This window comes from Mytilus californianus, unplaced genomic scaffold, assembly GCF_021869535.1.
Source record: "Mytilus californianus isolate M0D057914Y unplaced genomic scaffold, xbMytCali1.0.p SCAF_13, whole genome shotgun sequence".
Taxonomy (NCBI): domain Eukaryota; kingdom Metazoa; phylum Mollusca; class Bivalvia; order Mytilida; family Mytilidae; genus Mytilus; species Mytilus californianus.
In genome coordinates this window covers 9,343,042-9,919,757 of record NW_026262615.1, presented here as the reverse complement: position 1 = coordinate 9,919,757, position 576,716 = coordinate 9,343,042, and the positions used below count along the sequence as shown (strand labels likewise).

At 32.3% G+C, this 576,716-nt stretch overlaps 7 protein-coding genes, 3 long non-coding RNA genes and 1 pseudogene across 21 annotated transcripts; 9 read left to right on the top strand and 2 right to left on the bottom strand.

Annotated features, from left to right (window-relative positions):
• The first annotated feature begins 27,168 nt into the window (after positions 1 to 27,168).
• LOC127723146 (ankyrin repeat domain-containing protein 39-like) lies at positions 27,169 to 59,398 on the top strand. 4 transcript variants are annotated; one of them, XR_007991899.1, is made up of 12 exons: positions 27,169 to 27,384; positions 40,714 to 40,747; positions 41,527 to 41,613; positions 42,148 to 42,243; positions 43,146 to 43,244; positions 43,886 to 43,984; positions 44,462 to 44,554; positions 45,083 to 45,107; positions 45,536 to 45,798; positions 53,937 to 54,637; positions 56,129 to 56,235; positions 58,946 to 59,398. XR_007991899.1 is itself a non-coding variant. In XM_052229646.1 (10 exons), exons 1-10 carry the CDS (start codon positions 27,320 to 27,322, stop codon positions 47,471 to 47,473), a joined length of 870 nt encoding a protein of 289 aa, XP_052085606.1. In that variant the 5' UTR covers positions 27,169 to 27,319; the 3' UTR covers positions 47,474 to 47,527. The 4 variants fall into 4 exon arrangements, 1 of the variants encoding a protein (XP_052085606.1); XR_007991901.1 differs by having other exon boundaries at positions 27,169 to 27,390; XR_007991900.1 differs by lacking the exon at positions 53,937 to 54,637.
• LOC127723157 (uncharacterized) lies at positions 30,764 to 35,420 on the bottom strand. Its single transcript, XR_007991918.1, has 2 exons — positions 34,199 to 35,420; positions 30,764 to 30,874 (listed from the first exon to the last, which is right to left on the bottom strand). It is a non-coding gene; the product is annotated as an uncharacterized LOC127723157 (long non-coding RNA).
• Positions 59,399 to 118,411: 59,013 nt separating the features above from the next.
• LOC127723848 (uncharacterized) lies at positions 118,412 to 492,375 on the top strand. The gene is made up of 54 exons (XM_052230569.1): positions 118,412 to 118,867; positions 122,439 to 122,632; positions 123,138 to 123,253; positions 123,826 to 123,985; positions 124,828 to 124,902; positions 128,839 to 129,072; positions 129,679 to 129,882; positions 131,321 to 131,492; positions 132,385 to 132,662; positions 134,192 to 134,422; positions 135,484 to 135,555; positions 149,139 to 149,176; positions 150,863 to 151,083; positions 152,374 to 152,537; positions 154,880 to 154,995; positions 157,225 to 157,384; positions 157,643 to 157,717; positions 159,039 to 159,272; positions 161,171 to 161,377; positions 162,459 to 162,618; positions 168,810 to 169,081; positions 171,272 to 171,466; positions 174,197 to 174,478; positions 175,400 to 175,636; positions 177,104 to 177,206; positions 180,475 to 180,551; positions 181,614 to 181,832; positions 182,377 to 182,489; positions 238,065 to 238,155; positions 238,831 to 238,953; positions 240,057 to 240,145; positions 242,701 to 242,794; positions 244,270 to 244,500; positions 246,106 to 246,156; positions 246,533 to 246,724; positions 248,979 to 249,083; positions 250,188 to 250,419; positions 253,998 to 254,191; positions 255,205 to 255,320; positions 256,379 to 256,538; positions 257,816 to 257,890; positions 258,379 to 258,612; positions 259,287 to 259,494; positions 261,414 to 261,584; positions 459,489 to 459,766; positions 459,983 to 460,207; positions 463,840 to 463,952; positions 464,300 to 464,408; positions 466,792 to 466,914; positions 472,232 to 472,344; positions 475,773 to 475,878; positions 483,812 to 483,860; positions 490,209 to 490,331; positions 492,002 to 492,375. The coding sequence occupies exons 1-54, from the start codon at positions 118,663 to 118,665 to the stop codon at positions 492,214 to 492,216; spliced, it is 8,634 nt and encodes a 2,877-aa protein (XP_052086529.1). The 5' UTR covers positions 118,412 to 118,662; the 3' UTR covers positions 492,217 to 492,375.
• LOC127723153 (uncharacterized) lies at positions 184,245 to 191,954 on the top strand. Its single transcript, XR_007991906.1, has 4 exons — positions 184,245 to 184,361; positions 185,363 to 185,475; positions 187,117 to 187,222; positions 191,091 to 191,954. It is a non-coding gene; the product is annotated as an uncharacterized LOC127723153 (long non-coding RNA).
• Positions 201,096 to 205,510, top strand: LOC127723156 (uncharacterized). Its single transcript, XR_007991917.1, has 4 exons — positions 201,096 to 201,171; positions 201,930 to 202,133; positions 204,399 to 204,564; positions 205,443 to 205,510. It is a non-coding gene; the product is annotated as an uncharacterized LOC127723156 (long non-coding RNA).
• On the top strand, positions 207,844 to 227,576 carry LOC127723148 (uncharacterized). Of its 2 annotated transcripts, none has more exons than XM_052229648.1 (7): positions 207,844 to 207,959; positions 208,706 to 208,828; positions 215,514 to 215,626; positions 220,154 to 220,265; positions 221,588 to 221,642; positions 222,434 to 222,556; positions 226,834 to 227,576. In XM_052229648.1, the coding sequence occupies exons 1-7, from the start codon at positions 207,882 to 207,884 to the stop codon at positions 227,046 to 227,048; spliced, it is 819 nt and encodes a 272-aa protein (XP_052085608.1). In that variant the 5' UTR covers positions 207,844 to 207,881; the 3' UTR covers positions 227,049 to 227,576. The 2 variants fall into 2 exon arrangements, with proteins under 2 accessions (XP_052085608.1, XP_052085607.1); XM_052229647.1 differs by lacking the exons at positions 207,844 to 207,959; positions 208,706 to 208,828 and adding exons at positions 213,534 to 213,666; positions 214,412 to 214,534.
• LOC127723143 (polyadenylate-binding protein 4-like) lies at positions 289,791 to 348,908 on the top strand (annotated as a pseudogene).
• LOC127723151 (polyadenylate-binding protein 4-like) lies at positions 382,274 to 408,339 on the top strand. The gene is made up of 11 exons (XM_052229652.1): positions 382,274 to 382,461; positions 394,950 to 395,143; positions 396,133 to 396,248; positions 397,065 to 397,224; positions 399,381 to 399,455; positions 399,941 to 400,174; positions 400,495 to 400,701; positions 403,452 to 403,623; positions 404,643 to 404,920; positions 405,714 to 405,944; positions 407,188 to 408,339. Exons 1-11 carry the CDS (start codon positions 382,296 to 382,298, stop codon positions 407,260 to 407,262), a joined length of 1,908 nt encoding a protein of 635 aa, XP_052085612.1. The 5' UTR covers positions 382,274 to 382,295; the 3' UTR covers positions 407,263 to 408,339.
• LOC127723145 (polyadenylate-binding protein 1-like) lies at positions 432,908 to 459,055 on the top strand. The gene is made up of 10 exons (XM_052229645.1): positions 432,908 to 432,976; positions 437,074 to 437,309; positions 439,867 to 440,060; positions 440,404 to 440,519; positions 441,096 to 441,240; positions 445,949 to 446,023; positions 452,387 to 452,587; positions 454,929 to 455,132; positions 458,210 to 458,335; positions 458,926 to 459,055. Exons 2-9 carry the CDS (start codon positions 437,105 to 437,107, stop codon positions 458,237 to 458,239), a joined length of 1,170 nt encoding a protein of 389 aa, XP_052085605.1. The 5' UTR covers positions 432,908 to 432,976; positions 437,074 to 437,104; the 3' UTR covers positions 458,240 to 458,335; positions 458,926 to 459,055.
• A 3,597-nt stretch (positions 492,376 to 495,972) lies between the features above and the next one.
• LOC127723149 (ras-related protein Rab-32-like) lies at positions 495,973 to 542,353 on the bottom strand. Of its 4 annotated transcripts, none has more exons than XR_007991902.1 (7): positions 542,217 to 542,353; positions 519,096 to 519,221; positions 518,408 to 518,486; positions 516,803 to 516,984; positions 515,318 to 515,461; positions 511,122 to 513,437; positions 495,973 to 496,039 (listed from the first exon to the last, which is right to left on the bottom strand). XR_007991902.1 is itself a non-coding variant. In XM_052229650.1 (6 exons), the coding sequence occupies exons 1-6, from the start codon at positions 542,217 to 542,219 to the stop codon at positions 513,327 to 513,329; spliced, it is 645 nt and encodes a 214-aa protein (XP_052085610.1). In that variant the 5' UTR covers positions 542,220 to 542,353; the 3' UTR covers positions 510,822 to 513,326. The 4 variants fall into 4 exon arrangements, 1 of the variants encoding a protein (XP_052085610.1); XR_007991903.1 differs by lacking the exon at positions 495,973 to 496,039 and adding an exon at positions 496,348 to 496,442 and having other exon boundaries at positions 511,521 to 513,437; XR_007991904.1 differs by lacking the exon at positions 495,973 to 496,039 and adding an exon at positions 496,480 to 496,669 and having other exon boundaries at positions 511,743 to 513,437.
• A 5,077-nt stretch (positions 542,354 to 547,430) lies between these two features.
• LOC127723139 (uncharacterized) lies at positions 547,431 to 573,247 on the top strand. Of its 5 annotated transcripts, none has more exons than XM_052229635.1 (12): positions 547,431 to 547,524; positions 552,617 to 552,772; positions 554,392 to 554,545; positions 556,057 to 556,233; positions 559,975 to 560,145; positions 561,390 to 562,006; positions 562,678 to 562,830; positions 563,607 to 563,760; positions 564,029 to 564,217; positions 567,367 to 567,537; positions 570,511 to 570,653; positions 572,174 to 573,247. In XM_052229635.1, exons 1-12 carry the CDS (start codon positions 547,462 to 547,464, stop codon positions 572,915 to 572,917), a joined length of 2,892 nt encoding a protein of 963 aa, XP_052085595.1. In that variant the 5' UTR covers positions 547,431 to 547,461; the 3' UTR covers positions 572,918 to 573,247. The 5 variants fall into 5 exon arrangements, with proteins under 5 accessions (XP_052085595.1, XP_052085596.1, XP_052085598.1 ...); XM_052229636.1 differs by lacking the exon at positions 547,431 to 547,524 and adding an exon at positions 551,676 to 551,724; XM_052229637.1 differs by lacking the exons at positions 547,431 to 547,524; positions 552,617 to 552,772 and adding exons at positions 553,341 to 553,466; positions 553,523 to 553,540.
• The last annotated feature ends 3,469 nt before the right edge of the window (positions 573,248 to 576,716 follow it).

The window sequence follows — 576,716 nt, the reverse complement described above, 5'->3', positions numbered from 1 at the left end:
TGGGCAGGGATTTGTTAAGTGTGCATGCAAAACAGGTTGTCTGCGAAAGACATGTACATGTGTCAAGTCTAACGTTTTGTGTAACTAAAAAATTCACAACAGTTTGTCACGTTATAATAAATAATGTTCATTCATCGTGTAAACAGGCATTCATTCCATGTTAATTGGTGACAATATGCATGCTTGGTTGGGATAATTTGTGAATTAAACATCGTCGTTCCATGGATTTGTATCATTGTCTTGCATGTTGCAAATGATTTTTAGCGAGTTTAATAAATTATAAAACAACAATTTTCCAGTTTAGATACACAAACTGTAAATAAAGGGCTTGCAGTCTTCCTTAACCCCAAAGTAAGCCCTACAATCCCTACCCCTTTACTTGCATATTTAGTTTCTTGAATATGTCTAAAACTGTGAAGCAAAAGTATCAAGTCAGTAAATAGCTGTAAAAATGACAAAACAATTCAGTGATTACCTGTAATCACTAAAACAATCAGTAAATACATGTAATTACTGAATTGTTCAGAAATTACAGGTATTTACTGAATTGTTTAGTAATTACGTGTAATTCCTAATTTCACCTATTAACTGTAACATATATATTATTAAAAAAAAAATAAGTGCCAAACTCAGTTTGGCAAAGTCGTCCTTATCTTGATTTGGCTATGCTGTTTAATTCTTTTTCTTTGGTCAGAAAGCTCATATATCCTTTTATGAAATTATACATTACTGGTTGGTTTAGGATTGAGCGGTCCTGATAAAGGTAATACTGAAAAGTGCTTCAGAAGCACAATATCTATAAAGTGTTATATATTCATCTACATAAAATTTACCAAGATTGTCTTATTTTACTTTTGATACAATGATGTTGCTGTAGTACGTATCTGTATTAAAGGATTTATAAGTTCAACTATCCGAAAATATTATTTCTGATGCGTTTCATGACACAGAGCAAACACAGAAACAAACACAGATCACTTTATTTTATAACCAAGAAGAAAAATATCAAGTACATCGAAACATTTAATTAAAAAGTTAGTTTCATGTTTCATCTATTTGATTTAATTATTTACTTAATATAAATTTTAACAAGTGCTAAACACTTACAATTAGTATCTTTCAATCTCTAATTGTTAGAATATGAGCCAAATCCATGACAAATATGAACATTTTGTGCAGGAAGCTTTTCGTTTTCCCCTTCCTAATTTTTTTTCTTTTAAATAATAGAGGTGTTGACTTTAAATGTATATAAATTGGAGGAAAGGTACAGGTTTATGTCTGTTTTGAAAGGACTTTCCGTTTCCGGTCAAGAAGTATATATTCTGGCTTCCCATTAATAAATAATGAAAACTTCAGTCTTATTTAACGTGTCAATCACAAATACATGTCACCCTCATATTGTATACAAAGTTGGTACATCTCAAGAATCATATCCGTTTTAGAATGGTGCTAATTGCATGTTCGCTAAGGCTCTGTAAAATGTATTCTATATCCAGCTAACTTTTACGACATATGGCACTAGTAATCAAATATAGAAGAGTTTGCATACGTAAATTTGGTAAATTCCAACTCAGTTTGATCACCATATCAGTGTATTTGAACCATGCATTTGCTGCTGTTTGTCCCTTTTACAGAGGAGCCAGATACAGCTGGTAAGTGTCTTCAGTTGTACAGTTAAGTATTTTGACAATTCCTCTTAAACTTTGTAATCATCAGGACTTACCACGGGCTATTAACTGTTTGTCTTTTTCCAGATGTAGTCGGTAAGTGTCGTCTATTGTACAGTTTTAGTACTGTCATATATGTATGTCAATTCTTATTGTCTTTTTTTTTAATTCCATTAGATAATTCTTACATGATTTGTATATCTACAAAAACTTGAATCGGATTGTTCCGTTAGAATTGTTTCCCTTGGTTTACACTTCGATAAACCCTGTTGCCGAAACTACTCTCGTAACATTCCCTAATTAATTCGTGCGTCATAACGGTTATTTCCTTTTTTAATGCACAATCAAAATAAATAATGCATTTATTTAAAGCTTTGAAAATGTATGAAATTAAGATAATTTTAAATACCGCGAAATATCATGAACGATCTTTGCGCGTTAACATTATGACAAAACATGACGTCATACGAATAAAATCTCTCAAGCTGAAGTTTGTTCTGTCACTTGTACGCTTTAATTTCGAACGACATCTCATTAAAATGAAGTTTTCCAGGTAGGTGTCATTTCATTTTAGACTCAATAAACCTTATCGCTATTTGTCCGCCATTACTGGACATCACAAAGGTTCCCGTAAAATGTTGACGTCATAATACAAAATATCTGACGCCACAATGGAAAAGTGATTGTTGTATGACGTCAATAGTTCAAGCGGGACAGATTCTCGAGTCAACCGGGACAGATTTCCAAATAGCGATAAGGTGTATTGCATTTATCGAACATTATTGGATTTCAGAAAGTTAATATGGTGGCTAACTTAATAGTAACATATGCCAACTGTGGATTTGATGGTAAATAGAATCCAATGTGCAAACTATTGTTAACTAAATATTCTAGAGTATTGGTGTGTAAACTGGATCGCTTACTCACAAACTTTTATTCAGTTTGTGAGTTAATCGCCCCAGTTTACACCTCAAAAACCTATAGTTTCTATTAGTCTAAGTAGTCGAACTACTGTATCACTCGATTGTCAACACTGAGGTTGTGAGTAATTTACTATAATTGTCAGTTTTCCTACGCATATGGAAAAATTTGAGGTACCTTGCTTATTTGCATAGCGGCCATATTGCTTTATCATGACGACAGCCATTACAATAGAATTATAAATGCCCCTAAAATAAAATTGCAAATATGGCAATTCCTAAGTCGAATCAACAATTTGTCCGCATATAGGTGAATTGTACATGCTTTTTGCCTTCTGTTCGTGTACAATTGAACATTGTCTACTTTGAAAACTTTCGGCCTTTTCAGTTTAAAAATTGGAGCGCAACTGTTGTATAAATGCTATATAAAGTAACGAAAAATCATAAAAAAGCAAGACTCAAAAGAGAAATGAGGATATAAGAAGAGATTGTTCATGATTTGTCCGCATTTTCAGGTTAAATAACTTTTATCTTACCTGCTTTCTAAAGTTTTCGGCTAAATTGTTTTTAAAACATGATGATTTCATCCTTTCCATTTCGTAAATAGTCAAATTTTAAGCATTTTTCATTAGAATCACACAACATATTTGTAATTATCCGCCAAACCAAGACGGAAAAAGACTGGATTATCCGCAAATTTGAAATAAAACCTATTTCCAATCTACAACTAAGGGAAGTAATATAATCAAAAGGGTCAATGTCGCGTGGTACAAATCATATGAATAAAGTACCTAGGATTTTGCCATATTGGAAGGTCGGTGGTTTTCTCAAGTCACTCTGGCTTCCTCCACCAGTCAAAACGACCGTCACGAAATAGCACAACAGTGCTTAAGTGGCGTTAAACACCAATCAATCAATCTCATGTCTTTACAGCCAGCACTTAGTCGATACGACTTCTGATGAACTATTAGTCCCCACGGGTATCATTAGGTCAGTAGTCAGCCTATGATATATATAGCTATGATTTATAAAAAAAACTTTCTTAAATTGGTCGTTTATAAATTTATAGATTATAAGAAACTAATGTTTCAACTCACACAGTCAAAGTTGATCTTTGATGAATTTGGATATTATCATCATGGCATTTGACTGTTCAACCGATTTGGTTCTCATACATCCTTGGCTTATGAGCGTTCCTGATGAAGGTAAATCAATTAAAGCGATTAAGACACATGACTTTTTAAAAGTGTTGTTTTCATTCTTAAAATTCATTTGATACAAAGAACTTAATAAAATTGTTTATATTAGAATTCAAAACCCCAGTCTGATTAAATTCGCACCAATGACAATTCAAAATGTGTAGAAGGAATACGTTAATTACGTAAGCATGCAAACAAACCAAACATAATATGTTTTATACAATATTCAAAAGCTTAAAAACACGACCACATTCTTTATTAACCCGTCAAAACAATGAAACCTTTACTATTGTGACTGTCTTTTCTTGCTGTCTGCCATTTCTTTTTTTTTCTTTCTCTGTTGTAGTTTTTCTGGTATTTTGTTTTCACATTTTGTCGTTCCGAAGCACTTTATTGCTCATTGTGGACATCAGTCCAGTTGTTCCAATCTTTGTAAATTGGTTTGCATAGTTTCTACATTAGTAATAATACTTCATCTATTACTATTACTTGCTTATTTTACATGCATATACACATTTTCATTTTCACAAAACATGTCTGACATAAAACGTTTCTTTGTGCAGATACAAAGTCAGTTACAAAACAAAGACAAATAATCCCATCATGCATTTGACATGATTACATTTAATTACAAAAATAGAGCCAGATTCGAACTTTGATTACCTCACTTTGTGTTTTTTTTTTTATTTTTTCCGGTTAAGTACATGTATATAAGTGTTTAACACTCATGATAAGTAACGTTCACTCATAACTACTTTAGTATCCACACAATGATAAATTCTTTGTAAAGGTAATTTACAATCCTTTTATTAGGAAGTTTTATCTTTCTGTTTCAGTTCCCCTGATTTGAAAAAAAATCGATGGATAAGTGTTGGAGATCAATATTATATTGACCGTGATAGATGCATTTATCTATTAGCAGAAAACTAAACAACATTCAAAATTGTGCAGCTACTTTGAACTTGTAAAATATATATTGAAATAAATGACTTCCTATATTAAGGTGAACATCATGTGCATTTTAAAATGAAGCCAATATTTCATCAGTAGTAATTTTATCCTTTAATATGAAAATTGACCAGCGGAGATAAGTTTTTTTATCTGTTCAATTAAATTGTTTTTACTATTTAAGTAAACATATATGCATGATATGCCAATTGTCTGACAAAACTGCGTTTTTGACTTTTAAACGAATTTATAGATCATGACATAAACGGTAACAATGTTGCTGCCATTGATGCGCCTTTCGACTATTTAAAATGTCTCTTCAGTGATACTTGAGGCCAAAATGTTTGTAAATCCAAAACCAAATAAGTATTTTATCTTTACATTCCAAGCATTTCAAAAACTTTTAGGATGACTTATTAATCGGTAGGATTGCTTGAAGACACATAGTTTAGTAAACAAACATATGTATCTTCATCGGAGAACTGACAAAAATGTGCAAGTATTCATACATATGAATTAATGACTGCAGTTTTCACAACCCATCACTGTTTTCTGTAGAATAAATAAAGACCGAGTCGCATTCAAAAATATATTTCTTGATATCTCACTGAAAATGGCTATACTATATATAATAAGCATCGAATATGCTTGTAATATCTCGTATGTTTTCCTCTGATCTTTTGGTTCAAAATTTAGGTTTTTAAACTCACAGATAATGGTATTTTATTACTATTTATACTATCGGACAAAGGTCACAGTTTATTACAGGTCGACTGTCACGAACGTAGCAAACAGGTATGAGCTAAACCTATTTGGAAGTATTGCGCAAACTTATATATTTTACATTTAACAAACATGTATGTACTTCGTATGCAGTCATATTAGTTTTTTTTATGAATATGTATAGTAAAAGTGGTCAAACTCAAGGTCGACACTGGTATTCAAAGATTAATTGTCATTTGTTGATGGCTCCATAATGAAGAATCACTTGATTTTGTAGTGAAAATCAAGCAATTGGAATTCTCGTTTTAATTGTTTCAAATTTCAACATCTCTTGGTCTTTAATAGCATAATATTCGGCTCAGGTTTTGCTTATAGTTGAAGGTCATACAGCGACATGCATTGGATAACATCTTTCCTCTTTGGACTTTAACTGATAGTTGTCTCATTAGCAATCATGCCACATCAGCTTATCAAATGCATACGAAACCGTCATTGTCAGATTGTGAATATATTGTTAGCATACGTCCAATAAATGAAGCAATATATATCGTTACAATATGTTACCTATACACTATTTTCTGTTAGATACAATAGTAAAAAACGAAATTAAATTGCAAATACCTTTAAACAGGTTCTTAAAAATATCACTATGGTGACCGGTAACGTGTTACCTAATTTCGTGTATGTAGAGACACGTTAAACTTATAATAATTGATCCGAATTGAATTTGTTGAATAAGACAATGTGTTGCAGATACATCTCACTAGCGACATCTTTCACGAAGTTAGATACGAAGAATCTGGTTTGTAAAATTACTAGTTTTGTCCTATTTACATTTGTTGACCTTTGACAGAATGTGGATTCAAATGGTTGGTGATGCATACATAAAAGAAATGTTCAATTATCGTAGAGTAGATCGCACCATTTGTTTTCTCTTGAGAACTTTTTCACAATTTGTTATAACAGGTTTGTTATACCAGGGACCTTAATATCTTACTTTAGTATTATAGTATGTTTAGGTATGGGTTTCGCTGATTGTTGAAGGCCGTACGGTGACCTACAATATAGTTTAGATGTCACTGCTGAGAAATGCTTGTAGTAAAACTTAAAAATAGAGTTGGGTTCCAAATAATGATTCATTAACGTTGTTAATCGATTTCCTGGTAAGAGACATTTATACAAGTGTTTAACACTTTTGCTAAGTGACTTTCCGTCCTTGTTTTAAAACGAACAAAATCCTAAGGACGTAGAACAAGTATTAACATTTGTTTTCATTTAAAAGTTTTACTCTCTTTGTTACTCATATTTTTTATCATTCTTGAGAAGCAACAAGTGTATATCCAAAGGCCCAGTGAAAAAAAGTAAGCTATATATTTTAGTGATGCCTGCATAACAGGACAAGTTATTCATTTCGAAGCATCCGGTATCACTCCTCTTGGAATTCATGTGATTCACTCAGTTTTTGTAGGCTTCTTTCATTTCTCTTATCTTAATCGATTTATGAGAACTGATCATCGGTAATCTACTGGCTCTTTAATCTACGAAAAACTTTTGATTTTGAGCAATATGTCATTCAAATAAAATTCTAAAATAAAATCCCTAATATATGCGTATAAAGTCACCTAGTAAACTGCTTCTGTTGCTAACGAAAGATTACATTCAAATTACTATTATCGTTACATTTCAAATCTTGTGATTACATATTTCAAAGATTTTTGGAAGTAAACAAACTATGAATTAAGCATACATGTTTAATTGCAGCATATTAAAAGTATCCGTACATTGCAGGAACATGTAACATCTGTTTGTCCTCAATACGAAATAGGAGAAAAATCATGCGAACATGGCATTTCGTCCTGTTTCTAAAGCTCGTACAAATATTTTTTTTAATTTTTTTCAATGTTCGCATACTGTTTGTATATATAAATTTCTCTAATTATTACTCGATTTATATTTTTCCCGACCTTTTGATTATTTTTATCTAATCAACGTGTGGTTCGTTTGATCTCTGTTTGCCATTGGTCAAAATTCGATTATGACGTCTAATTTTCTTGCTTTCCTCTGAAATTCCCATTGAGACGTCACGAAAAAAGGCGACCATGCCTGATGACGTCACATAGAAAGAACACATCTTTTTGCAGATCATTCGAAAAGAAGGATTATTATTGCACGGTGTAGAATGGTAACGGACTTATCGGGTTTTTGTCGGCGTTTCCGCACTAATCGGGTTCGGCAACGGACTTATCGCGTTTTGTTTCCAGACAGTGTGACACAAAATGAGCCAAATAGGATAGACGAAAAGGAATCGTTAGTGTTTATGTTTATATGATCACGGAAGGCACCGATGATCTAAGTTTGCAAAATTTTTCCTTTTGCTTCGGTACCACTCTTGGCTTTTTCAAAGAGCTCCACATTAAACACGACAACCGGCCGAACACAGCTACTAGTGGTGTGGTTTCCGTTCAAATACACAGTATATTAGAATGTGGACTTTTTGTGCTCCTTTATTTCATGCAAAATACATATTAGAACCACTTGTGTGCATTCAAAAACAAAAAAATATCATATATTAAAGCTTTTTCAAAATTGCTTGGCAGCGGACTAATCGGGTTTCCCTAAAATGACGTGTTTTTTGGCAAGGAACTGTTGGGGTTTATTGAGCAAAGGACTTTTTGTGTTTTTATTGTTTTAACAGGGTAAAAATGATGTTTTCGTATTTTTTGTTTGTTTGGGAAATGAAAAAATAAAAGATTTTAAAAACCCAATTTAACATCGTGTGCTAGAATATACAAGTCTGGAACTTATCACCAACAAGTGTTTTTTTCAATTTTGATTTTTACATTATGATAGAAAATAAAGGGACATTGAGTAAAAGTACACCGGTATGGGGTAATATCATATGCAATGCCGAACAAAACACAAATGGTCAAGGAATAAGGCTTTTATTTCTGCTCTTTCCAAGGTTAACATGTGCAGGTCTATTGATGGATGTTTCGAAAAGACACATTCATTCCGGCATAATAGAAAAGACAGGTTAATATTAATGTCTCTCGTTTAAATGCAAGGCCAAGGGCAAGGATGTTAAAAAACAATCAGCAACATTCAATTCAATTTTAGCCTATTTTACGTTACATGATTTATATATCTAAATATATATATTCATACCAAGTCTTCTTTCGACGTATTCATAATGATGCATGTATGAGTGAAGCTTTATGTTTCAGTCATGAAAAACAATTGTTGATGGAGCCGGTGAATAACTGTGACAACCTAAATTATTAACCCATTTAGTCTTAGATGCATGAATGTTTTATTAGTTGTTAGTGGCTTTGAACTAGTTGTCAGTTAACTGCGAGTACTCGCAGATCTGTTCCTAGTGTATTTTTGTTGTTGGGATGTACAAGTACCCGGCCACGTCCACTTGTATTTTTGTCCATCTGATGAGTTAAGCCTTTTCAAATGATTTTTATAGTTCATTCTTATGTTGGACTGTTCTACCACTGTCCCAGGTTAGGGGGAGGTTTGGGATCCCGCTAACCGTGATGTTTAACCCCGCTACATTATGTATGTATGTGCCTGCCCCAAGGCAGGAGCCTGTAATTCAGTGGTTATCGTTTGTTTATGTGTTACACATTTGATTTTCGTTCATTTTTTTTTATATAAATATGGCCGTTAGAAAGTTCTCGTTTGAATTGTTTTACATTGTCATTTCGGGGCCTTTTATAGCTGACTATGCTCATTGTTGAAGGCCGTACCATAATTATGACGTCTTGAAAGGCTATTTATTATATTTTTTTCTTTCTTTGACGCCTTACATCGTCGCAGAAGGGCGTCAAGGCAAACATTTAGGATTGCCTTCCCAGACGTCATAATTATATGGACTAGAAACCTTAAATTCCTGCTATGAGGACGAGATACTGATAGAATCCCACACATTTGTTTGTGGATTAATAAAATATATCATTGCGTGATGTGTGATTAATGTATAAAGTAAGAGGTGATTAACACAGGCGGAGTAAACACATAGACTGACTGAGAAGATAGGAGTCTCCATATTCATTAGCGCACAAAAAGTCCAGTGCTAATAACACAAAAAGTCCGGTGCCACTAATTTTTCAAATTAACCATCATTTAAGACCTTAATAGTGCATGAAACAGTTCCGAAAGGGAAAATTTCTACATTTAATGAATAATAACAAAAAATTTACTTGGAAAAGACGCTTAAAACACGCTTCAATTAGACATCTTTCCATGAAAAATGTTTGTTTTCAAGTTCGGGTACCACGTTGGTGGAAACAAATCGTAGCTTCACATGAATATATGATTAGCTAGCAAGCAAAATAAATAATTTCCCTATTCCGTGACATCAAGCTTATTTGGAAATATCAATTCTGCTTTAATACAAGTTGAAAGAAATAACCACTTACGCCAAATGTTGTCATCTGAAAACGCGATATGTCCGTTGCCGAACCCGATTAGTGCTGAAACGCCGAAAAAAAACCGATAAGTCCGTTACCATTCTACACCGTGGTTTATATCTTTCTTATTTTTCTCTACCATCGCCAATGAACGTTCTACCAATGCATCGATTTTTGACATGGTAATACTTTGCATGAGTAACGAACGTTTTGTTGATGTATCGATTTTTTGTTGAAGAATAGTTTCAAACTCATTTACTTTTCCCTCAAATTCTTGTTGAAGTCTAGTTTCAGACGTATTCACTTTCTTCTTAAGTTTTTTAATGGTTGCATCATATTCGTTTTCCATTTGTTTGATATCCTTTTTCATTTGCTCACACTCGGACTGTAATGATTTGGTTTTACTCATACCATTTTTCACCTGCTGCATAACCCATTGTTTCGTTGCAGCATCCGTACCGTGAATCGGGGATTTTAAGTTATTAATACGATTTTCGTTCATGTTTAGATCTTCGAGAAAACTATTCCTATTGATGTCTTCATGTCCATTCCAAATTTATCTGTCATTTATTTATAACATGACAAAGATTGGTTTCATGGTGGTAAAGGCTTAAACAACTGAGCTATGTCTTTACCAAATACTGAACCACTAACAATTTTATGGTTTAATCCTCTAGCAGGATGTTTCATTTGCATGAACATCCTTATACCATCCAAGTCTTCTTTGGTCTGCTCTTCAATCGCCAACATGCGATCCACCAATGCATCGATTTTTTGCTGTGTGGAGGTTTTAATCTTATCCACTTTTTTCTCGAGTTCTTGTTGCATGGTGGTATTAGACTCTAACCATTTTTTTCTCCAGTTGTTTGATTGCTGCATCATATCCTATTTCTATTCGTTTACACTCAGATTGTAATGTTTCGGTTTTTTTAATTGCCGCATGACCCATCACTTTGCTGTATTATCCGTACTATGACTCGGAGATTTCAGGTGAGTGATACGATTGTCGTTCATGTTCAAGTCTGCAAGAAAACTATTTTTATTCATTTCTTCATATCCATACATTCGAAATTTTTCTGTCATTTATTTATAGCACCATTGAAAACTTGACGTTATCAAAAGATTGACCCTCCGACAAACATTTTAAAACATACAAACAAAAGTGTCCACACACCACTGTTCCTCGTATCTGTAGTTCATCGGTGGAGAAGTCAATGTTATTTTTTAAGTAATATTCCATTTCGTCGGGAGTGGAAGTCTGTAAGAGTCGAAACACACTTTACGAGTCGTAGTCTTATACAAACACGTCCAATGGGTTCCAGGATCCCTTAATGTATCATGGTTTAAAATAACACACTCTTTACTATGTGGTTGGGAGGGTAGGGTATCTCGCATGAATACACCTCTAAAATGAGGTATTTTAAGAGTTTTAACTGCTTTCTCCAAAGTTTTCTAGCCTCCAAACGAGCGCGAAGTTGCATTCGTCTTTCAATAACATCCGTCTTCTGTTTACATATGATAAATTGTTGTTGTTCTTTATGTAATAAATTTTTACGAGGTTTGATTAATCCAGGCATTCCACACGTCTTTAAGGTATTTTTTCAATTTTGTAATGTCCATGGGCTAGAGTACTAATGCCATCGGGTGAAATGTACAGTTTGTCTTCGTTCGCTGAAAGGGCTACTTTGTTAATTTCTTCACTGTACATGGTATGAACTTTTAATACAACAGTAATGTTCTTTAGTAGCATTTGTTAGAAATAAAAGATCTACATGTGTTGTGCCAGTATTCTTTGAAATTCTTAAAGGGTACACTTGTATTTTTTCTTCTTCATTCTCATCTATTTCTACACCATCATAACCAAACACATTAATGTTAAGGTCTGTATTTCGTCTTTCAAATTTGTTAATGAATTTTAATTTCATTGGAAAATCAATGCTGTCAAAGTTGAGATCGTTTTCCCATTTGATGTATTGACTTACTCGATTAGTTTGTTTTTGATCTACTTCTTCATAATGTAACGCTGATAATACTGCCCATTGAAAACACTACTGTTGATCTAAAAAAAGGAGTCACATAAGTGCTGTCACCTGTGGCTGGGTTAGTTTTTACCAATTCTTCTCGAAGTACTAGTTGCACTTTTAAAGCCTTATCTTTTATAAGTGACTCTGTAATTTTAGTGCTCATTTTGCTTTTACTTGCCTTAAAAAACATATCTACATCAAAAGGTTTTAAAGGTTCAATCGTAACTGTGCGAAACGTACCTTTTAATGCTTTTTTCTATCATATACTTTTAAAGGGGGTTTTACTAAATCTTGTAAATCATCCTTTCCTAACCGAGAATACTTAGTTTTACCTTGGTTTTTTTGCAAGTGTTTTTAATTCCTTTTTAATAAACACTTCTTCACGAATTAAACTTATGGTTTGTTTTTTCTTCATTGAATTTAATTAACATACCTTTGGATTTCCTACTGTACTCACTTAACCCCTTATCCCTAGCCAATTGTTGAAGTTGCTTTATAGTCATGTTTACCTGCAGCTTTTCATTAGGTGCGTCTGTTTTTACAAATCTGGCAGCACCACTTTCACTCGGTATATGTGTTGTAGATGTTAATCCAGATGGACCAGGCATGTTGTCTGTATTCATTTCTGTATTTACTATTACCAACTCATTTCTTTATGATGTTTTTTTTTCAATTTTCACTAATATTTTTTTAATCTAGTGTTACTTAGATTAAAAAATGATTTGGTATTCACTTGGGAGGGGAGTTGTTCGCTTAAGGAGTACTGTGGTGGTATTTACATTCTAACCAAGTCGTATGAAAAATACTCTTGTTTAGATTTCTTACTGATTTTAAACCCTGTACTTCTTACATAAGCCCCTTCCAAAATGTCCTTCTCTTTGTTTAACCCACTACATGCCCACACCATTGTACTATCTCCTTATCTTGTTTTTACAGTCAATATGCGACTTTTACCGAATTTACCATCTACTTTTGTCACTTCAATAATTGTATACCATACATCAGTAGAAAGGTTCTTCCATTTCAATTTTTCTTCATTTTGTTCTTGTACTTTCTCTTCCAAAGCACTAATACTCATAAAGTCATTATCAAAAGAAGCCATCATAATATAATACTATAGTACTCATGTCTTTATGGTAAATTTTTTCAATTTTGTATTACTACTTTAAAATTCAACTCTTACTCCAATTCAAATTTTCACACCATTTTTCAAAATGTTAAAAATGTTAAAAAATCAACTCTTACTCCTATTCAAATTGTTACACCATTTTTCAAAATGTTAGAAAAGTTTAAAAAAAAATTGGAGTTGTGGCAGAATCGGCCATTTGATACTACTAATAATTAATTCAGCATTAATTTATCCTTAACAATTCAAAACTATCAATTATTCAGAATTAACTGCAAAGCATACTCATCAATTTGAATTTGACGCGACATTATATAGCAAGGTAAACCAGTAATGTCAAAATAATTCATTGATTGGGTATCGGATCGGAACTAGAATACCAATACTTTTGTCCCTTATTTGATACCTTCTCCTGTACGGGAAATGTTCAACATTCTATAGCATATTTCCCAAATTTTAAGGCAACTAATGAGAACCGATATTTGTAACATTAATAATTTCAAGATGTCGTGAATATCGTGTGAAACTAATAGATTACCACCGTGTTTCGAAGCAAAAATTAAGTGTATAAGTAAAATGAATCCGCAAAAGACAATAAACATTATATCAATCTTACAATTAAGTAGTTCAATTTACAGCAACATAAAACTCGATCAACGGTCATATTCGAGTGCAAACTATTGGACGGAAAATTTACTTAGCGGTTTGTGTTGTTACCGGCCGAGAAAGTATCTTTAAAAGTTTTTATCCAACGCAATCATATCGGTTTGAACGTTGTTTTCTATTTAGACTTGTTAATATTTTTTCGTTTGGGCTTGTATTGTATTTGCCTTCGGGTTTATATGATCCGTTCATCCTATTTCGACTCTTTCAAAATTCAAGAGTCTATCCTAAATTGAGGTAAATTATATGGCCTTCCAAATACCGTTTCGATTCCTAACATCACTGAAGAGACATTAATTGTCGAAATCCGGATATGGTGTACAAATTTTTGCATCTTATGTTTGCGGTATACCATCTTTTCCGCAAGTTTATTGTTTTATGTTTGGTAATAAATTTATAATCAAGATCCATTTTGTTACATCTGTGATCCGTTTATTTGGTATTTGGCAATCGCCAATAGCAGTCAGCAGGGTTAAAGAACATAAGTTGTTCGACCTGCCAGTCAAATGCGCTTTGTTAAAATATACTTTTTCACTTTTTTGGTCTTTTGAAAAATGTTGTTTGTGCTGTATTTAGACCCCTCTATCAAGAAATTTGTTTTGCATGCACACGTATAAAAATTGCGGTTTTTATCCAACGCAATCATATAGGTTTGAACGTTGTTTTTAATTTAGACTTGCATATATATATATATATATATATTTTTTTCTTAAACATCAAAGAAAACATCGACAGTGTTTTCTTTGATGTTAATACCAAAAAACAAGAAGGACAGATTTGTGATTTTGTAAAATTTCATCCTTTGTAAATGATGTTAAGGAATATGTAGGATACCAGTTGTGCTGTTTATTCCAAGCTCTTTTGTGAGACATTGCAAATAATGGTTTTTACATACGAAGACAGTATTATTAGAGGCTTTATCTACTGGAACAACGACATATTTGTCATGCAAAGAGGAGAAAGCATCCACAACCTCCGTGTTCTTGAATGGGTTAGAAACCCTTGTGCTCATAGTATATCGTAGATTCTGAATGCGCTTCTGATTGCATGATCAAATAGTTTGATCCATTCAGACAAAGTGTCCTGTTCAGTATAAAATCAGGTTTAATTCACCATTTTCTACATAAGGAAATGCCTGTACAAATACACATTATATCATTAATGATCGATTGATTGTTGGTGTTTGATGCCACTGTCAGCAATTTCGACTATATCATGGCGGTCAGTTTTTAACGGTGGAGGAAGTCGAATTGCCCGGAGATAACCTTCGATATTCGGCAGAAAAACATGACAGTCCTATTCAATTATCATTAGAGTCGAACGCAACTGCCATGTTCGGGGTTCGATCTCATAACCTCAGTGTTAACTCGTTAATGAACACTTGTATTCTATCAATTCATGAATATAAAGACGTAGATGTTACAAATGTCGCATAAGAATAAAGAAATATCATAGTTTGCATGAAAATGCCACGTACATTTGGAAATTAATAAAATTGGCGTCTCGCGATAAGACTACTAAGTAGTCTTATCGCGAGACGTTAACTAGACGGAAACCTCACCAATTATACAAATATATATATTTACATGTATAACTGAAAAAAAATGATATTCAAATGTATATCAATCAATCAATCAATCAGGGTTGTGACAACTTTTCCTACTAGTCACGTATCCCATATGCATTTAGGTATATATGTAAACACAATAGAAATTCAGATTCCAAGAGTCAATTGATAAGTCAGTTTAAAATGTTTGTGATGGTTTGACCTACAATGTTGCATATCATATCGTCTTTGTTAATGATTCAAAATGCTCAACAACTCTTACTTTTGACATAACTTCTACCTTCTTACATTTCTTATTGTTTTTTTCTGGTAAACGGGAGATAATCTTAATTGAACCCATGGCCAACAAATTAAAGACAATCTCATTAAAATCCAATGTTGTGATACGCTACACTCCTCTAAGGTGGAGAGTATCGTAGCGAAAACTAACAGCTGATTTTAAGGAGATTGGTCATTTGATTACATGACAACTTCTGAATATTATTGATAAAAACTCGAAAAATATATGTTTACGTGTGAAAAAATTCATGAATATTTTCAAAGAGCTTTAATATTCAAAATATAAAACAAAAAACTACCGAGGACCGTTGAAATGACTGTGAAACCTTCCTGATGTTTTAATAATAATTCTTTATTGTCACGTAAGTAAAACATTATACTTGTGACAAATACAAACAAGAGAGTAAATTGGTGCACGCACCAAATGTTTGGGCCGGAAGTAAGGAGGTTTTTGGTGTTGAAAAAGTGCAAAATGCTTATATAAACAATCTGTATATTGAGTTGACTTGAATCCTCAATTGCCAGAACTGTTCCGATCCAATTAGTTATGATAATGCTATAATATATTACTAAATTGTGCAGTTGATGAATTCGAATATCATTTAAGTGCAGATGATGAAATGGAATTTCATTTAATTCATTTTCAAGTCTTGATTTTGAAACTCGTGACTATCAAAGTTGCATCTACTGACTAAATATTTGTATTCCTCATCTCAGATATGGACTTTAACGCAGCTTTTCACCTCATTTTCTCATCAATGAATTTTATGTCAAGATGACTTATTTTTAGGACCCTCCTGACTATAAAAGATGCATCTGCTGACACGAGCTGTATCTCAGATATGGACTCTAACGCAAACTTTAATCAGTCACTCATATATGAAATGTAGGTCAAGATGACCTTATTTTTATCAGGACCCCTTGGTTATTCAAGACGCATCTATGAACAAAATCTCACGAACTATGACTTATACTTCCACAGATAGATGGACTTTAACTTTGTGACGGACAGATGAAACACTATATCCTTTCCCCAACTTCGTTTGACAAAAGATGTAAAAAATCTTAAACCAAACAAATGTCAAATTATTCCTCTCAGTAAAGGTTGAGAAATCCTCGACAAAATGTTGTCATTTCTATTCGGTTTTGGTGAAATTTTAAAGTATCAACAAACAGACATAAAAATATGGATGTAGCTTTGTATGATATTTAACAATGAATTCTGTTCAAACCGATGCGAGGGGTCAACTGGAACTTATTACCAATTATGAGGAATATTGCTCATTGTTGAACGCCTCATGGTGACTTGAAGATGAATGACAACAATAAAAACGTTCAATTTTTGGGTTTTACCATGTATTGATATTAATATTGTCTCGTGTACATTTACTCCATATCCCTTCATATTTTTATTGGGTATACGATAGACTAAAAAACTGCTTACATACTACAACTAAAAATCAGAAAGCTTCAGATAGTATAGCAAATTATTCTCTTCGTAACAGCTGAGAAATCCTTGACAAAATGTTTTCATTTCTGTTGGGTTGCAGTAAAATTGCAAAGTATTAACAAACACCAAGTGGATATTTGAGAGGCTTGAAAATCACTTTCAGTTACTGAGGTTAAAAATCCTTTTTGCGTGAACCCCCTGAGGGTGTGCATTGTGACTATAAACCTGGGAATAGTTTATTGATATATAATGTCCCAGAAAAAACTGATTATTTCTGATCGTTTTTCATTTGATATTTTGTATTTCAATCATAGCATGGGAAAATGTCGGAAGGCATGATGAAAATTAAGAAAACGATATTTCTGTTACCAATATTTATCTTAGGTCGGAAACACAGTGGTCGGAAAGCATAAAGATAATCAAACAAAAGGATTTTTCTGCTAAAATATCTATATTTCATTAATAGATACTACCAGACTAAGAGAACATTCTTATTAAGTTTAAACTGAGACTGAATTTGATTAAAATAGTCATATATACTTGCATTATGTCTCACAGGTTTGGACAGTCATTACATTTATGAAAATTATATGCAACGTATGAGCACCAATGAGCAGGGATGTGTACCCAAAGGTAGCTAAATATTTAAATTTAAAACAGTCGTGAATGAAAAAATATGAAGATATGATAGATAAAATAAATGCATCCAGTTTATAAAGCAAACTGAGTGCTTAAATTTATATTGCGATTGGTTTTCGCAATTTGCATTAGACATCAGGTTTGTAGAAAGTGCGATTTTGCAAAAGGGTTATGAAAAAATGATGTACACTCCCAAGTAATAAATAAAATAGTCGACCCTTAAAATGTATATTCAAATAGTAGCTGTACAACTATCCAACATTGCTTTCAAATGACTTGTGCAAAAATCTACACACAATTACATATTTTCAATAAAGGTGTTTTTTAACATCATCATTATCTTATTCTATTCACAGTCAATTATTTCAATTCAAAAGCAAACAATTTTCAGCAACATTTTTTTGTGACCAGTCAGCGGTCTTGGGTTCACGTATTGCTTTTCTTCTTTTTTTTTTTGAAAGAAAGCAACTTGTATCTGTGCGATGCTTCTGGATTGGACTGATAATAATCTCCGAGAAAAACGAATGGCTTGAACTTTGACATTTCTGTGTCTTTGTGAAAAACCCGCGAAACATGCAAACATGTTACCTATAAAAACTCCCGAGATCATCGTTTATGTTGAAAGTAAAGATATCTTTATTATGATTATTTTTCTTAGTAATGAAAACTGTATATATAATAATCAAAATAGAATATAAAATAACTATTTTGAGAAAAAAAACGCAAACTATAAATCATTTCCCATGTTCCGACGACGAGTTGTTGTAAGATTAATTATGGTACCATATATGTTTACATTTCTAAAAATAACCCGGTTTGGGAATTTACGCAAATATGAGTCACGCATTCTGTGCATAAAAAAACAATGAACATTCATTGTTATAAATATATTTAAGTTTTTTCTTGGCATCTTCTTCTTTTATAAAAATTAATAAAAATGTATTTATTTCAATTACCTAAAATCTTGAATTTCCATATACAGAAAATAATATAGATCCGCAGATAATCATGTAACAATCACACGGTAGGTATAGTGTCCGGCTAGGATCGTGGTTTTTCGAGTGAATCGGTCCATTTTTTTCGAGTGTAGATCGGATTTTTTCGAGTGATAAAACATGCGATCAGGTCAATTAACTGCTATTTCGTAATTAACATAGTTTTTTACTTGACTACCCATCTTATTTTGAATACTATACATGTTTTGAGCAATAAAGAAGCACAATTTCCTTGTATTTAACCAAAACATTCAGTGTTTAATATTGTCCGGGTTTTTCGAGAGCAACTGTGAAACTGTCCGGGTTTTTAAACAAATGGTCCGGGTTTTTTAACGAAAATTTTAATAAGAAAAAAAGGTATTCTTCACTTTAAAAATGACTTTTCTAGTTTATAACTGTTATTTAATGAATGAAAATATCATATATTCTCAATAAATCTCCAAAACATATCCTACGTTCACTTGATCAAAATTAGCCTTTTTCAATTTAATGCAAATTTTCTGTTCGGAAAACGTTCTACCACAACTTTCCAGTATTAAATTAGAAATTATTGGATCCTTGATAAAAAAGGTCTTTATAACATAGTGCAGGGGACTCATAATCTTTTCAACTTCATTTCATGGTACTTTTGTTGTCACAATTAATAATAGTTTTCGTGGTGAACCCCGGAGTTTTTATACGGGACGTATTATGGTATACCGTTGTCCGTCCGTCCGTCGTCAGCATGTCAGACAATAACTCAAAAAAGCTGTAACCAATTTACATGAAACTTCGGTGAATTGTTTATATCTATTGAGGTATCCTCCCTTTCGAATTTTATGACGCATGAAATGATTAAACGTGTTGTTTTCAATTTTTTATAAATTTTAGATTTTACGTTTCCGAGAAAGGGAATTTAATTAAACAAACTAGAGGCTCTAAAGAGCCTGTGTCGCTCACCTTGGTCACCTATGTGCTGCAGTGCATATTAAACAAAGGACACTCTTCAACATTAAAGACAAGAATAGAATTTATGACAAATGGTGACTTGTTTGTAGATCTTACTTTACTGAACATTTACAGTTATCTCTATCTATAATGAACTTGGTCCAGTAGTTCCAGAGGAGAAGATTTTTGTAAAAGTTAACGGACGACAACGACGGACAACGAAGGACGCCAAGTGATGAGAAAAGCTCACTTGACCCTTTTGGGCCAGGTGAGCTAAAAAGGGGTGATTATACAGTTTTCGGACTATATTTTTAAAGTGCTTTAAGGTGTTTTCATGAAACGTTTGTGACTGGTTTATATAGATTAAGGTAACCTTCCTTTAGTTTTTCATAAATTTTTGAAATGACATTGAGAAATTATTTATAGGTTTCATACTGAGTGAGAATGGATATCGCTTGATATCAACTCTCGTTATTCAATTCAAATAGTAATAATAAACTCGCTTTCGGCGAGTTAATTATTACTATTTGAATTAAATAACGAGAGTTCATATCCAACTAAGTCAGACATCACGTGACTTTTGTGACGTATACTAGCCGCCATTTTGTATTATATTGCCCCATATAAAATGCATAGGTGCTTCAATAAAGTTGAGTTTTCTCATGAACCTGACCCGTTTTCTAACTTTTGCAAATCAATCCTTGATATTCAAACATATTTCTATCAATCAATGTTGGTCCTAACAGTTTAATTTTTGATTAAATTCGGTCACTGGAGTACGTAAAAACATGTACTTTTTCTCGTTATTTCTCCGTTGACTCAATGCTAAATTACCGATACCCATGTCTACTTGTATAACAAATAAAGAAATTCCGTTAATAAAAATAAAACTTTGCAACTCGATTAAGTATATTCAAACATATATCTGGCGAAAAATACTATTTAAAACAGTTTAATTTCTGGGCAATTTCGGTCAAAAATCGATTTAAAAAAGTGAATATTTCGGGATTTTTCAAAATGGCGGATGATGTATATGGAAATGTTGCATCAAATCGAGGATTTGTATAGTAAGACTTTCCTTGATTTAATTTAATTTTCATGTAGAATCTCTGATGTTTCTGTTATTTTCTTTGGTGATATTTCGATATGATTGATTTCAAAATTTATTGATTAAAAAAATATTATTTTAAGTGTGACACGGGAAAATTTTATTTTGACAGATATCCAGGATATACTGTTACCAGAAAATAGTTAACAATAAAATTTATAATAAAAATTTTTCTCTTCTTTTTTTAAAAGGTTTTTTTCCTGTTTTCTGTATAATTTATCTTTCTTTAGAAATATATTTATACATTCCTTTTAGAACAAAAAAATATTTACGTCCCAAGAGAGAAAAAAATCCCAACAATTATTATAGATAAATATTCCATACCTTCAAAATCCCATCACTTGACGAACAGGTGAACTCTGACTTTGGATGTAATGTTACATAACAATATATTGTCAGGTAGACGTGCAAACCAAAAGCAACCAGGTGACATTAAACATCCTGTGTATACATGTATTACCAGAGTTTAAATTTTGTGATATACAAAAGTTTTCATAACTGTACAAATAAATATCTTCTCTTCCCCGTGTCAAACCAGAAGAAGTATGTATCATAATAAACTTAAAGAAAATATGAATATTATAAAAAAAAATCTTTAAAAAAATAATTTTTGCTTTAAAAGATAATCAAACTAATATTTATGTTTCTTTATTTTGTATTATTTCGTAAAAAATTAAACGAGATTTCATTGAATATGATTTTATTATTTATTTTTTTAATTCAATATTTTAAGCAAAATCCAGGCATTCAATAAATCGATATAAAGTTAAACTTGTGTAAAAAAATTTGTTATTGTATACATTTCAACAGAGACATATAATACAATTGCTCTGATTTCAACAACATTGTATACCCGACAATATTTATCGACAGAGTTATCGGTCCTGAATAGGACTGATATAGTTGGGTATGTGATATCATGCGATATCCCATTCGCACAAGTTGCTAAACCTATTTGTCTTATGGTCAACACTCTCATTGTGTTAAATTAAAAAATCCGCGAATCGTTGGTCTAGTATTTTCCACACGAAATGTACATCGTCGTAACCTTTGAAGGTCGTCAATGACCTAACGAATAGCCAATGGAAATGCCGTAATATCGTCATATGATGCTGGATAAGCAAATCAAATTAACGCATATTTTCGTGTCACTTTTCGTATCACACTCCGGGCAGTGTGATACGAGAAATGTCTATTCATGCAAGAAATAGATGATAAGCCACAACCATAAGAGAATGAACTTTATTCTTTGAAAACGCGACGGGTGTATCATGCGCCCATGGCGCAGCTTTTATTAAAAAACAGAGTAAGAAACCTACTGGACAGCAGAGAAGAATCAGAAAAATGCTATGTAAAATAAAATATTCTACTAAAAGAGGTCTGCCCCCTGCCCCCACAAAAAAAAAATCATTCATAACAAAAAAAAAACATACACACACTTAATCCGACCAGTTGTTATACCCATTGACAATAAAATTGGAATTAAATGTTATATATAGTTAACAATGAAATAAATAGTTCATCAGCTTAACACACTACTATGTACGTACGTCTATGCTTACAATAGATTGTTGGCATCATGAATATATACTGTACATGTACATGTACGTACGTCTATGCTTACAATAGATTGTTGGCATCATGAATATATACTGTACATGTAATTTGTAAGATGTGACAAACAACAATATAAACATATGAACGATACTTGTTTATAAAATGTAAGTGTAAGTACACCTTTATAAAACTGATGAATGCATTGGTTTCGTGCCTTAAAAAGTACATAATTTGAACCCTTTTTTATTGTTTTTAAACTTAAATATACTTACACATAACATTTTAAGCTATAGGAAAGTTGTATAATCACTCGATAAAACACGGACGCACTCAAAAAACCCCGGACTGCTCTCGAAAAAAACCGAACACATAGAAATAAATTTAGTCTTAAAATGTCGTTTTCAATGCAATAACAAGAATTTTTGTAAAGTGTCTGTATATCTAAGGATATATGGATTCCATGTATGCATTTCCATCGAAATTTGCATTGGTATTTGTATAAAAATGGTTTTATTCTGTTTTTTGGAATAAAAGCATTGTAAGGCTAAATTCAACTTTTTTAACGAAAAATGATGTCGAATTGATAATATTTTTTTTTTTTATCTCAAATACTAACACACCTTGTATATCCTTGTATATTAAACCCAAGCTTCTATATCACGTCTTGTCAGAAAGGAAGTCTGTTTGTTTACATTTTTTATCATATTCACTCGAAAAAAGGGATCACTCGAAAAAACCCGATCAAATCACTCGAAAAACCACGATCCTAGCCGGACACTATACCTACCGTGAATCTCAAACCCATATCATATGATGGATCGGCTTAGTGCCGGCCCATAATAAAAACAACAACAAAAGATTTGAATACATAACTAAGACTTAGAGTCCTCTGTTTAATGTTTATAAAATTTAGTTTACAGTTAGGCTATGCATAGATCTTAAGGTTCATGTGGCCCCTAATTTTGTACATTTTCACCTATTATGTCTGTTTGTTTTGCTCACGCATTATTGTCAATATAATGGAATTCTATGCGACTGTCATGCAAGTGAGAGGTTTAGCTAGCTTTAAAACCAGGTTTAATCCGCCATTTTCTATACATAAGGAAATGCCTGTAGCAAGTCGTGAACCTTTATAAAACCAATATAAGTACATCAGGCTAATAATTTGTGTGTACGCCAGACGTACGTTTTGTCTACAAAAGACTCATCAGTGTATTTCGAATCAGAAGGTTAATAGGCAGAATCAAAGAACAAAGTTGAAAAGAATACTTCTAACAATTTTAATTTTCGATATTTACGGGATTAGTATATGGGCAGTTCAGTGCTCATTTGTTGGGGATGCGTGACGTCATACGGAAATGGCCTGAAAGGTGTATTGCACATGCGTGTAGTATAGTGGTAGACTAATTGGATATTCCTTACCCAAATAATTCAGTCTCTCCCCGTGATCGACTCTTTCTCTCGTGAGGGCCTGAACTAGTTGAGAACTAGTTAGCCTGTCATCCTGTCAAAACCCCCTCTTCGAGTCAGTACGGCTAGGCGTTGTCCACATGACGACTTTTCAGCTCTGAAACGGACTGAATTACGGCGGATGTGTGTGTTATATACACCATGAATATATTGATCGGATCGTTAATTTACTGTTGGTTCTCGATGTAAATCAATAATGTTTTAGATTATTATTGCCATATTTTTCTGGATTTGCATTTTTATGAATTAATTTTTTTTTTAAATTCGTGGCAATATAAATATTTGCCGCCATGTGTCAAGAAATGATGATATCCCTCGATGCATTATTATAACATCCGATTAACGAATACATGTCGTAGTATCCCGCCTAGCTCTACTGTCGAGCAGAGCCCAGGATCCAGGTTATGAATTCTTTATACGATAAAAACGCATCATGAATCCAGTATTTTAATTGGTGGTCTCTGGGAGAGAGAGCCAATCATCTGAAGGCTTAATGCTACATTCAGCCTATTCCAAATGATTATTTGACGATATTTCATTGTCTTTGCATTCAGGCGTTAATGTAGCCATCGTAAAGCAGCAGAACACAGATGACAGACTACCAGTTCAAAATCTCCATCTATTCAACCATTGTTTTTTTTTCAATTTTCACAGCTTTTAAAATATTTTACCTTGCGTTTAACCTCAGAGAAGCCATGTATATCCTGAATTGTACACATAACACCTTTCTACATGCCAATTTTCGATCAATGTTTAAAATCTTGTAGTGAAACACGACCGTTCGGAAGGCGACTACTACTAAAAAATAACCCCTAGTTTTCAGGAAATCTTAAATAAGTATACTGCGGAGCGCATTAACCCTTTTTTTTTAATGCAAACTCATGGACAAATAAATTTTTGCTCAAAATGGTCCAAATATATTTCTCTTTCTTCAAAAGTTTTATTTTTGAATATTTGTTGGTTAGTTTAAGTAAACAATTTTCCTAGATTAGGGGAGGGTTGGCGCCTTCAAACTAGTTTAACCCCGCCACATTCTATATGCGCCTGTACTAAGTCAGGAGCCTGTAATTCAGTGGTTGTTGTTTGTTGCTGTATATCATATTTGTTTTCGTTTATTATGTTGTACATAAATCAGGCCGCTAGTTTTCTCGTTTGAATATTTTTACCTTGTCATTTCGGGGCCTTTATAGCTGGGTTTTACTCATTGTTGAAGACCGTGTGGTGACCTATAGTTGTAAACTTCTATGTCATTTGGTCTCTTGTGAAGAGTTGTCTCATTGGCAATTATATAACATCTTCTAATTTTTATAATGACATTATTTTTGTCCGGGAAGGGCTTCTTTTACATATGTTCTAACTTGGAGTGGGTGAATTGGTGGTCTGACACCTATAACCACTGAATTATTCTGGTTAGGATATTCTCGACACTTTCCGTTGGGAGCCTTCCGGTTGGTTAGGAAAGGTATATGGTTCTCCGGTTTATACCTTAGGTTTCAAAAGTAAGATTTCGTGGAAAGTACGAAAAGTATATTAAAGCTGTATCACGAATTGACTAATAAAATCGTTGGAAATTCCACCAATACAAAGGAAAATTCCACCAATATAAAGGAAAATTTCAGCCAACCATAAACCGTGTTACAAGAGTTGGGACGCTCTCTCTCACGCCTGCATTCTTGTGTTCGGTTACGGAACGGATAAATTATTGAATATCGAATAACGAATCGGCCGCTAACGTCACATACATGTATAACACTACGTTTTCCAAAAATTATTTTGGGGTCATTTCTACTTGGATTATACCGATAAAAGCAGAAACGTCACAGGTTTATTTGCCGGTTGTATTTTTGTTGTGAAGCATTTTAGTTTTCTGATATTATAAATACAAGTATCATTGTTTTTTGGTGGGGTTTAGAAAAATATTATTTGTGTTCACATCAGGAGAAAACAAAAGCAACTGGAAATAAGATTTCGATCAAATAAAAAAATACAAATAAAATTAAAACAACACCGGATATGTAAAAAAAATATATAAAAATCATAAATGCCTTCAAAATATTAAAAAAAAATAATTGTGTTTTTATATGAAATATACATAAATAAATATCAGGTGACTGATTCTTATGGCAATGTATGTACTGTACCTGAAATAGCTGCCAACAGATGTTAAGCGAGCAACAATCAATGAATTTATTCATAGCAATATTTGTTAGAAATTCTCGGAAGAATATTATTTATTAATATTACCACGCAGCTGTGTTCTCCAATGCACAGGTATATTGAGTGATCGATCGCTCAAATAAGTGCTAAGGACCGTCTTGAACCTGCAGTGATGTGCATGTTTCCATGTGGACGGCCCTACTAACTAATTTGAAATAATTACATTACATGTATGTTTCATTATAATACGTTATTTTGATTGGCTAACAGCAATATTAATCTCGCGTCATTCTGTAATTAACCTTCATTTCAAAATGAAATGTAACATTCATGATGACACGAGCTTCCACAATAAAGTGCACAGGTAAATAAAAGAAAAACTTGATAGAAATCGTGTTTTCATGATCCTAGCAAAAAAATGTAATTATAAGTATTGAATGCTTTTTTTAGTAATTTTATAGGGTTGTAAAAGCGTTGACCGTGCGCACATTTTTAGGATGATACAAAATGTACTTCGGTCAACGCTTTTACACCCCAATAAATTTACAAAAAGAAGCATTCAATTCTTAAATGAAGAACATCAATAGAACCGCTGTTTTATTGTTTTTTGTAGTACTGGTATCATATACGTTTACTATTTCCTTTCTTCTCCTGATTTAATTGTGTTAATTTAACACCAAAGTTGTTTACAATTTAAAGGTACGCATAGATTCCAGTTTCTTTTACATAACTACTAGGGGACTGAGAGGTTCCTTAATTTTTAATTATTTTGATGTTTTGAGATGGGATACAAAAGCCGATATTATTACATGCATTTGATTGGTAAAAAAAAAGACGACTGCATAAAATTATTAACGGTTTTCTGGAAATATCAACAAAAGAATGTTAAACTGTAGTTTTATTTCTCAGAATTGCAATGAGTTTCTAGATCAAACTTTTTACCTGCTACACATGCTACACGCATTGCAAAATATTTGGTTTGTAGTATACAATGGTAAAAAATCCTATTTTGTGACTATATGGGAAACTATATAGGTAAAAACAATTGGATCGACAAATCCTAGATGGAGGAAGACTCGCGAATTCTTGACAAAAAAGTCAGGATAAAAATGCTATTTTATCTTCCTTTTGTTTTATAAAACTGCTCTCAAACCAACCATAATTAAATTAAACATTAAATAGACATGATAGATAAGATCAGGGACTCAGTAATCCATTTACTGAAGGACGAGTGTTTTGTTGACAAAAATATATTTAAATATGATTGTACAGGAAATCATTAATAAATAGCTATCTTTACGCTTAGTACATAGTAACCAAATACATTTTTATCAAGGATCAGATAGATGTAGTTTCGAATTACGTATCGACATGCGGAATATTGTCGATTTTCCATATTTTTATCGTAAATTGTTGATGGGATGTTAAGATGGAGGATTAGTAACTAGCAGCCATTTGCATTATTTTTGTTCTTTTTGCTTAATGGAGTTTTGTCATTTTTTTACAAGTGTCGAGTGTAGTTTTGTTGCATCAATTTTCCTACATATGTAACTGTAAGTAGTTCAGTGGTAAGAGCTTTCTTTTCATTTATCAGAATTTTTTTTAACATGGATAGACATGATAGAACTTCAGCAATGTCAACATGAAATCTGAAGAAACACTAAGATAATACATAAAAAGGATAACAGGAATTCCCTGTAACAGACCATTATGGATTATTTACAGCAATTGATATTATGTATTTTTCATTAGATTAACGTTCACAATTTTATCATGAAGAAAACCCTAAAATGACACAAATTTTTCAAATTTTCAGCAGATTAAGGATACGAGTTCCAGCAAAATAACTAGAACGGTCATTTCAATGTTTCTAACTATCAAACCCAGCAAACACATTACATTTTAAAAACATATTTTAAATGTCATATGGACGTCTTTCCGAAAACATTGCAATAAAATATCATTTGAACATCAAAAAAATGTTTATGTTATTGTTTTTGAAATGTTTTAATTCTAATATTTAAGTAAAACGTTTTTACAACATCCAAAAAATATTATTTGCTAATATCTTTTATTCACGTTCTCAAACATTGTTCTGAAATATCCCGTACATATTTCTATTATATAAATAAATAATTAGAGCTCTGATAAATAATATTTTCTTCAATTGGTATTTCATATTGTTAAAACATTTAAAATGAATATTTTCCAAATATCCCAAAAACATTCTGCTAAAAATGTTTTGCAGAAAATATTGTTTTCCTATTGACATAAAATGTTTTATAACGTTTAATTAAAATGTTTTACATTTAACATCTGAAAGATATCGGCTTAATGTTTTTTATAAAATATTTTGACATACACTTTATTTAATATTCATACTGATATTTTATACAACATTTTACGGATATAAAATAAACATTGTATTTAAACTTTGTTTAAAATCCCACAGACAACGTTTTATGGAATTAGCTAGTTGATTTTTTTTCCAGTATAAGTTAAATAACACTAGTAGTAAATCTTATCAATACTTTAATCTTGAAGTCAGCCTATTTTATTTACTCTAATTTAAAAGAGTCAACTTTTAAATTAAGAGATAATGTATTTATATAAACAACTACTTTCTTTAATGTTTATTTAGTTCGTTCGTGTATATTTAAGAAATTAAGAAATGAAAACTGTCGATGAAATGTAACTGCCCTCTTTAATTCCATATTCGCATCGTTATGCATTACTTAAAACCGATCTTTTCCGGAATTGGTTCAGAAGTCGACTGTTTTGTTTTTTCACATGTGAATATTGGGAACCAGTTAGCGGAAATGCAATTTGAAATTTAAAATTTCAGACAATGGATAAGTATTACTTCAAGTAAGGCCACCCCCCCCCCCCCCCCCAAACCCCTGCGCACAAATTATTTTCCAGTGGCTACGCCATTGATGACTGGTTATGAGGATAATAGCAGTAAATAATAAACTGTTTGCTTTGAAAGATAAGATAATTAACATATACAAATGTGGGGTAAATAGTTAAGTGCAAGTAAATATACTGAACCTTTACATGATGATAAGGGGAAATTCCTTCCAATTTAGTTTTCAAATAAAGGAATTGATGCGATCAATATCAGCAACGTTCTTCATCACAAGGAGGTAACATCTAAAATTCCACTTTTTTTCAAAATCAGTCTATCCCTATTGTATCCTACAATTACATCAAAACCGTTGCACCTAAAATATTTAACTATAAGCAAGCATTGCAGGACCAGGACCTTGATTTAGAAGAATACCTAAAAAAAAACTCTGACATGTGACTGTTCCCACTCGCCTTATATGTATAGCCCCTTTGGCCATGTTATTGCTGGGGATCTAAGTATAATTCAACATGAACATCTCCGAAAGGTGATATTTCATGGTCTTAAGTTCAGAGAACCCCAACACTTCAATTGGAACCATAAATTCATGCAAAATAATTATGGATTCAATTGAGGATTACGAGCAGAAGTTCAACTAGACACTTTGTCAGAATGGGTCAAAACAATCAGGTCTTTGATAAAACATCGAATTCATAAGTTGAAAAACTATGTGAATGATCGACCAAAGTCCGTTTTCCGAGACAAAGAAGCTGTAAAATGTCTATCATTTCTTCATGATAAATATGTTGTTTTTCCTGCAGACAAAGCTTCAAATAATAGTCTTTGTATGTAAATCGTACTACTACGAGTGTGTTGTAAAATAATTCGGAATAAATGAGCACTCAGGTAATGCCACACACAAAAACATATCATTTGACAAGGATGAAATTTTGGCGAATCATAAGTCCTTCATGGCTTCAATGAACATTACATTGAACAGCAAATCTGAGGACTTACCTTGATTGTATTGGATGCCTAAGTTTCACAAAATTCCGTACAAACAACGGTACATTGCCGACTCATCTGCATGTTCTACAAAGGAATTGTCCATTAGATTGACAAAAATTATTTGATTATTCAACCCTGTATACCAACATTCCCCATGTGAAATTAAAAAATCGTCTAGAAGAAATAATCCACAATGATTTTCAATACAAAAATGGTAGCATACGCTTTTAATTTATAACTTTGATATGCCATACGGCAGATTTTGTTAATAGTGAACAAAAAGGTAAAAACATGCTACACAGAGGAACAAGTGGTCAGTATGCCGGAGTGTCTTATTGACAACATATTTGTTGAATTTGGAGGTAGACTTTTTCAACAAATTGTCGGCATTCCTATGGTCACTAACTGTGCGCCTCTCCTTGCCAACCTCTTCTTATTTTCATACGAGTTGGAGTTCCTTCAGACACTTGTCAAAAACAAGAAGATCAAAAGAGTCCAGATCATTTGATTTCACATTCAGATATATTGATGAGGTTATTTCCATAAACAATCCAAACTTTTCTGATTGGGTTCCATTAATATATCCTCCAGATCTAGAAATTAAAGAAACAACAGACACGGCTTCCTCCGCCTCATGTTTAGACCTATACCTCGAATTTGACATAAGCGGTCATCTCAGTACCAGAATTTATGACAACGAGACGATTTAAATTTGAAATTATAAATTTCCCCCACCTTAGTAGAAATATATCAACTTCGCCTGCATATAGAATATACATTTCCCAAATCATTCGGTATTCAAGAGCTTGCAGCTGCTACTCAGACTTTGTAAAACGTCACCAGTGTCTGAGCAGAAAGTTGATGAACCAAGGTTCTGTCCCGTCCTTTTTCTAAAAAAGTTCATCGGAAGATACCAAGACCTTGTTGATAAATATTCTGTATCAACTTCACAAATAATACATGACGGTCTTGATGTATAGATTCTAGGTACTGACGTTGTTTATCATCTTAATTACGTGTTATAGTGTTCTTTTATTTATTATTGATGCGCAATGATTAGAAACACGGTATTGGCAGTATTTGGCCACAGCTTTATTATAAAATTATAAACACATATTACTAGGTAAACAGTTAAGATATATATATGTAAAGTAAATAGATATTTCGATGAACGTAGTCACCTTTCATATTGGCAAACTACGACACGATAACTAGATAACTAAATAGATAAATAATTAAGATATATATATCACTACAAACCAGTAAAAGTCTGAAATGGCCTATATCTGTACTCGACTGTACTGATTTTTACTCGACCAGTCTGAATTGGTCTGAATTTTACTTAATATTACTCGACCCAGTCTTAACTATACTCGACTGTACTGATTTGTACTTGACCCTTATCTTTGCTATTGAAAATAGTCTAAACTATTACTCGACCAGTCTGAAACAGTCTTAACCCAGTCTGGACCAGTACTCGACCAGCTCTCGACCTATTTTTTCAGTCTGAACCATACTCGACCAAAGGTCTGAACAATACTCGACCAGTCTGAACCATACTTGACCAAATAACCTCTTCTTTATAATTTTGATTGTTTAAATAACTTTCTCTTTAACTTACATGACAACAGCCACAATTAAATAAAGATATATATAAAAACATTTTTTACATTCTTTAATAATACATGATTCTCTTAGATTTGGCAAATCGAGATAGTTAAATTATCTAATTTTAAAGTCTGAGTCTTGTTAAATAAAAGACTTTTTTTTACCTGAAAACCACACCTATACTGAGGGTAATAAAACCTTATTAAAAATAAGGTGCTTTTTGTTTGGCATGTGTTTTTTTTTAAAACAAAACTTGATTTTCCTAAATTCCTAAATATAAACGAATGTAGGACAGAAAGTCACAGGACAAAAAGTCACAATTCAGTTTTGAGGTTATTTTTCTTTGAACAACATGTGAACAATAGAACACTTATTTAAAAAAAAAACATTTTTGTATTTTTCTTGAAACAATATCAATAATGATCAAATAATTGTTAAGAAAACAAAATATTACAATGTCTTGGTACTTAAATGGCTTCATGGTGCCAAGAAATACATGTATATCCTTTGCATGATTAAAATTTTATAAATCTTTATTTATCAAATTAAGTCTTATGAACAATTTCCTAAACTGTAAAATGAATATGTGTCATAAAAAGTAAACATTTCAAGATCTTTCTCATAAATATTCAATCAATTGTATACAAATTATTTGTGACTTTTTGTCCTATCAAATTTGTGACTTTCTGTCCTGTGACTTTCTGTACTTAGGTTTCATGGTTATATACAATAGTTATATAACTATCTTTTTAATGAGGTAACAACAGCCAACAAAATCACTGACATTGTTTAACCTTATATCAGAAATATATCTATTCCTATTTATAATTTGGGATATATATATATTTTAAAAGGGATAAAAAATTCAAGAAATGAATAAAATTCTTCTTCTGATTAGGGGTAAACTATAAAGTTATACATCCTGCTTGACCCACACTGATTAAAAAGATCACACCTGGTCAGAGAGCAATAAATTTTAAATAACATCCATTGAAAATTACAACATCCTGTAAAACTTAAATAACAAGGCCTTTGAATTCACTAGATAAGTAATACACGAGTTTAAGAAAAATATGGTTTTCTTTTTACCTGTAAAACACCTGTACTGAGGTAATTAAACCATTAAACCTTATTAAACTGCTTCTTGTATGCCATGTCTTTAATTTTGACAAAACGTATTTAAATTTAATTAAAATAAATTTCTACTGCAACTTTGGAATACATTTCCTTTTTTAAAAGGTTATCAAGGATAAAAAGATGAAAGTTTTATTATTATTATTATATTAAATTTTTGATTTTACAAAACAAAGGTGTCAATTCTAACATTTATTAAGTTGCTTTATATACTATTTTATATATATTTTGATAAAAAAAAAATTGAATAACATTTAAGTATTTGAATAATGGTTGAAAGTTATAGTATTTTTGATGCATAAATCAATGTGAACATGATATCATGTATATGAAAATTCATTTAACGAACTTAATTTATTACATGATATTTTTTTAATCCAACCAGAAATTTGATCACCTTGTTTTATTTTAATTTTAAATGTGATATACATTTTATATATATATATATATATATATGAATAACAGTTCCTAAATAATGAAAAAAATAATATAGATAGATACAAAAAATAGGTCTAGGTTGGTTAAGACTTGGTCGAGTATGGTTCAGACTAGGTCGAGTATGATTCAGACTAGGTCGAGCATGGTTCAGACTTGGTCGAGAATGGTTAAGACTATGTCGAGTATGGTTCAGACTCGTATAAAATGGTTAAGTACTGGTCGAGTAAAGGTCGAGTACAAGTTCAGACTGTTTAGTATGGTTCAGATTACAGTCGAGTAATATCAAATAAATTTCAGACCAATTCAGACTGGTCGAGTAAAAATCAGTTCAGTCGAGTACAAATATAGGCCATTTCAGACTTTTACTGGTTTGTAGTGTATAGTAAATAGATAATTAATTAAACGTAGTCACCTTTCATATTGGCAGACTACAAAAAGATAACTAGATAGATAGATAGATAACTAGATAACTAATTATTTACAATAAATAAAGCATCCAATTAAATGAATCCTGGGAAACAGAGATTCGTAAATTTTTGTGTGGTGGTCCTGGGATACAGAGACCCACAATATCAAATGTTTTGGATGCTAAATGAAATATGACGCCAAATGACGCATATTTAAAGGAAACGCAGCGAAATGTGCCCATGACTAAATATCACTACGGAATGTTCATGTAAACCGGCACGTACAAAAATTGTTCTTACACGATACATGTACGAACGAAGTCACAGATTACTGTAGATATAAATGTCTAAGAATAAATAGTCTTAAAACACAACACACGTTGAGATGGCATAGCTATACTAGCAAACAACGGACAAGTACACTGTAGATAATAATCTGATGTTCCACATATACTGCTTAGTTGACGGTTCATCCGAACTGTTGTACAAGAATCATCCTGAAAAATATAGTAAAGACACAGCAAAAATATGTTCATGATATATTATGCTAGGTAGTATAAGACATAGTGGTGGGTGGGTGGGTCTTTAAATCACCAAATAATATTCCGTCTGTTTCTTTCAAATGTCGGAATGAAAAGATCGCGTGCGCAGTCATATTGCGCATTGACAAACATACATCTGATAGCCTACATTTAATAGAGATGAAACAGCTAATAACACAAGTAATCTATGCTTACACTAATAACCGAATTTATGCTGAATCATAAATTCTATTATTATTGATGCGCAATGATTAGAAACACGGTATTGGCAGTATTTGGCCACAGCTTTATTATAAAATTATAAACACATATAACTAGGTAAACAGTTAAGATATATATATGTAAAGTAAATAGATAATTCGATGAACGTAGTCACCTTTCATATTGGCAAACTACGACACGATAACTAGATAACTAAATAGATAAATAATTAAGATATATATATAGTAAATAGATAATTAATTAAACGTAGTCACCTTTCATATTGGCAGACTACAAAAAGATAACTAGATAGATAGATAGATAACTAGATAACTAATTATTTACAATAAATAAAGCATCCAATTAAATGAATCCTGGGAAACAGAGATTCGTAAATTTTTGTGTGGTGGTCCTGGGATACAGAGACCCACAATATCAAATGTTTTGGATGCTAAATGAAATATGACGCCAAATGACGCATATTTAAAGGAAACGCAGCGAAATGTGCCAAATTGACCAAGACAGTCATAAATGACTGTCGGGTCAACCGCCATTAAAAGCGGATAGAGCTGCGTAGAAGCTGTGAGCCAAATACAATATAAAGGACTCATATATTTAAACCCTAACAATAACTGAATTCTAATGAATATCATGCAATTTCTTAATACACATTGTGGAAAGTATGTGGTGTGTAGAAAAGAAAGGCTTCTACCGCGCCTTGAAATGTGGTAAGCAAAATGTATTACCAATATGAGTCAAATGTTCACCATCTTGGCATATAAATATGGAATTGGGAGATTCATCGGAGTATCGTATGTATTGATTGCAATATCCCCCTTGACGAATGATCAAACTAGCCAGCCAGCTGATTGTCCTCTTTCTGGTTCTAATCATTGTTTCTGTTACTACGGAATAATGTCATGTTTATTTGGCAAACTTAAGACCACAACAATCTGATATTCAGTAAAAGAACAGAAACTATATTCACAGTATTTTCCCACATCTTATATGTTTTTTCCCACATCTTATATGTTATACTCCTGTCGTATTGTCAATTCAATCAATTCCGCGTATCTACATATGTGTAAAATTAGAGATATTGAAAACTGAATTCCAGTTTAATCTTGTACAAGATGAATGCCACCTGGTATATCCCAAACTTGAATAAATTCGTTTTCTACAAAGGTGGAAACCAAACTCTAATGATTACTGGCGAAACTGCTAATCTTACATAACGGTTAGTATTACTAAAGTAATTGCAAGTTCTAAACATAAAATTAGAAAAAATTCATACAGTTTTACCCATTGTTGTATTTGAATATATGAACGAAATGACATAGACTTCCATGAACACATTGCCTGAGGTTTAGAATCAGGTCAACCATTTATGGCAGCTCTGTAGCCGCGCCTTTCCTGAAGAAACGAGAACTTTGTATCCCTTGACTTAATCCGAAAATATTCAGTGACTATTTTAGGACTCCTAAACTGATATTTAGAGAAAGGAGTTCTATCAAAACAAGCATTCTGAAAGTAATGCATTGCAATACATAGCCACTACCGGTTAATAATTCATTGTACTGGAACAAAATATTAACTTGATCTATAACTTGTCATGGTATAAACTATAGAACAAATATCAAGTCAATATATTCAAGCATGACGAGAAAAAAAAATGTGGAAAACTGATTATTAAGTAAATTTTTATTAAGTCCAGGGACCATTACTCTGCACAAAATCACCAAACCGGAACAAAACTCGAAACTTGAGCAATTACTTGTCATGATAAAACTATATACCAATTATTAAAGCAATATCTTCTAGCATGACAACAACAAAAAATTGAGGAAAACTGATAATGTGTGTGAATTTATAGAATATTAAGTCCAATGACCAAAACTCAGCACAAAAATCAGCAGACTGGAACAAAATATGAACTTGATATGTAACTTACCATGATAAAACTATGTACAAATTATCAAATCAATATCTTCAAGCAATAACAAAAAAAAAAAAATAATTGCGGAAAACTGATTATTTGGGGGAATTTTCTTAGTCCAAGGACCATAACTTTGAACAAAATCATTAGGCTGGAATACAATTCGAACTTGATCTGTAACTTGTCATGATAAAACTATATCCCAATTATCAAATCGATATCTTCAAGTAAGACGAACAAATATGCGGAAAACTGATTATTTGAGTGCATTTTCTCAGTCCAAGGACCATAACTTTGCACAGAATCATCATACTGGAACGCAATTCGAACTTGGTCTGTAACTTATCATGATAAAACTATATACAATTTATCAAATCAATATATTCAAGCATGACGAAAACATGTGCAGACAACTGATTATTTTAATGAACTCTCTTAGTCCAAGGACCATAGTTTGCACAAAATCATCAGACCGGAACACAATTCGAACCTGATCTGTAACTTGTCACGATAAAACTATATACCAATTATCAAATCAACGTCTTCAAGTATGACGAAAAAATGTGCGGAAAACTAATTATTTGTGTGTATTTGACCACAACTCTGCACAAAATCATCAGACCGGAACAACATTCATACTTGGTCAGTAACTTGTCATGATAAAACAATACACCAAATATCAAACCGATATCTTCAAGCACGAATACAAAAATGTAGAAGACTGATTTGCCGGATTGACAGGTGGACAGACAGACAGACGAACATAGTGAGAACCTTAAGTCCCCCTAAACTCAATCGGTAGGGGACTTATAACAAAGCAATTGACCAGTGACAGGTCTAAACTTGTAAACAGTAAGTTATTTCGTTTAAGCAAAAATAGGATAAGCATCTCTAGGCCGCTCATCAATAACGTGTGTGGTTCCTTCAAAGCACTGGTCAGTCTTAGATAAAATTAAATGGAGTTCAATAATATATATATTTTTCTTGATATCTGGCGAGATGACAATATTATTTGTAATTTAGTTCATTTGTTAGAATATTTTTTTTTTATTAGTATTAATCATTAGCGTAGAGATCGTTTGTACACTATTTTCGATTGCAAGTTACTTTTACAAACTTGATCACCAAAAGTTTTAATCTTTGAAAAGATTATCGTCTGCAAATCGTTGACATGAACTTACAATCTCAGAGCGTTAACGGTTTCCTTACATTTACTATATATCATTTCTAAGGTCAAGAAAAGTTCAAATCGTAATCGGCATCGCAGCTTGTAGATACATTACGTTAGGATTTATTATCTCAAACTGTAACGTATCTAATTAGAAAGATTTTGTATTCGAAAGAGAAACATCGAAATGTGTGTTAAATAATGTGAACAGTTGTACAAGGACTATCAAGTATATATTGTAAACATTAAACGTAGATAACATAATATTCATTTTAATGACAGCCAAATCGATTGAGGATATAATAATACTGCTATATTAACATAGTTGTCGAATGCCTAGTCCCAAACCGTTGAACTTTATATCGAGCTTAATTCCACTGCAAAAGTATCTCAGCAACAATATATTTATACTCAAGTTCAATTTCTTTATTTGTTATTTTTGTATGAGGCAAAACTGGTTTAATAAAAAGTTTCCCCTGTTCATATGACACTTTTTACTGATCATTATCAATTATAGAGTTGTTCCTAAGTAGAACAAAGATGACATACTCGCCCGTTTGATTTTTTTATTTTATTTTAAGTACTGACTAACATCTGAATCAAGACTAGGAGAGTAACTAGTTGTTTGCGTGAGATTTGAATGATCTTTATCGATTGCATTACCTGGTCGATTTACTACATCAAAAGAACAACTATCCTCCTGAAGTTGGGGGATCGTTAGATGCTGGTACTGAACCTGGTTAAAGTTGTGTTTCCTCTTGTCTAGATGCAGCTCCTTATGTTGCAGTGGCTTTCCATCATTTGGATGACCTTCTTGTATTCATCTTAGTGCCAAACAACTATAAGATTAAATTGAACAACCAAAACAGAATATTGCTTTGTACTATAAATAAAGAATTTGTCAATTAGCGAACTTTAAAAGTTCATTGACGCCTATAATCAACCAGTTTAACATTCATCTGTCAGGAATGAAATATTTGTGTTTACGTGAAGTGATACCGTTGCACAAATGTCGGTCAGCTTCCGACAATAAATTATTCTGGGTTACACGAGCGAGGAGGCTGATTAAACAATCTGTACCGAATGACGATGCTGTTAAAAATAGCGCAAGTGAGGTGATATATGCTAATTTATATTATAAAATCGGTCAAAGTAATTAAACGGACACAGAGTTAATTTAACAGAATACTAGACGATATTTAAAACACATGTACTATATATAACTATCTATAATGATTATAATAACATCTAGAATGATGATAATAACATCTAGAATGATGATAATAACATCTAGAATGATAGTAATAACCTGAGGTAGATAATAAGACAGCTAACAAATTGTTGCGATTGCATATATAATGATGCTTACAGTTAAGGTTATGGTGATGCATACATGAAGAGATAAAAAATAATTATGTTGAACATGCGTAACCTTCAATTAGCATTAAGCTGTGACCGCCGGAGTGAAATGTGCAGATCGGTGTCAAGCGTTGAAATGAAATGGAATAAAACGTGTATATCTCTATGTAACAGTACATAAAATTAAAATTAATGGCTTAATTCTTATACATAAACACCGATCGCTACCTCCGGATAGTAAAAGTATTATAACATGTAAAAATAAGCAAAATAAGCAATAAATTGAAATTAATTTGTTATAAAACACTGATATTCTATTAAATATCCCACAATTGTTGCGGGAGACTAACTCTAATTATACCACCTGAGTTCCAATTGTAGAAAAGTGGTACCAAAACCTGCACAATGTGGATCCTATATCTTTTTAATCACCAAAATAATTTTCTTTAAATCTTTAAATCACCAAATAATATTCCGTCTGTTTCTTTCAAATGTCGGAATGAAAAGATCGCGTGCGCAGTCATATTGCGCATTGACAAACATACATCTGATAGCCTACATTTAATAGAGATGAAACAGCTAATAACACAAGTAATCTATGCTTACACTAATAACCGAATTTATGCTGAAGCATAAATTCTATTGTCTTTGTAAATAAGAAACGTTTACTGTTTGGTCCATTTTTGGTAATATCCTTTAGGCGTGGCTCGATACTTGTAGATCCCGCCTTTGTGTTGTTGTGCTGTGGTCATTTTGTGTATTCTTGTGTTTCATTTTTGCGTATGTGCTTTGTCTATATCCCATTTTGTTTTTCTTTGTTGACATATTTGTATGTTTTTATATTATTGAGATTATAACACAACGTTAACTGCTGTACCCGAATTGTTTACATTTTTACCTATTATTTCTGTTTGTTTTGTTTTGTTCACACATTGTTGTCAATATAATTTTATGCGACTGTCATACATGTGAGAGGTTTAGCTAGCTCTAAAACCAGGTTTAATCCACCATTTTCTACAAAAGAAAATGCCTGTACTAAGTCAGGAATATGACAGTTGTTTTCCATTCGTTTGATGTGACTGAGCTTTTGAATTTGCCAATTATTAAGGGACTTTCCGTTTTGAATTTTCCTTGGAGTTCGGAATTTATGTTAAATTAATTTTTTTTAAATGAGAGAAGGTCTCTATTATGTATTTTTCTGATTACTGTAAAAGATCGATCTTTTCAGGTAGAAAAAATGAAAACAACACTTTATAAAGTCAATGTGTCCAAATCGCTTTTCTGGATTTTTCTTCACCAAGAAGATCAAAGTTGAATATTTGAAAGCCTAGTATGTATACAAACATAAACAGGAATATGATCAGAAAGGACCTAAAAATAATCTAAAAGTAATAGCCAAATCCATCTAATGTCAACTTTGCCCAAGGGAGTTGACACCTTAGCTTCTTGATAATATCTTTTGTTGTAAATCATGTCTGTACCGATGTACTAACTACTGAGCAGATGATGCCCTCGGGGATTGATAATCCACCAGCAGCGGTTTTGATCCAGTGATGCTTAAAATGAAAACATAACTTTATAAATTTCATGCATCCGGAGCGCTTTGCTGGATTTACTTTCACCAGGCATGTTCCAAATATTTGATAGCCAACGATATATAACAACCGAAACAGTTGAAGAGCTACATGACCAAAAAGACCTAAAAATAATAGCAAATCCACTTAAGGTCAATTTTGCCTAAGGGAGTTGAAACCTTACCTCCTTATGATTTCTAAATATACAAACTGACAATTCAAGAAAGGTTGGTTATAAATAATGTCAGTACCGAAGTGTTGACTACTGAACAGATGATACCATCGGGGACTGATAGTCCACCAGCAGCAGTATTGACCGAGTGTTGATGAAAGGGGAAACAACATTTTATAAGTTTCATTGGTCCGAAGCACTTTGCCGGATTTACCTTCATCAGACACGTTCAAATCCGGATATTTGAAAGCCGAGGATGTATGAGAACCAAAACAGTTCATGAACTAAATAGGAACTAAAATAATAGTTAAATCCACATAAAGTTACACTGTACTAAATCCAAACCGGTAAACGTATGTTTAGATTGATTGCAAACATATTTAGTTGCTGGATACTTCCTTAAATGTATATGTGGTAGACATATTTTTTTTTTTGAGACCACTTTTTTACGTGTGTAATAATTTGATTTTTTATATTGCAGATTACAGAGGAAGAAAATGGAAGACTTGAACGAGGTAATAACAATGAATAAAGATACAACTATCCACCAGAGTCCAAATGATGCTAGTTGGTTGCAAGTAAAGTATCCGTTTCATTGACCAGATGCACATTTCAACAATTATTAGGGACTACGTAGGAATTTTTTGTTATACAGTTGCAGCTGACAGCCTAAAAAAATGTTTACCTTTCATGAATTAAATACCAACACCTTACTTTTAGCCTGGATTTTTAGTATTCGTATTGTCATCTGATAAAGTCATGCTGATTATAAGGTGCACAGTTTTCTCTGCTTTCAAAATCTTTCGGTTTGAACCCGTCCTGGTTTTTGTAACTACAACCGGAAACTGCATGTGACATATACTATTGGTATCGCTATCGGGTTCGACCCAGAACTTGTCAATTATTGGTAATATTAATTATGTGGAAATGCAAAGGCCCTGGAATGGTGTAATTTTTAATCAACGCTAATGTCTATATTTAGTTTTAACGTCATACCGGCTAACAAATTGGACCTCGCTATTTTAGTAGAATAGATATTTGTAAATCCATATGATATATGTGACAAATGACCATTTGATATTCGGGGATTGGGATGTGGGGGGAGGGGGTTGCAAGGAGAATTCTTAAATGAGAATTCTGAAGACAAAAATAACTTTGCCCCAACCAATATGAAAGTGAATGTTATGTGAACAAACTGCAGAAAACAAATATGTACAATAGTGAAAAAATATAAGTAAGACTAGAAAAAATGTGAAAATGAATATTACTTATGAATTGTTATGTTTACTTACAGAAGTTTCTTAGTGCGACAATGTATGGAAAAGTAGCAGAAATTCAGCAATATTTAGACGAAGGGGCTGATTTGAAATACATGGATAAAGTAAGCCATTTGTTCGTTTTATCCTTCTGTTTCATTACAATTAATGCTTGGATGTTTTTTAAGATATTGATGTTATTGGGACAGAAAGTGTCATAAATACATTGTCATAGAGTGTAAAAAGTCTCACATACCTTCTAATCTGAAATGCACACTTTAATATGTATATAATTGAAATGTCTTAAAGCGTATCTTTTTCGTCGTTTCAACATAGAATGAGATTTATTACTAGAGGTTTACTTTTCACGAGCAACTCGACATGTGTCATATGGGGAGCAGACACATTTCATTTCTAGTGTATTTAGGATTGTTACAGGTCCTCTCAACGGATTCATGTTGGTTTTTTTGTTAATTGTTGTTGTATATGACATCTTGTTTGAATCAACTTCTTATTGCTTGTTTTGTATCGTTTTGCCGTTAATACCCTTTAGAATATGATAAAGTTAAAGCCTTCATTTATGACTTCAAGAAAAACACATATTATTACCGCAGCTGCTGTTCTTTTTCTGTTGTTTTCTATTTTTTTTTTTAATTTAGAATAACCTGACTGCATTATACAAAGCATCTGCCTTTGGACACATTGAGATCGTGTGTTTGTTACTAGACCGAGGAAGTGATTCAAACATAAACCGGGTAACTATTGTATTTATTTCATTTTAAATGTTATGCAAAGCGGAATATTTTCGTGGCGATATTTTTCAATCGTAAAATATGAAAATATATCTTCCCTAATGTTGCACAGGAAAACTTCCTTTGTATTTCAATTCAGTGTTTCAGAATGTCAGACGTAGATAAAAGATACACATTGTAGTATTGTATTATTAAGTCTGTCAACAGTGAGTTCGAACCCGGTCCTGCCATGTTCGCCTGTTTTACTGCTGAAGGTCGGCCTGAATGTGGCGCTTAACACCAACATTCCACATGTTAACAAATGTAGTATTTGCGGACCAAGTAACCACTTTATATGGATGAACCATCTGCAAAATCATTGAAATTATAACAATTGCCAAATGTCAAACGAGTTTACTTTATTGATAAATATTTCGAAAGGCCAGGTTGCAGCAAATAAAATGCCTGGGGTGGAAACTCCTTGGTATATTGAATAATTATTGATACATAATCAGTGGATCAATCTCGTTAAAATGTTCAGTTATTCGAAACATTAAGGATATCCTACTCCCTGGCATATTTTGATTGAACGCCATAGATGAGTTTGAAATAGACGAAAGACACTTCTGGCGTATTAGATATAATCCTGATATCTTTAATGAGTTTTTTTCCCAAAGGAATGAACTAATTTCACCATGCTCACCTGAGGCATTCATTTAAAAGAAGAAGAAAAAAACAATTGTTTGAAATAGTAATACTCTTGGAGAACAGAATAATTCTTTTTGTATTGTGTGTGGAATACGTAACATTTTACAGGAATACATCATTACATCGATTCATGCGATAGATATTTGACAGCTACGTGTTATAAAACATGTGAAATTGTCTTAAACATTTATTTAACCTACTTAAATGTTTTATTCCAGTTAGGTGACAGTGCACTTCACTTGGCTGCTGGAAGGGGACATGCAGATATAGTCCGTTTACTAATAGACCGTGGCAGTGATTTGAATATGAAGAACTGGGTATTCCTCTAAATAGAGACGACTTGGTTATATTAAATCTTACTTCAATGCAAAATAATATATTTGCTTTATAGGAGGAGTTGGTCCACATATACGAGTACATTATAAGTGTTGGATTAATACAATCGTTGGAATAAAGGCAAATGAATGATAAAATGGCGAAATTTCATAATAAAAAAAGAGACAACACATCTTTTTGTTTGCAGGAAAAAAATAGATGTCAATATGCAGTGTATTCAACCAATAAAACAAATTAATAAACAAATTGATAAACTAAAGAAAAAATAAAGTCAAACTTTAGAAAGTTTAGCCAATATTTAATCCAATTGAAATAATATAATTACTGATTTAATAGCATTTATGATGTGGAGAAATGCTTCCGTTAGATATCAATGCTTGTTTTAATTAGATTAAATATGCCTTTTTTGCCAAGCGAACAAACAAGAGTAAACTATCACAAAAAATGTAGTAATGTTTCCGTTTAGAAAGTACTTGTAAACAGAAATGTCATGTGATTCTCATGCTGACTCAAATTGTTCATTAGTACATGTACATGATTTTACAACAAACTTATTTTACTGGACCTTAATATACGTTTTAAGTTCAACAAACTACTAATTGCTAATATATTTCATATCAAGGATCACATGACTCCATTACACAAAGCTGCTCTTGGTGTACATTTAGATATAGCACAAATTTTAATGGACAGTGGCAGTGATCCCAGTATCACAGATGTGGTAAGTAGATAAAGTGAGATTATTTTCCTCTTAACTTATATTATTTATATTGCCTTGCTAATTCCATGATATATTCATGCTATTTCGGCTATTTCATTTGTGTACTTTGTGACATGGGTATTATTGATTTTATGCTACTTTTATCATACCAACATAAGAAAGAAAAAACACAGATCGGATTTCCTTAGGGGACAGAAGGTTGTATCTCTTACGACGACAATTTTAACCTATCTTGCAGTTAATTCATCTCCCCACATATGTTAATGATTATATATTGCTGGTATTTTCTCTCATTAAGAAGATTTAACTGTTCAAATAAGTTTCATCAGTTGAGATACTTCGTAAGGTCATTTTGGCAGAGTGGTGGACCGATAACAAGATTAATTGTATCGGATTGGCATGCCTACTTTAGATATATCAAAGTCACAAGGGAAAATGTGAAAACTTTTAAACTAAAAATGATGTTCTGCATCACAGGATAACAAAACACCTTATGATGTTGTACAAGAAAGAATAGGCGATTCGGAAGAAATGAAAGAGATAAAAAGATCAATAAAGAAGTTACTACAGGTATGCTATCATCAAAAATTTGTAATAAACAAACAAATCCACTTTGACTAAAATGACTTAACACTCTAGATGCATGTTGGCTCGTTCTGAAATAGTAGGGTTACTTTCTATCAGTAATTTAGCGGCTAATATATGTTTCATTATTTATCACTGTTGATGTATTTTATCATTTCTTAAAAATATAATGAATTATTAAAGCTTTTTTTTAACGTAACACAAAACATAATCCCCACCCACCATCGCGAAAATTAAATGTGACCAATAGATCTCGAGAAACAAATGTCCACCATAAAACTACTCGGACAACCGAAAATTTGAGAACTTTCTCCGGAGAGGTAAATCGTTTTTCAACTACTGAAAATAGTATCTTTAGATCAATCAATGAAATACTAGTATCTTGAACTGTACAAACCGGCAGAAAAAAAGTTATTTTATATGTTATTCTTGACCCTGTAAATATTTGTGTAAATGCTTGCATATGTTTACATATTCATACATTAAACCAAATAGTTTTAATATTATTTACAGGAATATGGAGAATTCCAGAAAGCTGGTATGTGTCATTTTCTTTCTTAATTCAATTTTGGTAATTGTTTTTATTTTATTTTCACACGTTTTATTCTTTCACTTGTTTGTATCTTTGTTTTGTATTATATGTCTTTTAAACACCATCATGCCTATACATTTCTATGTGCGAGCTCTTATTAACCTAAAAATACCTAACTAACCAAACTTACAAGAAGAGTTAATGAAATAAGTAGTTATTGTTTAGAAAAATACTACTTTGATCAGAATTACAAGTTATTACAGGTAGCCTTGGCTTTCACATATACTCGAATATTCCGAGTATTTCGTTATGTGCTAGATAAAATATTAATGAATCATGTTTAGTTGTACAGTAACTGAATATCATGTGGTGATGATAAACTCCATCGAAAGTCATAAGACATTATGAATCTTAACAATTATACCTTACTGTAGGATTACCATTGGAAGTTCAGAATCTTGACAAACAATCTGCTAGTGTATTTTCTGGTTTACTGCAAGACGAAAGTTACCATCACTATGAAGCGAGGATAATGTTGGTAGGAGAACAGGGAACAGGAAAAACAACAATTGCCAGATATCTGATGGGAAAAGGGCCAACAAAGTTTCGAATTGCAACAGACGGAATAGAACGGAATACAATAATCTTTCATTTATGGACGGGAAAACAACCAAACAATGGTTGGATGGTAAACAAGGTAACCACCAACATGCATAATTGATATCAAAAGTAATTTTGCAAATAACACACAATTGTTCATATACAAGATAAAACAGCAATAACTTATGCTGTTCTGTTTATATATTTTATGTCATCTGCATGTCTGTATGATTGTGTGTTTGACTAATAATGTAAGCTCAAAATTATGAATATTTACCACTTTCAGTTTTAATGTCAAGGAAACAAACTTAATTTCAAATTTCCAAAAACCATGTCCTCACCTCAAAAATTTGTTCATTATGTCTTTTGTTCATATCTGCAATTAAATGATAATCTTTGAGTTCTCCCTTAATCCGTGACTTATCTTATGCTTATCATTAGCATCGTTGCAAAAAATAACGCGTTAAATTTGGATGCATTATTATTTGCCCTTTCTAGTTTATCGTATATCCTTAACAGCCTATTCTATTCAAAACATGAATACATACAACACTGCTTGATATACTTCCGCCACGTTTTTGATTTGTCCTACCAACTGTTTTAATTTGAGCACCATGGATTAGTTTTTTAATAGACGAAAAGCTCCCCTGGCGTTCAAAATTAAACGCCCGGCTTCTTTGATGAGTTTATACTGCATAGCAGAATACCCTAACCCTATGTGTTGTCCGTTCTCGCTCCTTTTGGAGTTCATGGGATTTGCGAAAATTTTGTTTTACCTTGATTTGTATGTTGTGAACGGAATTATGAGATAAAAACATCGGTAAACCACGGCTGCTTATAAATTTCTAGTGAAACCAGTTGTATAATGTTGATTGTTGAAAAATAAAGTTAATGGGAAAGACATTCATAAATTGGCAAAACATTGAAAAGAGTTACCACAAGATTACGTATTTCAGATAATTATCGACTTATAAGATATTTAGAACACTCATGAGATGGTCTCAATCTAATACCGTATAGCGGGTTATTTTCGCAGATAAAAGGATATCGCCAAAATAAATTCCGCCAATTTAAAAGTGCACATGCAATGGTATTGATAAAAGTTTTGAATCCGTTAAAAATAATAACCGCCAAAATAATTTGTATACCTTATTCAATTAAAATCGCAAAATTTTACACCCGCGAAAATAACCCGCTATACGGTAGGTATCAATTTCGTATGAATGATCAGTTGTTATTATCCCTAGTTAGCACTTATGTAAAATTGTCATACATTGGATTTCCATTAGGTACATCTCGTTAGTAAAAGAATCTAATGATTCAATTTTTTCAGTTGGTGGACCTTAGTGTAGGGACTCTGTGGGATTCTGACGTTACCGACGTTATATCTTCCACAGTGCAACTTTGGCAAACCCTTTTTTCCTGATACAAAAAAGAAATGACTTTTCATCCAAACCAACCCATTAAAAATTAAATATAGATAAAGCCAATATTCTACAGAATAATCGTCTACTATAGTTTTACGACAAAATAGCACACGAAGTCCGATTTTGATGATCCATTGTTACGTTTGTATTGTTAATGTTCTGAATTGGTCGTATTCTAACAAGCACATCGCACTTAAAACCATTTTGCTAATTTCTTTGCAGAAATCTAAATATGAGAAAACATAAGATATTAAGTATTGCATACCCGAATTCGTTTAAGATATGTTTAAAATCAAAATAATGGTGTTAAGCAGCAAACAAATGCATTCATTTCAGATGTATTGAAAAATCTAGGCTTTTGTGGAAAAATTTCGCAGTATATACCAGTCCCATTCAATTCTACAGATAAATATAATTAAATTTTGGACTGTCATGTATAGAGATTATTTTTATACAAAAAGCGCGTCCCATTTGAGATTGGTATCACTAAAAATTTAAGTAGTATTTACGTCTATTTTTATCACGATTACGTCATCTATTGTTACCTTTAAAAAAACGAAAAAGGATCTGGAATTGATCATGTCAATTTCGAGCATATCTGGAAAGCATGATGCTTACATGGATAATAAGTATTATTTGATGTGAATTGACCAGCCTTGGCTGAATGTATTAACATGCTTTGAATGCATTTGTATTTAGTCTTTTTTTTACAAAACATGTTACGCATATACATACGTTTCTGATCACCCTATTGTGAAATGAAGAAAAACTGTTTGAGAAATTGTAATATTGACATTTACTTTTCATAAACTTTCATTTAAAAGCAAGACACTATGAAAACTATAAGACAAATAAAACGGTGTAATATAATACCTGTATTGACTGGTTTTGGTGAAATATTATACATGTATTGACTGGTTATGAGGGCAATAGCAAGTTTGTTGTTCCTGATATATCAACTATTGCTCGAGGACGGGGTATTTTGGATATCTGTGAAAATTCTGTTTTTCGGTATTGTAAATACTCTATGACTGGTTAAGGGGATAATGGCAGTAAATAACTGTTTGCTTTGAAAGATTAGCGACTTTTCCACATAAAGATGCATGACTTAACCTCGTTTTTTATATAAAATGTAGAAAACGGACAAAACTTCTTAACGTGGGGCATAATTTTGTACACGTTTTAAAATATATTTCTTAACTATGAAGATTGTTTAATTTTTTGACAAGCTCATATATCTTAGAATTGCCTTAAATGTACCGAACGACAACCAAAATTCACAAGGGAGCTCCATACAATATAACAGACTTGTTAGTCTGAGACTGATTACTTAAATGATAAACTAACAAATGATTACGTTGAAACGATATACCGACGAGACAGCAACCAAAAGACACAAATAACTAGAATACATCTAGATTGCAACATTGCAATATATGAAGCTCTACATCACACCGAATATAACAACATAAAACTAATAACAGGAATTTTCAACTAATGCGGAAATAATTGTTTACACTTTTTTTTCTTCATACAATGTTCTTTCACAATTTTACAACAATTGTAGGAAATGCTTGAACTTTGACAGTTGTTTGATTCAAACAAAGAAAACCACTTGACAAAAAACAAGCGAAATCACGAGATAGTACGTATAGACGGAAATATTAAATGAATGACAAATATAGATACCAATAATGATACATAAAAGTCAAGTATTGGGTACAGATGTATTAACTTAAACTTAACAATGAAGAAACTGAAGCTTTAATTTCTTATATGAAATAACGAAGAGCTTATTGTGGTTTTAACATTCTTTTGTATGCCCGCCTACGATATTAGGGGGTCTTATATTTTCTGTTCTGTTAGTCTGTCCTATATTTTGTTAGGTTTAGGTAGTTTATCATGAAGGTGTGGTCTCATCAATGTGAAATTATATTAAGGACAATTGTTCATTATAATGTGAACTTTTAATATTAAATAGCAGATTACGGTTTTGACCACGATTACAGGGTTTAAACCAGTAATAGTTTAATTTTGGCAGCTTGAGTTAACATGCATGCATACAAATATAAGTATAATATACACATACAGATATTCATATAATACGATACAAAAGACTACACTTACAAATAAACTAAATGAAGCGGGTCCAAATGAAATAACAACATCCGCCTAATTGTAAAGTTTTTCGGTTTCCATCGGGCCGGGGTTTGAACTCAGTACCCCTCTCCATTCTCGCAGAAAATAACAATCTTTAATCCCGAATTGACTGTTGGCGAATGCAAGCCATTAAAGTTATCTTTATTCTTCCTATACATGTACATGGATTCTGGGTTTTTATAAAGAAAACTATCAATATACAAGGTCCACGTTTTGTTTCGTCAATTTCTTGGAGTACATAAAACGATGATAATTTTAAACGACAAAGATAAACAATTAGAGTTATGTAAAAAAAGAAAGATTTTGCATAATTCATATAAAAAAAAAAAAAAAAAAAACAACAATTAAAGGTGCACGTGTTTTTCTTCATACAAAATTAACTTACATTAAGATACATTTTTTTCGTTTTCATTTTTTACATTTTTGGAAGTTCCCTGTAATTGACAGATGGTAACCATTTAAAAAAAAACTGGTCGATTTAGAATTTCACATACTGGATAGAATTCTGTCTACTGTTGAAGACTTTTTGTCGAACTCTAAATGTCTTTTGTGTCGTTGGGCTGATGTCTCATTTACGCATACCACTATTCTTCTTTTATTCATATAAAAATTTAAGAATAAAATTAATAAAACACTTTCATAGTTTTCATTTAAGAAAACATCCACATAGATGTCACATATCATGTCACAGTTAAACATAGTAGCCTCACTAGGAGTAGCATTTTTGATTTCATAAATATCAATGAACGAATTGCAATACAGTGATTTGATAACAAAGTCAGTAGAATGTCGTTCTTTAGCGGTGCTATCAAATCTGTATTACAGAATCTAGAGATAATAAATAAGAGATATAGATAGCATGAGACATTGAAAATCAAGGGATTTCTGTAGGGAGTTCTTAGACTTCTCAGTTGTTTTTATACCCTCATTAATCATTATCTTTATAATAGCATGAACAGTCAAAATTTGTTCTCAGTCGGTCCTCCTGAATTACATGCTGTTCATATTATTACTACAATATAGATTAATTTCTTGCACGAAAGTTGTATACGTATTAAAATCTAATTCTTGACCTTAAAAAAGTTAACGCAATCTTGAAATGTCCGTAAAGGGATAATATACAGAATATTTTGACTGACATTGCTTAACTAGAGATTGTTCAATGTAAAAACAAATTGGCCACAACTTTTATGCTTTTTAACAAGCAAGTCGAATTAGGAATTTTTTCGCCAAAAATCGTCCATCTTATTAAAGCTGTCAGTAATTATCAGAGGCCATGATTTTCCATTTCTAACAGATGTACAATTAATGTAGTATACTATTTTGTTTGTTAGAGACTTAAAGTACTTAAAATCAGTGTTTAAAGGATATTTGCCATGTTAAATCTGCTTGTTTTCATGACAATGCTGCAATTAAGTCACGTCCAAAAAGTGGCAGATAACAGATAGACATTTTATTCCATCAAGGCAATAACTCATCCTTAACCATTCAAATCACATTTTTTCCCGCCAAAATATTTTTCCCGTTTTACCTAAATGACTCTTTTAAAATGATGTACAGTTTAAGTTTGATGCAATTACGTCAAAAAATCCTACAGAGTCCCTACTTAGTGGAAAACAAAACATCATTATATAATCCGTTCACAAACACATTAAACTTCCCACAAAATTTTTAAAATAGTTATATTTTAATAGTCAAATGTAAGTTTGAACATGAATGATTTTGATTTTAAAATGTTTACTTTACCTTTTTTTATTAGTTCATTCGCTTAACCATAAGTTAAGTTCCTGCTGTTTTCAACACAGAAATAGTTATGTTGGATGAACATTGTTAACATACATGATTTTGATTAATTTGTTTGAAATTAAAAAAAAAATGTTTTTTGTTGTTCTTTTAATGTTTTTTTATTCAGCCATGCTGGATCTATTTGATCACTCTGGATTAAGAGATGGTGCAGAATTCTAAGTTGATGATATAAAATGAAACTAATTATGTATTTTTAAGACTTGCAGAAACTTTATACAACATTTTAATCACCTACTGCCAACTTTTGACATGCAATTTACCCTAAAGAAAATATTGGTCGAACAGCTACTTTAACTTTTATATATACACATGCATATAGTTCCTTTGTAAATCAAAATTTATAATAAATTGCTATTGATGAATTAATATGAAAAACTGATATATCAAACCTTATCAGTTGATAAGAATTATGAAAGTATTTTATCAATATGCTTGTGTAAAAAAAAGAGGGACGAAAGATACCAGAGGGACAGTCAAACTCATAGATCGAAAACAAACTGACAACGTCATGGCCAAAAATAAAAAAACAAACAGACAAATAATAGTACAGATGACACAACATAGAAAACTAAAGACTAAGCAACACGAACCCCACCAAAAACTGGGGGTGATCTCAGGTGCTCCGGAAGGGTAAGCAGATCCTGCTCCACATGTGGCACCCGTCGTGTTGCTTATGTTATTACAAATCCGGTAAATAGTCTAATTCGGTAAGTCACATTCGTGAAAAGGGAAGGGTACTGTAGTTACGACATAAGGAACATATCCGATATCATCTGTGAAACGGTTATTCCATAACGGTCAACCAACTCGTGATGGCGTCCTTAAAATTTACGAAGGGATGACTTCAACTTAACCATTTGGAACTCTTGGTTTAATAGTTAAAATTTGTAAGTTATTTAATAAAATTTGGTACAAAATGTATATTGATATCAATGTTGATTTCCACACTTTTTTGATATGATACTATTCCAATTCGTTCCTTAAGCAAGTAGGAGTACGAATACAATATAGTATGATAGACAACTGTCATTATTTACAAACAATTTTACTTAAAGGTGGGAGTTTTAACTGTGGAATCACCTCAACTTTAATTCCAATCTTGATTGACCACAGTTAATATCTCTTGTATTACATTATTGAATAAACATTTTATTATACAACTCAATTTATATCTTAATATAATATTTATTGTCAACTATTGACCTCAGTAGTATACTTATAATCTCTTTTGACCTGTACTTACTAAACACTACGTAAAATTATTCTGTAAATTATGTCTCAAAGATGAATGATTAAGGATTAAAAAAATGCAGTGTTATAATAATTTGATATAAGTCAACGATTTAGGTTAATTTAAATTTAATTATCATTAATTTGCTGGACACAATAAACAAATATGCATAACTCTAACCTTGACATTTTCTGCAATCAAATTTATTTGTTTATTTCCCTTTAGATTGGTATTGAACAGTTAAAGGTACATGTATTTGAATTTAGGATTTTTTTTCCCTCAATGACGAATGAACACCAATTTTAATTAAAATTAGTTATTTAATTTCTGTTGCTGAATATGCGTATTTTCAATGCTTCTTTCTGGAAATTATTAAGTTAAACTTCAATAAAAAGAATAAACCATACCTTCATTTGAAAATTTCTTTTTCTAATCATGTCAAAATTATTTATTTGGAAAAAAGAAGATATTAAAAATCAGTACCCCTTCTAAAAGTTGAAATATCATAGGAATTTGTATAAATATTGAGGAATTCTCCATCTTTGGGCAATACAGTACAATTTTGTTTAGTTATATAACTGTATTATGAAAATGAAATAAAACTGTTCATCTTCAGAGTCATATACTTTTTATTAAAAATCAATAAACGATCCTAAGATGAGTTAAAAAAAAATGCTTACCTAATTATCTTTCTGAATTTAATGCAAGAGTGATATATCAATTCTTTCAGTCTTTCCATCAGTGATTTTGATAACTTTGATTGTCAGAAGTACCTTAGAAGAAGTACATTTTTTTTCTGAGAAATGCATGAGCTGTAAGGGTGATTTCAAAAAGGAAATATAACACTGATAATTTTTAGTGAAATACATGTAATAACAAAAAGGATGACGTTCTGCATTTCAATCCTTGTGTTGTCTGTTTTTTTTTTTCAGTCCTTTGTTTTTTTTCTCTGTTAACATTTTCGATTAAAATCACTTATCCAAAGTTATGATTGTTGCCTCTATATAAATGTCTTACGGAATCTTGTATCAAGAAAAAACATTGAAAAAAATGAGACAAAAAAGATGTCCAACTACCTGTTGCTAAGGAATTGCTAGATCACAGCACCGACGATGCTTTAGTCTTATCAAGGGGTGGAGGTCGGGGGATGTGGGCGGCATTCTTCATTTTTCTTTGCAGATTTGAAAAAAAATAAGATGAGGAAATGTTTTAGGAAAAGAAGTACTCTGCTGGTAGAGACAACAAATGGATGTTATACATGCTTATCTACACTCCCCTTCCATTCCTTCTGGTTGTTACTCTTTTTTTTTATATATTCATCGAACTAGTTTTAGCACATAATATAACAGAGGATCATATTTTGTCTTTTAAAACAAACATTGTACCACTGTGGATAGAATCCAGACTTTCTGCCAAAGTTAAATAAAACGTTGCCAACTAAAACGAAAGCCTACACCACAACTTATAGAATACAGCATGCATACTTCATTAAAAGGCACTGTTACATAGAAAACATTTTCAAAGATAAAAGTGTAATTCAATAACGTAGGTAAGCATCAGTCTAATAAAAATACCACCAATAACATATTTTCAACAAATGTACTATTTCAGACTTTTCGCTGTATGACTTGACCGTTAGCAGATCTTTATTACCATCAACAAGATCTAGGCTGAAAAAAGGAAGAAGTGTTGATGGCACTAGCATATCGTCCCGAGACCAAAATACAGATAAAAAGACTTCCTCCCCTATTTTATGTGGTTCAATGGTTGGTATACATACAGAGGAAGATAACCAATCAGCGGCTAAGAAGCCACAGAAAAGTTTATCCTTAGATTTAGGCACACAAATGTGTTCTTTGTATAGCCAACAGATTGAACGTCTGCGACAAAATAAATGAGATACCTGTAGAAGCAATCCTATTAATCATGAATCACTTGATACGTCGACTGATGATAGAAAAAGTCAGCTTATCAACACAATCCTTCTACAGCTATTACTAATCCTGGTGTTATAAAAAGTTTAAAAGGATTTTTTGGAGTTTCCAAAAAAGTGACAGAAATAAAAGTAATTTCACAAGAAAATTTGCTGAAGGAATCCTGGAGAGTTGGAAAGAAAGAGTTGTATCAGAAGCAAATAGCTCCGGTGATTATTTGGGATTTTGGAGGTCAAAATATTTTCTACAGTACTCATCAAACGTTTTTGACTTACCGTGCAATCTACATACTTGTGATAAATGGTAGTAGAACCCTTGATGATCCATGTCCTTTTGAGCAATATCTTCCTGGAAGATGTGGACACAAGACAGCAAGAGGTAAGATTTGAAATTCCTTAGATTTTCAGAAAAATTTCTAATAAAGTCTACTTTGATGCTGCCTAGGAAAAAGAAGACTAATAATTTCCATGTTTGCTAGAATGTATGAAGAGAACAGTTTTGATGAATACTTGTCTTCTTTATAAAAACATATTGGTTTTTGACCAAAGTAAAACTATACAGCTGTCTGATTTATTTACCATGTAACAAAACATCTAGATAAAGTAGCAAAAACATCTAAATAAACTTATACAGTAATCAAGCGGCAGCATACAGTACTCAACAATAGAAAGTTATCATACTATATGTCAAGCTTAACGTCGTCCCGCGTTAACACAAATTAAGATGTGAATATATCAAACAGATAGTTTAAAACATTTCGTTATAAAACAATATATTTTATAATATCAACTGAAAATTTTTCTCTATATACTAGTGAAATTCATTTCCCCAAATTACATGACTTACTCATTGTTCTTTTAATAACATTTAGAATTTCTCATGGTATGGAATACTTTTCCCTATTATTAATTCCTTTCCTAGTCTTTATGTTCAGTTCGCTTCTGCATTTCTCAGTTTAGTCCAAATATTTTCGTTTGCAGAAAACTCTTATGATCCTTATAAGTTAACGAAAATGATGAGTATGTTGTATGTACTTAAATGAATAAGTTGTACTTTCATACACGTGGTTATTTTCTTTCTTATGAACGAAAATCCTTAATTTTATCCAAATCATTCTTCATAAATGTACTTCCATTGAATTAATGTTTCCTCGTACTCTTATATCATGTTATTTGCGGATATCTTTTCCGTATGAAGTGACCTTAACCTTAATAAAGGCACCAGTAGTATACCGCTGTTCGAAATTCATAAATCGATTGCGAAAAAAACAAATCCGGGTTACAAACTAAAACTGAGGGAAACACATCAAATATAAGACGAGAACTACGACACAACAGAAACACAACATTAAAATGTAACACACACAGAAACGAACTATAATATAACAATGGTCATTTTCCGGACTTGGTACAGGATAATTTAAACAAAATTGGTGGATTGAATCTGGTTTTGTGGCTAGCAAAACCTCCCGCTTTTATGGCAATGTTAACAATAAAATTAAAACCTCTCGATAGGAAATCGACAAAAGCACAGCGCATGCGCGTAGGGACAAATAACAAATAACAAATTTAAAGATATAAAACTGTTTATACCTTATATTCTAACAACTTTGATGACAATGTTAAATTAACAAATAAATCAGGTCGTTTTACCTTATGGTATGTAAGGTTTGTTATAGCTCACTATCCGAGCATTGATTTTGCATATTGATGAAGGCCGTATGGTGTTCTATATTTCCTTACTGCCACTTCATTTGGTGTCTGGTGGATAATTTGCCAATCATACTATATCTTTATTTTTATATTAAATGTAACATAACATCACTAATTTCTTACATGTCTGCTCTGGCATTTATTTATCCAACTACAGATTATCTAAAGTTTTGGGCTAACACCATAATAACATATTGTAAAGGAGGTGGACAAGGATATCCAAAAATCATGATTGTTTTGACCCACAAAGACAAAGTGAAGCCTGTAAGTATACTTTACAATCGTCTATGTAACAAAAAGATTGTTTGTGTTGTTTAGCTTGCGAATCACAGATGGCAAAAACTATTTGTGATGTCTTGTGTCGTTGAAGCTTTACAGCTTATAAATTCTCAATTGACCGAAGAGAAGATGCGTTAGTGCCTCATGTTTCATTGCAAGTATCACAAGCTTAATCAAAGTGAAAACATATCACTGTGATATTATCATGCACCCTTATTGTTCTGAACTGACGCGCTGAGTCAGTTAATAGTTCCATTTCTATCTTCTATATCAACTTAATTTAATGAAAAAAATCTACATTATTCGGGACTGTGGAAAAGTATGACATTGCTCTTTTTTTTAAATAACCGGTTTTTAGAAATCATAGGATAGAGGTTTGCAGAAATCTGAGATTGGAGTATTAAATATTTGTTTAAAGTATTTAACAAAGGCATAGAAAAAGAAAAGATGTGCACATAATTTAAAAAAAAAGAGGTTGAACGAAAATTTTCTTGAAATAAAACTAAAAAAGATTGTTCTATAGAAAAATATACACTTTATAAATTTTGTACGTATTAATACATTCGATTGACGCACAGTTCATAATTCTATTGTGCTGTACTTTTGTACTGTTCTAAATTATTTGTAGGTTTTTGTTGTTATTCTGTGGTTTACATGTTGAAATGTACTATTATATTATTTATTTATGTATTTCTCTGTCCTGAGTTATCTTGCATTTATATGTACTGTATTCCTGTCACGTAATGCTGACATTTTAGCGGTATTTTTAACATTACCATATAAGCGGGAGGTTTGGCTAGCCATAAAACCAGGTTCCACCCACAATTTTTCTTAAAATATCCTGTTCCAAGTCAGGAATATGGCAGTTGTTATCTAATTGTCCGTTTCTATGTATCTTGGCGTTTGTTTTTGTAGCAGTTCAGTGTTTCGGATGTTTGGTTGTTTTCCTCTTATAGTTGATTTCTTTCACTAGGTTTGGATTTGTGACCCGAAAATAACATCACTTCTGTCCCTTCCCATACATCAAACGCTCCATGCGCTCGAGTAAAATGAAATTTGTATACGTAGTTTTTTGGGAGAGAGGTTTGTAAACAAATCCTTTATTAATTAAGTTGTCATGATAGTGCATTCATTCTAATGAGATGGTCTTCAAATCTTGGTAGTTTTTTTTAAGTACGTTTGTGTTGACATGAAATAACATTGATATGTTATTTTCTGTAAATTGACTGTTTATAAAATTTTCAAGTATTCGAAACAATAGTGCTATTCCTCCCACAGGCATATATTGCCTTAATCGTATTTGGTGAATATTTTAAAGCTCTTCATTTTCGTATTTGATTTGAACTTTGATTAGTTTTAAAAGCCATGAAAAACTAAGGACTAAACAATAAGTATTCACTTTAAAACCTACATTGAAGGGAGGTTCTACAGAAGCACCATAAGTAACTGCTTCCCTGAGTTTTTCCAATAACTGGGATGATACCACTTCCGTCCTCGATGGTATAACCCGCCCATTAGTCAGCAATTGTTGTGTTTAAATGCATAGCATTTATATGGTCATTTTCTGTAAATTTTTCTTTAATGTTTCGAAGCACTAACATGAGGAACTTTTGTTCTACTCCCACGAATAGATGGCCGTACCAGTATTTGGCACACCTTTTCGGAATGTTTGATTTGTCTTCCAACTTTTGTTACTCGAGTGCAAATAATGTGTCTTATGGAGACGAAAATCGCATCTGGTGTAACAAATTATAAGTCTAGTATTTTTTTAAAGAAGTGTTTAGCAAGTTTTTGTTTTTTTTATATTTTCATACAGAGTTAATAAAATAGACGGTACCAAGATGACTGTATAAATGTGTAAAGGTTGGTTAAATCTGTAAAATAGTTTATTCCTTGACATAAATAACAGATAAGAGTGGAGTATGTAAAGGGGCATTAGCTGTCAAATTCATGTTCATCGATTTGATTCAAATTCTCATATCTGACTTCTAACATACTGAAACGTATTTCAAAATTATAAAAAGTCTAAAATTAACAATTTACAATGCTTGGACTCGATAATATGTATCAGCATTTATTGTGTGTATTTTAGTCTAGAAGCCATCTAATTAACTATCAAGGTGACCTCCGAAGACTGTCGACGGTCATATAACCCGATATAAATTGAAGGTGACATGAATACGGATTCAATGAGGTCTAATTATTCACTTGCAAGTGAATAATTCATCACCGATGTTTGTCAGCTTATTTGACAAAATTGAACCAAACAGGCTGATAAAGGCGAATAATTATATCACTATTTCACTGTCATTAATGATTGAACAAAAACAAAATTATATTTAATTTTTTAAATCTCGAAGCTTATGCCCCTTTAAGCTTTAATAAGTGATTATTTTTTTGAATAAATCTGTTCAAATGTGGTATCATTTGAATAGAGATTCAAATCAATTATAGAATTAGTAGCATAATTTCTAAGCTGTCTAATAAAATGATAACGTATAATGTCTCTGTACAATTTTTTAAAATGTTTTTAGTATCGAGTTTTATCGTCGTACAATAAGTTTTCAAAAAAAATAGGTATAGGAATATTTTGCTATAATATCAATAACGGAGTGTCGACTCTATATACTTAGCATTTTGGTGCTGACATTGCTTTAAACGAAATATCGATTAATCAAGTTGTCCTCCTTTATAGGAAAATATTGAAATGAGAAGAAAAGAACTGTTCGGGGAAATAACAAAGATGTTTGAAGGGACAGAAGTGACAGCACATTTGGTATTGGAAGATAAAATATTTGTAGACGCAAAAGACAAACTTGACCTAGAAATGACAAATATCCGAAAAAATATAATAGATGAAGCCATGGCTCAACCTTCATGGGGACAACATTTTCCTAAATGTTTCATTCCCCTTGAAATAGAGCTGATTAAGTTTATTGAAAAGAAAGTTCCCATTATAACAATGGTGCAAATGAAAAAGATAAACTCGGGACATCCAATTAAACCTTTAACTGATTTCGAGCTAAAGGTGTTCCTCAAATTTCAGCATGCCATCGGTAAATTATTATATTTTGATGTACCAAATTTGGATCAGCATATCATTTTGTCTCCCACGCATTTAATCGATGCGTTTAAATCAAGCGTTTCTGTGAAGGCGACAAAAAAAGAAAAGATTTGTGGGACGTTATGAGTGAGAAGGGAGTGATTTCAAAACAAGCGATAGACGAATTATGGAGGCAACATAAATATCACAAATTTCAAAAAGACAAGGATCATTTGTTAGCAATGATGAATTACCTAGATATCTTGGTGGAACCAAAACGATATGATTCCCAACATAACCGAATACTGCCAGACTTTTACTATGTAGCAAGCATGGTTCGTACAACAGATGACACTGGATACCTACAATCCATGTCGTTCATGCAGAGAAACATCGGCATAGCATTTCAGTCAACATCATTAATAATTTCCCCGGCATTGTCATTTAGATTAATAAGTTACTGTCTGAGTATTTGGAGTATTAAAACATATGGAGAACATGATGTAAAAATGCTATTTCACAGATGTGCAGTGTTTGTAATAAACACATCTCTTGATATGTATATCAGTTGTGAAGATGACCAGATTATAATTCGCCTTGTACATTCTAGAAATCGATCTTTTATAATGAAAGATTTGGCGTCCAGTATCAGTGAATGCTTGGCATCTGCTCTTAATAAGATTAGCCAGCTCTATATCAAAAGCAGCAGTGAGCAATGTGACATTACCACAAAATCATTTGAAATGAAGTTATGCTGCAGTGCATCTGAAGAGCCATGTTTCCTTTCCATAGATGATCTCAGTAGTATAGGCGGCACTTGGTTGTGTCCAAGTCATGGTATTGAGCATGGAATGTAAACACTTACATCTTGGATTACTACAAAGGTAATGAATTCACTCGTATACAGTACTAGTGATCAAACTACGTCTGAGTTTTTAGTACTTCTTAAAAAAAATGTGTTTGCTTTTTGAACCATTTTATAAAGATGGAAAGTAGAAGAAAATGAAATAGAAATATCCTGAATTAAAAACCGACCGGTAAATTATTATTGCAATGTACCGTTAGTTTTATAGTTCTTAAGATTTCAAACCGCCTCGGTGGTCTCATGGTAGTGTGTTCGCCTCGAGTGTGGGAGGTCATGGGTTCGAACATCGACCTGGTCAAAGAGTTTAAGATTTGTATTTGCTGCTTCTCTACTAAGCATGCGGCATAAACGAGTAAGAGTAAAGACTGGTCGGCTCGGAGTCAGAATAATGTATCCGGGTAAGGTGACATCTCTTTTTGATGAATGTTACCTTGTGCACATTAAAAACCCGGCTAAGCGTGTTGGTCTAGTACAAAGTAGGGTTAATATTCATATTACATTAACATGTTCTCGTCCTGAATATGCATATTAATTATTTGCTACTAGACGTAAAGCAGCCACCTATCATCATCATCATCATCATCATCATCATCATCATCATCATCTTAAGATTTTATATTAATTTTTGATGATGTTGTATTTTGTGGGTTATCATTTGTTTTAACTGGAAACTTGATTGCAATATCTCAATATCTGTACGTTAAAAAAAGTAAAATAAAAATACCGAGCTCCAAGGTATATTAAAAAAATAGAGGTCCATACAAACTGACAAAATCGATCGTAACCAATCAACGGAACGAGTAAAAAACAGCTGTCATATATCTACTGTCAAAAGATTATATTTGTTTTATGTGGGGCGTGCATAGCGGGAGACGCTCCCCCTGTTGATTCATCCAGTCTCATTCCTTTTTGGGTTCATGCGATACACTCAGTGTTTGTTTTACAACTTGATTTGTATCTTCTAACTAGATCTATGAGAATTGACGATATGTAAACTACTGTTACCTATTCGATAGAAGATATAATGAGGTTTGATAAAGATAAACAAACAATAATGAAAATATTGATGAAAGGGATGAAAATAAAGGCATCGTAAGCACTTTTATATTTGACGAACAAAAAGGACCAAAAAACGTCAAAGAAGGATAATACGGTTAACATTAATTGATACACACAGCTGTAACACTGAAGTTAGACAATTAGACTCAACCGTTCCTGCTCTACATGTCAAGTATGAATTTAGTTGAATGATATTATATGATTTATTTTTATAGATTAGTATAATCATAAACCAAATGCCCCTTATAGAACGTTCTAGATTTATCTTTAATCCTATTATAAAAGGTTTTTACCTTTAACTAATCCAAAGTTAAAAAAAAATTACGGTACCGTTACAAGCTGTACAAGAAAAAGTAATATAACAAAAATACCGAACTCCAAGGAAAATTCAAAACAGAAAGTCCCTTACCAATGACAAAATCAAAAGCTCAAACACATCAAACGAATTGAAAACATTATATTGACAACAATATGTGAACAAAACAAACAGACATAATAGGAGATTGTTAAAAATAGGAATACAGCAGCCAACATTGTGTTATAATCTTAATCTCTATGAAAACAAATAAATATGTCAACAAAAAAAAATCAAAATAGCATATAGACAGAGCACATAGACAGAGCACATAAGCAAAAATGAATGACAAGAACATAGAAAATTACCATAGCACAATAACACAAGACAGTATGTATAAGTACCGAGCCACGCCAAAAGGATGTTACCAAGAAAGGACTAAACAATAAAGGTTAATAATTTACACAAAGACAAATAAAGGAACACTATAACACGTAATTAAGATGATAAACAACGTCAGCACCTAGAATCAAGACCATCATGTAATATTTGTGAAGTTGATACGGAATAATTATCAACAAGGTCTTGCTATCTTCCGATGAACTTTTTTTTAGAAAAAGAACGAGACGTTCTTTGACATAACCCTGTTTTGTCAACTTTGGTGGATTAAACGGTGGTTTCTGGTTTATGTATTTTTTCCATTATAAGAAGCATCCAAAATAGACATACCTTGAAGTAAATGAAAATAACACTTTATAAATGTGTTACGTCCGAAATAAAATTAGTTTTAGAAATATGAGAATATTTACATTAAGTTATGAAATAGGCATGCATTTTGCATTCATATTTGATGTGATGTGAACATTCAAGTGTCTAAATTATCTGAAACTGTTATTTGTTTTCGTTATGGCCATTTTCACGATGAGGTAGTATATACATTGAATTTTGTAATGATTACAAAATGGACGGAACAGTCAATAGACTCAACCATACGAAGCAGTGGAGTATATTATTTTTGACCAGTCCTTCCGTCAGTCCGTAAATCTTTTCTGCTTCCGGATTGTAAATCAAATACTTTATATATCGGATTGCAACAATGCTTGACATAACTACCTATTACGTCTGTTTGTTTTGTTCACACATTGTTGCCAATATAATGGAATTATATGCGATTGTCATACAAGTGTGAGGTTAAGCTAACTATAAAACCAGATTTAATCCACCATTTTCAACATAAGGAAATGCATGTACCAAGTCAAGAATATGAGAGTTGTTTTCCATTTGTTTGATGTGCTTGAGCTTTTGATTTTGCCATTTGATAAGGTACTTTCCATTTTGAATTTATCTTAGAATTCGATAATTTTGTTATATTACTTTTTACATGAATATATGGTTACAGTCTTAAAGTTCATTCTACAATTCGAATCAATTGACTATGTAAAGTAAAATTCGAGTCGAAGTTTAAGTTGTAGTTCATGTGAATGTGCAAAACTGGGATTGTACCATCATTAAATAATAGTGACACTTTACAAATTACGTGCGTCAGAAACGGACGTTGTGTTTTTAGCACTATTTTTTTTATACTGAAAATGATCAATACAAAGATCAGCGCTTTTATATTACATATAATTCTGCTTTGGTTGTTTTCAGAAAACAGAGAAGTGCCAATTGAATTGCCCAGGTATGATAATCGATGTGATATACTACCATTTTGATAAATTGACTTATGTCAAATCATTACATATGTGATTTTCAAAACAGGAAGAACTTTAAAAATGCTGAAAAATTTAGTTTTAATGAAAAAAATGTTTCAAGTGTTTAAATACAGATTTGTAGGATTTACTAGTCTATCTATCAATAATAAACATGCTTTACGTCAATTTTAATGACATTAAGATATTTCCCATTACGGTCATAACGTTATGTATGTACATAGAGTTTCAAGGTATCATTATTCAAATATTGTTTCATGTTTTCTGTAGATTGCTTTTAAATTTGCAACATGTGTTATATTTAAGTCAGTTTATTATAATCCTTACCGAAAAAAACAATTAAGTTATATTGTAAGTAATTTTTTCTTCTTCTATTGATTAAATTTATCAGCGAACATTACATGTTTGTATAGTCTGCGATGATTTAAAAATCATACATCACACAGCATCTTTAAATTGTAGACGGCATGTTTCATGATTAACAGTGTATAGAGCAGACATTCAAGAAATTTAAGTAGGATTATATAAGTACCCTACTATCATTACATGATGTTACCAACAAATGTATTTATTAATTAATGTAATCCCAAGTCAGGATCCTCTAGCCTTTGTTAGTCTTGTATTATTTTTAATTTTAGTTTCTTGTGTACAATTTGGAGTTTAGTATGGCGTTCATTATCACTGAACTAGTATATATATTTGTTTAGGGGCCAGCAGAAGGACGCCTCCGGGTGCGGGAATTTCTCGCTGCATTGAAGACCTGTTGGTGACCTTCTGCTGTTGTCTGTTCTATGGTCGGGTTGTTGTCTCTTTGACACATTCCCCATTTCCATTCTCAATTTTAATGACAACAATATAATACTAATAAAAGTGCAATTACATTATAGTCACCAAGTCCACAAAAAAAAATATCACTCCAAAACGTTGATTATTTACATGTATTTTAAAACAGCATCAAACACATTGTTATGTAAGTATAAATCAAGTAACATGAAAGGCTGTATTTGTCTGAAATTTCTTCAAAAATGAACTTAGCACACACAATATGCAATACTGATTATAGGTAACAGTATATACTTCTTAAGGTTGAATAAGGTGATACATCGTCAACGTACGTTCCTGATATCAAAATCATTATGCTTGGAAAAATATATGTTCCTATATTTGATACATAATGCAAGTAACTTGAATAGCTAATTTTCTTCATTATAGAATTGAAAGGTTTGTTTGATACATTCAAAATTAAAGCAATTTACAATAACATTTTGCATAAAGCGCAAAAGGTAATATTTTAATAATATACGATGACAATCTATTGTTCATATTTCTAATAATGTTTTTTATTTACAATACATATAGGCTAATACCGCTGCTATATGTTCTGAAGACATCATTAACTCAGTAGTCAATACTTCGGTACTGACATTATTTAAAGATAATAAGTATCATGTTGAAGAATAATGAGGGCGGGGCTAAATATCACATTCTGTGGAAGCTTTTACATAAATTGAAAACCGAAGACGTAATCAGGTGATTCGTCTCGTAGTCAATTAAAATTCAGTATCTATGAATTGCACATATACTCATGATACTGTAAATATGTCGCATATAATAAAATGAAATAGTCTGAAAGATTACATATAAAATTTGAATTCTTGGTAATTAAAATGCATTGCTATCAATTCTTGAAGAAAAAAAGAGGCGAAGAAAAATAGCTGGAATACATTGAAAAAGCATAAAGTGCTACAATTCTATTGCAGAATTCTTGAGTGAAGTTCCTTCAGCTTTGCATTTACGGCGACTGTCTCTTCTGTTTGATGTAGACGAGATCCGTGTATTAGTAATACATCTTGGGCTATCATACACTGCGTGGAGTGATCTGTATAAAACGGAACATGAACCAGAATTACTAAAATTTGAAGCCTTGCGATGCTGTTTTGAGAATTCCGCAATGACATTCGATGAAATCAGAAAAGCAGTTGAAGCAGGAGAAATACAAAATCCTCATACTATCTGCAAGGTAAATATAATCAAATGGAAAAAGTGTTCAGGAGTGCATTTTTTGGTGGTTTATTTTAGAAACACCTTCAACTTATAGATTAATTATAAGAAGAATAAATATATACTGCTCAAATAATTCGATGATTTTGCTATTCTCTTTGGACCGTATAAACACTGATTTCTAATAATGGTAATTTTGAATCTAATCATATATAGTTTACGTTATTAAAAGTTCCCGATGCACGTAAATCCAGATAAGCTCTTCAATCTCATTTTTCGTAAAGTGTAATTTTCATTTCCTAACACTAGATCGACACGGCTACTGCTGGACAATAAGTCCCCGATAGTATCATCAAGCCAGTAGGTATAAAACCACTAATTCATAGCCCCATTGCTTTCTACGTTAAATTCTGCAATTTCAAGCATTAATGGCTACTTTGTCTTAAGTTCAAATAAAGTGGCAGTTATTTCAGGTCAAAACTGTACCTAATGCTGACTTGTGCTGAAAAAGTCAACATACCTTTAATTGCATATTAGAGCGTACTGGTTCCCGGAAGTTTGATAGTACAAAAACAGGAACTTCTGATCTGAACAACAGGCCAAATGAGCCCTCCTATTTAAATTTCATATACTTCTTTATTATTCAAATAAAACTTTCAACAAGGGTTCTACAGTGATCCCAAGTCCCCAAGCTTTCATTTGATACTAAAACTACCCAAATATTCCCACTATTGACAAAGATACAGCTATGCGTAGGAACTATTTTGTTTAAAATATGTACTACTTTCTTGTATGTTCTTTCCCACCGGGCCTAAATTTGTGGTTCTATACCTATAACAGCACCAAACTTGTTATATTGACTTCTGCTTGACTTAATTTCCTTCTATGATCTATTTTTAGCATAGAAAAACACATAAAGCTTTTGTCAAAACACTATATCACTGAAGTCAAGCTCAAATTGGACTGGTAGTAACATATGCGTTAAACAAAGAAAACTACATATGGATACTAATAGTGACAGATAAGACACTTTTTCAATTTTTACCAGTTCTGATTTGTTAATATCTACTCAAATAACAGTGTTCTCACCTATATGTCTTATTTTTTTCAGATATTCTTCCTTGAATATAAATACAGTGGTCCAAACATAAAATATAATTGATAATTTTATCCCCCCTTTTTTCTACATGTTGGAAAAGGACAGTGATTTGGTTAAAAAAAAACAACTTTTATTTATAAACATGGATCAACAAGAGCAATTTATGTATCTCCAAGCTAGACAACTTGCTAAAATGGTTATAAAATGCATTTCAAGTGAGATTTTGGAATTCCTATATAAGTATACACCAATTTTCCTTGAAATAAATAATTCACCAAAAAACACAATAAAACATGAACACTCACTAGATAATTTGACCAAAAACAATATTTATACTATAAACTAGTCGTAATATACAAGTTGCATTGGTTTCAGTGTTAGATAATCCAATAATTTAAATTTCAGGTAAAATCTTAATTGTGTGCATGCTAAATGACCAAAAAAGGCTAAAATACCTTATTGTAGCAATTTGAGGGCTGTAATTTACGGGTATGATTTCTAAAAATAGAATTTCACATGCCTGTCAGTAATAGGTATAAAAGCACTAATTCATAGCCCCATTGCTTTCTACGTTTAATTCTGCAATTTCAAGCATAAATGGCTACTTTGTCTTAAGTTCAAATAAAGTGGCAGTTATTTCATGTCAAAACTGTACCTAATGCTGACTTGTGCTGAAAAAGTCAACATACCTTTAATTGCATATTAGAGCGTACTGGTTCCCGGAAGTTTGATAGTACAAAAACAGGAACTTCTGATCTGAACAACAGGCCAAATGAGCCCTCCTATTTAAATTTCATATACTTCTTTATTATTCAAATAAAACTATAACAAGGGTTCTACAGTGATTCCAAGTCCCCAAGCTTTCATTTGATACTAAAACTACCCAAATATTCCCACTATTGACAGAGATACAGCTATGCGTAGGAACTATTTTGTTTAAAATATGTACTACTTTCTTGTATGTTCTTTCCCACCGGGCCTAAATTAGTGGTCCTATACCAGTAATCATCAGTACTGACATGATTTATAACAAAAGAGGGACGAATTACCAGAGGGACAGTCAAACTCATAGATCGAAAACAAACTGACAACGCTATGGCCAAAAATAAAAAGACAAACAGACAAATAATAGTACAGATGACACAACATAGAAAACTAAAGACTAAGCAACACGAACCCCACCAAAAACTGGGGGTGATCTTAGGTGCTCCGGAAGGGTAAGCAGATCCTGCTCCACATGTGGCACCCGTCGTGTTGCTTATGTTATTACAAATCCGGTAAATAGTCTAATTCGGTAAGTCATATTCGTGAAAACGGAAGGGTATCGTAGTTACGACATAAGGAACATATCCGATATCATCTGTGAAACGGATATTCCATAACGGTCAACCAACTCGTGATGGCGTCCGTAAAATTTACGAAGGGATGATTTCAACTTCACCATTTTGAACTCTCGACTGAATAGCTTTCTTGTGAGCAGCAATCCTCTATCAAGGAAATCATGATAGGAAACACAAGCCCGGGAATATCGTATCAATTGGGAGATATATACTCCGTATGCAGGCGCTGCTGGAATTTTGCTACATAGAAATGGAAAGTTCACAATTGGGAAGCTGAAATCATCTCTTTTGTCGTAAAGTTTTGTTTTCAACCGACCCTCATTGTTAATTTCTAGATGTAAGTCAAGATATGCGGCAGACTTAACTGTATCTGTAGTATCCTTTATCTCTAGTTCGATGGGATAGATTCGTTCAACATAGTCACCAAATTTTGTATTATTTAGTGAGAGAACATCATCTATATAGCGGAACGTAGAGTTAAAGGATATTGCTAACTTCTTATCTTTCTTCCTAAGAAGTTCCTGTATGAAGTCAGCCTCATAATAATAAAGAAACAAGTCGGCAAGAAGAGGGGCACAATTGGTTCCCATTGGAATCCTGTTTTGAATTCTCCGTTGATAGATTAAGAAATTAGCACTAAGGTTTCAATTTCCTTGGTCATATAGCTCTTCACAGGTTTTGGATCTTATATATATCATTTTTGTTTGGCTATGAACGTTCCAGATAAAGGTAAGGGATAATAACTTGATTTTTTGGGAGGATTTTGAAATTGAATATTCTGACCTGGGAAGAGCTGAAAAAAGAGTAAGCTTGCATAATACTGCATGAAAATGAATATTCTGAAATACAAAATGCCGGAAACAATTATTTATAAAAATGAAAATAAATTTTCGCAAACACAAATAGATGAAAAAAGTCAATCCCCCCAGAAAAAACCTCCCGCCACCAACTCGCCCGAATAACAAATGCCCATCCCCTAAATCCAAAAAAACGCTTCGGTCGCATAAACTATATATATAAAGTTGTCTTTCTTTATTACATGTATTTGTCGTTTTAGTAGAATTTTCTATTGCATTTTTGTGATTAAGTGTACCTGTACAGGTACCCTAACATGTATTGGGTAAATTATTATGCAGCAAATAATATGAATGTTATTTATTACATGCGTAGTAGCAAAGCAGGCACGAGATGTTTAAATGCAAAGAATTAATTACTCAATATTTAGCTGCACCTGAACAGAGGCCATTACAGTAGAGGTAAAAATCTTTAACGAGATCAATTGGATCCCGTCATAATACCAATCGCTTTTTAACTCACCTAGCCCAATGGGCTAAGTGAGCTTTTCTCATTACTTGGCGTCCGTCGTCCGTTGTCCGTCGTCGTCCGTTTATTTTTACAAAACTCTTCTCCTCTGAAACTACTCGGCCAAATATAACCAAACTTTGCCATAGGCATCATTGAAGTATCTAGTTTAAAAAATGTGTCCGATGACCCCGTCTGCCAACCAACATGGCCGACATGGCTAAAAATAGAACATAGGGGTAAAATGCAGTTTTGGGCTTATATCTCTGAAACTATAGCATTTAAAGCAATCTGACATCGGGTAAAAATGTTCATCAGGTTTAGATCTATCTACCCATAAATTTTCAGACGAATCAGACAACCCGTTGTTGGGTTGCTGCCCCTGAATTGGTAATTTTAAGGAAATTTTGCAGTTTTTGATTATCATCTTGAATATTAATATAGAAAGAGATAAACTGTAAACAGCAATAATGTTCAGCAAAGAAAGATCTACAAATAAGTCAAATGACCAAAATTGTCAATTGACCCCTTAGAGAGTTATTGCCCTTAATAGTTAATTTTTAATAATTTTTCATAAATTTTTGTAATCTTTTACAAAAATCTTCTCCTCTGAAACTACTTTGCCAAATGTAATCACACTTAACCAAAATCATCATTGGGGTTCTAGTTTAAATAATGTGTCCGATGACCCCGCCTGCCAACCAAGATGGCCAAAATGGCTAAACAAAGAACATAGGGGGTAAAATGCAAGTTTTGCCTATTATTTTGAAAACCATTATAAAGAGAGAAAATCTTACCAGGGCAAAAATGTTCAGATTGTTGAGCTCTACCAATTGTCCATACATGTCTAAACTGTCAGACGATATCTTATAGGAGTTCTTGCCCTTAAATGACAAATTTTACCATTTTTTTTCATTTTTGCCTTCTTAATTGAAAACTATAATAAATACAGAGAAACTTTAAAACGATCATCAAGACAAGTTCTACAAGTAGGTCAACATTGTCGAAAACGTCAATTGACTCCTTATTAAAGTTATTTCCCTTTGATGATAATTTTGACCAATTTTTGGCGAATTTGTCTTATATCTTAAAATTATAATAGACAGATAAAAGCGAGGCAAAAATGATCAGCAAAACAAAATCTACAATGAAGACAATATGAAGGAAATGGTCAGACAACTACTTATTGGAGTTATTGCCCTTTAAAGACGATTTTCACCTTTTTCTTTTGGCATTTTGCCATATATGATAGAAAATTATAATAGATAAAGATAAACTTTAAATCACAAAAATTATCAGCAAGTCAAGATCTACTAACAAGTCAAATTTTGCCGATATAGTTTAGAAGATTGTCACTCTTTATAGGAGTGATTGCCCTTAAATGACAACAGATATTTGTCATGAATTCTATTCTTGTCTACAATGTTGGAGAGTGTCCTTTGTTGAATATGCACACAGACCAAGGTGAGCCTCTAGTTGTAATCATCTCTTAAAATCGAACATTTAAATTTTGAACAAACACAAATGACTACAATTAGTGTATTTCGGTAAGATTTATTACAAAAGAAAAGGAATTGTCACGATTATAGCAGGTATAGTTTCTCTTTGATATATTATCAAAAAGATAATTTCATATAAAATTATCTTTGATAGTGGGATTTGCACTCACTAATATTAAAATGCTAAGTCAATAAATATTAAGATTGATTGATTGATTGTTTACTTAACTTTCAGTGACATATATATAATATATAAGTCATTACCAGATCAAATCAACAATAAATCCAATATGTAGGTTCTGTAAGGATGGTCGACAGGAATTATAAAATAATTAAAATAAATAAATAATTCAAAATTTGGTGACTATGTTGAACGCATCTCTCCCATTGAACTAGAGATAAAGGATACAACAGATACAGTTAAGTCTGCCTCATATCTTGACTTACATCTAGAAATTGACAATGAGGGTAGGTTGAAAACAAAACTTTACGACAAAAGAGATGATTTCAGCTTCCCAATTGTGAACTTTCCATTTCTATGTAGCAACATTCCCGCAGCGCCTGCATACGGAGTACATATCTCCCAATTGATACGATATTCCCGGGCTTGTATTTCCTATCGTGATTTCCTTGATAAAGGTTTGCTGCTCACACGGAAGCTGTTAAACCAAGAGTTCCAAATGGTGAAGTTGAAATCTTCGTAAATTTTACGGACGCCATCACGAGTTGGTTGAACGTTATGGAATATCCGTTTCACAGATGATAGCGGATATGTTCCTAATGTCGTAACTATAATCCCGTTCCCTTTTCAAGAATGTGACCTACCGAATTAGACTATTTACCGGATTAGTACTCACATGATCAACACGACGTATGCCACATGTGGAGCAGGATCTGCTTACCCTTCCGGAGCACCTGAGATCACAGTTTTTGTTGGGGTTCGTGTTGCTTAGTCTTTAGTTTTCAATGTTGTGTTTTGTGTGCTAATGTTTGTCTGTTTGTCTTTTTCTTTTTTAGCCATGGCGTTGCCAGTTTATTTTCGATTTATGAGTTTGAATGTCTATCTTTCGCCTCTCTTATATAAATTATGCTCTACATCAGGTTACCTTCGGACATATCAAAATGGTTGTTGTAACGGTCTTTTAACATGCAGAGATTGTGGCACGTCACAATTTCAATCGGATGTTGCTTCGTATACATAAATCCCACACTTCTTTAACATGGATAAAATATTTGGATCGGAGGATTCCAAGTATGACTGTTTTTCTTTAAGACAGTCAATTATTGAGTGATCACATGTGGACTAAATGAATATCATCAATGCAATAAAAAAAAACCGACATCATTTATAAATTATTGCGTATAGATAAAAAATTGTCTGCATTCTGATTTCTGTTTCCCTTTTCAAACTGTTAAGAAAAAGAATAGAAAGCGCATCCTCTCCTTACCTGGTATTCGTGAGTAAAAGCAAATACTGGTCTGCTCGGATTCAAGAATTATCACCTTGGTTACACTAAAGTGTATCTAATATTTAAAGCCATTGATGTATGAATACCAAAAACACATGAGGACCAAAATAGGACCTGTAATGTATCGGTAAATTCCTCTAAAGTAAACTCTTCATGAGGTAGTTGAAAACCTTTATTTCTTAATACATTCTTAATTAAATCATCATTGGAGAGTTAACTAATTATTTGCATACTGCTCTCATGTGAACTAAACATCCGGCTTAACCTGTGTGGAATTTCAGTTATAACTACACGGTATTTATAATAAGGACAAGCAACACACACTTTGATTTCGGGTATTTTAACATGTTTTATTGTAGGTTGTTCATCTTGAGAATAAGCACGTTATCATGTAAAATGTAAGTATACATGTACATGTACATGTTGGTCTGATTTTGGAACATTCAAATATATATAAAGGATAAATTTTAGTCTGCTTTGTAGGGTTTTTATATCGACTCAATTTTCAAACAGTTACAGACATTGCATAGATATTTTTCAACCCGAAATAAGTTAGCAGATGTATTGATATGCATTTGCATAAGGTCGATTTCTATCCGACGCAGCTCATATATTACTATTTGACGTTAACTAAAAATTCATCATCAGTTTTTGATGGTGCAAACCCGATTGTTCAGAGTAACGATTTAAGCACTGCTCATGTACTAAGATTTTGCCTGTTTGCTGTGTTTAAAAACTGCATTTTTACCAACAGGTAATGAAAGGTGACAGTGTTGACTTAGGTAAGTACAAATAGTGTGTTAATGAAAAAAAAATCATGTCATATATGGGAAAGGAAGGCTATGGCATATTGAGGCCTGACAGAAATTACTATACACGCATGAAAAGCAAATAACAGCGCTTCTTTTGGTTGTTCTTCGTCTCAAAGTCACAGTGAGATCTTCATCATGAAACAAAATATTTAATCCCACTGTAAGTGCAATCATTTTATTGTACCGGTTTGAGTAACATGTTTTGCTAGATGTAGACCACTATTCATTCGAAAATTGAAGAACAATGTGAGTAAAACCTAACAAATATATATTATTTCTGGCAAGGAAATCTAACAAATGCTGTAATTAATTTCCCAAAAACGTAATGTGAAAATAGACACAATACAAACACTTTGACAAACCAGGAGAAGCATTAATGTCCATGTCAGTGCAGTGAAAACCCGCAAGAGCACAAAATTAGATACTCTTATATTATTTGTTTTTAATAAAGTAGTGATGAAAAAGATGAAAAATTGTGTATTTTATTAATGAGGCCAATAGTATTGACTTTTTCATAATAAGCTCATAAGTACGCATGCTGAAAGTATCAGCTGACATCAGACCAGCTCAAATTTCAAGCAGAGACCAACCGGCTATTTCTCTTAAATTTTATATTCATGTAAGCAATCGGGGAAAAGGTAATGTCAAAATGAATAATACACTACTAACTGACTTACAGTATCAAGAAATAATAAATAAGCTAATTCATAGGTATGAAAATGAAGACCTGCTTACTCAGTGGGACTTGGTTAAAAGTGATACAAGAGGCACCACAATTTAAGTACTGTAAATCTAAAGCCAAAGAATGCAGAAACAAAATCAATGTTTTGGAGAAGAAAATTAAAACTTTAAATGAAAAGCTTTATAAATTAAATCTATGGACACAAATAATAATCTTTCTAATGAAATAAAACATTTAGAAAAAGAACTTCATGATATATATTTGTTAAAGGCAAAAGGGACCCAAGTTAGACCAAGAATAACTTTGGTTGTGGAAGGTGAAAAATATACAAAAATCGTTTTATCTTTAGAAAAAAAAAAAATAGGCAATACAAAAAATCTATTGATAAATTATTGTCCCATCATGGAGAGGTTACTATAGATCAAAGTGAATTTCTAAATATGAGTACAGAGTATTACAAAGTACTGTATAAGGTATAGAACCACTAATTCAGGCCCGGTCGGAAAGAACATACAAGAAAGTAGTACATACTTTAAAAAAAATAGTTCCTACGCATAACTGTATCTTTGTCAATAGGTGGAATATTTGGGTAGTTTTGGTATCAAATGAAAGCTTGGGGACTTGGGATCACTGTATAATCCTTGTTGAAAGTTTCTTTTGAATAATTAAGAAGTATATGAATTTTTAATAGGAGGGCGCATTTGCTCTGTTGTTCAGATCAGAAGTACCTGTTTTTGTACTTTCAAACTTCCGGGTTCCAGAACGCTCTAATATAGAATTAAAGGTATATTGAATTTTTCAGCACAGGTCAAGATAAGGTATAATTTTGACATGAAATAACTGCCACTTTATTTGAACTTAAGACAAAGTAGCCATTAATGCTTGAAATTGCAGAATTTAACACAGAAAGCAATGGGGCTATGAATTAGTGGTTTTATACCTATTAAAGCTCTTACCCTGAAACTGAAATTTTAAAGACATATATTGAAAATACAAATATAAATCATTCTGTGACACTTCGGAAAGCAAACAGATAGATGGTAAATTAACACTATAAGAGTTAACATCTTTCATTTTTAATAAAAAAAAAAAAAAAAAAAAAAACATCTGAGAGAGATGGCTTAACAATGGAGTTTTATCGACAATTTTGGCCAAAACTAAAGAACATAGTTTTGAAGGTCTCTAACACTTGTTATTTAAAGCAACACCAAAAGAAAAATGATTATATCGTTAATATTAAGGAACAACTACCCTTTGTCCCTAGATAATTACCGCCCAATATCTTTATTACAGATGTGAAATTAATAACATATACCCAAGCACAAAGACTTGCAGAATTCTACCATTAGTACTCCACAGTCCAAAATGGATAAATAAAAAATTATGGAATTTCAAAAGGGTGTCCTCTAAGCGTTTTATTGTTTGTTTTCTAAGTTAACATACTTGCTTGCAGAATAAGAGACTCTAATGATATGAAAGGAATACAAATTAAAATTAGTGAAAAAAACCTCATATCGTAAAATTTTCACAACTAGCAGATGAGACAGGTTTTTTCTTTTTCCAAAGATGAAATAAAGCATGCACTTAACATAATTGAAACCTATGCACCTTTCTCTGGACTTAACTTATAGAAAGGAAAACAGAAGTTTAATGGCTAGGAAAACATACACACTGCAAAGACAACATTGAAAACATTAATTAGAAAGTTAACGTAAAAAGCCATGGTATTTATTTTGGCAAGAAGGAATGAATAACATACACTTAATATAGAGAAACAGTTGGAAAGATCTGTAAAAATTATAAATGATTTAAAAAAAAAGGAATTAAGCATTATTGGTAAAATCACTATCATCAAAACAATAGTTATACCTAACATAACATTTGTTGCGTCACTGATAAATCTGTACAAAGAAAAACTATATCTAAGTTTAGGAAAATCATACATAATTTTGTATGGGAGATTGGTATCGAGAAAGTTAAACTCACAGTGTTATGTGAAAATGAATCTGGGTTCTCATAAATCATTAGAAAAAATAAAACAGCTGTACAATTTTTACTTAGAAATCTTGAATGTTAGATTAAAAATGGAGGCGTCGAAACAAAATAATCTGATAACTATATAGATATAAGAAAACAAGTTATATGAGGAAATCAATATTCAGAGTCAAGGCAAATTATGTTTAAGTCATTGGGTATAATCTCTATTAATGATGTAATCGATGATAAAGGCGAAATTTCTCAAAACATCTTAGATAAACTTAAAAAGAAACAAAACTGTATAGCCGAGACATGTACTCTACGAAAAGCTTTACACAAATCTTGGAAATAGAAATCAAGAGTAAAACATCTAGAAATACTAAAATTCACATTCAACAAGATATAAAGATGATCTGCCATGGATTGTATTACAATCTAGACAAACTTATATTCAAAGAAATATATGATACTTTAATTAGATCTAATACAAAACTTCCAGTAGGATTCTGCTCATTTCAATTTTGAAAATGTTACCTATTTTATAAAAAAGAACCTTTCTTTTACATCCGTTTTTTGAAAGATAATAGAATGAAAATGTTCAGATGTAAACTACTGCATAACTTTATATCAATCAAAGTATCGTTGATAGCTATCCAATAATCCAAACTGTAAGATTTTTTTTTTTAACTATAACCATGTTTTCTTTGAATTCAAATGGGTTAAAAATTATTGTTATTAATATTTACACCGTATTTATGTATTTTTATGTTGATCAACATGTCTTTTGCCTTTAAAATCTTGTACTAGAAGATACAATTGAAGATATTGAATATGACACACTTAGTCATATTTTAACACATATTTTAACACGTATTTGTTTTGTGATCGATAAATTTTTTCATTTATTAGAACTAGATTTGTGATTATGTTTTCAGTCCTAAAAATCAAATTGAAACACAAACTTTATATCAACCAGATTTTGATATTTTGAGAAAATTTCAGAGGAAAATTTTAGAACTTTAATTATATTTTTCTTCTGTATGGGATTTATACTATAAATAAATGTTATAGTTTTCAAGCAACAATCAATAAATCAATCAATCAATTCTGGAATCAATAGCCGCTTCCTTCATTTCTTTGATTTACGGACCAGAAATGGTCTCTCATATTATGTTTACAAATTTACACATTTCTTTCGTGTCTGAATTCTTTGAATAATGAGATCTCATTGAAAAGACAATCAGGGAGGGGATCTCAGGTGCTCCGGAAGGATAAGCAGATCCTGCTAAAATAAAAAATGCTGGATCCCAATTATTGTCATATTAACCTATAATGTCTGCTTGGGTTGCGCACCCGATTTTGTCAAAATTACTGTATTATAACAACTGTCATACAAGTATGGATTTAGGTAGCTATAAAACCAAGTTTAACCGACCATCTTCTAATATGGTAGATGTTTTTCACTTGATTCGTCGATTGATGTAGCGTTTGATTTTGTCAGTTTTTATGGACTTCCCCTTTTTTATTTTCCATGGAGTTTTTTTTTTTAATATTTTTTTACATGTGTCTAAATAATGCATATGATGTTAGCGGCCGATTCGTTATTTGTTATTTGATATTCAATGGTGTTATCCTTTCCGTAAGAGAACACTAGAACGCCGACTTGAAAGATTGTACTCCAATTCCTCAAACACAGATTGTGATAGGCTAAAATTTTCCGTAAAGTCATTTGTCATTGATGTAATTTCCAGCGATTTGACTAGCTAATTCATGGTACAGGTTCAGTCCACTTTTCGTCTATTTTTGCACGAAAATGTACCATGAAACTTAAGATAACACCTGTGAACCATTTCTATACAAATATGTATAAAATCGAACAGTATCGAGACCACTATTCCCACTTGTAATGTGGCCTGACTATTTACTCATATGCATTTAGAAATACATTTATATGAGTAGGACTCTGAACGTCGATGGTATGCCGAATTTCGATGGTTTGACGCTAAGCGCGGTTTTATGACTTATTTATGAATTTTAAACAGCAGTATACTGCTGTTGCCTTTATTGATCACGTTGAAGTGCGATGGTTGCATTGTGACGCTACTTTGTTGATAACTTCGCCGAAGTGCGTTGGTGTTAACGCTGAACATTTATGGTTTACGTAAACTATATGTTCAATGTTTTTCATGTTTTATCCAAATGTAGAAGTCCATGTATTTGTTAGAAGCAGCTTTTCGTTTTTTTCAAAGTAAAGCGTCGAGAATAAAACAGTAAAATATTCATTGCATTTCTAGTTATTACTGTATCGTTGTAGTTTACTTTGAAAATAGGCTTGGACAAAAATAATCCAACGTTCATACAATTATTTAGAAATTGACTACTGTATATTAAATTTCCATTAGAGCCGGTAGTTATTTCATTGAGTGAAAACCGTGGTAGTAGTTTGAAGTGCAAACACTACTTGACTAGTCAGAACGAAACTTACAAAAGCAACAAATCAATTCGGCTGCTGTGAATTAAAGCAAAGGAATAAGATTGATCACCATAGATGGTTTTTATTGCAACTAGAGAAGATAATAGGGAAGATAAAACTGAAATGTTTAGTATCTATATACTAAATAATAAAAAAAATAAAGCTAGCGCTCTCATAGTAATTGCACATCTGTAAATGTTAAAATACCCATCACGCGTCATATAGATCACTGCACATCAGCGAAAGGACCTTTGCACTTGGGCGCAAACAATCGCAGTCCAGTGTGAACATCGCACTTTAGCGTCCTCATCGCACCTCCGAGTCCTACATGTGTAAACAAAATAGAAATTCAGAATCAAAGAGTCAATTAATAGGTTTGTTTAAGAAGTTTGCGGTTAGTAATGGTTTGACTTATGATGCTGCCTATGTTATCATCTTGATCAATGATTCAAAATGCCTAACTACTTCATAGAGATTTCCGGAATGGAAACATAACTTGTACTTTACTTAAGTATTTGACCTAACTAATATACAAAAAATATACATTTGTTATGTAAAGTTCTTCCTGGTAAACGGGAGATAATCCTAATTGAACCCATTAACTTGGGTTAAAGTTATGATTTCTAACATTGCTTTTCATTTAGAAATACAGTTATGATTTGAGGTATAATTCTGTTGTCTGCAAATAAAGGCAACAGTAGTATCCCGCTGTTCAATAGTCATAAATCGATTTAGCAAAAACAAATGCGGGTTACAAACTAAATCGAGGGAAACACATCAACTATAAGAGGAAAACAACGGAACAGCAGAAACATTGAAATGCAACAAAAACAATCGCCAACATACATAGAAACTGACTACTTGATAACATCTGCCATATTCCTGACTTGGTACAGCTAGGACATTTTAAGAAAAATGGTGGGTTGAACTTAGTGTTATGGCTAGCCAAACCTCTCGCTTATTTAGAAATAAGAAGATGTGGTATGAGTGCCAATGAGACAACTCTCTATCCAAGTCACAATGTGTAAAAGTAAACAATTATAGGTCAAATGAGGCCTTCAACACGGAGCCTTGGCTCACACCGAACAGCAAGTTATAAAGAGCCCCAAAATGACTAGACTAGTGTAAAACAATTCAAACAGGAAACCCAACGGTCATATATCTATAAAAAAAAAACGAGAAACGAGAAACATTTATGAACCACATCAAATAAATGACAATCACTGAACAACAGGTTTCTGACAGGTGCAAACAAATGCAGCGGGTTTAAACGTTTTAACAGGTGCCAACCTTCATCCTAACCTGAAATAGTAGTGTAACATTACAACATAGAAAGACGAACTATAAAATATCAATTGAAATGGCTTAACTCAATCAAAAAGACATATTAACAAAAGCAAGTAAACATACACTTAACGAATAAATTTGATCTATGACACAATATAAATACAATATTAAATAAAAAAGGGGAGATGTAAAACAATGTAAAAAAGACAACTATAACCTTGGACAAAATATGGCAAAGTTAAAAAGACCGCTACAATGACAACACTACGAGACAGGAATACAGTACAAACAAACGCAGGAACACTCAGCACAGAGAAATACATAAATAAATAATATAATATATATAGTACATTACAACAGAAATCGTAGAGTTGTCAGCAACTTCAATTTCTCTAAAAACATAAACCCTTAAGATGTGCTATAAGAAAACCACTGATAAGGTTTCATAGTTAACCTTCACAGGCATATATTTTAAGGTGTGATATGGTTAAACTAGATGTGTTTCTATCTGAACATACTCTCCCATTTTCCAATCACGGACTTGCAAAAGATGCATAAGAGAACATATAATAAAAAAACAGTACAGTAAATGCACTTAACTTTTGAAAAATTGTAAAATAGAAATCAATAATATAATATATATATATTACATTACAATAAAAATCGTAGATCTGTCAGCAACTTCAATTTCTCTAAAAACATAAACCCTTAAGATATGCTATAAGAAAACCACTGCTAAGGTTTCATAGTTAACCTTCACAGGCATGTATTTTAAGATGTGGTATGGTTAAACTAGATGTGTTTCTATCTGAACGTACTCTCCCATTTCCAATCACGGACTCATAAAAGATGCATAAGAGAACATATAATAAAAAAACAGTACAGAAAATGCACTTAACTTTTGAAAAATTGTAAAATAGAAATCAATAATATAATATATATATTACATTACAATAAAAATCGTAGATCTGTCAGCAACTTCAATTTTTCTAAAAACATAAACCCTTAAGATATGCTATAAGAAAACCACTGCTTAGGTTTCATAGTTAACCTTCACAGGCATGTATTTTAAGATGTGGTATGGTTAAACTAGATGTGTTTCTATCTGAACGTACTCTCCCATTTCCAATCACGGACTTATTAAGGTAGCACGGTAGTATTTGCATTCCAGAATTTAGGTTGCTCTTTTGTGTACCCTACTTAAGTCAATGTATCTGAACATTATGATTGGACAAAAAATACAGTATCAACTGAACATACTTTCCCAAACTGAGGGACGAATCAGGTGTAGAAAAATATGAAATAATTTTACATACAGATGAAAATGAATTTTTGAGAATTTTTTTAAATTTTGTATTCACTGCACGATAAAAGACCTAAAAGCACTAGTGGCCTTAGGTTCTTAAAGATAGCAAAAAAAGTAAACGGTCATGATACATATTCAAATTCATTTCTGAATAGTAAAATGAAAGTACTTCAGTTAACTGTGAATGTAGAATTTTTAGCAGTGTTAGAAAGTGGTGAAAATTCTAAAAAGGCTATCATTATCCCTTATGGGCCAGGAAATACTACCGTGCGACCTTAAGGGGGATACACATGTTTACACTAAATCAATGAAGGATTTTTTTTTACCTATGCAATTTGTAAGTTTATCAATAAAAAGTTGATTAAAAGCAGCTATGATAAAAACAGCCCTTACATTCCACCCCTGGGAGTGAAAATTGCTGATTCAGCAAATTTTGCCTGATCTGTGGGTAATAAGGGTAAAAATTTACCTAGAAAGTAGAACTTCTTTATTTTTATGTGACTTGCAATACATTTTTAATTATAAATGCTCGCTTTAACTTTTCGCAGTGTCTGACACATGTGCAACCACTGGAATTTGAGACGCGACATATTTTATTTGCCTGTACATCCTATTATTTTCACCGAAATAAATAAATTGCATAATTTCTTATTTTTTTCCACACAAGTACAGCTTTACTAGTTTTCTTTAGGTTTAATTTGTAGTTATGTGGTAACATGACACCAGTATGAGCTTTTTTGGAACCAGCAAGTGGTTAAGGGGTCCTTACTGATTCATTTTGCCCTCATATTTGGCTGAAATAGGGATAGCAATAGGGGTTTCTATACACTGACAAGACATTTTTTTTGACAAAGAATGTAATTATGATTGTTTATCAGCAAGATTAAATAGTTTATTCATTTTCCATGCAAATGTCATTAATTGTTTTGATTTTCTGACAATGAAAAGCACAATAAAGGGAAAATGATTATGTAAGGGGACATAATTTAACTTAATGCATACATGAGAAATAGACAAACAGTCAACTTAGAGATATATTCTAGTACATATATTGTCAAACAGATTTTAGAATAATAGTTAACTGCCATCTAAAGAATCTTGTTGTGTTGCCTTCATAATCTGGAAATGCTTAAAGTAATGTAAGGCATGCTGTAAAATGTGGAATGGACTTTAATATCATTTTTCATGATTTGGTGCTTAAACTGTTTCTTTCAGTCAGATTAACTATAAATAGAGTTGGCAATCCAATAATTCCTCCTGAATCACCATGTTTGACTTCTGTGTTGATTTGAAACATCATATATTTGGATTTTGTTCACTCCTTAAGTAAAAATGGTAAGATGATAAAAAAGTGAAAATCTGACAGCTGGGGTAGGGGTGTAATCTTTCATTTTTTTTGGGTAAGAAATAAGTGCAGACTAGTATTCTTTATTGTAATATGTTACATAGTAAGAAGGCTATCCATCATAGGTGTCATGACTGATTTCAACTTTGAAATGTCTTGGTTAAGGTAGCACGGTAGTATTTGCATTCCAGAATTTAGGTTGCTCTTTTGTGTACCCTACTTAAGTCAATGTATCTGAACATTATGATTGGACAAAAAATACAGTATCAACTGAACATACTTTCCCAAACTGAGGGACGAATCAGGTGTAGAAAAATATGAAATAATTTTACATACAGATGAAAATGAATTTTTGAGAATTTTTTTAAATTTTGTATTCACTGCACGATAAAAGACCTAAAAGCACTAGTGGCCTTAGGTTCTTAAAGATAGCAAAAAAAGTAAACGGTCATGATACATATTCAAATTCATTTCTGAATAGTAAAATGAAAGTACTTCAGTTAACTGTGAATGTAGAATTTTTAGCAGTGTTAGAAAGTGGTGAAAATTCTAAAAAGGCTATCATTATCCCTTATGGGCCAGGAAATACTACCGTGCGACCTTAAGGGGGATACACATGTTTACACTAAATCAATGAAGGATTTTTTTTTACCTATGCAATTTGTAAGTTTATCAATAAAAAGTTGATTAAAAGCAGCTATGATAAAAACAGCCCTTACATTCCACCCCTGGGAGTGAAAATTGCTGATTCAGCAAATTTTGCCTGATCTGTGGGTAATAAGGGTAAAAATTTACCTAGAAAGTAGAACTTCTTTATTTTTATGTGACTTGCAATACATTTTTAATTATAAATGCTCGCTTTAACTTTTCGCAGTGTCTGACACATGTGCAACCACTGGAATTTGAGACGCGACATATTTTATTTGCCTGTACATCCTATTATTTTCACCGAAATAAATAAATTGCATAATTTCTTATTTTTTTCCACACAAGTACAGCTTTACTAGTTTTCTTTAGGTTTAATTTGTAGTTATGTGGTAACATGACACCAGTATGAGCTTTTTTGGAACCAGCAAGTGGTTAAGGGGTCCTTACTGATTCATTTTGCCCTCATATTTGGCTGAAATAGGGATAGCAATAGGGGTTTCTATACACTGACAAGACATTTTTTTTGACAAAGAATGTAATTATGATTGTTTATCAGCAAGATTAAATAGTTTATTCATTTTCCATGCAAATGTCATTAATTGTTTTGATTTTCTGACAATGAAAAGCACAATAAAGGGAAAATGATTATGTAAGGGGACATAATTTAACTTAATGCATACATGAGAAATAGACAAACAGTCAACTTAGAGATATATTCTAGTACATATATTGTCAAACAGATTTTAGAATAATAGTTAACTGCCATCTAAAGAATCTTGTTGTGTTGCCTTCATAATCTGGAAATGCTTAAAGTAATGTAAGGCATGCTGTAAAATGTGGAATGGACTTTAATATCATTTTTCATGATTTGGTGCTTAAACTGTTTCTTTCAGTCAGATTAACTATAAATAGAGTTGGCAATCCAATAATTCCTCCTGAATCACCATGTTTGACTTCTGTGTTGATTTGAAACATCATATATTTGGATTTTGTTCACTCCTTAAGTAAAAATGGTAAGATGATAAAAAAGTGAAAATCTGACAGCTGGGGTAGGGGTGTAATCTTTCATTTTTTTTGGGTAAGAAATAAGTGCAGACTAGTATTCTTTATTGTAATATGTTACATAGTAAGAAGGCTATCCATCATAGGTGTCATGACTGATTTCAACTTTGAAATGTCTTGTTTAAGGTAGCACGGTAGTATTTGCATTCCAGAATTTAGGTTGCTCTTTTGTGTACCCTACTTAAGTCAATGTATCTGAACATTATGATTGGACAAAAAATACAGTATCAACTGAACATACTTTCCCAAACTGAGGGACGAATCAGGTGTAGAAAAATATGAAATAATTTTACATACAGATGAAAATGAATTTTTGAGAATTTTTTTAAATTTTGTATTCACTGCACGATAAAAGACCTAAAAGCACTAGTGGCCTTAGGTTCTTAAAGATAGCAAAAAAAGTAAACGGACTTGATACATATTCAAATTCATTTCTGAATAGTAAAATGAAAGTACTTCAGTTAACTGTGAATGTAGAATTTTTAGCAGTGTTAGAAAGTGGTGAAAATTCTAAAAAGGCTATCATTATCCCTTATGGGCCAGGAAATACTACCGTGCCACCTAAAAGATGCATCAGAGAACATATAATAAAAAAACAGTACAGAAAATGCACTTAACTTTTGAAAAATTGTAAAATAGAAATCAAACTCACAACTGCAAAAAGAAAGATGATAACAAATGGTGATCTATAAATAGTATCAAAGTAAGCTTACATGCAGTTACAGAACATGCAGAAAGCAAACTCATAGTACTTTTAAATAACTTATCGATATGAACATAATGAAATCATGCCATCATAAACTGTTACATCGGTTGCTGTGTCAATTTATAACTTAAATGTAATTGTATCCCTGTTGAGGTTAAAAATAAATCGGCTTTTTCTTATAGCCAATGATGTTGTTTGTCTTTTCCTCCTTGTTTAGTTGTTATCTTCTTCCTTGTTCATGTTGTTGTACTCTACACTAGAACGTTAAAATTTTATTTATATAAATAGAATTAAATATGTATTTTTAGTTTTGTGGTTACTTGGTTACGTGGAAATACAGTAAGTGTAAAGAATCAGTATAGCAGAACGATGGAAAAAGAATATTTTAAATTTCTTCTATGTATAATGATCAACAAATAATTTTAGACAAATCAATATTACGGATTCTTATGAAAAAAATATCTGTAATGTAATCATTGGAAAATATTTTTATTTTCAAGTTAAAGAATGTTAATATTTTTAGAAATGGTGCAAAGGGAATAAACAGAGGTCGTAATATAAATCGAATAGTAATTGTTGTTTTTCATTTAATCGCATTCCAAAATGGTGTTTTAGATTATAGTCTAGAAGACATTTTAACCTGATTCTTCCTTGAATTTCCTCGATGATGTCCTCTCACCAAACAATTTAAATGTATAAAGTTGAAGGTTTCTATTCCATCTAAATTGATATGAAGGATACGACAGATACTGTTAGGTATGCCTCTTACTTCATTTACATCTATAGACAATCAATGTCGGTTGAACCCAATAGCAGATATGATTTCAACGTCCCGGTTATGAACTTGCAATTTCTCTTTGTAGCAACATTGCACCATTGCTTATACATCATAGTTGATTCGTGATCACAGAACTCACGTTTTCTATCATGCAAGATTTCTTAGACAGAGGATTTCTGCTTGCATTGAAGCCATTGAACCAAGTGATAAACATGATAAAGTTGAAGTCTTCCCTTCAAAAGTTGACACGTCACCATGATATAAAAATAAGAAGATGTGGTATGATTGCCAATGAGGCAATTCTCCACAAGAGACCAAATGACACATAAATTAACAGCTATAGGTCACCATACTGCTTTCAACAATTAGCAAATCCCATACCGCATAGTCAGTTATAAAAGGCCCAGAATTGACAGATGTAAAACTATTCAAACGAGAAAACTAACAACTGAGTTGTTTAATAGTTATGATGCATTTGTGTCACAGATGACAACGGACATGTTATAAATGTCGTAGACACAATCTCGTCCTCTTTTTGTCAATTGTGATGTCACCAAATGATTACTTACCTTGAGCAACACGAGCAACATGGCGGGTTCCTCATAGGGAGCAAGATCTGCTCACACTTTCAGAGCACAGGTACAGGTCCAGTCCACTTTTCGTCTATTTTTGCACGAAAATGTACCATGAAACTTAAGATAAACACCTGTAAACCATTTCTATACAAATATGTATAAATCAATCAGTATCGAGACCACTATTCCCACTTGTAATGTGGCCTGACTATTTACTCATATGCATTTAGAAATACATGTATATGAGTAGGACTCTGAACGTCGATGGTATTCCGAATTCCGATGGTTTGACGCTAAGCGCGGTTTTATGACTTATTTATGAATTTTAAACAGCGGTATACTGCTGTTGCCTTTATTGATCACGTTGAAGTGCGATGGTTGTATTGTGACGCTACCTTGTTGATAGCTTCGCCGAAGTGCGTTGGTATTAACGCTGAACATTTATGGTTTACGTAAACTATATGTTCAATGTTTTTCATGTTTTATCCCAATGCAGAAGAATGTATTTGTTAGAAGCAGCTTTTCGTTTTTTTCAAAGTAAAGCATCGAGAATAAAACAGTAAAATATTCATTGCATTTCCAGTTATAACTGTATCGTTGTAGTTTACTTTGAAAATAGGCTTGGACAAAAATTATCCAACGTTCATACAATTATTCAGAAATTGACAACTATATATTAAATTTCCATTAGAGCCGGTAGTTATCTCATTGAGTGAAAACCGTGGTAATAGTTTGAAGTGCAAATACTACTTGATTAGTCAGAAACGAAACTTACAAAAGCAACAAATCAATTCGGCTGCTGTGAATTAAAGCAAAGGAATACGATAGATCACCATAGATGGGTTTTATTGCAACTAGAGAAGATAATAGTGGAGATAAAACTGAAATGTTTAGTATCTATATACTAAATAATAAAAAAAATAAAGCTCTCATAGTAATTGCACATCTGTAAATGTTAAAATACCCATCACGCGTCATATAGATCACTGCACATCAGCGAAAGGACCTTTGCACTTGGGCGCAAACAATCGCAGTCCAGTTTGAACATCGCCCTTTAGCGTCCTCATCGCACCTCCGAGTCCTACATGTGTAAACAAAATAGAAATTCAGAATCAAAGAGTCAATCAATAGGTTTATTTAAAAAGTTTGCGGTTAGTAATGGTTTGACTAATGATGCTGCCTATGCTATCATCTTGATCAATGATTCAAAATGCCTAACTACTTCATAGAGATTTCCGGAATGGAAACAGGTCAAATACTTTACTTAAGTATTTGACCTACCGAATATACAAAAAATATATATTTGTTATGTAAAGTTCTTCCTGGTAAACGGGAGATAATCCTAATTGAACCCATTAACTTGGGTTAAAGTTATGATTTGTAACATTGCTTTTCATTTAGAAATACAGTTATGATTTGAGGTATATTTCTGTTGTCTGCAAATCAAGGCAACAGAAATGCAGGTTACAAACTAAATCGAGGGAAACACATCAATTATAACAGCAAAACAACGGAACAACAGAAACATTGAAATGCAACAAAAACAATCGCCAAAATACATAGAAACGGACTACTTGATAACAACTGCCATATTCCTGACTTGGTACAGCTAAGACATTTTAAGAAAAATGGTGGGTTGAACTTGGTGTTATGGCTAGCCAAACCTCTCGCTTATTTAGAAATAAGAAGATGTGGTATGAGTGACAATGAGACAACTCTCAATCCAAGTCACAATGTGTAAAAGTAAACAATTATAGGTCAAATAAGGCCTTCAACACGGAGCCTTGGCTCACACCGAACAGCAAGCTATATAGGGCCCCAAAATGACTAGTGTAAAACAATTCAAACAGGAAACCCAACGGTCATATATCTATAAAAAAAAACGTGAAACGAGAAACACTTATGAACCACATCAAATAAACGACAACCACTGAACAACAGGTTTCTGACAGGTGCAAACAAATGCAGCGGGTTTAAACGTTTTAACAGGCGCCAACCTTCATCCTAGTCTGAAATAGTAGTGTAACATTACAACATAGAAAGACGCACTATAAAATATCAATTGAAATGGCTTAACTCAATCAAAAAGAAATATTAACAAAAGCAAGTAAACATACACTTAACGAATAAATTTGATCTATGACACAATATAAATACAATATTAAATAAAAAAGGGGAGATGTAAAACAATGTAAAAAAGACAACTATAACCTTGGACAAAATATGGCAAAGTTAAAAAGACCGCTAAAATGACAACACTACGTGACAGGAATACAGTACAAACAAACGCAGGAACACTCAGCACAGAGAAATACATAAATAAATAATATAATATATATAGTACATTACAACAGAAATCGTAGAGTTGTCAGCAACTTCAATTTCTCTAAAAACATAAACCATTAAGATGTGCTATAAGAAAACCACTGATAAGGTTTCATAGTTAACATTCACAGGCATATATTTTAAGATGTGGTATGGTTAAACTAGATGTGTTTCTATCTGAACGTACTCTCCCTTATCCAATCACGGACTTATAAAAGATGCATAAGAGAACATATAATAAAAAAACAGTACAGAAAATGCACTTAACTTTTGAAAAATTGTAAAATAGAAATCAAACTCACAACTGCAAAAAGAAAGATGATAAAAAATGGTGATCTATAAATAGTATCAAAGTAAGCTCACATGTAGTTACAGAAAGCAAACTCATAGTACTTTTAAATAACTTATCGATATGAACACAATGAAATCATGCCATCATAAACTCTTACATCGGTTGATGTGTCAGTTTATAACTTAAACGTAATTGTGTCCCTGGTAAGGTTAAAAATAAATCGGCCTTTTCTTTTAGCCAATGATGTTGTTTGTCTTTTCCTCCTTGTTTAGTTGTTATCTTCTTTCTTGTTCATGTTGTTGTACTCTACACTAGAACGTTAAAATTTCACTTAAATAAATAGAATTAAATATGTATTTTTAGTTTTGTGGTTACTTGGTTACGTGGAAATACAGTAAGTGTAGAGAATCAGAATAGCAGAACGATGGAAAAAGAAAGCATTTATGAAATTATTTTAAATTTCTTATATCCGATCAACAAATACTTGGTCATGTAGATCTATTTTACACGAATCAATATTACGGATTCTTATGAAAAAAATATCTGTAATGTAATCATTAAAGAATATTTTTATTTTCAAGTTAAAGAATGTTAATATTTTTAGAAATGGTGGAAAGGGAATAAACAGAGGTCGTAATATAAATCGAATAGTAATTGTTGTTTTTCATTTAATCGCAATCCAAAATAGTGTTTTAGATTATAGTCTAGAAGACATTTTAACCTGATTCTTCCTTGAATTTCCTCGATGATGTCCTCTCACCAAACAATTCAAATGTATAAAGTTGAAGGTTTCTATCCCCTCTAAATTGATATGAAGGATACGACAGATACTGTTAGGTATGCCTCTTACTTCATTTACATCTATAGACAATCAATGTCGGTTGAACCCAACAGCAGATATGATTTCAACGTCCCGGTTATGAACTTGCAATTTCTCTTTGTAGCAACATTGCACCATTGCTTATACATCATAGTTGATTCGTGATCACAGAACTCACGTCTTCTATCATGTAAGATTTCTTAGACAGAGGATTTCTGCTTGCATTGAAGCCATTGAACCAAGTGATAAACATGATAAAGTTGAAGTCTTCCCTTCAAAAGTTGACACGCCACCATGATATAAAAATAAGAAGATGTGGTATGATTGCCAATGAGGCAATTCTCCACAAGAGACCAAATGACACATAAATTAACAGCTATAGGTCATCATACTGCTTTCAACAATTAGCAAATCCCATACCGCATAGTCAGCTATAAAAGGCCCAGAATTGACAGATGTAAAACGATTCAAACGAGAAAACTAACAACTGAGTTGTTTAATAGTTATGATGCATTTGTGTCACAGATGACAACGGATATGTTATAAATGTCGTAGACACAATCTCGTCCTCTTTTTGTCAATTGTGATGTCACCAAATGATTACGTACCTTGAGCAACACGAGCAACATGGCGGGTTCCTCATAGGGAGCAAGATCTGCTCACACTTTCAGAGCACAGGTACAGGTTCAGTCCACTTTTCGTTAATTTTTGCACGAAAATGAACCATGAAACTTAAGATAAACACCTGTGAACCATTTCTATACAAATATGTATAAATCAATCAGTATCGAGACCACTATTCCCACTTGTAATGTGGCATGACTATTTACTCATATGCATTTAGAAATACATTTATATGAGTAGGACTCTGAACGTCGATGGTATTCCGAATTTCGATGGTTTGACGCTAAGCGCGGTTTTGTGACTTATTTATGAATTTTAAACAGCGGTATACTGCTGTTGCCTTTATTGATCACGTTGAAGTGCGATGATTGCATTGTGACGCGACCTTGTTGATAGCTTCGCCGAAGTGCGTTGGTGTTAACGCTGAACATTTATGGTTTACGTAAACTATATGTACAATGTTTTTCATGTTTTATCCCAATGTAGAAGTCCATGTATTTGTAAGAAGCAGCTTTTCATTTTTTCAAAGTAAAGCATCGAAAATAAAACAGTAAAATATTCATTGCATTTCCAGTTATAACTGTATCGTTGTAGTTTACTTTGAAAATAGGCTTGGACAAAAATTATCCAACGTTCATACAATTATTCAGAAATTGACAACTATATATTAAATTTCCATTAGAGCCGGTAGTTATTTCATTGAGTGAAAACCGTGGTAATAGTTTGAAGTGCAAATACTACTTGATTAGTCAGAACGAAACTTACAAAAGCAACAAATCAATTCGGCTGCTGTGAATTAAAGCAAAGGAATAAGATAAATCACCATAGATGGTTTTTATTGCAACTAGAGAAGATAATAGTGGAGATAAAACTGAAATGTTTAGTATCTATATACTAAATAATAAAAAAAATAAAGCTCTCATAGTAATTGCACATCTGTAAATGTTAAAATACCCATCACGCGTCATATAGATCACTGCACATCAGCGAAATGACCTTTGCACTTGGGCGCAAACAATCGCAGTCCAGTGTGCACATCGCACTTCAGCGTCCTCATCGCACCTCCGTGTTCTACATGTGTAAACAAAATAGAAATTCAGAATCAAAGAGTCAATCAATAGGTTTGTTTAAAATTTTTGTGGTTAGTGATGGTTTGACTTATGATACTGCTTATGTTATCATCTTGATCAATGATTCAAAATGCCCAACTACTTCATACAGATGTCCGGAATAGAACCATAACTTGTACTTTACTTAAGTATTTTGCCTACCTAATATACAAAAGATATACATTTGTTATATCAAGTTTTCCCTGGTAAACTGGAGATAATCTTAGTTGAACCCATTAACTTGGGTTAAAGTTATGATTTCTAACATTGCTTTTCATTTAGAAATACAGTAATGATTTGAGGTATAGATCTTTCGTCTGCAAATAAAGGCAACAGTAGTAAATCGCTGTTCAATAGTCATAAATCGAGGGAAACACATCAATTGTTAGAGGAAAACAATAGGACAACAGAAACATTGAAATGCAACAAAAACAATCGCCAACATACACATAAACGGACTACTTGATAACAACTGCCATATTCCTGACTTGGTACAGAACATTCTAAGAAAATGATAGGTTGAACCTGGTTTTATGGCGAGTCAAACCTCTCGCTTATATAGAAATAAGAAGATATGGTATGGGTACTAATGAGACAACTCTCCATCCAAGTCACAATGTGTAAAAGTAAACAATTGTAGGTCAAAGTAAGGCCTTCAAGACGGAGCCTTTGCTCACACCGAACAGCAAGCTATAAAGGGCACAATAATGACTAGTGTAAAACAATTCAAACAGGAAATCTAACGGTCTAATTTATATCAAAACGAGAAACGAGAAACACTTATGAACCACATCAACAAAAACAGGTGCCAATCTTCACCCTAACCTGAAGTAGTAGTGTAACATTACAACATAGATAGACGCACTTTAAAATAACAATTGAAAAAGACATATTAACAAAAGCAATTAAACATACACTGAACGAATAAATTTGATCCAATACACAGTATAAATACAGTTTAATTGAGGTCTGGAGCTGGCATGTCAGTAACTGCTAGTAGTCTGTTGTTATTTATGTATTATTGTCATTTTGTTTATTTTCTTTTGTTTCCTATTCTGACATCGGACTCGGACTTCTCTTATACTGAGTTTTACTGTACGTACTGTTGTGCGTTTGTTTTTTCTACATGGCTAGAGGTATAGGGGAAGGGTTGAGATCTCAAAAACATGTTTAACCCCGCCGTATGTTTGCACCTGTCCCAAGTCAGGAGCCTCTGGCCTTTGTTAGTCTTGTATCATTTTTAATTTTAGTTTCCTGTGTATAATTTGGAGTTTAGTATGACGTCCATTATCACTAAACTAGTATACATATTTGTTTAGGGGCCAGTTGAATGACGCCATCGGGTGCGGGAGGTTCTCGCTGCATTGAAGACCCATTGGTGGCCTTCGGCTGTTGTCTGCTCTATGGTCGGGTTGTTGTCTCTTTGACACATTCCCCATTTCCATTCTCAATTTTAATATCGAATGAAAAAGGGGCAGATCTAAAACAATGGTAAAAAGACAAATATAACCTTAGACAAAATGTGGCAACGTTAAAAAAAAACCCGCTAAAATGACAACAATACGTGACAGGAATACAGCACAAACAAACGCAAGAACACTCATCACAGAGAAATACTTAAATTAAAATTATGATAGAACATCACAACAAAAATTAAAGATCTGTCAGCAACTTCAATTTCTATAAAACATAAATGTGCTATAAGAAAACCCCTGTTAAGGTTTCATAGTTATCCTTCACAGGCATGGTCGTGTTGCTCATATATATGTGCAAATTTAGTGATGGGTCTCATTCGGTCATGTCACATTTGGGGAAATGAGGATGGGATTGTGTTTACGACCAATCCATCCACTTTGTACACACTTTGTTGAAGAATAGGGGATTTTTTTTTCTTGACCTTGCAAATAATTTTAGTATGTATGTTCTTGTTTAGTATAATGTATGTAATGCTGACATACGGACTTCATATACAGGAGTGTGCTCCTAACGCAGGAACTGCTCCAACAAAGTTATGAGGAAGACAGACTAAAAATGACACTCCGTAAATTTTACGGACACCATCACGAATTGGTCGATCCATACGATGTGTCTTTGTCCAAACTAACTAAGGACATTTTTACCACTTGTTAGATTGTGGTTAGACATTACGTCGTCTGATCTTTTAATTACCGAACGTGACTTATTCCCGGTTGTGTCTGTTTTGCTGAGTGTGAATTCGCATTGCTATAAGACGTGTCACGGTACCTTTCTATCCAAAATACATGTATTTAGTTTTGATGTTATATTTGTTATTCTCATCGGATTTTGTCAAATGTCTTATCGTTTGTAGTTGTAAATCTTATATTTTTCTGTTGTATTCGTGTGTTATGGTAAAGATTATTAATCACCCTGTTCGTTAATTAGATTTTAGTTTGGGTCAACTAAGTTTATACGATATATTTGGTTTACAGTTTGATTTAGAAGAAACACCAATATAGCTAGATAATACTATTAATTATCTTATTACTACCACATTTTACATTAATAAGTATTGTAATTTTCATTGCTATTGATAAATGTTATATGAGTATTATAAACCAAATCTTGAATTCTATCCTAATTCTATCCAATTTTTAGGAAATTTCAGAAATTCAAATGTGACGTCACCTTGTTTTAGCGTTGATCTCTTTGGCTAACTCGGCTGTGAATTTTTATGTGTTGGTTGATGTTGTTTTATGTATCCGTTTTTATTCTGTAGTTAGTCACCACTTCGGTGTTTTCATGTATATCTATTATATAGTCATTTTTATAAATTTACTGTTTACAAAAGTATAAATTATTCTAAATACTAAGGATTTTCTTATCCCAGACATATTGCCTTAGCCGTATTTGGCACAACTTTTTGGAACTTTTGGTCCTCAATGCTCTTCAACTTTGTACTTGTTTTGGCTTTCGTACTTTTTTTATCTGAGCGTTACTGGTTAGTCTTGTGTGGACGAAACGCACGTCTTGCGTATTAAATTTTAAACCTGGTACCTTTTGTTAGCTATTATTCGTATGTTTTTCTGTCCTATATGTTCTCTCATTTATTTGTATTGTAGTCCTGTCATGTAATGTTGTCATTTTAATGTTATATTTAACATTGCCATAAAAGCGGGAGGTTTGGCTAGCCACAAAACCAGGTTCAACCCACCATTTATTTCTTAAAATGACCTGTACCAAGTCAGGAAAATGGCCATTGTTATATTATAGTTCGTTTCTGTGTGAGTTACATTTTAATGTTGTGTTTCTGTTGTGTCGTAGTTCTCCTCTTAAATTTGATGTGTTTCCCTCAGTTTTAGTTTGTAACCTGGATTTGTTTTTTTCTCAATCGATTTATGAATTTCGAACAGCGGTATACTACTGTTGCCTTTATTTATCACCACCGGACCGGAATCTCTGATGGTGCACAATCTGTCCCCGAGGATTCTACCAGTCCGGTAGCCTAACAGCATGAAAACTAGTAGAATAAAAAATATTATACTGGATGACACGCCGCCCAGGATAAAAAGGTGTCAATCGGATGTTGTCAAGGACACAACAACACCGATTTGATCAGGTGTCCCCAGGATCATCTTAAATGATGTAATGAAAATGGCACATGTGCAGTCTTCTGAATCCTCATTGTACTATAAAAATTCAGACAAGTTTGTTTCTATTCGGCCCTGTACTGTTAAACTTTCAGATATTTTAGATTTCAATGACAACCACGAATATTGCTCTATTTCCAAATGTAACCGTAAAAATTGTAAAACCTGTGATATACTAATATCTGATACCTACTTTCAAAGTAATTTAACCACCAAAAGTTACAATACACACAGTCATGAGGATTTGAATTGCACTGCTTCCAATATTGTGTACGGTATTGAATGTACTCTTTGTGGATTGATATACGTCGGGGAAACTCGACAAAGACTCAATTTTAGAATGAATGATCATCAGTCTAATGTAAATGATCCTAATAACAACAATTTTCTATGAACATTTCAATCAGCCTGACCATTCTATTGTTTCAATGAAAGTTTGGATTATAGAGAAAATAAATCATCCAACAAATGACCCCATATTGAGTAAACCATATCGTTTACAAAGAGAAGACTTTTAGTTAAGAGAATTGGGAACAGCCATTCCCTATGGATGCAATGACAAAATTGATGGTGTAGGTATTTTGTCGTCCCAGGTGTAGTACTGTCAATATATTACAATTATTTAATACTTCTGCTCGACGAAATAGAAGTCATGATCACAGAAAATATATACCACCTGTTGTGCACACCGTGACAATTGATAGTCTGTTAACGTTTGTTCAAAAACCTTTAGGAATTCATCATATCAGAACTAAATTATACTCCATTCCATTGTCAAAACTTTTTTTACTATTTCAAGGGGCCCAAAATACTTCCGTTACTGATTCTGGTTCTGTTTTGTATAGATTAGTTGCAATAATCATGGACATTGCTAACCATAGACTATTCAAACCCGTATCGACTACATCCAAAAATGAGGAAAAACATAATTTTTTAAAGGTAGAATTCGCCAATAAAGGTTGAGATGCTGTAAATATTAGCAATATTTTCCACCAGAAATCTGTACAAAAACTATACCTGATTACTTCAAAAATAAAGCTACACCTGTTATTTCTTATACTTACACCAAGTCTATTGCATCCAAGATTTTCAACCACAAGAGGGTTTTAGAGGCCTTTAACCTCAAAGATGTGAAATCCAAGCCTCCGGATTGCTTATGTGCATCTTCGCAATACAATTTTAGTCCAGCTGGTCATGTTATTATTGCCGACCTTGGCATCGTTACCAATGAACAACTAAGAGAGTTGTTAGCCAAGAGACCAAAATATACAATTCCCCAGCCCATCAACTGGAAAAAGAACTTCAGGTTACTGATGGATGCAGTTGAGGACTATGCAAGAAAATGGGTAAAGCGCTAACCAGACGAACCAGAACTGGACACTTGTCTGAATGGATCAAAGCTATTCGATCATGCATTCAGAAGCGCATTAAAAAACTACGATGTACTATGAGCACAAGAGTTACTAACCCTTTCAAGAATCCGGATGTTGTGGATGCTTTATCCTCTTTGCATGACAAATATGTCGTTGTTCCAGCAGATAAAGCCTCCAATAATATTGTCTTCATATGTAAAAACCATTATTTGCAATGTCTCACAACAGAGCTTGGAATAAATAGAACTACTGGTTATCCTACATATTCTTTAACATCATTTACCAAGGACAAAATTTTACAAAATCACAAATCTGTCCTTTCTTTTGGTATCAACATCAAAGAAAACGAAGAAAATTTACCATCATTATACTGGATACCAAAACTTCACAAAACTCCATATAAAGAACGATACATAGCTGGGTCATCAAAATGTTCGACTAAAAATCTTTCTAAAGTACTGACTACTATTCTTTCTACAGTTAAAGATGGGCTTCAAAAATATTGTGATGAGATACATTCTACCAGTGGTGTTAACCAGATGTGGATTCTCAAAAATTCGAAAGATCTACTGCTTAATCTTCGACCACAATCTTTGCAATTTTGCAGCAACATAAAGACTTTTGAATTTTCTACGCTTTACACTACTATTCCCCATGCTCATTTGAAAGATCGACTTCACCATCTCATCAAACAGAGCTTTTTCTATAAAAATTGGAATCGTAGATACAAATTTCTTGTTTTGGGTTACAATAATTCATATTTTGTGAAGAACCACACTGAATCTACCAGAAAATATACTGAAGATGATATTATCAAAATGTTGGACTTTTTGATCGACAATATATTTGTTGAGTTTGGAGGATTTATATTTCAACAGACAGTCGGTATTCCAATGGGTACTAATTGTGCACCCCTACTGGCCGATTTGTTTTTGTACTCGTATGAAGCAGAATTCATTCAGAACCTTTTAAAAGACAAAAAGAAAAAAGCACCTTGCGAAATTCTTTAATTTTACTTTCCGATATATTGATGATGTCCTATCATTGAATAACCCATATTTCAGCCAATACTTACATCTCATATATCCCAGTGAACTTGAAATTAAGGATACTACTGATACTAGAAGGACTGCTTCATACTTTGATCTTTTCCTCAATATTGACACAGATGGACGACTTCACACGAAAATATATGATAAACGGGACGATTTCAACTTCCCAATTATCAATTTCCCATTTCTCAGCAGTAACATACCCTCTGCCCCTTCGTATGGTGTTTACATATCTCAGTTGATACGTTATGCTCGTGCATGTTCACACTATACGGACTTTATATACAGGAGTGTGCTCCTAACGCAGGAACTGCTCCAACAAAGTTATGAGGAGGACAGATTAAAAATGACACTCCGTAAATTTTACGGACACCATCACGAATTGGTCGATCCATACGATGTGTCTTTGTCCAAACTAACTAAGGACATTTTTACCACGTGTTAGATAGTGGTTAGACATTACGTCGTCTGATCTTTTAATTACCGAACGTGACTTATTCCCGATTGTGTCTGTTTTGCTGAGTGTGAATTCGCATTGCTATAAGACGTGTCACGGTACCTTTCTATCCAAAATCCATGTATTTAGTTTTGATGTTATATTTGTTATTCTCATCGGATTTTGTCAAATATCTTATCGTTTGTAGTTGTAAATCTTATTTTTTCTGTTGTATTCGTGTGTTATGGTAAAGATTATTAATCACCCTGTTCGTTAATTAGATTTTAGTTTGGGTCAACTAAGTTTATACGATATATTTGGTTTACAGTTTGATTTAGAAGAAACACCGACAAAGCTAGATAATACTATTAATTATCTTATTACTACCACATTTTACATTAACTAGTATTGTAATTTTCATTGCTATTGATAAATATTATATGAGTATTATAAACCAAATCTTGAATTCTATCCTAATTCTATCCTTTTTCGGGAAAATGTCAGAAATTCAAATGTGACGTCACCTTTTTTTAGCGTTGATCTCTTTGGATAACTCGGCTGTGAATTTTTATGTGCTGGTTGATGTTGTTTTATGTATCCGTTTTTATTTTGTAGTTAGTCACCACTTCGGTGTTATCATGTATATCCGTTATATAGTCATTATTATAAATTTACTGTTTACAAAAGTATAAATTATTCTAAATACTAAGGATTTTCTTATCCCAGACATATTACCTTAGCCGTATTTGGCACAACTTTTTGGAACTTTTGGTCCTCAATGCTCTTCAACTTTGTACTTGTTTTGGCTTTCGTACTTTTTTGATCTGAACGTCACTGGTTATTCTTGTGTGGACGAAACGCGCGTCTTGCGTATTAAATTGTAAACCTGGTACCTTTTGTTAGCTATTATTCGTATGTTTCTCTGTCCTATATGTTCTCCCATTTATTTGTATTGAAGTCCTGTCATGTAATGTTGTCATTTTAATGTTATATTTAACATTGCCATAAAAGCGGGAGGTTAAGCTAGCCACAAAACCAGGTTCAACCCACCATTTATTTCTTAAAATGTCCTGTACCAAGTCAGGAAAATGGCCATTGTTATATTATAGTTCGTTTTTGTGTGTGTTACATTTTAATGTTGTGTTTCTGTTGTGTCGTAGTTCTCCTCTAATATTTGATGTGTTTCCCTCAGTTTTAATTTGTAACCCGGATTTGTTTTTTTCTCAATCGATTTATGAATTTCGAACAGCGGTATACTACTGTTGCCTTTATTAATAGTCGCATGAGTCTCGGTGTGTATAGCTTGAGTCCAGTCGACCCATTTATGTTTATAATTGACAATTCGTCGTGTGAATCCCATAATGATGCATTTCCCATTTTGTAATAATGGTAAAATTCTATGTTACAATTTAAAAGCGCAATATCTTATTAATAAATATTTGACTGAGATTAAAAAGTTATACAGGAATTGAATATACGTAAATGAAGATTATTTTTTTGTTTAATTGTTTTTTTTAAAGACAAGCAGCTAATTAGATAAGTAAAGCATCCCCTCTTCTGTAGAAATAACATTTCACTACAAGCAATGTTGTCTTAGAAATTTGTTCCTATATTTCTACAGGAGATATACCATGGACTTTTAGTTGTTTAATAATTTCAATTCTGGACTACTGAATTTGCTGATAATTTGTTCATAGGGTGAGTTTTCACAACACAAACAATCTAAGCATAGTACTACTAAAACAATTTTGATAATAATTATTTTACAGCAAAAATACCCGTAAAATAGTGGAGATACTATAAAAATATCTTTATCTGAACTAACTAGAGATGAATAAACCAAAAGGAATGTGGAGAAAGAACAATGTATTGCATGACAACATTTGTTATGCTTGTTTGATGTAGAAATCTTGTATTATAGTTGTATAGCGAGATAGACCATTGCACTTGGATGTGAAAAATATAGATATCTCCATTTTTATCAAAAGTGGACATATAACACTATAAGATTCACACTACGATTTGATAGTGAAAACATTTGGGGAAAAACAGATGTTTTGACAAGTCACTTTGTCTTGCACAGTGAGAGAAAGATTTCTTATTACAGTAGGTATAGTGTTCACTGTTATTATACTTCTGCATGTATTTAATGGGAAAAGACAAAATTAAAATTTCTGAGGACACCCCCCCCCCCTTTTCTCCGGTTTTTAAATAAAAATTGACTCTTCCGGAATACCTCTATCATTGGTGCAGATGACCTGATATTTATTAATTAGAAAGAAACTTATTTCATTCTGGATAATCCTACTTTCAAATTGTTCACAAAATTCACCTGTTGTTCAATTCGTCTGGCGCTCGTATTTGCTGCCTCTTGAACATCATCGGCTGAATGTAAGTCAGCGCTAGTAATACATCGGGATTAAGGATTGAGGTATCGTAACTACGATGCATGGTGATGAAGTTGTGGTCTTCCATGTTCGGTAGCACCAAATCTGATTCCCTACAACAAACATTTTCTTCACGGGACGGCAATGTCGGCGTTTCCTTACAATTCCCACACTCGCACCATTCTTCCAGTGTCTGAACAACAGCTTTTAAAGATGCCAATGCAGTTCGATTTCGATCTTTAATTTCTTCAACAGTGAGTTCAGGTTCGTAGTTGTAAGAAACAGACCCATCTGACTTTGGCAACTTTCGTTTTCCATCGCGGTGTGTAAATAAATTTTGGAAAGTTGCAGATGCTAGGACAAGTGTGACGTCACGGATAAGACAAAAAATGGCTGCCTACATGGAGGCGGGAATTTCAAAAATTGTTATTAAAAAATATTGATTGATTTCATAACGGTACCATTTTTTAACACAAATGCTGTTAGAAATATATTTAGATAATAGTTTTCTGTTTATATATGCAAAACAACTTTTAGGGTTTCCTTCTCCGTTAAGATGTGGTATGGTTAAACTGGATATGTGTTTCTATCTGAACTCTCCCATTTTCCAATCACGGACTTACAAAAGATGCATAAGAGAACATATAACATGTATAACAAAATAACAGCACAGAAAATGCACTTAACTTTTTAAATTTAAAAAAAATTAAAAGCAAACTCACAACTACAAATAGAAAGATGATAACAATTGCGATCTATAAATAGTATCAAAGTAAGGTTACAGTTACAGAAAGCAAGCACATAGTACTTTTATATCACCTATCGATATGAACATAATGAAATCATGCCATCATAAACTCTTACATCGGTTGCTGTGTCAGTTTATAACTTTAATGTAATTGTGTCCGCTGTAAGATAAAAAATAAATTTACCCTTTCTTGTACATGTTGTCTTTTCCTCCTTGTTATCTTCTTCCTTGTACATGTTGTTGTAGACTACACTACAGTAATAAATATTAATAACCATGATAACGATAACATTTTATTTATAGAATATCAAAATTATCATAATGTATTTTTAGTTTTGTAGTAAATTGCGTTGACAGTGGTTTTTGATATAAACACATTGGTACACTGGTTTGTCCCAATAAAATACTATAAAAATTATCTTAAGAAATGTACGTATAGGGACAATGTGTGTTACATGTGTTATGTATACAACTTCAATGTATACTGATCAACAAATAATTGGTCAAGTAGACATGGTAGACTGTAATATTTTTAGAAACGATACGAAGATTACACACAGAGGCCGTAATATCAATCGAATATTAATTGTTGTTTTTTTATTTAATCGCAATACAAACTGGCCGGTGTTTTAGATAATAGAAGACATATTTCACCTCATTATCCCTTCACTTTCCTCGATGACGTTCTTCCACCAAATTATTCAAATATATAACAGTTAAAGGTTTCTATCACATCTCAATTGGAATAAAGTATACAATACAATCAAAAACAGATATTTACACATAGTTAATTTACAGTCAAGTAGTTCAATGTAATATTGTTAACATGATAAGATATAAAGCTGTTCCAGGTGTACATGTAGTCAAAAAATCAAATAAAAATAAAAAAAACATAATCTTATCAGGACTGTGTTAAGTACTTCTTGATACTTTGTTTAAATGTATAAGTGTTTTGAGCTTTACGCATTTTGTGTGGTAGTCCATTCCACAACACTGATCCAGAATAAACAAAAGATTTCTTAAATATCTCAGCTTTTGGCTTAGGAACTATCAGATTACCTTGAGTGACACCTCTCAAGAAGTAAGGATTATTATCTGATTTCAGTTTAAACTTTTGAACTAGGTACATTGGTGCTTCCATACGCATACATTTATATAGAAGTAAATATTTGTGGTATTTGATTCGATTGTCAACTGTCATCCACCCAAGTTTTTTAAATAAGGGGGCTGAGGGGGATAAAGGATCTGCATCTAAAATTAATCTTGCTGCCCTTTTTTGGAGTTTTAAAATTCTTGTTATCCCTTCATTTTTACATTCACCCCAAATAATACAGCAGTAGTCAATTATGGGCAGAATATACCCATTGTAATATGTTTTCCGTGCATTTATATCTAAAAATTTCTTTATTTTAGAAAGAAGGTATATTCTGGATGATATATTAGCACAAACTTGGTCAACTTGATTTCTCCAGTTAAGTGTGCTGTCAATTTTAACACCCAGTTTAACACATACGACGACTAGTATATGTGTTTATGGTGATTTGAAATAAATGAGTGTATCTATCTCATGCATGTATTGCTTCGATTTGTTTTCATGGAATGAATTTACTTTTGATGCTAATATGTTTCATCAACTCTTCCGTGTTTGTTTTTCTTTTTGATAATTTGGCCTCTGGCATCACCGAAGAGACATTTTTGTCAAAATGTGTATCTGGGACATTTTAAATTCCTAATTATTCCAAACAGACACAGGTCTGAGTCTTATAGAATATTTTGAAGAAAACAATATAAAACAATGGGAACAAAGGTGTATTAATTTTCTTTCCTGATTTAAACTAAAAAATTAACGCCAATATAATTTTGATATCTTTAGTCATATATATTCCCTAGGAATATAGTCCAAAATAGTTTTAGAACCAGTTAATGTGGGGCTTATTTCGAATCGAACAAAAAAACAAATTCAACAACTGTTCATAGCGAATGACAACTAGAAATAAACACTGCTTTTGTATTTTATATTTTGTTGTTGAGTATATATTTAAGCGACTTTTAGGTTTATACTTTTTTTATCATTTGTATTTTGTTGATTGAAATGAACGGTAAGACTTTTAAAAATATTAAGTTTAATTCATTTTTAATTTAATTTAACATTATAATTCACATTACTATATTTATTTTATTCAGTCTTTATATTAGTTATTTTTATCTATAAATCTTTTCTCTATAAAAATAAGGAGATTCTGAATTATTGCTAACGAGATAACTATCCGCCATAGTTCAAATACAGTGGATGTAAGCATACAATTATAGACATCCGTACGGCCTTCAACAATGATAAAAATCAATACTATGTAGTCGGCTATGAAAGGCCTCGACATAAAAAAATATAAAACAATTCAAATGAGAAAAATAACGGTCTAATTTATAACAAAACTACTTACGAAAAACAAATATAACAGACGTGAACCAACCACAACCACTGAACTAAAGGTCCCTGACTTGGGACAGGCACATAAAGAAAGTGGTGGGGTTAAACATGTTTGTGATATCCATATTTTGTGAGTGCGTTATGCTTCAAATACAGAGAGCTAAACAGTTCCGTAGAATAAAGAAAGGTATCAAAACATTGTATATCGCTTCTAATTTCAATTGATATCATTTTTTAAAGAGAAGTTTTCAAATTTATTTAATTTTTATATGACTGTGTAGCAGTCCAGGAAGAGTCTTTGGGATTTCCATCTCAAGTAGTTCCTAGTGGAACAAGATATAAAGAACCCAACATTTATAGCAGCATAATGGTGTTTGAGTTTAGGTCATCTGATCCGTGTGATCCGAGAAACTGTCAAATACGACTTCCACTACTTGCAGAGGTAAACGTTGGGATAGAGGAATCGACCAGCAGTAGTCATCTTAATCGAAGCGGATTGCAAGAAAGGTAATAAAAAAACAAATGTAGACATTGATAAACGGAGAGCTGGTGTATACGTCAATGAGACAGCAACTGAACTACAAAAACAAAAGCCATCAGACATACAGAGATAAATCTAGCTTAAACAATAGACATGTGTTTGAACAAAAAGGTCAAAATTACAACGACGAAAACACCCTATATATAGTTAACAAGACACTTCCTAAAAGATTAAAAATTGTATTCATAACATCAGACACACACAGGTGAATAAGAGGATGATACAGACAAAACATAAGATATAGCGAAACAGGACAGACAAAACACAAGTACTTAGTGTGGTATAAAAGACATTTGGTATTAGTTGAAGTTTTTTATAATTTTCTATACGAAAATATATAATTCAATTTACACTTGTCGTCAAATAAAGACAGTAAACTAGTAAATTTGTTCATGCTCGGATCAATTACATCACATTATGGTATAAAATTTGATCTTAGAGCAGAAATATCATCATTTTGACAGGTAAACAATATCTGAAACTCATCACCTATTCCTTTATTAGATTCAACATGACTGTTGCGGATCGGGGCAACTCCATCATTAATACCCGATGCGTTGTTTATTACAATTTCAAATATGAAACAAGCCGTATACGGATCGATCCATCAAAGGTCTCAAATGACCAAGGAAAAAAGGAGTTTATACTGTGGTCTCGAAAACTAGAACATGCTTGTTGTTATATGGTATATGCACTCCATAGAAATAAACTGCCATGTTTTGAATAAAAACCTTCAACTGATGAAGGTGTGACTTTACCATCTTAGAACCTCTTGGGTAACTTGCATGCGTTATTAATTAGGAAACAAAGATGTATTTGAGTTTTTGACAAAGAACTTTAACTATGTTTTTTCAGATATATTTTATTTGTTTTTTTTTAATACAAAGGAATATTATTTTTCACCTTTCCGTAAGAAGATATTTGTATGCACATGTATGTGGAATGTTCCATTTTATGAATTTTATTGAAATATATGTGTTTAAAATGGCAAAATGTTAATTATCATTTCAGATAGATGTATACATGGAAGTTTGTAGAACCAGATTGGACATTGTTCAGTAATCATCATTATAACATTACATTTAAATATGATTAGAGACAATCATTAACAGTCTTTCACAGTAAATGTATTAAGTTGTGAATTTTTTTCAAAAGTGAAATTTTACTTAATAAAAAGAATGTGCCTCATTCTTTAAAATTGACGACCAAAGCATTCATGTTGACATTTTCCTCTTTGGAGCTATCCCATGAATAGCTGATGGCCATAAATATGATGGCGATGATGATCATGAGGATGGCAGCATCAAGTTGCAAATATTACAAGCATATTAGCACGAGAATTTATACAACATTAAGATTAACCCCATTTTATTTTATACCGGTACGCAAAGTCAGATTTAAAAGTTGCTACTCACAAGAATACATGCAGTCTACAGGAAGACACGTCACCTTATCAAACCGCATAATTATGACTCCGAGTCGACCATTCTTTTCTCTTATTCCTAAATGCCGTGTGGTTGTAAATTTCTTGTAACCCAGCAAGGAATATACATAATACCTCCGGCACACGAGTTTATTAATGCGGTTGTACATATTATAAAAACTCAATACCGAAAAAGCACCTTACTCACAATGACCACAAGAATTGTAGGTGGCATCATGTATCTTCAACAATAGAATAATGTGTCAGTTTACAATATTTCAAGTGCTAACTCGTCCAGGTTGTGTAGACTATACAAGTTGGGAACTAAATATAGCATTGCTGCCTATCGTAGATCTGTCACCAACTTCAATTTCTCTTATATCAAAAACCCTTAAGATGTGATATAAGAAAACCACTGATAGGGGTTCATAGTTACCCTCCACAGGCATGTATTTTAAGATGTGCTATGGTTAAACTAGATGTGTTTCTATCTGAACTCTCCCATTTTCCAATCACGGACTTACAAAAGATGCATAAGAGGACATATAATAAAAAACAGTACAGAAAAAGCATTAATCTTTTAAAAAATGTAAAATAGAACATTGTAGAAAGCATGCTCACCATTACAAAAAGAAAGATGATAACAATGGTGATCATAAAATAGTACCAAAGTAAGCTCACAGTTACAGAAAGCAAGCTCATAGTACATTTAATCATGCCATCATAATACATTTAATCATGCCATCATAAACTCTTACATCGGTTGCTGTGTCAGTTTATAACTTAAACATGTTTAATGTAATTGTGTCCGCTGTGAGGTTAAACAAAACTCGACCCTTTCTTGTAGCCAATGATCAATGATGATGTTTGTCTTTTCCACCTTGTTATCGTCTTCCTTGTTTATATTGTTGTACAATACACTACAGTAGTATACAGTAGTAAATATTAATAACGATAAAATTTTATTTATAGAATATCAAAATTATAATGTATTTTTAGTTTTGTAGTAACTGCACTTGGCTTTGTGACAGTAAAATACTATTGTGTAAAGAAAGCTGTATTCCTTCAAAATACGTGATATTGATACATGTGACGAATAGGTTTATTATAATGTGTGTGATCAAATATCACTTCAGTGTATACTGATCAACAAATACTTGGTCACGTAGACATGGTAGACTGTATTTTTTTTTACACTAATCAATAGTCTTATGAAAAAATATTATTAATGTAATCATTTTTCTTAAAGAATGTTAATGTTTTTAGAAATGTTACGAAGTGTAAAGACAGAAATCGTAATATCAATCGAATATTAATTGTTGTTTTTCATTTAATCGCAATCCAAAATGGTGTTTTAGATTATAGAAGAAATTTTTAACCTGATTCTCCCTTCATTTGCCTCGATGACTTCCTCTCACCAAATTATTCAAATATATAAAATTTGAAGTTTTCTATCCCATCTAAATTGATATAAAGGATACGACAGATACTGTTAGGTCTGGTTCATGTCTTCACTTACATCTATAGAAATTGACAATCAATGTCGGTTGAACCCAAAACGTAACAACAGCCGAGATGATTTCAGCGTCCCGGTAATGAACAATTTTCCTTTGTAGCAACATTGCACCATTGCTTATATATCATAATTGATTCGAGATCACAGAGCTCACGTTTTCTATCATGCAAGATTTCTTTGATAGAGGATTGCTGCTTGCATGGATTCCGAAGCTATTGAACCAAGTGGTAAAGTTGAAGTATTCCTTTCAAAAGACGCCACCATGATATAGAAATAAGAAGATGTGGTATGATTGCCAATGAGACAACTCTCTTCAAGAGACCAAATGACATAGAAATTAACAACTATAGGTCACCGTACGGCTTTCAACAATGAGCAAAGCCCATACTGCATAATCAGATTTAAAAGGCCCCGAAATGACAAATGTAAAACTATTCAAACGAGAAAACTTACAAATGAGTTGGTTAATCGTAATAATATATTTGAGTCACAGATGACAACGGATATGTTTTAATTGTCGTAGAAACAATCTCGTCCTCTTTTTGTCTATTGTGATGTCACCGAATGATTACTTACCTTGAACACAACGCGCAACATTGCGGGTTCCACATGGGGAGTAAGATCTGCTCACACTTTCAGAGCACATGAGACCATCCCCGGTTTTTGGTTAGGTTCGTGATGCTCATTTAATATATTTTTTTAATGAAGTATTTTGACGATTAGTGAACGTCTTTTCGTTGTTTTCATTTCATGCACTCGAGTTGTTTAATTTCAATTGTTGATTTTGTTTCTTTTTTTCTCTTTTCACTTATTGAATGCGAATGAGTCAATTAGTTTTTATTACTTATTGTAATATTGTCACACGACTACTAGTATATGTGTTAAAACTTTAGAAATTAATTAAAATAAATGAATTTATAGATCTATCTCGTGCATAGCTCTGATTCATTTTCATGGAATGGCTTTACGTTTTGTGCTTTTTTGTTTCATCAGCTATTCAGAGTTTTTTTTTTTTTTTTAGCTTATTCATTTTCAAATAATTTGGCCTCGGGCATCATCGAAGAGACCTTTTTGTCAAAATGCGCATCTGGCACTTTTTAATCGTTACCGTTAATGTTATTATATAAGTATTAGATTTCGCAGCAAAACAATCAAATAGTTTCCTAATTATTCCTTACAGACACAGCTCTGCATCCTATAGAATATTTTGAAGAAAACAATATAAAACAATGAGAACAAAGGTGTAATCATCTTCATCACTGATTTACATTAAAATAGTTAACGCCAAAAGGATTTATAATTACATTTTGATATCTTTAATCATATATATTCCCTAGGAATATAGCCAAAACAGGTTAAGAGCCAGTTAATGTGGGGCTTATTTCAATAAATAATCGAATAGAAATACAAATTGCACAACTGTTTTGAAGCAATATGGCTGTTTTGAAACATAACAAGATAACAGTTCATAGCGAATGACAACTAGAAAAATAAACGATGCTTTTGTATTTTATTTTTTGTTGTTGAGTATATTTAATAAATACCTTCTTATCATTGTGTTGTTGATTGAAATGAACGGTAAGAATTTTTGTTTATTAAACCATATTTAGATAAGAAATATTCAGTTTAGTTTATTTTAACATTATTATTCTTATTACTATATTTATTTTATTCATTCTTTATATTAGTAATTTTAGCTATAAATCTTTTCTCTATAAAAATAAGGAGATTCTGCTTTATTGCAAATGAGATACCTATCCACCATAGTTCAAATACAGTGGATGTAAGCAATTATAGGCCACCGTACGGCCTTCAACAATGAGAAAAACCCATACCATATAGTCGGCTATAAACGGCCTCGACATAAAAAAAAATATGAAACAATTCATTTGAGAAAAACTAACGGTCTAATATATAACAAAACATGCAATTTACGAAAAACAAATATAACAGACGTGAACCAACCACATCCACTCAACTACAGGCTCCTGACTTGGGACACGCACATAAAGAAAGTGGCGGGGGTGAAACATGTTTGTGAATTCTCAACCCTCCCCCTAACCTGGGACAGTGGTATAACACCACAACATAAGAACAAACTATAAAAATCAGTTGACAAAGGCTTAACTGATCGATACAAAGCAGAAACACATCAAACAAAAACACATACTAGACGTTGGAGGGTATTTATAAATACCTCATCCCTAACAACATAAAGGACACTAAGTACAGATCTGAGAGTACTCGCAGTTACTGACAGCTAGTTCAAAGCCAATAACAACTAATAAAAAATTATGTATCTAAGACTAAAATATCAATCAGTACACATCCAACATCCAATGGATTTAGTGTAAAGACGTCATTAACAGTCATTCAGAATCAAGCATAACCTTGTGCAGTGCCAAAATATAGGTATCGACAGATTGCAGTACCGTGAAAGTACCATATATGTGTAATATTCAGTATGGTTTTACCTCAGTGATAACAAAATCAATATTTATATACCAATAAAAACAATATTCTAGAATAATATGAAAAAAAAACATTAAACTTAAAATTATTTACGGACGGGGTGGTGGTTGTTCTTTGTAAACAAACAAACAATCAATATTTTGACAGTTTCGTGCGTTATGCTTCAAATACGTGGGCTAAACAGTTCCGTAGAATTAAGAAAGGTATCAAAACATTGCAAAACGTCTCTATTTTAATTGCTATTATTGTGTAAAGAAAAGTTTTCAAACTCATTTAATTCTTATATAATTGTGTAGCAATTCAGGAAGAATCTTTGGTATATCCATCTCAAGTAGTTCCTAGTGGAACAAGATATAAAGAACCCAACATTTATAGCAGCACAATGGTGTATGAGTTTAGGTCAGCTGATCCGTGTGATCCGAGAAACTGTCAAATACGACTTCCACTACTTACAGAGGTAAACTTAGGAATTGAGGAATCGACCAGCAGTAGTCATCTTAATCGAAGCGGACTGCAAGAAAGGTAATTAAAAAACTGTAGACATTACTAAACAGAGAGCTGATGTATACGCTGAAGAGACAGCAACTGAACGACTAAAAAAACCATCAGACACCCAGAGGAAAATCTAGCTGTGTTCGAACAGCAAAGTCAAAATGACAACGACGAAAATACACACAATGTAAAGTTAACAAGACACTACCTAAAAGAATCAAAATTGTAATCATAACCTCAGATACATACAGGTGAACAAAAGGGCAATACAGAAAAAAAAAATATAGCGAGACATGACAGACAAAACACAAGTACATAGTGTGGTATAAAAGACATTTGGAATTAGCTGAAGTATTTCTGTACGAAAATTTATAATTTCATTTACATTTGTACGTTAAATAAAGACAGCAAACTAGTAAATTTGTTCATGCTCAGATTAATTACATATAGTAGAATAATGGCATTTTGGGTTTTGATACTGACCATCAACAAGAATATCAAGCGAACCCGCTAGGGCGAGCTGATATTCGAGCTGATGAAGTCAGTATCAAAAAATGAAATGCCATTATTCTTTATATCGGCAATTTTTAAAACTGTATATTGTTTTGGTTGAGAATATGAAGTAAAAATGAAATAATAAGTAAAACTACTTTTACGCGTAAAAAAGGTTGGGATAGTTGTTCTGTTGTATGAATGAAGTCGCGTAGATTTCATTGATAAATTGTTGCGGATGGACATATAAACACGTGAAGTTGCTGCACTGTTACGTGACGTCATTGCCTAATATTTTCGAGTATCAGGTCTTGTCCATGATATATATAGAATAATGGCATTTTTGTTTTTGATACTGACTTTATCAGCAAGAATATCAAACGAGTCCGCTAGGGCGAGCTGATACTCTAGCTGATGAAGTCAGTATCAAAACTGAAATGATCTATAAAATGCCATTATTTTTTTTATCGACAAGTTGTCTTAACCAAATTTTGTTGTTGATTAGAATGTTGAATAAAATGAACTAGTTAGTAAAACTACTTTCACGCGTACAAAACGTCGTGATAATTGTTCGTTTGTATGAATGAAGTCTCCTGCATTTCACTGATAAATTAAGCGAACGAATATAGTGCGAGACGTTGCTGCACTGCAACAAATCCTGTCCATAATCTTAACAAATATTAGGCAGTAAGATCAAAGGAAAAATGTACAAATTGCCGATAAAATCACATTATGATATAAATTTGATCTTAGAGCAGAAATATCAGCATTTTGACAGGTAAACAATATCTGAAACTCATCACCTATTCCTTCATTAGATTGAACATGACTGTTGCGGATCGGAGCAACTCCATCATTAATACCCGATGCGTTGCTTATTACAATTTCAAATATGATACAAACAGTATTCCATCAAAGGTCTCAAATGACCAAGGAAAACATGAGGGTATACTGTGGTTACGAAAACTAGCCGGAACATGCTTGTTGTTATGTGACATAGGCACTCCATAGAATTCAACTGCCATGTTTAAAAAAAAACCTGCAACTGATGAAGGTGTCACTTTACCATCATAGAACCTCTTGAATAACTTGCGTGCGTTATTAATTAGGAAACAAAGGTATATTTGAGATTGAGACAAAGAACTTTAACTATGTATTTTTCAGCGATATTTATTTTTTTTTTAATACAAAGGAATATCATTTTCGCCTTTCCTTAAGAAGATATTTGTATGCACATGTATGTGGAATGTTCCATTTTATAAATTAAATTGAACTATTGTCTTCAAAATGGTTCTTTCTTTGAAATTCTCATTATTATTTCAGATAGATGTATACATGGAAGTTTATATAACATTACCGGACTGTACATTGGACAGTAATCATTGACATCATCATCATAACATTATTCATTGAAGTCGGATCAGAGACAATCATTAACTGTCTTTCAATGTAAATGTATTAAGTTGTGGATTTTTTTCCAAAGTGAAATTTAACTTAATTAAAGAAATGTGTCTCATTCTTTAAATTGACGTTCAAGGCATTCATGTTGACATTTTCCTCTTTTTATTATCCCCTGAGTAGCTGATGGTCATAAATATGATGCCGATGATGATCATGAGGATGTCAGCATCAAGTTGCAACTATTACAAGCATATTAGCACGAGAATTTATACAACATTAAGATTAACCCCATTTTATACTATACCGGTACGCGAAGTCAGATTTAAAAGTTGCTACTCACAAGAATACAGTCTACAGGAAGACACGTCACCTTATCTAACCGCATAATTCTGACTCCGAGTCGACCATTCTTTTCTCTTATTCTTAAATGCCGCGTAGTTGTTAATTTCTTGTAACCCAGTAAGGAATATACATAATACCTCCAGCACACGAGTTTATTAATGCGATTGTACATATTATAAAAACTCCATACCGAAAAAGCACCTTACTCATTTTATAACGGTATAAGGAATAAAAACAGGAAAATGAATGTTTCTTCAATCTAAACCGGGACGATAGTAAAGGGTCTGGAGTGTATATTTATCATTGAACATCTATTAGAGAGAGAAAGACAGACACACAACGGGGATGATGTTGCTTGCATGACATTTTAAACATATTCAGGAAGAGAACACATTAATAATTAATGCAGTATGTAGTTTTGTCATGTGCGTCGACCGGTTTGAAGGAAATTTAATTAAACCATATATTTGGTGTGTTTTTTTTAAATTGATTATTGTATTATATGTACTTGGTTTTAGGTATTATGGATTATATCAACTACTTAGTATTCGGTCTACACAATCGTATTACATGTACTTGGTATATTTATTCTGTCTACACTGAAATTCACTTTTAAAAGCAGTTGTTTCCTAATTGCAAAACATTTATAACAAATAAAAGCCACTCTGTTGCATATGTCTTCATGTTCACACGAAAGAAGGGAAATGGATTTGCTTTCTGCATCTAGATTTTTTAAAATTAATACATATTTTCAAAGCAGAATATAACATAAATTGTCGTTATTGTTCGAATCCTGTATATTTCATTAGAAACTGAATTTCATCTTTAATTAAATTTAAAGAACAAAATTGAATGTTTACCTGTCACGTGATGAAGTTGAACAACGTACACGTGGCGCGCTACTACTAGTAGCACATCTTGGTCCAGAAAGTTTTTGGTATTGCTCAATCTTTATCTTTTCAATTTATGTTTGGGGACTATCATATTTTCGTGTTTTAAAATTTATAGTTTTTGAAAAGGTTCGTATTGCTCAATCATTATCTTTCCGATTTGTGTTTTGTGGATTCGTTTTAAAACTTATTCTTGGTATCTTTTCATTTAAAAAATAAAATAATGAGATGTCGTGTGATTGCCAATTAGACAACTATCCATCATTGTATGATTGATTGATTGATTGATTGATTGATTGATTGATTGGTGTGTAATGCCACTTTCAGCATGCACTATTGCGCTATTTCGTGACGGTCAGTTTTCATTGGTGGAGGAAGCCGGAGTGCTCGAAAAGAACCATGCATCGATCTTCAGTATCTAGTCATTTAAGGTTAGAGTCGAGCGCACCTGCAACTTGCGGAGGGTAGTGAGGCAGTAGATCAACTACCTTTTTGGCTGTTTATTCTATCTCCAAGGCAAGCATATGTGATCATATTCGTATGTCAGTAGGACTATAATTATCTGTGCACATTGTACAGTGTATAATACTAGTCGTGCCTGTGACATTTTGGCGAGACAAAGCGATTCTACAAAGTCAACATTTAGGTTCAGTCTGTGGTTAAAGTTTTATCCGTCGATTACAATATAAGTGGCGTAGCTTGACCCTCGTTTCTAGTGATGCAAAGGAGGACAAGGCATCAGTGTGGACTAAGAATCATAATGTTGTTCGAGAGGAGATGATTTAATAGAGAAACCCGCATCCCAAGAGAGTTCTCTGCATTTATAGATAAAAAGACGATTTTAAGGTTTGCTTAACATTCCTTGCATATCCAGGACAAGAACAAATTAACAATGAATAGAGTAGGTAGGTTTTTAATGAAATGTCCTCATTCTGACAAGAAGTATTTGTTATTACATCCAGAATAGTCAAGCAGACGCCACGGCCATTTGGCATGGGTTTACTGTCGGATGGGTTGCAGTATTGTATACCCTACTTCTCCCTTGGCATCAGTGTTATACTAATATAAGCTAACTATAGTAATTTTATCATGAACAAACTTATTTTTAGCAGTTGTACAAGAATTATGTATTCACAAGGACTTTTCAGACTAAAACAGCAAAAAGCATAAATTGTAACTGGATGAGGTTGTTTTCACGATTTCCATCTTTATTTATTTTGTGTGATGTTTTTTTTTGTCTTTTATTCTTGCCCTCTTGGCTATCCATACTCTTGCAGTAAATCCTCAATGAAAAATTCGGTTTAAGGAATTTTAATCTAATCGTGAAATAAATGCTATTATTTTTCAATGCTAATTAAAATCTTTCAAATGAGAAAACTTTTTGTTTGATATAATGAAGACATTCGTCGTTTTTTTTAAATAAGGAAATTCATTAGCTTTTATTTTTACTGAAGTGAAGTTATAGGGAAACAAAGAATCATATCTACAAATTAAAAAGAGGAGACGATACCAATTGACAGTTAAAAAAAACACAAATGTTAAAGAAATAACAGACAAGAATATGAACAAGGAAAAAAAACGACGCGGAACAGATAAACACCTACCCACCAAAAAGTACAAGAAAAGCAAATTTGAGCACCATGCAAGAATCAAACCAAAAAATGACACTTAAACGGGGTGCATCGGTATAGAAGGCCGTTTCTGCTCCACTAATGACACCCATCGTGTTGCTCAATGCAATGAAAACCCGGTTACAAGTCCCATTCGGTAATGCCATAACTTGGAAAAGAAGACGGCGTTGTGGTTACGACAATTAAACATCATTTGCCAGATGTGAGACACATATTCCGTAAGGGTAAAGTCATACAACAAATTTACAATTTTGAGAACCCCTGGTCCAGCAACTCCATTAAAAACGGCAAATCTCTTTCACGCTTAAAATTGAATGAGAAAAACAGGTTGTTAAATATCATATAAACTGGGGTACATAATATAATATAGAACTTGGAATGATTACAATGCAAAAATAAAAAAAAATAATCTATTTTTCATAAAGTTTAGTTCTCAACTGTTCTGTCAAATATCCATAAGTCAAGATAAGACATATATAACATAATATTTGGTATCGTTATTTTTAAGCTCAAATGGGTTGATGCCATCAGCATACTCACCAAACTTTAGTTATTTAGCGAGAAAACCGTTTATATGTAGGTCTGGAGTAAAAGTGAAGTTAAAGAATAATGCAGCTAGTTTCAATTGCATTCTTTTCTAGAAGTCTCTGTATTAAGTCTGCGTATTGCAACACGTAGATATGTGTTGTCATTGAAAAGCGGGATCTTAATGATAAAAAATAAAATAACAAAAATGCCGAACTCCAAGGAAAATTCCAAACTGAATGTCCTTCATCAATTGGCAAAATCAAAAGCGAAAACACATCAAACGAATTGTAAACAACTATCATGTTCCTAACTTGGTACAGTCGTTTCCTTATGCAAAAAATGGTGGATTAAACCTGGTTTTATAGCTAGCTAAACCTCTCCTTTGTATGAAGAATACATAGCTATATAGAATTCCATTATATTGACAACAATGTGTGAGCAAAACAAACAGACATAATAGGTAAAAACGTCAAAATTTGGGGTACAGCAGTCAACATAATTGTGTTATAATCTTAATGACTATAAAAAAAAATAACTATTTCAACAAAGAAAAAAAATATGGCATGTAGACACTTTATAGACAAAAATTATAAGCAAAAATGAAAGACCAGAATACAAAGATGACCTTGTCACAATAACACAATGGCGGGATGTATAAATACCGAGCCACGCCAAAAGTATATAACAAAAATAGGACTAAACATCTTGGCATTGAACAAGGTCGTGTTTTTCTCTGACTGTTTATGACGTCTTCATACTAAATCCATTGGATATTGGATGTGAACTGATTGATAAAAAGTCCCAGGTTAGGGGGAGGGTTTGGCGCCAACAAACTAGTTTAACCCCGCCACATTCTGTATGCGCCTGTCCCAAGTCAGGAACCTGTAATTGATTGGTTGTCGTTTGTTGCTGTGTTACATATTTGTTTTTCGTTCATTATATTGTACATATATAAATTAGGTCGTTAAAGTTTTCTCGTTTGAATTGTTTTACATTTGTCATTTCGGGGCCTTTTATAGCTGACTATGCGGTATGGGCTATGTTCATTGTTGAAGGTCGTACGGTGACCTATAGCTGTTAATTTATGTGTCATTTTGGTCTATTGTGGAGAGTTATCTCATTGGCAATCATACCACATCTTCTTTTTATATAAACTGTAAATGTTAAAAATGTACAAAGACAAATAAAAGGAACATTATAACCTGTAAGACATGTAATTTAGATGATAAACAACGTCAGTACCTAGAATCTACACTTCAAGACCATCGTGTATTGTTTGTGAAGTTGATACGGAATATCTATTAACAATGCCTTGGTATCTTCCGATGAACCTTTTTAATTTTAGAAAAAGGACGAGACGTTCTTTGACATAATCCTGGTTCATCAACTTTCTGCTCATGCACTGGTGACGTTTTATAAAGTCTCAGTAGCAGCTGCAAGCTCTTCAATACCGAATGGGTTGGGAAATGTATATGCCTAAAGCAGGTGAAGTTTGTATATATATTGCTGCTAAGATGATTCTAAGATATCAGTTGAAAAAAACCTTTTTTGTTCTTTGTATTTATTAGTTAGTAGATATAAGAAGATGTGGTATGAGTGCCGCAGTGAGACAACTCTCCATCCAAGTCAAAATTTATAAAAGTAAACCTTTATAGGTCAAAGTACGTCTTCAACACGGAGCCTTGGCTCACACCGAACAGCAAGCTATAAAGGGCCCCAAAAATTACTAGTGTAAAACCATTCAAACGGGAAAATTAACGGTCTAATCTATATAAAAAACGAGAAACGAGAAACACTTATGAACCACATCAGCAAACGACAACTACTGAACATCAGATTCCTGACTTAGGACAGCTAGGTGAAAACAATTGCAGCGGGTTTAAACGTTTAAATGGTACCAAACCTTCACCCTTATCTGAAACAATAGTGTCAGTAACATCACAACATAGAAAGACACACTATAAAATATCAAGTGAAAAGGCTTAACTCAATCAAAAGACATATTAACACCAGTGAACATACACTGAACAAATAAATTTGATCTATGATACAATATAAATACAAAATAAATAAACTAAGGGAAGAATGATAAAAGTAACATGTTATACCGCTGTGAAATGTTAAACAATTTAAGAAAAACAATATGCTTGAATAAAAATATCAGCCATTTGCAATTACTTTAAACACAGGTAAATGAAAATAATTTTGTTGTTAGGTATACGTGTACAGTTCAAATAGAGAAAGGAAATATTTTAACAAAATAAATAATTTTGATGTTGATAGTACGAATTAAGAAGTGAAAATTTATAGTAATACCAAACACTTATCAAAGCTGGTACATATAGACAAGATATAACCCTGAATAACATTAAATAACAAAAAAGCATTACAATTAGTATCAACAGGTCAAATAAACAAGAAAGTACGATTTGAGAGTACTCGCAGTTACTGACAGCTAGTTAAAAGCCAAAAACAATTAATAATAAAAAATCATGCATCAGAGACTAAATATATAGGTATATATATATATGTCAGTTGCTAATGGATATTTGTATCAAGTTGAAACAATTCTTTCAATCTGTCTTACGATTAGAAGGAAAATACTGGTGTAAACTTTAGAGAAGTCAAATGTTTAAAACTATCATCATACTACGAAATACAAATTGTACATTTTATCTTCATATTTTTTTTTTTTTTGTAAAAAAAATAGTGATCGAGTGAGTTATCTCATTGTCTCAGTCAAGGGAAGCTATATACGTACGCCTCTGGTTACGAAACCAATTTTAATGCACAAAAGATTCTTGAAATTTAATAAAACTTGGAAAGAAGCTTTTGTATGATCAAAAGAACAGTGAGAGTAAAATTTTGAAAATCTGTTTTCTGTCTTTTACTGATAACTGGATTTATCGCAGTGGCAAAAATCGAAAAACGACGAAAAGACAAACAACAGTCTACAATTACCCAACATAGAATTAAAACTTTAGACTGAGCAACACAAAACCCGTCATAAACAAGAGTGAATACCATTGAAAATGCTGACTCTTTACATTGAGGGGTTTTTGTTGCCTTTATAAACATTATAATTTAAACTTTTTCTTTTCATTTGGGTCTATTCTCAAAATTATAAGATCATAGAAATTAACACAACACCGTATCTATGCCACCTTGCAATCATTCATAAATATCATTTAATTTTATAGAATTATCCAAAAATTCTAAAAGGACCCCCAAAATAGTAAGCCTTTTATTGAGTAGAGAAATGCAACCCTGCCAACCTGATATAAAGCAAATGTCAGTTTCAAGTCTCTTAACTATATTTTCCAGCTCTTGCAAAGTCAAACAAATATAGATCTAAAATAAATGAATTCAGTTTAATAAAAAAGATTGTCTGCTTAAAAAAACTTTTTTTTTTACTTCTAAAATCTCAGGGCTGAGGATCTCGGACCATTGGTGGTCATGCATTGATTCGTGTTCCACTTATTATGTCAACATCTAATAACTATCCCCGCGGGAAATGTTGTTGGTCAATTCAATGACCATAAACAATAGGGATCAGGATGAAAAGATTGACATGCTGTTAAAAATGTTATTAAAATAAAATTGCGTCATATACATGACCGTAAAACACGTGGATTATAAGGGAGATAATTCCGTTAAATTTGCGTAGTAATATTACACGTCACAATTTAAAAAAAAATTGTGTGGAAATTCTTTGGAAATTTTCCTTCAATAAAGAATAATTCTTCATAGTAAATACAAAAATAAAACTGAAAGTTTCCAAAAATATTCAAAGAGTAGAAAATGATAACTTGCCAGTGGTTTGATGACATCGATTTCGTTTCGATATTGTTGGATTATTTTAGTGTAGGATTATCCGGTTTCAGATGATATATAAATCGCGGTAATTTACCTCTCCTATCCCTCTTCTCAAATCGTGAGGTTGCCGTGTGTTGTGTGCGAAAAGTTGTCTCACACAACACTTAAACTGGAAGAAATTAAGCGTAAAAACTTTTAAAAAATACAAAAAAATTGAAAAAGTAACAAAACTCTTAAAAAAACTACTGAAACGGTAGGTTTGTGATAGAACAGAAGCGAAAACACCTTATTTCTTCTAGCAATCAACAGCGCCATATTTTAACCTCTGAAAATGACGACTAATATCAATCCAGCTGGTGCAAGTTACCCAATGGCTTCATTGTATGTAGGAGATCTTCACCCAGATGTCACCGAAGCTATGTTGTTTGAGAAATTTTCAACAGCAGGTCCAGTCCTCAGTATCCGTGTCTGTAGAGATATGATCACAAGACGTTCGCTTGGTTATGCTTATGTCAACTTTCAGCAGCCAGCAGATGGTAAGATCTCCAGAGTTGTATATCTGTTATCGCACTGACCATTTACCAAGTTTACATTTCCATGTATTTAAATGTTGATATTCATATATTTCAATTTCACAGTCATTTGACCTGACACTGACAGATTGTCGGTGGTAGCAAGTCAACCTGCCTCCGACCGAATTATAGTTATCTCGTACCATTGCAAACTCGTACCAATGTCAACTCGTACCACGGTAAATTCAAACCATTGTAAACTCGTACCACTAAAAACAAACTCGTACCACTGCTAACTCCTACCACGGTAAATTCAAACCATTGTAAACTCGTACCAACTTATTTAAATGCATTCAAATGGTGTGTAAATAAGGAATTATATATACCAAGTTTAACTCTTTTCCTGGCACTCCTATTTCAGCTGTTTATTTTAAGTGTCTGTAAATAACCAGACAGTGTTATCTGTTATAGGTGTTTCCCCAGTATTTTTCCCGCCAAAAGTGTACATGTGACATGGTTGTCAACAAAAGAAAACGTGATCAGGGAATTCGTTTGATTTCTGGATTTTACTGCTTTAATAATTTAGTTTGGATATATATGCATTCCCGATTTAAGGTACAGTCAAGCATTTGTATTTAAAAAAAAGTTTGCAAACAATATTTACTTTTCAATTTGACAAAAACTTAGCCATGATCGTTCATTGGATGTAACCTTGTTCAACAATGCGAGACAATGTAAATAAAGCAATCAGCTGTCAATGTACGTCCCTTGAGATGGTGTTTATAAATAGATTTCTTAGTTGCCACTGGCATTATATTTGATCTAAAAAAATGGTAAAAGGCTGCTGACAGACCTTCGGAATCACTGGAATATATGTTTAATGGTACGAGTTCTAAATGGTACGACTTCGCAGTGGTAAGAGCTTACGTTGGTACGAGTTTGCAATGGTACGAGTTAACTTGCTTCCCCTCCGACCAACTCGCCCCACCGAAAAAGAATAGGAATTCAATCCCACTGAAACAATACCATACAATGCAATAATTTTATCTGTTATATATGACGCCAAAGGCAAAACAAAACCTGCAATGCTGGTCGATATCCTCGTCTCGTGGGTTTTTGCATTGTGAAACACAATTTCCATTGAAAAAGCATGCATAATAAGAATTCATATGATGCACGAAAACATATGATCTGCCCATACTTTTGTTTTAACCCCACCTGTAATTAAGAATATATCTTGCATTCTCATTGTTCTTGCAAAGGATTTTTGTAGATATGTCCAGGACCAACCCTTTTGTAGTGGAAAGATAATATAAAATCAAGAAAATTGAAGATTTTCCTCGAAACCAATTTCAGTTTAGACTTTGTATCTGGTATTTATTGCATGATATGTGAAAAATGCACACAAAAGTAGTGATGCTTTTAAAAGAATTCCATGGTTTTCTAAATGATGAAATGAGGGTTTAAAATTATAAAGATAATTTGTGGGCACAATACCTATTTAGTTGTTAACAAATGGGAACGCAAAAAACATATCTGACTAAACATTTAATATGATTTTGGCTGCAACATATTGGATCACACATTTTTTATTTCTCCGGATATTACTGTAAAGCGGGAAATTTTCATGCCGTCTTTTTTTTGCGATTTACCAACAAAATTTAGATTCCCATGGTTTTGAATTCGCGATGTCCCGGACGGTGTCCTATGTAAGTTTTTTTCATAAATGATTTGGAAACTGTACAGTGTTAATAAATGAATTTAAATCAAGTGATAAAACCAATCAAAATTCCTTTTTGTCAGTTCACATTTAAAACTATTAGTTATGTTTGCTTTTAAAAACACAGTCACAATAAACAAAGAAAAATAACCTAATTAAGAGTGAATTAAATGCTGACAGAATTACTGCTTATTAGTTAATATTTTAATCTGATTGATCTGTGCAGCAGATACAATGGGTAATCATTTTAAAACTAATTGACAGGTGTCATTTACATAACTGTAACAATAGTTGTTTATTGAGCAATATCCGTAATGTCCACTTTGATTAATGAGGACTATCACAGTCTTCACGATGAACTGCTAAATCTGCAGGCCCGGAGCTCAATTTTTGAAAATTTTTAGTTAGATTCTGTTGACTTCTAGATATGATTTTCACAGGCCCAAGAGCAATTTTACAAGCCTGGGCTGCCACTCAGCGTGAAGACTACTATCATGAGTTAAAGTTTTGATATCTAACACTGACTTTCCTTCAGAAATAAAGTTATATTTTGCGGTATAGATCTGTTGTCTGTAAAACCGATGTTTTAAATTAGCCTTCTGCATATCCTATTGACATACGTTCATGTATGGTCTTCGTGTTTGGATTTCCTTGAAACATTCGCGGTAGTTTTTTTTCGCATTTCAACTCTTACCGCGAAAATAAAACTGCTGCGAAAATTTCCCTGTTTACAGTACATGGATATTAGGGCCCTTAGTAGCCAGTATTTGTCACAGAAAATTAACAACTAAAGGTCACTGTATGGCCTTCAACAATGAGCAAAGCCCATACCGCATAGTCAGCTATAAATGGTTAGGAAATGACAAATGTAAAACAATTCAAACGAGATAACTAACGGCCTAATTTATGTACAAAATCATGAACGAAAAACAAATATGTAACACAGCAACAAACGACAACCACTGATTTGCAGGCTCCTGACTTGGGACAGGCACATTGAGAATGTGGCAATGTTTAACATGTTAGAGGCGCCCAACCTCCCCTAACCTGGGACAGTGGTTTAACAGTACAACATAAGAAACTATAAAAATCAGTTGAAAAGGCTTAACTCATCAGATGGATACGAATAGAAATACATCTTGCAAAAACACAGAGTGGACGTGGACTGGTACTTGTACATCCCAACAAAAAAAAGACACACAGTACAGATCTGAGAGTACTCACAGTTACTGACAGCTAGTTCAAAGCCAATAACTAATAAAAAAAATCATGCATTTAACAGACTTTTCTCCCAGTTGCCCCACTTGCAAAATGTGATTAAAAGAAAGTGCACTCTTTCCACCTACATACATGTACATGTATGATATGAAATGTAATTAAATTTACATTTTTGAGACTTTTCATTGTACATGTGTAAATGGTGATGTTTATATAAATGAGAAAAATTTTAAAAACGGTTAGATTTAATTGATGCATTGAAATATGAATAGCCATTTTGGCCTTTCTCTTTCTCTGAGATTCAACTGTACTATCCAGGGTGTGCCATTTTGAGACAGGACATTAACCTTCCCTTTTTGATACATGTACAAATGTACATGAAAAGTGGGTAGTACAAACAAAATGTACATGTAGTACAAATGTCTTATCAAACAGTTCAAATGCATAATATGCATGTATAAAAGAAAACTGTCAAATTGTCCTCACTGACTATCAAGTAATTGTATATAAAATTCAAGGTTTAAATAAACTTGTAAAAACTTTAATTTATGTAATCAGGTTGATTGTAAATGTCATTTTTGAAAAAGAATCTGAACACAAAATACATGTATGCAAAATACTCGTGAAGGTGTGAACATACTCATGTATCTTTTGCAGCTGAGAGAGCTCTTGACACAATGAACTTTGACACCATCAAAGGTCGACCAATAAGAATCATGTGGTCTCAAAGAGATCCATCTCTGAGAAAATCTGGTGTTGGCAACGTATTCATCAAGAATCTTGACAAAAGCATTGACAATAAGGCATTATACGATACCTTCTCTGCCTTTGGAAATATTTTATCCTGTAAGGTAAGAAAACTGTTTAATAATGGATTTTATTTTACATTGAGGGGTTACAGAACACCTAAGGGAATGAACTATTTAAAAATCTGCCAAATGTTTTAATCAAACTGCAATATATTCAAATCAATGAAATTATTCCTGTAAATTGTGTGGTTCTTATATTTTTGTTGACAGATCAAAAGTAAATATTTTATGTTGTGAAAATTAAAGGAGTCAAATCCATTTTAAGTGTTGGGTATCCCCTTAATCACAGATAAAAATAACTGGGTACCATATTAGGGACATCACATGACCACAGCAAAAATAAAAATGAAAAAATAAGGTGTCTAAAGATTTTTGTAAAATACAGCATTTTATATATATGATTTACTTCCATCAATTATTTAAAAATATAATTGATCAAATGAAATTTTCAAATTTATATTCATAATTTGATTATAATCAGAACTAGGCTTGCACTGCATGCTGATAAGATATTTAACTCGTGTAAGTTTTGGAACATCAATTTCAGATTGTCTGTGACGAGCATGGATCCCGTGGATACGGATTTGTACATTTTGAAACTGAGGAAGCAGCCAGAAATGCTATTGAAAAAGTAAACGGCATGTTGTTGAATGGAAAGAAAGTGTAAGTTTTCTTTGTAATCATTCGTTGTGTATAGTGTTTATCAGAAAATTAATAACTGTGAAAAAGATGAAAATGCTGAGCTTTTTATTTCTTCATTTTTATGCCCCTGTAGTAGCAGAAGGGGCATTAAGTGTTACCCTTGTCTGTATGTACGTACGTCCCAAAATAAGTTTCCTGTCTCTAACTTTAGTTTGTCTCAACGAAATGTTATGAAACTTGTACACAGTGCTAATTACCACAAAACACAGATCAATTTTGAATTTGGGTGGTGTCACTTTTACCGATCTAGAGTTATGTTCCTTTACAAATGGACTAATTGCTAAAATACACAATGCTTATTACCCCAAAAGTCATTACTAGTTTAATTTTACCATTCTTGATTTATATCCCTTTAAAACGTTATATGCAAGTGGGGCATCATATGTTTCCCATGGACACATTATCCATTTATTAAAAACTGTATCTTGAATAGTGTTTGGTAGGTGCACATAAGTTAAAATGTTTGAATGCTGTTTAGTCTTTTAAAGCAGTTTATAATCATACCATCTTTATTAAATATTTTCTTATTCTAGATTTGTAGGACGATTCATGAATAGACGGGAACGTCTAGAAATTCTTGGAGACAAGATGAAGAAATTTAACAATGTCTACGTGAAGAACTTTGGTGACGATATGTCTGAGGATGAACTGAAAGATATATTTGAACCATTTGGGAAACTTATAAGTGTTAAGGTATGAGCTATTATAGACTGTGAATATGATGATAGTTTGTTTTGATTTGTATGGTGGTTTTAAGATTTGCCACTATATTTTGTGGTAGTGGCCAGGTAAAATGTTGTGATTCATGGCCTTCACTCACTGCCACTGTATATAGATAAAAGGGCAATTTATAAGTTGTATGAGTATTCCAAAATTAAATTTAGATTGGTTGGAAGTGACTTTTTAGTCCCCTACCGATGGTCCTTGGACTTAGAAAATTCACTTAAATAGTCAGTTTTCCACACTTTTTTTCGTCATGCTTGCCGATATTGACTTGGATATTTGTTATTTAGTTCACACCATGACAAGTTATAGATCAAGTTAGCATTTTGTTCCAGTACAATTAGTTTTTAAACGATAGGGGACTATGTATTGCCATGCAATACTCTCAGAATGCTTGTTAAAAATATTTCTGACGATAAAAGGATTCAACTATTAGAAAATATTAGTCTGACCCTCTAGATTGTGTTTCTGTTTTGATACATGAATTTGCTATGGGAACTATATGGTTGGACATTAAAAGAAACTCCAACTGTAGAAGGGAACAACGGTTAGAAGATAGTTTGATTTATATAGATGGAACAATTTTGTTGAATGATTGTTGTACAGTACACTCATGGTGATTTAGTTTAAAATCACTCTCTAAAGGTAAATAAATAACTGTAAAAACACAACATAGACAACTAAAGACAGCAATAGGAACCCCGTTAAAATCTTGGAAAGTGTCAGGTGCTCCTGAAGGGTGAGGAACTAATTGATGGTTATGAAAATTTATGGTTTTGATATAAGATTATAACTATTATTTTTATTGACAGATCATGTCTGACATTGGCGGTAAAAGTCGTGGATTTGGATTTGTTAGTTATGAAGAACCAGAGGCAGCAGAAAAGGTAGGTTACTTTAAATTAACAATAAAGTAGCTTAACCTAATGTGTACATCACATATACAAGTTATGAACTACAAAATTAAAATTCAGGTTCGTCAATGAAATCAGCTCAAGTCCTAAAGTAATTATTATCTTGTTTGATAAAATTATTTCTGGTCTTATAACAAAACCCTTTGAGCAGAAATCTCAAAAAGTGGTGGTCCTAAGGTTTTGTCCACATATATTTTGAAATGGAATTTTGGTATTTTGTGTAAGGTCAAAAAAAAATATATGTCTGTTTAAGGTTACATACTTTTAAAAAATAGGGTAGGTAGGTCAGTATTTCCATTTTATTTTTTGCGACATGATTTTGATTCATGCCTTTCCTCTTGTCGTGGTCCGAGTTGATCATGGGCCGAGTTGACTCAAATTTTTAATGATTGGATTATTTCTTTTGGAAAAAATGGCGGCAAAGTGTTTATTTCATCACACGAGTTGCAAATTTCCTTAAAACAGCTGTCATATTCACCATTGTGAACATTAGGATGTATCAGGCAATTGATTTATATTATTTGCAACACTAACTTTGCTTTAGACACGAGTTCAGTTTATTTTTATACGACCGCCAAAAAATTTTTTGGTCGTATATTGGTATGACGTTGGCGTCGTCGTCGTCGTCGTCGTCCGGCGTTGTCGTCCGAATACATATTGGTTTTCGCACTCTAACTTTAGTTTAAGTGAATGGATCTTTTTGAAATTTGACCATAAGGTTAAATACCACAAAAGGAAGGTTGGGATTGATTTTGGGGGTTATGGTACCAACAGTTAAGGAATTAGGGGCCAAAAATGAGCATTTTCTAGTTTCCAGACAATAACTGTGGAACGGTGTATGGATCTCTCTGAAATTATACTACAAGTTTCCATACCACAAAGGGATGGTTAGGATTTGCTTTGGGGGGTTATGGCTCAAACCGTTTAGGAATTAGGGGCAAAAAAGGGGGAAAAACAAGGTTGTCCTGGTTAATGGACAAATACTTTAGTACAAAACATAATTTAAAGCAGTGTAAGGGAGATAAATCAAATACATCATTGAAATTATCTCCCTTACACTGCTTTTAAATTATGTATAAAGTAATGGTTAATGAACAATAAAGATAATCTAAAACAGTGTAAGGGAGGTAATCCAAATACAACGTTTTGGTTACTTCCCTTACACTGCTTTTAAATTATGTTTAAAGAAATGCATATTTATAAAGGAAGACCAGTAAAAATATCTGCAAATGTTTTCATCTTTTTTTTTTACAAAAAAATCCATATGAAAGATTTGACACTATATTTTTATTAATTCTATTATAAAATAGATTAAGTTAGCACTATGGTAAATTTAAATGGGTAATTATGGTTGCCAACTCCATTGGAAATTTGAATTGAGATTATGACCATATCTTGAGGGAAAGAATTTTTTGGGGGGAAAAAGGGGGGGGGATAAAAAGAAATTGTGGGGGGCCAATTTTTTCTCATTTCAGATTTCAGAAATTAAAAAGAATTATTCTTCAAATATTATTATTTTTTCAAATTTCAAATATTGAAAAATTTCAAGAAGTAATCTTTAATTGCACAGTATGGCGCATTAGATTTGTAAAATCTTTGATCACATTTATTTATTTGTTATGCCGAATCTAACAGTGTATTTAGATTTTTAATTTTGGGTCCAGTTTTCAAATTGGTCTACATTAATGTCCAAAGGGTCCAAAATTAAACTTTGTTTGATTTTAGCAAAAATTGAATATATGAGGTTCTTTGATATGCTGAATCTAAACATGTATTTAGATTTTTGATTTTTGGCCCAGTTTTCAAGTTGGTCCAAATTGGGGTCCAAAATTAAACTTTGTTTGATTTCAACAAAAATTGAATATATGGGGTTCTTTGATATGCTGAATCTAACCATGTATTTAGATTTTTTATTTGTGGACCCCGTTATCTAATTGGTTCATATTGAGGTCAAGAGGGTCCAAAATTAAACTTTGTTTGATTTCATCTAAAATTGAATTATTGGGGTTCTTTGATATTCCAAATCTAACCGTGTATTTAGGTTTTTAATTTTGGGTCCTGTTTTTTAAATTGGTCTACATTGAGGTCCAAAGGGTCCAAAATTAAACTTAGTTTGATTTTAACAAAAATTGAATTCTTGGGGTTCTTTGCTTTGCTGAATCTAAACATGTGTTTAGATTTTTGATTATGGGCCCAGTTTTCAAGTTGGTCCAAGATAGGGTCCAGTATTTAAACTTTGTTTGATTTCAACAAAAATTGAATATATGGGGTTCTTTGATATGCTGAATCTAAACATGTATTTAGATTTTTGATTATGGGCCCAGTTTTCAAGTTGGTCCAAATTGGGGTCCAAAATTAAACTTTGTTTGATTTCAACAAAAATTGAATATATGAGGTTCTTTGATATGCTGAATCTAACCATGTTTTTAGATTTTTTATTTGTAGGCCCCGCTATCAAATTGGTTCATATTGAGGTCAAAAGGATCCAAAATTAAACTTTGTTTGATTTCATCGAAAATTGAATTATTGGGGTTCTTTGATATGACAAGTCTAACCGTGTTTTTAGATTTTTAATTTGGGTCCCGTTTTTTAAATTGGTCTTCATTGAGGTCCAAAGGGTCCAAAATTAAACTTAGTTTGATTTTAACAAAAATTGAATTCTTGGGGTTCTTTGATATGCTGAATCTAAACATGTGTTTAGATATTTGATTATGGGCCCAGTTTTCAAGTTGGTCCAAGTTGGGGTCCAAAATTAAACTTTTTTTTGATTTCAACAAAAATTGAATATATGGGGTTCTTTGATATGCTGAATCTAACCATGAATTTAGATTTTTTATTTGTGGGCCCCGCTATCAAATTGGTTCATATTGAGGTCAAAAGGGTCCAAAATTAAACTTTGTTTGATTTCATCAAAAATTGAATTATTGGGGTTCTTTGATATTCCAAATCTAACCGTGTATTTAGATTTTTAATTTTAAGTCCCGTTTTTTAAATTGGTCTACATTAAGGTCCAAAGGGTCCAAAATTAAACTTAGTTTGATTTTAGCAAAAATTGAATTCTTGGGGTTCTTTGATATGCTGAATCTAAACATGTGTTTAGATTTTTTATTATGGGCCCAGTTTTCAAGTTTGTCCAAGTTGGGGTCCAAAATTAAACTTTGTTTGATTTTAACAAAAATTGAATATATGGGGTTATTTGATATGCTGAATCTAACCATGTATTTTGATTTTGGACATTGGACCATAATAGGTAAATTAAAAAAATTCAAGTTCTTAGACCACATTCTTTCTGTGTCAGAAACCTATGCTGTGTCAAATATTTAATAACAATCCAAATTCAGAGCTGTATCAAGCTTGAATGTTGTGTCCATACTTGCCCCAACTGTTCAGGGTTCGACCTCTGCGGTCGTATCAAGCTGCGCCCCAGCGAAGCATTTTATTCACTTTACGAAGGAAATAAAATGACTTAGGGTCGGCGCTTAAAAGTAGGGACGGTCGGGTAACCGTAAACAGACATATATTTTTTTTTTACCTAAGAAATAATAGTGAGCTTTACAAAATGCTTGAGGACCAGCAGATTTTCATCAATGACCACCAGGAAAACAAATATTTCAAGAACTCCGTTTAAAGACATGTAGATTTAGAAAAATTAGGTGTTTTTTTCTGCAACTCCTAAAAAATCTGAATGATCCAGGTTCGAAATCAAAATTTTTCTAGGGCTTCTCTTCAACATGTTAAGAGAACAATCTTTTAGGAGTGACCTATAAATGAACATTTTTCTACAGTAACATTGCTTTTTAATTGTTTGCTGCACAGGCACACTTAAAATTAGTACATTGTTTCAGCTTTTTGAATTAAATAGCTTTTGACAACATATGAAGAAAATACAATATGTGTGATTTTTAATAGGCTGTTGAAGATTTGAACGGTTTAAACATCCACGAAAGGACTTTGTTTGCTGGCAGAGCACAGAAAAAGGCTGAGAGACAAGCAGAGCTTAAGGACAAATTTGAGAGAATCCGAATGGAGAGAATTAATAGATACCAAGGAGTTAATCTGTATGTAAAGAATTTGGATGACAACATTGATGATGAAAGACTTAGGAAGGAATTCTCTCAGTTTGGAACCATTACAAGTGCTAAGGTATGTAGGAAAAGTATTCAAATAATTTAGGACGGAGAACAATTGACAATCAACAATCAATTAATCTTCCAAAATGAATGAAGTGAGCACTTAATTCACTATTCTGCTTAACTTTCTCTGTCCGCCACTCAAATGCAGAAAAATTGACTATTTGTTGCCATATATGTATACCAGATTTTCATAAAACTGCTATTATGAATAATGCAAATTTTTTATCAGTGCAGAATTAGCAATTTTGAAAATAATTTTCAGTTTATTTTCTTTATTCAGTCACTTTTAATAGAGTTTATGTTAATTTATGACATTTTAGTTTACATATTCTCTTCTTTTGCCTTTTTGATACAGTTTGCACTTACTTAGGTATGATATACAGAGTATTCAAATGATTTAAGGGATGTACCATATAAATATACATTGGGAAGGTCAAAGTTTCAACTATAGGTGGGTGTCAACTATGCTTTTCTACTGAAAAATGTAAGTGAATTTCCAAAATTGCCACTATAGATGGCTACCCCATTTTCAAAATGCCATCTTTTGATATTATGTATGTTTTAATAGAACAGCACTTATTTATTTTAATATTTTTTATTTCAATGTTACTTTCAGGTTATGACAGAAGGTGGAAGATCCAAAGGATTTGGTTTTGTGTGTTTTAGTTCTCCAGAGGAGGCCACTAAGGCAGTCACAGAAATGAATGGTAGGATTGTGGTAGCCAAACCATTGTATGTGGCACTAGCCCAACGTAAAGAAGACAGAAAGGCTCACTTGGCATCACAGTATATGCAGCGTATTGCTAGTATCAGAATGCAGGTATAGAAATAATTTAATTGTGTGTAAACTAATTTATTGACATTTGAATGAAGTGTAAAAATATTAGTATTAATTGTTTGGGTTACTCAAATAAATAAAAAAAAAAATGAAAATCGTCTTGAATGCATACAATAAAGAAAAGAAAAAAAAACCGATATTATTAACAAAAAATTAAAAAAACTAAATAAAATGTCAACAGTTGTGTATTACATACATCCCCTCTACAAACTATTCTTTTAGGTAAAACTGCATATTATACGAGAGAAAATATGGTATGATATTCAGAATTTAATGCATTCAATACAGATATTTAAATTGTTGGACCTTTATTTGTATCTAAGAGCTGGAACATCCAATATTGATCCTGATGGTGGACGAGAGGCACTCAAATGAATTGGGTGTGTTTGAATTTTTTGAAAAAAATATATGAAATGGAAATTTAAGTCATGGATGGTTGGGGTCTAAAAGAATTGAGGCCCTTTATTTGTATTTTAGGCATATTTTCACAAGCTTTACATAATTTTTGTTGAGGTTGTCAAATATGTTTGAAATATGCAAAACACTGGTTTTTATACCCACAAGGCATATATGGCTTTTGGGGCAATTGACACAATTCAGAAATGTTGACCCAATGCTCTTCAACTTCATTTTCCGTTCATTTGTTTTATTTGTAGGAGTGTCACCAATGAGTAAAAATATCATGTAAACAAACACCTGTCTGGTACAGATAATTTTAAACCTGGTATCTTTGATGAGTTTTTTACATACTTGATTTGATTATGATTTTAGAGACAGCCTGCTGCCGGGATGATGAGTTTTTTACATACTTGATTTGATTATGATTTTAGAGACAGCCTGCTGCCGGGATGATGAGTTTTTTACATACTTGATTTGATTATGATTTTAGAGACAGCCTGCTGCCGGGATGATGAGTTTATTACATACTTGATTTGATTATGATTTTAGAGACAGCCTGCTGCCGGGATGATGAGTTTTTTACATACTTGATTTGATTATGATTTTAGAGACAGCCTGCTGCCGGGATGATGAGTTTTTTACATACTTGATTTGATTATGATTTTAGAGACAGCCTGCTGCCGGGATGATGAGTTTATTACATACTTGATTTGATTATGATTTTAGGGACAGCCTGCTGCCGGGATGATGAGTTTATTACATACTTGATTTGATTATGATTTAAGAGACAGCCTGCTGCCGGGATGATGAGTTTTTTACATACTCGATTTGATTATGATTTTAGAGACAGCCTGCTGCCGGTATGATGAGTTTTTTACATACTTGATTTGATTATGATTTTAGGGACAGCCTGCTGCCGGGATGATGAGTTTTTTACATACTTGATTTGATTATGATTTTAGGGACAGCCTGCTGCCGGGATGATGAGTTTTTTACATACTTGATTTGATTATGATTTTAGGGACAGCCTGCTGCCGGTATGATGAGTCAGATGTTCCCATCAGCTGGACCTGGGTATATCCTTCCTACCATGACACAGGGACAGAGAAATTTCTATGCCCCAACACAGGTGCCACAGATGAGGGCAAGTCCAAGATGGCCAACACAGCTAAGACAGCCCACACCAGCTAGTGGTATGTACTGAACAGCTTTCAACAATGAGCAAAACCCATGCATCATAGTCGGCTATAAAATGACAAATGTAAAACAATTCAAACGATAAAACTAACGGCTTGATTTATTAAAAAGCAATGAACGAAATACAAATATGTATTACATAGATTTCTTAGTCTGGAGGAAGGAATTTCAACACAATTCCCCCACAAACTACAAATCACAAAAGCAGGGCTTACCATTTGATACACAATCATTGCTCATCAGATTACTATTTATAACTGAATACTTGTATATTCTTACGCACAATGACCATGTATGAAACATTTGAAATTTTTGTCAAACTTTTCTCAAGATTACTGATGAGAGCGTCCTTATAATTTTGTATCAAGCATCATTTGAGATTGTATTTTGTAATATATGTGTTTTCACATCTATTGCTTATCAACTTCAGACTTCCAGTAAATAAAAAAATTATATAGATATTTATAGCATAGCTTACAGTTCATCTTGTTTGACCTATTTTAATTTTGAAGTAAACGGATTTAGATATCTTTAGCAATAGTTCAATTTGTTTGGCATATTTAGTTTTAATGTAGAGGCAAAAATGAGCCATAAAGAGATACCGCATATTCAACCTTGATCTCCCCATGTATGTTACTTAGAGGAAGAAGATTCTGATACAGACTTCAATTGCTTACATCCACTCCATTTGAATTTCTCATTGGCAATCATACCACATCTCCTTATTTTCATATTCAAAGCTTGGGGATTTATGTGTAAATGACAACATTGCTCAGTAATTTATTACCCTGGTAAGTCCATTTGTTTAACATAGAATTGAAAGATGAACTTACTGGATAGACAAAATTACCAGCCAGCTTTGTATAACGGGGAATCTTCCTATTTCAGGATTCCAGAATATGCCTGGACAACAGGTTAGACCTGGCAATCCTGCAGCAGCTGGAGCAAGACAACCTGGTCAAGGCAACATCCGGGGTGGAATGAATGCTCGTCCAATCACAGGACAGTCTGGCACTGGACAACCACCACGCATGCCACAGTCCGTACCAGGCAGAGGACAAGGGCCTCCCCCAGCCGGAGTACTCAACCCAGCCAACAGATATTCAGCTACACAGATGAGAAACCCACCTCAAGCTGGAAGACAGCAAAACATGGTGATGCCACAGGTAGGTACAGCTTGTTATCTGGGGTCAACTAAAGGTCTAATTCTGAGTGAAAATTTGATTTGATTTTGGTCCTGAACTCTGATGTATTACAATGCATGACTCATCAAAACATGGTTATGCCACAAATAGAACACTTAGGAATAAACATGTTTGTTTTCAATTAAAGGGTCTATTCTAAGTGAGAAGTTGATTTAAAATTAATCCTAAATTCTGTATCTTTAGTGAAGGTAATGAAATGGCTTGTGAAAAATGGGATTATATAATTGATTTCATTTATTTACCATGTTAACCAATTATCTTTCAACCACTTTTGTAAAAAAATATTCTGAAACTGAAAGAAGGTAAAGAATAAGATCTTGGAAATATGGCATTCTTAAGATTTCATGTTCTCTTCAACTTCTTATGTATAAAGTTAGATTGATGTGAGTCATAGGTAAAGAATCGTGTCATTGAAGTACTATAAATTCAGAAATTATAGCGAGGTTTTTATTAATGCAAATTATGCAACTTCTTGAGTATCACAATAATAAGAACTTGCATTCTTATATCAAAAACATATATATGTATGTAGATTTTCCTAAAATTGCAATAATTAAACAAGCATTTTTATACCCCCGCTTTAAAAAATGGGGGTATACTGTTTTACCTCTGTCTGTCCGTCTATCCATCCGTCTGTCCGTCTATCCGTCCAATGAATATTTTTCGTTGCATCTTTCTCAGGAACTACATCATAAGGATTTCTGAAATTTGGTTTCAGGGTTTATAAAAGTCGACTCTACAGTGTGATGCGTTTTCAGATTCATCACTCAACAGCTTTTTGTTTACCAAACACTTGCATCATTTTACACATGAGTAGCCAAGTTGAAAATTTTCGTCACATTTTTCTCCGGAACTACAATACAAGGATTTCTGAAATTTGGTTTCATGGTTTATATAGGTCAGCTATACTGTGTGATCTGTTTTCAGATTCATCACTCAACAATTTCCTGTTCACCGAAAATTTGGGCGGGGGTATCATCAGTGAGCAGTAGCTCGCAGTTTCACTTGTTGTTCATTTTTCAAAATTCTCAATAATAAATGCACTCAATAATTTCTGAATTGACAGTATGGCATTCTTTAGAGTTCAGCATGATTCTTCAGATCTATACTATAACATTTTTAAAGAATTGATAAAGCTGTGGCATTTCATAAAAAAACAGGGTATTTGGTTTTTCTTTAAAGAAGAACAGGTTAATGTCAGTTTTGCACCAGATGGAAATTAAGAAAAAAATATTGAAGGTGGAAAAAAAGTTAATACAGCTTCAACATGAAGAACAGCAATAAAAGCCCTGTTCATTGATAATTTTCTATGTTTCTATGTATTGTGTGCGATTTTGTCCCATGTACATTTACTCCATATCCTTTCATTTTCTAATCATTTAAAGAATTTATTATCTAGTGTCTGTACATGCTAGAAAGGTATTGTGTCCCTTAGAAAAACATAATTGAATGTCAGCATTAACACTTATATAAATATAATTCTGTTTTAGCCACCAGCCCAAGGAGGAGTGATTCAAGTTCAAGGTCAGGAGCCTCTGACTGCTACCATGTTAGCTGATGCCCCCCAACAGGAACAGAAACAGATGTTAGGAGAACGTCTGTTCCCTCTGATCCAAAGTATGTACCCAGACCTGGCTGGAAAGATCACTGGAATGTTACTGGAAATAGACAACTCTGAATTGTTACACATGTTGGAATCCAAGGAGTCACTGGAGGCAAAGGTTTGTAGGACAAATGATTAAAAGGGGGATTATTTAGGCAATCTCTATTTTACTCTACATTTAATATGATCTATCACATGGTACACTGCAGTTCAGATGGATTGTTTAGGCAATCTCTGTTTTACTGTACCGTACTTAAGTGTGATCTATCACATGGTACAATGCAGTTCAGATGGGTTTTGCTTTTTTCTGCCTGTCCACATTGGGAAGTCAAAAATTTTTTACAGTTGTCAAACATTGAATACAAAGTTGTTTTTTTTTTTTTTGCGTGGCCGATGGAAACTGTCAAGTGTTTGTAACTGTTGTTTTATGTCTTTATGTCTTGAACTGCAGATTGTGAAAAGGGGATGCTTATCTAGCCAAAACACCATAAACTATATGCATAAAGCTATATAATAATGAGAAGTAAAAAGACCTTTGTGATACCTGTAATTAACCTTTATCTTAAAGATTAGCATAATGATATTCCATCACAATGAATAAAGCAGGCAAAGCATTTCAGTGTGTGTACTCTTGTTATATCTTTTCAGTCCATGTTCAATCCATTCCCCAAATCAAAGATAGATATAGAGGTTGTAGATCATTGTTTCTCTAATTCTTTCACTTTTGTCACATTTCCCAACCCATTTTGAAAAAAACTGTTATCCTCACTAGTGAAATGACTGTTCTCTGGAATTGATTGGTAGAAATTTAATTGTGACGTCAAATTTTCTTGGTTCCTTCTGAATGTCCTATTGTGACCATAACTGATGACGTCACATATGAAGAACACAACTTTCTGTAAATCATTGAAAAGGAAGGATAAAAATCATTTGAGAAACAAATTTCACCACTATAACTCGTGTAATATGATATTTCTCCACTCTCAACAGTTAAGTCTTAATTATTTAAAAAGCTTGGCAAGCCTCACGCTTTGAATATTAAAAGTAAACAGTCTTGTGGTGGAATCTATATTTGTCCTGACTGTTCATTACTTTTTTAGCTGCCTTATTATGTTGCTACATTTTTGCCTGAAATCACAACTTCATTGATGAATAAAATAAATGATATATATTTTTCAGGTAAATGAAGCCGTTGCTGTACTGCAAGCTCATCAAGCCAAAGAAACTGCACCTTCCACTGAAGCAGCAAGCTAAAGAGGGTACCAGGGAAACCGAAATAGAGTAGATCCTAAGGACAGATAATTTGACAGATTTTCTTGTTACCATGATTACAAGCATTTATAAACTGTATTGTCAGAGCTTTTGTTCAGATATGTTTGCCCTCATGTTTATTAATATTGTATATTTATCATGTAGTTATATAATTTGGATTGTTTATTTTCAAAAATTTGTAAGAAATAACCATAACATCTCAACTTTATACAATTGGTTCAAAGCTCTTGTCAGCATTTCATAGCTTAATTCAGTATTCCTGTTTTATTTAAAAAAATATTATTGGAAAATCTGTTATTTTACACATTTTTAAACCATCACAACAGTAGGATTTATGTAAAATGAGGCACACTATCATCACATATTTTGAAGATGAGAAGTAGTGTAGTAACCTCAGTACAAATAGGTCAAGGAACAATATTGTCCTGAATGGAGCGAATGTTCAATGTACAAAATGATTTCCTTTATCAGTCAAAATAGTTTGGTAAATAATTTAAATGTACAGCAACACACATCTTGACCTTTTTTGTATACACATATAAGGAGTGCACATTGTTTACATTGTTCATGTAACATTACATTGTTATATCAACATTTCATTGCTGTTGATGTGTTCCATTAGTATTCAACCAGTAGATGTTTTTTTTTAATGTTTCAGAAAATTGAGGAAAATGTCAGAACTTAAAAAACTATTTTGTTTATCAAAGATAAGTGAAATCAATGTTATTTCTTGAGAATACTTATTCAAATTAATATTTAAATAAGGAATAAAAACATTCAGTGTAACAGGTTAGCGAGTGAAAATCTTGTTGTAGTTGTCTCCCTTGGTGAACCTCTTTTAAAAGGTTCCATCCTGTAATGAAAATAATGAAAAATATTGTAAAAAAAAGAGAAAAAAATGTAAATTGATAAAAACTGCTCATTATATACTGGTATTTTAACCAGGTAAGTATGTAAACAAATTATTAGATTATTAACTTTATCCTACATTGATTGAATTAATATGAAAATATACAGCTACATTGTGTGGTGCAGCTGTTAAATAAAAAGTGTAATATATTATGTTAAAAAAACAAACAAAAAAATTGTATAAATTATGTAAAATATGTGTAAAAAGTTTGAGTTTGTGATATGACAGTAGTTTTAATTCTTCCCATGCTTATTGTCTTTGGGGGAAATGCTTCTGTTTCATTTCTACACTTTGTTTACTTTTCTTTACCTCCTTTATGAAGAGCTCGTCACTCATTGAAGATTTTAAAGTGAAAAATAAAACTGATAAAAACAATTAAACCAGTGATGTGATGTGTTCTTGGTCTGATCTCATTTAGTTTAATTTTTGTCCATTTGAACAGCTGAAAAAAAACCTAGAGAATTTATTTAAAGGCATACAAAATTCAAATGGAGGAGAATAAGATCAAATGGGAATAGATTAGTGTTGTGTGTTTTATATATTTTGTTATTTTAGTTATGGAACTAAGAAAAAAATGATAAAAATTATGTTAAAATATAAACTGAAGAGACTTACACATACTACATACAAACTTGCAGAGAAGAGGGAATTATCAGGATTTTGTTAATAATCTACTATGTTATTATATAAATAAAACTTCCGTTTCAATAATTTTAGAGTTCGTGTTAATTTAATGTGCCAGTACAATTTTTTATACGACCGCAAAAATTTTTGCGGTCGTATATTGGTATGACGTTGGCGTCGTCCGAAGACACATTGGTTTTGGCACTCTAACTTTAGTTTAAGTGAATGGATCTCTATGAAATTTTACCATAAGGTCAATACCACAAAAGGAAGGTTGGGATTGATTTTGGGGGTTATGGTACCAACAGTTAAGGAATTAGGGGCCAAAAAGGGGCCAAAAATAAGCATTTTTATACGACCGCAAAAAAATTTTTGTGGTCGTATATTGGTATGACGTTGTCGTCGTCGTCGTCGTCGTCGTCCAGCGTCGTTGTCGTCCGAATACACATTAGTTTTCGCACTCTAACTTTAGTTTAAGTGAATGGATCTTTGTGAAATTTTACCATAAGGTTCAATACCACAAAAGGAAGGTGGGGATTGATTTTGGGGGTTATGGTACCAACAGTTAAGGAATTAGGGGCCAAAAAGGGGCCAAAAATAAGCATTTTCTAGTTTCCAGACAATAACTGTGGAAAGGTGTATGGATCTCTCTGAAATTATACTACAAGTTTCCATACCACAAAGGGATGGTTAGGATTTGCTTTGGGGGAGTATGGCTCAAACCGTTTAAGAATTAGGGGCAAAAAAGGGGGAAAAACAAGGTTGTCCTGGTTAATGGACAAATACTTTAGTACAAAACATAATTTAAAGCAGTGTAAGGGAGATAAATCAAATACATCATTGAAATTATCTCCCTTACACTGCTTTTAAATTATGTATAAAGTAATGGTTAATGAACAATTAAGATAATTAAAAACAGTGTAAGGGAGGTAATCCAAATACAACGTTTTGGTAACTTCCCTTACACTGCTTTTAAATTATGTTTAAAGAAATGCATATTTATAAAGGAAGACCAGTAAAAATATCTGCAAATGTTGCATCTTTTTTTTTACCAAAAAATCCATATGAAAGATTTGACACTATATTTTGAATTCTATTATAAAATAGATTAAGTTATTATGGTAAATTTAAATGGGTAATTATGGTTGCAAATTCCATTGGAAATTTGAATTGAGATTATGACCATATCTTGAGGGAAAGAATTTTTTTGGGGAAAAAAGGGGGGGGGGTTAAAAAGAAATTGTGGGGGGTCAATTTTTCTCATTTCAGATTTCAGAAATTATAAAGAATTATTCTTCAAATATTATTTTTTTTTCAAATTTCAAATATTGAAAAATTTCAAGAAGTAATCTTTAATTGCACAGTATGGCGCATTAGATTTGTAAAATCTTTGACCACATTTATTTATTTGTTATGCCGAATCTAACCGTGTATTTAGATTTTTAATTTTGGGTCCAGTTTTCAAATTGGTCTACATTAAGGTCCAAAGGGTCCAAAATTAAACTTTGTTTGATTTTAACAAAAATTGAATATATGGGGTTCTTTGATATGCTGAATCTAAACATGTATTTAGGTTTTTGATTTTTGGCCCAATTTTCAAGTTGGTCCAAATTGGGGTCCATAATTAAAATTTGTTTGATTTCAACAAAAATTGAATATATGGGGTTCTTTAATATGCTGAATCTAACCATGTATTTAGATTTTTTATTTGTGGACCCCGCTATCAAATTGGTTCATATTGAGGTCAAAAGGGTCCAAAATTAAACTTTGTTTGATTTCATCAAAAATGGAATTATTGGGGTTCTTTGATATGCCAAATCTCACCGTGTATTTAGATTTTTAATTTTGGGTCCCGTTTTTTAAATTGGTCTACATTAAGGTCCAAAGGGTCCAAAATTAAACTTAGTTTGATTTTAACAAAAATTGAATATTTGGGGTTCTTTGATATACTGAATCTAAACATGTGTTTAGATTTTTGATTATGGGCCCAGTTTTCAAGTTGGTCAAAGTTGGGGTCCAAAATTAAACTTTGTTTGATTTCAACAAAAATTGAATATATGGGGTTCTTTGATATGCTGAATCTAAACATGTATTTAGATTTTAGATTTTTGGCCCAGTTTTCAAGTTGGTCCAAATTGGGGTCCAAAATTAAACTTTGTTTGATTTCAACAAAAATTGAATATATGGGGTTCTTTTATATGCTGAATCTAACCATGTATTTAGATTTTTTATTTGTGGGCCCGCTATCAAATTGGTTCATATTGAGGTAAAAAGGGTCCAAAATTAAACTTTGTTTGATTTCATTAAAAATTGAATTATTGGGGTTCTTTGATATGCCAAATCTAACCGTGATTTTAGATTTTTAATTTTGGGTCCCGTTTTTTAAATTGGTCTACAATAAGGTCCAAAGGGTCCAAAATTAAACTTAGTTTGATTTTAACAAAAATTGAATTCTTGGAGTACTTTGATATGCTGAATCTAAACATGTGTTTAGATTTTTGATTATGGGACCAGTTTTCAAGTTGGTCCAAGTTAGGGTCCAAAATTAAACTTTGTTTGATTTCAACAAAAATTGAATATATGGGGTTCTTTGATATACTGAATCTAACCATGTATTTTGATTTTGGACATTGGACCATGATAGGTAAATTAAAAAAATTGAAGTTCTTGGACCACATTCTTTCTGTGCCAGAAACCTATGCTGTGTCAAATATTTAATCACAATCCAAATTCAGAGCTGTATCAAGCTTGAATGTTGTGTCCATACTTACCCCAACTGTTCAGGGTTCGACCTCTGCGGTCGTATCAAGCTGCGCCCAGCGAAGCATTTTATTGTAACTTCCAGACATAACTTGTGTGTTAGTGTATGGACATTGTACCACAAGGTTCCATATCACAAAGGGAATGCTGGGATTGATTTTGGGGGTAATTGCCTCAAAATATTAGGAATTAGGGGCCAAAAAAGGGGCAAAAAACAAGCATTTTTCTAGTTTCATGACAATAACTTGTGTGAAAGTGTATGGATCTTTCTGAAATTGTACTACAAGGTTCCATATCACAAAGGGAAAGCTGGAATTGAGTTTGGGGGTAATTGCCCGAAACGTTTAGGAATAAGGGGCCAAAAATAAGCATTTTTCTAGTTTCCAGACAATAACTTGTGTTCAAGTGTATGGATCACTCTGAAATTGTACCACATGGTTCCATATCACACAGGGAATGCTGGGATTGATTTAGGGGGTAATTGCCTCAAAATTTTAGGAATTAGGGGCCAAAAAAGGGGCAAAAAACAAGCATTTTTCTAGTTTCATGACAATAACTTGTGTGTAAGTGTTTGGATATTTCTGAAATTGTACTACAAGGTTCCATATCACAAAGGGAAAGCTGGAATTGAGTTTGGGGGTCATTGCTCAAAACGTTTAGGAATTGGGGGCCAAAAAGGGGCCAAAAAACACATTTTTCTAGTTTCCAGACAATTACTTGTGTTCAAGTGTATGGATCTCTCTGAAATTGTACTGCAAGGTACCATACCACAAAGGGAGGGCTGGGATTGAGTTTGGGGGTGATGAATCATAAGGGGGTTCAAAAAATTTGGGGGTGATTTTTTTTTTTCCTTTATTTTTCTTTTTTTCCTTTTTTTTTCTTTTAAAATTTTCCATTTTAAGTTGAATATTTCTGATTTATATTTAAAAGCAAACAATAATGATATGGTAGGAGATACACACCAAACAGGATGTGTAAATTATTATATAAGTATTGTGCAATAGCAAGAAATTTTCAATTGCACAGTATTGCGCAATAGCAAGAAATCTTCAATTGCACAGTATTGCGCAATAGCAAGAAATATCCAATAGCACAATATTGCGCAATAGCAAGAAATAGTCAATTGTGCAGTATTGCGCAATTGCAAGAAATATTCAATTGCACAGTATTGTGCAAAAGAAGATACTTCGTATAAATTGCTTATTTCTTGACCAATTTCAATGGGGTTTTATTCTTGAATTCTTGGGGTTCTTTAATATGCTGAATCTAACCGTGTATTAAGTTTTTGGATTTTGGGCCCCGTTTTTAAATTGGTCCACATTGAGGTCCAAAGGGTCCAAAATTAAACTTTGTTTGATTTCATCAAAAATTGAATTATTGGGGTTCTTTGATATGCCGAATCTAACCGTGTATTTAGATTCTTAATTTTTGGTTTCGTTTTCAAATTGGTCTATATTAAGGTCCAAAGGGTCCAAAATTAAACTAAGTTTGATTTTAACAAAAATTGAATTCTTAGGGTTCTTTGATTAGCTGAATCTAAACATGTATTTAGATTTTTGATTATGGGCCCAGTTTTCAAGTTGGTCCAAATCGAGGTCCAAAATTAAACTGTTTGATTTCAACAAAAAATGAATATATGGGGTTCTTTGATATGCTGAATCTAACCATGTATTTAGATTTTTGGGCCCCGTTATCAACTTTGTCCACATTGAGGTCAAAAGGGTCCAAAATTAAACTTTGTTTGATTTCATCAAAAATTGAATTCTTGGGGTTCTTTGATATGCTGAATCTAACCATGTATTAAGATTTTGGATATTGGACCATAATAGGTGAATGTCCAATTTAAAATTTTTAAGTTCTTAGACCACATTCATTCTGTGTCAGAAACCTATGCTGTGTCAAATATTTAATCACAATCCAAATTCAGAGCTGTATCAAGCTTGAATGTTGTGTCCATACTTGCCCCAACTGTTCAGGGTTCGACCTCTGCGGTCGTATCAAGCTGCGCCCTGCGGAGCATTTTATTTCTTGTTGCTTAACACCCCTTAAATAAGAATTGCTCACTCTTTCCTAAAGCAAGATACATGTATAATATACAGATTAAATGCAACCAAATAATCTGATTAACTTAATGCACCTGTATGCCCATTAGTCCATTGTCCATATTATCGTTTTATCACTTATGTATTTGACCAATATAACATTGTTTATACCAACTCGATAGTAACATGTTTTTCACCGATTCCATTCTTTGGATATTGGAATAGTTGTCTAATCTGTAATTATGCCAATTGTGACATTTTGATCCGAGTGGTTTTGCATGGTGGGTGATGAATGCACAGCAGGAGATGCTTACCCTGTCGACACACCTTGTCTTACTCATGTTGGAATTCATGCAATTCACTAAATTTTTGTTTGTTACGTTGATTTGTCTTAATCGATTTGCGAGATGAACATTGGTAGTAAACTACTGTTGCCTTAATTATACCCACGCTTCAAACTTGTATCAAAGGAAGGGGGTATACTGTTTTACCTCAGTCTGTCTTTGTCCCCTGAAATTTCTGTCAAATTGTTCTAAGGAACTTCAACTCTTGAGCTACCTGAAATTTGTTATATGGCTTCATGTCGGCATGATATAAAGTGTGACAAGGTTTTAGATTCGTCTTAATAGAATGCATATATATTCTGAACATAATGTAGGAGGCGGTTGGTTCAAACCAAAACTTTAAAAGTTGTATTTGTTGATGGCGTCATTAAGGAGTAAGAGCAAAAACTGGTTGGCTCGGAGACAAGATTAATGTGTCTGGGTAAGGTGACCTGTTTTCCTGCAGACTTGTGAACTAGAAAGTTAAAATCTGGCTCTGCGTATCAGTCTTAATACAAAGGTGAATATGCATTTAATTTGCTGGACGTTAAACAGCCATCCTTCGTCCTCATCTTGGAAGTACAAAAAAGAATGTGTCACCAGGCTGCATGTGAACATACCGTGTAATGCATTTTCAGATTTATTTATATTCAAACTTCCAAAACTTGTTTACCAATTTTTTGTTTTATTTCGTTCATTCACCATTATTTTGAGATATGGGGTTATTGTACTGACGTCAACTATAGGAATAATAGATTTGTGTATACGTCAAAACCACACAAATAAAGTACAAAGCCAAGAGTTAATCTAAGTTGTGAATAAATAAAAATAAATATCAAAACATAGGCCATCAATACCTTATTTTTATTCTATAATAAAACACATAACATATGACCTACGACAATTACTGACAGGGTTCCTGACTAGAAACGGACACTTAAGTGTCAAGGTTCAACAATTTTTATACGCCCTTCAAATTTTTGACGGGACGTATTATGGTATACAAATGTCCGGTGTCCGTCCGTCCGTCCGTCTGTCTGTCCGGCGTAAACATGTCGCACCGTAACTTGAGAATGACGTATCCAAATTTCATGAAACTTAACATAGTTGTTTCTTATGATGGTCAAACGATCTGTATACTTTTTTGTGATAATAAGATTAAAACTTTTTGAGTTACGGGACTTAGTAACTAAAACAGGTGTGTGTTTTTTTTCACATGTCGCGCCGTATCTCAAAAACAATTTATGATTATTGCTTAAAACTTTACACACTTCTTAGTTATATTAATCTTAAGATCTGTATACTTTTTGGTGATGATTCAAAATTTTATTTTAGAGATATTGAGTATTTTGTTAAAAAAGGGGGAGGGGTTTTTCACATGTCACGCCGTATCTCAAAAACAGTTTATGATTATTGCTTAAAACTTTACACACTTCTTAGTTATATTAACCTTAAGATCTGTATACTTTTTGGTGATGATTCAAAATTTTATTTTTGAGTTATTGAGTATTTTGTAAAAAAAAGGGGAGGGGTTTTTCACATGTCGTGCAGTATCTCAAAAACGATTTATGATTATTGCTTAAAATTTTACACACTTCTTTGTTATATTAATCTTAAGATCTGTATACTTTTTGGTTTTGATTCAAAATTTTATTTTTGAGATATTGAGTTTTTTGTAAAAAAAAAAGGGGGGGGGGGGTTTCGCATGTCACGCCGTATGTCAGTAACTATTTATTCTTATTGCATAAAAATTCACACACAAGACGACGGGCGTATCATGAGCTCATGGTGCAGCTGTTATTATTTTTTTTAGATATAACTCATTAGATTCGATCGATAGTATGCCACATATAATCTAGTTTAAACAGTTACTGTCCTATTTATAAAGGCACAGTAGAATACCGGTGTTCAAAAGTCATAAATCGATTGAGAGAAAACAAATCCGGGTTACAAACCAAAACCGAGGGAAACACATCAACTATAAGTGGAAAACAAATGAACAACAGGTACGCCTAAGTGCAACAAAAACAAACGCCAACACACATAAACGAATTATTTGATAACAACTGTAATATTCCTGACTTGGTACACGACATTTTAAGATAAAATGGTGGGTTGAACCTGGTTTCATGGCATGCCAAACCTCCCACTTTATGACAATGTTAAAAAATATCGCTAAAACACTTAGTGACAGAAATACAGCACAAACACACGCAAGAACATTCATAACAGAAACACACAAACAAATAATATAATAGTCGACACAACATGCAAACCACAGAACAACAACGAACATATTCCACCATACCATGATATCAAAAATAGTGACGCGCTTACGTAACTAACATGCAATCTCGAACTTTATACAATTATTTTCACAATATTCGTCCAAACAATTTACATGCCAATATGGACAGGCAATTTTATAATTATTTGGACTATAAACGATAAGACATAACAGATTATCCAACCGAAACACGCCGCACAGCAATATAAATTCACATTCAGTATAACAAACCTATTTATCTCAAACCATCCAAAGTTCAGATGTTCCAGTTCAAAAGGAACTCCTGAAACGATTACCCTTTTAAGAGTAGGTAATGAAGTTCCAGTGAACATAGATAGTCAATGAAGGGGTTGATATCCGATGATTCTGGCTCATTATATGTTTGTTTTCTCGATCCAAATCAAGTCAGAAAAGTGGCTTTTCTTAAAAAGTTTTTGTCTTCATTATACAGGATTTAAACGTACGACCCAAATACAGACATTTACATTCTCTTATGTAACCTAAAGGAACATATAACAAGGCAATTAGCTCAGTTTTACTCGATACATCTTGTTATCTTATATTTTGAACTACTTATAATTCAGTTCAAAAGAATGTCGTAAAAACTCGTCAAAATGTTAATACTCAAACTTGGCAGAATCTGAATAATTTGTCTCTGTTGTGTATCGCTTATAAGTAACGAGTCAGATAACGTACGCTTTCAACCCTTTCATTCGCAATTCAAGTATCTTTTGAAGACTGCAACAGGTTTTATATTAAGTATAAATTCCAATAAAATGCAAAAGAATTCACCTTCACTTTCCACTTTGTATCGTTCCTACCTTCCTGTCCTTATAGTTATCTTTCCTTCAACATGCTCATGCTGCAGTTCCTCTCTAATCACTAATTAATCAATGATAAAACATTTTGCCAAAGTCTTAAAATTTTTACCATGTGTTTTCGCAATGACATGTTTTTAATTTGTGCCAGTTTAAATACAAGTTTATTAAAGACTGTTAATCAAAGCAAGGGTACTATATGTAATAAATGACAAGTGATTCAAATAAGACCAATTTAGTGTGACATTTGTATAAGACGTACTACTTGAGATTTTAATTGGTTTTCAAATCTGTACAGTATGACCATGACTTCCTTAATATTCCTTTTTGACTACATATCAATAGATCAAACATTAAGAAGAGAAAACATGAAACCTGGCAAAATGCTCTCGACCAATGAAATTGTAGGATTTGATGTTTCTTAATTGTGAAGAATGAATGTAAATCATATTCTTAGTAAGGGACTATTATTTGGGCTTACGTACATTTTTAAACATTGAGCTTGTCACGAAGCATATCTATCAGCTTGAAAAGATTCAAGTTGTGGTTGAAACTGGCTAAAAGTTAAATTTTCAAACAAAACAAAACAAACAACACAAATAAATCAAAATAAGTTGAAATTTACGGGTGCAGAAAATTTGGTACCGTTAATTTTATTATGAGAATATTAAAGATTCAAAATTACTGAAAGAATTAACAATATCAAAGCAATGCAAAGCAAGATGTTTTTTTAGAATTAAATATATCCTAAATCCTTTACTAATACGTTCACAAAAACTCAGTTAATGTATCAGCGGATGGTTAGATTACTAATTTCCAATATTCCGATACTAATGATAATAAAGCAGGTATCTAAATCAAATTTTAAATATATACAAAAGGAGTTGAGTTTTAATTAATTACCTCACATCATTATGAAATTATGATTTGGTGTAAAGAGCTAGAATATTGGCTATGATATAGAATTTATTTGTAACTTAAATTTTGAATTTACTTATTTGACCTGTAGATAAAAAAAAAACAATCCCCCACTAAACATATCACAATTTACATGCATACGCTTTGTATATGTAAGAGAATGATAATCCCTTTCTTCATGAATAAGTACGAGCGTTAGCGAGTACTTATCATGAAGTAAGGAATTATCATTCTCTTACAAACTTAGAATATTGTAAAGTGCTCAAGGTTCAAATGATCTATTCAAGAATTAGTTTCATTGTCAGTGCAATGTTTATAATTGATGCATGACTTCCTTTTTCGGCATGTCATTTATGGATAAGTTTTAGTGATGTAAGGACTTTCTTATGATTTGGGAAATATTTAAAAAAAAAAGCGTTATAGATATTAGGTGACACAACAGTAGAAAGAAAAGGTATGAATTGTATGTTTCCTGATTGTGAGTATGAATGTAAATCATGTAATATTTTAGTAAGTAATTATCCTGTTTTATTTACAGTTTAAATCAATTAATACATTAGAGTTACAAATAAATTTTATTTCACAGCCAAAAATTGGTCCGGTTTTTTACATCAAATACTGTTTCATTATGTCAGGGAAAAGTTTTTAATATGTTTAAAATTTAATTCCTGTTTTTTATCGGAATAATTGTATTGGAAATAACTATTCTCCCCAACCGCTGATCAAGTAATCATAGTTTTGGAAAGCTAAAGATTTAGGTTATTTTTTATCTGAAAGATTTTTTTTCTTTTTTTTTGCATTGCTTCGGTAATGTTTAATTTTATAGTAATTTGAAGTTATTAATATTTTCATAATAAAATTCACAGTACCAATTTTACTGCACCAGTAAACTTCAACTTATTTTGAGATTTTTGTTTGTTTCACATTTCAACTTTTAGTCAGTTTCAATATTTGTGTGATAAAACCTTTCAATCTGATAAATGTGCTTCGGGGCAGTTGTAACTCATTTATAGAAACTCTTTGTTTTGAACTGTAAATAGACCCAAATAATAGGATAATCCCTTACTAAGAACATGATTTGCATTCATTCTTCACAATTAAGAGGCATCCAATTCTACAATTTCATTGGTCGAGAGTACTTTGCTATATTCTAAATAAGATACTTATACAATTCCTACCATTACATCGTACTGTTGTGTCTAAACACAATTTATCAAATTAAGTGCTTACATCACTTAAACTAATCGATAAATGAAATGACTAAAAGGGAAGTCATGCCATTGATTATGAAAATTACATGGACAATGAAACGAATCATTTATTTAAACTAATCAAGAGATCGTTTGAGCCCTGAGCATTTTACAATATTCTAAGTTTGATAGAAAAATGTTAACCTCTTTTTTCATCATAGCTCATCAAAAGTACTTTATGACGCTAGTTATTAATCACGAATAAAGGGGTTTTATTTCTCTTACATATACACAATAAATATACGGAGTTTTTCCCACCTTTGATTCTATTATTAATAACATTCAAATTTTCCTATTAAATCCAAAAACGAAAGTAACTTAATCAAAGGTGAAAATATGTGACATGTAGTCATTTGAAGCAAGCAAAAGGTAAGTATTTTACGGTATTTATAAAGGTGTCTTTTTTGTAGCTGTGCACTGATAACTTAATCTATCTATTTAGAGACAAATTTAACAAATCCCAGAGGGTATAAAAACGTAGAGAATAAGTAGGATATTTTTATGATTTATCTCTCTCTCTCTCTCTCTCTCTCTCTCTCTCTCTCTCTATATATCAGATAAATGTATAATATTGGATGTAAACAATTTTTGAAATCAATTTCGAAATGCTTTTTCGACATATTTTTCGATATTATCTCGATTTTAATTTTTATGCGTCCTACCTATATAAACAAATGTACTGTGATGAACATGTGCATTCCTATAACCCACACTGGACCGAGAAATACATGAAAAACTTGGGAGAGAGAAAACAACAAAATACCTAAAATCAATGTTCTCAAGGTCTCATTGATGGCAAACCAGGCAGAAATAATTGGGTTTTTGTTCGGTTGAATATTGATTAATATTCTCAAAGGTGCATTCGCCATTACTTAAACCAAAATTTGAGGTGTGATTTTGTTTTTGTAATTTAAATCATTTATAAAAATGAAATATTGGAATCATGATTCTCTAATAGCTGTCAGTTTGGTTCAATATGTCAAGTTAAGGCTGGGGATATAACTTACAACCAATGAATAAAATTGTTGGGAATTCAAATGTTTTTGTCATATTCATGACAGGTAAAATAAAATCTGAATTACCTTGTTCAAAGATTAATTTCCAGAAAAAATACGAACAGGAACTTTTACACATTATGACTTGTTTGTTTCACAATTCAACTTTTAGTCAGTTTCAATATTTGTGTGATAAAACCTTTCAATCTGATAAATGTGCTTCGGGGCAGTTGTAACTCATTTATAGAAACTCTTTGTTTTGAACTGTAAATAGACCCAAATAATAGGATAATCCCTTACTAAGAACATGATTTGCATTCATTCTCATTGGCACTCGTACCACATCTTCTTATTTATATTCATAAAAAAAAAAGTGTAACAAAAATACCGTACTCCAAGTCAAATTCAAAAAGGAAAGTCCATAAAACTGACAAAATCAAACGCTATCAATCCACGGAACAAGTGAAAAACAACTGACATATTCTTGACTTGGTACTGATGTTTTCCTATAACTGTAACGTATAAACCATTGCAGTTTAAATAAGCAAAATTAACTAATCAGAATCTGTTATATTCCTAAAAAAAAGTCTTGAAGCAGAGGTATTTTTCAATTGCAAACATACTTATATTAATAGCTGGGTGGATACAAACATTGTTTTTGTTTCCACAGGAAGTAAACGAGAGGGCGAATGATACCAAATGGACATTCAAACTCATTAGTGGAAAATAATCTGACAACGCCATGACAAACACAGTAAAAGACCAAAAAGGCAAACAACAATATGCAAAACACAACAAAAAAACCCCAAAAAAACTGGGGACTGAGCCACACGAACCCCATTAAAAACTGGAGGTTATCTCGGGTGCCCCGGAAGTGTAAGCATTTTGCCATTGATACTAAATCCTATGCTTTAAACAAAGAGCCTTTGCCGACACATTGGGGATCAACCATTTAAAGGTTTTTATGGGCCATGATTAGCTTGTAATGGCTGACCTGCAATAATATATATATATATACACCAATTGACTTCAAATGTGAATATGTCGATGATAAAAAATGTGTTTTTTGACATGGAAGGAATATCCCGCCTGATGTTTTTCTGGATTTGTGACTGACCACAACTGACCTGAATCAACGTTTACGCATATTCTCTATAGAAATGTGAATATGATTTGTGTGTTTTCTTTAAACTAATTCTGTAGCTTTATTTGATTTAATTAGTAAGCAGGTACAGCAGATGGTACTAAGGGGAAAAGTTTTATGTTAAGCACTATTTTTTTAAAAATTTTAAACCATTCCTAAAAGTAAAAGGGAAAAAGATCCGTGCTCAAAATTATGTAGGTACCTACCAAAGAAACATAACTACTGATCGGCTGGAAAACTGTAAATTCATTTATTGTTTTGTATCACCACTTCCTTCCTTTGTGATCTCATGATAGCTACATAATCTGGAGCGAAGAATGTGTGCCTATGAAATAAATAAATTTTTAAACTGTAACTAGTTTATGCGCGCAGTATCTGTCAATACAGAGCAATACAAATGTATGGACTGGCAGTCACCGAGTCATGATAATGTGTACCTATTTATTAATACCTTGTGAGATGACATGACAATTCGATCCATCATGTCGAGATTATGAAATATTGGCAATGACATGGTTTTGTTTCTAAATATAAATGTGATTCTTGTTTTGAAACATCAGCCACCTACATGTACTAAAGAAATATAAGTAAATATAGTTGTGATATGGCTAAAGTGGCTATCTGTACATTAATAAATCTTTCTTTATTTTAGGCAAAAACTCATTTTCAACATACAGTTTGAACAGTTATTCAGTTTTCTTCTGTTATATGTCATTATTTCTGCTGCATTTTCATTTTTTACCAGCTTTTCAACGTTCGTATGAGGTTTTGAATTTTTAAAATATTTTGCTTTGTATTTGAAAGTCATTGAGAATGATAATTATAAAGAATTGTGAAGTTAAACAAATTTTTACAAAAAAGTTGTCTAAAAATACTAAACATGGATTTCCTCATCTCTATACCCAAGGCTTTTCGAATCAACAATTACGGTAAAGAAAAAGAAGAAATCAAAGTTGCCAATCAAAAGATTTTGTTTTATTCAACTCTGTCGTTCGGATATTGGCCTACTTAAATAAACCTGCTTTAAACATGACTTGGTGGTAGCAGGCACAATTCTCAATATATTGAATATCAAAACTGATCTGAGTCTGATGCGACACAAAAGATATGTTAAAGCACACGCTTACGATACAAAATAGAACAAATATTTTTTTCATATCTTTACTACTAAAGTGGTAGTTTGCTACAAATACGATATCAACTTATTTATTCTAGAAAGAAACAGCGTCTGAAAATGACGACTGTTAATACAACTGGTACAAGTGACCCGAGGACGTCCTTGTATGTAGGAGATCTACATCCAGATGTCACCGACGCTGAATTGCTGGATGCATTTTCAACAGCAGGACCAATCAGTAGGGTCCAAGTATATAGAGATAAGATCACAGAAAGTTCGCTTGGTTATGCTTTTGTCACATTTGAAAGAGAAGAAGATGGTAAGTGTTTCAGAGTGTAGTGCTTAGTATTGTATGCTTTGAATGATTAATGTTTCCTTTAAAGTTTGAATTTGCTAAGAATGTATTTGTGCCTCACTAAGGTTGCAACATATGATTTCAGACTGCTTTGATTGTGTTCTGTTTTGACCAGCTGGGGTTTGATATTTAAACGAACACTTGTCATCAGCATTGCAACCATTATCTTACTTTAATTGGCATGCATTTACGAATCCATCACTTTTTAGACATGAATACTTTACATTGCGACGACTCATTTCTTATTTTGCACTGTTTCAGACATGAAAGAAATTAATTCGATTGAATGTAGAATGCAAACATGTATAAAAACGTTTCATATTACTGAAATTTTTTAAACGAATTTCATTTAAAACATATAATTTCCTTAAATCTAATACATAATCAAAGTTGCCAAAAAAAAAAAACAACAACAAAACAAAAACGGAGAGATACGAAAGGGAGGAATTGAAATAGATAAACTGGAAGATAGGAAACACCATGAACAAAAAGCAAAAGTAAAAAATACCAACGTCACACAGGAACACAAATAACGGAACCTAAAATCAGGTATGAGTATGAAGTTCTATACATGACTGTTATAGAAAGCAGGAACTTTAAAAATTGCAAGGAAAATACAAAGTGTTCTTGAATGATCTAAATAAAAACTACGATATTGATATAAAAATTTCCAGCTCACATTGAATGCACCTGATGACCAAATTGTTTGAGAGAATGTTTTGGAATTGCTGTTGTGCAGCTTTTGAACTTTACTATAATTTATCTACAAAACATCTATTCGATTGTAACACATTAAACAACAACTCCTTATTCTTTTTTTCATATTGTAAGCTGTATATACAAACTTTATAGAATTAGTTTTCTTAAATCTATATGACAAATAAGAGGAAGAATTCTTGATCTGTATAATGTTAGTAACGGTATGTGTGTGTACAGAATAAGAAATATTGTTGGCCAAACATATTCCTCTATTAAAACGGGGAAGGCCGTTAGCGTGGTCGACATCGCCAACAAAATGTATAGAGTTGTCCTATTATGTAAATATATATATATTTTTCGATGAAATATACTTTTTCACCCATTTGGTCTTTTGGAAAATGTTGTTTGTGCTGTATTTAGACCCCTCTACCAAGAAATTTGTTTTGCATGCACACGTTTAAAAATTGCGGTTTTTATCCAACGCAATCATAGGTTTGAACGTTGTTTTCAATTTAGACTTGTATATATATATATATATAAATATATATACTGTAGCTGAAAGAGCTCATGGGACAATGGATAGCATCAAAGATCAACCAATCAGAATCATGTGGTCAGTAGGGGATGGCAACGTATTCATTAAGAATCTTGACAAAAGCATGGATACCAAGGCATTAAATGATATGTTTTCTGCTTTTGGGAATATTTTATCCTGTAAGGTAACATTATAATTATTGTTAGATTTAGTACACAGCCCCGCATATCTGCTTTCTTCTCACGGTTTCATGCTGTACATAATGGTTGCACAATTAATCAATAGAATGACAGATGGGTCTTTCTAATTTAATCATAAAGAAATAGTTTGTCTATTTATACTTTTATATAAGACTTCGACCATGTTTATATGTCTACTTCTACTACTACTACTACTACTACTACTACTACTACTACTATTATTATTACTACTACTACTACTACTACTACTACTATAACTACTACTACTGGTACCTTGTCTTATACAAGCATAAATGGTTTGGAACAACGTTTTAGAATTTTAGTTTTCAATGTTCTGAAATTTTCTAATTGTGGTGTTGTTACTATTTAGTAGTATGTAAATGAAACGTGCGTCTCGTGTACTGGATTTTAATCATGTGATCTTTATATGTCTTTTCTTGTTTCATCTTATTCTATATATAGGCTGGGCGAATTTATCTGAATGTTTATGGCGATAATTTAGCAATGTTTGATAGTTAGACGAGATATATCATATCTACCATTCGATAAGAATAGTATACAACCGGAGGCAAATCCCTGATTACTCTGTTAAAGACCCCGGATTTATTATCCGAGAATCTAGTGAAGATAATTAAAAAAAATAATCAATCAATGTCGCTACACAGAAAAATAAATCCCCGCGAAGGACGACCCGGTAGGAAATCATGAATTTGTGAAATTTTCAGAAACCAAACTTTTCACGATTGGTATACATGATATCATAAGTTTTTAATTCTATGAAAAACATAAAAAGTCACAGTAATATATCGTTGAAAAAGAATTTAAAGCCATTTATTTTCAGTCTTCGGAAAAGCCTTTTTTTCAACTGCAATTGACAGGTAGTCAGGTCGGGACGAATTGACACAGGCCTGGCTTACCTGGGAAAAATAAATGAGACTGGTTTATACTGGTAAACTTAATTGGATATGCAAAACATGAATGGAATGGTCACATGACGATACCATTCGTTGACTACACAGGAGCAAAATGTCATTCCACATCACAATTTGACAGGACTGCGCAAGGACTCCCTATTATTTTCCCTAAAACTTCTCTGCTCTTGACCAAAATATCTCAGAATTATGTCAAATTTGTCTCAGACTAAAACGCAGTCAACCTGTCATTGAAATAAATAAAATCTGTTATCTATTTGTGATTTTTTTCCCTTTTCATGCCTCAAGAATGTTGTTTCAGTACACAAGATTACAAAACGAGTATATTCATTAAACTTACACAGATATTATGAATTCAGCGCATTATCCATATAATAAAATGTATATAAATCTGCCAATCATATCCTTAAATCATTGCATTCCTCTTTGGAAGTCCAGTTATAAATTATTGTGATCTGTTAGCATGTAAAGATTTGTCTTGAATGACATGTCTCCAGTGTAAGCATCCTAAAATCTGATGTAGTATAAATAAAAGACAGAGGAAACACAATTTGAACTGAGCCAGATCTTTGCTTTGTAGCTTTCAAATGTATTTGCAAAAGAGTGTAGATGATATCTCATCATAATACAATATTTTCTGCTTCATTCCCTGTTCATCTTCTCTAAGCAATGCATCATAACTTGACCAATCTACAATTCTACACCCATTTCACCTAAATAAATCCACATTTATGATGATTTAGTCCTTTCTATGTTTACCTTTGATTAGCTGCAGGCGCATGCATTTAATGAGGAATTTTATATATCAGGTCAGCATGGTCAATTTATGTTCATTATTTGAAATATTTATGTAATGTTACCACAGATGGTTTGTATGTCTCTAATGGTACAACTTAGGCTTAAAAATGCTTTTCGCACCCATTATACTATTTATTTTTCACAGCTTAGGCCTTGTTTTATGTTGAGATCTTTTTTAAAATTTGATTACATATGTATCTACTGAAAGATACACAATTACATATTATTAGTGAAATGGAATTTTCAGGTTTTTTTTTAAAGTATCTTGGCATTTTATTTTTTCATGTTTGTTGCATGATGTGCAATATTTAGTTATTTGATATACATAATTGGGGATTGTGTTTTAAGTTGACAAATACTTAGTAGTTGTCACACTCAGAATACATCCTGATACTCTTGACATTGACAATAACTATTATTGCATATATATGCACGCATGTTCTATAAATGTAATTTGACATTTCTGTTCAAGACTGTGAGCGCAATGTTTTTGGCATCATATCATTAAGCTTTCAACAGTTGAGGGACTTGCAAAAAACAAAATGCAATTTTGGCATTTATTTGTTACAACCTAGCATATTCAATCTTCTTTGAAGGTTATTTGTGATGATCATGGTTCCTGGGGCTACGGATTTGTTCTTTTTGAAACTGAGGAAGCAGCCAGAAATGCAATATACAAAGTCAATGGCATTTTATTGAATGGAAAGCGGGTGTAAGTTTATTTTGTTACCATTGCCCTTTTGCTCGATATTTATATAAGCAAACACTAGTAACCAATATTTAGCTCACCTGGCCGAAAGGCCAAGTGAGCTTTTCTCATCACTTGACGTCAGGTGTCGTCCGCCTCCATCGTTAACTTTTACAAAAATCCTCTCCTCTTAAATATAGGCAACAGTAGTATACCGGTATTCAAAAGTCATAAATCGTTTTTGGCTTAAACTACTTGGCCAAATTTTACAAAACTTGAACACAATCATCGTTAGGATATCTAGTTCAAAAATATGTTCAGTGACCCTGCTTGCCGAACAAGATGGCCGACATGGCTGATAATAGAATATAGGGGTAAAATGCAAGTTTTGTCTATTATTTTGTATACAACTATGAATAGAGAAAAATCTGCCAGGGGTAAAAATGTTCAGGATGTTGAGCTCTACCTATTGTTCATTTACTTCTATATTGTCAAAAGACTTCTAATAGGAGTGAATGTCCTTAAATGACGAATTTTTACTTATATCGTAAAAACAATAATAGATAGATAGAAACTTCAAAAAGAAAAAAAAATATCAGCAAGACAATATCTACAAATAAGTCAATTTGACAGAAATTGTTAGTCGACTCCATATTGAAGTTATTGCCCTATAACGACGATTTTTTTTCCATTTTTTGCCAATAATATTAAAAACTGTAATAGATATATAGAAATTTATTTTTGCATAAATGATTAGCAAGACTCGTTATTGGAGCTATTGCCCTTGAATGATAAATTTTAATATTTATTTTCCACTTTTTTCCTATTATCTTAAAAAACTATAATAGATAAATAGAAACTTTAAAAAGAAAAAACTATCGACAAATATGTCAACATGACTGAAATTGTCAGTCAAATCTGAATAGAGTTATACTGCTTCACTGATTATATTTACTAAACGGTTACCATTGTTGAAGATACAGGTTAGCGACACATGGATCTGAACAGCTCTTAAAAGACTGAACAATAAATTGTTTTGTCTTTTTCATTCTTTCAGTCAATTTTCAGACTTATACACTGCGGTACATTCAGTAATGTTCCTACAATTCGCTTTCAGTCAATTAATATGTGCAATCTATGTTCAGGCTGATCAGTATTTGATATTTACCTGTACACATCAACATCCTTCTGAAATATTTGAAAATATTTTGAACAGTTTGGAATAGACTGCAAACGAATTGTCTGAGCAGTGCTGAAGATACCGCAGTGGATAAGTCTAAAAATTGACTAAAAGACTGAACATAAATGAATAATCTATTTTCGATGATACTTAATATTCATTTACTAGTAAAAAATGATCAACTAAAGAACTTTAGATGGCTCCACAGGATAACAGTATTAATATTCAAGATTAACAAAATAAGTTTCTTATTCCTCTCAGATTCCGATGTAAATCTCTACTGATTTGCTTTATTTATTTTTTCTAGGTTTTTGGCATTACAATTTCAGCTCATCTGTATCATGTGTATGGAGACTCTTAATTTTGGCATAACAATTTTATCTCATCTTATTTCATGGAGACTCGATTTTGGTGTTGAAAATACTGATAAACTAATAACCTTTTCATATTTGATACGAGAATTCAACAAATGAACTTAATGATTAAATATTTTTCTTTTGTTCAAACGTGTTCCGAGTACAAAAAAAAAGCTAACAACAAGACAGGCACAATACGTTCCTATACACACGCTAATAAAACTCCCATCAAACTTTACAAAAATCCTGTCAAGTGTCCTGATATTCTTCAGTTTCAACGATTGTTTGTCAGAGTGAGTTGTTTTATAACTATATTGACATCTGATGTACCACTTACCATATTGAAAATTCTGTTAAAATGGTTGGAGAACTATATATAAGGCAAGGGACGTTTTTAAAACGATCTTAAGAAAAGAATTTACAAAAATACCGAGCTCCAAGGTAAATTCAAAAAGTGGGAATTTAATCCATAAAATTATCATTATAAACAGTGCACGTTTTTATGGATGTGTTTACATTCACTTCCGCATCAGAGTATGCCTTAATCGTTTAAAACATCGTGAGTGCTAGGCACCTGCAATTACAAACATGAAGAATTGGTCTGTAGAGCGATTATTTTTGTGTAAAAAAAACCCCAATCTCATCAATTAACCGGATTAAGCTTTTAAATGTCATGAATTATTTTTAACGTTAAACATCACAGATTTCTATTTTTAGCTATGTTAGTCGAGAAATGAACGAAGACGATATCACTGAAATCCTGGCTGACAAGACAAAGAAATTTAACAATGTTTATATAAAGAATTTCGGCTTTAAGATGTCAGAAGAAGAGTTAAAAGAAATGTTTGAGCCGCATGGTAAAATTACCAGTTTAAAGGTTTGTTGATATTTTGAATGCAACTAAGCTATTGAGAGCAACTGCTAGAAGCACTAGCTAAAAACTAAAAAAAATTGAAGGCTTATAAGTTTGTACGCCTGACGCGCGTTTCGTCTACATAAGACCCATCAGTGGCACTCGAAATATATTACTTGGAAAGGCCAAATCAAATTAAAGAGCTTAACTTGTGTTTAATTACGTTATACTGTTTGGTGTTTTTATTTCATTAATTTTTGTCTTATGTTTATTTTTTACTAGATAATGACTGATATCAGGGGCGAAAGTCGAGGGTTTGGGTTTGTTTGCTATCAAAATTCAGAAGACGCTGAAAAGGTAAGCTCTTTTCAATAAAAAGCCATAATAACACATACACATTCTTAACCAGCTAATACCAAAAACAAATCTTTTTACTTAATAAAAAGTAAAATAACAAAAAAACCGAACTCCGAGGAAAATTCAAAACGAAAGGTCCCTAATCAAATAGCAAAATCAAAAGCTCAAACACATCAAACGAATGGATAACAGCGGTCATATCTCTGACTTGGTACAGGCATTTTCTTATGTAGAAAATGATGAATTAAACCTGGTTTTATAGCTAGCTAAACCTCTCGCTTGTATGACGGTTGCATAAAATTCCATTATATTGACAACGATGTGTGAACAAAACAATCAGACATAATAGGTAAAAATGTCAAAAATAGGAGAACAGCAGTCAACATTGTATTATTATCTTAATCATTATAAAAACAAACATATATGTCAACAAAGAAAATCAAAAAGGCATATAGACAAAGCACTATCGCAAAAACGAAAGATAAGAATAAAAAAAAAATTACCATTAGATTAGTTAAGTTCAACCGGAAAAGCGCGTCCGATGCAGTAACGATGGCAGCGTCAATGTTATTGTTGTTAATACGGCAAATATAATCATTGTGTGACCGAGTATAATATAAAAAAAACCAAACAATATTATCTTTTATTCTCACCACCTCTGTGTTAGTTCATACAAACATACATCCGTTGTTTTGTGCACTCTTGTGTTCGATTTTGAAAGTATTCGAAACACTACCATCAGACATAGATGGCCATATTGAAAAGAAAAATAACAAAAATACCGAACTCCGAGGAAAATTCAGAACGGGAAGTCCGTAATTAAATGGCAAAATCAAAAGCTCAAACACATCAAACGAATGAAATATTTACACATATAATCTAAAAAATGTTATGGATTCAATGCTCTCCAACGTAGTAATTGGATTGGTTAGCAAATCGTTTTGATTCGCGCAAATGCAGATGAAATGAACTTACTATTTTTTAAGTCTGGTACCCGTTATATTTGTTTAACTCTTTTTTTTTATTATCAAAACATGATAAAACGTATTCAATCATTGTTTTCTTTTACTGTTATATACAAAAAAAAAAAAAAAAAAATCACCAATCATTTTATATAAAAGAAAACAATATCCAAATAAAAAAAAAATTGTTGTAATTAAAATCCCCTTAAATATTGCACGAATATGTTCTAACTTGGGTGGATTTCTGTTCTATCAATTCATAGAGTTTCTAGAAAAAAATGCATGTTTCTGATTTCAGTAAGCCCAACATCTGCCTTGCATTTCTTTTTTATGCATTCAGTTACTGTATCTTTTAATAGGCTGTGGAAGAACTGAACGGTATAATTATCGACGGGAAAACCCTGTATGTGGGTAGAGCACAGAACAAATCAGAGAGACAAGCTGAACTGATTGACACAAATGAAGAAATCAGAAAAAATAAAAATATGCAGTATGAGGGTCTCAATGTTTATGTGAAAAACATAGACAGAAGCATTAATGATAAAAGATTAAGAAACGAATTTTCTAAATTTGGTACGATAACAAGTGCTAAGGTAAACATAAATTGAAGCAGTTGTTTTCATACTCTTTTTTAAGTTAGTCGGAAGTATTATTGATTGCTGTCTTATTTCCGCAAACCCTCACTTCGATTTATTGCCATTTTTATCTTTAAATTAAAAGTGTGTTTACAATTGTATATACTCATTATATATATATCCAGGAGGTTATATAAGGTTGCTTTCAACATAAATGTTTATTAAGAAGTAAAATAACAAAAAAAAACGAACTCTGAGGAAAATTCTAAACGGAAAGTCCGTACGAAAATGGCAAAATCAAAAGCTCAAACGCATCAAACGAATGGATGACAACTGTCATATTCCTGATAGCTAGCTAAATCTGTCATGTATATGACAGTCCCATTAAATTCCATCATATTGACAACGATGTGTGAACAAAACAAACAGACATAATAGACTACCGGATTTTTTCTTAACCCTTTTTGTAACTTCTGGCTCTCATTTTTAATTAAGAAAAGCCCGACGGACGCATTACCTTTATATAGGGTAATTTTTTATTTTTTTTAAATCTAATTATTTGCTGAATCATGGAATACTGCTTATAGTTCTGCGGTTAATGTAGCATGAATATTCAGTACGAGTTGAATTTACTTACTGATTGAACTTATTGTTTTTAATGTCTACTTGAATGTTGAATGTGTTTTGATCCATATGTAAGTTTTTGATACATTTTTTTTATTATGTTTTATTGGCTCTGAACTCGCTTTCAGTAACTAGCAGTACTTTCAGATCAGTTTTTGTGTCAAAAGTGTTCTTGTTATATGTTTGTGTGCTTTGAAGTGATTAGATAAGTTAAAGTCCTTTTCGAATGACTTTTATAGTTTCGTTGTTTTTTGCTGTGTTGTGACACAACTCTCTCATGTTAGGTAGAGGATTGGGAGTAAACAAACTGAATACGAAATTTACAGTCAAGAAATAAATTGAAGATTCTAAGGAAGCTTTTACTAAATGTGTTTTAGTAATGAGTGCACTGCTTTTGCGTTGTATATGTTCACGAAGTGTACCTTTTAATAACAATTTGTTTGAGTTTTTGAGTATACAAATATTCACATCCGATTTTTATTTATATCTAACTACAGATGAATTAAATAGTTAAGAAATCATATTTAAGAATTGTACTCATGGTAAGAGTTTTTTTTAACTTATCAAAATAGAGCAATTGGGTCAATGAACGCATACATTACATCAATTTTTGAATTCTTGTAAAATTCGTCTTTAATTGAAGAGCTCTTGTTGTAGAGTGTTCATTGGTTTTGCGAAAACCTTTAGCTTTCACTGTCATGAAGTGTCATATGGTTGTACCCCAAGCCAGAGTAGCGGAGGTAGCTATAGTGGGCCCAGGGGTAGGTGCCAGGGACAGGGAGGGGAACAGAGAACCGAGTGTGTTGGTGAAGGTTAGAGCAGAGATTGAGTCAGAGCAGTGCTCCAATTCTGACATGTGCATTCAGCTCGCATTCAGATGCAACCCTGCTCGCAGCGCCAATGTTGTGATTGCCGATATTAACCTAATACCGATAAATACCTTGGATGGTCGTTCCTGCAGTCAGGAACGGCCGGATTGCTCTTCAGTAGAATATGTCGTCTGTATAGCCATTAGTTCATTACCGGAAGAGGATGATTTCTGGGTAGTTCTTCGGACCTCTCTAGATGGTCTATCCGATGACCTAAAACTAACCCTACGAATACTACACTCCATTCTCTGTTCCCCTCCCTGTCCATTTTGTCTTGCGTTTGCACAAAAATAACGTAAAATGTAAATTCAGTTCATCTAGCTAAACTCTTGTTTTGTGTTTTACCATCAATTTGTGCCTTTTAAATCGATTTCTGGGATTTGAACACCGATAAACATCTTACACCTAAATATTTCATTTAAGGTGATGACGACGGAAAATGGCAGATCCAAAGAATTTGGTTTTGTGTGTTTTAGCTCTCCCGAGGAGGCTAACAAAGCTGTCACAGAAATGAATGGTATTGTCCTGGGAGATAAAGCTTTGTATGTCTGCCTAGCACAACGTAAAGACGTACGTAAGGCTATCCTTGCAACACAGTATCTGCAAAACAATGCAAGTATCAGAATGCAGGTAAGATATTAGACAGCACAAAATAAGCAATCTTCTTAAACCAATATTTTGAAATAGAAACAGTTCTGATGGTCAGGAAGAGTTTGTAAATTTGAAAAAAAATTGATTCCGACCGTGCAAGACACTCATGGGTAGTCCAGGTCATTAAAACCACCCTCGTCGTCGTCGTCGTCATATAGAGATACATATAACAGTATTAACAATAATACCGCACTGCAATGGTAAATTCGAAAACGGGGAGTCCATAAACCCGATAAAATAAACGCTCAACGAATTCAACAAATGGAACGAATATAAACAACTGTAGTATTCCTGACTTGGTACAGACATTTTCCGAAGACAATGATGGATAAAAATTTGGTTTTATAGATACCTTAAAAGTGGTGAAGTTGAAATCAGCACTTCGTAAATGTTACGGACGCCATCACGAGTTGGTTGACCGCTATGGAATATCCAGTTCATAGTTGATAGCGGATATAATCCTTATGTCATTACTACAATCCCGTTTCCTTTTCCCGAATGTGACCTATCGAATTAGACTTATTGCCGGGTTTGTACTAACATGAGCAACTAGACGCGTGCCAAATGTGGAGCTAAATCTGCTAACCCTTCCGGAGAACCTGAGATCATCCCAGTTTTTGTTGGGTTTCGTGTTGCTCAGTCCTATATTGTAAGTTGTGTTTTGTGTACTATTGTTTCGCTGTTGGTCTCTTTCTTTTTTAGCCATGGTGTTGTCAATTAATTTTCAACTTATGAGTTTGAATGTCCCTTTGGTATCTTTCGCCTCACTTTTTTTAAACCACACACTTGTATGGAAGTTATATGCTTTAATGCTAACAATCTCTATTATGTCGGTGTTTTGATTTACTGAATCATAAGGCGACAATGGTTACAAGCTTTGCATAAATTCTATAAGACGAATACAGATTCTTTCATCAAAATCCTATTTTGACAGACTGAAAAAAAAACCCCAACACAACAACATTGAACAAGATGGGTTCCTATCATTAGGTTGGCACATAAAATATTGCTCTCTAATTGTCTGTTATTGATGGCTCTTATGGTATCTGTCAATCTTTAGGGACCGAATTGTAAAATGAGTCAGATGTTCCCACCAGCTGGGCCGGGATATTTGCTTCCTACCATGACACAGGGACAAAGGAACTATCATTTACCAATACCTGTGCCGGATTCGAGCCAAATCCCAAGATGGCAAGCACTGCTAAGACAGCCTCCACCAGGTAGTAGAACGAGTATTTCACTTTTTATCTTTGTTTAGTTGATGTGTAATTGTCCCATGCAACTTTTTATACATAGTGGTACCAGTACAGCATGTACGATTACAAAGAAAAACATTTTATCAATAATTGTTTTTCCATAATGAAAATATGGACGATAGTTAAGTTTAGAGAAAAGGTAATAAAAAACATTTCCCAAAATGTAGAAATTAAAAGAAATTAAATAAAGCCAACTTGAATTTATCCATAATAATACATGTACAAAACAAATAAGCTTTTAATATCAATACATAACAATAGAATAATACAAAGCATTGGGCACATCAGATACACACGCAAGTATCTATACAAGTATACTATGAAGTTATTAAGATCGTTATCAATACAACCGAGAAATATTCAAAATAGAAAAAGGCACATATGTATGTTTACAGATGTTTAATTAAATTTTATAGAATATAACATGAGATGATTGAAGTGCTTGTTACATTTACATTTCTAAAGGAAATTGCTTACCATTTCAAAAGTGTTGCAAGGTATGTCATTATCAATATATGTTTTAATAAAACACTAGATATGACCATGCTTTAATTTTCGCTATGATTCCGTGTTAATTCGTGTTAATTTTCAAAGGTTTTTTCAATACTAAGAATTTAAGGATGGACAGTTCCTTCTTATTTAATATTAGGGCTTTGGATTTGATGTTTTGAGGCGTTATCCCGACCAACAATCCACTTCAATCCTTATTTAATAACAAAAACGGTACAAATTTTTCTGCACCAGATACGCATTTCGACAATCAATGTCTCTTCAGTGATGCGCAAGGCCAAACTATTTGAAAATCATCCAAAGCTTATTAAACATATGAAGAGCTATAAACCAAAAAGTATAGCCAAAGCTTGTCAAGGGATCAGAGCTGTGCATGAGGGAGATTCATTCCTTAATTTTAAATAAGTTCCAAAATTCTGTAACACCAAATTTTTATAACACAAAATCCGTATTTTCATGCCAGTACCAAAGTACTGGCCACTGGGCTGGTGATACCCTCAGGGACTATCAGTCCACCAGCAGAGGCATCGACCCAGTGATAGTAATAACATAAACGGTGCCAATTTTTCTGCACCAGATGCGCATTTCGACAGTCAATGTCTCTTCAGTGATGCTCGAGGCCAAAATATTTGTAAATCCAAAGCTTATTAAAAATGTGAAGAGCTATAAACCAAAAAGGATCAAAAAGTCACTGCTTAAACTATTGAGATTCCGATGACTAAACAACTAAACTCATGTTGTTTACAAACACGTGCAATGACAGCAACTCGCCTTCTTCTCAAACGGTTGTAATTCATATACTTCAAATACGACGAACTGATGTTCTAATTACATAAAACTTTTCCATTTTGTAAACATTTTAAACCAATGTTATATTAGTCTATTATGTAAGATATGATCGATTTAAATATAAAATATGATGATGGATAACCTCTTCACATCCAGCGGCAAATTAATATGCATATTCAGAGTGAGCCGGATTTTTAACGTGTTAGAGCACAAGGTAACAGGAAAATGTGTCACCTTGGCACCCTACCAGGAAAAATTATATTGACTCCGAGCAGATTAGACTTTGCTCTTATTCCTAAATGTCGCGTGCTTAGCGGAGATCAGCAAATACCAATTTTAAAGTTTTTGGTTTGAGCCGGCCAAGGTTGGAACCCACGACCTCCCACAGTCGAGACGAACACGCTACCACGAGATCATCGAAGCGGTTAAATAAATAATAAAAAAAAAGACAAGAAGGTTTTAAAAAAAAACAAATTCTGATTATATCAAAGAAAAGATATATTAAATAAACTTTAACATAAGTTACTACGTTCAAATCTGAAAACGGTCAATTTGATCTCAATAACATTTAATGTCTAAAATGACCACACGACAAACTCATATGATTTTTTTCATTTATAATGCATGTTTAAAACATTTGAGACTTAAATACTGTCTTGTTTTATGAAAAATAATTTGAGCAAGCACTCCTTGTTGACAAGATCAGATTTAATCTGGTAATTTCTATTCGTCAGAGAAGTTCATCCTTTGTTCTTCAAAAGGTATTTGTTCATAAGCAGAGTTTTCTTTTTTTGGTAATAGGTCCCATTTTACCCATGTAGGGTGTATTTAGTAATATGATATCTGACCTTCAATGCTCTTCAACTTTGTACTTTTTTTGGCCTTATTCACCTTTTAATTCGAGTTTCATTGATGAGTCTTCTAGACAAAGCACGCGACTGGCGTACAAAATTATAAGCCTAGTTTCTTTGATGATTTTTCCTATCAAACTTTTAGATGATTGATACATATAGATAAACTGAAAGGAAAAGTTTCGACCTTATAACGATATATATAAAAAGAAAGGAGATTGCCAGTTAGACAACTATCCATCACAGTTCAAATGAAGTGCAATTATAGGCAATTGTATGGCCTTCAACAATGAGAAATCCCATACCATAAAGTCCACTGTAAAAGCCCCCAGCATGAAAAATATGAAACAATTCAATTGAGAAAAACGAACGGCCTAATTTATAACAAAATAATTTATGAAAACAAATATGACACACATGAACCAACGACAACCACCGAACTATAGGCTGCTGACTTGGGACAAGCACATAAAGAATGTGGCGGGGTTTAACCTTTTTGTGAACACTCAACCCCCTAAACTTGGACTGTGGTACGTTAGCACAACACAAGAACAAAATATAAAAACAGTTGAAAAAGGCTTAACTCATCAGATCGATACAAAAAAAAAATATCAAACAAAATCACAGACAGGACATGGCTGGGTATATATCCATTCTTCATCCCTAACAACAAAAACACACTAGTACAGATCTGAGAGTACTCACAGTTACTGACAACTAGTTCAAACCCAATTACAGCTTATACGAAAAATCATGTATCTAAAGACTAAAATCAATCAGTACACATCCAATGGATTTAGTGTAAAGACATCATAACCAGTAAGAGAAAAACATGACCTTGTGCAATGATCGTATCGTATCTAAGTTTCCGGGCTCGGTTAACAACATCACAGTCAAATGTAGGATGTGCTATTCTATTTGAAATAAGTTTTCTATAGGCACAGTCAAACTTGCGCACGAAATCTTTGTATCTATGGAAGAATTTAGTACAGTTTGTGCATCTTTTGATAAGCAGGGATGCTAATATTTAGACATATATATATGTTTGCAAGATATTTTCATTAAAAGTACATGGCTTTGCTTTAAACTGGACCGGATGATGATCGAATAAAAATATTCATCTTGTTACGTTATTTAACACTGAAAAGATGTAGTTGTCTCAGCAATTGCTTATTAGTGAACGAACGCCAAAAAGTCTAATAATTACTTAGCCCTTTAATTGTCAAAGAAGATATATCTTAAAACCATTGTGTTAACTTGATCTACTACGTACACAAATGTTATAAATTTATTGACTTGATAATAGGTAGAAATCTAAATACTAATTCAATAGGATACCATATAAAAGTTGTACTTGTGACTTAATAGCGGTTACTCTTCATTATAACAAATACCTATATGCAAATGATTAACTGTTATTGTTTTAATTGAAAATCATGGATTTCTTTTTAGTATGTTCATTCAATTATCTCCATAAAATGCTTTATATGAGTTGCAGCTGATTTTATAAAAACATTTAGATACATTTGTCCTGCTCTTAAGTGTTACACATTGCAAAAACTGTTTATTCTATAAAATAGCTTTGATAATAAAAACAAAATAGCCAAAACGCAAGTATTTTGTTTTCCATTTTTGAACAAAAATACGCAACGGTTGGGTTCGTTTATTGATGCGCGCAAACCTTATATCATTTTTGTTTGGCAATATATTTCTTAATATACAGTTGAATGGTTCATACAGTGTTTGCTGTGATAAGCAATAAAAAGTAAAATCAAAAATATAATTACAGTTTCAACTACCAATCTTCATAAATATCTTATTGCTGACCCAATCTTCAAAATTAAAAGGCCTACGTCTTAAATGAATGTAATTGCACAATAGCTTTCATATTTGAAAAATCCACCGATGCCAAAATACAAAACAAAACGCCTCTGTGTGTATTGCTCCTTTAATAGTTAATATTATTTTTTAAATTCGCCTTTTTAATGAATGTTCTGGTTTCTGCCTTATTAAAAGAGCAAAATAGCCCTTTAATTTTGAAGATTGGGTCCTCAATTAAATATTTATGAAGGTTGGCAGTTGAAACTGAAACGGGACAAAAATTGATTTAAAGAAAACTGCCAAGCCAAAGTGTAAAATCTCATTTCTGTCTCAATTTATGATAACATTTAAAAAAATATACCTTTTGTTTCTGTTTTTCAATGTTGCAAATCTTACTAAAATCTATGAAGATGCAAACATTGCACAAAATTAGGCAATTTTAAGAATGAAAATGATAATTTTTATGTGTAATGCTTACCAAAGCCAATAGAGTACAAACATCAGTTTTGTGTCAAAAGTATATGGTTACTTAGGACAATAAACAATAAAATTGGCATTCTAAACCACTTTATCCGTTTAGAAGTAAACTCTCTAAATATTAATAGATTTGTGGTATGAATAATCTTAAATTATTAAACTATTCTGAGCTTTCTAAGAATGCAAAAAAAAAAAAAAAAAAATGATAATGTTCCTATAAACCCACTTTGAAGACTTGATAAGTCATCAGCATTCTAAAAATTGTACAATAACATTCATATTTAAAAAAATCGACCATGGCCAAAATGCGAGTCTACACTCCTAACTCTTTATTGCTCTTTTATGTGTAGCTTATTAACCATCTATGTATGATATATATATAACGGGACTATAAACAACTGTCATACACGTGGAAGGTTTAGCAAGCTATAATACCAGGTTTAACCCAACATTTTCTCCAAAAATGACTGTTCCGATTCAGGAATATGGCAGTTATAATCGCTTGATCCGTTGATTGATAGCGTTTGATATTTTTAGTTTTTATGGCCTTTGAATATGCATAGGAGTTCTGTAATTTTGTAATACTTTTTCTCCCTAGCACGCATTTTCTTCCTAAAAGATGCTTTGTCAACGCCCTGCTACATGACCTAACGCAGAAAGGATCATATTCACAGATTAATTATCTCCCATTATTTTTCCCTGCCGGTAGTTGCCATATATACATTATTGTGTGTGCAAAGTCGTTTTGACAATTATATTTTATTTACCTCGCACGTACTGTGCTTGTTTAGGGTCTAAAACCTTTCATTTTTACACTTTTGATTTTGAATATATGTCACATTTCGTTCGATATAAAGTTTTGCACTTTTTCAGTAAGAACGCGCCAGGTACTCTTTAACGGTAGAGATTGAACGTTGAATAATATAGCAACGTCTTTCACACCTTTACTTTGCATTGAGACGAGTTTTTTTAAAAAATAAATTTGGCGAAGGAGTCCACCAAAAGAAGAACCTCCTCCTTTGCTTTAAACTCTTTCTGAATGATCATAAAGTATCCGTACGATCTTTTCTGAACCTTCTGAAACTGATTGCAAAGGCATTTGTGTCTTATGGATAACGAGTTCCGCATCTAACTCTATACCTGAACTTCAACAAAGTAAGTAATTGATAAGATACCCACACAAAAGATGTGCATTTACCACAAAGAGTCTTGGGTCTTCGAGAAAGGAAACCCTTGATCGTACAAGGACGCCATTATATGACATCAATATTAGCCCAACATTACCATGATTATATAAAACAACCAGATCAACGAGAGGGACAGCATTCTCTAAAAGGACAAACATTATTGTCGTACCCAGTGGGAATTCAAGTGAACTTGTATAACAATCAGAGGAACATGTACAGAAAGTAGAAGAGCAAACATCCGTTATAAATAATCGTGATTAAAGGGAAACAGTTTGTTTAACTGTATGGGTGATTTTGAGATTCGAGCGCCATCGATTAGTCTTAGGTACTTAATTATTAGCCTTGAATCTTTGCAATGTCTTAACGCAGTCCCTCTTGTGCTGACGTGATACATATACCGGCATTCACATCTAATTTGATTTAAAAGCAGAATCTTTATTTCAACTAAAAGCGGGTTGTTTTTATGGAAAAATTGTTCGGACGGCTATCATTTACCAGTATGAGAATATTTCTTTTTCAGGGTTCCAGAATATACCAGGACCGCAAATAGGAACCTCAACCTATGCAGCCGTTAGAGCTAAACAACCAGGTCAAGTCAGCATTGGAACACCTGCAACCATGTTGGCCAACGCAGATGAACAAGAACACAAGCAAATGATAGCACAGCGTTTATTCCTACTAATTCAAAAAATGTATCCAGATCTGGCTGGAGAAATCACTGGAATGTTATTGAAAAGAGACAATTCAGAGTTGTCAAAAATGTTAGAATCAAGGGAGTTACTAGAGGCAAAGGTTTGTAGCTAGATTAGGAATAAAATCATCGGCTTCCTGATAATGCTTTTTTTTTACTTATCTCTTTTATATTTGTCGCAGTTTAAATCCTAGGATTAACTACATTTTTAAATAACATTTGGAAAACTATTCAAAAAGCAACAGTAGGATACTGCTGTTCAAAATTCATAAATCTATTGAGAGAAAACAATTCCCGGTCACAAACCAAAAACCGAAGGAAACACATCAACTATAACATGTATAAGAGGAAAACAACGGAACAACAGAAACACTGAACTGTTACAATAATCAACGCCAACATACATAGAAACGGACTATTTGATAACAAGTGCCATATTCCTGACTTGTTACCGGACATTTTCAGAAAACAATGGTTGGTTGAACAAGGTTTTATGGCTAGCCAAATCTCCCGCTTATATGACAATGTTAACAATTCCGCTAAAATGACAACATTACGTGACAGGAATACAGTACAAATAAACGCAAGGACACTCAGGACAGAGAAATACATAAATAAATAATATAATAGTACATTACAACATGTAAACCACATAATAACAACAGACACCTGCCTTTAACTTACGACAGTTCACAAGTTAACCACAATAGAACTTTGAACTGTGCGTCACACGAATGTATCAACGCCACTTAAAGTGACGTCACAGGTAAATTGCGAAAAATAGAAATAAAAGATCTAGTTTGTAATGGTGATATTTCATGTATTTTCCAACCATTGCAAGAATATTGATAGAGAATTGTGTTAGTATTGATGAAATTATTTGTATTTTTTTTAACCATTTGGTTTTTCTTCTAAATCAAACTGTGTAAAAACAAATAAATCATGTGCATATAGTTTTTTTAAACTAAAAATCATATAAATGAACTAGATGATTAATTATCTTAACGTTTACATACAATAAAAATAGAATTCAAACCAGAAACAATAAGACATAACTCAATACCTAACCAGACTTACGAACGAAACAGCATAACTAAATACATGAATGTTGGATGTATAAATACCAAGACACGTAACATATCGAGACCAAAATGCATTTATTGACTAAATGCAAATTATGAATGGTGAATTACAACCAAAGATCAGCAAAATGTCGAGTATGTCTCTATTGAACAGAAAGTGTTGTAAATCTAATGTTTGCCAGAAGTCAAGTTACATTGGGGAAAGCTCGATTAATAACTTCAAGGTGCATACACAGTTTACCTGTTAAAAGTAACCCGTTAGGATATTTTGTGATAACCCTTTTTGGATGAAATAAATCTATGACAACGTATCTGTTCCGGAATTGTCATATTTGCAACTTAAAAGACAATTAACATATTTACTTAAATAATGAAATTGATGTATAGAAAAATGCCTATTTTTAACAATTCAGAATACTCTTAATTTAAAACATTTATGATCACAGAAATTACAAAAAATTACAAATAGAGTTTTTTCTGTCATCTGTCTTATTTGAAAGTATTCATTAATGCACTACAAAACTATTGCAAACAAGACATGATTCCTTATATTTTACTTTGAATATTTTTGTGATATCCTTTAAAATAATTAATCTTCAAATTACCTCGTATTTACCTTCACGGGATGAATTTTCTAAATTATGTATCATTGTTATTCGTTTGCTGTTTTGTATAGTTTGTTCTTGGGGAATTGGGTTGACGCTTTCAAATATGTTAAACCCGAAACATTCTTTATGTGTCTGTCCAAAGTCATGAACCCGTAGTACAGTGGTTGTCGTTGGTTCATGTCTGTCATGTTTGTTTATTGCAATTATTTTGTTATAAATTAGGCCGTTAGCTTTCGCAATTGAATTGATTATCCTTTTTCATGCCGGGGACTTTTATAGACGACTATGCTATCTAATTGATATTATCTTTTTTATTCTAATATGACATTCTTCAAACACTTTGAGTAAACACCCGTAGTAAAATACGAATATATTTTTTTGTCAGCTGATCGGCAACGTCATTATTTGTTTGGTATGAATTATTAAATTTGCTCAATAATCAAGCATGTATTAATACAAATGAAAGGCCTAACCAAAGTAGGTATTTGTGTTTGCATACACAAATAACACTAAAGAACGTTTGCATCAGCTTCAGATTCCAGCTGGTCTTGCTACCTTCCACACTTCATTCATAGCTAGATTAACTAATACGCTTTTACAGGCACGAGAAGCCGTTGATGCACTGCAGGCTCATACACCTCAACAGGAGCAAAGACACATTTTGGGAGGAATTTTGTTCTCGCTGATCCAAAAAATTTACCCAGACCTGGCTAAAACAATCACTGAAATGTTACTGGAAACAGACAATTCAGAGTTGCTAGTGATTATGGAATCCAAGGAGTTATTTGAGTCCAAGGTTTGTAGCTGCACAAAATACAATCACCGGATAGTGTTTATAATTTTTTTTATTTACTTGTCTCTGCATTTATTTAGGTAGACAGGGAGATGAATGATAACTCTTTTACACTGTTTCGGTCTTCTTTAATAACAAAATAAGTGTACCTCTTCTTAGTGACAGTGAAAGAGAATGTTTGGTAGTTCCTGTGTCTACATGTCCATGTTTTAACATCGTTAATGATTTCCACAACTTGCATGTACTAGTGTCTATATTGTAGTAAAACTTTCAGATAACAATGGACAATGTGCACCTTCTTTTGACAGTTTTGAAATATTGTTTGTCAATGATCGTAATCAGCTGTAATCGATTACAGTTTGCAGTGTTATCACATATATTCAGTTATCATGCCTGTTGGATTACAAGTAATCGTAATGTAATCGATTACAGAGCAAAAACAAGTGTAATCATGATTACTTTTAGATTACAATTCAAATGATTGCTTGTTGATTACAAATTTTATATATAATTTTTTTTTACAAACATAAATGAAAAAATCCTCATACTAATGCTCAGTGTGATTGATCCTTATAACTATTTATTGATTTCAGTTTCAGTATACTTATGTTTAAGGGATAAAGGGTGTAAATGTCTGGCTTTTTAATAGTTATCAAAGGTACCAGGCTTATAATTTGATACGCCAGACGCGCGTTTCATCTACATAAGACTCATCAGTGACGCTCAGATCAAAATAGTTATAAAGCCAAAGAAGTACAAAGTTGAAGAGCACTGAGGACCCAAAATTTCCAAAAAAGTTATGCCAAATACGGCTAAGGTAATCTTTGCCTGGGATAAGAAAATCTTTAGTTTTTCGAAAAATTTATAAAACAGTGAGTTCTTGTGATATAAGATGTTTGTGTTTTAAACATTTTGTTGTTCCCTTGGTCTCAGACTTTTAAGGTTAAGTGCATATTTTGCTCTTTATATTTACTTTGATGTTCGACTTCTAATGATAATGAAATTCAGAACAATTGTTTTTTCCCAATTTTTGTGACAAAAATTCAGTAATTTTTTATCATGTTTTTTTCTTAATATGTTTGAATAGAAATATGAATTTTACAATCATGTATATGATAAAAAATAAACTGCATACAAATTTATTGATTATTCTAATCATAATTACCAAAGCTCATCTATTGTCTGTTATAAAATTTGAGGTAGTGATTAACACCTGTAAAACACATTCAAGTGTCAATTATGTCAACACTGACAAAAAGGCTGCTTGATAATTGAATAATCATTATATGTTAATTTCTTTTTCTTAATTGAAAATATGTTTTGGGCTAAAATATTCAACAAAAAACAATGTTATAATTTTAACAAAGAAAGCACAGAGACATTTACTTTCAAAGTAAATTTGTCAAATAATATTATGTCATCTAACAATACAAATATTACGCTACTCCTTTTCTAAGTTCTTATAAATAACACGTTTATATTAAATATATATATATAAAAACACAATTTTTTACTCATATTAGCTTTTTTATGTGAGGATCAAATGTTTGAAAAAGTTTTTTTTCAATACCACAGTATACAATGTAATCTAAGGTAATCAATTACATTTGAACTAAAGTGTAATTGTAATGTAATCGACTTCATCAAATTAGCAAAGTAATTGTTATTTAATCGATCAGATTTTAAAGTAATCGACCTAATCCCTGACTGACTTGATTCATTGATATGTAAACATCTTACTAAATGCCAATATATACATCATATACTATTTATGATTTAGTTACTTTCAGCTTCCCCCATACCATATAAGATGCTACGAGTTCTTTTTTCATAGTTAATTTGAAATTCTCAGGGAAAACTTGATACCCTGAGCTACCTAGGGCAAACCAGATACACAGAGTCTCTCGCAATTAGCAAGTGTTTTTATGTTTTCGAAAGAATTTGATAATGCCCTCACTGCACTTTTAAATTAGGCAACTTTCCAGTGTATGTCGCTGCCGTATTTACTATATAGTCTGCTATTTTTATCTTGATTTTAAACGATTTTAATCTTCATACAATATGTTGAGAAAAATATCAAATAGCTAAGTAACTTAGATAAATTTCTGATCATGCCAATAAGCAGATAAGAAATTTTCATTAGTAATCAATAATCTTAAAGCAATGTTGAATTCATAAACAACAGACTTTAAAACATACAGGATAGCACTTCACATTTGATAGAACGTTACTTTACAGTTACCTTTCCAAATTAAAGAAAATGTTGTAAATAATATATCATCAAATAATTCTGAGCATTCATTCAATTAGTTAGGAAAGCAGCAGGGTAATAATTGCAAGAATTTAAACTCATGTCTTACTCTACGTTAAATCTTTTTCACTAATTGAAAATCAAAGATGTTAATTTATAGTAAATGTAAATAGCTATCAGGATAAAAAAGATGACTCCGCCAGATGGAATTTTAAAATTCAGTGCTGGTTTTTGCTTTCTTAGTTTCTTTTTAGCCATGGCGTCCTCAATATATTTTCGACCTGTGAGTTAGATGTAACCTTGGTATCCTTCTTCTTCTTCTTCTTCTTCTTCTTCTTCTTCTTCTTTTTCTTCTTCTTCTTCTTCTTCTTCTTCTTTTTCTTCTTCTTCTTCTTCTTCTTCTTCTTCATATTTACACTTCTGTGATTTAGGCAAAATTTCATTCATGATACAAATCATATGAACTAATATATATTTAACAGGTACATGAAGTTGTCGCTGGACTGCATTCTCAACAAGCAAAAGAAAGCGCTACATCGTCCGAAGAAAACGGGATCTTATACCAAAGTCAAGAGACTTTAACAGCAACTATGTTGGCCGCTGCATCTCACCAGGAACAAGAACAGATGTTAGGAGAACGTTTGTTTCCGCTGATTCTAAATATGTATCCAGACCTGGCTGGAAAGATCACTGGAATGTTACTGGAAATGGACAATTTGGACTTACTAGATATGTTAAAATCCAAGAAGTCACTAGAGGCTAAGGTTTGTAACCGAATTAAACAAATAAAAATCAGGGAGAATAAAAACATGTCCCGTCTTACTCTTGTATATTTAGCTTAGTACATTTAAGTCGAACTGCATATGTGTTGCACTTAAATAATCTAATAAAACTACCAATTGGATTTTAATAGCATAGATATTAACAAGAATATAATGTTTTAAAAAGGTCAGAGGTTAATCTAGCTATAAAGGCAGTTTTATTCCCCTATTTTCTAATGAGGAAATGCCTTACAAAGTCAGGCACTGTGCTTTCAAATCATTAACATTTGATAAAGGACTTTCCGTTCTTAATTTTTCTTGGAGTTCGGTATTTTTGTTACTTTACTTTTTATTTTGCCATGACAGATCCCAAAGTATTCAAGATATACTTTCATCAATTTCAAGCGTTGTGATTGTAAATTGATATGCGTAACCATGCATATTCAGTCAACAACGTGGCTTTACTTTTTTTCTATTTTAAGGTACAACCAATTGTAGCGTGTAACCAGCGAGGCGTTATTACTTCAAATGATTATTTTATTTGCAGGCTAGTGGTAGAGTAGTTGAACTACTTAAGGCCACTCGTCTATCGAGGCCTGTCAACTGATATATGATTGGTGGCAGCATCGTTGTTTACATGCCATATGACTCAATCTATTATTAGAAGAAAATGAAGTTATATATATACAATTTACAATTTGCAGTTCTCGATTGATACATAAAGAAATTATTTATAAAAAAGGTTCCAACTCCCTCAGCAAAAGTTGACCTCAAAGAATTTGGCTATGATTTTTATGTACGTTTTGGTCATAAAGATCTGTTTATTATCCATCTTTTATATGTTTAGCTGTGAGTGTTCCTGATGAAGGTATATTTGGAATAGTATTTGAAATATATACAATGTTTTAAGTGTTATCTTTTAAGGTACAAGAAGCCGTTGCTGTTCTGCAAGCTCATCAAGATAACGATAGTGACACATCTAGTAACATCCGTGTTACAACTAATGCTCATCCAGTTATTGGACGGTCTGTCACTGAACAACCAGCATGTAAACCATTATCAGCACCAAGCACAGGACCAATGCAATCCGGCAGATATCTAGAAAGACAGATCGGAAACTCAACTACAATTGGAGGACAACCAAACATGATAAGGCCTCCAGTAGGTACAATAAGGAATTTGTAGTTGCTAAATTGACGTTAATAAGGCTGTCCAAAGACAGTATTCTCTTATTATGAATTAAATTTCCCAATGTTTACTAAAAAAATAGGCCATGGAATATCTTGTCAAACTGATAATGTTTTAACAATATGGTCAAACTAGACGTTTAGAGTCAATTAAATGAACGCTGATTATTCAATATTTTCTTTTTATAATGTAACTAACACTATACAAGTTTCATGCGTCCGACGCGCTTTTCTGGATTGGCCTTCATCAGGAACGATCAAAGCCTAGAATATTTAAGAAACAGGAAATTATCCAAGAAATCCATAACAAGAATACATCTTTATTTTTACAAATTATTCATACAGACACTAGTTGAATAAAGTAGCATAATAACAAAATGTGCAATGATTTGTTTTCTATCGTATCTTTGTAATAGTTTAATCTTAACCATTGAAAGAGCCATTCCCACTTTTCTGTTTGCGTGTTTGTCTTCTACTTATGAGTGTAAATGTCAGTTCTGTTTCTTCCGATTCTTTTTTCATATTAAAGTTCTTGCAAAAAGATTGTTTTCAACTAAAGGGCGAGTCGGAATTCGTTATAACTTTTCTACCAACATTCTAAATAAATTGTTATATGATAAAAGACTGCTACTAAGTAACTGTGCAATTGGTGCTTTTAAATGCGAATGTCGTTTTAGTGCAAACGGTATAAACACGCATATTTAACGAACTTATAAGGCTGACAACAGTAGTTTATTAGCTTTTCATGGTCATTTGTTTCTTTGCATATCATTCCAAAAGTTGCTGGTGTCAGAGTTTATGAATTGTTTTTTTTATACATGATCAACAATTCTTTTCTGCAAACTACACGTATATAGGTATCTATACCTTTCTGTTTGAAGGAAGACATATTCACATATTTACATGTATGTTATGAAAGAATCAAGGTTCAAGGTAATAACAAAAAATATATGTCATAATACATAGGATCTTGTATTCTATAGCCTTTACCTAAATTTGTTATGTTTCATGTATACGACACTGCTTTAGTTTTTATTACAAGAATATAAGATTTGTTCTAAAATTCATGAAATGATGACATTCAAGATAAAAGTGTTAACATTCTCTGTCAAAATACAAGGGAGACATATACAAGAAACTTGTATTCGATATTGTTCCAGTAATTGTTTACATGTGATGATGAAATGGAGCAGTTTCCATATTAGCAGTCAATAAAGGCAACAGTAGTATACCGCTGTTCAAAAGTCATAAATCGATTGAGAGAAAACAAATCCGGGTTACAAACTAAAACCGGTGGATACACATCAACTATAAGAGGAAAACAAATGAACAACAGAAACACTGAAGTGCAACAACAAACAAACGCCAACATATATAGAAACGAACTATTTGATAACGACTGTCATATAACGTTGTCCCTTCTTTTTGTTAATCATTATAGGGACAGTCTTCTCGTATGATGAGTCAGATGTTCCCATCAGCCGGACCTAGATATATATTTCCTAATTCTCAGACACAGGTGCCACATCCTATACCATCTTGGGGTACGTGTATTAAAAATTTATATCTTTCTGGTGAACGATTTGACTCGGATACAGTCGAATATCACCACTTTTTTTATTTTAATATCTTATCTCATTCGGCTGTCTTTTATCATTCGCCTCTCCCTTGTATAGCCTTTGCTTTTATTTTTATATTTTCGTCTATCTTCCTGATAAAAGTAATCTTATAAACTCTAATTAGTCGTATATTGTTAATTTCAGCTTTTTGTTCTTTTTTTATCATTTCCTGGTATAAATCAAAATATCACACATTTCTTTGTCAGAAGAACCAAATCGGAATTATTTGGATAAGTTGCTGCTAGATCGTTCCCTGTAGTGTCGCATACTGTGTCTTGCAATGATTATACTTTATGCTTTTTACTGGGTATCAAGACTTTGTCATCAATAAAGGTTGATGACACTTTATTAATATCGTTTATTTTTTTATCCAAGATCTGGCTTTTCGGAAGGCCTCAGTAAGAATGATTTTTTCTGTAAAACCATGTAGAAGTTTTAGTCGATGTAACAGTTAGTAGTGTTCTATTCTGATCTTGAGAATCTGCTCTCTATTAATATGGATAAGAAGTTTGCAACAGTAATGCACCTGTAATTGTCGTGGTAAATCTTATTTGTTCCCTTTAAGTACAGATGGCAGTACGCGTTCGATCATTCTCGGTAAAAGACACGATTTACATTGTTCATAAAATATTGTTAGCAATATTTTGAAGACTGGCTAATTTCATGTTTAAATTTGCCAGTTTCTTTTTAAATATGTTTTCTATAGTTTGGTGTAAGGAGTATTTGCCTGCCTGATAGAAAATGATATCTAACTTTTCAATTTCATCAGTTGGTTATAAGAGTGTTTATGTCAACTTTTATCAGATATTTTTACAATGGAGGTTGGATAGCTCAGTTTATGACATCTATTTAAATTTTGCCTTCCTAAAATTTAACGAATTTTCTCAATATTCTTCTGTTTATACGATCACGGGTAATCACGTTTACAACTGAGATCGTATTTGTCCGAATAAATCGGTCCACTTTTTTTTCGAGGGTTGACCAGATTTTTGCGAGGGATATAACGGTCGATCAGTTCAATTTACTAGTTTTTCGCATGTTTCATTCATGATGTTCGTCTTATTCTGAATACATGTGCACACGAACGACGTATAGTTTCCGTGTAGTTCATTTAAAATTCAGTTTTTACATTGTTTTGTTTCGAGAGCAACTTTAAAAACACAAAGCCTAGGTTTGTTAATGAAATTGTAAGAAGGCTTGTTTGGCTTAAGAAACTGAATTTTCTAGTTTATTACTGTAATTAAGTGAATGAAAATGTTTCCAATAAATCACAAAAGTAAATTAATATGTTGATCAAATTTAATTTTTTTCAATTTAATGTAAATCTTTAACGTAGCCTAGCAATATGCATATTTATTAGAAAACAATTGATACTCTATGAAACGGTCTTTAGAAACGAGTACATCGGACTCATAATCTTTTCAATTTCATTTCTTGCTAATTTTGTTTTTATAGTAAATGTTATTTAATGATCTATATATATTCCTGTGGCGAAATCCGTTGTTTTAAAACTAGATGTATGAAAACTAAGGGACAGCAGCAAAAAAATTAGAAAAAAACCCAATATTTTTTTTATATTTAGGCACTTCTATTTGTTGAAGGACACGTAAAATTATCATAGTGCTTTACTGCTGGGGGATCAAGTAAAACAAACGATTGATCAGTCTTTGTTTCACAATAGTAGCATTTGAACATTGGTTTTTTTCTATTTCTAGAACGATAAGAAAACCAAATTACCATCAAGACAAGTAGGGATGAAACGTTAATGATGTATTTTCTGTTACACAAATCTAATTATAATCTCTGAATACACTGTATGTGTACGATCGTCTCAATCCAACAAGTGTGTGCTAACATAAATACATTCGACCTCTGACCGTAACTTGACTGATTGATTGTATACCATTTCCTCTCTTGATATATATGTCAGCCTAAATTTTATTTGCGTTCCAAGCTGCAATGAGGGATTATTGTTTTGCTAACTTACAATGTAAAAGTGAGGCTGATTCGAGCCGTACTAAATAGTTTTTTTCTACTGTGGATTCATTATTATTCGTTGGATACCAATTTTCGTGGGTTTCGTGGGTACAGGTGAACCAATAATTTAAATGTTCAACGAATTACTATAGCCTTGGTATGCACAGATTGGCCAAACCACGAAATCAAATACCAACGAATATGCAAAATTTTCCTCAATCCACGAAAATTTATACTCACGAAAATAAATTAATCCACAGTATGTTGATCTATTACTTGTGTAACTGTCTGGTGTCTTTTAAAACGGTGGCTGGTATTATAAATCCATGTTTCATAAAGGTAGGTTGTCTTGGGTTTTACTAATTTATTCTAATTTCACTAATATTTGGATATCCGAATGTAGTCACATTTTAATGTTATCCTTGCACATCAAGTGGTATATAAGTACCTTCTCTGTAGATATCAATGTCAAAGGTAACCAAGAGAATAATACAATCTTGAGGAATTTTTTTATAAATTTCAATTTAAATACAAGTTTTCTTTCATTTCATCCCTTCGTAAATTTTACGGACGCCATCACGATTTGGTTGACCATTATGAAATATCAGTTTCACAGATGACGACGGATATATTATTTAATTGTCGTAACCACAATCCCGTCCTCTTTTCCCCGACTGTGACCTACGGAATTAGAATTATCACCTAATTTGTACTAACATAAGCAAACCGACGGTTGCCACATATGGAGGAGAATCTGCTTACCCTTCCGGAGCACTTTAGATCACCCCAGTGTTTGGTGGGGTTTGTGTTTCCCAGTATTTAGTTTTCGGTGTTGTGTTTTGTGTATTATTGTTGTATTTTGGTTTTTATCATTTTTTGCATTACTTTGTCATCTTTTTTCAACTTATGAGTTTGAATGTTTCTTTGATATCGTTTACCTCTCTTCCTAGAGTTCAATTACATGATTTGTGCACTTTCAAAGTAAAATTAACTGATAATCATGGCATGTTTCTCTGTCTAAATAATATATTTCAAATATATTTTCTTCATAAATTACTTGTTTTAGTTAGTATCTTGATTCTTAATTTGTTTTTGAACCAGTATCCTTATGAATATAAAATTTTGAAACCAATAATACCGCAAGAAAATGTACATATCTCGCCAGTTTGATTTCGTAGATTTCTATAAGCATTTAGTAATTTTTCTCTTTTCACAGGACAATATCCGTTGATGACCCATCAAATAATTCCTACGCTTTTGCAGGCTAACGTGCGAGGTGATTCGGATTTTCAGGTAGATACAAGTTCCATACAAATAAACAAAGATTGAAGTAGACCTAGCTGTAGAAAATAATCGAATTATTTACCAATGTCATACACACACACATTAATACAATTAAACCTTTATAATACATCGTATCTGATAAAAGACGGGGAGGACTTCAATAGACAATATAAATATTTGCTCTGCTGGTTATTTACTGACCTAAAGTTTATTCTACATCTTTTGATTTGTGATTGAGATAATTGATAATTGATCTTTTCCACTCATTGGTTTTTTTCATTCGTGTTTTTTTTTTTCATTTTCATTTTTTTTAATGCAAAATGATATTCATTGTTTATCAGTTGGGGAGAATAGAGCTATCAACTACTACGATTGAGTCTGAACAAATTTGATAGAGAGCATGTGAAGTATCTGAATATGTAAAGTTGACATTATTATGAATTATTTTTAGGTATGTTGTGGTTAGAAAGATATCAACATGTGGTACTTATCTATCTTTGGTCATAATTTTTGTGTTTGCTTTTAGCCTTCCTGATAGAGATATTATTACCGTTATTGCTTTTAGCCATGTAAACTTCTTATCGCCTTTCATTCACATTTATAGCTATTGGTCAGTATATCTTAAGATATACTCTACATTGACTAGAGGTATAGGGGAGGGTTGAGATCTCACAAAACATGTTCAACCCCGCCCCAATTTTGCGCCTGTCCCAAGTCAGGAGCCTTTGACCTTTGTTAGTCTTGTATGTTTTATAGTTTTAGTTCATTTATATGTTTTGGAGTTTAGTGTGACGTCCATTTTCATTGAACTAGTACACATTTTGTGTAGGGGCCAGCTGAAGCCCGCCTCCGGTTGCGGGATTTTCTCGCTGTGTTGAAGACCCATTGTTGGCCGTCGGTTGGGTGTCTGCTGTTTGGTCGGGTTGTTGTCTCTTTGACACATTCCCCATTTCATTCTCAATTTTATCTGATCTACACATATAGTTGTTTCAGTTCTAATTTGCTACTGAGAACCAAAAATATATATTCAAAAAATTAGAAAACACATATTGACTATCTACGTAATTTCAGAATAACCTATCACAAGATTCGCAGCGATCAGCAGATGTTAGACCAGACAGTGCTAATAACGATAGCATTTCCGCTTTTAATGACATCATATACGAGACAACATTACGGCCAGGCAACTTAGAGGAAACCACGGACTTAATTGCACAGATACTACAAAATTGCTCTGGTGACCAAGTTTTATCAAGTATTTTGCATGTTGTGGAAACTTTGTTTGAAAAGGTAGATAACTGACACAATTTTCAAGAAAGGGTAAAATATGTATAAAGTTAAAACAAATTTTGGTTAGTTGAATGTTTCATTAGATCAATTATTTTACTGTCAAAACCAACTCATTGATAAAAGTAACACTATCAAGTTCATTGAAATTCAATCTATTATTTTCATAGTCTGCCGGTCGTAGACAATAAACAATATGAGACCACATCATGTAAGAATTTTGTCACAATTAATATATGGACCAGCCCATGACCACAAAAATATTATTAGACAGTAGATTTTCACCGACTTCACCTTTCGCTGAAAATTATATAAATGATCAAAGTTGCGCTGGACATGTAGATTTTGTTTTATAATGATATAAAGGTAGACTATCAAACTTTTAGACACACAATTTTTTTTTCACAATTTAGGGCTATGCTTCAGAAATATATCTGTTGTTTGAGACTATTACTATACGATGATAGTCAAACATTGATTATGTGGATTTGACTTATATTTAACTGATGTATAATACACTGTTTGTATTCATTTTGTATGTGTGCAGTCCATAACTGAACCAAGTTTTCAATGTACTGGAGCAACTATTGTAAAATACTTATCTTATAAACTTAGGACCGTACCGGCTTTTGCCAACTTCAGAAACTTTTTTCTAACGAGGTAAGATAGTGTTGTTTTGTTATCTATTTCTTGACGGAAAGAAGTTTATTAATCCTCTATTCCATTCTTTGTAACATAACTGTTCTTTCGGAGATGAATCTATCATTCCAAAGAATTTTCTGATTTGGCCTATTTCAAACTTGAATATACACTTGTCTTTCGTTTAAGTCACTGCGTTTACCTTAATATGTGTATTTGTCTAATTAAGGATGTATTCTTCTGACGTTTCAGTCTCGTTGAAATCTCGTTCTGGAATTATTTCCAAAATATGTGATACAAGTGGAAAAAATCAATGAATTTTAAAAATGTCATAATTAAACTTAACTCTGTGAAAAAATTGTGTATTTACAATGAGTAGTTTTTGAGTAATCAATTTTTCAAATTTTACGACCAACCAAGTCAGTCTTTTTAGCCAAAATTTTGAGAAAATGGTTGAGGGGTACAAAAAATGATTTTACCAGAATCATGTACATTCCATATCATTTTTTTCTTTTCAAATTTCTTAGATATGTATTTTTTCAAACATTTATAACAAAAAAGTTGAAATAATATGAGTTTTGTATTTAAAACTGAGAAAAATCACAAATTTACAAAATTGACAGCATGGTAAATTTGACACAAAAAAGCATCAAAATATGATAAAACTTTCTCATATTAACACCTACCTATAGTTTTTTTTAGTTAAATTTATTCAGATTGCTCCACTTCATCTTTATTGAAAGTATGAAAAAAAGTTTAATTGTGGAACTGTGATTTTTTTCACGATAATAGCCCAAACATAGGTTAAAATTGATGAAAAATGGAAAAATCATCAAAATTGTGTACTTTCAAAGGGCCGTAGCATAAAAAGAAGTGCACCACCATAAGATTTTTTCTTCATCAATTATTTTTTTACAGTCACATAAACCCAAAAATCAGGTTAAGAAAAAAAATGATTCCAGAAATGTTTGGCTCCTCAGAGGTGTACATCCTTAACGAACACAGTAACATGTCTTTTATGTATAGTATATGATAACAAATATTACAAAATGATGATATGAAATTATTCAAAACTGAAAATAGCATTACATTAAATTATTTTTTTACCGCATTACAGATTCAAATAAAATAAAGAAATCCAACCGACTAGTAAATATTTACGTACGAGTGAACAGTAAGTCGTGCAGAGTGAAATAAAGTAATGAGTAATGATATAAGTTAATATATAATGCATTTACTATTTCTATATTCTAAGACACTTCATAATGAAACTTAAAAGAACATTCCTTATTCTAATATGACGACCGCTATCGTCAACCAAAGTAGTCACAGTATATCAACTTTTAGTGCAAACGCGTTCATACACTGAATTGGCTGTTCAGCGTTACGCCCATATTATGTATACAATCTGGTTAACTCAATTTGCGATCATTTCTAGTTCAAGTTGAATATATCCTGCTGCGTTAGTTTGATATCCAAGGAGTTTTTGAATGATGGACAAAAAAAAAATAAACACGATCTAAAATCATCGCAAACAGGTTTTGCTTCAGCTAATCGCAAGGTTAAAACTACAAGAAAACACTAAACAGTGCTAAAGACCTTTGAATAATCAGGCAATATGTCGTTTTCTATGGTATTGTAATACAAATATAATGTCGTAAATATTTGATGTATTTCTTTAATCAACGTTTTAAATTTGTTCACAAAATTTGGACATTTATATTTATATTATTAAGAAGTTATTGTTAACGATTTCGATTCATATTGTAGGATACTACTGGAGTAGTTGTACAACGAATACCTGTCTTACGATTTATGATAATAGATGTACTGCTAGTCCTACTGAAACATGCAACAAATGATAGTGTAACATGTGCTACAAAAATATTGAAGGTTTTTATTACTTGATAACTTGACCGGTTGAGAAATATTTGACTCATTATGACTATTAAGTAAGATTCATTCTAAATGCAATGATTCCATACTATCGTGTTTAAGGTATTCTTTGGAAATATGCGCAATGACCATGATTAGAAATGGGTTTCACAATCTACAAACACGGTCTTATCGTGCAATTAATATCATTCCATTTGTCTGTTTAATCAAGTTTATATTTAGGTATAGGAAACCAATGTTTGTTGAATGTCTTGTAAGTTCAGGAACAAACTATATAGGAGTAAAATCAGGACAACACAGAATGAAAATGACACAGTCATCTTACAAAGATTAAATATCTTTCCAAAGTACCTGTAGTATTAAATCAACCAAACGGACATACAAAAATCTTAAATCATGGCAATTCAATTCAAATCAATGGAAATGATAAAGACAAAGAAACACATTTCCTTTAAATCAAACCATTTGTTTAGTGTTAAAATTAATTTAAGCATCTCTAGGTACTGCTAAATTTACTTTCAGAAGAAATTATTTTTGAAATTCAATAGAATAGAATCCCTTACCTCATATTGATTTGCCTATTATTTTTATGTATCTTTTCTGTTTGTTTTATTTACGCATCGTTGTAAATATAATGAAATTTGATGCGACTGTCATACAAGTGAGAGGTTTAGCGCTATAAAACCAGGTTCAATCCACCATTTTCTACATAAGAAAATGCCTGTACCAAATCAGGAATATGACAGTTGTTGTCCATTCGTTTGATGTGTTTGAGCTTTTGATTTTGCCATTTGATTAGGGACTTTCTGTTTTGAATTTCCTCGGAGTTCAGTATTTTTGTGATTTAACCTTTTTCGTCATAAAAGTCTTTCCTTGTGTCGGTACTTATGCATACTTGACTCTGAATAAGTGATGGCGGTAAATCCGGAAATGCGCCTCGGATACTATTTACAAAATGTTTATTTTCATTTTGTTTAAAAGTTCATAATGATTTACAGAGAGCAGGAGCTGTGATAGAAGAAACAGCTCATTTAAATGAACCTGCGGAGGGAAATTTCAATGAAGTGTTCTCACTGCTCAGCCAGTTGAAAGAACATGATCGTTTAGAAGAGTAAGTTTCGAAATTATGTCAAAGACAGCAAAATGAATTTTGTTCAACATTATGTTTAATTTGAATACTTAAAAAGTTTTATTACGGGATGACAAAAATATAAATAAAAAAAGAATGATTCTCTTTATGAACCAAAGAGAAGGTGAAAAAATAATGTACAAGATTAATCTTTCGAAAAAGGTATGATGTTTTTTGCAATATTATAAATTTGTAAAATGATAATTATAAATCGCATACAAAGGGCGGCATGATGGATAAGAGGCTCCTTTTGGACGATCACCAAGAAAGAAAAATAAACATAATAGTCAAAATCGTTATGAAGGTTACATTGAGATCTCTCTGATTAGACTTACTCTCGGTGCTGTTATTCCTGGCATATCTTATCATTATTTTGACGGTGAACATTCCGAAATGGTTACCCTATATGATGGGCCACACTACTAGCCATGGCGTTGTCAGTTTACTTTTGATCTTGAGTTTGAAAATCCCTCTGGTATCTTTTGCCCCTCCTTTGGTAGCATGTGATAAATGTTTCATATCAGCCCGTTAAGCCCCATTTCGGAAAATATGGAATTCACGTAAATTTCATGCTATTGTCATACTGTAAAAATTATAAGTTATTTACTCTAAGTATGTGATAATATACAATTATTGACTTTTGATGAGGTTGATACAATGATTTATCAACCCCAGAGATGTGATTTTCACCGAGGCCAACGACCGAGTGTGAATGTCATATCTCTGGCGTTGATAAATCATTGTATCAACTGAAATCAAAAGTTAAGAATTGTTTTATTATATGACTTTTTATCCTTCTCCAGTTTTCGAGTATTTGCTCAAGATACTTTTAAAACTGCTCCCTGGTTTTATATCAAATATATCATATGCTTTTGCAGTTGCTAAGTAAAAATATTCAATAAAGTAAACAAAAAACAAATACGCAAAAAAAGAAGAAAAGAGAAAATACACCGAAAACAAGAAGAAAAGGAAAATAAAAAAAAACGGGAATTTACTTGACGTCCTGAACCTACGTCATTGACGTTGCCGTGGAAAATCTATATTTAGGTACACGGACGCTGTTCCAACTCTTATATTAACCTCTTGGATTCTTGGCGCGGTGAATATAACGTTTTATCAGTGATGATTTCCTATGCTTTTAGCCAATGAGAAAACAGAAATTTCTTAGTCATATAATAAAATAACATATCAATCAGTTTCTTACTATATTACAATTCGTATCATATTATTTAAATAAAGATGGATGATATATAAACATCATACCTCGGAAATAAGATGAATATTACGAATCTTTTTATGTATATCAAGCAAGCACTATTCGTTATAATATATGCATCAATATAGACACTACAAATGTAGCCAAACGACACTTCATAATTGAGACTGATAAAACCTGCTCAAAGATAAAAAAATTGAAACTAATACCATTTTAAGTGAAAACTTAATATACTTCATATCAAGTTTCCGATTGAATGATTTTGATAACTTACGTAGGATCAAAAGAAAGAACTAACTGTACACTGCAAATCTGACATACTACGTGCGTGCGACCTAAGTTTCCATGTATGTATTGATTTGTTTTAAAATAAAGGAGTATTCATTTGAAAAAGTTCTTTTTTCCAGGACAACGAAGTGTTCAATAACAACGTTGCTTAAACTTAAGTCCCGTAATTGGGACAGAAGAGATTCTACACAGTCTCGTTCAACTCACCCTGTTACTCAAAACGAGGTTAGTGCAAACTGGGGCATTCGCAGCTGTTTTAAAAATACAATTGACGGAGACAAGTAAACGGTTATGTAAACTATCTAAAATATATAGAATTAATAAACAAATGCCCAGTTATTAACTTCACATGTAAAGGTTTAATGAAAATCAAATTCAACTTCTTTCGTTCGTCCGAAGTGCTTCCCTGGATTTAATTTCAGCAGGAACGCGCCATCAAACAACACAAAACAGGTGCAAGGAATGTGGTGAATCTACATGAAAGTGTAAGAAGCTTAATGACCAAAAGGACAAGGAAAAAAATAGAAAAAATGTACAATTGTTAACTATATCTGATAGATTTGGATTCCTTATTTTCTAATTTATCAACGATACCATGACAGCACGTAGATTGAGGCAAATCACGAAATATGTCAAAAAAGGTTGATAACGAGGGTTTAACATAATTTAATGAACTCATGATATATACCAGGATTGAAAGTTTTGTACGGCAGACGTACGTTTATTCCTCAAAAGTCTCATCAATGACGCTGGAATCAAGAAAAAAAAGATTTATTATCCGATTCTTTTGAAAGTTGAAAGTGACATTCTCCTTTTTGGGCATGTGTCATAAATGCTCTTACTCCAATAATTCAGGAAGGCATTCATCTAGGACTATTTAAGGTAAAACCAAAAGAGGTCAACATTGTACCATAATGCTAGTTGCTCAATAAACTGCAAATACTATATAAGTTTATAGTTATTAATGTTAAATATCCTTATAACAAAACTAGTGCAGTCGATGCCACATTGAATGTTTATATCATGGGAGTCATAACTACATACGATTTTTGAAACGAAAATGTTGATTCATATACAAAAGATTTACTAAAGCAATATCCACAAATAAATCATTTTATTGCTCATACAGATTGCTGTTCACTGTATTGATACGTATACAGAAGAACAGAAATGACCAAATACTTTTTTGATAATTCTTTTGCAGCAAGCGGATGATGAAGTGGAAAGTTCTATTGAATCCATAACATTGGAGATCAATGGTAAATATTTCATCTACACTCGATTTTCTGTAGGCATAAGGTTAAAACGTCAAATTTGCAATGTAATCTTTTTTCATATTCTTTTTGAAATACTATAGCCTGAAATAAATTGAAAATAAAGAGAATGTAGTGAAACACCGATCACATAATGACATAACTGTGAAATAGCCAAAACATGAAAGAAAAAAAAAACATATTTCTCGTAATCTAGAAAAGAATTACAAAATCTTCCCGATGGTACATTTTTTCTGCCCTGTTCGCCGATATATAACGTTTGCTTTTTTAAAAACAAAATAACGATAGTATCAACAAGCAATAACTAATCATCAACTTCAAGAAAATCCCAAACCCAAGAAGCTTTATAGCTTTCTACATGTTAGGACATTTCAGAGTTTGAAATACATTTGAGTGAAGAATCCGATTCGGTCAGTGAACGTGCAAACTTTGATCTTTTGGAACATCCTTTTGATTCTGTTATGTTTTGTTTTGTTTTACTTCCGCCACTTTTTGCACGTGATTTTGCATTTGTCGTTTATATATTTGGCATACGATATCAAACAAGCATTTATTGCGATTACGAACCTCAAAATGTTCAGAAATTACACAAAACATGCAAAAAATGACTGAAGAAACGACTGAACAATGTAATAAATACTTGCGTACCTATATCAATGTACATCATTATAGAAACATGTTTTGCTAATCGTTTATCATTACTGTTGATCTTATTGTTTGTTTGCTTTTATTATCTAAAAAACAATGGATTTTGGTTAAGAAAAGCAGAATACTATTTCATACTCATACAAACGGTAAAATCATATATCTCAGTACATGAAGAATGTTAAACGTAGTTTATAAAATGATACATATTATAAATAATAAAAGACACCACGCTTTTTTCAGCATCAAACTATTTGACATTTGAATGTTTCTTTTCTTTTTTTTCAGAAAATTGTTTTAGGGACAATATGTCGATAATTTATACACTCTTCGTAGATAGTTTGGTTATATGATATTGAATGGGTGTATGGTTGAAATACATGTAAATTCATACAATATTCCAATTTTACACACAACTACTAATTAATCATAAAAAAAGAAAAAAGTATATCGGATCTAATGGCATAGTTACAAAATTTGATAGGCGCTATATATATTATTCAGATGCATATAGCCAGAAATTATTATGATAAATAGGCAAAACAACTATTGAGGACTTATATAAGTTTCAATCAATATTTGCCAGACATATATGTGGACATGCTATATCTACATATTGATATATAACATATAGATCAATTTGTATTTACATAAAGAACCCTTTTTTTGGTGTTCGATCTGCTCAGTTTAAGTTCTCTATATTGTGTTTTGTGTATTGTTGTTCAGTTCATTGTCGACTTGTGCAGTTGAATGTCCCTTTTGTCTGTCTTTTCCCGTTAAATATAGATGCAGATTAACAATAAACAGATAAAATCAAGATATCATTTGAGTATACCATTTATAAGAAAACATGTACTATTATTTCATGCGTTGTATTTTATATTTTGCCTAAAGTTGTTTATATCTTGCAATGTGTTTGCTAATAAAAATATAAAATCTTACTTTCTACGTATTTATCATCAATCACACTTGAATATAAATCGATTTAAAAAAATATACAAAATTATAAATCATATAAGTGTCCTCTTTTAATATTCTTTCAGAAACTAAAGTGAACAAATTGGAATAACTGCATTACTTCTTGGTAGAAAAAAATAAGTTAAAGTTAAAGTATCAATTGAGCTGTTTTTATGATGAGTTTATTTACAACCACTGGGTCGATGCCACTGCTGGTGGAGTTTTAATTCCCCACCAGCCTAGTAGTCCGCACTTCTGTGCTGACATGAATTATCATTGATATTGTCATATTTGTAAATTAACTGTTTACACAACATTTGAATTTTTGAAATACTAAGGCTTTTCTACCTCATGAATAGATTACCTTAGCTGTATTTAGCAAAACTTTTAAGAATTTTGGTCCTCAATGCTCTTCAACTTTGTACTTTATTTGGCCTTTTAACTTTTTTGGATTCGAGCGTCACTGATGAGTCTTTTGTAGACGAAACGCGCGTCTGGCGTAAATACAAAATTTAATCCTGGTATCTATGATGAGTTTATTTACTTATTAATCAAAATATTTAATGTTTTGAATCTTTCTTTGGATTTTCTCATTTAGATAAAAAGCCATACCTTAAAATAAAATAAAATAATATTGATACTAATTTTTATACATAATTTGAACGGCACAAGTATAAAAGGAATAGCAGAACGTAGTGTGAAACGTATACATTTATATACATATAAATATATATTATAAAGTTCCAAACATAAGTTGCATGCCTAAATGCAAGTTTGATCATTACAGTTAACATCGGGGCCAATTATATGTGGTCAATTATCATCTTAAATACCGAAATAGTAAACCCTTTTGATAATTTTGAAAATCAAAGATACATGTAGAATTCAATGATAATGGTCTAAGTTACAGACACACTTTACAACTAAATAATGTTTACATTAGAATGTCTTTGAATGTACAAGAAACCTTGCCAGTGACTTCCGTTTTGAATTTTCCTCGGAGTTTAGTATTTCATTATTCCATATGATGGTATCTCTATAAATCAATCTTACTTCTAATCTTTATAATGTAAATAATTCATAATTTAGCAAATCATTGCAAATGTTACCTACAACTAGATTAGCAGGATCAAATTTAAGTATGTTATACATACCGATGAGGTTTGACAATTAATTTAGACATCTAAGATTTAATTATTCTTTTTATACATTTTCAGAAAATGAGAGCGTTGGAAAAGATAATAAAAAATCAGGGAACAATATGGATGACAAATATCTTTGTAAAATATGTTTTGATAATCCAGTGGAAGTAACATTTTTGCCATGTATGCATGTGTGCTGCTGCAAGAACTGTAGCGACAAGTTAAAAGTGAAACAGTGTCCAATTTGTAGGAAAAAGATTAAAGAAAGTAGACCTTTGTATTTTGCTTGAAAAAAGTGTATATTTTTCTAAGCTAGAAATATAACTGATGTAAATACGTAAGGAAAATGACACTGATATAATTTGATTATCAATATGTGTATGTTAATTGAAGTCTGGAGCTGGCATGTCAGTTAACTGCTAGTAGTCTGTTGTTATTTATGTATTATTGTCATTTTGTTTATTTTCTTTGGTTACATTTTCTGACATCAGACTCGGACTTCTCTTGAACTGAATTTTAATGTGCGTATTGTTATGCGTTTACTTTTCTACATTGGCTAGAGGTTTAGGGGGAGGGTTGAGATCTCATAAACATGTTTAACCCCGCCGCATTTTTGCGCCTGTCCCAAGTCAGGAGCCTCTAGCCTTTGTTAGTCTTGTATTATTTTTAATTTTAGTTTCTTGTGTACAATTTGGAGTTTAGTATGGCGTTCATTATCACTGAACTAGTATATATATATTTGTTTAGGGGCCAGCTGAAGGACGCCTCCGGGTGCGGGAATTTCTCGCTGCATTGAAGACCTGTTGGTGACCGTCTGCTGTTGTCTGTTCTATGGTCGGGTTGTTGTCTCTTTGACAAATTCCTCATTTCCATTCTCAATTTTATTATGTTACTATAATTGTATGTGTTATCCAAATAAAATATACTGGTAGTCAGAAAGCATTTTATATTCAAGGGAATTAAGTAGAATTAAAATAACACGTAAGAACGCTCTATAATACACATCCGTCGTAAATTTCTTCTTTAAAAGCTCCATATTTTTCTATTTTTCACATTTATTCATCTGGACGTAATGCCCTTTGGATATTTCCAAGGTCACTTTCTTACAAAGTGTTATCCCATGGAAACATTTCTGGTACCTTAACTATAGGACGTAAGGCAATATCAAATAAAGATTAAAACGGCTGATTCTGTATTTGTTTTAGGTTGAATCGTCCAGATTGAACAGCAACGTAGGTATACAATGACCACCAAGTATCTCATTATAAACAATCAAATCTTATTTAAGTGGTTATTCCATTGAATAAAAATAAAGTATGTTTCGTATTTACTAAAATTCAACAAAACTATCCGCATTTGTTTCTGCTATATTTCTTGGCTAAATTTCTGTCACATATACTATCCAAGCAGGTGAAATTTAATATCGTCCACTGCTTGCCATATCTCTTCTGTGTATCTTCAAAACATTCACTGTGTTTACTCAGTCGAATTCTTTTGCAATTTTAAACACCTTAATTGTTTTCAAGATTGAATTATTAAAACAAAAATATCTGGCGTTAAGTTTTCAAAGTTTTAAATTTAACCTTTGAAGTTAAAATGCATCTCCTTGAAATATTTCATGTTTGAGCTTGATATTTTACGGCAAAAACGTTTATTGCTTTCTAATATATAAAGTAAAAACAGAAGAGTTACTCGTTGGGTGTACATGATACAGCAATATTAGTACTTTTTATCATTAATTGATAGTATCTATTATAATATCATGGTTTGATTAAAAAGCCCAAGAAACTAAAATTATAATTAAAATACCATATTTGGTATAAATCAAATGTTTGAATTGTTATTATTTGAATAAAGTACTACGGTATAGACTTTTATGGATACCTACATCAGGCTTCTGTTAACTATACGGTGCGGTTTATAATTAATTTTCGACGGAAACTATGGCCAAAATAACATATTCGGTATAACTCAAATGTTCGAATTATTCATTTTTTTATACGATTTACTATTAATCAAACGAAAAACAAACACAATCTATAACGTTAAATAGTTATTTTTCTTCTGGAAGACACTAACAGACACAAAAAAAATCCTTTTAATCCCACTGCAAGAATGATGTGCGTATCCAATGACTTAAAAGATCAATCTGGATTCAACTTTATTCAATATTTTTGTATAGTGCGCATGCTAAAAATACACCGTTTAGTGAATAGATGGTCAGCTTGATCTTAGAATTCTGCATACTGATTATTAGGTACACCAATCGGGAATATGAACGGAAAACCATTACAAAATTAAGTAAATGTCTTTAAGGTATATACTCTGAAGATTCTTTTTTCAATATGTTAAGTGAATTTTAAGTAAGAAACAACCCAAATAACTGCTAATTCCCGGGAAATAATTGGCGTCGTCTCGTTCGGCCTTCTATCTATTATTTCCATGGAATTGATAAATATTTTGATTTTCTATATAACAAGGTCCACAGCAGATCACATGAAGTAGGATCATTTATGAAGATATTTATGTGAATATTGTTATATATTTGTTCTTATCTTTAAACATAAAATCACTAAGTTGGTATATTCGAATATTTCAAAAAGGTTAAAAACTAAATTTAACTAGAAAAATTTAAAACGGAAAGTCCCTAGTCAAATAGCAAAATCAAAACATTAAACCTATCAAACGAATGGAAAACAACTGTCATATTCCTGACTTGGAACAGGCATTTCCTTGTGTAGACAAATGGTGGATTAAACGTGGTTTTATAGCTCACTAGTATAACAGTCACGTAGCATTCCGTTATATTGACAACAATGTTTGAGCAAACAAACAGACAAAATAGGTAAAAATGTCAATAATTTGGGTACAGCAGACCTCATTGTTTTATAAACTTAATTTCTATAAAAACCAACAACTATTAAAACAAAGAAAAACAAAATAGCATAAAGACACTCTATAGACAAAGTTTATAAGCAAAAATGAAAAATCAGAATGAAAGTGTAATCATATGGAATGGCAGGTGTAGTTTCTCTTTGAAGTAATTATGTTATTGTTTTCGGCACATATTTGTACAAAGTATTGCATTAACTGATACCTTTAATCTGTTCGTAAAGAATTCTACGTAAAACAACTACTTTTGTTCTCTTTTGTGGAAGTCCTTAATAATCAGTTGAATAGCCTGCGATTTGCAATGTCTATAAACATTACAACCAATCTATACAGCCGACTTCACAATATGTATTGAGTACGGAAGTGTTTTAGGACCTCGTAAAACCATAAAATTATTACACGACACCTGCACGAAAGCCGATACTGCGTGTTGCATATTCAATTTAACATTATTGACAACTTCGTCATTTTGAAATATTTACAGACCCCAGAATTGTTTTGTCAACGATTTAAATTTTTCCTAATCCTGATTCTTCCTATTAACATTGTCTTCTCTACCCTATAGTGTTAAATATTTATAATATTTTCAAGGGTTTGAATTAGTTGATATGTATGCATATCATTATTTCTCATTTAATAACAACTTTTATAGCATTGAAAATTAATAAAAAGAACGGATGTTTATCCTAGTAAATATTAGATTTATTATGGAAATATGCAACTGTGTTGCATTTAATGGACAACGAAGTTATTAGGATTTGTATTTACAGGTTTTCTTTGCTGTATAATGACACATTCTGCATTAGCAACACTCTATATATAGCTGGTTTAAAATAATATTTACTGTGCTTGTTCACACTATGTTTGATTATAATCGTAGATAATCATAACGTATTCAGATAAGATTACAAATGGATTAGGTTTAAACATATTTTTAAGTGTACTGATCATGCAGATGATGAATTATTTGAATGAACAATAGAAACATAGAGATTCGGAAACAAGAAAAACGTTTATTAAGTTTTTACTACCTGGTAATAAGGTTTGTATAATAATATTTCCTTGTGTAGTGCCAGTTTTGAGCATTGAGGTTAGCACTATTTATTCATTCATTCATTAATTCTGTCAAGTTTACGAATTTTACCTACCATTTTGTCAATTCTGGGTATTTTATAGCATTCTATGCGGTATTGGTTTTGCTTATTGTTGAAGGCCGTACGGTGACCTTTCATTGTTAACGTCTTTGTCATATGATATCTGGTGGAGAGTTGGCTCATTGGCCACCATACCACACGAAAGTCAATTAAAACGAAAACTCAACAGTCTGATTTATGTTCAAAACAATAAAGGAAAAAAAAAACCCCAACCTTATTGTAGATCCTGACCAAGGAAAACCACTATATGGTAGCGCCTGACTTGGAACAGGCACATATATAATATTTGGTTAATTTGACCAACGCTTCTTTTTTATGACATAAAGCTGTAAATTGTTGTTTTTAGGTCTTACCTAAAGAAGTTCAGGTATAGTGAATATATTTTCAAGTGACGCTTGCTAATTCTCACACAATAATGTAGAAATCAAACATACGCAATAAATATTTTATTTGTCAATTTGTTTAAATACTGTACAGCGTAATCTAATTTTATCAATTTAACCAAATACAGTGATCGATGAGAAAACAGTTGATAAGATACACATGTAACCACGCAAAAATAAGTAAAGGAAGGACAGACAATAAAATGCATTAAAGGGTAAAATACCCCTTCCCTTCCCCCCAAATAACCAAAAGAGTAAAGAAAATAACAGAAATGAAAGTTTTAGAAGAGAAATTCAAGAATGAGCAACATGAATTTTCACCAAAACTAGGAAAGAATTCAAAATCGGAAAGCAAAACAGCTCAACAGTGACTCGAAAAAAGCAAGAAATCAAAGCGAAAAATGTAAATACAGATCCCGAATTGCAAGACTGATTAGATTTAAACATATTTATTTATAGTGGATTGGGAAACAATTAATTGCAACTTACATTAATCCCTTTCTACTTTGCGGATGCGAGTGCTGCCTTGTAGTGGCATTAGCCTGCTCTTTTTCGAAATTTACAAGGGTGTCTTTTACGTGCAAGAGATATTGCTCTCTCTTAACACGGGTCAGCCATTTATCGTCCCCTTCCGACGGACTATCATCGTTTCTCAAGACCATACTCGCAAATGGTGTCAAGAGAGAGCCGAAAATTCAGTCCCTAAAATTATTCTTCCCGGAAAAGACTCAAGACTAATTAAGAATCACTGTAAAAAGTTTTGGAAACTCAATTTGAGTAAAACAATAGTTCATGTGTGATTGTAACAGATATAGTTGTATTTGGAAAACCTTTTGAAATTTTGGGTCTTCAATTCTTTTCAACTTTGTACTTGTTTTGAACTTTTTGATTTGAGTGTCACTGGTGAGTGTTCTTTTTGCAAAACGTTCACAAAATTATCATTCTGGTATATTTTAAAGGTGACATATTGAAGAACGCAACACATATCGTTGTTTTAGAACAAAAGTATAAATAACAAAAATACCGAACTCCAAGGGAGTAGACCTTTGGTATAAGAGACAACTTTTACAAATGTATTAGAAGTCATTGTTTTGCTTTAACCTAGCACTTGTTTAAAAATGGACAATGCATCATGTTGTTTATATTTGAAATGAAAACGATGCAGCAGGATTTAGGAAAATAAAAAGTGTTGAACTCAACAAAGCATTATGGAATATCGTTTCAATTTCAAATATTGATCAATCAAAAGCTGGAAAGGAAGAGAATTTTCATTCGTTCATGAAATTGTTCAAAAATTTATGTAATGAGGAGATTAGGAATGATTCTGGGCTTCATTTAGATAACATTTTGGAATGTTGTGTCTGTCTCTGGAATTGTTTTAATGGGCACCGTTAGAAAGGAAACAGAAAAAATGCAAAAACAAAAAACATTCAAAGAATACTTCAAAAATGTTATTTTTTGTCAAAATTTTGAAATGTTAATTTTTAAACCCAGATTATTGAAACTTAATGGAAATATTGTTTGTAATGTGTTGATTGGCACATAAAATTTGGAACATCAAACATGGCCGCCATTGCCATCTAAACAGGTTGAAAATTCAATATTGAACACTATAGGAGATCACATTAAATATGTTTAAGTAGCATTTCCTAATACAGTCAATATATGATCTAGCCCGGTGGGATACACGGTCTTGTTCATTTTGGGGTCAATGCTATTATCTCAGTTTTTGCTTGTGACTTTGATTTGACTTATCGTTTTATGAGATCAAAATAGGAAAACTAATGTTTCCTATATTTGAACGAAAAATTTTCAAATATTTCCTCGTGATATACACTTTTGAGTTATATTGTACTGTTTCTAGAAATGTCTATTTGCGATTGACACCAAACTAAAACTTTTCGTTCTGATACAACTACAATATTCTCTTTGACTTTGTCATCAATTTAGATAGAATACAACGAGGGTTTTAAAATATAAAAGAACTAGGGAGAAGATACAGATACACTTCAGCGTATATTCAATAGATCAATAAATTTGTATTCAACTCTTTCGTTCACAAATGTCTCAAGACAACACCATTTTTTTAAGGAGTTGAATTGTTCCAAATTCTGGTTCACTAGAAGTGCCTTATCAAATGTAATAATATTTGTCGGGGTGATTGTTATAATGATTTATTAATGAAAGATAATTACTTAAGACTTAGCATACGCAAATAAGTACATTTTCTTTTCTTTTTAATAGGAATATAAATATAGCTATATGCTTTGAATTAGTAAGCTTATGACAACATAGAGAGACAACTAAGAGAAGCAGACCTGAAATATAAATTTGAATGAGTTCTCATGGAGCGAAGTAATCGAAACAAAGGAGTGAATCTGTATGTCAAGAATTTAGATGACTGCATTGATGATGAAAGACTAATTGAGGAATTTTCTCAGTTTGGAACCATCACAAGTGCTAAGGTATGTAGGAACAATATACAAATGGGTCATAACAGTGAACAACAAGCAAGCACCAATCAATAAATAATCAAAAAGAGTAAATTCACGACTCGCCAAATTGACGAAGTGGGCACACAAGTTCCCTTTTTGATGTATACTCTACAAGGAAAATGCCAGAGAAGTCACCTTGCTACTATTTCTCTTTTTGTACTTAAGTTCTTAAGATACTGATTCAAAACGTTAAGTACCTTATCTTCATTCGTTAATGTTTAGTCTGGGACAAGATATAATGATGGTACTTGACACTCGACAATCGTATTGATTACAATGTCGGGTCATTTGATTATCGATATGATACGAAATTTGAGATGTGTCAAAGTAATAACTTCACGGCTCTACATTATCAAATCAAAACAATTTTAGAATAATGATTGTAAAAAGTAAAGTAACAAAAATACCGAACTCAGAGGAAAATTTAAAAACGAAAATTCTCTTATCAAATGGAAAAATCAAAAGCTCAAACGCATCAAACGAATGGAAAACATCTGTCATATTCATGACCTGGTGTAGTAATTTCTTTATGTATAAAATGGTGGATTAAACCTGGTTTTATAGCTAGCTAAACCTTTCACTTGTATGACAGTCGCATTAAATTTCATTATATTGACAACAATGTTTGAAAATAACAAACAGACATAAAAGGTAAAAATGTAAAAAAAAACCAGTTGATATCACATTTTTCCTGTGACTGTCTGTTCAGCAATTTGTGTTCTTTTGTATGTTGTTGCAATAATTCTTTTCTTCAGACAAATACATTTTCACCACAAAAACAAGTTATCCAAAATATGAGCTAACCCCTTCAATTAATAAAAGTTTATAACTTGAATTATACAAAATTAGAGAGTCATGTTGTTATTTTATTTCACATTGGGGGTTTGAATAGTCTTGACTCTTAGGTGCAGTAACCATTCAACTTCATGTGTATAAAGTGTCAATTGTAGCTCTTTAGAATATGTTGTTATTTACCGTGTAATCGAATAGTTAAAACCTAATATATATTTCATACTGTGAACATATATGTCTTTGAGACATGTTTATATTCAAATTAGAAATTCAATTATAACCATAATACACTGTTTAAGAATTACCAATTGTTTTTTTTATTCGGTATCTGAAAAGAATTCGAATGGAAAGCTATTTTTCTAGCAGCACGTATATTTGTTGATCTTTCATTCGTATTGGTATTTGGCTGGTCGTCTTATCATATGCACCAGGAAAACCAGTTCAGTGATTTACAATAAGTACAAATATTCTTTTGTCATTGGGCTCACTTAGATTTTTAGTTTTCCTACAGTGGATCACCAGGGATCCAAGAAAGGGAGCTTAAATGACCAAGATACTCAAAATAGGAAAATTTAAAAAATAGTTCAGTCAAAAAATGATTAATCTGCTAAACTAGAACGCAAAGACAAGCCATGCTTAGAAGACCAAAAACACCAATACTCTAATAGTACTAAACTGAAAAATATCTTTAAATATATCAAACACGTAAACAATTAATAGATATAAGAAGATGTGGTATGAGTGCCAATGAGACAACTCTCCATCCAAATCAAAATTTATAAAAGTAAACTATCATAGGTCACAGTACGGTCTTCAACACGGAGCCTTGGCTCACACCGAACAGTAAGCTATAAAGGGCCCCAAAAATTACTAGTGTAAAACCATTCAAACGGGAAAACCAACGGTCTAATCTATATAAAAAACGAGAAACGAGAAACACTTATGATCCACATCAACAAACGACAACTACTGAACATCAGATTCCTGACTTAGGACAGGTGCAAACAAATGCAGCGGGTTTAAACGTTTTAATGGTACCAAACTTTCACCCTTTTTCTGAAACAATAGTGTAACATCACAACATAGAAAGGCACACTATAAAATATCAACTGAAATAGCTTAACTCAATCAAAGGACATATTAACACCAATGAACATACACTGAACAAATAAATTTGACCTATGATACAATGTAAATTAAAAATAAATAAACGAAGGGAAGAATAATAAAAGTAACATATTATATCGGTATGAAATGTTAAACAATTAAAGAAAAACAATATGCTCGAACAAAAATATCAGCCATTTGCAATAACTTTAAACACAGGTAAATGAAAATAATTTTGTTGTTAGGTAATGTCTGATTTTTAGATATTTTACCTTTCTGAAGTGCATGAACATTTCATTTGTTCCCTGTTTACAATAAATTTTCCATCCACGTACTTGAACAAAGTTATTAAATATTTCAAATCCATTACTGTCCATTTCTAATTGTCCAATTTAAGATCTAACCAAAAAAATGCATTTGTTCTTGACTAAGAGTATCAAGTAAAAGTGACATCGTGTATTTAGAAAAAAATAGCTGCACATATAGGCAAACTTCATGAATAATAAAAATCATGTGTTGGACATGTTTTTAATCACTGGCAATTTGGAAATAATTTCCTTATTGCAATATGAAATATATCAATGGAGGAAACTTCTATCCTTATTTATAAAAAAACAATTTTCGAAAAACAATAAAAATGTATGACAGAGATTATCCAAAGATATATGTTTAAAGGTGCCAATCCGCATCTAACCCGATACAGTGGTGTAACAGTACAACATGAAACAAACAATAAAGATCATTTAAAAAGAGCTAAACTCATTAGATCGATACACAGCAGGAAAACATATAATTAAACACAGACCGGACGTGACAGGGTATTTGTGCATGCCTGAAAACCAAAACAAAGGTACATAGTACAGCTGACTGACATCTAGTTCAAAGCCAATTACAACTAATAAGACAAAAATGTTGGCGACATATGATAAAATCTGTTAAAAAAACTTTAATGTAGATACATGTACGTATACTCTGTATCAATAACATACATTTTTCAACTGGGAACAGCACCCTTTATTCATTGATTGTTTTTGTTTTTAACACGAATAAGCTAAATCTGTACAAATTGGTTTTCTCTTTTAATTTTATTATGCCAAGGCTTTTTATAGCTACCTTTCAGATTTTAATTTTTTGCATTGTTTTTTTTTACACACAAATCAATGTTGCAATCGGAATTAAATGCTAAATTTTCCCTATTTTTATTTATATCAAAGGTGTCTTTTTATCTATTGATATGTTAACATTATATTTGTGTATATTAAACTCCTTTTAACCAGTTGCGTGAGTAGACATACCTTTATTTACCTGGATTGAACTACATTTCACAAGTAGGGTGAGTTTGATGTCCTAAATTAGTCTGCATTTACCTCTTTTCCATAAGTTAGGCGAGTAAGCAGGCCTAAAAGAGGGGCGAATGATACCAGAGGGACATTCAAACTCATAATATTGCGATACATATTTCGTAATACCTCTCTTCGTTAGTGGGGCGAGTTGGTTGGCATAAAAACAGCCGGTTTTGGCGGTCATTAACCGTTGACAATTTTCAAAACGCTTAAAATCATTTAACAACCTGGACATCTCTCTTAGATGAGTAATTCTCAAGCTAAATAATAAATTACTTCATTTCATACTAACTGATAAACGTATCTGATGTTCGTTTGGAAATATTCCTTAAATGTAAAAAGACGTTGACACCTATCTAAAAATCCTCGCAAGTCTTGTAATAACTCGTTGAGTTCTACATTAAAGAAAACCCTCCGAAATTCTTATTCTAATAGCATACTATTCCCATGTTTAATGGAGCTTGGAGTTAATTCAAGAGCACTTTATTTTATAAAAGTCTCCTCCAGTCTTTTGGTACGATGCACAAAGTATACAAATTGAACAGGTTAAGGGCTAATCCATAAAAAACATACAGGGGACACATGAAAGTTAACATCTCAACTATGGGTGGGTGTCAAATATATTCCTGTACTGTACAAATGTTATTGAAATTCTAAATAGCAAATGGCTACCTGTTGTCAATGTGCCTTTTCTTGGAATCATATATGTTGTATTAATATTGATCTTTTATATCGATATTACTTGCAGGTAATGACTACAGGTGGAAGATCCAATGGATTTGGTTTTGTGTGTTTTAGTTCTCCAGAGGAGGCAAACAAAGCTATCACAAAAATGAATGGTAGGATTGTGGTAGCCAAACCTTTGTATGTGGCTCCAGCTCAACGTAAAGAAGATAGAAATGCTCACTTGGCATCACAGTATATGCAGCGTATTGCCAGTCTCAAAATGCGGGTAAACTTTAAATATTTTTAACAATGTTTAGAGTAAACAAATTTTTAACTTTAAAATGTGTTCAACGTCCCACACAGCAACTTTATGCATTAAGTGGAAAAGACTGAAAAATTAGCAATAGTTGTGGTAGGGGGTGAACCTCAAACGTAGACACTTATGTACTAATGTATTAAGTCGGACGAAACTAATGTTTTTCAAATTACATGCATACCTTGAATTTCCCCTTGTACACCACTGATTTGACTTTTACTGGCTTAAAAATAAATTGAGAGTAAATGTCAGTTTTCTCTCTTTAACAATAGATCTAATGCAATACAATTAGTACCATCAATATTATTCGTGTTGTGATCTAAATCTTTTATGAGCGAATAGGTTATGCTATGTTTAAGCAAGCTACTGTCTGTGTTAAAATTCAAATGTTTTTTAATGTCTCGAGTAAATGCATGCCAACTCAAATAAGGAATTACTAATAAAGCGTCAAACTTTTCTGAGAGAAGGAAAAGAAAAATATACGAAAACATAAATGAATACAGGTAATAGTCAAATAATCAATATTCTAAAGGTGTTCGTACTTTATAGCAATACAATTAAGCACGTATATATGCTGGTCTTCATTTATTCTCGAAACGAAAGCATAAGGCAGGTGTAATGTAACATCAATATAAACATGAGGAATATTTAAGCATTTTACGTAGTATGAAATGGTCTTAACTTCTTTGTATAACATAAGGAGATGTGGTATGATTGTATTGACAACTATCCGCCAGAGTTCAAATGAGTTCAATATCAAATCAATTAAAGGATCAATACGTTTGCATGGATAATATCTGAGGGTTGCTTGAGAACAAAACTTAACAACAAAAAAGATAATTTTGTCTTCAAAATTATGAACTTTCCAATTTTATAAGCAACATGTGTTTGGTATATACACTCTCTTCATGTTAATTTTTTTGTTATTTCTAGGATTTCGTATATAAGGCATTTCTGTGTGAGTTTGGGTTAGAAATTATCATAACCTATGTAGGCTTATAACGGTATTTTGTATGGACAATTTGGTACTGTTAAAGACTGTATATTGACCTAACATTTGTTTGGATTTGTTTTGGTTTGTTCCGTTGTTTTTCTGTTTTATTTATATATATGCAACATCTTCTTTTATTGATAAAACTCAATAAATGAAGACAACGCCTAATAAATCACTTATGCTAACACACAAAGCATTCCTATTTTCCCGACTGCTAGGACACAAAACACCTGGAACAATATGATAAACTTTATTGTAATATAAAAGAGGGTCAAAATCACGTGTACTAGAAATTTCGTTTCCTCGGTATATTCTCTCCATTCTTAATCTATAATTTTATCATTAAAGGATAATATACCGGTTTGTTACCAACAAGGTTAACAAATCTTTGATCTGCTCGATTCTGATTTCATGGACTGTCTGCTGTCGGTTTGATTAATCAGATGTTTTAAACAGCCCCACCAAATATCTAGCATGCTTGATTTCAATTTTAGGAATAGGCTGCTGCCAGTATAAAGAGTCAGATGTTCTCATGAGGGTCACTTAATATTTGTCATGCTTGTTTGATAGTTTATTGTCATCCTGCCGATATAATAAGCCGAGTACTCCCATCAGTGTCACCATATATCTGACATGTTGGATTATGATTTTAGGGACAGTAACAGTGTGCTGCCTCTGTGATAAGCCAGATCATCTCATTAGTGTCACCGAATATGTGACATGCTAGTTTATGATTTAAGGGAAAGTTCCCGTTAGAGTAACAAAGTTATGCAAGATTATAGTTTCAGTGACAGTTTGCTGTCGGTATAAGGTAAATGTTCCCATCAGCGTCACCTTTTATTTTGCATGCTTACTCTTATTTAAGAGACAAGTGAAAGTTCAAACACGAAAGCCACTTATGATGAATCAGATGTTCCTATCAGACCCAGCAAATATTTGAAATGTAGTATAGTTGACTATGATTTTAGGAACAGCTTGCTGCCAGTATGATGCATCAGATGTTCCCATCAGCGTCATTAAGTATTTTATATAGTTGCTTAATAAGGTAGTGACATTCCACTGTCATTATTTTTAGCAAGATATATCAGCATGCGGTCGGTATGATGAATCAAATGCTTCCTTGAGTGTCGAATACTTGATTTGTTTGATTATGATTAAATGGAAAGCCTGCTGCTGGCATGAAAAATCAAAGGTTTATTTTAGCATCATCAAATATTTGGAACGCTCAATTTTTATTTTAGGGACAGCCTTCTTTCAGTATGATGAGTCAGGTGTTCCCTTCAGCTGGATCCGGGTATATACTTCCTACCATGACATAGGGACAGATACATTTCTATGCCCCAATAAAGGCGCCACAAATGATAACAAGTCCCCAACGTCCGACACAGCTACGAAGACCAGTTAATGGTACGTGAATACACAGAAATTATCTCTCAATAAATGTGTTAATATCTGTTTAAATTGATGTGCGTACAATTAGAGAAAAAGCAAAATAATATGTTATGATTTATTAGGAATATAGTCCATAGAATTGTTCATAGAATTATGAGATTTACTATAGAATCAAAAACGTTCTGTAATATTTTGCTAATATGAATTGATGAATAAACCTACATAAATGTGAGTAATGTATAAATGCGGTACTTGAATTGTAGTTGCTGCGATGTTGTGATCAAAGGGTATAAATTACATATTTTTTCTGCATCTTAATTTGTTTTATTAGCAAAACTACTTGAATGAAACCCTATACCAGACGTGTCATGGATACCCCTGTCCTGATTTTAAATCAATCAGCGCGAGTGAAGAGCTGAAGACACGGGGTTCTGAATTCTTTGGAATCAAGTCATTATAGAAAATAAATTATGCTAGAATAATACAATATACAGTTGGCTAGGTCTCACTTATGGCACATGAGATCACCACCGGTTTCTAGTGGGATTCGTCTTTCACAGTGCTAGTTTTCTTTGTTTTGTTGTGTGTACTGTTTGCCTTTTCGTCCTCTTTCGATATTTGCCATGGGTTTGTCAGTTTGTTTACGACTTCTGATTTTAAATATTCCAATAATATCTGTCACCTCATTACTGAAACCCTTGTTGCCATAGTTACCTTATGCCATGGTTTTGTCTGTCTATCTTTGACTTATTTGTTTTGAAAGCCCTTTCTACGAAATACGCATGATAAATGACAAATTATAACTTGGAAAAGTACACAATTTTAGCCATTTTTATTTCATAGCATCGTTCAGGCTGTTGTTCTTTCTAATTTGTTTTATTTTTACTTTGAAGCTATAAGTACAACTCCTGTACCTTCAAGGTTGAGAAAGTCAAACGTCCAGGGTGATATAAATGTTCAGGTATGTACAGTTATACTGCTATATAATATTTAATTTAAGAAACGCAAATATTTGATTTAGACTAGACTGTAAATAAACAGAAAAAAATGGTACAATTTACGTATGCACAACCCGTTTACGTTTTGAAATTTTATCAGATGGAATCCAATACGTTATTATATTAACTGGAAATGTGTAACAAAATAACTTAAAGATGCCCTTAAACTTACTAGGATGAATTGTTTGTACCGAGTACCACCGTGTGGTAACTTGTATGAGATAATGCAAATTATTTCAGGCAATGCTATTGATAACAAGCATATAGTTTTACGCAATGTAGAGTTGATGTCGGATTCAATTGATTTAAATTGAATCCTCAATGAGTATTTAGATCCAGTTGTTTTACTGCTTAACCGTTTATACATGCTTTTTTCAATCAAAAAAAAAAAAGATGTAAATTTTTATTTTTCTGGTTTTTTGTTTCGTGATTTATTTCAAGTGTGTTAGTCTTTTAATATGGTTTTTGTTCAAAACAGCAGTTTTAGTTTACATGCGCTACTTATAAATAAAGGAATGTATCGCCAATTACACAATTTCAGAATATCGTATGTGAAGATTTCCATCGATTAGTAAGTCTTAGATTAGACGATGCTAGTAATTCTTCCAGTACAGACGATATTATTTCTGTTTTCAATGATATAATGCATGAACTGGCATTACGACCCGATAACATAAAAGAAGGATCGGACGTCATTGTACAGATGCTACAAAATTGTACAGAACAGGGAGTGTTATCAAGTATTATAGAGAGCTTGTTTGAAAAGGTAGTTGAAATAATTTGCTAAATGTATACTATTTGATTTGTAGACCTAATTTGTTTAGCCGATTTGTCTTTGAGCCGACGATCGTCTGAAGTATTATATAATTATAAATATATAGTGTATGTAATGTACTTAATAATTTTATATAGTGATTGCTTAAATTAGCGTAGCTGAATTAATTAAACCCCAAATAAAGTTCCATAGTTGGTTCCTTACCGTCTACGTTATTTGAGCAGGCGGAAATGGTTTTGTATTTAATTTGTCTTGAATCTATCACAACTCGTCCCACATCAAACTCGCACCACTCACACATTCTCACTAATTATTACAACTTGCATCACTTCATCAAACTCGCACCACTCAGAAAGAAAAATATAACAAACTCGAAGAAATGTGTTTAATCATTAGATTGTTTTTTTCTTCTCTTGGAACAATATAGCGAAAGATACCTAAAGAGCATTCAAACTGATAGTCGAAAATAAACTGACAACGCCGTGGCTAAACAGAATGAAAATGTAAAAAAAAAACCAACAGACTAATAACTGCACACAACACAATCAATAGAAAACTACAGATTAAGCACAAGAACCCCACAAAAGAAGATTACAAAAAAAAGGGAATTTTATTTTTGTTTTCTTTGGAAATGATCAACAAATCTTTTCAACGTAGCGGGTTACAGTCGTGAAATGAACACATTTGGAAACATATTGAAAAAAAAGGTCATCATTAGCACGAGTGAACTCAAGATAAGTATTGTAAATTGTCACTGTTATCGGAAATAACTTGTTGGTTGATGTACATTCTAGAGGGACGATACTTCGATTTTATGCACTCTTACATATCTTTGGATATTTTAATAAGATATATAAAAAACATACGAAAATCGTATCCATATCTGACTATTAATAAACCAAAAATATTTTAACTCAATGACCCACCTCCTGATATTTTTCATTGCACTTTTAATATTCATATTTAAAAGGAAATCTTCGTCTTCAGTTTTCTTTTTATGAGTGCATTATGGAATTTGAAGTTGATGCTGATTCTAAAAGGTTCTGTTATAAGAATTTATATTAACTAGGCGATTAATAATAGGTAAACATATAATTCCTTAATTTTTAAATTTTATTCATGTATATATTTATCAAATTTATCTTTTGTTTAAGATTGTAAAATGACCATTTGATATTGTAGTAGTTTTATTGTGTAGCTAAAATATCTTACTAAAACATATATCTGCATGTCTTGCAATTATATTTTATTTCGCAGTGTATTTATCAAGAGGTAAGTAAGAGTTGTTTTTTGTTTGTTTTATGTTTTTTGTTTAATTTTTGTTGAAATTATAAAAAGAAAGAGGACGGGAAACATAGAGGACAAACGCAAAACTGTAAGCAGAAAACTAAGTATTTAACATCATTTAGATGAACTTAAGGAAAAGGTTCTTGATCTCCTTATGACAGCTGTTTTTCTTACCAATAGTTCAATCAATATTGATCTGATTGATGTTTTAAATAGATCGTTGTTTTTGTCATTATCATAGATGCAAGGAAGAATTTTTAAAGAAGGAAGATATGATATCAAACCCAGATACAGTTGCTCGTTTATGTGGATTTGCAATTCAAATTGGTGAATTATTTTCAAATTTGAACGTAAGATAGTTTATTTTTTGTTTCAGCAAAAAGATCAATGTGATGGTCTATATCTGTTTCATATCAACATTATTGTTTATAACTTATGAATAAGGTCAATAAGTTCTTTTTGAAAAACAATGTACATCTGAGATTTGATAGCGAAAAATACATTGAAGTTTTAACAGAGTACGTCTTTATCATGTTTAAAAAACAATACTCAAATAATTTAAAAGTGAATTTGGAAACAAGTTCAACAATACAAAAAGCAAAAAATAAGAAGTTGATTTAAACACCATCATGATAAAAGAAAAGAAAAAAAAAACCGGACAATCAGGAAAAGATTACCTTGAACAAACAGAATAAAACACCACGTTAAAACTCGGATGCACCAAGAGCATTCAGGGTATCTGTAATGCTGCCTGTTTGTCATAATTTTGTAAGAATCCGACGTATAATTATTATCAGTATTTCAGAATCACTTTAAAAAAACTTGAAATTATATAAACTTAATCAAAAGAAACTTATAATTCATTAGCGTCGTGTATATACATAATAAGAGACACAATTTGGAACACCCTTGTTATACTTCTATTATATTGGTGCCAAGAATGAAATTAACAATATGATTGTAATTGATTCATACATTCAATAAGTATTAAGGTTCCATAGCTGATCATGTATGGTCTACTTTTCACGTATGTAATTATTAAATGGAAATTAATATATTAAATGATTACTCTTAAAAGATTCATTTGTTTAGCAAGGTAACAGCTGAAGGCGTTAGCGAAAATGTGGCTATCCTACGATTGATGATAAGAAATTTGCTGATGCTTTTACTTAAACATTCAACAAACGAAACAGTTACATGTGCTACACAAGTATTGAAGGTACCACTTAACTATGTTAATCATGTTAATTAATTTCCTGTGATCGGACCTGCCGATTGTGTGTGTGTGTTTCTGAAAGGTGAAAAGGATCATCTCTAATATAAACTGGCAATCGAAAGTCTGTTCTAACAAAATAATAATTTTCCATCTGTTTAGGTCAGTAAATAACAAAAATTTGAATAAAATTGCTATAATATTCATACATATGGTACACGAAGTGGAACATTACATTACGCTTCCTTCGTCTATGTTTTCAATGCATTCTAACATTATTCTCATTTCAATTGCTTGAAACTCTTTTTAATTGAGATTTTTATGACATAACCAGCAATAAAGTCAAATTGACTAACTAAAGTTAAATAAATAGATAAACTGTTCTGCATCTTATGTGACCAAAAAATTAGTTACCAAAGTTGTAATTTTCACTTGTGGCAGCAGTTTCAATTCAAACATTTACGGAGTTTGAAATTTATATGCAGGGCATTTAATTTTTTTTTATCTAATGGTAAACAATTCACTTTACATGCTATGCAGATGATATACTTGTGAATTGTCAGTCTTCCAGCTGTAGTAACTACCATAAGATAGGAATACATTGTAATATCTCGATTTGAACTCAGACATAGCGTATGATAAATGAACACATTCAATGCACTATAATTTATAATCTAGTTGATGCGATTCTCTCTGCATTAACGGTCGTGGTCTATTTCATCTCCAAGTAAGACGGATGTAAAATTATTACTAAAAGTATTTTACTATCGAAACCGAACGTAGGGGAAAGTTCCCGTTAGAGTAACAAAGTTATGCAAGGTTATAGTTTCAGTGACAGTTTGCTGTCGGTATAAGGTAAATGTTCCCATCAGCGTCACCTTTTATTTTGCATGCTTACTCTTATTTAAGAGACAAGTGAAAGTTCAAACACGAAAGCCACTTATGATGAATCAGATGTTCCTATCAGACCCAGCAAATATTTGAAATGTAGTATAGTTGACTATGATTTTAGGAACAGCTTGCTGCCAGTATGATGCATCAGATGTTCCCATCAGCGTCATTAAGTATTTTATATAGTTGCTTAATAAGGTAGTGACATTCCACTGTCATTATTTTTAGCAAGATATATCAGCATGCGGTCGGTATGATGAATCAAATGCTTCCTTGAGTGTCGAATACTTGATTTGTTTGATTATGATTAAATGGAAAGCCTGCTGCTGGCATGAAAAATCAAAGGTTTATTTTAGCATCATCAAATATTTGGAACGCTCAATTTTCATTTTAGGGACAGCCTTCTTTCAGTATGATGAGTCAGGTGTTCCCTTCAGCTGGATCCGGGTATATACTTCCTACCATGACATAGGGACAGATACATTTCTATGCCCCAATAAAGGCGCCACAAATGATAACAAGTCCCCAACGTCCGACACAGCTACGAAGACCAGTTAATGGTACGTGAATACACAGAAATTATCTCTCGATAAATGTGTTAATATCTGTTTAAATTGATGTGCGTACAATTAGAGAAAAAGCAAAATAATATGTTATGATTTATTAGGAATATAGTCCATAGAATTGTTCATAGAATTATGAGATTTACTATAGAATCAAAAACGTTCTGTAATATTTTGCTAATATGAATTGATGAATAAACCTACATAAATGTGAGTAATGTATAAATGCGGTACTTGAATTGTAGTTGCTGCGATGTTGTGATCAAAGGGTATAAATTACATATTTTTTCTGCATCTTAATTTGTTTTATTAGCAAAACTACTTGAATGAAACCCTATACCAGACGTGTCATGGATACCCCTGTCCTGATTTTAAATCAATCAGCGCGAGTGAAGAGCTGAAGACACGGGGTTCTGAATTCTTTGGAATCAAGTCATTATAGAAAATAAATTATGCTAGAATAATACAATATACAGTTGGCTAGGTCTCACTTATGGCACATGAGATCACCACCGGTTTCTAGTGGGATTCGTCTTTCACAGTGCTAGTTTTCTTTGTTTTGTTGTGTGTACTGTTTGCCTTTTCGTCCTCTTTCGATATTTGCCATGGGTTTGTCAGTTTGTTTACGACTTCTGATTTTAAATATTCCAATAATATCTGTCACCTCATTACTGAAACCCTTGTTGCCATAGTTACCTTATGCCATGGTTTTGTCTGTCTATCTTTGACTTATTTGTTTTGAAAGCCCTTTCTACGAAATACGCATGATAAATGACAAATTATAACTTGGAAAAGTACACAATTTTAGCCATTTTTATTTCATAGCATCGTTCAGGCTGTTGTTCTTTCTAATTTGTTTTATTTTTACTTTAAAGCTATAAGTACAACTCCTGTACCTTCAAGGTTGAGAAAGTCAAACGTCCAGGGTGATATAAATGTTCAGGTATGTACAGTTATACTGCTATATAATATTTAATTTAAGAAACGCAAATATTTGATTTAGACTAGACTGTAAATAAACAGAAAAAAATGGTACAATTTACGTATGCACAACCCGTTTACGTTTTGAAATTTTATCAGATGGAATCCAATACGTTATTATATTAACTGGAAATGTGTAACAAAATAACTTAAAGATGCCCTTAAACTTACTAGGATGAATTGTTTGTACCGAGTACCACCGTGTGGTAACTTGTATGAGATAATGCAAATTATTTCAGGCAATGCTATTGATAACAAGCATATAGTTTTACGCAATGTAGAGTTGATGTCGGATTCAATTGATTTAAATTGAATCCTCAATGAGTATTTAGATCCAGTTGTTTTACTGCTTAACCGTTTATACATGCTTTTTTCAATCAAAAAAAAAAAGATGTAAATTTTTATTTTTCTGGTTTTTTGTTTCGTGATTTATTTCAAGTGTGTTAGTCTTTTAATATGGTTTTTGTTCAAAACAGCAGTTTTAGTTTACATGCGCTACTTATAAATAAAGGAATGTATCGCCAATTACACAATTTCAGAATAACGTATGTGAAGATTTCCATCGATTAGTAAGTCTTAGATTAGACGATGCTAGTAATTCTTCCAGTACAGACGATATTATTTCTGTTTTCAATGATATAATGCATGAACTGGCATTACGACCCGATAACATAAAAGAAGGATCGGACGTCATTGTACAGATGCTACAAAATTGTACAGAACAGGGAGTGTTATCAAGTATTATAGAGAGCTTGTTTGAAAAGGTAGTTGAAATAATTTGCTAAATGTATACTATTTGATTTGTAGACCTAATTTGTTTAGCCGATTTGTCTTTGAGCCGACGATCGTCTGAAGTATTATATAATTATAAATATATAGTGTATGTAATGTACTTAATAATTTTATATAGTGATTGCTTAAATTAGCGTAGCTGAATTAATTAAACCCCAAATAAAGTTCCATAGTTGGTTCCTTACCGTCTACGTTATTTGAGCAGGCGGAAATGGTTTTGTATTTAATTTGTCTTGAATCTATCACAACTCGTCCCACATCAAACTCGCACCACTCACACATTCTCACTAATTATTACAACTTGCATCACTTCATCAAACTCGCACCACTCAGAAAGAAAAATATAACAAACTCGAAGAAATGTGTTTAATCATTAGATTGTTTTTTTCTTCTCTTGGAACAATATAGCGAAAGATACCTAAAGAGCATTCAAACTGATAGTCGAAAATAAACTGACAACGCCGTGGCTAAACAGAATGAAAATGTAAAAAAAAACCAACAGACTAATAACTGCACACAACACAATCAATAGAAAACTACAGATTAAGCACAAGAACCCCACAAAAGAAGATTACAAAAAAAAGGGAATTTTATTTTTGTTTTCTTTGGAAATGATCAACAAATCTTTTCAACGTAGCGGGTTACAGTCGTGAAATGAACACATTTGGAAACATATTGAAAAAAAAGGTCATCATTAGCACGAGTGAACTCAAGATAAGTATTGTAAATTGTCACTGTTATCGGAAATAACTTGTTGGTTGATGTACATTCTAGAGGGACGATACTTCGATTTTATGCACTCTTACATATCTTTGGATATTTTAATAAGATATATAAAAAACATACGAAAATCGTATCCATATCTGACTATTAATAAACCAAAAATATTTTAACTCAATGACCCACCTCCTGATATTTTTCATTGCACTTTTAATATTCATATTTAAAAGGAAATCTTCGTCTTCAGTTTTCTTTTTATGAGTGCATTATGGAATTTGAAGTTGATGCTGATTCTAAAAGGTTCTGTTATAAGAATTTATATTAACTAGGCGATTAATAATAGGTAAACATATAATTCCTTAATTTTTAAATTTTATTCATGTATATATTTATCAAATTTATCTTTTGTTTAAGATTGTAAAATGACCATTTGATATTGTAGTAGTTTTATTGTGTAGCTAAAATATCTTACTAAAACATATATCTGCATGTCTTGCAATTATATTTTATTTCGCAGTGTATTTATCAAGAGGTAAGTAAGAGTTGTTTTTTGTTTGTTTTATGTTTTTTGTTTAATTTTTGTTGAAATTATAAAAAGAAAGAGGACGGGAAACATAGAGGACAAACGCAAAACTGTAAGCAGAAAACTAAGTATTTAACAACATTTAGATGAACTTAAGGAAAAGGTTCTTGATCTCCTTATGACAGCTGTTTTTCTTACCAATAGTTCAATCAATATTGATCTGATTGATGTTTTAAATAGATCGTTGTTTTTGTCATTATCATAGATGCAAGGAAGAATTTTTAAAGAAGGAAGATATGATATCAAACCCAGATACAGTTGCTCGTTTATGTGGATTTGCAATTCAAATTGGTGAATTATTTTCAAATTTGAACGTAAGATAGTTTATTTTTTGTTTCAGCAAAAAGATCAATGTGATGGTCTATATCTGTTTCATATCAACATTATTGTTTATAACTTATGAATAAGGTCAATAAGTTCTTTTTGAAAAACAATGTACATCTGAGATTTGATAGCGAAAAATACATTGAAGTTTTAACAGAGTACGTCTTTATCATGTTTAAAAAACAATACTCAAATAATTTAAAAGTGAATTTGGAAACAAGTTCAACAATACAAAAAGCAAAAAATAAGAAGTTGATTTAAACACCATCATGATAAAAGAAAAGAAAAAAAAAACGGACAATCAGGAAAAGATTACCTTGAACAAACAGAATAAAACACCACGTTAAAACTCGGATGCACCGAGAGCATTCAGGGTATCTGTAATGCTGCCTGTTTGTCATAATTTTGTAAGAATCCGACGTATAATTATTATCAGTATTTCAGAATCACTTTAAAAAAACTTGAAATTATATAAACTTAATCAAAAGAAACTTATAATTCATTAGCGTCGTGTATATACATAATAAGAGACACAATTTGGAACACCCTTGTTATACTTCTATTATATTGGTGCCAAGAATGAAATTAACAATATGATTGTAATTGATTCATACATTCAATAAGTATTAAGGTTCCATAGCTGATCATGTATGGTCTACTTTTCACGTATGTAATTATTAAATGGAAATTAATATATTAAATGATTACTCTTAAAAGATTCATTTGTTTAGCAAGGTAACAGCTGAAGGCGTTAGCGAAAATGTGGCTATCCTACGATTGATGATAAGAAATTTGCTGATGCTTTTACTTAAACATTCAACAAACGAAACAGTTACATGTGCTACACAAGTATTGAAGGTACCACTTAACCATGTTAATCATGTTAATTAATTTCCTGTGATCGGACCTGCCGATTGTGTGTGTGTGTTTCTGAAAGGTGAAAAGGATCATCTCTAATATAAACTGGCAATCGAAAGTCTGTTCTAACAAAATAATAATTTTCCATCTGTTTAGGTCAGTAAATAACAAAAATTTGAATAAAATTGCTATAATATTCATACATATGGTACACGAAGTGGAACATTACATTACGCTTCCTTCGTCTATGTTTTCAATGCATTCTAACATTATTCTCATTTCAATTGCTTGAAACTCTTTTTAATTGAGATTTTTATGACATAACCAGCAATAAAGTCAAATTGACTAACTAAAGTTAAATAAATAGATAAACTGTTCTGCATCTTATGTGACCAAAAAATTAGTTACCAAAGTTGTAATTTTCACTTGTGGCAGCAGTTTCAATTCAAACATTTACGGAGTTTGAAATTTATATGCAGGGCATTTAATTTTTTTTTATCTAATGGTAAACAATTCACTTTACATGCTATGCAGATGATATACTTGTGAATTGTCAGTCTTCCAGCTGTAGTAACTACCATAAGATAGGAATACATTGTAATATCTCGATTTGAACTCAGACATAGCGTATGATAAATGAACACATTCAATGCACTATAATTTATAATCTAGTTGATGCGATTCTCTCTGCATTAACGGTCGTGGTCTATTTCATCTCCAAGTAAGACGGATGTAAAATTATTACTAAAAGTATTTTACTATCGAAACCGAACGTACATGAGACATGGCAATTGAAATTAAATTTAAGAACAACAACAATAAAATTTAAAGAAATTAAATAAACAAACTTATGTTATTTACAGTAACCATATGTCAATAATCTTTGGAAAGAGATAGATTAACTATCAGGAGATATTTTACATGAATTTGATAAAACTGATAGCAAATATTTCAAATGATAAAACATAATGATTCACAGGGAGCAGGATATGTTGTTGAAGCAACAGAACATTTAGATAGACCAGAGGAAGGATATTTCAGCGAAGTGTTTTTTCATCTTCGACAATATAAGTACCAGGAACGTATACATCTGTAAGTCTTTAACTCCTATAAAGACTGCATACATTAAAATTATAATTTGTTTTAGAAATATAAGTGTTTTTTTCATGATACCAAAAACAGACCTTATTAAAGCCCCAGTCATACTCTCTTCTTCAAGTATTGATCATTACAGATAAGTAAATAAAGGCATCAGAAGTATACCGCTGTTCAAAAGTCATAAATCGATTGAGAGAAAACAAATTGGGTTACAAACTAAAACCGAGGGAATTACATCAACTATAAGAGGAAAACAACGAAACAACAGAAACAATGAAGTGCAACAAAAACAAACGACAATGCAACACACATAGAAACGAACTATTAGATAACAACTGCCTTACTCCTGACTTCGAACAGGACATTTTAAGACAAAATGGTGGGTTGAACCTGGTTTTGTGGTTAGCCAAAACTCGCGCTTTATTGCAATGTTAAATATGCCACTAAAATGACAACATTACATGACGGCAAAACAGTACAAATAAATAAAATTGAGAATGGAAATGGGGAATGTGTCAAAGAGACAACAACCCGACCATAGAACAGACAACAGCAGAAGGTCACCAACAGGTCTTCAATGAAGCAAGAAATTCCCGCACCCGGAGGCGTCCCTCAGCTGGCCCCTAAACAAATATATATACTAGTTCAGTGACAATGAACGCCATACTAAACTCCAAATTGTACACAAGAAACTCAAATTAAAAATAATACAAAACTGACAAAGGCTAGAGGCTCCTGACTTGGGACAGGCGCAAAAATGCGGCGGTGGTTAAACATGTTTATGAGATCTCAACCCTCCCCCTATACCTCTAGCCAATGTAGAAAAGTAAACACATAACAATACTCACATTAAAATTCAGTTCAAGAGAAGTCCGAGTCTGATGTCAGAAGATGTAACCAAAGAAAACAAACAAAATGACAATAATACATAAATAACAACAGACTACTAGCAGTTAACTGACATGCCAGCTCCAGACTTCAATTAAATTGATTGAAAGATTATGTCTTCATCATATGAATATCAGGCACAATCCTTCCCGTTAGGGGTTTAGTATCATACCATCATAACATATATGAGAAGAACATAACCCGTGTCATGCCAACAACTGGTTTTTAAATAAATTTGTTTAGTGCCGATGCAAAGACCCTATAAGTGAATCAATATTAACGCCAAAATATGCAATCTTTAATGACCTGACAACAGTATCGTAACTATATCCCTTCTTTATAAGTCTATTTAAAGGTTTTGTTAGCTTCAGAGGTGAATACTGACATTTTTGTGCTTTATAAAAAATATTTCCATAAAAAATTGGATGTGAAATACCTGAACGTATAAGAAGTCTGCATGTTGAGCTATATTTACGAATGATGTCCTTATACCGATGATAAAATTTAGTAAATGTTTTGACTAGTTTGTGATATCGAAAACCCTGTTGTAATAATTTTTCAGTAATACATAAATTTCTCTCGTTAAAATTTAAAACATTGTTTCATACATGAGCGAATCGTACAAGTTGAGATATATAAACACCGTAAGATGGTGACAAGGGAACGTCACTATCTAAAAATGGATAATTAACGATAGGAAATGAAAAAATCATCTCTTTTATCATATATTTTAGTATTAAGCTTTCCGTTAATGATATAAATATCAAGATCGAGGAAAGGACAGTGGTCATTGTTAGTATTAGCTTTATTTAAAGTAAGTTCAACAGGATAAATTTCTTTAGTATACATACTGAAGTCGTCATTATTGAGAGCCAAAATATCATCCAAATATCTAAAACTATTATTAAATTTGTGTATCAGATGTTGTTTGGATGGGTCTTTGCTGATTTTTGTCATAAATTGTAACTCATAGCAATACAAAAAAAGGTCCGCAATAAGTGGTGCACAGTTATTCCCCATTGGAATTCCGATAACCTGACGATATACGGAATCTCCAAAGCGAACAAAAATGTTATCTAGTAAAAATTCAAGGGCATATATAGTATCAAAGCATGTCCAATTGACATAGTTTTTTTGTTTATTGCTACTAAAAAATGACCTAAAAGAGTTTGAACATATATATTCACATTCTGACTTTTTAAATGCCCATTTAATTAGGTGTGTGAATTTTTTCTTAATGAGAATGTGAGGCAATGTGGTATATAGGGTAGAAAAATCAAAACTCTGAACAGATTCAAAATCACCAATATATGCATGCAATTTATCAAGTACTTCCAACGAGTTCTTGACACTCCAAAAGTAATATATTCCACTATTTTTGAAGGCCTTTTTTGAACAATTTATTATCAGGTTTTTGATTGTACCAAGTGTACTGGTAAGAAGAATAGACAATTGAGTAGTGGAACAATGGCTTGAAGACGAAATGAATCTATATTTGTAAGGTGTTTTGTGTAGCTTCGGAAGCCAATACATAGTTGGGACTTTCATTGTATTTGGTTATGCTTGTAAAGCGGTAGCTAAAAGTTTATGTTTGTTACAGATGTCGTTTTCTGAAAATGGAGTCAGTTGGAATGTTGGTGAAATGGTGATTTCTTTTTTTCAGAACCTCAATGTAAAATTTACGTCAAACAATAATGATATTATTAGCAGCTTTATCGGCCGGGACAAAAACAAATTCCTTGGCTAGTTCTTTTAGTTTATGTTTGATACGAGAAATAGGTTTATTGTGGTTATTGTTAAGAGTAAAATGTTCTTTAAAATGTTGAATACGTATATCAACTATGTTCATTACTGATTTAAAAAAGAGTCCAAAGATTTTTTGTCAGCTTTTTCCCGTTTTATCCATTTCAAACAGTAAGTATGGAGTGAGTCGTGGATGATATTACGACACTCATTCCAATTAATAATTGGACGATATTTAGGTCCTTTACTGAGGAATGATTTTAACTCGCAGTCTTGAACGATGTTAAGATCTTCTGTTATAACATGGGAAATGGGTCCATAAATGTATTCAGAATTACTGCAATTACATGAAGTAGGTGTATTTTCACTGATATTAACATCTTTACACAATTGGCTATAATTAAACACAAATTTCCGAGTAGATTTCTTGTAAATATAACAAATAAGAGGGAGCTCAGTATTATAAAAATATCCCGGAATTTGTTCTTTAACAGAATGGTCGTTAAAAATACCGGCAATATTTACAAAATCAAAACCTTCATTGACATACTTTATTTAAAAAAACTGTTTTTTATGATCTTCAGGGCGATCAATTTTGGGAAACAGTTTAGAATAACAATATGCCATTATAATTTGAACGATTTCATACTTAGGACTGCTATATGAAATTGTGTTGCAATCCTCTAAAATGTTAACAGAATCGGTTCTTGATAAATGCAGGAACACTCATGACAGAGACATACATAAATAAATAATATAAAAGTACATTTTGAGATGTTAACCACAGAATAACAACGAATAACTAAAATTAATATAAAACAGTACATAAAAACAGCATAATAAAATTACGAACTGTGTGTCTGTCACACGAATGTATCAAAGCCACAAAGTATATTGTAACAATTACAAGAATATTAATATAGAATTGTGTCAGTTAATGTGCAACTAACTGCTTTATTTAACTATGTAGGCCGTTCTTCCAAATCAAACTGTGTAAAACAAATAAATCCTGTGCACATAGTTGCTTTTAACTAAAATCATACAGATGAAATGGTTGATAATTTCTCTTTACTTTTACATACGAATAGAAAATAAAGAATTACAACTACAAACGATAAGACACAATACAATATCCGATTAGAATTACAAATAAAACTTTAGGGTTTTTAGAGTTGTCTCAATCACAGTGTACTAAATCAAAATTACATAATACAGGTTCCAATTTATGCACCATGGTAAAATATATTGAAGTCATTTCTCCTTAGAAACACTCCACACCATACTAAGGCATGATTTATAGTAAACGAATACTGTGACCGCAAAGCCCACTATAATAATGAAAATATGAACACTAAATTATTAAACAAAACTTAACATTCACAATAGTACTTTAACAGATATTTTCATTTGTTTTGATAATTTCAGTATGAAAAATGTGCCCAAAAAATTATTAAATGTGGTTAACTCATGTAATTTCTAGCTTGTTTTTACGTTTAGGGTTGTTCTGAAGATACCATATCGAAACAGAATAACAAAAATACTGAATACCAACATGTTCGAGGTAAAAACAAAAAAGCCACAAATAATTACCTCTAAATGTAAAAAGATTTTACATTTAGTTGTTCGCAGAGCAAAGTTAGGAGTAACAACACTATTTACAATAATATATTGCATATACTGCAAATACTCCATGCAAACTGTTAAAAAGAATGGTTTAAACAGTTTCTTCAAACGTTCAATGTGTATATTCTGTGAGCTTCAAAAGAAAAAAGTTATTGTGCATTATGATTGAAATTAACTACACTACCACTTTAGTATTTTTCTTCCTTTAGGTAAATAATCGACTTGTTAGCTATGATATTTTTTTCATTCAAATGATTCTATTTTCAGAACCACAAGGGCTTCAATAGCATCGTTGCTTAATAAAAGGTCCCGTAATTGGGCTCAAAGAAATTCGTCACAGCATCATTCAATTTCATATCTAACTTTATTTCCATCTGAGGCAAGTGTGAATTAGCTTAAGACTGAGTACTAGGTATATAATATTAATTGACAAAGACCACCCACAAACGGACCAAAACAGAGTGTTTCACCTGGATAAAGAAGGCAGAAAATACCAACGATATCGAAAGAACTATCAAAACAAAGACCGACAAAACCATTCCAAAAATATGAAAAACGACGAAACGAAAATTAAAATCCCTCAAAAGCAATAAAAAGAAAACTAAAGACAGAGCAACACAAACCCCATCAAAATCTATAGGGATGCATTGTTTTCTCTTTCCCGAAAACCAAAATCCAATCAAGGTTTAAAGTTTGGATTTAATTTCTGTATTCTACATTGATCTATGTAATATTTTGCCAAAACAAAGTATGTTGTTTTTTCCTTGAATATTACATGTGTTTCTTAGATTCCCACAACCAGGTATAGTCAAATCAATAAGCTTGTAAATTATTAGTTGTCTTATAGTCTTTCCCCATGGACCTTGGTTCTTAATCTTACGTGCTTTTTGTTTAAAACGACTATATTCTTATTTCAAAATATATGATTGATATACCAAAGTTCAAGGAAAGAATTCACAATTCCAGGAAAACGACAGAAAAAAAAAAGAGGAGATTTGAACGAAATGGCAGAGACTTCAAATATATGAAAATATAGACATACAAACAAAGTTGTCTCATTGGCACTCATACCACATCTTCTTATATCTAAAGACAAGTAACAAAAAAAAAACACACGTTGGACATATAGCCTGACTTGACATAGGTAAACAAGAGTGTAGTGTTAAACCAGTTAAATGTTTGCAAAAACATCTTCTTTGCATATCTACATGTATGTCTCATAAGTAAAACCTGTCAAAAAATACCACAGTCCAGCTCCTAACAGAATGACCACTAAAGAAACAACCATAGTAACGGAATTAGTATGTATGTCATGCCTGTCATTCTAAAAAGATTTGACAATTTCCCTGAAGGTAAAAAAATGAGTTTGTAATGTCAGAGTATGGAGGCTACATTTTTTTGTCTGTTGTGTCGGTAATTGAAAGCTCATTGATAATTGGGATGGTTGGCCTGAAGATTATCAATATTATTTAAAGGACGTATAAACTTTTTGAAAGATGAAAATATTCTTTTTACCTGTCAGCAATAATTTCCTGCTATCAAAGATAATTGTTATATTAAGTGTTGCTTTTGTTGTGTTGAAGGTTTCGGAAATGTTATATTAAGGTTCAGAATTGTTAAATTGCGTTCTGATATTGTTATATTACGTTTGTCTATTGATAAATAAGTGTGAAAAAGGGTTTCTCTTTGTTTGTGTTGCAGCAAATTTACCAGAAGCGAGAGAGTCACATTGATACCAGAACATTTGAGAACAACGGTAAACATATTTTGCACTCTTAGTTTCTGTGTTTGTATTTTAATGTTGTATCAAATACATGTACTTTGTGAAAAAAAAACAAAAAAAAACATGCCTACAATTTTTAAGAAATAAACACAAACGATTGAACAAATCGACAAAATGATGACAACACGACTGAATCTGATCAAAACACGATAACACAACTAAAAAGAAGTAATAAAATAGAGCTATACACATCCATTCTCTTTTTTACAACATTACAACATATGTTTTGAAATATATAGAAAAATATGTTTTGCCATAGCTTTTATTGAATTTTATTGTGGATTATCTTATTATTGTTTTGTTTGTTGTTATGCTTTTAAATGAAATTGATTTAATATACAGTTCGACGGCATCCCCTTTATTTTGGAAAGTTTATGTTATATACTAATGGATTGTTAAACAAGCATTGCCAGGCAAAATACTGTTAACACTTTGCTTTAAAAAGAATGACAATATGTGTATGTAATATCGGATAGGCAGGAAAAAAGGGGACATTGAAAACTCATTAGTCGAAAAGAACTAATAGAAATCAAGTATAAGTTTCTCTACCAAAATGCGCAGTCAACAAATATGTTGCATGATTGCATTCATTTAACGCATGAACCAATTTGATAGGGTCAATGTTTAACCTACATTGCAGAATAATAAAACAATTCTTTTTTTATCAAAGATATACGAATAATAACATTAATTAGGACCCAATACCAAGTTATAGAAGAAACAAAACTAGTTATTTTTCTTATATTTTATGCCTTAAAATGTAGGAAACACTACAAATCATGTGAATGAAGTGCAACAGTTTGCAGAAATCGACGAAATAGAATCATTCTTACAAGGAGCAACGGATTACACCTCTGAACAAGTAGCAGAACCATTTACTGCAAAAGGTATATTTCTGTATTTCGCTCTGTTTATTTTAATTCTTCTTCAAAGGACATGTAGAAAAAAATATATTTGATAGATACAAGTAAATATAAACAAAAACATAACAATAATACCAAACTCCGAGGTAAACACAATGACATGCTCCACATGGAGCTACTTGATACACCTGCAGAGGTCGAACCCTGAACAGTAAGGGCAAGTATGACACAATATTCAAGTTTGATGCAGCTCTGAATTTGGATTGTGATTAAATATTCGACAAATCATAGGTTTCTGACACAAAATGAATTCGATCTAAGAACTTTTAAAAAAATCTGAAAGTGGACATTTATCTTTTGTGGGTCAATATCCAACATTTAAATAGATTCGGAATATTAAAGAACCCCCATATCCTATTGTTTGTGAAATCAAACAAAGTTTAATTTTTGACCCTTTGGACCTCTGTATGGACCAATTTGATAACGGGACAACAACAAAAAAATCTAAAAAAAGATAGTTAGTTTTGCATATCAAATAACCCCAAATATTCAATATTTGTTGAAATCAAATTCAGTTCACTGTTGGAACCCGATTTGAACCAACTTGAAAACTGGTCCAAAAAAATCTTAATTCACGGTTAGATTCAGCATATCAAAGAACCCAAATAACTCATTTTTTTGAAGAGATCAAACAAAGTATTATTTTGAACTCTTTATGGACCGATTTCCAAAATCGAAATACACCATATTAAAGAACCCCAATATTTCAAAAGAGAGACGAAAGATACCAAAGGGACATTCAAACTCATAATTTATTCGTTCAGTGTATGTTCACTTGCGTTAATATGTCTTTTGATTGAGCTAAGCCATTCCGATTGATATTTTATAGTGTGTCTTTCTATGTTGTGCTGTTACACTATTGTTTTAGATAAGGGTATAATGTTGGTACCTAATAAAACGTTTAAACCCGCTGCATTTGTTTGCATCTGTCCTAAGTCAGGAATCTGATGTTTAGTAGTTGTCGTTTGTTGAAGTGGTTCATTAGAGTTTCTCGTTTTTCGTTTTTTTATATAGATAAAACCGGTAGTTTTTCCCGTTTGAATGGTTTTACACTATTGGGGCCCTTTATAGTTTGCTGTTCGATGGGAGCCAAGGCTCAATGTTGAAGGCCGTACTTTGACCTATAATGGTTTACTTTTACAAATTGTGACTTGGATAGAAAGTTTTCTCATTGGCACTCATACCACATCTTCTTATATCTATCATAAGTCGAAAATAAACTGATGACGTCATGGCTAAAAAAGAAAAAGACCAACAGATAAACAATAGTACACAAAACACAACATAGAAAACTGAAAACTGAGCAATACGAACCCCACCAAAAACTTAAGGTGATCTGTAAAATTTACGAGTGTCTATCTAAATCTAAAACAAATCTGCATTATTCTGTTTGTTGGCCCACCAATTATTCCTTTACGTTCCCATCGGGTCCGATGGGCGAAGTTTTCGAGCAACTAGTTTGCGTAAAGTCCTGAATCTTTGACATTTTGTTTTCGTACAGCACTGGTTGAGGGCTCAAATCAATACATGAACTCTAAATCCCAACTTTGTGATTCATGGTGCCGTAAACGTCTACCAATATAAAAAAGAAGATGTGGTATGATTGCCGATGAGACAACTCTCAACAAGAGACCAAATGACACAGAAATTAACAACTATAGGTCACCGTACGGCCTTCAACAATGAGCAAAGCCCATACCGCATAGTCAGCTATAAAAGGCCCCGAAATGACAAATGTAAAACAATTCAAACGAGAAAACTAACGGCCTAATTTATGTACAAAAAATGAACGAAAAACAAATATGTAACACATCAACAAACGACAACCACTGAACTACAGGCTCCTGACTTGGGACAGGCACATACATACAGAATGTTGCGGGGTTCACCATGCGGGATCCCAACCCTCCCCTAACCTGGGACAGTGGTGTAACAGAAGAACAACATAAGAACGAACGATAAAAATCAGTCGAAAAAGGCTTAACTCATCAGATGGATACAAACAGAAATACTACACAGAGTGGACGTGGCCGGGTACTTGTATATCCCAACAACAAAAAGACACTAAGTACAGATCTGAGAGTACTCGCAGTTACTGACAGCTAGTTCAAAGCCACTAACAACTAATTAAAAAATCATGCATCTTAGACTAAATTGTCAATCCGTACACATCCAACATCCAATGGATTTAGTGTAAAGACGTCATAAACAGTCAGAGAAAAACATGACCTTGTGCAATGCCAAGATACAGGTATCGACAGATTGTAGATCCATGAATGTGTATATGTATATATCAATAATATTTAGTTTGCTTTTAATTTACTGATAACAAAATCAATATTAATACCAATAAAAACAATATTCAATGATATAATTACAGTGTTGAATTGGTAACCTTTTAGAATTAGTTTATTTAAAGGATCAATAAGATTACCAGGATCGTTTCTAAATTTCCGGGCACGGTAAACAACATTTGTGTAAAAATTAGGATGTGGTATCCCGTTTGAAATAAGTTTTCTACAGGTACAACCAAACTTCAAAACCAAATCTTTATATCTATGGAAAAATTTAGTAAATGTTTTAAGTAATTTGTGGTAACGAAATCCCTGGCTTAATAATTTACCAGTAATACATAGATTACGTTCGTTAAAATCAAAATCGTCACAACAGAAACTGGCATAGCGAACGAGTTGTGAAATATAAACACCGTAAGAGTTGCCAAAGGAACATCAGCATCCAAAAAGGGAAAATTAACAATAGGGAACGAAAAATCGTCCCTTTTGTCGTAAATTTTAGTGTGGAGTTTCCCGTGTAAAATCGAAATATCTAAATCTAGGAAAGGACAGTTATTACCGTTTAAATTTGATTTATTTAAAGTAAGTTCCTTTGGGGAAATTTCGGCAGTATATTTAGAAAATTCTAGATTATTTAACGAAAATATATCATCAAGATAACGGTAAGTGTTGTTGAATTTATCAATTAAATGTAATTTAGACGGGTATTTACTGAGTTTGGTCATACACTGTGATTCATAACAGTACAAAAACAAGTCTGCTATTAAAGGGGCGCACTTAGTGCCCATTGGAATACCAAGTAAAGTTTTATATAAAATCGCCTCTTACTGACAATATATTTTCCCGTGCAAGCAGTTTTGTTTTGTTAATAATTCGAACACAATATTACCATAGAGTATGGTAAAGTATACTATTGATTTCGGGGGCAATGTGATCTTTTTTTTTTATTAACACAGCTGTTATTCAAATTATGATTAAAACCTGTACACAAGTTTGATTCAAGTAATTCAACGTGTACCAACGTAATCACAAACTCGAAATGCACTCAAATTGTGTGGTCATTTCCTACCAAATTAGTTGAAAAAGAGACAAAAGGACCCAAAATATCATGAAATTTTTAAGCAAAGTTAAAATAAAACATTTTTTTTTCTTTGTTGAAATGAAGAAACATACATATATCAAGAAAAAAATTGTATCTCCCTATTTTTGCTAAAAAAATGATGGAGTTGGCAAACAATTATATCTTATCTCGACACTTAATTTCTAAACTAAAACAGGATAGATTTTTCTTTCTCACTGCGTTAATGGTAGAGTTAACTAAAATGAACATGATTTAGCCAGAAATGTGTGTCAGGTATTATATTTTGACGATACAAAACTGCTGAATTCCGTTATTTTTCATGTTGCGGGCATCAACATTGCGAGGCATATAGCACGTATTTTCTCTGTCTTTACTATAATATCGACTTTTCTGTGTCTATCAGACTTGGGTTATTGCTTTGACACAAAAACTATACCCTATTAGCGACCCATATGACTTTTTCCGCATGAATTTTGTATTTTTAACTTTCTTCCCGCAAGTCACGTGGCTTTTTGAAAGATACCAAGTGACTTAAACAGACAAATTTTCTAAATATTAAATTTTCTGAAATATTCATTCAATTATCTTCCATATGAATCCAAAAAGACCTTCGTGTATGTTTTGGTGCGAATGCTATATTCGATTGTCTTTACCATATGTTTAGATCCAATTTGGCGAAACGTGAAAGGGTTAATTAATTTTATTTCTTTTTCATTATCTTAAACGTTCATATTTTTGCAAATCATTACAAGATGAAGATAAACACTGAGTAAGTTTAAACGATGAAACTTAAGTCGTAATAAATATCGACGAGTTCCGACAATTTTAGACATCTAAATTTGAATTATTCTTTTGATTCTTTTCAGAAAATGAGAGCGTTGGAAAAGATAATCAGAAATCAGGGAACAGCAAGGGTGACAAATATCTGTGTAAAATATGTTTTGGTAATCCAGTAGAAGTAATATTTTTGCCATGCATGCATGTATGCTGGTGCAAAAACTGTAGCGACAAGACAAAAGTGAAACAATGTCCAATTTGTAGGGAAAAGATTAAAGAAAGTAGACCTTTGTATTTTGCTTGAAAAAAGTGTATGATTCCTAGCTAGAAATAAAACTGATGTAAACGCTTAAGGAACATTACACCGATATCATTTGATTCCTAATATGTGTAAATTTATTACAAGTATGTGTGTTATCAAAATAAAATAACAAGTAAAAACATTTCTGTAGGACGGAACGCGATAAAAATTATAATCAAAATTGACTATTTAACAATAAAATTTTGTTCAGGAAAGGGAATATATCAAGAACATTTGTTCGATGGCTTTACATTTTAGTTATCATATATGGAGAATGAAAAAAAACATTTCGATGGATAGTTTTTGTTTCATTGTTATTTTAATCATTTTATTTATTGATTCGTAGTAAATGAGATCAAATATTTGTTTTTAATAATAAAAAAAGGGAAAGACAAAAATGTTGGGATATGAATGAAACACTGTTTTTTCGTTTGTAATTTTATTTCATCTAATAGAATGGTTTAAAATATTTAAAATACATATTGTTATCGAAATCACTTCTAATTAAACACATCTTTACAAATAAAAAAATATACTACAGAGTTACTATACATACATGGAACAGTGTTCTAGTTTACCCTTTAATTTTTCTTGTCCAGTATTTATCAAATAAAAAACACACACAATCATAAGGTTTATATAGTTATTTTTATTCTGGAATACCAGTTAATGCCACATAGAATATATTTTCAATCCCATTACAAGAAAGAAGTGCGTATCCAATGACTTATAACATAAATCTGGATGATCATTTTCTAGTGAGCATGCTTATTATTCCGTTTAGTGAGTAGATGGTCATCTTGATCCTAAATGTTTGCCTACGTGTTAGTGTGTACAATACGGAGAACATGAAAGGAAAATCATTACAAAATTTAAAAGAAGTCTTTAAAATTTTATAATCGGAAGATTCATTTTCAATATTTAATGTATATTTTAAGTTAACAAAGGTCCAAATAACTTCAATTCCTGGAAAAATACGAGCTTCGTTTCTTTAGGCTTACTTTCCATTATTTTCCAGGAATTGACAGTTATTTGGACTTTCTCTAAGCTTCAAACTCCCACCCCATATAACCATCTTATATGTAACCCAATCGTTTTTTATCGACTCGTGTATGGTGAAATTTGATGCATTTATGTATGGCTGATTGTATATATTTGTTAAACATGTTATATTAAAGGTGATCTTGTAGCAACGCACAACCCTATACTGTGTTTGGTTTTTTTATACGATATCTAGTTAAGAAAAAAAAACTTTATTTTCGGAGGATTGAAACGAGGGAGAAAATAAATTCTATTAGTATTGTAATATTTTTTTATAAAATATAAACACTCATTGATGATGACCTTATAAAGTGTTTCAAAATGAGAGAAAAAATTTAGTATAACACTGTAGAAATAATATTTTGAATAGACTTTTTTTCCAACTTTTATGCAGCATATTTATTACAAAGGAGCGTACATAAAAATAAATTATATTTGAATAATCAAGTATAAACAGAAAAACGAACGAAAAGGTTAATTGAGAAAAGGGGAAAGCCTATAAACCGTGACAAAATCAAACGCTCAGCTATGTCAACCAACGGAACTGATGTAAAATTACATGTGGTATTTACATCGTAGATGATTACAAGGTGCGCTTATGATTAAGCTAAGTGATTTTCTTACAAGTATTTCCTTTCCGGTTTGTGCAGTTTAAATTTTCTATTAATTGTTATTTTTTAAGAAATACCGTGAAAGTGTGTCAAAATACGTTTCACTATATTATAAAATAAATAACCTTATACAAAAACCTCATCAATCATTTTCCGATGTCTGAAAAATAATAATGTTCTTGTAGTTTACTGTTTTCTATTAAAAAAATTTGATGCGAACGTTTTTCAAGTATTCACATTGAAATAAAGAGTCAGACTTCTCAACAAATGATCCATAAAAAGTGAAAATAAATGATGAAAATCAAGTTACAAAAAGAAAAAGAAATACGTAAAAAGACAATAATTAAGGAATATTAATGTGTTAGGTGAAAAAATTTGAAAACCTTTTATTGCAGGAAAGAAATAAATGATGGTACTAGTTTCATTGGAAGCAGTTCTTAATTCTCTATAGACCGGTCAGAATAATAATAACTATTCAATAATAGAATGATTAGAGGAAACAGTAGTTCACCAATGTTTAAATCTCATAGATTCGTTCAGAAGATACAAATCGAAGTTAAAAGTAAAAATAGGAGGAATTGCAAGAACTCCATAAGATTTGATAGGGTAGGTCAATACGGTTAATGTCTCTTGTTGATCGTGCATCATCCGCCATGCGATTCCACTCTCAGTGTTAAGGTAACGATATGAAATAGATATAAATCTTTTACAGAAGAACAAGTAGGCTTTGTACTAGGTTAGAACTGTCAACGTTTCTATCTAGGTCCAAACTAATTCAATCCAGTCTATTGTCGAACTGTATCAATTTGTTCTGCTGTAGAACTGTCAATAACTTCTGAGTAAAGATGTGAATACCTTATTGTGAATGAAAATCTTTGATGCAATTGGTTGAGTGTAGTGAACTGGAATGGCAAGTGTGGTTTTATCTTTGAAGTAATTAGTTATTGTGTTCAGCACATATTTGTGGAAAGTATCGCATTACCTGATAGCTTTAATCCGTTTGTAAAGAATTCTACTTAAAACAACTACTTTTTTTCTCTCTCATGGAAGTCCTTAATAATCAGTTGAATAGCCTGCGATTTGCATTGTTTATTAACATTACAACCAATCTATACCGCAGAATATGTATTGATGACGAAAGTGGTTTAGGAACTCATGAAACCATAATATTATATCACGACACCTGAATGGAAGTGAATACAGTGTGCTGTATATTCAATTTAACATTGTTGACAACTTCGTCAGTTTCAAATATTTACAAATCCCACAATTTATTTTTCTTCAAGGAATTAAATTGTTCCCAATCCTGATTCTCCCTATTAACATTTTCTTCTCTACCCGGTAGTATTAAATAATAATATTTTCAAGGGTCATTTCATTTGATATATAAACATATTATTATTTCACATTAGTAACAACTTTTATAGCATTTAAAAATTTATAAATAGAACGGATTTCTATCCTAGTAAAGTAATAAATTTATTATGAAAGTATGCGACTGTATTGCTTTTGTTGGATAAGGAAGGTATAAACATTTGTTTTATAGGTTTTTCTTTTCTGTATAATAATACATATTAGTAACGCTCTATATATAGCTAGTTTAAAATAATATTAACTGTGCTTGTTCATACTATGTTTGATTATTATCGTAAATAATAATTTTTATTTTATTCAGATAAGATTAAATTCAAATATTTTGTAAAGTACAGATATCATACACATGATAAATATTCAACAGAAATATAGAGATTAGGAAACAAGAAAAACGTTGATAAGGATTATAACTGCATGAGGTTTTTACTACCTGGTAATAAGGTTTGTATATTAACATTTTCCTGTTAAGTGTCAGTTTGAGCGTTGAGGTTAGCACTATTCATTCATTCATTCATTCATTCATTCATTCATTCATTCATTCATTCATTCATTTATTCATTTATTCATTTATTCATTCATTCATTCATTCATTCATTCATTCATTCAATCATTCATTCATTCAATCTTTCATTCATTCAATCAATCGCGTTCACGAATTTTACCTACCAAGAGCCACAAGATGGGCTTCTTATACCACATAAGGATTATAACTTCATGAGGTTTTTACTACCTGGTTATAAGGTTCGTATATTAACATTTTCTTGTTTAGTGTCAGTTTGATGGTTGAGGTTAGCACTATTCATTCATTCATTCATTCATTCATTCATTCATTCATTCATTCATTTATTCATTCATTCATTCATTCATTCATTCATTCATTCATTCATTCATTCATTCATTCATTCATTCATTCATCCATTCAATCTTTCATTCATTCAATCGATCGCGTTCACGAATTTTACCTACCAAGAGCCACAAGACGGGCTTCTCATATCACATCTTCCTATATCTATTGACGAGTGGAACAGGATTTGCTTACTAATTCTGACACCTGAGACCAGTCCAGTTTTTTACGCAGGGTTCGTTTAGCACAGTTTTAAATCTTTTGATAATGATGTTTTTAGTATTTTGTGATCTTGCTTGTCTTTTAGTCATCTTTCTATTTTTTGCCATGCATTGTCTCGACTTAGGAGTTTCGAATGTCCTCTTTTTATCTCCCGCCTTTCTTCAATCCTCATCTTAAACTCAAAATTCGTAAAACTTCAGAGGTTTATTAAATTTGAAAGAAAAATAATATATATATGATGAATAGAGACAGTTAACTTTTGCATGTTTATCAATTAAGTTAGAAAGAGGAAAACCAACAATTAAACATAATACAAATAATTAACAATTTTACAGTAAAACCTACACTTTACTCTCAAACATAAGTTTTCAATTACCTGTACATTTGCTTGAAATGTGGTTAACTGAATAACAATTACTCTATAAAAACATACTTTAAATTTCATTTACAGTTACACAATATTGCGTAAAGTAATTGTTTAATTTAAATAGCATTGTGCATAGTTGTATTCACCAAACATATCATCACGATCATAATCAACCTTTTATGTATCTATAAAGTATGAACATAGTTTGAAATAGGAATTGCATACTTAATTCTTGGGTTCATGTACAGGACAGTATATTATTATATTTTGTTGATTTTGAATGACATAAATTCTTGATCTATTCAGGGAAGTTGACAAACAGAATAGTCTTAGATTCATGATTTGTTATTAGTTTGAACGGTGATCATGGTGACCTATTGTAGTAAACGCCTTTTTTATATGATCTGTGGTTGAGAGTTGGCTCATTGGCAATCATACCTTATATACAATAATCTTTGGTGTAATTGCTAATGTGACAACTATCCAACAGAGATTTAAATTAATGGCGACGATTTACGCTACTTTATATCATCTTGCAGCCTTCCTCAATGAGCAAAAACATAACTGTATAGTCAGCAATAAAAGTTCTTGATATCACAAAATGAAAGGCAATTGAAAGGAAATGTTTGGTTTATTTCACCAACACTTTCTTCTTAATGACATATAGTTGTTGATTGTTACAATCAAATCTTGCTCAAAACAATTTCTGTAATTTAATGAATACATTTTTTTTAAGTTACCATAACTGATTCTCACACTAGTAAACCGAAACAGTCATTTTGATCTGAACAGTTCTTAAACGACTGAAACAAAAATATCCGTAAGAAATATGTCAGTTTTTTAGTTCAGTATCATACTTTTCGTCTGCGGTTAATGCAGTACAGTTAAGACAATTCGCAATCGCTTGCAGTCATACAGATATTTCTATATTCTTTGTTCAGATTGTTTAGTAGCTGTAATTTACCTGTCATTTACCTGCAATATCCTTGAATTAACCAATATCATACTGATTTGTCTGTTTGCCAATTCCCGTAATTGACCCTTTTATTACAGATCCAGTAAGGAGGGACATAAATTTTGATTGGCAATGGAGAACTAAAGGAAAGAGCAAATTTATCTGTGAGTAATGTTAATTCCCTTTAGATTTTTCAAATCTGTTAATTACAAATTGGTTGTTAAGCTATATTATTTTGATACCAGAAGTTGGTTTTTACTACAAATTGGTTAAACAGCTGATATATCACTTTCAACTTATCATGCTGTGAGTTTTGGTATAGAACTAGTCTACGATTGATACAGGGAAGCAATTTGTTTTAGAAATGTATAATAGCAGAATCAAATCGGTAATTGGCAAATGGACTTTTGTCTGGAAAGATATTAATGAATAAAGGCGAAAGAAGATCTGCCTTCCCCTTCTAAAGCACTTTTGAGCACTCCGTATTTCGATGGGCCATCCTCCAATCCCTGCGATTGAAGAATGTGTAAATATCTTATAAATGGTTTAGATTTCAAAACCCACCCTATATGTGTTTTTGTTTGACATGTCAAAATTAATTGAATAATATATGCATGTATGGTGAGTCTCTTGGGGTCATCTCCACTCTGCAATTTCGAAATGTTGAAATACCTGGTAAAGGATCGAGGTCCACAACATAAACGATATAGTTTCTTGGTTGTCATACCAAAACGCATAGAATGGTCTGTAAAGAGGGACGATCCCATGTGATCACACCAACCATTCTAAAATGTTCAAAAACTTCAGCCATACATAGTTTTGTTTGCCATTAAAATAAGTTGAATGATATTCACATTTCTCTAACTCTTACTCGATTTATACATTTCCTGACTTGTTGATTGTCTTCCTTTGTGACGTCATGGAAAAAGCGACCATGTTTGAAGACGCCAGAGAAATAACCTTGTTTTTTTCAGCTAATTCGAAAAGACTATATATATATAGCATTTTTGTAATACAGAAAAAAACATTCATAAACGAAAAAAGTAAAAAAGGAAATATTTGGCCGGCATTGATTTGATTATTATATCTTCTGATCGATTTTTCGTGTTTAACTTGAAAAACGGAAATGAACTCTTAATTCTTTAATATGTTTTAAACATGACTCCATGATCTTTAAAGTGAAAGGTAAGAGTTTGGTATTTGTACAGCTTTTTCTGAACAATGACCACCAAGACTAAATCTATGAATTATAAAACACAGGAAACTCTATTGGCGTAGCAAATGAGAAGAGAACTCGAATATAATACTACAAAAAATGTTTTAAGACGTTTTCTTAACCCAACTTTTATGCAGCATAAGGCTTACAAGCGGACGTACCATAATGAAATAAATTTTAAATGTAGTGTTGTTTTAATAACTATAAAATGTTAAGATAAAATTGAGAATGGAAACGGGGAATGTGTCAAAGAGACAACAACCCGACCACAGAACAGACAACAGCAGAAGGCCACCAATAGGTCTTCAATGCAGCGAGAAATTCCCGCACCCGGAGGCGTCCTTCAGCTGGCCCCTAAACAAATATATATACTAGTTCAGTGATAATGAACGTCATACTAAACTCCAAATTGTACACAAGAAACTAAAATTAAAAATAATACAAGACTAACAAAGGCTAGAGGCTCCTGACTTGGGACAGGCGCAAAAATGCGGCGGGGTTAAACATGTTTATGAGATCTCAACCCTCCCCCTATACCTCTAGCCAATGTAGAAAAGTAAACGCATAACAATACGCACATTAAAATTCAGTTCAAGAGAAGTCCGAGTCTGATGTCAGAAGAACATTGTTCCGACTTTTATATGTTGTTCTAATTTATTTCATTTTGAGGACTGAAAAGTGGAAAATAGAACTTCATTTACATGACATTGGTTACTATTATGTGTACACTACTCATGTGTAGGGAGACGATTACACATACACTTGTCGTTTGTATTTATTTACTATTGATTACACTTGAGTAAACGGAAACCGTATTTCATGGTTTATGATTCTATAACAATAAAGTGTTGAATGTTAAATTTATATATATGAAAGTTATACTACTCATATATCATTGATTATCTATACTAGAAACTTGAAACACATAATTGTATCAAAAACATATAAAATTACAGTTGATACATGTATAAATATCGTAGGTGATTACAAGGTGTGTTTATGTTCAGATTATTGATTTCCGTACTATATTTTCTTTATTGGTTTGAACAGGACTTTAACTTTCCTATTTCTTTTTACTTTCTTAAAATTACCGGGAATCCTGTAATATTTTAAAATAACCATAAAAACAAAATGTGTACACATATTCTTTGTCAAATAAGTGGTTTTACATTTTCCATCTGAATAACACACTTGAACCATCATGTCAATTTTCAAAACATATTTTGTGGTGAGTGATATTCAGTTTCTTTATTTACATGATCGCGAAGAGATGACGTTTTCCTTTTCACTTCAATTACGGAAATAAGAACATAATTTTCAACGAATTTATTTAAAAAGTAGTATACTAAAAACCAAAAAAATTTTGTTTGTTATCAATATTAGAAAATAAGTATTTTATTTTCACATGTTTCAGCCTGCCACTGGTTTGAAGTGTCAGATGTTACATGCTTGATTTAATTGGGACTTAAGTTACAGCCCACTGCTGCTATGATGAGTGAGATATTACATGCTTAATTTGGTTTTGATTTTAGGGACAGCCTGTTGCTGCTATATTGAGTCAGATGTTACATGCTTGATTGAATTGGAATTTAAGTTACAGCCCACTGCTGCTATGATGAGTGAGATATTACATGCTTGATTTAATTGAAATTTAAGTTACAGCCCACTACTGGTATGATGAGTGAAATATTACATGCTTAATTTGGTTTTGATTTTAGGGACAGCCTGTTGCTGCTATATTGAGTCAGATATTTCATGCTTTGATTTAATTGGGATTTTAGTTACATCCTGCTGCTGCTATGATGATTGAGATATTACATGCTTGTTTTGGTTTTGATTTTAGGGACATCCTGTTGCTGCTATATTGAGTCAGATGTTACATGCTTGATTTAATTGGGATTTAAGTTACAGCCTGCTGTTGCCATGATACGTCAGATGTTACATACTTGATTTAATTTTGATTTTAGGGACAGCCTGCTGCTGTTATAATGAGTCAGATGTTACATGTTTGATTTGATTAAGATTTAAGTTGATGAGTCAGATGTTTCCATCAGCTGTACCTGGATATATCCTTCCTACCATGACACAGGGACAACAAAATTTGTATGCCCCAACACAGGTGCCACAGATGAAGACAATTCCAATTGGCATTTTCACTACAGTAATACTTTATTTTAATGGAAATGTTTTACTACAAATAATTATATAATACTGATTGTATTATAGTTAAATTGCTGTCTTCTTAAATTATACCTCCTACATCTCTTAAAATGCTTGGGATACCAGGATATCCATATATGAATCTATCATAAATTTCTGGTAAACACCAACAACGGACGTTTAAAGATTTCTGATAACCATCAAAAGACGGTCGAGTAAAGCTGTCTAATAAACATCAACGACGGTTGTTTAAAGATTGACTGATTAAGTAAAATATATACGAAGAATTTAACATTTTTATCTGGAACCTTTCACCACATTACTTAAAATTAGATGTCGTAATTCTCAACATGCATAATTAATCAATACTATACATATTTAGTGTCCTTTATATCAACGCTTGCATGGGTTAGTTTCTAGTAAATGTTTTACATGTTTTATTTGTCATTTTTATAAGTTGTTGCGACATGTCCCTGTTTGTGCTGATTGCACAATCAATCAGACTCTTTCTTGTCAAATAAGCATTTAATATAGAAAAAACTGTAATTAAAGTGCGGCCTTCACTAACAAAAAAAGATAAAGAATATATAGTAAGCTATAAATGGCTTTGACATTAACAATTAAAAAAAAATCAAACGAAAAGAAGACCATTTTTTTTAAGTTCAAATCTTCTACTGAAGGGTTAATTTGCAATTACAATAATTTCAGATTAGCTTAAAAGAAGATTCCCAGCGATTTGGTTTAAGGAAAGACTATGCTAGTAACTTTTTTCCGGCAGACGATATTATTTCTGCTTTTAATGATATCCTGTACGAACTCACATTATGTGATCATGTGGCAGGCAACTTAGAAGAAACATCGGACATTATTGTACAGATGCTAAACAATTGCTCTGATGAGAAAGTTTTGGCATATATTGTAGAAAGTTTATTTGAAAAGGTAGATTGATGATAAGCAAAAGAAAAAAAAAGTGTTAGCAAAAAACCGAATTCCAAGGAAAATTCGAAAGGGGGTAGTCCATAAAAAGTTAAATCACAAAAATACCGAACGCCGAGGAAAAATTTAAAACGGAAAGTTCCTAATCAGATGGCAAAATCAAAAGCTCAAACACATCAAACGAATTGATAACACCTGTCATATTCCTGACTTGGTACTGGTTTTTTCTTATGTAGAACATGGTGGATTAAACCTGGTTTTATAGCTAGCTAAACCTCTCACTTGTATGACAGTCGCATAATATTCCTGACAAAATCAAATACTCGAATATATCATCTATAACAGAGCTAATGGAAAACAACATTTATTTTTTGACTAGTACACATTTTGCTTAGGAGCCAACTGATGCCACCCTCCGGCTGCGGGATTTTTTAGCTATGTGGAAGACCCATAGATGGCCTTCGGCTGTTTTCTGCTCTTTGGTCGGATTGTTGTCATTTTGAAACATTCCCCATTTTCATTTTCAATGTTATGTCGTTACTGATTCCTTTAGTTTTTGCTTTTTAACTTGATTGGACTCTTTTTGATCGCTTGGCGAAATTTTAACAGCGATAAACTACTGTCTCCTTTGATTTATAACCAGAGTTTAGTCTCATCACAATGTTCAAAATACAATATCCGACATAAAAAAACTGTTTTGTCTTTTACACATAAAGGCAAAAGTATTATACCGCTGATCAATAGTCACAAATCGAAAACAAACTAAAACCCAAGAGGAAAACAAAGGAACAACAGAAACATTTAACTACAAAATTAAACAGACGCTAACATACATAAAAACGGACTATTTGTTAACAACTGCCATATTCCTGACTTAGTACAGGACATTTTAAGAGAAAATGGTGGGATGAACCTGGTTTTATGGCTAGCCAAAAACAAACATTTCATTTTTTTTATCGTCTTTCGTATTTATTTCACATGCATACATAGTATATACTTGTTTTGTATCTCACCAGTGTCTAAATGATCCAAGTTTTCAAAATACAGGAGCAACACTTGTACAGAACTTAATTTGTAAATTAAAGACAACACAGACTTTTGCCAACTTTGGAAATCTTTTTCTTTTGAGGTAGGTTCAAAATTTATCGTCCTATCGATACCGATTGCTATATTAACAATGAGCAACATACACATAACATAATTGTAAAACTTGAATATTGAACATGTTGATAATGATTTGTCATGCTGATTATTGGTATATTTTTACGTTTGTTTTTTTTTTTTTTATCACAGATGCAAGGAGGAATACTTAAAAAGCTCGGAAACAGTACTTCGTCTCTGTCGATTGTCGATTTTTATAGGAGAGTTGTTTTTTAATCAAGGAGTAAGCAATCTATATTTATCAACATCACAGATGTATTACAGTCTTATTGGGGAACTTTTTGTCTTACCATTGCAACATTATGGGTTATAATTTGTTATTCCTAATTTCAAACAATGTTGTGCTATAGTTCAGCTCTCTTGTGTTCGAATATAAAGTTTTCATCAATATTTCAAGGTTTAATTCTTAAATTAAACATCGATTCATTAAACAAATCAAAACTGGAAAGACTTATGATTCCTTTTTTTTTTAAATTAAAAAAAAAAAACAATAATTATTTGATTACCAATGAATCTACTTGTACAACGTTCTGGCAACTGCATGCCTATTCTGTGTACACGTGGACACAATAAATAAAAAATATAACAAAACAAAAATCAAACAAAAAAAACTGCATTCTGAAAATACCTTTTATCTGTGAATAATCGATTATTTTTCTCGACCATCTCTTTTCCCAAGAATTGTACATCGGTTATCTTATGTCTCCTTGATGTTATGACACTTTATATTTGTGGTTTTAAAAAATGTGTAAACACTTGTTTTCTATTCATTTGATGTGTGTGAGCTTTTGCCATTTTAAAAGACTTTCAGTTTGGAATGTCCCTTTGAGTTCGGAATTTTTCTTTAATTACTTTTATAAATAAAGTTTACAAATCGTTTTATAATCATCTCTTCTAGGTAGCAGGTGGAAGAATTGTTCAAGGTATACCTGTCTTAAGGTTTTTGATAAAAAGTTTGCTGCTTGTTCTTCTTGAACATTCAACAGATGTTACTGTTTCATGCGCTGTACAAGTATTGAAGGTATAACTATCATGTTTTTGTCTGGTCAATAAGTAAGGGACATTGTTAAAGAATCTCTTCTCGTATAAGTGATTTAAAACGTGGCAATCGCAAATTTTTGATGGAATAAAAATGCCTGAATAGAAACAAAAGGTTGAAGCAATAGCAAATTATACAGCACAATGATAAAAAAAAAAAGAAAAAAACACGTAAAAGTTATAAAGGACCATATTTGGCCTCGATTATAAAGATAAATGTTACATGTTCAAAAATGTTGCAAGTTGACTGAAAGACACGTGAGAAAGTTTAATAGAACTATTTGTGTCAAAGTTTCATTCTAAAGCGTTGATTTTTACATCCCAAATAGGTTAAGATAAGAGATTTTGGCGAAATTTAACAAAATCGGCCAGATTTCAATCACATATAGGACCAAGAAACATAGAGCAAAAGGCGTCGACAACCTATATATTCAAATTAGACATGTAACATGTCTTTATACATGTTATAAACGTTATTTTAAAGATAATGTTTTGTCGACGTATGCGCTCTATGTCTCCTGTCCAATAATCAATTAAAAGTTACACATTTTCATTCATTTTGTTTGTGGAAAATCAAAATGAATACTATTTGTGACGTCATGAATAAAACGCAGGATCGTTAATTTTCAACAAAAATTATTATTTTCTATCTAGTCACTGTATTAGCTATGATTCATTGTGATAATGGTCAATAAATCCGAATTTGAAATTTCTAGAGACCCTATAATCTAAATATGGGGGCCATGTTTGGGCCTTATCAAACCTATTCCTTTCATGTATATTTACTCTTGTACATAAGGAAGTAACAAATTTTCCATAACAATAATACTGCTTAACAAAAAAGACAAAAGCTTACAAACATATATGGTTACACGTTTTCTTCTATTTGTGCAAGCATTAATTATTGATGTTTTAAAATATTGCTTGTAAGTCATTTCAAAATGATTATTATCGTGAAAATGCGCTGATGCAACAACACATTTGTAATCTTGCTAGAATTACTAGCTTGTGCATGTATCAATTTGAGTAATGATTCACGTATAATGTGCATAATGATTCACGTATAATGTGCATAATGATCCACAGGGAGCAGACATATGTAGACCTGACAAAGGACTCTTCAGCAAGGTGTTTCTATATCTTCAAGAATTACAGTCATGTAATCATTTAAGTCCGTAAGTTTTTTTTATAAATCAAATCAACGATGGCAAATAGTATATTTCAAAAAAATATCTAAATTAATCATCTTCAAAATATTATATTATTTTGATCAAAGCAAATATGAAAACTACATTAATCCGCTTTACTGCAAGTCTCGATGATAGCTCTTATAGAAGAGGGACAACATATACCAGAGGGACAGTCAAACTCATAGATCGAAAACAAACTGACAACGCCATGGCCAAAAATAAAAGGACAAACAGACAAATAATAGTACAGATGACACAACATAGAAAACTAAAGACTAAACAACACGAACCCCACCAAAAACTGTGGGTGATCTTATAGCATGTCCGGGTATGACTGTACTATTGTTCCATTTTTTTTGTCTTTTCAGCTATTCAAAGTGTGTACTAAGTTAACGATTTTCAATATTTGGGGCTCGAGTATCATTGCGAGACATTTAATAATGAAATGCGCATCTGGTTCAGTTAAATTGGTACTGTTAATGAAATTGCAGATTGAGATTATTTCATTCACAGCGTAATTATTCGAAATTTGTCGGACAGTAAGATGCATCGTATTTAAGTTCATTCTTGAGATGCTATAAACCAAACATAAACTAATAAAATTCAATATTATAAAAAATCAATTCCTTAAAGTTTTCTTACAGAAAAGTATATTTCAATATGGCAGATTTTGATTTAAAATTTTCATTGCAAATGTTCATATTCTTTACTTATAATTGTTATATTTTTATGAATGTGAACCAAGAGTTCCAACTGATGTAATTGAAATCATCCGTTCGAAAATTTTGCGAACACTATCACGAGATGGTTCACCGTTATAGTATATCTATTTTACAGATGACGATGGATATTTTCAATTGTCGTAACCCACAATCCAATTCACTATTATTTGAATGTGACTTACCCATTTAGACGTGTCGCCCGGTTTGTACTTACATGAGCAACACGTCGGGTTCTACGTGTAAAGCAAGATCTGCTTACCCTTCCGGTGCACCTGAGATCACGCCCGGTTTCCTGTGTCGTTCGTGTTGCTCCGTCTTTGGTTTGATATGTTGTGTTTTGTATACTGGGTTTATGCCACTGCTACTAGACGTTTTTCCAGATGGCATATCACCTGCCAAAATGTCAGAATTTTGATATTGACATGAAATATAATTGATAAAATGGCAAAATCTAAACCTCAAACAAATCAAACGAATGAAAAACAACTATCATATTCCGTACTTGGCGCAGGCATTACCTTATGAGAAAAAACAAATACTTCAACAAAGAAAACAAAATGGCACATAGACAAAGCACATAAGCAAAACTGAAAGACAATAATACAAAAATAGTCCATAGCACAATAATACGATGACAGGATGTATAAGTAACGATATTACCGAAAATGGACTAAATAGAAAATACCACATCTTCTTATCTTTATATAAACAGTCAAGGTTAATAATTTACAATGACGAATAAAAGAACACTGTAACACCTAATTAAGATTATAAACAACGTCAGTACCTAGAATCTATTCTTCATGTATAATTGTGAAGTTGATTCGGAAATTTTATCAACATTGTCTTGGTATCTTTTGGAAAAGTTAAAAAACAAAAAAACAAAAACAAAACGTGACGTTCATGGACATAGCCCTGGTTCAACAACTTTCTGCTCAGTCACTGGAAATGTTTTATAAAGTCTGAGGCAGAGGAGGCCGTGTTTGTTGTTTCTTTAATTTTAGTTCTGGAGGTTATAATAATGGAACCCAATCAGAAAAGTTTGGATTGTTAATAGAAAGAGCATCATCAATATATATGAATGTGAAATTAAATACTCTGGCTTCTTTGATCTTCTTGTTTTTGACAAGTGTCTGAATGAACTCTGACTCATATAAAATTTAGAAGAGGTCGGCAAGGAGAGGCGCACAGGTAGTTCTCCCTTTGAAATGCCGACAATTTGTTGATAAATTATACCCCCAAATTCAACAAATAAGTTGTCAATAAGAAACTCCAGCATACTGATCACTAAGGCCGTTCTACTCCATGGCCGACACAGCCTTAGCAGTATTTGACAAAATTTCTTTGAATCTTTGATCTTCAATGCTCTCCGCATTCTTTTTTCATTTGGCACAATGAATACTCCTGGTAACACTAACTGACTATAAAATATCTATCCGCCAAACACGTAAATCTAAACGTCCAGTATTTCATGATACGAAAAGATTATCAAGAAAATCTAGAAAAACTATTAAAAACGAGTTGATAGAATGAATAAAAAGTGTAATCCGATTAAGGCACACCTATGCTTTACGAGGGTGTCCATTGAAATTTAACAATGGTTTACGTATCAAGGGATTGAATAGCAGAAGACGCTTACCCTTTTGCCACATCCGTTCTCGCAACCTTTTGAGTTCATGTAATTCTGTTTAGTTTATGTTGGGTATCTTGTTTTTTTCTTCCTAATCGATTTACGAGATTTCAACATCAGTAAACTATTGTCGCCTTAATCTATCGCCAGATATGATAAATTGATCCTTCAAGTTATTCAATTTTCAGAAAAACAAAGAAGTCGATTACATTTTTGCTAGATCTGCTGGGTCCAAGTGGTTCGTCAGAGCAAACACGAGTTTCTTCTGTTAAAGACTATGAGGTAAGTCTGAACAGGTATACTATTTAGTTTTTCGTAGATAAATAAACAAGAACGGATGCAGACTTTCAATACATAGTGCTTATACAGGAACTGATCAACTCTCCGGAAAACATTTGTTTAATTCCAGTTTTAGGTTTGGTTGTATTTTTCTTAATCTCTCCGTTTCCTCTGTAAATTTTTGTAATATGAATAAAAGATTTCTTTTCACACCTCACATGCGTCCTTTCAATATTATGCTCGACAAGAATATGGCAAACTGTTCTTTGTTTAACTGTCTTTATCCAGACACCTTTCTTTTTCACCCCAGAGTAACTTAGTTATTCTCAATTTAAAGACAAATATTATAAAACTCAGTGTCCAAACTAACGAGACCGTTGAATATAATGGGTAATACTTTGACCCCAAAAGTAGCGGGTTTGCTAGGTTAACCTCCTGTCATTAATGTATCACTCGTACCACGATAATTAGCAAGTGTCAAATGAATGAAAAACCAAATGCTAAATCGATGTTAGTAAAGCTGTTACTTTCTGCAGTTTGATAAGGTACTACATGTACTATTTAAGGTGAAGATTAGCCTTTCCGTACTTTGCTTGTTTCACAAAGACAGCCAAACAAAACAGTTTACAGTTTAAATTCTGATCTATTTAAGTTCTAACAACAATTGCAAAAATCATAGAATTTAGTAAAAAAATCTTCATTTAAGGGCAATGAATTTCGTAAGCATTCTTAACATTTTGACATATTGACTTACTGGTAGATCTTTTTTGTTTTTTTCTGCCATGGCGTTTTCAGTCTATTTTCGACTTATAAGTTTGAACTTCCCTTAGGTATCTTTCGACTCTCTTTAAGAAGGTCTCTCTATCCACTTAGTAGTTGCCAAAAATACACAAATGGATCATTCTAGAGAAATAACTCATATGAGGAGTCAGTTGTTAATTTTGACCATGTTAATTTATTTGTAGATCTTATTGTGCTAAACATATTTGCTGTTCCTCTTATTATGGTTTTACTTGAAATTCATAACATGGGTATTAATTGAATATGATTCTTTTAATAAACATTTAAATACTTAAGTATTTCGTGATTCTTCATAAAGGAACAGTACATTTACAGTTTTACACCGAGTGGAAAGTAGAAATATAATTTGGATTAAAATGTTGAATACGAGGTAGCTAGTCTAGCAATCGTACAGCTTATGTTTAAAAAGTAAAAATAACAAAAATACCGAAGTCCAATGGAAATTAACAACGGAAAGTCCTTTATAAAATGGGGAAATCAAAAGATCAAACACATATAACGAATAGAAAACAACTGTCATATTGCTGACTTGATACAGCATTTCCTTATGTAAAAAAGGAATAGCAAATGTCTTCAGTTCATGGCAGCAAGCAGCAAGATATAGTGTTCCCTACATAATTAATAATTGTACTGCCTAATGGCCGTTAGCTCTAATACGAAATATTATTATGTTTTAGCCTCATGCCCAGGGAGAAGTGATCAAAGTCAAAGAACAGGAGCCTTTGACTACCTCCATGTTTTCCGACCCACGCAGAAAGGAAAAGAAACAAATGCTAGGAGAACGTTTGTTTCCTTTAATAAAAAATATGTACCAAGACCTGGCTGGGAAGATCACTGGAATGTTACTGGAAATTGACAATTCAGCATTGTTACACATGTTGGAATCTAAGGAGTCACTGGAGTCTAAGGTTTGTAGTAGACATGATTAAAGGAGGGTTGATACATGCACACTACAATGCAGATTGATTTTGCCTTTTACGCCTTCTCAAATAGCTTTTTGCGTACTTTGCCTGAAGGGCAATTGTGAGTTGTTACGGCCAGAAATCACCTTTAATATTTAGCCAACAAAAGAAAAAACTCAATAAAAAATTTAACAAGATCTATTTTACAAGAAATATTATAGAAATAGAAATGTCACCTTGACTAAATGTTAAAACATATGCCCGATCCTTTTCTTTTCCCGGAATAATTTTCCTTACTGTTGCAGATTCCAAATGTTAATATATCGAATTAGTTCACAAACTAGTATGATGTCGTTCGTAAATAAAAATGTCAATCCAACAAGTCCAGAGAACTTATACAAGAATATTCATGTCTGATCAGTCTAATTTCGGTGTCTATATATATATATATATATATAGTTGTCACGGAAACTTCTAGAACACTATAGAAGAGAAACTTCTTGAACAACACTATAGAAGGGAAACTTCTAGAACATTGTAAAAGGGAAACGCCTAGAAAACTAAAGAAGGGAACACGGGGTGAAATGCAAGTATTGTCTATTATTTTAGAAATAGAAAAAGAGAAACTCTGACATGGCAATAGGCTAAGAAAGCATAAACCTGCATATTGTCTATTCAACTAAAATGATTCTTTATAAGAGTTATTGTCCTTAAATTACATTTTTCACAATTTTGGTGTTTGGTTTCCTATAGAATATACTGCCCTTGAATGCCATTTTTTTTCCATTTTTGTTTTGTTTTGCCTATCATCTTAAACTCTATAACAGTAAGAGTGAAATTTTAAATATAGAATAAGAATTGTAGGTAGAGAGAAACAAAAAAGAAAAGAATTATCAGCAATACAAGGTTAATAAAGGAGAAAAAACACCAATGCTAAGCTTTTCTTTGTTTATTAAAATTCACAGTATTTTCCATTCATATGCATACTTGCATTCTCTGACCATATACTGTAACTGTCTATTGCGGATCATTTTACCACACAATAATATCTCAAATTTGCAATTATCCAAGTTTTTTGTTCTATTACTAAAAAAATATGAATGATATTTTAATCAACACCAACATTCATTTGTAAGTAAAGCTTTTCATGTATTGCCATAAAATTGTGTCTTTACGTCTTTGCTCTGGTCAAGGATGCCCTTTGGTACAAGCATGTACAATTTGCAGCATTTTTTGAAAATTGTTTCACAGTTTTATCCAGATAATATAACAGAGATTAAAAAAATTTTCAATAATAATTGAACCCCGTCATTGACCATATGTAAAACGAGGAAACTTTTTGAGTGTTTGTACCTGTATTCTCATGGTTTTATCTTGCCTGTGACGAACGGTAGACATAGATATGCTAATGCAACGGCATAACACTCTTTGTGTAAAGTTTTATTTGTTCAAAAAGAACACCTCGATACTTTATATCATAAAGCAGATGCATATGTTTGTTGTCCTTCTTTTCATGGTTCAGTGTATGTTTCTATGCTGCTGCATGTTTGTATGAAAACTCTACAAATTCATTAATGACCAACATAACCGTTAGTTATATATATTTTACAGGTCCGAGAAGCCGTCGCTATACTGCAAGGTCACCAGACAAAAGAAACACAGGTAGATATAAATTGGGTATTAAAAAGTTTGTTTTTTGGCCAACTCTCGCTCTCTCTACAAGTGACAATCTGATTGAAAATCGATTCTTAATGCCATATATTTAGGGCAGATAATACCACTGCTCGTCAACTGCATTTGTATTGTAAAGAATCAGGTCATTGGATTAATTTTTTTCTATTGATTTTATCATGATTATTTTGATACTGATAAATTCTTTTCAAAATTGATGCAGCCGTGGTAATTCAACTATAAACAACATCAAATAAAAGTGTTTCTTCAAAGGGGATTAGTTAAGTTTCTGTTTTGTACTTAGTGAAAAATAGAAATAAAATTTTGATAAATAAGAATGCACACAAGCGAATCTTACAATTTTCAGTTGCCCTTAACTGCTACCATGTTGGCTGACTCCCCCCAACAGGAACATAAGCAAATGTTGGGAGAACGTTTGTTTCCTCTGATCCAAAGTATGTACCCAGACCTGGCTGGAAAGATCACTGGAATGTTACTGGAAATAGACAATTATGAATTGTTACACTTGTTGGAATCCAAGGAGTCACTAGAGTATAAGGTTTGTAGGACAAATGATAAAAGAGGAGTATTAATGTATACTCTGTTTTACTTCACTGTACACTAAGATTTATCACATGGTACACTATAGTTCAAACGGATTTGGCTTTTTCAACTTCCTGCACACAATAATTAACCCACGATTCTATAAAAACATTGAAAACAAAAGCCTTTTTGCTGACTTGACCCAAAGGTCATTGTGAGTTTTTGCCATCATTTATTGTCCGCATTGTCGTCCGTCGACAATGTTTGTTAATTTTTCGAAAATCTTCTTTTTTGAACTACGGGGTCAAATTGAACAAAGCAGTAGCAATCATCCTTGGTGTATCTAGCTTGCAAAATTTCTCCCATGATTCTGATGGCTAACCAACATGGCCTCCAAGGCTAAATCATAGAGGGTTAAAATGCCTAAGTATTGTCTACTGATTGGAAAATGAATATAGATAAAGAATATCTGACAGTAGAAATAGCAGGCCTAGATCGTCAGATTTGTCAACAACACTGCAATTAACATTCGACTTCTTATTAGATTGTTGCCTTTGAATGAGGACTTTAACCCATTTTTAACATTTTAAATGAAACTGTAATAAATAGCAGCTGAAATATATAAAATATAATGAGCAAAACAAGATCTCCAAAGAGTCAGCATAGCTACATTTTGTCAGTTCGCGTACTTATAAATACTACCCTACGTTTTAAAAAGATACAACGAATACAGAAACAAAGACTTGCAAGACGATTGAGACAAATTGATCGAAAAGAAGAAACTTTCAATAATCTCCGGTGAGGAGTTTTTGGCCTTGACTGATGAATTTTTTGCAACACTAAAGTAGAAAGAAAATGAAAACAGAAGAAAGACCAGTATTATAATAAACAAAAACAGATTGCAGACCGGAATTATTTCTATTCTAATAGGACAAATACGGCAATACTTTAAATCGAAGCTCTAGGTGAAGGCAAACATTTGCCGTTCCCGTAATTAAAGACACTATTTATATTGACGTAAAAGAATGGAGAAAACTGAACTAGTGACATGCTTAAACTATTAACAATAACGTACTTAGAAAGGTTTGGAAGAATTTAAATAATAATCTTATATATATATGTAAAATAATGGCATTTAAATTTGTTTTATCATAGTGTGTTTATGATTCCTTGTTTTGGTGACTTTTAGTTCCTCAACCGTGCATTTCCCGTAAAATACTTATATTCTTTTGACTTTATAGTCATTAGCACCGAATGACGTCGGGTAGCTCGTTCATAAAAAAAGCATATGACGTGGGAGTATGATTAGAACAGCCCAAACAAATCATGACGTTGCCGATCAGATCAGCTGACATACAATATATTCACATTTCACTACGGGTGTGTACTGAAAAGCGTTTGAAGAACGTCATATTAGAATCAATTATACACTGTTAGAAAGTATCCGGTGTTGATCCAGATGAGCGACAATTGCCATTTAGAGCCTCTTGAATTATATAAAAGGTATTGTAAACTCAAATGCTATAACTTATACAAAGGAAATGAAATGTCCTCTCCATGGACAACAGAAAATGATAAATCTTTGTAAGCTGAAGAATATTTGGTGCAACAGGAACATCTGAAACAACTAATCTGTCAGTCTACAAAGAGTCAATATTTTGAAAATATATTTCACACAAAGGCTTAGTTTTTCTCTCTTTACTAAATTTCAAAATTTTCTTATGATGTTATAAATATTTTCCACATGATAAAAATGACGTGTTTACCGAAACCCTAATTCGGTTGGAAGTAAAGTTTTACTTGTATTGTAAAACAGAAGGTGTGTGAGAACAATTTTATTTGTTCTGGTTAAGGATGTCATTTTGGTGCAAACAGGTTAAATTTTCAGTGTTTTAGAAAAAATGCTCAAGTTTTTATCCAGATACTTTAATGTAGTTTTGAATATTTACATGAATCATTGGACCCCGTGATTGACTAAACATAAAATATAGAGGAGATTTTATTATTTGTAGCTTTTCTTGTTTTTTTTTCACATGTGACAAATGTCACAAAATCTGAGACATTGGGATCCTAATACAGTGGTAAAATTGTGTAAAGATAAATATTTCAAAAAGCAGAAAACCGTGAATCGTCATATCTTGTAAACAGAGTCTCCTCCTGTTTATGGTTCAGCGTATCTACGTAGGCGTATAATTTTGCTGCTTGTTAGTATGAGAACTTTACAACATCATTTATGACTAAAATTACCTTTAATAACACATATTTTACAGGTACAAGAAGCCGTCGGTGTACTGCAAGCTAACCATGCAAAGGAAACTGCTTTAACTTCCATAGAAGCAACAAGTTACGAAGGGTGCCGTGGAAACCAAATTAGGGTAGATTCTATAGCTAGATATTTGACAGATTTCCTTTTTTCTATAATTACACGTATAAACACTGCAATCAGCTTTTAAAATATACAGATAAGGCTATAAGTATAAACCTAAGCTTTAATCCTAAATGACCTCAGCTGACCACGCGTACTTGCCGACATTACTTTTTATATCAACACTGTCACGCCATTTCCATTTTAATTACGTCAACAATCGTTTACAGATCAATACTACGTCATTTATAAACATACTGATTGAAATTAATTTTTTTCATTAAAAGGTTTATTTTGTAATTGTGAAAATTTGAAAATTTGAAAGTTATCCAAAAAGCTTATATATTACAGTGCCATAAATCCTTCCCCTAATATACCTCAGCTAAAATTACAATAAAAATGTCGAAGAAGTCGCTACTATTAATCTTCAGTAGTCTACTATTGATTATTTGGAAAATGACAAGGATGCTACAATAGATATTGATGAAGTCTAAGAAAACGTACTTATTCATATTGATATGTTGTCTGATCAACAAATTAACGAAACAAATCTTAAATTCGCTCTTTATAGAAACATTACTGCCACTGCACATAGATATATCCAAGTTGTTCTAACAGAATAGACGGCATATTTAACATGTTGAAGATAAATTGTTTGACCAGGACAATTTACATTTAGATGAAAACAACTTTCTAGATACACAACAAAACAAAAGACTGCTAAAAATAATTGTATTATCTTGCATTAGTGACCAGGTGTCTCAAAATGAATAATCAAAACAAGTAGAAATACAAACAATACCAGCTGCTGAGTTTGATCTACATTTTCACAATTTTATGCTGACTTAATTGGCGTTGAATTGTGCTGAAGTGTGCCAAGAGTGTGGACAATCATATAAGAAGTTGAAGTAGATAATTTACTTCTCTGAAATTTTATTTTAAATGCTCTTTTACATTTGTTCTATTTTCCCAATTGTTTTAATATGAATGACACTAATGAGTATTGCAACGTGATTTATGGGTCCTATAAAGACCAGACGCGCATCTGACGTACCAGATTGTTGGCTTTGTATCTTTGATTTTTTTTACATTGAATATCTTTGACATGTTTTAGCAATTAACAACGCCATATTCAGCCCTTGAAAAACAAGCTATGAATTCAGCTAAACCTGGTTCCCTTATGACCACTTTGTATGTAGGGGATCTGCATCCAGATGTCACAGAAGCTATGTTGTTTGAGAAAGTATCATTTGCAGGTCCAGTCCTCAATATCCGTGTCTGTAGAGATAAGAACACAGGAAGTTCTCTTGGTTATGCATATGTTAACTTTCAGCAACAAGGAGATGGTAAGAGTTTCAGAGTTAAAGGCTTCGCCATTTACATAGTTTAAATGATACATTTGGACTGTATATTATTTGGTTTATTCGATGTTGAAAAGTCGGCAAGATTAACATCGGTAAACACATTGATAGAACAAAAAAAAAAGGTCACAGAAGGAAAGACAACATGCATTTAAGAAAAATGTGAGTCAGGACCACCATACCCCCCCAAAAAAAGCAAAAAACAAATACTAGTAGCAAAAACAGTTTATGAAGAGGAAATTAAAGTTGCACAACCTAAGTATCATCAAAAGTAGGAAAGAAGTTAAAAAATTGTCAGCAACACAGCTCAAAAGTGATAACTAGAAAAAAGAACCAAGAAATCACTTCTAAAAATATAAATACAGATCCCTCTTCTGTTTCAAAAGGTAATGCAAGACTAATTTAAAATAAGATATTCTAGAATCACTGTAAAAGAGGATTCATGACTGGGAAATGTGACATCATATGGTTACAATGACAACATCGATGGTATGTGTATTCTATTTGGTCCTTTCTGTAGCTCGGTGAACATGATAGACATTTTCAACTCTACTCCTCAACATAGACGCAGTCATGGTCATCTGAATTATACATTCCTTATTCTATATGATGTCTCTATTAATGACAATCCGACATTTGTACACAATCCGTTAAGTATTCATCACATCCGAACAAAGCTTCATTCACTACCCCCTTTATTAAGTCATTATCTGTACAACCCATGGTTGTAAACCACTGTCACAAACCCCTATTTAACCTAATAAAAACTTGTCATCTCTGATATTGGAAGTTACAGACTATTCAAACCAGTTCGCATGGAAAAGATGAAAAGGAGAACAGAAACTTTTCTAATAATTCCCTTTGCCAACAATGGTATCGATGCCAACAAGTTAGGCAATATCCTTTATCATAAATCAGTTCACCCAAAAATATCTCCCTTTTCTAAAGATCTGTCTGTATCCATCATTTCTTATACCTATACCAATACAATTGCCACTAAAACGTTCACTTACAATCACGTGTTGCAGGATCTTAATGTTGACGACTTCAAGTATTAACCTTCTGATTGCACCTGTGTGTGTTCCTCATTTATACAAACAGGCCACGTTAATACGGGTGACCTAAACAGGTTCAATAACAATTCTCTGCGAAAAGGGTTCTCCAAAGGCCCAACATATCGTAAGCCATAATGTACCAATTGGAAACACAACATCAGAATACTGATGAATTCAATCGAGGATTATGCTAACGCAAGAAAGAAGACGTAGATATTCTTTTCGAACAGATAATGTTGTAACGTCGCTGATACAACTCAGAATAATAAAAAAAAAAAAAATAGAAAGTGTACTATGAATACACATTAATTTTCAAAGAAAGACTCAAATGTTGCAAAGCACCTGTCTTACCTCCATGACGAATATGTTGTTGTCTCCGCAGATATATCACAAATAACATCGTTTTTGTGTGTAAATCACATTACATAAGCTGCTTGATAAATAAATTAGGTGTTGACAATTCATTTGGAAATCCATTATACCCCTACGACACCTTACCAAGGAAGAAATCCCGAATAATGATAGATCTTGTTTTGTTTCTTTGGGATTTCAACCGAAACTGGATCTTTCTTCACTGTATTTGATATCTAAACTACAGAAGTGTCATTACAAACAACGTTATATTGCTGGGTCTTCAAACTCTACGAAACCTCCTTTGAAATTATTAACATCAATTTTATCAGTCATCAAAGCCGAGCTTCAATGTTAATATTATACTACCTATTCGAGAGGCAGCGTGAATCAGATGTGGGTACTAAAATATTCCAAAGATCTGTAAGAGTACATACAATCTAAGATTTTTTCAATTTGCAATAGTATTAACACATTTGACTTTTCTACACTTCACACAATTATTACCAATTCTAAACGAAAAGAAAAATTGAAAGAGTTGATTTCTGCTTTGTTTCATAAAAAAGAGTGGCTTACTTGTCTTAGAGGGGGATAAATTGTACCATAAAAAAAAAATCATTCCTATTCAAACATTTTTTTTTCTGAAACTGACATTATCTATCTGCTTGTTTTCCTGATTGACAACATATTTGTTACGTTTCGGGGAAGTGTTTTTCAACAAGCAATGGGCTGTTCCATGGACACCAAATATGTTCCTCTTGTCGACCTGTTAAGTTATTAATACGAGTCTGACTTCATACAGGAGCTTTTTATGAAGAATGAAAAGAAGCTAGCACTATTCTTTAACTTCATTGTCCACTATATAGATAGATGAAATATATGTTTAACAGATTACGACGGTTATGTCCCAATCGTCGTACCCTCAATCCGTCTTCTTTTTCCCCGAGTGTGACCTATCGTATTATACTTATCAACGGGTTTGATCTTATATGAGCAACACAACGTTAGGCACATGTGGAGCAGGATCTGCCTAACCTTAGTACCTTTTTTTCTTGCAAAGTTTGAAAAATTCATTGTTTTTCTGAGAGTACCAGAACGTTCGACGCGTTCAATACTTTTTAACCACTATAACCACTGCTGGTGGAGGGTTCTTCCCAGGGTGTATCAATAACCCAGTAGTCAGCATATCCGTGTTGACATGGATGAACACTGATAATGGGCACACATATAAATTGTCTTCTTCCTATTTTTTTTCTTGGTACCTCGGTGGTCAAGTGATCTAAGTAGTGACTATACGGTAACATGAACCTGCCAATACAAAGGGTTGTGAGTTCGAGCCTTGCACATGACAGGCGCGTTAGACACCAATTTTTATTGACTAGAATTACCAGTTGCTCCTGGCACTCCGGCTTCCTTTACCAAGAAACCGGTCACCAAGATATACATGTAGCAATTGTGCTGAAAACACCATACCATAACTTATCTTATTCTTCCTCTGCCGCCATATTTCTACCTTGAACTTGTCCGCAGCAGTTCTGCTAAATTGCTAGTCAGATTAACTACGGGTTCCACATTATGCCAGACTATCATGTTTAGTGGTGCAATCAAAGGGACCAAAAGAAAGGAAGTTTTACAATACTTTTAGGTTAAAAGGTCAAGCTTAGACATTGAATATTATATTTACCATTTTTATACAAATTTGGAGAATCTAAAGAATTGAAAATGCTTTTCTGGATAAAAACAATCAAATGAAGTATAAGGTTAGTCTCAAAGAGACACCCTATCATCCCCTTTTATTTGAAAATATTCTAATATCTTGTAAAAGGTCGAAATCCCCACTCATAAACTTTGTAATTTGTTCTTCAGTGACAAAATGCATTAAATGATATCTATTGTCAATCCCCAGGCTTCATTCCTACCCTGATACTTATAACTTTCCAGATACTTGTAATTGTTTGAGATATCAACCCTTTACCGTATATGTTTTGACATATGAATTGAATAAATAACAAGGGGAGTCCTAGCGGCTGTCAACTTATGGGAAATTGTTTAGCAGACTTCGTAACAGCATCCTGCTACAATCATTTTTTGTAGTTCTTGTCTAACACAAAATGTATAGAATACTCAAATAAAAATGTTTGTACATGTATCTTGCAGCTGAAAGAGCTCTTGACGTATTGAACTTTGACACCATCAAAGGTCGACCAATAAGAATCATGTGGTCACAAACAGATCATTATCTCAGAAAATCTGGTGTTGGCAACGTATTCATCAATTATCTTGACAAAAGCATTGACAATGAGGCATTATACGATACCTTCTCTGCCTTTGGAAATATTTCATCCTGTAAGGTAAGAAAATTGTTCAAAAAAAAAAATCTATTCAACAGATTATAATAATTCAGTAGCAAAAAAAAAAACCAAACAACCTGACCAAAGCAAAGATAATAAAGATATAAAATCAGATTTTGGTAAATTTATTTGGGATTCTTTATATTACAGGGAGCTGTCAGAAAGATTTTTGTAAACATACAATATTTCAAACATCGTATTTTGATTTTAATTTTTTAATTTTTTTATTCGAGCGTCACTGATGAGTCTTTTGTTCCGGCGTACACAATTTCAATCCTATTATCTATGATGAGTTTATTTACACGTATTTTGTATCATCCTTGACGGAGTTAAATATCGGGACTAAGATATGATGTTTTGGCAGTGGCAATCTATATTAATTTTTATTATGTCAGTTTAAGACGAACCATCTATGGAAAATCAAGGATATTTGTTATGCAGTTGTATCCGTCATGTTAATTGTACTTTTAAACAACTCTTTAGTTTAAATGTCAAAAATTGTGATTATGCCAATTGTAGGGAAAGCACTAATGGTCCATGATATTACTTTTGTGATTTTATAGCAGGGTGCATCTCATTTCCATGGTGTTAAGTTGACCAGATTGGCCTTGCCCTCTTAGTCATGGTCTATTAAAACTTTTTCAAAGTTTACATGTTAAAGTCTGTGATAAGGTCAGTTTAAGAGGAATATTTTATGATAAGTCAATGATATTTGATATCCAGCTCTACAAGCAATGGCATATCTCATTTTCAAAGAAATAATGTTGCCATGTAACATGTGTAACTTAGATCATGGTTCATTGATTTTGAAAATTTTGTATTTTTACATATCAAAGTTTTAGGTATTTCAACATTTGTATATATTACTATCAAATTACATACTGGTGAGTCATCATGGTCATATGTCTGTCAATCATTTCATTGAAAATTTTGATAATTTGATTATAATCAGGATAGGACTGCATGTGGAAATATCAGATGAAGTTTATGTTAGTGATTTGTGTTAATTTCAGATTGTCTGTGACAAGCATGGATCCCGTGGATACGGATTTATACATTTTGAAACTGAGGAAGCAGCTAGAAATTGTATTGAAAAAGTGAATGGGATGTTGTTGAATGGAAAGAAAGTGTAAGCGTTTTTTGTAACCATTGTGTGTGTTGTGTTTATCAGTTGATCGTCCACTCTCAAAAATTTAACAATTTTAATCTTTTTCTTTCTTTCAATTTTTAACTTATATGTCTATGTGATATCATATTTTATAATTAGGTTTAGTAGGGACACATGAGTTTAAAAACCAAACACCCACTTTGTGGATCAATGTACAGAAATGATGAAAAAAAAGCAATGAATGTTCACAATAAGTACTTGTTGTTGAGTAGGCAGAAACCAGGTGTATATGTTTGATAAGAATAAGAAAAAAATGCTTAGATGAAATAATCTAAATGTAAATGAGGGAACGGTTAGTATGTCTTTTTTTTATAAATAATACACTTTATCTTATTTGCAGTTTTTGAAGATTGTTCGCTACTTTGTTTCAAGATAACAATCATTTAAAACGACTATTATACGTTGGTAGTATATAGATAATGGAACTCAAAAAGCAGAAAAAAATTATATGCTCGTATCTTTGATTTTGAGATATAAGCCATTGAAAATATACCGGGAAATAAATTTCTCTAGATGTTTCATCTATTTAACATTGGCATCTTTTTTCGTTCACAAATTATGATGAAATAACAAGATTTTCATACGATTTTTCTTTAATGGTTTTTAAAATATATTTAATTAAATTATGAGAAGAAAAGTAGGAGTTAGCGGTCGAAATTTTTGATTGCTCTACATGGATAAAACCAGAACAAAAATAAAAAAAAACAAAAAAGGGCAGCGAACATCCTTAAGCTGTTTATGCTTGATAAAAAAAGATATTTGAATTTCTATTTACCCTACCAACGCATATAATGCACCTACCTCTTGAAATTTGTTTTGGTTATTTTTGAACAAGCACTATCAAGGTCACACGGTTTCACCTGTCTATTAAATAATTTGTCGACTTACCTACTCCATTTTCTCCAGCATGATACCGGAAACACGTATTTATTTTCCTAGGTCGAAGGTTTAAGCCTGTTCATGATTTTAACATTAACTGAATATCAGCCACTTTAATGCACTGAAGTCTCTTTTTTTAGGTGTGTAGGACGATTCATGAATAGACGGGAACGTCTTGAAATTCAAGGCGATAAGATGAAGAAATTTAATAACATCTATGTGAAGAATTTTAGTGATGAGATGTCAGAGGATGAACTGAAAGATATATTTGAACCATTCGGCAAACTTATAAATGTAAAGGTATGTACACTTGTAAACCTCACGGAAGACTTTGGGTATGGACGTTTTTGAATTGTGTTTAAAGAGGAACTATAGTGGATTTAGGACTTGCTACTATATTTTGTGGTAGTGGCAAGATAAACAATTGTGATGTTTTGTAGTGTCCAGGCAAAATTAGTGATGTTTTGAAGTTTTCAGGTAAACTATTGTGATGTTTTGTAGTGTCCAGGTAAATTGTTGAGATGTTTTGTAGTGTCCAGGTAAATTGTTGTGATGTTTTGTAGTGTCCAGGTAAATTGTTGAGATGTTTTGTAGTGTCCAGGTAAACTATTGTGATGTTTTGGTATGTCCAGGTAAACTATTGTGATGTTTTGTAGTGTCCAGTTAAACTATTGTGATGTTTTGTAGTGGCCAGGTAAAGTATTGTTATGTTTTGTAGTTGCCAGGTAAACTATTGTGATGTTTTGTAGTGTCAGGTAAACTATTGTGATGTTTTGAAGTCGCCATGCAAACTATTGTGATGTTTTGTAGTGGCCAGGTAAACTATTGTGATGTTTCGTAGTGGACTGTCACTCACAGCCACTGTATAAGTATGGATTAACTGACCACTATAATTTGTGTTAGTTGCCAGATAAATTGTTGCTATGTTTTGTAGTGGAATGTTAGTTACTTTCATTGTTTGAAGTGACTAGTCACTTTATAGGATTATTTTGGCAACTGATAATTTGTAAAGCTATTGTAAAATAAAATGTATGTGTTGTTGGAAGTAACTTTGTTCCAATATTTCTGACATTGTTAAGGCATACAAACATTTTCCAAAAAAAAACAAAAAAAAACAGTCTGACCCTCATAAAATGTTTTACGGTTTTACATTCATTTTCTTCATGAATATTGTATTTAGACATTGATAGAAGTATAACTCTTACAGTACGGGACACTTGTGCTTGAATTATTTTGTTATTGATGGAACCAAATTATTCACAGATTGTGGTACGGTACACAAAAAGATAATGGGTTAAACTCACTCTCAAAGATAGACTTTCACGGTGATTTTGATTGGTTGAATATTTCTCCATGTTCCATTGGTTTTGTGGATGTGCGCTAGGCACCAAATCCAAATATGAAAACTATAGATCAATGATTCTATTTCACTATGACGCACTGAAAACTAGCATTTGTGATGTTTAACTGTGTCATAGTGTGTGTACTGTAAAAATAATGAATTTGTCAGTGACTAAATGATGGTAATGAAAACTTATGTTACGATATATGATAATGATTTTATTCATTTTTGACAGATCATGTCTGATATTGGCGGTAAGAGTCGTGGAATTGGATTCGTAAGTTATGAAGAACCAGAGGCAGCAGAAAAGGTGTGTTACTTTATATTTAAGAGTAAAAATCACAAAAATACCCAGCTGAGGTAGACATTTCATCTATTTACACAAAAGAAAATAAAGAAATAAAAAAAATAAAGTTCTGCCAATTAAATCTGTTCATGGCAAATAGCAATTATTTTGTATATTTGTTAAAATCATTTCCGATCTATAACTTAAAAACCCATTTGTGCACATACAGATTTAGGAAATTTTGGGAAACACTTTAAAAAAAATAGTCAGTATGTACAAATTTTGAATCAAATATTTCCAGAGAACCATTTTGCTATGACTACTCTTCTAGAAGAGAATTTTTAAGCAGTGAATTATATAAGAACTGTTTTCTACGTTAAGAGGCTTTTTTAATTTTTTATTTACACTGACATACTAAAAAAAGTACATGTTTTATAGCCTTGTAAATATGGACAAATGATATGAATTTTGACAACATATCAAGAAAAATTAACAAGTCTAATTTTTAACAGGCTGTTGAAGATTTGAACGGTTTAACCATCCACGATAAGACTTTGTGTGCTGGCAGAGCCCAAAAAAGGGCTGAGAGACAAACTGAACTTAGGGCCAAATTTGAGAGAATCAGAATGGAGAGAGTTAATCGACACCAAGGAGTGAATCTGTATGTAAAAAACTTGGATGACAACATTGACGATGAACGACTAAGGAAGGAATTTTCTCAGTTTGGAACCATTACAAGTGCTAAGGTATGAAGGAAAAATATGCAAATGGTTTATGACAGAAAATAATAATCAAGCAATGAATTGGTAAACTATAAGGGTAAATTCAAGACTCACCAAAACCGATGAAGTGGGCATATCAGTCTTTTGATGTTCTTTCTCAACATCGAAAAAGCGACAACAAAAAAGTCAACCTTGCTGCCACTTTTCAATTTCTCCTAAGTTACTGATCCAAAACTCATCTATCCCAATAGCATTATGCATATTTTTTTTGAATTTTGATTAGAACTAGCATTGCAATGTATTCCTTCAGTGATGTTGTCTGAAATTATTTGGTTATTTTTAAGGAGGATTTCGACCACAATCATTCTATTTTGCAGTGGCTTACAATGTTGTCCTTACTTCGAAGAGTTATTATTCATTGAACAACCCTAGCTGTACTGAGTTTACTGAGGTACGACACAAATATTAAATAAACAGATCAAGGGCTGTTCCATTTTAATAAACATCAGACACAAAGAATGTCTTTATCTTAACTATGGATGGGTGTCAACTATTCATTTATATTGTAAACATGTAATGGACTCTATTGGATGTACTCTATCTTTAAAGTGCCTGTCGTGGGTACTATATTAGTTTTAAAAAGACAGCACTTACTCATTGGAATGTATTTGACCTTTTAATTACACTGTTACTTGTAGGTTGAAAGAACAGAAGGTGGAAGATCCAAAGGATTTGGTTTTGTGTGTTTTAGTTCTCCAGAGGAGGCATTTGAGGCTGTCAGAGAAATGCACGGAAGGATCGTTGGGGAACGATCAATTAACGTGACTCTTGAACAACAAAAAGAAGACAGGAAAGCTCATTTAGCATCAAAATATATGCAGCGTATTGCTAGGATAAGAATGCAGGTAAACCAACATTTTGTTTACGACAATTTAACCTATTTTCAAGAAATTAGTAATTCATATACAGTTGTTTAAAGAAGTTGATTTAGCGAACCAATTTAACTTTGAAGATACATTTATTCTATTCCGCTTACTAGAATTACAGTACAAGAAGCGTATTGCTAGTATGAATATGAAGATATAAACTAACTAACCATCCCCGTGATCAAACTAAGATTTTAATAATAGAGTGAAATTGATTTGTAACTAAGTGGAATTTACTCAAAATACTTAACGCATATTGTAAGTATTAAAATGCAGTAAGAGATTATACCAAAATAAAACTTATCCAACAAAGTTTGTCCACAAACATGTTTTAGAACATGTACCTGGTTTTGTACTTTAGGCAAATTTCCATGAGGTCAAGAGGATTTTTGTTTGCTTTGAATTGTTTACGTCATTTAAAGGGGATGTCACAAATTGTCGGGGATATCTTGTATTCATTTTATGTTTTAGTGCTTATTAGAACCATTACTATCTAAATGCATATCAAACAACTGATAATTGAAGGATCTTTATTTCAAAACCACGTATCTTTGATAGAATACATAATCTGTGAAGGTACATTTATTCATGAGGTTTAATTGACGAGTTAAGCTCTTAAGCTTCAAAACAGTTTTTTATAGTTTGTTCTAATTTTCTGTATTTGTCTGCCCGCAGTCAGGAGCCTGTAATTCAGTACTTGTCGTTTGTTGCTGGGTATCGCAATTTGGTTTTCAGTTATTGTTTTGTACATAAATCAGGCCGTTAGTTTTCTTGTTTAAATTGTTTTACGCTTGTTATTTCGGGGCTTGTGTAGCCTGCTTTGCCGTATGAGGTTTGTTCATTGTTGAAGGCCTACGATGACTTATAATTGCTACCTTTACGTCATTTGGTCTCTGGTGGAGAGTTGTCCCATAAACAGTCATACCACATCTTTTTATTTGTTTACATTCTCGCTCAATGGAAAAAAAAATGTTTTCTGTAAGGTACCAAACTTCACAGTTAATTGGAAACATGAAATGCCGAAAACATCAATATCAGTATGTTAAGGGGATGTTACCTATTATTAAAATATTCCCAATTATATTCAAAATATCTGATATGGTACATATTATGTAAAATAAATATCTTATAATGTTTATATAAAAGTAAGAAGTTGTGAAATGATTTCCAATAGGACAACTCTCCACTGGAGACCAAATGACGTAGAGGTTGGCAAATATAGGTCGCCCACTTCCTGCTCATTTTGCTTGCTGATATACTGTTTGACATTCAACAACAAATCAATCATCTGACTTTGCAAGTATTTATTTCCCTAAAATTCTAAATTTGTTGAACTATTCATTAAGTTACCCAAGTTACGAAGAATACCTAAATTTGACATATTTGTGTTCTTTGTCAAATTATGAAAGTCACATAAATGAATAGCTTCAAAATGACGGAACTGTGAACAATATCCGAACGACAGTTGACTTGTAAGATTTGTGACAGAGACAAAATGTCACATCTTATCAACAGAGCATACAAATCTGATGATACTGGTGGTTTATTAAAACATCTGTCGGACAATGTTTAGGTAAGCAGTATAACCTTACACAGTAAATGTAGGTTTGCCATTTGGTAAAGATCTATTGTCAGTTGTTCCACTTTGTGCTGACATGAACTATCATTGACATGATAATGTTCTAAAAATGTTCTGTCGTATTATTTGGAGCACGTAAATTTTTTTACCCTCAGTTATAGATGAAATGTTGTCTATTTGCTGAGTGTTTTTCTGGCTTTTTTATTATTATTAAAACATCACTTATGAGTCTTATGTAGATAACATCGTCTGGCTTAAAATATTATAAGCTTCATATCTTTGATGTGTTTTTACATGCTTGAATTGTGTATCATTTACGGGACAGCCTGCTGCCGGTATGATGAATCAGATGTTTCCATTAGCTGGACCTGGGTATATCCTTCCTACCATGACACAGGGACAGAGAAATTTCTATGCCCCAACACAGGTGCCACAGATGAGGGCAAGTCCAAGATGGCCAACACAGCTAAGACAGCCCACACCAGCTAGTGGTATGTATAAAAATAAAGATGTTGAGAAAGGTCAATGAAGATATCTTCCTCAGAAAGTGCAAAACAGAGCTTCTGAAATATGATAGCAAGCTTCTGTGAGCATGCTTTACAATATAATTCACTCATCACTTATCAGTTATCTGTTAACTGAGTACTTATCATGGCCCCAATGACTTTGTATGAAACAATAAAAAAATATGTCGATTTTTCTGGCAACTTCTGATAGGAGATTTCTTAAAATTTAGTATTGAGCTTCATTAGAGAATGCTATTCTGTGATGTGTTTTCAAATCCATTGCTCATCAACTTCCCACCTTTACTTATTAACAAAGTAATGATTCTCATAGTACAGCACGAAGTAAAATATTAGATATATATATATCACAGTTTCACTAAGTATTTTTGAAGGCAAGTGTAGAGACTCATCATTTTTGGACATGGCTAGTCCAGCAGTAAAAAAAAAACTATTTCATTTATTATTTCCTTCCCCATAACAAAATTAACATGGAAATGAAACATATTTAGATTACATTTTAATTTTTGCTATAAAATGATAAAATGTGTGTTAAGTGTTCCAATACTTTACAATCTAGATGCATCCTTGGACTCAAAAGTTTTGAAAATGATGAGTCCAGACAGATTTTCACGGACACATGAAATCGCCTTTAAAGAGAACCTCAATCCAGTAAATCAAAAAGTTCTGTAGATATTTATAGAAACAGCTAACAGTTCATCTTGTTTGGCCTATTTTAATTTAATGTGAAGGCAAACATGAGCCAATACATGACAACATTGTTCAGTAGTTTATTACCCTTGAGTCAGATAAGTCCATTCATTTTGTTAACATAGTCATTACGATCCAGCTTTGTACAACAGGTAATCTTCCAATTTCAGGATTCCAGAATCTGCCTGGACAACAGGTTAGACCTGGCAATCCTGCTGCCGCTGGAGCAAGACAACCTGGTCAAGTCAACATCCGTGGCGGAATGAATGCTCGTCCAATCACAGGACAGTCTGGCACAGGCCAACCACCTCGCATGCCACAGTCTATACCATGCAGAGGACAAGTGCCTCCCCCAGCCGGAGTACTCAACCCAGCCAACAGGTATTCAGCTACACTGATGAGAAACCCACCTCAAGCTGGAAGATACCAACACATGGTTATGCCACAGGTACAGTTTGTTATCTGGGGCCAACTAAAGGTCTATTTCTGAGTGAAAATTTGATTTCTTTTTAGTCCTGAACTCTGATGTATTACAATGCATGACTCACCAAAACATGGTTATGCCACAGATAGACCATTAAAGAATAAACACGTTTGTTTTCAATTAAAGGGTCTATTACACAAGTGAGAAGTTGTTTTGAAATTGATCCAAAATTCTGTATCTTTAGTGAAGGTAATGCAATGGCTTTTGAAAAAGGGGATTATATAATTGATTTCATTCATTTACCATGTTGACCAATTATTTTTCTTTTGTATAAAATTACATTGAAACTGAAAGAAAGTAAAGAATAAGATTGTTGAATTATTTCATTCTAAAGATGTTATGTTCCCTTCGATGTCTTTTGTATAAAGTTGAAATTGAATCATGTGAATTAAAAGTAAAGAATCATTTCATTGTATTACTGTAAATTCAGAAATTATTGCGAGGTTTTTATTAATGTAAATAATGCAACTTCTTGAGTATCTCAATAATATGAACTCGCAGCCTTATATCAAACACATATATGTATGTAGCTTTTACTAAAATCGCAATGATAAAACTAGCATTTTTGATAATTTTCAAATAATAAATGCACTCAATAATTTCTGAATTCATTGCAATATCTACGGAAGCCCTGGAGTACCATGTAAAAAAAATAATACTTGTGCGCATATCTTGTGCGCACAAGTTACTATCTTGTGCGCACAAGTTACTTGTTAATATAAAAAAGAAGATGTGGTATGGTTGCCAATGAGACAACTATCCACAAAAGACCAAATGACACAGAAATTAACAACTATAGGTCACCGTACGGCCTTCAACAATGAGCAAAGCACATACCGCATAGTCAGCTATAAAAGGCCCCGAAATGACAATGATAAAACAATTCAAACGAGAAAACCAACGGCCTGATTTATGTTAAAAAAATGAACGAAAAACAAACATGTAACACATCAACAAACGAAAACCACTGAATTAATGGCTCCTGACTTGGGACAGGCTCATACATACAGAATGTGGCGGGGTTAAACATGTTAGCGGGATCCCAACCCTTCCCCTATACTTAGACAGTGGTGTAACAGTACAACATAAGAACGAACTATACAAATCAGTTGAAAAAGGCTTAACTCATCAGATGGATACAAATAGAAATACATCTAACAAAAACACAGAGAGGACGTGGCCGGGTACTTGTATATCCGAACAAAAAAATACACTAAATACAGATAGTCTGTTTCTTAGATACAATAACCAACAGGTTAACTCTATTTTCCAAGGAAAACTTAACATTGACCAATGAACCATGGAAATGAGGTCAAGGTCAGATAAAACCTGCCAGACTGACATGTACCACATATAGTTGATCCATTGTCTTATAACTTCTGATAAATGAACTAATCACGTAATTTTAACCTTGATCACTTATCCATTAAATGAGGTCATGGTCAGGTGAACCATGTCTGACGAACATTGCAAAGTACCCATGAACAACATGTAGTTATGATCCCATTATTCATAATAAGTGAGAAATCCACATGTCAAAAAAACCTTTAAATTTGCTCCAGCTGTCGTTGTACCAATTAAATTAGGTCAAGGCCTATGGACATATGACAGACGAAAACTTTGAAACATAAGGTATCTACAAACAAAGTATGAAGCATCCAAGTCTTCTATCTTCGGAAACATAAAGCTTTATACAAATAGTTAAATAGTGAAAGCCGTCGCTGGATATTAGTACCTATGTCTTACTCTGCGATTTCGTCGCAGGCGAGAGATAAACGAAGTAAATCGTCTTCTATTCACTGGGAATAGATTTTTCCCACAGAGACAAATTGCATACTGCTGCTGTTGGTTTTTTAACAACAACAAAAACCATAATATTACAATAAAATAAGAATGTGTCTGACAACGCGAAATCCCCGCTCAAGCTTTTCAATTTTTCAAGTTATAAAGGGGCATAATTGTAGAAAATGAATTACTATCCAATTCGAAATCTGACTGTTGTTATTCTTAACATTGATTGTGAGTTTCATTACATTTGGATAAAGCAAACTAAAGACCAAGGGCGGAAACCAAAATAAAAGAGCATTTTTTCAAGTTGAAAAGGGGCATTACTCAAGGACGATAAGTGACCCACGGCCTACATTAGAACTCTGTCTGCGTGTTTTAGTTATTACTTTTGTGTGCATGGGCTTCGTCAAATTAAGAAAAGGAAAATTCAAGTTTGACCCTTTCTTACTAAACAGTTGGGACAACAACCACTAAAATCAGTTCCAACGTGCCATTAGTGGTAAGAATCCTTGTGTTAAAATTCATTACAAACAAATCGACTAGTACAAGGTTTTGGCTTGCAAAACAAGTGCATGACTACAGATGAAGGCACCAGACTACGGTCATATAAAGAATAAGTATGTGCATATAAAGTAAACTATGCGCATATATAGGAAAAGTATGTGCATATATAGAAACAGTATGTGCAGATATTGAAAAGAATGCGCATATATATACATATGTTTGCATTAGGTAGTTACGGCGTTCCATTAATAAGTCTTCAAAGCAAGATGAGGGCATATCAATTAGAACACTTGTAACTTGTGCGCACAAGTTGTACAACTCGTGCGCACAAGTTAGTAACTCGTGGGCACAAGATAGTAACTCGTGCGCACAAGTTGCGTAACTCGTGCACACAAGTTGTGTAACTTGTGCGCACAAGATAGTAACTGTTGCGCACAAGTTGTAATTTTTTTTTACAGGGCACTCCAGGGCTTCCGTAAATTTCAGCATAATTCCTCAGATTTTATAATTTTTTTTTCACAAGTTGGATGAAGCTGTGGCTATTTGGTTTTTTTATAAGGAAATTAACAGCATTAACACATATATAAATATAATTCTGTTTCAGCCTCCAGCCCAAGGAGGAGTGATTCATTTTCAAGGTCAGGAGCCTCTGACTGCTAGCATGTTGGCTGATGCCCCCCATCAGGAACAGAAGCAGATGTTAGGAGAACGTCTGTTCCCTCTGATCCAAAGTATGTACCCAGACCTGGCTGAAAAGATCACTGGAATGTTACTGGAAATAGACAACTCGGAATTGCTACACATGTTGAAATCCAAGGAGTCACTAGAGGCTAAGGTTTGTAGGACAAATGATTAAAAGGGAGATTGTGTAGGAAACCTTTTTTAACTGTATATTTAGTGTAATTCATCACATGGCACACTACCGTTCAGATTGATTTTCCTTTTTCTACCAGTCCACTCTGACAATCAACTCAAATTTAACATTTGTAAAAGCATTGAAAAACTATAAGCTTTTTTTCTCCTACAATTTGTATGAATTAGAAAATTAAAAAAATCCACATCTGAAGGTTTTCCAGCCAAGAAAAGGTGTTTCCAATTCCCTCTGGTAATTAATGGAAATTTCAAAATCCATGCGACTTGAATGTATGTTCAGAAACAGCCTAAAACCAAATTTTTTTTTAGAGAGGAATTATTTCATACGCAAAGATTTTCTTACTTAAATTCATACCATTGCAAATAATACATACGAAACTGTTTTGGAATTTGAATGATCCTTGAGTTCTGACTGGATTTACCTAAAATGAAATTCTGTATCAGAATATAAATGTTGATTTACGTTATCATTCCACATCTTGTTAATGGGATATAAAATGTGCTGTCAGATTAATATGTCTTACAATTTAATTTATTGTAGTTAAGGATCCAGATGACCTTTCTTAGAGTAGATTTGTTTTATCCAAATATTGTAAATAAATTAAGAAATTATTGCCATGATTATTTTGTTGTTAAAAATCACAACAGGATAGGTTTGTCAATGTTGATAGCATTTTTTGTATGCAGTAATTCTTGACATAGCTGTAATCAATCTACCATTTGTGTCAATTGTTTAATAAAAATGAAAATGATATGTATTTCTCAGGTAAATGAAGCCGTTGCTGTACTGCAAGCTCATCAAGCCAAAGAAACTGCACCTTCCACTGAAGCAGCAAACTAAAGAGGGTACCAAGGAAACCGGATTAGAGTAGATCCTAAGGGCAGATTATTGGACAGATTTTCTTGTTACCATGACTACAAGCATTTATAAACTGTATTGATAGAGCTTTTGTTCAGATATGTTTGCCCACTTGTTTATTATTATTGTATATTTATCATGTAGTTATATGATTTGGATTGTTTATTTTTCAATTTCAACCACATTTAACCATAACATCTCACTTTATACAATTAGTTTGAAGCTTTGACACCATTTTATAGCTTATTACAGTATTCCTGTAACATTTGAAAATCTGTTATTTTACACATTTTTAACCAATCACAACAATAAGAAATATATGTAAAATGAGGCACACTATCATCACATATTTTGAAGATGAGAAGTAGTGTGGTCACCTCAGTACAAATAGATCAAGAAACAATATTGTCCCGAATAGAACAAATGTTCAATGTACAAAACCATTTCCTTTATTAGTCAAAATAGTATGGTAAATTATTTAAATGTACAGCAACACACTTCTTGACCTATTTTTGTTTATACATATAAGAAGTGTACATTAATTACATTGTTCATGTAACGTTTCATTGTTATATCAACATTTCATAGCTGTTGATGTGTTCCATTAGCTTTATTACACCAATTGATATTTTTTTTATAATTCAGAAAATCACTTTGTTTATCAATGGTTTGTGAAATCAATGTTATTTCTTGAGAATAAGTTTTCAAATTAATATCTAAATAAGGATTTTAAACATTCAGTGTAACAGGTTAGCAAATGAAAATCTTGTTCTAATTATCTCCCTTGGTGAACCTCTTTTAAAAGTTTCCATCCTGTAATGAAAATTATGAAAAATATTGTACAAAAAGAGAAAAAAAGGTATAAATTGATAAAACCTGCTCATTATATACTGTTTTTTTAACCAGGTAAGTATGTAAACAAATTATTAGATTATTAACTTTATCCTACAATGATTGAATTAATATGAAAATATACAGCTGCATTGTGTGGTGCAGCTGTTAAATAAAAAGTGTAATATATTACGTTAAAAAAAGAACAAAAAAATTGTATAAATCATGTAAAATATGTGTAAAAAATTTGAGATTGTTTTATGCCAGTAGTTTTAATTCTTTCCATGCGTAATGTCTTAGGGGAAATGCTACTGTTTCATTTCTACACTTTGTTTACTCTGCTTTACCTCCTTTTTGAAGAGCTCATCACTCATTGAAGATTTTAAAGTGAAAAATAAGACTGATAAACACAATTAAACCAGTGATGTGATGTGTTCTTGTTCTGATCTCATTTGATTAATTTTTTGTCCATTTGAACAGCTAAAAAAAAACCTAGAGAAATTTATTTAAGGGCATACAACATTCAAATGGAGGAGAATAAGATCAAACGGGAACAGATTAGTGTTGTGTGTTTTATATATGTTGTTATTTCAGTTATGGAACTAAGAAAAACATGATAAAAATGATGTTAAAATATAAACTGAAGAAACTTGACACATACTACATACAAACTGAAGAGACTTGACACATACTACATACAAACTGAAGAGACTTGACACATACTACATACAAACTTGCAGAGAAGAGGGAATTATCAGGATTTTGTTAATAATCTACTATGTTATCATATAAATAAAACTTTCATTTCTATAATTGTATAGTTATTTTTGATTTAATGTGCCAGTATAATTTTTGTTTATTGCTTGACACCTTTGACCTAGTATATGCTTTCCCTTTCTGAACGTTAAATGCACATATGAAGTAATGAAATTTGATATAAACTGAACAAGGGTTTACTTCCGAAAGTTAAATACACCTATGCAGCAATGAAAATTGCTTTATATTAAAGTTTCATTTAGAATAGGTTTTCTGATAGAAAAATGTAATTAATTTAAGGTAAAACAATAGGCATAGCATTAACTCGTAACCTTTAGCATAAAAAATGTACATATGTTTCCACTCTCTAGCTTTAACCCTGACTGAATGACACTCTGTATGATTATTCATTACTAATAGAAGGTGTGTTGTGTACGTTGATGGTCGTGGCAAATCAGCAAATTGAACTTTTCGCATTCTGCGTGACACTTGCACTACAAACTGCAGAGTCTGAAATGACCATATTTTGTGCTCGACTTGGTACATTCTGAATATGGTCTCGACCAATGCTGGACCAGTCTTGATCAGTCTCAACCAGTTTCGACTTAGTCTCGACCAGCCTCGATTTAGTCTCGACCTGTCTCGACCAGTCTTGTCCTTAAAATTTAGTCACCACTGGTCTGAATCAGGCCATCTATCTCAATTATGTATTGATCTTACAAAATTCCAGGTTATTTGGTAGTTTGGTTTATTGCTGTAGAATTCAAGAATTTAATTAATAAGTGAAAAAAGCTAGAATTTTCAGTTCAGACTAAATTCAGATAGTCAACTTTAAAAATTTGTACAATTTTTCAAATCAACTTGGAATTTCATAAAACTCTACAACTATATCAATTATATATTGATTTTACTAGAATTTTAAGTTCGGACTAAATTCAGATCGTCACCTTTAAAAATTACTATAACTTTTTCAAATCAACTTGGATTTTCATAAAACTCTACAGCTATCTCAATTATATATTGATTTTACTAGACATTTCAGTTCCGACTAAATTCAGATAGTCACCTTTAAAAATTTCTATAACTTTTTCAAAATCAACATGGATTTTCACAAAAGTCTACAGCTATCTCAATTATAACTGAACTGAAAATTCTAGCCTTTTTACCAATTAATTAAATCCTTAAGTTTGACAGCAATAAACCAAACTACCAAATAACCTGGCATTTTGTAAGATCAAAATATAATTGAGATAGATAGGCTGATTCAGACAGAGTCAAGATCAGTCGAGACTTATTAAGTAAAGTCGAGACCGAAGTCGAGCACAATTAAGTACTGTCGAGATTATGTGGAGTCTTGTCAAGTAAAATCAGTGCTCGACCAGGAAATATGGTCTTTTCAGACTCTGAGCAGTTAGTAGTGTTGGTGATGGATACCAACACTATCATCTAGTTTAATTCAAAGACTAACCAAACCATCTGTTGAAAAGTTACAATATACTTGTGATGAACTTTCTATATTCATTGTTGCCTTACAGGTCGAATCTGCTACAATAACCCTTCTTATCATTTTACCATAATTTCAGTAAAAGGTCAACTATATTTGGTGTATGGAAGAACTGTTAGTCTTGCAAGTCCGACTGACAGGTTTCATCTGACTTTGACCTCATTTTCATGGGTTATTGGTCGCTGTTAAATTTTTTATGGTTTGGTTTTTTTTCTCAAATACTATAAGCAATAAGGCCACCATATTTGGTGTATGGAATGTTTTTAGGTGTACTTGTTTATTTGGCTTGATTCATATGACCATGACCTCATTTAATGGTTTATTGGTTTGTACATTTTTTGTGGGTTTGGCCGTTTATCAGATATTAAAAGTAATAGGTAAACTATATTTGGTGTATTGGATTGTTGTACGGTGACTATGTCTGTCTGTTAGGGTTAAATTATCCTTGACCTCATTTTTAGCTCACCGGGGCCCGAAGGGCCCCATGTGAGCTTATGCCTTCACTTGGCGTCCGTCGTCGTCCGTCGTCTGTCGTCGTCTGTCGTCGTAAACTATTTCAAAAATCTTCTCCTCTGAAACTACTGGGCCAAATACCTTCAAACTTTAACTAAATGTTCCTTAGGGTATCTTGTTTATAAATTGTATCCGAAGTTTTGATCCATCGACAAACATGGCCGCCATGGCTAAAAATAGAACATAGGGGTCAAATGCAGTTTTTTGCTTATATCTCAAAAACTAAAGCTTTTAGAGCAAATCTGACATGAGGTCAAATTGTTCAATTGGTCAAGATCTATTAGCCCTCAAATTTTCAGACGAATCGAACAACTCATTGTTTGGTTGCTGCCACTAAATTGGTAGTTTTAAGGAAATTTTGCAGTTTTTTGTTATTATCTTGAATATTATTATAGATAGATATAAACTGTAAGCAGCAATAATGTTCAGCAAAGTAAGATCTACAAAAAAGTTTTTATATGACCAAAATTGTCAATTGACCCCTTAAGAAGTTATTGCCCTTTAAAGACAATTTTACACAATTTGTTCATCAAGTTTGGTAACATTTAAAAATCTTCTCCTCTGAAACTACTTGCCCAAATACCTTGAAACTTCATCTAAATGTTCCTTAGGATATCTAGTTTATAAATTGTATCCGAAGTTTTAATCCATCGACAAACATGGCTGCCATGGCTAAACATAGAACATAGGGGTCAAATGCAGTTTTTGGCTTATATCTCCAAAACTAAAGCTTTTAGAGCAAATCTGACACGAGTAAAATTGTTCAATTGGTAAAGATTTATCAGCCCTTAAATTTTCAGACAAATCGAACAACCCATTGTTGGGTTGCTGCCACTAAATTGGTAGTTTTGAGGAAATTTTGCAGTTTTTTGTTATAATCTTGAATATTATTATAGATAGATATAAACTGTAAACAGCAATTATGTTCAGCAAAGTAAGATCTACAGAAAATTAAATGAGCAAATCTGTCAATTGACCCCTTAAGGAGTTATTGCCCTTTAAATACAATTTTACGCAATGTGTTCATCAAGTTTGCTAACATTTATAAATCTTCTCTTCTGAAACTATTGTGCCTAATACTTCTTAACTTTGAATGAATGTTCCTTTAGGAATCTAGTTTATGAATTGTATCCGAAATTTTGATCCATCAACAAACATGGCCGCCATGGCTAAAAATAGAACATAGGGGTGAAATGCAGTTTTTTGGCTTATATCTCAGAAACTAAAGCATTTAGAGCAAATCTGACCGGGGGTAAAAATGTTCCAAAGGTCAAGATCTATCTGCCCTGAAATATGCAGACATACCGAACAACCCATTGTTGGGTTGCTGCCACTAAATTGGTTGTTTTAAGGAAATTTTGCAGTTTTTTGTTATTATCTTGAATATTATTGAAGATAAAGATAAACTGTAAACAGCACAAATGTTCAGCAAAGTAAGATCTACATATGATCTATTATATAAACCTTTAGGAGTTATTGCCCTTTAAGGACAGTTTTACTCAAGTTGTTTGATGTTTTTTTACTTTAAAAATCTTCTGAAATGAATCTAGTATAAATTTTGTACTTCATTTCCTTGTACGTCAAGAAACATAGACACTATAGCTAAAATGGAACATATGGGTAAACAGCAAAAAAAATCATTGATGAAAGATTTAAGCAAAAAAAATAACAGGTGAGCGATTCAGGCTCTTGAGAGCCTCTTGTCATAATTGATTGGTCAATGTTAATTTTTCGTACTAAGGTTTGTTTCTCAGATGTCATTATCAACAGGTTTACTATATTTGGTGTATGGTATGGTTGTAAGGTGTACTTGTCCATCTTGCAGGCTTCATCTGACCTCGAACTCATTTTCATGGGTCATTAGGCACTTTTAAGGTGTTCATGTCTGCTGAGGTTCCGCTGCTCTTGATCTCATTTATTGTTTACATTCTGACGTCAAACACGCGATTCTACGCCAGAGTAAATGTTAGAAAAACGATTCGGTCCCAGTGCTCAAAATCCCTCGATCCTTTATGGGTTGATTTGGCATACATAAATGAAATACAAAAATAAGTAAGCAATGAATGAGGTTGTTAAATGTAATATATGCTTTTTTGTGCTTCTTTTTTAAATATTTGTTTGTTTTTGTTGTGATTAAGATTGTGACACGGTGTTGACTGCTGTACCTCTATTTTGACATTTTTACCTATTATGTCTGTTTGTTTTATTCACGTATCGTTGTCAATATAATGGAATTTGATGCGACAGTAATAATTATAAGTCAGAGGTTTAGCGCTATAAAACCAGGTTCAATCCACTACAATTTACTACATGAGAAAATGCCTGTACCAAGTCAGAAATATGACAGACGAATCCACTCGTTTGATGTGTTTGAGCTTTTGATTATGCCATTTGATTAGGACTTATATCTAGAAATTGACTATGAGGGTCGGTTGAAAACAAAACTTTACGACAAAAGAGATGATTTCAGCCTCCCAATTGTTGATATCGGTATCTGTTCCATTTTCTACATAAGAAAATGCCTGTACCAAGTCAGGAATATGACAGTTGTTGTCCATTCATTTGATGTGTTTGTGCTTTTGATTTTGCCATTTGATTAGGGACTTTCCGTTTTGAATTTTCCTCGAAGTTCAGTATTTTTGTGATTTAACTTTTTACATGGATCATTGATGTTAAGTTTATGTGATACTGTAAAACCTTCAAAATTTTCAGACTTTCAGTTAAATCATGATAATTAAAGCAGACGAAACATTTTAGCGTGTACATTCTTTTTACATTTTAATTCAAGATAACGAAATATAAAACACAGGTAACATTCAATTTGAATTTGGGTTTCGGAATGACCGTTAAAGAGTTTGTCTACAAACGGGTGGTATCTGTGATAACTAGACCTTATAATTCTAATTCTAGTATTAAAATCAAATATTTTTTTATTGACATGCTTGTTTGCCGACATCATACTTTCTTCTACCAAACTTAAATATGATAGTGGCTCTAATTATATAAACGTTGAATTAACATTAGCCTGTTCAAAGTGTGTCACACAATCTGAGTCCCTGTTACCCTCCTTAAAGCACAACAGAAACACACTGACCTCAATCTACAAATAGAACACCATGAGATGGAAAACTAAACCGTTGTCTTACAAGAAAAAAACAAAACATAATGACATATTTGAACACTCGGGACATGTCAAGCAAATACACAGTTTGATGTCCTATGCAAGTTGTCAAAAGATAAGACATTGTTCTTGTAACCAGCATTTGGATCTGATTTATCATTGACAATTTTCAGTTCCTTGTGCTTTTGAAAGTGAAAATATTGAAACGCTGTGTTCCCCCTTACAAATGAAAATAATTCAAATATGACAAGTCGAGTCAAAATGTTTTTGTTTGTTTATTAAGCCTCCAAGTTATTTGCCAAATCTGGAAATTGAATGTGATATAAACTTATTGATTTATCAACATGATGAATGTGCTCTTTCGAAGACCCCAAGCAGTGATTGTATGACAATAACTTAATATAAAGTAAATCCTTTTTTTCTGAAACTTTAACCTCTGCCAGTATCGCTACATAGTTGTATAAGGGCTGTTGTAATAACTAATAAAATTGGACAAGAGAGATTTAGGAGTTATTGGATATAAAAAATAAAATTCACACATTTTGACACGTGCATAAATGAAGGCTACAGTAGTTTTTTTTTCGGTAGAATTACGGATCAGCCGACTATATTGGTATCGAAAAATCAAACACCGCAAAAACATGTTGCTAATGGGTTGAGACACTCATAGTCCATCCTTGCATATAGTATAGACATTAGGTTAACTAGGTTGTTGTCAACTTCGTCATTTTCAAATATCTAAAGACCTCATCATTTTTTTCTCAAGTAATTCTGATTCTCTATATTAACATTGTCTTCTCTACCCGGTAGTGTTAAATACTAATATTATTCAAGGGCTTGAATTAGTTAATACATATGCATATTATCATTTCACATTCGTAACAATTTTTAAAGCATTTAAAATAAATAAATAGAACAGATTTTCATCCTTGTAAAGTAATACATTTCTTATGAAAATAAGCAACTGTATTGCTTTTGAAGGACAATGAAGGTATAAACATTTGTTTTTATAGGTTTTCTTTCCTGTACAATAATACTTATTTGTATTAGTTAAGCTCTATATATAGCTGGTTTAAAATAACATTAACTGTGCTGGCTCACACTATGTTTGATTATTATCATAGATAATCATTGTAATTTTATAAAGATAAGATTAAATTTAAACATTTTTTAAAGTGCACAGATCATGCAGATGATGAATATACAACAGAAATAAAGGGATTCGGAAACACTAAAAACGTTTATAAAGATTATAACTGTATAGGGTTTTACTACCTGGCAATAAGGTTTGTATATTAATATTTACTTGTATAGTGTCAGTTTTGAGCGATGAGGTTAGCACTATTCATTCATTCATTCAATCTATCAATCGCGTTCACGAATTTTACCTACCATGAGATACAAGACGGGTTCCACTATTGGAGCAGGATTTGCTAACCCTTTTCTTACACCTGAGATTACTCTAGTGTTTTGGCGGGGTTCGTTTAGTATAGTTTTAAAGCTTTAGAATTTGTGAACTTGTTTGTCTTTTAGTCATCTTTCGATTATTTGGCATGCATTGTCTCGACTTATGAGTTTTGAAAGTCCCCATTTTATCTTCCGCCTGTTTTTTCAAACCTTATCCTTAAACTAAAAATTCGTAAAACTTCAGAGAATTATAAATGTGAAAGAAGATATATATTATGAATTGAGATAGCCACATTTTGCATGTTTTACAGCTCAGTTAAAAGAACAAAACCAACAATTAAGCATAATGGAAATAATTTACAAATTACTAAAAGAAAAAAAAACCAACTCTTTATTCCAACTTAAGTTTCAATTAGATCTAGGGACATTTGCTTTGAAATGTGATTAATTGAATTATAATTACATTTAAAATAACATACATTAGATTTCGTTTACAATTACACAATACTGCGTAAAGTAATTGGTTAAATTTAAATAATTTATTGACGAGTAATTAATTAAAACTATTAAAAATTTGTAAATATTTGTATTTACCAAACATATCATCATGATCTTATTCAGCCTTTAATGTCTATAAAGAATGAAAATAGTTTGAAATAGGATTAATTTTTATGCTCATATACAGGACAGTATATATATTTGATTTCAAGTGACATAAATTCTTGATCTATTCAAGAAGGTTGACGAACATAGTAATCTCAGATACATGATTTTTGTATTATAAAAATAAGGAGATGATGTTTGATTGCCAATGAGACAACTATCCACCTGAGATCAAATGAAGTGGATGTATGCAATTATAGGCAACTGAACGAACTTCGATAATGAGAAAAACCCATTCCGTATAGTCGGCTATAAAAGGCCCCGACATGACAAATATAAAACATTCAGTTGGGAAAACTAACGGCCTAATTTATAACAAAACAATTAACGAAAAACACATTTGACAGACATGAACCAACGACAACCACTGAACTTCAGGCATTAGTTGTTTTTGGCCTTGCAATAGCTGTCAAAACCGCTAGTACTCTCAGAACTGTTTAAGTGTCTTTTTTGTATAAATACCTTGCCACGTCCGGTTTGTGTTGTTTTTTTAGATGTTTATGCTTTGTAGCGATCTGATGACTTGAGCCCTTTCAACTGCTTTTTATAGTACTATGTTCTTATGTTTTACTGTAACACCACTGTCCCAGGTTAGAGGGGGGGGGGGGATCTTGCGCCATCAAACTATTTTAACCCCGCGACATTCTGTTTTTGCCTGTCCCAAGCCAGGAGCCTGATATTTAGTGGTTGTTGTTTGTTGCTGTTTATCATATTTGTTTTTCGTTTGTTGTTTTGTACATAAATCAGGCCGTTAGTTTTCTCGTTTGAATTGTTATTCATTTGTCATTTCGGGGCCTTTTTATAGCTCTCTATGCGTAATGGGGTTTGCTCATTGTTGAAGGACTTACCCTAAGAAATTCTTGTAATTTAGTGAATATATTTTTCAAGTGACGCTAACTGATTCTCACACTTGTAAACCAGTTTTGAACTAAAAAAGTAATTTTGATCTGAACAGATCTTAAAAGACTGAGAAAAAAATCTGTAAGTAATATGTCAGTTTTTAAGACACTTATCAGACTTTTCTTCTGCGGTGAATTTAGTAGAGTTAGGACAATTCGCGATTGCTTGCAGTCAATTTAGACATGCTCAATCTTTGTTAAGACTGTTTAGTAGCTGTAATTTACCTGTAAAACCAACAACATACTGAATTGTCTGAACAGATATTCATAAATAACGGCGACAGAAGTTTACCGATGTTCAAATCTCGTAAATCAATGTAAAGCAGGATCTACTTCCCCTTCCAAAGCACCTCCGGTTCTTGATGTATCAATATCTTAAAAAAATGGTTAAGATTAAAAAACCTACGCCATATATTTTCTTGTTTGACATGTCAAAATGAATTGAATAATATACATGTTGAGTGGTCTTGGGGTCATCTCCACTCTATTCAATTTGGAAATGTTAAACTATCTAGTAAAGGATCGAGGTTCATAAGATAAACGATATGTTCTTGTGTGTCATATCAAAACGCATAGAATGATCTATAGGGGGAGTCTAATGGGATCATCTCTATCTCGATCATTCGATCATGTTCCAAAATATGTAAATTGTTGAGATTTTCATCCCTAAGCCATATCTGACTATTACCATGGTGGCTGACGCACCACAACAGGAACATATATTAGGAGAAGATCTGTTCCCTCTTGTCCAAAGTATGTACCCTGACCTGGCTGGAAAGATCACTCGAATGTTACTGAAAAACGACAATTCATCATTGTTACACATGTTTGAATCCAAGGAATCTCTAGAGGCTCAAGTTAGTAGTAAAAATTATTAAAGGGTAGAGTAACGGCAATCTATGTTTTATTCCTGTAAACGCTTAGTTTGATTATTTATTTGATACATGTACACTACAATTCTGATTGATTTTGCTTTTTACACCTTCTCAAATATATTGTTTGCCCACTTTGTCATAAGGGCCAGTGTGAGTTGTTGTCTTGGCTAATCGTCAAAAATCTTCTCCTCTTAAACTATTTGGCCAAAAGAACCAACAGCCACAATTTTCCTTGGGTTATCTAGTTAACAAATGTGTCACATGATCCCGCTACCCAACTAACATGACCACTAAGGATAAATATATAACAAAAAGGCTCAAATGCAAGTATTGTCTACTATTTGGAAAACTATAAGAGAAAATCTGACATGGCAAAAGGCTAAGAAAGTCAAGATCTACATATTGTCGTTTCGTTCTAAATTGTAAGATAGGAATAACTGCCCTAATTGACAATTGTTTAAACATAGATAAGATAAGAATTGTAGATAGAGAGAAACACAAAATACATTTTTAGTATATCAAGTTGAAAATGAAGATAAAAATGAAATATATGCTAGTCTGCAATGTGGTAAAGTGACCGTTGTTGAAGAGGCACATAGATCCAATTGAGCGACTCTTTAAAACCACTTGTTTTATTTTCCAAAGGTATTGTAAATTTAGTTGTTATTAATAATAAAGGAGAAATGAAATATCCCCTCCTATCATGGACAACAGGAAATTGCACATCTATTTGAGGTAAAGTGTACATATGTTTGTTGAAACAGGAACATTTGAAACAACTACTAATTGAATTTTAATATTATTGTCAGTACTATGAAGTAGAGTCAATTATTTAAGAATTTATTTCCAACAAAGTCTAAGCTGTTCTTCCTTTACTAAAATTCACTGTTACTCCCTTTCATTATACATACTTGCACTTTCAGACAATTTTTTTGCCTTTTACTGATCATTTAGCCACACAAAAATAGCCTAAATTTGTCATTTTTGTAGTTTTTCGAAATTTTCACAAAAAAAAAAATCGGAATGATATTTATCAAAATTATATTTCTGTTATAAGTAAAGCTTTACTTGCCGGAAAATTGTGCTTTTAAGATACAGTATAATTTGTTCAGGTCAAGGATGCCCTTTGGTACAAACATGTACAATTTGCAGCATTCTTGATATGCATATTATGTTGCTGCATGTTTGTATGAAAATTCAACAAATTCATTTATGACCAAATCATTTCATTTATATATATTTCATAGGTACGAGAAGCCGTTGGTTTACTGCACGATCATCAAACAAAAGAAACCCAGGTAGGTACAGATCGGTATTGGTAAGTTTTTTTCTTCTGGGGACAACAGAAGGTCTCTTTCTAAGTAACAACATGAACAATCGGATTACAAATTGATCCCCCATTCCATATCTTAAAAAGTGCAGGTAGTGCATCGGCTCGTCGATAGGTGTGAAATGGTTGAATACATTCATTGGCCATGTTTTCTACCTTTGATCTTCGACTGCATCTGTAATCGAAAGAATAAGGTTATTGAATCATATTTTTCTTTTGATTTTAGTATAATTAACTCGTTTTCAAAATTGATGAAGCTTTGGTAATTAAAAAACAACAACAAAAAAACACTAAAGGTATTTTGAGAACTTCAAGGAGGAACAGTAAAGTTTCAGATTTGCACTAAGTGAAAATTAGAAATGAGATTTGGATAAACACGTTGCATACGAGAAAGTCTAACAATTACACAACTTATGTTCAGCGTTAAGAATAAACAAAAAATGTCTTCATTGTCGATGCATGACAGCACGATATGGTGTCCCATACATACTTCATAATTGTATTGCCTAATGACCGTCAGCATAAACGCAAACATAATTATGTTTAAGCCTCAGGCCCAGAGACAAATGATTAAAGTCATAAGACAGGAGCCTCTGACTGCCACCATGTTGGCCGACGCACCTGAACAGGAACAGAAACAGATGTTAGGAGAACGTTTGTTCCCTTTGATCCAAAGTCTGCACCCTGACTTGGCTAGAAAGATCACTGGAATGTTACTGGAAATGGAAAATCCAGAATTATTACACATGCTGGAATTTAAGGATTCACTAGAGTCTAAGGTTTGTAGAACACATGATTAAATGGGAGTGTTAATGTACTCTTTTTTTTAACTTCACTAAACACTTATTATCATATGATACATGCACACTATTATTCAGATGGATTTTGCGTTTTCCACCTTCCCAGAGAAATTAATTAACGTAACATGTTATAAAAACAATGAACACAATAGTTTGTTCTTACTTTTTGAGTTTGAGTTTATGTCATGACGTCCGTCGTTGCCATTCAACGTCGATATCTGTGATTTTTTCGGAAATCTTTTCATCTGAAATTATTTGGCCAAATGAACCAACAGCCAAATTATCCTTGGGGTATATAGTTTTAAGATGATACCAATGATCCAACAAACATGTTCGCCAAGGATAAAATAAACAAGGGGTAATATGCAAATATTTTTTAGGATTGTGAAAACCATAATGCATGTAGAAATAATCTGACATGGCAAAAGGCTAAGAAAGTCAAGATCTACATATTGTCGTTTGACCAAATTTTAAGATAGGAATTAGTGCCCTAATTGCCAATTTTCTAACCATAGATAAGATTAAGAGTTGTAGGTAGAGAGAAACACAAAAGACATTTTCAGTATTACAAGTTGAAAAAAAGAAAAAAAAAACGGAATTATATACAATGTTGTAAAGTGACCGTTGTTGAAGAGGCACATAGATCCAATTGAGCGACTCTTTAGAACCACTCGTTTTATTCAATTGTTTTAAATAATTAAGAAGAAATGTAGTGTCTCTCCTATCATGGACAACAGGAAATTGCACATCCATGTTGATGAATGGTAGCTAAATTTTGTGAAACAAGAATATCTAAAACAACTAACACATGCACTTTAATATACTTGTTATTCCGGTCAGATATTAAAAATTTATTTTACACCAAGGCTAAGGTTTTCCGTTTGCTAAAAAATACACAGTATCCCACTTTAATTATGCATACTTGCAATTTTTGACAATATAAGTGCCTATTCGTGACCATTTTACCACACAATAAATGCTCAAATTTGCAATTTTCAAAGATTTTTGTTCATTTTACCAACAAAATAAGAATGATATTTTTATCAAGTAAAGCTTTTCATGTATTGCCAGAAAATTGTGTCTTCACGATGCCATGTAATTTCTTCTGGTCAAGGATGCCCTTTGGTAAAACGTGTAAAATTTACAGCATTTTTTTGAAAATTGTTTTATAGCTTTTATCCAGATAATATAATGGAGATAAGAAAATTTAAAAAAAAAATAGAACTCCGTCAGTGACTATATGTAAAACGAGGAAACTTTTTGAGTGTTTGTACCTGTATTCTCATGGTTTTATCTTGCCTGTGACGAAAGGTAGACATAGATATGCTAATGCAATGGCAAAACACTCTTTGTATAAAGCTTCAGTTGTCAAACAAGGACAAACCTCGATACTTTATATCATAAAGCAGATGTATTCGTTATCCTACTTTTCATGGTTCAGTGTATTTTTCTATACACCAAAATTAACTTTAAATAGATATATTTCATAGGTACGAGAAGCCGTTGGTTTACTGCACGTTCATCAAACAAAAGAAACCCAGGTAGGTACATATAAGGATTGGTAAGTTTTTTTTTCTGGGTACAACTGAAGAACTCTTTCTAAGTGACAATCTGATTGAAGATCGATTCTTAATTCAATATATTTAATGGAGGTAATGCAACGGGTCGAGAGGTGCTGGATGATTAAATACATTCATTTGTCATGTTTCCCACCTCTCATCGACTGCATTTGTACAGGAAAGAATGCGGTCATTGGATAATATTCTTCTTTTGATTTTAGTATGATTATTTTTATATTTATTACTTCTTTTGAAAATTGATAAAGCCGTGAAAATAAAATTATAAACAACATTGAATAAAGTATTGGCGTTTCTCAAGAAGGAACAGTTAAGTTTCAGTTTTGAACTTAGTGAAAAATAGAAATAAAATGTTTATGAAAAGAAATGAGAACTAGCAATTCTTACAATTTTCAGGGTCCCCTGACTGTTGAAATGTTTGCCGACGTCCCCCAACAGGAACAGAAACAGATATTAGGAGAACGTTTGTTCCCTCTGATCCAAAGTATGTACCCAAACCTGGCTGGAAAGATCACTGGAATGTTACTGGAAATGGAAAATCCAGAATTATTACACATGTTGGAATTCAAGGAGTCATTAGAGTTTAAGGTTTGTAGGACAAATGATTAAAGAGGCGTGTTCTCTGTTTTACTTCACTGTTCACTTACATTTATCACATAGTACACTACATTTCATATGGATTGGTTTTTCACCTTCCCGCCGAAATTAATTAACATACAATTCTATAAAAACATTAAAAACAAAAGCCATTTTGCTCACTTGACCCAAAAGGTCATTGTGAGCTTTTGCCATCACTTATCTTCCGCGTTGTCGTCCGTCGTCGTAGTTTGTAAACTTTGCGGAAAATCTTCTTCCTTTAAACTACGGAGCCAAATTGAACAAAGCAGCAACAATCATCCTTTTTGTATCTAGTTTACAAAATTTTTCCCATGATTCCGATGGTTAACCAACATGGCCTTCAAGGCTACAAAAACCAACAAAGAGTTAAAATGCCTAGGTATTGTCTAGTATTTTAAAAATAAATATAGGTAAAGACAATCTGACAGCAGAAAAAAATTCAGAATGTCAAAATCAACACATTTGATAAAAAATGTCAAACGACTTACTACAGGAGTTATTTCCCTTAAATGACAATTTTCACAATTTTAATTTTTTTTTGCCAATACTCTTCAAAATTATAAAAGGTAGAGACAAACTTTAAAGATCAAAACTGATTAGCAGGTTTAGATCTACGTATTTGTGTCGAAAAGCTGCAATTGTCATTCTACTTCTTATTATAGTTCGTTGTTGCCTTAAAAAAAGGATATTGAATAGATAGCGGCTGAAATATGACAAAAAATAATGAGCAATACAAGATCTCAAAAAGAGTCAGCAAAGCGACATGTTGTGAGTTGACTCCTTATTAATGCTACCCTTCTTTTTGTTTTTGGCTAAACCTACAGAAGATACAGCGAAACAGTTTGCAGGAACAATGACCTGCAAGACTGATCAGCACAGACGAAATTTTCACTAATCTCCTGTAAGGAGTTATTGCCCTTGAATAATGAATTTTACTCATCATTGTGTAATTTTGGCAACACTAAAGTAGATAGAAAGTAAACAGAAAAATGATCAGTATAACGATAAACAAAAACAGATATGTGACCGGAACTATATTCAATTATACATTGTTGGAAAGTAACCGTTGTTAAAGGTGCACAAAAATCCAGATGAGCGACGCGGACCCTTCATAGCCTCTTGTTTTCTTTTCAAAGGGTATTGTTACTCAAATGATATAAATAATAAAAAGGAAATGAAATGTCTTCTCAATGGACAACAGGAAATGATTGATCCATATGAGCTGAAGTATATTTGTTGCAACAGGAACATCTGAAACAACTACTTAATGCATTGTAATCTGTCAGTCTACAAAGAGTCAATACTTTTTATATTTATTTTTCACAAAGGCTATGCTTTTCTCTTTTTACTAAAGTTACCAATGTTCGTAGGTTGTAATACAGTATTTCCACATGATAAGAATGACATGTTTACCAAAACCAAAATTCTGTTGAAATTAAAGCTTTACTTGTATTATATAACAGTATGCCTTTAAGATACAATTAAATTGGTTCTGGTTAAGAATGTCATGTCGGTGCAAACAGGTTCAATTTGCTGTGTTTATAAAAAATAAAGTTTAATTTTTATTTAGATACTTTAATCATCTTAATGTAGATTTGAATATTACGGGAATTATTGAACCCCGTTATTGACTAAAATAAAGAGACGTTTTCAGTGTTTGTAGCTTCCTTTTTATTGTTTTTGTCATACATATGACGAATGTCACAAAATGTGAGACAAATGGATGCTAAAGCGGTGGCCAAAAAAAAGAAACTGTTTAATGCTTTATATTTTTTTATAATATAAGTCTTCAACATCATTCATGACTAAAATTAACTTTAATAACATATATGTTACAGGTACAAGAAGCCGTTGCTGTACTGCAAGCTCATCAAGCCAAAGAAAGTGCAACATCTTCCACAGAGGCATCACGATAAGAAGGGTGCCATGGAAACCAAGTTGGAGTAGATTCTAAGATTTGATGATTTGACAATTTATGTTTGTTTCTATGATTACATGCATTAACACTACAATCAGTTATTAAAATATTCAGATAATGCTCTAAGTATAAAACTAAACTTTACTCGCAAATGACCTCAGCTGACCTGTTGACCATGCATACTTGCCGAAATTACTTTTATATCTACAATGTTACATTATTTACATTGCAATTATGTCAACAATTGTTCACGTATCAACACTGCACAATCAATAAAAAATTGATTTATTTCTAATAATAATATTTCTAACCTTAACTGTTTAGTCCATTTTTGTTATATACTTTTGGCGTGGCTAGGTATTAATACATCCCTCCATTGTGTTATTGTGCTATGGTCATTTTTGTATTCTTGCCTTTCATTTTTGCTTTGTGTTCTTTGTCTATAGTATGTCTAAATGGCATTTTGTTTTTCTTTGTTGGAATAGTTATTTGTTTTCATAGTGATTAATATGATAACACAATGTTGACTACCTGTTTGGCTCACACATTGTTGTCAATATAATGGAATTCTATATGACTGTTATACAAGTGAGATGTTAAGCTAACTATAAAATCCACTATTTTCTACATAAGGAAATGCCTGTACCAACTCAGGAATATGACAGTTAATTTCCATTCGTTTAATTTTTTGATCTTGCTATTTGATAAAGGACTTTCCGTTTTGAATATTCCTTAGAGTTATTTTTTTTTGTTTTTGTTATTTTACTTTGTATAAAAAAAAGTAAAATCACAAAAAATACCGAACTCCGAGGAAAATTCAATCGGAAAGTCCCTACTCACATGGCAAAATCAAATGACAAAAAACACATCAAACGAATGGACAACAACTGTCATATTCCTGACTTGGTACAGGCATTTTTAAATGTAGAAAATGGTGGATTGAACCTGGTTTTATAACGCTAAACCTCTCACTTGTACGACAGTCTCGTCAAATTCCGTTATATTTACAACGATGCGTGAATAAAACAGACATTATAAATAAAATAGTCAAAATATGGGTACAGCAGTCATCACTGTGTTACGATATCAAAACAAACAATTATTTACAAAAAAAGCACAAAAGCATCTATCAAATTAAAAACCACATTCATATTCTTATGTGAAGCAAATCCCTTCCCATTCTAAAGTAGTGTCAAGTATATATTGTAGAAACTTCATTGGGATATATTTTCATGATGCTCATGACATCTATACAGAAAATGGTGTTTTGCACACATTTTCCCAAAGGACCAAGGAGGACAATAAAGTCAACGGAAAATCTAATCTTATAAAATTGAGAATGGAAATGGGAAATGTTAAAAGACACAACAACCCAACCAAAGATCAGAAAAATCTCAAGGCCGCCAATGGGTCTTCAACACAGCGAAAAAATCCAGCACCCGAAGCCGGGCTTCAGCTGGTCCCTCAACAAAACATGTTCTAGTTCAGTGAAAAAGGACGTCATACTAAACTCCGAAAGATATAAATGAACTAAAATTAAAAGAAAACATACAAGACTAACAAAGGCCAGAGGATCCTGACTTGAGGCATGCGCAAAAATGCAGCGGGGTTAAACATGTTTTGTGAGATCTCCACCTATACCTCTTGCCAATGTAGAATAAACAAACACACAGCAATTCGCACAGTAAAAATCAGTTGAAAGGAAACCGAGTCCGATGACAGAATAGTATGACTTTTTTTGTATACAAGTTTATATTTTCTGATGATATATGCATGTACAATTCATAACATACAAATTTTACTGTATGAATATTTTGAAGCGTCAATTCAGAAAGAATGAATTGCCTGTAGTTTACTAAATAAACTCATAAAATTAATCTTAAACATTTGTTAAACTTTTTAAAATTGCATTAAGCATGAGCAAACACGCCTTTTTAATTGCATTATTGTTATTGTTCTTTAATCAAGCTTTGTTATACGTTTAGTTCAGTTGTTCTGTTATTAATTGTTTGATACTTTGCTATTTAGATGCATGTTATCGTGTTTATACAACATAGGTTAATACCAATCATTGGAAAATAAACAGTGAATTGATGTTTATATTTTCGGTCCTTGTGCTATTGTGGATAGTTGTCGCATTCTCTATCATACCACTTATTCTTATTTTCATATTGTCAATATCATATGTAAAATGGAACAGTTTTTTTTCAATGAACCAACTTTGAGTTCTTTTTTATGAATTAGCTATGCCAGTTGAACTAATTTTAGAGGTAGATTAGCTCTCGTGGCCCTTTTTCGACAGAAGACAGAAGGTAGTAATTTGATTGGTTAGAAATCCCTATTTGGATGTCTGCTTAAAAGATATATCTTTTGAAAATTGGTAAGGCCGAATGGTTTTGGAATCAACACAATAAAATATGCTACTTTTGATATTTCATTGATATTTTTATCACATGTTTTCAATGTGAAATAATTTTTGCACCATCTATTTAATCATTCACATTATATCCACTAAGAAATGCTAGTTAGTTTTACAATAACAAATAACCTCACGTTATGTTTTATACATTGACTACTTCAATAATAACATCAAAGTTGAAAGAATTTGTCGTCTCAAACTTAAAAGGAATTATAATACACATGCAATTCGGTTTGTTTCATATCTTGACTTAGCCTTATAAAAATTACAGTGAAGGTGTTCGAGTGCTTAAGTTTGTTTGAAATTCATTAATAGATAGTACTACTTATAAGAGCTATGACACCAATGTTATTTTATTTGTTTCTGCTTAAAAAAGAAGTAATTCGTAAACCGTTTACTGTTCTGATTATCACAACATATCCAACGTTCAGGGTTAATTTTAAACAAGAACGACTTCGTGATACGCTTGCTATTTTGAACACGTAAATCATATTTCTTTTCGCATTTAAGATTTTCTATAAGATAGCTGATTAATTCACAGCGAAGACAGATACTAAATGAAACGTCTTGATCTGAACCAACTTCATGGTAAGAGGATAGTGAGTTTCTGATCATGGACTGCGCTAATAAGCGGTGCAATTTCCTATAATAGCTTTTATATTAAACTATTACTTTTTTATCAACCTAAAAAACTTTTAGAAACTGTTTTGAGATAACTTGAATCTTCAGAAATTCAAGTGTGCTGCATACTTCTTCGTTAATTACATTCATTTATAAGTTACTGCTTAAACGAATTCAATAAAAAGATTTGTTTCGCTCTGTTGTTCTGGTCAAAAGTAAAATAATAAAAAAAACCGAAACTAGGAGGAAAATTCAAAACGGAAAGTCCCTTATCAAATGGCAAAATCAAAAGCTCAAACTCATTAAAGGAATTGATAACAATTGTCATATTCCTGACTTATAACAGACATTTTCTTATGTAGAAAATGGTGGATTAAACCTGGTTTTATAACTAGCTAAACCTCTCATTTGTATGACAGTCGCATAGAATTCCATTATTTTGACAACAATATGTTAGCAAAAACAAACAGACATAATAGGTAGAAACGTAAAAAAAGGGCACAGCAGTCAACATTTTGTTATAATCTTAATCACTATGAAAACAAAAAAAATATGTCAACAAAGAAACACAAAAATGCATACAAACATAGCACATCAGCAAAAATGAAAGATAAGAATACAAAAATTTACCATAGCACGATAACACAATGACGAGATGTACAAGTACCGAGCCACGTCAACGGATATTACCAAAAATAGACTAAACAGTAAACAGTAATATTCACACTGACAAATAAAAGAATACTATAACACGTTACTAAGATGATAAAAAACGTCAGTACCCCAAATCTATACTTGTGAAGTTGATACGGAATATTTATCAACAAGGTCTTAATACCTTCCGATGAACTTTTTTTTAAAAAAGACGAGACTTTCTTTGACATACCCATGGTTCATCAACTTTCTGCTGATACACTGGTGACGTTTAACAAAGTCTAAGTAGCAGCTGCAAGCTCTTGAATACCGAATAAGTTGGGAAATATATATCCCATATGCAGGTGAAGTTATTATTGCTACTATGGTGGGGGAATTGATAATTTCAAGATTAAAACCGTCTCGTTTGTCATAGATGCTGGCATTGAGATGATCGCTTATGTCAAATTCGAGGTATAGGTCTCAAATGTGGCGGAGGAAGCCGTGTCTGTTGTTTCTTTAATTTCTAGTTCTGAGCATATATTAATAGAACCCAATTAGAAAATTTTGGATTGTTAATAGAAAGAACATCATCAATATATCTGAATGTGAAATTAAATGATCTTCTTGTTTCTGACAAGTGTCTGAAGGAACTCCGATTGATATGAAAATAAGAAGAGGTTGGCAAGAAGAGGTGCACAGCAAGTTCCGATAGGAATGCCGACAATTTGTTGAAAAAGTCTACCTTCAAATTCAACAAATATATACTGATCACTTGTTCTTCTGTGTAGCATGTTTTACCTTTTTGTTCACTTTTAATAAAATATGCCGTATGGTATCCCAAAGAAGTTTTTTTATAGCGTATACTACCATTTTATGTTAAAAAGCATTGTGGACTATTTATTTTAGATGATTTTGCAATTTCACATGGAGAACGATGTATACAGGGTTGAAAATCAAAATTATAATACCAATACACGAGTAAATAGTTTCACAGTATTTCTGAAGACCTCTTTCACTGCGGATAGAACTTTGTCAATCTAATGGACGATTCTTTCGTCGGACATGCATTTGAGCCGGCAATGTATCGTTGTTTGTTCGGAATTTTGTAAAGCTTAGGTATCAAATACAAACAAGTCAAGTCCTCCGATTTGCTGTTCAATGTAATGTTCATTGAAGCCATGAAGGACTTATGATTCGCCAAAATCTCATCCTTGTCAAATGATATGTTTTTGTATGTGGAATTACCTGAGTGCTCATTTATTCCTAATTCTTTTACAAGACACTCGTAGTAGTACAATTTACATACAAAGACAATATTATTTGAAGCTTTCTCTGCAGGAACAACGCGAAGAGATGATAGACATTTTACAGCCTGCAAAATGCGTAAAACGAACACAATATACTGGAAGGATAGAAAGCCTCAAATAGAAACAACACCGTGGCCAAAAGAAAAACGAGAATGAGACAATCAATTAACCTCAAAATACTACGCATGCACTAAAGCCTAGCTTAAGGAAGTCAGAATAATTGTTCTTTTCATTTTACCACTTATACTGTTATTTTGTCTTTTTCATTTACCATTGTGTACTCAGTTTTTTTTTATTCATGAGTTTGAATGCCCCACTGGTATCTTTCGGCTCTCTTTTATAAGTAGTCAGTCAACAAGTAGTTTTTATTTAGTCATGTTACATATCTGACTAGTCCTATTAAGTGGCTATTGTTACAGATTCGTTCCACGTCAAAGATTATGTCCCAAAATCAACTAAAATTCCCAATTTATACGATCTGTGCAAAGATATATCTTTTCCGTTTTTTCTTTCAATATAATCAAATCCTGATAATGTTTTCTATATCGCTCATTTAATATGCTACGCCCTTATTTGTAATCATCGTCTAATTTTGATTGTTTTTAAACGTTTAGAATATTTCATTGCCGATATTGTTGTTAATAACACCCCTTAACAGTGTTAAGTTAAAGTAATTCGCCAATCAAATGTCAATTACCATTGAACAATAATAATGTTTAAATTCTAATAGACGACTTTATCGGCAGTTTGTATTTTGTCCCTTTGATCTTACGGCCTAATATTTCTCTGTATCATGAACAGGACCTGTTTCTTTAAAATATTAGACAATGTCGTCACCTAGCAGTGCATCAACGTCACGAGTCATGTCCATCCGAACCAATTTGTCAATGGAATGCACGTGACTTCATTCATACAACCGAATTACTATCACAACTTTTTCTACGCTCAAAAATGATTTTATTTACTACTTCAACATATTGTTAAGACCAAATTGCCGATTAAAAGGATAATGGCTCACTTGATATTCTTGCTGATAAAGTCAGTATCAAAAATAAAAATGACATTATTCTTTATTTCTGCATTCATGCATTTTCTTGTACATTCCCCTTGTTAATGTTATTACGTCAATTTAGTCATGTGTTTCTGTTCATTTTAAAAACGGAAATGAATTAATCGTTCGTTAAAACAGTTGACTTCTTGGTTAAAAATATAAGGTAAGTGTTATTTTGTAGTTATAATATATATATTTTTTAACTATTGGCCTGAAAAACCAATCTTAATAATGAATACAGGAACTCTAAAGGCGTATCAAATTGAAAAGAAATATCGAACATAACTCATGCAGCAATAACATTTGTTTTCGGAAGGTGCCATATTCCAACATTCATGCAGCATATGAGAGGGTATGGATGGGATTTGCAGAATAGAGAATAATGGGCAAAAAGTGCAGAATAAAGGGCACGAAATATAAAGAATAGAGAAAAATAGGCCAAAAAATATTGAATAGAAAATAACGGGGTGCTAGAATATAAAGAATAGAGAATAATGGACAATCTTTATGAATAAAAAGAAAAATGGCTGATGAATTTAAAGAATACTGAATTGAAGCACACCCGTCATGCCCTTCATATGACTTATAAACGTACATACTATGAAAAAAATCTAAGCTTAATATATTTGAATATGATCTTATTTACATTTTTTGTACATAATATTCCATTTATAATCAAATAGAATATGTTAAGTATATCGTTTGTATTTTCTCACGTTTTATTTCGAATCAGTATAGGGATAATAAAACTTCCTTTTCATGACCTAAGTTGTGTTATGTGTACACTACTATCTTACACACAAATATCGTTTGTATTTATTTACTATTGAGGGACACTGCACCACAGTGATACATATTTCCTCTGTTACTTTACTTCTAATGTAAAAGAAAGTTAAATATAGATATATGAGTGTAACTGTCCATTCATGTATCAATAAACAGCCACAGTATATTTATCAATAGTTGAAAATTTGAAGAAAAAAAAAATGGCCGAAATGATGTAAAATTACATTCGATATGAATATCGTAAATGATTACAAGGTGTGTTTTCGTTAGATTATAATAAGTGATTTCCGTACAAGTATTTACTTTCCGGCTTGTACAGTACTTCACTTTTCATATTTATTGTATAAAAATAAGGAGATGTGTTATGATTGCCAATGAGACAACTTTCCACCAAGTTAAAATGTAGTGGATGTAAGCAATTATTGACAACCGTACGGCTTTCAACAATGAGAAAAATCCTTACCGTATAGACGGCTATTAAAGGTCCCGACTTGAAAAATATGAAACAACCAAATTAAAAAAAAAACTAATGGCTTAATTTATAACAAAACAATTTACGAAAAACAAAAGACAACCACTGAACTACAGGCTCCTGACTTGGGTTAGGCACATGAAGAATGTGGCAGGATGTAACATGTTTGTGGTCGCTCAACCCTCCCTCTAATCTGGGACAGTAGTGTAATTGCACGACATAAGAACAAAGTATAATATTCAGTTGAAAAAGGCTAAAATCATCAGATCGATACAAAGAAAAACATAGACAGGACGTGGTAGGGTATTTATCCATTCCTCATCCCAAACAACAAAAAGACACTAATTTAGGTAGTACAACAGGCAGAGGGTAAATAAATTTACGTGCAGTATCTTGAGAACTAGTCATACGATACTCTCCCAATTTGGTATTATATATTTAATTGACATTCAATTTTCATATTGACAATTTTCACTTTGGTCATCAAGAGATGTGGTCCTTGACTGGTTCACAAATTCATCTTCATGTTTTTTTTCAATAAAATTTTAAGAATCATTCAACAACCACTTTGAAATTTAAAAGAGTGCAATGGTCGGAGGGTAAATACTTTTAATGTACAATACCTTCAGACAATTAAATGCTATGTTCTACACTAAAATAATCTAGTTTAAGGATGAAAATATTTAGACAATCAGTTGAATATTATCTCAGTAGTCAACGTATATATTAATTAACCAAAAAGTTATTGCCATATATGGCAATTGTGTGTAATTAAGATTCATTGTTATTAGGAAGACACAAACACTGAGAGTATAAAATTAGTTTGATATAACATAAAGGTAGTTTGTCTAAAAAATTAATCTCTGACAGTATCGGTAAAAAAATGAATAAGAGCTGTTGCATTAAAAATGTGTATTAAATAAATAATCAAATTTGACATAAGATATTATGGAGTAATTGGATATAAATCATTATTTCAATTTGGCAATGGCATAAACTATACGAGATGCAGTTTATATCATGTTCATAATTGTATGGAAACCTGAAGACATTATATTACCAAAAGAACATAGAAATCCAAAGATTGGGCAACACGAATATCACGAAACTGCAGTAGTCTGGTGTTTTAGAAGGGAATGTTGCACCCGTAGCGTTGATTATAAAAAGAGCAAATCATGTTAAAAGTTTCATTCAAGTGATGTCAAAGAGGAGGAAAAAGTCATTGTTGCAAACTAACCGCGAAGTCTGAATTGCATTATTGTCCACAAATCATTATTCCTTTTATTTAATTTGAATAAGATAATTACAAGAATATTCTTTCACATCTAAAAAATCGAATTAAAAACAAAATAATAAAAAGAAAACAGCAGGATTCTATTCTTATGCCTCTTTTTTATGGTAGGAGTCTAAAAAACATGAAATTAATATGTATCTATGTAAATAAAGGCAACAGTAGTATACCGCTGTTCAATAGTCATAAATCGATTAAGCGAAAACAACACTAGTAACTGTTTTTATTCTACTGAAACGGTCATTTTAAACTGAACAACTCTTAAATGCCTGAATTTACCGCAAGGAAAAATATCAAGACCTTTTCCAGTTGTTCAGTACATGTTCAGTACACTGATTACCTCGAGCGACTAAGTATCGATCAGTACTGGTTCAGGTAATTTAGTAAAAACGCTTTGCGTTCGAATCATTAGAAATAAGTACGTTTTAGATCATGTAAGTTCATCGATAGAATTGTTGTCCAGTGGTGTTCAGTGCATCAAAATAATATACGGATTGCTTCCCTTTGGTAATCAGAGAGTCAATAAAAAGAAATCGAAAAAAAAAAAAAAAAAAAATGATGAATAATTAAATAAACACATATACTTTTTTCATTAGAGACATAATTGGCAACTGTATTGTATAATATATGTTTTTGTTTTAACATGTGTTTCGTTTTTATAAATTTATAAAAAATGATAACTGTCATAATATTCTTCTATAACCAAATGAAAATATAATATCTTTTAATATCACTAGTAGTAAGATTTCAGTCTGAAACGGTCATTTTGGTCTGATCAAGTCTGAATCGACTGAAATTACTGCTAGGGAAAAACGTTAAGACTTTTTAAGACTTTCAGACGCTGTTCCGATATGTCGTGTTCAGTCCGTTCATTCATGTCAGGATAAACAAGACAGAAGGCTCTAGCTGTTAAACAAGATATGTTAAGACGGTTTTAGACGAATTCAGACCAAGCATAAAAAGTAATGTTCAAAATTTTCAGATCGGGTTAAGATCCGTTTAGTGTGTCAGAATGATATTTGGAGTTACGCCCCTTCATGTGGATGATTCATTTTAATTACAAAAAAATTACAATATAAAAGCTAGAATGAAAAACATACATTTTTAATAATTAAACATAAAATCATTGGTTGACTTTAATTTCTGTTTGTCTTTCTTTAAGAGATAAGTGATTGATCTATATAAACTTTTGTTAATTTTGTTTTGTTGAGGAAATAAATTATTCGCCTATAACTGTTTATGATTTTATTTTATTTTTTATTTTCTGATGTTAATTTATGTATTTATCTACTTATTCTTTAAAAAGAAGTAATTGCAAATTTTAAATATAACATTAACAAAAGAGTGAAAACACCTTATAAATTTCATGCGTCTGAAGCACGTTTCTGGATTTAACTTCATCGGAAACGATCAACGTAAATACAAATATGTTTTATGTCAGCTAATAATTGATATCGTTAATTTCGTTATCTTTCGATACTTTCCTCTAAAACTTGATAATTACTTCGTGGCATTTAGTAATCATTCTCCGTGCGAGTTATTCTTTTTATATTTGGACAATCGTCTTTTTTTTTTTTTTTTTTATTTCGTAGTGATGCGTAGTCACCAAGGCCGCATCAGGGAACCATGTCTGCACTAGTATTCTGAAAACTGCACTTAGACCGTGACGAGACAATAAAACTATAAATAACATACCATCGGAAAGAAGAAGTTGTTGATGGGGGGTTTACAGATTAGAGAATGATGTGCAATAAATAAAAAAAATAGAGAAAATGGATAAAAAAAAAATAAAGAATAGAAAATAATAAGGTGCTTGAATATAAAGAATTGATAATAATAGACAAAAAGTTTAAAGAATAGAGAAAAACGGCATAAAAAATTAAAGAATACAGAAATGAAGGACCCCCTCCAGATCATAATAGAACATTTCGTTAAAATTATATATAACCTTATTTAAGTTCAACATCGAGTATATATCCTTGTAAATGCGTTAATCTTTTCTTTCATTTTAATAAAAATCTTACTTAATATAAAATATGTATTTATTTGTTTTTTCAAGTTGCACTATAACAAATAATTATTCTTCGTCATCTTCTTCCTCTAATAGTAATAAATGTATTCGTTATCTAATATTTTCTGCCAATAAAGATTGAGTTCGATAGCACGTGCCTATAATCAAAAGGTAATAAAATCAATGATCCTTAAAATATTAAAACCTTGGCAATAGACCCCTTTCGCATCGTGGTTACTCCAGATTGCTCCGAGGTTTATAATCACCCGGAAGTTTGTAGAAATCGAGGCTTAGGGTGTAAAAACAACTACAACGATAATCAACAAAATACTGCATTTTCATACTGTTTAAACGCACTGAATCAGAAGATAACCTAATTTTTCAACGACTTTAGTTACGTTCAGCATTATCTGGTAAGTTTATTTATTGGAAATAACTAACAAATCAATACGGTGAATGACAAATCGTTCGTGCATTCATTTGTTTACTTTTCGGCAGTACAACAACGTGTGTTTGTAAAAAGAAAGAGATTCAAATACGGTCAGATTAGACAACATAATGAAAATAAATCATGATTTTAAAGTATAAATATGTGCGTAACACTTGTCTTTCATGTTTGACTACTTACATTTTGTGCATAAACTGTTTATTTGGCACTAAGTAAAAAAGGGGGGTGTATCAACTCAAGTCATCATGCACATGATGTTTTGTTCTTCCGACCTATCTTACTTGCTGATTAAACTAGGGATATTTGATATACTTATTATTTATAGTTTAGAAGAGCACTTGCAGTTGATATAATAAAGGAAAAATGTGAAATAAATGCACATTGTCTACTCTATAACATTTGGTATAACAATTTAGGAGAAAAAAACATTTTTATTGTAGATAAACATGGCAACATCAGTCACTAAAAGATCAAGGGGAAAGCAGTGTAGTGTTTATGGATGTTTTAGTTTTGCTTTTCTGCAAAATGGTGTGCCATGAGGAATTCATTTGTTCCATATTCCAAAAGCTGTTCTTTCTGACAAGCATAAAAAAGACCGGTTGTGTAGTCTTATCAAGAGGCATGATGGACGTGATGGTTTTTCATTAAATAATAACACTGTTATTTGTGAAAATCATTTCAGAAGTGAAGATATCACTATCTCACTTGCAAGAAAGAGATGGTCTTTGAAGCCTGATGTGGACCCAACAGTGTTTGATTGGGCTAATTTAATGTCCAGAGAAAATCTCCAACAAAAAAAAAGATTACCCTTTGAAGTGATCACACCAACTAATACAGATTCTGGAGATGATCCTGAAGTACAACCTGAAACCCTTTACTGGTGTGAGCCAATCAAAGACAATGAGGTGATGAACATAATTTTAAGCTTTTCTTTTTTCAAGTTTTACTTTAACAAATTTAAACATAATTTAGATAGTAGTGTCTGTAATATAAGCAGATGATATATACATGTACGGTGTGAGCCAAGGCTCCGTGTTAAAGGCTGTATTTTTACCAGTAACCTATAATTGTAACAATTTTTTTTTTTAAATACATTGTGACTTGGATGGAGAGTTGTCGCATTGGCACTCACATCACATCTTTTTTTATTTATTATCACGATAATGAACATCAACATGATACAAAATAGATAAAGAACACAGAAATGATAAATGTTTACAAGTAATAACTAATAAGTTGTACATTTACTTGGTAACTTTCTGTAAGTTAGTAAGTAAATACTAACTTTTAATTATCTGTACAAGTACATTTTTGTAAATAATGATTGTTTTTTTTTTGTCAGGAAATGCTGCATACAAAACAAATAATTCTACAAATAGGACATGAATTTAACTTGCAATTTTTTTGGGGGGGGGGGGGGGGGGGGGGCACCCAATCCACTCATTATTTTCACTGAGCCTATAATTTGTTTTTTCATTTTTAGCTTGATTCAAAGAAAGAAGATGAAACTTGCATTTGAATACAAAAGCCAAATAGACAGAATGGTTGGATGATCAAATTGACTTTACAGTCCCTCATGCTGAACACAACTATAGCTTCACAATGAAAATGTTGGAAAAAAAGTTTGACTAGTCTAGATATTAAAGAAACGGTTGAACTACTGAAAACAAATATTTCATCCAAAAAAATTTCTGATTTGCAAGAGCAACTGGAATACTTTGAGAAAAAAAAAGATTCAGTTTGGACAAAATTAAAGATGACAATGATGCAATTGCATTCTATACTGGTTTTCCAAACTATGGAACATTTATGACTAGTTCATTTAAAGGATTGTTTGTTCCCCCTTAAGACATGTATCCAGTACTTACATTTTTCATACATGTACTTGTATCAAATGTAAATAAAAAGACCTTGTCACTAGAAGGATCACATACCATATAGCCCCAAATCCAGGTCTGTCTTTGCTTAGAATAGTACCTACTGATTCAACAGTCACATCTATACCTTGAGACTTTTCATATAGTATATATGCTTCTATGGCAAAAGACTCATTTTCTTTTCCATATGTTAATACCAAACTGTAAGGTTCACTATAAAACATAGTTTTTAGCAACCCATCTGGATTTTTTGAACATTTAATAATGCGACCAAAGTTTGAAGTAGTTGCTTTGAATTGGTGTAGTTTTTTCCAAAATATATTTTCAGATTGACCTCGGGTAATTTTTTCTGTATGTTTAATTTCATCATCACTAATTTTTTCCATTTTCAATAACAGATGTCACAAAGTTATCAATGAAGTTCTCATCTACTTCAATTTTGTCATCAATTTCCTTATTTTCTGATTTTCCATGAACTGTATCACTTATTGTACATGTACAAGTAGCATTTAATGATGTTTCAAGGGCAACATCTACACTCTCAATATGGTCAAAATAATCAGGTTCATCATGACACGCAGGAGGATCATGGTATAAGAAAAATGATGAGTTTGGAGCATGTTTTTCAAGGTCACTGTAAAGTTTACTTAAAGCAAATGTGTTAAGAGTACGGTCCTGTGGTGCTCGAGGGTCTTAAAGGTTCACAGTTTGTCTTTCTGATGTCGGTTACCAAATTGAACCTTTTTAACTTTCATTTCTTTCGGAGGTTTTGGTTTCACAGTTAAATTTCTTGGTACAATCCATCCATTTAGTTTTGATGTAAAGGATACCCTCTCAGTTCTTTGATGTAATCCTTTTTCATGAAAGTCATTCAATGCAAAAAGCAAACCTCCTAAATGGTTGCATTTTCCTGCTCCTTTTATACCTAGCCTGAAACAATACAAATAAAAAACATAGATACATGTCTTGTCGAAAAAAAGTAATATGTTTACTGATGTCTGGTATGAATTTTCATACAAAAGCATACATATATACATGTACATGTTGATGGAATACTGTAGCACTTTTTTCAGTATATTTTTTTTTCCATGTTATTTTTTTAAATGTATTGAACATGTCCAATCAGGGTAGCAAACATTGGATCTGCAACCGATACATACAAGATGTGTAGTTATTAATTGTACCTATGTACAATGAGTGTTTATACATATTTATGAAAAATGCACACTCTTTAGTCATACATTGGATTGTTTAATTGCATCCAGTGGACAATATTTCAGGAATTTTTAGATTGAGTAAGTTATGTTTGAATCTACAAATATAGCTAAGCAGTACTACGTGCAAAAATATTTGAATGATTTTCTTGTTACTTGCAAGAAATAAAATATGTTCACCAGAAGCAAAAAAAAAAAAACTACTCATCTGGACCGTATTAAGGGGACAACAATTTAACTCCTTTACAGTCACAATGTTTACACTTGTTGGAAACAGAAATTATTCAGAAAAAGGCATTTGAGAGGAGTTTTATTACCACAATGATTCTGAACATCATCTGTTTCATTGATGCCACAACTTTGGATTTTACCCACACATTTTCGAATCCCCGAGCAATTTCATAAGTCTTAATATGTCCTTTTTTAAAAAATTGATAAGATTTCATTTTCTTGACTCATGACTCCCTCTTCATATTTTGTGTTCGCACAACCAAATACTCATACAGTTGGTGAAAGTTAAGGGGACGAAACATTCGTAAATATGTTTCCCACTGTCTACCTCTTGCTGTCAAATTTAGTTCATTAAAACTAATTTTCGTTAATGTTTCTAACTGAAGAAATGGGTCTACAGCAGTAGTACCGTCGGAGTTTTCATTCACACTTTCGTCATTGACTCCAGAGCTGGAAGTAGCATCTTTTCTTTCGTCAATAACGGGATTTAATGCATAACATCGGGCTACTAATATTTGTTTGTTGCCTGTAACATTTTGTTTATTTATTTTACAATTTCTCGCAATTTCAAACAAATCATGGCCCATAATTTATCGAGAGAATAGTTCAGCGTTTTGTTTACGTTTGATGCCATTGTTTTCAATGCAGCCTCATTATCGATTGATAAGAATATTCTATAATTAGTCTTATCTGAAAAGTGTGGGATCGTGAAAGTCGCCTATTACAATGGGTATTTCACAGTTACATCATATGTACACCTGTCATGGTATCATAGCTCCGTACATGTATGTGTAGTTTAAGGTTCTAACACATTTTAAAATAGCTTCTTTCTAAACACTATTGACGACATTGTTAAAACTGCAAATTTAGTGGTTAAAAAAAATATACGATAATGACAAAAAAATAATTAAAAACTAAAAACAAAACAAAATTCTGTAGGAAGTAGCATATATTTACATGTATAAATTGTCTAGTACTTTTATTACAGCAGTATACATGTTTTATACACATACCATATTCTGATTATATTCTATGCTAAAATATTGACAAGACAGAAATAAATATGTATAAAGTCGTTTTAAATCAATTTATTTCACAGCTGAGGCAAATGTGCCTTCCCATTGTCGAATGGAGGTTACATAAATGTGAACATTAAGAAAGATGTATATTTCTTAGGCATGGAGCTAGGCATTGCTGAAGTATTTTGGATAGCATGTTTTTTTTTCTACCAAAAATGTATGCTGGTATATTTGTAACTCTAGGTGTTTACCTAAAATTATTGTATATGTAAAAGTTTTAGCTTTTTTTTTAATATTTGCCAAAAAAAAAAAAAAACATTATCCAAAAAACCATATAATGGCGTTTTGTCCTTTAATTCTTTTTTTGAGACTTTCCCACCTACCTTCTAATTGATACGTTAATCCAAACAGTACAAGTGTGTAATGCAAAAATACAAAATTCGGCTTTGGTGTATCATGTTAAAAAAATACCGATAAATTATGATAGTTTTCAATATTTTTAGATAAGATTATGCAAGCAAATGTGTTTTTGTTTTCTATCTATCTACTAAAATTGTATCTTTTTTTACACAAAGATATCGATAAGTAAATTAGATACCCTGCATTTATCATGCATTTCAATAGCATATTGTCAAATTGTTAAAAGATCTTCTTCTTAACAGGGAATCCGTCAGTAGTGAAATTCCCTGTTCTAAATTATTGAATTTGTCATTCTGCATTGACAATATTCAATTTATCTTGGTGTAAGTAATACGCACTCATTCTGGTTAACGCCCTTAATGTGTATCCAATAACTATTATTTTCTCCCCCGTTTCACCTTCCGATAATAAAGTTTTTTTTTAACTAGATATCGTAAAAAAAACCAAACACAGTATAGGGTTGTGCGTTCGCTACAAGATCGCCTTGAATTTAAAATGTTCAACATAAATATATACAATCAGCCATACAAAAAGGCATAATGTTTTACCATACACAAGTCGAAAAGAAACGATAATGTTAAAATGACAAACTGTACATATATGCTAAGTTAGAATATATAATTAACACACTTCATGACTTCATAACAATAGAAATACAACGAAAGACCATATCATAAACAAAATTTTATTGAAAGGTCAATGATGAGAAATTTTTAACATTTGTAATACCTAGTACTTCATAATATTTTTCTGAAAAGTTTTCTCGTCCTGAATATGCATGAAATGTTTGCCACTGGACGTTAAGCAACCAACAATCAATTAATCTTTTGCTTTAAAAAAATAATTAAACAATATAAGCCACAATTGTATTCATCATTTGCTGTCTGTTTAGGGGCCAGCTGAAGCACGCCTCCGGGTTCAGGATTTTCTCGCTGTGTTGAAGACCCAATGGTGACCTTCGGCTGTTTTCCGCTCTGTGGTCCGGTTGATGTCTCTTTGACACATTCCCCATTTCCATTCTTAATTTTGAATAGTATAAAAATTTGTTTTTATTTAATAAAGACTTTGAAAAATAACTTTAAAACACATTTCTGTTATAATTTAACGAGTTCATAAACACTGAAAATAAAGGACTATATACTGGAGTAAAACCAAAAGTTTGTTCCAACACAAGACTTGTAGGCAACGGCTCGGATGTACTTATTTATACTGGATAACCTATATGTGTGGTCATAAAAATTACAGACTAATTTCCTCTATTTAAACACAAGGAGATGTGGTATAATCATTGCTTTTGAAACAACTATCCGTAAAGTTCAAATGAAGTGGACGAAGTGCACCAGAAACAATCGTACGGCCTTCTAAAAACCATTCCGTTAAGTTGGCTAAAAACGGTCCCAACATGAAAAATATGAAATAATCAAACTCTGAGAAAACTAACGGATTTTACTCAGACCCATCCATCTTGACACTTCAAACATGCGAACACTATATAATTTCAAATATATGGAAGTTTTTAACGACCTGGACTGGCTATACAGCCCTTGCACGGTAGGTAAATATAATTTTAAACCTAACTGACTCGCAGTTTTATCTTAAACAATAAGTATGAACTTTTTAAAATTAGTTATCCATGGGGAATACTTAAAAGATCATCTTATTCACTATGTAACAATGAATATTTAAAACTTTTCCGTTATATGTTACCTGTGAAATGGCGCCAGTGTAGTTTTTATTTGTTTTGGCGCAAATGAAAGATTGGATTTTTTCAAAATTAATGCAAATGCAATGCACCCCCTCTTTGGAGTCTTTCAAAAAGGTAAAATTCACCTGTATTGGTATTGCTGGTGTATATATGTCACATGTTCCATCTTCAATATACGGAAATGACGCGGCTGGGTATTGTAAAGTTACTGAAGGACGTTTAATGTCAAATTCATATCCCCGGGCGAAAACATTATTATTTACCGGTTTGTTAAAACGCCGTTTGTACACTTACAATAGTGTATTGATCTTTCACGCTGTCTAGTCTGAGATTAAAAGTTTAGGCAATTTTTGTAGGTTTTTATAGTGGTCCGTCAATGTGACATTTTACAGAGGCGGGTATAAATATTTGTAAAATTGGTTTAAATATTTCATTTAACAGCAATTTGTAGAATGGATTATTTTTGATCCCTCGAATATGTGTAAAATAATGAGTATTTATATTATTTAGATTCTTTCATATAATTGTTTTTGTTTATTGTATTCACGAATTTTACATAAACTCATGACGTTTAGACCTTGGCATTTCGTGTAGACACCTGTTTCTTGTTGAAGACTGATTTACCCGGTACGTCTAAACACCACCTAGGCCGCCTTGGTGCACTCAGCTCTGGAAACTGCACTAAGCCCATGATGGAACAGTCATATAAGCACCAAGGTCATTCAGTACGATAATGTTGTAAATAAAGAGCATATATTTAAATTTTGGTGTAAATATATTTAGAAATGAAAGAGTTATTAACATTTTACATGGCACGCGCCGACTTTTGTGTAATGTGTCAAGTTATCATAGTGTTGATTGAATCCACTGAAGCTTGACGAATTCATATACACCAATACCAATATCTTTATTCCCATAACCATTGCAGATACATAGGTACAGAGAGTGTGCAAAATATGTACATGAATATGCATCTATTTACAAAACATATATACAATACAGTGGTTTCCAAATAATATACATTTTAGCCAGGAGGACCCACATATTTATTTATACACTTTATAAGCTTACATAATCTTTTTAGCGCTGACTTTTTGTTTAATTTGCTCATCAATTTTCTAAACTTTAGTGTATTAACACGAGCCAAATAGTACTTATCAAGGTATAATTTTCTACTGTCGTTAAAAAATGGACATTCTAGTAGATAATGAAATTCGTCTCCAATGCTACCAATATTACAAAGATGACATTTTCTATCATTTCTATTAACATTATTCCACGTCCCTGTCTCTATTGAGAGTCTGTAGTTTGTGGTTCTATATCTACATAAAATAATACTTTCGTGCATATTCAAGATATCGAAATATTTTTCAAAATGTAATTCTAACTTAAAAATTCTATAATTTACTGATTTTGTAGACTCTTGAAATTGTGTATTCCACAGCTGTTTGTATTGGTCTTGTAGTCGCAACTTTAGTGCATTTTTTAACCATATATCATTACCAAAACATTAAGAAATCCAAATATTTGAAAAACCACATTCATCCAATATATTTTTTAATTTACTCACAAAAAATACACATACATTATTAACAGTAAATAGTGTTTTTAATAGTGTATATGCGATAGAAGATAACTTAGTCTCTTTAGCAGATGCTAATTTACACCAATAAGATACTATTTTTAATTTAAAGGATATTTACCAAGTTCTCCGTATACCATATAGCTAGGTGTGGAATTTTTCAGTTTCAAAAGAAGTTTACAGAATTTCAGCTGGATTCTTTCTATAATTTCATCATTACCATGTCCCCAAATTTCCCATCCATACAAAAGTATGGGTTTCACAACTTTATAGCCTGATTTCAACACATAAAACATAGCTTTTGTGGCTTTTTTTTTTTTGCTAGGTGTTTCTGTGCTATTTTGGTATTACCAGTTCTAGATAATAATATGCCCAAATAGTTAAATTCTTTAACAATTTCAATGTCAGTGCGGCCTATAGCTATATAAAAATTGTAAATTTGACGGCATTTTGCCTCTAGAAAAAAATCATCACTTTAGTTAACTTTAAGCTTCCAAATATTACAGTATTCACTGAAAGAATCCAGCTGTTTCTGTAAATCATCAGCACTTTCTGCCAATAGTACTGTGTCGTCTAAACTAAGGATTTAAATGGAAAGGTTAAATATGCACCAAGATCATAAATTGAGATTGATTATTATATTGTAAAAAAAAATGTTCAAAGTTGGTTCGAAAATCTTAAGAGATTTAAAGTTATTAACATTTTTACGGGACACGTGCTCTTCTTGTGTAATGTCTGATCACCTTGTAAATTGATCCAACCAATCTTTAACTGGTAAATTATGTCTCCTTGTTGCTACGTTGTAATGATAAAAGGGCTGTTGATCTTTTCTTTGATGCTTTGTTAGAACAAATATATTTGGAAAAAGTGTTTGTTTGCGCTAATTGAAATAAAAACAGTGAAACAATAGAAATTGGCTTTTACCCAAAGACATATCTTATTTACCTATGGCGTTTTTGTCGTTTGGTTGCTGTCAAATTGAATTTTATTCCACATCTTCTATAGTTTGAGTTCCGTTTGATTACTTTTAATTCAGTTTATAAGAATTCATAAATGAAAGGGTTATTTGCATGAGTATAGATCAATTGCTTTTCTTTCACCTAAGCCATGCATATACTCAGAGAAAGAATAATCGTAGAGAGATGTACCTAAATTTATGGTACATAGTTAACAGAAAAAAGTTTCATTCTCAGTCTTTAATTTTATCCCTCCTCCCACAATATTTCAACTGTATTAATTTTAAAGACATGTCACATCCAAATGAAGTCTACATATATGTACATGTATACGTCTTGTCTTGTCTATAGTCGGGGAATTTTCCATTCAATATATTTCAATTGAAAACTAAAAAAAAATAATATAAAACTTATTCATTGCAAAACGTGGCGTCCTTTTTGGATAAAACCCCTGTTTCATGTACGAGGAAAGTCCTATAATATAAGAATGCATAGGTGTGGTTGAACATTGATAGTAAAAAAAAGAGGAAAATGCATCAATAGAGCGCATAATAAATTAAAAAAAAATTCCCGAAATAAATGTATATAAAATCTGTGTGTGACTATTGAAAGTGTATCCACATGTTTACAAGACACTGTCGCTTTTTTCAATCGTTCTTGTCCAGTAATTAATTCCTCAAACGAATTTGAATAGGGAAATAAAATCTGAAGAAGGAATTTGTCATCAACATTTTAATAAGGCAATATTTGGTTTTGAATGAAGCCCGTTCTTATCCGTTTTGTTGATTTGTTGCCGTACTTATCAAAATACGATTTTCAAATAATCAAACTCAAAGAGTAAAGTGTTGTTTCTCCTTAGAATCGTTCCTCTCCATTATTACCATAATTACAAGCCTGAACGAATTTTAATGAGAAAATTAATTCTGAATAATGAATTTGACTCCATTATTCTGTCAGTTTTCTGTCCCGATCAAGACCGACCCCCTTTCACAAACCAAAACCGAGGGAAACACATCAGATTTAAGAGGAAAACAACAAAACAACAGACACACTGAACTGCTACAAAAACAAACGCCAACATACATAGAAACGGATTAAACCGTACGCTGGTGTTGTCCATTTATGTCAGCAACATGCTTATGAATTGAATAAACTCCTGTCCTGTTTATATCCGAATATTGTTTGTTCATGGTTTCACATTGAAACGTGAACTGCGTAACACGTTTGTTGTGCTGAACACATAGATCACTACTCAGTATTTAACATATTTACTATAGATTCGCTGCTGAGTATGTCAAAATTTGTCTTCTTTGTTCAATTTGCAGTTTGGTAAAAATTTCTCGAACGTAACATAATTAGGTCAGCAAAATTGCAATTTCTTTACTCAAGTTGTGTGCTATTAGCTAATGTTATTACCCCATTTAAATCTACCAAGTCAAATCATGTCTGGCATTCATTAACAATGATATGTCCTCAATAAAATCATCGATACCTGAGTAAGCTGTTGTAAAGCAAAAAATATTCCAACTGAAATCCTGAACAGTTTCTTGTTCAACTTTTCATACAACTCTTTTAAACAACAGACTATCTGAGCCTTAGTTCTTTTAATACTTTGGTCAAAAATGGTGTAAATTCATGAAGAGTTGGAGACGTTTACCTAGGTGGGGTCCCCAGTCTCGTTTTTGTTTGGTAAGTGTGATCACCTAAGTTTTTGCGTGTGTCTTTGATTTGATATATTATCGTTTTATGAGATTAGAAGATCGCTAAATTTGAACAAAAATCACTCATCGGTCTGTACACTATAAAAGAGAGGCGAAAGATACCACATTTGTACCAGAGGGACATTCAAACTCATAAGTCGAAAATAAACTGACAACACCATGGCTAAAAAAGAAAAAGACATATTATATTTCCTCGTGATATACACTTTTGAGTTTTATTGTACTTTTTCTAGAAATGTTTAATTTAGACTGACACCAAACTTATGCTTCTCGTTGTGCTGCAACTCCAATGATCTTGTTCATCAATTTAAATAGAATATTACGAGGGTTCTTTAATATGAAAAACTAGGGAGAAGATAAAAAGGTGGCATCATCGTCTTCTTTTTAGAATATTTTCCACATATTTTTTTTTTTTTTGTCATATCATTTTGTATATTCTGATATAGAACGTATTGCAAAGCATATGTGTAAATCAATGGCAATGTTCCCAATGATACACGTATTCAGTTCCATTAAAACGGTCACTGTATATTTATAAAACTCGTTAAAACAAAATAAGAATTGAATAAAGAAAGGATAACATTATTGATTGTACTTGCATATGAAATAAGTAATTTATAGTAATAAAAAAATATAAAAATGTTCCGTTGGTTTTTTATTCTGGAACCACAACTGGCCAAGAACGAAGTTTTTCCGAATGTGATTTGATTAACGGTTCCCTTTAAATTTGTCCATTAAGACTTTAAAAGCGAAATTAGATTAATCACAGCCTTATGAAGAAAAATGTGTGTATTTCTTATAATTTCTTTTGTGTACATGCTCCCTGATAACCAAGTCTAGAAATCAAAACATCAACATCCAATAACTTCAAACGTTCAAAAGAGTTTAAAACAAAAATATTAATGCATAAGGCAGCCTAGCAACCAGAACAAATGAATAATGATTCTGCAAACCTACCAGTAAATAATAAATGAAAATGTATGACATGATCTGTCATTGTTGTATTGAATCAATTCATGTTTATTCAAAATTTAAATTGTTTCAACTCCAATGCTCTACAGACAAAATAAAGGTATTTTACTATTCAAATATGGCTTTACTACCTGGTTATCATCGTCATGTTATATTTGGTGTTATAAACCTGGACTCAATTCCGGGATCTGTTGATGATTTGATAAAATTGCACACAAATTATTACTTTTATTAAAATGTTTAAAGGATGCATTCCATTAAAAACAGTTAAAGTTTGAATACAAATTTGTTCATGTTGTATACTTGTCCTTTACGAATTTTTTTTTTCAAATATGGGAATATAAGAGAAATTACCAGAAACAACGTTAACAATCATGATAATATGAACAAATGAAAGGCAAATAAGAAGGTTGAACGCAATATGGATGACTTTACAAAATATAAAATTTAATCGGAAAATTATTGACAAAGACGCCAACAAAACACGTTCTTTGAAAAAAAAACCTGGCTTAATAATTTTTTCTTCAGACTCCGCTTTATACCCCTCAATATCGTATGAGTTGAGAAATGAATGAAATTCGAATATATTATACTTTAGTGATAAAAATTTAAAAAAACCTTTTTGTTACAATTTAGCATGTTTTGTTGACAATTTGGTAAATGTGGAAGTAAAATCTTCCGTTTTTGGACATATACCCCGAACATGACAGAAGCGAACATCGCAGTACCAGAGTTTGTGAAAACGAAGCGATTTCAATTTCGAAATTATAAATGCTTATCACAATAATGACGTGGGCTCCGTATTTATTTGTGATTGATTTTATTAGGTTTTTTGGACTTCTCTCTGATTGAATTTACCCTGAAGTTCGGTATTCTATTTTTTAATATTTTTTTGTTATCCTATATGTTATAAAACCAGGTTAAAAAGTTAAATCACAAAATACTAAACTTCGAGGAAAATTCAAAACGGAAAGCCCATAATCAAATGGCAAAATCAAAAGCACAAACACATCAAACGAATGGACAACAACATTCATATTCCTGACTTGGTACATCATCTCCTACATAAGGGAATGTCTGTACCAAGTCAGGAATATGACAGTCGATTTCTATTCGTTTGATGTGTATGAAATTTTGATTTTGTCATTTGATAAGGGACTTTCTGTTTTGAATTTTCCATGGTGTTCAGTATGTTTGTTATTTTACTTTTTAGAACATTCTTATAGTACACCTTGTACAAAAATAATGGAAGTAGTGGCATAGTATATAAAAAAATGTGTTTCATTACTTTGTTTGTCTTTTAGCATCAAAAATTGTTAAACATCTCTCTCTTTCATGTGTAACAATATCTGAATTTAATTTCTTTTTCATCATATTTTTAATGTTAGTTTCAGATAAGAAAACTTGATATTCCTAAAAAGCTCCGAATTGCATGAAAGGCGAAATAATGTCAACCTTTAGACTTAAAAAAATATGTTTTGAATCTCGATTCTCGTTTTTTATATAGATTAGACCGTTGGTTTTCCCGTTTGAATGGTTTTACACCAGTCATTTCTAGGGCCCTTTATAGCTTGCTGTTCGGTGTGAGTCAATGCTCCGTGTTGAAGACCGTATTATGACCTATAAGGATTTACTTTTGCAAATTGTGACTTGGATGGAGAGTTGTCTCATTGGCACTCATACCACATCTTTCTATATCTATGTATCTTTTGCAGATGAGAGAGCTCTTGGCACAATGAACTTTGACACCATCAAAGGCTGACCAATAAGAATCATGTGGTCAAAGAGAGATTTATCTCTGAATAAATCTGGTGTTGGCAACGTATTCACCAAGAATCTTGACAAAAGCATTGACAATAAGGCACTATACGACACCTTCTCTGCCTTTTAAAATATTTTATCCTGTAAGGTAAGAAAACTGTTTCAATAATGGATTTTACTTTACACTAAAAAAGGGGGAGTTTACACAACACCTAAATGAGTTACCTCTTTTTAAAATCAACTAAATGTTTTAATCAAGCTGCAATATATCCAATGAAATTATTCCTGTATTAAAAATGTGTGGTACAAATTTCTATTTTTCTCGACAGGTCAAAGTTACTATTTTATCAATATTTTATAAAAATTAAATGAGCTATTTTAGTGAAAGTGTTAGGTATAAAATAATAAAAAGTTTTTCATTCTTATCTTTTTCTTTAATTATAAGGATGACTGATACCTGAAATGTATATATACATCAGACCTGTTTCTGTATTGCTATGAGTTTCAATTTATGACTAAAATTAGCAAAGACCGGTCGAAACAACATCTGATTCAAAAATTTAATAACACTTTTTGATATTTGGATGATATATTGGCTTTCAATAATGACCTCAGTATGTACACTAAAGAGATTTTTCCTGCCGAACTGATTTTAAATAAAGCTAATACTAACAATGAACACTGTCCTTTCCTGGATCTTGATATCTATATCTTTAATGGGAAGCTTGATACTAACATTTATGATAAAAGAGATGATTTTTCATTTCCTATTGTTAATTATCCATTTTTAGATGGTGACATTCCCTTGTCACAATCTTATGGTGTTTATATACCTCAACTTGTTCGATTCGCTCATGTATGTAACAACGTATTTGATTTAAAGAAAGAAATCTCTGTATTACTGAAAAAATATTACACCAGGGTTTTCGATATCACAAACTAGTAAAAAAATTTAGTAAATTTTATCATCGGTACAAGGACATCATTCGTAAATATAAATCAACATGCAGACATCTTATACATTCAGGTATTGCACATCAAATCTTGTATGGTAATATTCTTTACAAATAACAACAATGTCGGCATTCACCTCAAAAGCTAACCAAACCTTTAAACAGACTTATTCAGAAGGAATATAGTTACGATACTGTTGTCAGGTCATTACGTATGGCCTATTTTGGTATTAGTTTTGGTTCACTCATAGGGTCTTTGCATCAAAAATAAACACATTTATTCTAAAACCAGTTGTTGGCATGATACGGGTTATGTTCTTCTCATATATTTTATGATAGTATGATACTAAACCCCTAACGGGAAGGATTGTGCTTGATTTTCATATGATGAAGACATAATCTTTCAATCAGTTTAATTGAGGTCTGGAGCTGGCATGTCAGTAACTGCTAGTAGTCCTTTGTTGATGTATGTATCATTGTCATTTTGCTTAGTTTCTTTTGTTACCTATTCTGACATCGGACTCGGACGTCTTTTAAACTGAGTTTTACTGTGCGTATTGCTGTGTGTTTCTTTATTCCACATTGGCTAGAGGTATAGGGGGAGGGTTGAGATCTCACAAAACACGTTTAGCCCCGCCGCATTTCTGCGCCTGTCCCAAGTCAGGAGCCTTTGGCCTTTGTTAGTCTTGTATGTTTTTTAAATTTTTAGTTCATTTATATGTTTTTGAGTTTAGTATGACGTCGATTTTCACTGAACGAGTACACAGTTTTATTAAGGGGCCAGCTGAGGCCCACCTCCGGGTGCGGGATTTTCTCGCTGCGTTGACCCATTGGTGGCCTTCGGCTGTAATCTGCTCTTTGGTCGGGTTGTTGTCTCCTGGACATATTCCCCATTTCCATTCTCAACTTTATCAGTAAATGTGTAGTTAACAGTTATAAATGTTCTTAATGAACACTACACAACCAATGATTACAAAGAAAACTTACACTTTCTTTCCATTCAACATTCAATCACAGATTATAATAACTGGGTACCAAATAAGGGACATCACATGACCAGAGCAAAAATAATAAAGTTACATAATCACAGAGTGGGAAACTTCATTTTATATTACTGAAAAAAAAGAAAAAAATCACAAAAATACAGAACTCCGAGGAAAATTCAAAAAGGAAAGTCCCTAATCAAATAGCAAAATCAAAAGCTCAAACACATCAAACGAATGAATAACAACTGTAATATTCCTGCCTTGATACAGGCATTTTCTTATGTAGAAAATGGTGGATTGAACCTGGTTTTATAGCTAGCTAAACCTCTCACTTGTATGACAGTCGCATCAAATTCCATTATATCGACAAATTCTGTTAGAATGAGCAAAATTTTTCTGGTCCTCATTTTTGAAAAAGTAATTAGTACATAAACATAGATGCAGAATACTGTACAGCAACATAAGTTTGTTTACTACATACAAAATGGATATTTGGTGTCCTGATGCATATTTTTTAAGTTTACATGAAGGTGTCTAAAGATTTCCATAAAATACAGTATTTTATATATAGTTTTCCTCATCTACTATTGAAAATTATAATTAGCCAAATTATTTTCATAATTTGATTATAATCAGAACTAGCACCGCATGTAGATAACAGATTTAATTTATGTAAGTTTTTGCATATCAATTTCAGATTGTCTGTGACGAGCATGGATCCCGTGGATACGGATTTGTACATTTTGAAACTGAGGAAGCAGCCAAAAATGCTATTGAAAACGTAAACGGCATGTTGTTGAATGGAAAGAAAGTGTAAGTTTTCTTTGTAATCATTGGTTGCATACTGTTCATTAAGAAAATTATTAACTGTTAACTAATCATTTACTGATGTATATATACATTTCAGGTATCAGTCATCAAAACAATTAAAGAAAAAGATAAGAATGCTAAACTTTTTATTTTTTTATGCCCCCGCCACAGCAGAGGGGGCATTAAGTGTTACGTACGTCCATCCCGATATTGGTTTTCCGTTCGCCTCAACGAAATGTTACGAAGCTTATACACAATGCATATTACCACAAAACACGGATCAAGTTTGAATTTGGGTGGTTTCACTTTAAACTTTCTACAGTTATGCCCCTAAACAAACAAAAAATTTGGCGAATTTTGGTCTCTGTTCTCTAACAAGTTTGCCTCAACTAAATGTTGTGAAACTTGTTCGTATATATACACAATGCTTATTACCACAAAATTCATATCAAGTTCAATTTTACTGTTCCTGAGCTACATCCCTTTATAACGTTATGTGCAAGCGGGAGCACCATCTGTGTTCATAGACATATTCTCCCTTTATTTAGAATTGTAGCTTGAATAAGGTTTGGTGAGTATACATAAGTTAAAATATTTAAACTGTTTAGTCTGTTAAGCAGTTTATAACCATATCATCTTCATTGAATAAATACCTTGTTTTCTGTTTTTTTTTAGATTTGTAGGTCGATTCATGAATAGACGCGAACGTCTTGAAGTATTAGGAGACATGATAAAGAAAGGTAACAACGTTTACGTAAAGAACTTTGGTGATGATATATCTGAGGATGAACTGAAAGATATATTTGAACCATTCGGGAAACTTACAAGTGTTAAGGTATGGACTGTTATAGACAAATTGTTGCATTAATGTGAATTTGATTGTTTGGTTTGGATCAAACTATAGTAGATTTAGAAATTGCCACTATATTACGTGGTTGTGGCCAGGTAAAACTGTCGTGATGTTTTGCAGTGGCCTCACTGCCACTGTATGGCGTGACTAGCCACTATATTTAATGGAATTGGCCAGGTAAAAAGTTGTGATTCGTGGCCTGTCGCTCACTGCCACTGTGTGGAGTGACTGGCCAATGTATATGGTTGAAATAGCAATTCAGTATTTGTACGACTACTCCAATATTAAATTGAGACGTGGTTGGGAGTGACTTTTTAAAAATATTTCTGACTTACTAAAAGATTTTAACTGTCATAAAATATCAGTTTGACCCTCTTGAGATTGTGTTTCTGTTTTGATACAGGCATATTCTATGGGAACTATGTGGTTGGACAATGAAAGAGTTCAGAAACTATCTCTAACTGTACAGGGAAACATCAGTTATAAGATAGTTTGATTCATTTAGTTATTGATGGAAACCATTTTGTTGAATGATTGTTGTACAGTACACTCAATGTGATTTAGTTGAAAATCACTCTCAGAGAGGAATTTTTACAGTGATTGTTTGTGATTCACTTGATAATACTTCTCTTATGTTCCGTTGATATCATAAATGTATGATATAATTTTGAATATTATCAATCTTAAATGACCCTGTTTCACAGTGATTAACTTATCGTCAGCAATAGTGATGTGCACTGGAAAAATTTTGGGCCATCTTACTCCCGATTTGTCGACTGAATTTAGATTTGCATCACTTTGAATTCACGATTTAATGCTTGTATTTATATATTTAGAGTCTTAGTCCTATAAATCCAGTTGCAATAAAATATTCAATTCTCACATTAAAATAAAACTGCTACGAAAATTTCCTTTTGACAGTAGTGATATTTTACAAAAAGACATTGTGCTGTACTATGAACATCAATGCTTTGTTATTAAAAGTAGAAGAGAGGTGGAAGATACCAAAGGAATAGTCAAACTCACAAGTAAAAAACAAAGGGGCAATGTCATGGCAAAATACGAAAAAACAACCAAAAGGTAAATAACAGCATATAAAACACAACATAGAAACGCAACAAGACAGCAATACAAACTCCTCTAAAAACCGGGGGAAGTTTCAGGTGCTCTTGACGGGTAAGGAAACTAATTGATGGTAATAAAAAAAATTGTTTTGATATAAGATTAAACATAATTTTTGTTTTGACAGATCATGTCTGGCGGTAATAGTCGTGGATTTGGAATTGTTAGTTATGAAGAACCAGAGGCAGCAGAAAAGGTTGATTACTTTATATTTTAAAGTAATAATAAAGAAACTTCATAACTAAAGTGTACATCACATACACATAAACATAAACCTCTTTAACTTGAAAACCCCTTTCTGCAACAATTTTTAAAAATCACATGCACCAGATTTTAAATCAAATTTGTCTAGAGAACAATTTGTCCATGGCTACTTTTCAAATATTCGGCTTTAATTTCCCGATGAGCTTGATGAAGGTAAATCTAGAAAATCGGTGCGGATAAATAAAATATATAATGGCCGGAGAACACAGTTATTTCATAGTGCATTTCTTTTAGACAAAACACGCGAATTAAAAAAATTAGAAAAAAATCGCACCTGCAATTAAAAAAAAAAGATGTTTACAGTGTAGTGTACTATTTTTGGACAAATAATATCAAAATCATAGAAAAGTCTATCGGCTCTAACTCAAAATATGGATTATTTTATGTTAAGGAGGTCTGTAATTCAGTTTGACAGCTTCATATATATTAATTTTTTATACTTTCAAACTGAATCAAATCACTACTTTATCTAAAAATTCATGCCCAATATTTATTTTACATGTATTTTCATCCTCCTACTTACTGTTTTAGGCATAAAATATAAAGAAAAAAGGTGTATGAAAAAAAATTGCATGTTATACACTGTCTACACTAGGGACTCTATTCGTAGACAAAGAAAATCAAAGGACGATAACTGTGTCCCCGGACCTAAATATATAATGTGTTGTTTTTTCATTTTTTTTTAAGAACTGTCTGTTTAAGGACTGACTTATATAATATAATCTAATTAACTTTTGAAACAGCAACACAGACAAATGAGATATACTCAAATTTTTCTTGTCATATCCTTTTTGATATGGCTATATGCTTTGATTGCTTATTACACGCCATCAAGAAAAAGAATATGTCTGATTTGTAATAGGCTGTTGAAGATTTGAACGGTTTAAATATCCACGGAAGGACTTTGTTTGCTGGCAGAGCACAGACAAGGGCTGAGATACAAGCTGAGCTTAAGAACAAATTTGAGAGAATCCGAATGGATAGAATCAATAGATACCAAGGAGTAAATCTGTGTGAAAAGAATTTGGATGACAACATTGATGATGAAAGACTTAGGAAGGAATTCTCTCAGTTTGGAACCATTACAAGTGCTAAGGTATGTAAGAAAAGTATTCAAATGATTTACACATGGAACAATTGACAATCAATAAATCATCCAAAATGGATGAAGTGAGCACTAAATTCACTATTTTGCCTAACATTCTGTTGCCATTTTTAAGATTTTCATACAAATGCTACTGTGGATTTATTTATTTTCGTTGGTACCAACTCTCGTGGATTGGTGAAATCTTTCAAGTGCTAAGGTATGTAGGAAAAATATGCAAATGGGTCATAACAGTGAACAATACGCAAGCAACAATACAAAAATAATCCATAAAAGTAGAATCAAGAATCGCCAAATGGATGAAGTTGGAACCAAATTTTGATGTCTAATCAACACAGAAAAGTCTAAATTACTGTTTATAGTGAAACTGGCATTTTATACTGGTCAAGCATATTAAACAATACATGTACTTCAAAGTATTATTTTATTGTCTCGACCGCGACAAAAGTTGAAGTATGGAAGAAATAGGTATTACAATCTGGCGACGGCGACGGCATAAACTATTTGTATATTAAAGCTTTACATTTCAGAAGTTAAAAGACCTGGATGCTTCTTATCTTGTATTCAGATAGCTAATTAATATTTTACCAAGTCTCCGTCTGTCATATGTCCATTGCACTTATCATGAGTAATATGATAACTTGATTTGGTATATTGGTATCTTGCAATGTCTACAATGTACATGTCTTTCATTTAGAGTTCATCTGACCTTGACCTCATTTCATGGATCAGTGATTAAGGTTATATTAGTTACATGGTCAAATCCATTTCTCAGATACTACAAGCAGTAGATCAACTATATTTTGGTGTATGGAATGATTTAAAGGTGTCTATGTTTGACTGGCAGGCTTCGTCAGTCCTTGACCTAAAGACATGGTTCATTGAACAATGTTTAGTTTTTGTAGTTTGGTCTATTTCTCAATGTTTCAAAGATGCTATAAGCTATATCACGAATGTGACTTACCGAATTAGACTTTTTACCGGATTTGTAATAACATAAGCAACTCGACGGGTGCCACATGTGGAGCAGGATCTGCTTACCCTTCCGGAGCACCTGAGATCACCCCCAGTTTTTGGTGGGGTTCGTGTTGCTTAGTCTTTAGTTTTTTATGTTGTGTCATCTGTACTATTATTTGTCTGTTTGTCTTTTTATTTTTGGCCATGACGTTGTCAGTTTGTTTTCGATCTATGAGTTTGACTGTCCCTCTGGTATCTTTCGTCCCTCTTCTATAGGATCACTTTTTTGTCATATGGAATGATCGTAAGGTGAACATCTGACCTTTCATTTTCATGGTTCATTGAACAATGTTTAGTTTTCATGGTTTGGATGTTAGGTCTATTTCTCAGATACTATAAAACACTAAATTTGGGAAATGGAATGATTATAAGGTGTACATCATCTGTCTCGCATGGTTAATTTGATGTGATACTTGTAGAAAAACCTTCATATTACAGACTTTCAACATAATTTCAATTATAGGTAAACATGGTAAAGCAGACATGACATTTCATCGTGTGCACTCTTGTTTACATCACCATTGATCATGTTGATCATAGCTGCTTTTTTGTTAACAAATGTCAGACAACTACTATTAATGATTAACATTTATTTGATAATATTGTAGTCTTGTATAATGTAAAATAATAGGAATAACAGGAATAAAGAGATGTGGTATGAATTTCGATGAGACAACCATCAAACATAGATCAAGTGATGTAATTTTTTTAAATATAGGTCACTACACATCCTTCAACAATGAGCAAAACCCTTACCGCATAATGAGCAAACCTAGCCATATATGTATCACGATGTAAAAAAATTCAGACGAGAAACCCAACAGTTTGACTTATATACAAAAGCATCAAACAAACAAACAAATATATTAAACAGCGAAAAATGAAAGCCCCTACAAACATTGAAAAACAAGCCTGTGTTAGGGTGGTCCTACCCACTATATCAATATAAAATAAAAATATTCATAAAAGCTGATTGATACAAATAAAATTGAGCACAAAAAAAAAACATATATGACTAGCAACATATTTAGCGACACAATTTAATGAAAATTAGGTCAGTTAAGGGTATGAAACAATTATTCGTTGATGATCATTTCTGATGTCTCCTATTTTCATAGTCCCATTGATGACAAATGTATTATGGTTTACCAAACTCTGTTATGTATGTGACCCAATATTGACAGGCTTCTGCCTTCAAGCATGTTTTTTATAGATCCATTTGGTTTGCTTCTGATTAAATGCCCTCTAAATATCCCATTATATTCTTGAAACGATTTCAATATTCACAATTAGCATCACAAGGGTGTACATGTATTATTTACCAATTGTAAGCTGTTTATCTTAATGTTATTTGTGGGTGGAAGAATATTTTTTGGGTTTTAATATGCTATAATTTTGAAAACTTATAGCAAAAGAAAATTAATAACTAGAAATAACACAAAAATGAAATAAAAAGTGGTTTCAAGAGGGAGGATGATAATTGGAATTTTCTTTTTGTGGCTGTACAATTAGAATTAAACTATCTTGTTTATCCTGGTGAATACACAATGTTACAACTATGTTTGTACATTACACATATAGCATGTTGTGAAAAGCTTATGAAATACAAATAGACTAAAACATGATAATAAAACAGGTGATATTAAGGAAACTGCTATGATGAGACATCAACCCAACAACAACAAATAAATATATTCTAGAGGTCAACATATGGATATAGCTTTCAACAAAAAAAAAAGAATGACTTTACAAGAAGAGTCATGAAAATTTTAACTAGTGATTTTTTAATAAGATTTAAATAAATAAAAAGGTGTGCTACTTGTTTGCAAATAAGACAATGTTTCACCCGACACCAAATGACAGAAGTTAGATACTCAACTGGCAAATTTGATGATGTCAAAATATTTATTTCTAAGATATTGGTGGCCATATTATATACTTTCACTCAGACAAGGGCCAGAATATGTATTTTCAGTCCATCACTGAATTAACAAAAAAAGTACCCTACCCCCCTCTTCCACCTCAGAATCAACTGTTCACCCCTAAACATGCTAACGTAAATTAACTTTTGTGATGCAGTCAAAATGAAGACTAGAACTAACATTCTATTAATCATGTTAATATGAAAATATCATTACTGTCAAGGGTGGATCCAGGGTCCAAGCAAAGAGGCATGTTATTATTCAAAACGATAAAACTTCTGGTGAGCGTTGTGAGTCAAAATGTTTTGGAAATATTTTCATAGATAAATAATTTTTTTTGACGCGCCAAAATAATTTCTGCTGAGAACACTGTTTCCATCACTGATTGAAGATGAATACTATCAGAATGATAAACCCATTTGCTTAATTTATGTGATCATTTTTCATTTTCCAACACAGGTTAAAATTGTTCGTTTACTATATACATGTTGAATAATGTATCAATATCAGACAGGCATTCATGTGATTAAATAAATGTTTTGGGTAAACGTCAATATGACATCAATTGAAACGAGAAAAATCACAAAAAGACACTTTGAGGTCAGCATGTAGAATTCAACAAAACCGGAGTCTAAAGAATGTATACGACAAGCTCGAAACTGTGATGTGAATTAATAAAAAAAGGTTTGCTCTCTTTGTCTGAGACAATGCGAGTCTTATTGTAAGTTTTGCTTTCACAAACGCGAGTTATTTTGTCGGTCTTATACCATGTATACAGTATGTCCATCCATTTATAAATACATTTTTATAAAATATGTATGATAAATTGGTTGAGAAAAATCGGTGAAAATATAAATTAACTCGAGTCATGATATTTTTGCCTCAACTTGCGGAAAAGATGGTATACCGCAAACAAAAGGTGCAAAGGTTTTTGTACACCATATCCGGATTTCGACAATTAATGTCTCTTCAGTGATGTTAGGAATCAAAACGTTAACAGTATTTGGAAGGCCATATCATTTACCTCAATTTAGGATAGACTCTTGAATTTTGAGGAGTCAAAATAGGATGAACGGATCATATAAACCATAAAAAGTATATTTTAACAATACGCATTTGACTAGCAGGTCGGACAACGGATGCTCTTAAACACTGCTGACTACCATGGCGATTGCCAAATAAACGGACCAGCATGTAGAAAAAAGGTTTCTAAATTATTAATTTAATACCAAACAGAAAACAATAAACTTGCAGAGATGGTATACAGCAAACATGAGGTGCAAAAAATTGTACACCATATCCGGATTGCGACAATCAATATTTTTTCAGTGATGTTAGGAATCGAAACGGTATTTGGAAGGCCATATAATTTACCTCAATTTAGGATAGACTCTTGAATTTTGATGAGTCAAAATAGGATGAACGGATCATATAAACCCGAAAGCAAATATAATACTAGCCCAAACGAAAAATATAAACAAGTCTAAAATGAAAACAACGTTCAAACCTTCGCTTGCGTTGGATAAAAACCGCAATTTTTATACGTGTGCATGCAAAACAAATTTCTTGGTGCAGGGGTCTAAATACAGCACAAACAACATTTTCCCAAAGACCAAAAAAGTGAAAAGTATATTTTAACAAAACGCATTTGACTAGCAGATCGAACAATGGATAATCTTAAACACTGCTGACTGCCATGGTGATTGCCAAATAAACGAATCAGCATGTAGCAAAATGGATCTAAATTATTAATTTAATACCAAACAGAAAACAATAAACTTGCAGAGATGGTATACCGCAAATATGAGGTGCAAAAAATTGTACACCATATCCGGATTTCGACAATTAATGTCTCTTCAGTGATGTTAGGAATCGAAACGGTATTTGGAAGGCCATATAATTTACCTCAATTTAGGATAGACTCTTGAATTTTGAAGAGTCGAAATAGAATGAACGGGATCATATATACCCGAAGGCAAATATAAAACAAGCACAAACGAAAAAATATAAACAAGTCTAAATTGAAAACAACGTTCAAACCATATATATATATATCAAAATGATTTACAGTTTATTGACCGTAATTATGAAGTAATGTGATTTGTAAAACTACGGGTATTGGAAATAACCTTGCATGCATGAATGAGTTTACACCTTTGACTTAATTTAAAAGTTGTCATTTTGATAATTTTGAAGAGTGTTAACTGTTACAGTTAAAGATACATTTGGTTACAAATATATTGGGAAACCTTTTTCGATTTATCTGATGGGTGAGATTTTTCCCCATATAGTATTAAATGCGTATAAACGAGTCCCGTGTGGAAATGCAGGTATCTAGTGCTGGTTCATATTTTTTTTGGAAGAAATGAGAGCAAGGGAGATATAGATAAGTTAATAAATTGATCACGTTAACCAAATTAGCGGCAAATACAAAAATGTTCAGTGGCAAATATTTCAATATACTGTTTTTTTACAAGCAGATTCTATTTAAAACAATGTATTGAATGGATGTAACAGTTGTGTCTTTTTGTAAAAACCTGTTTATATTGCACACGGTGTAATTGTTTAATAAATAATTTAACCTATCCCGGACTGTCAGAAATTTTGCATTCTTGACTTCAAATAGTCTTCATGACTGTATCAATGTTGTGGTAGTAGCGAAACCTATAAATTAGCCATGGTTATATAATGGCTGTAGCAAACATACTTTAACTGAAGGTTGCACTTTTTAAATACAGCTGTTTCATAAACCACGCCTCTTTTGGGGAGATATAGAATATTCATAGTTATTTCTTTTTGTTTATGTACTGGTTCACAATGATCTCTATGTTTCATCTCATAGAGACATAACATGGAGATGTTACCAGTATAAACGCACATGGTAGGCGGTGGAATTGAATTCTGAGTAAGACATACAGTGAAGAGAGAGGTAGTGCAGAATTTGAGTATAAGTTTAAACTCTTAGTAGTTCGGGGCATATAAATGTTGAAAATATGCCGCACAGCCCTATGTTTTAACCTTTGAATAAAAAAGTAGTGCATATCAACTTTCCATTCTCTGATATAATTTTTTACGAAACTTCATAGTAAAAGTGGCACAGTTTTGGCCGTACAGGGAGTTCCTACGGGAAATTGCATTGTCTATATTTACAGAAATGCAACCGATATTGGGTGAAAAAAGAAAACATATAGAATTTCACCAACTTTGGTTTATCTCAGAGATTTTAATGTAATCAACTCAAATATAAGGTTTCAAAAAATATTTCCTGAAGAATGAGAAAACTCTGAGCACAAAATTGAGAAAAATGCCTACACATTTTGTCATAAAACAGATAATTTGACCTGTAAATGCTATGATTTTATTATTATAAAGGTCTGTTGTAAAGAAAACTGTGCTTGGAAAGTATGCAAAAAACAGATGTAAGCAGTCAATTTATAAAACTTTTAGTGAATGCATACATCAGACTGCTAACTTCAAAAATACAACTTTTGCAAATATGGCTTTGTTTAAACACTTCTAGTTCATATATTAGCAAAATTATGTTAGATATATGGTTAGAGATGATATTGTTGTGACAAGACCTCTAAACTGACCATTTGATGCAAAAATAGTGAACTTTTCTGGATAAATATGTATACAGTAAGATGTGGACTGGAGACAGAGGCAGGATTGGATATTTTATATAATCTTGAATGTTGGAATGATTAACTACTAAACTTTACAATTATAGTATTCTGAAATGCTTTCAATTTGTTTTCAGAATAGTTTGAAACAGGTTATATACATTTCATGTCAGAAAACATGCACATAGTGGCTGACAATAATTAAAATCTTGTTTTCAAATTCTTTTAAAATGGATACAGGGGTGGGGGTATAAAATGTACTGTAAAAAGAAGTTAGAGTATATACAGTGATTTCTTTAAGGCTGTGATTCTGATAAACAAGTATTGTTGTGAGAAAAAGTGTTTTTCAAGAGTTTTCTATTTGAAAAAAATGTCAGGATAGGTTGCACTTTTTAAATACAGCTGTTTCATAAACCACGCCTCTTTTGTGGAGATATAGAATATTCATAGATATTTCGTTTTGTTTACGTACTGGTTCCCGATATGATCTCTATATTTCATCTCATGGAGACATAACTTGGAGATGTTCCTAGTATAAATGCACATGACAGGCGGTGGAATTGAATTCCGAGTAAGACATAAAGTGACAGGGGGGGGGGGGGGGGGGGGGTAGTGCAGAATTTGAGTATAAGTTTAAACTCTTAGTAGTTCGGGCATATACATGTTAAAAGTATGCCGCACAGCCCTATGTTTTAACCTTTGAATAAAAAGTAGTGCATTTCAATTTTCCATTCTATGATATAATTTTTTACGAAACTTCATAGTAAAAGTGGCAAAGTTTAAGCCGTTAAAGGAGTTCCTATGGGAAATTGCATTGTCTATATTTACAGAAATGCAACCTATATTGGGTGAAAAAAGAAAACATATAGAATTTCACCAAAATTGGTTGTATCTCAGAGATTTTAATGTAATTAACTCAAATATAAAGTTTAATAAATATTTCATGAAGAATGAGAAAACCCTGGGCCTTAACTTAGTGACTCAGCATAAATTCACAGTTTACATAATGCATGGCTTACTTAAAGCCCTGACTGTAGAGTAAATTCATAATATATGCATATTTGTAATTTAAATTGTTTAGAAGTGCTTATATTTACTCTTCGTAGTCATTGAAACTCATAGATTCTTGATGAATATTGTTGATGGGGTGTTTTTGTCCTGTCGATAACCCCAAAGTAAGCCGTAACACCTGAATGTGCTTTTTGTAACCGCGGCATAACATTTTTAAAGTTGGAACAGTTACAAAATTACTGCAACAGTAAAATTTAACAACAGTTTTTAGTGTGGTGCGTGTTGCTTAGTCTTTAGTTTTCTATGTTGTGTTTTGTGTACTATTGTGTGTCTGTTTGTTTTTTTTTTTTTAAGCCGAGGCGTTGTCAGTTTATTTTTTTATTTTTTAGCCAAGGAGTTGTCAGTGTAGTTTCGACTTCTTCCTTCTTGTGTCTTTCGCCCATCTTTTACAACTTTGACAAATATTATCCGTCGTAGAACGACTGTTACTGACATGGACAGTTGTGTTTCCGTCCAGTAGTGAATGTGTGATCAAAACAAACATACATAATCGGTAAAAATGTCCAAAATGGGGGTACAGCAGTCAACATTGTGTTATAATCTTATTCACTATAAAAATAAACAACTACGTTAACAAAGAAAATAAAAGGGCATGTAGACACTCGACAGACAAAGTATATGAGCATCTAAAATTCCAGTTTATTTTCAAAACTAGTTGTCCTATTGTATCCCACAGTTACACCAAAACAATTGCACCTAAAGTATTTGACTATAAGCAAGTATTGAAGGACCTTGATTTTGAAAAATACATAAAAAAACCATATGACATGTCACTGTTTCCATTCGCCTTACATTTACAGCCCCTCTTGTCATGTTTTTAGTATGTATTTAAACATAAATCAACATGAACATCTCCGAAATGTATGTCTCATGGTCTCATCTATTGAGCACTACGCCAGAGCATTGGCTAAACGAAAAGAACTTGAACTGGACACTTTGTCAGAATGGGTCAAAACAATCAGGTTTCTGATAAAACGTCGAATTCATTAGTTGAAAAATTAGCTGTGAAATGTCTATCATCTCTTCACAATAAATATGTTGTTGTTCCTACTGACAAAGTTTCAAATGATATTGTCTTTGCATTTAAATCGTACTACTTCGAGTGTGTTGTAAAAGAATTATGCATAAATGAGCACTCAGGTACTCCCACATACAAAAACATAACTGTGCGCCTCTCCTGCCGACCTCATCCTATTTTCATACGAGTCAGAGTTTCTTCAGACAATTGTCAAACACAAGAGGATCAAAGAAGTCAGATCATTTAATTTCACATTCAGATATATTGATGATGTTCTTTGCATTAACCGTCCAAACTTTTCTGATTGGGTTCCATTAATATATCCTCCAGAACTAGAAACTAAAGAAACAAGAGACACGGCTTCCTCCGTACCATTTTTAGGCTTATACCTCGAATTTGACATTAGCCGTCATGTCAATACCAGAATTTGTCACAAACGAGATTATTTAAATTTTGAAATAATCAAACTCCCCCACCTAAGTAGCAATATACCAACTTCACCTGCATATTGGATATACATTTCCAAACTCATTCTGTATTCAAGAGCTTGCCGCTGCTACTACGACTTTATAAAACGTCAAATATTTTTTTGAATACTCGATAACTCAGTGTCTGAACAGAAAGTTGATGAACCAGGGTTATGTCAAAGAACGTATCGTCCGTTTTCTAAAAAATATCATTGTAATCTTGTCTTTTGTGTTTGCTTGTGTTCTATATCTGTATGCCATTTGCTTTTTCTTTGTTGACATGTTTGTTTTTGTTTTTGTAGTGATTAAGTTTGAGGCACACTGTTGGCTGCTGTACCTCTTTCTGACATTTTACCTAGTGTGTCTGTTTGTCAATTTAGTGGAATTTTATGTTACTGTCATACAATTGAGAGGTTTAACTACCTACAAAAACCAGGTTTAATCAGCTATTTTCTACATAAGGAAATGCCTGTACCAAGTCAGGCATATGACAGTTGTTTTCCATTCGTTTGAGCTTTGATTTTGCCATTTGATGAGGGATTTTCCGTTTTGAATTTTCCTCCAAGACAAATACAACAATTATGACTGACAGATTTTTTTCAACCTTTTATTCAGTGGGTTGTCATTGGTTGTAGTAAAATCAAGCTAAATCTGTACATATTGGTTATTTCGTTTTGTTATATTATGCCAAGGCTTTTTAAATCTACTTTTAAGCCTTGAAATGTCTGCATTTTTTTTACACGCAAATAAATGTAGCAGTAAAATACCTAATTTTCAAAAAAGAAAATAATGTATGAAAAATGACTTGGATCAGCTAAATATCAAATGGACAATTTCATTTTTAGAAATGAATCATCAACTGATTTTAATCAGAAGTCTTTTTCGTAGATGGGACAAGTTGGTAAACTAGATATGAGTGATTTGGTAGGAAGTTGGACGATCGCAATTTGGCAGTGGGGCGAGCTGTGTTGCTTTCACATAGTTCGTACCCATACAAACAAGAGCCAAAAATGTTGAAATTTATTTTCATATTAATTTGATTAATGTAATTAAATTTATTTCTTTCGAAAGAAAACAAAAAACCATTAAAAACTTACATTTGTCGTTTTATTTTAGTCTTATAAGATTAAAATGTGTATAAGATTAAAATGTGTGCCTGCATAGAAATGGGTAATAAATAAAATCAGCGGCTTTCACAACAACGCTTTAAACCACTTCACATCCTGAAAATCTCTCTTTTATGTGTTATTATTATTAACAAATTATAATTTGCTCATCTTATACTATTGAACGTTTCTTACGATCGCATAGAAGTATTCCGTAAATGTAAAAAGCCATTGACATCTTTCTCTCCAAATCCTCGCAAGTCTCGCAAAAGCTCGTTGAGTCATATCTTAAAGAAAATCATTAGGATTCCAATCCCATAAGTATACTATTCCCAAGTTTATTGAGTTTGAAGCTAATTCATGACCTCATTATTTTACAAAAGTCTCCTTCCAGTCTTTTCGCTTTCGTTGCACAAAGTATACACATGGTACTGTTTAATGCATGGAACACATGGAAGGTTAAATGTTCAAATATGGGTTGGTGTCAACTATGTTCTGGTACTGTACAAATGTAAGTGAAATTCTAAATTGCGAATGGCTACTTGCATTTTCAATGTGCCTTTCCTGGGAATCATATATGTTTAAATAGAAAGCCACTTATATATTTTATTATGATTGGCTTTTTATTTCATTGTTACTTGAAGGTTATGACAGAAGGTGAAAGATCCAAAGGATTTGGTTTTGTGTGTTTTAGATCTCCAGAGGACGCCACTAAAGCAGTCACAGAAATGAATGGTAGGATTGTGGTAGCCAAACCTTTGTATGTGGCTCTAGCCCAACGTAAAGAAGACAGAAAGGCTCACTTGGCATCACAGTACATGCTTCGTATTGCTAGTATCAGAATGCAGGTAAACTTTAAATATCGTTGGATATTTTCAATATGTGATGAAGCTAACTAATTATTGACTTTCATTTTTTTTTCAAATTAAATAAGTGTTTCTAAACCTTAGTTCAATGCTTTTTGGCTTTGTGACTTTAATCTGCAAAAGACGTCCTACCAAATCATTCCCAAATCTGCTGGAAAAGGAAAACTGCACAAAATTCTTTTCTATATATCGTGAGCTTTAGTTTTATTGTTTTATAATCCTGAATGTTTGTTCGACGGAGTTTTTTTTTATATTTCCTTTATTGTAGCTTCTTCTTGTTGCTGCTTAATTTGTATGGCTTTTAGTATTATAGAACTATTTAGTCTTTAGTCGGTAAATAATTTAGAAATTGCAGGGTTAAAAAACCACCTCTTAAGTTAACTGTGCCTATAAATATTAAATTTCTGAAAATATCTTGTCTTACCTTTTACGAAATATCCATAAAGAATATTTGTGACTTTATTAAATTTCAACAAACTTTTCATGATAACCAATACACATTTTATTCAAGCAGTATAAAGGCATAGAATACATTAAATTATGATAATTGGTGAGACAAAACATTTTTTTTTCCAACACATCTTTAGAGAACGATTTTAATGATGCAATGTGTATAAAATTAACAGTTATCAAGAATTAATGCTATAATAATAGCGAGTTCTGAAGGGTGCCAGGATTGGTCAAATGAAAGACCGACCATAAGGAGTTCTTTAACAGAATTTTGTTTTTTACTGCAGTTTTAACGCAAAAATTCAACCCCATTTCAGATTCCATTCTCTCCGTTATTTTTTTTACCTTGATACGAGATTGTCTGAAAATAACAGACACTATTTTGGGACGATTAATTGTTTTCTTGATGCACGTTATATGAAATAGGGTTTTGCATTTCTAAATATCGTACAAAATGTATTATTACGGTAGTTGTCAACATTTAACGTTCCACACAGCAACTTTATGCTTTAAGTGGAACAGACTGAACAATGAGCATTAGTTGGTGATGAGGGTGGAGGGGTGGAGATGGAGGGGAAAGGAGGGGGGGGGGGGTAAACGTCAAGTAGCAAATTATATCTTTAGTCGGACGAAATTATTATCAGTCAAAGGAGTTAGTTGTTCAAACCACTCCAAAAGCCATGAAAGTTGGCATGCATTAAGCGTAGACTTTTGAAAAAAAATATTTTGAATACTCGATAATTTCCTTAAACATAGCTTGAATGTTTGTGGACATTGTTAAAAAATATTTCTCAAATTTTCCTTTTGACTGTTTCCGTGCAACAGTTTTATTATTTGAAACTAATGTTTTTCATATCGACAAATGGCATGCATACCTAGATCCTCCTCCTGTACACCACTGATGTGACTATTACTGGCGTAAAAATAAATTGAGAGTAACAGTTTTCTCTCTTTAAGAATAGATCTGATGCAATACAATTGGGATCGTTAATGTTGTTCGTGTAGAGATCCAATTCTTTTATGAGCGAATAGTTTATGCTATTTTTAAGCAAGCTACCGCCTGTGTTAATGTCTCAAGTTATTGCATTTCATCTCAAATAATGAATTATAACGGCAAATCTTTTCCAAGAGAAGGAAAATAAGAATAAATGAAAACATAAATGGATACAGGTAATATTCAAATAATCAATTTTCCAAATGTGGTCTTACTTTCTACAAATGCAATTTATACCTTCTGTATGCTGGTCCTCATTTATTCTCGAAACGAAATCAAAAGCCGGGGATATCGTCTAGCAACAATATAACCATGTGGAATATTTAAGCTATTTAATTTGTTGGAAATGCTCTTTACTTCTTAATATAACATAAGGGGATGTGTTATGATTGCTAATGACAACTATCCACCAGAGAACGTTAGATAATATGCAATTACAGACCTTCAGTAACGTGAAACTCCTACACCGTATAGTCAGTTGTGAAAGGTCCTGACATGAAAAATGTAAACCGATGCAACTGAGATAACAAACGGCCTTATTTATAACAATACAATTTACGAAAATCAAAAATGAGACGAGCCAACAACTACCACTGAATTACACAGACACAATATCTGTACTCTTTTAAAATTACTGAAAGCTATTTCAAAATCACTTACAATTCATGAATAGACCATGTTCTTCTAGACGTAAGTATCAAGCAGTACACATCCAACTGATTAAATGTAGACAGTGCGCGAAAAGCATGAACTTGTGCAAAAAGAATATAAGAAATCAGTGTCGACAGTTTTACAACGGTGTTAACTTGATAACCGTTAAGAATGAGTAATTTTTAAGGATCAATAAGTTTGCATGGATCGTATCTGATGGTCATTTGAGAACAAATCCTGACATCAAAGGAGATGATTTCAGCTGCAAAATTGAGAATTTTTCATTTTATGGGCAACATTTAAACATTGCCTGCAAATGAAGAATATATCTCCTATCAGTTGATACAATATCCAGTAGCCTGATTTTTCTATCATTAAGTTTTTCATAAGGGGATGCTGCGTACAGGAAAGCTGGTTTACTAAGGGTTTCAAGCGGTTAAATTGAAATCGTCGCCTAGAAAGTATAACAACCGCCATAACGAGTTGGTTGACTGTTCTGGTATATAATGTTCCGGAATATCTGTGTCACAGATGACCACTGATATGTCCCAATTGTCGTACCCAAAATCCCAGCTTCTTTCCATGATTGTGTCATCATCGACTAGTACCACTAATGGAGGAGGATTTGCTTTCCAATGGTCTAATATCACACCACTATTTTGGTTAGGTTCGTGTTGCTTAGCTTTTAGTATCTTACTTTTCTGTGATTTTTTTTTTGTTTTTCATTATTTTTTTTTGCCTTGATGTTGTATCGATTAAGAGTTCCTCCCCGTAATTTTCATATATAGAAAATTTAGATTATATTAGGAAAATTTTAGTGTTGCTCACATTGAAGTAAAATTGATGCATTCCAAATATAGCTAAATAGGCTAATAATACAGTTGCACATTCAGTCATAAAACCGCATATAACTTTTTTTCATTTAAGCAAGGGTTTAAGCTTGTCTTGATTTGAAAACATTTACTCAACTGTACAGATTTGTTACTTCAAACAACCCCTTTCATTACACACACCGATAAAATTAGCGCCTTCTGTAAAAAGCGCGATTTTGCAAAACCACGAGGAGCTTTCAACAGCAGTAGAATCGTCTCAGGATGAACTATTTGAATATTTCAATTTGTTCATTGTGCAGTAATTTTGTTGTGTCTTGGAATAGAGTTCTTAATCGTGTTGCTCAGTCTTTAGTTTTCAATGATGTGTCTTTAGACTATTGATTGTCGTTTGGTCCTTTATTTTTATTTTTTTTTATGTCGTTGTTAGTTTGTTGTCTCTTTTTTATAGATCCGTTCTAATTTAATGGAAAAACTTTTACGAATCCTCTTAATATATACGGGGACATACAAAACCATTTTTTTTTAATGGCATTAAATGACGAACACTTTTTAAAGATAATTTGTATTTTTGAAAAATCATTCTCTCCTTGCGAATAGAAAAAAAGCGAATGAGAAATAATCAGCAAAAACAGCCTAGACATACATTGTAAACGCAGATTCAAATTTCATTCAAGATGTTTGGTACCATTTTGTTTATCATTTTTCTTCAAAAAAAATTATATTATCGCTGTTTTCTCAGTTTTTGTTAAAGAACTTAATATGGATCTTCCAAATCGATTTCTGAGATTTGTACATTAATTTTGTAAACTACCGTTGATCAAGTTGATAGTACCTTAATTATTGATCAATTTGTACTGCACTGCAATTTGTCAAGCCTATCATATTTCTTTCGGGATTTTGGCCAAGGTATTGTCTATCTCCGACAACTGGTTTTTAATTGCGCTCTTTATATATATATATATATATATATATATCTGTCATTATAATCTTTTAGGATTCTGTGATGTGCAAACGGGACAGTGTCAGACTTTTAAAAAAGAAATGCTAACGGGCTCGGGGCACTGTATCTCCTGATACTTGTGGTTTGTTTTAATAAGTGTTGCGACTTCTTGACTAGCACCTGGAATGTTTAGTGCACATGTTTTCTCTGCCCGTCATATTTTGCGGCAATTGTGCCTTATTTTTGTGAATGTTGGCCTTGGAAAGCCGTTTTAGTATGTATTTACTTATTGAATTAGTAAAAATAAATGTTTCAAACATTCAATTATATAAATTGTAGCAAGTTGTATACTTCAAAGAAGTGTTTTGCATATTTCTCTTACAGCGTAGATATATACAGTGATTTATTCACAATAACTTCGAAAACCTTAAAAAAACATTTTTTTTTTAATAATTTGTACTTGTCACATATTTGAGTTCAATCCTTTAACTGAGCGTGTTTTTATACCCCCGCTTTAAAAAAGGGGGGTATACTGTTTTACCTCTGTCTGTCCTTCCGTCAGTCCGTCAGTCCGTCCGTCCCATGAATGTTTTCGTCGCATTTTTCTCAGGAACTACTTGACAAGGATTTCTGAAATTTAGTTTCAGGGTTTATATAAGTCAGCTATACCGTGTGATGCGTTTTCAGATTCATCACTCAACAACTTCCTGTTTACTGAACACTTGTATTATTTTACACATGATAGCCAAGTTGAAAATTTTCGTCACATTTTTCTCAGGAACTACTTGACAAGGATTTCTGAAATTTGGTTTCAGGGTTTATATAAGTCAGCTATACCGTGTGATGCGTTTTAAGATTAATCACTTAACAACTTCCTGTTTACCGTCAAATACTTGGGCTGGGGGTATCATCAGTGAGCAGTAGCTCTCAGTTTCACTTTTTCTTCGGTAGTGAGCCAGAAGATGTCCATTTCTGTTTTTTTTTTGCATTGGGAAGATCTTCAGTTGGCTCTCTTCCACCTCTTCTTTTTTGATAGATTGTTTAGACGGCAGAAGCACATAACAAACATGGCGTCGTTTAGTCTTAATGACATTAATATATGGATGAATGCAGATATATTAGAATGTGAGCTGTGTTATAAACGTTTTTATGGTATGACAGCCTTAGTAGGACATCCCTGTAGGACGATAAGCTGGATGATTATAAGAACTACACGGACAATAACAGTTAACGGACGATTATTTGATATTCTAGGGAAGGGATTTTGATTGATTGGTGTTTAACGCTACTTTCAACACTATTGGGCTATTCCGTGGTGGTCAGTTCAAATTTATAGATGAAGAATGGGGAAGGGAATCAGGGAAGAGAGGGCATTATTTTGCATTTTAATCTGTCGCTAATGGAATCGGGTCCGTTCGCCGTGATTACATATTCGCCCTGGGGCCGTTCGCCCTGAGTTCGTTCGCCCATAGAGTCCGTTCACACTGGATTCGTTCTGCCTATTTTTATTAAAAAATATTAATATTACAGTTAATAAAGTTTAATAAACATATTCAGATGTTTATATGTATTCCAGTATTCTACTATGCAGATTAAAGGAAATTGATTAATATTTGGTTGCAGCAATACAAATATTCGGCGATTTTTTCAACAAACTTTAACATACTCTGTTGAAATAATGCACATCATGCAATTAAACAACAATGCAAAAAAATAAAAATCAGAGCGAATGGACCCTGGGGGAACAGGTATCAGGGCGAACAGGTACCAGGGCGAACATGAATCAGGGCGAACGGACCCGGATTTGTCGCTAATCATGCCTATTTTTTAGCTCTTACAAGGCAACCATATTCATATATGAAATCCTTCTGTCCCCCACCCCAACAAATAAATGAATATCAAATGGTTCTCCTCTTATTTAACACAAGTTTAAATTGATTTATTGTTTGTTGCTAATTTCTAACGCCCAGTGACAAATAGTTTTCATGCTTGGTCAGGAAAGCACGAGTTTAAAAGTCAGGTATATAATATAAAAATGAAGAGATGTGATATGATTGCTAATAAGGCAACCATCCACCGAAGTTCAAATATGAAGTGAATGTAAGCAATTATAGACAACCGTAAGGCCTTCAACAATGACAAAAACCTGATACTATAAAGTCGTCTATAAAAGGCCCGACATGAAAAGTGTGAAACAATTCAAACGAAAAAACTAACGGCCTAAGTATACATAACAAAACAATTTACAAAATATCAAATATGAGTCGAGACATGAAGCAACGACAACCACTAAACTATAGGCTCCTGACTTGGGACAGGCAAGAAATAATTAGCCCCCAGTTAAAAGAAAAACCTAAATCTTTCTGGCAATTTATAAAAAGTAAAAAAACAGAAACATCTGGTGTTTCACCATTAAGAGGAAAGGATGGCTTATTATATAGTGAGCCGAATACACAAGCTAACATCCTAAATGAACAATTTAAAAAGGCTTTTACTACCGAAGATACATCCTCTATGCCAAATAAAGGTACAAGTCCCCACCCCACTATGCCAGACATATTTATTAGTAATAATGGCTTATTAAAGTTACTTAAAAACTTAAATCCACACAAAGCCACTGGCCCTGATAATCTGCCAGCATATTTTTTACATAATTTTGCAGAAGAATTGTCTCCATTTTTGACATTCTTTTTCCAAAAATCTATTGATACTGGTAAAATCCCAACTGATTGGAAGCAGGCTAATGTTGTACCAATATTTAAAAAAGGTGACAAGCATAACGCTATTAATTATAGACCAGTTTCATTAACTGCAATATGTTGCAAAATTCTAGAACACATTATATCAAGCAACATAAGGAAACATCTTACAATTAATAACATATTAAATTATAGTCAACATTGGTTTAGAAGTAAAAGGTCTTGTGAGACCCAACTTATCATCAGTTTACAAGATCTTGCAAAATCATTGGGATATGGTAACCAAATAGATGTTATACTTTTAGATTTTTCCAAAGCTTTCGATAAAGTCCCCCATCAAAGATTAGCCCAGAAATTAAACTTTTATGGTATTAGGAATCAAAATTTAAATTGGAGAAATGACTTTTTAGCTGACAGGCAACAGCAGGTACTATTAAATGGTGTGAAATCTTCAAAATTAGCTGTTGATTCTGGTGTCCCTCAGGGAACAGTTTTAGGCCCAACATTATTTTTACCCTTTATTAATGACCTACCCGAACATGTAACTTGCAATGCAAGACTTTTTGCAGATGAATGTTTATTGTATAGAAATGTTAATAATAGTTCTGATGCCAAATTACTTCAAAAAGATTTATCTAGTTTAGTACAATGGGAAGAGGACTGGCAAATGAATTTTATTCCTGAGAAGTGTTATGTTACTCATATTTCTAAAAAAAAGTAAACCTTCCACTTTTGACTATATAATGCACAATCATGTTTTAGAAGCAGTAAAAGACAGTAAATATTTAGGCGTAACTATAAGCCATGATCTTGATTGGGGAACACATATAAACAATATTACCTGTAAGGCAAATAAAACCTTAGGTTTTCTTCGTAGGAACTTAAAAAACTGCACACGTAAGGTTAAAAACCTTACGTACACATCACTTGTCCGTCCAGTCGTCGAATACTCTTCCCCTGTATGGGATCCATACAAAAAGCAACACATCACTCAGGTTGAGCAGGTACAGCGTAAGGCAGCCAGGTTTGTCTTCAATGATTATAAAGACAGATCACCTGGAGCAGTTTCAAATTTAATTAAATCATTGGAATGGGAAAATTTAGAAATAAGAAGGAAAAAAGCTAGATTAACTATGCTATTTAAAATAAATTGGGGGTTAGTGGAAGTTCCTAAGGACAATTCAACAATATCTGATAGACGTACTAGGGGGAAACATAAATTTAGGCAAATATCAACAAAAAAAGATTTATATAAATTTTCTTTTTATCCTCGCACTATTTCGGACTGGAACTCACTACCTGAAGCAATAGGTATGTCTGACACCCTGGAATCCTTTAAAAGTGGCATATCCACTCTAACATTTGAAGGATCCACAACAACTTATTAAACTACAAAGCCACTGTACATAATGTATATATATGTTATTGTTAATGATTTTTCTTTGTCATATTATTTTTAAATTAAGTCCATATGTACATAGCACACAAGTTCCGGGAAGTTTTACACTCCTACCTAGGAGTCTACTCCCGTATTCGGAAGAAGAAGAAGAAGGCAAATAAAGAATATGGCAGGGTTGATATAAAAACGAAGATGTGGTATGATTGCCAATGAGACAACTCTCCACAAGAGACCAAATTACACAGAAATTAACAGCTATAAGTCACCGTACGGCCTTCAACAATAAGCAAAGCCTATACCGCATAGTCAGCCATAAAAGTCCCCGAAATCACAAATGTAAAACAATTCAAACGAGAAAACTAACTGCCGAATTAATTTACAAAAGAATGAACGAAACACAAATATATATAACACAGCAACAAATGGCAACCACTGAATTACAGGCTCCTGACTTGGGACAAGCACGTACATACAGAATGTGGCGGGGTTGAACATGATAGCGGGATCCCAATCCTCCCCCTAACCTGGGACAGTGGTGTAACAGTACAACAACATGTTTGTGAGCGCTCAACCCTCCCCGAAGCTGGGACAGTGGTAAAACAGTACTGTAGCGATTTTAGTTTGACAGTTTAATTTGTTAAGATGTCTTTCTTTTAAGACGTTTGAGTTAAATTACATTTCAATAGGGCACCGCCCGCTATTTTATTTATTTGAACGGTGGCTAAATTATTTAAATTCACCGCCCGGTATCTTTAGAACCGCCCGGTACCCCCATCTTTGGAACCGTCGGGTAACCGCCTGTAATTATGTATATAAGGGGAAGCGAAAGAGATCAGAAGTGAATAGATAGATAGCTAGTTAGAAGAGTTGAGAGGATAGTTAGAGAACGAGAGGACAGTGATATTGTGTTAGTGAAATCAGGATTATTGTTAAGCTGTTTTATTATGTTAAACTGATATTATACATTTAACAGATTACATTGTGATTTGAATTGAGACTTTGTGATGTGGTTTGTTATCTTTGTGCCATTTGAACATGTATTTTTCGTAATTTACGCTACCTCAAAATAACACATCGACAAACAAGAATCCATAAAAAAAAACGACAACGCTACAGTACAATATAAGAACAACCTGCACGAATCAGTTGCAATTAGATTATGTTAGAGCAAAATTGAGTCAGAGGAAAGCACAAAGAAAAATGGTCACGAACAGACCACACTTTTGCAGTCACGTCTACCGGAGTATCTTAATTTTCTAACAAAAATCATCGTAAACTTCATTTATGTCATCCAACATAACAAAAATCTGCTTCAATCGACGGCAAATTTTATTTTTGTTTTATTGATCTTCCGTAGAATATCTCCAGAAGAGGTCCAGACTCATTTTTTTTGGACTCTTCACCTTCCACCTTGTTATTTGCCTGTGGCAAGTACGGAACATCTCAAGTGTTTGGCATATGTACTCTCATAAGGTTTAAATTTTGTTAGTCGTACAGAAGGCATTTCTATGTTAGCTTGTGTTTGATAATCACAACCTTTGTAGACTTTTAACGATTTGAGCAAGACATTTTGTATGGCCACTTGGCAACTGTTAAAGACATATATTGACCCTATATTTGTGTTGGTCTGTATGGTTGATTTTCGGTTTCATTCATGTATATACAACATTTTGTTTCTTCTTTTATTGATAACAACTCAATAAAATAGACAAACGACTGATCAATCCTGTATGAATAGAACACACAAATTATTACCGTTTATCTGACTGTTTTCACTAGTAAACGCTACACACGGAAAGGTAGATTTCACAATGGAGATATAAAGTTATTAGACCAACATGAAAACATTTGTTCCAATATAAACAAAACTGTGTCACAATCGCATGAAATAAAAATTTTCATTTCATCGGTATATTCGCTTTGATTTTGATTTTATGGACTGTCTTCTATCGGTATGATGAGTCAGATGTTCTCAACATCCTCACCAAACATTTAGCATGCTAACATGTGTGTGCATGTCCCAAGTCAGGAGCCTGCAATTCAGTGGTTGTCGTTTGTTGCTGTGTTACATATTTGTTTTTTGTTAATTTTTTGTAGATAAATTAGGCCGTTAGTTTTCTCGTTTGCATTGTTTTACATTTGTCATTTCGGGGCCTTTTATAGCTGACTATGCGGTATGGACTTCGTTCATTTTTGAAGGCCGTACGGTGACCTATAGTTGTTAATTTCTTTGTCATTTGGTCTCATGTGAAGAGTTGTCTCATTGGCAGTCATATCACATCTTCTGTTTTATATTGAAGACCGTGAGGTCAAAATTTTTCTTGAGAAAGGACATAAGTATCGTTCTCCATCTATTATAATAGATTGGACACAGTGTCGGCAAGTCATTAAAGAAGCGCTGTCTGCCTACTGTAAAAATTGGTGTAAACGTGAAGAATCTAATAAAAAACCTCCCCACAGTTATTTGAATAAAGTTATGAGTACTGTTGATATTTGAATATCTCATTTTGAAAACAATTCTGAAATTAATAATAGGATCTATGATATACCCAATTCTACAATAAAAAAAAACTCCAAGTACTCACAAAGCGGTTTGTGTTCATACAGACAAAGCAGCTAATAATGTAGTGGTGGTGTGACGCATATGCTACCCGGAAGTTCCCCAAAACGAAATTATCAATTCTTCTACATTCAGGTCCGTACGCTCCACAGAGAGTCAAATAGTGAACAAGCAAATCACTGCCACTACCCAGCTTAAAGCCTCTTCCAAACATTTGAAAGTCCCAACTATGTACTGGTTACCGAAATTACACAAACAACCGTTTAAATTTTGTTTCATCTCCGCATCTAATAAGTGTTCTACTACTAATCTGTCAGTGCTTCTAACTACCTCCCTTACTACTATCAAATAACTTATTATTAACTTTTGTAATAAATCTTATGTAATTGTATTAATTATTTTTGGAGTGTTAAATATTCTTTAGAGGTTTTAGATAAAATACGTGCTTTTGATGGTCCTTTTAATTCTGTTGACAGTTATGATTTTTCTACTCTCTACACTACACTTCCACTAAATCTTATCAAGACAAAATTTTAATTTAATTAAAAGGTCTTTTGGCAAAATCTCATTGCAAACTTTTTTGCTGTATCGTTTAAATCCTTTTCTGTAATGAAAAAGGAAAGATGCTAGATACACTTACTGGAAATGTGAAGATTTGATTGAACCTTTAAATATTCTCCTGGACATCATTTATGTACGTTTCGGCGATAAATGGTATCGACAGGTAGTAGGTATTCCTATGGCACTAATTGCGCCCCTTTCATAGCAGATTTATTCCTGTATTGCTATGAATCTCAGTTTATGACCAAACTCAGTAAAGACACGTCATTGTTACATTTGGTTGATACATTCAACGCATCACTGGTAAATTATTAACTCCGGGATTTCGTTACCATACATTACTTAAAACGTTTACTAAATTCTTTCATAATTACAAAGATTTGATTAGTAAATTTGACTCTACCTGTAGAAACCTCATCAAAAATGGTATTTCACATCCTAAATGTTACGGTAATATTGCACTAAAAGCGCGGACATCACTTTGTGATCCGTGTAAACACACATTATAAAATATCTATCGATAAACACGAACCTTTAAACAAACTTATTAGTAAAGGTTATCTTATCAATGTTGTAATTAGATCTTTGAATATTTCTTTCATTGGCACAAATATCGATTTTGTCATCAACAAAATGAAACATAACTAAATTTGTATTCTTTTTAAATGTTGTTTTTTTTTGTTTTTTTTTTTTTTGGGGGGGGGGGGGGGGGGGATATATAGATACATATCCACATTCATTTTCTATATAGAGATTGCTTTATCTATATATAGTATTATACATATTTATCATAATGTTAAATCGTAACTATTTTACTGCCTGTCGATACTTTTATTTTGGCATTGCACAAGTCATGTGTTATTTGACTGTCCATGACGTTAAAACACAAAATCCCTGGGATGTGTTTTAGTTGATTTTAGTCTCTGAAGCATGATTTTATATTATTAATTGTTTTTGGCTTTTAGCTAGCTTTCAAATCGTACTTGCGTGTTAATTTGACCTGTTCATACAATTTGCATTTTTGCTATTCAATGTTTACTTGTTTTGTGTTATTTTTCGTCTCACTATTTTTAATATATACCACCTTTGATAAGTATGACGATAAATGTTTACTTCTGTTCTCGTATTATGAATAAAAAATTTAATTATTTTGTGAAAAAATATTTCCGTACCCAATGTACTCCTTACAACAAAATTATTATATTTACCTGTGTACGTTATTTTATTAAACGCCATTTTGTCCAAGGTTATAGATGTCCTTCTGCAATTGTTTTTCATCTCCCCCCCTTTTTTATTAATATTGTATTTACATTGTGTTATAGGTCAAATTTATTCGTTCAGTGTATGTTAACTTGTTTTTGTTGATATGTCTTTTGATTGATTTAAGCCATTTCAATTGATATTTTAGAGTGTGTCTTTCTATGTTGTGATGTTACATTCAGAATAGAGTGAAGGTTGGCGCCTGTTACAACCTTTAAACTCGCTGCATTTGTTTGCATCTGTCCTAAGCTAGGAACCTGTACGTTGTTCAGTGGTTGTCGTTTGTTGATGTGGTGCATAAGTGTTTCTCTTTTCTCGTTTTTTATATAGATTAGACCGTTGGTTTTCCTGTTTGAATGGTTTTACATTCGTCATTTTTAGAGCCATTTATAGCTTGCTGTTCGGTGTGTGCCAAGGCTCCGTGTTGAAGGCCGTTCTTTGACCTATAATAGTTTACTTTTTACAAATTGTCACTTGGATGGAGAGTTGTCTCATTGGCAGTCATACCACATCTTCTTATATCTAATGACTATGATTTTATGAATGGCCTGCTGTCAGTATGAAGAGTCAGATGTGAGGGTTACCAAATATTTGATATGCTTGCTTATTAAGTTATAGTCATCCTGCTGTCGGTATGATGAGCCAGATACTCCCATCAGTGTCACCAAATATCTGACATGTTTGATTATGATTTTAAGGACAGTCTACTACCGCTGTGATGAGCCAGATACTCATATTAGTGTCACCGAGTACTTGATTGATTATAATTTTAGGAACAGCCTGCTGTCGGTATATATATATATATGATAAGTCAAAGTTACCCGTCTGAGTCACACAATTAATGACATGCAAGAATATGATTTCTGTGACAGTTTGCTGCCGGTATAATGAGTCAAACCTTAAGTTCAGCGACCATTTGACATTCTTGTTTATAATTTAGGGGACAGTCTGCTTCCGGTAAGTTAGATGTTCCCGTCAGCGTCACCTTATATTTCACATGGTTAATCTTAATTTAAAGAAATTGACAGTTGAACGTTCCAAACAAAACCACTGACCCAATTCCTACCTAGTATTACATGATCATGTAGCGTTTTCACTCTTTACCAGAAAATATATATATATATGGTCAACATTACCTTAATCTTTTGCGTTTTCCATTGCATCTTTTATTTGATGTTATGATTTTCTCAATAAATTGGAAAATAAAAGCAAAACACCTTATATGTGTTAATTGTCATTTTTTGTTTGTCAATGTTTGTTTTTGTGTTTGATTGTGTTATATCTTAACCTTCCTAAATTTGTAATTAAACCATTAAAAAGGGACAACATGATGTTCCCATCAGATTCACTATTTATTTTAATGCTTTATTAGAATTTAAGGGACAGCTTGATACCAGTATGATGTGTCAGCTGTTTTCATCACACTCAGCAAATACATGTATTTTACATGGTTGACTACAATTTAAGGGACAGCTTGCTGCCAGTATGATGAGTCAGATGTTCCCATCAGTGTCACTAAATATTTGATATGGTTGCTTAATGATTTATTGACATCCTTTACTCCAGATAAACCCATTATTGTCGCCAAAAATTTTGCATGCTCGATTATATTTTAGGGGCAGCCTGCTGTCGGTATAATGAATATGGTGTTACCATCAGCGGTACCAAGTTATTCATATGCAAGTCTGTGAATTGCGGTGGAGTTCGTCTTTCTAAGGCTTTGTTTTCTATGTTGTGGTTTTGCACAGTTGTTTGTCATTTTGGTCTTTTTTTTTGCCTTTTTTTGCAATGGCGTTGTAAGTTTATTTTCGATTTATGAGCTTGAATGTCCAGTTGGTATATTTCGCCTCTCTTTTACACGTATTTCCTGAATGTACAATATTTCAAATTTGCTATACACATATTACAATACTTCCACATGTCAATCAATATTTTTAGGGACAGGCTGCAGTCGGTAGGATGAGTTGAATGATCCCGTCAGTGTCATAAAATACTTGTTTTGTTTGATTATGATTAAATGGACAGCCTGCTGCAGGTATGAAAAGTCAAATGTTACCATTAGCGTCAACAAAAAAATTGGAATGCTTAATTTTAATTTAAGGGACAGCCTGCTGCCGGTATGATGAGTCAGATGTTCCCTTCAGCTGGACCTGGGTATATCTTTCCTAATATGACACAGGTACAGAGAAATTTCTATGACCCAACACAGGTGCCACAGATGAGGGCAAGCCCAAGTTGGTCAACTCAGCCCACACCAGCTAGCGGTATGTGTATTACATAGATTTTTATTTCGATAAATGTGTTAACATCTATTTAAATTGATGTGCGTACAATTAAAGAAAACACAAAATACGTTGTTGTTTATAATATTAGAACTATGGTCCATAGAATTATGAGAATTACTATAGAATTAAATGGGAAAATATTCTGTAATATGTTACAAATATAAAATGATGAATAACCCTTCATCAATGTAAGTAAGTATGCGGTACCTGAATTGAAGTTGCTACAATTTGTAGGATTGAAGGGTATAATTTACCTCCTTTTCTACATCTTATTTTGTGTTTTGTTTTGCAAAATTACAGGACTAATAACCCCATATCAGCTATTTAGGCTTGTCACGGATGCCCCTATCCTAATATTTAATCAATCAGCCCAGATACCTGACTGCCATTTAGGGTTCAATAGAGGTTGGAATAGCATAAAAACTGTAGACATGGGGTTCTGAAATCTTTGCAATCAAGTCATTAAAGAAAAAGATGTTGCTAAAATAACACATTAATAATTTATAAGTGTCTCGCCAACATTAGTACAGTACAATTTTGAAATTATTAAGGCCATTTTCAAACGAATAATGAAATACGGATTTAAAAAAAAGGAACTGGTATATTTACAATTCTAACATAGGTATTTAAAAATATGTTAAATATAAAAAAATATTTACATTGGATATTGGTATAAAGAACGTCTTCTACGGTCTGAAATAAGTTTTACAGGTTTAGGCACATTTGGTACTAGACTAAGTTAGATGTTACACCAGTGATGGTCAAAACAGTATCTAATCTCTCCTAGAAAATTATGGATTTTGAAAAATTTTGTTATAGGTAAATAAAACCCTTTTTTTGTACTTCCTGTCAAGGTAAAATATTAAATAAATTATGTAATTTAGCAGAATGTAAGGATTTGTCTAAATTACCGGAGAAGTCCACTGAAATCTACTTTGCCAACTTTTGATTGATAAAAGTAGATGTAATTTTAAAGTAAAAACCATTTAAAACAAGGACTGCACCTTTTCTATTATTTCAGGTTTTAACGTAGGAACCACACGTTTTGTATAACAAAATACACATGAAATACAAAGCTTGCTGGTTACAAAACATATTTGTCGAAGTTATTATTTATTTAAGTTTTGATAAAAAAAGAATGGTTTGCTTGCAACACGAACACAATACTATATCTTTAGAAAATGATTTTATGCAAATTCTAATGCACCAACAAACTACATGTACTTAAGAAAAACTTAAATTGAAAAAAAATTTTGAAAAAATATTGATACCCCATGTTTTCCATTTTATCCGGAATAATTTTGATTCTAAAACTACAAATACATCCCACAAAGAAAAAAATGTTTGTTTGGTTATAAGCTGAGTATTTTTGTAATGTTGATTATCAATCACATTCTAGGAATTTTGCTTTATATCAACATTCTTCAAGAGATAAGTCATTATTGGTCTGTGATTGTGGTGCCCGCTTGTTATTTTGATCAAGCAATATATATTACATTCACACAGGTTCGCATACGTAATTTTTTAAAGTATTTAAATAAATGATTAAATAAAGTGACAATATACAGTTGGCTAGGTCTCTCTTCTAGCACCAGAGATCAACCCCGCTTTTTGGTGGGATTCGTGTTACTTAATTTTTAGTTTTCTTTTTTGTGTTTTGTTGACTGGTTGTCTTTTCGTCCCCTTTTGTTTTTGCTATTGAACTGTCTTGTTTTTGTTTGAATATCCTTTTGGTATATGTCGCCTCTCTTCTGAAACCATTTATGCTGTTGTTACTTTAAGCCATGATATTGTCTGTCTCTTTTTGACTTATTTGTTTTGAAATCCCTTTCTACAAAATACGCATGATAATGACAAATTATATCTTGGAAAAGTATACAATTTTAGCCAATTTCCTTTCGCAGATTCTTTAAGGCTGTTGTTCCTTCTTTATTTTTTTACTTTAAAGCTACAAGTACAATTCCTGAAGCTTCATGGTTAAGATGGTCAAACGTCCGAGGTGATATAAATGTTCAGGTATGTACAGTTACACTGCTTAAAAAAATATTGAATTAAAAAAAATGCAAATACTAGTTATTAACTTTTAACGGCTAACGCTATCTTTGGAATTATCAGTGGTGACAGATGTTAAAAAAACACACTTGCAATCATAGAATCTCCGACATAAAAGTCAACTTTGCTTGGGGAGGTCGCAAATTCAGATTGATACCAATACGTATTTTTATATAACTGGAAATTTGCAGACAAAATAAAAAACAATTGCCCTTATTAACTTAGTAGGATGCATTGTTTCGACCCAGTAAGAGAGGTTCACCGTAGTAATTTGTATGAGATAATTTATGTAATGCAAATCATTTCAGGTAATGCTATTTGCCGTTTTGATAACAAAGAAAAATTTTACGCAATGTAGAGTAGATGTAAGATTTCACTTGATTTGAATTAAATCCTATAAAGAATGATCAGATTATAATTTTATTTTTACACAATCAGGTGTTTTACAGCTTAACCGTTTATACAGCATTTTTTTTCAATAAAAAAAAAGAAATTCCCCTTAAGTTATAATTTGTTATTTTTCTGTTTTTGTTTCATAGTTTATATCAAATGTTTCAGTCTTTTAATATGGTTCTTGATCAAACAGCAGTTTCATTTTAAATGTGCTTCTTATAAATAAAGGCCTGAAGAAATATATCGATAATAAGACAATTTTAGAACTTATGTGAAGATTTCCATCGATCAGTTATTCTTAGGACAGAATATGCTAGTAATTCCGCCTGTTCAAACGATATTACGTCTGCTTTCAATGATATCATAGACGAGATGGCACTACGACCGAGCAACATAGAAGAAGGATCAAACGTTATCGTACAGATGCTACTAAATTGCACAGAAGAGGGAGTTTTTAAAAGTATTGTAGACAGCCTGTTTGAAGGGGTAGTTGACATATATATACTCATCGAGTTTTAACTTAAATATCCCGTAATTTGAATAAGAATGAAACAAATCATTTGAAACGACAAGTATTTTAAACATTGATTATTTCTGTGCCAAACACAACAAAAGTTTTTTAGATTCACATTTGACCCAAACGAATTGATAATATATTGATGAAAACTAATATATAGAGCTTAAAGATTTGTTTTTGCGTCTGTATTTTAGTTTTGTTATCTATAGAGTCAATTAAAAATCTTCACAAGGAAACGATGAACATTCTTATCCAAAAGTAGTGTCACAATAATCCTGAATGGCACCCCCAATTCAAAATATACCTATATAATCAAACTCCTAAGAAAACTCCATAGGGACAAATTACTAAAAAAAACTCATTAATAAAATGATGAACAATAGTCTTCAAGATCTTGTGATCTGTCAAAGCAGTTCTCGGCAAGCAACATATGCATGGTGAAGTAAGGAGAATTGAAATGTTTCAGACTGATTTAGATTTTTTGGTGAAAGAGAGGTGGAAGATCTAAAAGAGACATTTAAACTCATACATCGACATATATGTCTTAACATCGTGTAAATCACCTAAACCGACATCATTATTCAGCGTGACAATACTTGTGCAAACATGCATCATAGATTTTCAACATAACTAAATGAAATAATGCAATTATATCTAATACATGCACCAACAAAAAAGTTTGTTTAGTTGTTATCCAGTTTCCACTCGTTCTGACTATGAGGTTATTGTGAACTAGCATAGTACCGAGTAATAGGCCTAAAATTGACAAACACCAACAGAAAATATAGATTACCAACATATATTGGTTTATTTAGAAACTGAAGGTGGGAAGATACCAAAGAGACGATTGTCCATTCTCAATTTTATCAAAATTTACAAGTTGAAAAGAGATCGACACAACTACGGCAAACAAACTGATCAACGACGAAAAGACAAACTTTTCCAGAAACTGGGGGTGCTTCGATTCATTTTCTGGAAAAACAATGTTCAATCAAGATTTTAAGTTTGGATTATACTGCTAAATATGTAACTTCTATAGTATATTTAACAATACAACCGCATGCTACTGATTACACACATGTTTCATCAATATCTTTAATCAGGCATGCTGGAATCCAAAAGCTTGTGCATTGTATTTGTCTTGTCGTCTTCACCGAAAAACGAGAGAGACCTTGTTCCTGCCTAGGTTAAACCATTTTAAGTTATTGAACAAATAATTTCGAAGAAAGGGTGGGTTTTAACAGCCTAAACGCCACTCCTTTAAATCTGCTAACGATATTTAGTTGTTTTGCCCCTACATCTTCAATATTAGTTCCCGAATCATGTTTGATATTTCAGCCTTTCAGATTGAAATCACTTGAAAGCTATTTTCATATGACCGGCTTTTGACTCTGGATTATATAATTTTTTGACAAGTTACCTAATCTGATTTTCGGTCAAGTAAGAGCATCTAAAAGAATTAAATTAAGACTATAATCACAATTTGGGGGAAAACAACTGTTTTCTGATGATTTTGTTGTGTATACAAAACAAAAACATAAAAATTGGTTTTTTACGTTTTTTTATGGACTTGAATGAAATGATCGTCAAACATCACGGTTACTACCGTCGTTTCGTCATTTGTTGTGTGGCAAGAGACATTCTTACTTGTTTTCCAAATTTCATGTGGTAAGACATTAACTAGATGAACAAAATAAGTTCAAGTATTTTAACAAGAATTACAGCCTATCAAAACAGGCATAAGGACAACGATGCCTAGCCTTAGAGGAAATAACTCTTCCGGACAAATCCGGAATCTAAGTGGGAAATATACAAAAAAACTATTGGCAATATGAATTCCCTTCCGAAATATATAATTAAAATACAAAAGTTCATGGAATAAATTCATATGTCATGTTTTACGACAGACAAAAAAAAAAACAAGGAATATGAACGAAATGGTTTGGACCTGAAACGTATACAACCCGGTTTTCGACATGATAATCCTCTCCTGTCAAGTTTGCAACAACTGTTACAACTTGTTTTTCAGTAGCAACTCTAGAAAAACACGTATATAAATGGCAATATTTAATGATAGATCGAGCTTATTTAAGCACGCATTATATTCAGTTACTATTAAAAGTTTGCTCATTATTGAGCATGCGACATTAATTTATTAAAGCCAGTAATCTGGAAAATTCGTCAACAGGGATAAGAGGCAGAGGTAGTATATCGACTTTCAAAAAGAGATTCAAGATAAAACACATGAAACAATAAGGCAAAGATATCTACAACTGTGCCAATCACCTGCAAAAGGTAAATGAACACGTACTGGTTACGACAATTGTTTACACATGTTTCATTTGGTAAAACACTTAATGTAAGGAACAATTGATTCTGAAGAAAGTCATTATATGTTTTGTAAACAAACTTATCTGTTAATTCACTACAAACAGGTGATTTAATACAGAAACATTCAAGTAAAAACCTATTAATCATAAATCTTCTTATCCAACATCTACCTTACTATACGTATTAATTATACATAAAAACGATAACAGGAATCACCAAGCATATTGACAATCCAAAATTCTACACCATCCAACTCCTCGGAAAATATAGACATACAAACAAAGACAAGTAACAAGAAAGAAAACGTTTGACAGATAGCCTGACTTGACACAGGTAAACAATGTGATAGTATTAAACCAGTCCGCACAAACCTCTTATTTAAATATTTTCATATATGTCGTGAAAGGAAAACATACAGGATGACCACTAAAGAATCAACCATTGTAACTGAATTGTCAAGCCTGTAATTCTTAAAACATGTAGAACTTTTTAGAATTTAAATATTTTTTTTGTAATGTCAGAGTATGACATCTACGTGTTTTTGTCTGATGTGTCGGTAATTGTCAGCTCATCATGTGCATTGAGATGTGTGGCCTGTAGATTATCCCTATTGTTTAAGGAAAGTATACAATATTTGAATCGGATGCTGAAAGTGTGGGAAAATATTCTATTTATCGGTTAGCAGTAACCCTCTAGTAGTAAAGATAATCATGTTATTTAGTTTTGCTTTTGTTATATTTAGCTTTGCTTTATCATATTTTGGTTCGGACTTGTTATATTTCGTTTTGAAATTGGTATATTAAGTTTTTCTATTGTTATATTAAGCTTCGTTAAGTTTCAAAACAGGTTTCTTAATGTGTGTTTTTCAGCAAGTTTATCAGGTTCGGGAGCGTCATATTGATTCAAGAATATTAGAGAACAACGGTAAATATGTTTTGCACTTTAAGTTTATGTAAACATAAGGTCAAGCCATTGAATTTGCTTTGTAATCTTGTGCCAAATCGTTTTAGAAAAAAACCAAGCCCTCAATCATAAAGAATTTAACAATAAAAATGTCTGTATCGACCAAATAATTACCATTACTGAATATTTACAAGACACAGCAAAACAACTGAGAAGAACAATAATCTATACACAGCTTAACAAAAATATGTTATGATCTTTTAAAAGAATTTGACTCAAGGTACAGTTTGACAGCATCCCCTCTACTTAGATATTTTTGTTATATAATTATGAATTGGTGTATGGTTGGGAATACTTATTTTGCCAATGAACCTGATATATACGTCAGCTTAAGCGGCAAGATTTGATTTTTGGCGATGACTTGAACATATAAAGTTGAGATAAATATATACAGAAATCATTAATAAAAAGAAACACACAACTATTGAAGACTACCTTCACTTTCCAACATGCAATGGCAGACAAAATAATGATTTTTTAAAATTTTTAATTAAAAAAGAATGACAATATGTTTATTTAATATAGAAAAAGGTGGCAGATACCAATACAAATGAAACTGACAACGCCATGGCAATACAAAATCCAAATGTTTCGCGAAAAGACACGTCCACAAAACACTTCATTAGACCTATAGAATAAACAATACGAATCCCAACAAACATCGCAATGATCCAAGGTGCCCCATCAGGATAAAGTATTGTGATACTTTCAGAAAAGCCCGAAAATTTTTTTTTTAGGGTCAATTACCTACATTACTGAATAATTAGATATTTTTTTTAATATCAAAGATATACGAAATCATAACATTGAATAAGATCAGATACCAAGTTACAGAAAAAAAAAACAAAACTAGCTATTTTTCTAATATGCCTTTAAATGCAGAAAACACTGGAAATGAAGTACAACAGTTTGAAGAAATTGAAGACAGCCAATTTTCTATACAAGGTGCAACGGGTTACACCTCCAAACTAGCAGCAGAACCATTGCTTGCAAAAGGTATATTTCTGTATTTCATTTTTTTCTATTTGCATTTTGTTCAAAGGTAAAAATATGTTTGAAAGATAATTAAAAAAAAAGTATAACAAATACAAATACAAATAATGTTATTGACTAATCACAGTGCCCATACTAGGGCAGAACAATTACAATTTAATTATAACTACAAGACAAAACTTACAAGACTTAACATGTTTTGAATGATTGAGTTTATTAAAACATTGAACATATATATGTTTATTAAGGAAAAGAACTGCATAAAATATACACAATTGGTGAATAAAACCAAGCAATATGGATTCCACTTGAAACACAAAAAAATCATACAATAATAAAAATATAATAAAGGGGGACAGCTCTTAGGTCAATTATTCAAAAGTGCATCTCTTTGTTTTGACAGTTGTTTTAAACGTTTATGAATTATATAAATGAAGTCTTCATCTTCGTTGCTTAAAAGCCAAATTAATTTGTTTTCATCAGAAAGTTTTTAAAAATTCTTCCTTTTTTTAAATTGATCATGATATGGTTTGCGTACTGATTTTAAGCATGGGCATTGATTTAAAAAAATGGGTTTCATCTTCAACAGAATTTTGACATAAGTTACATTTTCTTTCACTAATATCCAAGTTACAATATCTTCCCTTCTCAATGTTAAGGTTATGTGAGCTTGCTCTAAATTTAGTTAACAACCTTCTTTCATTTTCATTACCACAACTTACATATTTTTCTAATTTGAAATTGTTTTTAAATCTATGATATGTTCTTAATTTGTTCCCAAATTTGGAATGATTTGTATTATTATTGAAAAGCCTTTTTAACCAAATTTGGTTAAATATAGTTTTTAGAGAACTTTTTACTGTTGTTATAATATAATCAGACGAACTAGGCATATGAAATAAATAATCAAGTTTCAGATAAGACAAAAGTTTTCTAATATTACTATTTGTTTTCTGAATCTATTTTAAAAGACTCTTGAAAAGCTTGACCCAAACAGTTGAAGAGCTATACGACCAAAAAGGACCTAAAATTATAGCCAAATCCATCTAGTGCATGTAAGGTCAACAGTAAATGCAATTCGCCTGATTGTGTTTATCCAAATCTAAAACCAACCTGCATTATTCTGTCTGTTGGCAATTCATCAATTTTATTTCTCTTTATTATCGTATGTAGTTCATATTTTAACAAATCATTGCAAAACGGAGATAAACAGTGAGCAAGTTAAAAAAAGTCATAATAAATATCGATGAGTTCTGACAATTTAAGATATCTAAATTTGAATTATTCCTTTAATTCTTTTTCAGAAATTGAGAGTGCTGGAAACGGTTACGCGAAATCAAAGTACAAAACGGATGATAAATATCAGTGTAAAATATGTTTTGATAATCCAGTAGAAGTCACATTTTTGCCATGTATGCATGTATACTGCTGTAAAGACTGTAGCGACAAGTTAAAAATGAAACAATGTCCAATTTGTAGGAAACGGATCAGACAGAGTAGACCTTTGTATTTTGCTTGAAAAATTATAGCTATGTCTGTTGCTACTGCAGGCAATAACTGATATAAACATATAGTCATTAATTGATATAATGTGTTATACCATATGCATATATTAAAAATAAATATCATTTCTCCTCACCTTAATGACGTATAGGCGTAATGAAGAGAAATAAATCCAACATAAAACCAGTAAAGTAACACCAATGCATCAGTAATGGACCTATAATCCTATTTTAGATGATTAGGATTGTGTAAGGCGTAGGTACACGTCGAATACAGTACAGTTAACTTGTCTACATTGGTACTAATTGTTTTTCTAATAAACTTGAAGGTCTATAATGACCTTTAGTTGTTATTTGGTCTCTGGCGGAGTGTTGTCTCATTGGCAATCATACCACATCTTCTTATTTTTATATTAAACGTATATTAATTCAATATGAATGGCTATACTGTTTGAAAAATAGTATCGACATACTGTAGCAACTTATATTTTGCCAATTGCATACTGTAATGGTATTCTCGGACTGTTAAAACCATCTTTAAACTAAATCCACAGGATGAGTACTGATTGAAAATTTAGTCTGCGGAAACATTATTAATTAGTTGGAACTGTCTTTCAACTAGCCTTCAGTAACTGTGAGTACTCTTAGATTGGTTCTTTGTGTTTGATGTCTTTTTGGTCTTTTTAATACATGCTTAGTGTCAATCTAATGAGTCAACCCTTTTCCAAATGATATTTTTAGTTTGATTTTGTGTTGTGCCGTTATACCATTGACCTAATTTATGGGAAGTTTAACCACATCACATCCTGAATGTGGTCGTTAATGATTAAACTCTGCCTTATTTGTTTTTTTTTGCTTGTCGTTTTAGCATAAATCTGTCCGTTGTTTGAACAGACACAAAATTCAGTAAGCAAACTTTTAATAATGAACATTGATTATTAAAACATAAAACCACGAATGTAATTAAAGCAATAGGCAAAAGATACCAAAGGAATATTGAAACTTATAAGTCGAAAACATACTGACAACGCCATGGCAAATCAAAGAGCATGATCGCTCTGAGGGATACGATCGCCACTCTTTCCATTGATATTAGTATTCTTTCTCAAAAATAATTCAACTGCACATATATTCCCTATTTGATTCAATCTGAATATAGTTTTTTAACTTTAAAAAAATAACCAATCTCAGATACACACACAAGTGTATATTTATACATGAACATTGTATTGTGTTTTAATTTTTGCTCTACATTTTCTTCATTCTTGGAAATTCTAACCCAACTCATTTCAAAAATTTTCCTTCTGAAATCTATCAATCACACATACTCAGTGTAAAAAATATACATCTGTACAAGCATAACAAAGGTAAATCTGTTCTTTCTTTGGCTTCAAATTAACAAAAAATCCTAAAGGGTTACACTACACGCTGTTTTTTTATGTTCTTCAACTTCGTATTTGATCTGGCTATCTTACTGTTTCGATTCGGGCGCCACTGATGAGTCTTATGTAGCCCAAACGCACTTCTAGCTTACGAAATTATCAAGAAAGTATCGTAGATGAGTTTGTATTAATATCCTTGTGTTTGATGCTGTTAGTTTAAAAAAAATCAACCTTTTTCTTCAGATGCAATATCTGATCTGTTCCAATGTTTATTACATTCAAAGAAAGTCTGATAAAGATATTAATACTTACGATTCATTGATGTCTAAATGACTTTAACCTTAAGCTATCTTAATGTAAACTGCAAACTAACAACTGATATAAAAATAAGGAGATGAGGTATGCATGGTATGATTGTCAATCCGACAACTATCCACCCAAGATCACATGGAGTGGATGTAAGCAATTATAGGCAACCGTACGGCCTTCAACCGTGAGAAAAACCCATACTGTATAGTCGGCTATAAAAGGTCATGACATGAAAAATATGAAAACCACAGGCTCGTTTACACTTATAAGTAAAATATAAAAAACAAAATAACATTAAAAAACAAAAAAAAATAATTTCATAATTTTGCTCTAGACAGTCTTTTGATCATGAATAAAAGGTGCATTTTCCCCAATCCAGGTAGTTTTTCTAAAATTCCATGAATTTTGGAAAGTCATATTGATCATGTTGATATTTGAAAAACTTATAATTTTGGACTAAAAGTTAACAGCAATAAAACCCAACCAAGTCCAATTACTAGTTATGCACAGACAAATGCAATTATTTTCTTCTAAATTTTGCTCTGGACACTGTCTTTTGATTATTACAAGTCTTTTATTCGACTTGAATAGAAAAGTCTATCCATAAGTATACCCTTGACTTGAATGGAATAGTCTACCCACAGGTAATCTATTAATAGCTACGTTCATTATTGATCTACTCAGTTTTGTAACAAAATAGGAATAAAAGCAAATAAACATATCTGATGATTACTTACATATTAAAACATGTTAAATACATGTGACTTTTTAAAAAAAAAACATTTCATCAACAGTGAGCAACAAGTGGCATATATGTCTTCATAGCGTTTATAATATGGAAGGCTCCATTTGGGCTGAGGGGGTGTTCTACCTCTACTTCTACCATTACGCTGTCAAGGTCAAGAAAACTACGCATGCACTTAATAACATAAAAAAGCCTTATAGAATTATGTTTTGAATGAGAAAAAAGTAAAATAACAAATATACCGAACTCCGAGGAAAATTCTAAACTGTCATATTCCTGACTTTGTACAGGCATTTTCTTGTGTAGAAAATAATGGATTAAACCTGGTTTTATAACTAGCTTAACCTGTCAATTGTATGACAGTCGCATAAAATTCCATTATATTGACACCGATGTGAGAACAAAACAAACAGACATAATACTTAAAAATGTCAAAAATAGGGGTACAGCAGTCAACATTATGTTATAATCTTAATCACTACAAAACAAGCAAATATGTCAACAAAGACAAACAAAAATGCATATAGACAAAGCACATTAGCAAAAAAGAAAGAATGCAAAAAATTTACCATAGCACAACAACATAATGACGAGATGTATAAGTACCGAGCCACGTCAAATGGATACTGCCAAAAATAGGCTAAACAGTAAAAGTTATAATTTACAACGACAAATAAAAGAATACTATAACACGTTATTAAGATGATAAACAACGTCAGTACCTAGAATCTATACTTCAAGACCATCGTGTATTATTTGTGAAGTTGATACGGAATGTCAATTGTGGTTTTCCATTTCTTTATGGAAGTTCAATATCAAAGTTTTATAAAGGTAACATAATAAGAATAACACCACTTCAGTACTTGTTTGACGGAAATAGATTTATTTCGGAACAATTTCAACAAAACAGGGGAATTCCCACTCTGACGTTATGGATGCTGAATATAACAGTGCGCATGTGCAAGTGAATGGAAGTTTGAAAAAGAATAGCAGAAGAAAAACAGATTTTAAATAACTTTTCACAAAAAAGTTTCTCTTTGTTTAATATCCCTTGCTTATATACTTATTTACTAAACTTTTAATGTTTTTTTCGTAAAATAACCTTGTAATTCGTATTTTATTTTTAATAAGTTAGATAAAATAGTCAACAAATTATTACCACTAAAAGCCCAAATCGAAGCAAGGTACAAACATACTAAAGTATGTCTCCTGAAATGTCCACAATATAGTATAAAGCTGTACAATAAACATCAAGGGCACGATGACCCAAACAAAAGCAAACCGACAGACTAGAAAATCAAATTTTCTATCTGAATAGACAAATACGAATACTTAATACAGATAACTGTAGACATTTAGAGTAAAATCTATTATCAAACCTCAGAAGGACCAAAAACAACAATAGCTTAACCACATAAGACAGAAATAAAATACTTCTCTCCAAATTTCACCAGAGATCTCCTACGCCAGACAACATTTCCAGATATTAATTTACTCAGCAAATACATCTGCACTGCATGGTAAAGGCTTACTTCCAAATCATTCCCAACAAAGACAACTACATAATCTTTGCAAGGATAAAGCTTGCTCCATTATCACAATCATAGTTATCAAATACATCTATATAGCAAGGTGAACGCTTGCTTCCTCATTATCCTACTCAGTAAAGACCTCCGCACACCAAGGTCATAGCTTGCTCTTTAATCATACTTAACAAAGACAACCGCATAGTATTATTGCTCAATCATTATCGGTGTTACCAAATACCGCTACGTATAAATATAAACATAATCCAAGCAAGGATAAAGCTTGCTCCATTATCATAATCATATTTTTCATATACATCTATATAGAAAGGTGGAGGCGTGTTTCATCATCATCATACTCAGTAATTAGGCCTAGTGCACAGCAAGGTAATAGCGTGCTCCCAAATCATTCCCAGCAAAGACAACTACATAATATTAGCAAAGATACAGTTTCCTCCATATTTCAAAACCATATCTTTCAAATACATCTATATATTAAAGTAAAGGCTTGCTTCATCATCATCATACTCGACAAAGACTTCTGTATAGCAAGGTAAAAGTTTGCTTCCTAATTAAATCAGCAAAGACAACTGCATAGTATAAGCAAGGATAAAGCTTGCTCCATCAGCATCATAGTTGCTAAATACATATACACAGCAAGGTAAGAGCTTGCTTATTATTAATAATAACCATACTCAGCAAAGACATCTACACAGCAAGGTAAAAGCTCGCTCTCTCTAAGTAAACTCATCAAAGACAACTGCCAAAATCATATTTAAAAAAAATACATCTACATAGTAAAACTATAGTTTCCTCTATAACCAAAATCATCTGCAAAGCAAGGTAAATATTTTGCTCTTTAATTTTACTCAACAAAGAAGCTTTATAGCAAAGTATATGCTTGCTCCATACAACAAAATATGGCCAATTCAAACCAAAATCAAGAAATGGGGGTGGCCATGCTAAGGAGAAGTAACAGATCTAAAACACAACTGACCTCATTACAAGAAGATCAGAATTCTACGGAGAAAAATGTCACTAGAGAATACTGTCTTTATAGAAGAAATGATCTACAGAAAAAAAAGATTGACAATTGTAACTCCAAACATATATATATATATTAACTTTAAACCAAGAAATAACGTTGTGATAGCCTTCAACTCTGCAGCAAATGGACTTTTTAGGGTTTTTTGCCATGGGTTGTCAGTCTATTTTCGACTTATAAGTTTGAATGTCCCTTTTGTATCTTTCGTCTCTCTATTAGAAAGTCTGTATCCACTTAGCTGTTGCCAAAAGTACAAAATGGATCCCTTTAGGCAAATAACTCCAATAAGGAGTCGGTTGTTAGTTTTGACCATGTAAAATCATTTGTAGATCTTATTGTTCTAAATTTGTTTGCTGTTCCTCTTTATCTGTTATAGTTTTTACTTGAAATTCATAACATGGGTATCTATTTTAAAATGATTCTTCTTATAAAGACTTAAACACTTAATAAAAGAGGGACGAAAGATACCGGAGGGACAGTCAAACTCAAAGATCGAAAACAAACTGACAACGCAATGGCAAACAATATAAAGACAAACAGACAAATAATAGTACAGATGACACAACATAGAAAACTAAAGACTAAGCAACACGAACCCCACCAAAAACTGGGGGTGATCTTAGGTGCTCCGGAAGGGTAAGCAGATCTTGCACCACATGTGGCACCCGTCGTGTTGTTTATGTCATTACATATCCGGTAAATAGTCCAATTCGGTAGGTCACATTCGTGAAAAGGGAAGGGTATTGTAGTTACGACATATAAAGTATTTCGTGATTCTTCAAGGAGGAACAGTAAATTTTCAGTTTTGCACAAAACGAAAAGAAGAAATAAAATTTTGACGAAAACATTCATTAGGAGCAAGTCTAGCAATCATACAGATTATGTTAAGAGTTAAGTCAGTGTATGGCAGCTGATATGGCATTTCTCACATACTTTATGATTGTATTGCCTAATGACCGTTAGCATTAACGCAAAATATAATTATGTTTTAGCCTCATGCCCATGGAGAAGTGATCAACGTCAAAGGACAGGATCCTCTGACTACCTCAATGTTTGCCGAACCACGCAGAAAGGAAAAGAAACAGATGCTAGGAGAACGTTTGTTCCCTTTGATCCAAAATATGTACCCAGACTTGGCTATGAAGATCACTGGAATGTTACTAGAAATAGACAATTCGGCATTGTTACACATGTCGGAATCCAAGGAGTCACTTGAGGCTAATGTTTGTAGTAGGAATGATTAAAGGTTGCACTTTTGTAAATATAGACAATGCAATTTCCAATAGGAACTCCTTTTACGACTAAAACAGCACCACTTTTATTATGAAATTTCGTAAAATTTATATCCTTGAATGGAAAGTTTATATGCACTACCTTTTTTTTCAAAAGTTAAAACATAGGCCTCTGCGGCATACTTTCAACATTTATAATGTCTCGAACTTCTTATAGTTTAAATATATACTAAAATGCTGTACTTCCCCTCCCTTCACTTCGGGTCTTTCTCAGAATTCAATTAGCCCCTATCCATGTGTATTTATACTGATAACATTTTCAAGTCGTGTCTTTACGAGATAAAGCATAAAGATCATGTCTGGAACCAGTAGATAAACAAAACAAAAAAAAATCTATGAATATTAAATTTCTCCCCAAAAGAAGCGTGGTTTGTGAAACAGCTGTATTTACAAAGTGCAACCTATACTAACATGTATCTAAATACAGAAATCTTGAAAAACACCTTTTGTCACAACAATACTTATTTACCAGAATCATAGCCCAAAAGAATTCACTGCATGTACTGTTACTTTTCTTTTACATAACATTTAATACCCCAACCCCAGTTTCAATTTTTTTAAAAATTGAAAGCAATCCTTTAATTATTGTCAGCTTACCCTACGTGCATGTTTTCTGACATGAAATGCCTAAAACCTGTATGAAACTACTCTGAAAACAAATTGAAAGCATTTCAGAATACTATAAATATAAACTTTAATAGTTAACAATTCCATCATTCATAATTATATAAAAAATGAAAACACCACGTTATCAATTTCATGCGTCCGAAGCGCTTTTCTGGATTTACCTTTATCAGGAACGCTCAAAGCCAAATATTTGAAAGCCAAGGACCGAAACAGTTAAAGAGCTATACGACCAAAAAGTACCTATTAGTAAATAAAAGCCAAATTCACGTAATGTCAACTTTGCATGAGAGAGTTGAAACCTTAGTTTCTTTTTTAAGTTCAAAATTTATAAACAGAAAATTTTAAAAAAGGTTTGTCTTATCCTGCCTCTATCTCCACATCTTACTGTATGCCAATTTATCTCTAAAAGTTGACAATTTCTGCCTTAAATGGTCAGTTCAGAAATCTTGTCACAATATTATTATTAGCTCTAACCATATATCTAACATAATTTGGATAAAATATGAACTAGTGTTTAAACAAAGCCGTACTTGCAAAAAATATATGTATGAATTTACCAGTTTGATATATAAATTCAAAAGTGTTATAGAACTTACTGCTAAAATCTGTTTTTTACATAACTTCCAAGCAAGGTTGTTGTTTTCTATACAAAAGACCTATATAATGATATAAAATAGCCTTTACTGGTTAGATATTCTGTTTAATGACACAGGGGTTAGGGATATTTCTATTGTTTTTGCCTCTGGGGCCTCCAATTTGCTAAATAATTCTGCTGTTTCTGTGAATATGTAATATTTAGTAAATTTTTAAGATGGATTAGGTGTTACGGCTTACTTATAGGTTTTCGGCAGGGCAAAAACACCCCAACAACAATGTTCATCAAGGATCTATGACTGCGAAGAGTAAATGAAAGCACTTCTTGACAATTTAAATTAAATATATGCATATATTATTAATTTACTTTGCATACATCGCTTTGGGTAAACTATGCATACTGTAAACTGTGAATTTATGCTGAGTCATCATATTTAAGGCCCAGGATTTTTCCAATCTTCATGCAATATTTATAAAACTTTATATTTGAGTTAATTTCATTTAAATCTCTGAAGATAAGCCAGATTTGGTGAAAGTTGGTATGAAGTTTCGTAACAAATTATATCCTATAATGGAGAGGTTATATGCACTACAATTTTTTTCAAAGGTGAAAACATGGGGCTGTGCGGCATATTTTCAACATTTATATGCCTCGAACTTGTAAGAGTTTAAACTTCTACTAAAATTCTGTACTACCCCTCCATTAACTTTGGGTCTTCCTCAGAATTCAATTTAGCCGTTATCCATGTGTATTTATACTGGTAACATTTTCAAGTTCAGTCTCTACAAGATGAAACATAAAGATCATATCTGGGAACCAGTAGATAAACAATACAAAATATCTATGAATATTAAATTTCCCCAAAGGGCCAGTGAGAGTTTTTGTCATGGCTAATTGTCCGTCGTTACTATTTTTTATCGTCATCTGTACTTTTTTCAAAAACGTTCTCCTTTAAAACTACTAGCCCAACAGCCACAACTTTCATTGGGTATCTAGTTTAAATATGTGTCCCTTGATCCCGCTAGCCAACAAACATGGCCACCAAGGATAAAAATAACAAAAGGGGTAATATGCAAGTATTGTCTATGATTGTGAAAACCATTTTGCATGTCATAGGAAGAAATGATCTGACATGACAGAAGGCTAAGAAAGTCAATGTCTAGATATTATCGTTTCGACCAAAATTGTAAGAGTTACTGCCATTGATTGCCATTTTTTGAACATAAATAAGAGGTAGAGAGAAACACAAAAGAAATTATTAGTATTACAATGTAAAAAAAGGAGAAAAATATTCTAGTGTACAATGTTATAAAGTGACCGTTGTTGAAGATGCACATAGATCCAGGTGAGTGACACAGACTCTTTAGAGCGTCTTGTGTTATTTTCAAAAGGTATTGTAAATTCAATTGTTATAAATAATAAAGAAGAAATAAAATGTCCACTCCTATCATGGACAACAGGAAATTGCACATCCAAGCTGAATGGTGCCTATATATTTTTTGAAACAGGAATATCTGAAACAACTAATACATAGTTTACCAAATATATTTTAATATTCTTGTCAGTCGAGTCAATCATCAAGAATTCATTTTACACCAAGGCCAAGCTTTTCTTTGTTTACTAAAAAAATCACAATATCCCCCTTTCATTATTCATACTTGCAATTTCTGACAATATAAGTGCCTATTCCTGGTCGTTTTACCACACAATAATAGCGAAATTTTGCAATTGTTCTGTTTTTTTATGTTGCAGTATGTTTGTATGAAAACTCTAACAATTCATTCATGACCGAAATTAACTTAAATAATATATATTTTACAGATACGAGAAGCCGTCGCTGTACTGCAAGCTGATCATCAAGCAAAAGAAACACAAGTAGGTACAAAAAAGGATTGATATGTTTGTTTTCTGGCGAACTGAAGGTCTCTTTCTAAGTGAAATCTGATTGAAAATCGATCCTTAATTCCATATCTTAAGTGCAGGTAATGCAACGACTCGTCAAGAGGTATGGGATGTTTTAAAACATTAATGGCCATGTTTTCACCTCTCTCCGATTGCATTTGTATAGGAAAGAATTAGGTCATTGGATTATGTTCTTCTATTACTTTTAATGTGATTATTTTGATACGTATAACTTCTTTTCAAAATTGACGAAGTCGTGATTATTAAATAATAAACAACATTAAATAAAGTATTGGTGTTCCCTTAGGGAGGAACAGTAAAGTTTCAGTTTTGCACCTATTGAAAAATAGAAATAAAATTTTGATGAATACAATTTAGTACTAGCAAGTCTTACTATTTTTAGGAGCCCCTTACTGTTAATATGTTTGCCGACGTCCCCCAACAGGAACAGAAACAGATGTTAGGAGAACGTTTGTTCCCTCTGATCCAAAGTAAGTTTCCAATCCTGACTTGAAAGATTACTGGAATGTTACTGGAAATGGAAAATCCAGAATTGTTACACATGTTGGAATTCAAGGAGTCACTAGAGTTTAAAGTTTGTAAGATAAATGATTAAAGGGGAATGTTAATGCACTCTCTGTTTTACTTCTATGTATACTGAGATTTATCACATGGTACACTACTGGTCATATGGATTTGGCTTTTTACACCTTCCCGCACAATCTAATTTACATACAAATCTATAAACACATTGAAATATTCCTTTTTGCTCAATTAACCCAAAGAAAAAACCAAAACAACGACGAAAAGACAAGTCCACAAAACACTACATAAAATCCAAAGACTGAGAAAAACGAAACTAACCAAAAACTTGTAACTTCAAAATAGAATAGTTAGGTCGGGAGGTTTTTCGACAATGTTTTGATTTTCTTTTCAAATGGCCTGGTTCTTACAAAATCTGGCACATTAAGTATAATTTTCTATCCTTCGCCGAAACGTACTTTATATCGTGGTATTTTCATAAATATAATAAAACATTACTAAGGTTACTAAGCTTGCTTTCATAAAAACTGCTAAAAAGTGATAATAACACGTTATTATTTCTGTAGGCTGAGCGATGTATTTACGTTTATTAGGAACGCTTATACCTAAACATCTGAATCCCAGGAATGAAAAACTACATAGAAACAGTAGGCGCTAAATGATATAAAGGGCTCATAATAGTTAAAATTAATCTACGGTTCACTTTGCCTGAGGGAGTTATAAAGAAAAATACTTAAATCGACACTTCTTCTGTCGACGTCTCCTGTCTCGCTGCTTTGTGCGATTCCATCAGATTTGTTTTCTATCTTTATTTGTACCCTTTTTATGAGATTAAAGATTTAAACATCGGTAACGTATTGTTGTCATTTATTTTTCCCTATTCAAAATCTTTATAATGTTTAAGATTATACACCGAATAACACTTTTATTGTTAATCGATAATAAAAGAAATTCAATGAAATATGAGAAAAAAATCAGAAAATCAAGATCGCAAATTTGGACAGCTGTTCATTTTAATTATGTATTGCAGTAGTTTTTTTTTATAAAAGAAATGAAGAGAGTTTCTACACCAAAATGCGCAGTCAACAAATAAGTTGCATTAAGTTATAGCCTGAACACATTTGTTGGGGTCAATGTTTAACCTTTATTGCAGAATAATAAAAGAATGCTTTTGATATAATAATAGAAAGTAAAATCACAAAAATACTGAACTCCGAGGAAAATTCAAAAAGGAAAGTCCCTTATCAAATGGCAAAAAGATTTTATTTATCTATGCAAAATCCACCCATAAAGGATGGAAGGTTTTAAGTATAAAATTCGCACAGCTAGACATAAAATAATTTTGTCGTTCAAAGTATGACGGGATACATAAGTACAGAGTCACGTAAAATGGATATCACAAAAAACAGACTTAACAATAAAAGTAATATTAATAAATAAAATAATTTTGTGGTTCAAAATAAGTTACAGAAGAAAAAACCCAACAAAACTAGTTATTTTTCTTCTATTTTATGCCTTAAAATGTGGAAAACACTGCATATTATGTGAATGAAGTTCAACAGTTTGCAGAAATTGAAGAAATAGAATCATTCTTACAAGGAGGAACGGTTTACAACGCTGAATTAGTAGCAGAACCATTAACTGCAAAATGTATATTTCTGTATTTCATTCTGTTTATTTGAATTCTGTTCAAACACGTCAAAGGACATGTTGAAGAAAAATATATTTGATAGATACTCGTAGATAAAAAAAAATTGTGTAACAATAATACCGAACTCCAAGGTAAACTCAATAACATGCTCCACATGGCGCAGCTAGATACGCCCGCAGAGATCGAACCCTGAACTGTTAGGGCAAGTATTTGCTCTAAATTTGGATTGTGATAACATACTTGATGCATTATAGGTTTCTGACACAGAATGAATTTGGTCTAAGAACTTACAGATTTGAAATTGGACATTTACCTTTCATGGTACTATATCCAAAATTTAAAAACATGGATAGATTTAGCATATCAAAGAACCCCAAAAATCCAATTGTTGGTGAAATCAAACAAAGTGTAATTTGATAACGGCGCCAAAAATAAAAAATCTAAAAAAAGATATTTAGATTTAGCAAATCACACTACTGTGAGAATACCCATTAATGAGCCATGAAATATACCCATTAAATTAGGTCTATTAATTATGGTTATATTCAATGGTGTAAATTCCCATTAAACTGATCGTCTTTTCATTTAAAGAATTAATATCAACCCTTAAATAAAGCCAAAAACTTGGATAATGGCCATTAATTATGAGCCCTAAATTGATTCATATATATATTAATGAGCATGAATTAAACAGATAATGGCCATTAAGTTTTACCATAGAAACTAACTATATTGACCATTAATTTCTATTTAATAACGGTTAATGGGCATGAATTCTGTTTTAAAAATTTTAATGTGCATTCAATGTAACCATAAGTAATAGCACCATTATTTCTATGGGATATTTAATTGCCATTACTGCATTGTAATGGCAATTAAAAATATTAGATAGTATATTATTAAAGGAAATATCCAATTACAAATTTATGCATTTATTCGGTGTATAAGTAATAAGTATTTGTATTGGCCATGTTTAATAGCTTATTTTAATAGCTGTCCAATTCCCATTAAAAAAAATTGCTTTGTATTTAATGATCCTTAAACATCTATCAAAATGAGAATTTAGATGCTAACAAACTAGTTGGCTATTTCTAATGGCTGTTATTGTTAAGTTCCCAATTAATTTTTTTTCTTAAAATGTCCTGTACCAAGTCAGGAAAATGGCCATTGTTATATTATAGTTGGTTTCTGTGTGTGTTACATTTTAATGTTGTGTTTTTGTTGTGTTGTTGTTCTCCTCTTATATTTGATGTGTTTCCCTCAGTTTTAGTTTGTAACCCGGATTTGTTTTTATCTCTATCGATTTATGAGTTTCAAACAGCGGTATACTACTGTTGCCTTTATGTAACCCCACCCCCCTTACGTGCAATGCAATGTCCACCAACACCTTCAAGAATTTCATCATCTTAATTGTAATGAATACTCATTGTTCAACATGGCTTAATGATGCTCGCTGTTTGGTTTCAAATATTGAAATATTTAGTATTATAATATTAAAATTATGTGTCAGATATAAAGGATACATGTAAGGTTCTCTTCCTTTCTGTAATTAAATTTGCTGTGTCTGTATTTCAAACTAGTATTGCTGAATAAAGGTAACTGGAGTATGCATGCAATCTGTTTAATATCATTATTGGCAGCTCCATTTAATCATTTGATTCCCTAAAAGTATGAAGAAAAAAAATCCATAAAAAATCAATTGTTCAAGACGTTTTGAAGCAATAAATTCAATATAAATATTATTGCATGTTTATACATCACATTGGAAGCCATTTTGAATCAAATTAATAACCCTCCCCCTTTTTTTAATATCCCCTGAAGATAAAACTGTCGACTTAATATTTTCACTAAAGAACCATTCACATAATTCAATTTAGTTTTTACATATCTACCAGTTATACCTGTTATGTGGCAACAATTATTCATTGTTATGTTTAAAATAAATATATATTTTTAGTTTATGCTGTCAGACTTTCTGATGTTGATTTGCTCAAATAAAAACCATAAAAAAAACATAGTTTCTCAACAAATCATATTTTGTAATCATTATATATACATTTCAAATGCATTTATCTGAAAACATTTTCATCGGATTTTCCATTTTGAAACTCAATCAGCGTAATCACATTTTGATGACGTAATTCATCAAGTACGTTATGTCGAGATGACAGTCTCGCCCCATAATATATCGGCCCAAGGTTATCCGTCCCAGTAACGGTTTTATAAAAAAAAAATCAAGAGTGTCGCATAAAAACATTTATTACTGGGGCAGTTTTTCAGTATAAAAAAACTTTAATTTAATCGGCACAGGGTTCATGCGCATGAACTAGTGGCCGCATTATCTAGGACGGTATTTCCTAGGGTCGGAATACCTTATTCTGTTCAGTACAATTACAAAAAAACCACATGGTCATAACTTGTTTACATTTTACCTACGTTGAGATACCAACGATTAACGATGGCCTATTTATCACTGATCTGAGATTTTTCTTAGTTCTTTTATATGCCGGACGACAATTTATAGCAAGGCACATAAGCGTACCAGTGGGCATCGGTACTGTAAAAAAAAAACCAAACAACTCTGCAAGCAGTCTATTAATGAGAAATTGTTAAACATATCTGTCAATAAAAATAATATATGTTTCAAGACTTCCAAAATTGTTTGGAATGCGGTTTATTATTGATGTGAAATTTAAGTCATTTATGATAAAATCATTCTTACTTTGAGAAGCTTTTGTTTTGTTTTAGCATGTTTATAATATGGTATACAGTTAACAGGATATCCCCATCCACTTAATTTACATCAGAATTCTTAAAATACATGATTGTATTTAAAATCCAAATGCTTTCAGCGGAGTGGCTAGGCCATTTTCACATGTACACCCTAACCTCGGCGAGGTGTCTGAGGGGCAGCAACGGGTCCAGGACAGAGGTTTTTAAATCATTTATTTCTATCTGTGACATGCTGAATGCATACATGTTACGTACACACATGTAAATCTTATCTTCATGTGAATATATATTGAAACAAACAATAGTTAATTTCAGTGCCAAAGATTTTTTTTATTTGGTTGAATTTGTAATACAGATTATATTTTTTCTTAAGTCCCAATACCAGAAATGATCAAGGAATTTATTTGTTTTATTTTTTTTTTTTTTGGCATTCAGATATAATTTGTAAAAGTCCTGAAAACAGGATGAATGTTGATGGAAAATTCCTGATATATCCTGGTTTATATAATTTTATTTTTGAAAGTCTTGGGATAACCTGAGAATTCCCCCAGTTTTAGGCTGCTAAAAATGATTTGAAATTCCTGACATTTCCTAGAATTCTCCCATAACTGTTTTTTCCTTAAAACAGGGCTTACTGCCTAACATGATATTATCTCAGAATGGAAGAAACTTTAGTAAGCGTCTAGCATTCTAAAAACTCTTATTTGGTGTCTCCATAAAGTTATCAAGAGTTCATGTATATTGCAGTTAATTCATGTTTCTAATTCATGAATAATTTTGACACTGGAATAGTAACCATGAGTGGAACTGGAATATTCATAAATGTACATGAACATTTGTCTTTATTCATGAAAATATGAATATCAGGAAAGCAGGGCGGTGGGGTCCAATAAAAAGTGCCTTCCGACCCCCCCCCCCCCCCCTGCATTTATTTCTGGAATAGCCCTTATAGTACAAAATGTATCTGAAAAAAAAGACCACATAAGAAAAAAAAAAACAATATTGACCAATGAAACAAGAAATTGAGGTCACATCAGATTATTACTGTCAGACACAACTGACTAAATGCTTACAGTATCTTGGAAATAAACCAAAACACAAAAACCGTTATAGAATACCTGTATCTTAAAAGTCTAATGTATTACAGCGTATCATGAATTTGATAAAAGATATGATTACCAATTAAATAACAATACTATCTGACTATGAATGTAGTTTATTTCGTAAAATAAGGCGTAACATTAATTAATTACAAGTTTATATGGGTTTAAGGAATTATCATGATAAACAAAATCCCCAAAAAATCAGGCAGTGTAAAACATGACAAATGTAAAATTCATTTTTAGATTGTTTCCTGGTACACATGTTAGGAAGAATAATATATGCTTACTAGCCACAGGGGAAAAAATAAATATGTTTACCATCACTTGTCTATTTCATGTAAATTTTAAAGAACAAATGATACAAAAAAGTACAATTTGTGCTTTATTTTCATCTTCAGTTCATTTAAACTTTAAAAGGTGTATCTACTAACAACTTAGAATGTACCTTAAAGTTTGTACAAATTTGTGATAAAATTTACTTAAATCAATGTGTTGTCAGTTTGTCAATTTTTACTGTTCAAAATGACAGAGTTCCATTCATATGTTGCATAAAACAGAGTAGCTATAGCTAGGAGTATGGAGAAAACATGAAATGGGCATTAATGTAAACATCATGTGAAGTAATAGACACTGATATATAAATCAGGTTTTGTTAATGGGCATTAAAATAAAAAAAATAAATCATGTCAAGTAATGGGCATTTATATATAAGCTATGTAAAGTTATGGGCAATTATATATAGGCCATTAAAAATAAAACAGGTCATAACATTGATTTTACTTAATTTAATGGTCAATAGTTTAATATTATTTATCTCTTCAATGGGCTTTACTTTGTTTTCTTCAGAAAATAATACCAATCATTATCTTAATGGCCATTAATCAATTGAGGAGAGGACTATTTCAGTCAAATTAATGAAAAAATAATGATAATTTCATTGATGCTTGCCATTAATCTTTATTTCAATGGCATATTTTACAAAACTATTATTCATTTTCTGACAAAAAGTAATGGGTGATTTTAATGGATTCATGAGATTTAATGGTTTGTTAATGATTTTCTAATGGAAATTTAATGAAATTTTAATTGTTTGCTCTGTAGTAGTGTCAAAGAACCCAAAATATTCAGTATTTGTTGAAATCAAATTAAGTTTAATTTTTGAACCCGATTTGAACCAACTTGAAAACTGGTCCCAAAATAAAAAATCTTAATACATGGGTAGATTTAGCATATCAGAGAAGCCCAATAATTCATTTTTTTAAGCAATCAGACAAAGTATAATTTTGAACCCTTTGTATCTCAGTGTGGACTAATTTACAAACGGGGCCCAAAATCCAAAAATCGAAATACACCATAGTAAAGAACCCCAAGATTTCAAAAGAGACGCGAAAGATACCAAATGTATATGCAAACTCATAAGATGGAAAAAAAACTAACAGCGCCATGGTTAAAAAAGAAAAAGACAAACAGACAAACAAAAGTACACATAACAAAACATAGAAAACTAAAAAAAAAAGCAACACGAACCTTATCAAAAACTTGAGGTGATCTCAGGTGCTTCGGAAGGTAAGCTGCTCCTGCTTTACATGTGGCACCCGTCGTCTTGCTCATGTTAGTACAAACCCGGTGATAAGTCTAATTCGGTTGGTCACAGTTTGGGGAAAGGGGACGGGATTATTGTTACGACAATTGGAACATATCCGTTGTCATCTGTTAAACAGATATTCCATAACTGCCAACCAACTCGTGATGGTGTCCGTAAAATTTACGAAGGTATGATTTCAACTTCATCCCTTGCAACTCTTGGTTTAATAGCCTCCTTGTGAGCAGCAACCCTCTATCAATAAAATCATGATAGGAAATACAAGCCCTTGAATATCGTGCCAACAGGGACATAAATATTCCGTATGCAGGCACTACTACTGGAATGTTGCGACATAGAAATGAACAGTTCACAATTGTGAAGCTGAAATTATCTTTTTTTGTCATAAAGTTTGTTTCAACCGACCCTCATTATCAAATTCTATATGTAATTCAAGACACTAGACAGACTTAACTGTATTTGTTGTATCCTTTATCTCAAGGTCGATTGGATAGATGCGTTCAACATAGTCACCAAATTTTAAATTATTTAGTGAGAAAACATCATTTTTATAGCGGAATGTGAAGTTAAAGGATACTGCTGACTTGTTTTCTTTCTTCCTAAGAAGTTCTTGTATGAAGTCTGCCTCATAGGAATAAAGGAATCAGTTGAAAAGAAGAGATGCACAGTTGGTTCCCACGGACATGCCGATTGTTTGTTGATTAACACATCTTCCAAACGTAACAAATATGTTGTCAATCACGAAATCAAAAGCATTTTGATAATGTCAATTTCAGAGACTTTTTTGTTTGAATCCGATTAATTTTTTACAAAGTACGATGTATCCCACCCTAAGACTAGACTTGTATCTACGTTGGTCATTCTTTTTTATGAAACAAAGCAGGACAGGCTCTTTCAATTTGTCTTAAAGTTTGGAATAAGGAATACTTGTGTAAAGTGTAGAGAATTCAAATGTTTAAATACTATTGCAAGATGAAAGAGTGTTAGATTGTATGTACTCTTAACGATCTTTAGAATTTTTTAGTTTCCACATCTGATTCACGCCACCTCTGCAATAGGTAGTTTCAAAATAACTTTGAAGCCCGGGTTTGATTGCTGATACAATCAATTGATGTTAGTAATTTAGAAAGAAGTTTCGTGGAGCACTTGGAAGTCCAAGCAATATAACGCTGTTTATAAAGACACTTATGTAGTTTAGGCATCCAATACAGTGACGAAAGATCCAGTTTTTCATATTTGGTTGAAATTCCAAAGGAACATAGAACAGACCTATGATAATCTAGGATTTCCTTCTTGGTAAGTGTCGTTTGGGGTATATTTTGAGTTTCCAAGTGAATTTTAATTAAATCCCATTGAAATTGGTCAAAAAATAAGCAATTTATACAAAGTATAAGAAAAGTAGTGCTTTTGGCTCCTAATTCCTAAATGGTTATTACAATAACCCCCAAAATCAATTCCTACCTTCCTTTTTTAAGATGAAAACCTTGTGTTACAATTTCATAGAGATCCATAGACTTGTTATTTTACCCTTTTGGGGCTCTTATTTTTAAACGGTTCGGGCCATCACCCTCAAAATCAAGCCCGACCTTCCTTTCAGGAATGGAACCTTGTGGTACAATTTCATTGACATCCACACACTTATACTCAACTTATTGTCTGGAAACTTAATGTCTTCGTACGACGACAACGACGATTTCGCCATACAAAAACATTGCGGCCGTATAAAAAGTTGAAGTCCATAAAAGCTGACAAAATCAAACGTTATCAACCAACGAAACGAGTGAAAAAAAACTTGTCATATTCCTGATTTGGAACAGGCATTTTCCGGAGAAAATGGTGTGTTGAACGTGGTTTTATTGCTGGATAAATCTCCCCCTTGTATGACAGTTGTTTATAGTTCCGTTATGTTGACAAAATTGGTTTAACAACCCAAACAGACACAACAGGATAATGTGACAATTATTGGGATCCAGCAGCGAACCAGTTATCTTGTCTTGGGGAGGGATAAATCCTACTTTGTAAAGAATCACTCTGATTCAAACAAAAAATTCTCTGAAACTGACATTATCAAGATGCTTGATTTCTTGATTGACAACATATTTGTTACGTTAGGAGGACGTGTTTTTCAACAGACTGTCGGAATTCCAATGGGAACAAACTGTGCCCCTCTTCTTGCCGACTTGTTTCTTTATTATTATGAGGCTGACTTCATACAGGAACTTCTTAGGAAGAAAGACAAGAAGTTAGCAATATCCTTTAACTCTACGTTCCGCTATATAGATGATGTTCGTTCACTAAATAATACAAAATTTGGTGACTATGTTGAACGAATCTATCCCATCGAACTAGAAATAAAGGATACTACAGATACAGTTAAGTCTGCCTCATATCTTGACTTACATCTAGAAATTGACAATGAGGGTCGGTTGAAAACAAAACTTTACGACAAAAGAGATGATTTCAGCTTCCCAATTGTGAACTTTCCATTTCTATGTAGCAACATTCCAGCAGCGCCTGCATACGGAGTATATATCTCCCAATTGATACGATATTCCCGGGCTTGTGTTTCCTATCATGATTTCCTTGATAGAGGATTGCTGCTCACAAGGAAGCTATCAAGCCAAGAGTTCCAAATGGTGAAGTTGAGATCATCCCTTCGTAAATTTTACGGACGCCATCACGAATTGGTTGACCGTTATGGAATAACCGTTTCACAGATGATATCGGATATGTTCCTTATGTCGTAACTACAATACCCTTCCCTTTTCACGAATGTGACTTACCGAATTAGACTATTTACCGGATTTGTAATAACATAAGCAACTCGACGGGTGCCACATGTGGAGCAGGATCTGCTTACCCTTCCGGAGCACCTGAGATCACCCCCAGTTTTTGGTGGGGTTCGTGTTGCTATGTCTTGAGGTTTCTATGTTGTGTCATCTGTACTATCATTTGTCTGTTTGTCTTTTTATTTTTGGCCATGGCGTTGTCAGTTTGTTTTCGATCTATGAGTTTGACTGTCCCTCTGGTATCTTTCGTCCCTCTTTTATAACGGTTAGACCTGGGTTAATGTTGAAACCTACTGAAACCAGTAATGCGTTCATTTTATTCTAATCAGCTCCATCAAACTGGTAACAATGTAAGATTAACATGGTATACATTATACTAATTAAGAGATGTGGTATAATTGCCAAACGAGACAACTATCCACCGGAGTTCAAAAGAAGTCGATTTAAACAATAACATTACAGGCGACCGTCGGCAATAAAGGCCCTCCGACATAAAAAAGTGAAACAATTTAATTGAGATAACTAACGGCCTAATTTATAATAAAATAATTTACGAAAAACAAACATGACAGACATGAACCAACGCCAACACTGAACTGCAAGCTTCTGAATGCATATGAAAAATAAAAACAAATATATTTCATCAGGTTTTGCTCAAAGCCAAAAATATGAAAGCCAAATTTGTATAAGAACTAGTTGAAGAGCTATATGACCGAAAAGTATCTTGATTGAGATTTAACACAGATACAATCAAACATATGTTTCATGAGCAAGAAACATGGTTAATATTTTTTTAATGAATAATGCGAGAGAGCCTAAACAGTTTTAAAGTCAAATGTTGGAAGTGATAAAGTTGTAGGACAAAAACATTTGAAAAAGCAGCTATGCTTTATAAAATAAATTATTGGTACATACAATAGTGCCCGAAAATAAGAGTTTTTGTCAGCAACATGCTATGCTTCGGTAACTTTTTATGAAATTGAACGCCGAGTTCATACGTAGGTACAAGAGAGTAAGTTTCGTCTAAACTTCCATGCAAACGGGTATCTTACAAATTGTAGATTGGACCAACTGCAATAAGCCAGATAGTGTCTATCCAAATCTCAAACCAATCTGCATCATTCTGTTTGTTGGCACATCATTAATCAATGCTATTTCTTTTTCATTATCGTAAACGTTCATACTTTTACAAATTATTACAAAACGAAGATACACACTGAGTAAGCTCAAAAAATAAAATTTAAGTCGTAATAAATATCGATGAGTTCTGACAAATTTAGACATCTATTTTTTTAATTATTCTTTTTATTCTTTTCAGAAAAATAAGAACGTTGGAAAAGATAATAAAAAACCAGGGAACAGCATGGGTGACAAATATCTGTGTTAGATATGTTTTGATAATCCAGTAGAAGTAACATTTTTGCCATGCATGCATGATTGCTGGTGCAAAAAATATGACGACAAGTTAAAAGTGAAACAGTGTTCAATTTGTAGGAAAACGATTATAGAAAGTAGACCTTTGTATCTTGCTTGAAAAAGTGTATGTTTCTTAGCTAAAAATATAACTGATGTAAACACTTAAGGAAGATTACACCGATATATTTGATTCCTGATAAGTGTATATTACTATAATTATATGTGTTATCAAAAAAAAAAAATAACAAGTAAAAACATTTCTATAGGACGTAACGCGATATCGAATAAAGATGAAAACTTACTGAACTTGCTGAAACTTGATTTTTGTTAGGTTGAATTGTCCGTATGGCACCAAGAAGTCATCATTATTAACAAACAGTATTTATTTGAGTCGTTATTCCATCGAATAAAGATACAGTGTCGTATTTACTAATATTCAACACAATATTCGCAGTTTTTTCCGCTGCATGTCTTGGCTACATTTTTGTCACAGATACTAATCAAATGTGAGAAAATGATTATTATCCATTGCGTGCCATTTCTCTTCTATGCATCTACAACAAATTAACTGTGTTAACTCAGTTGATGTTTTTGTAATATTACACACATTAAGTTTATCAAAATCATAAATTATGAAAATTATTGATAAAAACAAATATCACTTAAAGATTTCAAAGTTTTTAATTTAACTGTTTAAGACATCGTCTCCTTGAAAAATGTTCATGTTATACTTTGATATTGTAATATATTCTAAAAAAAATAAGTATTTTTACTTTTTGTCGTTACTTGATAGTTTCTATGATGATGTTGTGGTTAGAATTAGAAGTTCAAGCGTATTCGTTATAATTCCCATGTTCGAATTGTTATAATTTGAATACAGTACTACGGGATAGACCTGTAGGGATACCTTATTTAATAAAGCTTCTGTTAACTATACGGCGCAGTTTATTATCAATTTGCGACAGAAACGCGCCAAATAATCAAAATTCATTCATTATACTTATTACATATCATGTGGCAAATATTACAGTTATATCGTCAATACAAATAGCGGGGTTAATCTTGAATTGTTTAATTGAAATTAAAAAAAAATATTTTTCACCTAACTTAAAAGAAATACAAGACGGATCCAGAAATGTTGGTTAGCAAGCGTTTTTTTTTTTTTTTAACATCATTGTTTTCTATATGATAATGGAAAAAATGAAAAATACTTTCAGTTTACAGGCAATGCTATTTAAGACTCATCTCAAAAATGAATTTGGACGAGTACAATTGATTTATCATAAACCATTATAATTGTTTTGTATACCAAAAAAAACAAAATCTTCCTTTAACACATTATCTATTAGCAAACAAAAATATAATCAAAATTAATCTGAACTATTTAGAAATAAAATTTTGATAAGAAAAGGGAAAAAATCAAGAACATTTGTTCGATAATTATACATTTTAGTTGTCATACATGAGGAGTGAAAATCTATTCGATGGATAGTTTTTGCTTCATTGTTATTTTAGTCATTTTTTTATTGATTCGTAGTAGATGAGATAAAAAAAGATGTGTTCATGGTAATCAACAAAGGGAAAGAAAAAATGTTGGGATATGAACAAAACACTGATTTTTGTTTGTAATTCTATTTCATCTAATAGAATGGTTTGAAATATAAAATCACATATTGTTATCGAAATCACTCCTTAGCGACCACACCCTTACGATTAAAAAAAAGAAAAAAGATAAGACTACAGAGTTACTATACATACCTTGAATTTTTTTCTAGTTTACCATTTACTTTTTCTCATACAATTCTACATATAGTATTTAGCAAACGAAAAACACACGCAATCAAAAGGTTTATATAGTTTTTTTTTTTTCTGGCATACCAGTTAAAGCTACAATGAATATACGATCAATCCCACTACAAAAAAGACGTGTGTATCCAATGACTTATAACATAAATCTTGATGAACTTTATTAAAGATCATTTTCTAGTAGGCTAATTACTCCTTTTAGTGAGTAGATGGTTAACTTGATCCTAATATTATGCCTACGTATAATTAGGTACAACACAGGGAACATGAAAGGAAAATCATTACAAAAATTTAAAAAAAGTCTTTAAAGTTTTATACTCTGAAGATTTATTTTGAATATCAGAAATATATTTTAAGTTAACGAAGATCTAAATAACTTCCATTCCTGGAAAACAACGAGCTTCGGCTCTTTAGGATTCCGTTCTATTATTTCCCATGCATTGACATTTATTTTGACTTTCTCTATAACAAAATGGACATCAGTTTACATATTGCAGGGTCAGATATCATATTTTATATGACGATACTAAGGTGAATATTGGTTTCATAGAGGGTTCTTGCTCACAAGGAAGCTATTAAACTAAGAGTTTTAAACGGTGAAGTTGAAATCATCCCTTCTTAAATTTCACGGACGCCATCACGAGTTGGTTGACCGTTATGGAATATGTGTTTCACAGATGACCACGGATATATTCCAATTGTCGTAACTACAATTCCATCCCCTTCCCCCGAATTTGACCTACCGACTTAGACATATCACTAACACGAGCAACACGATGGGTGACACATGTGGAGCAGGATATGCTTACCCTTCTAGAACACATACGATCATTCCCAGTTTTAGTGGGGTTTTCGTTGCTCAGTCTTTGGTTTTCTATGTTGCATTTTGTAAACTGTGGTTTGTCTGTTTGTCTTTTTATTTTTTGGTCATGGCTTATTAGTTTGTTTTTGTGTGAGTTTGAATGTCCGTTTGGTATTCTTCGCCTCTCTTGTGTTATAATTGTTATAAAATGACTTAGTTGGTATATGCTTATTTATCAATTTATACTCTTATCTAGTTAATTTTGTTAATAATCCTGTGTCAATATCATTGGTAAAAATGCTGTGAGTGAATGAGGGTTGTTCACGTTAAAACAGTTATACTAGTATTATGTCAGCAGCAACGTTCTGGCTACCGTGTAAATGATACTCTGAAGAAGTTAACCGAGGTTTCAAAACTCGTAAATCTTATTTGATTATTCACACAAGAACGACTTAAGTCGTACAGAATCGAATGAGCTTCGAACTGAGCGAGATTCGATGCCTAGTCATGGTTTCTTTCTATGCATTCATCGTTCCTCCAGCTTATCCTTTCTCGGTCAAAAAGGGCACAAAAGAGCATAAGGAAACAATCAAAAAATTTACAAACGACATTTCTTGCATCTCCAGTTATAAGCAACTTAACATGTCTCTCTTGTGTTCGGATACGAAAACATCGTTATCGGTCAACACACCCGTATCATGACCGAGGTACTCCTAATGTGTTTATGACATTCGTCCAATATCCCTGGAAGAGTATCTAATGTTATGGCCGTACTCCTGTTTATAAAGTTTATAATGTAAACATCCAGTGTTTATCGACTGATGTATGTTAACAATATACAATTGGGAAGAGGACACGTATCGACTTAGGAATGAGAAATTGATAATTAGAAAACTAAAAACGTACCCTCTTGTAAAGATCCTATGTATTAACAGTTAAGTCGGCATTCATTGTCAATTTCAAGGAAAAGAGCAGACCTTTGAGTTTAAATTCTTGCTTGTTCGAGATGCAAACACTTGCTGAAATGTAAGCTACTGAGTGGAATATTAGGAAATATATGAACGTGCAATAGAGAACCTTAAAGCCTGCTGTTTTGAGAAAGTATGGTATAAAATTCAACTCCATTTGAATACAAAAATGAAGAAGTATGGTTCTTTGCAAAGTATTTTTTTTCGCAATCCTAACGCAATACATCATACACTGTACACATATTTATAATATATCTTAGTGATCTCTCGGGGCCTCGGTGGCCGAGTGGTCTATGTAATCCAACTACTGTATCTCTAGACAGTCAACACTGAGGTTGTGAGTTCGAATCCCGCACGGGGCAGGTGCACTCGACTCCAATCTTAATTGACTAGGATTGTCAGTTTTCCTACCGAAGGTCAGATGTTCTCTCCGGGCACTCTGAAACAGACATCATCTATATGCTTTCTTTTTTGATTGGCAAACTATATTTCCCGTTAATTGACGTGTTTTTCTAACAGTCAGTCAATTTTTTTAAGAACACGATGTGCTCAGATGCTCCACGTATGCAGCATGCTTAGTTGTAGGCCTTTTGAAAAAAGATTTCAAAGAAGCTAGCATTATACCATTACTTCACCCTATGCTATTTAGATTGAATTCTTTTACTTAACAAGTCAAAGTAGAGAAATTAAACATTAAATAAAGAGCACATGTATACAAATAGATATCTTGAAAATGACTTATATCCCTAGCCCTACATCATACATTTGTTTTTGTTTAAAATGTCAACATGAATTAAATGTAAACTAGTGTTTGTACCTAGGAGTCATCTCAATCTTCTAAATTATAAAACTGTTAAAACGTCTTATTGATGACTGATGATACATTTTATTGGTATTGTTATACACTGACGACTAAATTTATGAATTTAACAATAAATTCAATGGACAATAAAGCGTTTCAAAATGAAATGAAAAAAATGAGTATAACACTGGAGGATGAATGTTTTTTTTTTCGGAATTTTTTTTTTTTACCCAACTTTTAAGCAGCATATGAATTACAAAGGAGCGTACATAAAAGTAAATTATATTTGAATAATCAAGTATTAAGAGAAATAGCGAACTGAAAGGTACATTAAAAAAAGGGTGAGGCCATATACCTTGACAAAATGAAACGCTCAGCTAAGTCAACCAACGGAACATATAGAAAACTACTATCAAATTACAGACTTGGAACAATAAATTTTCCGAAAAAAACGGTGGGTTAAACATGGTTGGATATCTGGCTAGAAAACCTCCAATGAATATGATCTTATATACATAATATCACATTTTAAAAATCAATAAGACGTTCAAATATATCGTATCGGTTCTTAAAAATCGTTTGTGAATACCTACTTATGATTTAAAGGAGAGTATAGAGAAAGTGTGACTTCAATTTCATTACATAGTTTATTGTAAACACTACTCATGTGAAGTAAATAAGTACCTGGTGTGTGATTTTCTCGCTGTGTTGAAGACCCATTGGTGGTCTTCGGCTTTTTATGCTCTTTGGTTGGATTGTTGTCTCTTCGACACATTCCCCATTTCCATTCTCAATTTTTCACATACGTATCGTTTGTACTAATTTACTTACTATACTATTCGAAAACAGCATTTCATGCCATATAGGGATACATATTTAATATCTTGCTATAGTACTAATGTATAGGGAATTAAATTTGAATATATGATTGTAATTGCCTATCTATTTATTAATGAACAGCTTCAGTTTAATCTACAGTAGAAAAATGATTACAAAGTAAGCTTTTGATTGAGGTAAGTGATTTTCATACAAGTACTTCCTTTACGGTTTGCGCAATTCTTTAACTTTCCTATTTATTGTTATGTTCTTACAGATACCGGGAAAGTGTCAAAATACGTTTGTAAAATAAATAACCTTATAAACAAACTCATCAATCATTTTCCGATGTCTGAAAAACTATATTTTGCTAGTAGTTTACTGTTTTCTATTTAAATATTTGATGTGAACGTTTTTCAAGTATTAACAATTGAAATAAAGAGATCAGACTTCTCAACAAATTATCCATTACAAATTGAAAATAAATGTTGAAAATCAAGTCACAAAAATAAAAAGAAATACGTAAAGGGAAAATGATGAAGGAATCGTAATGTGTTAGGTGAAAAAATTAGGAACACCTTTTATTGACGGAAAGAAAGAAATGATGATACTGGTTTAATTGGAAGCGATTCTAAATTATCTATAGACCTGTCAGAATAATCTGTCGTAGAACTATTCAATAGTAAAATAATTAGCGGAAACGGTAGTTCACCAATGTTTAAATCTCACAAATTCGTTAAGAAGATACAAATCGAGGTTAAATGTAAAAAATAGGGGGTTTCGCAAAAACTCCATAAGGTGTGACAGGGTAGGTCGATACGGTAAATGTTTCTTGTTAAGAATGCATCATCCGCCATGCGAATCCACACTCAGTGCTAAGGTAACAATCTGAAATAGCCAAACATATTTTACGGTAGAACTAGTAGGCTATGTTCTAGGTTAGAACTGTCAGAATTTCTATCTAGGACCCAACTTTCATAATCCGATCTATTATAGAACTGTATCAAAATGTTCTGCTGTAGAACTGTCGTGATGTAGAAAGTTCTTTATTGAGGCACTCGGAAGTTTTGGACTCTACATCCTTCTGGGTAAAGGTCTCAATACCTTATTGTGAATGAAAATCTTTGATGCAATAGGTTGAGTGTAGTAATATGGAGTGACAGGTGTAGTTTTATCTTTGAAGTAATTAGGTATTGTTTTCGGCACAGATTTGTGGAAAATATTGCATTAACTGATATCTTTAATCTTTTTGTAAAGAATTCTACCAAAATACAACTATTTCTTCTTTTTTTTTCTCTGTCATTGAAGAATAGCCTGCATTACAACCAATCTATACCGCAGACTTCAGAATATGTATTGGTTACGGAAGTGCTTTAGGCCTTGATGGAACCATGATATTAGTTCACGACACCTGAATGAAAATCAATACAGTGTGTTGCATATTCATTTTAATGTGGAAATATTTTTTTCACATTTTTAGGATATATTTTTTCTTAGATAACCGAGTTGAAAATGGTGTTTCCGTCTGTAATAACTTCTTCGTACCTTCTTATAAGTCTGTGAAACAAAGAATAATGCAGCATACCATTTACACATATTTAAGTCGAGTTTTACACGGTTTGTAATATGATGAATGCCGTCCAGGTGTTTGGTCCTCAACATTTCAGTTTTATATCTTTGAAAATCGTTTCAAAGGATCTTATAGATTTTTAGATCAAAAGTAACAGGTCAACATCACATCAGCTATTCATCTGCTTCTGAATGTTTTTAAACTGTATGACAGGGTATGTGTCTCCTGTTATATATGCAAGAATCATCAGTTATGCCAATCAACAAAATTTCAACATTCGGGAAGGGAACGCATTCGGTAAAATTACAGATCAGAAGTCTATACTGGCAAATCTAAGACCGCTAATACATGTTGTTAATGGGTTGAGACACTCATATTTCATCCTTGAATATAGCAAAGTCATTAGGTTAACTAAATTGTTGTCAAATTCGTCATTTTCAAATATTTACAGAACCCACAATTTTTTTTTTCTCAAAGAATTAAATTGTTCCCAAATCTGATTCTCCCTATTAACAAAGTCTTCTCTACCCTGTAGTGTTAAATACTAATATTATACAAGGGGTTGATTTACTTAATTAGTATGCATATTATTATTTCGTTTCGTATTTACTTTTATAATATTTAAACTAAATTAATGGAACGGATTTTCATCCTACTAAAGTAATAAGTTTATTATGAAAATCAGCGACTTTATTGTATAGTACAACGAAGGTATGAGGATTTTTTTTATAGGTTTTCGTTTTGGTATAAAAATACATATTTGTTTTAGTTACGATCTATATATAGCTGATTTAAAATACCATTAACTGTGCTTGTTCACACTATGTGTGATTATTATCGTAGATAATCATTGTAATTTCATTCAGATAAGATTATGTTCAACTATTTTGAAAGTGCACAGATCATTCAGATGATGAATATATACCAGAAATATAGAGATTTGGAAACAAGAAAACCGTTTATAAAGATTATAACTGCTTGAGGGTTTTACTACCTGGTAATAAGGTTTGTATATTATTATTCCTTGTATAGTGTCAGTTTTGAGCGTTGAGGTTAGCACTATTCATTCATTTATTCATTCATTCATTCATTCATTCATTCATTCATGCATTCATTCATTCATTCATTCATTCATTCATTCTTTCATTTTTTCATTCATTCATTTATTCATTCATTCATTCATTCATTCACTCATTCGTTCATTCATTCATTCATTCATTCATTCATTCATTCATTCATTCATTCATTCATTCATTCATTCATTCATTCATTCATTCATTCATTCATTCATTCATTCATTCATTCACTCATTCATTCATTCATTCATTCATTTAATCGCGATCACGAATTTTACCTACCATGAGCCACAAGAAAGGTTCAGCTATTGGAGCAGGATTTATCCAAAATCCAAATATTGATAGTCCTGGATTTTTTGACAATATCATGAGCATTGTTGATGATTTTGAAAATGAAAGTTACATGATTTGTGGTGATTTAAATCTTGTACCCGTGTTTAGATTAGTGTAACTACAAGCATACTAATAACACTAAGGCTAGAGAAAATATTTTAGAATACATTTCAGAAAGACGTTGAATAGATCCATTTAGGGAGCTTTATCCCAATGTACAAAGGTATACTTGGGAAAAAAACTCCATTTAAACAGGCTAGATTGGACTCCTTTCTTCTTACAGATAAAATGTTTTAAAATAGTTTCAAAAAATTGTGAAGTACATCAAAGTTTTCGTTCAGATCATTCTATGGTACTACTTGAACTGGAATTTAATCCTTTTAATAGAATAGTTCAACAACTCCTTACTGTATGATATAGAATATATAAAAACAGTTAAACAAAAGATTAGTGAAATCAAAAAGCAATATTGTGCACTTGTTTATAATTTCGATACTATTGATGAGATTGATAATGAAAATAAAAAATTAGGAATAATCACTAACTTTTTCTTTTATTGATGGAAATCAGGAAAAAGTATTTCTTATTTCACATGTTCCAGTAACTAAAAGAGGGAATCTGAAAAAAGGGAAACAAATTTACGAAATAAAATCAAACAGTTAGAGGATGATATTGACAAACTTTCAATAACTGAACTTGAGAGCAAACAAATTGAACTTGAACAATTATGTATTGAGAAGTTAAAGGGGAAATAGTCAGAACACGTGTTCAATGAAAAGAGGAAAGAGAAAAAACCAACAAATTATTTTTGTGGACTAGAGTCGAAAAATGCTATGACTAAATAAAGGCAACAGTAGTATACCGCTGTTCAATAGTCATAAATCGATTTATCTGAAACAAATCCGGGTCACAAACTAAAACCGAGGGAAACAAATCAACTATAAGAGGAAAACAATGGAACAACATATACACTGAACTGTTACAAAAATAAACGCCAACATACTTAGAACTGCCATATTTCTGACTTGGTACATGTCATTTTAAGAAAAAAAGGTGGGTTGAACCTGGTTTTATGGCTAGCCAAACCTCCCGCTTATATGGCAATGTTAAAAATACCGCTAAAACGACAACATTACGTGACAGGAATACATTACAACTAAACGCAAAAACACTCAGGACAGAGACATACATAAATAAATAATATAATAGCACATTACAATATGTTAACCACAGAATAACAACGGACACTCCTCATTTACACCACAATAGAATTATGAACTGTGCGTCACGCGAAAGTATTCAAATTATTCCAAAAGAGATAAAGAGGTAATACTTACTGTTCAGAACCATATTGTAAAAGAAGAAAAAACTTTTTAAGGAAATTTATTTAGAAAGGAAGATAGCTCAAATTCAGTAGCTGATCTGAATGAAACTCTTAATAATGTAAATTGTCCAATACTTTCGAGTGATGGGAAGGAGAGCTTTGAGGGTAGAACCACAGTCAAAGAGGCCGGACAAGTACTAAAAAATATAAAACTCTGATGGCTATTCGACTTAATTTTTAAAATCATTTTGGAAAGATCTCCATTGTTTTGTGGTTGAATCTTTAAATTATGGCTCAGAACAGGGAGTACTGTCAGTAACACAAAACCAAGGAATTGTTACTTGTCTTCCAAAAGGAAATAAGTATCGTCATTAAACACTGCAACTAAAATCTGGTCTGCAGTAATTGCCAACAGATTTAAGAGTGTCCTTGACAAACTTATTAATCTTCATCAGACTTTATATTATTAGGGGGAAGTACATAGGAGAAAATATCAGGCTTCTATATGATATTATGCAATATACAAAAAGATCATGAAATACCTGGGCTCTTGTTGTTAATTGATTTCGAAAAAGCTTTTGATTCTATTTCTTGGGATTTCTTGCTAAATGTTTTTAAGTTTTTTTTAATTGTGGGGAATCAATTATCAACTGGATTTTATAATAATATCAAGTCTGCAGTTATACAGGCGAGTAACCTTTCTGATTGTTTTAACATAGGCCGGGGCTGCTGGCAAGGTGATACGCTTTTATCTTATCTTTTCATCCTATGTGCTGAGATTCTTGCACTCAAGTTAAAAGGAACTAAGGAAATTTGTGGTATTGAAGTTACTCAAGTTAAGCATAAGTCGTCACAGTTTATTGATGACACTTCATTGATTTCAGATGGTAGTGAATTTTTTTTTATATGTATCCTTATCTGAATTGGACTGCTTTGCAAAAAACTCTGGTTTAAATATATTGTTTTTCAAAAACACAAGTAATTTGGATTTGAAAAATATAGCAAGGGAATTTTGTCCGGATGTAAACATTTCATGGGGAGAGACAACTGTTCAAACACTGATGTGGACTTAGAAAATATTGTCAACAGCAATTATAATGATAAATTATACAGATTTAGAACATCATGAAGCAGTTGTTAAAAGAAACCTTACAGTATTAAGTAGAATAACTGTGTTAAAAAACTCTTGTTTTATCTATTTTTAACCACTTTATTATATCTTTGCTTAATCCTTCGGAATTCAGACAGTGTATTTCAAAAAATTAATGAAATTTTTTATACATTTGTATGGAACTCTTCTATACATAGAGTGCAGAAGATTAAAGATTAATTCTATTGATTAAAGAATATTTGGAGGGTGGATTTAAAATGATAGATCTTTATAGTTTTACTATGGCACTAAAATCATCATGGATAAGAAGGATTTTTCAGAGAGATAATGAGTGGCAAAGTATTCTGAAGTCTGATATTGATAGAAATAAACTTTTAAACATGGTATTCAGTATATCATACAAGATTGTTTAAATATTAAAAACAGTTTTTGAAAAGATGTATTCAGAGCATTGTAAATGATAATTGATAAAGAGAAGAATATGGATTATGATAAATTTAGAACGGAAATGGGGAATGTGTCACAGAGACAACAGCTTGACCAAAGAGCAAAAAACAGCCCAAGGCCACCAATGGGTCTTCAACACTCATGTTCTCACGACGGGTAAATAAAGGCAACAATAGTATACTGCTGTTCAATAGTCATAATTCGATTAAGCAAAAACAAATCCGGGTTAAAAATTAAAACCGAGAACGAGAGGAAAACAACGGAACAACATATTCACTGAATTACAACAAAAGCAAACGCCAACAAACATAGCAGCGGACTGTCTGATAACAACTGCCATATTCCTGACTTTGAACAGGACATTTTAAGAAAAAAATGGTGGGTTGAACCTGGTGTATGGCTAGCAAAACCTCCAGCTCATATGGCAATGTTAAAAATACCACTAAAATGACAACACTACGTGACAGGAATACAGTTCAAACAAACGCAAGAACACTCAGCACAGAAAAATACAAAAGTAAATAATCTAAAAGTATATTACAACATGTAAACCGCAGAATAACAACGGAACATGTCTTCTTGCTCAAACTGGTAGCAATCCTTTGATAGGTTGATCTCGAACGAAATATGTTTTATTTTTTATCTTTTGTAGTTTAAATTATTTCTAATTTTATGATGTTTGATAAAATATTGTTCAAATTAATTGAATTTGAATAATTTTTTTATGATTTCAAAGATGAGATAGCAAATTTGGATTCATGTCTTTTTGGGATTTCGTAGATAAAAAGGATTATGCAGAAACTTGCATTGCGGAATTTGCAAAAGAAAAAAAAGATAAAGGATATTTACGTAACTCTTTAAAGTTACTAAATTTTTTACGAAAACTTAAAAAAAAAAGATAACAGGCTTATAATTTGTCATGCTTAACGCACGTTTTGTTTACACGAGACTCGAATCAAAACAGTTTGAAAGCCGACAAATTCCAAAATTTGCAAGCATTTATGATTTATCATGTCAACACAAAAATGCTCATATCAAATAAGGAGTTCAAGTAAACAATTTACTTTTCTCAATTTTTGGTTTCAAATGCCAATTAAAGTTGTCTTCACAACTGTTTATTGATGCGACGGTACTATTGTATCTTATGTAGACGAAATGCGCATCTGACGTACCAGATTGTTTGACAAGTATATTATTTTTTTTTATGTTTGATTAGCTTTTAGCAATAAACAACGCCATATTCAACCCTTGAGAAGCAAGCTATACCTTTAGCTGGACCAAATTCCCTTATGACTACTTTGTATGTAGGGCATCTGCATCAATATGTTACCGAAGATATGTTGTTTGGGAAATTTTCAACTGCAGGTCCAGTCCTTACTATCCGTGTCTGTAGAGATGAGATCACAAGACGTTCGCTTGGTTATGCATATGTAAACTTTCAGCAGCAAGAAGATGGTAAGAATTTCAGTGTTAGTGTGGTTCATAACTCTAAAGGGAGATAACTCTGTAAAAATTAGCTGAACGATTTAATCACGTTCTATAGTTAAAAAAATATAAAGCTTCTCAATGATCAAAATAAGTGTTTGTCAAACTGCTATATATCCAGTGAAATTGTTTCGATAAAGTGTGTGGTTCAAGTTTTTTGAAATTTTTATATTTCTATCAAAGGGTCAAAGGAAATATTTTGTCAAAATTTTATGAAAATTAAACAAGCCAAACGCAATTTACATGGTTTAAAAGATGCATTTGAACTGTATAATATTTGGGGAAAGATGTTCAAAAATGGTCAGCAACACAGCTCAAAAGTAATAACTAGAAAAAAAGCAAGAAATCAAAGCTGAAAAGGTAAATACAGATCCCTCTTCTATGCCAAAAGGAAATGCAAGACTAATTGAAAATAAAAATAGTTTAGAATCATTGTAAAAGGGGATTCGAGATTGAGAAATTGGACATCATATGGTTACAATGACAACATCGATGGTAAGTGTAGTCTATTTTGTCCTTCCTGTAGCTCGATGAATATGATAAACATTTCCAACTCTACATCTCAATGTAGACGAAGTCATGGTCATCGTCATTATACATCACATATTCTCCATGATATCTCTATTTATGACATTCTGACATTTGTACAAAATCCGTTAGGTGTTCATCACATTCGAACGAAGCTTTATTCACTACCCCTTTCATTTATTCATTATCTGTACAACCAATGACTGTAAACCACTGTAACAAACCCCAACTTAAACCAATAAAAACTGACAGCTGTCATCTCAGATATTGCAAGTCACAGACTATTCAAACAAGTTCGCATGGAAATGATGAAAATGAGGAAAGATCCTTTTCTATTACTTCCATTTGTCTACAAAGGTCTTGATGCCATCAAGTTGGATAATATCCTTCATCAGAAATCAGTTTTCTTACAATTATCTCCCTATTTTAAAGATATGTCTGTACCTTTCATTACTTATACCTATACCAAACAAATTGTAACTAAAACTTTCAATTACAAACACGTGTTGCAGGATCTCTCAATATCGACGACGTCAAGTCTAAACCTCCTGATTGAATTCGTGCAAGTGCCACATATATACATAGTCCTACAGGTCACGTTAATACGGATGACCTAAACATTTTCAATAACACTTCTCTGCGAAATGTGTTCTTCAAAGACCCGAAATATCGTGAACCAAAATCCATCAATTGGAAACACAACTTTAGAATACTGATGGATTCAGTCTTGGATTAAGCTAAGCAATGGGTTGAGCACGAGAAAGAAGATGTAGATAGCCTTTTCGAACAGATAATGATGTGACGTCGTTGAAGCAAATCTGAATAAAAACAGAATGGGTCTATGAATACACTTCAATTTTCAAAGAAAGAACCAAATGTTGCAAAACACCTGTCCTACCTCCATGACAAATATATTGTTGTCTCCGCAAATATATCACAACATCGTTTTTGTGTGTAATTCACATTACATAAGCTGCTTTATAAATGAATTAGGTACTGATAATTCACTTAGAAACCCAATATATATCCCTACGACACTTACCATGAAAGAAATCCAGAATACTCATAGGTCTTTTCTATGTTTCTTTGGAATTTCAAATAAAAATGAAGAACTGGATCTTCCTGTACTGTATTGGATACATAAGTTACTTAAGTGTCATTACAAATAACTCTATATAGCTGAGCCTTCCAAGTGCTCTACGAAACTTCTTTCGAAAATATTTACATCAATTTGATCAGCAATCACAGCCGAGCGTCAAAGTTATTGTTTTACTACTTATTCTAGAGGCGGCGTGAATCCGATGTGGATACTAAAATTATCCCAAAATCTGTTAGAGTGCATACAATCTAAGACTCTTTCATCTTGCAATAGTATTAAAACATTTGACTTTTCTACACTTTACACAAGTATTCCCAATTCTAAAGTAAATAAAAATTGAAAGAGTTGATTTCAAGATTGTTTCATAAAAAAAAAGTGGCCAACTTGTCTGAGAGGGGATAAATTGTACTTTGAAAAAAATAAAAACAATCCTATTCACACAGACAAATTCTCTGTACCTGACATTATCAAGATGCTTGATTTCTTGATTGACAACATATTTGTTAAGATTCGGGGACGTGTTTTTTAACAAGCAATGGGCTCTCCCATGGAAATCAACTTAATGAAAAGAAGCAAGCATTATCTTTTAACTTCACATTCACTATATAGATATATAGAATATCTGTTTAACAGATGACGACGGTTGTGTTCCAATCGTCGTACCCTCAATCCGTCCTCCTTTCCCCCGAATGTGACCCATAGTGTTAGACTTATCACTAGGTTTGTACTTACATGAGAAACACAACGGTAGCCACATGTGGAGCAAGATCTGCCTACCCTGTGTACTTGAGATCACCCAAGTTTTCGGTGGGGTTCGTGTTGCTCAGTCTTTAGTTTTCTATGTTGTGTTTTGTATACTGTTATTTATCGTTTTGTCTTTTTCTTTTTTGCTATTCTGTTGTCAGTTTATTTTCAACATATGAGTTTGAATGTTCCTTTTGGTATCTTTCTTTTACCTTTCTTTATTTGAGAGTCACAGGTGAGTCGTTTTTGGCAAAATCTTAAAAATATATAAATCTTTTTGTAATGGTCACAAACAAATCAACAGCTATCGTTTGTGGGAGACAACTCTTACAAATGTACTGCAAAATCATTTACTTTTGATCTAGCAGCTGTTGAAACTGTGACAAGGAATTTATGTATAAAAGTATAAAATCATGTAATATCATTTTTTTTATATTCAAAAATCAAAAGCTGAAAAGATAGGTATTTTCCATTCGTTTACTGAATGTGTTTTGTTTTCAAATACAAACGGCAATGTTTAAGAAGATATAATCTGATCAACTCTCTTAATACAAGCTATGTCTCACAGATAACAAACATGAGCACAAAGTAAGTATTAAAAAAATGATAAACTGCTATTCAATTTAGGATACATTAAAATAAGCGTCTGTTGATTTGATGACAAGGGGATCTTGTAGTCCTTGGTAAGGAATCCATGTTCATGTTTGATTAAGTTGATATGTCAATTCGTCCTGAGTGTAATCATTCTATACTGAATATTACTGTCCTTATTATCTTGACTACAGTTATCATTAGGACCATGCAAATACACATAAGCACACAAAAAATAATGCAAAGAGAAAATTTAGTGAAGTTCATGGAAAAAATATGAATTTTGTTTAAATATTTTTGTTTTTTTACTGTCCGTAAGTCTTTGAAAAAGATTTTGTAAAATTCAAACGATCAAATTCCATAAAGGTTTGTGATTTGCAAGGTTTATCAACACATTTGTTTCAGCATTTTTTGCAGGAATTAAACGATAACTTTTTTCTTGCAAAGTTTAGGAAATTGTGTTTTTTGAGAGGGTCATAACGTTTGACTCGTTCGATACTTTTTAACCACTATAACCACTGCTGGTGGAAGCTTCATCCCCAAGTGTATCAACAACCCAGTAGTCAGCATATCCGTGTTGACATGAATGATCACTGAAAAAGGGCATAAATATAAATTATCTGTTTACCAAACCTTGATTTTTTTTAATTACTTAGGATTTTCTACCACATGAATAGATTAGCTTAGCTCTATTTGGCAAAAATTCTCGGATTTTCGGGTCCTCAAATACTCTTCATCTTCGTAATAAATTTGGCCCTTTAAGTATATTTTTTATTCGAGTGTCAGTGATGAGTCTTTTGTAGACAAAACGTGCATCTGCCTTACATACTTTAATTATGGTCTCTGTAATACGTTTATTTACAGTAATTTACATTATATAAATATTACAGATAGGCTTAACAATATTTTTCTGCTACACAATTAAATGTTTATATCAGCAGGGTTTAAGAACATTCGTTGTTCGACCTGCTAGTCAAATGCGTTTTGTTTAAATGTATATTTTCACTTTTTTTGGTCTTTTGAAAAATGTTGTTTGTGTTGTATTTTGACCCTTCTACTGAGAAATTTGTTTTGCATGTACATGTATAAAAAATGCGGTTTTTATCCAACGCAATCATAGGTTTGAACGTTGTTTTCAATTTAGACTTGTATATATATACAAACATATATATATATAAAGAAAAGTTAAGTAGAATCCGTATGCTGGTAACATATAAGAAAATTAATAAAAGATAATAACGGTTTCAATTCATCACTTTTACTAGCGCTTTCACTGCTTTTACAGATCTTCGGGTAATTTGACTTGTATACATAAGTGTTCTACAAAACAATTGATTGCCGTTAACAATAGTTTGGCGTTAACAAATACAAGGGAGACTACTAATGTCATTTAAAAAATTGAGTAAAGTCTTTAAAGTGTTATTTATCTAATAAATAAAATATCATCTATCATTTAATCCCTGGTTGAGAATGTTTATTAATAATTCTTCTTTCTTCTTCCGGAGAAAATAATTTTGACGATTCACCATATACAATGGAAATATCTTAAATCGTCCATTAGAACAACGATGGAAATGGTCGTTAGACCGGATGATTGTTAAATCTTCATGGTCGGTTTGCTGCCTATGAACAGTCATTCTAGTACGCAGTTTATTTTTTGTCTCTCCAATATAGAATTCCTCACAATTTGAACATATGAGAGAATAAATGACATTTGAACTTTTACAAGACATGTTTTGTTTAACTGTGAAATGCTTTCCATTTTTAAAATAAATTGAATTTTCTTCTATTAAATTAGGACAAGTCATACATCGTTTATCGGTACATTTTCTAACAATAGGCAAAGTTTCATTAAAGTCGAATTTTGAAGATGTTAAATATCGTTTTAGACTTTTTGACTGTCTTTTACTGTTGATAACTTCTTTTTTTTTGTAAAACTTTGTCCATTTTTTCACTTTTGTGTAAATTATTTTCAATTTGTCGCATGAAACTAAATATATCATAATCTCGTGGATTATATGTTGTTACAAACGGGATAATTTATCTAAATTGTTTGATGATTCTTCGGTTGGTTCGGATCGCCGCGATTCTGTAATGATTGGTCCTTTTATCAGTGCCGTTTGAATTCCGTAATCTATCACTTGTTCCGGATATTGCTGCTTTTTTAAATACACTTTTAATTTTTCCAATCTTTTATTGCGTAATAGTTCTGTACTTGTAATGGTAATTATTCTTGACGCTAGATTAAAAGGTGTATTTAATTGTACATGTTTTGGATGGTTTGAGTAAAAATTCAAATACATATGTGTATCGGTGTCTTTAGAGAAGATATCTGTGACAATTTCATTGTCTTCCGTTATAAATACTAAAATATCCAAAAACGGCATTTTGTTGACATTTCTGTTAATTGTGAAACAAATATGTAGATTTAAAGAATTTAATTCAAAATGAAAATCTGAGACAGATATATCCGAATTCCAAATTATAAAACAATCGTCAAGAAATCGTTTCCAGTTTTGACGTATGTAAATTGCAAATTCATTTCCGTATTTATGGTCCATTTTTTCGTATAATAATTGTTCCAAATATCCAAGTACTAAAGTGGCGTATGAAGGCGCCATTTTAGTACCCATAGCTGTTCTTTTTTTCTGATGATAGTATGTGCCGTCAAAGTAAAAAATATTTCTTTCCAATATAAGTTTCAAAGATGAAAGAATAAATTCTTTTGTTAATCTGTTTTCAAAGACGTTTTCCGTATTTTCTAACCAATATTTTACGGCTCTAATTCCTTAGTCATGTGGGATATTTGTGTAAAGACTGACAATATCAAAAGTAATGAGTTCCGAATTAGGATTTACAGTTGTTGGTAGATGATTTAAAAATTCCAAATCGTCTCGTATAAACTTCACGACATAAAGGTTTAATCACAATGTCTATAAAATGGCATAAATTCTGTGTGACGCTGTTGTGTCCGACCACAATATGTCGAAATTTTAAATCATTGGTCTTAAAAGTTCGATGTATTCACTGTTCTGTTCTGATACCGCATTTGAAATTTCCTCACTTTTGTGAATTTTAGGTAAACCATAGAAATAGCTTTCTGTAAATTTAGAGTTTGAAATGTAATCCATCTCTTCTTTATACAATTCAGTCTTATGTTTATTTAGTAATTTTTTAATCATTGTACTTGTTTGTTTGTCCATTTTTTTATCTGTCACCTCATAAAACATTTCATCTTGTAACATATTTAAAATTTTATCTCGGTAATACTCATGGTCCATGATTACAACCGCATTACCTTTATCCGTTTCTTTAATTATTATTGATTTATCTAATTTTAAATTTTGCAAAGCTGTTTTCTCCTCGTGGGTTAAATTGTCCTTGACATTTTCATTGCTTTGAAGTGAATTTGTTTTTAATGTTTTAATTGTTTCTTCTAAATCTTTATCTTTTGTGGGTTTTGGAATCCAGTCTGATTTATTTCTTACTAGTGGTTTATTTTCTTCTTCTTCGTTTTCTTCATTATCCTCACAAAAATATAATTTATCCTCAATCTTCTGCCAAATTCATCAATGTCAGCTCCAAGTTGTGTTTTATCCTCATTTGCAGTTGGTGTAAATTTTAATCCTCTTTTTAAAAGATTTATTTCCCTTAATTGTAATTTTTTATACGACAAGTTTATAATTCTAGGGTGAAGTTTTTCCGTGTTTGTTAGGCTATTTCCTTCGGGAACGTCTCCTGGGTATTCGTTGTTTCTGATGATAGAATTGTGTTCCGTATACTGCGGTCTGTTGTCCCTCCGCCCTTGTCGTTCATCATGCGTTGTCCTAAAAAATGGTTCTGTACGTTTTTCCCTATGTATGTAGTACCATTATCATTAACGAAATTTTGTTGTCTTCTATCTGGTGCGGGATTTCTTCGTTATCTCAAATTATGGGTATTCTGATTCACATTTGTTGTTTGTTTAGAAATATGCTTGTGATGTTGTTGAAATTTTGGTGTGTTTCGGGGTTGGAAATTTCTGCGGGGATTATGTGATACTTGGTTTGTAATCTTATTGTCAGTATTATGTGTAGTTACGGGAAAATTTCTTTGTACTTTCCTTTTTTTCTGTGGAAAGCTCTTCTTTCTATATTCGTTATCAAACTGTGGGTTTTCTTCAGTAACGAATAAATCACCGAAATTGTCTTCGTATTCTTCAAGCCAAAGCTGTTTCCGCTTCCAGATTTGTAATGATTTAATTTCTTCTTTTTCACACTCAGATCTCCATAAATTCTTAATACCTTCTGTGATCTCGTCGTTAAACTTTGCAACAAAAGTTTCGTACATATCTTCGTCTATGTTTTTGTAGTTATGTTCATATCTGTTAGCTTTATTTTTCAACAATTTAATTTCAACTTCAAAATTACGAATAGCATTCTCGCTAATTTAAGCCATTTTATAGACATTGTGATTAAACCTTTATGTCGTGAAGTTCCAAGTTTTATACGAGACGATTTGGAATTTCTAAATCATCTACCAACAACTGTAAATCCTTATTCAGAACTCATTACTTTTGATATTGTCAGTCTTTACACAAAAATCCCACATGACTTAGGAATTACAGCCGTAAAATATTGGTTAGAAAATACGGAAAACGTCATTGAAAACAGATTAACATAAGAATTTATTCTTGCATCTTTGAAACTTATATTGGAAAGAAATATTTTTTACTTTGACGGCACATACTATCATCAGAAAAAAGGAACAGCTATGGATACTAAAATGGCGCCTTCATACGCCACTTTAATACTTGGATATTTGAAACAATTATTATACGAAAAAATGGACCATAAATACGGAAATGAATTTGCAATTTACATACGTCAAAACAAGAAACGATTTCTTGACGATTGTTTTATAATTTGGAAATCGGATATATCTGTATCAGATTTTCATTCTGAATTAAATTCTTTAAATCCACATATTTGTTTCACAATTATCAGAAATGTCAACAAAATACCGTTTTTGGATATTTTAGTATTTATAACGGAAGACAATGAAACTATCACAGATATCTTCTCTAAAGACACCGATACACATATGTATTTGAATTTTTACTCAAACCATCCAAAACATAAAAAATTAAATACACCTTTCAATCTAGCGTCAAGAATAATTATCATTACAAGTACAGAACTATTACGCAATAAAAGATTGGAAGAATTAAAAGTGTATTTAAAAAAGCAGCAATATCCGGAACAAGTGATAGATTACGGAATTCAAAAGGCACTGATAAAAGGACCAATCATTACAGAATCACGGCGATCCGAACCAACCGAAGAATCATCAAACAATTTAGATAAAATTATCCCGTTTGTAACAACATATAATCCACGAGATTATGAGTTTAGTTTCATGCGACAAATTGAAAATAATTTACAAAAAAGTGAAAAAATGGACAAAGTTTTACAAAAAAAGAAGATTATCAACAGTAAAAGACAGTCAAAAAGTCTAAAACGATATTTAACATCTTCAAAATTCGACTTTAGTGAAACTTTGCCTATTGTTAGAAAATGTACCGATAAACGATGTATGACATGTCCTAATTTAATAGAAGAAAGTTCAATTTATTTTAAAAAATGGAAAGCATTTCACAAGTAAACAAAACATCTCTTGTCAAAGTTCAAACGTCATTTATTCTCTCATATGTTCAAATTGTGAGGAATTCTATATTGGAGAGACAAAACATGAACTGCGTACTAGAATGACTGTTCATAGGCAGCAAACCGACCATGAAGATTTAACAATCATCCGGTCTAACGACCATTTCCATCGTTGTTCTAATGGACGATTTAAGATATTTCCATTGTATATGGTGAATCGTCAAAATGATTTTTTCCGGAAGTAGAAAGAAGAATTATTGATAAACATTCTCAACCAGGGATTAAATGATAAATAATATTTTATTTATTACTTAAATAACACTTTAAAGACTTTACTCATTTTTTTAAATGACATTAGTGGTCTCCCTTGTTTTTGTTAACCTCATACTATTGTTAACGTCAATCAATTGTTTTGTATAACACTTATGTATACAAGTCAAATTACCTGAAGATCTGTAAAAGCAGTGAAAGCGCTAGTAAAAGTGATGAATCGAAACCGTTATTATCTTTTATTAATTTTCTTATATATATATATATATTATATAAATGTCTAAGAATATAACTAAAACACGCTACTTGATACATTATCAAGTTCTATAAGTTTTTAAATCGATATACGTAATACTTCGCTAGACAAACTAGCTTCATCAGGCGTGTGCATCTATCAAGTTGAAATCGGATGCATGACAAAAAAAATATTTTGGTAGCTTGAACTACACAGAGTTGGAATAAAAGTTCAACATATTTATTTATATTCTATAAATCATGTAAATTGTATGATTTCAAGATTAATATTTTGTTTTGTTTTTATATCTTTTCTCGTCTCATTGAGTCCATTAGGGTCAAGAGTCCGTAACTGGAGCATCAAAAATCTCACTTTCTTTTGTCTTCCTTGCGTGTCCCAATATTGGTTTTTCTCATTGATTTGAAATGTGACGTTTTCAAAATCATGCCCTTATTTTAAAAGATGTCTTTTGATTTTGCAATTTCTTTCTTTTGTGTAAAATGACCGATGGTTATTTAGTCGGATGTTGAATGGTGTTTCTGTTTCACCAACATATTGCAACTTGCAAGTTCCACACGTTAGAACATACATAAAATTTTGCGTTTTGCAATTAGATGTTATAAATATGTTTTATTTATCTTTTGTGACTGTGCTGACGAATTAGGTTTCAATGTTGCCGACTTTGTAGCACTTACAATTGCTTCATCCGCATGGTTTATATCCTCCTATTGTCGATGTCTCTTGTTTAGATACTTAAGATGTAACTAGAATATCTTTGAGGTTTTTGGTTCTGCGGACAGCCATCACGGGAGGTGATTGAAAAATCTCTTTTAAGGAAGGATCATTTTCAATAAGACGCCAGTGTTTGTGGACAATAGATGAAAGATTTGTCAGGTCAGGATGAAAGCTGACAACAAACGGAATTTTAATTGTCTGGGCCATCTTTTCTTTGTATTCAACATGTTCAAGTAGGTTTGTTCTGTCTTTATCTTTTGCTATACCGAAAGCTTCTGAAAGGTTTTTGTTCTTGTAACCTCTTGATTTAAGTTGTTGTCTAAGTTGTCCCAAACGATAGGTTAATTTTGATTCCGATGAGCAAACCCGCTTCAACTAAAGTTTTTTTGTTGTGAAGGTCGGTTGTCATTATAATGATGACATCGACATCAAATGGAACGAAATGCAGAACATCTACAAGATTTTTCAGATCTCTGGATGTTGATTGTTGCTACTTTAGACAGAATATATCTTCCGCTCATCTTATTTCGACTCTTCAAAATTTAAGAGTCTACCCTAAATGATATGGCTTCCAAATACCGTTTCGATTCCTAACATCACTGAAGAGACATTAATTGTCGAAATCCGGATATGGTGTACTAATTTTTGCACCTTTTTTTCGCAATATACCATCTTTTCCGCAAGTTTATTGTTTTCAATTTGGTATTAAGTTGATAATAAGATCCATTTTGTTACATCTGGTGATCCATTTATTTTGCAATCGTCAATGGCAGTCAGCAGGGTTTAAGGACATCCGTTGTTCGACCTGCTAGTCAAATGCGTTTTGTTAAAATATACTTTTTCACTTTTTTGGTCTTTTGGAAAATGTTGTTTGTGCTGTATTTAGACCCCTCTACCAAGAAACTTGTTTTGCATGAACACAAAAAAAATTGCTGTTTTTATCCAACGCAATCATAGGTTAGAACGTTGTTTTGAATTTAGACTTGCTTGTATATATATAATGTCTATATATATATATATATATATATGTATTCCTATTGAGAACTTGTACAAAGACGCACAAAACAAATGCCTATAAGCGATTATGACCGTTTTGAACAGTATACCAAACATGAAATGCAACTGTGATCTTTGAAATGTTGCCTGTAAGATGTAGATGTGCACACAGTATTTGAAACTTCCAAAATCCCAAAATGGCTGCCGTTGCCATATAAACAGGTTGAAAATTCAATATTGAACATTATGGGAAATCACATTTAAGAAGCATTTACTAATAAAATTTTAGATCAAATCCAGTGAGACGTATTAAAACTATACAGATATATTAACTGACACGTGTAGATATGCCATTTGACTTTGAAATTGTTATTAAAGATGTCATTACTATGGTAATAGCATACACATGAAATATCGAAAATAGCTCAACATTTTCTGAATGTGATAGAAAGGAGTTTGTATGCACGTATGTGCATTCAATTTATAAAACGTTTACAATGGTTTCCTTAATTCTGGTAATTGTCGGACCGGTGGGACATCTGCTTTTGCTTGTAATTGCAATGTTAACTATTCTTCTTCCTCTTCCTCTTCTGGGTACCCAAGTGATTTAAGTAGTGCATACATTATCATGTAACACAAAAGATTGTCAGTTTGAACCCCACAAATGGCAGGTTCGTTCGACTGCAATAATAATTGACTAAGATTGCCAGTAGCTCCAGACACTCCGGCCTCCCCCAACAAGAATCTGGCCACCAAGATGAAGTCAATAGTGCTGAAAGTGGCATTAAACACCAAACATTAACCAATCTATTTCTTCCACTGCCACCACTTTTTCGACCTTGAACTTGTCCGCAGCAGTTCTGCTAAATCGCTAGTCGGATTAACTTAGAGTTCCACATTATGCTACACTAACATGTCTAGTGGTGCAATCAAAGATTTCTTTAAGGGACTAATAGAAAGGAAGTTTTACTATACTTCTAGGCTAAAAGGTCAGCTTTGACCTTGAACATTATTTTGACGATTCTTTATACAAAATGGTAGAATCTAAAGAATTGAAATTGTTCGACAAGATAGAACCAATCAAATGAAAAAAAGTAAAATAACAAAAATACTGAACTCCAAGGAAAATTAACAAACGGAAATTCCCTTATCAAATGGCAAACTCAAAATCTCAAACACATCAGACGAATGGAAAACAACTGTCATTTTCTTGACTTGGTACAGAAATATACGGTGAATCTCCAAGAGACACCCTATCATTCCCTTTTATTCTGATATCTTGTAAAAGGTCGAAATCCCTACTCATAAACTTTATATTTTGTTCTTCAAATGACAAAATGCATTAAATGATATCTATTGTAAATCCCTAGGTGGTCATCCCTACCCGAAATACTTATAACTTTCCAGATACTTGTAATTGTTTGAGATCCCCATTCTTAACCGCAATTTCCTTCCAAATGAATTGAATGAATAATAAGGGGAGTCCAAGTGGCTTTAAACTTATTGGAAATTTGTTTTGGAGACTTTGTAACAGCATCCTGCTACAATCATTTCTTGTTGTCCTCGGCTAACACAAAATATTCAAATAAAAATGTTTTGTACATGTTTATTGCAGCTGCGAAAGCTCTCGATGTAATGAACTTTGACACTATAAACGGTCAACCAATAAGAATCATGTGGTCACAAAGAGATCCATTTCTCAGAAAATCTGGTGTTAGCAACGTATTTATCAGAAATCTTGACAAAAACATTGACAATAAGGCATTATACGATACCTTCTCTGCCTTTGGACATATTTTATCCTGTAAGGTAAGAAAACTGTTCAATAAAAAAATCTATTTAAGAGATTACAATTATTCAGTAGCAAAAAAAAAAACCAAAAACAACCTACACTAAAGCACAGAGATAATGAAGATATAAAATCAGATTTTGGTAAAATTCCTTGGGATTCTTAACATTACAGGGAGCTGTCAGAAAGATTTTGTCAAAATACAATATTTTCATCATCGTACCTTATTTGGCCTTGTTAACTTTTAAACCTTTTTGATTCGAGCGTCACTGATGACGTTGCGGCGTACACAAATTCAATCCTCTTATGAGTTTATTTACAAGAATTTTTGTATCACCCTCAAGCATGACTAAGATATGATGTATCTGGCAATGGCAATTTGTTTTTGTTTTTATTATGTCAGTTTTATGCGAACCACATATGGTTAATCAATGATATTTGGTATGCAGTTGTATCTGTCATGGTAACTTTTCTTTAAAGCAACTCAAGTTTAAATGTTAAAATTTGTGATCATGCCAATTGTAGGGAAAGCACAAATGGTAAGTCCTTAATATTTAGTTTTGTAACTGTACAAGCATTGACGCATCTAATTTCCATGGTGATTATTTGGCCTTGCACTCTTAGTCATGGTCTATTGTAACTGAATCTTTTTCATAGTTTACATGTTAGCGTCTGTGATTAGGTCAGTTTAAGGTGAACTATTTATAATAAGTCAGTGATATTTGATATGCAGCTCTACAAACAATGGCATATCTTATTTCCACAGAAATAATGTGGCCATGTAACTTGGGTCACGGTTCATTGACTTTGAAAATTTTGTATATTTTACATATCAAAGTATTGCTTTTTTAATTTCAACATTTGCATTTTACTATCAAATTACGTACTGATGAGTCATATCTCTGTCAATTATTTCATTGAAAATTTTGATTATTTGATTATTATCAGAATAGGCCTGCATGCGAACAAATCAGATGAAGTTTATGTAAGTGATTTGTGTTAATTTCAGATTGTCTGTGACAAGCATGGATCCCGTGGATATGGATTTGTACATTTTGAAAATGTAGACGCAGCCAGAAATGCTATTAAAAAAAAGAATGGGATGCTGTTGAATGGAAAGAAAGTGTAAGCTTTCTTTGCAACCATTGTTTGTGTTGTGTTTATTAATTGATCGTCCACTCTCAAAAATATTAGAATTTTAAATTTTTTTTTTTTTTTATTTTTTAACTTATATGTAAATGTGGTATCATAATTTATGATTAGGTTTGGTAGGTACAAATACCTAATTTGCGGATCATTGTACACAAATAATGAAAAAAACAATAATGAATATGCACAATAAGTACGTGTTGTTGAGTAGGCAGAAACAGGGTGTATATGTTCGATACGAATGAGACACAATGCTTAGATGCAATAATCTAGATGTAAATAGGGGAACAGTTAGTATGTCTTTTTATAATTAATACACTTTATTTCATTTGTAGTTTTTGAAAACTGTTCGTTACTCTGTTTCAAAATAACAAACTTTTTAAACGATTATTATATGTTGATAGTATATAGATAATGGAACTACAAAAGCAGAAACAAATTATACATTCATGTCCTTGATTTTGAGATATAAGCTATTGACAATATACATCCTTAAGATGTTTATGCTTAATAAAAAAGAAATGAATTTCCATGTACCCTACCTACCAACGCTTATTCTTTGCGCCTACCTCTTGAAATGTATGTTTTGGTTATCTTTGAACAAGAACTATTAAGATCAGACGGTTTCACCTGTCTATTTAATAATTTGACTACTTACCTAATCCATTTCCTCCAGCATGATACCGGAAACATGGCTTTATTTTCGTAGGTCGAAGTTTTAAACCTGTTCATGATTTTAACATTAATTTAATATCTGACACTTTATTGCACTAAGATCTCTTTTTTTGTTAGGTTTGTAGGACGATTCCCGAATAGACGGGAACGTCTTGAAATTCGTGGAGATAAGATGAAGAAATTTAATAACGTTTATGTAAAGAATTTTAGGGATGATATGTCTGAGGATGAACTGAAAGATATATTTGAACCATTCGGGAAACTTATAAATGTTAAGGTATGTTCACTTATAAACCTCACGGAAGACTTTGGGTATGGACGTGTTTGAATTTTGTTTAAAGACGAACTATAGTGGAATTAGGACTTACTACTATATTTTGGGGTAGTGGAAAAGTAAACTAATGTGATGTTTTGTAGCGGCAAGGTAAACAATTGTGATGTTTTGTAGTGTCCAAGTGAACTATTGTGATGTTTTGTAGTGTCCAGGTAAACTATTGTGATGTTTTGAAGGTCCAGGTAAACTATTGTGATGTTTTGTAGTGGCCAGGTAAACTATTGGGATGTTTTTAATGGCAAAGTAAACTATTGTGATGTTTTGTAGTGGCCAGGTAAACTATTTTGATGTTTTGTAGTGTCCAGGTAAACTATTGTGATGTTTTGTAGTGGCAAGATAAGCTATTGTGATGTTTTGTAGTGTCCATGTAAACTATTGTGATGTTTTGTAAGGGCCAGGTAAACTATTGTGATGTGTTGTAGTGGCAAAGTAAACTATTGTGATGTTTTGTAGTGGCCAGGTAAACTATTGTAATGTTTTGTTGTTTCAAAGTAAACTATTATGATGCTTTGTAGTGTCCAGGTAAACTATTGTGATATTTTGTAGTGTCCAGGTAAACTATTGTGATGTTTTGAAGGTCCAGGTAAACTATTGTGATGTTTTGTAGTGGCCAGGTAAACTATTGTGATGTTTTGTAGTGGCAAAGTAAACTATTTTGATGTTTTGTAGTGTCCAGGTAAACTATTTTGATGTTTTGTAGTGTCCAGGTAAACTATTGTGATGTCTTGTAGTGGCCAGATAAACTATTGTGATGTTTTGTAGTGGCCAGGTAAACTATTGTGATGCTTAGTAGTGTCCAGGTAAACTATTTTGATGTTTTGTAAGGGCCAGGTAAATTATTGTGATGTTTTGTAGTGTCCAGGTAAACTATTGTGATGTTTTGTAAGGGCCAGGTAAACTATTGTGATGTTTTGTAGTGGCAAAGTAAACTATTGTGATATTTTGTAGTGTCCAGGTAAACTATTTTGATGTTTTGTAGTGGTCAGATAAACTATTGTGATGTTTTGTAGTGGCCAGGTAAACTATTGTGATGTTTTGAAGGTCCAGGTAAACTATTGTGATGTTTTGTAGTGTCCATATTATCTATTGGGATGTTTTGTAGTTTCCAAGTAAACTATCGTGATGCTTTGTAGTGTCCAGGTAAACTATTGTGATGTTTTGTAGTGTCCAGGTAAAATAATGTGATGTTTTGTAATGTCCAGATAAACTATTGTGATTTAAAGTTATGGCCAGGTAAACTATTGTGATGTTTTTGTGGTGACCAGGTAAACTATTGTGATGTTTTGTAGTGTCCATATAAATTATTGTGATGTTTTGTAGTGTCCAGGTAAACTTTTGTGATGTTTTGTAGTGGGCTGTAACTCACAGCCACTCGACATGTATGGATAAACTGACCACTATAATTTGTGATAGTTGCTAGATAAACTGTTGTGATGTTTTGTAGTGGTATGTTAGTTACTTTCATTGTTCGAAGTGACTAGTCACTACATAGGATTATCTTGGCAGCTGATAATTTGTTAAGCTATTCCTAAATTAATTTTACTTGTGGTTGGAAGTAAAATTGTTACAATATGTCTGACATTGTTAAGGCATAAAACATTTCCAAAAAATACCAGTCTGACCCTCATAAAATGTTTTACGGTTTAACATGCATTTTACATGAATATTGAATTTGGATATGGATAGAAGTATAACTCTTACAGTACGGGATACCAATGGTTAAATTATTTTGTTATTGATGGAACCATATAATTCGCAGATTGTGGTACGGTACACAGAAAGAGAATTGGTTAAAAATCACTATCAAAGATAGACTTTCACGGTGATTTTGATTGATTGTAAGTGATACACTAGGGAATAGTTCACCATATTCCATTGGTTTTGTAGATGTACGCTAGGCCCCATATCCAAACATGAAAACTATAGATCAATGATTCTATTTTACTGTGAATCACTCAAAACTAGCATTTTTGATGTTTAACTGAGTCATATTGTGTGTACTGTGAAAATAATTGATTTGTCAGTAACTAAATGATGGTAATGAAAACTTATGTTTCGATATATGAGAATGATTTTATTATTTGATTCATTTTTGACAGATCATGTCTGATATTGACGGTAAAAGTCGTGGATTTGGATTTGTAAGTTATGAAGAACCAGAGGCAGCAGAAAAGGTATGTTTATATTTAAGAGTAAAAATCACTAAAATACCCAGCTAAGGTAGACATTTCATCTATTCACACAAAAGCAAATGAAAAAAAAAAAATGAAACTAAGTTCTGCCAATTAAATCAGTTCATGGCCAATAGCAATTATTGTGTGTCTTTGTTAAAATTATGTCCGATCTATAACTTGAAAACCCCTTTGTTCACATATAGATTTAGGAAATTTTAGGAAACACTTAATAAAAAATAATCAGTATGCACAAGTATTTAATCAAATATTTCCACAGAACAATTTTGCTATGGCTACTCTTCTGGAAGAGACTCTTTAAGTAGTGACTTATATATGAACTTTTTTCTACGGTAACGAGGCTTTTGAATTTTTTGTTAACACTGACATACTCAAATAAGTACATGTTTTATAGCCTTGTAAATTTGGACATATGATATGAATTTGACAACATATCAAGAAAAATTAACAAGTTTTATTTTTAACAGGCTGTTGAAGATTTGAACGGTTTAACCATCCATGAAAGGACTTTGTTTGCTGGCAGAGCCCAAAAAAGGGCTGAGAGACAAGCTGAACTTAAGGCCAAATTTGAGAGAATCCGAATGGATAGAATTAATCGATACCAAGGAGTAAACCTGTATGTAAAGTATTTAGATGACAACATTGACGATGAACGACTAAGGAAGGAATTTTCTCAGTTTGGAACCATCACAAGTACTAAGGTATGTAGGAAAATATGCAATGGTTTATGACAAAAAATAATAATCAAGCAATCAATTAATAAACTATAAGAGTAAATTCAAGTAAATAGTAAACACACAGATTAAGGGCTGTTCCATTTAAATAAACATCAGACACAAGGAATTTCTTAATGTCAACTATGGGTGGGTGTCAACTATTCATTTATATTATTAACATGTGATGGACTCTATTGGCTGTACCTTATCTTTAAAGTGCCTTCCGTGGGTAATATGTTAATATAAAAAAAAAACACTTATTTATTGGAATATATTTGACTTTTTAATTACACTGTTACTTGTAGGTTAAAAGAACAGAAGGTGGAAGATCCAAAGGATTTGGTTTTGTGTGTTTTAGTTCTCCAGAGGAAGCCACTAAGGCTGTCAGAGAAATGCACGGAAGAATCGTTGGGGAACGATCAATTTATGTGACTCTAGCACAACAAAAAGAAGACAGGAAAGCTTATTTAGCATCAAAATATATGCAGCGTAATGCTAGTATGAGAATGCAGGTAAACCAACATTTTCTTTACGACAATTTTACCTACTTTCAGGAAATTTTTAATTCATATACAGTTGTTTAAAGAGGTTCATTTCGATAACCAATTTAACTATGAAGATGAATTTATTCTATTCCGCTAGAATTACAGTACATGGAGCATATTGCTAGTATCAAAATGAAGATATATACTAACTAACTAGCCCCGTGATCAAACTAAAATTTAATAATAGTGAGAACTTGATTTGTAACTAAGTGGAATTTACTCAAAATACTTAACGCATATTGTAAGTATTAAAATGCAGTGAGAGATTAAACCAAAATCAAACTTATCAAGCCAAGTTTGTACACAAAAATGTTATAGGTCATGTACCTGGTTTTGTACATAAGGCAAATTTCTATTAGGTCAAGAGGATTTTTGTTTCCTTTGAATTGTTAGCGTTTAAAGGGGAATGTCACAAATTTTCGGGGATATCTTGTATTCATTTTTGTTTTAGTGCTTATCAGTACTATTATCAACTAATTAACTAAAGGCATTAGTGCTTATTAGAACCATTATTATCCAAATGCATATCAAACAACTGATAATTAAAGGATCTTTGTTTCAAAACCACGTATCATAGATAGAATACTTAATCTGTGAAGGTACATTTATTCATGAGGTTTAATTGACGAGCTAAGCTCTTTTAAACGGTTTTTCTTAGTTTGTTCTAATTTTCTGTATTTGTCTGTCCGCAATCAGGAGCCTGTTATTTAGTAGTTGTCGTTTGTTGCTGGATATCGCAATTTGATTTTCGATTATTGTTTTGTACATAAATCAGGCCGTTAGCGTTCTCGTTTAAATTGATTTACGCTTGTTCTTTTCGGGGCATTTATAGCCTACTATGCCGTATGAGGTTTGTTCATTGTTGAAGACCATACGATGTCTTATAGTTGCTACCTATACGTCATTTTATCTCTGGTGTAGAGTTGTCTCATAATCAGTCATACCACATCTTTTTATTTGTACATTCTCGCTCAATAGAAAAATAAGTTTTCTGTTGGGTACCAAACTTCACAGTTAATGGGATAAATTGCCGAAAAAAATGTTTACCCAAAAACAATATCAGTATGTTAAGGGGATGACCTATAGTTAAAACATTCCAAAATATGTCCAAAATTTCTGATATGGTACATATTATGTAAATAAATTGTTTTTTCAAAATTCATCTTATAATGTTTATATAGAATAGGGATGGCAACGAGTACAATGTACTCGTGTACTCGAGTACTCGAGTACAATTTCAGTACTCGGATACTCGTTTGCCTTTACTTCTACTTTACTACTAAAATATTTCTCCTTACATTTTCCCTCACTTTAGTTCACTTTGAAATATCCTTACTTTTGTTTGTTAATCAATACCTCTTTGTAAACGTGATTGGTATGAGATCTTCATTTGATATAAGAAATGTCTGTTTAATTTATAATTAAATATCGTTTCGTATAAGTAAATTGAAGTCCAATATTTTGATGACAAATTATGAGACAAGTCGTTTTATAAAAAAAATACTAACTCCAAAGGAAAAGATGATACAGATTGTCTATAAAGTTGGACTTAATGAACATATTAATTGATGGTTTTATTGGCATAATTCTGATTTGGTTCATGAACACACAAACAATAATTGCTATTGTAATAGGTTTTTTTTTTTAAGAAACTGTGGTCCGTTAATCATTGTTCTTTTGACACAAAAAAGAACTAGCGATACACATAACCAAGGATTAAATTATATTTTGGAATCATACAGTTTGAGTTCTGCAATAATGCGTATGTCTTTCTTAAGGATGTCTTCATATTATATTTTTTTTATGAAAGGTAATAACCAAAATACAACATCCAAAAAAAAATTAAAACTTTTCACTAGACGTTAAAGATTTATCCGAGTACTCGAGTACTCGCGAGTATGATGACCGAGTAGTCAAGTATTAAAAATCAGATCTTTTGATATCCCTAATATAAAAATAAGAAGCTGTAAAATGATTTACAATAGGACAACACTCCACTAGAGACCAAATGACGTAGTGGTTAGCAAATATAGGTCGCCCACTTCGTGCTCATTTTGCTGATATACTGTTTGATATTCAACAACAAATCAATCATCTGACTTTGCAAGTATTTTTTCCCTAAACTTCTAAATTTGTTGAACTATTCATTAAGTTACTCAAGTTACGAAGAATACCCATATTTGACAAATTTGTTTTTTTTTGTCAAATTATGATAGTCATATAAATGAATAGCTTCAAAATGACGGAACTGTGAACAATATCCGAACGACAGTGTGATTTGTTACAGAGACAAAATGTCACATGTTATCAACAGAGCACACAAATCTGATGTTACTGGTAGTTTATTAAAATATCTATCGGACAATGTTTCGGTAAGCTGTACAACATGTACAACCTTAGACCGTAAATGTAAGTTTGCCATTTGGTATGGATCTATTGTCAACTATTACACTGTATGCTGACATGAACTATCATTGACATGGTAATGTTCTGAAAATGTTCTGTCGTATATTTTGGAGCACGTACATTTTTCTACCCTCAGTAAAAGATAAAATGTCTTTTTGCTGAGTGTTTTATTCGAATGGGCTTTCCGGCTTTTTTATGATTATTAAAACATCACTTATGAGTGTTATGTAGATAACATCGTCTGGCTTAAAATATTATAAGCTTCATATTTTTTATGTGTTTTTACATGCTTGAATTGTGTATCATTTTAGGGACAGCCTGCTGCCGGTATGGTGTGTCAGATGTTCCCATCAGCTGGACCTGAGTATATCCTTCCTACCATGACACAGGGACAGAGAAATTTCTATGCCCCAACACATGTGCCACAGATGAGGGCAAGTCCAAGATGGCCAACACAGCTAAGACAGCCCACACCAGCTAGTGGTATGTATAAAAATAAGAAGATGTTGAGAAAGGGCAATGAAGAAATTTTCCTCAGAAAGTGCAAAACAGAGCTTCCTGAAATATGATAGTAAGCTTATGTAATACACTCATCGCTTTTCAGTTACCTGTTAACTGAGTACTTATCCTGGCCCCAATGACCTTGTATGAAACATTAAAAAAAATTGACTTTTCTGGCAACTACTGATAGGAGATTCCTTAAAATTTGGTATCGAGCTTCATTAGAGAATGCTATTCTGTGATGTGTTTTAAAATCCATTGCTCTTCAACTTCCCACTTTTACTAATTAACAAAGTAATGATTCTCATAGTACAGAACAAAGTCTTTCAGTAAAATATCACATATATATCACAGTTTCACTAAGTATTTTTGAAGGCAAGTCTAGAGATTCATCATTTTTGGACATGGCTAGTCAAGCAGTGAAAAAAAACTATTTCATTTATTATTTCCTTCTCCATGACAAAATAAAGCATGGAAATGTTACATACTTAGATTACATTTAAACTTTTGCTATAAAATGTGTATTGAGGTGTTCCAATACTTTACAATCTAGATGCATCCTTGGACTCAAAAGTTTTGAAAATGATGAGTCCAGACAGAGTTTCACGGACTCATGGACTCGCCTTTAGAGAGAACCTCATTTCAGTCAATTTTCGTTGATTTCGTGGTAACAGGCGAACAACGAATCTAAATGTTCAACAAAGTACAAATTTTGTATAGGCCTGCATGAAACCTTAGTAAAACCAGGAAATCAAATATCCACGAAAATACAAAACTTTCTCAATCCACGAAATTTGGTACCCACGAAAATTAATGAATCCACAGTAGCTTACAGTTCATCTTGTTTTGCCTATTTTAATTTTAATGTAAAGGCAAATATAAGTAAATAAATAACAATATTGTTTAGTAGTTTATTGCCCTTGAGTCAGATAAGTCCATTCATTTTGTTAACATAGTCATTACCATTCAGCTTCGTACAACAGGGAATCTTCCTATTTCAGGATTCCAGAATATGCCTGGACAACAGATTAGACCTGGCAATCCTGCTGTCGTTAGAGGAAGACAACCTGGTCAAAGCAACATCCGTGGCGGAATGAATGCTCGTCCAATCACAGGACAGTCTGGCACTGGACAACCATCTCGCATGCTACAGTCTGTACCAGGCAGAGGACGAGTGCCTCCCCCATCCGGAGTACTCAACCCAGCCAGTAGGTATTCAGCTATACAGATGAGAAACCAACCTAAAGCTGGAAGACAGCAAAACATGGTTATGCCACAGGTAGATACAGTTTGTTATCTGTGCCAACTAAAGGTCTAATTCCGAATGAAAATTGGATGTTTTATTGGTCATGAACTCTGAGGTTTTTCAATGCATTGGTCATTAAAACATGGTTATGCCACAGATAGGCATACTAAGGAATTAGCATGTTTTGTTTTCAATTAAAGGGTCTATTCTTTGCGATAATTTGATTTTACATGGATCCAACATTCTGTACCTTTAGTGAAGTTAATGCAATGGTTTGTAAAAAGGAAGATTTCATTTATTTATTTTGAGATCTTGGAAATATAGCATTCGTAAGTTTTCATGTTCTCTTCAACTTCTTTTGTATAAAGGTAGATTTATGTGAATCATAGTTAAACAATTGTGCTGTTGAATTACTGTAAATTCATGAAGCTTTTCCTAAAATAGCAATAATTAAACTAGCATTTTTGTTCATTTTTTAAAATTCGCAATAATAAATGCACTTAATAATTTCTGAATTTACAGTATGACATTCTTTAGATTTTAAAACTTTTTTTTTACAAAATTGATCAAGTTGTGGCATCTCATAAAAAATAAACAGGTTATTTGGTTTTTCTATTGGAAGGAAAATCTTAATTTTAGTAAAATTGCACCAGATGAAAATTAAGAATGAAAGATTGAAAGAAACAGAAAGTGAATACAGCTTCATTTGAAGAATTTATAATGAAAATTATCCAGTGTCTGTACATGATAAAAAAATATTGTGTCCCTTAGAAATACATTATTGACTGCCAGTATTAACACATATATAAATATAATTCTGTTTCAGCCTCAAACCCAAGGAGGAGTGATTCAAGTTCAAGGTCAGGAGCCTCTATCCTCTACCATGTTAGCTGATGCCCCTCAACAGGAACAACAGCAGATGTTAGGAGAACGTCTGTTCCCTCTGATCCAAAGTATGTACCCAGATCTGGCTGGAAAGATCACTGGAATGTTACTGGAAATAGACAACTCTGAATTTTTACAAATGTTGGAATCCAAGGAGTCACTAGAGGCTAAGGTTTGTAGGACAAATTATTAAAAGAAGAACTGTGTAGAAAACCTCTGTTTAACTGTATACTGTAAACCAACTTATTTTCGCAGATACTTTATTTCGCGCCTTACCCTTTCAAATTTACTCAGCGGCTATTTAATTTCGCGATTTTCTTTTTTACTTGATGTAGTTTATTAAGGAAAGATTCAAGTTTTACATGTTTGCGACGATTTATATTCGCGTTATTTTTCTACTGGCGAAATTCGCGAAAATAAGTTGGTTTACAGTATTAAGTTTAATTTATCACATGGTACACTACTGTTCAGGTTTAACTGTATATTTAGTGTAATTAATCACATGGTTCACTTCCGTTCAGGTTTAACTGTATATTTAGTGTAATTTATCACATGGTACACTACCGTTCAGGTTTAACTGTATATTTAGTGTAATTTATCACACGGTACACTTCCGTTCAGGTTTAACTGTATATTTAGTGTAATTTATCACATGGTACACTACCGTTCAGGTTTAACTGTATATTTAGTGTAATTTATCACATGGTACACTACCGTTCAGGTTTTACTGTATATTTAGTGTAATTTATCACATGGTACACTTACGTTCAGGTTTAACTGTATATTTAGTGTAATTTATCATATGGTACACTACCATTTAGATGGATTTTGCATTGTCTACCAGCCCACTGTGACAGTCAATACATATTTAACATTTGTAAAAGCATTGAAAAACAATTAGCTTTTTTCTCCGACAATTTGTATGAATTAGAAAAAAAAAAGAAATGGCAAATCTAAGGTTTTCCCTCATCCATCAAAGGATAAGGTGTTTCTCATTCCCATTAATAAACCGTCTATCCCGTTTCAGGTTAAAGTTTTTGGTCATGGCAGTTTTTGATGAAGTTGAAGTCCAACCAACGCGAAACTTAGTACACATGTTGCCTATGATATAATCATGATAATGTTTCTAATGTAATGCCAAATTAGAGTTTTGACTCCAATTTCACGGTCCACTAAACATAGAATATGATAGTGCAAGTGGGGCATCCGTGTACTATGGATAGATTCTTGTTTTTATCCAAATACTGTAAATAAATTAAGACATTATTACCATGATTATTTTGTTGTTAAAAATCACAACAGGTTTGTCAATGTTGATAGCATTTGTTGTATGCAGTAATTCTCGACATCGCTGTAAATAATCTACCATTTGTGTCAATTGTTCAACAAAAGTTGAAATGATATATATTTGTCAGGTAAATGAAGCCGTTGCTGTACTGCAAGCCCATCAAGCCAAAGAAACTACACCTGCCAATGAAGCGGCAAACTAAATAGGGTACCATGGAAAACAAAATAGAGTAGATCATAAGGGCAGATGATTGGACAGATTTTCTAGTTACCATGACTACAAGCATTTATAAACTGTATTGTCAGAGCTTTTGTTTAGATATGTTTGCCCACTTGTTTATTATTATTGTACATTTATCATGAAGTTATATAATTTGGATTGTTTTTTATTCCAAAATTTGTTAGAAATAACCATTACATCTCACTTTATACAATTGGTTTGAAGCTCTTGTCAGCATTTCATGGCTTATTTCAGAATTCATGTAATATTTGAAAAAGTATTATTTGAAAATCTGTTATTTTACACATTTTTAACCAATCACAACAATATATGAAATATTTGAAATGAGGCACACTATCTTGAAAATGAGACGAAGTGTTGTAACAGCAAAACAAATAAGTCAAGGAAGAATATTGTCCTGAATGGAACAAATGTTCAATGTACAAAACTATTTCCTTTATAAGTCAAAATAGTACGGTAAATAATTTAAATGTACAGCAACACACTTCTTGACCACTTTTGTATACACATATTAGGAGTGTATATGGTTTACATTGTTCATGTAACATTACATTTATATCAACATTTCATAGCTGTTGATGTGTTCCATTAACTTTATTTAACCAGTTTAAGTTTTTATATATTTCAGACAATTGAGGAAAATTTCACAATTTAAACTACTTTATTTATCAAAGATTAGTGAAATTACTTATTTCTTGAGAAAACGGTTTCAAATTATTATCTAAATAAGGATTCAAAACATTCAGTGTAACCGGTTAGCGAGTGAAAATCTTGTTTTAATTATCTCCATTGGTAAACCTCTTTTAAAAGGTTCCATCTTGTAATGAAAATTATGAAAAATATTGTAAAAAAAGAGAACAAAATATGAATTGAGAAAAACTGCTCATTATATACTGGATTTTTTAAACAGGTAAGTATGTAAACAAATTATTATTAAATTTATCCTGAATTGTTGGAATTAATATGAAAATATACAGCTACATTGTGTGGTGAAGCTGTTAAATAAAAAATGTAATATATTATGTTAAAAAAAAAACCAAAAATTGTATAATTATGTAAAATATGTGTAAAATTTTGAGTTTGTGTTATGACAGTAGTTTTTTTTTTCTTCCCATGCTTATTGTCTTTGGGGGAAATGCTTCTGTTTCATTTCTACACTTTGTTTACGCATTGAAGAGTTTAAAGTGAAAAATAAGACTGATAAAAACAATTTACCAATGATGTGATGTGATGTGTTCTTGTTCTGATCTCATTTAAATTTTTGTTCATTTGAACAGCTTAAAAAATAAGAATTTAATTAAAGGCACACAAAATTCAAATGGAGGAGAATAAGATCATACGGGAACAGATTAGTGTTGTGTGTTTTATATATTGTTATTTTAGTTATGGAACTAAGATAAAAAAAAAACTGATAAAAATGATGTTAAAATATAAACTAAAGAGACTTGACACATACTACATACAAACTTACAGAGAAGAAGGAAATTATCAGGATTTTGTTAATAATCTACTATGTTATTATATAAATAAAACTTCCGTTTCAATAATTAAAGAGTTTGTGTTTATTTAATGTGCCATTTCAATTTTGTTCTTGTTGCTTGACACCCTAGAACTAGTATATGCAATCCCAATTCTGAATATTAAATACACATATTATGTAGTTTTTGTCGAGCCTGCGACTTTTGTTGAAGAAAGCTGGACATAGGGATAGTGATCCGGCAGCGGCGTTAGCTAACTTCTCAAAAGCTTTATATTTTAGAAGGTGGAAGACCTGGATGCTTCATACTTTGTATATAGATGCCTCATGTTACGAAGTTTCCGTCAGTCACATGTCCAATGTCTTTGACCTCATTTTCATGGTTCAATGAAATAATGTTAAATTCTCTCTTATTATAAGAAATAGGATAACTATATTTGGTATGTACGTACCTTACAAGGTCCTCATGCCCATCAGACAGTTTTCACTTGACCTCGACCTCATTTCATGGATCAGTGAACAAGGTTAAGTTTTGGTGGTTAAGTCCATATCTCAGATACTAAAAGCAATAGGTCTATTATATTTGGTGTATGGATGGACTGTAAGGTATACATGTCCAACTGGCATGTGTCATCTGACCTTGACCTCATTTTCATGGTTCAGTGGTCATGGCCTTTTTTTTCTAGTACTTAATGCAATAAGTCAACTATAGTTGGTGTATGGAAATATTTTATGATGTACATGAAAGTTGCGCAGGTTTTATTTGACCTTGACCTCATTTTCACGGTTCATTGCTCAGTGTTAAGTTTTTGTGTTTTGGTCTGTGTTTCTTAAACTATAAGCAATAGGTCAACTATATTTGTTTCATGGAAGAATTGTTAGCTGTACATGTCTGCCTGGCATGGTTCATCTGATGTTTACCTCATTTTCATGGTTCATTGGTCAATGTTTAGTTTTCTTGGTTAATGTTAAGTTTATGTGACAGTTGTAATAAAGCTTAATATTTAGGACTATCAACATAATATCAATGATTAGTAAAGAAGGCGAGACATTTCAGCGTGTGCACTCTTGTCATTGTTTCTAAAAATGATAGAAACTTGTGTAATTAATTGTGCATACTAGGAGACATTTGACCTGTCAATGCACAGTCATCCATACAAACTTTTCGGACTTAACATATCAAAGTAACGTATGTTTCCACTCTTGACTTTTATCCTGCTTGGATGACACGTACATGATTTCACAACAGAAGTTGCGGAAGTTGATGATCATGCACTAAATGGAGGCTTAAGTTGTCTATCTCTGTGTACATGCATGGAATAACCCTATATTCTACGTTATTCTACTATTCGAGTATGCGATTCATTTTACCATACAACCTGTTCATATTAAGATACTTCGTAATCTTATGTTCTTTTTCGTAAATTCAAAAGAACACATAAATATTTACAAAATTAACTTTACACCTCTGTATTGGATCAGCTCGTCTAATTTCATTATGTACCCAAATACAAGTTATGAATAAAATTAAGATTCAATTCTTATACACATTATTTAAAAATACATTTAGTTAGGTAGGAGAGTGGGAAAATTTGACTGCACCAAAAGCAAACCTCGAATGATTCACACAAAACCAAAAAAAATGTGTACATTTAACATAGTAACAATTATAAACCAATACACATGGTAATGTTTGCACTTATCCGTCCTTTACACGTTTTGTTTGTGAATGATGATTAATTTCACTGAAATATAAAATACAAGTCAATTTGGATTTAAATTGTTATGACATCTACTGTTCATGCAAAAGTTGTATCCACGTAAGATGGAAAGTAGGGATTTCATGTAATTTTGATTAAACTGCTCAATCTCATTTTATTGAAACTTCGATTTTGATAGTTACAGCCCATAAGCAATTGAATGCTAGTATTATACAATCCGTGGTATCTGCGCTCACTAGAATTATTTTAGTTTAAAGTTAACGGTTTTCTTTTTTTTTTTGGACCTGCTTGCTTGCCAACATCATACTTTCTTCGACCCAATTTAAGTATGATACTGGAAATAATTCTATAAACGTTTAATAAACATTAAAATTGAGAGTGAAATGGGGAATGTGTTAAAAAAACATCATCCGGAGTAAAGCCGAAAACAGTCGAAGGCCACCATTTAGCCTGTTCATAGTTTGTCACACACTTTGCGTCCGTGTCATACAAGTGAGTGATTTCGCCAGCTATAACAACCAGATTTAATTTACAATGTTCACATTAGGAAATGCCAGTTCCAAATCACAACAGAATAACAATCACATCATATTTTTAGCAATTTGGAGACAATTAATTGCGTTTTCATATTGCTCACAATTCGAATCTATATAATTATATTCTTTTTTGAGTGTTAGTTCCAGTTTTCGAAAGGCACATTGTTTTCCTCTGTTATCTCTAAGATGATGAAAACACAAAAACGAAAGCATAATCAGATACACAACAGGAGGAAATTGAACAATTAAACCATACTCGTTGATACAATAGGAAAATTCTACTGGCAATAAGTTATACGGTTCCGAAAACGACATTGCAAAAATGATTAAATGTTTGCAAGTAAATAACAAACCGAAGTCGTCTTTTACTATCTGGAAATAAGTCTGGTCCGACAAGCTATTATTTAAATATGATATAATTTTATCAGGAGTGAATTTTAACAAAGTGTACAATATCTATACATTCGTGGAATCTCTTTTGTTGATAAAATAAAGAAGCCAACAATGACCAAAGGGAAATAGCATTGTGATATAGCCCCGCCTTGAAGCATTGTAAACATTTCTTGTATTGTTTGTACACCAATTTGTTTCTTCCTATAAAGCTGTTACCACCTGGTGATTGCATCCAGTGCTTTGAAACCAGTGACATAATGTATATAGATAGTTCTGTATCATTCATATTAACTATGGTTGTGATGATGTGTTTCCTGTTTGTTGAACAAAATGAATGCAAAAAAATCTCGTGTATGATAAGCATGACAGTGAAGATGCTGTCAAATAAGGTGATAATGAAATTCTTTGTTCTTCTATGATCCTTTGAAATGTATCCGTATAGAAAATGTAAGTCCATAATGAATTGTATATATCATGCAATGTATCAAGTAAACATTTATGTTTGTTTTCAGTAAATCTGCCCTCGAATAGGTTGTTTTCTGGAATAAAATAATGAAGACAAGTTTTATATTCAACACAGTAAATCAGTCGTTTTATACAACTGATAAAACAAGGTATCATATTCCCATGATGCCATGTTGAAGGACTTGATTCTTCACATAACCAGAACATCATAGTTTTAAGAAAATACTAACAGATAAGATCACTGTGTTTCTTCTTAATAATGTCTTTCAACACAATTTTCATCAATCCGTAACAAAATAACTGGGTATGAGAAAAGGAATAAATAAGTTGCTTTTCTGCCATAGAAAATGACATCCGCCATTCTAAACCTTTATTTACGGATCCTTTGCAACCGATAGGTACGAATATAACGCCGAACTTTACAGCTGACTTCACTAATCTATCATTTGGCCATGCCGATCTGGATCTGAAAACCCATTGGCGACCAGGTGTTATCCATTCCTTACACCTCAAACAAAATGCACAATCATAAGTCTCACTTCGAACTGATTGGCATGGTCCATGAATAATCATATTATCTAACAAACCGTCTTCTCGAAATAACTTACTTGAAAGGTAGGTTTTTCCTTCTACAATCTCCACCCACTGGCTTATATCCGATACGTGTCTTTTGTTATACAGCTTGAGCTTCGTAAATCCTGATTTTGTGTCACTGATGTCCATTACTATAGGTATTTTATTTGCAAAGAATGACACTTTTCTCTTGTTTTCGTAAACCTGAAACATTTCATAAACATGCATGTGATCATAATCACTGCCCTTGAGATCTAAACCTTCTGCTTTACTCCCACTACTTAAAACTGAAATATTTGTGGGTTGTATGACACTATCTAATGCACAGAATATTTTTCTTCTTGTTTTCACAACTTCCTCTGTTCCAATGTTATTACATAAATACTAGTAAATCTTTCGCGACATCTCTTCGTCCATTTTACTCATTTGATAATCTGTAAATAATAAAGTGGGTATAGATCAACCATGAATTTAAATGATCAACACAGTAAAAAATTCATTATGCTCATATATAGAATTTGGCAAAACCCTGAAATCACATATCCACGAAACTATAATTTATCTCAGAAACATGAAAATAAGTTTCCTCGAAAATCAATGACTCTAGAGTAAATGTAGCGAGGGTGATTGCGGATATTTATCTTCCTTATTCCAATTATCTATATATAGTTTTAATTCTTTTTCTCTCTGATTATTATTAAAATTATCAAATTGTTCTTACATTTCGTCATGTACATTTTATTAGAATAATTCTTTTGTTATTCATAAAAAAGAGAGTTGAAATCATCGCATTTAAAAAAAATCAGCATTTCAGCTTTGTATAACTGTAGACAGGTTGTTTTTATAAAATGTAAGGTATTATCTTCATTTAATTTGATACAATTGCAATAAACATCGCGGCAGAGTAAAGGCGTTCAATTAACATTTTTTCCAGTTAAATTTCAAATGTAAAACAACAATTAATTATCATGGACATAGAGCAAAATTTAAATAGTTTTAAGATCTGGCGGAATTCCGTAGTTTCTTACAAACGAAATTAAATTTGTCCGAAGTTTTAAGTATATATTAGAACATGAATAAGTATTGAACTTATTGAAAAAACAATAGGAAGACACCAAAAACAATAAAAATTCATAAGTCGAAGAGAAACTGAAATACCATGGGGGAAATTAAGAAACAAAATATATAGATGTATATAAACGCATATGCTTATGCAGTGTGTTGCCGTAACATAACCCACGTATGTCGACCCAATTAGCATAGAATTCTTGATAATGAGATACTTTTATAGGTTGCATTTCTGTAAATATAGACAATGCAATTTCTAATAGGAACTCCCTTTCGCGGCTAAAACTGTGACACTTTTACTATGAAGTTCGTGAAAAATTACATCCTAGAATAGAAAGTTGATATGCCCTACTATCTTATTCAAAGGTCAAAATATAGGGCTGTGCGGCATATGTTCAAAATTTATATGCCCCGAACTTGTTAGAGTTTAAACTTATACTAAAATTTTGTACTACCCCAACCTTTACTTTTTCCCTGCTTCAGAATTCATTTTTCACCGCAATAGTATGTTTTTATACTGGTAACATTCCCAAGTAATGTCTCTATGAGAAGAAACATAGAGATCATACCTGGGAACCATCGCATTATACAATTAAAGAAATCACTGGTCTAAAACAACACTTTTATTTTAGAAAACAGAACGACAAAACAACATGCTAGTATATAACGTTAACATTACATGTGTAACCCCAGAGTATGTCAAATTTAGAGCAGCAAATTATATGTTTTTTTTTTTTTTGCTTTGTATTATGAAATAAACATAAATAGCTTGAATAAATACATATTTATTTTTGTGCAAAATTACAAAAACAAAAGCTGAAGTACACTTTTAATACAGCAACCAATTCTATACCTTATTGGAAAGATTAAACTTGTTTTCAAGATGAGAATTAGAACGTAAAAGGTATTGAGAAAAGTGATGAACGACGGAACAGATTTGCGTAATGGTAATGATAGCTACAGCATATAATTACATGTAACAGCAGGTCAACAACACAATATAACTTTATGTTCATGTGGGTAAGAAATTAGTGAGACTGCAACTGAAAAGCACAGTATAACTATATGTTCTTACAAGGTAAGATATAGAGTAACTTAACAATAGGAGTAAAATGTTGGTGAAATAGCGACTCAACAATAAGATAGAACATTATGTGAATAAGAGGTTAGTGAGACAGCAACGTCACGACACACTGTACGCTAATGTGAGCAAAAGGTAAGTAATACAGTGAGTTAAGAACACAAATTAATCTTTGCATTTGTTCAACTCATATGTCAGACCCAATTTTTTTTCATTAATGATACATGATTTTTATTTTGATTTTGAAACATAAAATAATTTGTTCATCTATTTTTTCTCGGTTTGACATTAGAAAAAGGCAATAGTAAAATGACTGTACACCTGTTTTATTTTGTCTTATAATTCAATGAAACCTTGTCATCTTTTGAATATTGCAGCTATTGAAGATATCATTTCAATTAATTCTTGAGGTGTGTACTGCTTGGGTCACGAGTTCTTGATTATATAATAGAATTGTTCTGGTTATCATTGTGCATTTGTTATTTACATCCTTCATATTTCCAAAATACCACGATGACATAAATTATTAAACGTGTTGTTTTTAATTTTTTTACATTACTGGGTCGATACCTCTGCTGGTGGACTATCAGTCACCCGAGGGTATCATCAGCTCAGTAGTCAGTACTTCGGTACTGACATGATTTAACAAACCTTTCTAAAATTGTCCATTTATAAATTTTGAAATTATTAAGAAACTAAGGTTTCAACTCCCTCCGGCAATTTTGACTTTAGATGAATCTGACTATTTATTTAGGTATTTTTGACATATAGCTCTTCAACGGTTTCGGTACTTATACATCCTCGGATTTCAAATGTTTGGCTTTGAGCGTTCCTGATGAAGGTAAATCCAGAAAAGCGCTTCGGACGCATGAAATTATTAAACGTGTTGTTTTTAATTTTTTATGTCAGTGGCCAAACTTCTAGGTTAATAAGGAACTCGGAAACTAATAATCATCTCACCAACAAAGGTATCAACCAAGGACTAGAACACGAAGAAGCTTAACTAATACGTTATCATGACATTTGATTTAAAGCATTTTTTTATAGATTAAACTAAAAAATAAATTTGAAAGTCGAGGAAGTGTAAAAATTTAGGCAGCTACATAATAAGAAGAAATATCAAACGAATAACCACACTATACCGTAAACAATATCGATTCCTCCACCGACATAACATCAAAACTGACATCATCGTTGAGATTTAGCATGTTTAGTTCACAACAAAAAAGGTTGATAGCAAGTATGTTTGAAGTAACAGATATTTTAAAATACGTTTTTACCTTTGTCGTGTTCCTTTTAAGATCGCCTCGTTAGGAATTTCCTTTTAAATGCTTTAAGTATTTTATCGTCTAGAATATACTGTGTTTACATGTTTACAAGTGTAGCTTCCTTGGCAACAGACTTCATTTGAATAGGTTATCAATTCATTGATAAAAATAGATATTGAAATTAACTTCCTAATACTTTTCACCTGTACGTTTAATGTTTGTATGAAGATGAACATATTCATATTTTCATAATAAGTTAATTAGAAGACAGTTCAATATAAGAATAAAAATTAAACAAAAGAATTTCTTCCACGGTTATTTTAAATTTTATTCACACAAAAACGAGCAAATAAAACACTCACATAAAGTTGAAAAGTATTAAACGATATTGATTTTATTCTGATTAATCAATATTTGACAGACACAATAAACAAGGGGAAGAATGTAGATAAATATTGATATATTGTATATACATTTGTAGATAATCCTTTTTTGGTAACTGAATGACCAATATTGTTTTACCCTAAATTTCAATTTTTCCTCTTTTTTCATTGGGGTATGTTACTGAGATTTTTTATTTCCTATGTTGTGTTTTATATACTGTTGTTTGTCTTTTGATCGTTTTCATTTTTTTTCCATGGCAATGTCAGTTTATTTTCGAATCATGATGTCTATTTGATAAATACGATATGAATTGTAAATCAACAAATCTCTTCTCCGGATTAAAGTGTAAACTTTGCGGATATGTATATTTCTGTAAAACGAAAGAAAGTGCATCTACATATTAGATATTTACAAAAATACAAACAAGCTTATAGATTTATGCCAGGGGTGCGTTTGGTTTACAAAAGGCTCAACAGTGAGTGATGCGCAATGATAAAAAGTTGAAAAATGCAAACTTTAGTTTGAAGTTGAACAGCATTGTGCACCTGGAATGCAATTTTTACCAGCATGGTAATCACTCTGATGATTTAATCCTATCCTACTTGAGTTCATATCGCTAAAAACAAGCGTAACTAATGATTTTATAAATGAAACAAATCATCATAAATAGAAAACACGCGTCTCTATATACAACATAACTTATTATCTTTGTCTTGAATCACCTCTCCGTAGACATAAACGACCACTGGAATCAAGATAAAAAAAGCAACACCTTATGGTTCCAATGACAAAGTTAATGGTAAATATATTCTATTGAACCCTTCTCATAGCTCGAGTGTGGTGATTTATTGAACTCTGCTCCTCGAAGAAGACACAGATACGCATAACAACGTTAATAAACTTCTTTCAAAATCCGCAAAACCTCACCATTAAACAAAGCCGGAGTTCAAAGATATTGTTAAACTATGACCTCTAGTCAACTTGCCAACTTAAATTGTTACTTATCAAACTGGTCCCTGCTGTTCAGCAGGAAGAGCAGTAACTTGTCTGCTAATTGTTGGAAAAAACGTCCTGGAAGGACGAAATGTCGTTTTTGCAGACTGTTTATTGTGCACTTAATAAGGGCAACAGTAGTATACCGCTGTTCAAAAGTCATAAATTTATTGAGAGAAAACGAATCCGGGTTACAAACTAAAACCGAGGGAAACACATCAACTATAAGAGGATAACAATGGAACAACAGAATCACTGAAGTATAACAAAAACAAACGACAAGCAACATACAGAGAAACGAACTATAAGATAACAACTGCCATTTTCTTGACTTGGTACACGACATTTTAAGAAAAAATGGTGGCTAGCCAAAACTCGCGCTTTTATGGCAATGTTAAATATATATAAATAAAATGACAGCATTACATGACAGGAATACAGTACAAATAAATTAAAGAACATTCAGGACAGAGAGATACACAAATAAACATTACAATTATAGTACAATAGTTCATTTCCACATGATAACCCCAGAATAACACCGAACACGTAAAACAATCTAGGACAGCACACAAAAACAGTACAACAGAACCACGGACTGTCCGTTACAGGACTGTATCAACGCCACAAAAGTTACGTCACAAGTTAATTTCTAAAACTATAATTCAAGATTAGGTTTAAAATATAAAAGTATATAAACCAGCTCAGCGTATCTTTTATGTTCAAAACATGCTCATAATAGAACCACAATAACCTGCCCCTGTTCCGACATGCGTGTAATATTTGTTACTGGACGTTAAACACTTGTTCCTCATTTTCATCTTAGTTGTTTCATTTAATAATCATTGAAGTCTATGACTCAAAATGCAACGGGAGATAATATATGATTTTTGCATTGATGTTATAACATATATGATTAATTTTTATTTCGTTTCGTTGATTTCTGTTTCTTTTCATTCGTTTCTATTTCGTTTTGCACTTTATAGGCACCTCATAGTATAGTAATTGTCTGATGTTGGTACGGGACTAACCGTTCGGTTTGGGTACAAATCAAAGACGAGCACTTCTTTTTTAAAGTCCTTTCAATCATAAAATTTGTGAATATGTAGAAGAAAATATCAGAAATATATGGTAAGGTAAAAAAAAGTTTCCATTACTTGTTAAATAAAAATGTCGGTATTTTTTTTTCACAGCCGCACGTCTATGTGTTCTTGGCTGTTTTTCTTAAAGAATAAAAATAGTTTGAAATAGGATTAATGCTTATTCTCATATACAGGACAGTATATATATTTTTATTGATTTCAAGTGACATAAATCTTAGATCTATACAGGAAAGTCGACGAACACAAAAGTCTTTGAAACGTGATTCGTTTATTACATAAAAAAAGGAGATTAGGTTTTATTGTAAATGAGATAACTATTCACCAAGATCAAATGAAGTGGGTATAAGCAATTATAGGCAAATGTACGACCGTCAATAATAAGAAAAAAAATACCGTATAGTCGACTGTAAAAGGCCCAGACATGAAAAATATTAAACAATTGAGTTGAGAAAACTAATGTAAAAAATTATACAAAACAATATACGAAAAAATTATTTTTTAAGACACGAACTAACCACAACCACTTAATTTCAGGCATTATTTGTTTTCGGCTTTAAAATAGCTGCTAAAACTGTGACTACTCTCAGAACTATACTAATGTCTTTTTTGTTGTTTGGATGTACAAATACCTTGTCACGTTGCGTTTGTGTTTTTGTTTTCTGTTGAGTTGAGTCCTTTCTTCTGCTTTTTATAGTATGTTCATATGTTTTCCTATGAGATATCGTGGTAATGTCTTTTTCATATGATCTCTGGTAGAGTGTTGGTTTAATGCCAATCATACCACATCTTCTTGTTTTCAAATATAAAAAAATGTTTGTACACAAGTATGAAGAATTGGTGACAACAATCCAACAGAGACTAAATGGCGACGATTTACTCGACTATATGTCATCGTAGTCCCTATTTTATGACAAAATGAAACACTTAAAACGAACACAACTGCCTGATTTATGTACAAATGAATAAACGAAGAAATAAATAATTGTAGATACTGACTAACGAAAACCGCTGAATGGAAAGGTCCTGTCTTGGAACAGGCACATACAGAATGTTTAATTAATTTCAGCAACACTTTCTCCTTAATGACATATTATTGTTAATTGTTACATTAAGGTCTTACCGAAAAATTCTTGTAATTCATTGCATATAATTTTCAATTGACACTAACTGATTCTCGCACTTGTAAACCAGTTTTGAACTAAACAGTCATTTTGATCTGAACAGATCTCATAAGACTATAAAAATAATATCTGTAGGTAATTATTCAGTTTTTAAGACAAATATCTTCTGCGGTAAATTCAGTACAGTTAAAAATTAATTTATATATGCTCAATCTTGAAAAGAAAGAATGTTTTGTTGCTGTAATATATCTATATTAACCAACATAATACTGAGTTGTCTGAACAGATATCGATAAATAACGGCGTCAGAAGTTTACCGATTTCAAAAATCTCGTATATCAATTTAAACAAGATCTGCTTCCCGGGATCTGCTTCCGAAGCATCCGAAATCACGCCGGTTTTTGATAGACCATCTGAACCTGGTATTGAAGAATGTATCAATATCTTAAAAGAATGGTTTAGATACAAAACGTACACCATATGTGTTCTTGTTTGACATGTCAAACTGAATTGAATGACATATATGATGAGTCTCTTGAAGTCATCTCCACTATATCTTGTTTGGAAATGTTAAACTAACTATATGTAGTAATGAATCGATGTTCCCAACTTAAACGAAATTTTCTTATTTGTCATAACGAAAAGCATACAACAATCTATAGGGGGAGCCCCATGGGATCATTTCCACCTGGACCATTCGTGAATGTTTAATGTACATTGTCTCAATTTCAATCCCTTAGGCATACCTGACTGTTACCTCATTGACTGACTCATGTATAGTGGGATTATTGAAACATACTTGCTGTAGACAAAGTTGAATTAACTCAATTATGACGAAATATCTAAAAATCATAATTTGAAATCCTTGTTTATTTGGCGGGGTTAAACGTGTTAGCGGGATCTCAACCCTCCCTCTAACCTGGGACAGTGGTGTAACAGTACAACATAAGAACGAACTATAAAAATCAGTTGAAAAAGGCTGAGTATGTCTGAACGTTCATGACCAAAAGCAAAAGTCGAAAAAAAAATCTATTCATTCCATAAGCACGACAAAAAATCATCGAGTACATCGAAAAGTAAGTTGAAATTCTTATTTTATTTAATTTAATTTCCATGGTTCGCTTCAACTAGTTTTAAACGCTTATGATAATTATCTGTCCATCTTTTTGTTAAATCATTAGCCCATGGAAATTTCCCCAGAACAATTATTTTAGATCTCGTAAAGAAAGTCTGTTTTCTTTTGTTTTTATCTCCCTTAAACTGCATTGTAAAATCATAGAGATGGTGAGATAATCAGAGGTTAAGCTGTAAATGTATCTCTATCGAAGGTTACTTTCTCTCATTAATTGGCAAGCTAGTTGCAATTCTTATTTTATCTACATTCTTATTTCATTTCCTAAATGTACATTTAAACTAGTGCACATCACTTATGATAAATATCTGTCTATTTATTTCTTAAATTTTGAGCTAATGGAAATTTCTCCAAAACAAGTCTTATAAATTTCGTGGAGGAAGTCTTTTTTCTTTCGTTTTCATCTTCATAAAACTGCAGTGTATAATCATTGAGGTTGAGTGTGAGCAGAGATAAGCTGAGACAATATCTGAAAATGTATGTCTTCCTTTTCCCATTGTTCACCGGCAATTATTCTTTAATTCAATTATCTTTTTGTAAAATTTTAAGTTGCAGCACTATCTAGAGTATATAATACACCAACTTTTGCCAATTTGTCACTCCATCCTAAATTTTTTTCACTAGAATATTATTATTTAAATGTTCAACCCCCCAAAAATTCATGTTGTCCACTGTTGTTTTCTGATACTCAAAGTATTCAAAGAATATCCAAATCAAATAAACAAGTTTTCAATTGTCACAAATATGATAGATTATATAAGGAAATTGTCCCCCTGTTGATCTGTTTTTTTTTATAACTAAAGCATATCTAAACAATTAACATTTTTCTATGGTTCAAAACTGTGTTACTTAGGGTAATTTCATTGCTGTTATCACTGTTTTCCCCCCGGTGGAAACATGTGAAACACCAAGATTTGATTTCGTATAATGCAATGAGAAGAGCATTATTTCCCGAATGTTTGATCCCACATGTATAGTTTGAACAGCGGCAAGTTTTAAAAATCAGAACTCATCCAAGATAAGAATTAATAGAAGAATACTTTTGTTATTCTGTCCTGTTAAAGCCTTTTTGTGTACCTTCTGATTATATTTCAATGTCAGCACTATACCATTAAGTTTGTTTTCATATCATCTTATTGAATTGATATGTAGATGGAAGTAAACTTCCATCTAATTCAAATAAAATGACAAAAAGTACTTCGTTATTCCGTTATGTTATGTCACCTGATAAAAAGTAACAGCATAGCCATAATCAGTAACAGGAAGGATGTTAAAGACAATTTTACTGATGAAACACAAAGTTAACTTACTATATGCCAAACAGGTTATGTAATATGAGGTATGATCATCGTATTAAATAATCCTTATCATAAATATTGAATGACAAGACAGGGTTTTAACTTTTTAGCAGAGAACATTGTGCTATTCTAGTAGAGTAGATGGTACGAGAAAGGAATTTATTTTTGATTTTTCATCTAGCCTATGGAAGTTTAAAAAGACAAAATGGCTATGTTTGCTGTTATCTCTCATTTTTTACCAATTTGAAATGATTTATTTTTCTTAAACTATCAAAAGAAAAGAATTGTTCTCAAATAAATAGCAAAATCACAAAAATACTGAACTCCAAGGAAAATTCAAAACGGAAAGTCCCTTATCAAATGGAAAAATCAAAAGTTCAAACAAATCAAACGAATGGATAACAACTGTCATATTCCTGACTTGGTACAGGCATTTTCTTACGTAGAAAATGGTGGATTAAACTTGATTTTGCCATTTGATTAGGGACTTTCCGTTTTGAATTTTCCTCGGAGTTTCATATTTTTGTGATTTTGCTTTTTTTTTTAAAGCTAGCTTAAGTTCTTTCCTGTTACCAACTATGTCCTTTTCCTGAAGATTCTTTCATGTTACTATAATTTACTATATTTCTTAACATTATGTTTTATAAAATATTACAGAATGTACTACTATACCACAAACTAAAATTTTTTGAAATTGATTCACATTCGTTACAGGAAAGAACTGGAATTTTAGGTATCATTTTATACATTGCCAAAGTCATCACACTTATCATTATTTTCAATAACTGACAATTGTTCCTGAATTCTCAATGTTTTTCTTTGTTTTGTGCTATTAATATACAGGTTCCAAAGACATATTCTGTTTGTTTTTCCTATTGCCAAAAATTAGACTTTTTTCAGATATTCTCTAATCTCCTTTGAAGGTAATGTCAACTTTATGTCATTGGAAAGTTAATCGCAATTCATATTTTATATACATTCTAATTTCATATCCTAACTGTACATTTAAACTAGTGCAAACCACTTAATATGACAAATATCTGTCTATGTATTTGTTAAATAATTAGCGAATGGAAATTTCTCTAGAACAATTATCATAGATCTCGTGGAGGAAGTCTTTTTTCTTTTGTTTTCATCTTCCTAAAACTGAAGTGTATAATCATCGAAATGGTGAGGTGATCAGAGGTAAGGCTGTAAATATATCTGAACTGAAGGTAATGTAAACTTTATCTCATTGCAGTAAATGTATCCCCATTAAATGAAAGGTAAGGTTTTATCTAATTGCAGTAGATCAAGCACATATTCCAGGTACAGCATAACATAATGTAGCATAAAGTCTGTGTCAATAAGTGTGCAAACTGGCTCCATATTGATCACATATGTATAATGTTTGTGCCTATTCCATTTCAGGAGCCTCTGGCCTTAATTGTGAATCTTATATGTTTTTTTAATTTTAGTTATTTTTATGTTTTGGAGTTCAGTATGACGTCCATTTTCACTGTACTAGTACACATTTATTTTTAGGGACCAGCTGATGCCCACCTCTAGCTGCGGGATACCACGTTGCATTGAAGACCTATTGGTGACGTCGGCTGTTATCTGCTCTTTGGTCGGGTTGTTGTCTATTTGACATACTCCCTATTTCCATCCCCATTTATTTTAGTCTAGGTTAACCTGTCAATCATGAAACCATGTCAGTATTACAATGTATACCGTCAGTGTAGCTTCACAATTGTATCCTTTTATCGATAGTTATTGCATATATGTATAGGCTCTGTAAAACGTATTACCCACTTAACTTTTATAACAAACTGTATAAGAGACAAACCGAGAATGTTTTGTCTACGTAAAGTTGGGTATATCCCACAATGTATTTAGATTTACCAGTCAACATACTGGAGCCATATGTTTGGTTACTATTGTCAATTGTGATGTCAAGTATTGTTGATAATTCTCATTGTCCTTTTTAAGTATCATAAAGTATGCTAGTGGCTATTTACTGTTTGAATTTTCTGAGATAACCAATATTTAGGTGGTAAGTATTGTCTTTATTTCAGTTGTTGGTTCTGTCTTTTATAACTACTGTAGTCCTTTTGTATTATCATGAAGTATGCAATGTGCTATTATTGTTTGTTATTTTCACAGTGGAGAAGGATGAATGTGGTGATAAAAGTAGTTTATTTTACTGTCAGATAATTTTGATAACCCACCACTTCATTTCAGTTATCATGAATTATCGCCATTTTAACAAAATTTTCCTTTGAATTTCCCCTTTCCCGCTAAACGAAGGGTGCACGTTTATCTTGTTGAGATGACCATCGAGAATCTATAATCGTACCATGTACTCTCTATTGCTTGTTCTTTTTTTATTATCATGAAGTATGCCATATGTTTTTGTGTTTTTTTTTTTTATTTCAATAGGAGCCGAATGAAGGGAGTGAGTTACGTCTATTGACCTCATGATTATTTTTGATAATTTGTGATGTCCTTTTGATAAGCATGGAGTAAAGCGTTTGTTATTGTCTAATTGCATATGCACTTAGCTTTTGATGAAGGCCATGCGTAGACCTCTAGATACAAGCTACTGTTAATTCCAAGTAGTAGACTTCTAAAATACTATGTATATCTATTCCGATGTGTTATTTTTAGATGAGCAAAGGACGAAAAACACTTTTAATGATATATGATGGATAGAAAGACAATGTTTTGCTCCACTTCGATCGGTATTACCTTTGTGTCAGTGACATAATGTTAATGTAACAACGAGGTCAAAAACAGACAAAATATCGATGTTTTGTTATTCATCTTCATAATTACAGTTATTCATTGTAAACATGTAACTGGTCCACATTTTGATAATGCCTGTTAGTTTTATTGAATAAGTCAGTATATGTGAAGCTATATCGGCATTTATGAATTTCATATAAACTAGGCGTTCGAAGAATATTTGCATATACCGTTTTATATTTAATGACTGGATATCTGTTGAACAGTAAGTTTATTGTCCACGAGATGCAACTATTATCTTATGGCGTAGCCGACGGCAATTGTTTTATCTGAGGGGACAATAAACTAACTATTCCACAAATATCCAGTCAGTAAGTGTTGTATTATACCGGGGCTAAGGCTAAATCAACTTTCGTAATATAAAAAGCAGAAACACAACATTACTGTTTCACTTTGACTTCATATATATTCTGAATTCCTAAGATACGTCCACCACTGACGTCAACCCTAGATACAATAGGTAAAACGGGTCGTCGTAACTCCAACGGTATTCTCAACATTATCCAATCCCGTAGCTGCATCTGAAATTCCTCTAAATATAAAGACGCTTGCGGTCAAATACTTTCAGCGAGGTCCAACAGTTGGATATTGACCGGTCCGATATTCCAATTTGAAGAGTTGTGAAAATATCATGTACTTATTCTATATAGAAAATGATAACTGAAGTATAATATTAGAATATAATGCACAACCATGACAAAGAAACGTTTTATGAAAGACATATTTCTATATGTAATATTAATTAGGCAATCCAAATGCAAGCCTGTCAATATTGCAATAAGATATAGTATGACTGTTAATTAGGAAACTTAGTAGATAAATTTAAGATACAATAACTTCTTATTTCATTTGACATATATACACCGGTAATGGTTGCGTCAAAAATGATAATAGAGTTATATATTTAAGTAACATAACTAAGATTGAGTTTCAATGTGCTTTTAAGTACATTTATTCAAATATTCAAATGCATAACACTTATGATGGTTACTGTTCGATAGTGAGGTTTAATACCAACAAAATAATGGTTTCTCAAAACAAGAAGTTTAAAACCATTGTATAAAGACTGTCTTTTTTTTCTCGATTTTCCTTTAGTTTCGATTTCAATAATCCATGGGAAAGTGACCGAAATCTATGATTTGTCTACCGTGGTAAATGAATTAATCACAATTTTATGTAAAAATCAAATTAAACTTGAAATAGATGCAACTATGTCAAAATGATGTGGGAAGCCAACATATCTAATTCTAAAATATAGTGATACATTTTTTAATTATGAATGAAAAACTAACATTTTACTTTTTATTACATTCTATGGCATACACGAAGACTGCAAAACGCCAGGTGTTTAAATTGGACGTGTTATCAAACGAACAAGAGGAAAAATATGTATAGAATGCATTCGACATGTTATCAGTTGACCACTGGGATGTATGTATCAAATATGTTTGGCAAATGATCATTTGATCACTAGGAAATGTATGTATTAAATGCATTGAGCATTAGATCAATGACCGCTGGAAAATATATGTATTAAACGCATTGGACATGTTATCAAAACGACCAATAGGAAATAAATGTATTGAATGCATTCGACATGTTATCATATAACTATTGGGAAATGCATATAATAAATGCTTGAACATATTATCATATGACACTAAGAAATGTTTGTATTAAATATATTGGACATGTTATCATATGACCGCTTGGAAATGTATAAATTTAACGCATTGAACATGTTATCATATGCATATACTAGGAAATTTATTTATCATATACTTGTATAAAGTATTATCTAATTTAACAGTTCAATAACATTTAAAATATTAAAAGGCTATGAAAGGATTGCTATGTTTATTGACCATATTTCTTAGAATTTCCACGGCGGGCTGATAAACGAACCTTTATTGACTTCTTCTGGGATGTTAACACATGCCTTTTCGTTAATGTCCGTGACGTTTATCACATGCCTTTCCGTTAATGTTCTTGACATTTATCACATGCAACTTCTTGTATTTCCGGAAACTTGTTTGAAAACGACAACACGGTACGGAAAACTGCAAGTGATTTAAGACTTTTCATAGAATTGTCGAGGAGCAAACATGAATTAAGATTCAACATGTATTGAAAGACATAAACGAGATGATAATTGTTGAACAATTTAAGTTAAGATCTTCGTATTTGGTTGCCTGTAAATTATTATCTAAAAGTTTAAAGAAAGACAAAATTTTAATAGTTCTTGACTGTATTTCTTCTGCGGAAGTATATGATAAAAAGATCATTACATGTTATCTTTATCGGCCTTCGTTTATGAATTCTGTCCTCGAGCCTGCGGCTCCTGGGCTTATATCATGACATAAGGCCGATAATGGGTTTGATATGAAAAATGCCATGTAATAATCTTTCCGTATCACATGCATTGGGCAGCATGTTATCATATGACCACCAGGAAATGTATGTATTACAATTAAAGACAAGAGAAACGTTCGGATTATGATTCATTTACTAGTACGTAGTGTTTCGATTTCCTTGCAATCTAATTATATTATACAGTGACCGCCCATCCTTGTTTTGATAAGAAAAAAAATCAGATAACATCAGTACAAGTACAAGTATTTACAAAGTTCATCAGGAAGTTTTGTCTCTTTGTTTAAGCTTCCCTTAACTCTTACTTTTAATCAGTCAAGTAGCATTGTAATGCAACAACTGTATATCTAGCGGTAAAGTGAAAAAGGTAAGATATATATTTTTTTGATTAAGCATGCATAGCAACAGACGCTTATAATGTCAATGCACCCGGTCTCGCTGATTTTGGCGTTAAAATGATAACCCAGAGTGTTTCGTTACCTTGTTTATTCTATGTTTACTAAATTTAGTAGATTTGAACGTCAATAATTACATGAGATGTTTGTTTCATTATGATACGTTATTTTGATTAGCTAACAGCAAAATCGTTTCCTTCTGAAATTGGCATTCATTACACAAAGAAATTTAACATTCATGATGAGACGAGGTCCCACAATAAAGCGCACAGGTAAATTAAAAAAAAAACTTGATAGAAATCTTGTTTTCATGATCGTAGCTAAAAAATTAAATTATAAGTATTGAATGCTTCTTTTTGTAATTTCAAAGGGTTGTAAAAGCGTTGACTGTGCGTACATTTTTGGAATGAAGCGCTTCCGCGCTTCATATAAAATGTACTTCGGTCAACGCTTTTCCACCCCAATGAATTTACAAAATGAAGCATTCAATTCTTAAATAAACTCCTATGTCATATTCTCTCAGACATGAAAGATATGTCCATGTTATCACTGGAACTATTACATGTATTAAATCATATCAGAAATTCTATATCAACAAAGTATTTCTACTTACGTCGAAGTGTACGTATTTGCACGCCTCTAGCTGAATTTGTGGTAAAAATGTGCGGGGTTAGTTATGCGAGTTATCTCCCTTAATTCAAGAAAGGAAGTTATCTCTTTTACTACAAGAAAGGACAAATGGACACACGAAAGGAAAATGACTTCGTGCGGTCTATCACGTATCCAAACAAGTAAGCCTGTGCACATATTTTACATAACGAAAAGGAAACTATGGACATTTTAATTATTTTTTCTACCATGCAATTTCAACTTATCTCTCCGATATCGTAATAGATGACGTTTTCAGGTTAACAATTTATATCGGTGTCACAAATATCCGGAAATCACATTGTGATTCGTAAAATTGTGTCTGTTTCCCGGAGTTAACTGCTGGAAATCTAAAAGTATTGTGTTCATTCAAACACCGTAACCTTAATATGAAGAAAAAACCAAAAGGTGGGATTTGTTCAGGACCATACAGTTAAGATCACATAGTCAAATGTCACGATCATGTTCCAGATAGTGAATGATGTAATTTTGTCCTTATACAAAGAGTATTTTGAAGCTTTTTAAGGTTGACCTTGATCTTTGACCACACAAATTTTTATACTTAAAGAAATCTTGAAATGTGACATTGAGGCGCAACTATGTTATATGTTATATGTTCAAATAATGACAGTTTGAAAGCAAAATAATATACGAAGTTAAAAACCATTAAAAACCGTAAACCCCCCAAAATATGGCTGAAGTAAACTATGCTTTGGGGATAGAAAACACTTTGTTTTTTGAATATTTCAACATCGTATAAAAGTGCATTTACCATGTTTACAGAAAATTAATACATCAATGTCAGCAAAACAATGATAGCTGTTAAAAATTAAAGATAACTTCTAGGCTGGTAATACCTAAAGGTTGTAAAATTTGTAAACGTTACGTATGGAAAGCTAACGGGGGCAAAATTTATATTTGTAAACTGTCAATTTATAACTTGTTACTTTGCAATTTGTACATTTGTGGTATGTATTTCCTCTGAACTATCTGGTTATTATTTCCGTTATAAAGAACAGCGGAGGATTCTTCTCCGTTTTGGTCGGACATAACAATAATCATCCTGACACAGAGCGTAAATGGTTTGTAAACTTCTATATTCTTTGATACACTTTTACAATAATGTACCCTCCTTCATCCACGTTGTCTTTACTTGAAAACTGGTAACCTCTCGAAAGATATCAAAAGTCCGACAGCGGCGCCATCTGTTATCACAATACGATCAGAATAGCATGAAATGAATGTACAAATGTCGAATAAAAAAAAAACCAATAGCAATTATCGCGTTAGAAAAGTGTGAATTACAAGTATATAATACAATTATCTAAATAACATTCAAGCAAAGATGCTAATTTACATCTACAAATTTACAAAATATAAATGCACAATTTAGCAATTAACAAACTACGAATAAACATTTCACAAATGTAGCACCTGGTGATCAATATACAAATGTTGAAAATCACGAATTCAAGAGTTACATAAATACGAATTAAGCAATTAGAAGTTACACAGTTTCTAGTTACAAATTGACAATTTACGAATTTAAAATGTTGACCCCGTTGACTTTCCAAAGTTACGAGCCTGGAAATAAGACCGTCGTGTTTTCGTTTGAATTGTTTCACATTTTTTTCATATATTTGTCCCTTGTACCTATTTATACCCTATGGGTTCTGCTCAAATGTGAAAGTCTTTTAATGCTTGTCGCATTGTCAATTATAATTCATCGCATCAATTATATTAAAACAAAAAACAAATCCCTTTGATAACCATTACACATGTTACAAAGTAACTGCAAAGTTTAGCTTTAACTTACCTGTACAATAGTACCTCAAACTGAGACACATACATACATATTATAGAAACTGAACTTTGGAAATCTAACTTCATTTTGTAGTGAATAGTGGATACAATATTGTAAACTGAAGCAATGAAACGTGACCACAAATACATCATGTATATGTTACAACGTATTTTGGAACTTAACTATAGTAACATGTAACTAAAAAATGTAAAATGTAGAAACCAAATTTTACAATCGGACTGTTTAAATATTACCTGGTTATCGGTATATAATTATAAACATTAATGGAAAACTTAATTCATTGCATATAGACATTTAATTCACAATGGAATCCATGTAATCGTACAGACAACATGAACGGTAACTCTAGAAACCCAGATAATTATGATGATGGAAGTCTATATGACGTAAAGAAATTTAAGTACTGGGAAATATACGGTGTAAAACGATTTCCGTACCGTGGAAAGCGTAAGTTTACACCATTACTTTACCAATCTTCAGATGGAGGAATGGTGATCTCAAATGACGTGTTGGACTAACAATCAGTCAGTTTGAACGAATGCACAAAGCTTGTTTGGAAAGACGGAAAACACAAGAACAGTATATACTGAACATTAGATATCCTGACAGATCTTCAAAAGAATATCTTGAATACTTAGAGAACTGTACGGACTGTAATATAGGTAATACATTTGTAACATTATTTTCTGAAACTCTAGAAATTTAAGGTGTACACTAAGTGTTGATGTAATACAAATCAAGAAACAGTTTAATATCTATATGTCTTTTGATTGAGTTGCTAGTAAGCCATTTCAATTGATATTTTATAGTGTGTCTTTCTACGTTGTGATGTAACAATATTGTTTCAGGTAAGGGTGAAGGTTGATACCTATTAAAACGTTTAAATCCGCATGTCTCAGAGATACGATGTTACTTCAGCAAACACATTCTCAGCTTGCTGTAGAATTTCATAACAAAAAAACTTGTTCACAAATCTAATCATGAATTTTCAGCATTGGCTTTTGACATAGAATGTATTTGAAAACTCATTAGTCGAAATGAAACTGACAACTCCATGTCACAACAAAACCCACATGTTTCGCGAAAAGACAAGTCCAGACAACACTTCATAAAAATAACGACTGAGCAACAATCGTGATAATCTTAGATGTCCCATCAGGATAAAGTATTGTGTTACTCTCAGAAAACTATTTGAATCTTTCGCTAACCATAAAAACAAAACATTATTCATATTTTTAAAGTACAATGTACTAGATTTTTGCTACAGTTTATAATAAAAGATAATAACCTGTGTTAGTTTCACATATGCATTTGATAGTATTTGATCTTATTGAAGAAATCAAGAGTGTTCTTTTTTTATTACGATGAAGGTCCTATACCAAAAATAGAATGTGTCAAGCTTAACTTTTCAGTTTTCAGTTTAAGGATGTTGGATTTTTATATTCGATGGTATGGATAATTGATAAAATGAGAGAGAAGCTAGCTAACGGGCAACATAACACTATGATAAGTTACTGACAAAGAACGATATGACCTCATGGAAACATGAAGACATTATATTACCAAAGATTAAGCAACACAAACATGTTTTAGGATGGGTACGTTACACCTGTAGCGTTGTTCATAAAAAGGGAGAATCGTGTTAAAAGTTGCATTCAGTGAAACCAACAAGGAGGGAATAGTTTGTATTGTAACACATTTATGGAACATACCGCGATGTCTTAATTGCATCATAGTCTACAAATAATTATTCAGTTTATTTACTTTAAATAAGATAACAACAAGAATATACTTTCACATCCAAAAAATCGAATTAAAAACAAATGAATAAAAAGAAAACAGCAGCATTCTATTTTTATGTCTCTTTTTTATGGTAGGTGTCTAAAGAAATTAGTACATATATATGTAAACTGTTCACTGAAGTTGTCCATTTGTGTCAACCTTATACATACATATTGAATCGACTTCTGTCCTGTTTTTACCCGAATATTCTTCGTACATGAGTTCACATTAAAAGTGGACTGCGTAACACGTTTATTGTGCTGAACATATAGATCACTACTCAGTTTTAACATATTTACTATAGATTCGTTGCTGATTTGGTCATTATCTGTCTTCCTTGTTTAATTGACAGTTGGGGAAAAACTAAAAGTATTAACATAGTTAAGTCAGCAAAATGGCAATATCTTTAATCAAGTTGTCTGTTTTAGCTAATGTAATTACCCCATTTATAAATAGATCTAGTCAAATTCTTCTAGATACCACAAGTTTTTTATGAGCTAAATTGTTCCAAAATCTGGTTTACTCCATCAACATCGTTTTCTTTAATAACGTTTCCAAATACTTTCCCACAGATCCCCTGAGCTCTTCAACATCAACGGCAATGCTAATAACTTTTAACCTACAATCAGTCAGATATTGTAGAAATAACAACAACAAAAATATTTGTTTGCATTATTGGCCCTTGTGAAAATGAGGTCTGCTGTTACCCCGCTGCCATGTTGAGCAAATCGAAATGTGAATATTTTGATTTTGAAAGTTCATTTTGGGGTCTACTTCGCGATCTGCATTTAATCTCGATCGATTTCTTTAAATAATCAGAGATAATTTTTAGGATATAAACAACTAAACGATAAAGTACCGGTCCTGAAATAAATTTAAAAATAATATTTGTACATTGTGGGCAAATATCTTATTTATTTGTACTCGCTACAAAACAAAAGAAATGATCGGAGAGCGTCGCTTTTTGTCCAGTTTCTAGAGCTTGTACAAAAAGCTATATATTTTCCAATAATGTACAACTATTGCATATATATATTATTTAGGGGTTAAATCAGTAAAATATAAATATTATTATTTCTTATCAGTAACAATTTACCGAGTACTTGTATTATTTAACATTTATAAATAGAACGGATTTTTTTTTCAGCCGGCTTCGATTCTTTTATTATTTTCTTACTATTTGTTATTAAATTCAAAAACGAAAGTAGTTCATTCAAACAGGAAAGTATGTGACTGTCTTTCGAATGATTACAAAGGTATGGAAATTGTTTCTTATATATAGTTTTTTTATTCTGTACATTTTATACATTCATATACATACATTCTATATATAGTTTGTTTAACGTTGGATTTACTATTATAATGTTTATGTTATCTTTGTTTGATTATAATCGTGTCTAATCTTTGTGATTATTTCAATCATATCTCAGAGTTTAAACATTATTTCCTTCAACACAAATGACTATGATGCAATACAAATTTTAGGGCTTCGGAAACAAAAAATCAAATCGAATCAAATCAAATCAAATCAAAGTTTTATTTATTGTCGATACAATGTCAGCAAATTACCACAAGCTCTAGTGAGCTTTTAAAATCGACATTATAATACATTACACTCAAGGAAAATGACATGCAAATAAAACACACATATTAAGACAAACATACATACATTACAACAAGACATAAAACATCAAGCGCATACATCACATAAGCAGATAAATTAATACTGTTTATGTGGATGAACCAGAAATACATTTGAAAAAAGGATTATAACTGTATTAGGTGTTCGTTACTTCCTGGTTTATTGTAAGTTTCTGTCATTTTAATCATATGTCATTTTTTATGGGGGGAAAAGGTGGGTGGGGGTGTTGGGGGGTAACAAAGGCTGTTTATATCGAATTTTAAGTTTTGAAATTTCCTTTGGTATTTTAAACCTCTTTAAAAATAGGAAAAAGAAACACCAGAAGAATAAAAATGCTGAGAGGACAATCACTTAGTGTATATATTTATATCATATCACTAGATATTATCCGTTTTGACATTTGTTACAGCTCAGGTTAATTTGATGAACTATAACCTATCACCCCTACACATTAATTCCACGTATTTATCACAACCATTTTAAATTTGGTGGATTTTAAATGTCTAATTTCTTAACTATTTTGGCCCATAGTTGATGATCAGAACGCCATTGACGAGTCTTATGAAGTCGAAACGCGTATCTGACAAAGAAGATTATACGCTTGGTCTCCTTGATGAATTATATAAAATATCAACAATCTTTACTGAAAAAAAAATGTTTCAAGCAGGCCTGGGGAGTGTTAGTTCTTTTTTCTTAAATTCAATTACAATCATATTCTTAATCACAACATATATTCTTGATCATAATCACCTTTCTGGATAAGTGCCTATTCAGGCATTTCATTGCCATACATCTTTCAAAAAAAATCTGTCTTCATGTTACTTGTGTACCTATTAAAACGGACTCAGCCTGTTACAACATCATATTAAAATAAAAAAGTATTTATATGGAATGTCAAACAAACAAATTGAATCTATCAAGTGTAATATATCTTAAAACATATGTGGTGTTCGAAACATTTGCCAACAATGCAAAGTGTTTATTTTTCTATCTGCTAATGTAGCCTGTATTGTTGATTTCTGCATTACAAGCTTGATAGAGTTGCATGTTTTTCTTGTTTGTTTTCTAATACAACATAGGGTTTACTGACATTTCATTGAATTGGTCTTTCTAATAACCTGTTATGGTTTGGTACCAGTAGAAATAGATATTTTTAAAAACAGTACATTAAAAGGTAATGATAATTTCTCAATTAAAAATATGTGATTTTGTATGAGCAGATATACCATTGTTTAACATATTTTCAGAAATGTTCTTGATCTAACAAAAAACAAAGCCTACAAATAAAGATGTAAAGCATAAATTAGGCCGTTAGTTTTCTCGTTTGAATTGTTTTACATTTGTCATTTCGGGGTCTTTTATAGCTGACTATGCGGTATGGGCTTTGCCCATTGTTGAAGGCCGTACGATGACCTATAGTTGTTATTTCTGTGTCATTTGGTTTCTTGTGGATAGTTGTCTCATTGGCAATCATACCACATCTTCTTTTTTTATATAAGTTATAAGAGACCTTCATCCCCCGTGATAAAAATTTTAAACCTTGTAATTGCTTTTGTTCATCGTCTCCAATCACACAAGTTCCTATTGTTCATGTTATCACTCGGTAGATTGTCATCGTAAACAATAAACTACTTGGAGTGCTCATAGCCGATAAACCGTCATATTAAGATCCACAGAATATAAACTAAAGAAATAACTGTAGATGTAGGACTATACCAGAAAAATGGAAGAATAGCTATCTATGATTTATTGTAATTGTTTAATGCGACCTCAGTTGACCATGAAAAATAGAAGTTTAATGCGTAGATAAATCAAAAGATTTGATATAACTACAAAATTGTAAAGACTAGGATTGAAGATTGTTCAGTAAATATACAAACTATATATGTTACCCATGTAAGCATACACGAGGTTTAGATAAAGACACAAACAACATCGTTTTTGTGTGTAAATATCATTATATAAACTGCTTGATAAATGAATAGGTATTGACAATTCATTTGGAAACTCAGCATATACCCTCACAACACTTACCATAGAGGAAATCCTGGAAAATCATAGGTCTGCTCTATGTTCCTTTGGAATTTCAACCAAAGATGAAGAACTGGATCTTCCATCACTGTATTGGATACCTAAACTACATAAGTCTCCCTACAAACAACGGTATATTGCTGGGTCTTCCAAGTGCTTCACGAAACCTCTTTCTAAATTATTAACATCTATTTTATCAGCAATCAAGGCCGGGCTCCATAGTTATTGTGAAACTCCCTATTCTAGAGGTGGCGTGAATCTGATGTGGATACTAAAAAAATCCAAAGATCTTTTAGAGTACATACAATCTAAGACTCTCTCATCTTGCAATAGTATTAAAACATTTGACTTTTCTACACTTTACACAAGTATTCCCCATTCCAAACTAAAAGACAAATTGAAAGAGTTGGTATTACTTTGTTTCATTAAAAAGAATGGCGAACGCATATACAATTATCTTGTCTTGGGGAGGGATAAATCATACTTTGTAAAGAATCACTCTGATTGTAACAAAAAATTCTCTGAAACTGACATTATCAAGATGCTTGATTTCTTGATTGACAACATATTTGTTACGTTTGGATGACGTGTTTTTCAACAGACTGTCGGAATTCCAATAGGAACCAATTGTGCCCCTCTTCTTGCCGACTTGTTTCTTTATTATTATGAGGCTGACTTCATACAGGAACTTCTTAGGAAGAAAGATAAGAAGTCAGCAATATCCTTTAACTTTACGTTCCGGTATATAGATGATGTTCTCTCACTAAATAATACAAAATTTGGTGACTATTTTGAACGAATCTATCCCATCGAACTAGAGATAAAGGATACTACAGATACAGTTAAGTCTGTCTCATATCTTGACTTACATCTAGAAATTGACAATGAGGGTCGGTTGAAAACAAAACTTTACGACAAAAGAGATGATTTCAGCTTCCCAATTGTGAACTTTCCATTTCTATGTAGCAACATTCCAGCAGCGCCTGCATACGGAGTATATATCTCTCAATTGATACGATATTCCCGGGCTTGTATTTCCTATCATGATTTCCTTGATAGAGGATTGCTGCTCACAAGGAAGCTATTAAACCAAGAGTTCCAAATGGTGAAGTTGAAATCATCCCTTCGTAAATTTTAAGGACGCCATCACGAGTTGGTTAACCGTTATAGAATAACCGTTTCTCAGATGATATCGGATATGTTCCTTATGTCGTAACTACAATACCCTTCCATTTTCACGAATGTGACCTACCGAATTAGACTATTTACCGGATTTGTAATGACATAAGCAACACGACGGGTGCCATGATGGTGCACATGTAGAGCAGGATCTGCTTACCCTTCCGAAGCACCTGAGATCACCCCCATTTTTGGTGGGGTTCGTGTTGCTTAGTCTTTAGTTTTCTATGTTGTGTCATTTGTACTATTATTTGTCTGTTTGTCATTTTATTTTTGGCCATGGCGTTGTCAGTTTGTTTTCGATCTGTGAGTTTGATTGTCCCTCTGGTATCTTTCGTCCCTCTTTTAGGTAAACCCCAAATTGTTAAAAACAAGAAACAAAACTGAAAGAATTCATCAACAGATTCAAAAAAGAAGGATAAATACCAAAACATATTTTATTTAACCTTCACCATTAAATGAGAATAAGAAATATACAGTTTACATGTAAATTTCTTCTAGCAATCAACAGCGCCATATTTAACCTCTGAAAATGACGACTAATATCAATCCGGCTGGTGCAAGTTACCCAAGGGCTTCATTGTATGTAGGAGATCTTCATCCAGATGTCACCGAAGCTACGTTGTTCGAGAAATTTTCAACAGCAGGTCCAGTCCTCAGTATCCGTGTCTGTAGAGATATGATCACAAGACGTTCACTTGGTTATGCGTATGTTAACTTTCAAGACAGAGCAGATGGTAATGATTTCAAAGTGAAACGTATGGTTTGAATGATATATTTAGGCTGTGGAATATTTTTTTTTCTGTTTTTTATGTAATTTTGCAACAACGTATTACGGCAACTCTATAAGACAAAGTAGTTTACAGTCATCCTGCTTTTTGTAATTAAAAAATTGCTTTTACGTACTTGTGTCATTAGCACTCAATCAATATTACATTCTTATTGTCATTTAGAATAATATAGATTTCATATTGAAAAGACTGGTGCTATATCAATAAAATAAAACTACCCAACTCTTTTACAACAAAAATCAAAACAGAAATACCCTTAAAAATGACAAATCAAAAGTTCAAACACACTAAAGGACTGGAAAACAACTTTCATATTCCTGACTTGGTACAGGTATTTTATGTGTAGAACATTGTGGATTAAACCTGGTTTTATAAAGTTAGATTTGTCTCCTATACAAGACAGAAGCGCATCAAACATACAACATGTATGTAGGACACAAATCTATGGCGGGTTCCAAATCTATGGCAGATTCCTAATCTATGGCAAATGTGACGTAACAAACGTCAAACAAATCAAATCTATGGCAGATTTTTGTTTTCTCCAAATCTATGGCAGATCTTTAAATTACGTCACAATAGAATAACGCAATATTACATCGTCGCCGCCGCAAACGTTGGCGGAACTCATAGATTTGAACACGATTCCAGATGAAGGTATTTCCCTCGACAACAATTTGCGGATGGTTTAAAGGAAGATATGACTTATTATCCGGAAGAGGGACAAAATGTGCTGTACCGACCCAAACCCGCGATGAACAAGGGCACCGCTTTTTTCAGTACCGGATATTTTAGAAAAGGAGTTATAGTAAATATTTTACTGTCTACAGCTGGCAAAGTTTATAAAGTGAAAGATAAAATTACCGGATACCAATTTGATTTAAATCGTCTTCAAATAAAAATGATATTAACGATGAAGTAAATATTATTTGAAAACTCAAACTGTTCATTTTTATTTATCATTTTTGTTTTATAAAAAAAACTATCCCCTTTTTTTTTGTTTATAAGGGACTTACTAGTTGGTTTAATGAATGGGTTAAATAGGTAACATGCACAGATTAAACAAATGTTTATTTTTACGGTGCACATCATTTCAATCTTGAAGTCTGTATTAAGGTATATGATTTCATCATTTACGAATTTGATTGGTTGCCAACACGATTTGGTTGACCATTATGAAATGTTTATTTTTCAAATATTTATATACATGCTCCCGTTGTACATGCCCACTTGTTTAAGACAAGTCATTGGTCGTATATGTACTGCATTGTTTTCCATTTGCACAAAATTTGCCATAGATTTGAAAACAACAAAAAAACCGCCATAGATTAGGAAATTACAAAACTTGCCATAGATTAGGATTGTAAAACAATCTGCCATAGATTTGGGGTGGCATGACGTCACATTTACCATAGATTAGGAATCTGCCATAGATTTGGAACCCACCATAGATTTGAGTCCTACATGTATATTTCATGTCTCATTTTATTCAAATAGTTTAATGCTATTTGATTCAATACATATCGAATTTCATCAATTAAACTAAAGACTGTGAACGACGTTCAAAAAAAGTAAAATTACAAAAATACCCAACACCGAGGAAATTCTAAACGGAAGGTCCCTAATGAAATGGCACAATCAAAGCTCAAGCACATCAAACGAATAGATAACAACTGTCATATTCTTGACTTGGTACATATATTTTCCCATGTAAATGTTCGATTTAACCTGGTTTTATAGTTAGCTAAACCTGTCACATAAAATGTCACCCGATGAGAACAATGTGTGAACAAAACAAACAGATAAACATGTCAAAAACTGGGACACAGCAGCCAACATTGTGTTACAATCATATTCACAGACTGAAACAGTCAATAAAAAAAAAAACAAATCAAAACAATGCATTTTAATTAAATGGAATTTATAGATGGTTCAACCTGAATCTCTTTAAAATGAGCGACGACATCAGTAATGGTTGATAATGTAGCTATACCAGCTACAAAACTAAAACGACAAAAAAATATACAGAGCTCTTTATACTCTCATAAGGAAATGATAGATCCTGACAATTAAAAAATAAGGTTTAGAATTTCTGTACAACGTTTAAAAAGCTTAATTGGATTACGAGCTGTAGCTGTATTTGAATAACCCTTACGAATTATTAGTGCCTCAAAACTCTTTAAATTTATACTTGATTGGTCTTATAAATTTTGTAATTAGAGAGTCAAAAGTGAATGTTTTAAAAACGAAACGAACGACTGGCGTACACAATTATAAACCTTGTATTTTTAATGAGTTTTATAATTGGTAACATATTTAAAATAAACAACCAAATATTTTTATCTATGAATTTTATGTACTGAACAAAACGAATGCAAGAAATTCAGAGGACGTTGTTTGTTTTGAAGATATAAGAACATATGGACGAAGTCGACGTGTATGAACTAATTTGAAACGCATTTTTATTAATCAAAATGAAGTTGATATTATATAATATATTTTGCAGCCAAAAGAGCCACTGACACAATGAACTTTGACATTATAAAAGGACGGAAAATGAGAATATTATGGTTGGGAAAAGATCCAGTAACGAGGAAATCTGGTGGCAGTAACCTATTTATTAAACATCTTGACAGAAGCGTTGACAATAAAACATTATATGATACTTTCTGTGTCTTTGGGAATATTTTATCGTGTAAGGTAAAGCATTCGTTTTACTCATCATCATCATCATTATCAATATTACTATTTTCATTATTATTTTAAAACCTGCTATTAATGAGTTGTTAGACACCAGAGTAATATGACGTATTACAAAAGGGGGTGAATACTGATCATTAGAAGACCAACGGCCGAGGACTGAAATACTTTGGGTCCCCTTAATGCCTTTCACATTGAAACTATTCCACCAAGTATGGTAATTAAGAAAAGACCAACTTCTGCTTTTGATTGCCTGCTCGAATTGTTCTGTCTTTTATACTCTTTAGCCAAGAATCATTATTTTATATTTTTTTTTAATTTATCCAAATATTTATTTTAAAAGGTTGTCTGTGATGAGCATGGATCCTGTGGATACGGATTTGTACATTATGAAACCGAAGAGCAAGCAAAAGATGCAATCGAAAAAGTCAATGGAATGTTAATAAATGGGAAGAAAGTGTATGTATACTTTGTATCCATTGACCTTTGAGAACGTTTGTATGGAGGTTTGTATGAATGATCATAATGATGATGATGATGATGATGATGATGATGATGATGATGATGATGATGATGATGATGATGATGATGATGATGATGATGATGATGATGGTGGTGGTGGTGGTGGTGGTGGTGGTGGTGGTTGTAGTGGTGGTGGTGGTGGTGGTGATGGTGATGATGATGATGATGATGATGATGATGATGATGATGATGATGATGATGATGATGATGATGATGATGATGATGATGATGATGATGATGATGATGATGATGATGATGATGATGATGATGATGATGATGATGATGATGATGATGATGATGATGATGATGATGATGATGATGATGATGATGATGATGATGATGATGATGATGATGATGATGATGATGATGATGATGATGATGATTGTGGTGATGGTGATGGTGATGGTGATGATACTAAGATTTCATTAACTTAAAAATCTGCTATCATTCAATGCTGTAACAAAGCCTAAAAATAATCAAATAGTCAACAACACTGTATAATAAATATTTTAGGTCTCTTACTTTGGAAATGAGTGACCACAAAATCCAGGAGGATAAGAAAGAGTTTAATAATCTATACTTTAAGAATTTTGCAAATTTGTCGGAAGAAAAATTGAGAGATATATTTGAGCCATTCGGGAACATTATCAGTTTAAAGGTTTGTATACCAAATTACCTTGTGAATATGAAATATATTTGACTGATTGCATGCAGATAGATCATTTAAATAAGATAAGATAACATTTTAAGTTTATGATTATGGTAAAATGAATACAACACTTTTAAACTTAATGCTTTTGAAGTGATTTTTCAGGATCTACTTACATGATATATGCATTAATTCTAATTAAGTTGACATAAATTCCTTACTGTATCAATTCAATGAAGTGTCTTTTGAAACGCGTCCGAGAAGAATCTCAAGTAATCTATGTAATATGTTTGTTTTTCTTAAACAAAAGACATCTGCAAAGATATATCACTAACAAATACAAACCAGACAAAAGATAAGTGTGACACGTTACGTATTAGTAACGAATACCAGGAATATTTTACATCAATAAAACGACTACGCCCCTTTCAAACCCATAAAATAAAATAAGAGTCCACATTGTCAAACCAACAACAACTACCTTAAGGTTTAACCATTCATCAGAATAAGTCTAAAACTGTTTGATTGTGTCTAGATATAGAGATGCTGTCATTTAATGTTTATTGCATCTCAATTATCCAGGTAAACTTGATATTAAGTTTGTTATCTGACCTACAACATTTTATTCCTGCTACAATCTTTACCTTGAGGTTAATAAGACAACCGAAGTTTTGAGTTATTTGATTATATTTTCGATATGATATTTAAAATAATGAGTGAGATGTTCTCAATTAAACTGTGTTACACTTGTCAAGTCATGCTCCTATATTGCTTGATATATGGTTTGGGTTCGTTTACATTGCTGAAGACAGTACAGTTACCTACAATTATTCATTTCTACGTCATTATATCTCTTACGAATACTCGTCTCAATGACATTCATACAAGCTATTTCCTTTTATTATATTTAGATCAGAGTTTATAGATATACATAAACTCTCTAAATATCAGCGCAACAATGTTTAATTTTCACATTTGCGGATTCTAATTTTGTACGTCCCTTGCCGGTCAAAAAAAAATAGCTTTAGGTGGACTAGTGTTACGTTTCAATGTCAGTAGAATTAAGAATAATAACATAATACATGCTGTATTAGACATGAAGATGGAATTGATTACATATTAGCTAAATTACCCGTCGTAAAAAAGACAAATATTGTACGAAGCTGAAGAGCATTGAGGACCAAAAATTCCGAGAAGTTTTGCCAAATACGGCTTCGGTAATCTATTCCTGAGATAGAAAACCTTAATATTTCTAAATTTCAATGTTTTGTATCAGGTTATTTATAATCATGACCATAACAGTGATTACTCATGTCAACACAGAAGTGCTGGGCATATGATTCTCCCGGGTAATAAAAACTCCACCAGCAGTGTCATCGACCAGGTGGTTGTAAAAAAACTCATCATAGATACCAAGATTGAAATTTTGTATTTACGTCAGACGCGTGTTTCGTCTACAAGAGACTCATCAGTGACATCCGAAGATACTGTCACAGAAATATTTATAGATTTATATACATGCATCATCAATGAACTTTTTTTTGGTAAGAGCGAAAAGGTATGGATCAGTTAAAGTTACTGTAATAAATCTTGAAATAAAGCCAACAACAGTCATAAGTTTGACTCAAACTTGAGGCGGTGTATGCACCAATAATGCAAAAACAACACATTGATGTGAATACTCCACAAATGCTCTCAAATATGATGTAAGTGTTGAAAAATATGAACATAAAAGAACTAAATCAAAAGAGATACATCTGATTTTTCTGTACAAAAGTTTCTCAACATTGAACGTAAAGGATATTACAAATCAGTAGAGAGGCATCTGTTTAAAGAAATAAGAAATAGAAATAAAGAATCAACAACAAAAGCGAAGCAATATTTAAACTTTATCATCCTTCCCTACCGCTATATCAGCTTCCTCAACATATCTGTTAAACTCGTATCCAGTTAGCGCGTGCAAGTGAGGAGACATTATCAAGTGAGCAGGACTTATCAACAAATTCTCCCAACATATTGCCATGTATTGTAATGGTGATAAGTCACCAAATAAATTCTTTTAATAAAATAAATTACACTTGCAGTACATATTTTACAATGAACCATTTCTTTTTTTGCTAAAATTACTTTACATTCTGAAACAAGATGTTGATAAAATGGTGTCGACGGCAGTCTTGATAAGTTCTGCCGGGACTACTTTTTTCAGAACTGAACTATTTGACCTAATTTGAACTATTGATCTGACCTGTATTGAGATCAATCTATCGATACAAATGTCAACAATGCGGGGGTGGCAGTTTTCATTATTAAAAACATTTATAGTGAACATAAAATTCACAGTAAAACTTATAATAAAAATTGATTAATTAAATGCACATATATTATACACTCTAGATTAAACATTTCATTTTAAATAATAAAATAGGGGATAAAAACTACCACAAAACAACAACCCTCTTTCTGAAAAGTCTAAAATACTTATTTCGTCTGCTAAAATAAAACAAAACAAAACAATACAAACATACAAAATGGCTACTGACAAAGATAATGCATTTGAAGACCAATCAAACAGACATTTTTTACTTCAATTCGGGGGAAATTCAGCAAATGAAAGTCAAAGTCAAACTGATTGCATGTACATACATGTATCACTAATGTCAAATTATTTGAGCCTGAATTACATATACCAAGTTTTCTCAAATTGTTTGTAAAACAAAGAAAAATAATTGTTTCATAAAAAAAGCACACATACAACAATTGTTTATCATGTTCACTGCATATTAAATTGGTATCCTGAAAAATTCCACAAAAAGTCACAATTTAATGTTTTTGTTGTGAAAAATGGTGTAAATCATATATATTGGCTATATCTGTATATGTACATTGATAATTCACATGAAATAGACTGAAGGGGGCAAAATATTAAATGATCAATACATGTAAAACATTTTAAGATTCCATTGATAGTATTTACTGTTTCAGTGTAACTAAGTTAGGATTTGAACCTAAGACCTTCTCATAAAAAGATGCTCTGACCCCTGAGCTACCTAGTTGAATACACTGAAAGCATATTTTTTTTCAAGAATCATAAACATAATGTACCTTGTCATTTTAACTCCAAGTAATCAAAAGAATGATATATCAATGTACATGGACAAACAGAATGCAGCAAAGCAATTTTGTATAATATTTCAAAAATCCAGGTGATCTGGTTCTGTTTTTTCAATATTTGTCAATACAGAAGAAAATATCTGACGGAAAATTTTGACATGTTTGAACCAAATATGTTTTCCTCAATGATTACATTTGGCAAAGCACTTATAGGAAATGGTACCCCATAACCTGAACCAGAATACCGTCCCAATGCAATTTGGTGGGGTAGTCGTTGCAAAAATAACACCTACCTTCCTTGTCTTCTCACGTACAAATGGCGGGTACAAGGTGCGAGATGTCGAGGTATTTACATACAAGAAGGACAATTTACCAACATCTGTCTTTCTCAAATTAACTTCTCCTTTATTTAATTTGATAGATGCTTTTGTGCTTTTTTTGTAAATAATTGTTTGTTTTGATATTGTAACACAGTGATGACTGCTGTACCCATATTTTGACTATTTTATTTATAATGTCTGTTTTGTTCACGCATCGTTGTAAATATAACGAAATTTGATAAGACTGTCGTACAAGTGAGAGGTTTAGCGCTATAAAACCAGGTTCAATCCACCATTTTCTACATTTGAAAATGCCTGTACCAAGTCAGGAATATGACAGTTGTTGTCCATTCGTTTGATGTGTTTTGTCATTTGATTTTGCCATGTGATTAGGGACTTTCCGATTGAATTTTCCTCGGAGTTCAGTATTTTTGTGATTTTACTTTTTACGAATTACGACTACTTAAATATATATGTGTACTTTTAGTCTTGAAAACAAACAGCATTTTGATGCGTTTCTGGAATTTTTTTATGAAGCGTATGCTGTTCAGCAGTCAGCGAGTAGAAATTTTCTTCTTCTGGTGATATGAAATACTACGATCTTTCAATATAATCTTTAATATTTCTTTTTTTTTTTGTATCATCTTCAAATATTATACTCTCATATATGCATTATCATGTACACGAAACATTTTTCTTCCTCTAGTTAATGGGAATATTTTACCCTGCGTATTTTGGCCACAAGGTTTAATATTTTGATGACGTGTGTTGCCTAGTGATAACAGAGACACTCTGGTAATAACAATTCCCGCGAAATTATTGAAAAAGGAAATTTTGATAAAAAACATTGCTTTGAAAGATGATAAAAATGTTATCTTAATGTGGATTGTATAGATATTGAAAAATATCAGCCCCCTCGACAGAATATGAAGCTAAATGGCTCGTTCGCTACGCTCACTCGACATTTAGCTTCATATTCTGGCTCGCGGGCTGATATTTTTCTATATCTACATATCCACATCCAGATAACATGTACATAAAAGGAAGAACAATAACAACACAAACAAATACATATGTTTACATAAACAGACATGTAGGTGATGCCCAAGGTTACACAACTGAGATATTTGTTCAAGAATCTTAAAAATAATTATAAATTTCTAAAAAGTTTTAATGAATTTTTTGTAGTTTTTTTCTGCAGTAAAACAGAAAAGAGTAAAAACAGTAAAAGCATTTAACCTGTTTGACTATAGTATTACGATATGTTCCCTTTAATATTTTAACAGATAATGACAGATGTCTACGGGAAAAGTCGTGGATTTGGGTTTGTTTGTTATGAAAATGCTGACGAAGCTCAGACTGTAAGTTTCTTTCAATTGAAAATCGGGAAGTTTACGTATCCATATCCAAAGAAAAACAAAAATAATTAAAGAACAAGTGTTCAGAGAAGGTATTTTATTCCATTTTATATCTGAATTATTTATAAGAAGTTACTTCCAGTGTACTTTAACTTTATATTCATATACATACGTCAAAATATAGGTTTCTTCATGCATATTAACTAAAAATATAAAAGGTTTCAATGTTATATGGCTGAAATGACAGAGATTTGCTACTTCCTGTTTTAAAATGTCACTTTTGTTCTCATGTGATACCATTTTAAGTTAAAGATACACCGATTCAAATATATCTGGGTTTATATACTTTTACCTGACATAAGGGAGATAATTTGCTACGTTTGGTTTTCATCAAACATTTTGCAAAAGACAACATGTCTTAATCATGTACCGAATTGAAGTAAGAATCAATTAACGTTAAATTTCGACATTTCAGAGGCCTATATGATGTTAATGAATTGTTTCAGACTAAACTTTCATATGTTCATCCCAAAAATGCAAACATTTAGAACTAGTTCTTTTGTTTATATTTCTGAAGTATAAAATAATATGGCGACACAATGAAAGCAAAAGTAAAAATCAAGAAAATGACGTTGTATATAAAAAAAGAAGATGTGGTATGATTGCCAATGAGACAACTCTCCACAAGAGACAAAATGACACAGAAATTAACAACTATAGGTCACCGTACAGCCTTCAACAATGAGCAAAGCCCATACCGCACAGTCAGCTATAAAAGGCCCCAAAATGACAATGTGAAACAATTCAAATGAGAAAACTAAACTCCTAATTTATGTACAAAAAATGAACGAAAAACAAATATGTTACATATAAACAAACGACAACCACTGAATAACAGGCTCCTGACTTGGGACAGGCACATACATACAGAATGTGGCGGGGTTAAACATGTTAGCTGGATTCCAACCCTCCCCCTAACCTGGGACAATGGTATAACAGTACAACATAAAAACGAACTATAAAAATCAGTTGAAAGAGGCTTAACTCGTCAGATGGATAAAAATACAAATACTACAAATACAAGTGGACGTGGCCGGGTACTTGTACATCCTAACAACAAAAAGACACTAAGTACAGATCTGAGTGCACTCGTAGTTACTGACAGCTAGTTCAAAGCCACTAACAACTAATAAAAAAATCATTCATCTAAGACTAAATTATCAATCCGTACACATCCAACATTCAATAGATTTAATGTAAAGACGTCATAAACAGTCAGAGAAAACATGAATATGTAACACATAAACAAACGACAACCACTGAATTACAGGCTCCTGACTTGGGACAGGCATATACATACGGATGTGGCGGGGTTAAACATGTTAGCGGGATTCCAACCCTCCCCTAACCTGGGACAGCACAACATAAGAACGAACTATACAAATCAGTTGAAAGAGGCTTTACTCATTAAATGAATAAAAATACCAATACTACAAATACTAGTGGATGTAGCCGGGTACTTGTACATCCAAACAACAAAAAGACACTAAGTACAGATCTGAGAGTACTCACAGTTACTGACAGCTAGTTCAAAGCCACTAACAACTAATAAAAAAATTCATGCATCTAAGACTAAATTATCAATCCGTACACATCCAACATCCAATGGATTTAGTGTAAAGACGTCATAAACAGTCAGAGAAAAACATGCCCTTGTGCAATGCCAAGATACAGGTACCGACAGATCGTAGATCCATGAATGTGTTTATGTATATAAAATAATATTTAGTTTGCTTTTAATTTACTGATAACAAAATCAATATTAGTACCAATAAAAACAATATTTAATGATCTAATTACAGTGTTGAATTGGTAACCTTTTAGAATAAGTTTATTTAAAGAATCGATAAGTTTACCAGGATCGTTTCTAAATTTCCGGGCACGGTAAACAGTATTGCCGTAAAAATGAGGATATGCAATCCCATTTGAAATAAGTTTTCTACAGGAACAACCAAACTTCAAAACCAAATCTTTATATCTGTGGAAGAATTTAGTAAAGGTTTTAAGTAATTTGTGGTAACGAAATCCCTGGCTTAATAATTTACCAGTAATACATAGATTAGATTCGTTAAAATCAGAAACGTCACAACAGACACGGGCATAACGAACGAGTTGTGAAATATAAACACCGTAAGATAGTGGCAAAGGAACATCACCATCCAAAAAGGGAAAATTAACAATCGGGAACGAAAAATCGTCCCTTTTGTCGTATATTTTGGTGTGGAGTTTCCCGTGTAAAACCGAAATATTAAAATCTAGGAAAGGACAGTTGTTACCGTTTAAATTTGATTTATTTAAAGTAAGTTCCTTTAAGTAAATTTCGGCAGTGTATTGAGAAAATTCTTGATTATTTAACGAAAAAATATCATCAAGATAACGGAAAGTGTAGTTGAATTTTTCAATTAAATGCAATTTAGACGGGTCTATACTGAGTTTGGTCATAACAGTACAAAAACAAGTCTGCTATTAAAGGGGCGCAATTAGTGCCCAAGGGAATACCTACAACCTGTCGATAAACTTTGCTGCCGAAACGTACATAAATATTATCAAGGAGAAAATTAACAGCTTCGATCATCTCATCACACCTCCAGTAAGTATATCTAGCATATTTACCTTTCTCATTAGAGAAGAAGGCTTTAAATGAGTTGCAGCAAATATATAATGTTCTGTTCTTGATCCCATTTTCTTTTTGGTATGCCAAGGACTTCAAATCAAGATATCATAAGTATCTACATGTGTCATCCACATGGTATGTGATGCATTTACATATCAATTATTTTAAATACAAAAGGGAAGATAACTCTCAGACGATAGTAAGAAAAACTGTTTGAAGATGGTAACAACGAATCCTAACGAGTTCTAGGAAAAGATCAGAAAGCATGGTCCTAGAAATGTGAAGGATATATTCCGATAGAAGTCGTTGATGAATCTGGTGAAGTCTTAACGAACGAGAAGGACGTACTTAACCAATTGCGTATCGATTTTGAAAGTCTTTACAACGGGAAAAACAACACCGAATTTAAAAACGACCATTATAATCAGTCAAAAGTTCATAAACAGTTATTGGAATCTAAAATGGAAGATCCATTGTTTATGCCGAATGAGGATTTAAACTCTAATATTACGATTGATGAAATAACTAATATAGTAATGTATGCAAAATCAAAATCAGCAAGTGGACCCGACCAAATTCCGTACGGCGTTTTAAAGTACCCGATAATCATTCAAACATTGCAACAACTCTTCCAACTAATATTTGACACCAGTATAATTCCAACCATCTGATGAAAAGCCATCATATGTCCAATATTGAAGGACCCATCATCAGATCTCCGAGTACCAATGAACTATAGAGGTATAAGTCTTTTGTCGTGCACTAGCAAATTGTATAGTTCTTTTATTAATCAACGGCTCTTCAGTCATCTTGAAAATAATGATAGTCTTGCCGACGAACAAAATGGGTTTAGAAAAAAATAGATCATGTGAAGACCATATATTTACTTTGAATAGTGTTATTAGAAATAATAAATCAGTATTTGTTGCATTCGTCGATCTGAAGAAATGTTTTGATTTTATTGACAGAGATATGATGTTATACAAACTTTTGCTGAATAAAATTGATGGGAAGTTGTACAATTCTGTAAAAAGTATATACCAAAGTTCCGAGTTATGTGTTCGTATTGACGGTAAACTAACATCGTGGTTTTGCAGTAAAACTGGTGTGAAACAAGGAGATAATTTATCGCCGACACTCTTCTCCATATTTATAAACGATCTTGTCCAAGAAATTAATTACCTTAATCTTGGGGTAGACTTACTTGAAACGAAGTTATCATTATTATTGTATGCGGATGATATAGAGTTAGTTGCAAAGTCGGCAGAGGATCTTTAGTGTATGTTGAATACACTTCACCAATGGTGTAAACGTTGGAGGGTGTTAATCAATACAGATAAATCTAAATGTATTCATTTCAGAAAACCAAGAACTAAAGAAACTAATTTTGAATTCACAGTTGGAAAAAACAAATTGAAGAAGATCGAAAATTAGAAATATTTAGGGATTTCAATCGGTAATAACGGAAATTTCATAACCAATGCGAAAAATTTGTCGAAAGGCGGTGGGATAGCACTAGGGACGATCATATCCAAAATTCACAACAATAAAGACTTCGGATTTAATGCCTACGAAAAACTGTATTACTCGTGTGTAGTTCCTATCTTAGATTATGCCTCAAGTGTTGGGGATACAGAAAATTTCAAACAATAGACAATTTTCAAAACCGTACAATACGATATGTTCTTGGTGTTCACCGTTTTGCGCCTACTCTCGCCCTACATGGGGATGTTGGATGGATCTCAAGCCAGTTTCGAAGATGGTCAAACATGGTGAGGTATTGGAACAGACTACTCAAGTTTGAAGATGATCGCATAACGAAGCTCGCTTTTAATGCAGACTATAACCGTTGTACCGACAATTGGTGTAGCGAATTGAAAGACATTCTCTGTAAACTTAATTAAGAACATTATTTTGATTCAAAAACTGCTATTAATTTGAAAACTGTAGAAATGAACATTCAGCGCCTTTATTCAAACATATGGAATGATAATATACAACAAGTGCCAAAACTTCGTACTTATATAACTTTCAAATCTGCCTTTAATCAAGAACAGTATGTAAAAATCAATTTAACCAAAGTCGAACGCTCGCATTTAGCACATTTCAGATGTGGAATATTACCTCTGAGGATTGAAACAGGACGATATATAGGTGAAAGATCAGAAGAAAGACTCTGCAAATTTTGCATTGCAGACGTGACCGAAACTGAAACTCATTTTTTACTAGACTGTAGAATTAATTCTGATATACAAGAACATGTGTTTGGTGAACTTTTATTAACTACTTCCTTTATATCTATGGACAATAATGAAAAGCTTATTTTTTTATTATAAGTCATACTCGAAAACTAGCCAAATACATCGTACAGGCATATTTCAAAAAACGCAATTCTGTTTACAAATAGCTTAATATCTTTATATTTTTTAAAATTAACATTCGACAACAAAAAGATAATTTCATAAACGTGATATAATTGTTTTATAATTATTTAATTTCATTTGAGGTGACTTATAGGTCCATTGGGCGGGGTGTATTAATATTCATCATATATTGTATGTTTATAATCTGTACATATTTACACATGTCACTATAATAAATAATTTACTTACTTACCTACTATATATATAAAAATATATTTAAGCCCATCATATTGTCACAATTATGATAATAATAATAGTAATACTAGTGATAATAATAATAATATATATATACATACATTTTTGTAGGAAATAAGGGATATTGTTTGTTACTTCCGGTTTAAAAAATGTCATTTCTGGTTACATTGATAGTTAACTTGACACTGATTCCAAAAATATATTGTTCTATATATTTTAACATTAAATAAGTACAAAAAAAGCTACTTCCGGTTTACGCAAGGTAGATACCTGTTGGATAATTCAAGGTCATTTGACTTGCAGCCTCATGCAAAAATCCCTTGCTTTAGCACGTATGAATATGAAGTAAAGGCAAACGTCAAAATCTAGAACCTAAAATTCAACTTTGACCTTGACCTCAATTTCAAGGTCATAAACCAAGGACCTCAAATCAAAATACCTTAGGTCTTAATCATATATGGTTAACGAGTTATATCACCATACACATAACTTAACATATAAAAAGGGAGAAAACTGCCTTTATATGTCCTCGTACTTTTTCAACTACTCTTGATGTGTTACAACATGTCGCAACTAACAATTTAGTAAAGATATGTTGTCGTTATCTTATACGGTTTTTGAAAACAGTGCAAATAAGCCAAAATCACAATCAATTTAGAATGTGAATTTGACCTTTGACTATGACCAATGTTTTTTGGACCAAGGACCTCAAATCAATCGACCTTATGTCTCTATTACTTATGGTTTACCAGTAACGAATGCATATCACATGTATCCAATGCTTAAGGGGAAAGAACTGTCATATGGAGTCTCGGGACGCTTCGGTCCAAACCAATCGCAACATCCTAAGAATATCACGAGCAAATTGATGAAATAATTTTATCGTTACCTATAATGGTTGCGAAGGAGTAGCAGACACAAAAAAAACAGTGATCGATGAGATAACTCTTGCAAAGAGTAGTATTCAGTTAAGCGATCTCAGTTATGAAAGCACGTGAACTGTTCGATATCATAAAAAAAATCATAAGTTGTATACATTCTACCTTTTCATTTGTTAATTAAAACCTTCAACAGGCTGTCGAAGAACTGAATGGTGCAATTATAGGAAACAACACTTTTTTTGTTGGAAGAGCACAGAATAAAGCAGAGCGTCACGCTGAACTAAAGAATCAATCAAGAAACCTTAACGTGTATGTAAAAAACTTGGACGACAACATAGATGATGAAAGGCTGAAAGAAGAATTTTCTCAATTTGGAACGATTACCAGTGCTAAGGTATTCATCATTTTAGTTTAGAGGACTTTTTTCGATTGTTAAACCAATAAATCATCTATATACCTTTGTAGCTCACCTGGTCTTCTGAGCCAAGTGAGCTTTTCGCATCACTTGGCGTCCGTCGTCCGTCGTCCGTTAACTTTTACAAAAATATTCTCCTCTGAATACTAGTATACGGGGTCAAACTTAACCAAACTTGGCCGAAATCATCACTGGGGTATCTAGTTAAAAAAAATGTGTCCAACCACCCCACCTCCTAAACAACATGGCCGCCATTGCTAAAAATGAAACATAGGGGTAAAATACATTTTTTGGCTTATATCTCAGAAACTGAAGCATATAAAGTATATCTGATGTGGCAAATAAAGGCAACAGTAGTATACCGCTGTTCAAACTCATACATCGATTGAGAGAAAACAAATCCGGGATACAAACTAAAATTAATTTTCATGAAATAGTAATAGTCTAAAATAAAATTTGGAATATTTGCTGAATTCATCAAATAGTAACTGAAAAAGTTAATCCCAACAAATTAATCAAATTATTTATATGTTTTATAATGTTTTCTGTAAGATGTCTCTGCCTAATCAATTATACAAAAGAAAAACAAACAAACAAAAGAACAATAAAAAATCTAAACACGAAGAAAAGTAGAAAAATAACATGACAAAAAAACCCTGAAGAACATCAGTCTTCCAAAAAATGCACTGGAAAAAAAAAGACTCAACAGTACAAACTGACATCAAAAATGATAGTAGGTGCTTTACATAACCAATTTGCTCTCCATGGAAGGCATTTGTAGCGCTAAAATTTGTAATAAAATGGTTCATGGTATATGAATTCGACGTTAACATTTTTTGTACTGTCCTCAGTTTAAATTAAAAAGTTGCAATCAAGCGTGTTCATAGTTACCTTGACATAGAGAACAGCAAGAAAAGCGCTACATGTTACATTTTTGTGTGTTTTTGGTTGAACATGTTCTGATATTTTGTCACTAATCAATACCCCATATTCTATTTTTTTCCATTTTTACTGGTAATATAACATATGATTGTATAGTAATTCATACTTTGAATGGGAATAAAACATATGATTTAATAGTTATACACATTTAGAAGCTTTATCAAATAAGATGTAGCAGTAGTTTGCCGATATTCAAAACTGGAAAAAATAATAGAAATATTCAAACCGAATAATAGAAGATAAAGGTATTCTTAAAACCTGAAAGGAATGGGATCGAAGAGGTGACAGAGCGAACGTCTCCTTTAATTCAGACTTCATCCGCTTTCAATCCAAATTCAATTCATATTTAACAATCGGAATAAATATAGTCTGATAAATGTCAAATCAGACGGCTGTTCAAGATTTAGTACTTCGATGAATAGTAATAGAGACACGACACATTCTACTGGTTAGCAAATTTGTTACGTTTACTTGATAATAAAATAAAAGTTACCAAGTGTGTTAATCAATTAAGTCCGTTCAGGGATAAACGAGAATATATTTATTCAAATAAGTGATCCTACTTAAATTTGATGAAAAACAATCTTTGCATGTACGCAGTTCAAAATTGATGGACACAGCAAACTTATTTGTAGCATGCGAAAATATTTACGGTACTTAGTATCATTTGTTTTATTCCTAGTTTTAATAACTGCTTTCAACAACTGGTCTCATTTTAAACAATTCCCTTCATATGGCCTCTGTACAAAAAGAGTTAAGGATGTACTTAGGTGATCTTAGGTTCAATTAAATAAATCAAGAATCTAAGATTGATACGTTAAGCTGGAAGAGTATTAGTTAAGGATCAAAATAAGCTAAAAATATTGATAGGTCATGAAGCTCCTTTTTCGAGATATTTGATTTATAAAATATGGCGGGGAAAAGGCTGACTCGGACTTTTACCTTATAATTGCATTGGTATTATTTTGGTCTCAAATCTAAAGAAAGAATATCAAGAATCTGCTTAACTTTTGTCAAATGACCTTTTATGAGCTATTAAGTCTTATATTAAAAGATAAATAGGTGTTATGGGGCAAAATATGTTAACTTGTATGGAATGAAAAAACACCAAGGAGTCCGAACATCTGACACAAATTCCAAAACCTCACCTAATTACATCCTTAAATGGATTTACAATAGCACTGTAAAGTGGTATGTAGCAATTAACATTTCCCGTTTCAGTGTTAGTGTTTATACTCCTTTAAAAATGTTTTTTTAAAGTGTGTAATGAATATCTACTTAGAGTGTCATTTGACTTAATTTCAAAAAGTCTATATCCATCTTTTCTACTTATGCACATTAAAAATAATTTCACGATTAAGCTCTCATTTCTTTTAAGGTAATGACAGAAGGTGGAAGATCCAAAGGATTTGGATTTGTGTGTTTTAGTTCTCCAGAGGATGCTTCTAAGGCAGTCACAGAAATGGATGGTAGGATTATTGTAGCCAAACCTTTGTATGTGGCTCTATCCCAAAGTAAAGAAGACAGAAAGGCTCTTTTGGCATCACAGTACAAGCAACGTATAGATAGTATACGGAAGCAGGTGAATCAAACATTTTATTTACGGCCATTGCACCAACATATTCTTGTCTTACAATTTTTTTGTAAGCGTCTTTCTTGATTTATTCTTCTCAGGATCGCCGTTATTTAAGAAATAATTCATGAAAGCCATAGATTTGTTGAAAATTTACACATGGTTTGGGCCGTGATATTCGAATTTTATCCTGAGCGTTAGCGAGGGATAAAAATTAACTAATATCACGGCCAAAGCCATGTGTAAATTTACAACAAATCTATTGCTTCCATGAATTATTTCGGTTTTAATAGGGCAAATTCGGCCATTAAAAAACTGAAGCGAGGGTGGGTGTGCCGTGTGTTTGGCTGTTCTTTTTTACTCCCTGTTAGATAAAGCTAAAACATTCTAATAAATCTGTAGCTTGCATGAATTATTTCGTAAACAACCGCTAGAAAAAATGTGTTTAATTCTTTTAATTCTCAAACCCAACATTGCCATTTGTAATTTACATGTTACATCCAAAGTTGACATTTCGTAACTAAAGAGCCACCATGTCGACTTGCTGAAATCAGTATATATGCGAATAATGCAATAAAATAGAAAATAAAACAAAACCTACCTCAAAAATCCATTCTAATGTAATATTTTACGAATTTCGATGGTTCACGTAACGGAAAAAACTTCAGCTTTAGCGTTTTCATTTGTATGACGTCATGTTTTGAAATGACTTAAATGCGCCAAAAGCATTAATGGACTTTCGCGGAATTTTATTTTATTTTGATTTTGTAGATTTCTCCGAGCTCTTGTGCTTTAATTCTTTTTGTTATGCATCCGAATAAGGATTAAAGTTCTGTAGTCTTTTTTCAATTGCGATTTTTAAAACAATAAAATCGGCATAGCGTTTGCAAATAGGTTCCAATACATGTGGATTTACGAGGGAGGTATATTGTAACATCAATTATTATGTATATCTCTGAGTCTGCGCTAAGTATAGATATATCAAGAATTTTATCACGGTGTTGTTTACAAAGCGAAAGAAGCACGTCATATTAGAATTGAATACTTAACTTAACGAATTCATGTAAACAATGAACTTAATCACGCCTTGTAAACCATCAAATCTCAACCAAGTGGTTAAGTGAGAAAAAAGTGTTTGGCACTTCCTGTTGAGCCTTTGTACAAAATATCCACAATATAGGTAGGGTAGGTAGTTGTGGGAGAAAAGTCATTCCGTTGTCATTTCAAATCACAAAGGTATGAGTAATGATGGAATCAAGCCGTCATTCAGTCCGCTATGGAATGAAATTCTCCGATTTAATAAAATATTTGACAGATTGACAACACATTGATGAAAAGTTGACCTACCCTATCTATATTTTGGATGTCTTGTATCAAAAAAGCTCATCAGTAAGTGCCAGTAAACTTTTTTCGATTAACCATTTGGTTGAGATTTGATGGCTTACCAGGCGTTTTTATAAATGAACAAAATCTAAAAAAAAACATCATAGAGAAAGTAAGTGGAAGCCTTAATTTTTAATAACTTGGGTATAATTTTGACAAACCTTTGTGGATTTAGCAAAATTCAAAACTGAAAAAGAATATTAATTTTTAGGCACAATCATTAAGCATGTATATTTAGTATAACTTAAATCTAAACATTGTGTAGATTCATCTAACAAAAACTACACGAAATACTCTCAACTATATGATAACATGCTCGTTAAAAGTCTATTTTGTCTTTATCAAAACGATTGAACAGCGGTATATTACTGTTGTCTTTATTTGTGACATTGGCTTATCGGGATAATTATATGTATTTTTCACATTTACCAGATTCGGAAAGTAATACGGTATAACTGAACTTAATTGTGAGAGACCCAGAACATTCAGACGCGATATGAGTATCTAATAGGAGATGATTAACAGTGTGATTACTATCCACCGCATACAAACAAACGTCGATATGACAGAGAAAATCGAATATAAGGCCTTCGACATTGATCGTTATGCATAATTAAATACAGTGATCTCTACTGACCATTGATCAACCAATATTTATATAAATTAATAATGATAGATAACTACATTTTTCTTACGAGAACATTGGGTTGTGCATATCTAATACCTGCACCCTTTTTTCTTCCGTTCTCGTGACGTCATATACGTTCATTAGGTTAATGTTGGAAGAGAAAGTTACTCGTTTTTTCAACGTTGAATAAAATGGCATTATAATAATAATTTGAAACCGTATTTGAGCAGGATCACACCCAAAACTGAAGTTACTTTTCGGAAACACCATAATAATAATATTTCAGAAAAGAAATTATCAAACTACTATTGCAATCAAGAGGTCCATGATGTCATTTCTATATTATATTTTGTGTGCTACCTTAAAGGAACGTGTACACTTTCACTAAGAAAAGCGGATAGTTTGTAGAACCTTTAAATCTGATAAACAGTAGTTTTAAGAGTTAAATTAACAAAATCTTACTGCACTCAATGCACATTTCGACAATCATTGTCTCCGCTTATTGAGACGATGTAGTTGACCCATCAAATGAGCACGTAGCATAGTAATGTACATGAAGGTGACAATAGTTTATCGGTATTCAAATCTCATAAATCGACAAAAAAGAGACAAATCAAGGTGAAAAAATAAGCGTAAGTGTGGGAAGATCAAATTTAGATGGCTTCTTTTCCATTAGATCTGTTGATTGATAAATTCTAATGTTACAATTGATTCCCATAGTTTGACTGAGGTTGTCAGTTTTCCTGCCGAAGGTCGGTGGTTCTCTCCGGGCACAACAACTTCCTCTTAAAAAAACTGACCGACATGAAATAACACATAATTGCAGAACGTGGCATTAAACACTAACCAATCAATCTATCAATTGAATTCACATTGGTTTTCGGTATTTTTGTTACTACTTTTTGATTGCAAACTTGTTATGCTTGTGGTCTAAGAATTTACTCTTTATCTTAGAATTCACATCTGAATAACACCGCTATCACAATACGGGTGCAATGTTGTACTAGAAAACGAATAGTAATTTTAGAAAGATGTTCGATTGAATAACCCGATTTAGATATCGTTCTTTATACAGATTAGTGTGAAGTTTAGACATCAAGCATAACAATGCACAAAGACGGGAAAAGAAAAAAGAGGAAGGATTTGTTCTATTGCTATATCCCTACTTTCTTGAATGTCGGGGTGTATGTTGGATTTCCATGTAAGCTGTGAATTCTATATTCTTTAATCAGATATTCAAAATAAAGATGTTTGCATATACGAACAGCATTGTTCATGTTGTTACAGGCTTTGTCTGCTGGGACGGTTTGTAGTGATTAGATCATAACGTATGCACAACCGCTAGCTGCCTGACAGGATAAGAAATATGTGTTATTGTTCATTGCACGTGTAGTTCACTCTCTTACTGATTTCTCTCAACTGAATCAATCAGTAACCTGTAACTTTTTAAAACAGGAGAAAAAAACCAAAGACAAAATTACAAAATTTAAATACAGCAAATAGCATTGTTTATGAATTTCTCAAAACAGAGAATCTCCAGCTTTTTTTTTATTATTATTATCAAAACATCACTCATGAGCTTTATATAGATAACAAGTTCGTCTGGCTTGAAATATAAGAAGCATCATATCTTTGAAGAGTTTTTACATGCTTGATTTGATTATGATTTTAGAGACAGCCTGCTGCCGGTATGATTAGTTTTTTTACATGCTTGATTTGTTTATCATTTTAGAGACAGCCTGCTGCCGGTATGATGAGTTTTTTACATACTTGATTTGATTATCATTATAGGGTCAGCCTGTTGCTGGTATGATGAGTCAGATGTTCCCGTCAGCTGGACCAGGGTATATCCTTCCTACCATGACACAGGAACAGAGAAATTTCTATGCTCCGACACAGGTACCACTGATGAGGCCAACACAGCTAAGACAGCCCACACCAGCTAGTGGTATGTTTGAAAATAAAAATAACTGCCAATTAAACATCTCTCCACCAGAGACCAAATGGCATAGAAACTATGAGTGAAACCCAAACAGGATAGTCAGATATAAAATGACAAACATTAAACAATTGAAAGGAGAATAAAATAATGGCCAGATTTAAAAAAAAACTATGAACGAAATACGAATATGTATACTAAGGATTTCTTAGTCAAGAAAAGGGAAATTGGAGATGTTAATTTCATCCCATTTCCCAAAGAAACTGCAAAAGTTTCCCGAAATATGGTATCAAGCTTCATGTCAGCATGTTTAACCATGTGATACACATTCATCGCTTATCATCTTCGTGTTATCTGAAAAGTATATTTGCGCACAATGACCATGTATGAAACATTTGAAATGTTCTTATTAAAGGTTTTAAGAATATGTCTGAACAACAGGCTAGACCTGACAATTTTGTAGCCGATGGAGCAAGACAACCTGGTCAAGGCAACTTTGGAGATGGAATGAATGCTCGTCCAACCAAAAGACATTCTTGCACTGGACAACCACCCCGCATGCCACAGTCTGTACCAAACAGAGAACAAGTGGCCTTTCCTACCGCAGTACACAACCAATTCAACATACATTTACCTTCACAAATGAGAAGCCCACAACAAGTTCAAGGACAGCATAACACGGTTATGTCACAGGTAGGTACAACTAGGGATGTATATGTTTTTATTTAAGGCCAAATTTAGATTTCATTCTAGTCGAGAATTTGACAAGTTTTGTAGTGAGAGGGGAGTAATTTTGAAGCAGTATAGACAATTTCTCCTTAAATAATTTTATATCACCCTGTCATTTCGAATAAGCTATTTTAAATAAGAAATTAAAAAAATAATTTACAACTTTTGACGCATTTTCAGAATTATATGGCAGAAGAATTCTATCAGGAAGAAGACTCTAGTGCATACGATTCAAGTAGCTCTTCTTCCGAAGACGATATTTGTTCCACATTCTATGATATTATAAACGAACTGACATTACGGTCAGGCAACATAGACGAAATAACGGATGTAATTGTACAAATGCTACAAAATTGCTCTGATGACCATGTTATCAGTTACATCATACATCATTTGTTTGAAAAGGTAGGTCATTAAAAGCATTTGGAAATGTGTCTTATGCATTTGAATAAAAAACAATAGAATGATTTAATACTTTGCCAAAACGTGCTTTATATCACGCTTATTTCATAATTAAAAATAAGAGCTATTGGTTAAGGTTGTTTAAAAAAAACCGCCAACATAGAAACGGACTATTTGATAACAATTGCAATAATCCTAACTTGGAACTGTTGGGTTGAACCTTGTTTTATGGGTAGTCAAACCTCCCGCTTATATAGCAATGTTGAAAAGATCGCTAAAGTGACAATATTACGTGTAAATACAGTACAAATAAATAAAAGAACACTCAGGACAGAGTAATGCATAAAGACAAAATATAAAAACTCATTTCAACCTATGAACCACAGAATAACAACCAAACATCTAAAATTATTTTAAGACATTACACTAGTACAGCACGATACAGTTTTTCACTGTGCATCACACGAATGTATCAATGCCACAAAATGTACCTTCATAAGACTTACTTGGGATTAAGTTTGTAAAAGTGCTATTTTGTGTATTTTCGAACCATTACCCTTATTTTCTTTTTTTATTTTTAACATATTTTTAAGGACAAACTAACTGAGGGAAAAAAAAACATTTCTATGAATAATTGACATCTGTCTTTACGATTGTTATCTATCTATGTAATGTATAAATGTACATGTAATTATTATTTATCTATATATTTATACATCATACCATATATAATCATTTGAATAACGTATTCCTTCTATCTGCATATTTTTCTCACAAGAGCTACCTGTATTAATAAAGCATTTTCAATTTTATAGCACTTCACTTCGTTCTTTTGTTATGTTAATGTCTATTACATTCAATGTCTGGTCGAGTGATCTTTTGCCACGTGCTTCTCGTTAAAATGTATTTGAAAGAAAATATGTAATTCATTCATAAAAAGTTAGATTTATGATTTTGTTTCCCAAAAAGTATTCGTTTCAAAGATATGGTGAGTAAATATTTGCTTATAATATTTACCTGTTGATACAACATGTCCATTGTTACAAGTATACAATAGACATAATTTACATACACAATAGAAAATGCATAATACATAAACGGGGTTGAGTGTAATGTATATGATAATTCAGTCTTGAGGAGATCATTACACTGGCCTGACCACGCAAACAAATATAGTTGTATAAAAATTCTATTACATGTTTGATCATATTCAAAATCCTCGATTTGACTATTTCTTTCTTTTGGTATTAGGCGATGTTTCTAGTTTTCCATATAACCCATTTCTTGATAAGAAGCACCGTATCTAGAATTTGAAAAAAGATGTATCTGCATTTATGACACCCACAATTAAACTCGTTTCTGGTTTTTGTACTTTTTCAATACTCAGTTTTGAACATATTTATCATATTTTCTCAAAAACGTCTAGCCAAACGTCTTCCACCAGTCAACAGTATATAAAAAGATGATATAGCGATTCTTTTTCGTTACAAAAGTGACACTTTCCGGTTGAGAGATTCATTTTTTGTAATGTTTCTTCCGTGTAAATTATATTATGAAGTAACTTCCATTGAAGTTGTTTAGTTTTACTGTTAGCTAAATTCTTATTCAAATTGTCCCAAATATCCCCCCATGGTATTTCCTTCCCAAAATGTAAGTTCCATTTAAACTGACTATTTGGAGTAGTTTTATTCTCATTAAAGTATCGAATATCTTTGAGGTATATTTTTTTAGCATCATCAACAACTCCGTGTTTTGTAAATTGACAAGAATGCATTATTTTTATAGGTCTATCAGAATGATTTTGCACAATAGTGTCTGTTTTTAAAAGGTCAGTTTGTTCGGGCGTTAACAAAGCCTAAATGCGGCTATATTGTGCTATTCAGTTCCTTTTTTCTTTTAGTTTGTAAAAAATGTTGAAAGACGTTTGAACAGATTTATTGTTTAAGTCCCATTTATCTTCTTTTTTTTTTATTCTACTGGAGGCAACATTTGCATAACATAAGGCATGACGCTTGAACTTAAATCTACAATTGCCAAATATATTTTCTTCTAAAAGGTCCTCTTTCGTGACGGATTTTTATCAGCTAAGGAAATCAAAAGTTCTTTATGATATTTAGACATTTTTGTTTGCCCAAAACCTCTAGTGTCCAAAAATGAACATATAAAAAAGTCTTTATCATATTTTTACACTAATATTAATACACAATTGTGTTAGTAATGCTGTAATAATTCTTATTTTCTGACCATGTCGGTTTATCTTTTAAATCAAACTGTAATAACAAATAAGCACAAACAATGAGATATAACACAATATTCAACCAGAATTACAAATGAAACATCATAACTAAATACATGAATGTTGGATGTATAAATACCGACACGCGTCTAATAGCAATGCAAAGTCACAGTTTAATTCGGGAATAGGTAACGTTCAGTACGTAGCACACCAGACGATGTAGATGGTAAACAACAATCTACGATGTTGTAAAAAATGTTGTTAATTAATTTAGGCACTGACACATCGTGTAGATCGACCAATTCGTGACGTCCTCCATAAAATTTACGGAGTGTCATTTTTAATCTTACCTGCTCCTAACTCTGTTGGAGCAGTTGCTGCGTAAGGAACACACTCCTGTATAGTGGAAACATGCACGAACATAACGCATCAATTGAGATATGTAAACATCATACGACGCAGCAGATGGTATGTTACTGCTAAGAAATGGAAACTTGATAATTAGAAAGTTGAAATTGATCCATTTGTCATAGATTGTAGTATGAAGTCGTCCATCTGTGTCAATATTGAGGAAAAAATCAAGGTATGAAGCAGTCCTCCTAGTTTCAGCAGTATCTTTAATTTCAAGTTCACTGGGATATATGAGATATAACTACTGACTGAAATATGGGTTATTCAGTGATAAAACATCGTCAATATATCTGAAAGTAAAGTTTAAGAATTTCGCAAGGTGCTTATTATTTTGTCTGCTAGAAATTCAAAAGAAATTCAGCTTCAACGAGTACGAAAACAAATCAATCCGTACCGTAGTATTCTTAGGGGGATTACTTGCATGTGTTCATTTAGATATTGTTAGAGTCAGTATGTTTGTTGAATTGACAACAATGTCTTTCAGGTATGCATAATAGAGTCTTAACAAATGTTCGAAAATATAATACCTGAAAAACTAATGTTTGTTTCACCAAATGTTTAAGCTAAATATTTTGCTGTTTTTCCTCAATTATTCTAAATACTTCATTTTATCAATAGAATTATTCATAAACGAAATGACGCCTTATTCATTATAAAATGCAATATATATTTTTCACCTTCTCAACATTATATAGTGTTTTCCAGATTTTAGCTTGCTTAGCGCTTTCGCCCATTTTTGCCATGGTATGGTTGGGTATTTCTTTGATTCTTCCAAGATATTTGATAGTTTCATTGGTTTGTTCTGTCTTTACTTTTAGTCTAGGAACTTGACAAATTTTAACTTGTAAATAATTGAATATGATTTGAAAATCAATATCAATTGAAATTTCTAGATAAATGTTCGATACTTTTCTAGTTTAGTTATGGATTTTGAGTAACATTTAGTTGATGTTCATCCTATGTTTTTACGCCTTTTATATCTTTTCAGTCTATTATTGAACAAGATTTTCACTATACCGGAGCACAACTTGTTAAGTTCTTATCTGAAAAACTAAAGATGGTTCCAGTTTTTGCAAACTTCAGAAATATTTTTATTACGAGGTAAGTTACGGTTTTTTTGTTGATTGTTCTTTGTTACATAACATCTGTAGGGCTGCTGCCACATTCACATAAACATCGAATTTGTTTATATCTGCACGACATAGAACAAATATCACTAAGCCTTCAAGGATTTCAAACATCATTTCTTGAAGGAAGGCACTTTATGAAGACGTTCCTGATGAACGTTAATCAAGGAAAAGCGCTTCGGATGCATAACATGCGTAGTGTTTTTTCATGTTTATGATGTTTTAGAAATTAATTTATGGTTCCATACACATTTTTCGTACTGAAGAACTTTAATCAACATGATTTGAAATTTTTGTACGATGTTTTTTTTCTCATTACAGATGCAAGGAAGAGTATTTAAAAAAGCAAGAACTGATTTCTAACCCGGATACAGTTTCTTGTTTATGTGGATTTGTAATTTTTCTAGGAGAATTGTTTATAAATTTAGAAGTAAGCAATTGATTTATATCATCATAAACAAGATTGATCCGACGTACCAACAAAATGTCTAACAATGCAGTGTAAATGAGGAATACAAATTTGTAATGGTTAAACCCACCATATTCTTCTAAAAATCCCTGCTCCAAGTCAGGAATATGACCGTTGTTATTTTTATCTCGTTCTGTTGGTTGACAACGTCAGTTTTTATAGACTTTCTATAGAAAATCGATTACATAATCAATGGTGTTTGTTCAAACTTTTGCAGTTGTTCCTGTTATTCAATAGGCGAATATGGTATCATCATGGTATGATAGTAAAACAAATATTAAAGGTCCTATCTCTCCCATAAAATTGTGCAATCATAATGACTGCACGTATGAGATCTTTCTGTTAAATGGCCTAACGCGAATTCTGTTCACAGGGTGACATTGTGGTAGGATAGCAATAAAAGTCCCAAGAAATCTAATAAAAATTTGTAAATCAAAATGACAATATAAAGTAAAGTAACAAAAATACCGAACTCTAAACGGAAAGTCCCTTGTCAAATGTCAAAATCAAACATCAAACACATCAAACAAAAGGAAAACAACTGCCATATTCCTGCCTTAGTACAGGCATTTCCTTATGTAGATAATGGTGGATTAAACCTGGTTTTCTAGCTATGTATGACAGTCGAATAGAATTCCATTATATTGACAACAATGTGTGAGGAAAACAAATAGGCAACAGTTTTCTGCTTTTTGGTCGGCTTGCTGTCTCTTTTACACATTCCCCGTTTCCATTCTCAATTCTATAAAGGGTAAACATGTCAAAATTTGGGGTACAGCAGTCAACATTGTGTTATAATCTTAATCACTATAAAAACAAACAACTATTTCAACAATTAAAAATGAGTAGTTGCGTGTATACGATAAAATTTGGATAGGATACTCTAAAATAAGACAAGGTTCCATAAAATTGATGGTATGAAATGGTCAATATTGGTTTTATTGGTATTAATATTGATTTTGTTATCAGTAAATTAAAAGCCAACTAAATATTATTGTTATATACATATGCACTTTCATGGATCTACAATCTGTCAACTCCTGTATCTTGGCATTGCACAAGGTCATGTTTTTCACTGACTGTTTATGACGTCTTATGGATGTTGGATGTGTACTGATTGATAATTTAGTCTTAGATGCATGATTTTTTATATAAGTTGTTATTGACTTTGAACTAGTTGTATGTAACTGCCTGCGAGTACTCTCAGATCTGTACTTAGTGTCTTTTTGTTGTTTGGATGTACAATTACCCGGTCACGTCCACGTGTTTTTGTTATATGTATTTCTATTTGTGTCCATATGATGAGTTATGCTTTTTTCAACTGATTTTTATCGTTCGTTCTTATGTTGTACTGTTACACCACTGTCCCAGGTAAGGGGGAGGATTGGGATCCCGCTAACATGTTTAACCCCGCCACATTCTGTATGTATGTGCCTGTCCCAAGTCAGGAGCCTATAATTCAGTGGTTGTCGTTTGTAACTGTGGTACATATTTGTTTTTCGTTCATTTTTTTGTACATTAATTAGGCCGTTAGTTTTGAAATGTTTTACATTTCTGATTTCGGGGCCTTTTAAAGCTGACTATGCGGTATGGGCTTTGCTCATTGGTGACCTATAGCTGTTAATTTCTGTGTCATTTGGTCTCTTGTGGAGAGCTGTCTCATTGGCAATCATACCGCATCTTCTTTTTTATAATTACATAGAGTGACAAACACTGTCAAATGGTCTCAGAGGAGTTGCGTTTACAATACGCCATTGTGTTGCAATAGTCCAAAGTAAAAGTTATAAATATTGACGGATTAAATTAGTGCTACGACATGGTCAATCACCTATGGTGGCAAACGATCCTGCAAAGTATGAGAGGTTGCTGTCTATGGGACCAGAGGTGTAGCGTTCACGATTTGTCATTGTTTCAGCTCAACAAAAGTTGTCAAACTTCAATTTCAAGGAATTGTATACAATCCTACAACTTAATGTAATATGACGAGAAACTAATCCTACCAAGTATGCAAGCTGTGAAACGGTCGTTGAGTATTATGTATTTCGGACAAAGGCAAAGACGGGTAAAGTGCATTCTTTTATTTTTTGGAAGGTCATATTAATGTGGAATCAGGTAAAATAGCAAGTATGGTAGATATTTAATCGCTAGTTGTTTGCCAAGGGCTGCATACACTCAAATGGAATATTTGTTATTCGTTGAACATTTAATTATGTGGTTGAATCTATCCATAAAATCATAGGTATCCTATAAAAAATTAATGAATCGAAAAATTTTACCCGCGGTGCATTATTATCAAATATATACCAAAAGTACATTTTTGTTGATAATCTTATTTGTTTTCCAGGTAACAAGTGGAGGCGTTTTACAAAGACTAGCAGTTGTACGATTTATGATAAGAGACTTGCTGTTAGTACTTCTTGAACATCCAACAAATGAAACCGTAACATGCGCCACACAAGTATTGGAGGTAAACAATTCGTTGATTCGTCCTAAGTAAGAACATTTTAAAAGTTAAACCTTTATTCCTTCGCATTAATGTGGTACGAAACTCAAATTCAAATTTAGAAATAGGTATACTAATCTACCTAAGTTTGCTTTTTGAAAACTCTTAAATGGGTACGCAGCCACATACGCTATAGTTCAATGTTTAACCTCTCAGTAATAAAACAAGGCAATGAAATACAGGTGAGAATGCTTTATATAATATATCAAATTTGATTAAAAATTGAAGTAAGGGGTGAAACCAAATATGATATATGATAGTCAAAAATATAAAATCTTGCAAAAATGGTTTTCCTAAGGCTTTACACTTTTTCAAACAATTGTACCGACATTCGTATTGCTGTAAATTCAAAATTATTGCGTACATTTATTGTTGGTATTTTAATTATTGCAAAATCGGGTAGATGCTGCATGCAAAATACGCAGTAACAATAAAAAATACGGATTTTGTTAATGCAACCTCTATCTCTGCAATTTTGGCAATAATTATAACATCGCAAAATTTCTAAATTAACAGTAGTAATTATCTTGTCTCGACAACTCTCCCTCCAAGTCACAATTTGTAAAAGTAAAATAGAGAATGGAAATGGGGAATGTGTTAAAGAGACAACAACCCGACCATAGAGCAGACAACAGCCGAAGGCCACCAATGGGTCTTCAATGCAGCGAGAAACTCCCGCACCCGGAGGCGTCAACCATTATGAGTCAAAGTACGGTCTTCAACACGGAGTCTTGGCTAACACCGAACAACAAGCTACAAAGGGCCCCAAAATGACTAGTGTAAAACCATTCAAACGGGAAAATCAACGGTCTAATCTATATAAAAAAAAAACGACAAACGAGAAACACTTATGAACCACATCAACAAACGACAACTACTAAACATCAGATTCCTGACTTATTAATGTGCGTGTTACGTTATGAATTTGAAGGAATCTATACCAAGTTTATTTTGCATTAATGATTCAATTATGAAATGCATAATGTTTCATAGAGAACAGGAGCATTAATAGAAGAAACAACACATTTGAATAAACCAGAGGAAGGAAATTTCAGCGAAGTGTTTTTTCATCTTCAACAATTGAAGTCACGCGAAAATCTAAATCAGTAAGTCTTTAAAACTATCAAAGACTGCAGATGTTATGATTTGAACAAAATATCTATATAATAGTGTTGACAAAAGGATATATAAAAGGTCCCACTTAAGCACTTTTGAGTATCGATATTACAGATTAAAACTGTTTATTTGGTTGCAGTAATTGTAGACATTGCTAACTACAGGTTATTCAAACACGTGACAACTATTTCAAAGGATGAGTAAAAACGTAGTTGACTTACATGTAGAATTCGAACAGACGGGTTAAGATGCTATCAATAATGGCAATACAAACTTATTGTCCAGCCAAAGTATGTGCAGAAAACAATACATGGTTACTTCAAAGATTAAACTTCACCTGTCATTGTATATTCCTACATCACACAAATATTGCATTTTAAACCAGACGATGCTATTAGAGACCTTACTTCGGTACTGTCATGATTAATAACAAACTTTTCTAAAATTGTCCGTTTAAAAATTTTGAATTTATAAAGAAACTAAGGTTTCAACTCCCTCAGGCAAAGTTGACCTTAGATGGATTTGGCTATTTGTTTTAGGTATTTTGTCATATAGCTCTTCAACTGTTTCGGTACTTATACATTCCTTGGATTTCAAATGTTTGGCTTTGAGCGTTCCTGATGACGGTAAATCCAGAAAGGCTCTTCGGACGCATGAAATTATTAAACGTGTTGTTTTCAATTATTTACATCACTGGGTCGATACCTCTGCTGGTGGACTATCAGTCCCCGAGGGTCTCATCAGCTCAGTAGTCAGTACTTCGGTACTGACATGATTTATAACAAACTTTTCTAAAATTGTCCGTTTATAAATTCTGAAATTATAAAGAAACTACGGTTTCAACTCCCTCAGGCAAAGTTGTCCTTAGATGGATTTGGCTATTTGTTTGAGGTATTTTTATCATATAGCTCTTCAACTGTTTCGGAACTTATACATTCCTCGGATTTCAAATGTTTGGCTTTGAGCGTTCCTGATGAAGGTAAATCCAGAAAAGCGCTTCGGAAGCATGAAATTATTAAACGTGTTGTTTTCAATAATTTACACCATAGGATGAAAATTCCAAACGTCATGATTGCTCTTGGTTATCGTCCCTATACACCTATGGTTCCGCTGTAAATGTTATTACTGCAGCCTTGCTCTCCTTAAAAAATGAACAACTAAGGGAGTTGATCATGTTGACAGAAGCCCGAAATATCGAATTCGTCCCCAGACCTATAATCTAGAAGAAGAACTTTATGTTACTGATTGATACAGTTGAGGACAAAAAAGTAGATATATAAATCTTGTTTAATGTCATGAATATGATGATAGATACCAGAATAGTAGTCTGATCTGTAGTGTTATCGATTGTGTCCTTTTCTCGGTTGTGACATTTTCCACTGTGGATTCGCACGGCGGTTAATGTATGCATAGAAGGATACGCTTTGAGTTTATGTGATTCCGTCAGTTTTTGCTCGTTGCCTTCTCTGTCAATTGTGAGATTAGAATATCGGTAATATACTGCTGCCTATATTTACACTGTGTATGGATTTAGAATTGCAAATACAGAAGACAGGAGTATGCCCCCATGTAAACATTTTTGTAGTTATCTCTAGAGAAAATGGTATCCATACATGCCATATTGAGGCGTGTGTTGTACGTAGTAAATATGTTATGTCACCTACGCTCATTGAAACAATGCAAGGATGAAAACAATATCATTAAACAAAATTTGACATTTAAAATGATATTACAAAAAGGTTCTCTGACTGTTTATGACGTCTTATGGATGTTGGATGTGTACTGATTGATAATTTAGTCTTAGATGCATGATTTTTTATATAAGTTGTTATTGACTTTGAACTAGTTGTATGTAACTGCCTGCGAGTACTCTCAGATCTGTACTTAGTGTCTTTTTGTTGTTTGGATGTACAATTACCCGGTCACGTCCACGTGTTTTTGTTATATGTATTTCTATTTGTGTCCATATGATGAGTTATGCTTTTTTCAACTGATTTTTATCGTTCGTTCTTATGTTGTACTGTTACACCACTGTCCCAGGTAAGGGGGAGGATTGGGATCCCGCTAACATGTTTAACCCCGCCACATTCTGTATGTATGTGCCTGTCCCAAGTCAGGAGCCTATAATTCAGTGGTTGTCGTTTGTAACTGTGGTACATATTTGTTTTTCGTTCATTTTTTTGTACATTAATTAGGCCGTTAGTTTTGAAATGTTTTACATTTCTGATTTCGGGGCCTTTTAAAGCTGACTATGCGGTATGGGCTTTGCTCATTGGTGACCTATAGCTGTTAATTTCTGTGTCATTTGGTCTCTTGTGGAGAGCTGTCTCATTGGCAATCATACCGCATCTTCTTTTTTATAATTACATAGAGTGACAAACACTGTCAAATGGTCTCAGAGGAGTTGCGTTTACAATACGCCATTGTGTTGCAATAGTCCAAAGTAAAAGTTATAAATATTGACGGATTAAATTAGTGCTACGACATGGTCAATCACCTATGGTGGCAAACGATCCTGCAAAGTATGAGAGGTTGCTGTCTATGGGACCAGAGGTGTAGCGTTCACGATTTGTCATTGTTTCAGCTCAACAAAAGTTGTCAAACTTCAATTTCAAGGAATTGTATACAATCCTACAACTTAATGTAATATGACGAGAAACTAATCCTACCAAGTATGCAAGCTGTGAAACGGTCGTTGAGTATTATGTATTTCGGACAAAGGCAAAGACGGGTAAAGTGCATTCTTTTATTTTTTGGAAGGTCATATTAATGTGGAATCAGGTAAAATAGCAAGTATGGTAGATATTTAATCGCTAGTTGTTTGCCAAGGGCTGCATACACTCAAATGGAATATTTGTTATTCGTTGAACATTTAATTATGTGGTTGAATCTATCCATAAAATCATAGGTATCCTATAAAAAATTAATGAATCGAAAAATTTTACCCGCGGTGCATTATTATCAAATATATACCAAAAGTACATTTTTGTTGATAATCTTATTTGTTTTCCAGGTAACAAGTGGAGGCGTTTTACAAAGACTAGCAGTTGTACGATTTATGATAAGAGACTTGCTGTTAGTACTTCTTGAACATCCAACAAATGAAACCGTAACATGCGCCACACAAGTATTGGAGGTAAACAATTCGTTGATTCGTCCTAAGTAAGAACATTTTAAAAGTTAAACCTTTATTCCTTCGCATTAATGTGGTACGAAACTCAAATTCAAATTTAGAAATAGGTATACTAATCTACCTAAGTTTGCTTTTTGAAAACTCTTAAATGGGTACGCAGCCACATACGCTATAGTTCAATGTTTAACCTCTCAGTAATAAAACAAGGCAATGAAATACAGGTGAGAATGCTTTATATAATATATCAAATTTGATTAAAAATTGAAGTAAGGGGTGAAACCAAATATGATATATGATAGTCAAAAATATAAAATCTTGCAAAAATGGTTTTCCTAAGGCTTTACACTTTTTCAAACAATTGTACCGACATTCGTATTGCTGTAAATTCAAAATTATTGCGTACATTTATTGTTGGTATTTTAATTATTGCAAAATCGGGTAGATGCTGCATGCAAAATACGCAGTAACAATAAAAAATACGGATTTTGTTAATGCAACCTCTATCTCTGCAATTTTGGCAATAATTATAACATCGCAAAATTTCTAAATTAACAGTAGTAATTATCTTGTCTCGACAACTCTCCCTCCAAGTCACAATTTGTAAAAGTAAAATAGAGAATGGAAATGGGGAATGTGTTAAAGAGACAACAACCCGACCATAGAGCAGACAACAGCCGAAGGCCACCAATGGGTCTTCAATGCAGCGAGAAACTCCCGCACCCGGAGGCGTCAACCATTATGAGTCAAAGTACGGTCTTCAACACGGAGTCTTGGCTAACACCGAACAACAAGCTACAAAGGGCCCCAAAATGACTAGTGTAAAACCATTCAAACGGGAAAATCAACGGTCTAATCTATATAAAAAAAAAACGACAAACGAGAAACACTTATGAACCACATCAACAAACGACAACTACTAAACATCAGATTCCTGACTTATTAATGTGCGTGTTACGTTATGAATTTGAAGGAATCTATACCAAGTTTATTTTGCATTAATGATTCAATTATGAAATGCATAATGTTTCATAGAGAACAGGAGCATTAATAGAAGAAACAACACATTTGAATAAACCAGAGGAAGGAAATTTCAGCGAAGTGTTTTTTCATCTTCAACAATTGAAGTCACGCGAAAATCTAAATCAGTAAGTCTTTAAAACTATCAAAGACTGCAGATGTTATGATTTGAACAAAATATCTATATAATAGTGTTGACAAAAGGATATATAAAAGGTCCCACTTAAGCACTTTTGAGTATCGATATTACAGATTAAAACTGTTTATTTGGTTGCAGTAATTGTAGACATTGCTAACTACAGGTTATTCAAACACGTGACAACTATTTCAAAGGATGAGTAAAAACGTAGTTGACTTACATGTAGAATTCGAACAGACGGGTTAAGATGCTATCAATAATGGCAATACAAACTTATTGTCCAGCCAAAGTATGTGCAGAAAACAATACATGGTTACTTCAAAGATTAAACTTCACCTGTCATTGTATATTCCTACATCACACAAATATTGCATTTTAAACCAGACGATGCTATTAGAGACCTTACTTCGGTACTGTCATGATTAATAACAAACTTTTCTAAAATTGTCCGTTTAAAAATTTTGAATTTATAAAGAAACTAAGGTTTCAACTCCCTCAGGCAAAGTTGACCTTAGATGGATTTGGCTATTTGTTTTAGGTATTTTGTCATATAGCTCTTCAACTGTTTCGGTACTTATACATTCCTTGGATTTCAAATGTTTGGCTTTGAGCGTTCCTGATGACGGTAAATCCAGAAAGGCTCTTCGGACGCATGAAATTATTAAACGTGTTGTTTTCAATTATTTACATCACTGGGTCGATACCTCTGCTGGTGGACTATCAGTCCCCGAGGGTCTCATCAGCTCAGTAGTCAGTACTTCGGTACTGACATGATTTATAACAAACTTTTCTAAAATTGTCCGTTTATAAATTCTGAAATTATAAAGAAACTACGGTTTCAACTCCCTCAGGCAAAGTTGTCCTTAGATGGATTTGGCTATTTGTTTGAGGTATTTTTATCATATAGCTCTTCAACTGTTTCGGAACTTATACATTCCTCGGATTTCAAATGTTTGGCTTTGAGCGTTCCTGATGAAGGTAAATCCAGAAAAGCGCTTCGGAAGCATGAAATTATTAAACGTGTTGTTTTCAATAATTTACACCATAGGATGAAAATTCCAAACGTCATGATTGCTCTTGGTTATCGTCCCTATACACCTATGGTTCCGCTGTAAATGTTATTACTGCAGCCTTGCTCTCCTTAAAAAATGAACAACTAAGGGAGTTGATCATGTTGACAGAAGCCCGAAATATCGAATTCGTCCCCAGACCTATAATCTAGAAGAAGAACTTTATGTTACTGATTGATACAGTTGAGGACAAAAAAGTAGATATATAAATCTTGTTTAATGTCATGAATATGATGATAGATACCAGAATAGTAGTCTGATCTGTAGTGTTATCGATTGTGTCCTTTTCTCGGTTGTGACATTTTCCACTGTGGATTCGCACGGCGGTTAATGTATGCATAGAAGGATACGCTTTGAGTTTATGTGATTCCGTCAGTTTTTGCTCGTTGCCTTCTCTGTCAATTGTGAGATTAGAATATCGGTAATATACTGCTGCCTATATTTACACTGTGTATGGATTTAGAATTGCAAATACAGAAGACAGGAGTATGCCCCCATGTAAACATTTTTGTAGTTATCTCTAGAGAAAATGGTATCCATACATGCCATATTGAGGCGTGTGTTGTACGTAGTAAATATGTTATGTCACCTACGCTCATTGAAACAATGCAAGGATGAAAACAATCATTAAACAAAATTTGACATTTAAAATGATATTACAAAAAGGTTTTTTCAAACTTTGCACAATAACATATATTACAATGAAGGAAGATTCTGGGTATATTTTCTCCTTACGTTAATACAAATATAAAGAGAGCGATGTCGTGTTGAAGACAACTGGAACATATATGTAGTCATCTGTGTCACAGTGGTTTATAAAACTGCGAAATATTCAGTTAGAAGACTTTATATCGCTAAAAATAAAGACTAGGGTTAATGCAAGCTTGTACGTGCATTAGCAAGATGGGTGTCTCGTGTCGAGCAGAAACTTTTTGCCGGACCATTTGAGTTTATTTTCGGTTTTTAGTTGGATTCGTGTTGCTGAACCTTTGTTTTTTTTATTAAGGAATTTCTTGATTTGTTCGTATTTTCGTCGTTTTTTATGTGTTTTTTTTTGCCATTGCTTTGTCAGTTTTTCTTCGACTTTTGAATGTCCCCTTGGTTTCTCCGTCTCTTTGTTTCTATTCCTGCTTTCTCATAAGTTCTTGCGTGAAGTTAGCTTAATATAAATAATGGAGCATGTTGGCAAGAATAGTAACAAACTGGTTCTTTTCGGAATGTCGGTTTTTTGTTTTGAAATACGTCCTTCAAACGTAAAGCAAATGTTGTCAATCATAAAATTAACTATCTTGGCAATATCAGTTTCAGAGCATGTTTTCTTTTAATTAAATTGATTTTGTTCATAAAATTTGATTAACCGTCTCCTTAAATTAGATACATGTTTAAACGTCATTTTTATTAAAATAAAACAAAGATGGACTAATCATTTCAATCTGACTTTAAGTTAGAACGGGCAATTATAGAGTAAAGGGTAAAGAATTAAAATGACATTATAAGTTTGTTAGAAGAATGACACTTACCTTGCATGTGCTGCTCTAACGTATCTTTGGAAATATTTAGTTTAAATACTGATTCCCACTGCCCTTCGAGGCGGTAGCTTTACAGTAACTCTAAATCCAGGCTTTTGATGCTGTACAAATTAATGTTACATGTTTTGAAATAAGTTGCGTGTCTGTTAGGACACTTTTGTAATTTTGATAGCCATTATAGTGAAGTATGATCCAGTTCTTTATCTTTAATGAACTTCCAAGAAATATAAAACTGACCTTTGTTCTTGAATACTCTATGAATGTATTAATAATTTAAGAAAGGTATGCTATAATAAAAAAATGCATCAACACGCTGAAACCATAAAGGTCACGCCTAAGCAATCGGAGCATTACGTTATAATAGAAACAGGAAGATGTGGTATGAGTGCCAATGAGACAAGTCTCATTCCTAGCTAGTCACAATGTGTAAAAAGTAAACAATTATCCGTCAAAGTACGGCCATAAACACGAAGCCTTGGCTCACACCGAAGAGCAAGCTATGAAGGGCCCCAAAATGACTAGTGTAAAACAATTCAAACAGGAAAACAAACGGTCTAATCTATATAAAAAACGAGAAACGAGAAATACTTAAGAACCACATCAACAAACGACAACCACTGCCTGCAACAGGTTCCTGACTTTACGAAGATGGAAACGAATGCTGAAGTTTTATTGTCAACAAAATAAAGTAACAACTAACCAACGCCATTTGCAGTGTTATCGAAATTTTGATCGATATTCAATATATTCGGCCAAATTTGTTCTGCAATAGGGTATATATTCGATTAATAGCTTCATTCAATTCATTCTTTTTAAAGAACTACAAGGGCATCTATAAGAACGTTGCTAAATTTGGAGTCACGTAATTGGGTCCGAGGAGATTCATCACAGCAGCATTTAATTTTCTCTCTTTCTCACTATGAGGTAAGTCAGTACTCGGCATAGGATACACAAATATATAGTAACGGACCGATATATATATATATATATATATACAAGTCTAAATTGAAAACAACGTTCAGACCTATGATTGCGTTGGATAAAAACCGCAATTTTTATACGTGTGCATGTAAAACAAATTTCTTGTTAAAGGGGTCTAAATACAGCACAAACAACATTTTCCAAAAGACCAAAAAAGTGAAAAAGTATATTTTAACAAAACGCATTTGACTAACAGGTCGAACAACGGATGTTCTTAAACCCTGCTGACTGCCATTGGCGATTGCCAAATAAATTGATCACAGATGTAACAAAATGATCTTAATAGTAATTTAATACAAAACAGAAAAAAATAAACTTGTGGAAAAGATGGTATACCACAACCATGAGGTGCAAAAATTTGTACACCATATCCGGATTTCGACAATTAATGTCTCTTCAGTGATGTTAGGGATCGAAACGGTATTTGGAAGGCCATATAATTTACCTCAATTTAGGATAGACTCTTGAATTTTAAAGAGTCGAAATAGGATGAACGGATCATATGAACCCAAAGGAAAATATAATACAAGCCCAAACGAAAAAATATTAACAAGTCTAAATTGAAAACAACGTTCAGACCTATGATTGCGTTGGATAAAAACCGCAATTTTTATACGTGTGCATGTAAAACAAATTTCTTGTTAAAGGGGTCTAAATACAGCACAAACAACATTTTCCAAAAGACCAAAAAAGTGAAAAAGTATATTTTAACAAAACGCATTTGACTAACAGGTCGAACAACGGATGTTCTTAAACCCTGCTGACTGCCATTGGCGATTGCCAAATAAATTGATCACAGATGTAACAAAGTGATCTTAATAGTAATTTAATACAAAACAGAAAAAAATAAACTTGTGGAAAAGATGGTATACCACAACCATGAGGTACAAAAATTTGTACACCATATCCGGATTTCGACAATTAATGTCTCTTCAGTGATGTTAGGGATCGAAACGGTATTTGGAAGGCCATATAATTTACCTCAATTTAGGATAGACTCTTGAATTTTAAAGAGTCGAAATAGGATGAACGGATCATATAAACCCAAAGGAAAATATAATACAAGCCCAAACGAAAAAATATAAACAAGTCTAAATTGAAAACAACGTTCAGACCTATGATTGCGTTGGATAAAAACCGCAATTTTTATACGTGTGCATGTAAAACAAATTTCTTGTTGAAGGGGTCTAAATACAGCACAAACAACATTTTCCAAAAGACCAAAAAAGTGAAAAAGTATATTTTAACAAAACGCATTTGACTAACAGGTCGAACAACGGATGTTCTTAAACCCTGCTGACTGCCATTGGCGATTGCCAAATAAATTGATCACAGATGTAACAAAATGATCTTAATAGTAATTTAATACAAAACAGAAAAAAATAAACTTGTGGAAAAGATGGTATACCACAACCATGAGGTACAAAAATTTGTACACCATATCCGGATTTCGACAATTAATGTCTCTTCAGTGATGTTAGGGATCGAAACGGTATTTGGAAGGCCATATAATTTACCTCAATTTAGGATAGACTCTTGAATTTTAAAGAGTCGAAATAGGATGAACGGATCATATAAACCCAAAGGAAAATATAATACAAGCCCAATCGAAAAAATATAAACAAGTCTAAATTGAAAACAACGTTCAGACCTATGATTGCGTTGGATAAAAACCGCAATTTTTATACGTGTGCATGTAAAACAAATTTCTTGTTAAAGGGGTCTAAATACAGCACAAACAACATTTTCCAAAAGACCAAAAAAGTGAAAAAGTATATTTTAACAAAACGCATTTGACTAACAGGTCGAACAACGGATGTTCTTAAACCCTGCTGACTGCCATTGGCGATTGCCAAATAAATTGATCACAGATGTAACAAAATGATCTTAATAGTAATTTAATACAAAACAGAAAAAAATAAACTTGTGGAAAAGATGGTATACCACAACCATGAGGTGCAAAAATTTGTACACCATATCCGGATTTCGACAATTAATGTCTCTTCAGTGATGTTAGGGATCGAAACGGTATTTGGAAGGCCATATAATTTACCTCAATTTAGGATAGACTCTTGAATTTTAAAGAGTCGAAATAGGATGAACGGATCATATAAACCCGAAGGAAAATATATTACAAGCCCAAACGAAAAAATATAAACAAGTCTAAATTGAAAACAACGTTCAGACCTATGATTGCGTTGGATAAAAACCGCAATTTTTATACGTGTGCATGTAAAACAAATTTCTTGTTAAAGGGGTCTAAATACAGCACAAACAACATTTTCCAAAAGACCAAAAAAGTGAAAAAGTATATTTTAACAAAACGCATTTGACTAACAGGTCGAACAACGGATGTTCTTAAACCCTGCTGACTGCCATTGGCGATTGCCAAATAAATTGATCACAGATGTAACAAAATGATCTTAATAGTAATTTAATACAAAACAGAAAAAAATAAACTTGTGGAAAAGATGGTATACCACAACCATGAGGTGCAAAAATTTGTACACCATATCCGGATTTCGACAATTAATGTCTCTTCAGTGATGTTAGGGATCGAAACGGTATTTGGAAGGCCATATAATTTACCTCAATTTAGGATAGACTCTTGAATTTTAAAGAGTCGAAATAGGATGAACGGATCATATAAACCCGAAGGAAAATATATTACAAGCCCAAACGAAAAAATATAAACAAGTCTAAATTGAAAACAACGTTCAGACCTATGATTGCGTTGGATAAAAACCGCAATTTTTATACGTGTGCATGTAAAACAAATTTCTTGTTAAAGGGGTCTAAATACAGCACAAACAACATTTTTCAAAAGACCAAAAAAGTGAAAAAGTATATTTTAACAAAACGCATTTGACTAACAGGTCGAACAACGGATGTTCTTAAACCCTGCTGACTGCCATTGGCGATTGCCAAATAAATTGATCACAGATGTAACAAAATGATCTTAATAGTAATTTAATACAAAACAGAAAAAAATAAACTTGTGGAAAAGATGGTATACCACAACCATGAGGTGCAAAAATTTGTACACCATATCCGGATTTCGACAATTAATGTCTCTTCAGTGATGTTAGGGATCGAAACGGTATTTGGAAGGCCATATAATTTACCTCAATTTAGGATAGACTCTTGAATTTTAAAGAGTCGAAATAGGATGAACGGATCATATAAACCCAAAGGAAAATATAATACAAGCCCAAACGAAAAAATATAAACAAGTCTAAATTGAAAACAACGTTCAGACCTATGATTGCGTTGGATAAAAACCGCAATTTTTATACGTGTGCATGTAAAACAAATTTCTTGTTAAAGGGGTCTAAATACAGCACAAACAACATTTTCCAAAAGACCAAAAAAGTGAAAAAGTATATTTTAACAAAACGCATTTGACTAACAGGTCGAACAACGGATGTTCTTAAACCCTGCTGACTGCCATTGGCGATTGCCAAATAAATTGATCATAGATGTAACAAAATGATCTTAATAGTAATTTAATACAAAACAGAAAAAAATAAACTTGTGGAAAAGATGGTATACCACAACCATGAGGTGCAAAAATTTGTACACCATATCCGGATTTCGACAATTAATGTCTCTTCAGTGATGTTAGGGATCGAAACGGTATTTGGAAGGCCATATAATTTACCTCAATTTAGGATAGACTCTTGAATTTTAAAGAGTCGAAATAGGATGAACGGATCATATAAACCCGAAGGAAAATATAATACAAGCCCAAACGAAAAAATATAAACAAGTCTAAATTGAAAACAACGTTCAGACCTATGATTGCGTTGGATAAAAACCGCAATTTTTATACGTGTGCATGTAAAACAAATTTCTTGTTAAAGGGGTCTAAATACAGCACAAACAACATTTTCCAAAAGACCAAAAAAGTGAAAAAGTATATTTTAACAAAACGCATTTGACTAACAGGTCGAACAACGGATGTCCTTAAACCCTGCTGACTGCCATTGGCGATTGCCAAATAAATTGATCACAGATGTAACAAAATGATCTTAATAGTAATTTAATACAAAACAGAAAAAAATAAACTTGTGGAAAAGATGGTATACCACAACTATGAGGTGCAAAAATTTGTACACCATATCCGGATTTCGTCAATTAATGTCTCTTCAGTGATGTTAGGGATCGAAACGGTATTTGGAAGGCCATATAATTTACCTTAATTTAGGATAGACTCTTGAATTTTAAAGAGTCGAAATAGGATGAACGGATCATATAAACCCGAAGGAAAATATAATACAAGCCCAAACGAAAAAATATAAACAAGTCTAAATTGAAAACAACGTTCAGACCTATGATTGCGTTGGATAAAAACCGCAATTTTTATACGTGTGCATGTAAAACAAATTTCTTGTTAAAGGGGTCTAAATACAGCACAAACAACATTTTCCAAAAGACCAAAAAAGTGAAAAAGTATATTTTAACAAAACGCATTTGACTAACAGGTCGAACAACGGATGTTCTTAAACCCTGCTGACTGCCATTGGCGATTGCCAAATAAATTGATCACAGATGTAACAAAATGATCTTAATAGTAATTTAATACAAAACAGAAAAAAATAAACTTGTGGAAAAGATGGTATACCACAACCATGAGGTGCAAAAATTTGTACACCATATCCGGATTTCGACAATTAATGTCTCTTCAGTGATGTTAGGGATCGAAACGGTATTTGGAAGGCCATATAATTTACCTCAATTTAGGATAGACTCTTGAATTTTAAAGAGTCGAAATAGGATGAACGGATCATATAAACCCAAAGGAAAATATAATACAAGCCCAAACGAAAAAATATTAACAAGTCTAAATTGAAAACAACGTTCAGACCTATGATTGCGTTGGATAAAAACCGCAATTTTTATACGTGTGCATGTAAAACAAATTTCTTGTTAAAGGGGTCTAAATACAGCACAAACAACATTTTCCAAAAGACCAAAAAAGTGAAAAAGTATATTTTAACAAAACGCATTTGACTAACAGGTCGAACAACGGATGTTCTTAAACCCTGCTGACTGCCATTGGCGATTGCCAAATAAATTGATCATAGATGTAACAAAATGATCTTAATAGTAATTTAATACAAAACAGAAAAAAATAAACTTGTGGAAAAGATGGTATACCACAACCATGAGGTGCAAAAATTTGTACACCATATCCGGATTTCGACAATTAATGTCTCTTCAGTGATGTTAGGGATCGAAACGGTATTTGGAAGGCCATATAATTTACCTCAATTTAGGATAGACTCTTGAATTTTAAAGAGTCGAAATAGGATGAACGGATCATATAAACCCGAAGGAAAATATAATACAAGCCCAAACGAAAAAATATAAACAAGTCTAAATTGAAAACAACGTTCAGACCTATGATTGCGTTGGATAAAAACCGCAATTTTTATACGTGTGCATGTAAAACAAATTTCTTGTTAAAGGGGTCTAAATACAGCACAAACAACATTTTCCAAAAGACCAAAAAAGTGAAAAAGTATATTTTAACAAAACGCATTTGACTAACAGGTCGAACAACGGATGTCCTTAAACCCTGCTGACTGCCATTGGCGATTGCCAAATAAATTGATCACAGATGTAACAAAATGATCTTAATAGTAATTTAATACAAAACAGAAAAAAATAAACTTGTGGAAAAGATGGTATACCACAACCATGAGGTACAAAAATTTGTACACCATATCCGGATTTCGTCAATTAATGTCTCTTCAGTGATGTTAGGGATCGAAACGGTATTTGGAAGGCCATATAATTTACCTTAATTTAGGATAGACTCTTGAATTTTAAAGAGTCGAAATAGGATGAACGGATCATATAAACCCGAAGGAAAATATAATACAAGCCCAAACGAAAAAATATAAACAAGTCTAAATTGAAAACAACGTTCAGACCTATGATTGCGTTGGATAAAAACCGCAATTTTTATACGTGTGCATGTAAAACAAATTTCTTGTTAAAGGGGTCTAAATACAGCACAAACAACATTTTCCAAAAGACCAAAAAAGTGAAAAAGTATATTTTAACAAAACGCATTTGACTAACAGGTCGAACAACGGATGTTCTTAAACCCTGCTGACTGCCATTGGCGATTGCCAAATAAATTGATCACAGATGTAACAAAACGATCTTAATAGTAATTTAATACAAAACAGAAAAAAATATAATATATATACAACTAATGCATTGTGCAACAGCTGGAATCTAGAGTCGGAAGATACAAAAGCGACGATGAAATCAATCAGATGAAGATACTTCCATAACACATGAAATTTGAAACGACGAAAAGCCAATCAACAGTCCTCAAAACTACATAGAAAACTAAAGAATGTTTTATAATGATTACTTTTTACCCCATTTAGAATATTGGTGTTCAATATGGAGGAACTGACAACAACTATATATTAGATAGTTTACTAAAACTGCAAAAGGGGACAGCAAAAATAATGTTAGACGAACATAATTACAGCAAACCTTCTAGCGAGTTATTTCACGGATGCGACATTGTGACGATTGCAAAGAGAATACATTATCACAAATTATAACTATTGTATAAGGCAAAACATGTTTTAGCTGCAGAATATTTGTCGTGGCCTATTGTATCAGCTTCTGCAAACCAAAAATATAATACATGATTTTCATTATTTGATATGGTTTCAATTCCAAAGCCAAAATGCAGAGTTGTATATTATAAAAAAAAGAAGATGCGGTATGATTGCCAATGAAAAAACTCTTTGCAAGAAACCAAATGACACGGATATTAACAACTATAGGTCACGGTACGGCTTTCAGCAATGAGCAAAGCCCATACCGCAAGTACAGATCTGAGAGTACTCGCAGTTACTGACAGCTAGTTCAAAGCCACAAACAACTAATAAAAAAAAAATCATGCATATTATTATTATTATCAAAACAGACAAACAAAACTGCATTTTCCTATTACACATAAACTGCTCCAACAAAGATATGAAGAAGAACTACTAAAATCGACATTACTTAAATTTTCGGGTCACCATCATGAATTAATTGACCGATAAAATGTATCAGTGTTTCAAGTCACTGGCAACATGTTTTCGTGACAAACAAGTTTAAAGTTCAAGAGCATTGAGGACCAACAATTCCAAAATGTTGTGCCAAATACGGCTAAGGTAATCTATACCTGGGATAAGAAAATCCTTAGTATATATATATATATATATATATTCTATTTATCTTTTACCAATAACCCTTGTGTTATTGTGCTATGGTCCTTTTTTGTATTGTTGTATTTCAATTTTTCTTATGTGCTTTGTCTATATGCCATTTTGTTTTTCTGTGTTGACATATTTTAGACATTTTTTCCAATTATGTCTTTTTGTTTTGTTTACAAATTGTTGTCAATATAGAGAATTTTATTCAACTGTCATACAAATGAGAGGATTAGATAGCTATAAAACCAGGTTTAATAAACACATTTTTTTTATATCAGGAAATGCCTTTACCAAGTCGTTTGATATCTTTGAGCTTTTGATATTGTCATTTGATAAATGCACTTTCCATTTAGAATTTTCCATGGAGTTCGGTACCTTTTTCTGCTAAAAAGTCTTTGAGTTTGAGACACCATTGATTATCTGATTTTCGCTGTTTTCATAGGCATTGTCAATGACAAAGGCTTATGACGTCAAACATTCTCTTTCTATTCAACTAACCAATATCACTCGAGTAGCGTAATATGGTAAAAATCACAAAAATCAAAGCAGATCTTAGAAATCAACGATAATTAGTTGTTATATTAAGATTTGATATAGTTATATTAACTTTAAAACCAGAATTCTGAATTTGTGTTTTGCAGCAAGTTTATCAGGAGAGAGATATTGATTCCAGAACATCTGAAAACAATGGTAAATACATTTAGCACTCTTTTTTGTTTTGTTAACATAAAGTCACGTCATTAAATTTGCAATGCAATCTTTTGTCAAATCATTTATAAAAAACAACCATGCATACAATCATTAAGACTTAAAAGAAAGATGACAAATTCGACCGAATATGATCGCATTTTGACATCAAGACTGAATCTGAACATGAACGTATGAAACAATGAAAAATAATTCTTACATATATCAAAAATATGCTTTGCTACAAGTTTTTAAAATATTTTGTTGTTGATTGTCTTTCTGTTTTCTTCTTAAAATAATTTTGATTTAATGTACAATTTGACGGCAAACGCTCTTCTATGATAGCCTGGTTATATAATAACGAATTGGTGTATGATTGGAAATTAATCTGCTAACGATATTCACATACCAATTAAGTTATACATCGTTTTCATTTCAAAAACTTTTACTTATAATTTATCACGTATAGCATGGTAGATTAAGTCAATATTCAGAAAATTCATTCACAAGCATTAACATGTGTATGGGTACGCCCCTTAGGATACTTGTTTGAAAAAGACCCGTAAGCCTCCTTCTTTAAAAATGGCGGCCATTTTCAAGAATGCCGCAAATCAGATGCATTTTCCGCGTTGGGTGTAGTCCATGCTTAAGAGAAAGCGGTTTCTGTTATCAAAGGTGATGGTGGTGCCATTTGTGTGACAGAATACTAATCTGCACTACGTCGGTGGATGGGAACCGGACCTGAAGTCCGCCACTTGGTTGCTTAGTATGAATCGGCATCTGAAACTAAGGGTGCCAATGAAAATATAAGACATCACGAACAGACAGCACACAAATAAAAGACTTTTTCGGATAAAGTAAAGAAGCTGTACACTGTTACATGTGCTATGAAAGATATGGGCAATACATTTATGGAAGAAACTGATGATCTTTTTACACTGGTTACAAAAAGTATTGCCCATCCTAGTGCTGCTGACATGGTTCTTTCCCATTATAAAAATGGTAAAACTCGCTTTAATGAGTTCCAGAAAGAGCTGGATAAAGAGGAGTGTTTATCTTATCAGGAAATCAAGAAGAACAAGATTTCTTTCGTCAAAAGCCAGAACCGAAAGCAGGTGATTCAAAGGAAAAAAAAATAAAGGAAGAATGTCGACACTCTGTTTTCTCACTTTATAGCTGTCAGAAATCGCAGCTTGTGGTAATTCTGGAGACTCCTCCTGATGCTGCACAAGAAGCTGCCGTCATAATGTAGGACGGATCGGCTTTAATCAACTAGATCAATGCATTGCCTCCAATGATATCGAGGATTTTAAAGAATTTGCTGCACTAGAGATAGTTCCAAAAGTAAAAACATACAGTTTTACTCACACGATAACAGAAATTGTTTTTGCCATATTCTGGTTATAAAGCTGAAACATGATCAAAGTCACATGCGATAGACGCGGTGTGACTGACAAAGTGAATTTTCACAAAATCGGCGTAGCTTCATGAGAGACAATAGCAACAAGACTGGACTATTTAAATGTCTGGTGAATGAAATTGTGAAGATGTGTCGAAATAAAACAGTTATAGTCCCTTAAAAAGAGAATGTTGACTTTAATCAGTCAATAAGTCTTAAAGGACCCAAACATTGCAATCACGAGGAGGTAGACAAATAAACAAGTAAACAGCAGTAGTTGTTTTTTTCTAGATTTAGACATTTCAATTTCTTAAGGGAAACTCCATACTAAAATTTACGACAAAAGAGACGTGTTTCATTCCCTATTGTTAAATTTTCCTTTTTTAGACGGCAATGTTCCTTTGGCTCCTTCATACGGTGTTTATATATCCCAACTCTTTCGTTATGTCCGTGTGTGTAGTGATGTCAAAGATTTTAACGAACGTAATCATTGCATAACTAGTAAATTATTAAGTCAGGGATTTCGTTACCATAAATTACTTAACATTTTTACTTAATTTTTTCATAAATACATTGATTTGATTAGTAAATTTGGCTGCACCTGTAGAAAACTTTAAAAACGGTACTAGTATATCACATCCTAAATTTTACGGTAATATTGTACTAAAAGCGTGGAAATCACTATATGATCCGTGTAAACTCATCGAACCTTTAAACAAACTTATTAGTAAAGGTTATCTTACCAATCTTGTAATTAGATCTTTGAATATAGTTTACATTGGCACAAATATCGATTTTGTCATCAGCAATTTAAAACATAACTAAATTTTTATTCTTTTTCAAACTTTTTTTTTTTTTTTTTTTTTTTAATGTCTTAATACACATTCACGTTCATTTTCTATATAGAGGTTAACTCCTACTGCCTATACTTTTATTTTTTTGCATTGTACTAGTCATGTCTTCCTTGACTGTTCATGACGTTAAAATACTAAATCCCTTGGATGTTTTTGTAGTTGATTTTAGTCTCTAATGCATGATTTTTTATCATTAATTATTTTTGGCTTTTAGCTAGCTTTCAGTAACTGCAAGTACTCTCAAATCGTACTTTCGTGTTAATTTGACCTGTTGATACAATTTGTAATGATTTTTTGTTTTTTAATGTTTACTTATTTAGTGTTATATCTCGTCTCTTTATTTTTATTATATACAAGCTTTGATACGTGTATGGTATGACAATAAATTTGCACTTCTGTTCTCGTACTTAGAACAACAAAATTATTTATTTTGTAAAAATATACCTTACAACAAAATTATTTCCTTTGTTTTTTTTTGCGGCATTTTGTCCAAGGTTATGGTCGTCTTTCTGATATTGTTTAACATCTCACCCCTTATTTTTATAGATTTTTTATTTACATTGTGTCATAGATTAAATTTATTCGTTCAGTGTATGTCTTTTGATTGAGTTAAGCTATTTCAATTGATATTTTATAGTGTGTCTTTCTATGTTATGATGTTACACTATTGTTTCAGCTAAGAATGAAGGATTGGTACCTATTAAAACGTTTAAACTCGCTGCATTTGTTTGCACTTGTCCTAAGTCAGGAACCTGATGTTCAGTGGTTGTCGTTTGTTGATGTGGTTCATAAATGTTTCTCGTTTCTCGTTTTTTATATAGATTAGACCGTTGGTTTTCCCGTTTGAATGATTTACACTAGTCATTGTTGGGGCCCTTTATAGCTTGCTGTTCGGTGTGAGCCAAGGCTCCGTATTGAAGACCGTACGTTGACCTATAATGGATTACTTTTACAAATTGTGACTTGGATGGAGAGTTGTCTCATTGGCACTCATACCACATCTTCTTATATCTACCTGAATTTTCTTACGTGCACAATACTGTAGCAGATGGTAACACAATCATTATGATTAGAGGCAGCAACACTGCTGTCCTTGGCTTTGCGGTCAGTTGTTTGTCAATTTTGCAAAAAAAGCTGTTGGTCGCATTTTGTCAAGGACAAAACCTGACGTGGATTCCCATACATGATATAGGTGAGTCAAATGACCCAGAAAATTCCAAGAGCTTTCTATATTTTCATGTTTTACTGGCTGTGATATCATATCTGCATTACGTGGTAAAAGGAAAAAGAGTACATGTCAAAGATGGAATGTATGCCCCGATGCGTCTACTGTTTATATAAAACTTAGCCAGTACCCACCAACAATTGACAAGGAAGATCAATATCTTCTCGAAAGGTTCGTAGTCACTAGGTATTACAGATCTAGTACCATTGATAGTATTGAAAAAGTAAGACTGGGATTGTTTCCTCGACGTAAACAGAGGTCATATGAATAAATTCTCAGACACGAGCAGCTCATAATTAACATGTTCCACGTGCTGCATACCAAGCAGGTTGCATATGGGGTCAATCAACTATATGTCAAATGGAAAACGAACGCCCTGCTGACTGCTGTTGAGAAATCTATATGACATTTGTGGTAAATCATTTGGACAGCACTTCCACCAACAGCTTTCCCAGTTGATACGATATTCCAGGTCCTATATTTCCTATCATGATTTCCTTGTTAGAGGGTTGCTGCTCACGAGGAAGCATTTAAATCAAGAGTTCGAAGTGGTGAAGTTGGAATCATCCGTTCATAAATTTTACAGACGATATCACGAGTTGGCTGACAATTATGGAATATCCGTTTCACGGATGATAGCGGATATGTTCCGAATGTCGTAACTACAATCCTGTCCCCTTTTCACGAATGTGACCTACCTAAGTAGACTTATTACCAGGTGTGTACTAACATGAGCAACACAATGTGTGCCCAATTTGGAGCAGGATCTGCTTATCCTTCCGAAGCACCTGATATCACCCCCAGTTTTTTGTTGGGTTTGTGTTGCTTAGTCATTAGTTTTCTATGTTGTGTTTTGTGTACTATCGTTTGTCTTTAAATGTCCCTCTTGTATCTTTCGTCTCTCTTTTACCATGTTTACGAAGTGTGGCTGCAAAACTAATGTCGCGACATGTTCTTGTATTATCGATTTAGTTTTCCTTGTACACCTCTGTGTAAATGCAACTGTGAAACATGACTAGTTCTTTAATTTGAGTAAAAATAAAGAGAGAAAACTACGAAAAAAATTACAAAACATATATATATATATATATCATATTAATTACAAATTGATAAAACAGTTATAATTACCTAGAATGGCGGCCATCTTGGAAAACATTGCCGTTATTTTCATTTTCCGGTGGATTTATCGAAAACATATACCCAAAGAAGTCTCTACGTCAGTTTTTTTTTACAAATGTGAATGATTTTTTCACTTATCAGCCGAGCTTGTAAACAGAAGAACGTATCGGTTTTACAACATCAGCTGGCGTTGCATGATCTCATGTTTGTCGATAACTAGAACATATAAAGTTGAGATAAATATATACAGAAATCATTGATACATTTGCAGTAAAACTATTAACGTCTCTCGTCAATTTCAAACATACATTGCCAGACAAAATGCTATTTTAATTTTTAATTTAAAAAGAATGACAATATGTTTATGTAATATATATAAAAGGCGGAAGATACCAAAGGAACATTGAATGCTCATTAGTAGAAATTTAATTGGCAACGCCATGTCAAAACAAAACCCAAATGTTTCGCAAAAGACAAGTCTGTAAAACACTTCATAAGACCTATAGACTGAGCAACACAAATCCCACCAAACATTGCGATGATCTAAGGTGCCCATCAGGATAAAGTATTGTGTTACTTTCAGAAAAGCCCGAAAACTATTTGAAACTTATTGCTATTATTCATATTATTAAAGTATAATTTTCAATACTTTTCTGAAACGTAGTTTATATCGTGCTAGTTTGATGAATAAGGTTACTAATATTTTTTTTCGCAAATACTGTTCCAAAGTGATAATAACACTTTATTTATTTGGTGCGTCTGAGAAATTTTTAAGTTTACGTTTTCAGGATTGCTAAAACCTGAACATTTGTACAAATACGTTGAAACGTTAGGAACTGTTTAATATACAGGGGTTAAACAACCAAATGCATCCAATAGGAACTTCGCAAGAGGGACTTATAAAGAAAAACGACTGAAACCGACACTTTCCCAGTCATCTTAACCGGTCTCTCTCCTTTTAGAGTTCATGCGAATCTATCAGATTTTTTTGTGTTACTTTTAATGGTACCCTCTTAATTGATTTGAGAACGTAAAGTATTGTTGTTCCTAACTTGTCGTAGTCATCATACTATGTAGTATTAAACATCGAATAACACATTTTTTGTTTTCTCTCAATTATCAATTTATAACTTATGAACAGCGGTATACTACTGTTGCCTTTACTGTGAATCGAAAGATAAAAATTTCAATGAAATGTGAGAAGTAACTTAAAAAAAATGAAGATCGCAAAATTGGACAGCTGTCTTCGCTTCTTAGTACAGTTCATTATAAAAGCTTATTACCTGTGTTAATTTCATTTATGTATCATAGTATTTGATTTAATAAAAAAAAATCATGAAAGTTTTTGAATTTAGACGAAGGTCAATACCACAAAATATAATGTTGAAATAAGGAATCTACAAATGAATTGCATTTTTCCATTCAGTGAACTCCTGAACCAGTGTCCTCGGGTCAATTCGCCTTTTCAGAATCTAAAAGACTATGGGTAATCTCATTGTTCGTACACCAAAAAGAAAACAACGCTACGTCATTGGTTTAGTTTCCGTTATTTAGAATATTTTAACCAATCACAACATTTCGGTGTACGCTTTTGAAAATATTACCTAGAATGCATTAGATTCTTAAAGGGCGAACATTTCAGAATAATTAGAAATTTTATTTAAAATCAAAGATATACAAAATCATAACATTGATTAAGATCAAGCACCAAGTAACAGAAAAAAAAAATTTTTCAACTATGCCTTTAAATGTAGACAACATTGGACATAGTGTGAATGAAGTACAACAGTTTGGAGAAATTGAAGACAGCCAATTGGCCATACAAGGTGCAACGGGTTACACCTCTGAACTAGTAGCGGAACCATTGATTGCAAAAGGTATTTTTCTGTATTTCATTCTTTCTATTTGCATTCTTTTCAAACATGTCAAAGGAAAACATATATTTGAGAGACAAATAACAAAAAGTATAAAAAACATAACTCCAGTAAAATTGAGAATGGTAATGGGTAATGTGTCAAAGAGACAACTCGACCAAAGAGCAGAAAACAGCCGAAGTCCACCAATGAGAAAATCCCGCACCCGGAGGCGGACTTCAGCTGGCCTCTAATAACAAATGTGTACTAGTTCAGTGAAAATGGACGTCATATACTAAACTCCAAAACATATAATTGAACTAAAATTAAAAACCATACAAGACTAACAAATGCCAGAGGCTCCTGACTTGGTACAGGCGCAAAAATGCGGCGGGGTTAAACATGTTTTGTGAGATCTAAAACCTCCCCCTATACCTCTAGCCAATGTAGAAAAAAACAATACGCACAGTAAAACTCAGTTTAAAAGAAGTCCAAGTCCGATATCAGAAAAGGTAACAAAAGAAACTAAGCAAAATAAAAATGATACATAAATTAACAAAGGACTTCTAGCATTTACTGACATGCCAGCTGCAGACCTCAATTACACTGATTGAAAGATTATGATGATGTCAAATCTGATATTACGGGCAGACCTGGGTTAATATTAAAACTAAAATCAGTAATGCATTCATTTTATTCTAATAAGCTTCATCAATGTTTTAAAGCGCTGATTTGAAACAGAATTTATAATACATGTATTACGTAGAACTTATTTATGGTCTGAGTTTGTAAAAAAAGGTGTATAAGAAGAATAAAATATCTAATAATGCAGGTATGGAATAAACAACCATTTAAGGGAAAATAAATGTAAGTCGTGTGAAATCCGAAAGGAGTGTGACCACTTGCATTGACAGTGTAAGCCATAAAACCAGGTTCAAACCACCATTTGTTCTTAATATTTCCTGTACCAAGTCAGGAATATGACAATTGTTATCAAATAGTTCGTTTCTATGTATGTTGGCGTTTGTTGTTGTAGCAGTTAAGTGTTTTTATTGTTCTGTTGTTTCCCTCTTATAGTTGATGTGTTTCTCTCGGTGTTGGTTTGTGACCCGGATTTGTTTCAGTTAAATCGTTTGATGACTATTGAACAGCGGTATACTACTATTGCCTTTATTAAGCATGTACTGCTGCATGAATGAATCAACTGTCCGCCGTTTCCTAAACTGGGAACAATGTCCGATTGACATAGAATACATTGTTATACGTGTGGGATCGATTCGAGTCTAAATACCACTAAAAATTAAAACAACACTTTTATAAATCTCATTCGTCGGACGCGCTATTCTAGATATTTGAAAGCTAAAAAAGTATAAAAACCCGAACAGTTGAAGAGCTATACGACTAAAAAGGACCTAAGGTAATAGCCAAATTCATCTAGTGATGTAAGTCAACAATAAATGCAATTCGCCAGATTTTGTCTATCCAAATCTCAAACCAAACTGCATTTTTCTGTTTGTTGGCACTCAACATATAAGAATTATTCCTTTTCATTATCTTATGTAGTTCATATTTTAACAAATCATTGCAAAACGCAGATAAACAGTGAGCAAGTTAAAAAAAATCGTAATAAATATCGATGAGTTCTGACAATTTTAGATATCTGAATTTGAATTATTCTTTTTATTCTTTTTCAGAAATTGAGAGTGTTGGAAAAGAAAATCAGAAATCAGGGGAAAATACGGATGACAAATACCTGTGTAAAATATGTTTTGATAATCCAGTAGAAGTCACATTTTTGCCATGTATGCATGTATGCTGCTGTAAAGACTGTAGCGACAAGTTAAAAGAGAAACAATGTCCAATTTGTAGGAAACGGATCAGACAGAGTAGACCTTTGTATTTTGCTTGAAAAATGATAGCTATGTCTGTTGTTACTGCAGGCAAATATCTAATATAAACATATAGTCATTAATTGATATAATGTGTTATACCATATGCATATATTAAAAAACAATTCTCCTCACAATGAAATAAAGGCGTTATGAGGAGGAATAAATCCAACATAAAACCAATCAATTTAAGTAACACCCATGCATCAGTAATGTACCTACTAATCATATTTTTGATAATGAGGATTGAGTAAGACGTGGGTACACATCCAATTGACTATAGTTCTAAACTTCCATGTTATTTGGTCTCTGGTGGATAGTTGTCTCATTGGCAATCATACCACATCTTATTCTTAGATTAACCATAATTCAAGATGAATGGCTATACTGTTTAGACATTAGTATCGACATACTGTAGAAACTTATATTTTGCTATTTTCACAAGGTCATGCTATCCTTAGATTGTCTAAACCATCTTTAAACTAAATCCGCAGCATGAGTACTGATTGAAAATTTAGTCTGCGGAAACATTATTTATTAATTGGAATTGTCTTTGAACTAGCCTTCAGTAACTGTGAGTACTCTTAGATTGTTTCCTTGTGTTTGGTGTCTTTTTAATACATGTTTGGTGCTAATCTAATGAGTCAGCCCTTTTCAAATGATATTTTTAGTTTGTTTTTATGTTATACTGTTTTACCATTGACCTAATTTATGGGAAGGTGTGCTCAGACTCAAGTTTAACCACGCTACATTCTGAATGTGGTCTTCACTGGTTGAACTGAGCCTTATTTGCTTTTTGTTTGTTTGTTGTTTCAGAATAAATGAGTCCGTTGTTTGAACAGACACAAAATAACTAAGTATGGCCGCTTCAGAACTTTGATTATTAAAACATAAAATTCGTAAAGGTTCCGCGGAACCCAGTGTCTCGCCTACTTTTGCTGTTAGTCGCAGGCTTAACAAAAATGGGGAAAAATATTAAATATTTTCCTCTAGATACTATCTTTTGATTGTAAGAAGCTTCTGTCCAAGTTTGGTAAAAAAATCCAGGATGGTTTATGAATCTAATAAATGTTTTAAAAACTTTAACAGCAGACTGTATGTAATGTTAACTGGAAGAAAAACTAAGTCCATGTTTAAGTAATATACGGAAAAACAGAAAATAAATTTTTACAAAATGTCCTTCTTGGTACTAGCTTTTGATCATAAGCAAGCTTCTCAACATGCAGACATCTTATACGTTCGGGTATTTCACATCCAATCTTTTATGGTAATATTCTTTACAAAGCACAAAAATGTCAGTATTCACCTCAAAAGCTAACAAAACCTTTAAACAGACTTATTAAGAAGGGATATAGTTACGATACTGTTGTCAGGTCATTAAAGACTGCATATTTTGGCTTTAATATTGATTCACTTATAGGGTCTTTGCATCGGAATTAAACATATTTATTCTAAAACCAGTTGTTGGCATGACACGGGTTATGTTCTTCTCATATATTTTATGACGGTATAATACTAAACCCCTAACAGGAGGGATTGTACCTGATATTCATATGATGAAGACATAATCTTTCAATCAGTTTAATTGAGGTCTAGAGCTGACATGTCAGTAACTGCTAGTAGTCTGTTGTTATTTATGTATTATTGTCATTTTTATTTTCTTTTGTTTCCTATTCTGACATCGGAATCGGACTTCTCTTAAACTGAGTTTTACTGTGCGTACTGTTGTACATTTTTTTTCTACATTGGCTAGAGATATAGGGGGAGGGTTGAGATCTCAAAAAACATGTTTAACCCCGCCGCATTTTTGCGCCTGTCCCAAGTCAGGAGCCTCTGGCCTTTTTTAGTCTTGTATCATTTTTAATTTTAGTTTCTTGTGTATAATTTAGAATTTAGTATGACGTCCATTATCACTGAACTAGTATACATACTTGTTTAGGGGCCAGCTGAAGGACGCCTCCGGGTGCGGGAGTTTCTCGCTGCATTGAAGACCCATTGGTGGCCTTCGGCTGTTGTCTGCTCTATTGTCGGGTCGTTGTCTCTTTGACACATTCCCAATTCCCATTCTCAATTTTATTCTGTCCAAGTTTGGTACAAATCCAGGATAGTTTAAGAAAGTTATTAATTTTTTTAACGACGAAAAGACAAACAACAGTACACTTAACACAACATAAGAAAAATAAAGACTAAGCAACACAAACGCCACCAAAACCGGTGTGATCTCAGGTCCTACTGAAGGGTAAGCAGAACCTGCTCCACATGTGGCACCCATCGTGTTGCTCGAGTAAGTATAAACCCGGTGATAAGTCTAATTCGTTTAGTCATATTCGAGGAAAAGATATCAAGATTGTGGTAACAACAATTCGAACATATCAGTCTTCATCTGTGAAACAGATATTCTATAACGGGAAAAACAACTCGTAATAACCTAAGACAGGACATAAAACACAATCAACAATGAACAATATAAACTGCACTAACATGTAACTTTTTAGGTCCTCAGCATATGATGTTATGCGAACGAATGATTATGAAAAGTTGTCTTTTTGAAAAGGTCTTTCAGGTTATATCTGTAACTTAAACAGGAAGTGCTTACTCTTCCTAAGTTCATTTCTTGTTTTGTTTAAGGTATAGAACCACTAATTAAGGCCCGGTCGGAGAGAACATACAATAAAGTAGTACATATCTTAAACAAAATAGTTCCTCCGCATAGCTGTAACTTTGTCAATAGGTGAAATATTTGTGTAGTTTCGATATCAAATGGAAGCTATGGGATTTAGAATCACTGTAGAACCCTTGTTAAAAGTTTCTTTTGATTAATAAAGAAGTATATAAAATTATAATGGGAGGGCACATTTGCCCTGTTGTTCAGATCAGAAGTACCTGTTTTTGTACTATCAAACTTTCTGGAACCAGTTCGCTCTAATAAGCAATTAAAGATATGTTTAATCTTTCAGCACAAGTCAGTATAAGGTATAGTTTTGACATGAAATGACTGCTGCTTTATTTGAACTGCAGATAATGTGGCCATTAATGCTTAAAATTGCAGAATTTAACATAGAAAGCAATGGGCTATGAATTAGTGGTTTTATACCTTCAGAGGTGAATCCCTTATTTGTAATGTTTTTCTTACATAAAGTTGTCCATATGACTGATTATTTTTCTAGGACATGGTCTTGTAATTTTCAGGTTATACCTGTAACTTAAACAGGAAGTACCTACCCTTCCTGAGTTTATTTCTTGTTTTATTTCAGGGGTGAATCCCTTATTTGTAGTGTTTTTCTTATGTCCTTTGTGTGTTTATCTCTTTTCTTGTCTGTTCAGCTGGGATTGTGTCACTTATGGTTTTTAATTGCACTCTGTATCTCCACCCTTTTTTCTATATTTTTTTCCAGTGTATATAACCACATGTAGAAAAAATGGAAAACATAGAAAAACAAATGTATTAAAAATCATGAATTCAGTAGTTTTCATGTATCAATTGGTACATGCCATGCCCGAAATCAAAAGAGACAAAAAACTATCAATTAATATGATTATAATTTTACCCTCATACTCATATACATGATTTATAAGCTGGTTAAAATTTACTCTATAATTTCTATAATGATAAAATTATATAAAAAATTTATAAATTATAAAACAACTATAACTTTGTAACATTCATTCTTGCTTATTCACACATGATAATATGAAGAAAGTAATGATAATATGAAGAAAGTACTATCATGAGATGGTACTGTAAAATGTGAAATTAATACACCGATTTAATTAATGTGAAAAAAATGTGACATTTTCAGGTTTGCAATAATATAAACTCCAATTCATAATTTCTGTAGTGACCTTCCTTCATATAATATTAGCAATCACATTACTTAGATCTCACATTTTACCAGTAATCAGTGATTTGCAATAATAAATGCACCCACTAATTTCTGAATTTACAGTACTTCTTCTAGGAAGGAAAATTTAACCGACCAAAATCAACTCATTGAGACTGTTAATTGAATACGTATTAAACGTCAAATATTTTTTTAAATACAATAAGTAACTGAAAAGTCAAGAAGTAAAACTGAAAATTTGTCTACAGTAAAATTGTATATGTTGACATGGGAAGGAAACTTTCTAGATACATGAAGTGATTGTTAACAAATATCTGGCATACACATTGTCCATTGTCATGTTTTACAAATGAGCAACTAACACATATACATTGTTTTTATCACTGTTTTTCTGCAATAGTGACCTTAATGTGGTTTATTTCTAGAGTTCATTATCTACCCCAAATCAGATCATGTGATTGAAAATTACACTTCAAACTTATTCATGGTCATTTGAATCTATTTATAAAAAGAACACAAAAATTGTTACGAAAATTAAAAAAAAACAACATATATAACTTTTTGAAAATATCTGTTTACATATGAGAGGTGGGGATCGATCACTGGCTGAGTGGTCTAATTCGCAGGTAACCTTTGAAGTTGTGAGTTCCACACTCCAGCGATGTGAGTTCAACTCCAATCTCAAATGATAAGGATTTCCATCTTAAGGTCAGTGGGTCTTTCCCGAGTATTCTGGTTTCCTCCACCAAAACAAACATGGTAGATAAGGAAGTTGAAAGAAAAACATTAAATACCAACAGACAAACAAACCAAAGGTTTACGTATGTGAATTTTGTTTCAATTTGTGCTTCTTTAAAATATGTGTTGCGAATGTAGGAGATGTATGCAGTAACTTGACATGCAGATATAGTTTCTATTGAGATAAGTCCTAAAGGCTCTAAATTTCTGAGTATTACCAAAAACAAGATATAATTCAAAAAGACAGCCACCAAACAAAAAGATATATAGAAAAAGGTGTCTTATAAATATACATTCAACATCATGTCTTGCATGTGTACTAACAAAGTTTATTGCTTACAATAATTAAATATTATCACATTACACAGAAGTTACATTGGATTCTGTAATTTTGATTGGCTAAGGCATTTCTAAAGTTATATTTTATTTTTGTAAACAAAATATGGTTCAGTCAAAACTTTTAGCACCTCAATAAAATGACAAAAAAGAAGCATTCAATTCTTGAATAAAAGTCTCATTTACACAATAAACAGCATATATATTCATAGCACCCATGCATTTCAGTTCCTGAATTACTTATAATATAATCTTCTGTTTTTGTTTCCGATTGATTATTGATTGATTATTTATCATCATTTGAATGTCAAATGGCAGCTATTTTGACCCAATATACACATAGGTTCTTAGTATGTTAACTAATTGATCAACTTGATATGTATACATGCCACTTAAAAAGGGGGTGTTTAAAACCTGATAGATACATGGTAGATTAAAACATTTAGAAGATCTACTTTCAGATATAATTTAATAAAGCTATGAACAGAAATTTTTCAAAGGTAATAGGTGGTTTTTTTGTGACATTAAGTCCTATGGAAAATTATCCTTTACTGGAAAGAACTAAATTTTGTGGACTATTAATAATAATAAACTAAAAATTTCAAAAAATTGTATCGGACATTCAGTCCAGTTGGACATTCAGTCCAGTTAAAAACCTTGATGGTTGGAAAGGTGTCCTTTGTGACCTTTGTATGAAGGTATCTACGTAAGCCCTTCATTTTTGGGAATAGTGTCTTGTCATGTACATGATGTATATCTACAAGCTCTAAGAAAAAAAAACTTTAATATTACATGTTATATATGTAGAAAACTTAAACAACATTTTAAAACATTAACACTTCAGTTAACATTAAAAACAATGAATGTTATAAACAATATATCTAAAGAGCTAACATCAACATCATTTGGATTCGGTGGATAGTTGTCATATTGGCTCCTCTAACTGAAACACTTATTCAAATGTATGGTAGGCTGTCACTGACATAAATAATACATGTATGAATATTTGCACAATATTGAGAGACCATTGATAATCTGATTTTCGCTGTTTTCATAGGCATTGTCAATGACAAAGGCTTATGACGTCAAACATTCTCTTTCTATTCAACTAACCAATATCACTCGAGTAGCGTAATATGGGAAATATCACAAAAATCAAAGCAAATCTTAGAAATCAACGATAATGAGTTGTTATATCAAGATTTGATATTGTTATATTAACTTTAAAACCAGAATTCTGAATTTTTGTTTTGCAGCAAGTTTATCAGGAGACTGATATTGATTCCAGAACATCTGAAAACAATGGTAAATACATTTAGCACTCTTTTTTTTTTTGTTAACATAAAGCCACGTCATTAAATTTGCAATGTTATCTTTTGTCAAATCATTTGTAAAAAGCAACCATGCATACAATCGTTTAGACTTAAAAGAAAGATGACAAACTCGACCGAATATGATCGATTTTGACATCAAGACTGAATCTGAACATGAACGTATGAAACAATGAAAAATAATTCTTACATATATCAAAAATATGCTTTCCTACAAGTTTTTAAAATATTTTGTTGTTGATTGACTTTCTGTTTTCTTGTTAAAATAATTTTGATTTAATGTACAATTTGGCGGCAAACGCTCTTCTATGATAGCCTGGTTATATAATGACGAATTGGTGTATGATTGGAAATTAATCTGCTAACGATATTTACATACCAATTAATTTATACATCGTTTTCATTTCAAAAACTTTTACTAATAATTTATCACGTATAGCATGGTAGATTAAGTCAATATTCAGAAAATTCGATCACAAGCATTAACATGTGCATGGGTACGCCCCTTAGGATACTTGTTTGAAAAAAGACTCCGTAAGCCTCTTTTTTTTAAAATGGCGGCCATTTTCAAGAATGCCGCAAATCAGATGGATTTTCCGCGTTGGGTGTAGTCCATGCTTAAGAGAAAGCGGTTTCTGTTATCAAAGGTGATGGTGGTGCCATTTGTGTGACAGAATACTAATCTGCACTACGTCGGTGGATGGGAGCCGGACCTGAAGTCCGCCACTTGGTTGCCTAGTATGAAGCGGCATCTGAAACTAAGGGTGCCAATGAAAATATAAGACATCACGAACAGACAGCACACACATAAAAAACTTTTTCGGATAAAGTAAAGAAGCTGTACACTGTTACATGTGTTATGAAAGATATGGGCAATACATTTATGGAAGACACTGATGATCTTTTTACGCTGGTTACAAAAAGTATTGCCCATCCTAGTGCTGCTGACATGGTTTTTTCTCATTATAAAAATGGTAAAACTCGCTTTAATGAGTTCCAGAAAGGGCTGGATATAGAGGAGTGTTTATCTTATCAGGAAATCAAGAAGAACAAGATTTCTTTCGTCAAAAGCAAAAACCGAAAGCGGGTGATTCAAAGGGAAAAAATTTTAAGGAAGACTATCGACACTCTGTTTTCTCACTTTATACCTGTTAGATATCGCAGCTGGTGGTAATTCTGGAGACTCCTCCTGATGCTGCACAAGAAGCTGCTGTCATATTTTTTGACGGATCGGCTTAAATCAGCATGATCAATGCATTGCCTCCAATGATATCGAGGATTTTTAAAGAATTTGCTGCACTAGAGATAGTTCCAAAAGTAAAAACATACAGTTTTACTCACACGATAACAGATATTGTTTTTGCCGTATTCTGGTTACAAAGCTGAAACATGATCAAAGTCACATGCGATAGACGCGGTGTGACTGACAAAGTGAATTTTTCACAAAATTGACGTAGCTTCATGAGAGACAATAGCAACAAGACTGGGCTATTTAAATGTCTGGTGAATGAAATTGTAAAGATGTGTCGAAATAAAACAGTTATAGTCCCTTAAGAAGAGAATGTTGTCCTTAATCAGTCAATAAGTCTTAAAGGACCCAAACATTGCAATCACGAGGAGGTAGACAAATAAACAAGTAAACAACAGTAGTTTTTTTTTCTAGATTTAGACATTTCAATTTCTAAAGGGAAACTCCATACTAAAATTTACGACAAAAGAGACGTGTTTCATTCCCTATTGTTAAATTTTCCTTTTTTAGACGGCAATGTTCCTTTGGTTCCTTCATACGGTGTTTATATATCCCAACTCTTTCGTCATGTCCGTGTGTGTAGTGATGTCATAGATTATAACGAACGTACTCATTGCATAACTTGTAAATTATTAAGTCAGAGATTTCGTTACCATAAATTACTTAAAACTTTTACTTAATTCTTTCATAAATACATTGATTTGATTAGTAAATCTGGCTGCACCTGTAGAAAACTTTAAAAACGGTATATCACATCCTAAATTTTACGGTAATATTGTACTGAAATCACTATGTGATCCGTGTAAACTCATCGAACCTTTAAACAAACTTATTAGTAAAGGTTTTCTTACCAATCTTATCATTAGATCTTTGAATATAGTTTACATTGGCACAAATATCGATTTTGTCATCAGCAAATTAAAACATAACTAAATTTTTATTCTTTATCAAATGCATGATTTTTTATCATTAATTATTTTTGACTTTTAACTAGCTTTCAGTAACTGCAAGAACTCTCAAATCGTACTTTCGTGTTAATTTGACCTGTTAATACAATTTGTAATGATTTTTTGTTATTCAATGTTTACTTATTTAGTGTTATATCTCGTCTTTTTATTTTTATTATATACAAGCTTTGATAAGTGTATGGTATGACAATAAATTTGCACTTCTGTTCTCGTACTTAGAACAACAAAATTATTTATTTTGTAAAAATATACCTTACAACAAAATTATTTTTATTTACCTGTATACATTGGTTTTGTTTTACGGCATTTTGTTCAAGGTTATAATCGTCTTTCTGATATTGTTTAACATCTCACCGCTTATTGTTATAGATTTTGTATTTACATTGTGTCATAGATTAAATTTATTCGTTCAGTGTATGTTCACTTGTTTGTGTTAATATGTCTTTTGATTGAGTTAAGCCATTTCAATTGATATTTTATAGTGTGTCTATCTATGTAATGATATTACACTATTGTTTCAGCTAAGAATGAAGGGTTGATACCTATTAAAACCTTTAAACCCGCTGCATTTGTTTGCACTTGTCCTAAGTCAGGAACCTGATGTTCAGTGGTTGTCGTTTGTTGATGTGGTTCATAAATGTTTCTCGTTTCTCGTTTTTTATATAGATTAGACCGTTGGTTTTCCCGTTTGAATGGTTTTACACTAGTCATTGTTGGGGCCCTTTATAGCTTGCTGTTCGGTGTGAGCCAAGGCTCCGTGTTGAAGACCGTACTTTGACCTATAATGGATTACTTTTACAAATTGTGACTTGGATGGAGAGTTGTCTCATTGGCACTCATACCACATCTTCTTATATCTACATGAATCTTCTCACGTGCAAAACACTGTAGCAGATGGTAACACAATCATTATGATTAGAGGCAGCAACACTGGCTTTGCGGTCAGTTGTTTGCCAATTTTGCAAAAAAAGCTGTCGGTCGCATTTGGTCAAGGACAAAACCTGACGTGGATTCCAATACATGATATAGGTGAGTCAAATGACCCTAGAAATTCCAAGAGCTTTCTATATTTTCATGTTTTACTGGCTGTGATATCATATCTGCATTCCGCGGTAAAAGGAAAAAAAGTGCATGTCAAACATGGAATGTATGCCCCGATGCGTCTACCGATTATATAAAACTCAGCCAGTACCCACCAACAATTGACAAGGAAGATCACTATCTTCTTGAAAGGTTCGTAGTCAGTAGGTATTACAGATCTAGTACCATTGATAGTATTGAAAAAGTAAGACTGGGATTGTTTCCTCGACGTAAACAGAGGTCATATGAATAAATTCTCAGACACGAGCAGCTCTTAATTAACATGTTCTACGTGCCGCATAACAAGCAGGTTGCATATGGGGTCAATCAACTATATGTCAAATGGAAAACGAACGCCCTGCTGACTACTGTTGAGAAATCTATATGACATATGTGGTAAATCATTTGGACAGCACTTCCACCAACAGCTTCCCCAGTTGATACGATATTCAAGGTCTTGTATTTCCTATCATGATTTCCTTGTTAGAGGGTTGCTGCTCACGAGGAAGCATTTAAACTAAGAGTTCGAAGTGGTGAGGTTGGAATCATCCTTTCATAAATTTTACAGACGATATCACGAGTTAGCTGACAATGGATGATAGCGGATATGTTCCGAATGTCGTAACTACAATCCTGTCCCCTTTTCACGAATGTGACCTACCTAAGTAGACTTATTACCAGGTGTGTACTAACATGAGCAACACGAAGTGTGCCCAATTTGGAGCAGGATCTGCTTATCCTTCCGAAGCACCTGATATCACCCCCAGTTTTTTGTTGGGTTCGTGTTGCTTAGTCTTTAGTTTTCTATGTGGTGTTTTGTGTACTATCGTTTGTTTTTTAATGTCCCTCTTGTATCTTTCGTCTCTCTTTTACCATCTTTACGAAGTTTGGCTGCAAAACTAATGTCGCGACATGTGCTAGTATTATCGATTTAGTTTTCCTTGTACACCTCTGTGTAAATGCAACTGTGAAACATGACTAGTTCTTTAATTTGAGTAAAAATAAAGAGAGAAAACTACAAAAAAAACTTACAAAGATATATATATATATATATATATCATATTATTTACAAATTGATAAAACAGTTATAATTACCTAGATTGGCGGCCATCTTGGAAAACATTGTTGTTATTTTCATTTTTCGATGGATTTATCGAATACATATACCCAAAAGTCTCTACGTCAGTTTTTTTTTACAAATGTGAACGATTTTTTCACTGATCAGCCGAGCTTGTAAACAGAAGAACGTATCGGTTCTACGACATCAGCTGGTGTGGCATGATCTCATGTTTGTCGATAACTAGAACATATATAGTTGAGATAAATTATATACAGAAATCATTGATACATTTGCAGTAAAACTATTAACGTCTTCCATCAATTTCAAACATACATTGCCAGACAAAATGCTATTTTAATTTTTAATTTAAAAAGAATGACAATATGTTTATGCAATATATATAAAAGGCGAAAGATACCATAGGAACATTGAATGCTCATTAGTAGAAATTTAATTGGCAACGCCATGTCAAAACAAAACCCAAATGTTTCGCGAAAGATAAGTCTGTAAAACACTTCATAAGACCTATAGACTGAGCAACTCGAATTCCACCAAACATTGCGATGATCTAAGGTGCCCATCAGGTTGAAGTATTGTGTTACTTTCAGAAAAGCCCGAAAACTATTTGAAATTTATTGCTATTATTCATATTATTAAAGTATAATTTTCAATACTTTTCTGAAACGTAGTTTATATCGTGCTAGTTTGATGAATAAGGTTACTAATAATTTTTTTCGCAAATACTGCTCCAAAGTGATAATAACACTTTATTTATTTCGTGCGTCTGAGAAATTTTTAAGTTTACGTTTTCAGGATTGCTAAAACCTGAACATTTGTACAAATACGTTGAAACGTTAGGAACTGTTTAATATACAGGGGTTAAACAACCAAATGCATCCAATAGGAACTTCGCAAGAGGGACTTATAAAGAAAAACGACTGAAACCGACACTTTCCCAGTCATCTCAACCGGTCTCTCTCCTTTTAGAGTTCATGCGAATCTATCAGATTTGTTTGTGTTACTTTTAATGGTACCCTCTTAATTGATTTGAACATGTAAAGTATTGCTGTCCCTAACTTGTCGTAGTCATCATACTATGTAGTATTAAACATCGAATAACACTTTTTTTGTTTTCTCTCAATTATCAATTTATAACTTTTGAACAGCGGTATACTACTGTTGCCTTTACTGTGAATCGAAAGATAAAAATTTCAATGAAATGTGAGAAGTACCTTAAAAAAAATGAAGATCGCAAAATTGGACAGCTGTCTTCGCTTCTTAGTACAGTTTATTATACCTGTGTTAATTTCATTTATGTATCATAGTATTTGATTTAATAAAAAAAAATCATGAAAGTTTTTGAATTTAGACGAAGGTCAATACCACAAAATATAATGTTGAAATAAGGAATCTACAAATGAATTGCATTTTTCCATTCAGTGAACGCCTGAACCAATGTCTTCGGGTCAATTCGCCTTTTCAGAATCTAAAAGACTATGGGTAGTCTCATTGTTCGTACACCAAAATGAAAACAACGCTACGTCATTGGTTGAGTTTCCCTTATTTAGAATATTTTAACCAATCACAATATTTCGGTGTACGCTTTTGAAAATATTACATAGAATGCATTAGATTCTTAAAGGGTGAACATTTCAGAATAATTAGGAATTTTATTTAAAATCAAAGATATACAAAATAATAACATTGATTAAGATCAAGCACCAATTAACAGAACAAAACCAACAAAACTAGCTATTTTATCTACTATGCCTTTAAATGTAGACAACACTGGACATAGTGAGAATGAAGGCAGCCAATTGGCCATACAAGGTGCACTCTGAACTAGTAGCGGAACCATTGATTGCAAAAAGTATTTTTCTGTATTTCATTCTTTCTATTTGCATTCTTTTCAAACATGTCAAAGGAAAACATATATTTGAAAGACAAATAACAAAAAGTATAACAAACATAACTCCAATAAAATTGAGAATGGAAATGGGTAATGTGTCAAAGAGACAACCCGACCAAAGACCAGAAAACAGCCGAAGTCCACCAATGGGTCTTCAACACAGTGAGAAAATCCCGCATCCGGAGGTGGGCTTCACCTAGCCCCTAAACAAACATGTGTACTAGTTCAGTGAAAATTGACGTCATATACTAAACTCCAAAACATATAATTGAACTAAAACTAAAAACCATACAAGACTTACAAAGGCCAGAGGCTCCTGACTTGGCACATGCGCAAAAATGCGTCGGGGTTAAACATGTTTTGTGAGATCTAAACCCTCCCTCTATACCTCTAGCCGATGTAGAAAAAACAAACACACAGCAATACGCACAGTAAAACTCAGAAAAGGTTACAAAAAAACTAAGCAAAATAAAAATGATACATAAATTAACAAAGGACTACTAGCAGTTACTTACATGCCAGCTCCAGACCTCAATTACACTGATTGAAAGATTATGCTGATGTCAAATCAGAAATTACGGGAAAACCTGGGTTAATATTTAAACTTCCTAAATTCAGTAATGCATTCATTTTATTCTAATAAGCTTCATCAATGTTTTAAAGCGCTGATATGAAACAGATTTTAAAATACATGTATTACGTATAACTTATTTATGGTCTGAGTTTGTAAAAAAAAGGTGTATAAGAAGAATACAATTTCTAATAATGCAGGTATGGAATAAACAACCATTTAAGGGAAAATAAATGTAAGTCGTGTGAAATCCGAAAGGAGTGTGACCACTTGCATTGACAGTGTAAGCAATAAAACCAGGTTCAAACCACCATTTTTTCTTAATATTTCCTGTACCAAGTCAGGAATATGACAGTTGTAATCAAATAGTTCGTTTCTATGTATGTTGGCGTTTGTTGTTGTAGCAGTTAAGTGTTTTTATTGTTCCGTTGTTTTCCTCTTATATTTGATGTGTTTCCCTCGGTGTTGGTTTGTGACCCGGATTTGTTTCAGTTAAATCGTTTGATGACTATTGAACAGCGGTATAATACTATTGCCTTTATTAAGCATGTACTACTGCATGAATGAATCAACCGTCCGCCATTTCCCAAACTGGGAACAATGTCATAGCATACATTGTTATACGTGTGGGATCGATTAGAGTCTAAATTCCACTAAAAATGAAAACAACACTTTTATAAATCTCATTCGTCGGACGCGCTATTCTAGATATTTGAAAGCTAAAAAAGTATAAAAACCCGAACAGTTAAAGAGCTATACGACCAAAAAGGACCTAAGGTAATAGCCAAATTCATCTAGTGATGTAAGTCAACAATAAATGCAATTCGCCAGATTTTGTCTATCCAAATCTCAAACCAAACTGCATTTTTCTGTTTGTTGGCACTCAACATATAAGAATTATTCCTTTTCATTATCTTATGTAGTTCATATTTTAACAAATCATTACAAAACGCAGATAAACAGTGAGCAAGTTAAAAAAAATCGTAATAAATATCGATGAGTTCTGACAATTTTAGATATCTGAATTTGAATTATTCTTTTTATTCTTTTTCAGAAATTGAGGGTGTTGGAAAAGAAAATCAGAAATCAGTGGAAAATACGGATGACAAATACCTGTGTAAAATATGTTTTGATAATCCAGTAGAAGTCACATTTTTGCCGTGTATGCATGTATGCTGCTGTAAGGACTGTAGCGACAAGTTAAAAGCGAAACAATGTCCAATTTGTAGGAAACGGATCAGACAGAGTAGACCTTTGTATTTTGCTTGAAAAATGATAGCTACGTCTGTTGTTACTGCAGGCAAATATCTGATATAAACATATAGTCATTAATTGATATAATGTGTTATACCATATGCATATATTAAAAACAAATTCTCCTCACAATGAAATAAAGGCGTTATGAGGAGGAATAAATCCAACATAAAACCAATCAAGTAACACCCATGCATCAGTAATGTACCTACTAATCATATTTTTGATAATGAGAATTGAGTTAGACGTGGGTACACATCAAATTGAGTATAGTTCTGAACTTCCATGCTATTTGGTCTCTGGTGGATTGTTGTCTCATGGGCAATCATATCACATCTTATTTTTAGATTAACCATAATTCAAGATGAATGGCTATACTGTTTGGACATTAGTATCGACATACTGTAGAAACTTATATTTTGCTATTTTCACAAGGTCATGCTATCCTTAGACTGTCTAATCCATCTTTAAACTAAATCCACAGCATGAGTAATGATTGAACATTTAGTCTGCGGGAACATTATTCATTAGTTGGAATTATCTTTGAACTAGCCTTCAGTAACTGTGAGTACTCTTAGATTGTTTCTTTGTGTTTGGTGTCTTTTTAATACATGCTTGGTGCCAATCAAATGAGTCAAATAATATTTTTAGTTTGTTTTTATGTTGTACTGTTATACTATTGACCTAATTAATTGGAAGTTGTGCTCAGACTCAAGTTTAACCACGCTACATTCTGATTTTGGTTTTCACTGGTTGAACTGAGCTTATTTGCTTTTTGTTTGTTTGTTGTTTCAGAATAAATGAGTCCGTTGTTTGAACAGACACAAAATAACTAAGTATGTCTGCTTCAGAACTTTAATTATTAAAACATAAAATTCGTAAGGATTCCGCGGAACCCAGTGTCTCGCCTACTTTTGCTGTTGGGAGTGTTGGTTCAACAAAAATGGGGAAAAAATTATTAAAAATTTTCCTCTAGATACTATCTTTTGATTGTAAGAAGCTTCTGTCCAAGTTTGGTAAAAAAATCCAGGATGGTTTTTGAATCTAATAAATGTTTTAAAAACTTTAACTGCAGACTGTATGTAATTTTAACTGGAAGAAAACTAAGTCCATTTATAAGTCATATACGGGAAAACAAGAAATATTTTTTTTCAAAATTTCCTTCTAGATACTAGCTTTTTATCATAAACAAGCTTCTGTCCAAGTTTGGAACAAATCCAGGATAGTTTAAGAAAGTTATTAAAATTTTAAAACTTTAACCACAGAGTGAGTGTAATGTTAACTGGCAGAAACATTAAGTCCATTTATAAGTAAAATACGGATAAACAGGATTTTTTTTTACAAAATTCACTTCTGGATACTATCTTATGATCATATAAAACAAGCTTCTGTCCAAGTTTGGTAGACATCCGGAATAGTTTAAGAAAGTTATTAAAATTTCAAAAACTTTAACCACAGAGTGAATATTTGTGGACGCCACCAACGACGGAATGTAGGATCGCTATGTCTCACTTTTGCGAAAAAAGTCGCAGGCTCAACAATAATCGCAAATGTAATATAAGGTGGCACCAAACACATTGACTAGAATTAATTTTGCTCGTCCAATTTTCATAAATTTAAAAAAAAAAATATCTACTGACCCTTTGACAAAAATTAAAAAAAAATCTTAAACCACATACTTTATCGGAAAGTTTCTTTGGATATATAGTAGTTTGACAAACACTCATTGTTGCTTATTCTTTAGTTTTTTATGTTGTGTCATCTGTACTATTATTTGTCTGTTTGTCCTTTTATTTTTGGCCATGGCGTTGTCAGTTTGTTTTTCGATCTATGAGTTTGACTGCATGTCCCTCTGGTATCTTTCGTCCCTCTTTTGATCATTGAGAAGTTAAATAATTCCTTAACAATAGAACGTGATTAAAACGTTCAGCCGTTTTTACAGAGTTATCTCCCTGTAGTGTTATGTACCACCATAAGACGAAAACAAACTGATAATACCATGGCAAAAAAACGAAAACGACGAAAAGACAAATAACAGTACACTTAACACAACATAAGAAAAAATAAAGGCTAAGCAACACAAACGCCACCAAATCCGGTGGTGATCTCAGGTCCTACTGAAGGGTAAGCAGAACCTGCTCCACATGTGGCACCCATCGTGTTGCTCGAGTAAGTATAAACCCAGTGATAAGTCTAATTCGTTTAGTCACATTCAAGATTGTGGTTACAACAAGTGGAACATATCCGTCTTCATCTGTGAAACAGATATTCCATAACGGAGCAAACAACTCATAATAATCTAAGACAGGACATACAACACAATCAACAATGAACAATATAAACTGCACTGATATTATACTTTTTAGGTCCTCAGCATATGATGTTATGCGAACGAATGATTTTGAAAAGTTGTCCTTTTGACACGGTCTTTCAGGTTATATCTGTAACTTAAACAGGAAGTGCTTACTCTTCCTGAGTTCATTTCTTGTTTTGTTTAAGGTATAGAACCACTTATTCAGGCCCGGTCTTAAAGAACATACAAGAAAGTGTTACATATCTTAAACAAAATAGTTCCTACGCATAGCTGTATCTTTGTCAATAGGTGAAATATTTGTGTAGTTGTGGTATCAAATAGAAGCTATGGGACTTGGGATCACTGTAGAACCCTTGTTAAAAGTTTCTTTTGATTAATACAGAAGTATATAAAATTATAATGGGAGGGCACATTTGCCCTGTTGTTCAGATCAGAAGTACCGGTTTTTGTACAATCAAACTTCCGGGAACCAGTACACTCTAATAAGCAATTAAAGGTATGTTAAATTATTGACTAGAATTAATTTTGCTCGTCTAATTTTCATAAATTTAAAAAAAAAATATCTACTGACCCTTTGACAAAAATTTTAAAGAAATCTTGAACCGCATACTTTATCGGAAAGTTTCTTTGGATATATAGTAGTTTGACAAACACTCATTGTTGCTTATTCTTTAGTTTTTTATGTTGTGTCATCTGTACTATTATTTGTCTGTTTGTCTTTTTATTTTTGGCCATGGCGTTGTCAGTTTGTTTTTCGATCTATGAGTTTGACTGTCCCTCTGGTATTTTTCGTCCCTCTTTTGATCATTGAGAAGTTAAATAATTCCTTAACAATAGAACGTGATTAAAACGTTCAGCTGTTTTTACAGAGTTATCTCCCTGTAGTGTTATGTACCACCATAAAGCGAAAACAAACTGATAATACCATGACAAAAAAATGAAAAACGACGAAAAGACAAACAACAGTACACTTAACACAACATAAGAAAAAATAAAGGCTAAGCAACACAAACGCCACCAAAACCGGTGGTGATCTCAGGTCCTACTGAAGGGTAAGCAGAACCTGCTCCACATGTGGCAACCATCGTGTTGCTCGAGTAAGTATAAACCCAGTGATAAATCTAATTCGTTTAGTCACATTCAAGATTGTGGTTACAACAATTGGAACATATCCGTCTTCATTTGTGAAACAGATATTCCATAACGGAAAAAACAACTCATAATAATCTAAGACAGGACATACAACACAATCAACAATGAACAATATAAACTGCACTGATATTTAACTTTTTAGGTCCTCAGCATATGATGTTATGCGAACGAATGATTTTGAAAAGTTGTCCTTTTGACATGGTCTTTAAGGTTATATCTGTAACTTAAACAGGAAGTGCTTACTCTTCCTGAGTTCATTTCTTGTTTTGTTTAAGGTATAGAACCACTAATTCAGGCCCGGTCAGAAAGAACATACAATAAAGTAGTACATATCTAAAACAAAATAGTTCCTCCGCATAGCTGTAACTTTGTCAATAGGTGAAATATTTGTGTAGTTTTGGTATCAAATAGAAGCTATGGGACTTGGAATCACTGTAGAACCCTTGTTAAAAGTTTCTTTTGATTAATAAAGAAGTATATAAAATTATAAAGGGAGGGCACATTTGCCCTGTTGTTCAGATCAGAAGTACCGGTTTTTGTACAATCAAACTTCCGGGAACCAGTACGCTCTAATAAGCATTTAAAGGTATGTTGAATTTTATCTCTTTTCTTGTCTGTTTGGCTGGGATTGTATCACTTATGGTTTTTAATTGCGCTCTTTGTATCTTCACCCTTTTTTCTATATTTTTTCAGTGTATATAACCACATGTAGGAAAATGGAAAACATGGAAAAACAAATGTATTAAAAATCATCAAGTCAGTAGGTTTTGTGTATCAATTGGTACATGCCATGCCCGAAATCAAAAGAGACAAAAACACTATCAATTAATATAATTATAATTTTACCCTCATATTATATACATGATTTATAAGCTAGTTAAAATTCACTCTATAATTTCTATAATGATAAAATTATATAAATATCTTATAAATTATAAAAAACAACCATAACTTTGTAACATTCATTCTTGCTTATTCTCACATGATAATATGAAGAAAGTACTATCATTAGATGGTACTGTAAAATGTGAAATTATTACACTGATTTAATTAATGCGAAAAAATGTGACAGTTTCAGGTTTGCAATAATATAAACTCCAATTGATAATTTCTGTAGTGACCTTCCTTCATATACTTTTAGCAATCACATTAATTAGATCTCACATTTTACCAGTAATCAGTGATTTGCAATAATAAATGCACCCACTAATTTCTGAATTTACAGTACTTGTTCTAGGAAGGAAAATTAAACTGACCAAAATTAACTCATTGAGACTGTTAATTGAATACGTATTAAATGTCAAATAATTTTTTAAATACATAAAGTAACTGAAAAGTCAACAAGTAAAACTGCAAATTTTTCTACAGTAAAATTGTATATGTTGACATGGGAAGGCAACTTTCTAGGTACATGAAGTGATTGTAAAAATCTGGCATACACATTGTCCATTGTCATGTTTTACAAATGAGAAACTAACACATATACATTGTTTTTATCCCTGTTTTACTGCAATAGTGACCTTAATGTTGTTTATTTCTAGAGTTCATTATCTACCTCAAATCAGATCCTGTGATTAAAAATTACACTTCAAACTTATTCATGGCCATTTGAATCTATTTATAAAAAGAAAACAAAAATTGTTACGAAAATTAAAAAAACCAATATATATAACTTTTTGAAAATATCTGTTTACATATGAGAGTTGGGGATCACTGGCTAAGTGGTCTAATTTGCAGGTAACCTTTGAAGTTGTGAGTTCCACACTCCAGCGAGGTGAGTTCAACTCCAATCTCAAATGACAAGGATTTCCATCTTAAGGTCAGTGGGTCTTTCCAGAGTATTCTGGTTTCCTCCACCAAAACAAACATGGCAGACAAGGAAGTTGAAAGAAAAACATTAAATACCAACAGACAAACAAACCAAAGGTTTACGTATGTGAACCTTGTTTCAATTTGTCCTTCTTTAAAATATGTGTTGTGAATGTAGGAGATGTATGAAGTAACTTGACATGCAGATATTGTTTCTATTGAAATAAGTCCTAAAGGCTCTAAATTTCTGAGTATTACCAAAAACAAGATATAATTCAAAAAGACAGCTACCAAACAAAAAAATATATAGAAAAGGGTGTCTTATAAATATACATTCAACATCATGTCTTGCATGTGTACTAACAAAGTTTATTGCTTACAATAACTAAATATTATCACATTACACAGAAGTTACATCAGATTCTGTAATTTTGATTGGCTAAGGCATTTCTAAAGTTATATTTTATTTTTGTATACAAAAAATGCTTCAGTCAAAACTTATAGCACCTCAATAAAATTACAAAAAAGAAGCATTCAATTCTTAAATAAAAGTCTCATTCATACAATAAACAGCATATATATTCATAGCACCCATGCATTTCAGTTCCTGAATTACTTATAATATAATCTTCTATTTTTGTTTCCGATTGATTATTGATTGATCATTTATCATCATTTGAATGTCAAATGGCAGCTATTTTGACCCAATATACACATAGGTTCTTAGTATGTTAACTAATTGATCAACTTGATATTTATACATGCCACTGATAAAGGGGGTGTTTAAAACCTGATAGATACATGGTAGATTAAAACATTTACAAGATCTACTTTCAGATATAATTTAATGAAGCTATGAACAGAATTTTTCAAAGGTAATAGGTGGTTTTCTTGTGACATTAAGTCCTAGAGAAAATTATCCTTTACCGGAAAGAACAAAATTTTGTGGACTATTGATAATAATAAACTAAAAATTTCAAAAAATTGTATCGGACATTCAGTCCAATTAAAAACCTTGATGGTTGGATAGGTGTCCTTAGTGACCTTTGTATGAAGGTATATACGTAAGCCCTTCATTTTCGGGAATAGTGTCTTGTCATGTATATCTACAAGCTCTAAGAATAAAAACTTAAATTTTACATGTTATATATGTAGAAAACTTAAACAACATTTTAAAACATTAACACTTCAGTTAACATTAAAAACAATGAATGCTATAAACAATATATCTAAAGAGCTAACATCAACATCATTTGGATTCGGTGGACAGTTGTCATATTGGCTCGTCTAACTGAAACACTTATTTCAATGTATGGTAGGCTGTCACTGACATAAATAATACATGTATGAATATTTGCACAATACGTCTTCTTTTCTATAAAATGATCTTGAACATTCAAAATATAGATCTATCAGCATGTAGCTTTAATCATTATAATGTATGGAGGGCTATCAATAACACAGTATTTAAATGTATGGAGGGCTATCAGTAACATAGTATTTAAATGTATGGAAAGTCAAGAGCAGCAACCTTTCTTTTCTGTCAAAGAGGAATCTTTTGGCCCATTTAATATTATTCTATCAGTTTCTGCTTCATCTTTGGCTATTGCTTCGTCATTCTGTAGAATCTGAAAAATATTTATTAGAACTTAATAAAAATGAATGTGTGAATGTGTGAATGTGGTAGATTCTTAGCTAGCCTTATCCTTTAAATTCATGATCCGCTATATACTGTAAATTCAGTAATTATTGCAAGGTTTTTATTAATGTGAATAATGCGACTGTGTGAGTATTGCAATAATAAGAACTCGCATTTTGATATCTGATACTTATATCTGTTTGCATTTTTTCTTGAAATTGCAATAATTATTCCCGCATTTTTATCAATTCGCAAGGATAAAAGCATGCAATAATTTCTGATTTTACAGTATTTGAAGTCTTCTCACTGAATATTTCAAAGTTTGATGACTATTTTGCAGACTTCCCGAAACTTCAATTTTTTATTGTTAGACCAGGGACTAATAGGTTGTAAACTTTTGCTGATCCTTCAAAAAATTTGGTGGTCATTCCATTTTAATTGAAAGGTTTGCTCTTTCCGTTTTTCTTTTCATATATAAATTAATTTGGTTTTTGCTTTCATTTCAGTCAATCAATTAAAGTTGCTTTCCTGAAATTCAAGGCAACTCCCCTTTAGCAATGAATGCAAACATAATGGGCTACGTCATTGCGTTTAAATTCAACTGGTTCCAAAAATTACAATTTCAGTTACTATAATAAAGGTAGAAACTGTAACCCAGTATCTCATGATTTGAACAAATTTTCAAAGTGCAACAACGTTTAGCAACGAACTTTAAAGTCTGTTAAAACACTCTGAAAATCAGACTTGCACCAAATGTTAAAGTGCCTGACCTAATGTAATTTTGGTAATCAGGACAGTTTTCGCGAACTCAGATGTTGAACGCCTCATGTCTATCCCATCTAATTTGAAATAAAGGATACACCAGGTACAGTTAAGTCTGCCACATATCTTGACTTGCATCTAGAATTTGACAATGAGGGACGGTTGACAATGAGGGTCGGTTGACAATGAGGGTCGGATGACAATGAGGGTTGGTTGACAATGATGGTCAGTTGACAATGAGGGTCGGTTGACAATGAGGGTTGGTTGACAATGAGGGTCGGTTGCATATTGTACTGTGGATTCATCTATTTTTGTGAATACCACTTTTTCGTGGATTGAGGGGAAATTTAATTTTCAAGAATATTTGATTTTGAGGTTTCGCCAAAGTCTGCATATATGCCTATAAAATATTGAAACTTCATCAAACATTCAAACTTATTGTGAACCTTTACCCAAGAAATCTCCGAAAACTGGTATCCAACAAATAATAATGAATTCACAGTATCTGACCACAAAAATGTCACCTCAATCACTGATTCTTGAAATGAAATCACCGTTAGTTGAACTCATTCCGATGGACATTAAACATGGCAATAATTCCAGTGAAAACAAATTTTTTTTCAACAAAAATAGAAATAAACTTTATTTTCAACAGGCAAATAAGAAAAAATTAAAAATTATAGAATAATAGGAACCAATATCTTTTATTTTACATTCTGAGTAGAAAAGATTGATACTTAAATTTGAATCTGATAATTTTCCACTCCTGAAATGTTCCCTGTAAATGGCACAAATCAGATAAAGTATATTGTTTTCAACAAAACTCAACCAACAATAGGTAGAAACAAGAATATGTGTTCATATGACACCATGATTATTATATTTCAATGTTCAATGAACTGTGAAATCTGTGTCACACCCTAATTTTTAATGAACATTAAATAATTCATTTCATAATGATCATGTGTATTAAGTTTCAAGATGATGTGACCACAAACTACTTTAAACCAGATTATAACTTGATATGGGACAGACGTACAGACTCGAAAACAATATAGCACTCAACAATTTAAGTAGGGGTTTTAAACACATCAAAGAAATTCTTACCCTAGTCACAAGGAATCGAGCTGCTTCATCTATATTTATATTTTCCTTTGCTGACGTCTCAAACCATCCAACAAAACCTTTTTCTTTACAGAAATCATCCATCTGAGACACGTTGTTTACTAATCCTTCTTTGGCTTGATCACACTGACAAATAGAAGTGATACGGCAAGATAAATTAACATGTACAATGAAAATAGAAAAGTACCATTTTAATGTAAAAAATACATAACATCAACTTCAATACTTTACCGCAAGAAGGTTACATATACTTGTTTTACCAGAGGCCCTTCTAATGCATATTTCAGTTTGTTTAAAAAACAAAGTTCCCATACCTGTACATGGCAGTATTAACAAATTATAAGTTAAATAACAGTAACATCAAGGTTGCATAAGTCATTTGGGATCTTTATAGATTTTTAGTAGAAGAAAACGTTTTTTTATCCTAAGCATATAACTAAAGTCTTAAACAGGTCTTAATATATAATCAGGTTATATTTTACCCTCCAAACAGGCCTTTACATCAAAATTTTAGTTATATTAATTGCAATGGTTTTAGGGCTAACAACTGATAGGTATGAGCTAACTTTCCTTGAAAACATATCCCATTTTAATATGCGCATAAGACACTGTAACTAAGTGGTTATGGTTTGTTGCTGTATAACATATTTTTTAAACTTACTTTATTTACCAATAACACACAACATACAGGTGACAAGATCCCTGGCAAGGAACATAACTCATTTTATTTACCAAAAACACACAAGGATCAGGTGACAAGATCCATGGCAGGGGATATAACTTACTTTATTTGTCAGTAAAACACATGGTACAGCTGACAATATCCCTGACAGGGGACATAACTTACTTTATTTGCCAGTAAAATACATGGTACAATTGACAATATCCCTGACAGGGGACATAACTTACTTTATTTGCCAGTAAAACACATGGTACAGGTGACAAGATCCCAGACAGGGGACATAACTTACTTTATTTGCAAGTAAAACACATGGTACAGGTGACAAGATCCCTGCCAGGGGACATAACTTATGTTATTTGCCAGTAAAACACATGGTACAGTTGACAATATCCCTGACAGGGGACATAACTTACTTTATTTGCCAGTAAAACACATGGTACAGGTGACAATATCCCTCACAGGGGACATAACTTACTTTATTTGCAAGTAAAACACATGGTACAGTTGACAATATCCCTGACAGGGGACATAACTTACGTTATTTGCCAGTAAAACACATGGTACAGTTGACAATATCCCTGACAGGGGACATAACTTACTTTATTTGCCAGTAAAACACATGGTACAGGTGACAATATCCCTGATAGGGGACATAACTTACTTTATTTGCCAGTAAAACACATGGTACAGTTGACAATATCCCTGACAGGGGACATAACTTACGTTATTTGCCAGTAAAACACATGGTACAGTTGACAATATCCCTGACAGGGGACATAACTTACTTTATTTGCCAGTAAAACACATGGTACAGGTGTTGAATCTGATAGTGTTACTTTACTATCTAAATCTGCTTTCCATTTAGTGACAGCTTCAAATGTTGATGCTCTTGTAACATCAAAAACAATAAAACATCCAACGGCTTCCTTGTAATAAACACGGGTCATGTTACCAAATCGTTCTTGACCTGAAAAAGTGCCACGTAAAAGGTCAATATTTCACTATTTTAAAAAAATTGTCATTCTGCATCAAAATCCAGTGGTGGGGTTTGTGTTGCTCAGTCATTAATTTTCTATGTTGTGTTTTGTGTACTGTTGTTTGTCTGTTTGTCTTTTTCTTTTTTAACCATAGTGTTGTCAGTTTATTTTTGACTTATGAGTTTGAATGTCCCTTTGGTATCTTTTGCCTCTCTTTTACAATTAGAGTATTGACAATTTTCATACTGCATTTGTACTTTGATGAGCAGTGTTACATGTGGAGCAGCTGCTGCTTATTCTTCTAGAGCACCGGAGTCGACCCCCAGGTTTTTGTGGGGCTTTTGTTGCTCTTTTTGCTCAATATTTTGTTTTCTATGTAGTGTTTTCTGGACTTGTGATCTTTTCATGTTTTTTTCATTTTTTTCATTTTTTTGCCATGGCATTGTCTGTTTGAGGCTGGCTAGGCCTTATGTGACTTCTGGCGCGAAGAGAACTAAGGTTAAGGGTTAAGGTAATGTTATGACTTATGAGCACTGAATGTCCCCTTGGTATCTTCACCGCAGCTTCATCTTTTTCATGATTAACATTAATGTTTTCTAAGAAAAATAATAAAATTTGAGCAGAGACCTATATACTGTTCACTCTTTTTCCTAGTTATCCAGTAACCCACCCTTTTCATATATTTAAAAAAAAAAACAATAATTACTCTTCTTTTTTTGCCACTTTTCACAGTATACTCCTCTAAATTGATGTTCCTTTGTAAAAAGATTAAATCTAAGGCAAATTGAATGCAAAGATATATAAGAATATTACTTTCATGACCTGCATTTTCATTTTCAGAGGTTGACATTTATTATAAATCATACCCTATCATATATTCTTTTTACAAATTACCTAAAGCTATATTGCACTTTTCTATGGAGAGCAAAAATGAATTTGTCATATAATCTAGTGCATTTATAACTGTGGTTTTAAAGATCTTTGCTTCTCTTGTTTTTAACTTTTTGTCATATATTCAGAATACTCTAGTTTTATCCATGTAGTGCCAATAAAATTATGACCTTACACTAATCCGTACTTTTCTTTTCATAGTTTTATTACATATGGTTTTAAAAGCCTTTTTTGAAAATCTTGTAAAATCCTTGTTATTTTTTCATAGTTTTTGAAAGAAAAGAGGTGCCAATGTTAAATGTATGAAAAATCTAGAGAAAATCATTTTCCCGAGAGGAGCGAACATCCTTAATAGCATCTTTCAAAAATTCTTAGCATTTCAGATATCGTACTTATCTCCCTTAAAATATAAATTCTGTGCAAAGACAATTGTACTGTTTTCAGGTGAGTACGATACGTACTTGAAAAGGAGGTGCGGATCATACACAAATGCAGAATATATACTATATATTAATCACATACCTGCAATATCCCATAACTGTAACCTGACAACTGTATCAGCATCCCAATTTAATACCTTTAATGCAAAATCTACACCTATCTATAGTCTCAGTTAGGGAAACCAATGTAGCAAAATAAATCAATTCAAATCAGAACTAATGCAATTTAAAATCACTCCTGGTAGTCATTTTTCACAGTGAAATAACAGTAGAATAATGATTATTCAAAACAGGAGCCTGTAATTCAGTGGATGTTGTTTGTTCCTGTATCTCACATTTGTTTTTCATTTATTGTTTTGTACATGATCAGGCTGTTATTTTTCCTGTTTGAATTATCTAACATTTGTCATTTCTGGGCCTTTTGTAGCTTGCTATTTGGTATGAGCTTTGCTTATTGTTGAAGGCCCTAAGTGACCTATAGTTGCTAACCTTATGTGGTCTCTGGTGGAGAGTTGTCTCAATAGCAATCATAACACATCTTCTTAATTTTATATTCACAATGATCTCTCTCTCTCTACATATATATATATATCATTGGCAATAATTCTAAGTTAGAAATTTTCACCAGGGTTTAGTTTAGTTTACTTCATGATTAAGATAAAATTGTGATAATAAGTCTTGGTTTACGAAACTCTATATATTTCAACACATTTGCGACATGGTCATCCACCCCAAAAACTCTTACAGCTGTTATGTTTATAAAAGGATACAGTAGCTCTGTAATGCTGAGAAAAGAACTGATGAACGTATCGTTTGATGATGCTGGTTTTTCCCGTTCCGAGTTCCCCGATCACTAGGATCTTGTATAAGTGCTCTTTTTTCTCCACTGCAGCTGCCTGTAAGAAATCATAATATTTTAAAATCAACGTCAAAATTGTCCTGAAGGATGTACTTAAATCTAGAATTTAAAATTGATAGTATAGGTTGGAAGAGCAATAGTTAAGGAACAGAATAAGCTAAAAATATTGATAGGTTATGGAGCTCCTTTTCGAGATATTTGATTTTTTTAAAATGGCGGGGAAAGGCTGACTCAGACTTTTAACTTATATTTGCATTGATATTATTTGGGTCTCAAATCGAAAGAAAAGAAATCTAGAATCTGCTTAAATTTTGGTAAATTACCTTTTATGAGCTATTGAAGTCTTAAATGAAAAGAAAAATGGGTGTTATGGGGCAAAATATTTTACCCTGTACAGAAGGAAAAAAACCAAGGAGTCCGAACATCTGACACAAATTCCTAAACCTCACCTAAGTACATCCTTAAATTCGAAAGAATATACAATAAAATATTTATGAATTGATACTGTGAATTCATTTTATTTTAGTGAATTGAGGATACTCTATTCCTTGGGTATCACAAATTCTGCATATATGTACATCATGTACATGATGTATGTAGAAAATTTGTGATTCTTTGAATATTTCAATTGATCAATGTTTACTGGTTCACCATTACCTATAATTCAAAACAAGTATCTAGCAAAAATAGAATTCACAGTACATCAATTTTCCTAAAAATCAACAAATACCTGAAAAATTGATGTATTTTAATTCTTAAGTCAGTAAATCAAATTTTTTTGTAAAATTGTTTGTTTTTTTTTAAGAAAATAAATATATTTTTCTAGGTTAAATTTAGGTACCAACATAAAGTTTATTCTGGACAAGTAACCAGATGTATAAATTTTATGAATTATCAAAGTTTCAAAATAATAAAACAAACAATATATCAATGGTGTACAAAAAGAAGTATTTGATGAGGAATACAATGAATTTGACAGCAACTTTATATCTATACTTACACACATTTGTAGAGAAACAAGTTTATATTTAACACGACAGTCACATGATGTACTGTCAGTAGCGGTCAAGAGTTCCTGCAGCTTGGGAGGCATTGATTAGACAAACAAGAGAGCATTTATAATGAAGTATACGGGCTCCTCTGATACAGACCATTTATACATCTAATTTCATACATTCGTGTGAATCCTGATTGTCAATTAATTACTGACCACAATATTTCAACATTGTGTAATTAGTATTGTACATGATGATGATTCTATTGAAATTTAAATATTTTCTTACCAGTAGGAAAGATAACTGTCTTAGCTACAATGATTTCAGATTTTTAATAGCTTAGGTCATGTAGGCCAAATAACAAAAATATTTGTTTTGAATTTCCTCGCCTTAACTACAGGCCTCTTTATGATACCCTACAGAGTTTAAAAAGTTTTTTTTGTACTTTTGTTTGTGTTTTATGGCAAAATTGCAGGTCTACCAACCAAATCAAGGTTTAAAAACATTAAACAAAATACAAAAGAATTCCTACTGAACACACACATTTTGTTTGTTTGGCCTTTTAATATGTTTAATATTTAAATCAAATTTAAGTGACCAAGGGCTTAAAAAGTCGATGTTGACCTGGAGTTTTTACATCCTAGTCCCTATGGTCTTTACATTGGAGGTCAGGCTTCGTTACACATCTCCCTATTGTCATATGTACATATAATACAATGATTATAGATTTAATGAAGTTGACCTTTAGATAACCTTTAGTAGGATCTCAGAAACTGACCTTGTAATCACAAAATTTCATTTTGATCAAACAAACACAAAAATGATTTCAATTAACACGAGGCTACTTTAGCCAGATACAAATGTGCATCTTACAATAATTATCATAAGACAAATATTATAAGTCAACTTATACCTTTAGTATCTGAATACTTTATCATGTATATCCTAAAAACAAAAACCTAATTGTGATTTCATGAAGTTCTTGTAGCATGAGGATAATAAATTAAACAAACTCTGTATTGAAAGTTGTAGGGGATATATGCTTCACATAGTCGACAGAGTTTCGACACTAACGGTAGTGCGATAGCCCTGTTCCCTCCTATTTTTATAGAGGACTACAAACATTGTCACTTAATTAATTAACTATAGTCATTCTGACTACTTGATCATGTTGATAAGACTAAGAATCAGACAAATTCATTTAATTCATCCTGATTATTTTTATTCTTGTAGGACAAATTGCTTAAAGGTTGAAATAAGAGACAATGGCTAACCTTTCAGGAGCAATACTTATACAACTGTCTTTTATTTACTGGTAGAAGTAAATAATTTTGGATTTATCTCCCTTAATCTTTTAAAGGACAGTTATTTGTTTCTCTCCTTTAATAGAGTGTTTAATAGTCTGTATGTCAAAAATGTTTTACTATTCTAGAAAGTATTATAATTTCATGGACAAAGAACATCATATACTTTGTCTAAATATTAAAATTCATTTGGTCTTTTCACGGGAAATTATTTAATCTAGTAAGTAGTTAATACTCATTAACATAAATAGTTGTTGAAACTTTTAACCAGTTATACACAAATATTTTGGGTAAACCATCAATTATGAATTTGAAGCATATACAAAGTAAAAATTCTGTAAACCCATATATATACTTTATTGATGTCATAAATAAAACTCTAATAAAACGCATTGTTAACATTATATTGAACGAGGTGATATATGGCCAGTGACTGTATATCACAAATTATAATATACTGTCAATCCAATTTGACTGTGCAAATACATGTAGCACAGTTGCAGTATATACATTGGAAGTCTCTGGGGACGAATAAATTCAAAAGATACAGTAAGTACATTTTCCGTAGAAAGACTATTAACTGGTTTTACTTCTGAGTTCTTCCAAAGACATCTAATCTTACTTTTATTACATAGTATTGTGATGATTCAATCCATCCATTTTGGTTGGTTGGTAAATCACAATTATACAACACAGTACTCGTGGTACTTAGGTCACTGTATACATCCATTATATTCACTATCCAATGAAATTCTTATTTTTCTTATTTAAAAACACAGTACTCACTAGTCATTGTATCTAATAATTTTGATTGTTTATTTTATATCTAATGATTAAATAATTCAACCCACTTAAACATGTTAAACTTTATAAAAAAAAAAGTAATTTAAGAAATTCCATTTGACAGTATATATACATAATATATATAGCTGTCTGATTGTCAATCATACCACATCTTCTGATCTTTATATAGCAATAAAGTTAAATGAACAAAGTACTAAAGTGACATCCTGGTTTATCTCCCTTGCAGAAAATAATCCTAGCAATTTTTTAATCACATGATATCCTTGGACTATATCATTGATATTTTTGAAAAACTTTTGCCTCAAAATTCATAGGTGAATGAAATCCTGGAAACAAGCACAGGATTATTTGGCAAAATATCTTCAGACTAAAATTATAAATCTGTTTTAAGAGAACATGCATAAAATATTTGCCACTGGATACAAAGCAAAAAAAACAATCAATCAATATAAAAAATTGTTTTCAAGAGAATGGACATTTCTCATTGGAAAAGTCAGGACCTACAGAAAAAATCTTTTCAAGAGACCCTTCACTTTACAGATTACATTAGGACTCTTTCTAAAATCTGAGACTTTAAAATTAAACTGTTTACAGAATGTCCCTATCTTTTATTTATCTTTATAATTCATTTATTCAATCTTTTGTCCATTGATTTTCATGTATTTTGCCTTGTTTTTTGTTGGGGTTTTTCCTTTATCATTTGATCAATTTGGAAAAAATATCTTTTATTTCACAAACATCTGGTCCCTCGGTCATAAAACTTTACTCAGTACTCGGAGGCTCGAAACACCAAATCCAGTGCTTTGATTGGTCGATTTCTGAGTCTGAGGCCATTAATTGTACTCGAAAGTTTTATGACCAGAAGGCCTGTAAGTGTTGACCTTCACATATATACATATTCTATAAATAATGTACAGTTATACATCTTTTATATATTTTTTTGTTTTATTCTTATTTATAGTTTCCTTTATCATTCATTAATTCCTTTTAATTCCATTGATTTTTCATTTATTTTGCTTTGTTTAGAAAAATTTGCATTTGTAATGTGTCTTGTTGACCTAATGTCATTATCTATGAATATTATGTACAGTATTGCCATTCAAGATTAGTGATAGATTTTAAGATCAGGATGTTATTGTCATCTAACATGTCTAATCTCTATGTGAGTCATCTGTCAATGCAAAATCTCATATATAGTTATCATGGTTACATTGGATTGAATTAAAATGAAGGGTAGCCAGATGTGGATTCAGATGGGGTGCATCCAGCCCTCACCCCCTAAAAAAGACAAAACTTATGGAAATTTACAGCCAATTTTGGTTCAAAATATTAGGTCCTAAAATTCCCTTTTCTCAGGATAATGCCTAATATAGACCCTGAGATTTAACATGGATTGACTAAATGTCTGCCAGAATCTCACTTTACTTGATAGTTACTGTAATAAAGTTTAAGAGGGTTGATATGAGGCACAATGGAGACCTTTCAGGTATTAACTTAACTCTGAGTACTCAGGGTACAAAATTGTGTATGAAAAACACCAAAATCAAGTTATTCAATTGATTGATGTCTTAGTACAAAAATAGTACTCAAAATGTTTATGATCATGAAGCCTGATATGACAATGAATGATCAAGTTTTGCTAAAAATAACATTAACAACAAGTAGTTGATGCTAGTTGATGCTAACAGTACTTAGGCCAAATACAATTAAATATGTGGTCTTGGTTACATGAGGGGCCTGATGAGGGGGTCTCATGACGATTCATGAGTTGATTTTTTTGTCAATCACGATTCACAGAAAATAAATTTCCATGATCACGGATCACGAAAATATAAAAAAAAAAATCTGTAGAAAAACGGATCACGATAGCGAAAATGCGCCGATCACGAAGAACGAAAATAACCCATCAGGCCCCTCTTACATTGTTCGAAAAAAAAATAGGGTAGGTAGGTAAAGTTCTTTTTTATTTCGATATTTTTTTACAAAGAATGTATAAACATATGACACATTGTGACTTTCACAACATGAACAGTTTAAAGCTTACTTAAAAATGTTAAAAAAAGAAGCGTTTAAAAAATGTCAAAAATCTTTCATCAGATGTTCTTCAAATTTTACTTATGGGACCTTCTCCTTTGAAGAATATGTCTATAAAACTTTTAATAGATATAAGATTATGTGGTATGGGTGCCAATGAGACGACTCTCCATCCAAGTCAAAATTTATAAAAGTAAACCATTATAGGTCAAAGTACGGTCTTCAACAGGGAGCCTTGGCTCACACTGAACAGCAAGCTATAAAGGGCCCCAAAAGTTACTAGTGTAAAACCATTCAAACGGGAAAACCAAAGGTCTAATCTATATAAAAAATGAGAAACGAGAAACACTTATGAACCACATCAACAAACAACAACTACTGAACATCAGATTCCTGACTTAGGACAGGTGCAAACAATTGCAGCAGGTTTAAATGTTTTAATGGTACCAAACCTTCACCCTTATCTGAAACAATAGTGTAACATCACAACATAGAAAGACACACTAGAAAATATCAATTGAAATGGCTTAACTCAATCAAAAGACATATTAACACCAGTGATTCATTTAAAACTTAGATGGTAGAGAAAAGAGTTCTAATGACACTTGAATTCAAAGGTTATTCTTACCCTGTTGACTTTTATTACATAATAGTCTGATGATTCAATCCATCCAATTTGGTTGGCTGCTGATTGACAATTACTATCCAATGACATTTTATCTTATTTTTCACAACACAATTATCAGGCGACTGATTATACGTCCATTTCGATTTTATGATGATTGACATTCATTATCAATAAAATGCATTTTTCTAATCAAATCAAATCTATGATTCTTTTCAATTGCAATAAGCTGCATATATATATATATAATTCAATGATCAGACTTGTAATGTGATGTTACGGTTTTGTTTTGTGGTCATGTCCATGTTAAAATATTCAAAAAATAATGACTGCCAATGAATAATTAAATCCAAATTGTTTAAGCACAAAAAATCATTGATTTATTAATGTTTTGTCTGAAGCGAAATAATTTAACTATTGTGATTTATTTGGGCCCAAATTTTTAAAGAAAAGGAGTACACTATATTCACAAGAAATAAGAGTCCAGGAAAATTTGTCCAATAATTCAGAGCGCTTATAAGTTGTTTCATAAAATAGATCAAATTGCCATCATAATGTTTGGTTGAATATATTTACATCCCAAAATATTTACTTCCACAATTTAAATATGAATTTCATATTTGTTTTATAATACAGAAAAGAACATTCAAGAACTTTCAACAAATTTCTTTCAAATGTATAAAAATGTCAACTGTAGATAAGATGCATCTGTCCTCCTAGTATATCTAGATTTACATGTTTGATATTGTAGCTTCATCAATTCCTTCCATTCTAAATAAAATTTTAAAAGTTATATCATCTATTTAAAAGTACAAATTCATCCTATTTTATATACAGTGGCATAAGGAATTTTTTGGGTAAAAATGTGTAAATTGTAAATTTTACATTGTACAAATAACTGTAATTAAAGTGAGAACATTGTATCCTGTCAATCTGAATGATAAAGTTGATATTTAACAACAACCTTAAGATTGTGTTGATCAATCACTTTTCAACATTTCATATAATCTACAGCCTTTATATGTTTCATGTTCCTTCCTTTAAACAAGAATTAAGTAATTCTAAATGTTTATTCCATGAAACAAGAAATTTTTGAGGGAAGTTCAAATATATAGCTCCAGTGTTTAAGAAGAGATATGACCATGCAGCAGAAAGCAAGCTTAACATACTGTAAATTCAGAAATTAATGTGTGTATTTGTTATTAAAAATGAGGGGCCTGATGGGTTATTTTTGTTCTTCATGATCGGCGCATTTTCGCTATCGTGATCCGTTTTTCTACAGATTTATTTTTTTTTATATTTTCGTGATCGGTGATCATGGACATTTATTTTCTGTGAATCGTGATTGACAAAAAAATCAACTTGTGAATCGTGATGAGACCCCCCATCAGGCCCCTCACAAATGACTGAAATAATGCAATTGCAAAAGATTTTGTGAAAGAAAATTACTACTAGCTGTTCTCTTTTTTTTTCAAATTCTAGACTTTTGTTGATCATTCAAAATATTTGAAAATTTATCTATCTAGAGATTTAGGGGCACATTGTATTCCAAGATCAGGCCAACATAGAAGAGAGGCAGAGGATACCAAGAGAATATTCAATATTATAGAAGTCCAAGACAAACTGACAACACTATACCAAAAAGACAAACAACAATACTGTAAATTCAGACATGGAATTGGAGGAACCTTACAGTAGTCATGTTAGTAATATACACAAATCTAAATCTGAACAAGAATGTGTCCATAGTACATGGATGCCCCACTCGCACTATCATTTTCTATGTTCATAATGAAAGTTCTGTAATTGAAGCAAAACATACAGAATTTTACCCTGAATAATTAAATGTTTCTAAATATTTCGAAAAAAAAACCTGATAATTCTTATGAATTTAAAAGTATCATCACATGATCATAGAATGGTATAACTTAGTATAAGATAAAGGTGAGTGTATGTCCATCACTTTGATTAAGCGTCAAACAATAAGAGATACAGGGAATGGTAAATGTTGGTCTCAGAACAAATTACTATAACTAAAAATTTAAAATTAACATTTAATTTTAAAAAAAAATTCGTAAGGGTTCCGCTGAACCCAGTGTCTCGCCTACTTTTGCTGTTATTTGCAGGCTCACACTAAAATAGGGAAAAAATTATTAAAAATTTTCCTCTAGATACTATCTTTTGATTGGTAAAAATCCAGGATCGTTTTTGAATCTTTTAAATGTTTTAAAAACTTTAACTGCAGACTGTATGTAATATTTAACTGGAAGAAAAACTAAGTTCATTTATAAGTAATATACGGAAAAACAGGAAATAAATTTTTACAAAATTTCCTTCTAGATACTAGCTTTTGATCGTAAACAAGCTTCTGTCCAAGTTTGGTACAAATCCAGGATAGTTTAAGAAAGTTATTAAAATTTTAAAAACTTTATCCACAGAGTGAATGTAATGTTAACTGGCAGAAAAACTAAGTCCATTTATAAGTAAAATACGGATAAACAGGATTTTTTTTTTACAAAATTTACTTTTGGATACTATCTTATGATCATAAACAATCTTCTGTCCAAGTTTGGTAGAAATCCAGGATAGTTTAAGAAAGTTATTAAAATTTTAAAAACTTTAACCACAGAGTGAATGTAATGTTAACTGGCAGAAAAACTAAGTCCATTTAAAAGTAAAATACGGATAAACAGGAATTTTTTTTTACAAAATTTACTTCTGGATACTATCTTATGATCATAAACAAGCTTCTGTCCAAGTTTGGTAGAAATGCAGGATACGTTTAAGAAAGTTATTAAAATTTCAAAAACTTTAACCACAGAGTGAATATTTATTTAGTCTGCCGCTGCCGACGACGGAATGTAGGATCGCTATGTCTCACTTTTGCGACAAAAGTCAAAGGCTCGACAATCATGAGATCCATATCAGGTTTACAGCTTGTTGCATTGTACTACCTAGGGAGATTTTCTGACTTTTTAAAGATGTGACAAGTTACAAGTGAACAGTACCTATTATATTGTCAGTCTGATTTATAAATGTTTGAAGACACAACAAAACATTGACCATGTTTACCTTGTAGAAGTGATGCTATAATTCAAACAGAGCTATTATATTGTCACCTAATTATACTCTGACAGCTTCTTTTTTTTTTATTCAATAACAATCATGAATTAGTCTCACAGCTTCTTTTTCTTAATGCCATAACAATTATGAATTATGTGACTTTAAATGCACCAAACTAAAGAACTACAAGCAGAATATTTAGCATTGCACAAGATACATGATTTATGCACATAAATGATCATTGCTGAAATAATAAGATCACATATATAAGGAATCATCTTTTATAAACTCTGGACAATTTAGAGCTTGATATATTGTCTTGTTTTTGTTGTTGGGTTGCTGTCTCATTGACTTATATCTCACATCTCCCTTCTCCTCAGTTTTATATCAAAACTTACTTACCATATTATATATATAATCAGTCAAATCAGTCAGGGGTGCTACTTAAACAAGTGATTTCATCATCACTTATTTCAGTGATTTGATAAATTCAGTTATCACCTATTTAAGTGATTTTAGTGTTTTCTTTGATCTTCAAATGCTAATTTCATTGATTTTCCATATTTTCACAATCTTTTCTATAATTTTCCTACATAAATCAATTATCCCTTTTTCTTTGTATATTAATTTCACCAGTGCGCTTGTGCAGTAAGTTAGTGCCTAAAGCTTTTAAAAGTACCCTTGGGAATTTTTCTGTAATCAAAAATTCATTAACTACTCTTACTATCAGACAAAGATCAACAATATTAGGTAACCTGATTGGTTTTCTTTAGGGTTAGAATGATCTACTTCAAGGTTATGACCTGATCTACAAACTATTCCAGTTTTTGCATATTTTAAAATAAAATGCTCCGCTGGGGCGCAGCTTGATACGACCGCAGAGGTCGAACCCTGAACAGTTGGGGCAAGTATGGACACAACATTCAAGCTTGATACAGCACTGAATTTGGATTGTAATTAAATATTTGACACAGCATAGGTTTCTCACACAGAATGAAAGTTGTCTAAGAACTTAAAATTTTTTAATTTACCTATTCAAACCATATCATTATTATTTGCTTTTATATATAAATCAGAAATAACCAATTTAAAATGGAAAATTTTAAAGAAAAAAAAGGAAAAAAAAATCCCCCCCCCCAATTTTTTGAAACCCCCTTATGATTCATCACCCCCAAACTCAATCCCAGCCTTCCCTTTGTGGTATGGTACCTTGCAGTACAATTTCAGAGAGATCCATACACTTGAACACAAATTATTGTCTGGAAACTAGAAAAATGCTTGGGTTTTTTGCACCTTTTTGGCCCCAAATTCCTAAAAGTTTAGGGCAATTACCCCCAAACTCAAACCAAGCTTTCCCTTTGTGATATGGAACCTTGTAGTACAATTTCATAAAGATCCATACACTTACACACAAGTTATTGTCATGAAACTAGAAAAATGCTTGTTTTTTTGCCCCTTTATGGCCCCTAATTCCTAACATTTTGAGACAATTACCCCCAAAAACAATCCCAGCCTTCCCTTTGTGGTATGGTACCTTGCAGTACAATTTCAGAGAGATCCATACACTTGAACACAAGTTATTGTCTGGAAACTAGAAAAATGCTTATTTTTGGCCCCTTATTCCTAAACGTTTTGGGCAAGTACCCCCAAACTCAATTCCAGCTTTCCCTTTGTGATATGGAACCTTGTAGTACAATTTCATAAATATCCATACACTTACACACAAGTTATTGTCATGAAACTAGAAAAATGCTTGTTTTTTGCCCCCTAATTCCTAAAATTTGGAGGCAATTACCCCCAAAATCAATCCCAGCATTCAAACCCTCAATCAGCATCATTTAACAGTAATATCTAAAAATGGAAATTACATAATAATGGTATTAAAATAGAAAATGACATCATAGTCATGGCTAAAAATAAACAAAATCCTTAATCAGCAACATTTTACAGTAATATCTAAAAATAAAATTCCTTTGTAACCATAAAAGCCCATTTAAATACATCATGACAGATATTAAAATAGAAAATGACATCATAGTCATGGCTAAACATAGCAAAAACCTTAATCAGCATCATTTAACAGTAATATCTAAAAATTAAAATTTCTTTGCAACCATAAAAGTAAAATAGAAAATGACATCATAATCATAGCTAAAAATAAACAAAAAATGTTTTTATTACCAAATTTTAAATGGAGTTTATTAAACTAAAACAATAAATTTGCAACCATAAAACCCCATTTAAACACATCATAAAAGTATTAAATAATTCAACTACATCATAAGGCTATAAAAATAGAAAATGACTTCATAGTCAAGGCTAAAGGTAAACAAAAAACCTTCATCAGCAAAATTTTATATTGGCAAATTTCCAATGAAGTTTATTATACTAAAATTGTTGGCAAATTTCCAATGCATTTATTAACAATAAAGTTATTGGCAAATTTCCAATTTACATTATTTAAAAGCAGTGTAAGTGAGATATTTAAATGAGTTTGAATTACCAACCTTACACTGCTTTTAAATAATGTTTTGTACTTATTTGTCTATTAACCTGGAAACCCTTGTTTTTTCACCTTTTTTTCCCTTATTATTTAAAGGTTTGAGCCATAACCCTACCCCAAAGCCAATTCTTAAATTCCAATGTAACCTAAATTTACAATATACATAACTTCAATTTAAGTTTTTGATAAAATCAAACCACATCATTATTATTTGCTTTTATATCTAAATCAGAAATAATTAACCAACTTTAAGTGGAAAATTTTCACACATCACGCCCCCCCCCCCCCCCCCAAACTCAATCCCAGCCTTCAGTTTGTGGTATGGTACCTTGCAGTACAATTTCACAGAGACCCAATTACTTAAACACAATTAATTGTTGGAAACTAAAAAAAAATGCTTATTTTTAACCCCTTTTTTAGCCCCTTATTCCTAAACATTTGAGCAATTATCCCCCAAACTCAATTCCAACTTTCTCTTTGTGATCAGAATTAACCAACTTAAAATGGAAAATTTTAAAGAAAAAAAAAAGGAAAAAAAATCCCCCCCCCCAAAATTTTTTGACCCACTTCCCTTTGTGGTATGGTACCTTTAAGTACAATTTCAGAGAAATCCATACACTTGAACACAAGTTAATGTCTGGAAACTAAAAAAATGCTTTTGGGCAAACATTTTACAATAATATTTAAAACTGAAATTAATTTGTAACCTTAAAATTAAATAGAAAATGACATCATAGTCATAGCTAAAAATAAACAAACTATTGGTAAATTTCCAATGGAGTTTATTATATTAAAACAATAAATTTGCAACCATAAAAGCGCATTAAAATACATCATAAAAGTATTAAAAAAAATTTAACTACATCATAAGGCTATTAAAATAGAAAATGACATCATAGTCAGACTAAAGGTAAACAAAAAACCTTCATCAGCAAAATTTTATATTGGCAAATTTCCAATGAAGTTTATTATACTAAAATAATTGGCAAATTTCCAATTTACATAATTCAAACATAGTGCAGGTGAGATATTTAAATGAGTTTGAATTACCAACCTTACACTGCTTTTAAATAATGTTCTTTACTCAATTATTTGTCTATTAAAATGGAAACCCTAGTTTTTTAACCTTTTTTCCCCTTATTCCTTAAACGAAAAAAAATAATTACCCCTTTTTTGACCCCCCCCTATGACTCATCACCCCCCCCTTCCCCCCCAAACCAAGCTCAATAACAGCCTTGCCTTTGTGGTATGGTACCTTGTAATACAATTTTAGAGAAATCCATACACTTGAACACAAGTTATTGTCTAGAAACTAAAAAATGCTTATTTTTCACCCCTTTTTAGGCCCCTTATTACTAAACGTTTTGGGCAATTACCACAAAACTCAATTCCAGCTTTCCCTTTGCGAAATGGAACCTTGTAGTAAAATTTCAGAAAGATCCATACACTTACACACAAGTTATTGTCATGAAACTAGAAAAATGCTTGTTTTTTGCCCCCTTTTGGCCCCTTATTCCTAAAATTTCGAGGAAATTAACCCCAAAATCAATCCCATCATCGACCCTTTGTGATATGGAATCTTGTAGTACAATGTCAAAGAGATCCATACAATAACACACTAGTTATGTCTGGAAGTTACAAAAATGCTTATTTTCGGCCCCTTTTTGGCCCCTAATTATTTAACTGTTGGTACCATAACCCCCAAAATCAATCCCCACCTTCCTATTGTGGTATTGAACCTTATGGTAAAATTTCATAGAGATCCATTCACTTAAACTAAAGTTAGAGTGCGAAAACCATTGTGTATTCGGACGACGACGACGACGACGACGCCAACGTCATACCAATATACGACCACAAAATTTTTTTGCAGTCGTATAAAAACGGGACCCAAAATTAAAAATCTAAATACACGGTTAGATTTGGCATATCAAAGAACCCCAATAATTCAATTTTTGATGAAATCAAACAAAGTTTAATTTTGGACCCTTTTGACCTCAATATGAACCAATTTGATAGCGGGGTCCACAAATAAAAAATCTAAATACATGGTTAGATTCAGCATATCAAAGAACCCCATATATTCAATTTTTGTTGAAATCAAACAAAGTTTAATTTTGGACCCCAATTTGGACCAACTTGAAAACTTGGCCAAAAATCTAAAATCTAAATACATGTTTAGATTCAGCATATCAAAGAACCCCATATATTCAATTTTTGTTAAAATCAAACAAATTTTAATTTTGGACCCTTTGGACCTTAATGTAGACCAATTTGAAAACTGGATCCAAAATTAAAAATCTAAATACATCGTTAGATTTGGCATAACAAATAAATAAATGTGGTCAAAGATTTTACAAATCTAATGCGCCATACTGTGCAATTAAAGATTGCTTCTTGAAATTTTTCAATATTTGAAATTTGAAAAAAAAATAATATTTGAAGAATAATTCTTTTTAATTTCTGAAATCTGAAATGAGAAATAATTGACCCCCCACAATTTCTTTTTACCCCCCCCCCCCCCATTTTTTCCCCCAAACCATAATTACCCATTTAAATTTACCAGACCGCAGAGGTCGAACCCTGAACAGTTGGGGCAAGTATGGACACAACATTCAAGCTTGATACAGCTCTGAATTTGGATTGTGATTAAATATTTGACACAGCATAGGTTTCTGACACAGAAAGAATGTGGTCTAAGAACTTCAATTTTTTTAATTTACCTATTATGGTCCAATGTCCAAAATCATAATACATGGTTAGATTCAGCATATCAAAGAACCCCATATATTCAATTTTTGTTGAAATCAAACAAAGTTTAATTTTGGACCCCAACTTGGACAAACTTGAAAACTGGTCCCATAATCAAAAATCTAAACACATGTTTAGATTCAGCATATCAAAGTACCCCAAGTATTCATTTTTTGTTAAAATCAAACTAACTTTAATTTTGGACCCTTTGGACCTTAATGTAGACCAATTTAAAAAACGGGACCCAAAATTAAAAATCTAAAAACACGGTTAGATTTGGCATATCAAAGAACCCCAATAATTCAATTTTTGATGAAATCAAACAAAGTTTGATTTTGGACCCTTTTGACCTCAATATGAACCAATTTGATAGCGGGCCCACAAATAAAAAATCTAAATACAAGGTAAGATTCAGCATATCAAAGAACCCCATATATTCAATTTTTGTTGAAATCAAACAAAGTTTAATTTTGGACCCCAATTTGGACCAACTTGAAAACTTGGCCAAAAATCTAAAATCTAAATACATGTTTAGATTCAGCATATCAAAGAACCCCATATATTCAATTTTTGTTGAAATCAAACAAAGTTTAATTTTGTTGGACCCCAACTTGAACCAACTTGAAAACTGGGCTCATAATCAAAAATCTAAACACATGTTTAGATTCAGCATATCAAAGAACCCCAAAAATTCAATTTTTGTTAAAATCAAACTAAGTTTAATTTTGGACCCTTTGGACCTTAATGTAGACCAATTTAAAAAACGGGACCCAAAATTAAAAATCTAAATACACGGTTAGATTTGGCATATCAAAGAACCCCAATAATTAAATTTTTGATGAAATCAAACAAAGTTTAATTTTGGACCCTTTTGACCTCAATATGAACCAATTTGATAGCGGGCCCACAAATAAAAAATCTAAATACATGGTAAGATTCAGCATATCAAAGAACCCCATATATTCAATTTTTGTTGAAATCAAACAAAGTTTAATTTTGGACCCCAGTTTGGACCAACTTGAAAACTGGGCCAAAAATCTAAAATCATGTTTAAATTCAGCATATCAAAGAACCCCATATATTCAATTTTTGTTGAAATCAAACAAAGTTTAATTTTGGACCCCAACTTGGACCAACTTGAAAACTGGGCCCATAATCAAAAATCTAAACACATGTTTAGATTCAGCATATCAAAGAACCCCAAGAATTCAATTTTTGTTAAATTCAAACTAAGTTTAATTTTGGACCCTTTGGACCTTAATGTAGACCAATTTAAAAAACGGGACCCAAAATTAAAAATCTAAATACACGGTTAGATTTGGCATATCAAAGAACCCCAATAATTCAATTTTTGATGAAATCAAACAAAGTTTAATTTTGGACCCTTTTGACCTCAATATGAACCAATTTGATAGCGGGGTCCACAAATAAAAAATCTAAATACATGGTTAGATTCAGCATATCAAAGAACCCCATATATTCAATTTTTGTTGAAATCAAACAAAGTTTAATTTTGGACCCCAATTTGGACCAACTTGAAAACTTGGCCAAAAATCTAAAATCTAAATACATGTTTAGATTCAGCATATCAAAGAACCCCATATATTCAATTTTTGTTAAAATCAAACAAATTTTAATTTTGGACCCTTTGGACCTTAATGTAGACCAATTTGAAAACTGGATCCAAAATTAAAAATCTAAATACATCGTTAGATTCGGCATAACAAATAAATAAATGTGGTCAAAGATTTTACAAATCTAATGCGCCATACTGTGCAATTAAAGATTGCTTCTTGAAATTTTTCAATATTTGAAATTTGAAAAAAAAATAATATTTGAAGAATAATTCTTTTTAATTTCTGAAATCTGAAATGAGAAAAAATTGACCCCCCACAATTTCTTTTTACCCCCCCCCCCCCCTTTTTTCCCCCAAACCATAATTACCCATTTAAATTTACCATAGTGCTAACTTAATCTATTTTATAATAGAATTTAAAATATAGTGTCAAATCTTTCATATGGATTTTTTTGTAAAAAAAAAAGATGCAACATTTGCAGATATTTTTACTGGTCTTCCTTTATAAATATGCATTTCTTTAAACATAATTTAAAAGCAGTGTAAGGGAAGTAACCAAAACGTTGTATTTGGATTACCTCCCTTACACTGTTTTAAATTATCTTAATTGTTCATTAACCATTACTTTATACATAATTTAAAAGCAGTGTAAGGGAGATAATTTCAATGATGTATTTGATTTATCTCCCTTACACTGCTTTAAATTATGTTTTGTACTAAAGTATTTGTCCATTAACCAGGACAACCTTGTTTTTCCCCCTTTTTTGCCCCTAATTCTTAAACGGTTTGAGCCATAACCCCTCAAAGCAAATCCTAACCATCCCTTTGTCGTATGGAAACTTGTAGTATAATTTCAGAGAGATCCATACACTGTTCCACAGTTATTGTCTGGAAACTAGAAAATGCTTATTTTTGGCCCCTTTTTGGCCCCTAATTCCTTAACTGTTGGTACCATAACCCCCAAAATCGTATAAAAACTGTAAAAGTGTCAAGCTTATCAAGCAAAAGACAATTTCTGCATATACATAGTTGTTTTTTCAATAGAATTGTTGTCTTTTTACCAATAAAAAAATCAAGCTTGTGGAAAAAATATCAAGAAAATGTTATAAACACTTATTAAAGTGATTACATTTTAACTTCTAAAATTACTTGTTTCAGTGATTTTAAAAAGTCTGTGAAAATTTTTAATATTTCACAGCCAAAATCACTCGAGGGAGTGATTCTGAAATCACTTGTTTAAGTAGTACCCCTGACTGATAATACAACATATAACTGCTTGCTACATCAATCTTTACTCTGCTTACCCTTCCAGAGCACCTAAGATCACCACCGTTTTTTTGTGGGATTCCTGTTGCTCAGTCTCTAGTTTTCTATGTTGTATTTTGTATACTGTTGTTTGTCTTTTGGTCGTTTTTCATGTTTTGCCTTGGCCATGTTGGCTTTGTCAGTTCATTTTCTACTCATGTGCTTGGATGATTGTCCCTTTGGTATCTTCAACCTCTCTTTTAATGGGCTAAATTTCCTAATTTTATTTATAAAGATTACTCAATTATCTGTTTGTTTATTATTTTTTAAATATTTATGTTAATTTTGATTTGTTGAATGTATTTGATAAACAAACTGATAAGTGATAACAATAAAAGGAAGTTTGGAAAATTTATCAAGTTCAAAATATATATAAATATTATGTCATTAATTTAATGTAACAGGGGCGGACTCAGCCATTGTGAAAAGGGGGATTCCAACCACCCAGAACACCATGAAACGTTCACATCATTGAAAAAAAAATAAAGCAAATAAAGGGGGGGGAGGGGTTGAACCGTTCCAACATGCGGAACACCCCCTGGAAGCGCCAATGCTGCAATTTGCTTATTTCAATTGGAATTAAAAGACACCTTACAGTGTAACAACTTCATTTTTGTATTGCAAATCAGTCATTCCGGGTTATACGTAGACATGTCATGTTTATCTACTTGAAAATGAAAGTAATATTTACTTGTAGTTCTAAGTAAATCTGTAAGATTTTAATTTTCATTTCAATATTTCATGTGTATTTGAATAATCTCTTCTTAATCTTCTCCAAAAATTTACTTATACAAAATTTTTCTTAATCAACATGATCAAAGTTCAACCTTTTATCTCAAGAACTAAACAAAGAAATCTAATGCACACTGATGTTAAGTAACAGCACAAGGCCTTTAAAAAGTGCTCACTGGAGGCTTGTAAATGTTAAAGAAGTCTTAAATTTTGAAGATAACAGACATTGGAGATTTTCATTGTCCATTAAATTATACACTCATGAATAGTAAAGACAACTATAAATGATGGACAATTAAACACTCATTTAGTTCAATGTGGTCAAAAGAAATCCAAAAAAATGAAGAAATCATGACTTTTTTACTTTATCATGTTTATATAAGTAAAAAAAAAATCTAAATGTCTAAGGGAAATAACTCTACTTCCAAAATATTTCACTTGTACAAGAAAATAAAATAAATGGGGAATGTGTCCATGGGACACAGATGATGCCCCTGCTTGCATATCATATAAAGGAACATAACTGAAGAATGGTAAAAGTGACGCTACCCAAATTTGTACTTGATCTGAGTTTTGTAGTAATAAGTATTGTGTATAAGTTTCATAACATTTGGTTGAGGCCAACTTAAGTTAGAGAACAGAAACGAAAATTTCAGCAATTTTTACATTTGTAAAGGGGCATAACTCAAGAACAGTAAAAGTGACGCCACAAAAATTCAAACTTGATCTGTATTTTGTGGTAATAAGCATAGTCCTTAATTTTTATAACATTTGGTTGAGGTAAACTTAAGTTGGAGAACGGAAACAAAAAATTCAGCAATTTTTCCATTTGTAAACGGGCATAACTCTGAAACAGTTAAAGTGAAGCCACCAAAATTCAAAGTTGATCTGTATTTTGTGATAATAAGCATTGTGTATAAGTTTCATAACATTTGGTTGAGGCAAACTAAATTTAGAGAACAGAAACAAAAAATTCAGCAATTTTTCCATTTGTAAAGCGGCATAACTCTGGAACGGTTAAAGTGAAGCTATCAAAATTCAAAGTTGATCTGTATTTTGTGATAATAAGCATTGTGTATAAATTTCATAACATTTGGTTGAGGCAAACTAAATTTAGAGAACAGAAACAAAAAATTCAGCAATTTTTCCATTTGTAAACCGGCATAACACTGGAACGGTTAAAGTGAAGCCACCAAAATTCAAACTTGATCTGTGTTTTGTGGTAATAAGCATTATGTATAAGTTTCATAACATTTGGTTGAGGCAAACTAAAGTTAGAAAGCGGAAACCAACTTGGGGACGTACATTATATGGACGGACGTACCTACAGACGGACAAGGGTAAAACTTAATATCCCCTTCGCTTCTGCGGGGGTATAATAAAAAACACTTGTATGAATATTACTCCTGAAGATCAGTGTAAATATACTTTCCAACATTCAGTTACAAGTTAAAGATTGAAAAGCCTCTACCATTGTCTACCATATTCTAAATATGAAACAGCAATTCAACCACACAAATACCATATATATACATGTAGGTGAGAACAGTCTTCAACAATAGAATAAAGAATGGGAAATGGGGATGTGTGAAAGACACAACCCAACCAAAGAGCAGAAAACAGACCAAGGCCACCAATGTGTCTTCATCCAAGTGAGAAAATTCTGCACACAGAGGCAGGCTTCAGCTGACACCTTAACAATAATGTATACTAGTTCAGCAAAATGGACATACATCAACGATATGTCCAGCTATGTCCATTGGCAGATCAAGGGGGGTTCAAACCCTCTTTTTTTTCGATTTTTTATTTTATTTTATTTTTTAATTATGTGAACGTTTCATGGTGTTCCAGGGATTGGAACCATCCCTTTTCAAAATGGCTAGATCTGTGACTGATGAGTTTAAATAAACAGAAACAATCAAAGATCTACACATACATGTACATTTACTGTCAATTTTGAATTCTAATGAAATTAATTTGTAATGTATCAATAGCTTTGACATGTCTGATTGGATGACAATCAGTGTACAATTCTCTATCTACCTGTCTGAAACTAACGGAAGCCGAAATTTTTAATTCTGGAATGTATTGACATGTATTTCTCTAACAATAAGCAAAAAATGTCAAATTTCACACCTAGAAATCATCTTTTTGTCAAATTTTATTACATTCTGAAGCAGGACAAGAATTGAGGGAAGTGTGACAGGATATTGTTAATTCCCTTGAATAATAGGTACTAAGATATCATACTTAGCCGGTCATAATGATTTGAGCTAGAAAATAACCTCTTTGATTCAGTCAGTTAGAGCCCTGACTTTCATGACTTTGAAAACAGAGGCACTGGGTCCAAGTTTACTGGGGTGACAATTATGATTTTTTGCTGAGAATCATGCTCTCCTGCAAAAAGGACAGTTATTAAAATTCCAATTTTTGCAACAACTTATTCCAGTAAGGGACATATAAAATTATCAAGAGTGCACACGCTGAGATGTCTCGTCTGCTTTACTCACCATTGATTTTATGTTGAAAGTCTTAAAGATAAAGGTTTTACTACAAGGACCACATAAACTTAACATTTTTAAGATCCATGACAATGAGGTCAAGGTCAGACAAAAACTGTCACACAGCCATGTACATCTTACAATTATTCCATACACCAAATAAAGTTGAACCATTGCTTATGGTAATTGAAAACAGACCAAAAAACAAAAACTTAATGTTAACCAATGAACCATGGAAATGAGGTCAAGGTCAGATGATACAGGCTAGACATGCAGACATAAACACCTTACAATCATTCCATACACCAATTATAGCTGGCCTATTGTTATTTATAAGTATTTGAAAAACCAAGAAAAACACAAAAACTTAACATTGACCAATGAACCATGAAAATGAGGTCAAGGTCAGATGACACAGGCTAGACAAACATGTACACCTTACAATTATTCCATAAACCAAAAATAGTTAACCTTTTACTTATAGTACTTGAAAAACAGACCAAAACACCAAAAAATTAACAATGACCAATGAACCATGAAAATGAGGTCAAGTTCAGATGAAACCTACCAGTCTGACATGTACCCCTTACAATCATTCCATACCACCAATATAGTTGACCTGCTGCTTGTAGTATCTGAGAAACAGACCTAATCACGTAACTTTAACCTTGATCACTGATCCATGAAATGAGGTTGAGGTCAAGTTAACCCTGTCAGACGGACATGTAGACGTTGCAAGGAACCCATATCCCAAATATAGTTATCCTATTACTCATAATAAGTGAGAAATTCACATGAGAAAAAAACTGTAATTTTTTTCAAGCAGTCACTGAACCATGAAAATGAAGTCAGGGACAATAAATGGGCATATGACAGACGGAAACTTCGTAACATAAGGTATCTGCATACAAGGTATGAAGCATCCAGGTCTTCTAACCTCTGAAATATAAAGCTTTATACAAATAGTTTACGCCGCCACAGCCGCCCCTGGACAGTCAGGGGACTTACTTAATTGAGTGATTTTCTAAATCACTGATTCAAGTAACATTATGTCCATAAAGGTTGGAAGTAAGAGTTGTCTTTCTTTAATAATCACCTATTTAAGTATTACAAATTAATCACTAGACTAAGTGATTTAATGTTATTGTATCTTTAAATATAGAATATTAATGATCCAGGCACTAATTATGTTGCTAAAATTATCAGTACCAACATCTGTGTTGATAGGTAGACCGGGTCATGTCAGGTGATGACCTTGTACTAAATCTAGGATAATGACGTAAAAATCACTTGTTTAAGTATCATACCTGAATTTCCTTCCAAGAAATCACTTCTTTAAGTATCATTATTTTAATAACCCCCACTAATTTCAACACCCCCGAACAGTGAAATTTTGATCGCGAACAGTAGAATTTTATTACATAATCTATAAGATGAAACCTTGAATTTTACAGGAAAAATACTCTCACTGCTGGGAAAAATCTGTTAAGAAAGTATCAGTTCATTATGTAAAGCCATTTTTATAGCATTTTTTCAACTAAAAAAGAATTTGCAGCTAAATGATTGCATCAAAGGCATAAACTTTGCTGCTTAAAAGAAGCAAAAAGTTTATTTTTTTCAATTTTACTAATGAAAAGATATTATCTAAACCTATGTGTATAAAATTTTGGTAAAACTTCAAAATCACAATTTGTGACAAAACTTCGAATTTGCTACTTAAATAAGTGATTTAAAAATCACTTATTTCAATAAGTCCCCTGACTGCTGGATAGTAATACCTATGCCTCACATACTGCGATTTTTGTCGCAGGCGAGACAAAAATGTTTAAAAAAATATCTGTGGTAGAGCTATGTTTTTAAGATTTGCATTAATTAAGGTTTTATGAGATCAGAATATACTTAATATATTTTATTAACATTTATAATAATTTGTAGACTACTATTTCATTCAGGTAGAACATTACCTATAGCATGTATAGATTAATATGTTTTCCGTAGCAGACCTCATGATTGTTTGCACTAGTACAAATGATGAACTATAACAGTATATAGTATTGTTGTATAACTGTAGATATAAAGGTAGTCTAATTGGTTGAGTTAAGGAAGAGATCTTCCTTTCCTCAGTCAGTTATAGCACTGCCTTTAGATTCAGAGATTGAGGATTCCAATCCCACTAGTACCATCCATGTATTTTGATAATATTAGCGCTGCAAGCAACTACAACAGGCAGTTAATTTGATTTCATTAGGTATATAATGACCAACAGGTCATTAGGGATGAACATGACATGTCTGGGTGACATGCAAGGAACTGGACAGGGGTTTCATAGTAAAAGACTCTGGAAGGTTTTTTTTTCCAGTAGTGGACCTGTGAGTTCCTAAGATGAATAGTAACACAGCGCAAAACAAGAAAATGGAGTATTGTGTAACTGGAGATATAAGTTAAGGTAGTCTAACTGGTTGAGTTGAGTAAGGGAAGATGTCTTCTTTGGCTCAATCAGTTAGAGGGCTGCCTTTAGATTCACGAGACCTGCTGGTACCATCCATGTATTTTCACACTATAGCATGTTGAACAGTTGTAATATACAAATCCATGGTTGTAATAAATGAAATTTAAATGTCAAAATATAGGACAACGTGTTTGACCCAATAAACTTTTGTAAACATATGCGCATTTCAGATAAATGATCGTCTAACGACTATAAAGCAGCGGCCGTCGTTTCATAGGAGTATAGACCCCATCTAATCATTTTTTATTGGAAGGAGGGGGTCTGTACTTTAGTGAATCCACAGGTTGTGCCGGAAGTTCTGATCTTCACAGTTTACTCTAATTTACTTACCATTACAATCACATATGTCGTATAATGTTCATTAATATATTCTGTGCTAAATTCCGTAATTAAGACATTTCTTTTCACTGTATAAAAGGCAAACTTGTCTTCTGATATGTCTGTCACATGACTTGCATACGGAATAGTTCGTAATCTCTTTGATATTTATATGAATTGCTAGGATAAGTCTAGAGAGTTTACTTATTTCCCGCGTTTATACTAATACCAAATGCAATCATGTATTGACAGCGCATCCGAATGGCCTTACGATTTTAAAAGATTTTTTTCCAAGATCTTTTTTTTAGAACTATAACATAGTCTTTTACAATCTCGTGTGCAAGTGGAAAGAGTTTTTTTTTCACACTCCTTTATATTTTTTTCTTTGTTTGGTCAGTACGTTGTAGTATTTTATATTTACGTTAGTGTAGAGGTCTACTCTGGATTTTTACTTATAGTGCTGTTTATTCAAACTTATAAGCTTAATTTTGCAGTATGCTTTTAATTATCATTTGTGAATTGATTTTTAGTTGTGCTTTAAATTACAGCTTTGCTTAGTTCTAAGTTGTACGTTAATTTGTTAAAGGTATGCTTTAACAAATAATCTTATTGTGCTTTACTTTTAGTTTTGCTTTAAAAAATAAAAGTGCTTCGCATGTAGTTCAATAACTGTGTTGTATCTATGCATTTTTATACGCCCGTTTACGGGACGTATTATGGTATACCGTTGTACGTCCGTCTGTCCGTCTGTCCGTCCGTCGTCAACATGTCGGACATTAACTCAAAAACGCTTTAACCAATTTGCATAAAACTTTGGTGAATTGTTTATATCTATTGACGTGAGCTCCCATTTGTTTTTTTATAAATTTTAGATTTTACGTTTCCGAGTTATGGGGTTTTATTCATTAAAAAAAGGGGGATTTTCCAGTTTTCGGACAATAACTCAAGAATGCTTTCACCAACTTGCAAGAAATTTTGGTTGATTGTTTATATCTATTGACATGAGCTCCCTTTGGATTTTTATAAATTTTAGATTTTACGTTTCCTAGTTATGGGGTTTTATTCATAAAAAAGGGGGGATTTTCCAGTTTTCGGACAATAACTCAAAAATGCTTTCAGCAGTTCTCATAAAACTTTGATGAATTGTTGATATCTATTGATGTAAGCTCCCTTTTAGAATTTTATAAATTCTAGATTTTACATTTCCGAATTATGGGGTTTATTCATTAAAAAAGGGGGGATTTTCCATTTTTCAGACAATAACTCAAAAATGCTTTCAGCAATTCGTATGAATCTTTGGTGAACTGTTTATATCTATTGATGTAAGCTCCCTTTTTGCCCCAACTGTTCAGGGTTAGACCTCTGCGGGCGTATCCAGCTGCGCTTAGCGAAGCAGTTTATTATATATGCCGCCTATAAATCCTCTCTCTGTATTCTCTCTGTTCTATGTTATGTATATGCTATTTATATTCGGCAACACTGAAGCTTACACGAGCTTATTGTTGTACTGTTAGATGTAAACAGAATCAAAGTAAAACTAAAGATTATAATCTAATAAATTTTCATTTATCAAGGCTTATGAACAATTTCCTAAACTTAAAAATTAATATATGTAATAAAAAGAAAATATTTCAAGTTCTTTCTCTTATATATTCGAACAATTGTCAACAAATTATTTGTGACTTTTTTCCCATCAAATTTGTGACTTTATGTCCTGTGACTTTTTTCCCATCCAATTTGTGACTTTATGTCCTGTGACTTTTTGTCCTGTGACTTTCTGTCCGTTTACCTGAACTGATTTTTACTCGACCAGATTGAATTGGTCTGAATATAAAAAAAGAAGATGTGGTATGATTGCCAATGAGACAACTCTCCACAAGAGACCAAATGACACAGAAATTAACAACTATAGGTCACCGTACGGCCTTCAACAATGAGCAAAGCCCATACCGCACAGTCAGCTATAAAAGGCCCCGAAATGACAATGTAAAACAATTCATACGAGAAAACTAACGGGCTAATTTATGTACAAAAAATGAACGAAAAACAAATATGTAACACATAAACAAACGACAACCACTGAATTAAAGGCTCCTGACTTGGGACAGGCACATATATACAGAATGTGGCGGGGTTAAACATGTTAGCGGGATCCCAACCCTCCCCTAACCTGGGAAGTGTTGTAACAGTACAACATAAGAACGAACTATAAAAATCAGTTGAAAGATGCTTAACTCATCAGATGGATACACATACTACAAATACAAGTGGACGTGGCCGGGTACTTGTACATCCAAACAACAAAAAACACTAAGTGCAGATCTGAGAGTACTCGCAGTTACTGACAGCTAGTTTAAAGCCACTAACAACTAATAAAAAAAATCATGCACCTAAGACTGAAATTTACTTGATATTACTCGACTGTAGTCTGAACCATACTAAACAGTCTGAACTTGTACTCGACCTTTACTCGACTAGTACTTAACCATTTTATACGAGTCTGAACCATACTTGACATAGTCTTAACCATTCTCGAACAAGTCTGAACCATGGTGGACCTAGTCTGAACCATACTCGACCTAGTCTGAACTATTCTCGACCAAGTCTTAACCAACCTAGACCTATTTTTTGTATCTATCTATTGTATTTCATCAATTTAGGAACTGTTATACATACACACATATATATATAAAAAATGTATATCCCATTTAAAATTGAAATAAAACAAGGTGGTCAAATTTCTGGTTGGATTAAAAAAAACTATCATATAATAAATTAAGTTCGTTTAATTAATTTTTATATACATGATATCATGTTCACATTGATTTATGCACATCAAAAATACTAGAACTTTCAACCATTATTCAAATATCTTAAATGTTATTCAATTTTTTTTTTTATCAAAATATATATAAAATAGTATATAAAGCAACTTAACAAATGTTAAAATTGACACCTTTGTTTTGTAAAACCAAAAATTTAATATAATAATAGTAATAAAACTTTCATAGCAATCCTTGATAACCTTTTAAAAAAGGAAATGTATTCCAAAGTTGCAGTAGAAATTTATTTTAATTAAATTGAAATACGTTTTGTCAAAATTTAAGACATGACATACAAGAAGCACTTTAAAAGGTTTTAATGGTTTAACTACCTCAGTACAGGTGTGTTTTACAGGTAAAAAGAAAACCATATTTTTATTAAACTGGTGTATTACTTATCTTGTGAATTCAAAAGGGTTGTTATTTAAGTTTTACAGGATGTTGTAATTTTCAATGGATGTTATTTAAAATTTATTACTCTCTGACCAAAATTCACAAACACTTATTTAGGCATATTTCGGTTTACACAAATTATTTGGCAACTAAATTCACATATTACACAATTTGGCATATCCAAATTATCCGCTCTTTACTTGGTTGCTGGTGTACCAGGACAACTTTGCCACTGCTGTTTGCTTGGTCTAGCTTTCCTCCTGTTCCTACTTTTGGTGGCTCCGTTTTTATTAAATATTTATTTTTACATATATATTTTTTATTTTTATTTATCTTGGTTTACTATAAAAAAAATTCATTGTTATATTCTTTTATTTTATTTGTTTTTATTCATCAATTTATTTATTTATTTATTTATTAAATTATTAAATTATACATCAATTTATTTGTTTATTTAATTATTCAAATTTTTACTCATTTTTATTTTTATTTACCTTTTTTTTTTGTCATTCTAAATTATATCAATTACCATATGGTAAAACCTAAATTATTTAAATGCCCAAAAAGGCGCAAGCCAGGGCCGACCGTGCAAGGGCTGTATAGCCAGTCAAGGTCGTTAAAAACTTCCATATATATACCAGGTGTGATCTTTTTAATCAGTGTGCCCCAGCAGGATGTATTACTTTATAGTTTACCTCTAATCAGAAGAATTTTTTTTATTAATTTCTTTAATTTTTTTATCCCTTTTTAAAACATATATTTTTCCCAAACTATAAATAGGAATAGATATATTTCTGATATAAGGTTAAACAATGTCAGTGATTTTGTTAAAATTAAAATTAAAGTAAACATAAGTGTTTTATTGTTCAAAGAAAAATAATCTCAAAACTGAATTGTGACTTTGTGTTCTGTGACTTTCTGTCCTACGTTCGTTTTTATTTAGGAATTTAGGAAAATCAAGTTTTGTTTAAAAAAAAACACATGCCAAACAAAAAGCACCTTATTTTTAATAAGGTTTTATTACCCTCAGTATAGGTGTGGTTTTCAGGTAAAAGAAAGTCTTTTATTTAACAAGACTCAGACTTTAAAATTAGATAATTTAACTATCTCGATTTGACAAATCTAAGAGAATCATGTATTATTAAAGGATGTAAAAATCTGTTTTTATATATATTTTTATTTAATTGTGGCTGTTGTCATGTCAGTTAAAAAGAAAGTTATTTTAACAATCAAAATTATAAAGAAGAGGTTATTTGGTTAAGTATGGTTCGGACTGTTCGAGTATTGTTCAGACCTTTCGTCGAGTATGGTTCAAACTGAAAAACATAGGTCGAGAGCTGGTCAAGTATTGGTCGAGTACAGGTCGAGACTAGGTTAAGACTGTTTCAGACTGGTCGAGTAATAGTTCAGACTTTCTTCAATAGCGAAGAAAAGGGTCAAGTACAAATCAGTACAGTCGAGTATGGTTAAGACTGGGTCGAGTAATGTTAAGTAAAATTCAGACCAATTCAGACTGGTCGAGTAAAAATCAGTACAGTCGAGTACAGATATAGGCCATTTAAGACTTTTACTGGTTTGTAGTGTAAGACATTATTTGTTAACTGTGTTGTCCCTTACAGTCTGTAATTAAAATGTTCATATCACACTCGAAATTACAAAAATGTAGAGTATCGTCGACTCCTATGAAATAATCTATCAAACCCTAAACAGGTATTTTAAAAAAGGGGATATCTTGCACTCGAAATACTGTGCAAGTAAAGTACCTTTTGTCTCATGAAGCGGCCTGACTGACTTTTGTTAGCCCCCTCCCAATTTTGGGAGTAAATTTTGGGAGTATGGTGTAACAACACATCATAAGAACGAACTGTTAACATGCACACGAGTTAAAACATATTTAATAGAAATTTAGTTGTTTTCCTATCTACACTCATGTTGACTTTCGAAAATTTAATTATAGCTATATAGGTATAGGTGATATAATATACCTCGATTATTCAACCATGCCTTTTAATTCTATTTAAACAGATCGTATAAAGATTGAAATGTCAAACTTCTTCCGCGTTCTTCACAAAAAGCCTCGTTCGACCTTCCTATCTGGACAAAAAGTAAGTTATTTCATTTTTTAGAGTAATTACTTGGTTTTTACGTTTTAGTAATGATTTCTATGCATATATTCCCAATGTTCACGTACTTCACTACTGATTTCATAAAAGATTACCAACTGGTAAAGACAGGTTTACTATACATGAGGGGTTGGACAGGGGGGTACCCTTCTCCCACCTCCCGCCCCTATCTCCCACCTCTCACTTTTATAATCTTTTTTCCTCTCCCACCTATTTTTTGTCTCCCACCTCCCGCCCCCTTCCTCCCATCTCCCACCTCCCTCAAAAGCTGTCCACCCCCTCATATATATAATATTAATGGAAAATGTTACATGTTTTTGTAACTGTGGATAATTGGGAATAAAATGAATTTATTTGTATTCTAACAAACGATACACGTATAGCTTTAAAATTTGTACTTTCGATATAATGTAGGTTTTGGTTTGAAATGTATTTTTGTTTCTGATAATACTATTGATTTTTAATATAGTATCCATTATGCGGTTTAGTGTGCATACCTAATCAGAAATTCAGCAGAATGTTATTACTGCTTAGAGAACACACATTAAACTGTGACACAGTTAAACTTATCGAAGACTAGAAAAGTTTTATTAACCCCTGGTGTCAAGGAACAAAATCAGAAAACAAATGTTTTACATCTTTATTTCTGATAACTGGTGCTCATAATCATGAATAAAACCGGTAAATACCCCAAAAATAATAAACTTTTAGGGAATAAACCTGAAATAACATGAAGAAGGTCACCAAAACCATGAAAGATTAACCTACCAATTGAGAGAACCATAGAATTTAATGCATTTTAATAACAAGTATTTTTGGGACGATATATATTGGTACAAACTCCCACAACTATATTTGCTGTGAAAATAGAATAACTAGGTTTTCTCTCTCCCCTCCTCCTTATCTTCATTCTTCTCTCACTATCTCCTCTCTCTATATCATTCTCTTTTCCATATCTCTCTTTTTCATTCTTCTCTTCTTCTCTCTCTATCTCTCATCTTCTTCCTTTTCTCTTCTCTTTGTCTTCTCCTCTTCCACTATCTATTTCTCCACCTTTTCCCTTTTCTCCCCATCTCTCTCTATCTCTCCACCTCTTCATTCTCTTCCCTTTCTTTTTCTCCGCCTTTTTCTTTTTCTCTCATCCTCTCATTCTCTTCTCTTCTCTCCTCTCTCTATCTCTCGAAATTTCTCGCTTCTCTTCTTCCCGATTTCACTCACATCTAACAGAGTAACGTTTCATTACGAAATACAGGGACCGATGTTAGAGTGTATTAAGGCATGATTTCTATATCAAGTATACTTATAAAAGTAAGCACATAAAATGAAGTGGTTGTTATTATAATCAAAGTGTTTTGAGCAATGGAGTAACCTTTTTGTGTATTTATTCTTTAGAATTGAAAAAAAAGCTGATATTTGAATGTAGAAATGCATGATTTCTATCTGATGTATGGAGCAGCTAGCATACCAAATACAGTAATCATTCATTTAGAAATACACGTACTTTAGGTGACATATAAGTTTAACAAGACGTTATTTACTTTTCAATTACTTGAGCAATAGCGCTATCTTTTTAGATGTACAGTAGCGTATATAAGAATGGAAGATTGACTAAATGATTATTTCTTGTTGATCGTCCAGTTTCAAATATTTCATTACAAAGTGATTTAGCAGGAAACACATTTAATGAAGTAACTTTTTTTAAATGAACAGATATTACAGTGCAAGAGGGGATGCTTCTTCACCTAGAATTTTCACATGTAGTTACATATATATATATATACATATATAATTATGGAGTATGCATTTTGTAGAAATAAATACAGAAACCGATACTAAAATGTAAGAGAGCATGATTTCTTTATCTAGTCTTTTGAGCAGATCGGGTATTGTCTACCCATGCACTTTTGTAGAAGTAAAGAGACTGGTGTTATAATAAGACGGCGATATTTCTTTATCTAGTATTTTGAGCAGTGAGTGTATATAACCTATCCATTTTTTGAAGTACAGAGACCGCTATTACAGAGGGGATGTCAGATAATCAAAGTGGTAAACCATACCTACTAATTAGAAAAGTGATTTTTCAAGTGTATTTTAAAAAACACGTTTTTTTTTCTTTTCTTAAAAATACAAATGTCAGACCGTTGGAATTCAGACTAGTATCAGTCAGTTTTAGCTCCCTTAATCAGCATACATTGTCAATGATGTTTTTACTTGCTCCTTGTTTTTAATGATTGTTGTCATAATAATAATTGTTGACGTACACTTGTTTTTTCTTTTTTAATATTAAGAATAATTTTCTACTGAACATCCTATCGGGGGATTTTATAGCTTACGGTACGAACTTTGCTCATCGTTGAAGGCTCATTGTTGACCTTGTCCTTTGGAGTTAATAGATAGTTATCCTATTGGCAATCGTACCACATGTCCGTATTTCATATCATACCACATGTCCGTATTTCATATCATACCACATATCCGTATCATTTTATATCATACCACATGTCCGTATTTTATATCATACCACATGTCCGTATTTTATATCATATCACATGTCCGTATTTTATATCATACCACATGTCCGTATTTTATATTATATCATACCGACCCCCAAGGGTGACTGGGGAATAGAAGTATGGTCACCATTGGTCTTCCTCCGACCGGCAGTAAAACCCTTGCTAAAGTGGGACGTCCGTTTGGCTGTGCGGGATGTACAAATTTGCAGCCACGTCCGGTCAGAATGGGGACGTTAAATCCGATGCCGCGTGTGAAGAGAGTGCCTTACTCTTTGCACGTTAAGAACCCTTGCAACAACTCTTTGAGGGGTCCGTAGTTGACCTGTTGCAAGGCTAAATTTCTGTCCCTATCCAATATACCCTCATTTCCCGTGGCAGTCTAAATTTCTCCGACCTTAATCCCGGAAGCCCCTATTACAGAACCTACTATTTATTTATTGTTAAGTTGTTCTCGTCCTGAATATGCACGAAATATTTGCCACTGAACGTTAAGCAACCAACAATCAATCAATATATCATACAGCATGTCCGTATTTTATATCGTACCATATGTCCTTGTTTTATATCATACCACATGTCACATGTCCGTATTTCATATCATACCACATGTCCGTATTTCATATCAAACCATATGTCCGTATTATATATCATACCACATGTCCGTATTCTATATCATACCACATGTCCGTATTCTATATCATACCACATGTCCGTATTTCATATCATACCACATGTCCGCATTCTATATCATACCACATGTCCGTATTTCATATCATACCACATGTCCGTATTCTATATCATACCATCGTCAATATGTTTACTGTGACGGTTACCATCTTTTGTCTTTCATCACATTTAAATTCTCCCTCGCCTGCTCGTCCGAATTTAAAGCATTTCTTTAATAATTTCTTCGTAAAAAAAAGCCAAAACTCTAATATAGGTTTGGTTGCTCGCAGTAATTTGTTCTTTTCTCTTGCAAACAATGTTTAATAACACAATATTATAATATAAATGAACAACAATATTCAAATTCACATTTGCATACAAGAAAATTATCCAACATATCATTATATAATTATATATAAATGAACTCAATCTCTATATGATCCATATTCATATATATGACAATAAGCGGTAAACTGTATGTTGTAGTTACTGTGAGCACCAACAATTTCTTTATATAATATAACGGAACCCCACCCTTTCAACCGCCAAAAGTTTTCACGTGCATATATAACCAATATATCTAAATCCAAAATAACAATAACCCGTTTTACAACTACTCTAACCAGTTTGAATATATATAAATGTATCTAACACAGGAAAATCCCTAAAGTCAAAGGGAAAAATATATATATATATATTTATTGATAGTCATACCCGGGTTGTTTAACGTTATGATAGGGTCTTCCCCATGTATCAAAATACCATTACAAGAGGTTAGATTTGTATAGATAGAATTACAGTAACACTATCATAACAATGAAAACTGAATTGCTTCCTTACTTTAATCGTTTTCGATTGATATATACAATGTAATATACCTGTGAGCCCTTTTCAACAGAGCGTGGTTTGTATTTATTCAAATAAAAATTCGGTAAGCTTCCTCCTAAATAAACCATAACGGACTTTAAACATTAGTCATTTATGGACACTTGTAACGAAAGCGGTAAGACACCGACCATCTATCCTTTGTTTAGGGGGAGGGGTAAAGGGAACATTTTTTTTCAATTTTAATAAAAGCAAACTAATTTTTTTTTCTCAGCAATATACAGGAGCAATACGTTTTTTATAACTCAATGTTGAATTTATTTCCCCTTATCTAACCTCGCACGGGGCACTTTATATAAAAGAATCTTCGTATCCGTACTTCCTATATATAAGCGATTAATTCATTTCAAATTGTTCATTTCCTAACCGAAGTTAGATCTGTCACGTAGTGTTAATTATAACTTTCTATATTTAAAAGAAAAACTATATCACGTTAAGAGAATGTTAGCCTTAGTATAACCAAGATAACATATATACAAGGAAACAATGTTGGAAATCAGATAAAATATGGTATTTCACATTGTAAAAGATACCTTTTCGAATAAATATATTTCCAGTTCTTAAGGATGTTCTTGGGTGAAATTAAAAAAAAATCCAGAATTTAAAATTGATACTATAAATCAGAAGAGCATTAGTTAAAGAACAAAATAAGCTAAAAATATTGATAGGTTAATATGGAACTCCTATTTGAGATATCTTATTTTAAAAAAAAAGGCGGGAAAAGGCAGACTCGGACTTCTACCTTATATTTAGCATTGTCATTATTTGGGTCCCAAATCGTAAGAAAAAACTAGAATCTGCTTAAATTTTGGTAATGACCTTTTTATGAGCTATTGAAGTCTTCTTTGAAAAGAAAAGTGGGGGAAAATGTTTTAACCTGTATCTTAGGAAAAAACTCGAGTCCAAACATCTGAAAAAAATACCTAAACCTGACCCGAGTATATCCTTAAATCGAACAACTGTTTAAAAAAATCCATTCCAACATTTCCATAATCAATTTCTTTATTCAGATGGAGGACTCTAATAATGTTGAGTTTGAAACAGTACCAGACGAATACAGTGCCAGGAGTTTTTATGAACATTACAAAGATAATCTTCCACAGATGGTCATGGTAACTCAAGGATATATGGGAGAGGGTATATTTGAGACGTTTGACAGGGGACAGGTATGTATGATGGTGACACAGGGATATATGGGGAGGGTAACTTTGAGACATTTGACAGGGGACAGGTATGTACGATGGTAACACCGGGATATATGGAAGAGAGTATCTTTGAGACATTTGACAGGGGACAGGTATGTATCATGGTGACACAGGGATATGTGGGAGAGGGTATCTTTGAGACATTTGACAGAGGACAGGTATATATCATTGTGACACAAGGATATGTGGGAGAGGGTATCTTTGAGATAATTGCCAGGAAACAGGTATGAATGATGGTGACACAGGGATATATGGGAAAGGGTATCTTTGAGACATTTGACAGGGACAGGTATGTATGATGATGAAATAGGGATATGAAAGAGAGGGTATCCTTGAGAAATTTGAAAGGGGACATGTATGTATAATGATGACACAAGAAATGCAGGAGAGGGTATCTTTGAGACATGTGACAGGGGACATGTATGTATCATGGTGACACAAAGATATGTGGGAGAGGGTATCTTTGAGACATTTGACAGGGAACAAGTATGACACAGGGATTGTTAGGAGGGGGGTATATTTAAGCATTTGACAGGGGACAGGTATGAATAACGGTGACATAGGGAGACGAGGGAGAAGTATCTTTGAGACTTTTGCCAGGGGACAGGTATGTATAACAGTGACACAGGGATATGTGGGAGAGGGTATCTTTGAGGTATTTGACAGGGGACAGGTATGACACAGGGATTGTTAGGAGGGGGTATATTTGAGACATTTGACAGGGGACAGGTATGTAAGACGGTGTATTATGGTGACACTGGGATATATAAGAGAGGGTATCGTTGAGACATTTGACAGTTATGCATGATTTTGACACAGGGTCAGAGGGAGAGGGTATCTTTGTGACATTTGACACGGGACAGGTATGTATAATGGTGACACAGGGTAATATTGGAGGGAGTATCTTTGAGAAATTTGAGGGAGGACAGGTATGTATGATGGTGACGCAGGGATATAAGGGAGATGGTTCATATTGCTGAATCAGCATTGTTTTGAAGAAGTGTTTGATAGCTTATATTTAATATTGAACGCTGCCGTCTAGTTGATTTTTAATATAAGTTTGTAATAATGTAGTTTCAGAAATTTCATTATGTTTTCCAGTTCTAACATGTTTCCTTATCCTTCCTTAACTCTATAATATAAAAAGAATTCTGTTGTCTTGAGTTTATCCCAACACAAAAAGTTGCGTACGTAGGGTTCAATGTTTTTGATCCCTCCGTCCGTCGGTCCGTCAGTCAATCCTGTGTTTGTCATAGCAACGCCTACAAAACCACACAACAGAATTTCATGAAACTTGGTTGATAATATGCATATACTATGTAGATGTTGATATTAACAGAAAATTATGATCCCTTTTTTCTATGAGTTATGCCGTTTGAACCTTGAATTTTGGCTTAACTATACTACTGCAACAGTTTGTCTCTAAAAGAAACTTATTTTCAAATCGCCAAAAATATCGCAAGCTTGCGAAAATAAGTTGGTTTACAGTAGTTTACCACACGTGAAACGCATGCAACAAAGATTAGTGATAGATATTAGTATTTAATTTCATATTGTTTGTAATTAAAATACAATTGCAGGTTTTTAGAATACAAACATATACCAAACAGAAGAGAGTGATTGCGCTGGTTGTTTCCGGTGAAAAAGGAATGTACGGGTTACAAGGGAGACAAATCAGTATTCCCGCGGATTATGACGTCAAGTTCCACGTTTTGAAACTAGGAAAATTCAAAGGTAACTTTTAAGATTGGATAAGTTAGTGTACATGCATGGCAATTCGTAATGTTTATATAAAGAAACGTGACGATTAAAAAAAATACCATTAACCATGTATAGAATGAATTAAGAAATAAACAAAACTCCTACGCTGATGGCAGTATTCCACTATCTAGGATCAAATGCAAAATTATTGGCTCGCATTTTTGCTGAAAAAGCAAGTTTTGATGCAGAAATGCTACTTATGTGTCGGTATTTTCATTTCAATGAAGACATAAATATGTCGTTTTCCTATCGTAATACGTGTTTTGATATACATATATAAAAAATATTGATTACTTAAAACATTTAAAAACTTTGTTTAAAAGGAAACGTTAACTCGTGTAGTCTAGGCTCAGATTAGATCATTTATGTCGCTACGAAGTAAAACAAAAGAAAACAAGAATGGTTACCCCATTTTTCTTTTTATTTCCAGTAAGCATTTTTGAGAGCTGTCTTCTCATAGTTTAATTAAATAAAATCTGTTACTTTTTTTGTTTACATAAAAGTGTGTTTACCTTGTTATAGTATTTTTCAAACATTGAAAAATTTGCACCACATTGCAGTTTGAAAAATGCACTGTGTTACCAAATTAATCATTGTTTTTAGAAAAATACCACTGTATTGTTATACATTACATTTTGCCAAAAAAGAAAAAAAAAGTTTTTGTTCCCACACTATTTTGAACTTGCATACAAGGAAATTTATTTGAGAACGTTTTAACCCTATGAAAATTAATCCCCAGGAAGCTTTGCAGTCTCTTTGTATCAATAAAATGGATGATTAAGATTTCTGTTGCAAGCCGTTGAAGAAGTTATTTCTTATTTTTTAAGGATGTTCGCTACTCTGATTCAAAATAACAAACTTTTTAAAAGACTATTAAAAATTCATAGTATATAACTAACGGAACTAAAAAAAAACAAAAAAAAAACAAAAAAAAAACAAAAACAAAAAAACACAGAAACAAAGAAATGGTCCGTGTCCTTGTTTTAGAGATATAAGCCAATGAAAATTCGGCAGGAAATGATTCTCTTTAGATTTTTTTATACATTTAACATTGGCACCTTTTTTCTTTCAAAAACTATGATAAAAGTAACAAGAATTTTATGAGATTTCCAAATATGGCTATTTAAACTATGTGTAATAAATTATGAAAAGAGATATAGGGGTTAGCGGGCAAATTTTTTATTTGCACTACTTGGATTAAACTAGAGCTAGAGGATTCCGAATATCTGACAACAAGTCAGAAACAAGAGCAGCCAACATCCTTAATATTGAAAAATCATTGATGAATATTAAAATAATCATTTATCAATATCAAAGAATCATTTTCTAGTAAAATTTAAAAAAAAACCCAAGTTTTTGTGTATCCTTATTGTCAGTCAGTTATCAAGCAACATAAAACACTACCGAGGAAAATTTTGTAGAAAAATATAAAGTCCACTTATCATCTACGTTAAATGTACTTTCTTTCTATGGACACATTTCAGTCGGTAAACCAGCCAGTTTAAAAGAAATCTTGGAGCGCAAAGAACTCCCGTTGGATGTCCAATTTGCTGGAGACGAGAAAGTTTTAATTGGTTCGACAGCAAGAACAGCATCTTTTACCTTGACACTTGTCAATACATATGAGGATTTTTATCTGCTCGGGAATGCTATATGTGATGGTGAGTTTATTGAAATGTATACGCTTTGTTATACCTCATATGTACCGTATTTGGCCATGTATAATTCGTATTGACTCTAAAAATACAGATCCCAGATCCAAGCTTTGCAAGTTATTTTTTTCGAATGTCGGAGGCCCTCTTGACAGTCTCCCGATTGATACAAACATGAAAACCCGAACAGTTATAATAATTTTTGTTATTTTCAGAAGGTAACACAGATAACAATACAGTTAATCCACCCCCATTGCCTTCTACATCTACATGATATATTTACATACATACACAAAGATAAACAAAGCAAAATGTTGTTACACTACATGTGTACACGATTACATATATAGTACAGATAGACCAATACCACTGACATAAAAAAGTATGACTACAGTAAAGTTATAGCATTTTAACTACAAAAAGTTTCCTTCTTGTATCTTTAAGAGATGAGATTGACAGTTTGCTTTAAAATATTTACACTTTTACTTTCTTTCAAATTTAAAGGCAAAGAATTCCACAACAAGGTTCCAGAATACTTGAAAGTTCATTTACCATAATTTGTTCCATATCGTTGAACAAATATATTATTTTGGGTAGATAATCTTAATGCATATTTATTAACAGTTGAACAGCTTGAAAATAGTTCAGATAAATATTCAGGTGCTAGATTATTCATACACTTATATATCATCACTGCCATAAAATATTTAATTCTATTATAAATGGTAAGCAATCCTTGCTCTTTAAACATAATCGATGAAGAGATATCAAACCCTACATTCACAATTATTCTTGCTGCCCGCTTTTGTAACTTATATAGCTTTTCAATATTAGTTTTTGAAGCATTTCCCCACACGGAACAGCAGAAATCCATGACTGAGAGTATATATCCGTTATAATGAAGTTTAAGAGCACTTACAGGAAGATATGCTTTGAGTCTTCTCATAAGATGCAGTCTGCTTACAATTACTGCACAGAGTTTGTCAATATAATTTTCCCACGAAAGTGTTTTACCTATGTGGATTCCTAGCAGTTTTTGGTTATGAACGACGTCTTTTTTGTGTTCATCGTAAAATTTGATATATAATTCTGATTCAAAGGGATTTAGTCTATTAGAACAAATTATCATGACCTTAGTCTTATCACTATTCAATATCATATCATTATCATTGCACCAATTCATAACATTACAAAAATCTACATTCATAAATACATTTAAATCTGTTACCGATTGAGATGACTTATATAAGGTTGTATCATCAGCACAAAGCTCTGAAGAAACATTTTCAAGCACAAGTGATAAATCATTGATATTATGAAAAGTAAAGGTCCTAATTTAGAACCTTGTGGTACTCCTGATTGAACCTCTCGGAAAGGAGATTCAATATCATTGATCATTACCTTCTGAAATCTTCTTGATATATAAGATTTGAACCAATCAATAGCTTGATCATCACAATGATACATTTTTAATTTACTGAGTAAAATATAATGATTAACAATGTCAAATGCTTTTCTTAAGTCTAAAAAAAGTGCGCATGTTAAATTCCCTTTATCCATTTCACTTAACCATTCATCAATTAATTTCAGTAGGGCAGTGTTACATGAATGTTCAGATCTAAAGCCCGATTGCTGCCTTAAAAGAAGTTTTAATTTGACAAAATATGCATATAGTTGCTTAAATACCGATTTTTCGAAAATTTTGGAAATCGTCGGTAGTATAGATACTGTCTATAATTGTTCACACCAGTAGCATCGCCACCCTTTTCCACCAAATATCAAATGAAGTGAAAGTAAGCAATTATTAAAGGAAACCATACGGCCTTCAACAATGACACAAACCCATACCGTATAGTCGGCATGAAAAAGGTGAATTGGGAAAACTAACAGCCTAATCTATAACAAAACAATTAATGAAAACTTGAACCAACGAGTACCTCTAACTGAACTACATGCTCCTGACATGGAAAAGGCACATAAAGAATGTAACGGGGTTAACATATTTGTTAGCGCTCAACCCTTCCCCTAACGTTGGACAGTGATGTTACAACATAAAGCAAGAACAAATTGTAAAAATCTGTGGCAATAGTCATAACTCAATAGATCGGCACGAGGCACAAAAATGATAAATATCAAAACAATATACATAAAGCACAGAAATAATAGTCATTATCTATGCATGATTCGAACTCTGCTTTCTGTTTTTATAGTTGTGTATGTGTTGGAATGAATCTATTGTTTGATCGGCTTTTGTTTTGTGTTTTTTTTTTATATCTCTAATGGCAACCAATATAGGTAAACTTTATGTTAATCATTACAGGTAAACTTTGTGATAGTTATTACAAGTAAACTTTATGACAGTTATAATAGATAAACTTTTTGACAACCATTACAGGAAAACTTTATGGCAATTATTAAAGGTAAACTTTATGAAAACCATTATAGGTCAATTTTGTGACAATTATCACAGTTAAACTTTGTGACAATCATCAGAAGTAAACTTTATGACAATCATAAAGGTAAACTTTATCACAATCATTACAGGTAATTTTTGTGATAGTTATTACAGGTAAACTTTATGAAAATCATTATAAACAAACTTTTTGACAATCATTACAGGTAAACTATATCACAATCATTACAGGAAAACTTTATGGCAATCATTAAAGTTAAACTTTATGACAATAATAAAGGCAAACTTTACGAAAATCATTATAGGTAAATTTTGTGACCATTTTTACAGGTAAACATTTTATGACAATCATTACAGGTAAAGTTTATGACAATCATTACAGGATAAGTTTTTGGATTCTTAAAAATTCTAAAGAACTTCTGGACAATTTTAAATCTCGGTCTATTTCTGAAATTAATTCTAACATAACTTTTGATTTTTTAACCCTGTATACCAACATTCCCCATGTGAAATTATAAAATTGTTTTGAATAAACATTGAATGACAAAATTTCTTCTTATGTGACGTTTACATTTTCTGACGTCAGACACGCGAAGCAATGAATGTGGTTTTTAATTTGATATGGCTTTTTTGTAAATAATTGTTTGTTTTGATATTGTAACACAGTGATGACTGCTGTACCCATATTTTGACTATTTTATTTATAATGTCTGTTTTGTTCACGCATCGTTGTAAATATAACGGAATTTGATGAGACTGTCGTACAAGTGAGAGGTTTAGCGCTATAAAACCAGGTTCAATCCACCATTTTCTACATTTGAAAATGCCTGTACCAAGTTAGGAATATGACAGTTGTTGTCCATTCGTTTGATGTGTTTTGTCATTTGATTTTGCCATGTGATTAGGGACTTTCCGATTTAATTTTCCTCGGAGTTCGGTATTTTTGTGATTTTACTTTTTTTTTATGACAATCATTTCAGGTAAACTTTGTGACCATTTTAACAGGTAAACATTTTATGGCAGTCATACAGGTAAACTTTATGACAGTTATTACAGGTTAACTTTATGACAATCATTACAGGTAAACTTTATGACATTCATTAATATTACAGATAAACTTTATGACAATCATTACAGGTACACTTTATGACAATCAATATTGGTAAACTTTATGACAATTATTAAAGGTAAACCTTATGACAATCATTTTAGGTAAACTTTATGACAATCATTACAGGTAATCTTTATGTTAATTTTTACAGGAAAACTTTGTGACAATTTGTACAGGTAAACTTTATGACAATCATTACAGGTAAACTTTATGACAATTATTACAGGTAAACTTTATGACAGTGTTACAGCTGTTCCTGCATACCTACCTGACCTTAGGTTTTCTATTGTTAAATCTATCAAAGGATACAGCGATGACCAGTATAAGAACTTCATGTCTGTCACTGACCAGTTTGTAAAGGAACATATTACTTTTGACCAATCATTTGGTAACACAGGTAAGTAGCTGGTGCCTAAGTATCATACATGTCAGTAGCCCATACACAGCATGCTTAGTGATAATAAATGATAAAATTAGAATAACCCGTTATAAATTGTATGCGTCCGGAGCGTTTTCCTGTATTTACCTTCATCAGGAACACTGAAAGCCGAATATTTGAAAGCCAAGAATGCACGAGAAATGACAGTTGAAGAGCTTCATGACAAAACAGGCCAAATCCATCTAAAGCCAACTTTGATATTCGATAATCGGTCGTTTACTTTTGTAATACAGATTAGTAGCCATTGTTTTAGTATAAGCATGCGCACAACATACATCTTGATAGTAAACTTCCACTTCGTAAAATCATGTATTTCACTAAAACTATGGTGCAACTCCCTTATGATTGACTGTTACAGTAGACAAGTTTGACTGATTAGTATAAAATAAAATAACTAAAATACCGATCTCCGAGGAAATTCAAAACGAAAAGTGCCTAATCAAATGGCAAAATCAAAAGTTTAAAAATATCAAATGTATGGATAACAACTGTCATATTCCTGACTTGGTACAGGCATTTTATTATGTATACGTATTAGTAACTTGCATCATGGCAAAACATGAAAAACGATGAAAAGAGACAATAGTCTACCAATATTTACAACGACAACAACAGGCTGAGCAAGACAAATCCTACCAAAACAGTGGTTGATCTCGGGTGGTTCAGAATGGTAAAGAAATTTGCTTCCATTTAGCACCCGTTGTACAAAGTCATGGTCAATTCCCATTCGGTAGTGTCGACATCACAATCAATGAAAAGAGGGCGGAATTGTGACTATGAGAATTTGTACAAATCCGAGGTCATCATTGTCACTTATATTTTATAAAAGTCAACCAGGTCATAATGGCGTCTATAAAATGTTTGAAAGCTTCATTTTTAACAGCAGAACTCTATCAAGGAAATCTGTAAAAAATGTATGAGGGTCTAGATGGGGTTTTAATAATCGAGAATAATGTGCAAAAAGTAAAGAATGAAGATCCCTAAGTAATTAAAGAAGAGCGAATATTAAGAATCGTTCTAAAGGGTAAATATGGGGTGCTAAAATTTAAAGAATAGAGAATAATGGGGTGATAAAATGTAAAGCAAAGAGAGTAATGGGATGCTTAAATTCAAAGATCAGAGAATACTAGTATAATTATTAAAGAATGAAGAATCGATTAATTTCCATCCAGACATTCATGTATATTGGTTTATATTTTCAGAAATTGCCCTGTATTCAAACGAAAGAAGTCAGCAAGTTGAAAGTTCTATTGTAGAAAGTTATGCGTATATCTCACCATGTGAATACTATAACATCGGGGACCTTCTGAGACATGATAAACCAAAACCTGCCACCAAAAAGGGAAAGAAAGGAAATGAAAAAGTTTACGATGTCTTACGAGTTTCAAAATACGACAACCAAACTTACGCTTCCGTGGGTGTTGAGCAAACAGACACAGGTAGTCAGTCTATGAGTGGAAAGAAAAATGAGGATTCGATTCTAACAAACCGAATACCATATACTGATGAGAAGGGAATAGCAAATAAAGATAAAGATAACACCCAATCTGAGACCGTTAAGAAAGACCCACCACCCATACCCCCAAAACCACCTCAGCCAACAACGGGTCAATCTTCCAATATAACTGCAAAAACAGACACCGTTTTGTCTCCCGCTATCGACAACAAAACATATATGTGTACGTCACAAACAGAAGAAAAGGTAGACATTAAGGCTGATAACATTATATCTGTTGATACTGGTACACTGCCTGCTACAGTAGATACAAAGGAACCAGTTCCCCAAACGAAAGAACAGCCTAAAAGAAGAGAGCAAGAGGTAACAATATATATTTTGAAAGTGTTCATGCCTTGATAAAAAAGACTTACACTGGTCCAAACTTGAATGAAATAGAAATGGAGTGGGAAACAAAGAATTCCACTTAGACTGGTGTTAGGAGCCGGCTTTAACATTTTGTAACTCGACTTTGAGAGTCTCATTGTGGCTTTGAGATGAAGAATAACAATTAAAGCGCTGAACCTTGGCTTTTTGCTGCTGTGCATTTACTGATGTTTTGTCATGGATGGATGCACCGTATCCTTTCTTTTCTATTTAATTTTAAGATATAAACGGGTTTAATTGTGCTCAACATATTCGATGTTGTAAGTTATTCTATTCAATATATTTTATGGATTGATTCTGACTGAAATGTTTTTCGAATAGTCTTATCTTAATTTGTAAACTACATTGTTAGTAAACTCATTACTGGAGTTTGAAAAAAGTAAAATCACAAAAATACCTAACGCCGAGGAAAATTCAATACGAAAAGTCCCTAATCATATGGCAAAATCAAAAGCTCACATACATCAAACAAATGGATAACAACTATCATATTCCTGCCTTGGTATATGCATTTTCTTATGTTGAAACTGGTAGATTAAACCTGGTTTTGAAACAATCGCAGATTGTAACGTAAAAATCTTATCATGGGATATTTGTTTTATTTAAAGGAAGAAATGATAGATGTTGAGTTTGAAACTGCCAAAGAAGATTACAGCGCGAGGAGCTTTTATGAGCACTACAAAGATAACCTACCACAAATGGTCATGGTGACACAGGGATATATGGGAGAGGGTATCTTTGAGACATTTGACAGGGGACAGGTATGTATGATCGTGACACAAGAATATATATAAGAGGGTATCTTTGAGACATTTGACAGGGGACAGGTATGAATGATGGTGACACGGGAATATATGGAAGAGGATATCTTTAAGACATTAGACAGGGGATTGGTAAAGTTAAATGACCCAACGCTATAAAGGAGAAGATATCTGTAAGAAGTTGGACAGGGGACAGGAATTTTAGATGATGCAATCAGATTATCACATGTCATGTTTCATATCAGATGTTTTATCAACCCTCTCGAGTCTTCGGCTTTTGTGGTATGTTTACGGACGACAGAAGAAATACAGACACGAACTATTTTAAAACTTTGAAAAAGATGAATTCATTGTATCATTTGTTTTGCATTTCACATATCAATACATTTTTTCCTGTTTCCTAACATTTGTTTTATATCCTACTTTATTCTAATTTTTACTCATAAAATGCCATTGAGTTGTATTATCCTGAATTTGCCGAGTGACGTCGAATTGCCATGCGATAACGTTACGGAAAGGCAGGTGACAATAACGGGAAGCAGTTGATAATTTTTTTATATCAGCCCGCTAAGCACAATTTTGGAAACTAGTTTTAAATTAAACCTTTATCATATAATACAGAAAAATTGATTCGACTTTGTTATTTTTCATAAACTATCGCTTATACTTTTTGATTCATATTTCTGTATAAATAATCGAACAAATACATATCTTTCATTATTTTTATGTGCAAATGCCCTTCATAATAATAAGTTTCTTATGTTTTATTTGGATAGGTTTTCAGAATCCAGACATATTCTACACAGAAGAGAGTTGTTGCAGTCGTAGTTTCCGGTGAAAAGGGGATGTACGGATTGCAGGGAAGAAAAATCAGTATTCCTGCTAATTATGACGTCACTTTTCATATCATGAAACACGGAAAACCAAAAGGTGAGTGACGTAATCTTCAAATATAAATATTAATTGTTTCATTTTCTGATACAACTTCACAATTTGACAAAATTTAGCGTACTTAGGTAAAGTTATACAAGGTTTAATACTTGGGTGATCAGCAACTATGTCATCTCTCCTTAGAAATCTTTATAGTATTACACAAAAAAAACTGCTGGTGATTTGTCCATACACATTTCTTTGTATATTTTCTACTTTCCTTTTTAGCATGACTTTACGAACATTTATAAATACGATTTGTTTACAGGAAAGTCAATTAGGCTAAAGGAGATTTTAGAACAAAAAGAGCTTCCAATTGAAGTACAGATTTCTGCACATGAGGATCAATATGCAGATCAACAACATCTTGGTCCTTTACTAAGGACAGGTCTATTCACCCTCAAGCTCCTCAATACGTACGACGATTTCTTCCTCCTTGGAAACGCTATCTGTGATGGTAAGTGTGCATCCCAGATTACAGTGATTGTGTGTCTACTTTTCTTATTGATCACGTTAACTTGTTGGTTGCAAAACCCATTGAACTTAAGATCTTTGATCAGTACTTGTTTTGCTGAAATATATACTAGTATATTGTTTCATTACATTCGGCATTAACGACTATTGATGTGTTGTGGTCAGTAAACTTATATACTGATGAATATAGATAGTAGTTTTCAATTAATGCAATTTTGTTGACAATTATTCCTCCCTCAACATTTTGGAGGTCAACGCACACAAATTCCTTTATGAATCAACCTAATTCTTAGAATTACTGTAGGCTTGAGAAAAAAAAAATTCTGAATAAACTTCATTTTCTATAACTGTAAAGTTTTTCATAACGATCTAGTCTTACGGACTGCACTGTTAGTTGGGTTCTCCTTTCACAAAACTGCTCAAAAAAAATTTAAGGATACATTACTGAAATCAACACTACATACCATCTATAAATGGTTGATATATTTTAGCAGTCTTTAGAGTTTTAGACTCCATAGTAGTTGTCTATTCTATAATTTCACTGCATGACCTATCAATACATGTGGCATTTTGACGGAATTTGGATTCGCATGGCGGGTGATGCGCCAACTGTCGCATCTGGCTCGCTATTTTGTTTTTCAGATTAGTTTGCGACCTTAATCTATCTTCTAAATCGATTGATGAGATTTGAACAGAGGTTAACTAATGTCATATGCAGTGTGTACCCCATATTATTATTTTGACAGTCTTATAAGCCTTACAACCTGTTTGACTTACAACAAAGCAACTTATGGAAAATCTCAGCCAAAATTACGTCATATTAAACACTATCTTAAGCCCGTGATTATTAAGAAATGCAAAACATAAAATAGTGTTAGACAGGGTATGATTGTCTTATAGCTTTTTCATTAGTTTGATGTAGACTTATGATACCTTTATAGCTATCTGATCGGTAATTTTGTCGATCATATCTTATTCGATTATGATATTTTAACTGTGTATAAGACGGATGTTGCATGCATAACAGAAGACTTAAATAACATGCAATTATCACAGTATATATTCGTTACCTTGATTTGTCTTTTCCTAATCGATATCCGGGACTATCGGTAAACTACTGTTTTAATTTATGACATGAACAATAATTTACAGGAATTGTGTAGTTGGTTATACTTTTATTAATGCTTTGTATGTATTTTTTGTTGTGTTTTCAATTTTCCTCCTTTTAACTTGAAAAATGAAATCATTCATGTCATTGAAAACTAAAAATGGAAAATAAATAGTTGGTTAACCTTCACTACAAAGGTCGTAAAGTCTGAAAAAACAACTTTTGTCTGAATTTGCATGAATTTTTACTCGACATTCTCTCTGTTTGAAATTTTTGTAAAAAGTCTGAATTTGTCTTAATTAGTTACCAGGCTTATAAATTGATACGCCAGACGCGCGTTTCGTCTACATAAGACTCATCTTAAATAAGTACTAGTACTTGGTTTGTCTTGACATATGTTTTGACCTTATTAACATTGTCTTAAAATTTCTCGATACTTTCTCAACAATCTGATATGTGTCTTGATTTGTCTTGACCAATTCTCAACTGTCTTAAATTCGTTTCGATAGTTCTTGGCATATTATTGACATTCTTAATGATGTCTGAATATGTCTCGAAACTTTCTGGACAGTCTTAACGATGTCTGAATATATCTCGACACAATCTTGATGGTCTTAAAGATGTCTCGACACTATCTCAACAGTATAAATTGCATCTGAATTGGGTATAGACACATACCAGACACATACCTGACAGTTTAAAATTTTTCTATGCTGTTTTATACTCATTTCTATAACCGCTAAACTAAACTTAAAAGAATTAGGATACAGTAATACATTGCTTATTATAACAAAAAAACAAAACAACATTTTGGTACTATAATTTTTTTTTTACCATGTTACCGTTGAATATTAAACATGAAAAATGAAATATGTCTACAGATTTATTTTAATCATTTAGTAATTCTTCCTAATATTTATAAGGCAACATTTGTAATAATTTACAAACCCTCATTTAAATTGGTTTATATCAACATACTCACATTTGTATTTGTTAATTTTTTCATACCCATGTTTGTATTTATGAAAGTTTATACATACCAACAATTTTAGTTATGAAAATATTTACATGCCCAATTTTTGGATGCAATAAGTATAACTTGATATAATAGTATATTCTATAAAGAGAAATAAATCAACAGATGTATCATGTATATTGGTCATGATTTGTAAAGCTCAGAATTGTCATGTAAATTTAAGACACAATTACATATGTTCAGAGTATGTCGAGCCATACTGAGAAAAAAAAAACGAAAGTTGAGAACCTGTCAAGAAATATCAAGACAGTATTCAAATGTGGGAGAATTTGTCAAGAAATTTCAAGACCATATTCCATGTATTCGGAATGTCAAGAATATGTCGTTAAATTGCATACAAATTTAATATAAATCAGAAATTGTCAAGAAACATTAAGACACAAGTCATACTATTGGAGAATGCCAAGTAATTTTTCATGCAAATTGAAGCAAAAATTTGTCTTTTCATATTTTTAAACTTTGTGGTAATTTTACGTGTAAAAATGTTTACGGATATTGTCACAAGCAATAGCGAGTTTTGTGTAACAAAAAAAAATATGGACAATTATTTATGATCAATCATTGAAATCTTGAAGATGATCTCTAACGGTAACCTTTTGTATTACATAATAGTAAGATTTACCTTTTCAACATCATGAAACAATATTAAATTTCAAATTAATGCAGATACTAATATATTTCATGGTAGTTGTTTTTAAACAACAAATTAGTTCGAAGGATGATATTTCAGTAAGCTTGATTTCCTCATCATGTTCAAAAGACTGTATTCATTCATTTGGTCTTTTTTTATGTAGCTAGAAAATGAATATGGTTACCCGATTTAATCTTTTTCTCTTTTTTAAACAGATATTTTTGGATAAAAAATAATTTTCCCCAAAATGTTATCAATTATTTTTCCCGTTCAAATTATGTTTACAAAATGCTTATTAGCCATATCATTGTATTTCCGGTTTTGATTTAGAATGCATCCTTTTGTTTCATTCTACAGGAAACTTGTATGGTAGTGTAACAGCAGTCCCTGCTTATCTCCCCGATCTGCAGTTTTCCATAGTAAAGTCTATAAAAGGTTGCACTATTGAACAGTACCTCCATTTCCTCTCTGTCACAGACCAGTTTGTCAAAGATAATATAACATTTGACCAAACATTTGGCAATACAGGTATGAAGACCGTACTTGGACCTATAATGGTTTACCTTTACAAATTGTGACTTGAATGGAGAGTTGTCTCATTGGCATTCATACAACATTTTCTTATATCTATATGATGTCAAGGGTATCAAAACAATGAAAAAAGAACTTTATATATTGTATGTGTCCGGCTGCTTTCTTGGATCAACCGTCATCAGCAACGCTGGAAGCCAAAACGTTGAAAAACAAGGACGTATAAAAGAATAACAAAAATACCAAACTTCCATGTAGATTCAAAACGGGAGTCCAGAATTGATAAAATCAAACGCTATCAATCAACGGAAAAGTGATAAACAACTGTCATATTCCTGACTTGGTACAGGCATTTTCCGAAGAAAATGGAAGGTTGAACCTGGTTATATAGAATCCAGAAACAAATGACAAAATCAAACGCTATCAATCAACGGAAAAGTGAAAACCAACTGTCATATTCCTGACTTGGTACAGGCATTTTCCGAAGAAAATTGAAGGTTGAACCTGGATTTATAGAAATCCAGAAAAAATCAAAAAATCAAACGATATCAATCAACGGACAAAATGAAAACAAACTGTCATATTTCTGAATTGGTACAGGCATTTTCCGAAGAACCTGGTTTTATAGCTAGCTAAACCTCCCACTTGTACGACAGTTCCGCTATATTGATAAAGTTGGGTAGGCAACAGAAACCACACATTATAGGTTAATGTTACAATATTAAATTGGGATATGTATAGGTAATGAAATACTTGAAGAACTATGTCATTCAAATTGACCTGAAAATAAAAGCCAAAACTATCTACAAAACTGCACCATCGAGTAAATAGGGTTCTCTCGGAATCCTTGTTAGTTTATTTATCTACATGTATAATGAATAATGAAAAACTAAGGTGTTAAATAAATATCTCAGATATACTGTACATTGCAAATGTCTTGTTATTAATTACAACTACTCAATTAATCAATTAACAAGTCTTTACACCACTTTCGAAAAATATCATAAAATGTAAAGGGCTTAGGGACCAGAGTTAAACCCCATTATAAATCTGAGAACTTTGAAAAACATATGTTCACTGAAATCCTTTGTGTCTTCAAGTCAAAATAGTCTATTATGTTTTGTAATTCTTTGGAAGAAAAATTGTTCAATGTAATTGAATACGACTTTTCAAATATTTAGTCCTATCCAATCCGGGAGCTAAGGCGTATCATATGTTAAGAACATGTATCTGTCCAAGCAGAAAAGACGTCGTTCTGTCTAGTTGTCACGGAATAGAAGTTCCTTCATAATATAAGTTCTAAATGGAAACAATATTCTGGAATATTATTTCCACTGGAATAAATATAACAGTAAATGTTCCTAACGGAATAAATGGTACAGAACATTTGTTCCAACAGGAACAAATATTATGACATTGTTTATAACAAAGTTTCCAGTGGAACTTCTGTTAGGCGAAACAAATATATGTAGACATATTGACTATTTTAAGATGACACCACGGAATTAAATGAGGATGCAGTAGTTCAGCCATGTTTAGTGGCTATTTCAGGACAGAATTTTAATGAACAATTATTACACCAGGGTTTTCGATATCACAAACTAGTCGAAACATTTACTACATTTTATCATCGGTACAAGGACATCATTCGTAAATATAAATCAACATGCAGACATCTTATACGTTCAGGTATTTCACATTAAATCTTTTATGGTTATATTCTTTACAAAGCACAAACATTCCGGCATTCACCTCAAAAGCTAACAAAACCTTTTAACAGACTTATTAAGAAGGGATATAGTAACGATACTGTTGTCAGGTCATTGTCATTAAGGATGGCATATTTTGGTTTTAATATTAATTCACTTATAGGGTCTTTGCATCGGAAATAAACACATTTAAAAATGTATTCTAAAACCAGTTGTTGGCATGAAACGGGTTATGTTCTTCTCGTATATTTTATGATGGTATGATACTAAACCCCTAACGGGAAGGAATGTGCTCGATATTCATATGATGAAGACAATCAGTTTAATTGAGGTCTGGAGCTGGCATGTCAGTAACTGCTAGTAGTCCTTTGTTAATTTATGTATCATTGTCATTTTGTGTAGTTTCTTTTGTTACCTATTCTAACATGGACTCGGACTTCTTTTGAACTGAGTTTTACTGTGCGTATTGCTGTGTTTTTGTTTTTTTCTACATAGGCTAGAGGTATAGGGGGAGGGTTGAGATCTCAAAAAACATGTTTAACCCCGCCACATTTTTGCGCCTGTCCCAAGTCAAGAGCCTCTGGCCTTTGTTAGTCTTGTATGAGTTTTAATATTAGTTTCTTTTATATATTTTTGAGTTTAGTATGACGTCCACTATCACTGAACTAGTACATATTTTTTGTTTAGGGGCCAGCTGAAGCACGCATCCGGGTGCGGGATTTACTCGCTGTATTGAAGACCCATTGGTGGCCTTCTGTTGTTTTCTGCATTTTGGTCGAGTTGTTGTCTCTTTGACACATTCCCCGTTTCCATTCTCAATTTTATTTGAAAAATGGATGGTTATGGCAAATCTTATATTCTAAATTCGATTTACTTTGTCCACTAAATTTTGGTACACGTCTCTTCTATTGACCCTCCCGTGCGCATATTCCTAAAACAAACATGCACTTTAATCGTGTTGTTGATATCAGATATCGCGCACTATTCTCTCTCGAACTTTTAATTGTGTTGTTATTAACAGATATCGCCCAGTAACCACCGGAACGCTATTTTTGTATAGCTATGAACAGATATCGCGCTATACTCACATGCACTTTAAGTGTATATTGTTATGAACAGATGTCGCGCTATTACCTCTGGAATATTATTTTGTATAGCTAGGAACAGTAATCGCGCTATACTCACATGAGCTTTAATTGTATTGTAATTAACAGATATCGCGCTAAACTCACCTAAACTTTTATTGTATTGTTATTTACAGATATAGCGCTTTACTCTCCTGAACAGGCACATGCTGAAGAAAGTTATTCGTATATATCACCCTGTGAATATTATAATATTGGTGACCTATTAAGGAACAACAAGGCAGAACCAGTCGTCAAAAGAGAGAAACAAACAGACAAGGTATTGATATGATATGAAATATGAAATCACATTAGTTCAGTCACAAATCATAAGTTGATTAAAAACAGACCACAGCCTAGCAAAATGTAATGAACAGGCGAAAAACGAAAGTCACAACACACTGCAAAGAAAACCAAACATTGAGCTAATGATGCACCACGAAAAGACCAGGATTGAGGTCAAGTGATGTAAAAGGTTCTTACAAATATTCCTTATAGGAGTTAACTAACAATTTCGTCCATTTTACCTTTGTAGTAGATCTTGCTCTGCGAGTCATTCGTACCAGTTCCGTTTATCTCGATTTACTATCTTTCTACTATAATTAAAAAAAAAAACAATTGGGTAAAAGGACGAATTCGATTTCGGCCATGCAAAATTATTTGAAGATCTTTTAAGCTGGTAAATGTTGCTGTTCACAGTTTCAATTTCTCGTCTGTAGCTTTTGCAGCACAACAAAAAAGGATAAACTTAAGTTTTATTTTAAAGTTAAAAACTCCTGTAATTAGTCACTTGATGATTTTGGCCATGTAACTTATTTGTATGTCGTGTACTGTTGATCATTTTTGCCATTTATACACTTTCCATCCATATAGTATAGTATAGCCAAAATCGCCCAAAATAGTGAAAATCGGCACTTAAGGGTAATAACGCGGATAAATCATCTGACAGTCATAGTTTCAAGAAATGGTAGGTAGATATTGACATTCTGAAACATTTTCTGCTTCGCGATACTTTCTTTATCTTTAACGGTATACTAGATAAATACTTGCATTTTACCCTTGTGTTTTATGTCATATATTTGGACATTCTTTTAAACTAAAAAACACTAAGGGTGATCGTGGTTAGATTTGGTTGACAGATGATTAACACCAACTGATAAGAAAAGCTTACACGTGCCCTTTGGGCCAATGGAATGAAAAGGAGATAGTGTGGGTACAATGAATATGTCTTTAAAACCACAAGCCATTAATTCAACAGAGCAAATAAGCATTCTATAACATTTTACCATTGGTCTTTTTTTTATGCATAATGAGATAGTATACTTTACTCTAAAACGTGGAGAGGAGGGTTTATAGGTGGTGATGGGGTATATTTGGCTTTCTTGCAATCACCTTGTATATCTGTCCTTCCGTTTTTCCATCAACTGTTGTCGCCAAACTTTTCTCATACTAACAGAAAGATTTCCTTGTTGATCAACAGCTTCATAGTGAAGAGGAGTAACATGTGAGCTCTTTTCAGATCAGTCTGACACGTACTTCCAGATACTTTGAATAACGAGGGGGGTGCTATGCTTACGACAACTCTTGCATTCTTCTCATACATGTTATAATGAGGATTTATTGACTTTTGTTTGTTTTGAAAAACCATAAACCATTTCAAGAATACCTCAGTTCTATTGAACATTGAACGATATCATCACAGTTCACGGTTTCCTGCTTAACTTTAATATCAATATCGAGTTATTGCGGTATAAATAAAAATATGAATACCATAAACATGTATAAAAAATTTCATTTTAGGTGTATGAAGTTATCCGAGCTTCTACAATATCAATGAACCAACAGGAAAACCAGTACGAAGTTACAATATTCGGCAAGAAAACAGGGACTTCCAATAATCCACAATTTGATTCTAATACAATTAAAGACGCTAAAAAGCAACTGAGGAATACCGGTCGTTTTGAATTGGCTAGAACGGATCAGAATACAGGGACAGGCAAAATTGACGAGCTAAATGTAGGAAATACGCTTCTATCATCGGAGACAAACGATACACTAAAGCAAACAGATGTATCAGTCAAACAAGAAAAGGTCTCATTAGAAAAAACAAGCATTACAGAAAATACCGATTCCTTTTCTGACTTAACACGTAGGCTAAAACCGACAAGTTCACAAAATGCTTCGGACGTACCTCCTCGTATCCCTGAGAGGCGGTCAATCGTTGACAAAATAGGATTAGTTCGTCCCTCTCCATCAAGTAAATCTGCAACCACACCGGTTCAAATGTCACAAACATCGGAATCGGAAATAATTGTAGATGTCGCTTCGTTAACAATAGAGGACGTTGGCGAATGGTTAAGGAAATTGAAACTTGAAAAATATTCGGATGTGTTTGAAGAAAACCAGGTCGATGGTTGTATTCTCATGTCAATTGATGAAGACATGTTAAAAGAGGATTTCCATATGAGTCGATTCGAAGTCATGAAACTGATGAAATTTGTAAGAACTGGATACGTTCCGCGTACAAGAACGACGGAGAGTTAACTCCATCCAATATTTGGATAAAATGTCATCATATGAATTCTTATTCTAATCATATATATGGATACACAACAGCTAGAAAACGTGTTTAACTAATAGTTTTTGAGTAATAAATGCCAAATGTGATATGCAAAATAATACAATTTGACAAATTCAATCGGTAACTGCTACTCTGGTGCTTTTATGTAGTAAAAATGTAATTTGCTTTCATCCTGGTTAAACCATTATGTTTTATTTATACAAGAAGTATGTCATTGAACATGTTGAAATCATTAGCAAAAGTAAAAAGAAATGTAGTTGATGTCTTATAAAAATAATAATGATTTTATATTACTATTAATTTTAATTCTTTGCGTGCAGTTGTTATTCTGGTTTTTCAAAGAAAATGCTGCAAAACCTTTAATGCTACAATTTTTTTTTGGCCGAAACGTATTCTGTTGCAACTTTTGTAATAATAAAAACATCGTTAATATTTCTTAATATACAGTTTAAAGTGTTTTAAAATTTGCTGACACGAATCCGAATTGTTGTCTATAGGATTTTGTTCGGATATGAGTTCTATCGCCATTTCACGAACAGAAAACTGATGCAGATGGAAAAGACGATTTATTGAAACTAAAACATTCCATGCTATAAACCCGTCAAATTAGATTTGATGTATTATTGGTAAAAAGTCTAAACAAATCAATTATAATACAAAATAATGACTCAAATTATTAAACTGCTCACACAACTAGCCGCACTATTTTGCTTTTCGTGTAATCCAGATTAGATTCTATATTTTACATGTGGAACAGGATTTGCTTACCCTTCTGGCGTACCTGAGATCAACCCCGGTTTTTGGAGGGGTTCGTGTGGCTCAATCTTAGTTTTTCCATGTTCTGTTTTGTAGACTGTGATTTTTCTTTTGTCCGTTTTACGTTTTGTTGCCATGGGTTTGTTTTCGCCTAAGTTTTTAAACTCTCTTTTCTTTAAAGCCAAATAATAACTAAATCTGATACTTAAATGTTAAGATTGTAAGATGTTAGTTGTCATAATCCTCATGACTCATAATGTTCCTGACGTTGACATTGAGTACTGTCCCACATGTTCACTTTGGTTTACATGTCTCTGGAATTACCCGTTTTGCAAAATGCCTGACAGTAACGTCGACTTCTGTCTTGCATGTCAACCTTGGTTTACATTTATCTGACATTACCCATGTTTGTCAAATTTATAACGATGATACGGACTACTGTGTGATTATCCGTCATCAATTTTTTGACATCTGTTTTGTCATTTTTATATTTGTGACACTGACAACTGAATATGTCACTGGAAATCGTAGGAATGAGGCATAGCTTTTTGCTACTCGGACAATTTAGGTATAATACACTGTTGAGTGCCTTAGAAATCGTTTTCTTCCAATCGAATGTATGTGTGTTTATATCTTGTTATTTTGACTGACATCACTTTAGTTTTTATTTCTCTTTTTTTTAATGTTCTTTTGGCCATTCGTTGGGTTGCATGGTGGTTGTATGAAAATTTTGTGTCACATTCTCAAGGTAAGCACAAACTTACACATTCAAGAGTCAATGATGTGTACATACTTTAATACGCGAGAAGCTTTATAGCCACATAAAATAGAATATTGAAAAAAAATCAAAATAATGCCAACTTAGGATTAGAGAGTTGGAACTTGAGTGTCATTATAATTGATTCATCAACGGAACATTAAAAAAAAGTATGATATAAACCTTGAAGTACAGAAGCACTGATTACTGAGCTGTTGATACCCTTAAGACTAACTACCACCAATCATTGATATCTGCCGAGTGCTAGTAAATACAAATAGAAGTTTGACAAAGTATGTGCGTCAGACGCGATGTCCTAAATTGTATCAGGAACACCTGAAAAGTAATCCAAAATGCATCAATCGCCCCGGTGTTTGGTAGGGTTCGTTTTGCTCAGTCTTTAATTTTCTGTGTAATGTTTTGTTATCAATGTTGTCATTGGAATTATTATTTTCGATTAAAAAACTTTATTAAGTTCGTGCGTCCGACGCTGTCCTAAATTTTATCAGGAACACATGAAAAGACGCTGTCCTAAATTGTATCAGGAACACATGAAAAGTGTAATTCAAAATGCATCAATTGCCCCGGTTTTTGGTAGGGTTCGTGTTGCTCAGTCTTTAGTTTTCTGCGTAATGTTTTGTTGAAAATGTTGTTCATGTTGTTATTGGACTTATTATTTTCAATTAAAAAACTTGATATTTTCCTTCTATTCTAATTGAAATCAAACCATTGAACTGCTGTCATTCTTAAAGTCGAACAGTCCACAACAGGGATGCATGTAAAAACATAATGTAATTGTGCTTATCATAAATGCAACGGTACTAATATATACTTTGGTTACCACCGTAAGCACAAACGACGAAAAGTAGTTAACAAATGTGCTTTACTCTGTATTGTATGGCGGAATCAACCCTTTTATTTTAATCATTTCTACGAACTGAAAAACAAGATTCCAAACACAAGCTACAAATATAAAATGTAATGTTTATTTAGAAAACAAAAACACATCTATATATTTTCAAAAACACTATAAAGAACCAAGTATCAAATATGATTGTTGTGATATAAAAATCAATCATTGGCCATTAGTGCAAATTTCTAGACGGCAGAGCCAGATCTACATATATTTATACACAACAAAACTTAGAATATATATTTATTAGATATGATTAAACTAAGATACATACTACATGATATACACACAATAAAATAAACATCATTTGGCGTTTAGCCGTCTCGGTTGTTGTCACAGTTATTGATTAGTCGTGATTGATTAATTCCCAAGCTTGAGAATCATATCAATCGGAAGATCTGAGTTCATGCTTGAACTTCTGAATAATGATAGGACACTAACTTTAAGTTCATGCTTGAACTTACTGCTGGACCTGTTCTTGTTTATGACTACAAGCATGTAGATCAAAAACGTCAGTGATAGAAGTCCATGCATGGACTGACGTCAGGACTGACTTAGAACAGGGATCTGTTGGTAGTAGTGTCCGGAAACTTCTAGCATGTGTCTGGTCTATTTAAATGTTAACCAAACTACTGCTATAAGTCCCATTAACTGTGACAAGCAACTTATACATCAATAACTCTGCATCAAATTTGGGGAAATTGAGTTAATAATAACGAAAATATGCTGACCTAAAAGATATTATATACCGAGACAGCACTTAAATAGTACATTATAAATCTCTAAATATAATGAAACAATGGTGGCGGTGGGGAAGGTGGTGGTTAGTCTATATAGAATCGACAACACTACTCCATTGCAAATTAATAATGGCATAGGTCACGTGCTATATGACTTCACTCTTCATGCATGAGGCACCCTAAGGTGCACGTGGAAAAATAGTTTTGTGTGTATAAAAACAATTTATTTAAGTGAACCTATATAAATAACCCTTTATACACAACAAAACTTAGAATATATATTTATTAGATATGATTAAACTAAGATACATACTACATGATATACACACAATAAAATAAACATCATTTGGCGTTTAGCCGTCTCGGTTGTTGTCACAGTTATTGATTAGTCGTGATTGATTAATTCCCAAGCTTGAGAATCATATCAATCGGAAGATCTGAGTTCATGCTTGAACTTTTGAATAATGATAGGACACTAACTTTAAGTTCATGATTGAACTTACTGCTGGACCTGTTCTTGTTTATGACTACAAGCATGTAGATCAAAAACGTCAGTGATAGAAGTCCATGCATGGACTGACGTCAGGACTGACTTA

What these genes read in the sequence shown, in the direction of transcription:
- LOC127723146 (XM_052229646.1), top strand. Translation starts at nt 27,320, where the DNA reads ATGGAGTTTTGTCATTTTTTTACAAGTGTCGAGTGTAGTTTTGTTGCA. An exon ending in ATTTGAAATACATGGATAAA is followed by an intron (nt 41,614 to 42,147) that starts GTAAGCCATTTG and finishes TTTTTAATTTAG; the next exon opens with AATAACCTGACTGCATTATA. An exon ending in ATCCCAGTATCACAGATGTG is followed by an intron (nt 43,985 to 44,461) that starts GTAAGTAGATAA and finishes TCTGCATCACAG; the next exon opens with GATAACAAAACACCTTATGA.
- LOC127723848 (XM_052230569.1), top strand. Translation starts at nt 118,663, where the DNA reads ATGACGACTAATATCAATCCAGCTGGTGCAAGTTACCCAATGGCTTCA. An exon ending in ACATCCTATACCATCTTGGG is followed by an intron (nt 177,207 to 180,474) that starts GTACGTGTATTA and finishes CTCTTTTCACAG; the next exon opens with GACAATATCCGTTGATGACC. An exon ending in GAGGTGATTCGGATTTTCAG is followed by an intron (nt 180,552 to 181,613) that starts GTAGATACAAGT and finishes ACGTAATTTCAG; the next exon opens with AATAACCTATCACAAGATTC.
- LOC127723148 (XM_052229648.1), top strand. Translation starts at nt 207,882, where the DNA reads ATGATATCAAACCCAGATACAGTTGCTCGTTTATGTGGATTTGCAATT. An exon ending in TACCAGGAACGTATACATCT is followed by an intron (nt 215,627 to 220,153) that starts GTAAGTCTTTAA and finishes TTCTATTTTCAG; the next exon opens with AACCACAAGGGCTTCAATAG. An exon ending in CAGAACATTTGAGAACAACG is followed by an intron (nt 221,643 to 222,433) that starts GTAAACATATTT and finishes CTTAAAATGTAG; the next exon opens with GAAACACTACAAATCATGTG.
- LOC127723151 (XM_052229652.1), top strand. Translation starts at nt 382,296, where the DNA reads ATGACTACTTTGTATGTAGGGCATCTGCATCAATATGTTACCGAAGAT. An exon ending in ACAGCCCACACCAGCTAGTG is followed by an intron (nt 403,624 to 404,642) that starts GTATGTATAAAA and finishes TTCCTATTTCAG; the next exon opens with GATTCCAGAATATGCCTGGA. An exon ending in AGGAGTCACTAGAGGCTAAG is followed by an intron (nt 405,945 to 407,187) that starts GTTTGTAGGACA and finishes TATATTTGTCAG; the next exon opens with GTAAATGAAGCCGTTGCTGT.
- LOC127723145 (XM_052229645.1), top strand. Translation starts at nt 437,105, where the DNA reads ATGACGACTAATATCAATCCGGCTGGTGCAAGTTACCCAAGGGCTTCA. An exon ending in GGAATATTTTATCGTGTAAG is followed by an intron (nt 440,061 to 440,403) that starts GTAAAGCATTCG and finishes TTATTTTAAAAG; the next exon opens with GTTGTCTGTGATGAGCATGG. An exon ending in GAACGATTACCAGTGCTAAG is followed by an intron (nt 452,588 to 454,928) that starts GTATTCATCATT and finishes ATTTCTTTTAAG; the next exon opens with GTAATGACAGAAGGTGGAAG.
- LOC127723149 (XM_052229650.1), bottom strand. An exon ending in GTGTTTTACTGGCAAATAAA is followed by an intron (nt 515,462 to 516,802) that starts GTAAGTTATGTC and finishes TCTATTTGTCAG; the next exon opens with TGTGATCAAGCCAAAGAAGG. An exon ending in CTCGATTCCTTGTGACTAGG is followed by an intron (nt 513,438 to 515,317) that starts GTAAGAATTTCT and finishes AATATTTTTCAG; the next exon opens with ATTCTACAGAATGACGAAGC.
- LOC127723139 (XM_052229635.1), top strand. Translation starts at nt 547,462, where the DNA reads ATGTCAAACTTCTTCCGCGTTCTTCACAAAAAGCCTCGTTCGACCTTC. An exon ending in CGGGAATGCTATATGTGATG is followed by an intron (nt 556,234 to 559,974) that starts GTGAGTTTATTG and finishes CAATTATTACAG; the next exon opens with GTAAACTTTATGACAGTGTT. An exon ending in CTAAAAGAAGAGAGCAAGAG is followed by an intron (nt 562,007 to 562,677) that starts GTAACAATATAT and finishes TTTTATTTAAAG; the next exon opens with GAAGAAATGATAGATGTTGA.